The sequence below is a fragment of the Sinohyriopsis cumingii genome, chromosome 5 (assembly GCF_028554795.1).
Source record: "Sinohyriopsis cumingii isolate HCF-2022 chromosome 5, ASM2855479v2, whole genome shotgun sequence".
Classification (NCBI taxonomy): domain Eukaryota; kingdom Metazoa; phylum Mollusca; class Bivalvia; order Unionida; family Unionidae; genus Sinohyriopsis; species Sinohyriopsis cumingii.
In genome coordinates this window covers 154763410-155229509 of record NC_142965.1, presented here as the reverse complement: position 1 = coordinate 155229509, position 466100 = coordinate 154763410, and the positions used below count along the sequence as shown (strand labels likewise).

At 36.4% G+C, this 466100-nt stretch overlaps 3 protein-coding genes, 1 long non-coding RNA gene and 1 pseudogene across 5 annotated transcripts; all 5 read right to left on the bottom strand.

The window, feature by feature from the left end:
- Positions 1-5783: 5783 nt before the first annotated feature.
- On the bottom strand, positions 5784-36099 carry LOC149800505 (heat shock 70 kDa protein 12A-like). Its single transcript, XM_089960132.1, has 5 exons — positions 35948-36099; positions 34295-34894; positions 33409-33636; positions 28180-28327; positions 5784-7672 (listed from the first exon to the last, which is right to left on the bottom strand). Exons 2-5 carry the CDS (start codon positions 34685-34687, stop codon positions 6609-6611), a joined length of 1833 nt encoding a protein of 610 aa, XP_089816258.1. The 5' UTR covers positions 34688-34894; positions 35948-36099; the 3' UTR covers positions 5784-6608.
- Positions 36100-88874: 52775 nt separating this feature from the next.
- On the bottom strand, positions 88875-115248 carry LOC149800504 (myosin essential light chain, striated adductor muscle-like). The gene is made up of 6 exons (XM_089960131.1): positions 115127-115248; positions 114622-114649; positions 96238-96384; positions 93849-94016; positions 93447-93533; positions 88875-89488 (listed from the first exon to the last, which is right to left on the bottom strand). The coding sequence occupies exons 1-6, from the start codon at positions 115127-115129 to the stop codon at positions 89454-89456; spliced, it is 468 nt and encodes a 155-aa protein (XP_089816257.1). The 5' UTR covers positions 115130-115248; the 3' UTR covers positions 88875-89453.
- Positions 115249-145015: 29767 nt separating this feature from the next.
- Positions 145016-149063, bottom strand: LOC149800503 (uncharacterized). The gene is made up of 2 exons (XM_089958453.1): positions 148371-149063; positions 145016-145075 (listed from the first exon to the last, which is right to left on the bottom strand). The coding sequence occupies exons 1-2, from the start codon at positions 149061-149063 to the stop codon at positions 145016-145018; spliced, it is 753 nt and encodes a 250-aa protein (XP_089814579.1).
- A 38335-nt stretch (positions 149064-187398) lies between these two features.
- Positions 187399-458641, bottom strand: LOC149800501 (DNA-directed RNA polymerase II subunit RPB1-like; annotated as a pseudogene). Its single transcript, XR_016421394.1, has 25 exons — positions 458518-458641; positions 436066-436335; positions 433371-433514; positions 427527-427811; positions 415808-415969; positions 398609-398829; positions 390158-390290; positions 381599-381723; positions 371075-371285; positions 369241-369450; positions 358966-359214; positions 357801-357890; positions 340913-341041; positions 328463-328685; positions 327747-327957; positions 303889-304139; positions 302682-302887; positions 298107-298331; positions 291035-291281; positions 256500-256600; positions 234857-234961; positions 231212-231394; positions 229906-230109; positions 202559-202922; positions 187399-190387 (listed from the first exon to the last, which is right to left on the bottom strand). The product of XR_016421394.1 is annotated as a DNA-directed RNA polymerase II subunit RPB1-like (transcript).
- LOC149800502 (uncharacterized) lies at positions 348941-351624 on the bottom strand. The gene is made up of 2 exons (XR_016420972.1): positions 351338-351624; positions 348941-349378 (listed from the first exon to the last, which is right to left on the bottom strand). It is a non-coding gene; the product is annotated as an uncharacterized LOC149800502 (long non-coding RNA).
- Positions 458642-466100: the final 7459 nt, after the last annotated feature.

Genomic DNA, 466100 nt, shown 5'->3' with positions numbered 1-466100 from the left:
TTAATATTGTTGATGTATCTGAAGTGCATACAGATTGTATCACAAATTAATATTGTTGATGTATCTGCAGTGCATACAGATTGTATCACAAATATGTAACGATCTACAGTATTAAATTGAAACTGTGCAATAACAATGTAGTTATTAAGATTGTGTGTTGGTTTTCAAGACAGAGACAAATCTCTAGATTGGGGATGGGGGTATCCTAGATATTTCTTAATGTTGCTTCAGCGCGACCGAAATCGATTTCAAGTGAAATGAATGTAAAGACGTACGATATCGTCTAATTATTGTTATCATAAAACAAAGTGAAAATTATATCAACGTATTTCGGAAGCTTTTGAAAAAAAATTAAAGAGGGTGTTAAACACGAAAAAATCAGTGATGACACGAAATAGATTCTTTATTAAGAAAGGAAGTAATCGTGACTCCTCATGCAGACTGAATTAGTTCACACAGTGTTTACATCTAATTCATTGATGAATCGGTTTGTAAATAAATGCTATAAATCTTTAAGAAATTTGTTTATTCGTACACTGTCCAATATGACCAGCTCTATTATGGTAGCAAACACACCCATATCACAAATCATTGAAATTCTGATAAAACACCAAAGTGCAAAAGGCTATTTTAATGGTTTCTTTACATTTTTAAAGTTGAAACTGTTAAACAAATAATGTAATTTTAAAAAATACCCATCTTCGTCGTCATTTTTTTATATATATATGAGGGATCATGATGTTATATGAATACGAAACTTTATAACGGAGAAATCTTACTTGCTGACAACGTCACGAGCGACAGGTAATAAAGGAGAAAATAAGGACATGCCAGAGGAGTTTTGCTATCCTGTTATACGCTGCACACATTATGAAATGTAATAAAGATAATAAGACTTACGAGAACTTTGTTGACGTCTCATGTTTTTAATGGTAAATCAACTCGACACCTTTCAGTGGAAGCGCATGGTGTACGCGAGTGATACATTTGTTTTGCTCAGTCTTTTTCTTTTTGTTTTTGTTTGTTTGTTTCTTTGTTTGTTTTTGATTTTTGTATTTTTGTCAATAGTTGTAAGGCAAGGCTGAGAGCAATACGTCTGCCCCGAGGTTATTTGATAAAGGATCTAGTCGTGAATACATGACATACGTGCATGTTCCTAAGGCTAGCAAATATCTTTACCTTGTTTCTACGTCCACCAATGGACCATGCCAAGGGCAAATCGATGTTTAGTAATGTTGATGATCAAATTGCAGTGTGTAATATTTTGTTACGCAATAATGCTTTAATAACTGAACTTCACATTTTAAAGGATTCATGAAGTCATGAACGCAAAAACCGATCGATTATGCTTTAGATGAACGGTCTTTGCGAAGTGAAGAACGTTATGCATCGCGTGTAATCAATTGTCAAAAATCGATTATACTTTGGATGAACGATCTTTGCGAAGTGAAGAACGTTATGCGTTATGGATCGTGTGTAATCAATTGTCTAAAATCTATTATATTTTGGATGAACGGTCTTAGCGCAGTGAAGAACGTTAATGCATCGTGTGTAATAAATTGTCAAAAATCAATTATGCTATGGATGAACGGCTTTGCGAAGTGAAGAACGTTAATGCATCGTGTTTTAAAAATTGTCAAGCTCCACGACTTTATGAATCATGCTAAATATGTAATTTAATTTGTATAATTACAAGTTTTTTCTAAAAATAATTGCTAATGTCAATAAATAAATAACATATCTGTTTTAACCATTGATAAGAAATTGAGTCAAAGCACACAGCCACATAATGCAACTTTGACACATTGAAATGGTCTTTACAAAGGCTTGATTAAACATGGTTATTTAATATCAATCATTAGGAAGATGTATGATAAAAAATCGAGAACAGAACACGATTTATATCGTAAGCAATTATTTCAAACTACGGTGGTTGGAAAAATTTTAATATCTGGTCACAGAAACCATATGTTCAAGTACACCAAAATGGAGTCAATTGAAGGTTTATACAAAATTATGGTGATCCACTATCACAATATATCTGCAGTTCCTACAAATTTAAAATACCGTTAAACTACTTCTAAAAAATCTGCTTTAAAAAATCTGACCAAAGAAAGAAATAGAGAATGAGAGTTGTTCAATTTGAATAAATAATACTTGGCTGCTATCAACTGACACATGCAAAATTCACTCCGTTATGTGTTACTGGAACATCTGTAGATGTGTTACTATGACATCTGTAGATGTGTTACTGGAACATCTGTAGATGTGTTACTATGACATCTGTAGATGTGTTACTATGACATCTGCAAAATTCATACCTATCAATAAAAATTATAGCCATATTACTTTTAAAAAGAAAACGACACGCACCATATAAACAGAATCGTCTAAAACACTTTACTGCCCTTTAATTATTGGTCAGATGGTGCTGATTTGCCATCGAGCATGGATGACACCAAAAGAGGACGAAATTACAAAAACAAGATTCTAAACTACTAAACGTGACATAAGCATCAAAGAAAAAGGTTAATTGTGACAGGTTTAAAATAGGAGAAAAGAAACATTAAATCCTACGGGATTTCAACCGATTGCCTTTAATAGTCCATTCATTCTGTTCTTGAATACACGACGCAGTATGGAAAATACGATAAATCATCTTCCAATTATTTTAAATTAAAAAAAACAAAATACATTTATCTGCAGTTATTATTGGTATATTTCGTGCACCTCAGTAATTTACCTTTAAAATTAAAATTTATCAGATTGTTCGGATCAAAATTGTGGAGGTATTCACTTGCAAACAGTGGTAAATATTATTTTATGCCGGAAACTCCTTTGATAAACATTCAATTTCTTGTTTATGTAAGTTTATTTCTTGCATTAATTGAGCTCAAATGAACGTTCCAGTCTCATATTTGGGACATATTTTAAAAGATGCAGAAAGAATGTGTTCAAAAATATTCTGAAAGATCTTTTTTTGTGTTATTTTTTGCTTTAGAAAACCCAGACACTTTTGAGACGAGGTCAGATTAAGTTCGGTTTTGTCTTTTCACCTTTGTCAAGAATTTCATCGGTTTATCAACTTGTGTGTCGTTTCAACAGAAGTTGGAGCGCAATACAGATTTGTTTAAAACATTAAAAGCTGATAGTACATAGTTTAGTTACGTATCCAGTAATAGATTTTGCTTGATTTTGGTGATTATTTGATTCATTTGATGGATTCTGTGTTGGGAAAATATTTCACAAACCGAATAATTGGTCGGTTTCTAGGAGTAGACATCATAATGTACAGTATACATGAGACTTTAAGACAGCATATCACGAGATTTCAAGGTTGAATTGATTAGCTTCGTAATATGGAACCCCACCCCAATTTCCTAACACTAGGAATTCATGGGATGTTTTCACGTATACCCGATTAGTAACCCGAGAAAGAAATAAAGTTTCAATTACTTGTTTGGGTCGTTTTCTTATGGAGCGAGACGTAATGTACCGGTCTTGGTAAGACTTAGAATGTGAAGCAATTAAAACCATAGAAGTTTGTAGTTAAGGATTCGTGAATGTGTGGTTATTGTTCATTACAGGAAAATCAGTCGAGGTAATTGCGTGTTTACGTAACCTTCCGTTGACAACGACTGCTGTATTGAGGTCCCTGGAAGTAGGGGAAACATCGACCTCAAGCCACACTCCCACTGGCGTTGTTTGCTTCGCCTGTAAAGAGATCCGCTGCACGTTATGTCTTATCTCTCACCTAATCAGCTGACATAGGAATAGCTCCAATTCTAATTTTTCTATGTATGCATGTATGTATGTATCCTAAGTTCTGCCTCCTTTCCTTACTTTAATAAGCAGAATTGTTCCCTTACAAATCTGAATATCTAAATAATGCTAAATACTTGTTCTTGATGGCGTGTTAAGTGTCTGTTCCTAGTAATTGTCTTTCTTACCCTTCTGTCTTGCCCGAAAGGTTAGGAAATCACACACATGCGCGCGCGCATTTCTAGCGCATTGGCGCAGTATAATTTCGTTTATCAACTATCTAGTGTTTCGATACGATGTTCCTTGAGCAAAGGACGCTTTCAGCGACTTTGACATTAAAATAAAAAAAAACGTAATACAAATCTCTGGCGAAAACAGAGCACGATAAACGTTAGTCCGACAATAAATAAAGTCACGTGATATTGATATGTATGGATTTGTGCCAATCACTTTTCAAGGACACTACCTGACTGATAACAGACCACTATATACATTAGCATTAAAACATGCTATAGACAGTTCAGGTACAGAAAATTTGGTTTTAGTTGCATGTTCACAATACATTTGTAAGAAAAACCAATTTAAATTACTTATGTTCACCTAACAACATGTATGATCATATTTTATTGAGTATTATAAAGAATTCGGACCTAAATTGTGTGAAACAATTAAACAGCACACAACACGTTATTAACATAGGCAAATGATAAAGCTTCATACGGATATAGACACAAGCATTGAAAGTAATAGAAAAGTAAGACAGCCATTAGTACAACAAAATTAAAGGTATTTTTTTGTGGGGGAGGTTGGGGTGTTTTAGCAGGAACCTTCTACTGCATGGGATGGACAATGTACAACGCTGGTAAAAGGTTAACTTTAAGTTCGTAAGGTTACATGTAATTTTTCTTGAGACAAAATATTCCACTGTTTAGGTGAGCAGGTCAACAAAAGATGTACTGCATACGGCTTAAGGTTAAAGGTTATTTTTACGACGCAAGAAACTCCTACTGCATAGTTTAGCCGAACAAACAGTACAGATAACAAGATTTATACTTCAACAACAGTACGGATAACAAGATTTATACTTCAACAGGTTCACGGTCTTTTTTCTTGCAACAAAATAAAATTTCACCGCATAGTTTAGCCAATAGACAACACTGAGAACTAGTTTTAAACGTCGTCAGTTTTAGAAGTCATTAGACGTCATCAGTTTTAGACGTCATCAGTTTAAAGCCCATTTTCCTTGTTAGACAAGAAAATTCCACTGCAGAGGAATCATGAAGGCACATGAATGTTCGTTAATTGGAGGACATGGAGAAAAAATAGATTACATGCAAAAGTTTGGATTTGTAAGAACGAATATTTCATTAAAAACATACCAGCCAGGTTTGCTGAGAATGGTATTGATCTATCTGCAAATTTGGACATAACTCTGGCCCTTGATTGACTTGTCTGTGAAAACTAAGTATTTATACTTTATATTATGTGTATTAAATCACATTAACTTGATATTTTGCAAGATCTTAGATGATGTCAATTGCATGAAAGATTTTGACCCAGTTTTATTGCCCATATAGACGAATTCATTCAAATCACACCAGCGAGGTTTGCTGAGGATCGAATGATTGCAAGCAACTAAACTGCACATGTACATACGATTATCCGAACATGGACATACGATTATCCGATTTTCATCATCAAAACAGTTATTTTATTACAGCCGTGTATATTCGTGTTAGCAAGCCCATTCAGTAATAGCTACCATTGTCACGAGGCACAAGGTCACTCACCACTCTTAAACCCAAAGTCCTGCAAAACATCGCCAATTGTTACTGTCTAAGAATGGTTTGCATCATTTATAACACGTGAATTCTTACGGCTGCAATAGTCAGGTATGTCCTTTGTTTACTGCAATTGTTTATACAATCGAAATGACAAAGCGGGTTTGATTTGGATATGCTAGTTTATACAAAGGGATATAATAAAACATTGAATTGGATATGCAAGTTTATAAAAATGGATATAATAAAACAGATTTATTTGGATATGCAAGTTTATATAAATGAATATAATACAGAGTATTTGATTTTGGATATTATGCTAGTTTCTGGAGTGTGTGGACTCTACCAGTAATGTGTGTGTATATACATATATATCATTTTCTTACGAAACTGTGCTACATACATAAATATATAAATATTGAATATGTTTATGTTTAAATTGGCTGAATATGTCAACAATGCAATTTAAAAATATTTCCAGTTTAGATACAAATGATTGCTGGTTCATCGTAATTGTCTTGTTTCGATTTCGAATTAAATCAATTGACAAATATTCGAAAATTCTTACTTCCTAGGTTAACATTTGCAGAATCAATGCATTTTAAACAAACTCTTGTCTCGGCAATGCAATTTTCTTTCAAGTAGTACCTGGCCTATATGACTAGCGTTAACCACTGCAAATATCTCTAGTCCTTAAAACAATATCTCTGGTCCATAAACAATATCTCTAGTCCACTGCAAATATATCTAATCCATAAAAAATATGTCTAGTCCATAAACAATATGTGTAGTCCATAAACAATATTGAGGATAAGTTTGGCAGATATATGAATAAAAACAAAATGCAAGGTTTATGTTCAGCACATATCAAACAAAAGCAAGCAAACTATAGAAAAGAAAGTTTCATTGTATGCAAAGTTTAGTGTTATTGTTATACTGGATTGTGTTATTGTTATACTGGGTTGTGTTATTGTTTGATTGGGTTGTGTTATTGTTAGATGGGGTTACGCATTATGGACAATTCCAAACACGCGATATTCAACATACACTGAAAAGAACCAGTCGTTAACCTAAAAAGTTTACAGTTGTCTTGGTACATCTCCCTGTTCTTTTTTCTTTCGCCGAAACTTCGATTTCTGTGCCACTAAATGACATGGAAAGGATGAATTCTCTTTGATATATAGGTACACTCATATCAAGAACCAAAACAGTGATCTGACCCAGCTTTATACATCCTTCATCTGTGACGTACATTGGAGATTTCTTATTGGAGCAGTAGATTTCAAATGAAATATCTGTCTGGTAATTGAACGTCGGCCAAAAGGATCCCCCTAGGATTTGGAGCTGGTCCTGTATGATAGTTTGGCCAACTTCAACGTGCTTTTGGAAAATGTCTGTACATTTTAGCCCATCATCGGTAGATATCAATTTATTTCTGTCGTGTATTCTGGGATCAAATGGTACGCTTGTGTTCAAACCATACGTGTATCTGCACACACGTTGAACGATAACGGAAGGGGTGTGGCCAAATATGACAGCGCCCTTTAGGACAACTAAGCTTGCCTCATACGGTAAAATGACCTTGACATTGGGAAAGTTATCCTTAATGGCATGCTGAAGCATCTTGCTTTCGGAATAACCTCCCACCATCAAAATTCCCGATACTGTCCGCACAAGGTCATTCTTCATCAATTCTTTCACGTGGGAGATGGTATTTTCAAGTGAATTGGCAAAGAACCTTTTTACTACAGAGGCATGAATACGAAGCTTGTCACCCACCAGGGATACTTCATTAGCATACCTTGTTTGTTTGATGGCGTTGCAAAGATCTTCGCCACTTTTCAGGAAAGTTTCTTTCAGCGAAAATGGAAGGCGGATGATCACGTCTGAATCTTTTTCCGGACTGACGTCTCTCTTCTTTATCTCGAAGTCCCTGAACATATGGATGTGGTCGTCTTTATTTTCTTTACAAAAGCGTTGAAAAACAGGGTTCCCGACAAGGCTGATAATGAATTGCTTGTATGCCTCGTCCACTTCAGTTCCTCCCCAAGCCCCACCTGTGGCTTTGTAAAGTTCCTTTAGTTGCCCTCCTGGCATTAGCTCATGAATTGTAATATCAATAGTTCCTCCTGAAGATAGATACAAATAATATAATCGATATAGCAGGATACAAATAACATAATCGATATAGCAGGATACAAATAATATAATCGATATAGCAGGTGTATAACTACAGTCTCCACATGTCCGTGTCACATATATTAACATAGATATAGTGCCAGGATAAATTTTGCGATATAAATGCAATTAATCAGTTGCTCAAAATGACGACTACACACACACACACACACACACACACACTCTCTCTCTCTCTCTCTCTCTTGCAGAATCTACGAAACGGGCGATATAAGTTGTTTTTTTTTTTAAATATAAAAATGAATGCATTTTTATCTAAAATATGTCTGAATAGAAAGATCGATATTACTATCATTTGGATATATTTCTGTCTTCTGCAATGGCGTTGTAGTCAATTTCCAAATTTTTTAAATATTTTTTTTTTGTTTCCTCGGACACATTTACGGTGTCAAGGTTGGGGAAAACGGATTCACGGTTAACACTTATATGAGTTAATATGGTATAGTGATTGGCAGTGGATAAAGATTAAATGGTAACTAGAATAAATATGTGTCCACATGTTTATGGGGCAGAGAGAGAGAGAGAGAGAGAGAGAGAGAGAGAGGTAGGTTACAAAGGGAGACATTGTATACCTATCTACCTACCTACAAACACACACACACACACACACACACACATACATACTGTTACGACTCTGATATTTAATTACGGAAAAGTGCGAAAATGAACATATTTTGTAAAATGCAACAAATATTTTATTTCCCTAAAATACAAAGCGAAAATTTCAAAGTAGCTTACAGAATTATGAATTAAATCCCAAATGATCCTAAAAGATATTTCACATGTCCAAACGTATAAAGTGTTCTGAATGAATTCAAATTTAGAATCTGCCGACGTTTCAGTAGCCTTGAATGAGCGGATGTGCTGAAAATATTGATGTATCACAATGACATAATCCAAATGTCTTTAAATGAACTCACAATAATTCTCAAATAGTGCTTTGGTACTAAAGTCAATGAGCACTTTGTAATTTCATTGAATAATTTAAATAAATCGTCCCAAATTATAACCATTACACAATTAACTGACTTCACTACAGATTTTGAGATAGGAATGAATAATTCTGATGTAGACAACCTTAATATAAAACCTAAGACACAATAAAACAAACAAGAGTAGTCATACTTCTGATTCAGGCTATCTTAATCGGATTCAGGCTATCTCAATCTGAGACACAAAATATAGTGATTTCAACCACTTTTTACTCTTTAGTAATTACTTTCCTTTTAATTTTGTATCTTGCTCCAACCCAAATATTCTTGAAAAGTGAATCTAGTTCTTCAAGTACACAATTTGTGGGATTTTCTTTAACTCATTAATAGATACGTATATATTGATAATACGAATTGTTATTTTACATAAAGGTAGGTAATGACCTTTCTGACCAGTGCAGAAGTGTTTTGTTTATCTCCTTGATTTTGTTACCACTGTTTAATTTAACCATTTTGTTAGCTCTGTGGAACATGTATGCCTAGGTAAAAGAATTCAGATGAATCCCAGTGGTATTCTGAGAAGTATTTATATGTCTGCTCGTTCTACTTTTAACCTATATTGCTTTTGCTTTATCGATATTTAAATTAATGTCTGAATAGTTAGAGTATCGATAAATACGATCCAAGTTTGATTTAAATGACTTTTCAGAGCCATCAAGCGTGAATGCAGTGTCATCTGTATACTGTGAGATAAAACTTATGCATGATTTTTTTGTATTCCTTTAATAATTGGATTTTTTCTGATCACGTAGGTTAATATATCTACACACAGAAGGAAAACATAGGGGGACAGAGGATAACCTTGTATGTAGCCCCATCTAATATCAAACCACGATGAACATTGTTCATTTACAATAATGCCTGATTTAATATTTTTGTACACATGTTTTATCCAATTTATGAAATATATTTTAATAATTTTGCTATGCAGGTGTCAAAAGCTTTCTCAAAGTCAATTAAGCGAAGCACAGGTATGTTATATTTTCTTGCAGAAAACTTATTATCATATAGGGTACGGATATATTCCCCTACATATCTTCTCTTTCATGAAACCTGTTTGATCATTACTAATAATAGCTGGAAGAACATGCTTTAGTCTATTTGCGATACATCATGATGCAATTTTGTAATCAACATTAAGTAAGGCTTTGGGTCTAGAATTCTTCAAAATACTGTTTTGGTTTTGGAAGACAAGATATTGTACATTTCGTTTGAATCGATGATAGCACCCTAGAATTATAGCAAACACTAATTGCCCTTCCGCAGTATGAACTAATATTTTTTCCAAAAGAATTTGAACAATTCAGCTATAAACCGACGTGATCCTGGGCTTTTATCTTTTGGAATGGATTTTAGACTTGCAGTTGTTTCAGTATCGCCTGTATCCACCTTATGCTGTGTATAGAACCCTGATAATATGATTTTAATTCATTCAAAATTTCTGATTACCAGTATGTTTTATTCGATTTTAATATGTTATGTATCATTTTATCTCTTTAGTTTCTAATTACCAAATTTAAAAAAAAATGTTTTTATAACCGATCCCCTTCTTCCATCCATTATGCCCTGGATCTTATTCTCACGACTTCCGTTTTTTTTTTCTTCTGCGAATTTTCATTAGATGAGTCTTCGTGCTGTCTAACATTTGAAATTTCTGAATTCCTTAATTTGTTCTAAATTATTTAATTTCATTAATAGGTTGCCCTCCCAGTTGATCTTGTCCTTTTTTGAAGGCTGATTAGGAGATGGTTTTCCGCTAATTTCTAATAGTATCTTTTCAAACAAGAATTGATAATTTCTGGTAAAAACTGAAAAACAGAAGCTGGAGTTTGCTCAAAATTAGATGCTGGTTTAGAGCAGACGTATTGACGTTTGAAATGATAAATTATGTCTTTAACAAAAGAACTCTAACCTGAATCAATTAATAATGAGTTATTTAATTTCGCAACTGTTTACATTTATCAGATTTTCTAAAGGCCAAGCTCATTTTTACGAGGGTCAGTTCTGTAGCCATGTTCTATCATAGTCTCTTTCGCCACTGTAAAAAGATTTTCTGGAAAAGGAAGAACATTCTAGACTGGTGTGCTTAATATGGTTGCTTCTTCTTCAGGTGTATCTTTTTTGTATCAAAATGTCTCTATCTTGCCAAATTTCAATCCAGTTATATTCTTTACATAGACCAAGAAACCCCTCTCTTGCATTGGGATTGCTTAGCATTTTGTAATTATATGAACCATATTCTAGATCCATGACTAAATTAAAATCAATTAGTACATAATCACAGCTTAAGGCTGGTATGTCATTCTTGATATCTGAATAAAAAGTGGATAGAGTTCTCATATCGGATCGGTCGCCACCCAGATTGCCATCCGCAGAACACCAGGACGGAGGTGATGCATATGTTGTGCTGTCGGACATTTCTGCGCACCTGCTGTCGGGCATTTCTGCGCACCTAAGGTTTTCGTTTCCAATATTGAAGCAAAACGCATACCGAATTCGAGCGATTGACAAAAATAAAATACAGCAATGCTTACCATTTGAAAAGATGCAATTGTCACCAGAATATTCTGTTCAAAATAATATTAATTTTTGACACAGAGGATACCACCCTCACCCCCCTGTTTTCCTGACTAGTGATATGTCGGCCTATTCTGCGCACAGCTTTGAAAAGATGTAATATTTATCTGTCGTGCTATAGAAATGAAATATATTACTTTGGGCTGTCTCTGTCAGCAGTGCAGTCGAGTAATTAGGTCAGGTTTATAGCTAGTTTTACAAAATTCAATGTACAAATACCAATAAATGGCAAGAGATATTAAGATAACTAAACCGATCTTGTAAAAATGTTAGGAAAGTTCAACATTTTATGAAAAATAAGCTATTATGTGGAAGAAAAACAACAATGAATAGGATGTAATGTGTTTACAACGTCTTGTTGATGGGGAAAAATTACTACAGAATTTAGAAACAGGCTATACGCCGGTGAATTTGTTGAGAATTTATGTTCTAGCGGCAAGTAGACACGTTCGGTAGCAGGCGATATTTTACGTGTGGGACAACTTCTTGCAAAATTGGAAACTTGGATTAAAATACAGTTTTGTTTTAAGGTACACATTTCCATCTTTTATATAATGTATTTATTTGTATGATTCTAAAAGATGCATACTAAATCGAATTTTCTGGGTTACAGGTTCAAGAAGGTCATTAAGTGGGTCTTCACGTTGCCATTTAGAAATCACATTTTTGTGTGCATTTCGAGTCTAAATGTGGGATATTTTTGTACACTTTATGAATATCACTTTCCCTAATTAAAGTACGGTCGTTCTTTCTTGATACAAAATGGATTTTTGAACCAAAATAACACGTGATCCAGTGTTTACAGAAATGACGTATCATTGCGCAGAATTACCCGACGCGCAGAATTGGCCGACATGGCGGCATCAAAGTACCTTCAAGAGATAACATCATCATAAAAGCGTAGAGTGTCAGGACATTAAGACCAGCAAGGAAACTCGCCGAGCTAAACCATGAGATGAGGAGATACCAGTGGTACATCATTGGACTCAGCGAGATACGCTGAGATAGATCAACATATGAAGGACAAAAGATTTACTGCAGTGGTTATGAGGACAAGCATGAGCATGGATGAGGATTTATGGTACATAAGGACTCTATGATGGCAGTCATGGGATTTTGTCGACCAGTGTCTAATAGGAAGATTACCACCTGCTTGTCGACCAGTGTCTAATAGGAAGATTACCATCCGCTTGTCGACCAGTGTCTAATAGGAAGATTACCATCCGCTTGTCGACCAGTGTCTAATAGGAAGATTACCATCCGCTTGTGAACCAGTTTCTAATAGGAAGATTACCACTCGCTTGAGGACATCTTGTTTCAACATCAGCATCATAGAGGTTGAGGGCATCTCCCTTCATCACCATCCAAAAGGTTTATGACCCAACATCTAAACTTGATGACGGTAAAATTGAGGCGCCCTACGACTAGGCTTCAAACTCTCATTGACCAGACATCCATCTAGTTATTCAAGGAGAATGGAACATCAAGGTGACAGAGGATGCACCAGCAGACTGGTGATAAATCTCTGGTCCATACTGTAATGAACAAACCAAAGGGAGAGGACACAAGTTCCTGTACATAGCGACCTAAAATAACATAATGCTACAATAACACCCCTGTCGCCCATCCCCCCCCCCCAAAAAAAAAATATAAAAAACAAATATATAGAAGATGGTCTTGGCACAATCTAGAGGTAAAATATCACAGATTGACTGCATCAAGGTGAAGCGCCTCAGGTCTAGCGTTAACATTGCCAGACTACGTAGCTTCCGATGAGTTGACATAAGAAACGATCATAACATGCTGATGATGACTATCAAACTTCGTCTGAGGAAGACCAAGAAACCACGACAGATTAGGATCATGTTTGAACTTTAAAGGCTTAAAGATATAAGCGGAAAATTTTCACTCACAATTCTAAGAAATAAACCTAGACTCCTAGATCATCATCTTCAACAAGGCCGTGATAGGAACAGCTAGCGAGATCCTTGGCAAACATCATAGGATACTGAAGCTTTGAGTCACAGCAGATATCATCGACCTCTGTGCTGTGAGGAGGAAACTGACGAGAAAGCAATAAGACAATGAAGGAGCAGAGAAATACAGGGAGATTAACAACAAGGTTAAGAAGAGCTGAAAGAAAGCGAAGGAAAGCTGGATAGATGACCAATGTAAGGAAATCGAGACAATTACGAATCAGAATAACGGTAAAAGGCATACCAGTTGGCGAAAGACCTAACAAATGAGGCCAGGTTAGATCAACCACGATCCAGGACCATGCTGGTAAGAGTCTCACACAAGATCAAGACAATCTTAACATATGGACTGAATAATGTCCATAACTTACAATCAGGAGCCTTCTGGAGACCAAGATGTACAAAACTTCCCACTGACCACAACAGAGGATGACCACCCGATCGTCAGGAAGAAGTAGAGGCTGCAGTAAAGGCACTAAAGAGACGGAAGTCAGCTGGAGTAGAAAATATACCATCAGAACTTGTTCATGCTGGAGGAACCTCCATTATAGATGTCCTCAAAACGATTTTCAACACAGCCTGGCTAACATTGGAATGGCCTACCCAGTGGACCCAGTCTCTGATCATCACTGTTCCTAAGATAGGGAATCTGCAGCTGTGCCAGAACTACCGAATAATCAGCCTCATCAGTCACCCAGGCCACATAATCAGCCTCATCAGTCACCCAGGCCACATAATCAGCCTCATCAGTCACCCAAACAAGGTTATGCTTAAGAATATCATCAACAGAATAAAATCCCAAGCTGAAGAACATGCAGGTTTCAGAGCAGGGCTTAGCACTATTCGACAGACCTTCAATCTTAGAATCTTCTGTAAAAAGTATCTGCAACATCAACATGACCTCTATCATGTCTTCATTGACTTCAGGAAGTCCCTCAACAAGGTATGAAATGCAGCCTTGTGGTCTACAATACGGATATACAACATAAACACAAAACTAGTCAGCGCCATAGAAAACCCGTATGACATTGCTACTAGCGCAGATCTTGTCAATGGCAACATTGGAGATTGGTTCAAAACCACAGTCGGAGTCAGACAGGGGTACCTTCTCTCATTCACTATCTTCAACATTTATCTGGAAAGCAATAAGTCCGATGCCTTGAAAGATCATGGAAGTAGTTCAGTAATTGAAGCTGAACAATTACCAACATGTGCATCGCCGATGACATCGATGGCTTAGCAGGAGGTGAAGAAGAACTGGAGACCATTGTGAACCGTGTCAACTAAGCATCACTAAGGTACGGGATATAGATCAGCGATGAAACGACCAAGCTAATGACAAACAACGCAAGTGGTATCCAAGAGGAAATAAATGTGAATGGACAAAAGCTAGGCATAGTGACTATAACCTCTGATGAAGGTTCAAAACCTGAGGTTCTTTCCATGATTAGGAAGACAACAACTGCACAGGCTAGGCTGAAACATATTTGTAAAGACCACACTATTACGCTTTGTCCCAGATCAAGGTTATGCACTCCATCGTTATGTCTGTATTCCTGCATGCATGTGAGACATAGACCCTGACAACAGAACTAGAGAGAAAAATAAATACTTTAGAAATGAGATGTTATCGAAGGATCCAGGAAATCTTTTACTTAGACCACGTCTCTAATGAGGAGACGCGCATTAGTATCATGACCACCACCGTAAAGAAATGCAAACAAAGATGGTATGGTCACGTCTCACGCTCATCTGCCCTGTCAAATGCAATTATACAGGGCCCAGTGAGAGAACAGGAAACAAGACAGACAGAAAAGAAGATATGGGAAGATAACATCAAAGAGCAGACAGGCATGGACTTTGTAAACACCAAACAGCAGCGGAGAATATGTCAAAATAGAGAGAGATTATCTCAAAGTCATCAGCGGCGCCCGTAAAACCAACCAGGTCATGGGAGAGAGGAAAAATGATTTATATACTGCAAATAATGGAGATTAAAAGTCAATGTTGGAAAAAAAAACAACAAAATTAGTAATATCTGGAATTAAAGCAATCTGCGCGTTTCTCTGTTTTATCCGGTAACACATCGCTGGGAAATATTTGATGAGTGTTTATATTTAGGGTTGATTTTATAACACAATGATTCGTTTTTTGTTTTTTTTTTTGTTAAAAAGAGAATCACTGTTGAGGCTAATAAACAAGACATTTACTTTTATCATTATTTGCAGTATAATATTTAGTTGAAACATTTTGAAAATATTGATTTACCGTTATTGTTACCAAGATGAAAGATTTGGAGTTATTTTGATAATTATGTTATCGAACATGAACACGTTGATTTCTTACGGAAAGTTATAGTTTTAAGAAAAAGGTGAGCTGGCTGACAAATAAATATATACAAACTTGGTCATCTTGTGCTTTTTATTTCTCTTAAACGTGAGTTTGTCGGAATTTTGAAGATCTCCTAAGTTTTAACCATTTTAAATATATGTGCTACAAGAGAAGAAAATAATTGTAACAAATTCCGGTACAAGGAATCATAGGTTTTCCAAACTAAACTGGAAGGGGGTGTGTGTGTGTGATGTGGATTTTTAATGTAGCTTTAACAATTTTTCAGTCATATCGATACGATATCTGCAGTGTGGCAGTTTCTAGTGACGTCTAGCACTGGGGCATCATGCTGCAGACATCTAGCATGATGTCCCACCCAGTCCCATTATCCTGACACCAGGCCGACCAGTCCTAACACTAACCTCTTGATGCTGAGCGCCTAGCGAGGCAGATGTTAGTACAATTTTTTTAAAAATAAGTCTTTGGTATGATTCGGCCAGGGTTCGGACCCGCGACCTCTCGTATCTGAGGCGGACGCTCTAACCACTAGGCCACCGGAGCGATTAACTGGAAGGGAGCTAAAAAATACGATATGTTTGAAGGAAAATGTGAATTGTGTGCCACACACATCTAAGTGATGAATTGCACTATATTTCAACGTCAATATCTTGCTGAAATAGTAAAATAGTTGATAAGTAAGAAGTGTCTCAAAAATGTTATTGCATACAAATTTAAAAATCAGCAAAATCTTTGACGAATAGAAAGAGTATTTAAAAAAATATCTATTTCAGTATCGGAAATGGTAACATTAAAAAAAACTAACGATGTACATGCATTTAGCATTGTTGAAGTAATTGATATAATTGCAAATACCATAAATATAAGGTTTGATTGGTCTAAATGTGAAACCCATCATCTGCCCCAGACTGTGCTCGATACATGCATTTAAAAAACTTTCAAACACACACACACATATATATATATATATATATATATATATATATATATATATATATATATATATCACCATTTTTCTTACGCGAGTTTACATGAAGCGGTTCACATATAATAAGCGTGTGGTCAGATTTCGCATATCACTAAAACAGTTTATTAGTAGGACAATGATAGCTCCTTAAGTGTCTATTATTTACAAGTGGTCAACCGAAAATAAACGCCGAAAGCTGATGTATACATACTTTACCAATATATTTATGAGTTTCTGAAAACTCTAACTCTCTTAACCAGCGATAGTTTACCATTGGTTTGGTAAGGACGATGTAGCACATATTTTGGGGAAATATATAAGCGAGAGAATTACACTTTTCTACGTTTGAAACTATATAATTCTACATGCTGACTGCCTACACTACTGACTGCGATTAAATTTAAGTCGTTTTTCGGCTCTTCGGCAACGTACGACTGGTTTATAAATGTACACATAACGTACAATGTAATCGATCGGAGTCAGTTTCAGGACAAACTGGGAAAAGGCAAGTCCAGCAGCGACAAGCCGTAAAGGAATCTTGAATTAAAACGCATGTGATATTGTCGTAGACACATTCTGCTCGGTTATCTTTCTTGGGATGTCCCTATCGGTCAATTATGTGTTAGCCACATATTTTAATCATCATAATTGTGTCTAGTTTCAGTTTACCTATTTCATCCAAATATACAATATAGCTTACAGGGTGCCCTTAATGGGTTAAGTTAGTGGAAATCAATACAGTGTGTTAGTTGCCCTTCGAAACTTTAGTGGTCTTTATTGATTTTCAAAGTTCAAGCTGAACTGACGGTTTTGGTTTTGACGATTGGTCGAATGATCCAATTTGTAATTGTATAGAGTTGTAATCGAAATGGGTTTTCGAAATATAAGCAGACAGCCCCTAGTTACTTATAATGTATGATTTGTGGGTAGGTTTGTCTTCACCTCCATCCGTCAGGTGTCATTTCCTGGCTTACCCCTCGTACTCGAACCCTCCAAGCGTTATACCCAGTTTGGAAGTGATTGTCCCCGTGGCTATTGTGCCTGAAATCCAATCATATTTTAAGCAACTTGCCTGGCACATCTACTCCTGAGCTTCGATAGGGGGAGTAGTCAACTTCCCTGCACCGGTTACATCCTTGATGACGACAGGTAATCCACTTCCCTTCTCATCTACAAATGCTCCCAGGATGGGTACTCTTCGACGGCTGGCACCAGACAAGTGTCTTGACTATGTCTATCTTAGAATAACAATCGTGTGCGGCTATTCGACCATGATCGATTGGTGTTAAACGTTCACGTCGCACTTTTTAATTTATTGTTATGGGTAAAAATGACTGTTATAGTAAAATAAGGAAAAGGTGCCCTGAAAGAAAAAGTGCTGGCAGGAAGTGAACATAAGGGAGTAGAGCCGTCATAGATGAGGAGGTGAGATGTCGGGCTGTGGTCGCCGAGGCGTGGTCTGTGTAGTTAGAGATCACCCTAATCCAACATTCGCACATTACTTGTTTTTGTTGTTGGTTTTAACGCCATTTTGCAGCACACGATAGGCTATATTTGGCGGCGAGTATTAATGGTGGAGGAAGAACCAGGGAAAACCCCGGAAAGAACCACTGACCCACGAGAAGCTACTGGCAAGCTTTCTCACATACCCACATTAGCTGAATCCGAGACTCGAACAGCCGCAGGCAGAGGTGAGATGGCAGTGATCCGTAACGGAAAGTGCTTTAGACCACTCGGTCGTTCGGGGCCCCTTCGCACTATACAGAACGTAACGAAGGAAGAGGACTATCTGCCATATACGACCAATCTCGCGCAGATGACAACCAATGCAGCCAATGGACCCCCCCCCCTCGTCGGAGACTGTTAGCTGAGGCATCAGTGACAAAAGAAGGAATGGAAGTGCTTAATGCCCAAATGAGGTTGACTTAAAAGCAGACACTTCCGCACTGAAGGTAGTCACTGCGGTCAAGAGAGCTTCATGGAGGGTAAAACGGTTGGGGCGCTGGAGAAAGGTCAGCAAGCGAGGTGAAGACCATTACACCTGCAACCCATTCCTAAGAGAGAGAGAGAGAGAGAGAGAGAGAGAGAGAGAGAGTAATTTTGGATTTGTAACGTAGCTTTAAAAAATTCAGTCATATCGCTAGGATGTCTGCTACGATGTCTGCAGTGTAACAGTTTCTAGTGATGTATAGGGCTGGGGCATCATGCCTTAGACATGTAGCATGATGTCCCACTCAGTCACATTATCCTGACACCAGGCCGACCAGTCCTAACACTACCTCTTAATGCTGAGTGCCTAGCTAGGCAGCTGTTGCTACCATTTTTATAAGTCTTTCGTATGACTCGGCCGGGGTTCGAACCCTCGACCTCCCGCATCCGAGGCGGACGCTCTAACCACTAGGCCATCGGAGCGGTCATCTCTAAGAAAAGAAGAAAATACTATGGATCTGCTGCACCGAGAATGTCTGACTCTAAGTTTTATTCCATTTGGCTTTGAAAAGGCGTTCGATTACAAGTCTTTACAAAATGTAAAAATTACCTAAGTCGGGCTGTCCATATCGGCCAATTATGTGCTATCCACATATTTTAATTGCAGTAATTGTGTCTAGCTAGACTTTATTTATTTCGTTCATATTTGGAATTTATTTACAGAGCGTATTTAAAGTGAATCAAAACGTGGTATGAGTTACCATTGAATAATTTAGTGACGGTGGTGTCAGGTGACATTTGTAATTTGATAAAGAGTTGTGATGGAAAACTCAGTGACGGGTAGATTCACTTGTAATTCTCACTTATCCTCGTCACCCCATGCAGTCCCCGTTCCGCCTCACCTGCAACGGCTCGGCTCAGAGAGTTGACGTTCCGACGGCTGGTGGCAGACTGACATTTGCCTACACTACTGGCTGATTTTGGATTATACCGATTATCTACGACTTGTAAACATTATATCTGTGCACAGATCACTACGTAGTTATGTACGTGATATACGTAAGTAGTATAGTGGGATACTTTGGGTCTATGTAAATCCCAGTCAAAAAGGTCGTGGAACTGTTTAGGGTCTATGGGAAATTTACCATGGGGTAGAATCTTGGACTTGTACAGGGTCAATGGAAGTCCCAGTCTAAAAGATGTCCCGGCACTATGGGGTCTATGAGAATTTAACATGGGCGGGCATCTATAGGGACAATGGGAATTTAACATAGGAATGACATCTGGGGAATTGAACATGGGTGACGTCACGGTCTTTATAGGGTCAAAACTATTTAGAGGGTGAAATGCATTTATAGGGACAAAGGTTAATAGGGACAACCATAGTCGTACAGAAACAAACAAGTACACATTCAAGCAAGGAAGATGGAAACACACAGAAACGAGGACAGAAATTTTATAAAGAAAGACTCACAAATAGAACAGAGACTCGAAAAAGAAAAGTCTATTCTATGGGTACAAAAACATTTATTGAAGTATGTACATGGGCTCTCTGGCCTGTGCTTTGGTCTAATCACTATCCATTTAAAACATACACATTTGGACATGAAACAAACCTATTTACGAGTTATTTAGTTCTTGGTTCTAGTAAACTACTTTTTAAAATTAAAGCTCACGCCTTTCTAAAAATCGCTGCATATACAACGTATTTACACTAAATGTTCATTTATAAGAAAAAGCTAAAACACAACAAGCAACAAACAATCAAATTGGACAAAGTTCATATTTCTCTCTATATCTGTCACAAACGTTGTTTAAAATCTGGTCAACTACCACTTCTTTTCCATCACGTACTCCCCTTTCATTCGTAAATCTGATGTTATGTCCATCGTGCTAGGTACACCTATCGGTAAGCAGATCTAGTGCAGTCAGTGTCTTCTTCCCATAGAGGTATAACGTATGACATATGAATGATCACTTTTCCATCGGTGATGTCAAATTTTTCTCTTATCGTCTGCACGTCTTCAATAGCCCTCAAAAGTTTGGAAGAAGTTCATTCTGCAGGTGTACCAAAACAATCAAGTACCAAACAATCAAATGGGAGAAAGTTCATGTTTCTCTCTACATCTGTCACACACGTTGTTTAAAATCTGGTCCGCTTCTTTCCCGTCACGTACTCCCTTTCATTCGTAAATCTGCTGTTATGTCCATCGTGCTAGGTACACTTATCGGTAAGCAGATCAAGTGCAGTCATCGTCTTCTTGCCATGGAAGTACAACGTATGCCATATGAATGGTCACTTTTCCATCAGTGATGTCAAATGTTTCTCTCATCGTCTGCACGTTTTTAATAGCCCTCAAAAAGTTTGGAAGTTAATTCTGCAGGTGTGCTAAACCCGAGACATACAGGAGAGTTCAAACTATCTTAATACATAGATAGGCTCAAACGACCTCGATCTCTGACTTGGTACAGACGTTTGAGTTCCTCTAACAGTGAGTAAAGTAGATCCTTAACAAAACCTGCTGCTTCCTCAGGTGGAACGTCAAACTCGAAGTCTTTAAATTTCACCATGTAGGTGTAAGTCATCGTCCTAAATGTTCTCGAAGTTGCTGTCTGAGTCATTTGGATGCTAATATACCCCTTTAGGTCTACTGAATCCTTTCCCTTCTTGGACACACTTTGCTGTGACGGTATGGTGGTGAAAGGGTCAATGATATTTGTTCCTTCTCTTTTTTCGTCTGCGTAAAGAGATTCATCTTTCTCGTCGCTTGTCCTTGCAATGAAGTGTCGTTTTCTGAAGTCGTCCCTTTTTCATACTGGGTGATATTAGCACGTCCGTAAGATGAAGTCTTGTGGTCTGGAAGTTGCACTGGTTGCACGTAGTTTGTCATGGTATTAGTACATAAACAACTAAGATGTGATACTGCATTGGTGATGTGATCATCAGACATATCATCACACGTGAGTTTCTCGTTGGACTTAAGTCTTACGCTCGATACCTGCTGTTTGAAAGGATTCATCTTTCTCGATTGACGTTGGTAGTTACAATGAACTATTAGTCTTGGACGTTGTCCCTTTATATATGCTGACCAATATCGACGTGTCCGTACGGAAAAGTGAAGTGGTTCGGAAGGCGAACTCTTTTCTGGTAAACAATTTGATAGACTTTTTCCAAGGGTCGACTGACGATTTGGTGTGTGTAAACGTACAATCTTGTGCGGTTCGTAGGTGGTCACTTTAAAGTTTTCATCCTGTCCAGACTGCAAGGCTTCTTTCAATACGCCAAAGTTCACAAGCCGACTGTTGCGATAATTGAGGGTCAGTCCTTTCACTTTACACTCCGTGTGCACTTTTCCTTTTTGGTCCCGGTATTCGTACAGCATGGGCTGTCACGTAAGCCGCAATGCCATTTCCAAATTTGTCGGCTTCTACAAAGTCCAGTTCTTCTTCGTAATTGACTAATATCAAGTCCTCACGAACGACGTCCACGCGTTTCATGTATTTGGTTTTGTCGTGAATCATCTAAAAGTATCTGAAAGGTTCGGTCAAATACTCCGTTTTGGGTAAACACGGTCGTTGTGCCATTTTACCCCACAAGCAATTTAACATCACTTTGGCAAACGATCGCCTTCGTTCGTTTTTCTCCACGTGGTCTAAAGTGATGCCCTCCTGCTCCAGGTATTTCTCCTTGAATTTCTTTTGGTCTTCGGGAGTGTGTCACCAGGAAGGATAGCCGCTGTCTTCTTGTTTCAGTTTCATATAGGCGTCTACGTAGTCTGCGAAAATACCTTTCTGAGTCTTGTCGCCTTTGTGGTACTGTTCTGTCTTGGGAAAGTGGTAAATTTCGTACACGTCTAAAAATTGGTATCCCAGGTCCAGAGCTTTAAATAATTTTACGCTGACCCACGTTCCCGTCAAGGAACGTTCTTCCTGGGTATGCTGACAAGGTCGGTCTTGATTGCACGTTTCGGCACAAGTACGGCACAAAGGAAGCATCAGTTTTCCTTGGCAATGGTGAGGTAAAACTGGATGGTACAAGTCCGTGGGAGGCAAGACTTTGCACTTTATCAATCCTTCGTATTGTCGAATGTTGTCCATGTCGATGTGTTTCGTCAGCAATTGCAGGTGTCCTGCGGAAACGTGACTATATGTGCACACGTAAGGATACAGCAAACACACGCCCATTTACTTGATTTCTTCTCCTTTCTCCTCGTCGGCTTGGTACAGCAAACAGGTGGCATTTGTCCGTCCTCCGTACAAATTGTTCCTCGGGTTCCGTGGGTCCACCAGCTTGTAACTTTCCACGATGCGTTTAAACGTTTGGTCGGTTTCAAACGGTGAAAGTGCTCGTGTTCCCACATTTTCACCACTTGGTATCCTTGTTGTTCTAAGTTCAAGCGCCACTGACAAATGGCTCGTACACCTCTTCCATGGTACGTTGTAAAAACTGACTTTCAGTGTCACGTTGAGGGTAGCAGATGGGACGTCCGTGAAATAAGAATCCGTTAAACTCGTACACGACCTTGGGTTTTCTTAAGTCCCAACCATCCATCGAATATGTTCCGATGGTCTTTTCGCCTCCTTCGTTTCGGGCATGTTGAATCAATTTGTCTTCCTTGTCGCCCAAGTAATGTAACCAGCGTAGGGCTTTGACCGAGTATAGACGTTTTGATAAAGTTCGTCGTTTGACAACTATGGTGTTTTCGGGCATGAATCGTTGGCGGTACACTAAGGAACATGGTTTGACAATGGTACAGGCTTCTTTCAAAGGATCGATCAATCCGTGTTCCATGAACAGTTCTCGAAATTTTCCAGAGCAACGCCACAAAATGTCCACGTCGGAACGACAATACTTTAACATTTCTTCCTGAAAGTCGAAGGGGTCCGAGGCGTGAGTCTGGTACCAAGCGTAGAAAGCGTCTCGTTGTTCGGTGCGCATGTTGTCGGGGTCGAAGTAGTGAGCCTCAGGCAAATGGGGTAGAACAGCGTGTTGATGGTCATTTCTGTCATTCCAAACATTTTAGGCATTCTACTCAAAGGTACGACCAAGTAACTAATCGAATCTTTAAACTGCACTCGGTCTACTCGCATGGAAATGATTTTTGGTTCCGTTCAAAGTCACTTTCGGTACTTTGTTCCGTTTAGTATCTCAAAAGAAAATGTCCATCGTATCCCTAGAAATTGTGAGCCACCACCGTGACATGGCGATGACAATCTCCATAACGTTCAATGTCCACTTGGCTCCATGTCTCGTCAATGGGGCCTAAGATCCAGTAGGCGAAATCGGGCAGCGTGTTAGGTCCCCGAAATATGTTTTCACGTTCTCCAGGAATCTCGCTGCAGTGAGAGCAGTGACTAAAGATAGGCTCTCGGATGCACTTCTCGCATGATCGGTGAGCCACGCAGAAATTAGTAATGTGAATGCCAGTCTCTTGCATGCATTCGAAATCGAAAGAGATGAGATTCCCTTTCTTCGTGTGGTTATCGTTTACCTCTTGCTTGGAATGGTATTCTTGAATGTATCATTCGTGTTGCAAGTCCACGATTTGGTGACAAATGTGACATCGTTTATCTCCTGAACATTCGTGAACTTTGGCATTATTTTTACGTATCCCTTTTTCACAAGTAGGGCACAATCTCAGAAGTTGACAAGCACTTTTCTTCTGTGAACCTTGCGTCTACAGATGTTGTTGGCAACAGTTTGGACTGACAAAAGTGCGCTGACATGCAGGGCAATGCACTCATTATTGTCCTTCGTCCAGACAGGGTTGAGAGGCCAAACATCCCTCACATCTCGAACCACAATGCTTGTATTGCTCTCGATTGTTATAGCCATAGTCACATTTCTCACAATAATAACTGTATACCAGGAATCGGGTGATACTGGTAATGGCATTGAAATGTTCGTCGTGATGATAGACGTGAATATATTTTCCGTCTTTGAAATCTTTGCCTCGAAACAACAGAGGTCCGCGCACTTTATGAGGGTTCACTTTCAAGGTGTCGCATGCAGCCAGGACATCTTGCAATTTATTTGCATTTCCAGAATGCCAGAGGGTGTTACATTGGATAGCCTCGCTTGCTGTAACAGGAGTTCTGCTTCACTTCGTTGTTTGGCTCGGTACGATTATCCAATGTTCGCCCAGGCTCTTTTTCATTCTGCCGTGTCGTTCTTGTCGGCATACGTTCATCCCAACACCATGGCACGGGCTAAACATGTCTGGTCTTGAGTGTTGTTAATTTGAACGAGGCTCTTTTTGGTGCTGAAAAGTTCGTCCACCAATAACACCTTTTTGAGTCCTGTCCCTTGTGGAAGAGAAACGTGGGTCATGAACAGTGTCGCTTTTCCTTCGGTTATGTGAAACTTGTCATTAGATTGTTGCACGTGTTGAATCTTGTTGATGACTTTGGAAGGTGTCAATTCTAATAGGCTGCTAAACTCGATCCAAACGGGGGACTTCAGACTGTCGTAATGAATGGAAAGTCTCAAGCGGTCGTCTTCTTTTGCTTCAGATTGCTGTTTCAGTGTGGTTAACAAGAAGCCTTGCAGTTTAGACAGCATACAAACTTTAAAGTGACCACCTACGAACCGCAAAAGACTGTACGTTTACCCACACACCAAATCGTCAGTCGACCCTTGGAAAAAGTCTATCAAATCGTGTACCAGAAGAGAGTTCGTCTTCCCAACTACTTCACTTTACCGTACGGTCACGTCGATATTGGTCAGCATATAAAAAAGGACAACGTCCAAGACCAATAGTTCATTGTAACTACCAACGTCAATCGAGAAAGATGAATCATTTCAAACAGCAAGTATCGAGCGTATTACTCAAGTCCAACGAGAACCTCAGCTGTGATGCTATGCCTCGCGATCACATCACCAATGCAATACCACATCTTAGTTGTTTATGTACTAACGCCATGACAAGCTACGTGGACGTGCTGACATCACCCAGTATATAAAGAGACGACTTCAAAGAACGACACTTCTTTGCGAGGACAAGCGACGAGAAAGATGAATCTCTCTACGCAGATGAAAAAAGAGAAGGAACAAACATCATTGACCTCTTTCACCACTATACCGTCACAGCAAAGTGCGTCCAAAAAGGGAAAGGATTCAGTAGACCTAAAGGAGTACTTTAGCATCCGAATGACTCAGACAGCAACTTCGAGAATATTTAGGACGATAACTTACACCTACACGGTGAAATTTAAAGACTTCGCGTCTGACGTTCCACCTGAGGAAGCAGCAGATTTCATTACGGACCTACTTTACTGACTGTTAGAGAAACTCAAACGTCAGTGCCAAGTCAGAGATCGAGGTCGTTTGAGCCTATCTATGTATCACGACAGTTTGAACTCACTGTATGTCTCGGGTTTAGCACACATGCAGAATTAACTTCTTCCAAACCTTTGAGGGCTATTGAAGACGTGCAGACGATGAGAGAAAAATTTGACATCACCAATGGAAAAGTGATCATTCATATGTCATACGTTGTACCTCTATGGGAAGAAGACACTGACTGCACTAGATCTGCTTACCGATAAGTGTACATAGCACGATGGACATAACATCAGATTTACGAATGAAAGGGGAGTACGTGATGGGAAAGAAGTGGTAGTTGACCAGATTATAAACAACGTGTGACAGATATAGAGAGAAATATGAACTTTGTCCAATTTGATTGTTTGTTGCTTGTTTTGTTTTAGCTTTTTCTTATAAATGAACATTTAGTGTAAATACGTTGTATATGCAGCGATTTTTAGAAAGGCGTGAGCTTTAATTTTAAAAAGTAGTTTACTAGAACCAAGAACTAAATAACTCGTAAAAAGGTTTGTTTCATGTCCAAATGTGTATGTTTTAAATGGATAGTGATTAGACCAAAGCACAGGCCAGAGAGCCCATGTATATACTTCAATAAATGTTTTTGTACCCATAGAATAGACTTTTCTTTTTCGAGTCTCTATTCTATCTGTGAGTCTTTCTTTATAACATTTCTGTCCTCGTTTCTGTGTGTTTCCATCTTCCTTGCTTGAATGTGCACTTGTTTGTTTCTGTATGACTATGTTTGTCCCTATTAACCTTTGTCCCTATAAATGCATTTCACCCTCTAAATAGTTTTGACCCTATAAAGACCGTGATGTCAACCGTGTTCAATTCCCCAGGTGTCATTCCCATGCTAAATTCCCATTATCCCTATACATGCCAGCCCATGTTAAATTCCCAGAGACCCCTTAGTGCCGGGACACCTTTTGGACTGGGGCATCCATTGACCCTATACTACTACAAGGTTTTGCCCCCATGTTGAATTTCCCATAGACCCTAAACAGTCCCACGACCTTTTTGACTGGCATTTCCATAGACCCTAAAGTATCCCACTATACTACTTACTTTGTCTGTAGTCCGAGTTTTCTCTGACCCTTGCCACCCCATTTTTTATATTTGCGTTGGAATGTAGTGTTAGAGTCCTCTGCCTATCGAAAAGCTGGAATTTGCCGACACCATTTGGTGTCGGCATTAAGTAACCGCTTACTAGCCGGCCTAGCAAAACTTGAACGATCTTTCATCGAGATATACCTGCATGAAATCGATATGAATATGATTTATTTTCTTAGAAAATTTCGAATATAACATTCGTTATATTTTTAATCTGTTGACAGACTAGAAGAAACTACAGCTTTGATGAAACTTGACCTGGAAATCGCCATTTGCATTCATAGTTACGTGATTAAAAAAATCTTGCAACCTACATGTCAATGACATCAGAGGTCCAATAGTCATGTGATATAAAAAATAAACCATTGCCAGAGTTGTTATACATAGAATTCGATAATATTAAATAAAAGTCACGTAATGTTTGCAAATAAATATAATGCACTCGTAATTCTCAACATATATATTCTGAGAACAACGACTAGAAACCTGTCGGTATCGCAGCAAGGTGGAGTAAATCAGATTCATCAGGTACTAAGCACGTGTCAGCGATGGTATTTTGTTTGTTACACGTGACTATCGCATTGTTCTGTGCTTCGTGAATCTTTTTTTTTTCTCCAAGTTGCTGCAACATTTTCACATTTCTGGTCGTTGCTTTTAGAATAAATATTTTGAGAAATTTATGTTCTTTCATTTTTCTATAAATTTTAAGTGACTTTCGTTTATATGTTCCATTTGTTTTCCTGCAGCAACATTAGGAATGGTTTTAAAAAGACATAAAATTACAGTAAAGAGTCTAATTAACACCAACATATAACGTTATTTATTGATTGCATATTCTGACTTTATCCAGCAGTCACTCTTCCAACACTCTTCGAAAACTTCGGGATTGCCCAGATTGCATCAAGGAAGGTCATGATAATTTCTGTGCATCTTATTAAATCATATATATATAATTTATTTATTTTATATAAGCTGGATGGATATTTACTGGTGTGTCTTTTTCACACCTTTTGTAAAATAAGACTCTGTTATTGCCTGACATGGAATAACTGTTTCATCCACGTATATGTTCGCCTGGCTTCAAAACACCCCACAGTTCATGTAAATAATGCAGTGTACCAGAATAGTCTTTATGCCGTAATATCCATATGATCCCTTTCCAAATTTATTCCTCGTTATCGATTTAGCAAACTTTCCTTTTTTTAAAAATTACCTCCTGCATCCAGCACCATGTACCTGGACCCTGCCATGAAGGACGACACACCTGCTCCCTCCATTTTTTCAACTGGAAGAAGACGGCAAAAGATAGAAGCGGCTTCTGGTTCCAAAGCGATCTTCAAGTTTTCGTTTTTAATACCGGCCTGAAAGTGAATTTTTGAAAAGAACCAAACAAATTTCATCATGTTTATTGTTGCGCAATTTGAAACGTTGCGAAAGATTTATTTTTGTATAACAATAAAATAATAAAAATACGTAATCACCATGCAATTCTTTTTATCTACGGGATAACTTCTCTTTTGTACCATCCGTAATTTGTATAAGTTTACCATGTGATCCATTGAACTGATAGAAATATCCTTCGTTAGTAAAGTTGTTTGTCACATTATTAAGTGAATGCACGTCAGAGAAACAGTTGAAAATTTCGTCGAATTTTTGCTGAGACGTTAGATATCAAATTATATGAAGAGAGAGATGGGACATTTTACCTACTTTTCAAATGAAAAGGGAAATGATACTTATGTACCCACTTTTGAAATGTAATGGGATATTGGACTTATGCACATATTTTTCTAATTTAAATGGGTATGGGACTTATGTAACCAATTTCCAAATGAAAATTGATATGGGAATGATGTACCCGCTTTTCAAATGTAAAAGGAAATGTTACTTATCTGCCAGCTCTTCAAATGTAAGGTGATATTGGACTTAGGCACCCACTTTTGAAATGCAAAGTGATATGGGACTTATATGCCAGATTTTCAAATGTAAGGGGATATGGGACTTATGCACCCACTTTTCAAATGCGAAGGGATATGTGACTTATGTACCCACTTTTTCCAATGCAAAGTTATACCGGAGTTATGTACCCACTTTTCAAATACGAAGGGATGTGGGACTTGTATAACCACTTTTCAAATGCGAAGGGATATTGGACTTATGTACCCACTTTTCAAATGCAAAGTGATATGGGACATGTGAACCATCTTGATTTAGTGTAAAGCATTATCTGAATGGTTTTATCGATATATGCAACACATTTGACCCTTGATTTAGGGTAAAACATTATTTGAATGGGTTTATCGATATATGCAACACATTTAACCCTTGATTTAGGGTAAAGCATTATTTGAATGGATTTATCGATATATGCAACACATTTGACCCTTGATTTAGGATAAAGCATTATTTGAACGGATTTACCAACATAATTTTATACAACACATCTAACGCCTACTTTAGGATGAAGTTTATCGACATATACAACACTTTTGGCCCCTGTTTTAGGGTGAAGTATTCTTTCAATGGGTTTAATGACATATAAAAAACACATTTGGCCCCTGTCTTAGGGCAAAGTATTATTTAAAAATGTTTATCGACATATAAAACACATTTGGCCCTGATCGAATGAATCAGGCGTTTGTATTGTTACTTATATTGTTATCTTCTATTCATTAGCTCGTATGTTAAAAGTTATAAGGATGTCAGAACAATATTCGAATATGAAAATGTTTAGACTGACCATAAAAAGCATTCGAATTTTACACCAAAGGTATATTATTATTTTTTTACAAATGTAAGGGAAATGGAAGCCAGTGCATGTATGTTTCTTTGTAGCAGTTTATTTCACTTGATTAAAGTCTGAAGTCATTTAAACATGCATTTTTGTTAATTCAATCAAATGGTAATTGCAACATCAACATGTTTATATATTTTGCGACTGACTGAATTAACACTTTTTCCTTCTATGATGAACTGAAGACAAATATTTGTGTATAAGTCGTGTCGACTGATTGAATTAACATTTTGTCCTTCTATGATGACTTGTAGACAAATATTCGAGTGTAAGTCGTGTCGAAGAAGATAGACCCTCATCTGCCGGGGCATAATGCAATGCAGATCTGGGTCTATGTAGCTTGTGATTAGATCCCGTCTATAGGCTAGTATACATGGCAACTATCTTCACAACTGTGTTATTTTATTAAAAGACTGGCAAAGAAATTTCTGACTTGTTGAACTACCTAAAAGAATCTGATTCACATACCTCTATGAGACTGTCATAACTTGCATCATTGCTGTCATCAAAGGTATAAACCAGTCAAAGCAACTTGTATCATTGCTGTCATCAAAGGTATAAACCAGTCAAAGCAACTTGTATCATTGCTGTCATCAAAGGTATAAACCAGTCAAAGCAACTTGTATCATTGCTGTCATCAAAGGTATCAACCGGTCAAAACAACTTGTATCATTGCTGTCATCAAAGGTATAAACCAGTCAAAGCAACTTGTATCATTGCTGTCATCAAAAGTATCAACCAGTCAAAGCAACTTGTATCATTGCTGTCATCAAAAGTATCAACCGGTCAAAGCAACTTGTATCATTGCTGTCATCAAAGGTATCAACCGGTCAAAACAACTTGTATCATTGCTGTCATCAAAGGTATCAACCAGTCAAAACAACTTGTATCATTGCTGTCATCAAAGGTATAAACCAGTCAAAGCAACTTGTATCATTGTTGTCATCAAAATTATCAACCAGTCAAAACAACTTGTATCATTGTTGTCATTAAAAGTATCAACCGGTCAAAACAACTTGTATCATTGTTGTCATCAAAAGTATCAACCGGTCAAAGCAACTTGTATCATTGTTGTCATCAAAATTATCAACCAGTCAAAACAACTTGTATCATTGTTGTCATCAAAATTATCAACCAGTCAAAACAACTTGTATCATTGTTGTCATCAAAAGTATCAACCAGTCAAAACAACTTGTATCATTGTTGTCATCAAAAGTATCAACCGGTCAAAACAACTTGTATCATTGCTGTCATCAAAAGTATCAACCAGTCAAAACAACTTGTGTCATTGTTGTCATGAAAAGTATCAACCAGTCAGAACAACTTGTATCATTGCTGTCATCAAAGGTATCAACCGGTCAAAACAACTTGTATCATTGTTGTCATCAAAATTATCAACCAGTCAAAACAACTTGTATCATTGTTGTCATCAAAAGTATCAACCGGTCAAAACAACTTGTATCATTGCTGTCATCAAAAGTATCAACCAGTCAAAACAACTTGTGTCATTGTTGTCATGAAAAGTTTCAACCAGTCAGAACAACTTGTATCATTGCTGTCATCAAAGGTATCAACCGGTCAAAATAACTTGTATCATTGCTGTCATGAAAAGTTTCAACCAGTCAGAACAACTTGTATCATTGCTGTCATCAAAGGTATCAACCGGTCAAAACAACTTGTATCATTGTTGTCATCAAAATTATCAACCAGTCAAAACAACTTGTATCATTGTTGTCATCAAAAGTATCAACCGGTCAAAACAACTTGTATCATTGCTGTCATCAAAAGTATCAACCAGTCAAAACAACTTGTGTCATTGTTGTCATGAAAAGTTTCAACCAGTCAGAACAACTTGTATCATTGCTGTCATCAAAGGTATCAACCGCTCAAAATAACTTGTATCATTGCTGTCATGAAAAGTTTCAACCAGTCAGAACAACTTGTATCATTGCTGTCATCAAAGGTATCAACCGGTCAAAATAACTTGTATCATTGCTGTCATGAAAAGTTTCAACCAGTCAGAACAACTTGTATCATTGCTGTCATCAAAAGTATCAACCAGTCAGAACAACTTGTATCATTGCTGTCATCAAAAGTTTCAACCAGTCAAAATAACTTGTGTCATTGCTGTCATCAAAGGTATCAACAAGTCAAAACAAATTGTATCATTTATGTCATCAAGAAAGCAACCTTTAAAATAACTTGTATTATTGCCGTCATCAAAGGCACCAACCAATCAAAACAATTTGTATTATTGCTGTTATAAGAGGTATTAACTAGTTAAATAAACTTGTATCATTGTTGTCATCAAAAGTATCAACCGGTCAAAACAACTTGTATCATTGCTGTCATCAAAAGTTTCAACCAGTCAAAATAACTTGTATTATTGCTGTCATCAAACGTATCAACCGGTCAAAACAACTTGTATCATTGCTGTCATCAAGAATATCAACCATTAAAACAACTTGTATAATTGTTGTCATCAAAAGTATCAACCAGTCAAAACAACTTGTATCAGTGTTGTCATCAAAAGTTTCAACCTATCAAAACAACCGGTATCATTGTGTCATCAAAAGTATCAACAGGTCAAAACAACTTTTATCATTTCTGTCATCAAAAGTATCACGATCAAAACAACTTGTATCATTGCTGTCATCAAAAGAATAAACCATTCGAAGCAACTTGTATCATTTCTGTCATCAAGAATATCAACCTTTATAAATAACTTATATCATTGCTGTCATCAAAGGCACCAACCAATCAAAACAACTTGTATTATTGCTGTTATAAGAGGTTTCAACCAGTCAAAACAACTTGTATCATTGCTGTCATCAAAAGTTTCAACCGGTCAAAACAACTTGTATCATTGCTGTCATTAAGAATATCAACCATTAAAATAACTTGTATCATTGCTGTCATCCAAGGTATCAACCAGTCAAAACAACTTGTATCATTGTCATCAAAGGTATCAAGTAGTCAAAACAATTTGTATCGTTGCTGTCATCAGGGGTATCAGCCATTACAAAAGCGCCCAAATGCTTTGTAATGCGAGGCCGAGTTGTGAGCATTTACTGAAATAAATTCAATTTATACTAAAAACAAAAGACGCTAATTCGCATATTTGATGCCAGCAGAAAGTAAGCTTCATATTCAGCGGGATTAGTTCTTTTTTAGATGTATTTTAACTTAGTGTTACTTATGACGTCGTTTGTATCATGTTTCACAAACTTAATGATGGCTTTTTTCTTCGAGGCACTAGTATTTAACGGGGAAAATCAGCCCAGCCAGCGCAAAAAAAATCCCTATCATATTTAGTATGAACTGTGACTCAAACATTGCGATTGACCCAAACGTAAAATAGTAGAAACCGTCTTCGAACTTGAAAGATAAGAAAGTGGTGAAAGACACGGACACATGTCCAGATGGTTGAAATGAATTAGATCATTCCAGTCTGATTATAAAGTAAATCGTGTAGTGAAACCTATCGTGAACCCACATTGGAACAGTAAATGAAATGAGACAAAGAAGCACACAGCTTGGGTTAGCAAAGTCAAAAGCATAACGTAATAGTTCTGGACAGATTTGAGATGCTTTATGATGTGTTTTGGAAGAAACTGTTCAGAGTAATAATATCAATTTGCAAGAAACCTCAACAGCGGCCTCCCTCATAAACTGTTTGGCAGCGTCATTCCAAATAGCCGGAACGGTCAATACCCACGTGATCTCATCTTCTCGGATCGCATCACCGGCCAGTCGATCTCTGCTTGTATTTAGCATGTCCTCCTTGAGAAATCGAATGGCGAGGGAAAAGACCGTCTTTGCTGGTAAGGTCTTCTTTTTTGTTTCATCTTCCAGTTCTAGATCTCGTTTTAGGTCCTGTGATAAAAAGTCAAGAACTACCTTTATACAACTACTTTAACTTAGATTATCAAAAATAGCTATTGATATTTCTTCGTGGCTGGAATCACTTACCATCAGAAACATATTTGCTAAACATTGTGCCGTGGTGCGCTAATCTATCCCGAGCCCATCAAGTTTTTACAGGATAAAGGATTCATATGCCGGCGAGGATTACATTCTTGGATCAAAAGGGCTGGGATCAAGTGCTATCTTCACCGTGCAAAATTTATTCATATTTTTAAAAGTATGACTGACGATGAGTATACAACATTTTGAAATTATATATATATACATATATATATATATATATATATATATATATATATATATATATATATATATATATATATATATATATATATATATATATCTCTGTGTGTGTGTGTGTGTGTGTGTGTGAATCAGTCCGTGTGTGTCTCTGTGTGTTGACTGATCAAGGTTTGTATAAAAGTCTGTTTTATCTTTAGACAGTAACTTTTTCATAATTTATAAATAACTGTAAAGCTGGAATTAAAACCAGTACGCAATTTCACATTCTCTGCTTAATGGATCTATGTCCAATGCTATTTGATTTATAGAAAATAAACTATGTACATCTGTATATTCATCTTCTTTATTTGTTTTCTTTTCTCACCATTTTCTCATGCAGCATCATTTTGAAACGGCGGAAGTAATACCACGTCTCATGCTCATCATTTTCTTTAGATGTTAGTTCGGCATACTTTGATTCAGCTTCATAACCGAAGGAATCCAAAGTCTTCCCATCCGGTTTTATCAATACCGTGGTAGGAGCTTTCCCAGTTACGAGTTGTCCTCCAATCCACTGTTTTGCGCTGATTTTTTCGGGTTCTTTTTCAAATTCATGCTTAAAGGAAAATGCCCAGCCTGAGTAGGTAGTTCCAAAGTCTATGGCAGCAACCAGGAGACTGGTCCCAGAAGGACGCCAAGTTTGAGAGTCCCACGAACGGTTACTTGGAGTTCCCGAAGGATGGTAACTTGGATGCTTTGATTTCTTGCAGCAAAACATTATATTTTGATGGCTTTTACTCGTTTGTCAAATGTGAAGTTTAATCTTAACCCACGAGATTTGCATCAGAAGAATGTATTTTATCATCGAAAATATAATTAAAAATATGTGTCCTACAAATGTATTTGTTTATGGTTAAACCGCTCTCTAGCCGTCAAATAAAATTAACAACGCTTTTCTACTGCATCTACATGTCTTATCCAAAACCTGAAAATCAAAGAAAGCACGAGAAAGATAATTGATTACAATTTGCACGGTAATTGCCCATTTTAGTCCGTTTTAACTTTTTTCTGGTAAAATATATTTCATGATGGTGGTTGCTTAAGATCAGTAACCCCCACCCCCACCCCGACAGCAAGGACGTTCATAATTTGTTGTGCAATGTGTTGCATTAGACTCCCTCAAGAAAACGTTAAAACAAGCTGAGCCATATCGTACTATTCGTTAAAATAATTTTACACCAAATAGTAAGAAATTCGCAGTATTTTAAAGGCACAAACTCATCGCACTTCATACCTCCACAACAAGTGTAGGTTTTTGAGAGCACTTGTTGTTATGTCACTTTTATTATGGTCCAGAATGGAGATGATTTACAGCAGGTCGTAAATTTAGCTGGGTCAAGGCTGTTACCTACTTACAAAAGAAAATTAACGTAATTCATTTACCCTTCGGCTTATCCAAATTAATCAACATGCAATGGTTTATGAAACAATACTTGTATATACATAAATAGTTGTGTTATGATTATGATTATAAATATTATTTGAAGAGATATTGCTGAGAAAACAACAACTTACTCGATCTTGAGATTTAAGGAAGCAATGATCCCCACAAAATATACAAAAATAGCGATACAAACATTGGAGATAATTTGCCATCGAGAGAGAGAGAGAGAGAGAGAGAGACTTGAACAGAAGTTAAATTAAACCTTCGTCTAGAGGGAGTACTATAGATGTAGACGTCTAAAGCGCTCACCGTTCCGGATCACTGCCATCTCACCTGTCTGCGTTGGTTCGAGTCCAAGGCTCGGCTAGCTTGGGTACGTGGGAAAGCCTGCCAGTAGCTTCTCGTGGGTCGGTGGTTCTTCCCTGGGTTTTCCAGGGTTCTTCCTCCACCAGTTATACTGGCCGCCATGTATAGCCTATCTTGTGCTGAAAAATGGCGTTAAACACTAGAACAATGACAACAACAATAGAAGAAGACAAACTTTGAACATAGTTCATCGTAGGAGAGAGAGAGAGAATAGGACACTATTCCTACCGGTATGTTTTATCTTCACTCAACCGATGCTTCAACCCAAATGCCGGACTGGCCTACAATCTATGGTGCTAGTACTTGAGTATGAATACTTTCCCATATAACATGGCTATGGAGTAAGTATAACATAATATCATGTGTTCCAACTCAAGGTGAAGAGATTTACTATCAGCAGGTCCTTAATCAAAAGTCAAAAATCCTAATGATATAATGTTTCCTAGCAAGTCTGCTATTTAAGTTAATTTCAACGACCGCAAATATAGTTCAAGTCTGATCGAGAATTATTTACAATAGCTATAAAACAAAATGGAGAAAGTATAATAAGACCAATGTTCTTACAAAACAGTTGGTGAGAGACATAATACATTTCATAATTCTTACAGGACAGTTGGTGAGAGACATAATACATTTCATAATTCTTACAGGACAGTTGGTGAGAGACATAATACATTTCATAATTCTTACAGGACAGTTGGTGAGAGACATAATACATTTCACAATTCATACAAGACAGTTGGTGAGAGACATAATACATTTCATAATTCTTACAGGACAGTTGGTGAGAGACATAATACATTTCATAATTCTTACAGGACAGTTGGTGAGAGACATAATACATTTCATAATTCTTACAGGACAGTTGGTGAGAGACATAATACATTTCACAATTCATACAAGACAGTTGGTGAGAGACATAATACATTTCATAATTCTTACAGGACAGTTGGTGAGAGACATAATACATTTCACAATTCATACAAGACAGTTGGTGAGAGACATAATACATTTCACAATTCATACAAAACAGTTGGTGAGAGACATAATACATTTCATAATTCTTACAGGACAGTTGGTGAGAGACATAATACATTTCATAATTCTTACAGGACAGTTGGTGAGAGACATAATACATTTCACAATTCATACAAGACAGTTGGTGAGAGACATAATACATTTCACAATTCTTACAGGACAGTTGGTGAGAGCCATAATACATTTCACAATTCTTACAGGACAGTTGGTGAGAGACATAATACATTTCACAATTCTTACAGGACAGTTGGTGAGAGACATAATACATTTCACAATTCTTACAGGACAGTTGGTGAGAGACATAATACATTTCACAGTTCGTACAAGACAGTTGGTGAGAGACATAATACATTTCATAATTCTTACAGGACAGTTGGTGAGAGACATAATACATTTCACAATTCATACAAGACAGTTGGTGAGAGACATAATACATTTCACAATTCTTACAGGACAGTTGGTGAGAGACATAATACATTTCACAATTCTTACAGGACAGTTGGTGAGAGACATAATACATTTCACAATTCGTACAAGACAGTTGGTGAGAGACATAACATTTCACAATTCTTACAGGACAGTTGGTGAGAGACATAATACATTTCACAATTCTTACAGGACAGTTGGTGAGAGACATAATACATTTCACAGTTCGTACAAGACAGTTGGTGAGAGACATAATACATTTCATAATTCTTACAGGACAGTTGGTGAGAGACATAATACATTTCACAATTCATACAAGACAGTTGGTGAGAGACATAATACATTTCACAATTCTTACAGGACAGTTGGTGAGAGACATAATACATTTCACAATTCTTACAGGACAGTTGGTGAGAGACATAATACATTTCACAATTCGTACAAGACAGTTGGTGAGAGACATAACATTTCACAATTCTTACAGGACAGTTGGTGAGAGACATAATACATTTCACAATTCTTACAGGACAGTTGGTGAGAGCCATAATACATTTCACAATTTTTACAAGACAGTTGGTGTGAGAGACATAATACATTTCACAATTCTTACAAGACAGTTGGTGAGAGACATAATACATTTCACAATTCTTACAAGACAGTTGGTGAGAGACATAATACATTTCACAATTCTTACAGGACAGTTGGTGAGAGCCATAATACATTTCACAATTCTTACAAGACTGTTGGTGAGAGCCATAATACATTTCACAATTTTTACAAGACAGTTGGTGTGAGAGACATAATACATTTCACAATTCTTACAAGACAGTTGGTGAGAGACATAATACATTTCACAATTCGTACAAGACAGTTGGTGAGAGACATAATACATTCATAATTCTTACAAAACATTTGGTGAGAGTCATAATACATTTCATAATTCTTACAGGACAGTTGGTGAGAGACATAATACATTTCATAATTCTTAAAAGACAGTTGGCGAGAGCCATAATACATTTCGTAATTCTTACAAAACAGTTGGTGAGAGACATAATAAGATTCATGCTTCTTACAAGGCAGTTGGTGAGAGCCATATTACATTTCATAATTCTTACAAGAAAGTTTGTGAGAGACATAATACATTTCATGATTCTTACAAGACAGTTGGTGAGAGACATAATACATTTAATAATTATTACAGGACAGTTGGTGAGAGCCATAATACATTTCATAATTCTTACAAGACAGTTCGAGAGAGGTATTATAAATGCTGTTACAAGACAGGTGGAGAGAGGTGTAATAAACACAGTAGGTATTACACGGCAGGTAATGAGATTTATATACTATTTTTATCATCCTTTTTTTGATGTATTATGTTAACTTTTTGTGTGTAAATCACAAAATAAGAATATGAGTGGCAATACAGATATGGCCCAAGAAAAGGTAACATAATTCTACTTATGTCAAATTTTTTATTTCTATGGATCTTATGTTCTTTGAGAGAGTTGAATTATAAGATGTTGCCAAAATACGTATTTAATGAGGTCTAAAACAAATATGTAGATAATAAATGTAGATGTAAAGATTACTTGCAACAGTTTGAAACCAAAATTAGAGTTTTATTTTACAAGTAGCACATATAACATCTTGCCGATAGGAAAAGGAAGAAAGAAACAAATCAAAGAAGCATGGAGATATACATAGTTTGAAATACTGAAATTAGTGGTCACATTGTGTGAGCATTTTAAGACAAAAGCAGGGTAGACAAAATTACCTTTGAAACAATTCTCTTTCCGTCTAGCTGATACATTTAGTCAACCAGTTATAGCATACTGTGTTCTTGTGTCAGACGAATCTTTCGACAATATTACTACTTGAAAAATAGGGAATAAATATTTATTGTCGGTGTAGTGACAAAAATGTCGTATGGACCTTTTAAATATTTTGAATATAAAGCAATGCTTCTTATATAACGTGAGAGTTTTGTTAGGCAAATGTTAGAATTTCATCTACAGGAGCGCTGCTATCATAACCAGGAAAATTATTTCCAGTCCTATTAGAGAGGATGGTGATACGGAACCGGAAAACGAGAATGAATTTTTATAGGAAATTGACCTTCATCCTGTCTCCTAAATTGTATCTTAGGCTTTTATATTAAAGTTGATTCTATTAGATTTGCTCATATCTTCTTTAACATCCAAAGCGAACTCTGTCAGTTTTAATTTGAGAGGAACTTATTTATTTAATTTAGTCACTGGAATTATAAAGTGCTTAATATTTTCGGACTAAATCACTATTTTAGGATTATTGTGAATTAATTCAAGGACATTTGGATTAAATCAAAGCGATGCATCGAGACTCTTAACACATCGCCACATTGCAGGCAGTTGGGACATCTCACATTTAAAACTGGAATTTATTTGGATCACCACTGGAATGTTTGGAACTCTATACATTTGAAATTGTGATAGAACTCTTAGGACAATTTAATTCACAATACTTTGAGTTATGGTTAAATTTTTATTTTGTATTCAAGGGAAAATTATAAAAGTCTACTCCGAAGACCACATCCAGAAGATGTTGAGAAACTGCATTTGTGAGGATTCTTTGAGATACTGGATGTCTTCGGTGAATTTATACACGAGATCGAACTTTTCGTATTGTTAACACTAGAAAACCTGTTCGCACGACATATCACGGACATGGTTTTGACGATGTTGTTTATGAATTGTTCACGGGATCCCCCAAAGCTCTTGCGAGCCTTGGCTCGCGTGCTACACTGATTGCTAAACAGGATGGAATGAGAGTCGCTCATAGCAATAAACGCATTGCTGCTCATTGGCTGAACAATCTTTGATCTCATGAGATTTGGGATCAGTAGAATTATCAGTGAAGTCGCTCAACACGTTATAGCCGATTCATTGAATGAAAATCTTTTGATGAGGAACGGATTGCGGTTGTCTCACATAAGAAATTAGATGAAAAGATTATTTTCGGAACCAGAAACACAGTCACCCTAACTCGTAAATGCAGCAATACAACAACGATGCAATTTGGCATGATGCTACCATCACTAACGACGGTACAGTTGCGTCATGCCAACGTACGCCTTGGATGCCTTCAATGAGTCCATCAGTGGCGACAGAAGAACTTTTGATATCAGTCACAGAATCTGGCAGAACGTTTGCGATTTCATTCCTCGAGATGACCACAAACTCAACACTAAGCCCTGTTCGAGCAGAATTCTCGTAGCACAAAAGTACCCAATAAGGTGTCGACACACTACGACACGTGTTTGCAGCATGTCAATGCATGGTCCATATGGACAACAAGTAGTAAGTTCGATGATATTTTCAAATCTGAGAATGACTAAGGTACCGGTCACCAAGAACCCAACCAAGACATATTTCTAGACTTTCTTCACAATCAAGTCGCGCGTGTATATTATCGGCTGTTGAAATACATAGGATGAGACCAAAATGCTGGCATGGGCTTGCAGATTTTCCATCTTGACTAACAGCGGTGTACCCGATTTATTACTTTAACCTCGAGCATCTAGACCTGCTTCAGCAGTCTGTGGTGGACTTGTTCTTAAAGCATGATTAATCCACCTGCTCCCACAGCTGTTCCCAATTTCAGATGGATTGCAGTGATACTCTCCGACAAGAGTTTAGTAACCGAATGCGTGTCATTAACATGTCAGTGAAACATTCAAAGAATGGCACTTGAACCTGCAACGTTTTAAATAATATGTCGCATCAGCGCAAAATTGTCCTGTTGAATAGAGGTCGACTCGAAAAGTTAGTAGTCACGAAGATAACAAAATACCTGAATTCAGTTGAAAGTTTCCACGCATGCGTTATCCGGGACCAGCATCTCTGTAAAAGATGGTTTAAGGCGGAGCCTCTCGTGGATGCATAGAGTCTCGAAAAGTTGTAAGGATAAAGGAAAAGGTTTTCGACTATCCCCTTGTCCTCAAGAGCAAACTTGTGGCCAAGGTGTTCGGTTCTGGCCTCGCCAATTTCGACACCTGTTACATTTCCCGGTAATTATGCTAAAACAACATTGACTCAACAAATAAGAGAATGATCTAGAAAGTTAATCAAGAAGGACATACTTGTCTACGTAACAGTTTTTGGACGAAAATGACTGTTAGAGCCACAGAGCAAAAAGGCCTAAAGGATGTGTTTCTAATTGAACGTATTGCTATATCCCTAGAACGCACAGTCACCGATGACATAAATATGCCCCCGGAAAATATATTCTACAAGTGTACCAGTGAAGACAAATATTTATTGCACCTCACCAATGTTAGCATATCAAGCCATTAAACTCCAAAATGACAACATTAATATAGGAACTGCAATGGACCCTAAAAGCCACGGACTCGATAAAATAATTGGGATGGAAACACCAAATGAACCGCTCTACACGTGAAAAACAAATGCGAGTGTGGTCGTGGTGTTATTTTCTGGACTCGCCTCATTAACAACCGTTGGCCTTGGTGAGGATGGAAATCACGACTACTGCAACTTTAATGTGAACAAATTTTGGAATTGTTGTTGGATCCATATCAATTTTAAAATTGATAGTAAGTTAATAAAATCATCTGATATCGACATAAGATATATTCAACCTATAATTGATAGTAAGTTAATAAAATCATCTGATATCGACATAAGATATATTCAACCTATAATTGATAGTAAGTTAATAAAATCATCTGATATCGACATAAGATATATTCAACCTATAATTGATAGTAAGTTAATAAAATCATCTGATATCGACATAAGATATATTCAACCTATAATTGATAGTAAGTTAATAAAATCATCTGATATCGACATTAAGATAACTCAACCTATAATTGATAGCAAGTTAATAAAAACATCTGGTATCAACATAAGATATATTCAACCTATAATTGATAGCAAGTTAATAAAAACATCTGGTATCGACATAAGATATATTCAACCTATAATTGATAGCAAGTTAATAAAAACATCTGGTATCGACATAAGATAATTCAACCTATAATTGATAGCAATTTAATAAAAACATCTGATATCGACATAAGATATATTCAACCTATAATTGATAGTAATTTAATAAAATCATCTGATATCGACATAAGATATATCCAATCTATAATTGATAGTAAGTTAATAAAAACATCTGATATCGACATAAGATATATTCAACCTATAATTGACAGTAAGTTAATAAAAACATCTGATATCGACATAAGATATATTCAACCTATAATTGATAGTAATTTAATAAAATCATCTGATATCGACATAAGATATATCCAATCTATAATTGATACTAAGTTAATAAAAACATCTGATATCGACATAAGATATATTCAACCTATAATCGATAGTTAGTTAATAAAAACATCTGGTATCGACATAAGATATATTCAACCTATAATTGATAGCAAGTTAATAAAAACATCTGTATCGACATAAGATAATTCAACCTATAATTGACAGTAAGTTAATAAAAACATCTGATATCGACATAAGATATATTCAACCTATAATTGATAGTAATTTAATAAAATCATCTGATATCGACATAAGATATATCCAATCTATAATTGATACTAAGTTAATAAAAACATCTGATATCGACATAAGATATATTCAACCTATAATTGATAGTAATTTAATAAAATCATCTGATATCGACATAAGATATATCCAATCTATAATTGATACTAAGTTAATAAAAACATCTGATATCGACATAAGATATATTCAACCTATAATTGATAGTAATTTAATAAAAACATCTGATATCGATATAAGATATATTCAACCTATGATTGATAGTAATTTAATAAAAACATCTGGTATCGACATAAGATATATTCAACCTGTAATTGATAGTAAGTTAATAAAAACATCTGATATCGACATAATATATATTCAACCTATAATTGATAGTAAGTTAATAAAAACATTTGATATCGACGAATATAATCTGCACCACATAATTAATAATATTAGATCAATGCAACAACATCTGATATCGACAAGAGATATCTATAATAATTAATCATAATGGACAGAGTCGGTGCTTGGAAGTCAAAATATCACAGCTGGATAGAAAGTATCAGAAACTAACGAAAACATGATGCTGAAATTAGATAAACTCATACCACTTGCAATAGTTTCAGTAACAGCCGGACGTTCGACTGCAGAAATAACATTTTATGGACCAAGGAATGTCCAAATCAAGCCAAACAGAGGCGTAACAACCGTGGTAGCAGGTCCAGCAATGCTATGGGGCCCGGCCGTATTGGGGGCTCAGACGTATTGGAGACACGGCCAAAGCAGGAAAAAAAAATTAAAGTGACAGTACGAGGGAGGCGGTACACAATGTTTTCTGTGGTGCGAGTGGTGAGATAGTTACGCCACTGAACAAAAAGGTTGACAGAATAGTTATTAGTTGAAGTTAAACAAGAAATCGAAGAAGAGGTTACCGAATAAGACAACTCGCAAACCAGTTGATGTGCCGATTATTGATGTACCCAGCTGATGTACCGATCATTGATGTACCCAGTTGATGTGCCGATCATTGATGTATCCATCTGATGTACCGATCATTGATGTATCCATCTGATGTACCGATTATTGATGTACCCAGTTGATGTACCGATTATTGATGTACCCAACTGGTGTACAAACTATGTTGTACGCGGTTGGTTTGTTCATCACACGATCGTTGAAGTAAATCATGCACGTGGACTTGTAGTACTTGTGAAGTACTAGCGTCATACTCGTGCGTGAACTGGTGACGTCAACGAAGTTTATGATACAGTTTTAGAAACGTGCAAATAGCATGATAATAGCTTTGTTTGGTTACTGATCTAGGTTAAAGTCGTCCACCCGACATGACTATCCTCTGGTAGGGGCACCTATTGGTAAATTTGTTTGACGGGTGCGCGCGCTGGCTTGCATGCACTCGCCTGTGATGTGAAGACAAAGTCATGGAGGAGTCGATAGCTTTGACCTAGACTGGTAACATAATTCCATATGTACTATTATCATACTTCTCTCAAGAAGTCACGCAAAAAAGTTGCAAAAATAACATTAGTTGACAAGCTGTCAGTGGTTAATTTTCTAAATTATGTTGTCCACTTTGACTTTTGTGTCCGTCAAAAACCTATACTTCAACGTCAGTTATTGGGTCATTACATGGTAAAGACAACTATGTTAATAGCAAACGTGAATAGCCAGTTAAAAGTCAGAGAGTGTATTTCATTGGTAGATTAGGAAATAGGAAACGTACGATCCAACAAGCTTTTCTAGCACGTAGATTCAATGGGGCAAGCTGGGTCGCTGGTGATTTTTTTGGTGTAGAAAAATCAGAAACAGCAAACACTTTCGCTTCCGAACGTACAAAGTAATAAACATGCAGTAGTTTCTGAAGTAATATGTCTTGTATCAGGGAAAAATGTAAAGCTTCACTGGGACCTCCAAAATTTTGGGTTGGTTTTTAGTGTTTAACAACATTTTTCAGCACTTGATAAGCCATGCATGGCGGCCAGTATATTTTGTTAGAAGAAGAACCCGGGAAACCCTAGGGAAGAACTACCTATCAAAGGGATGCCCGTAGCAAGCTTTCTCACATACCCGCGTCGGCTGAACCGAGACTCGAACCCAGAGGTAAGATATGAGTCATCTGCAAATGCAAACGCCTTAAACCACTCCATTACTTTAGACTGGCGCTCCACCACTTCATATATTGATAATTTCGAACTGAAGTTAGCACTTCCGTTCAACCAATCAAACAATTCTCTCTGACTCATTTGAAAAGGTGATTTACTCTGTTTTTATCCCTTTAGTTATTTGTCCTTCATAAGGAAGAAAACGCTTCTAGCTTGCTATTTTCCTTTTTAAACTAAATATTTATAACCAGTAACATGTTGAAATGTATTACCCAGATTTTCCCAGATTCATTTTGAGAAATAAGATGATGAAAGTAGATTCTTGAACGGCAAGATGATGAAGGATAAGACCTGAGTAAACCAAATATCTTCACCTACTTGATACAGGCGTTAAGCCTGTTGTAGCCCGTATGTAAAAATTAGAAATAAGATCCAGTCCTACCCTTACACTTTCTCTCTGTCTTTTGAGACACGCATCTGTGTCTAAACATCCAACCTCCACTTAACTGCACGCTTCCTATGCGTTTTGGACGTGCAGATGCGTTTCCCTGCTTAAAGCACCAAAATATTACAGGTGAAAAAGAGGGGGAAAATATGTGATCTAATTAATAATAAAATTGAAATCAAAACTTCCATATAGTCCATATCTCATTATTTTGCCTCATTCACTTCTATCCTATTCAAATGCAAGTGAAATAATAAAATGAAACAAAACTTTAACAAAATCAGGGTCAGATAAAAAATGTAACGATACTTCATACAATGAATGACTGTAATTTGTGCTATTATTATTATAAAGCTATTTTTTTAATGCATTTGTCGAAATGTGATCGTGCAGCTTCGTATCAACCACCGTAACTACGGGGGGGTTGGGGGATGGGTTGGCAAAATTCCCATTCAATTTTTTTCAATTAGGAGGTGGCCCCATAATTAAGTGGAGGGGTGCAGAATTTCATGCTACGCCAATAGATCTTGGGTTTTAAGGAAGCGATCATCCACGAGATAGAGAGAGAGAGAGAGGGAATATGATAAAATTCCTACCATTATCTTTACAATACCAGCGTTTAAACCCGGATTCGGACCTGGCCTAAAATCCTTTTAGTTTCTAATGATTATTTGACCCTAGATACAGCGCTTTAGAACATAAATTAGTCTGATCAAACTCAGAGTAACAGATTTTATTTTCTCCAAGTCTTAAATCAAAGGTAACGAACCCTCATAATGTTTAATAGCAAGACTGGTATTAAGTGCGTTTCAACAAACGAAACGTTTTTTCAAGTGTCTTGGATAAATAAATACCATTGCTACTACAAGACAGGAGGAGAGAGGTAGAATAAATACCGTATCTGTTACGAAACAGGTGGTGAGAGGTAGAATAAATACCGTATATGTGACAAGACAGGTGGTGAGAGGTAGAATGAATACCGTATCTGTGACAAGACAGGTGGTGAGACGTAGAATAAATGCTGTATCTGTTACAAGACAGGTATTCCGATAAATCAACCCCCACAACAAAACTTGATACTGATGGACGATGTGTGGGTCTGATGTGACCTGTTCATTAAAATGTGCAATTTTGCTGCATGCAAATCTTTCCGGAACAAACCTGTGTATTCTTTAGACACGTTTCGGTAATTGGTAACATACCGGAAAGTGTATAAAATGTACACCGATGAATGCTGCCAAACTTTACTGCAAATAGTTGCAGCTTTTAATGAATAGGTGATATCTGCCCCAACCCTAAAATCAATATCATCACGGGTGAGGGGCTGATTTATGGGCCTACACGACAGATGGAGAGAGGTATAATAAATACCGTATGCATTATGGTAACTTCATGTGTTTCCTCTGTAATACAAGGATTTGGTTGGTAATAAGGATCTAGCACACAACAAGGAAGTCAATTTCTACATCTGTTTCTTGTCGAAATTTTCATTTCTACAATCCCATTGGATCTAATATTCCTTCAGAACTCTGAATGGTAAATTATCTGAACAATTCTTATCTAGGAAGGTGTAAAACAAATTTTTGGATCAAAAAATGTGGAGCTGCGCCATAAGATGGCATGCATCAGTTTGAAACGTGTTTTCAAATGCTGGGTTTATTAACAGTATTTCTTGGTAAATCCTACAGATACGATGAAGAAAGGAAGGAAGAAAAGGAAGAAAGAAGAAAAAAAAAACTAGCCCATTTTGATTTTGAAGTTTATACATGTAAGCATTATGTAAATAAAGCAAAACCATTTTTTGTATTTTATATTGCCTTGGTTGTGGTTTTATATTGTCATGGTTATTTTTATATTGCCTTGGTTGTGTTTTTATATTGCCCTGGTTGTGTTTTGATATTGCCCTGGTTGTGTTTTTATATTGCCCCGGTTGTGTTTTGATATTGCCCTGGTTGTGTTTTTATATTGCCCTGGTGCACTCATATCTCATATACATAGTACCAATACGACATATAAAGTTGTAATACATTTAATACAGGTCATTTCTTTTTCTGAAAATCTCATTGTCGAGACAGATTTTTGGCGTAGGCCATTATGATACTGCTCTTAACAAATTATTTCTACTTTGACTATCAATGTCTAGCTATTATTACCTTTCTATAGCATAAAATTTAGCTATGATAATTGGACGGTAATATATAATAACGACATATTGGAAATGTATAGCTATGATAATAGAACGGTTATCTATAATAACGACATATTGGAAATGCATAGCTATGATAATAGGATTGTAATATATAATAACGACATATGGGAAATGTATAGCTATGATAATAGGACGGTAATGTATAATAACGACATATTGGAAATGTATAGCTATGATAATAGGACGGTTATCTATAATAATGACATATTGGAAATGTATAGCTATGATAATTGGACGGTAATATATAATAACGACATATGGGAAATGTATAGCTATGATAATAGGACGGTAATGTATAATAACGACATATTGGAAATGTATAGCTATGATAATAGGACGGTTATCTATAATAATGACATATTGGAAATGTATAGCTATGATAATTGGACGGTAATATATACTAACGACATATTGGAAATGTATAGCTATGATAATAGGATTGTAATGTATAATAACAACATATTAAGATAAAACAGAAGCAGTAGTTAATATAATCTATGTTGGGTTTTACAGGGAGACAAGGAAATCTCAGTCAAGGGGTTATATTATTAGTCTCCTTTCGAGGCTTGCCGAGTAGGGAGACAAATCATGTAACCCGCGACTGGGATTTCGTTTTCCTGGTGCAAACACCGACATAGATTATTCTTCTCGCCCAATTTTTTCAAACTCAATTAAAATAACCATGCACCCTTGCAATTTAGTTAGCAGATTAAAACCCAGTATTCATCATGTACTATTATTGCTTCTCACTCTATATAAAGGTCATCAGGTTTTGAACTCTCTTATGAAAATCTGAACAATTATCTGAGTAGAATCTAGCTATATATACCGCTCTTAGAAAAGGGAAAACAAATAAAAATAATATAATTGTTATGTGTTGGAAGTATTGTGCAATCAGCGTCTCGAGCAAAATGCTGTTGTTTTTCCACTACGGCGCATTAAGACAAATATGTTAATGAGGGCAATGGGGTGGCCTGTCTACCCTAAGTAAACAAGTTTTACGCATGGGAGAATAGAAACATAAAATCATTTGACGTTATTACTGTATCATCATTTAATCGATGAATGTCAAATGACTTAGACGATAAGTATTAATATCTTTGATACCGGTAAGTTTTAACTTTCATCAGGTTTATGTTGGAAAACGTTCTATGGTACCAAAGGTACGATACCATACAGTACAATATGCCTACTGGGTATAGTTCTAAGGAAGCGTGTAGTGACATAAGGAAAGTTTTAACTCATGACTTTCTTGGAAATGTATATCTTCTCTCCTGGAAATATGGCAAGTGTTGCTATCATTAGTGCAGTGATATGCCACAGGAAATTCGTTTTTGTGGAGTAACATGTGGACCGATGAATGGACCACTCTGTCAAGTGGACAGATGAATGGACCACTCTGGTTGGTAAGTGCAGGAGCTTTCATTTGCAATCGCATTATAACATTTGATTCAAGTGGAGGAGATTTTGTGTGTTCGACAAAGTTAGAAGAAACCAGTTGACATAACACATTTCTAATCTTTGCCGGCTTTGCAGTAGCACTTGAGAGAGTTTGGTTTTGTGTGGCCAGTGATGTGTATTGCCCGTGTGTCTGGAGCTCTTTCTAATAGCTCGTGTGTGTGTGTGTGTGTGTGTGTGTGTGTGTGTTATCAAAGTTGCAGAGACCTTAAATTGCTATATGAGTGAATTAAATTCTTTATTATATATAGGCGTATATGTTATTATTATTATTATTATTATTAGTATTGGATTTTATAACAACGTTATCATGCAGAGTAGAATACATCAATGATTTCTTTTTAAAAGTAGTTCTTAACGCGTGGACACCATGACTGAGACGACTGTTTTGAGATAACCAGAATGAGATAGGGTAAGTGGACACCATGACTGAGACGACTGTTTTGAGATAACCAGAATGAGATAGGATAAGTGGACACCATGACTGAGACGACTGTATTGAGATAACCAGAATGAGATAGGATAAGTAATGTTAGCAAAACAGGTAGATTCATTAGTAGTGTATGGGAACGATATAGCGACAATGGGACTTCAGTGTTAAAACAGTGAGTTGCCCTACGGCGACAAGTGTTATTTAACATAAGTGGGATTGTATAATGACAAGGGAATGGAACAGTATTGTGACAAGGGTTTGGGACTGTATAGCAACAAGGGAAAATGGAACATAGTGACAAGGATATTGGGACCGTATTGTAACAAGGGAACAATTTAACATAACGACAATGGACTGGGACTATAGGGACAATGGAAATTAAACATAGGGTTTACATATACAAACCAATTTCTATGGAACAATGAATTAGGCAAGAGAGAATATATATCTTTTCGAGACATACGAGTGGCTCTGAAAAGGGTCGTGTAGTTATCTTCTACTATCTCTGCTCCCTTTTTCTTCTCCACCAGCACCTCATCTTTACCAGGACATTTTTTCTTCTTTTCTCATCCTTCCATCAATTTATATATTTATAGCCTCAACTTGTGTGACGATCCGGTTTAAAAACCCAATTATGTATTTATAACTCCAACAAAAAGACTATCCCTTACACCACACAAATATTATCCATCACACCACTATGCTATCCAACATATCATAATCACTATCCAAAATGCCTTGCGTTCGCTTAGAATTTAGAAGATGAAATCTCACACAATATCCATTCCTTACACCACAAAAACACTATCCATTACACCGTCCATTATATCATACTCACTATCCAAAGGCCCTGTGTTAGCTTAAAATGTAAGAAAAGAGGAAAAAAATCTCACAAAATAGACTATCTCTTACACTACCAAAAATCTTATGTGGAAACACGCTAACGTCTGTTCATGTCCACAACTTGTAGGAAATTTTAATGGAAAAACCCAGTATATATTTGTATGCTAATTTTATGTCCCTATTTCTATGTCTCAATTTTTGTATTTCATGGTCAATTTTTACTAGAGACTAAGTGGCTGACTTGAATACGCGCTACTGTAGGTATGTAGGTAGGTAGGTGAAATGAATTTGATAGCGACAAGGGAGTTTTATAAGAACAAACAAAAGCCAACACACACACACACACACACACACACACACTCCAAACTTTATGTGTTAGCTTATAATGTAAACGAAGAAGGTGACATTTCACAAAATAGACTATCCGTTACACTACAGCAAATACTACCCATCACATTAACTATACCATTTAACACCCCCCTTAACACACTATCCCTAAATTCTGTTTTTCTCAGAACGTAAATAAAGAAGATGAAATCTTACAAAAAAATATCCCTACACCACAAAAATATTATCCATCACACCACTATGCTATCCAACCTATCATACTCACTATCTGAAACGCCTTGTGTTCGCTTAGAACGTAAGAGAAGGAGATGAAATCTTACAAAACGTATCTATCCCTTACACCACAAAAATACTATCCATTACACACACTATACCATACATTATATCATACTCACAATCCAAACGCTCTGTGTTAACTAAAGATTTAAAAGAAGAAGATAAAATCTCACAAAATAGACTATCTCTTACATTACCAAAAATACTATGTGGAAAAATACTAGTGTCTGTTTATAGTAACAACTTGTCTGAAATTCCTATGCAAAAATCTAGTATATATTTTAGCCCCAACTTGTGTGACGGTCCTGTATAAAAACCTTGTATCTATTTATAGCTACAACCTGTAGAAAGTCCTATGGGAAAACCCAAGTCTATATTTATAACCTCAAAATTTCTAGCTTCAATGACGTCACTGTACTGGACACTAAGGGTATAATGGCAGCAGTGTTGCAAGCGGCTGACCTGAATATGCGCTACTGTAATTAGATACGTAGGTGAAATGAATTTGATAGGGAGAAAGGGAGTTTCATAGGGACAAACAAAGCCCATTACATACACACACACAAACACACACAATCTCCAAACAGTATGTGTTAGGTTAGAATGTAAACGAAGAAGATGAAATTTCACAAAACACCTGTTCCTTACACCACAAAAAATACTATCCATCACATTATTTTTACCATTTAACAACCCCCTTAACACACTATCCAAAAATTATTTTTCTGTCTCAGAATGTAAACGACGAAGATGAAATCTCACGAAAAAGGCCATCCTTTACACCACAAAATTATTATGCATCCCATCACTATGCTCTCTAACATATCCTGCTCACTATACGAAATGCCTTGTGCTCGATTAGAATGTAAGAGAAGGAGATGAAATCTCAGAAAATATATATCCCTTACACCACAAAATGCTATCCATTACACCAACTATACCATCCATTATATCATACTCACTATCAAAACGCCCTGTGTTAGCTTAAAATGTAAGAGAAGGAGATCAAACCTCACAAAATAAACTATCCCTTACACTACCAAAAATACTATGTGAAATTCCTCTTGTCGCCAAAGGGCAAACTTAGTATTTTAACATTGAAGTCCCATTGTCGCTATATCGTCCCCATATACTACTGATTTATCTGTCATATGGATGAGAAATAAGTTTCAGGTATTGCTTTTCTTTGTTTTGTTGGGACACCTTATCTCTGACATTCATATGTTAGTCAACTAAAACATGAAAAAACATATTATGTTGTGTTAGTCTACAGGCAGTCAAATAATAATGAATGTCTTCATTGTTTTGATCTGTATACACTGATTCTCTGTATCTCTTCTACTTTAAATGTCGCTTTTTCGCTTTTAATAGCAAAATCAGGTCACTTTCTCTGGCCATCAATTTCTTTTTCGTCTCTGACACACACACACACACACACACACACACACACACACACACACATATATATATATATATATATATATATATATATATATATATATATATATATATATATATATATATATATATATATGTGTGTGTGTGTGTGTGTGTGTGTGTGTGTGCGTGTGTGTGTGTGTGTGTGTCTGTGTGTGTGTGTGTGTGTATGTTTTACTGTCAGTCTTTATGCGTGAATATATGTATGTATAAGGCTATATGAAAGTATGATGTGTGCTCAGACAAAGTTCAGAAAAAGTTCAGAATAAACGTTTTATTCCACCTGAATAAATTTTAAAATAAGAAATGTGTTTATCTGTATATTTATTTGTAATTGCATTTCTCTGTGTTAGTCATCCTGTGTCAGTCAGTCATCTGTGTCATTCATCCTGTGTCAGTCAGTCATCTGTGTCAGTCATCCTGTGTCAGTCAGTCATTTTTGTCAGTCATCCTCATAACAAAATATCTATATTCAGATCAGAGACATCGTGTTTGATATTTGCTTCAAATAATAGATTGTGGAAAAGGTATGGTCGCTAGTAAAACTAAAAAAATTTTGAAAATATGTAATAATTTCATACTTTTATTCGACTCAGAACCAATCTAGTTTAACAAAGCAAAGGAATTCACGGGTTGTTGTAATTGTATTGCAGAATGTTTTGAATTTTTGAATAAATTAACGAAAATTACGACACTGAAAAGTTATCAAGTACTGACGTTCAATGGCTTTTAAAAATACTGTGCACACAATACTGTGGGAATTACATAATGTTTGCAGGCTAAACGTCATAATATTCTTGTTTGACGTATATACATTAAGTCGCTAAATAGGTGTTTTCCACAATATGGAATTGATAAGGATTGTAACCGTAATCTGAAACAAATAAATGAAGTTGATTCAGGTAGGTAATACATTTCTGATAAGTTTGTTTTATCATTAGTTGGTTTATTGGTTTACTTCTTCAAGAATGTGCCCTTTTTGCTTAATAGGCGAACATTGTCGTAATTACATCATGTGAGAATGTAAGATCTCTCTTACTGTAAATAGCATGACGTAAACTGCTTCCCAGGAGGCGCTTCTATCGCTTCTATCGAAACGCATCTGCACCACGAATATATATCTGTTATAGTAGGTACCGATACACAAATTGCTTCCCAGGATGTGAGCTTGCATCAACCGAAACGCCATTGCACCGATACGCAGAATTGCTTCACATGACGTGCAATCGCTTAAGTCGAAATGCCACTACATCACAGATTGATTTCTGCAAGTATATTCCAGGCTGGATTGTAGCGAGTTATCTTTACAATAGATGGAACCAAAAGAAAAACCCGACTCTGATATTTGGTTCATCCTGTCATTGTGTTTACCGCATTTTCCAAGAAAATCGCCAAACGTGACGGAACATATAGCATATTTAAAGCTAAAACCCTTCGCTACCATGGCTTTCTCTGAGAAACAACATTAAAAGTAAACGTGCAAATATTTCGTTGATTGTTGAAAAGTCATTTAGTGGTATCTCAAAAACGTCTTTTAACATTAATTCACTTAATTCATTCTTCGCACATCTCACAGGACCTTCATCTGTCATCAAATGAGCAATTGTACAAGTATACATCGAATACCGCCGAGTCTGTGTCAGAAAGTCAAAGGTTTTTTTTCGAATCATACGAGGCTTGGATTGCCGCCTCACTCCGTAATAACTCCGCCATAATGTATGGATTGCCGCTTTATTCAGTCAAAGCTCCGGCATAATGTTTGGATTGGCGTCTTACGTTGTCATAACTCGGGCACAATGATTGGAATGCCGCCTGACTTTGTAACAAGTCCGCCACAAGATTTGGATTACTACTACTTTGGATTCAAGTAGCGTGTACCATTTGGTATGTGTGACTGGTTAATTTGTACACGTTAGTGTACTATTTGATTTTTGCGATTCACCGTTATTAGTACAATGCCTCCCAAGCAAGCAAGATTAGCCACAAAGGCCCCTTCAAGGTCCCCGTCACAGCGACATCCTCCATCGTTGTCTTCCGGTGGTGGTCTGCATCCCTGTCCTCTCTCATTCCAGGCTGTCACCAAGTAAACTAGCAGCAGTGGTTTTCAAAATTCACGTTTCAAATCAGAATTCAAATCAATGCCCAGTTCTCTACTTTTATTGGGCTGTTCCTATACTATTTTGCCAAACATGTGATTGTCACATTCGATTAAGATATTTCTGAGCTGTGAATTTTCCTATCTTATGTTAGTTCTTTTAATTTCGTGTACTCTGCGTACTTGAAATTTCCATAACGTTTGTCACATCGTGTAGGCTTACGTAGCCTTTTTTCGTTTGAGATCTCAGTCTGGGTAAATATTTCTCAAGTGGGAATTAAAACCAATCAGTTTTTTTTCAGGGCCAGCAGGTTGTTGGTCTAAAGAGTGCTTTCTTGGGTCGGAATGAAAGCCCTATGTGGTAAACATGTGTGTGTGTGTGTGTGTGTGTGTGCTATATTCGGGTTTGTTTTATTTTGGTTTTTTTTGAGGGGGTGTATTAGTAGGTATGTGTGCTATATTTTATGTGGAGGATATAGATATTTCTGTTCGTGTTTCTGTTAGTTTTTACATACATTCCGACAACACACATTCACGCACACTTTCTCGCATACATATGTGGGTTGTGTTGAGGCGGGGAGGGTATTGGTATTGGTCTTGTTTTTGTTTCGGGATGACAATTCTTTTCAGACTGGGGTGTGTGTGTTTTTTATTATTATTTTGTGGCAAAATATTTTCGATTATTCTTTCCTTCCCTCAAGTCTTCGGGAGGTTTCTTTCTTCTCTTCTTTTAGGCCTTCTTCTTTACTGCTTGCTGTGCCTTTTCCTGCTCTTCTTTATTTAAGCTCTTTTCTTCTTTTCCGTGCCCGTTGATGTTTTTGGTCTTCTTCTTGTCTTCTGATCTTATTTAATACTTCCACGCTTGATATGAGATGTCTGCTTCTAGGATGGGGTGTATGTGTCTATTCCCCTCCCCCCACCCCCCTTGATCACTTGGCTGTTATTATGTTTAATTTAGGTTTTATTGTTTTTTGTTTTGTCATTTTATTTGTTTTGTTATTTTATCTAGCCACCCAGCTGAAGTTGATGCTACCATCCTAGGTGTAGAGAGGTGCATTTCTGATGTGAAATCATGGATGAAATGTAACAAGCTGCAGATGAATGATGATAAAACTGAAGCCATTCTGATCACAACACAAAGACTTTCTCATTCACATCCTTTACCTCAAACAATAAATATCAGTAACACCAACATTAAATTCACACAGTCAGTACGAAACTTAGGTGTTACTCTGGAAGTACGCTCACATTGCACCAACATGTCATGAACATATGCAAGGCTGCATGTCTTGAGCTGAGACACATCAGCTCAATTCGCAAATATCTTTCAGTTGATGCCACTAAAACACTTGTGTGTTCATTAGTACTTTCAAGACTGGACTATTGTAATTCAATTCTATCTGGTTCATCTCAATATCTACTCCAGAAACGTCAAAAAGTTCAAAACACATATGCTCGGATCATACTTAGAGAACCACGATCAGAGCACACCTCTCCGCTGCTCCGTACCCTACACTGGTTATCCATTCAATCCAGAATCAAACACAAAATTTGTTCTCTGTGCTACTGTTCACTGACGGACTCCAGTCCGTGGAATGAATTGCCCATTGAACTTAGACACAATGACACAGTGATCTCATTCAAGACTGCTCTTAAAACTCACTTATTTCGACTGCAAGAATAAACTTAAAGACCTAATAATGTTTCCTACTTTAAATATTTTCATCATTTTTTTGTTTTCTAATTTCATGGTGGGTTTTTTATATCGTATCATTATATATGTTTTTTATGTTATAGGTGTTGTCTAATGTTGTAAAGCGCTTAGAGCTTCTAATGATTAGACGCTATACAAAGTCCTCATTATTATTATTATTATTATTATTATTTACAGGCTAAGTCTATTTTGTTAAGTCATATATATTTGCCGAATACTCGAGTCGCTAAGACATGTCAAAGACATCTGATCTTATTTATTCCCTAATTTTAATTTTGTTAGCCTGTCTACTAATTATGTTAAATTTGGGCATATTTTGTTTTGATTATTTCCTAGCTTGTGGATAGAGTTATTTATGTGATGTTATTTTCAAGCTAAACCTATTTTGATAAGACATATATCTTTGCCGAGTACTCGGGTCGCTAAGACATGTCAAAGACATCTGATCTTATTGTTCCTTGCATTTAGTTTGTTAATCTGTCTCCTATTTGTAAATAATTGAATGGTATTTACTTAGCGGGTCAGATTCATGTATAAAGTAAATTATTCTTTTAGTTCCTTTTTAAGGTGTACTGATTTCAACTTTGTACAAGACATATCTTTATTTCTAGCACTACCTTAAGCTAAATTTGTCCCCTTTTGCCTATTTTGTTAACGAATGCCAGGATGTTGTTATAGGTCTTTCCCGTGTTATTGTTTTTTGCCACTAGTAACTCCGGGTACGTGCGCCGTTCTCCTGATAGTTCCTGCTGGGTTTTCAGTTCGGCCCTCTCCTGGTTGTAGTTGGGGCATATATTTAGCACATGCTCGATTGTTTCTGGAGTTGGGTAGTAGGGGCAGTTTGTAATTGATCCCCTTGTAATGTTTTTTCCCTGCGTATCCTGCCAATAGAATTTTACCTGTTCTTATTCGATTTATTATTGTTATGTCGTATGGGTTTTTGAAAGTCGGATACTTAACTTTTCTACTTACTTTTTTCTCTATTTTGCGTATTTGGCTACTAGTGTCCGATTTGTCCCATTGTTCTTACCACATGGCATTGGTCTTGTTCCGGATAATACTATTGATTTCAGTTACTAGGCTATGTTTTGGGCCATGGGTTCATTTGTGGAGTCTTTTGCTTCTGTGTCTGCTTTGTCATTGCCCGGAATTTGGATGTGGGAGGGGATCCATACGAATTCAACGTGTTTGTTGGTTTTCTCAATTTCTTTGAGTAAAGATCTTGCATGGTTAATCATACTAGGTCTACTCTGGGATTGGTCCGTTGCCAAAAATTGTAGTACACTGTACGAGTCGCTTAGAATGACCGTTTAAGTTGTTGGATATATTTTTACGTAGGTTATTTCATTAGTATTGCCGTGCATTCTACAGTGTAAATTGCACACTGGTCTGGTAGTCTTTTTCCAGTGGTGATATTCTAATTTTGGAATCACTATCCCTGCTGCCGTTTTACTCGGATTTTTGGATTTTGATCCGTCTATGAAAATGTGCATGTATGTCTCGTATTTGTTGTCTATGTACGTTATTATTGATGCCCTTAGTCATATTGGGTCGTTTTATTTGTTTCCTAATTTACTTAGGCTAAGGTCGATTTGTGGTGTGGGCAGGTCCACGGGGGAATATGAGTAGTACCGTATTTTTCCTAGGTTGATTTTCGAGATTTAAGTTTTCTTTTTAGATCTATAATTATTTTTCCGCACAGGTATTTTTTATTTTTCCATTTTGTGTCTAATGGTTTGTCACATGCTGCGAGGGCTTGGACCGTAAGATGGTTGGATTGGTGTATTAATATTCTGGTCGAGTATCGCAGCATCAATTCCTTCCGCCTCTGTTCTAGCGGGGGTTCGGGGCCCAGAGTGGCCGAGTGGTCTAAAGCGTTCTCCGTTACGGATCACTGCCATCTCACCTCTGTCTGCGTGGGTTCGAATCTCGGATTCAGCCAATGTGGGTATGTGAGAAAGCTTGCCAGTAGCTTCTCGTGGGTCGGTGGTTCTTTCAGGGGTTTTCCCGGGTTCTTCCTCCACCATTAGTACTGGCCGCCATGTATAGCCTATCGTGTGCTGAAAAATGGCGTTAAACAACAACAACAACAACTAGCGGGGGTTCTCCTGTTATTATAAAGATGTCTTGTGTGGGGGAATTATTTAGGACTCCGGTGTATGCTCTTGGAGGTTTTGATTGGACTGTGTCCAGTTTCCGGGCTAATGTGGCACTCGCCGATCCGTAGTCCTGGCAGTCGTAATCCAGTTTAGCCCTTATGAGCGTTCTGTAGAGAGTTACGAGTGTTTTTTGGTCAGCCCCCCAGTTCACACCTCTGAGGTTTCAAAGGAGGTTAATGTCTCGGTTGCACATTGTAATGAGTTCTTGAATGTGGGCTGCCCATGTGAGTTCGTGATCGAATACAATGCCTAGGAATGTAGCTTGTTTTTCTAATTTTATGGGTACCCCATTTAGGGATAATTTGGGAGGTGGTGGGAGGTGGCCACCTCCCGGATTGAAGATTGTGTCTACTGTTTTTAGATGTAACAACTTAAATCCCCATTTATCTGCCCAATTTCCTATATCGTTTAACCCCAAGGTGGTTGGGTTTGACAGCCGTTTCCAGATCGTTTATCATTATATTAAATAATGTTGGACTGATTATGCTTCCCTGTGGCATGCCATTTTCCAGCATGTATTGTTCAGAGTAGTCTTGTCCTATCCTGACTTGTATCTTCCTGTTGGTTAGGATATTATAAATACATTTGTATACATTGCCAGTTATTCCGTAGTTGTTTAGTTTATATATCATTCCTTTAGTCCACATCAGATTATACGCTTTTTCCGTGTCTAAAACACGGCTGCAACATATTTTGATTTTGTATATTTTTCTCTAGAGAATAGTTTAGCAGCGGTTTCTAATCTGATTAGCTGATCAGTAGTGCTTCGGTTGTTGCGAAAGCCGCTCTGTGTACTGGCTAGCAGTCCTTTGCTTTCTAAATGGTATTTCAGTCTGTTATTGACCATCGTTTCCATTACTTTACATATATTGTCCGTTAGTGATATGGGCCTGTATGATTTTACATCGCTTGTGGGTTTTCCGGGTTTAGGAATCGGGATCACTACTGCTTTTTTCCATCTTTTAGGTATAGTACCCGTTTCCCATATTTTATTAATGAGGGTAAGTATAATTGTGACAAGTTTCTTGGGGAGATTCTTGTAAATTTCTTACCCCATCGTATCTTCTCCGGGGTGATGTATTTTTTTTTTTTGCCGACGAGGGCCTTGGTTCATTCGGCTTCTGTAAATGGAATGTTTAGTGAGCCGTCGTTGTTCCCACCTTCATTTATGTTGTCAGAGTTGCTTTCTTCAAATTGGTTTTATGATCTTTAAACTTATCATCTAAGATGGTATTGCTGCTCATGCTGGAGAAATAGTTTAAAAATAATTCTGCTTTTATTTTGTTGTTTTGTCCAGGTACATTGGGAGTTATTGATTTGTTTTTGCCTCTCAGATTTTTTAAATTCTTTGCCACACTTCCTTCGATTTTGTGTTCATATCTAGTTTTGAGCAGAACTCTCTTCACGCGTTTTGTTTAGATGTCATAATAATTTGTTTAGCTGCTTTGTCCTTTTCCTTGTAATGTATAAAATCCCTATTGTTTTTAGTTCTTTTGAATTTGTCTAGAGCTATTTTCTTTTCCTTGACAGCCATCTTACACTCATTATTCCACCAAGGCACAGTGTGTTTGGGTGCTGACCCTTTAGTTTTAGGAATTGTTGTTTGTGCAAATGCATTAATGGTTTCTATTATGTTGTCATTAAAGATATCAATGTCATGGTGGTATATGGTTGCTGGGTCGATTGATTCACCTAACTGTTTAAACCTGATCCTGTTGGCTTGTTCGTATTTCCGTCTTGGTGGAAATGACGTATTAATTTGAGCAATTTTAATTTGTTATCCTATGTTTTTAGGGTAGTGGTCTCTTCCCATGGAGTCACTTTCGTCGACTTGCCAATCAGAAACGCCTGCTAATCTTGAGGTGCATAGAGATAGATCAATTGCTGATGTGTGGCCTGTTCTGTCATCTATATGCGTGTGTGATCCGTTACTGAGGAAGACTAAGTTACATTTTTGTGCCCATTTTTTTACGAGTTTGCCTTTAAGGTTCGTCTTTTCACTTCCCATAGTACGTTGTGACCACTGAGGTCACCGCATATTATTACCTATTCACCGTAGCCCTAATCAGTTTAGTTGTTTCCACTGTGTCTAAATTGCGCTGTTAGTAGTGAAGTGGGGCACTTTAGCCTCAATGGGAATTAGCATTAAAAACACCCCTGGGTCACTTTAGCCTCAATGGGAAATTTAACATTACGAAAACACCTGGGTCACTTTAGCCTCAAGGGGAATTTAACATGGGAAAAATTTGGGGTCTGTTGAGCCTCAAGGGGAATTTAACATGGGAAAATTTTTTGGGTCTGTTGAGCCTCAAGGGGAATTGAACATGGAAAATAATCTTGGGTCTGTTGAGCCTCAAGGGGAATTGAACATAGGCAATAAATCGTGGGACTGTCTAGGGACAAGGGGAATTGAACAGGGGATTTTTTTTAAAAAATTAAAAAAAATGGGGTAGGCAATTGAAAGCCTATCTCTTTTCGAGAGATGTGGGTGGCCCTGAAAAGGGCCTTTGGGTTTATATATGCCCTTAACATAAAGGGCATCTGTGACTTCTTCTTGTCCTTAGGCTTCGTCTCACTGTAGGACCGTAAATCAGGACTCTTTTGAGGCATCCTTGCCTCTCCACGTAAATCCTACGTATCCATAGGTTGCTGGCGGTCCAATGGACAACTGTCCATTCGGATCGGACATACATCGGTATGTCCGTCCTGAACATCATTGTTGACACAAGGGTGGAAGATTCAACGTCAGTCCACATGCTGAGGCGACGGGAACAGGTAAATCAATGCAGTGAACTGCGCTTATTTATAGGTAGAGGAAGGATTGAAACGGATTGAGTTCATTGACCAATCCAAACACGCGATACAAAATTCAGTCAGCTCGCATCCAATCCGAAGAGAACAGTCTGTGACGTCAGTTGGTCTATATAGATTCGCTAGCGCTTGTGTGCAGTCAATCTATACGACAGTGATTCAGCATGACGGAAATTCAGAAAACGATCCATTGGGGTGCACCAACAGGGGAGACTGCCCAAGGGAACCCGGACTTACTTTCAGAAGAGGTGAACTGGGATTTTGTGGATTTTCTTTCCTCGCAAGAATTTGTTCCGGAACCTTCGTTACCTTCTTCATTACCGCAAGTGGAGAATTTTAGACAGAGACAGAAAGAAGAATTGGAGAAATTTATACAACGACAAAAGGAAGCGGAACAAGCTTTTCTCCTACAGCAGCAAGAAGAAGAGGTAAGAAAAAAACAACAGCAACATCAGCAAGAAGAAGTAGCAGCAAAGAAACAAGAGGGTGAAAATCAAACGGTCACGGTACTGTTGGACATTTTAGCGGAGTTAAGAAGTCTGAAACAAATGTATCAGACTTCTTTATTACGACCGAAGAGAATACGACCTTCCCGAGCTAAACACGTCAACCCTGTGACTAAGCCTACCGTACCACCCTTAGTGATTTCAACCCAATCATCATCATCATCAACGTTACGCAGTCCAGAAGTAGGCCTTGGCCGTGGCAAAGGCTTAAGGCAGTTAAAGTTGGTTGCTTAAACTCACCCCTGCACCAAAATAAAAAGGCCCTTTTCAGGGCCACCCACATTTCTCGAAAAGAGATAGCCTTTCAATTTGCCAATAACTCAGAAAAAAAAAAAACCAACCCATTTTACCCCCTATAGTACGTGTCTTTGTATGAGTGCGTGAGTGTAGCTTCTTATTTTAAAATCAAAACTCAAAGACACTTACCTTATATCATTAATTTATTCTTTTATCCATTGTTACAATCCAATTCACAATTCACAAGACAACACTTTAATAAAAAGTTCATTGACTTCTTCTTTCTGCTTGTTTAGTCTCTCTGTTTTTTGAATTTCTTCACCTTCTTTTCCTCATTTTCTTCCCTTCTTCTTTTCTTCTCCTGTTTCTTTGCCTCTTGTAAATAGAATTGTCTTCTTTCTTCCTCTTCTTCCTCTGAAGAATCCCTCTCTTCCTCTGAAGAATCCCTCTCTTCCTCTGAAGAATCCCTCTCTTCTTCTGAAGAATTCCTCTTTTCTTCTCACTCCTCTTGTTTCTTTTTTGGGCAATCTGGAGACCAATGTCCTTTTTCTTGACAATATATAGATTCGCTAGCGCCTGTGCGCTGTCAATCCATGCGACAGATATTCAACATGACGGAAACTCAGAAAACGATCAATTGGGGTGCATCAGCAGTGGAGACTACACAAGGGAACCCGGACTTACTTTCAGAAGAGGTGAACTGGGATTTTGTGGATTTTCTTACCTCGCAAGAATTTGTTCCGGAACCTTCGTCACCTTCATTACCACACGTGGAGAGACAGAGACAGAAAGAAGAATTGGAGAAATTTATACAACGACAAAAGGAAGCGGAACAAGCTTTTCTTTTACAGCAACAACAGCAAGAAGACGTAAGAAAAAAACAAGAAGAAGCAGCAGCAAAGAAACAAGAGGGTGAAAATCAAACGGTCACGGTACTGTTAGACATTTTAGCGGAGTTAAGAAGTCTGAAACAAATGTATCAGACTTCTTTATCACGACCGAAGAGAATACGACCTTCCCGAGCTAAACACGCCAACCCTGTGACTAAGCCTACCTCACCACCCTTAGTGATTTCAACCAAATCATCATCATCAGAAGTAGGCCTTGGCCGTGGCAAAGGCTTAAGGCAGTTAAAGTTGATTGCTCAAACTCACCCCTACACCAAAACCCAAAGGCCCTTTTCAGAGCCACCCACTTCTCTCGAAAAGAGATAGACGTTCAATTGCCAATAACTCAAAAAAAAACAAAACATTTTACCCCTATAGTACGTGTATATGAGTGCGTGAGTGTAGCTTCTTATTTAAAATCAAAACTCAAAGACACTTACCTTTTTATACCTAATGTATTCTTTTATAAATAGTTACAATCCAATTCACAATTCACAACAGAGCACTTTAAAAAGTACATTCACTTCTTCTGTCTCACTGTTTAGTCTCTCTGTTTTTTAAATTTCTTCACCGTCACAGTCTTTTCCTCCTCTTCCTCCTCACTTTCTTCCCTTCTTCTTTTCATCTCCTGTTTCTTTTTCTTCACCTGTCTGCTATCTTCCTCCTCTTCTTCTTCCTCTCAAGAATCCCTCTCTTCTTCTGACTCCTCTTGTTTCTTTTTTGGGCAATCTGGAGACCAATGTCCTTTTTCTTGACAATAATAACAGGTATCTTGACTTTTGTCTCTTTTAACCCCTGTTTTTCGTTTTTGACGGTCTGGACACTCTGAAGACCAATGCCCTTTCTTCTGACAGATATAGCAAGTATCTTCACTTTTATCTCGAAAAGAAGGAGAGTAGTCCGAAGGCTGGTCTGAAGAAAGTTTTCTAATGACCCCTCGCAAAGCTCTGATGAAACGTTCGATTTGGTTAGTCTCTTCCATCGTTGTGCTCGGTTAGAGAGTGAAATGAATAGTGAAAGGACAAGACACACACCCTTTTATATAAGCTGGTCTGCCATGACTATAAATTAGTCCATGCTGTTTAAATTTTAGTCATTTGACGTTTTTCACTCAAGATGAAACGATCCAATTCATTTGAGAAGAAAGAAGAAAGTAAGAGGCAGAAACGTGATCTATCGCCTCGTACCAGAGCTGAAGTCTTGGCACAAATTCATGCCAGTGATTTTGAAGAGGACATGAGTGAACCAGAATCCAAACCCTCTAAACAAAGTTCACCACCCTTAGTTGACCCTGAAAAGTACTATTCCATTCGAGAGACAGAAAAGCGCTCCTCTAGAAAATTTAGAACCACGGCTTACAAATACACGGTGAAGTTTAAAGATTTCAAGGCCGAAGTACCGTTAGAGAAAGCAGAAAGTTTCATCACCGGGGTGTGGGATTCTTTACTCACCACACTCAAGCGACAATGTCAACCCAAAGAAGACGATCGCTTGAGACTTTCCATACAACACGACGGTTTGAAATCCCCTGTTTGGATCGAGTTTAGCACCCCTGCAGAATTGACCGCTTCCAAAGTCATGGACAAATTCAACACGTGCAACAATCCAATGACCAGTTTGACATCACCGATGGAAAAGCCACATTGGACATAACCCACGTCTCTCCTCCTCAAGGGACTGGCCGCAGAAAGATCTTATTGGTGAACGACCTTCGCAGCACCAAAAAGAGCCTCGTCCGAATTCACAACCCTCAAGACCAGATGTGTTTAGCCAGGGCTATCGTGGTGGGACGAACCTATGCTAACAAGAATGACACGGCAGAATGGAAAAGAGCCTGGAAAATTATTCTGCAATCGGACCGAGCCAAACAACGAAGTGAAGCAGAACTCCTGTTGCAACAAGCCGGCCTGTCCAAAGACACACCCTGTGGCATTCCTGAAATGCAAACATTGCAAGATGTCCAAGCTCCACGCTACACCTTGAAAGTGCACCCTCAAGAAATGCGTGGGCCTCTGTTGTTTCGAGGGAAAGACTTTAAGGATGGAAAATACATTCATGTCTATTATCACGATGACTATTTCGATACAATTACCATCATCACCGGATTCCTGGGATATGTTTATTACTGTGAGAAATGTGACTATGGCTATAACAATCGAGAACAACACAAACATTGTGGATCGAAATGCTCAGGATGTTTGGCCTCTCCACCCTGTCTGAACGAAGGGCAACAACCAGTGCATTGTTCTGCTTGTCAGCGCACGTTTGTCAGCTTTGCATGATACCAACAACATTTGAAGACGCAAGGTTCACAGCAGAAATGTGCTTGTCAACTGCTGAGATTGTGCCCTACGTGTGGACAAGGCATACGTACCAATAATGCCAAGGCACACGTATGTTCAGGAAAGAAAAAATGTCACATTTGTCACCACATCGTGGACTTGGAACACCAATGCTACGTGCAAAAATACCAATCCCAACCAGAGAAAGAGGATGGACACAAGAAGAAAGGCAATTTCATCTTTTTCGATTTCAAATGTATGCAAGAGACTGGTATTCACATTCCTAATTTCTGCGTGGCTCATCGAGCGTGCGAGAAGTGCATTCAGGAACCTATCTTCAGTCATTGCCCTCACTGCAGTAAGATTCCCGGAGGGCGTGAAAAAATCTTTCGGGGACCGAACACGCTAGCCGATTTTGCACAATGGGTCTTAGACCCCATCGACAAGACGTGGAGCCAAGAGGACATCGAACGTTACGGAGATTGTCATCGTCATGCCACAGTGATGGCTCACAATTTCTCCGGATACGATGGACAGTTTCTTTTGAGACACTATACGGAACAAGGCACCGAGCGTCCTAAAGTCACTTTGAACGGAGCCAAAATCATTTTCATGCAAGTGGGACAAGTACAGTTTAAAGATTCGATGAGTTACTTGGCCATGCCTTTGAGCTGAATGCCTAAAACATTTGGAATGACAGAAATGGCTAAAGGGTACTTTCCACACTTTTTCAATACGGAAGCCAATCAACACGCCGTTCTACCCCATTTACCTGAGGCTCACTATTACGACCCCGACAACATGAGTACCGAACAACGAGAAGCTTTCTACGCTTGGTACCAGGCTCACGCCTCCGACCCTTTCGACTTTCAGGAAGAAATGTTAAAGTATTATCGTTCCGACGTGGACATTTTACGACGTTGCTGTGGAAAATTTCGAGAACTGTTCATGGAACACGGAGGGGTCGATCCTTTGAAATAAGCTTGCACCATTGCCAAAGCGTGTTCCTTAGTGTACCGGCAACGATTCATGCCTGAAAACACCGTGGCTGTCATCAGTCCTCAAACGACCCACTATGTCAAACGTCAATACTCGGTCAAAGCCCTACGCTGCTTACATTACTTGTGCGACAAGGAAGACAAGTGGATTCAGCATGCCCGCAACGGAGGGGGCGAAAAGACCATCGGAACGCATTCGGTCGATGGCTGAGACTTAGAAAACCCCAAGATCGTGTACGAGTTTAAAGGTTGCTTATTTCACGGATGTCTCGTCTGTTACCCTGACCGTGACACTAAAAATCAGTTTTTACAACGAACCATGGAAGACTTGTACCAGGCCACTTGTCAGCGACGCCTAAAGTTAGAACAGGAAGGATACCAAGTGGTGGAAATGTGGGAACACGAATACGATCACCGTTTGAAAACTGATCCCGAATTTAAAACGCCTTGTGGAAAGTTACCAGTTCATGGACCCCCTGAACCCGAGGGATAGTGTGTACGGAGGAAGGACCAATGCCACCTGTTTGCTGTACCAAGCCGACGAAGAGAAAGGAGAAGAAATCAAATACTTGGACGTGTGTTCGCTGTATCCCTACGTATGCAAATATTGTCGCTTTCCTGCAGGGCACCCACAATTGTTCACGGAACACATCGACCTGAAAAACATTCGACAATACGAAGGCTTGATCAAGTGCAAAGTTTTGCCTCCCAAGGACTTGCACCATTACGTCTTGCCTCACCATTGCCAAGGCAAACTGATGTATCCTTTGTGCCGTACTTGTGCCGAAACGTGCAACCAAGATCAGCCTTGTCAGCACACCCAGGAAGAACGGGCTTTGACGGGAACCTGGGTCAGCGTAGAATTGTTCAAAGCTCTGGACATGGGATACCAACTGTTAGAAGTGTACGAAATTTGTCACTTTCCCAAGACAAAACAATTCCACAAGGGTGACCCCACGCAGAAAGGCATTTTCGCCGACTACGTGGATGCCTTTTTGAAACTGAAGCAAGAAGCCAGTAGCTATCCTTCCTGTTGTCACACTCCCGAAGACCAAAAGACATTCAAAGAGAAATACTGGGCACAAGAAGGCATTACTTCAGATCACATGGAGAAAAACGAAGGCAGGCGATCGTTTGCCAAAGTGATGTTAAATTGCTTGTGGGGTAAAATGGCACAACGTCCGTGTTTACCCAAGACGGAGTATTTGACAGAACCTTCCCGCTACCTTCAGATGATTCACGACAAAACCAAATTCATGAAACACGTGGACGTCGTTCGCGAGGATTTGATCTTGGTCAATTACGAAGAAGATCTGGACTTTGTACAAGACGACCCTTTTGGAAATGTCATCATTGCGGCTTACGTGACAGCTCATGCTCGCTTAAAATTGTACGAAGCTTTAGAACTGTTAGGGGAACGCGTCGTGTACTTTGACACGGACAGTTGCATTTATATCCATCACCCGAGTCAACAGCACCCTGACATCGAAGGAGACCGTTTAGGAGCCTGGACAGACGAGCATCCCGACGACAAGATTCTAAGTTTCGTCAGTGGCGGTCCTAAAAATTACGGCTACGAATACCGGGACCCACAAGGAGAAGTGCACACGAAGTGTAAAGTGAAAGGATTGACTCTGAATTATCGTACCAGTCGTGTGGTCAACTTTGGGGTATTGAAAGAAGCCTAGCAATCTGGAGAGGATGAACACTTTAAAGTGACCACCTATCAACCCAACAAGATTGTACATTTACCCACTCACTATATCGTCAGTCGACCCTTGGAAAAAGTCTATCAAATTGTGTACCAGAAGCGAGTGCGACTTCCCAATCATTTCACCTTGCCGTATGGACACGCCGGTATTGGTCTGTATATAAAAAGGAACCCTAGGCAAGATCGATAGTTCATTGTGACTACCAAGACCAAGTGAACAAGATGAATACTTTCAGAGAAACACAAAACAAGTTTAGAAAGGCACAATTCAAGTTTGGGGCTTCTGAAGTGGAATGCGATTGTGAGCCTTGCGATGGGAACGATGATGTACGCTGTGACCTTAGTGATGCCGTAAAGCATCATGGGAACTTTGTTCTCACTACCCTTATCATGGAAAGTGATGCTGTGCGTGCCAAACCTGAGGGATGCGAAAGCGATGCCGCTCGTCCTCTTGGACACTTTACTGGGTTTTGTTTTAAAGGTGGATGTTCACCTTCACGTTTACCCCCCTACGGATGTCATCCAGCCCTGAGCAAACTCCTGTCCATGTCACCTAACCCTCATCGAAACGATCCTGTGAAAGACGAATATTCGTTCCCTGTACGTTTGTCGGAATACTGCGACTTTGAAAATCGTCTTCAATCGTTCAAAGGAAAATGGCCTAAGTATCTGGGAGGACCGATCCCCGAAGAATTAGCCAGAGCCGGATTGTTCTACTTGGGCGAAGGAGATAAAGTCAAGTGCTTCAGTTGCGGTGTGTCACTTCACCACTGGGAACCACAAGATTCGGCCTACGTAGAACATGCTCGATGGTCACCGAATTGTCATTACTTACCCTTAGTGGGACCGAGATATTGAAGTAACTTACCATAATCTGTTTATGGATACTTTACAAGAGAACATTCTCACTTTGCCTGTGGAATTGAGAGAAAGGATTTACCGAGAGCTGGTCAAAATACAAGTGAAACGTAAAGAACAATTGCATCCGTTACTTCACCAGATGTTTAATCACTGGTACCTGAATGCTATAAAAGGACTGATTCAGTTGAAAGTGTTCCATTGGACAGACATTGATCAACAACCCCCTGGTTTTAAAAAGGATTGGTTTGCTATTGATGATTCTATCTACTACAATGTAAACTTACTACATCGAATTCCAGAGGAAGAGTTAACGAATTACCGACATCTTTTACACAATGTCAACTTAGTGAAAGAGGAAACTTCTGAACGAATTGTAATGTGTAAATTAGTGACTAAACGATTTAAATTTGGCACTGAAGTAAAACCATGTCTGTGCAAACGGTACATTTCTTGTGTTAGAAAGAGGATTTGGTATGACCTATTCATGGATACTTTGCTAGAGAACATTCGTGCTTTGCCTGTGGAGTTGAGAGAACGCATTTACCGAGAGCTGGTCAAAATACAAGTCAAACGTAAAGAACAGTTGCATCCGTTACGTCACCAGATCTGTAACCACTGGTACCTGAATGGTATAAGAGAACTGATTCGTCAGAAATTGTTTCAGTGGTCAGACCTTGTTCAATACTTCCAGGGCCCCGATGATCCACGTGTTCATCATTTTGGTTACTTCGAGATTCACCTAGTGCAACGCATTGAGGAAGACACGTTAAAGGATTACCAACATATTTTACGTGGAATCTACTTAGCGGAACAGGAAATTTCTAAACAAACTCTGACGTTTCGGTTACAGTATGCAAGATTTAGATTCCCCACTGGAGAACGAAGATCTCTGGCTAGAAAGTACGTGTATTGTTTCCGAAACAAAGAAAGTATAAAAACAGGCTGCCATGCCACGACTTTTATCACATGTAATTGAACAGATTCCGTGGAAGGAACTCAATGACCATATTCAAACCTTGGATCATTACCATCAATTGTTACAAGAACTGTATCCATTCAGTTTGGGTCGACAAGTGGCGTGTGTCTTAGTGACTTGTTTTCTGGGATTTCGTTTACCAGCCGATTCCTTGTGGACTCTTTACGAACAGTACTTACCACCCAAATGGCCTTAAATGGTCACGAAAGACTCCTTTTGCTCAAAGCCTTACAGACACTTGTGTTTATTCCACGTTGATGGTTATCATCTGCCTTTTATCGTTGTACTTAAGCCTTTGGCTTTTATGTATTTTTGTCTTTCGTGTTCATGTTTAAAACATTCAATAAACGTGTCCTGAAAAAAGTATATAAACTCTCGCCTTGTCTGTTTTCGTGTCACAAGTGACATTCCTAACACTATGGCTACCTCTGCTGTCTCTGCTCCCTCTTCCTCCACTGTCAAAGTCATCGACCAACACTTAGATCGTGCCAGTTGGGAGGCTTTGTATCTTCGCCATCCCTTTAACATGCTCATTGCTGGACCTAGCGGTTCAGGCAAAACCGAATTCGTCAAACGCTTGATCGAACATAAACATCATTTGATCGATCGACCACCTCAGCGCATCGTGTGGTGTTACAAAGAGTGGCAATCGGCGTACAGCCTCTTGCGAGAAAGTCAAGGCGATTCCATCGTGTTTGTGAAAGGCATTCCTAAAGAAGACGACGGCATCGTCTCTGACTCCCGTCAAACCCATTTGGTCATTTTTGACGACATGTTAGGATAAGACGAAGAAGAAATTAAACTGTGGTTCACGCGCAAAGGGCATCATCGTAATGCCAGTGTCGTTTACATCACTCAAAATTTGTTTCAACAAAGTAAAGCCCATCGCACCATCAGTCTCAATGCGCATTACGTGGTCTTGTTTAAAAGCCCTCGAGATAAATCGCAAGTGCAAGTCTTAGCCAAACAGTTAGGAATGCCCTGGCTGACTCAGGCGTACGACGATGCCACTCAAACTCCACACGCCTATTTACTCGTCGATTTGAAACCTACGACCCCCGATGATTTGCGATTTCGTACCCACTTGTTTCACCACTGGTGCCAAGACGGAGGCCCTGTCCTGTACACGTCTCCGTCCTCGACTTAACTTCATTCCACAAAAAAATCTATAAAAACCTCAGACACTTTTCGTCTGTCTCACACAACGTCAACATGACGTCCCTTCAGTCGCATCTTCCCGTCAAATTGATTCGTGCCTTGTATGGCATCAGTCGAGAAAAAAATCCACAAATACGAGCTCGTGTCTTAGAAGCTAGTCTCAGAGAAGTCTTACGATGGTTCACGGTGACAGCACGTCAATTACTACAAGGGATCATTCAGATTCCTCATCAAACCAAACGCTTTTTTGATCGAAACAAAGTCGCTTTGACCCAACTGGCCGATCCCCGCATCGACACTCAAACCAAAAAACAAATCATTTTGAAACCTCGAAGGAGCGGTACTCTAGGAGGGGTCATCAATCGCTCTCTCTTAAGATGGGATCCTAATGCCCCCAAACTTCTCCCCAAGAAAAAAGTCAAACGAAGCTCCAAGAAGAAGAAAAAGACCAGGTCCCCAAGGAGAACTTCTCCAGTGGCGGGACTCTCCTCTTACCAGACACCACCCCGGAAAAAGAAAAGAAGCCCCCAGAAAAAGAAACAGAGAAAAAGTCCCCAGAAAAAGAAAAGTCCACAGAAGGAAACTAGTCGCAAGAGAGGCACTTCGGCCAGGACGCAACCTTACACTCGCAAACCATACCTGCCACGGCGGTGTCTGCGTCTCCGGTAGCCTCAAGTTCATCCATTTCTCCGTTGAAGACTCCAAGAACTGAAGAGTACTTGGAGACGTTGATCACACCAAGAACTTCTCCGTTGATGACCCCAAGAACTTCCCCAATGGCAGGACCCTCCAATTTAGTGGCAGTGGCTGCTGCTCACAAAGTACCTTCTCCCAAAATCAAAGTCCAAGAAAGATCGGCCATGTTACAAAGTTTACTGGATTTGTCCAAGCAAGAAGTGGCTCGATTTAGTCCGTTGCGTACCCCTGCACGACGTGTCATGCCTGTCCTGAAGTTTATACGACGTAAAGACAATCAGTGGCGACGCGTTCCAGTATAAAAAGGTCTGTGACCAAGTAGGGGTATCAGTGTTTTTGGTGCTCCTGAAGATGTCATCCTCCAGAAAACATCCCGCTTCTAAACAACCCCAAGGAAAGAAAAGGAAAGGACTGCCTCCACGTTTAGTCAAACATGAGGACATGTTATCTGTCCTGTCCAAAGCTTCTCCACCCCTACGAAAAAAACTCATTCAAACAGCCTCCAAAGAGGTCATCGATACCGTGTGCGAATATTGTTTGAACGTGTTGAAAGGTACGATCCCTTTGTCCAAACACCAAAAACAATGCTTAGCCAAACATCGTCACGTTCTTCGCCAAATGGTTCAAAAGAAAATCCCCATTCGTCAAAAGAAGAAGATGTTGGTCCAACGTGGAGGAATTTTACCCCTCTTGTTAGGCCCATTGTTGAAAGGAGTCTTGGGAACCATGTTGGGATGACTGGTGGGAGCAAGATAAAAAGACCCTCTGAAGTCCCAAGATCTCAGAATCGACCCTTAACAACCCCATGGAAGGACGAAAACTAGCTTTAGTGCCTTACAAACGATGGATGGAATACCATCGTTGGCAAGAACAACACACCCCGCATTTACCTCCCAATCCTCATTTGAGCGAAATGTCCCAGTTGCAACACGAATTGCAGTCCTTGATGGATCGCCAAGATTTGTTCGAAACAGAAAAATCGCAAAAGTACGGTCAAGTCTTGCAACGACTACAACTCTTTCACCAGAAAGCTTTAGACGAAACAGCTCTACCCACTCTGAAAGATTTTAAGACCTTGATGAAAAGTCCAGCACCATCACCAGTACCACCACCACCACTACCAGTGACCAAGACAGAAAAAGGAGAAGAAGAAGAAGGGTTTCAAACTCACCAGAAAAAGTACGCAAGTTAACAACACCACCTACCTCCAGAATTGGATGGATTAAAAAGATGATGACCACCCCTTCTACATCACAAGAGAAAAAGAAAGTGAAGACAGAAGTGAAGAGAGAAGTGAAACAAGAATCGATATCCCCTGTTCCGACATCCTCCTCTGCGACACCTATTGCTGGTCGCACACGCAAAGCATTGCAATCCAAGAACGTACCCCAAGAGAAAAAGAGTAGCATCTTCCAAGAGTGGGTGCCTTATTAACACACAAACACAAAATGGAAAAAGTGTTAGCCAGCATTTACTACGATCCCTCGCATCCTGCAGGTTACGCAGGAGTTCAAAAATTGTATCGTGCTGCCAAAACTCGACTGAAAAGTCTCCGTTTACCTCAAGTGCAACGATGGTTACAAGAACAAGCTACCTACACTTTACACAAACCCATTCGACGCAAGTTTTCCAGAAGTCGCACCCAAGTGGAAGGCATCGATCATCAATGGCAAGCCGATTTATCCGATGTCTCTCATTTGGCCAGCTACAATCGTGGCTACAAATATTTGTTTTGTGTCATCGACGTCTTTTCCAAATTTGCCTGGGTCGTACCCTTGACTTCCAAATCGAGCAGTGAGTTAGTGCGAGCCCTGCAACGAGTGTTGAAACAAAGCGGTCGTCACCCTCTTCGATGGCAAACGGACAAAGGCACCGAATTCCTGAACCAAGCTTTCCAAAAAGAATTAAAGAAACGTGACATTCATTTTTTTACCACCGAGAATCCCGAAACCAAAGCCAGTATCGTGGAACGTTTTCAACGCACTTTGAAAGAACGTATGTGGAAATATTGTACACATCACCACACTCTGAAGTACATCGACATCTTACCGCACCTGGTGCAAGCGTACAACCAATCTTACCATCGAAGCATCGGACGTTCCCCGCAAGAAGTGACTCCCGAGAACGAAGTGCTGGTGTTTGAGTGCCTGTTTGGTACGTCCCCGACGAGGGCTGTCCCCAAGAAAAGTGGAGTGTTGACCGTAGGAGATTGGGTACGCATTGGCAAAACCAAACGCACTTTCGACAAAGGTTACTTACCTAACTGGACGACCGAATTGTTTCGCGTCACTGGACGAGTGCATGGCCGTCATCCTGCAGTCTATAAATTGGAAGACATGAACGAAGAAGTGCTCAAAGGAACGTTTTACTTACCCGAGTTACAACGTGTCACCAGAAAAGAAGACGACGTGTACGACATCGAAAGCATTCTCGAACGCAGAACCCGTAAAGTGGGTAAACGACGTGTCAAAGAAGTCAAAGTACGTTGGAAAGGATATCCACCCAGTTTTGATTCTTGGATCGACGCCTAAAACGCAAATCGTCTTTTTCTGCCAAATCTTCGTGGTGTATTGTGTCATCGGTGCAGCCATTGCTAATTTGAGTTTGCAACAAGGAGACAAACAATTGTGGACCATTTTATTGAGCAGTTGCATCGGTTACCTGCTTCCCAATCCCTCCCTGAAATTCTCTTCCAACGGGAACCACGGGAACCTTGTGTCCAGTGCCAGTGTCAGTCACCACTCCAATAACAACGACAACCCTATTTTGGGCGGAGACACGCCTCTGACGTCCACTAACCCCTCGGACAGCCACAGAACTCTGGAATTATGAGTCACCAAAACCAATTTTACTTAACCTTACCCAGTGACAGTTCCATGGAGGTGTATCCCAAGAAAACGTTGTGCTGTTACACGGCCAAATTACCTCAGACAATCCCATTAGATCAAGAAGCCCATTGGGAAGTGGCTTTAGTAGAAATCATTCACCCGACCCAAGTCCTCAATGTCCTTCCCAATCAAGATTCTTTTGATGTGGAAGTTTATGACGAGCAAATGCAACTGTACTGGGATACCTATGGCAAATATAACATCAAAACCCCTGGCACACAAAATCAGAAGTACACCACCTATCACTTGTTCGTTCCCCCAGGCTATTATTTTAGTGGTCAACATTTGGTGAGCACCATAGCCTCCAGGTTTAATGTCGTGTTTCTGAAAGCTTTGGAAAGCGCTAAAAAAAAGTGTCACCATGGAATACCACAAAGCAGCTCGTCGCTTCTTGATGAAATTTGACGGGAGTAAAATCGTGTCCATTTTATTTTGTCCTGAATTGTTTGACATGTTGGGCGGAGACATGGACATGAGAATGGCCATGCTCAAGAAAAACGAATTACCAATCATTTACGACAACGAGTCTTTTAGCAAGTTATTTCGTGCCCCAGTAGAATTGATCCAAGTACTGAATTTGATGTTTGTGTACTCCGATGTGGTGGAGTACAACGTGGTGGGACACACCTCTGTGCCGTTACTGCGTATCATTCCTTTCAAAGTGGATTCTGCCACGACCGCTGATGAGGAAGGTGGAAACACTTACCACGTCCACCGCGAATTTGTACATCCTCACTATTTGCCTGTCAGCAAGTCTTATTTGGACACGGTCAACATTGCTATAAAAGGAGATCTGGGAACAAAATATTCCATTCACCAAAGGAAAAGTCACGGTGAAACTCCATTTTCGAAAACGGTTCTCTCACGACTCGTAAGTCATGTATCCAGTGTACCGAGGGGTTGCTCGACAGCGAGGACACGGTTTAGGAGATATGCCTGAAATTGGCCTTTCGTTCGGTGGCTCCGGTGTTGAAACCGATGGTGACACGCGGATTGCACGCCTTGAAAGATGCGGCACTGACACAAGGCAAAGAATTTCTCCAAAATGTCATCATCGACAAACAAAATCCTAAAGAAGCCTTCAAGAGGGCAGGCAAAAATGTCTTGCTGCAAACGGGCAAAGACCTTTTGGGTCGACGAGACACACCTATAAATGCCCTGCACGCTACCGAGTCAGGCATTCAGCAAGGACAAGGCAGAAAGAGACGACGAAGAAAACACCCTTTCACCAGACTTCACACGTCTAAAGCTAGAAAGGCAAAGAAAAGAAGAACCGTTCGAGACTTAGACCTTTTCGATTATTGAGAAAGAGAAAAAAATGATGCACTGAGAGTCTTGCGCTTGTTCCAAGTCGGAACTGGATCTTTTTGCCATGCCCCCCACCATGATGACCATGCAAGAATCCCAATGGGTGGAATTTCACCCCGTCTCCTCTTTGACGGATTCCGCTCCCATCGAGTTTGAAATCAAAGGACAGCCCGAAGATTACATCGATCTGAATAGCAGTTACCTGTACTTGAAAGTGAAAGTGATCAAAACGGACAATACCAATCCAGATGCTAGAGTAGCTCCTGTCAACAATTTTATGCATTCCTTGTTCAGCGAAGTGGACTTGTACTTGAATAACAAACTGGTCAGCAGCAGCATGGATACTTACCCATATCGTGCCTACCTGGAAAATCTCTTGACGTACGGAAAAGAAGCCAAGAATACTCATCTGGATGCTTGCGTGGTATGGAAACCTGACACGGCAGGTGCAGCCACGTTTAGCGACACAGTCCTGACAGAAGATGACAATCCTCACAATGTGGGGTTTAACGACCGTCGTAAGAAAATTCTGCAAGGGCGAAGTTTAGAACTGATGGATCGTTTGCATTTGGACATGTGGTTACAAGAAAAGTATTTGCTGAACGGGGTGGATATCCGTCTGAGACTGAATCGTAGCAGTGCCGCTTTCCATTTGATGGCCCATGCCAATGAATACAAAACTATCATTCAAGAAGCCCGACTTTACGTGCGTCGTGTGGAAGTGTTACCTAAAGTGGGAAACGACGTCAGTCAGACGTTGAGCAGAACGACCGCCAAGTATCCGATACGACGCGTAGAAGTGAAAACGTTCACCATTCCCGCTGGACAGCGATCTATGATCGAAGATCATCTGTTCCAAGGACAGTTACCCAAGCGTTTGATTGTTGGTATCGTCAGGAATTCAGCCTTCAACGGAACCCACGATCAAAATCCTTTTGAGTTTCAACATTACAATGTGTCCAAGATCGAAGTCAGTCGCGACGGCAAGACCTTGTGTACCCGACCCTTTGAGCCTAACTTTGGTGTCGCGAAGAATTATTTGAGATCGTACTTGTCCCTGTACGAAGCCACGGGACAGTTAGGAACCAACACCAGTCACGGTATTTCGTACAACGATTATGCAGGAGGCTATGCTTTGTTGGGTTTTGATTTCACTCCAGACCAAGGCAGCGACGAGGGACATTTCCACCCTATAAAATAGGGTCAGATTCGTGTGGAACTTCAGTTTGCAAATCCACCTCCAGATCACACAGTGAACGTCCTCCTGTATGCAGAATTTGACAATACCATAGAAATCAACAGTTTGAGAGAAGTCATTCTAGATTATTAGAAGCCATGGAAGACTGTTATCCCTCTTTACCTAGTGGAGAAACTTTGAAGATAGAATGTGAGGAGACCGTGGAAGAAGAAGAAGAAGAATCCCAAGACGAAGAAGTTATCATGATGAAGTCAAGATGGCCAGAACAAGAAGCCCATTTAGTCTCCTGTTTTGCTACAGTCCGGACAGATATAATGAAAGAATTGATCAAGGAAGAGTGCTATGGATGTCACAACGATCATCCCAGTCAAATTCAACACGACAAATGTCTGATGTTAAGTCAAGAAGAAAAATTGGACGAATATCTAGACAAAGCTTGGGATCACATCGAGATAGAATTCGTGTTGAACGAGTGGCATAAAGGCCTGGATAAACATTCTTCTCCTCCATTAACGTCTCTGGAGTGCCGTCGCATCGAATCTCTCTTGGACCAGAGTAAGAAGTCGAATCTAAACGCCTTTTACTTGTCAGACATTTTCAAGCAAAAAGTCAGGATCGAATTGATCACTTATCATTACCTGTGAAGAAGAAAACCACACAAATCAATGGATACCTGGGAACTTTATTACCTTTTGAACCACAGTTCGTATACTGCTTCTTGGAATCCTGTCGTCTGTGCTAAAGATGAACTCCCTCATCGCAAACCTCAAGACGATCTAGCTTATGTGATCAACACGGACGACAGTCATCTCCCAGGAACCCACTGGGTAGCCGTCTACTTTCCTCAAGAAGGATGTGTGGAACATTTCGATTCCTATGGATTGCCTCCTTTGGAAGACGATACCATCGACTTTATGAGAAGAAATGCTCAGACCACCCGATTCAATAATGTGAAATTACAAGGCACAGATTCCTTGGTGTGTGGACAATATTGTGTGTATTTTCTGCATCATCGCAGCCTGGGTTATTCCTTAGAACATTTAGTGACTCATTTTGATCCTCGTTCTTCTTTTAGAAACGATGTGAAAGTAGATCAATGGTTTTGTGACCAGTATGCTTATCTTTTGTCTCAAGCTAGGAAACGTAGTGTCCATCAATGGCCTAATGACTTCTAGCAGTGGAAATCACAATTTCATTCACAACGTTGTAAGCCTTGTCCAAAATAATGTGCAAGTTGGAAAAAAATGTTTGTTATTTGAAAAAATGTTTGATGTTATATTGTTGAATTATTATTATTAAAAATGGTATAGTTGTTTGTTAGTATTAAGTGATTTTGAATAAAAAATGTTGTGTTTTGAAAAAATGCCTTTGTCTTTTGTTTGGCTATAAGAATTTTGATTCATGCTCTTTGGCTTTTACTACCCCTCTCATGGCACTCATTGAACGTTCCGGCTCGAAAACCGTGTAGGGATGTTTTCCTTCACGTCCGCGCTTTGACTTTAAAGCCGGGGTAGCCTCCAGTCTAACCATCGACTCATATTCCTACGAAGATGTGCTCCAAACTAGCTAAGCTAAACGAAGCCTACGTGAATTTGCATAGGGTCAGTCTGATACCGAAGCCAGAAGAGATAGAGAATGTAAGAATGCTAAAAGTCACTGAAGACCTGATAGAAGAGCTCTTCAGATAAGAAGTGAACAGGGAGAAAGAAGAATGGACAGAGAAGTACAGACTTCAGAAACAGCAGAGAGAGCAGCAACAGCAGCAGCAGCAACCTGAACCTGACAGAGGCTTTGTCGATTGTCGTATCGACACCAAAGAGTTCTTCTTTCTTTCCGAAGAAGCAGACCTATCGTCAGAAAGTCTATCGTCAGAGGACATCGCATTCTTAAAAACTAAAAGATTGCCATAGCAAACAAAAAAACAGCCCTTTTCAGGGCTACCCAATACTCTAGAAAAGAAATAACAATTGATTTGCCAATGTGTGTATGTAGAGTAGTGTGAATATAAACACTGACTCTTTTTTATAGTGTGAGTGTATGTGTTTGTGTATATGATTGTGTGTTTGTAAGTGCTCACGTAAGTTTGTGTGGATAGTAGATCATGATCATGGTTTTTTTTTTTTTTTTGCTGTTTGACGTGTGGGGAGAGTAGATTTGGGGTTTGATTGCTTTGCGTATGTGGATAGTATATTGAAGTGATTAATGAAAATTTTTAAATTAGTAATGGGTAGTATAAAAAAGTGAGTGAGTGTTTCTTTTAGGTCGGCGCGTTGTTTGGTCATGATCTAGGTAATATCAATTTTGTTTTGGGGATGTTTTCCTTCACGTCCGCGCTTTTAGTATAAATTGAAAATCGCTGGGCAGTCTAGCTACCCTGTTCATTCGTTAACAAGACAATGAATACCAGAATTGTAAAGCTTCTAGAACTCCAGATGCACCTGGAATATGCCAGGCGCATACTAAATGAACTGGCCGCGGAGGCCATTGTCGAAGAGGGAAGGATGAAAGAGGAGGAGGAAAGAAGAAAAAAAGAAGAGGAGGAAAAGGAGAGAGGAAATTTCAGAATCCCAGAGACAGAAAATTGGGATTCTGAAGCCACTTATCCCGCCTCTGCCCTCCCCCAAAAAAGAGTGAAAAGAGACTTGGGAAGAAGATGTGTGTGTGTGGTGCCAGGCCTGGAAGGTGCCATCATTAACCAGGTGCCATGGAGTTCAAAAACAAACAGCCCTTTTCAGGGCTACCCAAACCTTTAGAAAAGAAATAGTAATCGATTTGCCAATGTGTGTATATGTAGAGTAGTGTGAATATAAACACTGACTCTTTTTTATTTGTGTGTGTGTGTGTGTGTGTGTGTGTGTGTGTGTGTGTGTGTGTGTGTTTGTAAGCGATCACGTACGTTTGTGTGGATAGTAGATTATTGGGTTATGTAAGAGCTTAAGTTGGCTTGTGTGATAGTAGATTAGGATTTCATTTTAATGCTTTGCGTGTGTGGATAGTAGATTTGGGGTTAGTTTATTGCTGCTTCACTTATGTGGATAGTAGATAATATTAAATGAGAAAAGTAGGGGATGTTTTCCTTCACGTCCGCGCTTTAACTATAAAACTAACAGTGTTTGCCATTGGAGCCCATTCCACGGAATAAGCAAACAAGAAGATGCCAGCAGCTTCAGCTTTGTATAACAACCTTATGGGAAGTTGGTATTTGATGGTGGATGGATTGAATATAGCAGAAAGGCTTGAACAGGAATGGAGGCATGCACTGACAAAAGACTTCGTCTCAAGACAAGTAACCAGCCTCCACTTAGCCATCGATATTGTGAAAGAAATGATAGAGGATAAGGAGAAGAGAATCAGAGGTTTCATTAACCCACCGTATGTGAAAGTGGGCAAGTTGAAAGAAGCCATAGTTTATGTGACGAGTGTAAAGTGTTTATTAGAAGACATTGTAGAATGGACAGATTGGTCTTTTGTGAAGTGGGGCTTAGACAAGCTTAAGAAAGCGGAAGAAGTAATGAGGAACGTGCTGACCGAAGAGGTCAAGAACATCAAAGAAAAGTGGTCTAAGGAAAGAAAAGAAGAAGAAAATAGAAAGAGAACAGAAAACTTAGACAAACTCAACCATAAATGGATACGAATACAGGAGAAATTCAGAGCGCTAGGCCATCATGAATGGATGCCAGAGACGAAGCAGAAGAAGAAAGGAATTTTAGGAAAGATAAGGGGATGGTGGAAGAAGTGGAGGAGTTAGAAGAAGAAGAAGAAACCCAACGGCCCTTGTCAGGGCCACCCACATCTCTCGAAAAGAGATAGACTTTCAATTGCCTACCCCATTTTTTTTTATTTTAAAAAAAAATCCCCTGTTCAATTCCCCTTGTCCCTAGACAGTCCCACGATTTATTCCCTATGTTCAATTCCCCTTGAGGCTCAAGAGACCCAAGATTATTTTCCATGTTCAATTCCCCTTGAGGCTCAACAGACCCAAATTGTTTCCCATGTTAAATTACCCTTGAGGCTCAACAGACCCAAAAAATTTTCCCATGTTAAATTCCCCTTGAGGCTAAAGTGACCCAGGTGTTTTCGTAATGTTAAATTTCCCATTGAGGCTAAAGTGCCCCACTTCACTACTGCTGTTCACTTGTTTCATAAAGTTTAATGATTATTACCTGTTTATTCTGGGCGTGTATTTTAACCGCTTGTATTTCTAGATCACTGGCGGTCTAATATCAGGTAATATGTAGTTCTAATGTAATTCCATCTCTAACAAAAATTGCTACCCCCCCCCCCCCCACGCTGTAGGGGATCGGTGTTTCAGGTATTTTGTGTCGTATCCTACCATGTTTGGGATACGTGTGGTGTCATTTAGGTGGGTTTCCTGAATGCATATCACATCTGGTTTTCTTAATTCACTTATCTTCTTATTTAGCTGGTCTGCTTGGGCCCTTAGGCCTCGAGCGTTCCATTGCCATACTTTTATTTCTGCTCCAGTTTCCATTTCTAGCACGACTTCATTTATATTTATTTAATTTACTGTTATTTCCTATCATTTATATTTACTACCAGTGGTGGTGTTGATTTATTTATTTTCTTTTTGTTATCTTGGTTTTTTTTTAATTTAGCCTGTCTCATTTATCTAAAGGGAGACCATATGTTCGATTATTAGGGCTTCTCCAAGGGCGCTGGGGCATTATGGGTGGTTTGGTTAGTGTTTGCCACTGCAGTTTCCACAGTGCTGCTGTGTGGTGCTGCATGATTTCCGGTCTGGGTGGTTAAGGCCACATTGGTTGCACCAGAATATATTTCCGCAACTTTTAGAATAGTGACCCTAGGTTTTACAATTTCCACAGAAACGGTGTTTATTTTTGAAAGGATAGATTTTATTTGTTTCGAGTCTTTCAGCTATCTGGATAGATTTTGGGGTCTCACCCTTGAAGAACAGTACCACCGCGATGCTATCCTTCCCCCGTTCTGTTTTAGGCGGACAGCTTTTTCTATTTCCTGGCCTTTGCTTCTTATATAATCTACCATTTCATTAAGTTTGTTTTTAATTGGGGTGTATATGACTCCTTTGTTGTGTGGTTTGTTTGAATTTTAGGCCGGGTGTTGTTTTGCTTTTTAGTGCTTGGTAATCTGAACTTTTCTTGGGCCTAGCCTTTCAATTCCCATGAATTTTGCTACTTGCCGTTTTGTGTAACATTTAATTATAAGAATGTTGTTTCTGGTACTTTTGATAGAGAAATGTCCTTGGTGATGTTCATTCAGTTCCCTTACTATGAGCCTGTAGGATAATTTGGTCACGTTGGAGTTCACTCCCTTGACGAAAAGGATCAAATCAGCGGGGTGTTTGTTAGCTTTTTTATTTGGTTGATTTGTATTGTTTTCCTTTTTGTTGGGCTCTTTGTTCATGTTTGATTTAGTTACATTTTCGTTATTCTGTTTGTTCGAACTTATTTGTTGGCAGTTGTTGCCAGCCGTGTTGACTCTAGTTTAGATTTTAGTTTTCTTTTTGGGATTATCTGCCCCTGCTGTTGTGTTACCTTTACTTTGAGCTGAATCGTGTGGCTGGATTCTTTGTGGTGGGGTGGGGGCAATGTGGTTTTGTGTATGTTATCGACCTCTTTGTTTTGGTTAGTTCTCCGTGTGGTCAAATCTTTTGGTGGATGGGTAGTATTCAGAGTTTTTTTGTGTTCGCTTCTTGTACTGGTGTCTGATTGGTTTTATCCAGTGAGTTCTCAGTTTGAGTCCCCTGGCTGCACGTTTTTTTTTTTTTTTTTTTTTTTTTTTTGTTCTTTTTTTGTGGACGTAATCTGGGTCAGTTTTGCACATGTTGGATAGGGTTCCTTAGTTTGGGTGCTTATGTCGGTCTTGAGTTCGTGGTTAGTCAGTAGATTATCCATAGTTTCATTTACGCTTGATGACAGGTAAAGTTTACCCATTGAATCGTTTGGGGTTGAGTTTAGAATCGGCGTTATGATTTAGATTTGTCGTTTATCTCTTAGGGGGGAGGAGACTGCATCGGAGTAGGATTGCCTTAATTTCTCCGAGTTTAGGTTCACTGTGTAGCTAGTTTAGCTATTTGATGCGGTGGCGTTTACTTTCTTGCTCTCCATTTTGATTTTGTTTATGATTTAAAAACAAAGTTTTTCCCTATGCTATCTATTATTTATATTTTGGTTCAATTTGATTTATTTTATTTTGTCTTTATTTTACTTCTAATTTAATTTCGAACTTCCTAACTTTTAATCACTCTGATTTGAATTTTAGTAGCTTTAAGGGGATACAAAAATAAAATTTAATCTGATATTTTGTAATTATTGTTTTGCCTATTACGATTACCTAAATAATAATAATTTCTGGCCAAATGATCAAGTGCTTACGCACCCTGATCCAATGTTCTTTTGTGATTCTTTGTTTTCCCTCCTATTTTCCATTGTCCTATTTCCTGTCCTTTGTTTCTTTGTCAGCACGTCCGTTCAGCTAGCCGTTCGGCTTGAGAGTGGAGACAAGTGAGAGAGGAAAAGGTATCAAGATTTGGATTACCGCCTGATTCCGTAATAACTTCACCATGCAGCTTGGATTCCAGCCTGACACAGTAAGAACTCCGCCACACATCTTGGCATCCGTCCGTCGACGGGAGACGAAGGTGTACCTCCAGAGTAAGCTTTTGTTTCTCCTTCTTTCTAGCTCTCTTTTCAGCTTGCTTTATGTTTCTGTCTTCCGCGGCTTTTTGAACTCAATGTCTGACAGCTAGGCGCCAGTTGGAACGGTCGTTAGCACAGCTCTCCCAGTCGTTGACATTGATGTTGGCCGTCTTCATGTCCTTCTTGCAAACATCTTTGTAGCGCAGACGTGGTCATCCCGTTGGTCGTGCACCTTCTGCTAGCTCCCCATATAACAGGTCCTTGGAAATGTGGCCTGGGTCCATTCTCTTGACATGGTCGAGCCAGAGAAGACCCCTCTCGCTGAGAACGGAGAACATGCAATTCATGTTGGCGCGTTCTAAAACCTCTGTGTTGAGTACTTTGTCCTGCCACTGGATGTGCAGAATGCGCCGCAGGCATCTCAGGTGGAAGCTGTTGAGTTTGCTCTCGTGCCCCGAATAGGTGGTCAATGTTTCGCTGCTGTAGAGGAGTGTGCTGAGCACACAGGCCTGATAGACGCGCAGCTTGATCTTCATAGTGAGGTTGGAGTTGTTCTAGACCCTCTTGTTCAGTCTGGCCATCACTGCTGCTGCTTTGGCAATCCTGCCGTTCACCTCAGAATCAATGGAGAGTGAGCTGGAGATAGTGGATCCGAGGTATGTGATGTTCTCAACAACTTCCAAGTTGTACCCATCGATCGTGACGGAGGGAAGGGAGTCTACGTCCTGCGCCATGACGTTCGTTTTCTTCAAACTGATGGTCAGTCCAAATTCCTTACAGGCATGGGAGAGGCGGAATACCAGCTGCAGAAACCCATCTTCCGTGTCGGATGTCAAGGCTGCATCGTCGGCGAAGAGCATTTCACGGATGAGTATCTCTGTGACTTTAGTCTTAGCACGAAGACGGGCGATGTTGAACAGCTTGCCCTCAGCCCTGATATGGATGTACACTCCCTCGCTGCAGTCCTTGAAGGTGTACTGGATAATCATGGAGAAGAAGATGGCGAAGAGCGTCGGCGCAAGGACACATACTTGTTTGACTCCGCTGATGACTGGGAAGGGCATGGTAAAATGTTTCACTGATCTGTGTTGCCGATAGATGGCGCTTAGGACATTTCTCCTCATTTCATAACTTAGATTATCATTCAAGTCAAAATGCTGCTGCAAGGATAAGTAATATCCAGTTATAACTGATCTCTCGCCCGTGGTTGTTGTTACGTTACAATACCTCCAAACCGTAAAAAGGAATAGAGACTGATACGAAAAGGGATATACTAAATACTGAATGAGCGTGCGCGCGCGCCCGTGTGTGTGTGTGTGTGTGTGTGTGTGTGTGTGTGTGTGTGTGTAGACACAAAGATATGTGATATTATTATTATTTCCAATGTTTCTATTTGTTTTGTTTGTAAATTCATAGACAGGGTTACCCAAATTTATTTTCTGCAATCGACCTTGGCAAATGCGTGAATTTTGGGATGTATTATTAGAGTTTGGTCAATTATTATATCGTTCCAAATTCCAACCACAATAAACATAGAAACAGAAAGAGCTAGAACATACATAAAAAAGTATCCACCAAATAGAAAATGTAAAACAACGTACATAAACAACAAACACCAGAAATCAGGGTAAAAAATTGTAAAAAGAAAATAATTGTAAATTTTTTTAAAGGAAAGACTAAAAGGAGAAACAAAAATATGCCATGTATGACATGACGAAATATACAATTCCACTTGAACTCCAGATTTCGTTGCTGGGATTGATGGAGTTATACTGCATGGGACATGTTTATTTCAATCTAACAATTCACACACAAACAAACACTATCTTTATGCATATATATATATATATAAAGATATACAGACAGACAGACAGTCAGATAGATAGACAGACAGACAGACAGATAGATAGATAGATAGATAGATAGATAGATAGATGTTTATTCATTATCACTTACAGTCAAATGATCAGTCTTACAGAGTAGGAATTCTGGGGTTAAGGAAAGACAAATGATGTCCCTGGTGCCACGAATGGGCAGAATGGAGGTGAATGGTGCACATGTTTCTCTTGTATCAGTTGTGGCTTTAGCGATGTGCGATGGCACTGGACCCGCATGAAGTTGGGGGTGGGGGTGGGGAAGGGGCGCAAATGTTGGAGTTTGTTTGAAACAGATTATGATTAAAGCACATTATTTAAAAAATAAATTTTATTTTGAAAACAAGCCGGTATTTTTCTACGAATATTTCGCAGATACAGAAATTGGATTTTGGGGGCCCATCGTCTTCATTTTGCACCATGCCCGCACAGTCCTGAAATTGCCTCTGCCGATTATAAAGTGGACTTTACATAATACAGTGCTTATTATCGTAGAAGCGATGACCAAAGGCACAGGTGTGTTGTTTTCTCAAGTTGGTCTCAGAATGGATGACCACAGGCACAGGTTTATTGTTTGCTGCAGTTGGTCCTAGAATGGATGATCTCAGGTATTCAATGTGTTATTTCCTGAAGGTTGGTACTAGAAGAGATGTACATATGTATACAATGTGTTGTTTCTTGCAGGTTACTCCTAGAAGGGATGACCAAAGGTTTACAATGTGTTGTTTCCCGAAGGTTGGTCGTATAAGAGGTGAAATGTAAGATTATATGCATTGCACATGGCGTCACATAATGTTGTACATAACTGTGTAATGACAAAAGAACTGGCATCAGTGAAAACCGGGTCACTGTGACATATATTTCATGGTTTATAATCTGGCCATATCACCACTGGCGGTTTTATGGTTGTAATTTTATTGGATCCTGCACACGGTGTATGCAATCTGTACTTGTTACATTTAGCTTTTCTGTCTCTTTAAACCAGCAAGAAAATATCATCAATATACATGAAAACAAATAAAAAAACTCAATCAACAAAAGTACATCCGGGATCTGAAGCTTGTCTGATATTAGTCTAATAGACGTAAGCAAAAGAAGCTGCCATTTTAATGCTTTCTTTCCAATTTGTGCAACTTCCGTCGAGATGATTTTTTATTTAGGTTTCTTTCCTCCTTAATCTTCATGAAATGTCGCCTTAATTGAAGCCTCCCAATCGCCTTAATTGAAGCTTCCTAATCGCCTTAATTTAAGCTTCCCAATCGCCTTAATTGAAGCTTCCTAATCGCCTTAATTGAAGCCTCCCAATCGCCTTAATTGAAGCTTCCTAATCGCCTTAATTGAAGCTTCCTAATCGCCCAAATTGAAGCTTCCTAATCGCCTTAAAATACTTTACTATCAGAGTGCTTTCTTTAAAAAGTTGGTTTGGTTGTGTTGATTTGGTGTTTGAGATCAAGTTATCTAAAAAATAATTATTTTTAAGTAACAGTGGCCGAATTTGATACACAAGTTAAGAAAAACAATATACCTGCAATATCTGTATAATAAAAATTGATGCGTCTAACTGTATAGTCGTTTTCTTTCTTAAAGTCATTGTAAGGTAATTTTGTGTGGTAACAGGGGAGGAGGGTGTCTTTTATAAATAATGATGGCTATATCTGAAGATGGGGCAGCAACATTTGCACATGTCATAATCTTCCTTATGTTACAATGCTTCATTAAATGTCGTAATGTTCTAATGCTCCATTAAATGTCCTTTTATGTTCTAATGCTCCATTAAATGCCCCTTAATTAATAATGCTCCATTAAATGTCCCTTATGTTCTAATGCTCCATTAAATGCCCCTTATGTTCTAATGCTCCATTCAATGTCCCTTATGTTCCAATGCTCCATTAAATGCCCCTTATGTTCTAATGTTCCATTAAATGTCCCTTATGTTATAACGCTCCATTAAATGCCCCTTAATTACTAATGCTCCATTAAATGTCCCTTATGTTATAATGCTCCATTAAATGTCCCTTATGTTATAATATTCCATTACATGTCCCTTATGTTATAATGCGCCATTAAATGTCCCTTATGTTACAACGCTCCATTAAATGTCCCTTATGTTCTAAGGCTTCATTAAATGTCCCTTATGTTCTAATGCTCCATTAAATGTCTCTTATGTTCTAAGGCTTCATTAAATGTCCCTTATGTTATAATGTTCCATTAAATGTCCCTTATGTTATAATGCGTCATTAAATGTCCCTTATGTTATAATGCTCCATTCAATGTCCCTTATGTTCTAATGCTCCATTCATTGTCCCTTATGTTATAACACTTCATTTAATGTCCCATATGTTCTAATGCACCATTAAATGTCCCTTATGTTATAATATTCCATTACATGTCCCTTATGTTATAATGCGCCATTAAATGTCCCTTATGTTACAACGCTCCATTAAATGTCCCTTATGTTCTAAGGCTTCATTAAATGTCCCTTATGTTCTAGTGCTCAATTCAATGTCCCTTATGTTATAATGCTCCGTTTAATGTCTCTTATGTTCTAAGGCTTCATTAAATGTCCCTTATGTTATAATGTTCCATTAAATGTCCCTTATGTTATAATGCATCATTAAATGTCCCTTATGTTATAATGCTCCATTAAGTGTCCATTATGTTCTAATGCTCCATTCATTGTCCCTTATGTTATAACACTTCATTTAATGTCCCATATGTTCTAATGCACCATTAAATGTCCCCAAGTTTCTAATGCTCCATTAAATGTCCCTTATGTTCTAATGCTCCATTCAGTGTCCCTTATGTTATAACACTCCATTAAATGTCCCTTATATTATAATGCTCCATTAAATGTTCCTTATGTTATAATGCACCATTAAATGTCCCCTATGTTATAATGCTCCATTAAATGTCCCTTATGTTATAATGTGCCATTAAGTGTCTCTTATGTTATAACGCTCCATTAAATGTCCCTTATGTTATAATGCTCCATTAAATGTCCCTTATGTTATAATGCTCCATTAAATGTCCCTGGTGTTCTAAGGCTTTATTAAATGTCCCTAATGTTATAATGTACCACTAAATGCCTTAATGTTCTAATGCTCCATTAAATGTCCCTTATGTTCTAATGTTCCATTAAATGTCCATTATGTTATAATGCTCCATTAAATGTCCCTTATGTTCTAAGGCTTCATTAAATGTCACTAATGTTCTAATGCTCCATTAAATGTCCCTTATGTTCTAATGTTCCACTAAATGCCCTAATGTTATAATGTTATAATGTTCCACAAAATGCAATACTATTTTAATGCTCCACTAAACGCCTAATGTTATTATGTTCCACTAAATGCCTAATGTTATTATGTTCCACTAAATGTCCTAATGTTCTAATGTTCCACTGAATTTTCTTCACCTTCTTTGAATTGTATTAATAATGCATTGTGCATAGCAAATGTTGATGGATGCATGACTGATGATACACCATTTGCTGAACCATAAGGAAAACATACAGTGCCCTGCAGTGAGGAAAGAGAAATTAAAATGATAAATTGGTACAGTATGTTGAGAAAACAAGTTTATTCGGGAAAATATATTATATTGCACTATTCACACCTTCTAAAGAGGAAATAGTAAGGGATACCCATCTCCACATTTCCTCTTGTGCTCTCTCAAGTCATTACTTCATACAGACGATGAACTTACAAACAAGAGTCTTCAATAGAGTCCCCCGAGATCACGTGACCATTGGGACATCATGCAGCCTTAACCAGTACTGGTTATAGTTGCTTTTAAACAATAAAGTAAAAACATGAACATTCAAAACTTATAAACAAGTACACACGGCAAATGTGGATTCTACAATATGGAAGGTCTTACAAAATCTTGATAGTTAACAATTTTATTAGGGTTGGCATTCCATGCATCGAAGACTAGAAATCTACAGTGTGGTGTTGCCTCTAGCAGATGGTGGCAAAAAGTTCTGTCAGCATCTTGTAAGACCTTTCCCCAGAGTGTGTCGGCAGGAAAAGAGCTCTTTTCGTTTCTTGATGAACAAAACAGCAAAAGAGAAAACTGTACCATTTTAAATTTTGAGAGTCATTGTGTTAGAATGATATGAGAAGAAGAGCTTGAGAAGAAAGTTTAGTTGGGTCCTGCCATCACCTTCTTAACACATTCTGCAAAAGATGAAAACAAAATAAATATGAATATTTTTCTTTCTTATGCTCATTAGAATGCTTTGTCAAACGGCATATATTGCTCTCTAAAAATAAAGTGATAAGAAGAATAACAAGGCCACAAACAGTCCATCCAGTCAAGTATGTATCAAGTAGTATTACACTTCACACAGTCCATCCAAGCAAGTATGTATCAAGTAGTATTACACTTCACATAGTCCATCCATGCAATTATGTATCAATTACACTTCAAACAGTCCATCCAAGCAAGTATGTATCAATTATACTTCAAAAAGTCCATCCAAGCAAGTATGTATCAAGTAGTATTACACTTCACACAGTCCATCCAAGCAAGTATTTATCAAGTAGTATTACACTTCACACAGTCCATCCATGCAAGTATGTATCAAGTAGTATTACACTTCAAACAGTCCATCCAAGCAAGTATGTATCAAGTAGTATTACACTTCAAACAGTCCATCCAAGCAAGTATGTATCAAGTAGTATTACACTTCACACAGTCCATCCAAGCAAGTATGTATCATGTAGTATTACACTTCACACAGTCCATCCAAACAAGTATGTATCAAGTAGTATTACACTTCACACAGTCTATCCAAGCAAGTATGTATCAAGTAGTATTACACTTCACACAGTCCATTGAAGGGCAAGTATGTATCAAGTAATATTACACTTCAAACGGTCCATCCAGTCAAGTATGTATCATGTAATATTACAATTCACACAGTCCATCCAAGCAAGTATGTATCAAGTAGTATTACAATTCAAACAGTCCATCCAAGCAAGTATGTATCAAGTAGTATTACACTTCAAAAACAGTCCATCCAAGCAAGTATGTATCAAATAGTATTACACTTCACACAGTCCATCCAAGCAAGTATGTGTCAAGTAGTATTACACTTCACACAGTCCGTCCAAGCAAGTATGTATCAAGTAGTATTACACTTCACACAGTCCATCCAAGCAAGTATGTATCAAGCAGTATAACAATTAAAACAGTCCATCCAAGCAAGTATGTATCAAGTAGTATTACACTTCAAAAACAGTCCATCCAATCAAGTATGTATCATGTAATATTACACTTCAAACAGTCCATCCAAGCAATTATGTATCAAGTAGTATTACACTTCACACAGTTCATCCAAGCAAGTATTATCAAGTAGTATTACACTTCAAACAGTCCATCCAAGCAAGTATGTATCAAGTAACATTACACTTCACACAGTCCATCCAAGCAAGTATATATCAAGTAGTATTACACTTCAAACAGTCCATCCAAGCAAGTATGTATCAAGTAGTATTACACTTCAAACAGTCCATCCAGTCAAGTATGTATCATGTAGTATTACACTTCAAACAGTCCATCCAGTCAAGTATGTATCATGTAGTATTACACTTCAAACAGTCCATCCAAGCAAGTATGTATCAAGTAGTATTACACTTCAAACAGTCCATCCAAGCAAGTATGCATCAAGTAGTATTACACTTCACACAGTCCATCCAAGCAAGTATGTATCAAGCAGTATAACAATTAAAACAGTCCATCCAAGCAAGTATGTATCATGTAGTATTACACTTCAAACAGTCCATCCAGTCAAGTATGTATCATGTAGTATTACACTTCAAACAGTCCATCCAAGCAAGTATGCATCAAGTAGTATTACACTTCAAACAGTCCATCCAAGCAAGTATGCATCAAGTAGTATTACACTTCACACAGTCCATCCAAGCAAGTATGTATCAAGCAGTATAACAATTAAAACAGTCCATCCAAGCAAGTATGTATCAAGTAGTATTACACTTCAAAAACAGTCCATCCAAGCAAGTATGTATCATGTAGTATTACACTTCAAACAGTCCATCCAGTCAAGTATGTATCATGTAGTATTACAATTCACACAGTCCATCCAAGCAAGTATGTATCAAGTAGTATTACACTTCACACAGTCCATCCAAGCAAGTATGTATCAAGCAGTATAACAATTAAAACAGTCCATCCAAGCAAGTATGTATCAAGTAGTATTACACTTCAAAAACAGTCCATCCAAGCAAGTATGTATCATGTAGTATTACACTTCAAACAGTCCATCCAAGCAGGCATATATCAAGTAGTATTACACTTCAAACAGTCCATCCAAGCAAGTATGCATCAAGTAGTATTACACTTCACACAGTCCATCCAAGCAGGCATGTATCAAGTAGTAATACATTTCAAACAGTCCATCCAAGCAAGTATGTATCAAGTAGTATTACACTTCAAACAGTCCATCCAAGCAAGTATGTATCAAGTAGTATTACATTTCAAACAGTCCATCCAAGCAAGTATGTATCAAGTAGTATTACATTTCAAACAGTCCATCCAAGCAAGTATGTATCAAGTAGTATTACACTTCACACAGTCCATCCAAGCAAGTATTTATCAAGCAGTATTACAATTCAAACAGTCCATCCAAACAAGTATGTATCAAGTAGTATTACGCTTCAAAAACAGTCCATCCAAGCAAGTATGTATCAATTACACTTCAAACAGTCCATCCAAGCAAGTATGTATCAATTACACTTCAAACAGTCCATCCAAGCAAGTATGTATCAATTACACTTCAAACAGTCCATCCAAGCAAGTATGTATCAATTACACTTCAAACAGTCCATCCAAGCAGGCATATATCAAGTAGTATTACACTTCCATTTGTAGCACACTAAACAATATAAATCAGAAACAGCTTATGTTGCTTAGATCATAATCTTTACACTTACATATGTAAAGCATGATGTTCAATTACAATATAATGTCCCATGGAAAATATGATGTCCTATGTACAATATGTCCTATGCACAATATAATGTCCCATGTACAATATGATGTCCCATGTAATGTATACTATACTGTCCCATGTATGATACACTATGCCAACAGTTTATAACATAGACCAAAAGTCAAGTTGATCATACTAATACAAGTTTTACTGAATTTTTTTTGCTGTGACGCATCAATCATTTTTAGAAGTGATGTCCAAGGAACAAAAGATTTAAATATTGCAAGAGAAAAGGGTCACTAAATTACAATTACTATGTGCTCTAGGGTAAAACAAGCTTGACTAATTAGAAATACTAGTATGTGCTCTAGGGTAAAACAAGCTTGACTAATTAGAAATTTTAGTATGTGCTCTAGGGTATAACAATCTTGACTAATTAGAAATACTAGTATGTGCTCTAGGGTAAAACAAGCTTGACTAATTAGAAATACTAGTATGTGCTCTAGGGTAAAACAAGCTTGACTAATTAGAAATACTAGTATGTGCTCTAGGGTAAAACAAGCTTGACTAATTAGAAATACTAGTATGTGCTCTAGGGTAAAACAAGTTTGACTAATTAGAAATACTAGTATGTGCTCTAGGGTAAAACAAGCTTGACTAATTAGAAATACTAGTATGTGCTCTAGGGTATGACAAGCTTGACTAATTAGAAATACTAGTATGTGCTCTAGGGTATAACAAGCTTGATTAATTAGAAATACTAGTATGTTCTCTAGGGTAAAACAAGCTTGACTAATGAGAAATACTAGTATGTGCTCTAGGGTAAAACAAGCTTGACTAATTAGAAATATCCAAGCTTACATCTTCAAATACTCTATCATGTAAAAGTGGCAAAACGACACTGTATGAAATGCTGCAGATGGAGACAAATGAACAGACCATGAAAAGGAGTATATTAATGTCACCAATCTAAGTAATCTGGTACTCATCGACACTGGCTTCCAAGCATGGACCCACCATGGTACAATGAAATTGGTCAAATATTTGTGTCATGTGTCCCTGTATTTCAACTATCTTTCAGTTTAACATTAAAATAAACAAAGACAGTATTTACAACTTATGTGCAACACTCTTTTTTTTCATAAGTCCGATAACAATTATCAAACAATTTATTTTCTTACCCTCATATTTGACATTCCCCTCCAAATCTTCTGCCAAATCAATGTGCTTGAGGATGTCATCAACTTCCTGGTCTGTTAACTTTTCACCTGAAAAAACAGTTATACTGGAATGTCAAATTCCATCCACTTGGGTGCCAATTACCCCACCCACCCCCACCAACAGAGTATCAGTCATTTGCAGTAAGATGCATTGAAAATATCTATATGGCCTACTGGCCATGATTAAATCACATTCAGATGAAGAAAATGTTTATATTACTTTATGAAACATTAAAGGTAATATTTATAAAGGTTATAATCCTTCATCCATCAAAACCTGATGGATGACGTACAAAAACGAAATCTTTCACATACCAGATAAGGACTTGTAAACCCCTATGATGAAGCAATTGATTGACTTACCAAGGCATGTGAGCACATGCCTCAACTCAGCACCAGAAATGTAACCCTGTCCCTCCCTATCGAAAGTCTTGAAGGCCTCCATGAAGTCGGCAAAGGTTCCTGTGTCCTTCTCTTTTAATAGTTCCTGATAAAGGGGAAGAAACTCCTCGAACTTGTAAGCCTTCTCACCTGCAATGTCAAATATCATGCAACATTAGACTATGTGTAGCAAAGGTGTATGACATATTGATTTATATAACCCCATCCTACCATCACTCCCACTCACTTAAGATCTTTATTAATGAGGGTCGAGGAGTGAAGCGATGGAGACTGGAGTTAGGTATGTTCATTATGAGGAAAATGTTTGCTTGTTAAATGTTGTTGACTTTCTTAGAAAATTGAGTATATCTACAAACTAATGTTATGTATATTTAATTTGTATTGTGTGCTTGACCTTTATCAATAACTGACAGCAGTAGTTTGGGCCTACTTTCTAATGTCTTTTTTATAAGCAACATATTACATAGCTAATTTTTGTAAATGATTTTAGATAATACATCAAGATTATTATTACTTGGAAGTAAACATGTTTATGCAGCCTTCTGACCTTGTAAGTTTCTAGCAGGGATCTTGTTTATGAATTTGATGGGAAAATGACTCTCATCATGTTTCTGTTATTGTGTCTTAGTTTTTTATATAAGGAAGAAGTAAACAGAAATTCTTTATTCCTATCTTAAACATCTGTAGTGTAGTCAGTTTTTTAGTGTTCAATATTATTTTAGAAGATTTTTTTTACTTCAATTATTCATTGGAATTACGAAGTGCTCAGAGACTTGGAAGTAAATAACTATTTTGGAATTACTGTGAATTCATTTAAAGACATTTTGGATTATATCATTGTGATACATCAAAACTGTTGTCATATCAACATTTTACAAAATATGTTGGTTCTTGCTCTTTCTTGTTACTTAGTTCAAGATTACAGGGTTGTAACAGTAGTCATAATCTTGCCCACAAAATCTTATTTCTTTACTTTAAATGGTGTAAGATGATAAGCATGATATGCTGGTGTAAGAATATACTTACTATATAATGGTGTGACAGGATATTAACATTATGATGGGGTGAGAGGATATTAGAATATGACAGTTAGAGGATATTCACAGTCTGATGGTATGAGAGGATATTCATGAGATGATGGTGTGAGAGAATAGTCACGATATGATGGTATGAGAGGAGATTCACAATATGATGGTGTGAGAGCATATTCACGATATGACAGAGGATATTCACAGTGTGATGGTATGAGAGGATATTCATGAGATGATGTACGCACAAATAGGAAAGATCGAATGGTACACAAGTATTACATGTGTTGGGGTTATATCATCCAGAATCATGAGGTCTTAATATCTCCCATTCATCTGAGAAATACTAGAGTGATTTACAGTTTATGTACACTTGGTCAATAACATCAATGTTATAAGATCAAAAGTAACAGTGCTACTAATACTGACCGAACAGGAGACGAAACAAAAGCAAGACTTTATGATTTTCGTGCTAAATTTCCAACCCGCTCTTCATATAGTTGTGTAATAGATCTGATATCAAACAACGACATAAGCACTCTGTGCATGGCATAATCTTCTTTCCTTGCTTTGTACGACCTGTAGTACCTTACATTTGTCAGCGAACACGTAGTCATTTGTGTGTTGGCTGAAAATAGATTTATTTTCTTTCATTCTCTTTTTTCCTTTTTTATTATCTCTGTATGCTCCCAAAATATTGGATGGTCTAGATTGGTGACACTTGATTTGCCAAGACATTTATTTCAATGCCGAGAATACACAACACTCAACATGAATGCTTACTCCTCGTGGACTGATAGGGATATACCCATATTGCAGGTCATTATGTCCCTCCCCCACTCCCACCCCATCCAGTCATAATACTCGTTTCAGTTTACCCCTGCCCCCCCCCCCCCAAAAAAGGGAAAAAAATCAAACAACAAAACAATGACAAATATTTTGGGGACAAAACAAATAAACATAGTGAAACTTAAATCCCTCTTTAAAAGATACTGGACCCCTGTGTAAACACATGCTAGGAAATCAGTTTATGTCCTATGCAATAACAATCTGTATGATTTTACTGGAAAGCGCAGGAAAAGTAAATTAAAACTGTCAAAACCATTACTAGTTGTCTCTGCATACACTGTATATAGTGACAACCTGAGTGTCTATGGCTATATACCTGAAAAACTCCGGTACGATTTGGGGGTAAATATAATTACGTAATAAATGACTCGTATCCAAAGATAAAACTGGTCTACAAAATTGGTAATCTATATTAAAATTTGACTGACAGACTGGCGGTGTCGGAAATTCGTCATCGTTGCAGGTGCGCATACCCATTTTCTTGGTTCCTCCATGCTTGGATATAGTGGCGAGGGTAGGATTGTGTCCGAGACACCGGAGAAGATCTCCAAGCTTGAAGGCATCTACCTCCCCATCTCTACCGTCCCAAAAGTCAAACAGGTCGAATACCTCTTTGGCATCTGAATGAAAAACAAAACAAAAATTAAAGCTTTTTACATCTATAAATTATTGTTTTGTTAGCATGTATTGATTATGTCAATGGCGAAAAAACTGACAGAGAATCCGAAAAAAACATATACCACGTGTCCCTGACTATGTCGGCATCGTGCATCGAACCTGGAATGCCATCAATGCGAAGCTAGTTGTTTTACTCCGGCGCTATAAATAGCAAGATAATCTAAGGGAAGCCTTAAAATATAGCATATCCAAGACACATAGCACCACAAATATTGCACAAAGGAAGCACCATTTGAAGTCAGGAAAAGCAGGTCTATATACTGCAGGATTGTGATGTTTTATGGGCTTAGTACCATTTTCAGCAAACGATGGACTACTGTAACTCACATCTATCTGGTTCGTCCCAGTATCTACTACAGAAACTTCAAAAAGTTCAAAACAGGGCTGCTCAGATCATCCTTAGAATACGAAGAACTGAGCACACACACACACACACACACACACACACGCTGTGTAACTTTCATCTCTCCCATCTTGATATAACACAAACTTACATCATCTCTCCCATCTTGATATAACACAAACTTACAACATCTTCGCCATCTTGATCGAAAGTAAACATACCTCGCTGATCAGTCTACAATTTTGCACATTATCACATTGTAACTTTTCGCGAAGCCCAAAATCAACTTAGTTTTTTTAAGTCAATATAAATTACTATTGATTTGCCTGGTCACGTGGCTATATCATTTGGCCATTAGGAAGCCATAGCGTCTTTCTACGGAACTCATATATTTTGACTGACAGTTTTTAGCATTTTATCTCAAACTAATCAATTCTCTTCTTAATATTTTTTTAATTAAACATTTACAATTTTTACACATCACAACGAGAAACGTTTCTTTCTCTATGCATTATACTATGTTTTTAAAAAAAAGTCTTTAGGTAAACAGACTTAGTCCTATGTCAGATGGAAGGTAAAGACACGTGCAAATAAATGTTCAGCTACAATGTAGGAAAATATGGAGTAGTAATGTTAACGCAAAATTAATGGAAATTGGTTTCAAGTATGTAATAAGGGGCCATTCATTTAGTACGTACGCAAAACTCTGTCAAAGCTTGACCCTTCCCCACTCCCTGTACACATGCGTGCTTTTTTACACACACACACACACACACCACCTGCGTACGTACGCTCGACGCACCATCCCCACCCACGAATTATATAGAACGGCCTATATTTAATCTACGCAGAAACGATCAAGGATTAATAATATTAACGTGTTTAATAAAACAGACAAGTTCATCGGCGTTGAATGTCTGGCTGCATCAAAGAAATAAGCTGCGTAACTTTAAAAAGTCTGACTAGTGTCCGCTAAAATTCAAACAGGTCATGTTTTAGACAAATTATTAATTATTATCGAGGTTTCACCAGCCGCCCCCCCCCCCCCCCCCCGTTTCCTATGCATAGGTACATTATCAGTAGACCACCACTACCACCCTATACGCAAACGTACGCATTTGGGTTAACCCCCCTCCATGCGTACATACTAAATGGACGGCCCTTAATGGTATAGTATTAGCCAGGGTCACCCGTTCCACTTCGGCTCTGAAGGCTACAAAGCGGAAGGCCAAGCCAAGGCCTGGGATAGTTCGTTCAACCCTGAGCTCTCGCGTGGGTTTGTGAGATCTCCACCAAACGAGTTTTTTTTTTGAAAAGGGAAATAAAAGTAAAACATTAAACATTACCGCCAAGAACAAAACTATCCTAGGTCACACCGCCCGCTACGGCTTTCTTGGTAAGTCAAGCCAGGACCTAGGGAATAAAGGGAAGTAACCGAGAACGAGGCGCCCCAATTTTCGTCACTAAAGGACTCACGGTACTAATTCAACTCCAATGGTAAACATGTGGAAACAATGTCATATTCAAAATTCAATAACTTAAAATGTATGGGTGCTGCTGATGAGACCTATAATTCACCATGCACAACTAACCTTGGTGCAAGCTTATATATGGAGAACACCATATCAGCCGCGGCATTTTGTTTATCTACATATGCATGAAACATATTTTATTGATTCTGCACAAAAACGAATCAGAAGCTACTTTCATTATTGAGTAATCCTAAGTCAAACCTGTAAAAATACTAAAATTGCATCAATAGAATTTTGTCTATATTTTTTTTAAAATTACATCTAGGATAAGCTCTCAAAAGATATTTTTACTAAAATTTTAATTTTAATTATTAACTAATTATGGACCACCAAACCCGTAAATACTCTATTATTTGTTCACCCATTTCTAGACTGGTTCACTGTTCTTCCGTATAATTAGTACCATGTGTCCTAAATGGTTGCTGAAGGTAAATTAAATCAATAATGAAAATAAATCATGCAAAATCTCACCTTTAAGGTAAAGAAAAGTAAAAATTATATCAGTTAGCAAGAATATTGTAACAATTATTCGGTATACAAGCCAGGGGTCTTTAGAAGTCATTACTTTACCCATTATAATCCAGAGTCAACATTTTCTCAAATAAAATGAAATTATCTTCTTGTTATAAAACACAAATAGGCGTTGTTTTCACCTTTTATCCCATAACACTGATCAGTGCACATACTCTTTGTAGATACAGTCAGGGCAGTTTAAGACAAGCTCCCACGCTCCCACTTATAAAAAAATTCGAAAACCAAGAAGGAGGTTTACTCAAATTCGGAAGAGTTATATGTTTGTATGATTAGATGATTTTGACGTAAAACCTCGTTGTGATGCTGATATAACCTCATGCTTCACGTAAATACTGAAAGTTCCGTTTGGCTAATTGAGACACGCCTTCTTTACAGACGTCTATTTAAACAAGATGTTTAAAACCATCCTTGTAAGCTTGCGGTAAAATTTTGACTTGAATAATATGATAAAGTAATTTTATACACGTTTTGTGATGCGATAAACTTTATTGTTATTTCACGTGTACAAAGTTGGACCAAATCGATTTCTGTTGGTAACAGCATACTTTTCGCAGTTTGCTAATTGAACATCCTCGTCTTTTACCAACGAAAGAATAAATTCGACTCTCTGAAAGAGATCGTCGTAATACTTCCCCAATAGGTACGTTTTGGTGGACGGATAGATAGGCAAAGAATAAGCCACATTCAAAGTCAGGTGTTGAAGAAATCAGATATTCATATGACGCTCTCGCAATAAGAATATTACACTGATGTGTATATTATTTGTTTTACTGGATTTAAATCTCTCTCAAATTTAATTTATTGAACACTGAAAATAATGATTTAATTTACTTCTTTTAAATTCAAAATTAATGTTGATCACAGTTACTATGTTGTTGTCTGTTATTACGCTTTGTCCTAGCCATATAAAACTCGATGTATGACTTATAGGTAAAGACTATGACGTAGCAAAGAAAACGTTTTGGCATTGATCACATCCGACTAGAGGTTACACATATGGAATCTATGTTGGGGTTTGGAGCGAGACAAGGAAATCCCAGTCAAGGTGTTATATTATTTGTCTCCCCACGAGGTTTGCCCGAGTGGGGAGACATATAATGTAACCCCGCGACTGGGATTTCCTTTTCTCGGTCCAAACCCCAACGTAGATTATGTTTCTCACCCAATATTTTCCTTTAAAGCAAAAAGAATTCTTCACTTGTGTTCTCTTCCAATGCTTACATGCGGCGCATGAATTTAAATATGTTAATGTGGGCTGTGGTGTGACCGTTACGTCCGAAGTACACAGTGTATACGCGTGCGCAAAGAAAAATATCAACATTAAACGTCGCATAGTAATGAGGTATTATCACATTTAATATATGGATGTTATATGAAACTGACAATAAATAATTAATATTTATTACAAGAAACTTTTATTTTCATTAGTTCCAATTTTGAAAAGTTATACTGTAAATAATAAAACGATATTGGCGACTCAGCTCTACTGTAGTTATACTTAGTACTAGCTGTAACGAACAGTAACATCTTGCTTTATTATTCATGGGTAAATAGAAATTTGTGTCACTATCGTATATAAATAGTCTTTTCTTTGGAGGAGGTGAAACTGTTTGTGACATACTTGTGTTGTCCTTATATTGATTGTACAATTACCCCCGTGTATAACAGACCCTCCAAAAACGGACTCAAGCGGATAACCATGTACTAAACTGTCAAGTTCACAGATTCTTTAACATTTACTTTTCTGTCCTGGAAATAAGGCAAGTGCTATTGTGAAATTTGCTTATGGATTAATGTGTTGACAGATAAATGGTTCCTTTTGGCTGGTAAGTGCGTTATTTGTCATGAAATATTGTAGGTATATTTTTGATTCAGCCGGGGCACAATGGAGATGCTTAACAAAATTAGAACAAAGCATGTTTTATATAACACTTTTGTGGCTGTTACTAAGTTTTCCGTAGTTGTTAAGAGAGTTGGGAGGCTATGAAGTGTATAGGTCTATAGTATATGTGCATGGATCAGTGTTTTCTGTCATAGTTCATTTCACACAGCATTGAGAATTTGATCCTATCTGTAGCAGTCATTTATCAGGTCAGCGCCATTAAATGTTGCTAACAGTATATAAATTGTTTCACACAAAGTATTTAAAACTAGTTAGGTAGCTTTAGCTACATTAATGACGCAGACCTGAAAATGTACTGAGCTAGGACTGCATATAGGATAAAATTGACCATGCTGTGTGGAACGAACTAGCATAATACCAAAAAGCTCGACATCGTATGCGTTTGTGTCTTTGTCTCTCTCGAAATGTTTTTGCATGGTGTGTTCTCAAGGATGGATTTACCTATAGTTACTATGTTTTTGTTATATATTTGTTGTTGTTGTTGTTGTTGTTTGATTTTAGTACAACTATGTCAGGCACAGCAGAAGACAACACGGGTTTCTTTTAGTAAAAGTAGTTCTGAGCGCGTGGACACTTTCACTGAGACGACTGGTCTGAGATGACTAGACTGAGATAAAAAAGTAAGGTTAGCAAAACAGCTAGATTTCTCTGTCGCATGCGTGAGAAAGATATTGTAGTAAATTTAGAGTATGCGCACTTGGTTATAGCGCCCCGTTTTAAGCAGTTCTTAGATTTGTGTGATTACTTGTGCGATTATTGGAATTCGGCGCCATGGAAATATTCCTAGCCCGAAATAATGAGCTAATTATTAGGAGCAAAAGTCACGGAGTGAAGTGTTAGTGTGTTTCCATGATGTCCTGGTTCACTAGCAGTGAATTCCGACCAAAACCGAATGAATGTCCGATAGTCCATATTAAAATTTAGTGGTATACATTGGTAGCGTGACTTAAAGGACAGTATTTACGGTATTAAACCGGTAAATTACACAAAGGAAATAAATAAGAAGGGACTTGGCAGACTCCGTTTATGTCGCCATGTGGGCGAATATGGTGCAGTTATATTGGCGAAATGTGCCTGGAAAGCATACATTGACTGGCCTAAGGTGGCGGAGTTAAAATAGTTCCCATTGTTAAGGAGTACCCATATATTTTCTAAGGCCTGAACGGTTCGTATTACGGAAACATGATGAAGACAAAACACGCAGAGGTGCGGTTGATAGTTGGCAGTTTGGTTTATCTGTGGTCTTGCATTAATTAGAGGAAAATATAGGTATAGAATGGACACGTCGGGCTTTCTAATTTACAACTGAAGTTGTATGGAAGTCTTTGGAAAGTCTGGGTAAACTTATGACTTCTAGCGAGAATCGCGCCAGGGTTTGACAACCGCTCGGTCAAGTAAATACCCGTGTGCGTGTAACAATATATAACGGAGGTACAGGGCACACAAAGTATAGGCTGCACTCGATAACGTTTATCCACCAAGAAAGTGTCTGCCTTTCTATACTTGTAATGTTGTTCTTCCAATTTTTCATGGAAAAAAACATAACAAATTAAGAGCAAAAGAAAAAAATTCATTCATACTCAGGTTGCGCTGCTATTAGAAATATGACGCCATAGTGTCGTTATGACATGTATGATATTATTGTGACGTAATAACATCAAGGGAATTGTGGGAAGTTAACAAATGCACTCTTTACATCCAAGATTTTTCTCTAGCATTCTACGAAATGGTCGAAGACACTCCGATTGCAGGTAGACGGAGATCTAATGATGATATATGAAACTGGGGGTTGGGGTATAAATCAAAACTATGTACCACGCAAAGTTTGGGGAGCCAGACGACGCTTTGAGCATTGATAAAGTCAGGTTCAATTAATAAAGAAAAACAAAGCATCCAAATCCAAACATTTAAAGTAACAAATATAACATTTACATCAAGTAGGAAGAATAATAACTTCTGCGCGCGCACACACACACACACACACACACACACACACACCAGAAGAACAGTTAGCCAAAACAATGATATAGTTATCAGCTCAAGGCTTATTATTGCTATATTTTCCTTTACTTCGGAAAATCTTTTGTGAAATAAATACAACTGCAGGTATTTCTTCAACAACAGCTTACTGTAACACATGGTGGTACTGACGTTTCAAGTGAAGCCTGATATCTGCAAATTTTCAAAGCACATAGAATCTGGCCAGGCCAAGAATAGTAAATGGTTGAACACGATTCTAAACTAAGTGCCTGGCTTTAATAACATATGTGCATTCATCGCACCAAAACAAATCAAAGCTTTCGTTATGAAAATAAACCATTTCCCCCATTTTCGTTGATGTATACAACTCGTCTGTATTGCTCAATAGCCATTTATTTATTTGTATGAAATGTTCATAGAAATACGCATGCTGACCACCCACATTTCTTTTTTCAAAAATGTTTCATGGAAGATGCACATACGGATTGCTTGTTGACGCATCCTGACCTTCTTTGTGATAACATTCAATTCAATTCACTTTCTGATCCAATTGTCTCCTTACTATTTGATGAAGAAGAAAAAAATCAGTTTTGCTGACGTTCTGTAAACTTTGCGTAATGATTCCGAATATCGTCCCCTCCATCACTATGCTTTAAATAGTAACGGATTAATAAATACGTTCGTACGTAAACATGGAATACGAAATTAATCAGAATATAGTCTATGGAATGTCTCTAAATTTTATATCAATGTTTCTAGTGATAACATTTAACCACTACTACAAAGCAGACACAATATAACAACAGTTATTCTTTTTCCACGAAGACAGACTATAATATATGCGAACTGTTGGAAATTTACCGATTCGACGGTACAGTTGGAGAGCATAGCTTGTGGGGCGAACGTTGGGTTAGTCGTGGTTCCACCTAGTCCCTACCTCACAATGAGGAATAAAACAAAATGAGACTTAACTTGTCGAGGAACTCTAAAAGCGACAGATTCATAACTGCCTTAAAAATTTATTTTATTTTATTTGCCGAATACAACCTGTATCATTGTCTAGACCAGTATCACTGTCTAGACGTGTATCTTTGTCTAGACATGTATCTTTGTCTAGACATGTATCACAGTAAAGACCTGTATCATTGTTTAGACCTGTATCATTGTCTAGACCCGTATCTTTGTCTAGACCTGTATATTTGTCTAGACCTGAATCATTGTTTAGACCTGTATCATTGTCTAGACCTGTATAATTGTTTAGACCTGTGTCATTGTTTAGACCTATATCATTGTCTAGACCTGTATCATTGTTTAGGCCTGTATCATTGTTTAGACCTATATCACTGTCTAGACGTGTATCATTGTCTAGACTAGTATCTTTGTCTAGACTCGTATTTTTGTATAGACCTGAATCATTGTTTAGACCTATATCATTGCCTAGACCCGTATCGTTGTCTAGACATGTATCTGCTGATAACGAAATGTAATAATAATAACAATAATAATAATAATGAGGACTTTGTATAGCGCCTAATCTTTAGAAGCTCTAAGCGCTTTACAACATTAGACAACACCTATAAGATAAAAAAACATATAATGATATGTACAAAAACAAACACCATGAAATTAGAAAACATTTTTAAAAAAAACATGCTGAGAATATTTAAGGTACGAAACATTATTAAGTCTTTAAGTTTGTTCTTGCAGTCGAAATAATTGAGTTTTGAGAGCCCTCTTGAATGTGATCACGGTGTCTTTGTGTCTAAGTTCAGTGGGCAATTCATTCCACGTTGCTGGGCCCTGGTATGCAAAAGAACGCTGTCCATATGACTTTGTTTTCATAGTGGGAATAATGAGTATACGATTTTCAGAAGAGGAGCGTAAGTATCTTGCTGGTGTCTACACATGGGTGAGGTCAGATAGGTATGTTGGACTAGAGTCCGACAGTGAAAAGTAGCACAGAGAACAAAGAGACAGTGTAGGGTACAGAGCAGCGGGGAGGTGTGCTCTGATCGTGGTACTTTAAGTATGATCCGAGCAGCTGTGTTTTGAACTTTTTGAAGTTTCTGGAGCAGATATTGAGATGAACAAGACCAAACTGAGTTACAATAGTCCAGTCTTGAAAGTACTAATGAACACACAAGTGTTTTAGTGGCATAAACTGAACGATATTTGCGAATTGAGCTGATGCGTCTCATCTCAATATATGCAGCCTTTATTTATATTATATTTTTATAAATATATTTGTAATTTTAACTCTTATGGTATTTGATCCCTTGACAGAGTATCGGAGTCAACAACCGAATATAAACGGTAAGCAGTTTCTATAGCAATAATAAGAATGAATGACAAGCAATTATTATTTTTCACCATAAAAATCTAATATTTTGTGCAAAAATATATATTTTATTACCTGCTTTTATATCTGTCAAGGGATCAATACATCCCTTACAACAACAATTCCTTATTTCATTCTATTTTGCGCAATTAGATAATGAGGCCGCAATAAAATAACATCAACGAAAACGTTTTTAAATGATTGACGGAGAAATAATTTCAAACATTACCTAAGAAGTAAAGCTTCAATCTGAAATCAAAGTTTAGTCTCGCATGACGTATCAGAAAAATAAACATGTACTCTAAAGATCTATTGTGTAAGTCCGAAACCTTTATTTGCATGACTATTTAATAAGTATTCAAAAGGATGCACACTTTCAAACATTCTAAAGCTATTACCCTGTATAAAACATAGACGCATCTCTTATGTTTTGTCTCTCCCAGAGATAGGGTATTGACGATTCAAATTTGTGATGACGTTGTTGATAAGAAAACGGCATCTTCGGGACGCTAGGTACCAATCATGGAATTATTTAAGATTTGGACTGCTATATGTTACCCTTACTCAAAAACTGTTGTTCCTGTTGTAGACAATAGGAAATACTTTCTTTTCTATTTTTATACATTTTGGTGGGGGTTGGTGGGCTTTAATGTCTGGCAATCGCAAACTATATTGGGGCGCTCACCAGTTATTATGCACTTTTGGGGGAGTAACGTCTGTAAGGTTAAGTTGTTTGCGTTTGAAACATGCACAGTGGAAACAATGTTGGCATACCTCTATGCTACTTTGATGTAATGTGGCTGACATTTCTTTGTATATTGTACTTATGGAAATTGTACATTAAGCACACTGTAAACTAAAATGGCTGCTCCCTTGTGCTAAAATAAATCAGCCTGAATTAGTCTAAAGTACATTATCTTTAGCAGCTATTAAAACAGGGAAAATGAATTTTGCCAGACCAGAAAATACCAGCTTCTGAAAATGCAATGAATGATTTACCAAATATATAAAATGTAAAAAAAAGTTATCGGCTGTTTTTTTTCAATTTATCCCTGAAGTTCAGTAAGTGAAAATGACCAAATGGAGCTAACAGTATTTTGAAAGGTGCACATCTGGAGTAAGGCCAAGCTGTATACTCTATAACCCATATTACACCCATCAATCATACACCAAAATATAGAGAATTAAAGGTTCTTGGAACAATACCTAAGATATACAATGTCTTTTTGAAGTAGCCAGTATAACCAGGGAGGAAACCCGGGAAATTCCTTTTCTTTAAAATTCTAACCCATGCAAAATACAAAACTGTAGATCAACAACAATAACGAACACTATTCTGACGGAAGTCAACATATTTTGCCAGACAATTAACGGTGATGCCAATCATGCAATAAGCCTTTACGTATGACTTGGGAGAACTGTAAGAAATATTTTGTGCTTGAGTCCTGTTTACTTGGTTCTGGTGTTACGTTGACTTGATTCGAGGTATTTAAGCGAAGACTCAATCTACAGAGTATAGGTTATTGGCTAATCTCTTTGCAATATGAAACCAGCTGTAGAAAAAGGTATTCCAGCCACCATGCTTTCAATGCAAGCTATCACAATGATTTTTCGAAATGCTGGAGCAAAAGGAAATTGTGGATATATTGTGATATTATAAAGCAATAACAAAAACGTCTGACATACTATTCCAAGAAAGTTTCAAGCAACATATATCCGCTGAGCTATACGTAACATTAGGTTAAATTGCGTTTTCCAGATCGTACAAGACATTTTCCAGACAGAGCAAGACACTTTCCAGATCAAATAAAACATTATCCACATCACACAAGACACGTGACTCAAGAAATGCTCATGAGCATCTAATTAAGGTCACGAATCTGATTACGGGACAAGAAATTAAATAAAATTCTTGAGGCTGGTGAATTTTGTTGCTGTTAATCTGAATGGATAGAAAGTGTGACGACTAATCTTCATTCACACACAATATTTTAAATTTAGACCATTCTGGCTAACTAGTTATTTCAAATTCGTCCCAGACAATATTTTAAATTTAGACCATTCTGGCTAACTAGTTATTTCAAATTCGTCCCAGACAATATTTTAAATTTAGACCATTCTGGCTAACTAGTTATTTCAAATTCGTCCCAGACAATATTTTAAATTTAGACCATTCTGGCTAACTAGTTATTTCAAATTCGTCCCAGACAATATTTTAAATTTAGACCATTCTGGCTAACTAGTTATTTCAAATTCGTCCCAGACAATATTTTAAATTTAGACCATTCTGGCTAACTAGTTATTTCAAATTCGTCCCAGACAATATTTTAAATTTAGACCATTCTGGCTAACTAGTTATTTCAAATTCGTCCCAGACAATATTTTAAATTTAGACCATTCTGGCTAACTAGTTATTTCAAATTCGTCCCAGACAATATTTTAAATTTAGACCATTCTGGCTAACTAGTTATTTCAAATTCGTCCCAGGCAGTATTTTAAATTTAGGCCTTTCTGGCTAACTAGTTATTTCAAATTCGTCCCATACACTATTTTAAGCTTAGACCATTTTGAGTAACTAGCTATTTCAAAAATTCATCCCAGTTTATGCAGCAGAAAGAAAATAGCAGGGAAGCAAATTTCGAAACATACAACATGGTGACTTTACGGATCGAATGGCAAAACTAGCATAATGATTCCTGCTGTTTAGGCAATAGAGCGCATAATGATTCCTGCTGTTTAGGCAATAGAGCGCATTTCAACCGCGACTTAAAGTCAAATATTCTCATTTGGATTTACAGTCATAAAAAGTACCCTGGTTTGATAGTAGCTAAAAGTGGTTTGTAGGGACAATATTAAGTGCCTTCAAAGGCACTTTTGATATTATCTCAACGTGCGCTTACCATGGAAATAATGGCAAAGACATAATGGAAAGAAACGGAACTAATTTTTAATCAGTTTGAAACCATATTCCAAGAATTGTGGACACATCCAACACTTTTAGTCAGTACATCATATGACCTTGAACAAGATGAAGTCTATTGTTGATAATATGCCAAAGCAGCAAAAATAAATAGATTACTGTTAAAAGCAAAAGTTATTGGCCAGAACAGCGAGCAAAGTGTACAATTTCCGTCAAATTTGGATTGTTTCAAGTAGAGACCCAGGGGTGGCCAAGTGGTCTAAGATAAATTTTAACAGAGACCCCGGTGTACTTCAAGGCCTCGCCCTTACATACCTCACATAATCCGCTTCTGTCCGCATAACCTCAACGAGACCAGCGTGGATATGCGATATACTGGCCGCCACCTATAACCTATCATGTGTCTAAAAATGACTGATTCAAGCAAAAATCATGCTGCGTCCTGCTATATCGCCAGGACGAAATTAAGTGCAACAGCAACACCGACTTACAATTACCTCTTAGGTGTGGCAGTACCGCTAAATAAGACGTATATTACTCTTGTATTTTTTAACGTATGATATATTGCATTTCAAATTTCATAGCAATGATTCTCGTTTCTTGAGAAAGTGGAATGGGTTGCATGTTCGATTCCTATCATAAGATCATCCATGGTCTGCTACCGTGATGTTTCTCTGAAAGCAATTCCGCACTAAATAACCTAAAACTCCACATCAATGCAAAGTACCTGACGAATACACGTGTTTCAAAGGTAATCTTTGTAAGCGTAAATCTTACACTAATCTTTTTCTAAAACTCATATTACTACATGATTTTTTATTGAGTATGTTTTATAATATTTATAATATCTACCAACTTGCTTTTTTATTAGCCTCAGTTTCAAGATTCATAATCACGGTCGAAAAGAAATATACTGAAATAATTTAAAAAATGCAAAGATTCAGATCTTTGAAATGGCAAGAAAGAAACAAACTATGAATCCACAGAAGGGGGTGGGGTGGGGTCTTGGCCCTTGCTATAACTTCATGCGACGTGATGCAAGGAATTATTTTCCATTTTCATGTTTTTTTTTTTTGTTTTGTTTTGTTTTGTTTTTTGTCATTTTGTAATGTCAATGTCCATTTCTTTTCCACGCGCAATACCAACAGATCGCTTATTCCACCCCCGTCCACATTTCCTCTGCCCAAGTAATGTGCATTCAGACATCATAGTGGATGATCCTTTTATGGGCAACTGAATCTGCGAGTGAGTATTTCTGGAACCGCATCTAGACGCAGCAGGATCATGTTACCCTTTCAATCAAATGCTTGGCGGTGGGGGCTCCTGGCAACTAATGTTTTTACACACGGTAACAATAAACTGCACGCGCCAGCAGCCCGCAATACTGTTAACATGTTATATATTTATGTACAGAGAGAGAGAGAGAGATATGCTGAAATCTTTACTTTCATGTACATATCCTCAAAAAGTGACATTGCATGAGCTTCACCCTCCCGTCTCCAAATAAATTTTATTCTGATTAAAGGATCTATAGTTTGCCTTACCAGCTAAGCATATCATGTGCATTCAGTCTGTGGCTTTGCGTGTGTTTATACCCAATCATGTGCATTCAGTCTGTGGTATTGCGTGTGTTTATACTCAATTTTATACTTTCTGTATAATTATGAAAATAAAACTCAGATTTTGCATCTGACTGAGGCCTGATTATCACACACACACACACACACACACACACACACACACACATATACATAGAGAGAGAGAGAGAGAGAGAGAGAGAGAGAGAGAGAGAGAGAGGAGCGACAGACAGAGATATACAGTGTGCGTATGTGACTTGGATTTTTAACGTAGCTTTAACAATTGTTTTGGGGGCCCCGAGTGGCCGAGTGGTCTAAAGCGCGCACCGTTCCGGATCACTGCCATCTCACCTCTGTCTGCGTGGGTTCGAGTCCAAGGCTCGGCTAGCGTGGGTACGTGGGAAAGCCAGCCAGTAGCTTCTCGTGGGTCGGTGGTTCTTCCCTGGGTTTTCCAGGGTTCTTCCTCCACCAGTTATACTGGCCGCCATGTATAGCCTATCCTGTGCTGAAAAATGGCGTTAAACCCTAGACCAACAATTGTTTTGTCATAATGCTACGATGTCTGCAGTGTGGCAGCTTATAGTGATGTCTAGCAATTTGGCATCATGCCGTAGACATGTAGCATGATGTCCCACCCAGTCACATTATCCTGACACCAGGCCGACCAGTCCTAACACTAACCTCTTAATGCTCAGCGCCAAGCGAGGCAACTGTCAGCGCCATTTTTATAAGACAGAGATACAGAATAACAAATACACACCAAACAGAACGGAAAGTGCTATTTCTGGATTATGCAGGAGAATACTTGATACTACTAGGCAGAATTAATATTTAATATAAATAATACAATCACGGATTTTTTGGTGAGGTGTGCTTAGTCGTGATGGAATATGGGCTGGTGCGTGCAGGCAAGGCAAAGGGTGCCGTTTACCCAGGGTCCTAGGTTCAAATCTCCGTACAGTACAAACTAAAAATTCTCTAACCTGTGTGACAGTAGTTTTTGTGATAAGACGTGTGTGTGACATTGTTAGGATTTTTACAATTCCAAGTCCACAGTAATGTAACAGTCTTTATTTGTCGCTGGTATGCCACTTGAAAACTGCAATAGCATTAGGCTGTATGTACTTTGTAACTTTTAGGATATTGTTTTTTTAAGCATCGAATTTATCACCATGTACTCATTCAGGTGTATATGTTACTTTTAGTATTTAAGTTTACGTTTTACCGTGAATAACTGTCCCAATTTGTTTAATTAGCTAATATGACATCAACGGATGTCACACGCCTATATATGCGACGCGAGTTACACGTTATTGACTTTATTTACTTATTGTGACACCAACGGATGTCACGCGCTTATTAGTGCGACGCGAGTTACAGTATGTTTTACTGCCTAATACGATACACGAGAATGCGTTGCAACGCGAGTTAGAGTATGTGTGATTGCCTAATATACCTGAGGATGCAATGCAACACGAGTTGGAGTATGTTTTATTGCCTAATAAGATACATGAGGATGCGATGCAACGCGAGTCAGAGTATATGTGATGGCCTAATATGATAGCAGAGGATGTCATGCATTTATCAATGCGACGCGAGTCAGAGTAGTTTTTATTGCTTAATATGATACCTTACAGTGCCGGTCTTAGACCGATTGGACCGATTTGGTTCAATCGGGCTCCGCGCTCGCAGGTGCCCCGCGTTTTAGTACTTTTTAAAACTAGATTTACTGAAAGAAAGTAATTCTAAAGCGATGGAACAAAATTTTTAATTCAATATCATAAATCCAGGGGGTCCCGTATTTGCTAAGGCCGATATTGATACCTGAGGATGCAATGCGACGCGAGTTACAGAATTGAAGACTTTCAATACTTCTGCTGAAATCAAGAATATCTCTGACCTTCTTTGCATATGTTCTGTGTTACCGTCCAACATATATAGTGTGCTTGGAGTGTGCAATATATCATCAGAAAGTTCAGTTTGGCAGATTTATATGATGGTTAAGTGGATTTTAACGGAACATTGAACATAATATTGGTTATATCGATCCAAGCAAATGGGAGGTAAGTGCCTTTCCCTAGGAGACAACGTGGCAGCTGAACTTGGCTCGCTTGGGTGGGTATCGAACCCGTAACCTCTGAAATTACCAGTCCGATGCACTACCGACAGAGTATGCAAGCCTATCGCAGACACCGTAGAATCTGCTTAGGTGCATACAAGTGTATATAACGGTATCTTCAATAGTCTGAATATGCATGCTGTACTAATCCTAGCAATATGAAGTAGGGTATGTTCTACATTTTTTTTTGTCTCCCTTACGAGAACTGCCTCATTTGATGTACTTTGATATGATGAATTACTCGCTCTTTGCCAGTAAACGCACCACGATTTTGACAGAAAAATCCAGATTACTATTTCTATATTTAACTATTATTCGTTGTCTGGTTGATTTTTTTTTTAGTTGAAGACCTTCAAAAATACATTTACAACAGTATTTTAGTATACTATCAAAACTGCAAAAATAATCACAAATGTGACCGCTTCATGAAGGATAGAGACCTTGTTTTCACCCCAAATGAAAAAGTTAAGTACAAAATACCCTGATATAAAACCTCTCATATCTGGAGAATCGTTTTACTTATACGGAAGTAAGCATTGCCTTGAATGGGAGCTAAACAGTTTACTTCTACAATTTCGACTAGATATCTAAATATAAGCCAACTTTTATGATTCGTGCATAATGTTTTCCAAGATGATTATGTAGCAGATTTAAGACAAGGCTTTGCAATCATAGCCTCAATTGTTATTATTATTATTATCATTATTATTATTATTATTATTATTATCATTATTATTATCATTATTATTATTATCATTATTATTATTATTATTATTATTATTATTATTATTATCATTATTATTATTATTATTATTATTATTATTATTATTATTCACTGTATCCAGAGAGACGTAAACTTAATATCTGAAGATGTATTGTCTGCGCAGTAACATGCGCTGGTATAAATCGTTACCTTGGGCAGATAACCGTGGATTAAAATAAATGCACTATTTGAAAAACAATCTGCGTCGGTAGAAATAAGTAATGATAGACTACATAAGACATGTGGAATAATTTCTCTTTTGGAACTATACCTGCCGGTAATGCGGTACTTGTTTCAAACGTTCTTCATACGGAATTGGGTTAATACGTGAATGTAGCGTGCCTAGACTCCCTAAGATTCCGAGGAACTGTATAATATACATGCATACACAAAACTGGCTATCAAATAGCGACTTCGAACCTTTGCAGTTACTACGCATAAAGCGTACTGGCCGTGTACATGTGTGCGGTGAGTGTACCTCACACAACACGATGATAGTTAGATAGCCTCCAATCAACGTAAATAAAGGCTTGGAGAAATCTTTGAAAGTTTGCCAACTAATTTCCCATTTTCTCGTCGTCTGCATTTATCTAATCCGGGCCCGAAAAATCTTTTGCATAAAGTCTTTTTCGTTGACAGTTGGGAACCACTTGCAAGAAAATTGGTGGCCTGCTTTTGTATGTATAGTAATGACATGAAACATGTTTTGTCTTTCCTTCGTTCCATCCTTCCTTCTAAATGTATTGAAATAATGTGAAGGTGTTTTTCATAAAAGAGATCTCTCTGAGATGGACCTGAACCAGTTTACAAGCAGAGTAAAATATATAGGCCTACAGTTAAATTTAATTTTTTTAAATTGGCACCCTAATTACCAATTGCAATACAACACGTTTTCTGTACGGAGGTACATTAAGAGATAATCGGTCTGTCACATGGTTCTTGGTGAAGTCTTACATTTTTAGAATGCCAATTGTTTTGTTTTTTAATTTTCCATTACTTTACATAGTAAGGTGGACCATAGACCCATCAAACAGGACCATTGTTTTTCTTAAGTTTGCATTGCTGTATATAGGCAAGTGGACCATTGGCACAGGGGCACCGAGTGGCCGAGTGGTCGAAAGCGCTCCGTTACGGATCACTGCCATCTCACCTCTGTCTGCGTGGGTTCGATTCTAGGATTCGGCCATTGTCGGCATGTGAAAGCTTGCCATTAGCTTTTCGTGGGTCGCTGGTTCTTTCCGGGGTTTTCCCGGGTTCTTCCTCCAACATTAATACTGGCCGCTATGCATAGCCTATCGTGTGCTGAAAAATTGCGTTAAACCCCACAAAAACTACAACAACAACCATTGGCCCATCAAACTAATTGCATTGTTTTTCTGAGTTAGTGAGATCCCTACACTGTTAAAAATGCGAACTGGACGATATTGCTGACGTTCGATTAATTTTAAGAGTTATAGAATTCAACGCAATGCATAATTATTTGTAGAAATAATGTTAAAAATTCGTCCTCGTAAACAATTTTTCTTAAGTCAAGCAAATACTTAAATATCTCCACAATCATTATTTGAAACTAGGCACAGAATTCTGGTAAAAAGTATTGACTCCTGGTTAAAACACGGCACACGCATGCAAAAATAAACGTAGTGACAGAGAAGCCATAGAAGTTTCCTCAGCATGCAGAAGTAATAAAGCATGTGGTTAATGAACCTTGATATCGGACTTCTCCCACAGACTGGGACTTCTCCCACAGACTGAAACGCCTAACAAGAGGGTGTATTTTTTGATCAATCTGTTTTTGGAAAGAAACTTGCAACCCATCATATTGGAAAAATCATATTTTTAGCTGCATATTTTAACTGAAGTATGAAATTTCTAGCTTCACTGGTCAAGAAACCCTCTGCATCTGGTCACAAAATTTTACTCTAAAATGTATAATTACTTCGTGGCACTGGTATCGATACAGCAGAAGACTTCGACAACGAAGGTCCATGATTAATTTGTATCCGTGGATACAAAAGGATGAAAAGATAAGATTTTAAGGATGAGTTCAACGTGGATTAGAGGAGACACAGCAGCAAACAGTTAATGACAAAATTGGAGAATTGAACATGGGTTCGTTATATACAGAACAGAGGCTCGTTTTAGGGTATCACAAATGTGCCTATCTTACCTTCAATTTCAGTTCCTGTAAGGTTAGCCTGGAAGAATCAAGACATTTTTTAAGTTGGGGTTGATAGTAGAACAACGTTGTTTTAAAGTAAAGTGATAATTATTTACGCCATTTCCGTTTGTGGGTCAATATAGACAAATGTCGATAAGGTTTTACAAAGCTCAAAACGTGTCGCAAGCATATATCCATTGGAAATCATATGTACCTTACATTTTGCCACGTAATGGTGAATGTTGGATGGAAAATGAATCCTAAGCGATTCAATCAATGATTTAATACGAAAGCGTTAACAATAAACAATTATGAAAACTAACCCACAAACATAATATATGTCTGAAATTCGACTGATACATATCCATGGATCTTATTTGTTTCGATCCTGAAAAATTCGAATTAGGCTTGAAAAACTGATTGGTAAATTGCATGCAAAAATAAATTTTCACTTTGATTTACTCCGGATGCAACTATGGTTGAAACGTCAAGTATTATTAAACATGTGACTTACCATTATGTCGTCTGCTTGCTGCTACTGCCGCTGAGCGAATGGAAGAAACTGATGAAAGCGGAATGCCAAAAATCCTTGTGACTTACTCCCCTTGTTTGCTGGTTTATATGGAACATGATTATTGTCTCAACAGGAGTGGAGTGCTCTTTCTCTTGTTTGATACTGTGCAGAATCTCTTTATTTCTATAAATTTGACAAATAAAATCTGTCAGAACATTATAATCAATTTAAAGTTAAAGTTTCTTTCCCATCGATTTCTATTAATGTACTTCGATTTAATCGATCATTTTGTGACTGAAAAACGAGAATGCCACATGCTGCAATGGACTCGTCCAGTAGTGACGAAATTGCTCTTCAACCACAAAATTCAGACTGTAAGATGAAAACTGATACTCTTGAAACTATAATGTCATGGAGCATGTAAATGATGTTTTCAGCTGAGGAAGTATCTCTTACGCAGCAAATATAATCGTGTGCCATATACTAATAAGCTTGGGAGTTTTAATTAAGTCTAATATTAAATGCGCATTTAGAGATAAAATAACAAAATATGGCGGGAGGTGAGGTTATTTTTGTTGATGATATTGCATGGACATATAAGGTAGGTGCTTACATGAACAGGAACGAAAAGCAGAAGTGAAAGGCCTTTGTTGGCGCATATTGCGGAACAGGATTGCGCTTGTTGGGCGAACACCATGACATGGGGTCTCTATGCAGTTGTATCAGATACAGGTGTTAATTCATATGCTTTCATCAGTTAAAAACTCGATGATTAATCTTTGTACAGTAAAGAAATAATGATTTCTTTCCCCTGTTTTGATCAGATACAGGCAGTTAAGCATGTGATAAAACAGAAACAGACTTTTAGCAACTTACCTTGCCGTACTTGATATATTTCGTTGCACTTGATTTCGGATAAGGATCAAGTGCAATTTAAAGAATACTTAAACTGAAAATCTTTTCCACTTCCCCTTTATCTTTATTCGTATGGAAAAACAGGGAAAGTTGATGACAGCTGGAGATGATAATTAATAAACGCACGTACTAAAGATGTGAACATTTTGAAATATCGTTTACATGGATATCGCATTTCTCATTTTTCATATACCCGTCAGGCGTGTAGTGAAGCGGGCCTACAAGGAAAACGTTGATTTGTACATTCTAACCAGGTCAACATTTTTTTTTGACCTATATGTAGGTAAGATAAAATACTAAGGAAAACATTATCAGACAGAAATAATCATTATTTTGGAAGAGATGTATGGATATAAGGCGGATCATAAAATGTTTGTTCCGCGTCAGGAGGAATTTTAATAATAGATTATGCAAACAATTATGCATCAAAGTAGAGTGAATGTATGTCTGTCTGTAAGAATTAGTGTGTGTACATGTGTGAGTGTGTGTGTGTGGACGAACGGACAAGCGCAAAGACGGACACTCAAATTTGTATAACGCTCATTTCTTAAAGCTGGATTTTCGTTTTCTGTTTTTGTTGTTTTCTTTTTTTTTAATCATACTTACCAAGAGAGACACTTTAAATTTATTTTGACCAGAGAAACTGTTGGTTCAGCATAATTTTGAACCCATAATAGCCCCAAAGCTTAGCGATTCAATTCTTTTGGTCGAATAACAAAGTGATTCTTCATTAATTTATTGTAATAAAAAAAAGCAAAAACAGAATCACTTTCACTTTTTCAAGCATCCGCATGACTGCAGGTAAATACAAGCATAAGGTTTTAAATTTAATTCAGTTCTACACATTTAATAAGAAGTGTCCAAATGAATAAATTGAATACACACAGGACTCAGAAAGAGCATTATTAGTACGGGCATTAGCAAAGCTTCGTAAAATTCTGTGAAAGTTTCAATTCTTGTCATATTTTCCCCCAAAATTGCCGAAAGGCACATAACGTTTTAAAGGAGGATGTTTAAGCAAATTCAATATTATGAGATAAAGAAAACAAATAAGACGGAAAAGGTGACAACACCACAACAACCAAATTTTCCGCACCACATCACGTAAGATTAAGCCAACGCCCCCACAATATTCAGTATGTATGTCACGCCATTACTATATTGTAATAAATATGGAGTATGCGCATTTGGATATAGCGCCCCGTTTTAAGGAATTCTTAGATTTGTGTGATTACTGGTGTGATTATTGGAATTCGGCGCCATGGAAATATTGCTAGCCCGAAAGAATGAGCCAATTATTAGGAGCAAACGTCACGGAGTGAAGTGTTAGTGTGGTTTCATGTTGCCATGGTTCACTAGTAGTGAATTCCGGCCAAAACCGAATGAATGTCCCTGTCGTAAGATAGTCCATATTAAAATCTAGTGGTGTACATTGATGGTGTGACTGCAAGGGCAATGTTTACGGTATTAAACCGGTAAATTACACAAGGGAATAAATAAGAAGGGACTTGGCAGACACCGTTTATGTCGCCATGTGGGCGAATATGGTGCAGTTATATCGGCGAAATGTGCCTGGAAAACATACACTGATTGGCCTAAGGTGGCGGAGTTAAAATAGTTCCCAGTGTTAGGGGATACTCGTATATTTTCTAAGGCGTGAACGGTTGGCGGTACGGAAACATGATGAAGATTAAACATGCAGATGTGTGGTTGATAAATATTTGGCAGTTTGCTTTATATGTGGTCTTGCATTAATTAGAGGAAAATTTAGGTATAGAATGGACACGTCGGGCTTTCTAATTTACAACTGAAGTTGTATGGAAGTCTTTAGAAAGTCTGGGTAAACTTATGACTTCTAGCGAGAATCGCGCCAGGGTTTGACAACCGCTCGGTCAAGTAAATACTCGTGTGCGTATAACAATATCATCTCCAAGGTTATACTACTACTACTATTACTACTACTACTACTGGGTTAAATTATATTTAGTTACATGTTTTTCAGTAGTAATATATCGTCGGTTAATCGCTTGCTAAAATAAAACGTAGAATATCAGTTTTACACGTTGATATCAGTATAGGACACACGGTACTAATTCTATGGAAGAACTGTGAACCAGTCTAGAAAATAAAAGAGTATATACGGGTTTGGTGGTCCATAATTGGTTAATAATGAAAAGTACAATTTTAGCAAAAATATCTTTTGAGAGCTTGTCCTATCTGTAATTTTTTTTTAAAAGTATAGACAAAATTCTATGGATGCAATTTTAGTCTTTTTACAGAATTTACTTAGGAGTACTCAGTAATGAAAGTAGCACCTGATTCATTTGGTGCAGAATCGAAAACATGTGTTTCATGCACATGTAGATGAAACAAATGCCGCGGCTCATATGGTGTTCTCCACACAGAAGCTTTCACCAAGGATAGTTGTGCATGAATAAATACAGGCCTGATGATCAGCACCCAGAAATTTTAAGTTATTGAATTTGAATATGATGGTGTTTCCATATGTTTACTATAGGAGTTGAATTAGTACCGTGAGTTCTATAGACGTATAAGACTCTGCATGGTAAATATATTATCTATCAGTATAAACGGATACCACTCTGCATGGTAAATATGTTCTACGTAGTTATTTGATCAAAACGTGTCTGAACAGAAAATGATGATAGATATGAATCGCACGCGCAAGAATAGAAAGTTATAAAAGAAAGTATTTTCACAGCACGCTCTGAAGTGAGTAGACACGTATGTAATTAATAGGCAAATATAATGTTTCTCACAGACCCTGGTGCTAAAAGATAAGGTTTGCAGGTTTGAATTAAATGCATGCACGTATGAATACACGTATGTAATTAATAGGCAAATATTATGTTTCTCACAGACCCCGGTGCTAAAAGATAAGGTTTGTAGGTTTCGATTAAATATATTTTCTAATGTTATTGAAAAAATATAATTCTTTTACCAAACGAAACGTGACATGTGAGAATATAAGGACTTAAACATGTGTTGCAATCCGCCGTCTGTCCATGTTATATAAATTTCAAGTGGAAAACAGACTCATAAATACCTCGCAAGTATGTACTTCTTTACGTGTACGTCTCCCGATCTTTTTTTTTTTTTATGCCATGCTTTTCCTTGATTTGTTGTGCCTGATTGTGTTTGTCCATTCAACAGATGCAGCCACCGTCCGCTCCGTCCTGCACCATTCAACGTCCGGCTTGAAATGAACCAGTATATAGTGCACTAATTATTAGTTTTATGTTGCATTAGATGTATATCACATTCGGACCCTCACGTATCAATAATTCCCCTCTGCATGTGCCCCAGATCAATTGCTCTCCTGTTCGAGGCTGGCTAATTGATGTAATCGATACGTTATATACATGTTGCGGGCATTTCTTGTTTCCAATGTGTGTGTGTGTGTGTGTGGGGGGGGCGACTTTTGTTTTAAAATTCACATAGAAGTTAAATCTGTAATTTGGCTTGCATTTACTTTTGAGCTAGGCTTGAAAATGGATTGGTTTGTTTGGTGACTGTCTCTGACAGACTAGCACCGGAGATCAAATACGTAACTTTGGCTTAAAAGGAGCGGCCAACATCGTATACGTGTCTATACACATCTGCTACATGAGACTGACGGGTGATGAAAATCATGATAATTTGTTCTAATAACAGTGAACTTCTTGCATAGGACACATACTGTTTGAGTATTAAATATTAAAAATAGCCGCTGCCTGTCGGAAATTTGCATTATAAAAGACGAGTTGGGGTAGTGCTGTTTCAGTATAAAAGAGGAGTTGGGGTAGTGCTGTTTCAGTATAAAAGAGGAGTTGGGGTAGTGTAAGTTCAGTATAAAAGAGGAGTTGGGGTAATTATAGTTCAGTATAAAAGAGAGACTGGCGAAGAGTTGGTTAGAGTGTGGGTCATCTTTCATGGATTCACAGCCATCTTTAAAACAATGAAAACACGTCAGAATTGTAGGATATGGCAGAGAATTACATCTGTGAACATGATCCAAGTCGGCCTTGATATGAGTTGGAGCAGTACCGGCCTTAGTGAACGCGGAGCCCGATTTTCATCATTTCGGCGGGGCCTCCTTGGATTTTAGTGTAATTTATTTTGACATAAATCGGTCCTAACGCGCGGGGTCTCCTGTGAGCATGGCATTTGGAAATATATTTTAAAACAAATTTTATATGCTATTGAACTTAAGATTTGCTTCCATCGCTTTAAAATTACTTTCTATCTATAGATATATTTTTAAAATTACTAACGCGCGAACCCCTGTGAGCGCGTGGCCCGATTGGGCTAAATCGGTTCAATCGACATAAGACCGGCTCTAAGTTGGAGAGTACCATACGAACGCCTTGATTAGCAATGTGTTCCTTGTCAGTAGCAGAATGCTTTTCTTCCAGATCAAACGAGAGCTTTGCTGGCAATAATCTTTTGCAACCAATCGCTGAAAGAAGCCAGTTATTAATGACGTAATTGTTTTATGTTTGCGGATATATTGTGATAGATCATGTCCGTCCATCCACAAGCGTTTCTTTAGAATTAGGTCACTGTGTTATCCTTGTGACCCGATTGAGGGAGAGCTATCATAGCGGATATGATGTTACAGGATCATCAGTAGATATGGGTTTTTAATCCTTTACAGAGCCTCCAAGTGGAAGAATGGTGGTCAAAGGTTATATTTTAGAAATAATATGGCCTTTTCATTTTAACCAGGAAAAGCATCTACAGGACACACGGTACTAATTATACGGAAAAATGGGAAGCAGCCTGGAAATGGGTGAAGATAAAATAGAGTATATATATATTCAATATGTGGCGCTCATTATGTTGGTTCAGTAAAAGTTATAATGTAGAGAAATGTTAGTTTGCATTGCTGTGCTGGAGAACAGTGTGGTAACTACTACTACTACTACTACTACTACTAATAATAATAATAATAATAATAAATGTAAGAAGAAGATGATGAGACAAAAGAAGAAAACATACAGTATATATGCATGCACTTAGTGGATAATAACAACAGTGTCACCGGAAAATGAAGCCTTTTCCTCCCACTGGCAAATATCACTTGGCGTGTGGAATTTCTCGTAGGCCCAAATTGTATCAATATGCCAACCTTGTTGTACGGAGTTTTTCCAACGGCATTTTTACCCCATACGTGATGATTAAGTCCCGATATAGTAATCGAGTTTGTCAATACAAGCATATTTTCATATTCGCACCCAGGTGTTTGGATGCCTCGTGCAGAAAGCTTCCAAAATTGCAAAACTGGCCAAAGGTCCCAGCCTTGAAGTTGATATATGCGAACACAATTCATTACATACACACATACATACAAGTGGTGCAGGGGCTATTGTGTGTGTGTGTGTGTGAGAGAGAGAGAGAGAGAGAGAGAGAGAGAGAGAGAGACTGTACATAGGGGCGAGGGGGAGGGTCACCTACACATCAATTACACCTCTGAACATATTTTGACATACAGCCGTAAAACTTAATAGCTGACTAATACACGTTTGCCCGCCCATACCCCCTGAAAATAATTATATGAGCGCCACTAAGAAACAGGGATGTGTTAGTTGTAGTTGTGGATTTTGGAATTCGATGTTCATTACGACCTGGGAATTAAACCCCTCATCAACACGTGAGCTCAACCTCATTTCATATTCATTTCAGCTAGTGCAAAACGTTCAATCGACTTCGCTATCGACACTCACACATCACCAGTCACAAAGTATGAACTGTTAATGTAGTCAGACAAGCTACACAGAATTGGTGTATTAAGATGATTGTTTATTTATGAACTTATATATATATATATATGCGTGTTATTCCGCAACTTCTACTACCCCACGTGAGATAAAAGCTTGTTACTCCAGATATAAATGGAAGTGGTTCGTAGATGTGAGAAACATTTCCAAACTGCGACCTACTCACCCTTGGTTTGTCTTGAGTTGGATTGGTGGAGGGGAGGGAAAACACCCCAAAAATTCATAATAGTGTAGGAACTTTGAGGCAGCACTAGACATTCCAGTATTTAATATGACGGCCAGAAAATAGAACCGAATGTATCGTTAAGTTTCATTTGGGCAGTCTTTTTTAGCATTTGTTTACAACATTCATCGGATTGGACAGCCGCTACATTCACAGCGATAGTAAATAATTTCAGAACAAACACTTCCAAAGAGAATGCCTGCATTTTAAAAGGTCTAAAAATTCCAACAAATCCAGAATTATTATTCAAAGGATTCGATTTTAGGAATTAGGGTTTGCTTTAGGTCAAAATAACTAGCCTTGATTGCCTTCTAAACTAGCCTATTTTAACTGAAATAAAAGCGGTCATTGTATGGGGAGGGGAAGAGAACGGTTTGAAGTTCTCCGCGTCTGACAATTCAGTCTGCAGAAAATGTACGACATATATTTGAACAGTTGATATCAATGCAGGTTGCGATGTTCTTTTAAGTTTGGCTTGGTGTTTTACGGCGCAGCAGTAGGTTATTTAGTGCCGAGGAAATTGGCGTATACTTATTAGCAAAACCTGATGTACGTTCTTGCGAAGTAGTGTTGGCAAGGTGAATGTATAACCGTATTTCCCAAAATAATTTCATTTTTGGAATTAAATTGTATTTTATGAGTTCAAAATTGCAAGACGGATACCATTGTCTTTATTTTTAAACAATGTCTCTAATGCAGGTCTAACTTAAAGAGGACGTGCATAATCAACAAACTACGTCATACAGGTAGAACAAGTGAGACTGGTGTCATTTATACAGGTAAAACAAGTGAGACTGGTGTCATTTATACAGGTAGAACAAGTGAGACTGGTGTCATTTATACAGGTAGAACAAGTGAGACTGGTGTCATTTATACAGGTAGAACAAGTGAGACTGGTGTCATTTATACAGGTAAAACAAGTGAGACTGGTGTCATTTATACAGGTAGAACAAGTGAGACTGGTGTCATTTATACAGGTAGAACAAGTGAGACTGGTGTCATTTATACAGGTAAAACCGTTGAGACTGGTGTCATTTATACAGGTAGAACAAGTGAGACTGGTGTCATTTATACAGGTAGAACAAGTGAGACTGGTGTCATTTATACAGGTAAAACCGTTGAGACTGGTGTAATTTATACAGGTAAAACCGTTGAGACCGGTGTCATTTATGCAGGTAGAACAAGTGAGACTGGTGTCATTTATACAGGTAAAACCGTTGAGACTGGTGTCATTTATACAGGTAAAACCGTTGAGACTGGTGTCATTTATACAGGTATAACAAGTGAGACTGGTATCATTTATACAGGTAGAACAAGTGAGACTAGTGTCATTTATACAGGTAGAACAAGTGAGACTGGTGTTATTTATACAGGTAGAACAAGTAAGACTGGTGTCATTTATACAGGTAAAACCGTTGAGACTGGTGTCATTTATACAGGTAAAACCGTTGAGACTGGTGTCAGTTATACAGGTAAAACAGGTGTGACGCGTCATTTGGAGAGTGGCAGTTTATAGTGAAGTCTAGCACTGGGGTATCATGCCGCAGACATGTGGCATCATGTCAATTATCCTGACACCTGGCCACCAGTCTCAACACTAACCTCTTAATGCTGAGTGCCAAGAGAGGCAGCTGCTAGTACCATTTTTATGTCTTTGGAATAACTCGGCCACCAGAGCGGTCCATTTAGTCGTAATCCATAAATTTTCATTATTTTAAAAATAACTAGGTCATTAACCATCTAAATTTTATAAAACATTCTTGCGGACCTACTCTTTACTACTCTGTTTTATCCATTTTATTCCAGTTTTCAATTAAAATAAAACAATACATAAGTCATTTTATGGCCATCGCACATTTTAAAGTATTTTTTTTTTAAATTTTTAATTCCTAGGGCACTAACCCTAAAACATTTATGAAAACTCCTTGACAACTAACCATAAAAAAATACGAACGTCATAGATTACTAACTCCCAAACCATCAATAATTATATTTAAAACAAAACGCATATGCCATTAACCCTCAAATTTTATTACAAATCTTGGATTACTTTGCCACCCCCACCCCACCCCCCAAAAAACATATGTATGAAAAGTCTTTGAACACAAAATTCCAAGGCCACTGATCATACACATACACTAAAAGACCTAGACCAGTGATCATCAACCGTCGAGGATTATTAAAATTCCTAGGTTACTGTTCATTAAAAATCGAGTAAAAACATGATATCACTGGTCATCCAAAGTCCAGTTAAATGTGAAGGATCCTGAAAAACCCAACCACATGCTCCAGTTTTCATGACATCTAATATCATATTTTAGCCCAGAATATATAAAGTGTCCGTAGCTAATAGTCCTAATTTGTTAAATTATTCAAACCTTGAAAATCTAATATAAAAAGTCGGCTTGTTGCGTAGCGAGGCTAATCCACTTCTGAAACGACGGAAACGACTTGAATAATGGAGACTACATATCGCTGAATTTTCATTCTTTCTAACTTATATGCAGTGAATATAAACAATATGTCACAGGACTAATAAATCTGGTTGAGGAAAAGTCCATCATAAACTATTAGCCACTAAACTTGCTTACTTTTTTGTATTCAATCATAAACTATTAGCAACTAAACTTGCTTACTTTTTTGTATTCAGATTATGGTCTAATTTAAGTAATTCTTTTTTTTATATCTTGTAAACAGAACCATTTCTTACCCTTGATCTATTGAAAAATATCACACGTCACAAAACCTAAGTTATTAACTGAAAGCGCGTCCCAAAGGTAAATATTGTTAGCCTTATTATATTTTTTAAAATTCTGTAAATATTAATTATTAGTGACTCAATCGGAAAACCTTGCAGCTTTAGGCACGGATACTGTGGTAACGTTTTCTGTCGAATCATTTTGAGCTGTTCACGATATTATACTTTACTGCAGTTCAATGACCATAACGCTTTAGTTTACAGCTGTGGAATGACCATAACGCTTTAGTTTATAGCTGTGGAATGACCATAACGCTCTAGTTTACAGCTGTGGAATGACCATAACGCTTTTGTTTACAGCTGTGAAATGACCATGACGCTTTAGTTTACAGCTGTGGAATGACCATGACGCTTTAGTTTACAGCTGTGGAATGACCATGACGCTTTAGTTTACAGCTGTGGAATGACCATGACGCTTTGGTTTTGTTTGTGAGATCATAGCGAACATATATATAGACTAGCTTTGTCTGGGGATAAACACGTGGCATAAAAGAATTTTATTTTAAAAAAATTATCTAACCTAGATAAATATATTGTACACATATATACCAATATGCCGAAAAAGCTTGTTTTGCGATTTAATTTATATACTTGGCACTAACATTTAATACAGAGAGCAGGGAAGGATGATCGATCAATCGGCAAAACCACGGATAACAAACATGCCTCATCAATGGATATCGAACCAGAATACGGAAAAATCTGAGGAGGACGTCTATGAGAACGTTTGTCCAAGTAATAATAAAACGCATCACGAACATAGATCAGCAAAACACAAGCCACCGACATTTGGCCTTGACCTTAAATCAACTCAAAAGGAGATGTCATATGAGTCTACACGTTTACAGAGAAGACTATAATTAAGTTTTATCGTTAAAAACATCAAGCAGCAGGAACTGTTTATAAGGAATTCAGGCCAAGAAACGATATTTACTAATAAACAACATATATCTCATTTAGTACAATTTTGCAATATTAAATAATGATATATATCTCAATACAACTTTTCAGTATTAAATTATGATATATATCTCAGTACAACTTTTCAATATCAAATAATGATATATTTCTCAGTTAGTACAACATTGCAATATCAAATAATGATATATATCTTAGTACAGCTTTGCAATATCAAAATATGATATATCTCTCATTTAGTACAACTTCGCAGTATCAAATAATGATATATATCTCAATTAGTACAACTTTGCAATATCAAATAGTGATATATATCTCATTACAACTTTGCAATATCAAATTATGAAACATCTCACATTTAGTACAACTTTGCAATATCAAGTAATGATTTATTTCTCATTTAGTATAACTTTGCAATATCAAATAATGATATATAACTCAGTACAACTTTGCAATCTCAAATTATGATATATCTCTCATTTAGTACAACTTTGCAATATCAAATAATGATATATCTCTCATTTAGTACAACTTCGCAATATCAAATAATGATATATATCTCATTTAGTACAACTTTGCAATATCAAATAATGATATATATCTCAGTACAACTTTGCAATATCAAATTATGATATATCTCTCATTTAGTACAACTTTGCAATATCAAATAATGATATATCTCTCATTTAGTACAACTTCGCAATATCAAATAATGATATATATCTCATTTAGTACAACTTTGCAATATCAAATAATGATATATATCTCAGTACAACTTTGCAATATCAAATTATGATATATCTCACATTTAGTACAACTTTGCAATATCAAATTATGATATATCTCACATTTAGTACAACTTCGCAATATCAAATAATGATACATCTCTCATTTAGTACAACTTTGCAATATCAGATAATTATATATATCTCAGTACAGCTTTACAATATCAAATTATGATATATCTCTTGCAAAATCAAATAATGATATGTATCTCATTTAGTAACATTTTGGTAGCTTGCAGATTTAAAAAAAAAACAAAGAAAAGAAAGCAATAAAGGTAAACACTTTTATATAGAAAGGGAGTAAATACGATATTCAGATATTAATCGGTGAACGCGTGAATCATTACAGCATTTGGTAACGTCGAATGCTGATATTTCTCAGAGACAATTCAAAGTCTGAGGAACATAAACTCACATTGTTGTTTCCACACCTCACAGGACCAGGCATCAGGCATATTGTTAAGCAAAGGATGTTATGTAACAAATTAAACGGAATTATTGACCTACACGCCTACTACTGATGAAATAGCTTTGAATGTTGATATTTTTGAGGAATTCCGATCTACGTGTAAATATAATTACAAGATAGATCCATTTTACTTATCATTAAATATTGGAAACTTTAATTCCTAGTGGAGATGAGTTAGAGATGAAATTAACAAAGAGGAAACGGGTACAAAATATTTTGTATCTAAATAATTATGTACGTTAAGAAAAACATGCTATTCACTATTGGGAATAAAACTACTATCTATCTATCTCCCTTCCTCCCTCTCTCTCTCTCTCTCTCTCTCTCTCTCTCTCTCTCTCTCTCTCTCTCTATATATATATATATATATATATATATATATATATATATATATATATATAGAGAGAGAGAGAGAGAGAGAGAGAGAGAGAGAGAGAGACAGAGAGACAGAGAGAGACAGAGAGAGAGAGAGTGATAGAAAGAGAGTATAAAATAAAGAGTTTTAAATAAATAAATAATGAATTTTAGACGGACTACTATCTTAAGTCGACGAATGACTGCCTTCGAAAAACAGATGATCGAATGCAAAAAAAAAAAAGGTACTGAAAAGAATTTCAGACTTCTAAAGAAGTTTCACTTGGAAAGAGAACAACAATAAAAAAATATCTAGTATTCATTAATTCAAATAACAATAAAATTTATATTGCCAGACTGATTTATGTTGGCGTTACAGTGATCTAGGTAAATAAACAGCTTACGTATGATATTTACATGCTATATAACCAAAATGGCGACAAACTGAAACTATAAATGACTGACAACAGTTGCAATGATATGAAATAAAAGTGGTACAACACAAGCGATAACTAAATGATAAACATACAGTCACCACTGTTTGCTAACGAAAACTCTGTTGGATTGTTCAATGATGCGATGAATGGAGTTCAATGATGCGAGGAATGGTGTTCAATGATGCGACGAATGGTGTTCAATGATGCGATGAATGGTGTTCAATGATGCGATGAATGGTGTTAAATGATGCGACGAATGGTGTTCAGTGATGCGAAGAATGGTATTCAATGATGCGATGAATGGTGTTTAATGATACGATGAATGGTGTTCAAGAATACGATGAATGGTGTTCAATGATGCGATGAATGGTGTAGCAATACAATAATTTTGTGGCCTTAGAAGTAAACAATATCATTTTAAAACAAACAGTAACAATTATGCTGTTAAAAAGTATCGAAAATTGAGATTTAAAAAATTGCTTATTTAACTAACTATAAGTCACCAGCAAATGAATTTAATTAGATCAAAGCATCAACAGATAAACAATATCACGATAAATGAGGTTGTTTTTCCTCCTTATAATGATACGCGTTATTTAGAAGATAGCATGATCACTTTGTTATGTCGACATTCTATCTACTAGCTATGCTATATATTCTTTTGTGGGGAATATTCTATTCACTTGGGGGATATTCTGTTCACTTTGGGGGATATTTTATTCACTTTGGGATATTCTATTGACTTGAGGGATATTCTATTCACTTGGGGATATTCTTTTCATTTGAGGGATATTCTATTCACTTGAGGGATATTATATTCATTTGAGGAATATTCTTTTCACTGGGGGATATTTTATTCACTTGGGGGATATTCTATTCACTTGGGGATATTCTATTCACTTGGGGATATTCTTTTAACTTGCTAGTTAGTCTTGATAATAAGATTTTATTTTTTACAACTTGAAATCAAACTTACATTTAAGCCTTAATAACAATTTTTCTTTTTGTTTTCTTTTATCAATTATTTTATAAATAATATCTGATGGTACTATATAATTTCATTAAAAGTATCTTCCATGAACATTTTATATTTTGAGAAAAAGACTACTTTATGAAAGATAATATTTTATACTATTCCCCATATAGATATTTAATAGCCACTGATTGCTAAACAGCATTGAAAATGTTCACATGAACTTTACGCGACCGGAGAAAAGAATTAAGATAAATCTTTATACAATCTACATTAATAAATGACGAACATAATGAACACAAATTTGCATGCAACCATAAATTCAACTCTTATAGTAAGCTACTCCTGGCTTTTTAAGAGGATTTCTAATTTTCAATTGATTCGCCATCCAACCAGGGTATATTAGAAATAATGCGTCATGGGTATTCGCATTTCTTTCAATCAGTTTACGAATGAGGCTGAAATAACGCATGGGATACTACCATACAAAATATTTAAATAGATTAACTGTAATTGGTTAATAAATAAAAGCACCTATTGACTATGGAGTTACGTTTATCTTGATGAAAACAGATGAAATCAAGAACGATTTAGTCAAAATGTTAAAACGCTGCAGAAATGTAAGGGAAAAAAAAGAAAATGTAGTTGTTTTTAACTATAGATGTTGTTATGGCCAGTGTTCATGGTGGAATGGATGTCGCATCTTCTAGTTCAAAAGCTACAAGAGTAGCTATATTTTTAACTGTGCAGATGTTGACATGGCCAGTGTTCATGGTGGAATGGATGTCGCATCTTCTAGTTCAAGAATTGCAAGAGTAGCTATATTTTTATCTGTGTAGATGTTGGTATGGCCAGTGTTCATGGTGGAATGGATGTCGCATCTACTAGTTCAAGAGTTGCGAGAGTAGCTATATTTTTATCTGTGTAGATGTTGGTATGGCCAGTGTTCATGGTGGAATGGATGTCGCATCTACTAGTTCAAGAGTTGCAAGAGTAGCTATATTTTTATCTGTGTAGATGTTGGTATGGCCAGTGTTCATGGTGGAATGGATGTCGCATCTTCTAGTTCAAAAGCTACAAGAGTAGCTATATTTTTAACTGTGCAGATGTTGACATGGCTAGTGTTCATGGTGGAATGGATGTCGCATCTACTAGTTCAAGAGTTGCAAGAGTAGCTACAGGATTCAGTATTTCTTTGCTTTCACACAGGTTGCTGCAACTCTGCTGGGATTTTCTGCACTTCCAAAAAAATTAATTTAAAAAGCAAACAAAAAACCCTCCAAAGAAACAAAGCAACTAGCATACAATCATGTTTAAGGACACAATGAGATTGTAACCTTTAGTATAAATAACTTGAGTAATATTGGTGAGATAGTGAGTGAACCAATAATTAATAACTGAATGAGTGGCAATGGATTTATAATGATAGTTACTGAATACAACACATTGTTGACAAGGACTTTGATATTTGAGCTGGAACAGCATTTACAATTGTATGTCTGTTTATGTTTAAATTGTTTCGAATCCACTTTATCTAATTCCGTGTCAGATAAATGTTCGCCAAGGTATTTTCTTGTATGTACCATTTGCTACACAAATTTGTCTCTTCTGAGATACCTCGTTCTTCTTTAAGTTACTACTGATTCATTTAAATAGCATAGTAAAGGGTAAGTGGCTTGGGATTTTTAATATTGAGTTGTAATGGTCTAGAATTTATCATTTTCCATTAACCGTTCACGGTTATGGTCTTGTATGAAATGTTTAGGGTTAGGCGAATTGGGTTGTTCATAAACATTTTAGTTAGTGGCCAATGATTTTCTGTTCTTCAAATAATAAAAATTTCCGGATGGCCATGTAGTGGCCTGGGTTGGTTTTAACACAACAAAGCATCAAACAAAAACAAAACAAAACATACACAAATATAAAAACAGCTTAAAGTGGATAAAACAGTGTAGTACCGGTTAAATGGTATTGAACAGGGTATTTCTTGCTGCTCCTTCTATTTTTCTACCCATCTTGTTGGCAAAAATAATCAATATATTAAATTACGATGGCTTGTTCACAATTAAAGAATATTGAATGTCCCTTAATGACCATGCTAAAAACGCAACCCACCAGGCCATTAATAGTTCAAGATTGGAACTGCTACATACCGTGAGAGAGATACATATGTGTTTTAGAAATAAATTAATTGATAAAATTACCGATGGAAGTAACTGCTTCCAAAATGATAGCAAGACGGCAAAATATCGCGAAAAGTAGTTAGAAGGTGAAGTGCCACGAAGAGTAGTTAGAAGGTGAAGTGCCACGAAGAGTAATTAGAAGGTGAAGTGCCACGAAGAGTAGTTAGAAGGTGAAGTGCCACGAAAAGTTAATGAAAGATGAAACAACAGGAAATTTGACTGGCCTTTAATAAGTAGCACCAAGGTTATTATTCGATATAAATATTACAAAAGTGATAAGCCAAAATAAATACCAGAAAACCCTGAAAATCGATTGTCCCATTTGCTAAGCCCAGATATTAAGACATATACTTGCCGGGGCTATGTGTTTGATGTCTAAACATTGCCGCGGGCTATAGTTAATCTCTTACGCAAGGTTACCGTGACCCGCAGGATGACCGAAAATTCGAGCTGGAGTAGGCGACCGCTCGCATTTGACAAAGGCTTGTAGTCATCATACTTGGGTATTAAAAATTAGTCCTAAGATCAGAGGAAACCAGCGGGTTGAACGGGGCGTGTTCTCATCAAGCCCCACGTGGGCAGATAGCGAGAGGACATTGTCCGCCAAATTTGATTGGACCGGTTCACGGGGATATCCAATCAGAATTGAGATAGAGGGTGTGATTGTAATTTAGATCCGAATTATAACTTCAAAACTCGCAAACAAAAGGTTAATTTCGCTTGGGAAGATTGCTGAGCAAATAGGGTTACTCTGGGAAAGCCACTTGTAATTTGGCGGTAAAACTTTGAAACAAATTCTTAGGAAAGACAAAGGTTCGAAAAAATCAATAAGTTACTTGCTCGATTTTTGCAGGATATTACGGAATCATAACCGTAATTATTTGTAGTATGTATACTTAATTAATAGCATCGTTTAGAATGTAGAATTACTTTTGTAGTGTTTCATTTACATGCGTATTTGAGAAATGGGCTTGAGTGTTACGTAGAGAATTATGTAGATTGTTAGATTGTGGTCAGAAGTAATTTTGTAAGTCGCTATTAGAATACTTCGTAGTAAAACCAGTAGACTTATTAATGCATTATGTTAGAATTTACGCAGACTTGAATTGTGAGTTGGAAAATGGTTGAAGTATGTAAGATTAATTACAATGTACGTATGGATATATCAGAGCATGGATATTTGCATATTTGTGTACTTTGAGTTGTAATGTAAAGAAATGCGTCTGATTGTTGTGATCCTGTTTAGTATAATGGGATTAGGAATATGTACTGACGTGACTCAGTTTATTGATGTATGGGATGAGTAGTAATTGATACCGTGCTTTTATTGCAACGTTATTTTACCATACAAGAACGTATGAGTACTTCGATGTGAATGAATGCGTGACCGAAGAAATTTAATAGCCGTTATCTGATGATAGTATGGGTGTAGTGTGAGATGAGAGGGCTATGGACAAAGTATTGTACCGTCCTTGTGTTTTCACAAGAAGCTTTTTAGGGGAGAGAACTTACGGTTCAGTTGAGTCCCGAGTCTCCAAGACGTCGAAACGGAAATGAGACTAGCAGAGCAGTCGGAGTTGACCAAAGTCTAGTCGGTGGAGAGAAGGTATATAGAAAGTGATGGAGGAGGAAAAGGAGTCTGGAGGAGAAAGTGGAGAAGTAGTATAGAGAAGTCAAGGAGGAGGAGGAGGAGAAGAAATTTGGACAAAGTACGAAGGTAGAGGATAATGAATTGGGAAGAAGAGCAGATAAGAATACACAGATGGGTAGAATACAAGGACAGGTGGAAATCTATCTCACACTACCAATCAAGTGATACAATAGGTTATTAAAGAATCGAGCGGAAGGAGTGTGCTTGGGAAATTTGAATCATTTGACTATTGAATTGTTATTAAATTGTTATTCATTGAATTTCACCCTTTGTTTGTATATTTAATCATTTAACCGACGGCATTGATGACTAGGGGCTCGGAGCTTTACATTTATCTTTCACTAATTTAACTTCCAACCAAAAGCGAGCCAGGTTGGGACTTCTTTAATAGTTTAAATAAAATATTGGGAGCACCCCAACCCAAACAACCAACCACATAACAGACACCCCCACCCACAACGATCAAGCAACGCAAAAGAACACTGAAAGATCATTTCCTCAACCCACCCACCCACCCCCAAAAAAACCTGAAAGATCAACACCCCACAAAACTGCAAGATTATTCACCACACAAAACTAAAGATGGACCACAACAAGAAAAATCAAATATGATCATCCGCCACGAAAAAAAGCAGACCATCCATCAAACAAAAAACTGAAAGATCAACCACCCCAAAAACTGATATAGTATTACTTGCCAAGGAAAGAGTAACGAAGGAAAAATTTCACAGAAGGGGATGGAAAGTACAAAGTGTTACATATATCTGATGTAATTCATCTTAATTTTAATTTAATTGTTTGTCAGTTTTAAATGTTTTATTCTATAATATGCTTTTAGAATGTAAGTTTTTCACTGGAGATGATATTTTTTTCCAGAAAATCAGTTGATCTGAATCATTTTTTCGTAAACACCAAGTGTTGGTCTAAATCTCGACCTTGTTTCAGAATTTGTAGCAACCTTCGTAAACAAGTTCTATTTATTTTAAAATGATTGGTTTTCGTCAGGGTCATTTTTGGTGTACGTGACATAAGCACGATCACGTGGACACCCCCCCCCCCCGATTTTCGATTTCGCAATTCCGGTTTATCCATTACTGCGCATTTATTAGTTTTAATAGAGATGCGAAGAGAGAGATTTCTCAGTTTTGGTTTTTTTTTGCACTGGTGTCAAGTTATTTTGTTGTAGCCAGATTTTGAGTTATAATTGTTTTCAGATCAGTTGGATTTCAAAAGGATTTTAAAAAAATCTGGAAATATTTTGAGGAGTGCTTATACAGAAATTTAGGAAAGACATTGCTTACAAATTTGATTTGGATTTCCAATACCGGAGTGCCATTATTTGTATTTCTACATCATCGTCATCTATCTTGGATTTTCCATCAGGATTTGAACTTGAAATTATTAGAACATTTATTACTAGGACTTTTGCAGTTTAATTCGTGGATTATTCTTGGATTATTTTTGGATTATTCTTGGCTAATTTTGGATTTGATTCTTGAAATCGTAAGTTCTTTTCCTTTTTTATTTGTACAAACTTTTTCCAGGGAAATAAATTATTTGTTAAATTTAAAAAAGATTATTGTTTTCACTCTTTCTGTGTTGCTGTTTATTAGAGCCTACACACGTAATAAACGTGACATACATTAGTCGAGCAGAATAAAATGCGTCATGACATAGTTTGAATAAATTATTCTCTTTCACAGACAGTTATTCACTTTTAAGAAAATATGATTACCATGTGCCCCCCCCCCCCCCACCATTCGTCTGTCATGGAGATGTTTCTTAATGTTAAGTCTACATGCATGTTACTGGATCCGATCAGAGGTGCAACGCTAACCGCTTCCCTTATGCTAGGTCTGAAAACATCAAAATAATTGCCAGTCATGACATAGCAACTGTCAGCTATGATAAAGTGGCAAGACTAATTTTGTGTTCATGTTTTGCGCAGAAGTCTTCAAGGTCTCACTGGAAAGTTTCGTGTTTTGACACCTCCCAAATTTTTAAGGTAGAAGGCATGAACCTAATTATCACAAGCCTAGTATTTATAAATTTACACAGAAGCTAAATCTGTAATGTGGTTTTGATTTACTCTGAATTAGGCTTGGAAATGGGTTGGCTTGTTGGTGACTGCCTGTCACAGTTATACGAGCATTGGAGATCAAATGCGTAACTTGGGCTGCAAATGAGCAGCCGACTTGGCCTACGTATTTACGTGTGTCTGCTACAGAGGTAAATATATAAAAATCTAGATGGTTGAGGGGTGATGAAAAGTATGCTAATTTGTTATAGTACTAGTGAACTTGATTCATGCATAAGGCACATACTGATTCTTTTAACTGCCTTGTCACAGGAAAATATTCAAAATAGCTCTTTCCTGTCAATAATGATTGTAAAAAAAGAGGGGTTGGTGGCAGTGTTGGTTCAGTATAAAAGCCGCCAGTTGCGTCAGGAATTAACCTGATTGCCGCAGTCAAAATCTCACATGTATGCTTTCAATAAAATCATTAGTTTGTTTTTGTTTGTATCTTCAGTGTAAAATTATTCTCATGTTTCTGCAATAGGTCATTATCTGATGAAAATTCACCAAATAAACTGTCCAGTTGGACCTAAGTACTAAGCTGTTTATATAGTTTAATTAGTCCGTCGGTCGGCTATCACATAGTCACACGTACAAGTGTTTAATTAGTCCGTCGGTCGGCTATCACATAGTCACACGTACAAGTGTTTAATTAGTCCGTCGGTCGGCTATCACATAGTCACACGTACAAGTGTTTAATTAGTCCGTCGGTCGGCTATCACATAGTCACACGTACAAGTCTGAAAACATGCATCCATTACAAATTATATCCCATGATAATTAAAAATTTGCACAAAATGTAGCAGCTTCATTGAAAAGCAGGCTTTATTCTCTTATCCTTTCTAATGAGGTGCACATGTGATTATTATTGTGCATGAACTGACTTTAAAATTACCGTATATTTGTGTACACTTTTAAAATGACCTGTTTTTACCTGCAGAAAGTATAGTATGAACTACAAAAACCCATTACTTTGACCCTAAGGAAGTATATATCACCAACTAAAATAAATATTACACTGACAATGAGACTTATTATTCAAGTGATAGTCGTACAAGTCCTTTGCATTTGCTGATGGTGGGGACACGTGTCAATGAAATATCAAAGGACTTGTTATTATAAGGAATCATTGCATACGGATTAGTGGTGTTTCAGTGGTCAGCGTGCCAGACTTGCGACCAGAAAGGACGTGGGTTCTGTTCATGTAAAGACAAGGCGGGAACGGTCGTGGTGGTGTGTCAATGACAATATATTCTGGCATTTGTTGTGATGTGCCGTTAAAACAAACAACAACCTCAGATCTGACAAAATACGAAATGTCCCTTTCCAAATTCGTAGAATATTTCCTGTCTATGTAAAGATTTCGAACTTGGCTGTCCCACTTGCATAAATGTAAGTAAGACGAAAGTAACCTGTTTTATTTACAAAGGTCAAGTGAACAGACCTGCCGCCGACTTAAAAATTCAGTACCTGTATGTAAAATTGCATGTTTTCAGCTGGATATATCGTTCAAAGTTACTTTAGCAATTAACACGTTATATTTTTGTCGCCATTTCTTTAGATGAGCACTATGTGTGCATGGATAAGTAGTATTACATTAGATGAGTGTTTCCTACGAACGGATGAGTAGTATCAGATTAGATGAGTATTACGTATGCATATATGATATTATTACATTATATGAGTATTACGTATGCATGTATTGTGTCAAACGGGGGAAGTGATTGTTCCTCCGTATTTGGTTTTCGTTATCTAGGGGTTGACCGCCCTCGATGTTATTGCCCGGTTCGAGTAATTGTAAATATAAGTGGTGAAACTTATAGGTGAAATAGATAGAGATCTGAGCAGGTATATAGAAAAAACCAACACGAGCCCCCGTACATGTAAACAAACACTTTAATCAATTACATACAAACACTGTGAAAATTCATTACATCAGGAATGTACTCTGCTTTTAGAAATTTAAACTTTCACCGAAATACAAAGAAAATGCAAATAGATTTAAATATAGTAGTCGATCTGTTTACTGATAGATTTAGTTCATCATAGGATCGAGTGGACAATCGAAGTCAACGTCTTGTACGATTTCATAACCTGCTCGTCCTCAGTTTGGCATGCTCCCTCTGTAGCTGTTCAGACTCTTGGATCTCAGGATGATACCTTCTACCCTCCGTCTCAGGATATTCTCAGAATACGTCTTCAGAAATTAATACGTCGCAGGATTACGTCACAGGATAATACGTCTCATACGTCCCATACGTCTCAGGAGCTATTTTCTCCCTTTTAACTAAATATAAATAGAGACAACCTAAATTTCCCGTTATTTATGAAACAGTTAATTCTTCATTATTCTCCCTCGTTATCAGATTTCACTATCAGTGCTAAACAGACGCTAAGGCTGTCAATCGACTCCACATGTCCTATAATAACCCTAGTTAGTCAAATGGCTAATTCGTTACGCCTTGACCTCACATTAACACATACGCGAGGCCTGGGTTCTGAGCCAGCCTCAATTTACACCGCGAATAAATAGGATACATCACATCAATCAATTGCTAGATCATTTCCGTCAATACACACTTATTCTTAATCATACATGAAATCTTCTAAATTCGGCAAATTCACACGGATTCTTGTAATCATATTAACTAAAGTAATGTATTAAATTCTTAGAACATAATTCTTATGTAAACAAGACGACAAATTCAAACAATTCGTCAAACTTATCTAAAGAAGATTAATGTACAACTTCCTATGCATAAACTCAACACAGTATACTTCATAAAGCAAATTATTACACGAATGTAGAAAAAAGATTCATGCAGATACAAGTAAATAACTTCAGCAAAGCATTATATATGGCATCAACAAATTACATGGAATTGTCGCACTACCTTTGCTTTCAACGCTCCTCCCTCTAATCGGTAAATTAGTTCGTCGGTTCCTTTCGACAATAGTCCCATTTTTGGACAACAGTTGTTTTACGGAAAGTTCTTGCAAATTTCCAGAGTCCTACTTTTTGGGAAAAGCTTAGACTGATTAAAATTCGATGCGGGCGATATTAAAACCTATGAAATTTTGTGTTGGAAAAACGCCCTCTCATTTAACGTAACCAATCAGAATCAAATATCTCTGCCGCCTTTCTCCAGAGGCGCCAAAGTCAGGGTCAGCTTGACCCTGGTAGTTTGAGTAACAGAGTTTCTGCGTTCTCTCAATTGTGACAACTTGACCATGAAAATGAAGTTTTCATTGTCCTTAATAATCCGCCTGGCTGCTGTATAAACAAATGTTTAATTAGGAACAGAATTCTCCCCCTAAAGGACATTACCGTACACGGTAGTATGGCGATATGATACGCGCTTGTCTCCATAAATCTAATTAATGGTTCTCTGGTCTCAACTAATGTATTCTTGTTAGATCGACATAAAATTTGCCACTTCACATATTGTATTATTACATTAGATGAGTATTACGTATGCATGTATGGTAGTATTACATTAGATGAGCATAACGTATGCAGGGAGGAGTAGCATTACATTAGATAAGAATTACATATGCACGGATGAGTAGTATTACATCAGATAAGCATTGCGCATGCGCGGATAAGTAGTATTACACTAAGTGAATATTACGTATGCACAGATAAGTAGTATTACATTAACTGGACATTGCGTATGCACACGTGAGTAGTATTACATTAGAGGAACATTGTATGCATGGATGAGTAGTATTACATTACAGGAACGCTGTATGCATGGATGAGTATTATTACATTAGATGAGTATTACGTATGCATGGATGAGTAGTATTACATTAGATGAGTATTACGTATGCATGGATGAGTATTATTACATTAGATGAGTATTACGTATGCATGGATGAGTAGTATTACATTACAGGAACGCTGTATGCATGGATGAGTAGTATTACATTAGATGAGTATTACGTATGCATGGATGAGTAGTATTACATTAGATGAGTATTACGTATGCATGGATGAGTATTACGCAACTCTTGCTATATCATCGGGAAGAAAGAATTAAATATAAAAAACAACATGAGTGTATTATTTTGCAGAGAGCGCTGTAGCAATCCCTTTTGTAATTACTATTACAATTTGCAACTTCGATGTAAAAGGGGGTTATTTTACAACAGTCAGTGCAATTTTTCTATATCCAGAAAGAAAAGATTGCAAATAGGGTCTGCACCAGTTGCCCAGTGAACCGATTGTCGCACCATAGTTACCTAATGGTTAGTGTTTTTTCTTCTTCTGGAAACTGAGAAAACAAACGTAAAAATGTAAGGAATCACTTTTTTGCAATCGGCGAAAATACTGCACAGAATCCAAAATATGTGAACATCGTGCGGCAATGAGTACCATGCTATAACTGGCGGAGACCAGCCACATTCTGCGTATTTCATTTCGAGTTCGGTATAAATTTTGAAACATTCATAATTCCGCTAATAATCGTAACTACAATAGTTATGTATTTGACTGTAGTTTTATAAGGCTGAAATTCAATATTACTTTGCATGAAGTCAGACAGACTTGCATGAAAAATTGGCCTGTTGCCGAACGTATCGCTTCTCTCTCTCTGTGTATATATATATATATATATATATATATATATATATATATATATATATATATATATATATATATATATATATATACATATATATATATATATATATATATATATATATATATATATATATATATATATATATATATATATATATATATATATATATATATATATATATATATATATATATATATATATATATATATATTTGTGGATGCATGTTTTTTGTATCTTTTATCATGTTGATAATGACAATAAATGTTTATAAAAACAGCTGCGTTGTTTAGGTTACTGTTGAGTAGTAGAGATATCCAAATATCATGCTAGGCGAATTACTTCGAAAGTTATTGAGCACGTGTTTCTGGCCAAAAACAATAAATATATCAACGTCATACATAATCTTAAAATTTAAACATATTGTGCGAATCCATTATGCTTCTTTTAAAAAACCTTCGATTTCTGAACTAACAATATCAATTGCCTTAAATGGAAAAATCTTGCAAATCATGGAAGTCGTCATTACAGTGTGTGGAGGCATGAGATTAAAAAGATTGATCGATAAAGTTATTTATGTTAAATATGTTTGATTTTACTTACTTCCCTGCCCGGACTCTTTCGGTTTTGTTTTGTTCTGATTTCGTTTTCAAAATTTAGTTACGTGTTTTTCTATTTTTAGTAAAAGCGGTCATATGAGACACTGGCATGACACATATTATACCAAAAACGTTTTCTGACAACTTTGGTTAAATTCTTTTAAGAGGTTGAAAAGTCTTTAAAAACGTTTTCTGGTTTTTGTGACGGATGACTTTGTGTCAGATTTGGTTAAAATCGGTCGAATGGTTTTCTGCGAAGTTTAAAATAACAATGTTGAAAGACGCAAAATGACGGACTGACGGACGGACGGACTAACGGACGGACACGCAAGAGGAAGGGTGGACCATACCATGATCATGCAAGTTATAAAAAGAAACAACAGATAGTGAATTTAAAACAAACTGACTTATTTGTATCTTGTCGTACAGTATATAGAGTTATACTACTGTCCGTCTTTAGTTACACGTGACTTACGTTTAGAGTTCAGGTCACTATGTTGGGTATTGCTATTCGATAATCACATCCGACTTGAGTTTAGAGTTCAGGTCACTATGTTGAGCATGACCATCCGTTATACACACCCGAGTTAAGTTTAGAGTTCAGGTCACTATGTTGGGCACTGCCATCCGTTAGACACACCCGAGTTAAGTTGAGAGTTCAGATCACCGTGTTGGGCACTGCCGTACGTTAGGCGCACCTAAGTAAAGTTTAGAGTTCAAGTCACTGTTTTCCCCACTACAGAATGATGCAACTTTGTATATGTCTGCATCTAGGTGGATACACCACTATGCTAACAAAATAGGGCCACTGTTTTGGACCAACCATTAAATGTGCGGTCTTATCTAACAATTTTTTTCTCTCTGGTACCAAATGATAATTTAATAAAATATTTGAAACAAAAATGATGAATGCAAAAAGTCGTTTCTAGAAAATAGAGCAAAATAGAGTTTTCACCCTTTATGGCGGCCAGACAATTTTTCGGTTGCATCCCAGACCCCTCCCTCCTCCCTCGTTAATTTCTGTAAATATTATTATAAGACAGATCAAGCGCTCCGGTGGCCTAGTGGTTAGAGCGTCCGCCTCGGATGCGGGAGGTCGTGGATTTGAACCCCAGCTGAGTCAAACCAAAGACTTATAAAAAATGGTACTGACAGCTGCCTTGCAAGGCGCTCAGCATTAATAGGTTAGTGTTAGGACTGGTCGGCTTGGTGTCAAGGTAATGTGACTGGGTGGGACATGACGCTACATCTTTGCGGCATGATGCTTCCGTGTTAGACATCATTATAAATTGCCACACTACAGACATCGTAGCGATATGACTGAATTTGTTTTAAAGCTACGTTAAATCTCTCTCTCTCTCTCTCTCACACACACACACACACACACACACACACACACACACACACTAGATCGATGTGGAACCATGGTTAGTTTATGAGCTGGACGTATCATTACTTTACAATCAATTTGGGACTATGGGCAGTTAATATCGTACTACTAGCATCAATTTTGGGACTACGGGCACTTCATGTCGTACTACTAGAAACAATTTGGGACTACGGGCAATAAATGTCGTACTACTAGCATCAATTTGGGACTACGGGCAGCTAATGTTATACTAGAATCAATTTGGGACTACTATTACAATCCGTTTGGGATTACAGGCAGTTAATGTCGTACTACTAGCATCAATTTGAGACTACGGGCAGTTAATGTCGTACTACTAGCATCAGTTTGGGACTACGGGCAATAAATGTCGTACTACTGGCATCAGTTTGGGACTACGGGCAGTTAATGTTCTACTAGCATCAGTTTGGGACTACGGGCAGTTAATGTTCTACTACTGTCATCAGTTTGGGACTAGGGGCAAGTAATGTCATACTACTAGCATCAATTTGGGACTACGAGCAGTTAATGTACTACTGTCATCAATCTGGGACTAGGGGCAGTTAATGTATGACTATCATCGATTTGGGACCACAGGCAGTTAATGTCGTACTACTGTCGTCAGTTTGGGACAATGGGTAGTTAATGTCATACTACTAGCATCAATTAGGGACTGCGAGCAGTTAATGCTGTACTAGTAGCATCAGTTTGGGACTGCGGACAGTTAATGTTGTACTACTAGAATCAATTTGGGACTACGGGCAGTTAATGTTGTACTACTAGCATCACTTTGGGACTGCGGGCAGGTAATGGTTTACTACTAGAATCAATCTGGGACTGCAGGGAAGTTAATGTTGTACTACTAGCATCAGTTTGGGACTGCGGGCAGTTAATGGTTTACTACTAAAATCAGTTTGGTACTGCAGGCAGTTAATGTTGTACTAGTAGCATCAGTTTGGGACTGCGGGCAGTTAATGTTTTACTACTAGAATCAATTAGGGAATGCGGGCAGTTAGTGTTATACTAACAGCATCGGTTTCGGACTGCGATCAGTTAATGTTGTACTACTAGAATCAATTTGGGACTGCGGGAAGTTAATGTTGTACTACCAGCATCAATCTGAGACTGCGGACAGTTAATGTTGTACTACTAGCATCAGTTTGGGACTGCGGGCAGTAAATGTTTTACTACTAGAATCAATTTGGGACTGCAGTCAGTTAATGTTGTACTAGTAGCATCAGTTTGGGACTACGGGCAGTTAATGTTGTACTAGTAGCATCAGTTTGGGACTACGGGCAGTTAATGTTGTACTACTAGAATCAATTTGTGACTACGGACTGTTAATGTCGTACTACTGTCATCAATTTAGGACTACGGGCAATTCATGTCGTACTACTAGCATCAGATTGGGACTACGGGCATTTAATGTACTACTGACATCGATTTGGGACTACGGGTTGTTAAGTTCGTACTACTGTCATCAATTTTCGGCTACGGGTTGTTAATGTCAAACTACTGTCATCAGTTTGGTACTGCAGGCAGTTAATGTCAAACTACTATCATCGGTTTGGGACTACGGCCAGTTAATGTCGTGCTACTAGAATCAGTTTAGGACTACGGGTTGCTAATGTAAAACTAGTATCATCAGTTTGGAACTGCGGACAGTTAATGTCAAACTACTATCATCAGTTTGGAACTATGGGCAGTTAATGTCAAACTACTATCTTCGATTTGGGACTACGGGATGTTAATGTCAAACTAATATCATCAGTTTGGGAATATGCGTAGTTAATGTCAAAATACTATAATCTATCCGGGACTAAATATAGTTCACGAATTGGACACGTGCCATTATCATCAATTTGAGATTATTCGCAGTTCAGGAGTTGCACGTATCGTTTCAGAAGCATGCAATAAGTACGACTGAGGTGCGCAGTAAACCCGTATACATTTCACTCGGCTCGTAAGTCTGTTCACATTAATTGTATCAGTGTACATGCATACCACCCAGTCAATCAATATTAATGAAATATTATTTGATTTTTCAGGGTAGGGGTAGGGATGGGGTGGGGTAGAGGTGTGATTGTGTGGTGCTTGGGTTGGGGCTGGGATTTTCATCCGAACTCGGGTATTTATATTTTTTTCCACAAGAGATTTTTTCTAACTCTTATTATCATATAACCGATTTGTTCTTTTTTCTACAAATCGGAACAAGAATATTTTTCAAACTATTTGAGGGTCGGATTTTTTCTGCAAAAATCCCCAGCCCATTCCGGCTAGAGAAATTAATCGGTCATTATTTAGGTCACATTGGCCTATGTTTGATTTATAAATGACAGTGTGTTCAATTTTGGGTCAGTTCCTCCGCTATTGCCGGTTGCAGTCATGCATATTTTGTTTTTGAATGCACCTTCGTGAAAACATCAACCCACGACAAATATGATTTTGTGGCAGGGCATTTGTGTTGCGTCAATATTTCTTGTTTGTATTGAAAACATGATTTTGTAGATCCAACATATAGTAAACTTTTATAGAGATATCGTCAAAGATGTTGATAATTATATTATCTGCATGCCACTCTTGGCATTAAAGGTCTGTTGATACTCTTGAGAGTACATGAGTGCTGATACTCTTGACTTTAAAGGAGTGTTGATACTCTTGAGAGTACATAAGTGCTGATACTCTTGACATTAAAGGAGTGTTGAGACTCTTGAGAGTACATAAGTGCTGATACTCTTGACATTAAAGGAGTGTTGAGACTCTTGAAAGTACAGGAGTGCTGATACTCTTGACATTAAAGGACTGTTGAGACTTTTGAGAGTACAGGAGTGCTGATACTCTTGACATTAAAGGACTGTTGAGACTCTTGAGAGTACAGGAGTGCTGATATGCTTGACAATAACGAAGAGTCGATCCTCTTGACAAACATACATTTCACAAAACAAAACAAATAAAGAAATAAGTAAATAAATAAAAATATAATTAACATAAGCCTCAACTAGTGAATTTCAAAATCAAATGTTAGGAAATGCTAAATTAAGATAATAAACAAGATTATTTTGTGAGGAGTTGAAGTGCGTCATACAGTGCAGCATACTTTTAAGATTCTAAAATCTAATTTTAAAGCGAATTCTTTGAAACTTTATTTTTAATCTAAGTCTGATGTTCAGGAAGTATGCTCAACATGTCTGAGTCTGATGTTCAGGAAGTATGCACAACATGTCTGAGTCTGATGTTCAGGAAGTATGCACAACATGTCTGAGTCTGATGTTTAGGAAGTATGCACAACATGTCTGTGTCTGATGTTCAGGAAGTATGCACAACATGTCTGAGTCTGATGTTCAATAAGTATACACAAAAGTATTCTAGCCGTCATGTTCAAAATGCACAAATTGTAAATACCAGATGTCAGACAATGATTTCATACAAATTTTCACCTAGAGTATATACTCACATGGGAATGTTACACCTCTTTAAAAGTGTATATCAAGTTAAAGGTAAGGACAGTAACCCATTGGGCATTCCCACAATAACCAACTGATAGTATCCCAATCGGAATCATCACAATAGCCAACTGACAGTATCCCAATGGGAATCCCCACAATAGCCAACTGACAGGATCCCAATGTGAATCATCGCAATAACCAAATGACAGTATCCCAATGGAAATCACCACAATAACCAACTGACAGTATCCAGATGGGAATCACCACAATAACCAGCTGACAGTATCCAGATGGGAATCCCCACAATAGCCAAGTGATAGTATCCCGATGGGAAACACTGTAATAACCAGTTTACAGGATCCCAGCTGGAATCACCACAATAACCAGTTTACAGGATCCCAATGGTGATTCCTATAATACAGTAACCAAATTATATGATCCCAGTCGTAATCCCCACAATAACCAACTGACAGGATCCCAGTGGTAATCCCCCACAATAACCATGTACCGGTATCCAAAATGTAATCCCCACGATAACCAGCTGACAGTATCCTAAATGTAATCCCCACGATAAGCAGCTGACAGTATCCCAGTGGTAATTACATAGAATAACCAGTTTACAGTATCCCAATGGTAATCTCCAGAATAATCAGTTTACAGTTTTTCAGAAAGGCAACAAACACACGTCTTTTTCAAGAATGACGCGAGTGACATTGCACTGTATAACCCTGACTATGGTTAACTCTGAACTGTATAACCATAACTTGCTTTCAGAAAATATGTAACAATATTCGACCCGTTTTCTCTCATATTTTCTTTCAGTTTAGACTGTGGGTAGAACAAGTCGCGTTTTGGTGCTGTTTTTTTTCCTCCGCCCTTAGATTTGTGAAAAATTGGCAGCATTGTTTGTAGCGTGTGCTTCGAAACACAGGACATCTCTTAAATTTGGAATATGTTAAACAAATGTTAAACAGTCATTCGACAATAAATATTACACTACCTTTGTTATGAAATTGATGAATGAATGAAAACAATGAACATTTTCACATAGAATATATGGTTGTCTTCATTATCTTTGTCCTGTAATACCGCGAAAAATAACAGAACCAAAAATGAAGTCCTACGTTTGTATTTTGTTGGGTTTTTTTACCATTCTTTATTTCTGTAATGTTAAGTCTGTCCGCACATTTCTGAAAACACAGCAGACTAAAGTGCCGCCCGTTCTGTTCTCACCCAATGCAGCAAGCTATCAGGTCTGTGCTACTTGTGTGCGTGTGCGTGCGTGCGTCTGTGTGTTATAAAAATTATGTTTTACAATCTATTAGCCCCAAACGTGACTTTCAAGATGCATGAGGTGTTTACGACGCACCGCTGTCTTTGGGTTCCTATATGTTTGGCTTTCACTTGCCCTTGTGAAATATACCAAGTCATTGTGACAACAAGAGGTAGAGAGGGTATATATGGAAAGAATGAACTTGATTAAATCATTTCTAAGTCAGCAATCGAGATGAAACAATCGCACGATTTCAGTGAGAGAGAAGAAGAACGTAACAGGCAGCGACGTGACTTATCGCCTCACACACGAAAAGAAGTGTTCGCTTAAATCGAAGACATGAGCGAACCTGAACCAACACCTCCCACGTCTGCGACCGGACAGAGACAGTCTATTCCAAACCAAAGTCCACCAGTATCAACCGAAAAATACTTGAGAGACGGAAACACGCTCCTCTAGAAAATTTAGAACTAAGGCTTACACTTACACTGTGAAGCTTAAATATTTCAAGTCCGACGTACCACTGAAAAAAGTAGAAGAGTTCATCACCGATGTATGTGATTCTTTGTTAACCACACTTAAAAAGACAATGTGAACCCAAAGAAGACAATCGCTTGAGACTTTCCATTCATCACGACAGTTAGAAGTCAACCGTTTGGATCGAATTTAGCAGTCCTGCAGAATTGACACCTTCCAAAGTCATCGACAGGATTCAACACGTGCAACAATCCAACGACAAGTTTCACAAATCAATCAATCAATCAATCCTCTCTGCGCCTTCTGGTGCTTGAGGCGACAGGAAGGGAGCACCATTTTGGTCTGTCGGCTGCTGTTATGGGGGCGGTCTGCAGGGTGAGGCATCTGGTCTTGAGTTCTCTCTCCACCGTTCGGCGCCAGGTCTCTTTGGGTCTGCCACGGTTCCTTTTGCCCTGTGGAGTCCATCTCAGTGCCACCCTTGGTAGTGAGTCAGGGGGCATTCTGCAGACGCGGCCGAGCCATCTCCATCGACGAGTTGCAATGGTCTCAGCGATGCTGCTTGCGCCCTCTCTGTGCCGGAGTTCCTCGTGCAAGATCATGTTTGGCCAGAAGATCCTCATGATCCGTCGCATTCACTTGGTCTGGAAGACTTTGAGCTTGCGTTCTATGTCAGCAGTGGTCTTCCAACACTCTGACCCGTACAAAAGGACGCTCAGCACGTTGCTCTTGAAGATACGGATCTTCGTGTGGGCGCTGAGGTTTGTTGTCCTCCAGATGGGCTTCAGCATTGCGAAGGCCTGGTTGGCCTTGCTGATTCTTGTGGTGACTTCCCTTGTGCAATCTCCATCCGTGGCGACCTTGCTGCCCAGGTACGTGAATTCGTCTACTTCTTGCAGAGGTTGGTCGTTGATGGTGATTGGGTCGCCCACTCTAGTGTTCTTCCTCAAGACTTGTGTTTTCCCTATGTTGACTCGAACACCTATGGTGCTTGCTGTCTGTACCAACTGTTGTGTCTTCTGTTGGATATCCTGGTGTCTGCTTGCCAGCAACCCAAATTTCGTCGGCATAATCCAGGTCATCCAGCATTGAGGTCAGCGTCCACTGTATTCCTTGCCTCCTGCCCTCTGTGGTGCGGCGCATGATCCAGTCAATGGCCAGTGAGAAGAGGATCGGCGAGAGAATGCATCCTTTCTTCACTCCGGTTTCCACCTTGAATGGCTCAGTGAGTAGGTTGTTGTGGATGACTCTGCACTCAAAATTCTCGTACAGGGGTCTGAAGACGTTGACATGTTTCTGGGGGATGCCATAGTGTCGTAGGATCTTCGACAGAGTGGCTCGGTGCAGGCTGTCGAAGGCCTTCTCAAAGTCCACAAAGACCACATAAAGGGATCCATTCCACTCATGGGACTGCTCAAGGATCTGTCTCAGAACGAAGATGTGGTCGATGCAGGATTTGCCCTTCCTAAAGCCAGCCTGTTCCTGGCGTAGGATGCCGTCCACAGCTGTTGTGATGCGTTGTAGAATGATGCGACTGAAAATCTTACTGGAGATGGATAGTAAGGTGATTCCTCGCCAGTTGTTGCAGTTCCCCAGATCTCATTTCTTGGGAAGTTTGACGATGATTCCTGTTTTCCAGTCATTCGGTGCTTCTTCACTATCCCAGATGTTTTGGAGACACTGGAAAGGAAGCTGCGGTGTCTTTGTGTCTTCTGCCGTCAACATCTCGGGACATACTCCATCATCGCCAGGTGCCTTCCCATTTTTCAGCTTGTGGATGGCCTGCTTGTCATCCTCAACAGTGATGTCATCGCAGTTGATGTCAAGGTCCTCCTCTGCTTCAGGAATGTTAGCGAGTACTGGTGGGTCTGGGCGATTCAGTATGGACTCAAAGTGTTGCTTCCATCTCTTCAGCTTCTCCTCCTCCACTGTGACATGAGTTCCATCTTCATCTCTCACTGGAAGGTCGTGGTGCTGGTCGTAGTCGCCCTTCAGCTTCTTGGTATTCTGGTCCACCGTCTTCATGTCTTTCTGCTCTGCTGCTGCCTCTGCCTCCTTTGCCAGTCTCTCTGTGTATTCTCTCCTGTCTCTCCTTGCTGATTTCTTCACCTCCTTGTCTTTTCCTCTATACTCCTTCGAAATTCTCTCTTTCAGACTTGGTGACTTGCAGTCCAAAAGTCTCTTCTTAATCTGTCTTCTCTCGTCTATGCGAGTCCACGCCTCTCCTGATATCCACTCCGTCTTCTTACTATTCCTATAACCTAAAGCTAATTCTCCTGCTTCCTTCATTGCTCTGTTGAAATTGTCGATGGTCAGCGCTGTCTCATCTTCTAGAACACCAAACCTATTCCTTAGGGCCAGCCTAAACTCTTCCTTCACTTTTGGATCTTTCAGCTTGGCCAAATCGAAGCGTTGATTCCTGGAGAACTCTATCCTAACTTTCCTAAGCTTCAAAGTCACCTTGGCCACCAGAAGACTATGGTCGCTGGCGACATCAGCGTGCTTCATTACTCGCACGTCCTGCAGGGAGGGTTTCCATCGGCCGTTGATGATGATGTGGTCGATCTGGTTCTGACTTCTGCCGCCTTGTGACGTCCATGTGAGCTTGTGATGTCCTTGCGCTCGAACAGGGTCCCTCCTATGACCAATCATTCTTTTCACAAAATTTGACCAGTCTTTCCCCGTTGTCGGTCATCACACCTACTCCATGGCGCCCCATGGTCCTCTCTCTGTCTTTATTGTCGCAGCCGACCCTAGAGTTGAAGTCGCCAAGTAGCAACAGCACGTCATGTCGAGGGACGTCCTCTAAAACGGCTTGAAGAGCGTCGTAGAAGGTGTCTTTGTCCTATTCTTCCGCGTCGTCTATTGGTGAATAGGCCACAACAACAGACAGCTTGGCGTACTTGGAGTTCATCCTGATGTACAGCAGGCGCTCGTTCATTGGCTTCCACTGTAGAACGGTATTGGTCTTGTTCTTGCTGATAATGATGGCGACCCCCTCCCGCAGGTCATTGTCCTTCCTTCCGGACCAGATGATGACTTCTCCGGAGTTCAACTTCTGCTTGCCGGCACCAGTCCATCGTGCTTCTGTTACACCCATGAGGGTCAAGTTGTAGTGATTCAACTCGCTCACTGCTTGTGCCAGTTTCCAGTCTGTTTGAGCGTTCGCACGTTCCAGCATCCAACTCTGATCCATGCTTTTGGCGTCAGGAGTTCCGCTATCGGGATGGGGACGTCCTTGCGGTTTTGTTCTCATCCGTCATAGAGCCAGTTGCCTGGTCTGCTTCACTCCTAGCACCGGTTGTTGTTTGTTCCCTTGTTGTCGTTTCCATAGCAAGAGTTGTTTTAACGGGTTGCTAGCCCCACGCCCAACCCTCCTCCTTTTTCAGTTGGGCTTGGGACCGTCCTTGGCGGAGTTCAAGTTTCACAACACCGATGGAAAAGCCACAATGTTCCTGACTCACGTGTCTCTTTCACAAGGGACAGGATACAAAAAGGTGTTTTTGGTGGACGACCTTTGCAGCACCAAAAAAAGCCTCGTCCAAATTAACAACCCTCAAGACCAGATGTGTTTAGCCCGTGCCATCGTCCTATAACGAACGTATGCAGAAAAGAACGACACGGTAGAATGGGGAAAAGCCTAGAAAACTATTCTAAAATTAGATCGAGCCAAACAACAAAGAGAAGCAGAACTCCTGTTACAACAAGCTGGCCTGTCCATAGACACACGCTGAGGCATTCCTTAAATGCAAAAATTGCAAGACGTCTTAGCTCCACGATGCACCTTGAATGTGCAGCCTCAAAAAGTGTGTGGACCTCTGTTGCTTCGAGGCAAATATTTCAAAGACGGAAAATACATTCACATCTATCATCACATGAACATATCGATACCATTACCAGTATCACTAGATTCCTGGGACACATATATTATTGTGAAAAATGTGACTATGGCTATAACATTTGAGATATACTCAGGCATTGTGGATCGAAATGCTCAGGATGTTTGCCTCTAAACACTGTCTGGACGAAGGATAACAACGAGTGTATTGCTCTGCTTGTCAGCGCACTTTTGTCAGCCCTACCTGTCACCAAACAACGTCTAAATACGCAAGGTTCACAGCGGAAAAGTGCTTGTCAACTCCTGAGATTGTGCCCTACTTGAGGAAAAGTCATACGTAGCAATAATGCCAAGTCACACGTATGTTCAGGAAAGAAACGATGTCACAATTGTCACCAAATAGTGGACTTGGAACACGAATCCTACATTCAAAAATACCATTCCAAACATCAAGAGGAAGACGATGATCAGAAGAAAGGCAATTTCATCTTTTTCGATTTCGAATGTATGCAAGAGACCGGTATTCACATTCATAATTTCTGCGTGGCTCATCGAGCGTGCGAGAAGTGCATCCAAGAACCTATCTTTAGTCATTGCTTCAAATCAGCAAGATTCCTGGAGGACGCGAAAAAATCTTTCGGGGACCTAACACGCCGGCCGATTTTGCCCAATGGATCTTAGACCCCATCGACGAGACGTGGAGCCAAGAGGACATCGAACGTTATGGAGATTGTCATCTCCATGCCACGGTGATGGCTCACAATTTCTCTGGATACGATGGACAGTTTCTTCTCAGATACTATACGGAGAAAATTACCGAACATCCGAAAGTGACTTCGAACGGAGCCAAAATCATCTCCATGCAAGTGGGACAAGTGCAGTTTTAAAGATTCGATGAGTTGCTTGGCAATGCCTTTGAGTGTAATGCCTAAAACGTTTGGAATGACGGAAATGGCCAAAGTTTATTTTCCGCACTTTTTTAATACCCAAGCCAATCAACATGCCATTCTACGCCATTTGCCTGCGATCACGATTACGACCCCGATAACATGCGTACCGAACAACGAGAAGATTTATACTCTTGGTACCAGGCTCACACCTCGGACCCCTTTCGACTTTCAGGAAGAAATGTTAAAGTATTGTCGTTCCGATGTGGACATTTTACGGAGTTGCTGTGGAAAATTTCGAGAACTTTTCATGGAACACGGAGGGATTGATCCTTTGAAAGAAGCCTGCACCATTGCCAAAGCGTGTTCCTTAGTGTACCGCCAACGATTCATGCCTGAAAACACCCTGGCTGTCATCAGCCCTCAAACGAGCAACTTTGTCAAACCTCAATACTCGGTCAAAGCCCTACGCTGGCTACATTACTTGTGCGACAAGGAAGACAGATGGATCCAACATGCCCGCAACGGAGGAGGCGAAAAGACCATTGGAACGTATCCGGTGGATAGAGGGGACTTCACGGATGTCCCGTCTGCAACCCTGAACGTGACACTAAAAATCAGTTTTTGCAACAGATCATGGACAACTTGTACCAGGACACTTGTCAGAGGCACGAGAAGTTAGAACAGCAAGGATACCAAGTGGTGAAAATGTGGGAACACGAATACGATCACCGTTTGAAAACCAATCACTAGTTTAAACGCATTTTGGAAAATTACAAGTTGATGGACCCTCTGAAACCGACGGACAGTTGGTACGGAGGAAAGACAAATGCCACATGTTTGCTGTACCAAGCCGACGAGGAGAAAGGAGAATAAATCAAATTCTTGGACGTGTGTTCGCGGTATCCAGACGTGTGCAAATATTGTCGCTTTTTCGCAAGACACCTTAGAAAGGGTAGTACCGGTTGTCCAGGAAGAAAAAAATGAAGATTTCCAAAACTAGATATCAAAACGGAAAGATGTACAAGCTCGAGACCTCATTACGGCTAGTATAAAATGGGACAACGTCTAAGATCTATAGTTCATTGTCACTACCAAGACCAAGCAAGAAAGATGAATCCTTTTAAACAAACATCATTCAAGTTCGGCGATTCTCAAGTGGAGTGCGATGCTATACCTTGTGATGAGAGCGATTTAGTAAAGCATCATGGGAACTTTGTTATAACTACTACTACTACCACTACACCTACCATAGAAAGTGATGATGTGCGTGTCTAACCTGGCGAATGCAAAAATGATGCCACTCGTTATCGTGGACTCTTTACTGGTTTTCATTGTGGATGTCACCTGTGGAGTTGAGAGAACGCATTTACCGAGAGCTTGTCAAAATACAAGTTAAAAGCAAAGAACAATTGCATCCGTTACGTCACCGATGTTTAAACGACTGGTACCTGAATGCTGTAAGAGGACTGATTCATATGAAACTGTTCCAGTGGTCAGACATTGCTCGACGGGACGAGGACCAGAAGAATTTGGTGTCTACTCATCCTACTTGTTACATGTTGGTCATACTACAACGAGTTCCAGAGGAAGAGTTAGCGGATTACCAAAATCATTTACGTTATCGAATTTTGTCTTTAGAGGAAGATTCTGTGCGATGTGTAGTGTGTGAACTAGTGACTAAACCATTTATATTCGTCACTGGATCATCGCTGAGCTTACGATCATCTCCGTGTAGAAAGTACACTTATTACCTCCGACAAAAGAGGGTATAAAACGGGTTACCATTCCACAACTTTTATCAGAAGTGATACAACAAATTCCGTGGAAGGAAATCAATGACACTGTTAAGACAGTGAAAGATTACCAACACTTATTACGAGAACTGTGTCCATTGAATTGGGACCGACGTGTGGTGTGTGTCTTAGTGACTTGCTTTCTGGGATTTCGTTTACCAGTCTATTCCTTGTGGACTCTTTACGAACTGTACTTGCTACCAAATAAAACATGAAAGAATTTCCTTTATATGTCCAGGAGAGACTCATTCTGCTCAAAGCCTTGCGTTTTCATCTCGATACTTCTCGACCTCTACGGGAAAAAAAAAAAGATTCGTCAACTTTTAGGTACCGAAGATGTGTGTTACGATGTGTATACAGCTTGTGACTTACACCTTCACTGAACAGATGTACGTGGCTGGAAAAATTGGGGTTTCGAGGATTGGACCCAAGAAGTGGCCCATTATGCTTAAGTGTTGTGATCTTCCATTCAAACGTCCAAGGAAAAGTCACTTTTAGACCTGTGTTAGTGACAGTACCAGAGGAATCCGTCACCGAGGACATCCACTTCCTTCAGGACAGGACTGTCATGGACATTCCTGAAATACCATTCCGGAAGGACACTTATGTGACATTACCCCATGTAGAGCCTGTAAGAGCATTACACACTGTCCCTAGGACATCTTGTTTACCAAAAACATGTTGTACAGTGACTTGTTTATATTCTACTTTGATCGGGTTGATGTGTATTTTATCGTTTTACTTAACCATTTGGCTTTTATGTATTTTTGTCTTTCGTGTTGTTCCATTTTAACTTGCAATAAACGTGTCCTGAAAATAGTATAACAACTCTTGTATTGTCCGTCTTCGTGTCAAAAGTGACATTCTCGCACTATGGCTACCTCTGCTGTCTCTACTCCCTTTTCCTCCACTTTCAAAGTCATCGACGAACACTTAGATCGTGCCAGTTGGGAGGCCTTTTATCTTTGCCATCCCTTTAACTTGTTAACTGACGGGCCTAGTGATTCAGGCAAAACCGAATTTTTCAAACGTTTGATCGAACATAAACATCATTTGATTGATCATCCACCTCAACAAATCGTGTGGTGTTACAAAGAGTGGCAATCGGCGTACAGACTTATGCGAGAAAGTCAAGGCGATTCCATCGTGTTTGTGGAAGGCATTCCTAGCGAAGATGACGGAATCGTGTTTGTCCCCAGTCAAACCCATCTGGTCATTTTTGACATGTTAGGAGAAGACGAAGAAGAAATTATACTTTGGTTTACGCGCAAAGGACATCATCGTAATGCCAGTGTCATTTACATTGCTCAAAATTTGTTTCAACAAAGTAAAGCTCATTGCACCATCAGTCTCAATGCTCATTTCGTGGTCTTGTTTAAAAGCCCTAGAGATAAATTGCAAGTGCAAGTCTTAGCCAAACCAAACCTTCGCTGACTCATGGGTACTACGATGCCACTCAAACCCCACATGCCTATCTACTCGTCGATTTAAAACCCACCCACCCCGATTATTTGCGATTTCGTACCCATTTGTTTCACCACTGGTGTCAAGATAGAGGACCTGTCCTGTACATGTCCCCGTCGTCGACTTAACCACAAAAAATCAATAAAAACCTCGGACACTTTAGGTCTGTCTCACACAACATGTCGTCCATTCAGTCTCATCTTCCTGTCAAATTGATTCGTGCCTTGTATGGTATCAGTCGCGAAAAATATCCACTAATACGTGTTCGTGTCTAAGAAGCCAGACTTAAAGAAGTCTTACGATGGTTTACGGTGACAGCACGTCAATTACTGCAAGGTATCATTCAGATTCCTCATTAAACCAAGCGCTTTTTGACAGAAACAAAGTAGCCTGGGAGATGTCACCATTAGCCGGGTGTATCTGGAGTTATAAAAACAGCCCTTTCAAGGCTAACCAAAGCTCTAGAAAAGAGACACAATTCAAGTTGCCCATTTGTGTGAATGTGGAGTAGTGTGAATATAAACACTCACTCCTTTACTGATGTGTGTGTGTGTGTGTGTGTGTGTGTGTGTGTGTGTGTATGAGCTCAAGTACGTTTGTTTGGATAGTAGAGTGTGTGCTTGTATAAGTAAGCATACGCTTGTGTGAATATTAGATTTGTTGGGTTTGTAAGCGTTCACTTACGTTTGTGTGAATAGTAGAGTGTGTGTTTTTTTCCTTCCCTTCTGTGTGGATGGTATATTATAGTTTGTTTTTGCTCCTTCCCGTGTGTGAATAATATATTTGTGATTTGTTTTAGCTCCTTCCCGTGTGTGGATAGTAATTTGTGTTTTGTTGTGTTTTTTTTTTTTTTTTGCTCCTTCCCGTGTGTGGATAGTAATTTGTGTTTGTTTTTGCTCCTTCCCGTATGTGGATAGTATATTTGTGATTTGTTTTTCTTCTTCTTCCCATATGTGAAAGTAGATAATATGAGAAGTGAGTGTAAGGGATGTTTTCCTTTAATGCCCGTGCTTGACAAATATAAACTCAAGCGTCCGTCATTTGCGCCATTCAACATTGAATAACTAAAGAAGAAAATGGTATCAGCCTCAGATTTGTTTAACAATTTGAGAAACAGTTATTTCTGGATGATGGATGTCACCTATGTGGTGGAAAGGCTTACTAAGGCATGGAGGTTCCCAGGCAGCCTGGACTTTGTGACCATCCTAAACGTAGCCAAAGACCTGGTAGAAGGTATGATAGAGGAGGAAGTGAAGAAATTAAGAAAATTAATTACACCAGAATATGTGAGAGTGGGACGCTTGAAGGAGGCACTTGATAATGTAATCAGAGTAAGGTGCTTTCTAGAAGACACATTGTATTGGACAGAGTGGTCCTATGTAAAGTGGGGACAGGATCAGCTCAAGAAAGCAGAGGAAATGATGAGAACAGTGCTGGAAGAAGAGGTGAAGAAGATTAAATATATCTGGACAAAGGAGAAAAAGGAACAAGACCACAGAAAGAAGAAAGAGGACTTTGACAAACTGAATCATCATGGATGAAGGTACAGGAAAAATTTAGAGCCATTGGACAACCTGAGTGGATGTAAGAAACGGAAAAGAAGACGAAGAAGAAGAAGAGAAGACGAAGAAGAAGAAGAAGAACAACAACAGCAACAAAAAGAAGAAAAAGAAGAAGAAGAAGAAGACGAAGACGAAGAAGAAGAAGACGAAGAAGAAGAAGACGAAGAAGAAGAAGAAGAAGAGAAGAAGAATAAGAACAACAACAACAACAAAAAGAAGAAAAAGAAGAAGAAGAAGAAGAAGGCGAAGACGAAGAAGAAGAAGACGAAGACGAAGAAGAAGAAGAAGAAGAAGAAGAAGAAGAAGAAAGGAATCGTTCCGAAAATGAGGAGCTGGTGGAACAAATGGAGAAAATAAAAGAACCCAATGGCCCTTTTCAGGGCCATTCATATGCCTCGAAAAGATTTGCTGTTTTGCCTATAATTTTTTTAGTCAGTTGTATAAGTGTTTGCGACTGTATGTTGTATGTTGTATGTGTTATATAAATCTAAGTCCCACTCTTTAGTCCCGACTGAGGTCAGCCCGGTGCACACCCGCTCTTTGCTCCCTATTGACGTCACCTCGCATTGTTACCAATCTTCAGTACTGTGACGTCACCTCACCTGTTCATATATTGTTGCAACATTGTTACCAATCTCCCGCACCGTGACGTCAGACGCTATACAGACCCAACTTTCCCTTGTCTGTAAACAGGCCCAATATACATAATATATAGATTCCATGTTAAATTCCCATTGTCCGTAATCGTGGCCAGGGTGATTTTTCAAACCTTGTCCGTAATCGTGCCCGGGGTGGGGTGTGGTGTCCGTAATGTATTTTCCCATTGTCCGTAAACAGCCCCCTATTACTACTGCTGTATCCTTACGTGTGCAAATATTGTTACTTTCCTTCAGGGCACCCGCAACTGCTTACGGAACACATTGACCTGGACAACATTCGACAATACGAAGGGTTGATCAAATACAAAGTCTAGCCTCCCACCGACTTATACCATCCCGTTTTACCTCACCATTGCCAAGGAAAACTGATGTTTCCCTTGTACCGTGCAATCATGATCGACCTTGTCAGCACACACAGGAAGAACGGGCCTTGACGGAAACTTGGGTCAGCGTGGAATTGTTCAACGTTCTGGAAATTTACCACTTTCCCAAAACAGAACAGTACCACAACGGCGACGTGATTCAGAAAGGCATTTTCGCAGACTACGTGGATGTCTTTATGAAACTGAAACAAGAAGCCAGCGGCTATCATTCTTGGTGCTGCACTCTCGAAGACCAAAATAAATTCAAAGAGAAATACTAGGAGCAGAAAAGCATCACTTTAGACCATATCGAGAAAAATGAAGGAAGGCAATAGTTTGCCAAAGTGATGTTAAATTGTTTGTGGGGAAAAATTGCACAACGACCGTGTTTCTCCAAGACAGAGTATTTGACAGAAAATTTCCGCTACTTCCAGATGATTCACTACAAAAGCAGATACATGAAACACGTGGACGTCGTTCGTGACGACTTGATTCTGGTCAATTACTAAGACAAATTGGACTCTGCACAAGCCGACGAATTTGGAAATGTCATCATTGCAGCCTATGTGACAGCCTATGCCCGCTTAAAATTGTATGAAACTTTAGAACTGTTAGGAGATCGCGTCCTGCACTTTGACACGGACAGTTGCATATACATCGATCGCCTGGGTCAACGTCACCCTGACATCGAAGGAGACCGTTTAGGAGCCTGGACAGACGAACACCCCGACGACAAGATTCTAAGTTGTGCTAGTGTCGGCCCTAATAATTACGGCTATGAATACCGGGAGAAACGAGAAGTGCACAACGAGTGTACAGCAAAAGGATTTACTCTCAATTATGGCAACAATCGAGTGGTGAAATTTGGCGTATTGACAGAAGACTTGCAGTACCACATCTTAGTTGTTTATGTACTAATACCATGACAAAACTACGTGCAACCAGTGCAACTTCCAGACCATAAAACTTTACCTTATGGACATGCTGATATCACCCAGTATAAAAAGTGACATATTCCAAGAACGACACTTCATTGCGAGGACAAGCGACGAAAAAGATGAATCACTCTACGCACATGAAAAAAGAGAATGAACAAACAGCATTGACCTCTTTCACCACCATACCGTCACAGCAAAATGCGTGCAAGAAGGGAAAGGATTCGATACATCTAAAGGAGTATTTTAGCATCCAAATGATTCAAACAGCGACCTCGAGAAAATTTAGGACAACTTACACCTACACGGTGAAATATAAAGACTTCGCGTCTGACGTTCTAGCCGAGGAAGTAGCAGGTTTCATTACGGACCTACTTGTCTCACTGTTAGAGGAACTCAAATGTCATTGCCAAGTCAAAGATCGAGGTCGTTTGAGCCTATACTTCTTCCAAACTTTTGAGGGCTATAGAAGACGTGCAGACGATGAGACAAAAAATTAACATCACCGATGGAAAAGTGACCATTCACATGGCATACGTTGTGCCTCCATGGGAAGAAGACGATGATTGTACTTGACCTGCTTACCGATAAGTGTACCTAGCACGATGGACATAGCAGCAGATTTATACATGAAAGGGAGTACGTGATGGGAAACACCTATGCTGGGACACAGATGGTAGCTGGTCAGATTTTAAACAACGTATGTGACGGTTAGAGAGAGAAACATGAACTATGTCATATTTTTTAAATGATTGTAACTTGTTTTGTTTTAGCTTTTTCTTATAAATGAACATTTAATGTAAACACGTTGTATATGAAGTGATTTTAGAAAGGCGTGAACTTCAATTTTAAACACTAGTTTACTAGAGCCAAGAACTAAATAACTCGTAAATAGGTTTGTTTCATGTCCAAATGTTTGTGTATTAAATTGATAGTTTTTCGACCAAAGCTCAGGCCAGAGAGCCCATGTATATACTTGAATAAATATTTTGAACCCATAGAATATAATTTTCTCTTTTCGAGTCTCTATTCTATGTGTGAGTCTTTCTTTAGAACATTTGTGTCTTCTTTTATGTGTGTTTGAATGTGTATTTGTTTGTTTCTGTATGTCTATGTTTGTCCCGATCAACCCTTTGTTCCTACAAATACATTTCACCCTATAAAAAATGTTTTGATCCTATAAATCCTATCACGCCACACAATATTCAATTCCCATTGACCTCCAGGTGACATTCCCATATCAAATTCCCCTTTTCGCCAAAGTGAAAACCCCCTATTTTAACTATAAATTCCCATTGTCGCTATTGTGACCCCCTTAACTACTTTCATCATTTAACATTGATCGACGTGTAGCAAAGCCTAAGTTGAAATTTTCATTCATCGATGCATCTTCAATTCCAGCTGCATTCATTCTTACGTTTATAGGTTCAGGACGATTAGATGTATCTTTAGCAAACATCATTGATGGGAAGGTTGACCTTGTATAATCATCTGAATATCTTTCAAGACCATGTATTGCTATAGCAACATCAAAGTCTTTTCAATATTTATTCCGTCAATCATGTACGTAGCGCTGTTAAACAACGCTATAATGCCATTGTTAACAAAACCACCTATATCACCAATTGCTACTACTGTACCATTATCTTGCAATAAATGCTTCAGCAGGTAAAAATATCTGCTTGTATCTTGAACTTGTAATTCAATTCAACCACGCTGATCTAGTTGTCGTGCGTCATAAGAATAATACTGATAATCGCGTATAGATTCATCTTTAAGAATTGGTGCGTCTATATCAAACGCTGGATCGGATACAAGTTTGAACATTTTATTATAATTGTTATCGTCTAACACGAAGACCACTTCTTGCTATTAAACTTATCGTTATATTTTTTCTTTTTCTGACTGGAATATATTAGCCAACTCTGCTAGTTTTTGATTTTCAGCTTGATTTATTATTTTACTAATATTTGCAGGCATAATTTCAGTGCTGGGTAATTTTACTGGCTGTGGTTGTCTTCGTACTAATCGAGCTAATCTTTCTTTAATTGCAGAAAATGCTTTACCAGCAACATTACCAACAGCACCAATAACTTGATCGCGAATAGTTTCAATAGCTTTCATCCCTAATTGGTTTGCAATCGGTATTGCTTTTGGAGCTATTCTCTTAAATAGACATTGAACAACATCACCAAGTCCATTTCCGTAAATCGCTTTGTACGTTGGCAATCGTATTTCTACTATCCTAACTATTCAAGGCCCACGTTGAGCATTGTGTATGATCATTTTTAAATTACATGTTGATTAATTAATTGTTTTCAGTCGCTGTGATAATCATCGACAATTTCATTAATGAGAGACTGATAAGTGTTACGATCCCATAATACCACCTGTAAACAATCTTCAACAAATATCAGATATTTCATTTATAATTTCTGGAGAATTATTTCCTGCGCGTTTTCCTCCGATCAGAGTTTCTAAGCGATCAACATCGGCAAGAACACTGTTTTTGGTTCAGTGCTTTGCGTGTGTTTAGATAATTCAGTAAGCGTATCTTTTTTTTTTCGCTTTGTAATTTTTTTTTTCTTTCTTCTACTTTACTGATATATGTTCGGCCAAAATCTAGACTTTCTGAATAATAAAGATTATTAAATTTGAAGAAAAATAAATATCTCTTATCCAATCACTTTCTGACAATGATATATATTCAGGTTTTAAATAATTATCTTTTTCATCATATTTTGCAGCAATATCTATATTCCCAGGATAATCTGCGTCCCGGATAATTTTTAAAGCCATGGGTGTAAGTTTACTGATAGCTTCAGTTACAACTTTTGGTTCAGGTATAGGTTGTTTTTGTGGTTGAGAAAGTTGTTGTCGTGGTCGAGGAGATTGTTGTGATCGAGGAAGCTTAGGAAGTTGTCGTCGAGGAGATTGTGGTTGATCATCAGTCACAATTAACGGTTGTTTGGTTGTTTTATTTGTTGGTGAGGTGGAGGAAGTTGATAGGAAGGTTCCTGCTCAAAAGGTTTTGGTTGAGAAGATTTCGACTTCCTCGACAATCTTGATGTTTTTTTCCCCCTTGTTTCTGCCATCATTCTGGCATACTGATCTACTCCCGTAAGTCTGATACATCGGATCATTCACGCTTATCTGATCAATTCCCTGGTGTATAGTAAAAAAAACCCCAACAAATTATGCCACGTTTCACGATTTCAACCTCTAACATATTTAGGTTTTAAAAGTCTATACCCTTGAGAAAAACTTGCAGCAGCAAACGCATCTAGTTCACGTGCATCTTTAAGTTTTTTTATTACTTGTATACCTTCCCCAGTAAACGTTTCCCTAAAACCAACTCCTTTTCTCCCTTTTTTAATGTTATTTTCGCCTTTTCTTCTTCTTCGTCAACACCTTCATCCTCGGGAGGTGGTTGAGCAGCAGCTATTTCAGCTGGAATGTTTCTTATAATCTATTTTGTCTGTTTGGTTCTTTTTGCTATCTTTTCAGTAGCTTTTGCAACTTTTTCAGTAACCTTTGTAACATGTTTAAAAAATCACTCGTTTTCTTCTGCATATTCAACTTGTTGTTCCTGCAATTTTTGTTTGAGAACATCATGAACAGGAAGATATTTTTTAATTGCTTCTAATCTTTCTCGTTCCAAAATAGCTGTGTAAGATTCTGCAGTTGGTGCCATTATTAATTACTTAATTAATTGCTTAATTTATTATTAATTACTCCACACGGATTTATAACAAAAAATTGACATGATCCTCAATCGCGATATCGTATAGTCTTGATCAAATATTTGGTTGTTATATTAATGATTTAACTACTCATACATGTATAGCAGCAGACCTCATTGAAACGTCCGATGGGTAAACAAAACCCACATACAAATTTAGAAAAACACAAACGACAACGATAAAGTAACAAACAAAAAAAATCTAACGCAATTCGAGAAACTCAAGGTAAGTTAGAGGCTTCGGTTTGGCGTTATTAACCCTATCTTTTTCGTTTTCTTCGTATGAGGTTTATTTTTTCAAAAAATGATGTTCTAGCAAAAGATCTATTCACCTCCTCTGCTGCACCATTCTGCATGTGCGACTCGTTAGTTGTACACGTTTGTGTACTTTTTAATTTATGAGATTAACCGCTAGTTGTACAATACCTCCCAAGCAACCAACCGGAAGCAGAGGAGCCGCGAAGGCCCCGCCAAACTCCCCATCACAACGACATCCTCCATCGTCGTCTTCCGCTGGTTGTCTGCATCCCTGTTGTCTCTCATTCCAAGCTGTCACCAAGTACACGTGCAGCAGTCCCGAGTGGTCTAAAGCGCTCACCGTTATGGATCATTGCCATCTCACCTCTGTCTGCGTGGGTTCGAGTCTCGGGTTCGGCCAATGTGGGTATGTGAGTAAGCTTGCCAGTAGCTTCTCGTGGGTCGGTGGTTCTTTCCAGGGTTTTCCTTCCACCATTGATACTGGTCGCCATGTATAGCCTATCTTGTGCTGAAAATGGCGTTAAACCCCAAGAACAACAAGCAGCAGTGGCTTCAAAATTTATGTTTCAAATCAATGCCAAGTTCCTTATTTTTATCGGGCTGTTCCTATGATATTTTCCAAACATTTGATTGTCACATTCAAAAAATATATTTCCGAGTTGTGAATTTTCCTATACTGTGTTAGTTATTTAATTTGGTGTACTGTGCGTACTTAAATGTTCCGAAAAGTTTGTCACATCGCATAGGCTTAAGTAGTCTCTCCTTTTGTTGAAATTTCAATCTGGACGTAATATTTCTCAAGCTGGAATTTGAACCAATCAGTATTTTCCAGGGCCAGCAAGTTGTTGGTCTAAAGAGGGCTTTCGTGGGTCGGAATGAAAGTCCTGTGTGGTTAACTTGTGTGTGTGCTACATATTTTATTTTTTTTTCGGGCAGGGGGGTAAGTGTGTGTGCTATATTTTGTGTGGAAGTTATATATATTCCTGTTCGTGTTTCTGTTAGTTTTTACATACATTCCGACGACTCTGCCTGCGTAAGTTCGAGTCTCGGATTCGGCTAATGTGGGTATGTGAGAGAGCTTGCCAGTAGCTTCTCGTGGGTCGGTGGTTCTTTCTGGGGTTTCCCCCCCCCACCCCCGAGTTCTTCCTCCACCATTAATACTGGCCGCCATGTATAGCCTATCGTGTGCTGAAAAATGGCGTTAAACCCTACAACAACAACATTCCAACGACACACATACACGAACACTTTCTCGCATACATATGTGGGTTGTGTTGGGGGTGGGTGGGTGGGTGGGAGGTTGGTACAAGCGTTGGTTACTTTCTGTTTTGGGATGGCAATTCTTTTCAGACTTGGACGCGGTGTGTTTTACTGATTATTTGGCGGCAATTTCTTTTCAGTTATATTTTCCTTTCCCCAAGTCTTTAGGAGGTTTCTGCCAGGTGGTCTTTTCTTCTCTTCCTTTAGGTCTTCTTGCTGCGAGTGTTTACTGCTTCTGTCCGGTGTCGAGTCCTTTTCCTGCTCTCCTTTATTTCAGCTCTTTTCTTCTTTTCCCGTGCCCGTTGATGTTTTTGGTCTTTTTCCTGTCTCCTGGTCTTCTTTAGTACTGCCATTCTTGATATGAAATGTCTGCGTCTAGGAGGTATTTGTAGTTTTTTTTTTCTCCCTGGAACATATGGCAAGTTCAATGGTATAATGCTTAATTTAGCTTTATTGGTTTTTATTTTTCCCTGAAAGAAATATGTCTTTGCTGGGTATTCAGGTCCCCAAGTGACATTTCAAAGACATCCATCTAATTAGGCTGCACCTTATCCTGAGCCCTATTTAATTTTTAATAGACCGATATATTTGCTGAATATTCAGGTCCTTTATCGACGTTTCAAAGACATCCATCTATACGGTGGTAGCTAATATGGCCTCTGATTATATAATTTTATTGAGGCCAATCTGATGGTAGATCAGTATCAAATTGAGGCCAATCTGATGGCATATCGGTTACAAATTGAGCCCAGTCTGACAGTAGAATGGTATCAAATTGAGGCCATTATGATGGCATAGCAGTATCAGTCTGAGGCCAATCTGATGGCATATCGGTTACAAATTGAGGCCAATCTGACAGTAAAATGGTATCAAATTGAGAGCATTATGATGGCATAGTAGTATCAGTCTCAGGCCAATCTGATGGCATATCGGTTACAAATTGAGGCCAATCTGACAGTAAATTGGTATCAAATTGAGGCCATTATGATGGCATAGCAGTATCAATTTGAGGCCAATCTGATGGCATATCAGTAAGAAATTGAGGCCAATCTGACAGTAAATTGGTATCAAATTGAGGCCATTATGATGGCATAGCAGTATCAATTTGAGACCAATCTGATGGCATATTGTTAACAAATTGAGGCCAATCTGACAGTAGAATGGTATCAAATTGATGCCAATCTTATGTCATATCAGTATCAAATTGAGGCCAATCTAATGGCATATCGGTATCAAATTGAGGCCAATCTGATGGCATATCAATATCAATTTTTGGCCAGTCTGATAGCATATCAGTATCAAATTGAGGCCAATCAGATGACATATCGGTAACTAATTGAGGTCAATATGACACTAGAATCGTAACAAATTGAAGCCAATCAGATGGCACATCAGTATCAATTTGAGGCCAATCTGATGGCAGAATGATATCAAATTGAGGCCAATCTGACGGGATATCAGTATTAAATTGAGGCCAATCTGATGACATGTCAGTATTAAATTGAGGCCAATCTGATGACATGTCAGTATCAAATTGAGGCCAATCTGATGACATGTCAGTATCAAATTGAGACCAATCTGATGGCATATCAGTATGAAATTGAGGCCAATCTGATGGCATATCAGTATGAAATTGAGGCCAATCTGATGGCATATCAGTATCAATTTGAAGCCAATCTGATGGCATATCGGTAACAATGTGAGGCCAATAGAATGGTATCAAAATTGAGACCAATATGATGGTAAAATGGTATCAAATTGAAACCAATGAGATGGCATATCGGTAACAAATTGAGGCCAATCTGACAGTAGAATGGTATCAAATTGAGGCCAATATGATGGCATATGTGTATCAAATTGAGGCCAATCTTACGGGATATCAGTATTAAATTGAGGCCAATCTGATGACATGTCAGTATCAAATTGAGGCCAATCTGATGGCATATCAGTATCAAATTGAGGCCAATCAGATGACATATCGGTAACTAATTGAGGTCAATATGACACTAGAATCGTAACAAATTGAAGCCAATCAGATGGCACATCAGTATCAATTTGAGGCCAATCTGATGGCAGAATGATATCAAATTGAGGCCAATCTGACAGTAGAATGGTATCAAATTGAGGCCATCCTTATAGCATATCAGTATCAAATTCAGGCCAATCTGACAGTAGAATGGTATCAAATTGAGGCCATCCTTATAGCATATCAGTATCAAATTGAGGCCAATCTGATGGCATATCGGTATCAAATTGAGGCCAATCTGATAGCATATCAATATCAAATTGAGGCCAATCAGATGACATATTGGTAACTAATTGAGGTCAATATGACACTAGAATCGTAACAAATTGAAGCCAATCAGATGGCATATCAGTATCAGTTTGAGGCCAATCTGATGGCACATCAGTATCAATTTGAGGCCAATCTGATGGCAGAATGATATCAAATTGAGGCCAATCTGACGGGATATCAGTATTAAATTGAGGCCAATCTGATGGCATATCAGTATCAAATTGAGGCCAATCTGATGGCATATCAGTATCAAATTTGAAGCCAATCTGATGACATGTCAGTATCAAATTTGAAGCCAATCTGATGGCATATCGGTAACAATGTGAGGCCAATAGAATGGTATCAAATTGAGACCAATCTGATGGCAGAATGATATCAAATTGAGGCCAATCTGATGGCATATCAGTATCAAATTGAAGCCAATCTGATGGCATATCGGTAACAATGTGAGGCCAATAGAATGGTATCAAATTGAGACCAATCTGATGGTAAAATGGTATCAAATTGAAGCCAATGAGATGGCATATCGGTTACAAATTGAGGCCAATCTGACAGTAGAATGGTATCAAATTGAGGCCAATCTGACGGGATATCAGTATTAAATTGAGGCCAATCTGATGGCATGTCAATATCATATTGAGGCCAATCTGACAGTAGAATGGTATCAGATTGAGGCCAATCTGATGGCATATCGGTATCAAATTGAGGCAAATCTGATGACATATCAGTATCAAATTGAGGCCAATCTGATGGCATATCGGTAAGAAGTTGAGGCCAATCTGATGGCATATCAGTATCAAATTGAGGCCAATCTGATGGCATGTCAGTATCATATTGAGGCCAATCTGATGGCATATCAGTATCAAATTGAGGCCAATCTGATGGCATGTCAGTATCATATTGAGGCCAATCTGACAGTAGAATGGTATCAAATTGAGGCCAATCTGATGGCATATCAGTATCAAATTGAGGCCAATCTGATGGCATATCGGTAAGAAGTTGAGGCCAATCTGACAGTAGAATGGTATCAGATTGAGGCCAATCTGATGGCATATCGGTATCAAATTGAGGCAAATCTGATGACATATCAGTATCAAATTGAGACCAATCTGATGGCAGAATGGTATCAAATTGAGGCCATTATGATGGCATATCGATATCAAATTGCGGCCAATCTGATAGCATATCAGGATCAATTTGAGACCAATCTCATTGTAGAATGGTATCAAATTGAGGCCATTATGATAGCATATCAGTACTAAATTAAGGACAATATGATAGTGTGTGTGTGATTTGGATTTTTAACGTAGCTTTAACAATTTTTCAGTCATATCGCTACGATGTCTGCAGTGTGGCAGTTCATAGTGATGTCTAGCACTGGGGTATCATGCCGCAGGCATGTAGCATGATGTCCCACCCAGTCACATTATCATGACACCAGGCCGACCAGTCCTAACACTAACCTCTTAATGCTGAGCGACAAGACAGGCAGCTGTTAGTACCATTTTTGTAAGTCTTTGGTATGACTCGGCCGGGGATCGAACCCACGACCTCCCGCATGACAATCTGATAGCATATCAGTATCAAATTGAGGCCAAGCTGATGGTAGAATGGTATCAAATTGAGGCCATTATGATGACATATCAGTATCAAATTTAGGCCAATCTGATGGCATATAGGTATCAAATTGAGGCCATTATTATGACATATCAGCATCAAATTGAGGCCAATCTGATGGCATATAGGTATCAAATTGAGGCCATTATTATGACATATCAGTATCAAATTGAGGCCAATCTTATGGCATATCAGTATCAAATTGAGGCCATTATGATGGCATATCGGTATCAAATTGAGGCCAATTTGATGGCATATCGGTATCAATTTGAGGCCAATCTGATGGCATATCGGTATCAAATTTAGGCCAATCTAATGGTATAATGGTATTTAATTTAGTCCAATCTGACGGTAGAATGGTATCAAACTGAGGCCATTATGATGGCATATCGATATCAAATTGAGGCCATTCTGATGGCATATCAGTATCAAGTTGAGACCAATTTGATGGCATATCATTATCAAATTGAGGCCAATCTTATGGCATATCAGTATCAATTTGAGGCCATTATGATGGCATATCGGTATCAAATTGAGGCCAATCTGATGGCATATTAGTATCAAATTGAGGCCAATCTGATAGCATATCAGTATCAAATTGAGGCCAATCTGATGGTAGAATGGTATCATAGATAATAGCTTCAAATGTTTTCATGCTTTGGTCAAATTTCTATTGTACAAAACATTGTAAGGTCTTTATGTAAGATGCTTTCTTTAAATATGGTCCAAGTCTGTTTACAGTTTATAAGAATTCAATTAAAGTCTGTTGACAGTTTATAAGAATTTAATTAAAGTCTGTTGACAGTTTATAAGAATTCAATTAAAGTTTGTTGACAGTTTATAAGAATTCAATTAAAGTCTGTTGACAGTTTATAAGAATTTAATTAAAGTTTGTTTTTCTATTTTTCAGCAATGATGGCAGATCAGCATCACTTAACTGAGAGATCTTCATGCCAGGATTCTGTCAAGTTTGATAAATTATTTTTCAGTCTTCTGGAGAAGATGATTAAAGTATTGTCTATTTCTTGTAAAAGTGATCGTATTTGATGGTGGAATGAAGTTAAAATCCCTCTATGCGTGGATGTTTTTTTGTAAAGTTTTATAAGATGTATTCAGTGTTTTAAAGAAGGAGTCATCTATTTTTTTTCCATTTTTAGTACCACTGGCTGTTCTATTTTTAGTAACATGATCATACTGTAGGCAGATTGGCATCACTTGTCCAAATTTGAAAGGCCTTTATGCCAGTTGTCAAAGTGGATCACATTTTGTTCATCAGCTTGTGAGATATCACTGTAAAGACTTTGACAGTTCTTTTTAACATAGCTGGTATAAAAAACTGAAAGCCCTTTTGGCCAGGATGCTTTATGCCAAATTTTGGTCAAATTGATCTAGCAAAAGGTTAAAACAGCAATTGTTTACTAATGCATAATGGATGAAAAGCCATACCAGATACTGATAAGAAACACCAATTGCTGGTAATTGTCTTGACATTGAAAATATGAAAAAGGTCTTGGTTTTACAATATGCAAGAGAAAACTGCATAATCAGTTAAAACCAAACAACTATGACTCTTTTTGTAAGGTGAATGTAATCCTATTATCACAGAAATGTCTGGAATGTATTAAGTCATAATATCCACTAAATTGTGTCTACATGTAAAATGATGCTGAAGGACAGGGAGTCTTACTTACACTTATCTCCCAGTTCTTCTATGACTTGCTGGTATCGGGCTTAATTTGTCTTGCTGGTATTATACCAAATTTGACTTGCTGGTATTGGGCCAAATTTGACTTGCTGGTATTGGGCCTAATTTGACTTGCTGGTATTAGACCAAATTTGACTTTCTGGCATTGGGCCAAATTTGACTTGCTGGTATTGGACCAGATTTTACAAAAAAATATTGGAATAACCTCATTATTGTCTTAATTACAAGAATTGTACAGATAAGCCACATTTAGCAATCTTCTTAAAATGGCCACAAACAACAACTTCGATTCCCAATAAGTATAATGTTACTGTTTGGTTACTACAATAATGCTACTGTTTGGTTATTACTATAATGTTACTGTTTGGTTATTACTATAATGCTACTGTTTGGTTATTACATTAATGTTACTGTTTGGTTACTGCTATAAAGTTACTGTTTGGTTAGTATTATACTGTTATTGTTTGGTTAGTGCCATGATGTTACTGTTTGGTTATTACTATAATATTACTGTTTGGGTATTACTATAATGTTACTGTTTGGTTATTATTATAATGTTACTGTTTAGCTAGTACTATTGTGTTACTGTTTGGTTAGTATAATACTGTTATTGTTTGGTTAGTACTATGATGTTACTGTTTGGTTATTGCTACAATATTATTGTTTGGGTATTACCATAATGTTACTGTTTGATTATTACTATAATGTTACTGTTTGGCTAGTATTATATTGTTACTGTTTGGTTATTGCTATAATGTTACTGTTTCATTAGTACTATAAAGTTACTGTTTGGCTATTACTATAATGTTACTGTTTGGTTAGTACTATAATTTTCCTGTTTGGTTAGTATTATAATGTTACTGTTTGATTAGTACTATAATGTTACTGTTTGGTTATTGCTATAATGTTACTGTTTGGTTAGTACTATAATTTTCCTGTTTGGTTAGTATTATAATGTTACTGTTTGATTAGTACTATAATGTTACCTATTGGTTATTGCTATAATGTTACTGTTTGGTTATTATAATACTGTTATTGTTTGGTTAGTACTATGATGTTACTGTTGGGTTATTGCTATAATATTACTGTTTGGGTATTACTATAATGTTACTGTTTGGTTATTACTATAATTTTACTGTTTAGCTAGTACTATAGTGTTACTGTTTGGTTATTGCTATAATGTTGCTGCTTGGTTATTGCTATAATGTTACTGTTTGGTTAGTACTATAATGTTACTGTTTGGCTATTACTATAATATCACTGTTTGGTTAGTATTATAATGTTACTGTTTGATTAGTACCATAATGTTACTGTTTGGTTATTGCTCTAATATTACTGATTGGTTAGTACTATAATGTTTGGTTAGTACTATAATGTTACAGTCTGGTTATAGCTCTAATATTACTGATTGGTTAGTACTATAATGTTACTGTTTGGTTATTTCTATAATGTTACTCTTTGGTTAGTACTATAATGTTACTGTTTGGCTATTACTATAATGTTACTGTTTGGTTAGTACTATAATGTTTGGTTATTGCTATAATGTTACTGTTTGGTTAGTACTATAATGTTACAGTCTGGTTATTGCTATAACGTTACTGTTTGGGTATTACTATAATGTTACTGTTTGGTTATTGCTATAGTGATACTGATTGGCTATGGCTATGATGTTACTGTCTGCTTAGTACTATAATGTTACTGTTTGGTTAGTACTATAACTGTACTGTTTGGCTATTACTTTAATGATACTGATTGGTTAATACTATAATGTTAGTCTGGTTATTGCTATAATGTTACTGTCTGGTTAGTACTATAATGTTACTGTCTGGTTAGTACATGTACTATAATGTTACTGTCTGGTTAGTACATGTACTATAATGTTACTGTCTGGTTAGTACTATAATGTTACTGTCTGGTTAGTACATGTACAATAATGGTACTGTTTGGCTATTCCTATACTTTTGTGGATAAACTGGCAAAACACACCTACATCCCCTGAATGATACATACCAGATGCAACATTTCAAACGATGAAAATGATACAATGTGCAGCTTGTTTTGGAGGAATATTCTCCTGAAGAAGCCTACTATAAATGATACATAAGAAGCCTACTATAAATGATACAAGAAGCCTACTATAAATGATACAAGAATCCTACTATAAATGATACATAAGAAGCCTACTATAAATGATACAAGAAGCCTACTATAAATGATACAAGAAGCCTACTATAAATGATACAAGAAGCCTACTATAAATGATACATAAGAAGCCTACTATAAAATCTGGTCCAGTAAGGTCTCCCCATATACAAGCAGTAACAATATGCAGCAACAGTTAAAAACTGAAACTTGTTGAAATCTACCATTACATACAAATTACCCACATGTAGGCTTCTTCTGGTTCATGACATTAATTTGTTCTGGTAATTTTTTTAACCCATCAGTGACCTTCATTATTTTAAGTAGGATATCTAAAATACCAGCACATATAGACTGGTTCCTTAGCTCATTTAAGGGGATGCTCACCAGTTATAACGTACTTTTGAGGGAGTGACGTATGTAAGGTGAAGTTGTTTGCAGTTGAAACATGCACAGTGGAGAGAATGATGGCAGACCTTTGTGCTGTTTTGATGTAATGTGGCTGACATTTCTTTGGATAATGTAATTATGGAAACTGTACATGATCTAAGCACACTGGTAACTAAAATGACTGCTGCCTTGTGCTAAAAAAGTCAGCCTGAATTAGTCTACAGTAGAATATCTTTAGCACCTATTAAAATAGGGAAAAAGAATTTTGCCCAACTAGACAATACCAGATTATGAAAGTGCAATATATAACTACATAAATAAAATGTAAAAAAGTTATTGGCTCCTTTTTTTACAATTTACTTAAGTCCAGAAAGTGAAAATGACCAAGCAGAGCTAGCAGTTTTTGAAAGATGCACATCTGCAGAAAGGCCAAGCTGTATACTCTATAACCCATATTACATCCATCATTCATACACCAATATAAAGGGAATTAAAGGTTCTTTAAACAATATCTAAGATATACAAGTTTGTTTTTTTAAGTAGCCAGTATAACCAGTGAGGAAACCCGGGGAAATTCTTTCTCTTTAAAATTCTAACCTATGCAAAATACAAAACTGTAGAGTGCCACCTCAAATACCAACACACATACACTGGTTCCATAGCTCATTTAAAACACCAACATACACTGACTGGTTCCTTAGCTCATTTAAAATACCAACACACACTGACTGGTTCCTTAGCTCATTTAATTTAAAATACCAACACACATAGACTGATTCTGTACCAAATAAAATAGTTGGCTGTGACATATAGGCAGAATTTTGTTGATCCAGTGCAGAAATAGACAATGGTTACAAACCCATCAACCTGCACAATATAAAACATATTTTATTTTACACACTATAAAAATAATCACATGTACAATAAAACTAGTCACATGTACAACAAAAATAATCACATTTACAATAAAAACTTGTTTTCATAGTATCACAGTATGTGCAGTGAAAATTCCAAAAATAACATTCTGTTTCACTACAAAACTAAGGTGAGTTACATACTGAATGAATGAGGTGACAAAGGGTATTCTGGTTGATTTGACCTTGAACTTGAGACATGAAAAGTAAGAATCAAAACTATAACTAAAATATATATGCCTTTTTCTTTACATGGTGCTAGCATTTACAGTGGACATACAAATGTCTTAAAAAGTATCTCAAATCTGTATACATACAATCTAAACAAATCTAATCTGTACATATAAAATCAAACAAGATCTAAATATACTCCAAAAAATAAACAAAAATACTTTTCTGCACAATCCTTAACCTCACAATCATTTTGCAGACAAATATTAATGGATAGTTTACAGCTGTTGTCCTAGCAGCAAGTCATTTTGATAATTCCTAATTTTGTTCTATTTTTAGATCATAGGAAGAGAAATAAGAAACTTTGTTTAAACTAAACTTCATACATCAATCTAAAGCAGAACCTACTGCTTCCTACATCAGTCTAAAGCACAAGGTACTGCTTCCTACATCAATCTAAAGCACAAGGTACTGTTTCCTACATCAATCTAAAGCACAAGGTACTGTTTCCTACATCAATCTAAAGCACAAGGTACTGTTTCCTACATCAATCTAAAGCAAAAGGTACTGTTTCCTACATCAATCTAAAGCACAAGGTACTGTTTCCTACATCAGTCTAAAGCACAAGGTACTGTTTCCTACATCAATCTAAAGCACAACATAATGACATAATGACATTCATACTAATTAGCTAAGCAGTACAAGACATTATGATTTACACGTGCTAACGTGAATACCAAGTGAATCAATCACAAGTCCTGATTATTTCTCTACATTGCAATCATATAGCAATGACAAATACAGTAAAACGCATTTTGAAAGACCACTCATTCTACCAACAAAAAGTGGTTCCTTAAGACAGTGAGTTGGTTTTTTCACAGGTCTGTAAGGAGGACCAGTTTTCAAGGTCAAAATTTAACTGGTTTGACAAAAGAAAAACAAACCTAAATACTGTACATATATTGTGATCTGTATTCATGTTTATTACATACTCCTTTTTTTCTCATTAACTTTACATTGTCATAATTGTGCAGTATTCAATGATACTGAACACCTTGATATTGCATGAAAGTACATGACAAGTGTGCCTGAAGATAGTATAGTATAAAAGTATAATATACTCGGAACTACTTTGTAAACAAATCATGTACACTCATATAGTATTATGATTCCAAACATTCAATGACAGAACAGAAATGCACATGCAGCCGATTCAAGACACATCCCTCCTGCTCAAATCACAGACACATGTATTTTGTGTGGAATTGATATAAGCTAATAAATCCCGGTCCATAATCATCAGAATTGAGTAGAATCAACAAAAACTCCAAAATCCATTCATTCCAGACAAAACGGAAAGTTGTTACAATGTGCTCATTCTCAATATGACTCGATGTAGACCAAAGTGACAATTCTTTTTTAAAGTGATTTTGAATGCATGACTAAGTTCAAATTTTGCTGGATGGAGTTATGTGTGCATTAATATTGCTGATGTTGTGTATGAATGAATCTGAAGTTGTGTATTTATTTTGGAATACAGCATAAATTCAATCATTTTTGTTTCTTGTAGTGTACTTTTTTATATATTTAAGCCTTAGGTAGAATAAGAGAATGAGCATATAATAAAAAGGTTACTGCTTTTGTATTGGAAAATATGAACTCATTTTGTCGGATGGATATTACACTCACACAGGTTGTGCAGTATCGTCCCAAAAAAACTCATTTATTTTGTCCCATACAAATGCAGTACCCTATAATTCATGCAAAAATATTATATGCATTAAAATTAAAAGACTGTATAGCACTTAAAAGGCATTGATTGTAAACATTATCAGTTTTTAAAAGCTCAAATGCAGTATACTGGCATTATGGAGTATGAACTGCAAAGTTAAAAATAGTCTATTGGCATTATGGCATATGAACTGCAAAGTTAAAAATAGTCTATTGGCATTATGGAATATGAACTGCAAAGTTAAAAATAGTCTATTGGCATTATGGCATATGAACTGCAAAGTTAACTACGGGTATAAAATGAGACATATCCTGTTCATATATTGTAAAATTGTTCATGATTGCACTTAATAAATTTGTTTACAACCAAAAGCCAAAACTTTAGTAACATATGACATAAATAACAAACAGATTAACTCAGTAGAGAAAAGAATTAACAGATGCCCTAAGGTGAACATATGAGATCTTCAAACACTGCACATTCAGCCTTATGGGCAGTTTATAATAACAGTTTATAATAACAGTAACGTTACAACACAGAATACAAATCTTTACCCAAAAATGAAAACAAAATTAATTAGACATAAGACATAGACCTCATACACCCATAACTCCACAGACAAAGAATTTAAGGCAACACCTGTCAGACGGAAAAGCAGGGTGAGAAGGTCTCTCATTTTGACTTTGACATTGTCTGGGTTTTCACATCAGGTAAATAATACTGACTATGGCATTGTCTGGGTTTTCACATCAGGTAAATAATACTGACTCTGACATTGTCTGGGTTTTCACATCAGGTAAATAATGCTGACTTTGGCATTGTCTGGGTTTTCACATCAGGTAAATAATACTGACTATGGCATTGTCTGGGTTTTCACATCAGGTAAATAATGCTGACTTTGACATTGTCTGGGTTTTCACATCAGGTAAATAATACTGACTATGGCATTGTCTGGGTTTTCACATCAGGTAAATAATACTGACTTTGACATTGTCTGGGTTTTCACATCAGGTAAATACTGACTTTGACATTGTCTGGGTTTTCACATCAGGTAAATAATGCTGACTTTGGCACTGTCTGGGTTTTCACATCAGGTAAATAATACTGACTTTGACATTGTCTGGGTTTTCACATCAGGTAAATAATACTGACTTTGACATTGTCTGGGTTTTCACATCAGGTAAATAATGCTGACTATGGCATTGTCTGGGTTTTCACATCAGGTAAATAATACTGACTTTGACATTGTCTGGGTTTTCACATCAGGTAAATAATGCTGACTTTGACATTGTCTGGGTTTTCACATCAGGTAAATAATACTGACTTTGGCATTGTCTGGGTTTTCACATCAGGTAAATACTGACTTTGACATTGTCTGGGTTTTCACATCAGGTAAATAATGCTGACTTTGGCACTGTCTGGGTTTTCACATCAGGTAAATAATACTGACTCTGACATTGTCTGGGTTTTCACATCAGGTAAATAATACTGACTCTGACATTGTCTGGGTTTTCACATCAGGTAAATAATGCTGACTTTGGCATTGTCTGGGTTTTCACATCAGGTAAATAATACTGACTTTGACATTGTCTGGGTTTTCACATCAGGTAAATAATACTGACTTTGGCATTGTCTGGGTTTTCACATCAGGTAAATAATACTGACTTTGGCATTGTCTGGGTTTTCACATCAGGTAAATAATGCTGACTTTGACATTGTCTGGGTTTTCACATCAGGTAAATAATGCTGACTTTGACATTGTCTGGGTTTTCACATCAGGTAAATAATACTGACTTTGGCATTGTCTGGGTTTTCACATCAGGTAAATAATGCTGACTTTGACATTGTCTGGGTTTTCACATCAGATAAAAAATACTGACTTTGGAACTGACTCTGTGGGTCCATGTTGTTAGTCCCTTTAAAAAATAAATATTATCTCTCTTGTTTGCTGTTTTCTTTTTGCTCTCATCTGCTTTGTTTTCTTCAAAATCTTTACTGTTCTTATTTGCTTCAATTTCTGGGTCAGGGTCAGGGTCAGGGTCAAAATACAGCTTGGGTCCAAGGACAACATATATGCAAATTCCCTGCCATCACAAGTATTAATGCAAGTCAACTAACTGGTTTTCAACTAACTCAATTTTTTTTTCATCCTTCATTTCAAGTTTTGCACAAACTTTAACAACTGAAGCTTTACAAATTCTGAATTTCACTGGAAAATTCTTGGCATACTGTATCCACAACAATCCTCTCCACAACTTAAGCAAAGATGCAATAACTTTTGGTGTCCAAAGACTAGTTAATGATTTATCAACAAAATTAGCAATAGAAAATTGACTTATTGTCATATGTAATTTCAAGGCAATACAGTCAGTGACAGAATTAAATAAATAGGGGTTGGAGACAAACTTAGTGGCAGAATTAAATAAATGGGGGATGGAGACAAACTTAGTGGCAGATTTAAATAAACAGGGGTTGGAGACTAGCTCCATGAGGACTTTACTTGCCTGATTTGTTTGGCCTTGAACGAGATCATCAGAACTATTCCCCTTTTGGAGACATTTTTCTTTATTGTCATGGATACACAAATATAGAATAAACATCCTTGCATGTCCACATATGACACTATAAACAACAAATTTGTGTGCCTTGATCTACTTCAATCCTTTCAACTTGAAATGTTTTGCATGAAACTAATACTACTGAGACAGATAATCATGGAAAAGTTATCATGACTAATTTAAAAACATCCAACTTGATTATCCTGGAAAAATAAAACTGATCCCAGGGTTGACACCTAATCACCATCCATATCAGCCACCATTGTAAATTTTAGCTTTATGTGTAATTGCAATGTACTGACTGGGTCAATGTTAGCTTTGACACGAAAATATTTGAAAAGTGCCATATTAGTTCAAATAAATTTAAATATTGAACCTGAAGTTTGTGCTCAAGCTAGAATCTGAGTGAATATAACTTGACATGTATCAAAAAGGGCTGTGTATGAAACTCCTAAACTGTGAAAGACAAGTATCAAAATGGGCTGTGTATGAAACTCCTAAACTGTGAAAGACAAGTATCAAAATGGGCTGTGTATGAAACTCCTAAACTGTGAAAGGCAAGTATCAAAATGGGCTGTGTACAAAACTCCTAAACTGTGAAAGACAAGTATCAAAATGGGCTGTGTATGAAACTCCCAAACTGTGAAAGACAAGTATCAAAATGGGCTGTGTATGAAACTCCCAAACTGTGAAAGACAAGTATCAAAATGGGCCCTATAATTAACTTGTACACAGTGAGCAACAAGTTAACCATCACAGCCTATGCAGAAACACATGGTAAGAGAGTTGCCTAACTTAGGCAGGTCTGTTAGAGAGCAGAGAAAAATGAAAGAAAGACTGCAAAAAATGTAGAGGATGAACAAACCAATAGAGTATCTGCATACATTATCTGGATATAGAGAGTGAAGACCATGAATGGGAGAGAGAAAGAAGATATGGAATCTCAGAAATCCACCCTCAAAATTTGCTTTTAGACAAAACTGATAAAGTTAGAAAGTTTATAATTTCAAGGAGTCTGTGAATTTGGTACATGCATTTCTGCAACAGCAAGTTTTATCCACTGGGCAAAGCATATATAAAGACCTGAGGCTGGAAGAAGATTAAGAAAACAAACTACTCAAATTCCAAAATGTTTTCATCCAGCACTACAAAATATACCACTTTAAGTTGAGTCAGATAGGAAATATTGACCAGATGTCCTTGGTATCTGGCCACTGTCCACATGATTGGGTCCAGCAACATCAGGATAAACACAACTGGCTCTCACCTCTCTTTGTTTTATTCATGATGACACTTCCATAGGTGCAGAGGACATGAGGATACTTCCATAGGGTGCACAGGACATGAGGATACTTCCATAGGGTGCACAGGACATGAGGATACTTCCATAGGGTGCAGAGGACATGAGGACGCCTCCATAGGGTGCACAGGACATGAGGATACTTCCATAGGGTGCAGAGGACATGAGGACACTTCCATAGGGTGCAGATGACATGAGGACACTTTAATAGTGTGCAGAAGACATGAAGACACTCCCAAACAGTGCAGAGGACATGAGGGCACATCCATAGGGTTGCCAAAAGATGGCTTAGATGCATGCAGTACATGGTTAGCTAACAAACCGATTTGTCAACAAGTGACTATTTGACCACCATGGGCATAATTCCCACTGGAACAATTCTTCAGCCCATGACGGCATCAACAAACTCATGAAGGTAATATTCAGAGTATGGTTATTAGTGGTATGACTGACATTTACAATGACTGCTGCAATGAAGATGCCTGCATTGACAGACATATTCTTACTGCTGGAATGAAGATGTCTGCATTGACAGACACATATGCTGACTGCTGCAATGAAGATGCCTGCATTGACAGACATATTCTTACTGCTGGAATGAAGATGCCTGCATTGACAGACATATTCTTTCTGCTGGAATGAAGATGCCTGCATTGACATACATGTATACTGACTGCTGGAATGAGGATGCCTGCACTGACAAATACATATGCTGACTGCTGCAATGATGATGCCTGTGTTGACATACATGCTATTGGATAACAAATGCATTAGCAGAGTTGGATTCAAGTATGATCAATCATTCACACTTTCAAAATGTGTTGCATCTGGAACACAATGTACTGCATCAGAGATGACACCTTGTGTGAGGACAAAATTAAATACCAGACACCACTTAGATAGTGAGAATGATATTAAGCAACAACCTACAAAAAAGGAGAGAAAGTACCAAACCAACACCACCCATAGTGTGAGGGTGATTTTAAGTACCAATACACTAGCAGGGTGAGGGCTATGTAAAGCAACAACACCACCAGGAATGTGAAGATGATGAAAAGTCCTAACACTACCCCCCTGAGTGGGGCTATGTAAAGCAACAACACCATCAGGTCAGTATGGGCGAAGATGGAGACCTATTACAATGTAATTTGTGAGACCTATTACAATGTAATTTGTGAGACCTATTACAATGTAATTCGTGAGACCTATTACAATGTAATTTGCGAGACCTATTACAATGTAATTTGCAAGACCTATTACAATGTAATTCATGAGACCTATTACAATGTAATTTGTGAGACCTATTACAATGTAATTCATGAGACCTATTACAATGTAATTCACGAGACCTATTACAATGTAATTCGTGAGACCTATTACAATGTAATTTGCAAGACCTATTAAAATGTAATTCGTGAGACCTATTACAATGTAATTCATGAGACCTATTACAATGTAATTCATGAGACCTATTACAATGTAATTCACGAGACCTATTACAATGTAATTCATGAGACCTATTACAATGTAATTCGTGAGACCTATTACAATGTAATTCGCGAGACCTATTAAAATGCAATTTGTGAGACCTATTACAATGTAATTCGTGAGACCTCTTACAATGTAATTTGTGAGACCTATTACAGTGTAATTCGTGAGACCTATTACAATGTAATTCGTGAGACCTATTACAATGTAATTCATGAGACCTATTACAATGTAATTCGTGAGACCTATTACAACGTAATTCGTGAGACCTATTACAATGTAATTCGTGAGACCTATTACAATGTAATTCATGAGACCTATTACAATGTAATTCATGGAAGAAACCGACTGAACTCCACATACTGGAGGACCATAGACATATTCTTTGAAGGCCATCCATATAATTGACAAGATATACTCACATCATTGCTATTTTTTATTTTCCTTTATGATGACCTTCCAAAAGTCAATAATGAAGCACAGTTTGAATTACTCCAAATCATTCTATTGGATATATCTTGTATGTGATCAGGTATCACATACAAGTACAAGGCACTGACAGAAAAAATATATAATGTGATCAGGTATCACATACAAGTACAAGGCACTGACAGAAAAAATATATAATGTGATCAGGTATCACATACAAGTACAAGGCACCGACAGAAAATATATATAATGTGATCAGGTATCACATACAAGTACAAGGCACCGACAGAAAATATATATAATGTGATCAGGTATCACATACAAGTACAAGGCACTGACAGAAAATATATATAATGTGATCAGGTATCACATACAAGTACAAGGCACCGACAGAAAATATATATAATGTGATCAGGTATCACATACAAGTACAAGGCACTGACAGAAAATATATATAATGTGATCAGGTATCACATACAAGTACAAGGCACTGACAGAAAATATATATAATGTGATCAGGTATCACATACAAGTACAAGGCACTGACAGAAAATATATATAATGTTATCAGGTATCACATACAAGTACAAGGCACTGACAGAAAAAATATATAATGTGATCAGGTATCACATACAAGTACAAGGCACTGACAGAAAAAATATATAATGTGATCAGGTATCACATACAAGTACAAGGCACTGACAGAAAAAATATATAATGTGATCAGGTATCACATACAAGTACAAGGCACCGACAGAAAAAATATATAATGTGATCAGGTATCACATACAAGTACAAGGCACCGACAGAAAAAATATATAATGTGATCAGGTATCACATACAAGTACAAGGCACCGACAGAAAAAATATATAATGTGATCAGGTATCACATACAAGTACAAGGCACCGACAGAAAAAATATATAATGTGATCAGGTATCACATACAAGTACAAGGCACTGACAGAAAAAATATATAATGTGATCAGGTATCACATACAAGTACAAGGCACTGACAGAAAATATATATAATGTGATCAGGTATCACATACAAGTACAAGGCACTGACAGAAAATATATATAATGTGATCAGGTATCACATACAAGTACAAGGCACTGACAGAAAATATATATAATGTGATCAGGTATCACATACAAGTACAAGGCACTGACAGAAAATATATATAATGTGATCAGGTATCACATACAAGTACAAGGCACTGACAGAAAATATATATAATGTGATCAGGTATCACATACAAGTACAAGGCACTGACAGAAAATATATATAATGTGATCAGGTATCACATACAAGTACAAGGCACTGACAGAAAAAATATATAATGTGATCAGGTATCACATACAAGTACAAGGCACTGACAGAAAAAATATATAATGTGATCAGGTATCACATACAAGTACAAGGCACTGACAGAAAAAATATATAATGTGATCAGGTATCACATACAAGTACAAGGCACTGACAGAAAAAATATATAATGTGATCAGGTATCACATACAAGTACAAGGCACTGACAGAAAAAATATATAATGTGATCAGGTATCACATACAAGTACAAGGCACTGACAGAAAAAATATATAATGTGATCAGGTATCACATCAAGTACAAGGCACTGACAGAAAAAATATATAATGTGATCAGGTATCACATACAAGTACAAGGCACCGACAGAAAAAATATATAATGTGATCAGGTATCACATACAAGTACAAGGCACTGACAGAAAAAATATATAATGTGATCAGGTATCACATACAAGTACAAGGCACTGACAGAAAAAATATATAATGTGATCAGGTATCACATACAAGTACAAGGCACTGACAGAAAAAATATATAATGTGATCAGGTATCACATACAAGTACAAGGCACCGACAGAACATATATATAATGTGATCAGGTATCACATACAAGTACAAGGCACTGACAGAAAAAATATATAATGTGATCAGGTATCACATACAAGTACAAGGCACCGACAGAAAAAATATATAATGTGATCAGGTATCACATACAAGTACAAGGTACTGACAGAAAAAATATATAATGTGATCAGGTATCACATACAAGTACAAGGTACTGACAGAAAATATATATAATGTGATCAGGTATCACATACAAATACAAGGCACTGACAGAAAAAATATATAATGTGATCAGGAATCACATACAAGTACAAGGCACTGACAGAAAAAATATATAATGTGATCAGGTATCACATACAAGTACAAGGCACTGACAGAAAAAATATATAATGTGATCAGGTATCACATACAAGTACAAGGCACCGACAGAAAAAATATATAATGTGATCAGGTATCACATACAAGTACAAGGCACCGACAGAAAAAATATATAATGTGATCAGGTATCACATACAAGTACAAGGCACTGACAGAAAAAATATATAATGTGATCAGGTATCACATACAAGTACAAGGCACTGACAGAAAAAATATATAATGTGATCAGGTATCACATACAAGTACAAGGCACTGACAGAAAATATATATAATGTGATCAGGTATCACATACAAGTACAAGGCACTGACAGAAAATATATATAATGTGATCAGGTATCACATACAAGTACAAGGCACTGACAGAAAATATATATAATGTGATCAGGTATCACATACAAGTACAAGGCACTGACAGAAAAAATATATAATGTGATCAGGTATCACATACAAGTACAAGGCACTGACAGAAAAAAATATATAATGTGATCAGGTATCACATCAAGTACAAGGCACCAACAGAAAAAATATATAATGTGATCAGGTATCACATACAAGTACAAGGCACTGACAGAAAAAATATATAATGTGATCAGGTATCACATACAAGTACAAGGCACCGACAGAAAATATATATAATGTGATCAGGTATCACATACAAGTACAAGGCACCGACAGAAAATATATATAATGTGATCAGGTATCACATACAAGTACAAGGCACCGACAGAACATATATATAATGTGATCAGGTATCACATACAAGTACAAGGCACTGACAGAAAAAATATATAATGTGATCAGGTATCACATACAAGTACAAGGCACCGACAGAAAAAATATATAATGTGATCAGGTATCACATACAAGTACAAGGCACTGACAGAAAAAATATATAATGTGATCAGGTATCACATACAAGTACAAGGCACCGACAGAAAAAATATATAATGTGATCAGGTATCACATACAAGTACAAGGCACTGACAGAAAAAATATATAATGTGATCAGGTATCACATACAAGTACAAGGCACCGACAGAAAATATATATAATGTGATCAGGTATCACATACAAGTACAAGGCACTGACAGAAAAAATATATGTGATCAGGTATCACATACAAGTACAAGGCACTGACAGAAAAAATATATAATGTGATCAGGTATCACATACAAGTACAAGGCACTGACAGAAAAAATATATAATGTGATCAGGTATCACATACAAGTACAAGGCACCGACAGAAAATATATATAATGTGATCAGGTATCACATACAAGTACAAGGCACCGACAGAAAATATATATAATGTGATCAGGTATCACATACAAGTACAAGGCACCGACAGAAAAAATATATAGTGTGATCAGGTATCACATACAAGTACAAGGCACCGACAGAAAAAATATATAATGTGATCAGGTATCACATACAAGTACAAGGCACCGACAGAAAATATATATAATGTGATCAGGTATCACATACAAGTACAAGGTACTGACAGAAAATATATATAATATGAGTGTGTGATTTGTGATTTGGAATTATTTTAATGTAGCTTAAACAATTTTTCAGCCATATTGCTACGATGTCTGCAGTGTGGCAGTTTATAGTGATGTCTAGCACCGGGGCATCATGCCGCAGACATGTTGCATGATGTCCCACCCAGTCACATTATCCTGACACCAGGCTGACCAGTCCTAACACTAACCTCTTAATGCTGAGCGCCAAGCGAGGCGGCTGTTAGTACCATTTTTGCAAGTCTCTGGTATGACTCGGCCGGGGATCAAACCCAAGACCTCCCGCATCTGAGGCGGACGCTCTAACCACTAGGCCACCATAGCGGTTATATATATATGATGTGATCAGGTATCACATACAAGTACAAGGCACTGACAGAAAATATATATAATGTGATCAGGTATCACATACAAGTACAAGGCACTGACAGAAAATATATATAATGTGATCAGGTATCACATACAAGTACAAGGCACTGACAGAAAAAATATATAATGTGATCAGGTATCACATACAAGTACAAGGCACTGACAGAAAAAATATATAATGTGATCAGGTATCACATACAAGTACAAGGCACTGACAGAAAAAATATATAATGTGATCAGGTATCACATACAAGTACAAGGCACTGACAGAAAAAATATATAATGTGATCAGGTATCACATACAAGTACAAGGCACTGACAGAAAAAATATATAATGTGATCAGGTATCACATACAAGTACAAGGCACTGACAGAAAAAATATATAATGTGATCAGGTATCACATCAAGTACAAGGCACTGACAGAAAAAATATATAATGTGATCAGGTATCACATACAAGTACAAGGCACCGACAGAAAAAATATATAATGTGATCAGGTATCACATACAAGTACAAGGCACTGACAGAAAAAATATATAATGTGATCAGGTATCACATACAAGTACAAGGCACTGACAGAAAAAATATATAATGTGATCAGGTATCACATACAAGTACAAGGCACCGACAGAAAATATATATAATGTGATCAGGTATCACATACAAGTACAAGGCACCGACAGAACATATATATAATGTGATCAGGTATCACATACAAGTACAAGGCACTGACAGAAAAAATATATAATGTGATCAGGTATCACATACAAGTACAAGGCACCGACAGAAAAAATATATAATGTGATCAGGTATCACATACAAGTACAAGGCACTGACAGAAAAAATATATAATGTGATCAGGTATCACATACAAGTACAAGGCACCGACAGAAAATATATATAATGTGATCAGGTATCACATACAAATACAAGGCACTGACAGAAAAAATATATAATGTGATCAGGAATCACATACAAGTACAAGGCACTGACAGAAAAAATATATAATGTGATCAGGTATCACATACAAGTACAAGGCACCGACAGAAAAAATATATAATGTGATCAGGTATCACATACAAGTACAAGGCACCGACAGAAAAAATATATAATGTGATCAGGTATCACATACAAGTACAAGGCACTGACAGAAAAAATATATAATGTGATCAGGTATCACATACAAGTACAAGGCACTGACAGAAAAAATATATAATGTGATCAGGTATCACATACAAGTACAAGGCACCGACAGAAAATATATATAATGTGATCAGGTATCACATACAAGTACAAGGCACTGACAGAAAATATATATAATGTGATCAGGTATCACATACAAGTACAAGGCACTGACAGAAAATATATATAATGTGATCAGGTATCACATACAAGTACAAGGCACTGACAGAAAATATATATAATGTGATCAGGTATCACATACAAGTACAAGGCACTGACAGAAAATATATATAATGTGATCAGGTATCACATACAAGTACAAGGCACTGACAGAAAATATATATAATGTGATCAGGTATCACATACAAGTACAAGGCACTGACAGAAAATATATATAATGTGATCAGGTATCACATACAAGTACAAGGCACTGACAGAAAAAATATATAATGTGATCAGGTATCACATACAAGTACAAGGCACTGACAGAAAAAATATATAATGTGATCAGGTATCACATCAAGTACAAGGCACCAACAGAAAAAATATATAATGTGATCAGGTATCACATACAAGTACAAGGCACTGACAGAAAAAATATATAATGTGATCAGGTATCACATACAAGTACAAGGCACCGACAGAAAATATATATAATGTGATCAGGTATCACATACAAGTACAAGGCACCGACAGAAAATATATATAATGTGATCAGGTATCACATACAAGTACAAGGCACCGACAGAACATATATATAATGTGATCAGGTATCACATACAAGTACAAGGCACTGACAGAAAAAATATATAATGTGATCAGGTATCACATACAAGTACAAGGCACCGACAGAAAAAATATATAATGTGATCAGGTATCACATACAAGTACAAGGCACTGACAGAAAAAATATATAATGTGATCAGGTATGACATACAAGTACAAGGCACCGACAGAAAATATATATAATGTGATCAGGTATCACATACAAGTACAAGGCACTGACAGAAAAAATATATAATGTGATCAGGTATCACATACAAGTACAAGGCACTGACAGAAAAAATATATAATGTGATCAGGTATCACATACAAGTACAAGGCACTGACAGAAAAAATATATAATGTGATCAGGTATCACATACAAGTACAAGGCACCGACAGAAAATATATATAATGTGATCAGGTATCACATACAAGTACAAGGCACCGACAGAAAATATATATAATGTGATCAGGTATCACATACAAGTACAAGGCACCGACAGAAAAAATATATAGTGTGATCAGGTATCACATACAAGTACAAGGCACCGACAGAAAAAATATATAATGTGATCAGGTATCACATACAAGTACAAGGCACCGACAGAAAATATATATAATGTGATCAGGTATCACATACAAGTACAAGGTACTGACAGAAAATATATATAATATGAGTGTGTGATTTGTGATTTGGAATTATTTTAATGTAGCTTAAACAATTTTTCAGCCATATTGCTACGATGTCTGCAGTGTGGCAGTTTATAGTGATGTCTAGCACCGGGGCATCATGCCGCAGACATGTTGCATGATGTCCCACCCAGTCACATTATCCTGACACCAGGCTGACCAGTCCTAACACTAACCTCTTAATGCTGAGCGCCAAGCAAGGCGGCTGTTAGTACCATTTTTGCAAGTCTCTGGTATGACTCGGCCGGGGATCAAACCCAAGACCTCCCGCATCTGAGGCGGACGCTCTAACCACTAGGCCACCATAGCGGTTATATATATATAATGTGATCAGGTATCACATACAAGTACAAGGCACTGACAGAAAATATATATAATGTGATCAGGTATCACATACAAGTACAAGGCACTGACAGAAAATATATATAATGTGATCAGGTATCACATACAAGTACAGGGCACTGACAGAAAATACATATAATGTGATCAGATATCACATACAAGTACAAGGCACTGACAGAAAATATATATATAATGTGATCAGGTATCACCATACAAGTACAGGGCACTGACAGAAAATACATATAATGTGATCAGATATCACATACAAGTACAAGGCACTGACAGAAAATATATATAATGTGATCAGGTATCACATACAAGTCTAATGCACTGTCAGAAAACTGAACAAACTTTCAAGCAGAATTTTATTGTAAACCAATTAAAGGTGTAAATAATATTGATCAGTATGTGATTCAAAATGGCTTTAAATGATTATTACTGATTGAAATCATCAGGAATTTGAAATGCAGGATATCACATGCAAGATATAAGATATGTTACAATCTGGGTCAGCAAATTATGGTGCATGTTAAACATCACACAATACAGTAAGACTGGAAACTGCTCTGCCAAGTTGGGTGTAACAGACTGATCCAAAATCCAAAACATATGCACTATGCATGGACTTTATAAGCCTTCAATATGTATAATTGACTAATCCAAATCCAAAACATATGCACTATGCATGGACTTTATAAGCCCTCAATACATATAACAGACTAATCCAGATCCAAAACATATGCACTATGCATGGACTTTATAAGCCTTCAATACATATAACAGACTGATCCAAATCCAAAACATATGCACTATGCATGGACTTTATAAGCCTTCAATACATATAACAGACTGATCCAAATCCAAAACATATGCACTATGCATGGACTTTATAAGCCTTCAATACATATAACAGACTGATCCAAATCCAAAACATATGCACTATGCATGGACTTTATAAGCCTTCAATATGTATAATAGACTAATCCAAATCCAAAACATATGCACTATGCATGGACTTTATAAGCCCTCAATACATATAATAGACTAATTCAAATTCAAAACATATGCACTATGCATGTACTTTATAAGCCCTCAATACATATAATAGACTGATCCAAATCAAAAGCATACATTCTGCATGAACTTTATAAGCCTTCAATACATATAACAGACTAATCCAAATCCAAAACATATGCACTATGCATGGACTTTATAAGCCCTCAATACATATAATAGACTGATTCGAATCCAAAACATATACACTATGCATGGACTTTATAAGTCCTCAATACATAAAATAGACTGATTGAAAACCCAAAACATATAGACTATGCATTGACTTTACAAGTCCTAAATACATATAATATACTGATTCAAAGCTAAAACATATACACTATGCATGGACTTTAAAGTCCTCAATACATATAATAGACTGATCCAAAACCCAAAACATATGCACTTTTTCCATTTTTTTATACTTACAGCTTGTTCATGTATTGAATAAAGCAATTCTATCCAAATTAAAGTTCATGTAGTGAATAAAGCAATACCATCCAAATAAAAGTTAATGTATTCAATAAAGCAATACTGTCAAAATAAAAGTTCATGCACTGAAAAAAGCAATACCATCCAAATAAAAGTTTATGTACTGAATCAAGCAATACTGTCCAAATAAAGGTTCATGTACTGAATCAAGCAATACTGTCCAAATAAAAGTTCATGTAGTGAAAAAAGCAATACTGTCCAAATAAAATTTCATATAGTGAATCAAGCAATACTGTCCAAATAAAAGTTCATGTATTCAATAAACCAATACTGTCCAAATAAAAGTTCATGTATTAAATAAAGCAATAATGTTCAAAAAAAAGTTCATGTATTCAATAAAGCAATACCATCCAAATAAAAGTTCATGTACTGAATAAACCAATACCATCCAAATAAAAGTTCATGTACTGAATCAAGCAATACTGTCCAAATAAAAGTTCATGTAGTGAAAAAAGGCAATACCATCCGAATAAAAGTTCATCTATTGAATAAAGCAATACTGTCCAACAAAAATTTCATTTACTGAATAAAGCAATACTTTCCACATGAAAAAATGCTTTATGGTATCTTTACTATTTCTCACAAACTGCATAAGATTCAGTTAAATAGCTTGCCTATTTTTATTCCTAGAAACTAGTTTCATACAGTGTCGTTGGGGTATATGCTGAGTTGGTTAGGGAGTAGTTTGGGCTAGTTGAGGTATATGTTGGATTGGTTCAGGAGTAGTTTGGGCTAGTCGGGGTATATGTTGGGTTGGTTGGGGAGTACTTTTGGCTAATCGGGGTATATGAGGGGCTACCAGGGGAGTATTGGGGACTTGAGGGTGAATACTTGGGACTTGTTGGCGAGTAAGTTGGAGATGTTGGGGAGTACTGAGGTGAGGATGGACTGAACTTGGGAGATGTAGGACTGTATCCTGGACTAGCTGGGCTGTACTTTACTGAGGTTGGACAATATTTGGAGCTACTTGGCTAGTAGGAGAGTAGGATAGGCTTGTTGGGGTGTACTAGGGAGAAGATGTGGAAAAATATTGTGGTGAACTGGGACTGTATGAAGGACTTGTTGGAGAGTATGTTGGACTTGTTGGATTGTACTTAGGGCTGCTTGGACTGCTAGGACTATAGATAGAACTTGAAAGAGAATGCTTTGATGATGCTGGGTTGTAAAATAGACTAGTTGTGTGGTATAAAGGGCTAGTTCGGCTATATGAAGGGCTAGTTGGGCTGTATGAAGGGCTAGTTGGGCTGTACGAAGAGCTATCTAGGCTAAAAGACCTGTCACTGTCATCCTCAGTGGAAAATGTATTAGTTTGACTGTCTGAAGAGCTAGCTAGGCTAAAAAACCTGTCACTGTCATCCTCAGTGTAGGATATAGTAGGTGGGCTGTATAAAGGGCTACCTAGGCTAGAAGACTTGTCACTGTCATCCTCACTGGAAGATGTACTAGTCTGGCTGTCTGAAGAGCTACCTAGGCTAGAAGACTTGTCACTGTCATCCTCACTGGAAGATTTACTAGTCTGGCTGTCTGAAGAGCTAGCTAGGCTAGAAGACTTGTCACTGTCATCCTCACTGGAAGATGTACTAGTCTGACTCAATGACAGGCTAGCTAGGCTAGGAGAGCTATCACCGTCATCCTCAGTGGAAGATGTACTAGTTTGGCTGTATGAAGGGCTACCTAGGCTGTATGATCTATCACTGTCATAATCAGGTGTATCAGGTTGCCATGGGAGCATCACAGGTAACATTCTTACTGCCAAACTTCGAGATGCTCCAAAGAACATTCCAGTTCCAACTGCAAAAAATTAAGCATAATTAAGGCTGATTCTTCCTTGAAAGCTGTTAAAAATAAATCACCACAGTTTGACTGATCTTTCTGAAAAGCACATCCTATATGGCTGCTCCATATTTTGCATGAAAAATTGAAATTCAGCATCATGTTACAAGTTTGTGAAAAGTTTCCATGATAATCAGTACCCTTTTCAAAATTATGTGGTTGTCAAAATATTCCTATGTAACTAGACTTTCCTTTGTAAAGCATGCATGCCCCTCCTGCAGACCCAAACATTTCACAAAACTGAAAAATTTAGAATAATTTAAAGTTGCTATAATACAATGAAATTTTTGAATAAAATCATCTATTTAAGCAAACATAATTGCATTAATAAAGTATAAAAGATCAAAAAGTTAAAAAATTAGTTAAAATTGTGTATATGTGATTTACATTTTTAGCAAAGCTCTAAAATTATTAGTCATAACACTACAATGTCTGCACTCAGTCACATTATCCAGACACCAAGATGACCAGTCCTAAAACTAACCTCTTAATGCTGAGTTGCCAAGCATGGTATCTCAATAGTACTATTTTTAAAAGTCTTTGGTATGAGTTGTCTGGGGTTCAAACCCATGACCTCCCACATTCAAAGCAAGTGCTCTAACCACTTAGCCCACTAGAGTGGTCCATAGAATTGTTAAAATTGCTTTATAATAACATGAAAATCTAAATAGGTCATCAACATATGAATACAAATATGCCTACACAATTTCATTTGTCCACCTCCAGTGGTCTTTGTTTAAATGTGCTAAAAAATATTTTGTCACAAAATGAATAAAATGTGTATAACATTGAAAATTTGATTTTATTGGCCTGAAAATCGAATCAGTTCATCTACTTATGATAAAGAGTGTAAAATTGAATGGCCCTAAGTCAAATAATTCACAAGCCGAATTTGAATGCCCTACATTCAATAGCTAACATGCTGAAACTGAATGGCCCTACGTCCAATAGCTGACATGCTGAAACTGAATGCCCTACATCCAATAGTTTGCAAGCTGAAATTGAATGGCCCTACATTCAATAGCTAACATGCTGAAACTGAATGGCCCTACGTCCAATAGCTGACATGCTGAAACTGAATGCCTTACATCCAATAGTTTGCAAGCTGAAATTGAATGGCCCTACATTCAATAGCTAACATGCTGAAACTGAATGGCCCTACGTCCAATAGCTGACATGCTGAAACTGAATGCCCTACATCCAATAGTTTGCAAGCTGAAATTGAATGGCCTTAACATTCAATAGCTAACATGCTGAAACTGAATGGCCCTACATCCAATAGCTGACATGCTGAAACTGAATGCCCTACATCTGATAGTTTACAAGCTGAAACTGAATGCTCCAAGTTCAATGGTTAACAAGCTATAATTGAATGACCCCAAATCCAGTAGTTAACATACTGAAATTGAATGTCCTTAAGTCCAATAGCTAACATGATGAAATTGAATGGCCCTACATCCAATAGCTAACATGATGAAATTGAATGGCCCTACATCCAATAGCTGACATGATGACATTGAATGGCCCTACATCCAATAGCTGACATGCTAAAATTGAATGGCCCTACATCCAATAGCTGACATGATGAAACTGAATGGCCCTACATCCAATAGCTGACATGCTAAAATTGAATGGCCCTACATCCAATAGCTAACATGATGAAATTGAATGGCCCTACATCCAATAGCTGACATGCTAAAATTGAATGGCCCTACATCCAATAGCTGACATGCTAAAACTGAATGGCCCTACATCCAATAGCTAACATGATGAAACTGAATGGCCCTACATCCAATAGCTGACATGCTAAAATTGAATGGCCCTACATCCAATAGCTAACATGATGAAATTGAATGGCCCTACATCCAATAGCTGACATGCTAAAATTGAATGGCCCTACATCCAATAGCTGACATGCTAAAACTGAATGGCCCTACATCCAATAGCTAACATGATGAAACTGAATGGCCCTACATCCAATAGCTAACATGATGAAATTGAATGGCCCTATGTCCAATAGCTAACATGCTAAAATTGAATGGCCCTACATCCAATAGCTAACATGATGAAACTGAATGGCCCTACATCCAATAGCTAACATGATGAAACTGAATGGCCCTACATCCAATAGGTGACATGATGAAATTAAATGGCCCTACATCCAATAGCTTACATGATGAAATTGAATGGCCCTACATCCAATAGCTAACATGATGAAATTGAATGGCCCTACATCCAGTAGCTGACATGATGAAATTGAATGGCCCTATGTCCAATAGCTGACATGATGAAACTGAATGGCCCTACATCCAATAGATACCATGCTGAAATTGAATGGCCCTACATCCAATAGCTAACATGCTAAATCTGAATGGCCCTACATCCAATAGTCAACAAAAAGCTGAAACTGAATGGCCCTAAGTCCAATAGTTAAGAAGCTAAGCTGAAATTGAATGGCCAAACTCCAATAGTTCACAAGCTAAAATTGAATGGCCCCAAGTCCAATAGTTAACAAGGTAAAATTAATGGCCCTAAGTCAAATAGTTTCTTTGTTAACACCATAAAATTAAATGGCCCAAAGTCCATTAGTTTTGTTTTATTATGCTAAAACTGAATGGCCTTAAGTTTGATGGTTTCTGTGTTAAAATTGAATGGTCCTAAGCCCCAAAATTAACATGCTAAATTTGAATTGCCCTAAGTCCCAGAGTGTGTATCAGTATGCTAATAATTAACTGCCCTAAGTCCCATAGTTTGTGCTAATGTGTAAAAATAGAATTGCCATAAGTTTAATAGTTTCTGTGTTATCACACTAAAAGTGAATGGCCCCTAGGCCAATTATTTGCACACTATAAGTTATTGGTCCAAAGTCCATTAGATGTTTGTACTGATATGCTAAACCTGAATGACACTAAGTCCAGGAGTTTCTCTGTCAACATGCTAAAATAACAATAATAATAATAATAATAATAATAATAATAATAATAATAATAACAATAATAATAATAATAATGACTTTATTCAAAGAAGAAGCTCATTTAGTCAACTGATCAATCTTCCAACTGATCAATCTTCCATGAGACCTTCTACAATGACTTTTGTACAAATATGTACATAATGCACAATTTTTACAAGATGAGGTGTCTTTAGACAGCAAATGATGTTAAAAACCAGACAACTGATCTACTGCTACAATAAAATATGCACAAGGCTTTAAGGATTCATATAAATAGTAGTAGCGAACACATGTAAAACATTATAGGTGAGTACATGATAACAATGCTGTAAAAAGTAGTGGTACTGAATTAAACAAGTCATACAAATGAATATTTCTGTAGATGTTGCCTAAGAAGCTTTTTAAAAGCTTGGCCTGAGTCAGCTGACTTTATATAAAGGTGGTATGGAATTCCATAGTTTGGCTCCAGAAAAAGCAAAACTCTGAATTTGGTTTAGGTAGATATAACATGTTGTTTGAGATGGATTTTAGTTCATACATATGTACATTTTAACAAATTTAAAATTACATTAAAGATAATCTGGAGCCAAACCATGTAAGGATTTATAGACTAGTAAACCCTTCTGAAAATGAGTTCTATGCTGAAATGGAAACCACTTTAGGATTATAAAAAAGATTTGTTGATGGTGTATCCAAAATCAGCATGAAGAATAACTCTAGCTGCTCTTTTTTGAAATTTCAGTTATTCATATCAGAAAGATCTCCCTTCTTATGTATTGGAGTTACTTTTGCCAGTTTTAGCCTGTATAGAACAATAGTTGTGAAAATACTTAGATTGAAGATAGACCTGTTGCTGTTATGACATCAAGTTGGTTGATTTATTTAAAATGAATTAAAGGCTTATTTTAGGGATTTTTAAGCACTCTTCTTTCTTAAGGCTTGAAGAAATATGTTCATCCCTGGAGAAACGTTTAGGAGCTGTGAAATCAACAATTTTATTATTTATATTCACAAAGTAATCATTGAGTGCATTTGCAATTTCAAGATGTTCTTGCTTAATATCACCATTTGCATCACTAATACATGTAAACGGCAGGGTATTGACAGATTTGCCTTTCAAGTTACTGAATGTTTTCCAGAGTTTTCTAGGATTCTTGTTTGTAATACTATCTGATATTTCAGTGGAATAATGTTTTCTTTGTCTTTTGAATCATTGACTTGACTCTGTTTCTCCATAATCTGTAATTGTCAGTATCTTTTAATTTAGGAAATCTATAATTTCTTAATAGCATTCTGCATATAACCTGTAATCCAATTCGGTTGATTTTGTTGGTTGACTCTCTTGAAATTAATAGAAGCATGAGTGCTCAGGGTGTTGGTAAACATATCTATCCAGATGTCAAGGGCATCTGATGGGTCATCAAAACATCCAATTACTGACCAAGGGACATAATTCAGTTTCTTAAGGAATATTTGTGAATTGAATCATTTCACTTTTCATTATTCATTACATGATATATATGTGATGGTAAGTTTTACTTTTTTTTATTTACTTAATTTTCTTGTACAGCATATAGGATAATGATCACTTATGGAATATTAGGGAACTACAACTGCTATAATATTGTCAGTGTTGTTAATATAAATATGATCACTTACTGTTTCAGATACCTCTGTTATCCAAGTGGGTACATGAACCAGCTGTTGATAATTCAGGGAATTCATGGTTTTAATCCAGCTTTAATTGGTATCATAAAGCAAATTGTAATTGAAGTCACCCACTAGACAGACTTCATTGTTTTCTATATACAAAGTTTCAAGATTGTTTGGAAAAATATTAATCCAAGCACTGTCAGTGTTTGCTGGCCTATTTACACAGACTAATACAATTGTTTTTTTAGACATTATGTTTCATTTCTAGCCAGATTATTTCCATACCAATTTCCTCAAGATCATATCAACATTTGAAAGAAAGGCCATCCTTAATATTAAACGAGAAGTCCACCATCTGTTTGGAAAAGTCGGTCTTTTATATTTGAAAACTGTAGTTTGGAATTTTAAGTTTGTCATCATGAAAAAGTTCATGTAAGAAGGTTTCACTGAAAGCAAAAATATCAATTACTGAATTATTTCCTGAAAGAAGCAATTTGATTTTTTTTCTAGTTTTTGAAAAAGATAATGATATTCAGATGGAAATTTTTAGACCTTTTTGCTTAAGCCACTAATTTTGAGAGAATTTTAAGTTTTGATGCTTGAGATGAATATATAAATTGATATTTTCACTATCTATATATGAACAATGATATTCCTCTAAGTTTTCTTTTACACAGTATCCTAAATCATGACTAACAACTGTTTTTCAGAAGATTTTTGAATGGCCCTATGTCCCAAATTCATGGCTCCAAGCCCAATTGTTAGCACACTAGAACTGAAACAAGATAAATTACAACAGCTCCAAGGCCAACAGCCTTCTGTGTTAACATGCTAAAATTGAATGGCCGTAAGTCCAATAGTTTTTTATGTGGACGATGCAAATTTTAAGTAAATCAAGTTTCTCCAAGAAGACTTACCCGATCACATCAATGTTAGGATATAAAACTACTGCCTCCCGAATTCAGCCATGCTAAAATATGAACAATATTAAATTTACTATTTCACATGGACAAAGGACACTAACTTGTCCATTACGTCCCCTTGCCACTGCCAGGTGTTGCTTGTTTCAAGCAATAAGTGTCATGTATGCTCCTATGGTGGGGTGGATGTGAGGAGTTTTAAATAATGTGATTGGGTAAGTATTCTCTGAGAAACACTTACTTCAAAAATTTGCTTTTTCCTTCAAATATGTTCTATGATCACATTAGCATAGGTAATGGGAAGAGGGAATGCTGGGTATAGTTCTAGGGAATTATGTTTGGATCCCCAGTGTGAATGATAACCTCTTCTTCTAATTGATAAGCAGTACAGACTAAGGTCACATGATTGTAATCCCTATATGACAATGAGTATTGAAATCTTATGTACAATATTTCACTGGCAAATCCAGCAAAAGCTGAAAGTCTGTGTTGACTCTTAAATGGGTCTGGCAGTCATCTGTGTGACTGTCACAGATCCCACAGGACTTAAGAGTTTGTCTCTGTGAGAAAAGCTCAATAATGTTGACTCTGCATGCCAACCAATCAGTTTCACCATATCTCAGAAAAACACTAAGTGTATGAATGCATGACTTGCAGAGATCACTCTAATCTCATGAGCTAAACTATTTGGCAACTCAGATCTTGTCAGACTTCTGAGTACACTGAGCATATAACCCAACTCTGCCATGAAGTACACTGTCAGACTTCCGAGTACACTGAGCATACAACCCAACTCTGCCATGAAGTACACTGTCAGACTTCTGAGTACACTGAGCATATAACCCAACTCTGCCATGAAGTACACTGTCAGACTTTGGAGTACACTGAGCATACAACCCAACTCTGCCATGAAGTACACTGTCAGACTTCCGAGTACACTGAGCATACAACCCAACTCTGCCATGAAGTACACTGTCAGACTTCTGAGTACACTGAGCATACAACCCAACTCTGCCATGAAGTACACTGTCAGACTTCTGAGTACACTGAGCATATAACCCAACTCTGCCATGAAGTACACTGTCAGACTTCTGAGTACACTGAGCATACAACCCAACTCTGCCATGAAGTACACTGTCAGACTTCCGAGTACACTGAGCATATAACCCACCACAGCCACTAAAGTTGGGTTTGATGAATGGTGTCTTGCTTACGGGTTTTCACCAGATGAGACATTTGTACATGCCACAACTTGCTACCATGCATTTCAAGTATTGCCTGAGAGTGTGAACAGGGTCTTGCATGGGCGCTGCTCTTGACTTGTCTATGGAGGAGAGTGAGCGTATGACAACTTTTTGATTGCCAATTGATGGTAAACTATTTTTGGCTACAAAGCCTGGTTGTGTGAAGAAGACCACTGGGTCATCTCATGTGAACTGAATATAATTTGGGTCAACTGAAACAGCATGAAATGCGCACACCCTGCATGTTAATGCTATCAGGAAGCAAGTTTTGTATGATTCAGGAAATTGTTCACAAAAAGCTCTAAGTTGTTTAAGTTGAGCCATGAAAGAACCCATGACAGATTCCATTTAGTCAATGCACATCAAAATCAGCTAACAAATCTGAGGTCTTTATCATGACTGATATTGTGTCTGCCATTATGTCTAAATGTGTCAGAGATCATTGAATGGTAGCCTTTGATAGTAATTGGGGCCAGTTTTTTTTCTCCTCAAAGAGCCAGAGAAAAAAATGTCAGCTGTTGGGGAATTAAAGCACTCTGAGGGATGATGTTTATGATTTGGCACAATTCCCTGAACACACACTATATTTTCTCTCATAAGCCTTCCGAGTGAAGGGACTTTTTGCTTGAAAGATTTTCTCCACAACGGATGGATTAAACTGTTTCTTCCACAAGGCTTTCCAGACAAGAGCCATGCATAAAGGAGATGGTCCAGGCAGAAGCGGAATACTTGCGACCATGGTTGCTTGAGAAGATTCAGATGTGCTGGGATCTTCCTGGGTGTATCTATCACTAGATCAATTAGATCTGAGACCGAGGACTTGTCCTGTTTGAGATGAGATACCAGAAGTATTGTGCAGTTCAGACACCATAATTTCTGGATTTTTTTCAGTACCAAAACCATAGGAGAGTAGGCAAAGGCTGAGAACCCTTCCAAGCTGATTGGTAGTGGGTCCATGGCCCAAACATGAAGTTATGGAGCTGGGCAAATGAAGGTAAGCAACTTGTGATTCCACCTTGTTGCAAAATGGTCCATCATCGGCTGTCACCAACATGTGCAAATTCGATGAAAGACTGATGGGTAAAGAGACCACTCCATGTGAATGACCTGATCAATCCTGGATAGTGTGTTTGCCAGGTCAATGAGTCTGTCAGGAAAATGTTGTTTTTGAACAAAGACATTGAGTTCTTCAAACCAACATAGAAACTGCCAAATGAGAACACATAGCCCAGGTGATCTGGTGTCCCTGTTTCAGTAGATATGTTACCACTACAGAGCAGTTTGACATAATTAGGATCATTTTTCTTGATAGATGATACCTCCAGGTGCTGATGAGATCTTTAATTTCTTGAAGGTTGAGGTGGAGAGAATGGCTCTGACATGCTGCTGACATTCGCAAAGACCAGCAACAGGTCAGCACCCCAACCGTATGTACTGGCACACTGACACATACGGTCATTTCCACTTGGAGATTCTCCAGAAGGACCTCTGACATCCTGGTTGCACCACTGACCCAGGAATGATAATTCCAAAGGCGTTATCATGCCTTGCTGATTGAGGGTACTTGGGAAGGTGCCACTGAGCTAGCAATACCATCTATATGGGGCACATAATAAAATCAAGTCTGCTGCCACATTAAATAATTTGAGGATTCGCAAGAACTCCCTTGCTGAAATTCAAGTCTTGTTGGAAATGGACTTGACTAGTTCTATGATCCAGGTTATGTGATCATGATGAAGCTCTAATTGTGATTGATGAGAAATTCCATACCTATGATGGATGAAGATCTGATGAGACTCAATTCATAAGAAAGCCAAGGTAATGTACAAGGATATAATGAGTACTTGACTGTAAAGATCCCTTGCCCCACCTATCATCCCTCTTATGTGGCTGTCATGGAATGTTTCGAAAAACTGCAGTGGGTTGGCAGAAAGTTGGAGGGGCAGTTCCTGAGCTGCCTGCCTCTGAGTTTCTTCAATCTACCATCTAACAAAGGTGACCAGACAGGTTTGTCCTTAAAGCCAGACTATGGTGCAGTTTATAGACATGGAATCCTTGCATACATCATGTCTGGTCAAGTCCAAATTAGTGGAAGTGGCCAACCAAATGGCAATGGAGTTTTCACCTGCTCTGCTCTTGACTCTGTCAATTCAGGCTGTTGCCTCCCAGGCATGGTGATTGCCTGGTTTCTCTGCTGACAGCCAGTAATGCCAGGTCAACCATAGTGGAATGGCAAACATATTCCTAACTAGCTTGGAAGTGGCCAAAAAACACATTTGTGTTCACTGGCAGGGAAAGTATACTACCACCAGATTTTTATCCAGTGCCTGGTTGTTTTTACCGAAGGAATCTGAATATGTCTTGTACAAGTGGTATGAAAATGTTGCTGGTACTTGGCTTTCTGTAAAGATAACCTTGGAAAATGTGGGTCGGTGGTTCTTTCTGGGGTTTTCCCAGGTTCTTCCTCCACCATTTATACTGGCCGCCATGTATAGCCTATCTTGTGCTGAAAAATGGCGTTAAACCCTACAACAACAACAACAAATGTGACAAGACTGCTTTATCTATAGACTGAGGAAGAATCTGGAAAGATGGCTTTTCTTCCTCTTCAGTGAAGTCTACCAATACCTTAATCTTATAGTTTGGTGTGACTTAAGGGTTTGGAGGCCTTCTGAAGCCTATAACACACTAAAAAGTATCTTCATGACTTCCTGGAAACTATACTCTGCCTTTTCCAAAGTAGGATCAGATTATGGTTGGTTTGAAGGATGATCCCTGTATATCACAAAAAATATTTCATAACAAAGTTAATAATTATAATTTCAACTTTTTATTGACAACTTTTACATAATCATTATCTGATTAGTGTTGGGGCATTGTCACAGAATTAGGCCAACAAATAAACTGGTTTTGCCTTAGAACTATTTGACTGTTTCTCGTTGTACATGCATACAACGTTATCTAGGGTGAATATCTGTTTTTCCAGGTAAGCAACTCTGTTAACATGTACCTAGCCAGAAATTACTTGTGACAAAGGAACATTAATAACATGATATGCACGGGTATTTCACCCTGATTTTTGCTCACTCTTCTATGGCTTTAAGTAAGATCAATTTCTAAAACCGACAATGGTCGTTTTGGATCACATCAAGGAGTGTATGCTCTCTATTGTTCTCCAGCCATAGGGGTAAGTGTTAAATTTACATTTTCATTTGATATGCAATGCTTATTCAGTTTGTAATGTCTTGTTGTGTAATAATGCATTTATTACAACGCAGATTTAAAGTATTGAATTACAAGTCACTATTTGAGGTTAAAGTATTATCATATATCTAGAGATTATACAGAAACTATTATTATGACCAATTTGGTTTTATTGTAGCTGATTGTGACTGTTGCTGTGATTGTGGCCATGATTCTGATTATGACTGTCACTGTGATTGTGACTGTGAATATCACTAGAGATGTCTGAAGCTGTCTAAATTTGTTAAGAGCTGTCTGGAGTTTCCAGAGTATTTAAGGCTGTGTGCTGTTGATACGTATGTACGTATGTCTGTGCCACGGACATATAAGTAGCAAATTAAAAAGGGTGCTGTATGCTGTCTGTACGTGTGTATACGTATGACTGTACATGTGAATCCATAAAGGGTGCGAGCGGCCAATAAGAGTGTGGGCCAACCCAAGGAATCGTGCAACTGTACAAGGGGTCTAGAAGCATACGTTTGGTTCAATTGTTGTTCCAATAGCACTTTTATGTTCATAAGATTATTTTGAATCTTAGTTGTGTTCATAGGATTAGTTTGAATCTTAGTTGTGTTCATAAGATTAATTTGAATCTTAATAGGAGTTCATATTCGAGATTATGTGAATCTCTCTTGAAGTGTAAAATACTGTTTGAAGCGTATTTGCAGTCCATGAGGTTTCTTGGATCTGTACTTCATACTGATTTAATATTTTGGTTTATTTTCAATGTGTGAATGTTGTGTAGAGTGATTTGAGTCAATCGTATGTTGAGAACGTGAGAGAATCATTGTATTTTTACATCATATATTTTTCCTTAATTCATTTAATAAATTTCCATCTTTCTCACATTGTGTTTGGCTTATTCATTTAGTCCAAAAACCCACTCGGTTTCTATTCTGCAACAGGCATAACAGGTGGATTTTTCTGCATTCAAAATTTATAATCATGCTGAATACATTGTTGTGAGTTTTATGTATATCTATATTATGTGTGTTAATTTCTATGACTAGAGGCTGAAAGAGTCATTTAGTAAACTACATTATATGCTAACAATCTTTATTTTTTGCAGATGTAAAAAATGTTGAATGCATTACAAAAAGATAGTAGAAAACAACTGCATAGAAAATTTAGCAAATATAATTTTAACCTCTGATCTTTAACATTTTAATAATGAAGTTTTGGTCAGTGTGAGTGCATAAAACATTGATTTATTTTCCAAGACAAAAAAAAAAACAAACGTCCCAGCAAGTGACTGATGTTCTACTGGCTGAAAAGAATTTCCTAGAATCCACTAAAGTCAATTTCTTCTTTATCTGCTGAGTACTGAAACCATCTCTACAATTCTTGAGAATCTCCAACATCCCAAAACTATTTTCATATGTATCAGTTAAAAATAATTTACCATTTAGGACCAACTATACAACATAAGGCATTTGTTACTTGAGACTGGTTGTCACTATGAATATCCATTCACGTGATGTATCAATAAAAAGTACAATAGTGGCCATATTGGAAATTAGATTGGCACCTTCTTCATTTAGGATTAATTAGACATTGTAAGAAGTCCAGTAATCAATATCTTCATACGACTATGGCAATCCAGTTAGGAAAAGTAACCATTACAAGATGGTCAGTATAATGGCTGTATTGTTTATCAGACTGGCATTCTTTCACGAAATGACCAACAAACATGATCAGAAGTTTTGATTAGTGTCGATTAGTAGTAAACTTATGAAATATATTCAACAGTTAATGTAAATATTTCAGCAATTTTCAGTGCAAATTTGCAGTGGAATATTTCATAACTGATAGTGGTTTTATGAAACATACAAACAACAGATCTTTATCAAGTTGATAAAGTAATATGCATAGCCCAAAATATCCAGTCTTGCTTCTTATTTTTAAAAGCTAATTTCATATGCTGAATGGAAATAACTGGATAAAACCACTGTATCACAATAAGAAAGGAAACGTATGCACATGAACTATTACTTTTTAAGAACTGATCTTAAACTTAAGGATATTGATCATTTGCACAAAAATCATTTGTAACATAATGAGAAACTATCAATGACAATAAAAATTTCCAGTACAGTTGTAGATATGCTATGGTTACCTCCACTCTTCATGCCAAGTCTGTTCTTGGGAATCGCATAGTCGTGCTCACCAAGGCTCTTCTTGGGAATTGCCTTGCCTTGCTTGCTGAGAATATCTTTGGGAATCACCTTGCCTTGCTTGTTGAGAATATCTTTGGGAATCACCTTGCCTTGCTTGTTGAGAATATCTTTGGGAATTGCCTTTCCTTGCTTGTTGAGAATATCTTTGGGAATCTCCTTGCCATACTTGCATTTCTCTGCATCTAGCAGTAGATCAAAGCACCCTGTACCGATCCTAGCCAGCTGTCCCAGCATGATACTCTCAGATACACCTTTCATTGGGTCGATCTCTGCATGGGCTGCTGCCTCCACCAGAATGTCCACCTGTAGCAGTATTGATTTGCAGTTCACAATATTGCCTTGTGCACACTTTTAATGTGAGAAATACATCCAAATTATCGATAATTTTATGGTGCAATGCTTTTACTGGCAAGCAACTAGTAAACTTTTTTAAGAAAAGAATTAATATGTTGAGATGATAGTTTTACAATCAGAGGATGAAGCAATTCATGGAGGGATTTTAACAATACTCCAATCAGAATACAGACTATGAAGCAATTCATGGTGGGATTTCAGAATACAGACTATGAAGCAATTCATGGAGGGATTTTAACAAAACTCCAATCAGAATACAGACAATGAAGCAATTCATGGAGGGATTTTAACAATACTCCAATCAGAATACAGACAATGAAGCAATTCATGGAGGGATTTTAACAATACTCCAATCAGAATACAGACAATGAAGCAATTCATGGTGGGATTTTAACAATACTCCAATCAAAATACAGACAATGAAGCAATTCATGGTGGGATTTCAGAATACAGACTATGAAGCAATTCATGGAGGGATTTCAGAATACAGACTATGAAGCAATTCATGGAGGAATTTTAACAATACTCCAATCAGAATACAGACTATGAAGCAATTCATGGAGGGATTTCAGAATACAGACTATGAAGCAATTCATGGAGGGATTTTAACAATACTCCAATCAGAATACAGACTATGAAGCAATTCATGGAGGGATTTTAACAATACTCCAATCAGAATACAGACTATGAAGCAATTCATGGAGGGATTTTAACAATACTCCAATCAGAATACAGACTATGAAGCAATTCATGGTGGGATTTCAGAATACAGACTATGAAGCAATTCATGGAGGGATTTCAGAATACAGACTATGAAGCAATTCATGGAGGGATTTTAACAATACTCCAATCAGAATACAGACTATGAAGCAATTCATGGAGGGATTTCAGAATACAGACTATGAAGCAGTTCATGGAGGGATTTTAACAATATTCCAATCAGAATACAGACAATGAAGCAATTCATGGTGGGATTTTAACAATACTCCAATCAAAATACAGACAATGAAGCAATTCATAGAGGGATTTTAACAATATTCCAATCAGAATATAGACAATGAAGCAATTCATGGAGGGATTTTAACAATACTCCAATCAGAATACAGATAATGAAGCAATTCATGGAGGGATTTTTTGTATACATCTGGTCTCAAGATAGGTAACAAGCTCAACCATAGACAAAGTCTCAAGATAGGTAACAAGCTCAACCATACATCTGGTCTTAAGATAGGTAACAAACTCAACCATACATCTGGTCTCAAGATAGGTAACAAGCTCAACCATACATCTGGTCTCAAGATAGGTAACAAACTCAACCATACATCTGGTCTCAAGATAAGTAACAAGCTCAACCATACATCTGGTCTCAAGATAGGTAACAAACTCAACCATACATCTGGTCTCAAGATAAGTAACTTGTTGTTGTTGTTGTGGGGTTTAACGCCATTTTTCAGAACGATAGGCTATACATGGCGGCCAGTATTAATGGTGGAGGAAGAACCCGGAAAACCCCGGAAAGAACCACCGACCCACGAGAAGCTACTGGCAAGCTTTCTCACATGCCCACATTGGCTCAATCTTAGACTCGAACCGCCGCAGACAGAGGTGAGACAGCAGTGATCCGTAACGAAGAGCGCTTTAGACCACTCGGCCACTCGGGGCCCCATGTATGTATGTATAAGTAACAAGCTCAACCATACAACTGGTCTCAAGATAGGTAACAAGCTCAACCATACATCTGGTCTCAAGATAGGTAACAAGCTCAACCATACATTGGTCACAAGATAGGTAACAAGTTCAACCATACATCTGGTCTCAAGATAGGTGACAAGCTCAACCATATACCTGGTCTCAAGATAAGCAACAAGCTCAACCATACATCTGGTCTCAAGATAGGTAACAAACTCAACCATACATGTGGTCCCAAGATAGGTGACAAGCTCAACCATGCATCTGGTCTCAAGATAGGTAACAAGCTCAACCATACATCTGGTCTCAAGATAGGTGACAAGCTCAACCATACATCTGGTCTCAAGATAAGCAACAAAACCATACATCTGGTCTCAAGATAAGTGACAAGCTCAACGATACATCTGGTCTCAAGATAAGTGACAAGCTCCACCATACATCTGGTCTCAAGATAAGTGACAAGCTCAACCATACATCTGGTCTTAAGATAAGTATCAAATTCAACCATACATCTGGTTTCAAGATATGTAACAAGCTCAACCATACAATGAGTTTCAAGATAGGTGACAAGCTCAACCATACATCTGGTCTCAAGATAGGTAACAAACTCAACCATACATCTGGTCTCAAGATAAGTAACAAGTTCAACCATACATCTGGTCTCAAGACAGGTAACAAGCTCAACCATACATCTGGTCTTAAGATAAGTATCAAATTCAACCATACATCTGGTTTCAAGATATGTAACAAGCTCAACCATACAATGAGTCTCAAGATAGGTGACAAGCTCAACCATACATCTGGTCTCAAGATAGGTAACAAACTCAACCATACATCTGGTCTCAAGATAAGTAACAAGCTCAACCATACATCTGGTCTCAAGATAGGTAACAAGCTCAACCATACATCTGGTCTCAAGATAGGTAACAAGCTCAACCATACATCTGGTCTCAAGATAGGTGACAGGATCAACCATATACATGGCCTCAAGAGAAGCGACAAGCTCAACCATACATCTGGTCTCAAGATAGGTAACAAGCTCAACCATACATCTGGTCTCAAGATAGGTAACAAGCCGAACCATAGACAGAGTCTCAAGATAGGTAACAAGCTCAACCATACATCTGGTCTTAAGATAGGTAACAAGCTCAACCATACATCTGGTCTTAAGATAGGTAACAAGCTCAACCATACATCTGGTCTCAAGATAAGTAACAAGCTCAACCATACATCTGGTCTCAAGATAGGTAACAAACTCAACCATACATCTGGTCTCAAGATAAGTAACAAGCTCAACCATACATCTGGTCTCAAAATAGGTAACAAACTCAACCATACATTTGGTCTCAAGATAAGTAACAAGCTCAACCATACATCTGGTCTCAAGATAGGTGACAAGGTCAACCATATACCTGGTCTCAAGATAAGCAACAAGCTCAACCATACATCTGGTCTCAAGATAGGTAACAAGCTCAACCATAAACAGAGTCTGAAGATAGGTAACAAACTCAACCATACATCTGGTCTCAAGATAGGTGACAAGCTCAACCATACATCTGGTCTCAAGATAGGTAACAAGCTCAACCATACATCTGGTCTCAAGATAAGCGACAAGCTCAACCATACATCTGGTCTCAAGATAAGTGACAAACTCAACCATACATCTGGTCTCAAGATAAGTGACAAGCTCAACGATACATCTGGTCTCAAGATAAGTGACAAGTTCAACCATACATCTGGTCTCAAGATAAGTGACAAGCTCAACCATACATCTGGTCTCAAGATAAGTAACAAGCTCAACCATACAACTGGTCTCAAGATAGGTAACAAGCTCAACCATACATCTGGTCTCAAGATAGGTAACAAGTTCAACCATACATCTGGTCTCAAGATAGGTGACAAGCTCAACCATATACCTGGTCTCAAGATAAGCAACAAGCTCAAATATACATCTGGTCTCAAGATAGGTAACATGCTCAACCATACATCTGGTCTCAAGATAGGTAACATGCTCAACCATACATCTGGTCTCAAGATAAGTGACAAGCTCAACGATACATCTGGTCTCAAGATAAGTGACAAGCTCAACCATATATCTGGTCTCAAGATAAGTGACAAGCTCCACCATACATCTGGTCTCAAGATAAGTATCAAATTCAACCATACATCTGGTTTCAAGATATGTAACAAGCTCAACCATACAATGAGTCGCAAGACAGGTGACAAGCTCAACCATACATCTGGTCTCAAGATAGGTAACAAACTCAACCATACATCTGGTCTCAAGATAAGTAACAAGCTCAACCATACATCTGGTCTCAAGATAAGTAACAAGCTCAACCATACATCTGGTCTCAAGATAGGTGACAAACTCAACCATATACCTGGCCTCAAGATAAGCGACAAGCTCAACCATACATCTGGTCTCAAGATAGGTAACAAGCCCAACCATAGACAGAGTCTCAAGATAGGTAACAAGCTCAGCCATACATCTGGTCTTAAGATAGGTAACAAACTCAACCATACATCTGGTCTCAAGATAGGTAACAAGCTCAACCATACATCTGGTCTCAAGATAGGTAACAAACTCAACCATATATCTGGTCTCAAGATAAGTGACAAGCTCAACCATACATCTGGTCTCAAGATAGGTAACAAGCTCAACCATACATCTGGTCTCAAGATAGGTGACAAGCTCAACCATATACCTGGCCTCAAGATAAGCGACAAGCTCAACCATACATCTGGTCTCAAGATAGGTAACAAGCTCAACCATATATCTGGTCTCAAGATAGGTAACAAACCCAACCATAGACAGAGTCTCAAGATAGGTAACAAGCTCAACCATACATCTGGTCTTAAGATAGGTAACAAGCTCAACCATACATCTGGTCTCAAGATAGGTAACAAGCTCAACCATACATCTGGTCTCAAGATAGGTAACAAACTCAACCATACATCTGGTCTCAAGATAAGTAACAAGCTCAACCATACATCTGGTCTCAAGATAGGTAACAAACTCAACCATACATCTGGTCTCAAGATAAGTAACAAGCTCAACCATACATCTGGTCTCAAGATAGGTGACAAGCTCAACCATATACCTGGTCTCAAGATAAGCGACAAGCTCAACCATACATCTGGTCTCAAGATAGGTAACAAGCTCAACCATAAACAGAGTCTCAAGATAGGTAACAAACTCAACCATACATCTGGTCTCAAGATAGGTGACAAGCTCAACCATACATCTGGTCTCAAGATAGGTAACAAGCTCAACCATACATCTGGTCTCAAGATAAGTGACAAGCTCAACCATACATCTGGTCTCAAGATAAGCGACAAACTCAACCATACATCTGGTCTCAAGATAAGTGACAAGCTCAACGATACATCTGGTCTCAAGATAAGTGACAAGCTCAACCATACATCTGGTCTCAAGATAAGTGACAAGCTCAACCATACATCTGGTCTCAAGATAAGTGACAAGCTCAACCATACATCTGGTCTCAAGATAAGTGACAAGCTCAACCATACATCTGGTCTCAAGATAAGTGACAAGCTCAACCATACATCTGGTCTCAAGATAAGTGACAAGCTCAACCATACATCTGGTTTCAAGATATGTAACAAGCTCAACCATACAATGAGTCTTAAGATAGGTGACAAGCTCAACCATACATCTGGTCTCAAGATAGGTAACAAGCTCAACCATACATCTGGTTTCAAGATATGTAGCAAACTCAACCATACAATGAGTCTCAAGATAGGTGACAAGCTCAACCATACATCTGGTCTCTAGATAGGTACATGCAATAAGCTCAACCATACATCTGGTCACAAGATAGATAATATTAGCTCAACTATACATCTGGTCTCAAGATAGGTAACAAGCTCAGATGTACATAGTGTCTCTAGATACGTAAGAAGCTCAGTTATATATAGTGTCTCAAGATAGGTAACAAGCTCAACCGTACATCTGGTCTCTAGATAGGTAACAAGCTGAAACATACATCTAGTCTCTAGATCTACAGAGGTTAATTGATCAGCCATCCATAAATCTCTAGATCTAGGAAGTCCATAGATCCTTAGAGTTAAGTAGCTCAGCCATATAAACAGTCTCCAAATCTACAGTGGTAACAAGCTCAGCCATAATTATAATATCAAGTTCGAAAAAGTATGTTGATCCTAAGCAGTAAGAAGTTCAGCTCTGCATCTAGCCTTAAGATCTAGAGGGGAAACAAGTATAGCCATCAAAATAATTTCAAGACCCAGAGGTAACATAGTCTTGAGATCTAAAGGTAATAGAACTATAGTCTTCAGATCTGGAGGTAATAGAACTATAGTCTTGAGATCTGGAGGTAACAGAAATATAGTCTTGAGATCTGGAGGTAACAGAACTATAGTTTTGGGATCTAGTGGTAACATAGTCTTGAGATCTGGAGGTATCATTAATATAGTCTTGGGATCTAGAGGTAATAGAAATATATTCTTGAGATCTGAAGGCAACAGAAATATAGTCCTGAGATGTAGAGGTAATATAAATATAGTCTTGAGATCTAGAGGTAACATAAATATAGTCTTGAGATCTAGAGGTACTATAATTACAGTCTTGAGAACTATAGGTAACATAAATATAGTCTTGAGATCTAGAGGTAACAGAATATGGTCTTGAGATCTGGAGGTAGCAGAAATATAGTCTTGAGATGCAGAGGTAACATAGTCTTGAGATCCGGAGGTATCATAAATATAGTCTTGGGATCTAGTGGTAACATAGTCTTGAGATCTGGAGGTATCATTAATATAGTCTTGGGATCTAGAGTAACAGAAATATAGTCTTGAGATGTAGAGGTAAAATAAATATAGTCTTGAGATCTAGAGGTACCAAGTTCAACCAAGACAAAGATTTTCTCCTTAACATGAATAAACTTCACATAATTTTTTAACCTGTTGGAAGATAATAATGATGTTAACTTATTTACCAAGTGTTATGATTATTTAATTTATATTTTGTGCTTAATTTTGTCCCTGACTGTAATTTGTAAATGGAGTTTGTGCATACCTGACTTTTTAATTTGTAAACATGATATTGACTCCAGGGATTTGAGTTCAAGACTTAGCCTTGTTTATGAATAAGTAAAATGTTCCAATTTTTCATTCCTGTTATAGAGGAGTTATTTATATTCACTGGAATTACTAAAGTGCTCACTGTCTCTTTGATTAATACATTACTTTGGAGTTTTGTGAATTCATTCAAAGACATTCTGGATTACATCATTGGTATATCAGGACATTCAAGACTTTTGGAATTCATTCAGAAAATTCTCTATTCTTGGACAATGAGACAGGACATTTAGGATTATTTGGAATTTAATTCACAATACTGTGCCTTTTGAATTTTCACTTTATATTTTAGGGAAATAAATTGTTGAATTTTAATTAAATTGTTGAATTCACTTCCTTCTGATATATAATTTATGACCTAGATTCATAACATCAAGCTGAGTAAAATCTGATTGAAATTTGGTTTTTCATTTAGTAACGCAACCAGCCAATAAGATACCAGATTACTGTATAAATATTCATAGATTTTGCTGAAAATCAAATGCATATGTCATCTTAATTATAAATGGCTATTTAACAAGTTTGATGAAAATCCAATCATATACTGTGAATTCGTTATTATTTGAGCACATTGTTAACAGTGGACATCTGATATGACTAACTGCTTTATAAGCAATTAACAGATCAGTTCCACAATGCTCATTTTAATCATGTCCATTCAAAGTAACCCTTTATCAAATGCTGGGATAATCAACTTTACGTGAATTGTCTTTAGGGATATCTTTTAAGGTTTTAAGGTCAGTTGAGACCTTATCTAAGAGCAGCAGCAGAGGGGGCGAATCCGACATTTTGTCCAATCGTTATTTTGCTTAATTATTACTTTCTGCACTCAACGATCTAGTGTCGTCAGCGCCTGGTAAAAAAAAAACGACGACGTCGTTGGGGGATCGTCGCGTCGTCATTTGGTTTAATTAACACCTTCTGCGCGTCGATCCCCAGCGTCGTCAGCGTCCGGTAAGCACATCGACGACCGCGTCGATGTCATCGCCCCCTCTGCTGCTAAGTGGTTATTTACAATGAAAATTATTTACAACTAACCGAATATTTGGTCAAGTCCGATACGATATCGTGTCCGAGGATCATGTAAATTTATCGTTACGAATCCATGTGGGGTCGACTGAGCATGACTAAAAAAGTTTCGAAAAACATTAAAGTCCATGTCACCGCCGCACCATGTCTGCCAAATATTTCGTAGCGTGTGTGTATCAACGCCGTTGAACACAGCAAGAATATTACAGTTGTCTCTAATTACTTTTGGAATCTGAGTGTATCGTTGAGTGACATATATCACGTCAGTGTTTTTATGCCTGCCTCTGGAAAATATTCTAGCTGGGTTTTTTTGATTGTCTAACATAACATCATCGTACACGACTAGATTGTTAACGTCGCCATCAATATCATCAATACCCGGTGCATCATTGATATCCGTAATAAACTCAATAACATTTTTTTTAGCGATCGCTGATGCATTCTCGTTGAAATCTTTCAACACCTCGTAGCATCGTTGATCATCTACGCTAGGAGCAACCAAATACAACTTATCCCACTTCATCCATCTCATTATTAAATTGAGTAACAATTGCGTCTTGCCGGATCCAGATGGTCCGATGATAATCATCCGGATCGAGTTTGGTAACGCTGCAACATGCTTAACTGGTTCTCTTGTTTTAGTCGCCGAAAAATCAATTATATTCATATCTCTATACATAAATTATGGATCTATATTGTGTGAAGTGCAGAGTGCGTACTGGCACAAATGATATGACAACCGTTACAACAAGAAATAACAGATCGGCGCTTACTGGTAAGTGCGTACAATGCGGTACAAAGAAATTTAGATTTATTTCTATTAGACCCGGAGATGTTTTAAAAAAAAGCGAGGAGGTGATATTGCAGCCAAATTGGCAAAACTCCCCGGAACCCCGTGGGCAAAGTATCCAGGAGAAAAACACCTCCCAGGATATAGCTACTGTGGCCCCGGAACACGATTAGATATCAGACTCGATGATCAAAATCAGCCCAAACCCGGTGAGTATCCAATAAACGCTATCGATAAGGCGTGTCATGCTCATGATGTTGCTTACAAAAGTAGCGATCTTCAACAGCGTCATATCGCGGATGTAAAATTAATTCACGCATTAAATGCTATTCCTGATAAATCCGTCAAAGAAAAATTGGCCTCATGGTTGGTAAAATCGGCTATGAAAGGTAAATTAATGATTGGAAGCGGAGCTTCTGGCGCTGGTAATTGAAAACGATAGCGTTTATAATAACAACATGGAATCCATCTATTATTCTCCGAGAGGATACTGGAAGGGGAAGGCCGCAATTGGTAAGCTTGCAAGCGCTGCAAAGGTAACAAAGGCCACTGCGGCTAATTGGTTATCCAAACAGGCTATATGGCAAATTTATCTACCACCGCCTAAACAAATCAACTTTTCGCGCTTTGATGTCAGCGTACCTAATGAAGTTCATCAGGCTGATATACTATTTCTGCCGCATGACAACGGTTACAAATACGCGCTAACCGTAGTTGATGTTGCGAGTCGATACAAACAAGCGGAGCCGTTAAAAACAAAGTCAGCAACTGAAGTAGCCGCTGCGTTTGAAAGAATTTATCGAAGAGGCCCTCTGCGCTGGCCAAATCTATTACAAGTTGATCCCGGTAGTGAATTTCGCGGCGCTGTTTTATCAACGCTGAAACATCATAGCGTCGCGGTACGACGAGGTCATACTGCGCTACATCGTGATCAGGCAATTGTTGAACGATTCAATCGGACTCTCGCTGAACGGTTATTTGGATATCAATACGCGAAGGAATTCATTCAGGAAAAACGATCTCGTGAATGGGTTAAAAGGTTGCCAGGTGTAATTGCAGCGTTAAATAACGAGATTACCCGAGCAATCAACATGAAGCCCAGCGACGCGATTAAATACGAGTATATACCCGGAAAATCAAAAATAAATAGCGTTTCCAAGCCGATTCTCGGCGATGTCACTGTCAGATATCTGTATGAACCAGGAGAGCTTGAAGGCGGTAAAAAAAGAGCTACTGATCCTATTTGGAGTGTTACCACACATAACATATCAACGATAACACGATCAACTGGTAGACCACCGATCTACAGACTGGATTCAACTGCTCCTCAGCGCGGATTTACACGCGAGCAACTACAAGTGATACCTAACGATACTCAATTGCCCCCACGTGGTCTTAACTAGCGCCGTTGCGTCTATTGCACTCAAGACAGGTCAACTTCACATTGTTTTTGACATGACCGAGACTGTTATCGATCCTATCCACGGTAAATTGGCGAGTGTCTTTATCCGAATAACGCCAACTCATTATACAATTGCAACTCGCGCAGTGATTATTCTGTTGTTGTCGTAGCGAGATTATTAATTCGGCATCAATATCAAAACGCCGCTGTTTTTTTTTATCCTGTTGGCGGTAACCCGAGAGTTTTCTATCAATGACGCTTGCATCGATGGTGACTTTGTCGCCGGCTTCGTCAGTGACTCCGTCACCGGCTCCGTCAATAACAATTCTTCGAAGCTGATTTATCCTTCGTACTCTGGACACTGCAAGATAGACTAGATTCGACCATTCGATGCGATTATCAACTATCCAAACAATTGTGTCCGTGATGGTTAGTCCCTGCGAGGAATGTATTGTTGTTGCGTATCCTAGCGTCCACGGGGATTTATCAGCACGTAGCGCGTCCTCGACGACGCTGATATCAACGAGCACAATATCATTCAGCACGAGAATTTGTTTTTTTTGTCCCCGACGCTGTCGGGGCTGGAATTTCAACTTCAATGTTCTGCCGCCGTGTGTCCGCGGGTCTATAACATAACGGCACTGGACGCGTTGGAAACTTTTCCTTATGCAACGTAAACAACTTCCGCTGAAGTGTGTCTCTGACTATCTTTCTACTCGCTACAATCAAATCGTTTGGTCTCCATGTTTCCCAGAATTCATTCAACGGCGTTTCCGGAATCACCTCGCGGATTATTTCACACTGAACTCTATCCGGCTGTAATCTGATTAGTTTTTTAACCTCGCGCAGTTGTTCATCAAGTGCTCGGTAATCAGTATCGGTTTCTTCATAATAGTCTACGAACCCGCTCAACCACTCATGTGGACCCTCGCCGACAAATGGTGGTGGTTGGCCATGGTCCCCACACATGATTACCGCTGTATTCGCGCGCAGCAACCACTCAAGAAACATTTGTAAAGTATCTAACGAAACAGTACATATCTCATCCCAGATGATAATGTCGGGAATAAATTTTTCACCCATTCGATCAGGAGTCCACTCACCGCCGCTGTATCGAAAAAAGCTGTGATAAGTAACGGCGTCAACATTTCGTTGTTTTATCTCTCGCGCTAGTCTATGGGTCGGTGTAAGCACGATTATACTTGCCCGCGTTCGAAATAATTCAATTGCCCGAGTCGTCTTTCCTGACCCGCCACAGCCGCTTAAATAAACCGTCTTGTGTCTACAAATTGGATCAGAACACGATGGTGCATTAGACCATTCTGACAATTTATCACCGCGTAAGTAGTTGTTCTCAACGGTGACATCTGCTGACGGGGAATAATCGCGTCGTATTTCATTTTTAATTCTCCATGTACCCCAACTCTCGTCCGGACTAGTAAACTCGGCTACGTTTCCCTTATACGCTACGTCAACATAAAACGAATCAACGGCTACTCTAACCGCGGTATCGGGAAATCTATTTATCATCGAGAATAAATTGATAGCGGCATAACCCAGCATAGACGCCCTCAAATGTGGATACGCCGGGCTGTCTCCATCGCTGTAGGTAACAACTGTACCCAACCTCGTTCCATTGGACAAGAAAGCTGTTTTGCAGTTCACGTATCTATTTTTTGCCACTGCGTCCTTGATTACGAAATCATATTCTGCGTCATCTATAATCAGCCGTGAGCAATATCGTTTGTAGTCGTGGTTTTTTCCACCTTGTGTAAACTTACCAATTATTCTTCTACCGAGATCTTTTGCCTCTCTGTTTCGTTGGTTAAATATCCTCCTGGACCATTCGATGATATATTCCTCGTCGGCATCAATGTTTTTTCTGGACTCGTCAATTATGCTATCTAGACGCTCCGGTTCTGGTAACCAGACTTCAGTCTGCGCCCGGTATGATATAATTGCGTCACTGACAATCAACGAAACTAACATGCTACAATCAATCATATACCGTAGCAGCGCTATTGGCAACCACTTCTTTTCAGCTATGTGTCTACCGATCCAAATATAGCAACAGCGATGAAGTCCTGCCGCGAACTCAAATGATACTATGCGAGCGAATCCGGTTAAATCAAAATCAGGCAGTGGTCCATTAATAGCAACACGAGTCATTTCATGTCTGGGGTGTCCAAATCGTTTGAAATACTCAGCGGCGGATCCATACCCGAGAAAACTCGCTGGATAACAGGCAACCATATCAACCGAAATCATAGCGTCGCGGTTGTATTCAGTGTTCCATAGTCCACCGTGATAGTATTCCAAACAACTGGATTGTACATCCGGCAGAAATTCCTTGCGCGTTGGTCTCCACGCATTTTTCCTTGCTGCAACATGAGCTACAACCGATGGAATCGTAAAACAATTTGTTAGCAGTTGTTCATCATGCTCTTCAAATTCCATGGCGGTTTCTTTCATCCTATTGTGAAATGCTTCAGTGCGATATAATTCGCCGTTTGGTCTTACAAACTGATCAAAGGTATCCATGTCGTTTTCAGCGCTGCGAAGTAACCACACTGATACAGGGTCATTTTTACACAAGCAAGCAATAGCATCAAATAGTTTCCTCTCCGCGAGAAAACCGTCCTCTCCTAAAAATTCCCCCGGGATATACTTTACTGTTCTATCCCGTGGAAATATTGTGATCGCGGGCGTCCATGCGTGTTCGTTATGATCAATAATTTTGATTGGGGCCCCATTTGATTTGTACTTTGATTCGTATAATACTTCACCGGTTATCGTTGTAACGGTTATTGGAAATCTCAACGACGTTTCTAATCTCGCTATGTCGCTGATGGTCGCTCCACGCTCTTTTACGGTTAGTTCCCACTGGTTGATTTTGCTACGTCGTAAATCAGTCAATTTGTTTCCTCGACATGCATTTGTAAAATGCTCTATTATTCGTTCTGCTACACAATTTATCCCCGTTGACTGTTTCATCGGTTTCAGTTTTCCGATATCAGGTTTCTTATTTAACGGGTATATTCCATAAACAACTGATGTTTCAGGATACGCTCGTTCATAGTATGGTCTGTCAATTCCGGTTAACAACCCCGGCTTGGAGTCGCGGCTGACAGTGACTGTTTTCTTGTCGCTGAGAACTGGTTCAAATTTATCACGTATGATCCAATCGCCTGATTTCACCCGGACAATGAATTTTACTCTGAAGAAATATCTTTTACCGTCAAGTTGTGATATTATCATTGCTGCGCGGTTGTCGTTCATGGTAGCATCAACAACGCCATCAATTCGAAATGTTGACCAACTATGAGATGCACCATCACGTTTGAATTCATTGATCCAATCGCGTATTTTATTCAACAGGGTTTTATCGTTTATTAACGCTTTTGGTGTGTCCTTGAGGACTCTATCGAGATTGAACTTAATATTTTTCCGGGGCTTAATTACTGCTAATCTCTCGAACTCATCCATATAATTAAAACAAGTATTTAAATGAAAGAATATAGTATAATGAATAAATGCAAATGGTTGATGATTGGGTCGACAACCCCGTGCAATAAATCATGTAGAGGTGAATTCTGCGGATATCATTTACAAAGCGTTCGTAATGGCTCTCTTGGCCCCCTACCGTGCTTGGTTTGCCACGTCGGTGTAAGAGGAAAATCGCAGTTGTGTATCAATTGTGGCGGAAAGCGATACAGGGAACTAAAACGCTATTATGACAAGCGAATTAAAAACACCGTCATTGACCCCACCGCAGACTTCGTCATCAAAACTCCTCAGGACTACATTGCAAGGTTTATAATTAAACCAAATAATAAATTAGACAAGTAGTATTATTATACAAATGGACCAAGAGTTCAGACCTCACCCTGTGTTTGTTAATTACGAGGCATCTCGCGACGGTATTGTTAGAAACCGCAGACTGAAGAAGCCGGTTGGTACCGTAAATAATCACGGATACTTGCGATTTAATGCTGGGAAAAAAATCTGTCTTATTCACAGGATGGTGTATGAAGCGTTTAACGGACTGATCAACGACGGTCTCGTTATTGATCACATTGATGGATGTCCTCAAAATAACAGACTGTGTAATCTAAGAGCTGTTACACCGAGTCAAAATTCCAAATTTGGAAAAACAGGAGGGATGAGAAAGGCAAAACCCGTAAAGTCATTTGATACAATAACGCACGAGGAAAAAATATTTCGCTCTATGAATGCGGCTGGTAAATACTTCGATATTTGTAGTAAATCAGTTCTAGATGTTGCGGAGAATATAACTAAAACAGCGATCTCAAAAAAGACGGGTCACAGAATTCGATTTTTATATATAACATCAAAGGGAGATAACTCGTTTTGTGATAGCGTCTCATGACAAGAGTTATGTCCCTTGAAGTCCAATTAATGTTGCGATTAATTAATCATTTTACGATGAAAACTAATGAAATACACGCTATTATCTAACAGCTGTATTCTTTTTTTTAATGTTTTATTTGAGTATTTGGTTTCATTTAAATGCCGTGAAACACCATTAATAAGTATTTAAGGGTTTAACGATTCAAGGGAATTCAAATTAACACACACCTTGTGACTGACGCCGCTGTATTAGTCACTTTATATATAAGATGACTCGTTATAAGCCTGGGGCTTTCGAAAGCCAATTCAACTAATCAAAACTAACCCACGCTCTTGACCCGGGCGTGTGGTTGTCTTTTGTTCACAATCATGCAACCGGGTTAATTTAATTGGGTTGCTTTTGGTTGGTTGAATTGGCCGTAGAGTTCCGCCCCGCCGTTTTATGTTTGTGCTGTCTTGTGCCGTCCCATCATCCATCAATCATTTCATTGTAAATATATTCATCCTTAATTAAGTACATGTAGTGATGTCCCCCAAGCATATCTTCTGGGCGGTCTACGATGACGTTTGTCACCCTAGGCCTCCCTCCCGGAGATGTATGCTTTGGGGTTCCAAGATGTGAATGTCCTTAATTAAGTATATGTATATGCCTGTAATCTGCCACAACACTCGAGTGGAGATCTACGGCATTGTACCGTCCATGTATGCCTGCAATCTGCCACAACACTCGAGTGGAGATCTACGGCATTGTACTGTCCATACAAAAAACGGGGTCAAAAATGGCCCCAATAATTTTATTAAAATTTTTGATATTAGAAATAAGATGTTTTATAAGAATAATGAATATCGAAGACATCAATAATATATTAACTGAGATTTCAAAATTAAAAAATCAAGGAATTGAATTATCTGATGGTCTCGACAGTGAAAAAATATTATCCGATTATGAGATTATTAACGAACAGTCGAAACGGGGGCGTTTTACCCTGGCCCGCGAGTATTTTTTTATAAAACGATTACAACATACGATTAATGAGAACCTGTACCACAATGACGCAAATGCATTCATTGGACTATTCACTGCCGTTGAAATAATACGAAAAAAACTCGGACGTGTTTATGAACGACGCCGGGAGATTTCTAGTAAGATCAAAAACATTAGAAGGATTATAGACGAAAACTCCGTGGAGCCCCCGATGGTACACTCGGCGGAAAATTAGAAAATTGCGGATCAATTTACAATAATGGTAGGTGAATCACTTACTACTCGGCTAGCCAGAGAGCGGCTAGCAGCGCTTAAAAAGTTCATACCGTTACGAGACAGAGTGAGAGAGAAACTTCAAACGCGACAACAAATGCAAACCGATTTTACTGTTGGAAGCGAACAACTCTTTGCCCCGGTAACTAAAGCGACTAAGGATGTTACGGCGGCAACTGTGCCCGTTCTTGGTGCGCTTGAAAAGATAGCGGCAGATACAAAACAAACAAAAAGGTCTTTAGAAACACTCCCTGCAAAAATAGCGGCTGCTACAACACGGATGCCACCACCACTCGCTATAACCGAACCACAAGAACCTTATGTTACAATGGCCGACGAAGAAGAACTAGGTGCTACTGCGAAAGAACCAGAAGAAGAAATACCCGAAGAAACACCAGAAGAAGAAATACCGGAAGAAAAAGAGGGGAATATACCCCGTATTGTACTCAAGAAGAGCACAATAGATCAAATTAGAGGCTTCAGCAACAGGGAAGAATTAATTAATTTTGCTGCCAACAATTCTGCTAAGAACATACGAGATAAGAAGCATATCAATAGCGGTTACGAGAAAAATATAAAGTCGTTAAAGGACTGGGCAAGAATAGTGTATTTAGCAAGTAAACATAAAGATGCATTACCACATCGTAGTAAATCCGATTACGACGCATTCCACAAGGAAGTTAAGAGTATAACACCAAAAAAAGGAAAAGGATACTCTGTTGGTAAAGAATCCTACGGCGTTACCTGTCCTAATAGTGTTCTCAGTGATATATCACGGCTGGAAGTACTAATCGGAGGAAAACGAGCCGGAAATAACTCTACGGAAATAATCAATGAGGCCGCTGATATTTGCAAGCGGTTATTTGCAGGCGGTATTATGGACATTAATGCATATCGAACACTCATAGACGAACTCGTGGATGATTAATTGGAAAACTGGTGTTTTTAATAAGGATGATCATACACTACAACCATGATAAACCAGTACTCGTCTACGTGGTAAACTCGCGATTGCCTGTTTACCGCGCGTACTATGGAGATGGTCTCGGTAGCACCATTGCGGGGTTATTTACAAGAATGGCTCCAAAAGTAGCGCCGTTAGCCAAACAATTAGGAATGAAGGCTATTGATGTTATTCGTGATAAGGGAATTAGTGCTATTGGAGATGTTGCCGGAAGGGCGTTTTCTGCCGCGCGAGACAAACTAATGTCGTTGGTGAAATCCAGGAGAAAAAAACAGAAACCACCGGTAATGCCATCAACGACAGTGATGCCTGCAAATGTCAGTAAAGTAATAAATAACGCCGTGGAAGAAAAACTAGAGTCGTTGGCGACGACTCCGTCGTTGGCGACTTTGCCATCCGCCGATGCGGCAACCAACGCGCTCATGAACGCGATAGCGGGAAGTGGTTTAAATTCAAAGAATTTACGACGAAAAAATCGCAATTGAAAACATCAACATGATAAATAATAGAATGTTTGCGCGTACCGCTGATCCCGCGTTTGATATGGACGCCCCAGTACGCAGGGATGATTCTGTCCGTGATTATCAATATTATTCTTATTATGCAGCGCAACCTGACCTACGATCGCGAATTGAACTTCAGGTCCAAGATACCAGTAAATATTTTTTGCCGTGTGAAGCGTTTATCGAAATTGAGGGAGAACTCGTGACAAATGCCGCCGATAATGCACCATACGCAGATGACCATCGTGTTCGAGTTGGCTTCGTCAACAACGGTATCATGGCGTTATTTGAGAGCGCCAGATATCTTATTGACGGGCGAGAAATTGAGTCAATAGAACGCGAGGTTGATGTTGCAACGACGATAATTGGGTTGGCGAGATACTCGGATGATTATACAAGATCGGCGGGCCCATCTATAATATTCGCAAAGGACACCACCGATAACGCTGACCATTTTCAGTACGTTAACGTGCTAATAAAAGAAAATGCCACAATTGACCAGGATGAAGCAACCAATCCAGATCGCAGAGCAAAACCAGGCGCTAATTTCACTGTTATAAAAAGTCTTAACGATAATTACAATCTAGGATTCGCAGCACGAGTAGGAATGTTGCAAGGACAACGCCGAAAGTTTTCATGCGCGATTCCACTCCATCATATATTTGGATTCTGCAGAAATGTCAGAAAAGTTATCTATGGGGCTAAGCATACAATTGCCCTGACGCGAAGGGGCGATGATAACAATGCAATATGGCGTGCTGCTGGCGTCGCTGCCGGTAAAGTCATTTTAACTAAAATGGCATTGTGGATGCCGGTGCTGACTCCATCAGTTACCACGGAAGCACGATTGTTAGCATTTATGGAACAGGGGGGAAAATCGTTGTTGAGTTGGCTAGCGGTAACAACTGATGCTAAAGAGGATAACGTCGCCGATACGTTTACATGGCACCTGGCATCAAAACAAGGTGTTTCAGCCCCGCGTCATATATTCATAGCGCTACAGAATAGGGAACGATTGGGCAGTCAAGAACGCAGCCATATGATATTTGATCAATTAGGAGTCAGGGATGTTTCGCTGAGAATAAACGGACAACAGGAACCATCCGAGGACATACAGCTTAATTACGGCGACAACCATATCGCACGTGTGTATCATCGATTGCTGTCGTATATGGGTCGTGATCAAAACGTCGACACTGGTTTGCAAATATCACAACTTGATTTTAAAAACCTGTATCCGATTTATTATTTTTCGCTGGAACATCTTGATTTAACGAGACAATCCGTCGTTGATATACACTTCCGAGCTCGTATAGCCCCGGGTGGTGTTAATTATAGAGCGGTTGCTGTCATTCTCAGCGATAAATCAATGCTGCTAGAAGGTGTTGGTGGACGAATGAGAATCGTTGATGCGCCAGTGGAAAACATGTAATTGAAAACACAAACGCGTTTACAATAAAATGTCGTATAGTGTCGTCAGTGTAGAGTTGACTGATGGTCAAGTCAAGAAATTACGATCAAAGTCGGCTAAACAATGCGGGACCACAATAACGCTGAAGCCGTCACAGATGGCGGGTGGTAATCATAAGATATCGTTGACGGCGCGTCAAATAAAACATTTCAATGATGCGATGAAGAATAAAAAGGGTGTTCAAATAGATTTTTCAGCCGCAGCAATTAAAAACATGGAAAAGACCGGTGGGATATTTCCGCTGTTAGCTGCGATTCCGGCATTGATTGCCGCGGCCGCACCAGCAGTGGCTAAGGCGGCGGCGTTAGGAGCCGTTGGTACCGCGGCGGGAATGGCATTGAAGAAGGCAACCGGGAAAGGCTACAAAAAAAAACGACCCGTGGCCGGAAAGGGTCTAAGACTACCGGGAACCCCGTATTCATGGTACTCGGGAAAGGGTCTAAGACTACCGGGAACCGTTTAATGACTCCCATGTCTAATTTTGATTTAATAGACGCCGCAAACGCGCTAGCGATAAAAAACTTCAGAGGTGTTTTTATGAGGGATCAATTACCGGCGGCACCAAGAAATATTGAAACCGGCATAATTAACCTCGATGGGTCCTCCGGAGCGGGAACTCATTGGGTTGCATACGCGATTGATCCGCGTGCAATCGTCTATTTTGATTCATACGGGTTAGCCCCACCAAACGAATTCATGCGGTATGTCCGGGCGTGTTCAGCCCCGGCGTGTTCAGCCCGGGTTTTTTATTCCACGCTGCCAACACAGCGATTAAGTGACCCACCGATATGTGGCCGTGAGGTATTGAACGTACTCGCGGCGATTTCATCATCGCGGAAACCACCTCATGTGGTTGTAAACGAATACACTAGTGGGGTCGTAGAAGCTCAACGGATTTTAGAGAATAACATTTACAATAACGATGATTGATATTTGGGGACGACCGGTTTCGGCGCTGAAAGAATCCACGGAAACGGCCGCCGCCGACATAAAAAAACTAATTGAGGATGAAATCGCTGATACGTTGAATTTAACCAGTGTTGACCCGGACGAAATAGTTGTATTTCAAGACCGCCAGGGTAAATTGAAATCCGGTAATGTGTCACTGAATGATGTTTTAATACGACAGCGTGATGCCACCGAGGGCACTATCGCGTTGTATACCGCCGACGGACGACTCAAACCGGGTGAATCCATCTTGACGATAAATGGAAAAATAAGTACACTTGGCGACAATTATATAACCATGTCAAATTCGTTAAAAGGTTTACGTAGTGAAATTAAATCGTATGAAGAACGGATCGTGTTGACGCTAACGCATTTCGACGATGTGCGACACATTGTCGATAGTTTTTTTCGGGGGCCCCCGACGGCAACCGAACCGAATTTTATAATAATAACAAATGCTATTTCGGATCTTATGACGCTGCCGGGCCAATTTACCTCGTTACGAAAAAATGTTAACAGGATCGATGACAACTTTGATAAATTCTTTGGTAAAAAAAATACCAAGCCGGATGAGATTACAATAACTATAAATGATATCACTGCGTATGGACAGGAAATAGAAACAATCAAAACTAATGTTGCAACGAACAAAAAGAGTGTAGACTCGCATGAACGGGAAATAGAAACAATCGGCGCTAATGTTGCAACGATCATAAATAATGTAGACTCGCATGGACGGAAAATAGAAACAATCAAAACTGATGTTACAACGATCATAAATAATATGGACGCACATACACAGGAAATAGGAACAATCAAAACTGATATTGAAGCAAACAAAAAGAGTGTGGACGCGCATACACAGGAAATAGGAACAATCAAAACTGATGTTGAAGCGAACAAAAAAAATGTAGACGCGTATTGGCGGGGAATAGGAATAATCAAAACTGATGTTGCAGCGAACAAAAAAAGCATAGACGTGCATACATATGAAATAGGAACAATCAAACTTGATGTTGCAGCGAACAAAAAAAGTATGACCGAGAATACACGGGAAATAGAAACAATCAAAACTAATGTTGTAACGATCATAAATAATGTAGACGCGCATGGACAGAGAATAGAAACAATTAACACTAATGCTATAGCGAGCAAAAAAAGTATAGACGTGCATGAAGGGGAAATAGAAGTACTCAAAATTAATGTTATAGCGAACAAAAAAAGTATAGACACGCATATACAGGAAATAAATACACTCATTACTAGGGTTGCAGCGAACAAAAAAGATGTGGACACGCATATACAGGAAATAAATACACTCATTACTAGGGTTGCAGCGAACAAAAAAGATGTGGACACGCATATACAGGAAATAGGAACGATTAAAACTGATGTTGAAGCGATTAAAGACGGACTACCGAGAGTAGCAGAGCAATTCGAAAAAATAAAAATCCCTCATGAGAACATCATCAACACAGTATACACAATTCGGCATGGATCATTCGATTGGACTCCTACACAGAATACAGTAAATATTACCGCAACTGTTAAGGGTATTTATCGATTGACACTGGTTTCAATGATGCAGTTTAATATATTATCGTCGAGTTCATCCGGGTTTAACAATACAATATCAACAATTATAGACAGGAACGCAACTGAACAGTTTACAATTTATGCCGTTGATAGAAATCTAGCCCGGGCAAACATTACATGGTATGTGGAATTTGCAGCGAATCTAAGTAATTAAAAACACTAGCTCTTTTAAAATAAAAATGACCACCAAGGAAATTGAATCAGAGGTATCACCGACGTCACATCAATATCGATTCGATACCGCAAAAGAATTTTCCGCGAACTTGAAAACGCTTTCCGAACAATACCGTGCAAAAATAAAAAAATACCGCAGAAAAATAACCGCCATCGACGCGGTCGTGTACTCGGTATCGGGTATAGTAGCTGGCGCCGGTGTTATTTTATCCACGGTGACCACGATAGCCCCGATCGCTGTTCCAATCGCTGTCTCCGCAATGACAACAGTTGCTGGAGTTGCCAACGCAATCACTAGGAAGATATCATCGTGTTTTCAGAAAAAACTCAACGAGTATACAGTAAAACATCAAATAGTATCCGACGCATACTCGAAATTATCCGGGTTGATCTCGTTATCGATTGATAATTTGTTCGTATCCGATGTTGAATTCTCCACGATGGTCCAGTTATATAGCTCCGCGATGTCAAAAATCGAGGATTTTCAACTGGAAGCCGAAACCACCTGGTTGTTAAAATTAGACACTAAAAACAACGAATAATAATAATGTCGCTGAACCCCGAAGGGTCTCAATTACTTCAGCGGATCGTGGAGAATACCACTCCGGTACAAACAAATATGATATCGATAACATCAACGAAACCCGAATTCAGTGTAAACTTTCCATCACCGGTTCCAGTAAAGGAAATAGCGCTGGCAAAATTGCGAGTATATCACAGTTGGCCTAATATCCGAGCGGACGCATTTAACGGACAACAACCTAATAACTCGCTGGTTTTTGCACGGAAAAATAAACCCGATGGAACCCCAGACTGGGAGGAGGTTACAATACCAACTGGGTCATACCAAATAGAGCAAATCAATAAAGAATTTCAACGCAGAATAAAATCGATCACAGGAAAGGAATCAAAAATCGCTATTACGGTTCATGAACCGACGTTATCGTCGACGATTGAAATAAGCACACCGGGGTATATGGTTGATATTTATAACAGTTCAATAAGAACCATACTAGGATGGCCTAAGAATCCACCCGCGGATGCCCCCCCATCAACTTATATCCTCAGACACGATAACGGAGATGATGGTAGGCATATTGCCCCGTACAACGTAAATATCGCATCGGTGATAGCGATTAATCTAGTGTGTGATGCTATCGAAGGAAGTTACCAGGTGGATACCAAGCAATCAAATCAGGCTCAACAGGGATATATCCTTTATTCATTTTCACCAACAGCCCCTCCGGGATTTTTAATCGTTGAGAGTCCGATTAATCCGGTCTATATGCGATGCCATGATCGGTTTTTAACGAGAATTAATTTTAGAATTACCGATCAGTCAAATAACCTAATTGATCTGCAAGAGGAGGAGTTAGTGATCACTCTGTTTGTAAGATCATTGTAAATAACCACTTAGCAGCAGAGGGGGCGATGACATCGACGCGGTCGTCGATGTGCTTACCGGACGCTGACGACGCTGGGGATCGACGCGCAGAAGGTGTTAATTAAACCAAATGACGACGCGACGATCCCCCAACGACGTCGTCGTTTTTTTTTTACCAGGCGCTGACGACACTAGATCGTTGAGTGCAGAAAGTAATAATTAAGCAAAATAACGATTGGACAAAATGTCGGATTCGCCCCCTCTGCTGCTAGAGCACATTTCCACATTTCATTTAAGTGAGCAATTACTTGAAATGAACACCACTTTTAAAAATATGAGTTGAGTACATCTTGCAGAATGTGCAGACATATAAATCCAGGGGTTGCAACTTATCTGTGCATAGGGCTGGCACAATACTGTTATTTCCCTTCAAATGATACAACAGCCTCTCCCCACAATGTACTTTGAAAAATCAAATAGTTCTACTGCCCTCTTATCAGAATAACAAAAATCGGGTCAACAAACAAGAGGAATCCTTAGGATCGGACATGCTCTCATGGGTAGGATATTTCATTTCCAGTTTCCTCATTTTAGATCAATGGCACCCTGGTTATTGAGCTTGGTTAGCTCTGACAAGAGTGTTGACCCATGAGTAGAGTGTTGACCCATAAGAAGAGTGTTGACCCATGAGTAGAGTGTTGACCCATAAGAAGAGTGTTGACCCATGAGCAGAGTGTTGACCAATGAGTAGAGTGTTGACCCATGATTTCTTCCATCAGAGAAGGGTAATCAGAACCTCTTTGCAGATCTGATCAATTATCTTCGGAATTGCTCTTGAAATCAGAACGACTAAAGGGAAGGCACATCCCATATCCATTCCCATCTGACTGACAGTATAAACTCTCAAGGCTCTGCATCCAAAACTGGTGAAACAAAGTTGAGCAGCTTTTAGTTCCACCTGGTTGCAGAGTGACCTATTATTAGAGGACACTAGTGGGTGCAAATCCAGTGAAACACTGAAGGGTGTAAGGACCATTTGGTGCGAAGAATCAGGCCTCCTCTCAATAATGAGTCAGCAAGGACTAGCACCTGCCAAGGATTTGTCTTTTCTTGACAGGCCTCCTCTCAATAATGAGTTGGCAAGGACAAGCACCTGCCAAGGATTTCTTTTCTTGACAGGCCTCCTCTCAATAATGAATCGGCAAGGACAAGCGCCTGCCAAGGATTTGTCTTTTCTTGACAGTGATATGCTACAGGGAGCATCAGTTCAGAAAGTCCCAGACAATAACACAAAAGCCTCATGGCTTGCTTCTCCCATATCTGAATATTTAGTTCACCACCATCAAAGTTGTTGGACATAAAGAGGATCATCTTTCCATGAAGCAAATCCTTCCAGAACTGGAAGACATTGATTACATCTTTCATTCAATCAGAATAAGGTAAAGGCCTCTCTTCCAGGTACTACTGACCTATGAGAATAAGGTCAAGGCCTCTCTTCCAGGTACTATTGACTGATGAGAATAAGGAAAAGGCCTCTCTTCCAGGTACTATTGGCCGATGAGAATAAGGTAAAGGCTTCTCTTCCAGGTACTATTGAAAAGGCCTCTCTTCCAGGTACTATTGAAAAGGCCTCTCTTCCAGGTACTATTGACCAATGAGAATAAGGTAAAGGCCTCTCTTCCAAGTACTATTGAAAAGGCCTCTCTTCCAGGTACTATTGACTGATGAGAATAAGGTAAAGGCCTCTCTTCCAGGTACTATTGAAAAGGCCTCTCTTCCAGGTACTATTGACCGATGAGAATAAGGTAAAGGCCTCTCTTCCAAGTACTACTGAAAAGGCCTCTCTTCCAGGTACTACTGAAAAGGCCTCTCTTCCAAGTACTATTGAAAAGGAATCTCTTCCAGGTACTATTGACCGATGAGAATAAGGTAAAGGCCTCTCTTCCAGGTACTACTGACCGATGAGAAAGTTTTACAGTTATATAAATATTGCATGCATAACATAAATTATGAAATGTACAATGTCAAATGGCCACACATTTCTTAAATTTAAGTTCAAATAAATTACAAATTTGATAACAGAATATCTAAAGTGGACGCTTTTGATTATGTTTACCTTTCACTTTTAGACAGACCTCAAGAGCCAATTATTTCAACCACCTACATTAGCGATTTTAATGAATAAACAACTTGGGATAGAAGCAATTTTGAAACTAAACTACCCTGGCATATATGTTTTTAAAAGAGCCATCCCTGGGACCCAAGTATGTTTTAATGGAACAGCCCTTGGGTACTGTCCAATTCTTCCTTTGCTTGTTTCAAAATATAAGCTGTCAAAACATGTATTCAAATGAATAAATTCATCACAGTTTTATCATATGTACAGTGTCTTACACCACTTTCCAAGTAAAAAATATCTAATGATCACTATTTACACATACCATTTCCTCACACCACTTTCCAAGCAAAAAGTATCTAATGATCACTATTTACACATACCATTTCCTCACACCACTTTCCAAGCAAAGTATCTAATGATCACTATTTACACATACCATTTCCTCACACCACTTTCCAAGCGAAGTATCTAATGATCACTATTTACACATACCATTTCCTCACACCACTTTCCAAGCAAAGTATCTAATGATCACTATTTACACATACCATTTCCTCACACCACTTTCCAAGCAAAGTATCTAATGATCACTATTTACACATACCATTTCCTCACACCACTTTCCAAGCAAAGTATCTAACGATCACTGTTTACACATACCATTTCCTCACACCACTTTCCAAGCAAAGTATCTAATGATCACTATTTACACATACCATTTCCTCACACCACTTTCCAAGCAAAGTATCTAATGATCACTATTTACACATACCATTTCCTCACACCACTTTCCAAGCAAAGTATCTAATGATCACTATTTACACATACCATTTCCTCACACCACTTTCCAAGCGAAGTATCTAACGATCACTATTTACACATACCATTTTGTCATACCGCTACCACTGATGTGAATTTTGAACTTTCCAAGCAAAGTATCTAATGATCACTATTTACCATTTCACTAATTCTAAATTTGCATTTTCTGGAACTTAGTTTGAAGTTCTTTGCGACGTTTCTCTTGTAAAGAAGCCCAGGATATAGCAGAAGCCATACAACTTTTCTTATCATCTTTTAAATCCTTATCAAACTGCATTCTTTTGTATTCCATGAAATTTCTTTGTGTGTGTGATTTGTATGCATCGTAATATATGATTTCCACTTGCTTCTGATTCCCCTGAAGTTGGGATAACTATAATTACAGCAATCTAAAACAGATATTGAACTAAAGATATTGTGCAGAAACTATGCTTGTTCTTTGAGTCACTGGTTCCTAAACTTTAGATGTATCAAACCCAAAATCAACAGGTGTTTTTCCTGATCTCAAAATGCAAGCCAATCACAAAGATTGGTCAAGGCAACTGGAGTACAAGTCAAGTTACTGTGAGGATAGAGTGATGTTGACCTTGGAACGACAAATCAATAGGTTTCTTCCTTGTATCAAATACAAGCTACTTAAAAAGTCCTGTATTTGTAGATAATGGAAAACTCAAGTTAATGTTTAGAAATGAAATTGATAACTGGCAATGGACAGACAAACTGACAGATGAACAACACCTTAACATAATAACAATAATAATGAGGACTTTGTATAGCACCTAATCTTTAGAAGCTCTAAGCACTTTAAAACATTAGACAACACCTATAAGATAAAAAACATATAATAATATTATTACAAAAACAAACACCATGAAATTAGAACAACATTAAAAAATAAAAAACATGCTGAGAATATTTCAGGTAGGAAACATTATTAGGTCTTTAAGTTTGTTCTTGCAGTTGAAATAAATTTTGAGAGCCCTCTTGAATGTGATCACTGCGTCTTTGTGTCTAAGTTTAGTGGGCAATTCATTCCACATTGCTGGGCCCTGGTATGCAAAAGAATGCTGTCCATATGACTTTGTCACATTCAGCCTTAATGCAGGGTGTAAACTATTAAAGCCTTAGTGCATCTTATACCATGAACTTTGTGAAAAAACAAAGTTTAGAGGCTTTAAATTTTCAAAGTGAAAACATAATTTATTAAAGAGAGAATATTAAAATGTTTATATTTCAACCTAAGTAAACGAAAGTCATGTCTCTTTCCTTTAAACATAACTGCCCTTGTACTTACTGTTTCTGCAAATGAGCACCTTGCCATGGCACCCGTCTCCTGTCTTTTGATACCATGATGGTTGATGGCCATCAGGTGACCTTTGGCTGTCATACAGTCACACAGCAGTGCCAAGTGACGGTAGTTCACATAGGAACCATCAAATGAGATGACGTGATTCATTTCTTTCTCTATTGACTTCCGCACTGCCTCAATTCCCAGAGTCTAAAAAATGAACAGTTTCTATGAAACTAGTCTTGATAAAATGTTTGTTTCCTTTAAATTCTTTGAACTTGATAAGAAAGAAAACTGAGAATTAGATGCAGACTGGCATTGTTCAAGACACACCATCAATTAACTATAAAAAATCATCAATGATATTACAATTTATATTATATTCATATTCATTGGTTAAAGGGGTGCCCCATTTAATGTCATTTAATTGCAATATGGCCAGGAGGATTAACAGAATTAGCAAATTAAATAACAAGAGCTGCATATTATATACCCATCCCATGCTTACTATTAGGGCTTGGATTTTACTGACCATTACGTCTGAATGACCTGGATCTTTGATCAACATAACGATATATTCTTGAAGAAAATATACTGTGCAGAAAGCACTATTTTCATATCAATTTTATCACTGCCATGACCTCTAGACCCCAGAATTTAAAGACTGCTTAATTAAGCTAAGTGATAACAATTAACAAAGTCTGGTCAAGGGTTTACTCCAGAATAAAAGTCATTCTGCAAAACCCATTTTTACTAAGCCACAATGACAATATCACCTGACCTTTTGACTAAAGAAGCAATAAATTTCTTTCATACCTGAAGTGTAAGACATCTGTGAATATAAGCTATTATGCAAAAAACACAAATCTTCAGTCACAATGACCTCTGACCTTCTGACCTACTAATTAATAGCTTTCTTTCTCCATGTGCAAACTATCCACAAAATTTAGTCCCGGACAAGTATGTAGAACTTGTTAACTTGCAGAAACCATTTTTCTACTTTCATGTACAATTTGAACTTTGACCTTTTGACCATGTGAAACTAATGTAACTGAGCTGAAAGCATTTTTCTTCTTTCTGTCACTGTAATCTTGGGCCTGTTCAACCCAAGATCAACAAGCTTCTTTCTTACTCCAAGTGCAAGCTATCCTCAAAGTTTGGTTCAACTGTGTGACACGTAACTCAAGAGACCTCCAAATTATATCTTGATCAGTGACCCCTGAGTCCCCTAAATATTATCTTTATAGTGACTAATAACCCCTAATATTATCTTTATTGAGACCCCTAAAAATAATCTCTCTAGTATACAAACCACAAATATTTCCACGATATCATTGGTGGTGGTTCTAACTCTATCCACGTTCCTCTCACCAAGGACCTTAGTTAGGGCAGTACCATCGGTTTCCAGGATCCACTCTGCCACAGGCTTGAATTCTCCTTCCTTATCGATGGACATTCTCCTCATGTTATCTGTGTTTGACAGATGCATGTAGACCTATATGATTAAGCAGAAATAGTGGTCAACAGTTGTGATTCGGACAATTAAAAATCATTTTGAGACACGTCACCTAAACCAAGGGGGGTAACTCCGAGCTGCTATCCCTAGATAAAGATTGGAATAATAATGTTTAGAAATGAAGTCACCAGCAAGAGGAACAACTCATTTTGATAGATGATACAAAGATGAACATGACAATTCACAAGACCATTTATTTGCAGTCGCACTCAGTCCAATCAAACCAAAGCATCTCTCTGTAATCTACAACTCAAACATTATACCTTCACACCAAACAACAACAAAATACCACTGAAGCTCCACAAAGTAAAAGAGTGGTAAGATATGTTTGTCATAAGGATTGGCACACCATCTATTTGACAAAACAGAAAAACCCTTATACATATTACATACAGAAGTAATTCGACATCAATATGACAATCCTAAAGAAAAAAATTCAAAAAAACAAAACATACATGGGGAAAATTATGTGTGCACACTAGAGAAGGACTGGTTTATCATACTAGAGAAGGACTGGGTTATCACACTAGAGAAGGACTGGGTTATCACACTAGAGAAGGACTGGGTTATCACACTAGAGAAGGACTGGGTTATCACATACATGTCTCTGAATAGTTATCAAAAGTTTTTCACATTTTCAACTGACAACAAAAGAATCACAAAAGTAGTCACTGGTTTTTCGTTGTATCTCAGGTGATGTCAGAGCCTTGCTGAGTGGCTGACTGAGGATGAAAGGCAACTTTACCTAATTCATACACTTTAGGCTTCTCATAGTTTTCACTGCTCTGTTGACATTAGAGAGAAGATGATTTCTCTGTACAAATATAGACTGATGTTGTACATAAACTACGTTCTCTGTACACCATTGGTAAAGCTAGCAAGCATCACCTGTCATTTAGAATCATTCTCCTTCCATTCACCTCATTCTCCCACTGCTACAGAATATTCTCCTTATCTGTTAAGATGTTTATTTTAGTCTTTCCAAAATATAAATGTTTGGCAACTCTTGAACTCTCCACACTGTCGTTGATTCAAATAACTTTAACATTTTCATCTAAAGTCATAATTTCCTGTTTACATGATGACATATTCAAGTTTTGTGACCCCTTTGCTGTTAATTGTACAGTGCTGCAATTTAATCACGCAGATGAAACTTTCATAGAGTTGACAAAATGCCTTCTTCATAAATGAAGTTATACATGTAATGTCATCTGATTCTCTGGTCTTCATGTGGTACCTTGTTCGATTCAAGGTTTATTTCTCTTCATGTGTGAATCCATAAAATCTATACTTAGCCTATGCTGACCATGATATTATTTTGACAATTATGTCTGTACATAATCATCAAAGAGAAGAACTCAAAGAGCTGTGTGTCCATTCGGCCCATTTCCCATCTGCATATATAGATATAACATACCCTGCTGTATCTGTCTGAGGTCTGGCAATCAAGAATGTAACAGATTCCTGCCCCAACAGGTTATTGCCATTCCTGGATTCTTCTCACTGCCTGGTCACCATCTAGATCATAGATCCTCAATTAGTCATGTTCTGAGACATCAACTGGGTCATCTTTTGAGACATCAACTGGGTCATCTTCTTGATCAAAGTTTTAGATGTCTTCAGGATCACCTACTTGGTTGTAATCTGTGTCATTGAGTCATCTTCAGGACTGCCGATTATGTTGTAGCCTGCATTGTCAACTGAGTCATTGTTGCTGGTAGTCACTCACTGATGACTGACAGAGAGAGATGAATAGGGGCAAAGAGAAGAAAGATCTTCAGTCACTATCTGTATTCTCATAAGGTCATGATAGCGAGGTTTTCATGCTTCTTGAACAAGACTATTCCGGTCAATGAGAGACCTAGTCCCTATTACGGTCAATGAGAGACCTAGTCCCTATTCCGGTCAATGAGAGACCTAGTCCCTATTCCGGTCAATGAGAGACCTAGTCCCTATTCCGGTCAATGAGAGACCTAGTCCCTATTCCGGTCAATGAAAGACCTAGTCCCTATTCCGGTCAATGAGAGACCTAGTCCCTATTCCGGTCAATGAGAGACATAGTCCCTATTCCAGTCAATGAGAGACCTAGTCCCTATTCCGGTCAATGAGAGACCTAGTCCCTATTCCGGTCAATGAGAGACATAGTCCCTATTCCGGTCAATGAGAGACCTAGTCCCTATTCCGGTCAATGAGAGACCTAGTCCCTATTCCGGTCAATGAGAGACCTAGTCCCTATTCCAGTCAATGAGAGACCTAGTCCCTATTCCGGTCAATGAAAGACCTAGTCCCTATTCTGGTCAATGAGAGACATAGTCCCTATTCTGGTCAATGAGAGACCTAGTCCCTATTCCGGTCAATGAGAGACCTAGTCCCTATTCTGGTCAATGAAAGACCTAGTCCCTATTCTGGTCAATGAGAGACCTAGTCCCTATTCCGGTCAATGAGAGACATAGTCCCTATTCCGGTCAATGAGAGACCTAGTCCCTATTCCGGTCAATGAGAGACCTAGTCCCTATTCCAGTCAATGAGAGACCTAGTCCCTATTCCGGTCAATGAGAGACCTAGTCCCTATTCCGGTCAATGAAAGACCTAGTCCCTATTCTGGTCAATGAGAGACCTAGTCCCTATTCTGGTCAATGAGAGACCTAGTCCCTATTCTGGTCAATGAGAGACCTAGTCCCTATTCTGGTCAATGAAAGACCTAGTCCCTATTCTGGTCAATGAAAGACCTAGTCCCTATTCTGGTCAATGAGAGACCTAGTCCCTATTCTGGTCAATGAGAGACCTAGTCCCTATTCTGGTCAATGAAAGACCTAGTCCCTATTCTGGTCAATGAGAGACCTAGTCCCTATTCTTTTCCAGATTACAAAGTCTTGTCTTTTTCTGTTCACTGAACTATGGCCTTCACACCATAACAAATCATACCACAAAACCAATGCAACCACTGATGGACCATACATATAATCAACACGCAGAATCTTGTGACCACAGCTAAGAACCTTGACAGTACTACAAAGCAAACTAAAATTTAAAATCAAAACATAAACTTTAATGGAATAAAAATTACCGTTGATGTGTTTTCTCATTACAGTACCTTAGCCAACACTTCATACAAAACCTGATATCGGGAAACAGACATCCGTAAAGGTAATCAGATTACTTACCTTACCGTATCAATTAAATGTTGGTTGTGAACACAGATTAGATAAAATGTGGCCACTTGTAATGGGTAAATTTGACATTTTTGGCCTAAACTACTGTCTGCATGCTGAATCAGATGGGTAGCCATCCACAAGGGTCACTTTTGTACACAAATGCATTGGTGCTGAGAAAACTAGCTGTGTATAAAAGGTGATCGCTGCTGATGGGGACTGTACAAGAAGAGGACCGCTGTATATGGACACAGGGCATACAAAAATCTTAACAAAATATCTTACTAACCTTGGTGATGGACTCAATGCCCTGCAAAGACATGTTTAACAGCAGATGGTCCTTAATACTTCGGAAAAAGTCATAATCTTCCATCTTGTCCACTATCTCATCCTCCTGCAGTAAAAGAGTCATCCTCTCATTGTACAATTTTTGACAATTATTTGTGCAATTGTAGTAATCTGACCCTTGAACCTTAAACAAAAAAATGCTACCTGTACTGGTGACAAGTGCAAGTTTATTATTTACCATTTTTAGTGAATATAAGCCAATATGTATGGTCTTATGTTGGCCAGCTTTTTAACATCTAATTTACCACATATATCATGCACTGGTAAGCTTTTTAACATCTACCTTACCAGACATACATATATCATGTACTGGTCAGTTTTTTAACATCAAATTTACCATATATGTCATGTACTGGCCACCTTTTGAACATCTACTTTACCATACATACATGTATCATGTACTGGCCAACTTTTGAACATCTACTGTACCAAACTTACATGTATCATGTACTGGCCAACTTTTGAACATCTACTTTACCATACATACATGTATCATGTACTGGCCAGCTTTTTAACATCTACTGTACCAAACTTACATGTATCATGTACTGGCCACCTTTTGAACATCTACTTTACCATACATACATGTATCATGTACTGGCCAGCTTTTTAACATCTACTGTACCAAACTTACATGTATCATGTACTGGCCAGCTTTTTAACATCTACTGTACCAAACTTACATGTATCATGTACTGGCCAACTTTTTAACATCTACTTTACCATACATGTCATGTACTGGCCAACTTTTTAACATCTACTTTGCCATATATGTCATGTACTGGCCAACTGTTTAACATATACTTTACCATACATGTCATGTACTGGCCAACTTTTTAACATCTACTTTACCATATATGTCATGTACTGGCCAACTTTTTAACATCTACTTTACGATATATGTTATTACTGGCCAGCTTTTTAACATCTACTTTACCATTTATGTCATGTACTGGCCAGCTTTTAAACATCTACTTTACAATATATGTTATTACTGGCCAACTTTTTAACACCTACTTCACCATTTATGTCATGTACTGGCCAGCTTTTAAACATCTACTTTACGATATATGTTATTACTGGCCAGCTTTCTAACATCTGCTTTACCATATATATCACATGATATATAGGGCATCAAAACTCACATTGTATACATGGCATTGTTGTTGTTGTTGTTGTTGTATGGTTTAACACCATTTTTTAGCACAATATAGGCTATACATGGTGGCCAGTATAATCGGTGGAGGAAGAACCCTGGAAAACCCCGTGAAGAACCATCGACCCACGAGAAGCTACTGGCAGGTTTTTTCACATACCAACGTTAGCCGAGGCTGAGACTCGAACTCACGCAGAAAGAGTACAGGGCATTAAAACTCACATGGTATATATGGTATTTAAAACTCACATGGTATATATGGCATTTAAAACTCACATGGTATATGTGGCATTTAAAACTCACATGGTATATATGGCATTTAAAACTCACATGGTATATATGGTATTTAAAACTCACATGGTATATAGTACATTAAAACTCACATGGCATATATATGGCATTTAAAACTCACATGGTATATATGGTATTTAAAACTCACATGGTATATATGGCATTTAAAACTCACATGGTATGTTTGGTGTTTAAAACTCACATTATATATTAGATTGTAAAACACACATGGTATATAGGGCATTTAAACTCACATGGTATGTATATGGTATTTAAAACTGACATGCTATATATGGTATTGAAATTCACATTATATATTAGATTGTAAAACACACATGGTATATAGGGCATTTAAACTCACATGGTATGTATATGGTATTTAAAACTGACATGCTATATATGGTACTGAAATTCACATTATATATTAGATTGTAAAACATACATGGTAAATATGGTATTTAATACTCACATGGAATATAGGGCATTAAAACTCATATGGTATATATGGTATTTAAAACTCACATGGTATGTAGGGCATTTAAACTCACATGGTATATATATGGCATTTAAAACTCACATTATATATATTAGATTGAAAATCTCACACAGTATATAGGACATTTAAACTCACATGGTATATATGGCATTTAAAACTCACATGGTATATATGGCATTTAAAACTCACATGGTATGTTTGGTGTTTAGAACTCACATTGTATATATTAGATTGTAAAACACATATGGTATATAGGGCATTTAAACTCACATGGTATATATGGCATTTAAAAGCCACTTGATATATATTACCCCACCTCCGATTAGTATTTTGAGGTTTACAATTTTAAAAAAACATGATCCCAATCTGATAACTGAATCCTCTTCCTGAAATCAGAATATCTTCCATATTTGACATGGACAAAGACTAAAAGACATCAGAGCTGGGAGGGAGATTTAAATTGTTCCATTATAGCAGGTAACTATTGTATACTTAAAGTAGTTTTACCCCACCCCACAACCTCTGAAAAAACTGCACTTTAATATCAGTAATACGTGACCTGCCATTACTGAATTTCTGAATGTGTTAGCCTAGTGGGAGGCTGATGATCTACGATACAGTGTTGAGTGAGCTTACCAATTTTGTCAGCAGGATGTTCTACTGCCAACTGGAAGATGACATAACAACATGATGGGCTGATACATTTGTACAACAGCATAAATATCCTCATTCTGGTGTGACAATGAATGAAGGCAAAATGAGAAGGTGGAGTGCGAACACCAAATGGTGGCTTTCAAAACATTGTCCAAAAATGAACGATTCAAACAGGACCATGATGCAGCAACAGCCATGGTCTCAAGGACTTTGATTGTCATGAAACAGAAATATCTTTCTACTCTTTTAATAGTCCAAATAGTCAACCTCAAGATGCTGTCAAAATATCAGAAGTAATATTCTTTGAAATGAAGCGAAAAGATAGTTGTAACCCTTTCTTTTCCCTCTTTGATGTACCTAGATGATACCATAAAGGTCTATCTTCATCATCCCCCAGCAGATAGGACACGGAACTTCAACAGGATTAACTCTCTGTTAACTCTTGTTCTCACTGAAATTCCATGTCGTATATGTAGCCAATTGTTGGGGAGAAACCCTCGTTGAAAAAGAAGTGAGTCTAAGTCACTGTGAGTTACCATCAGAATGTGACCCTTTTCCACTGATAAAGCATGAATTTCATGGCTGATGTTAGGAAGTGGAGGAGATTTTCTATTTAGTACGATTCTGAAAGAAAGCTTTACTTAACGGTTGATAAGGAGGTTTAGATAGGAACCAAATAACACATTGGCAACTAAATAACACAACACAACACAAAATGAATGAGGTACAAGTCTTAGGAGCTTAAAGTAGCTGATCAGCTCTTAAAGATGTGGGTCCAAATACATGGTGGAGCTAACAATAAATTTATTGCTAGAGAGGGCTGCTCTATAACTCTTGATGGTAGATGCTGACCAATCATTTTCTTCCAAGAGAACAACATGCTCTATAACTCTGTCATGTTTACCCCCACCCAGAGTAACCCCGGTTTGAAACATGTATAAGCAAGGTAATTCTGACAAGCCATTGTTTGACGTTAAACATTGCCACAGGCTAGCACTAATCCCTTATGTAATATTGCCGTGGCTAGAAGTGGAGAGCCAGACCTAGGAGCTGCGAGGCCGCCAGATAGTCAATTATCACCTAGATGTGGAAACATTTGTCCAGATCAAAAGAAGTTGCCAGAAGAAGTGGGAGTGTCTTAACTTCTTTTCCCTGCAGACAGACAGCCAGGTTGAACTGGCCACTAAGATGATTGGACAGGGTCACAGCGCCACCCAATCAGAATCGAGATAGGGGAGAGACCCTGATTTGGCTAGAATGATATCTCCGCGTCTTCTGGCAAGAATTAGTTCACTAGAGAGATTGCCCAGAGGAGGATAGAGTAACTCCGAACATCCATTCGCTATTGGCGGGAATATCTTAGAACAAGAAATTCTAAGTACAGACAGCTTCAAATAAGGTCAGTGAGCTAGTTGTTCGGTCTTTGCGGAATGCGACTGCATTTTTAATTGTAGGTCGTATGTATACTTTATTATTACTAGAATCGTAGTTCGAAGAATTACTTTGTGGTGTTAATATGTTTGCATATTTTGAAGAAATGAGTTGATATTTGTAAAGAATTATATAGCTTGCAAGCCATTGTAAGAGTTAATATTGTAATTCGCTATGTGGGTATTTTATAGTAGACTAGCACATGTGTTCATGTGATTATAGATTTTGCCATTGTTGAATATTTGTGTATGCTTGTGGGAGTGTAATGTACAGACATGCATCTGATTGTTGTCATATTGTAGTACAATGAGATTAAATATATATGTGTATATACTGATGTGACGCAATGTATTGATGTCTGTAAGACAATTCGCTGATACCGTGTTATTACGCCATTGTTTACCCTGCAAGAAGTGTGTGGGAATTTTGATGTGTATGCATGCGTGACGGAAACCGTAATAGCCTTATCTGATGATTAATTGTTGATCCAGTGTGAGGTGAGATTCGATAAAGCATATGTTAACACCTTGTGGTTTTTCACAGGAAGCTTTGAGGGACAGACCAGTTACAGTTTGGTCCTGTAGTCTCAGACAGAGAGACGGAGGAAAGGAGAAGAAAGGAGAGAAGTCAGGAGAAGCTGAAGTCTAGAAGGAAATGGGGAGAGAAGGGAGGAAGAGGAAATTGGGAGTGAAATTGGAGGAGGAGATAGTCGAGAGGGAAACAGAGTCGAAGGAGGTGTTGGAGGAATGGAAGGAAGGAAGGAATTCGTGGGAAAGAAAGAGATGAGTAGACGCAAGGACAGGGGGACAATCGAACTCACACTGTAAATCACGGGATGAATTAGGCTGTCACTTGGTCGAGGAAAAGACGGGTGATTGAGAGTTTATCGTTTTAAATTATCGAATTTATTAAATTGTTATTAATTGAATTTCATCTTCGTGTTCTCCATAACTTAACCGTCGGCATTGCTGACTGGGGGCTCAGAGCTGTAAATCTACCTCGTCACTAATTTAACTTTCTAACCCCATGAGCACGGGTGGAACTTTCATCATAATTTAATTAATATATATCGGAAGAACCCCACCCTAATGTATGCAACCATCACAAACTCTTGATGGTAGATACTGACCAATCATTTTCTTCCAAGAGAACAACATGCTCTATAACTCTTGATGGTAGATACTGACCAATCATTTTCTTCCAAGAGAACAACAAAATCTACAACTGCAGTTAAAGAGAGGCAGAGAGGATCAATCCATGTTCTGCTGCTCCATTTATAGAAAATTCTTAGATTTCAACATAAATATTGGAGTTTAATGGCTGACTAATGCATATGGCAACCCTGCTAGAAAACTGGTTTTGGTGGAATCGACCCTTTGATATGAGCCAAGTGTGAAGGTGGAAAATCTGAGGAATGATGTGCACAAGGGAATCTCTGTACTGCAACAGCAGGTCCATTTCTGGTGCCAATTCCTTGAGATCTTTGACCAAAAGGTCATGCAAATCACTCAACATTAATCTCTGGGGCCACAAAGAAACTATCATGATATGCCATGGAGGTCCTAATTCTGTGAAGAACCTGAGGGACTATAATGAAAGGGATCCTTGTGAGATCTCCAGTTCACTTGAAGCAAGAACCTGAGGGACTATAATGGAAGGGATCCTTGTGAGATCTCCAGTTCACTTGAAGCAAGAACCTGAGGGACTATAATGAAAGTGATCCTTGTGAGATCTCCAGTTCACTTGAAGCAAGAACCTGAGGGACTATAATGGAAGAGATCCTTGTGAGATCTCCAGTTCACTTGAAGCAAGAACCTGAGGGACTATAATGAAAGGGATCCTTGTGAGATGTCCAGTTCACTTGAAGCAAGAACCTGAGGGACTATAATGGAAGGGATCCTTGTGAGATCTCCAGTTCACTTGAAGCAAGAACCTGGTAGGCCACATATGAAGCCTTCCTAGGGGAACTAATTCCACTGTTGTGTTCCATGTCCATAGGAAAGTCAGTTAAAGATGAGCCAAGAAAACAATATGAATGTTTCCAGACAATTTGTTCACCCCCTTGTTATTATCTCTTGGTAAGAGAGCAACTATCCATGAGATTTTGTTGGAAGGACTGTTCCTTGACAGGTGAGAAAAAACTCATTCTGTTGGAAGGACTGTTCCTTGACAGGTGAGAAAAAAATCATTCTGTTGGAAGGACAGTTCCTTGACAGGTGAGAAAAAAATCATTGTGTTGGAAGGACTGTTCCTTGACAGGTGAGAAAAAAATCATTGCGTGTGAACAAAATTAAAAAAAATGGATAAGATCTGACTTCTCCTTACATCTTGTCAAATCACTGTCTTCCAACTGAGAGACAGATTCCGCTGGAGGAGGTGCTGTCATTGATGCATGTGACTTTCATACACTGGGAAGTACTGTCATTGATGCATGTGACTTTCATACACTGGGAAGTACTGTCATTGATGCATGTGACTTTCATACACTGGGAAGTACTGTCATTGATGCATGTGACTTTCATACACTGGGAAGTACTGTCATTGATACAGGTGAATTTCATACACTGGCAAGTACTGTCATTGATGCATGTGACTTTCATACACTGGGAAGTACTGTCATTGATGCATGTGACTTTCATACACTGGGAAGTACTGTCATTGATGCATGTGACTTTCATACACTGGGAAGTACTGTCATTGATACAGGTGACTTTCATACACTGGGAAGTACTGTCATTGATGCATGTGACTTTCATACACTGGGAAGTACTGTCATTGATGCATGTGATTTTCATACACTGGGAAGTACTGTCATTGATGCATGTGACTTTCATACACTGGGAAGTACTGTCATTGATACAGGTGAATTTCATACACTGGCAAGTACTGTCATTGATGCATGTGACTTTCATACACTGGGAAGTACTGTCATTGATGCATGTGACTTTCATACACTGGGAAGTACTGTCATTGATACAGGTGACTTTCATACACTGGGAAGTACTGTCATTGATGCATGTGACTTTCATACACTGGGAAGTACTGTCATTGATGCATGTGACTTTCATACATTGGGAAGTACTGTCATTGATGCATGTGACTTTCATACACTGGGAAGTACTGTCATTGATGCATGTGACTTTCATACACTGGGAAGTACTGTCATTGATACAGGTGAATTTCATACACTGGCAAGTACTGTCATTGATGCATGTGACTTTCATACACTGGCAAGTACTGTCATTGATGCATGTGACTTTCATACACTGGGAAGTACTGTCATTGATGCATGTGACTTTCATACACTGGGAAGTACTGTCATTGATGCATGTGACTTTCATACACTGGGAAGTACTGTCATTGATGCATGTGACTTTCATACACTGGGAAGTACTGTCATTGATGCATGTGACTTTCATACACTGGGAAGTACTGTCATTGATGCATGTGACTTTCATACACTGGGAAGTACTGTCATTGATACAGGTGAATTTCATACACTGGGAAGTACTGTCATTGATACACTGGGAAGTACTGTCATTGATGCATGTGACTTTCATACACTGGGAAGTACTGTCATTGATGCATGTGACTTTCATACACTGGGAAGTACTGTCATTGATACATGTGACTTTCATACACTGGGAAGTACTGTCATTGATGCATGTGACTTTCATACACTGGGAAGTACTGTCATTGATACAGGTGAATTTCATACACTGGGAAGTACTGTCATTGATGCATGTGACTTTCATACACTGGGAAGTACTGTCATTGATGCATGTGACTTTCATACACTGGGAAGTACTGTCATTGATGCATGTGACTTTCATACACTGGGAAGTACTGTCATTGATGCATGTGACTTTCATACACTGGGAAGTACTGTCATTGATACATGTGACTTTCATACACTGGGAAGTACTGTCATTGATACAGGTGAATTTCATACACTGGGAAGTACTGTCATTGATGCATGTGACTTTCATACACTGGGAAGTACTGTCATTGATGCATGTGACTTTCACACACTGGGAAGTACTGTCATTGATGCATGTGACTTTCATATACTGGGAAGTACTGTCATTGATGCATGTGACTTTCATACACTGGGAAGTACTGTCATTGATGCATGTCACTTTCATACACTGGGAAGTACTGTCATTGATGCATGTGACTTTCATACACTGGGAAGTACTGTCATTGATACAGGTGAATTTCATACACTGGGAAGTACTGTCATTGATGCATGTGACTTTCACACACTGGGAAGTACTGTCATTGATGCATGTGACTTTCATACACTGGGAAGTACTGTCATTGATACAGGTGAATTTCATACACTGGGAAGTACTGTCATTGATGCATGTGACTTTCACACACTGGGAAGTACTGTCATTGATGCATGTGACTTTCATACACTGGGAAGTACTGTCATTGATGCATGTGACTTTCATACACTGGGAAGTACTGTCATTGATGCATGTGACTTTCATACACTGGGAAGTACTGTCATTGATGCATGTGACTTTCATACACTGGGAAGTACTGTCATTGATGCATGTGACTTTCACACACTGGGAAGTACTGTCATTGATGCATGTGACTTTCATACACTGGGAAGTACTGTCATTGATGCATGTGACTTTCATACACTGGGAAGTACTGTCATTGATACAGGTGAATTTCATACACTGGGAAGTACTGTCATTGATGCATGTGACTTTCATACACTGGGAAGTACTGTCATTGATGCATGTGACTTTCATACACTGGGAAGTACTGTCATTGATGCATGTCACTTTCATACACTGGGAAGTACTGTCATTGATGCATGTGACTTTCATACACTGGGAAGTACTGTCATTGATACAGGTGAATTTCATACACTGGGAAGTACTGTCATTGATGCATGTGACTTTCACACACTGGGAAGTACTGTCATTGATGCATGTGACTTTCATACACTGGGAAGTACTGTCATTGATACAGGTGAATTTCATACACTGGGAAGTACTGTCATTGATGCATGTGACTTTCATACACTGGGAAGTACTGTCATTGATACAGGTGAATTTCATACACTGGGAAGTACTGTCATTGATGCATGTGACTTTCATACACTGGGAAGTACTGTCATTGATACAGGTGACTTTCATACACTGGGAAGTACTGTCATTGATACATGTGACTTTCATACACTGGGAAGTACTGTCATTGACACAGGTGAATTTCATACACTGGGAAGTACTGTCATTGATGCATGTGACTTTCATACACTGGGAAGTACTGTCATTGATGCATGTGACTTTCATACACTGGGAAGTACTGTCATTGATGCATGTGACTTTCATACACTGGGAAGTACTGTCATTGATGCATGTGACTTTCATACACTGGGAAGTACTGTCATTGATGCATGTGACTTTCATACACTGGGAAGTACTGTCATTGATGCATGTGACTTTCATACACTGGGAAGTACTGTCATTGATACAGGTGAATTTCATACACTGGGAAGTACTGTCATTGATGCATGTGACTTTCATACACTGGGAAGTACTGTCATTGATGCATGTGACTTTCATACACTGGGAAGTACTGTCATTGATACAGGTGAATTTCATACACTGGGAAGTAGAGTCATTGATGCATGTGACTTTCATACACTGGGAAGTACTGTCATTGATACAGGTGAATTTCATACACTGGGAAGTACTGTCATTGATGCATGTGACTTTCATACACTGGGAAGTACTGTCATTGATGCATGTGACTTTCATACACTGGGAAGTACTGTCATTGATACAGGTGAATTTCATACACTGGGAAGTACTGTCATTGATGCATGTGACTTTCATACACTGGGAAGTACTGTCATTGATGCATGTGACTTTCATACACTGGGAAGTACTGTCATTGATACAGGTGAATTTCATACACTGGGAAGTACTGTCATTGATGCATGTGACTTTCATACACTGGGAAGTACTGTCATTGATGCATGTGACTTTCATACACTGGGAAGTACTGTCATTGATGCATGTGACTTTCATACACTGGGAAGTACTGTCATTGATACAGGTGAATTTCATACACTGGGAAGTACTGTCATTGATGCATGTGACTTTCATACACTGGGAAGTACTGTCATTGATGCATGTGACTTTCATACACTGGGAAGTACTGTCATTGATGCATGTGACTTTCATACACTGGGAAGTACTGTCATTGATACATGTGACTTTCATACACTGGGAAGTACTGTCATTGATACATGTGACTTTCATACACTGGGAAGTACTGTCATTGATACATCTGACTTTCATATACTGGGAAGTACTGTCATTGATGCATGTGACTTTCATACACTGGGAAGTACTGTCATTGATGCATGTGACTTTCATACACTGGGAAGTACTGTCATTGATACATGTGACTTTCATACACTGGGAAGTACTGTCATTGATGCATATGACTTTCATATACTGGGAAGTACTGTCATTGATGCATGTGACTTTCATACACTGGGAAGTACTGTCATTGATGCATGTGACTTTCATACACTGGGAAGTACTGTCATTGATGCATGTGACTTTCATACACTGGGAAGTACTGTCATTGATGCATGTGACTTTCATACACTGGGAAGTACTGTCATTGATACATATGACTTTCATATACTGGGAAGTACTGTCATTGATGCATGTGACTTTCATATACTGGGAAGTACTGTCATTGATGCATGTGACTTTCATACACTGGGAAGTACTGTCATTGATGCATGTGACTTTCATACACTGGGAAGAACTGTCATTGATGCATGTGACTTTCATACACTGGGAAGTACTGTCATTGATGCATGTGACTTTCATACACTGGGAAGTACTGTCATTGATGCATGTGACTTTCATACACTGGGAAGTACTGTCATTGATGCATGTGACTTTCATACACTGGGAAGTACTGTCATTGATGCATGTGACTTTCATACACTGGGAAGTACTGTCATTGATGCATGTGACTTTCATACACTGGGAAGTACTGTCATTGATGCATGTGACTTTCATATACTGGAAAGTACTGTCATTGATGCATGTGACTTTCATACACTGGGAAGTACTGTCATTGATGCATGTGACTTTCATACACTGGGAAGTACTGTCATTGATGCATGTGACTTTCATACACTGGGAAGTACTGTCATTGATGCATGTGACTTTCATAGACTGGGAAGTACTGTCATTGATACAGGTGAATTTCATAGACTGGGAAGTACTGTCATTGATGCATGTGACTTTCATACACTGGGAAGTACTGTCATTGATGCATGTGACTTTCATACACTGGGAAGTACTGTCATTGATACAGGTGAATTTCATACACTGGGAAGTACTGTCATTGATGCATGTGACTTTCATACACTGGGAAGTACTGTCATTGATGCATGTGACTTTCATACACTGGGAAGTACTGTCATTGATACAGGTGAATTTCATACACTGGGAAGTACTGTCATTGATGCATGTGACTTTCATACACTGGGAAGTACTGTCATTGATGCATGTGACTTTCATACACTGGGAAGTACTGTCATTGATGCATGTGACTTTCATACACTGGGAAGTACTGTCATTGATACAGGTGAATTTCATACACTGGGAAGTACTGTCATTGATGCATGTGACTTTCATACACTGGGAAGTACTGTCATTGATGCATGTGACTTTCATACACTGGGAAGTACTGTCATTGATACATGTGACTTTCATACACTGGGAAGTACTGTCATTGATACATCTGACTTTCATATACTGGGAAGTACTGTCATTGATGCATGTGACTTTCATACACTGGGAAGTACTGTCATTGATGCATGTGACTTTCATACACTGGGAAGTACTGTCATTGATGCATGTGACTTTCATACACTGGGAAGTACTGTCATTGATACATGTGACTTTCATACACTGGGAAGTACTGTCATTGATACATATGACTTTCATATACTGGGAAGTACTGTCATTGATGCATGTGACTTTCATACACTGGGAAGTACTGTCATTGATGCATGTGACTTTCATACACTGGGAAGTACTGTCATTGATGCATGTGACTTTCATACACTGGGAAGTACTGTCATTGATGCATGTGACTTTCATACACTGGGAAGTACTGTCATTGATGCATGTGACTCTCATACACTGGGAAGTACTGTCATTGATACATATGACTTTCATATACTGGGAAGTACTGTCATTGATGCATGTGACTTTCATACACTGGGAAGTACTGTCATTGATGCATGTGACTTTCATACACTGGGAAGTACTGTCATTGATGCATGTGACTTTCATACACTGGGAAGTACTGTCATTGATGCATGTGACTTTCATACACTGGGAAGTACTGTCATTGATGCATGTGACTTTCATACACTGGGAAGTACTGTCATTGATGCAGGTGACTTTCATACACTGGGAAGTACTGTCATTGATACATGTGACTTTCATACACTGGGAAGTACTGTCATTGATACATCTGACTTTCATATACTGGGAAGTACTGTCATTGATGCATGTGACTTTCATACACTGGGAAGTACTGTCATTGATGCATGTGACTTTCATACACTGGGAAGTACTGTCATTGATGCATGTGACTTTCATACACTGGGAAGTACTGTCATTGATGCATGTGACTTTCATACACTGGGAAGTACTGTCATTGATGCATGTGACTTTCATACACTGGGAAGTACTGTCATTGATGCATGTGACTTTCATACACTGGGAAGTACTGTCATTGATGCATGTGACTTTCATACACTGGGAAGTACTGTCATTGATGCATGTGACTTTCATACACTGGGAAGTACTGTCATTGATGCATGTGACTTTCATAGACTGGGAAGTACTGTCATTGATACAGGTGAATTTCATACACTGGGAAGTACTGTCATTGATGCATGTGACTTTCACACACTGGGAAGTACTGTCATTGATACAGGTGAATTTCACACACTGGGAAGTAGTGTCATTGATACATGTGACTTTCATACACTGGGAAGTACTGTCATTGATACAGGTGACTTTCATACACTGGGAAGTACTGTCATTGATGCATGTGACTTTCATATACTGGGAAGTACTGTCATTGATGCATGTGACTTTCACACACTGGGAAGTACTGTCATTGATACAGGTGAATTTCATACACTGGGAAGTACTGTCATTGATGCATGTGACTTTCATACACTGGGAAGTACTGTCATTGATACATGTGACTTTCATACACTGGGAAGTACTGTCATTGATACAGGTGAATTTCATACACTGGGAAGTACTGTCATTGATGCATGTGACTTTCACACACTGGGAAGTACTGTCATTGATACAGGTGAATTTCATGCACTGGTAAGTACTGTCATTGATACATGTGACTTTCATACACTGGGAAGTACTGTCATTGATACAGGTGACTTTCATACACTGGGAAGTACTGTCATTGATACAGGTGACTTTCATACACTGGGAAGTACTGTCATTGATGCATGTGACTTTCACACACTGGGAAGTACTGTCATTGATGCGTGTGACTTTCACACACTGGGAAGTACTGTCATTGATGCATGTGACTTTCACACACTGGGAAGTACTGTCATTGATGCATGTGACTTTCATACACTGGGAAGTACTGTCATTGATGCATGTGACTTTCATACACTGGGAAGTACTGTCATTGATGCATGTGACTTTCACACACTGGGAAGTACTGTCATCGATGCATGTGACTTTCACACACTGGGAAGTACTGTCATTGATGCATGTGACTTTCATACACTGGGAAGTACTGTCATTGATGCATGTGACTTTCACACACTGGGAAGTACTGTCATTGATGCATGTGACTTTCACACACTGGGAAGTACTGTCATTGATGCATGTGACTTTCACACACTGGGAAGTACTGTCATTGATACAGGTGACTTTCACACACTGGGAAGTACTGTCATTGATACAGGTGAATTTCATACACTGGGAAGTACTGTCATTGATACAGGTGAATTTCATACACTGGGAAGTACTGGCATTGATGCATGTGACTTTCACACACTGGGAAGTACTGTCATTGATGCATGTGACTTTCACACAATGGGAAGTACTGTCATTGATGCATGTGACTTTCATACACTGGGAAGTACTGTCATTGATACAGGTGAATTTCATACACTGGGAAGTACTGTCATTGATACAGGTGAATTTCATACACTGGGAAGTACTGTCATTGATGCATGTGACTTTCACACACTGGGAAGTACTGTCATTGATGCATGTGACTTTCACACACTGGGAAGTACTGTCATTGATGCATGTGACTTTCACACACTGGGAAGTACTGTCATTGATGCATGTGACTTTCATACACTGGGAAGTACTGTCATTGATGCATGTGACTTTCATACACTGGGAAGTACTGTCATTGATGCATGTGACTTTCATACACTGGGAAGTACTGTCATTGATGCAGGTGACTTTCATACACTGGGAAGTACTGTCATTGATGCATGTGACTTTCATACACTGGAAAGTACTGTTATTGATGCATGTGACTTTCACACACTGGGAAGTACTGTCATTGATGCATGTGACTTTCACACACTGGGAAGTACTGTCATTGATGCATGTGACTTTCACACACTGGGAAGTACTGTCATTGATGCATGTGACTTTCACACACTGGGAAGTACTGTCATTGATGCATGTGACTTTCACACACTGGGAAGTACTGTCATTGATGCATGTGACTTTCATACACTGGGAAGTACTGTCATTGATGCATGTGACTTTCACACACTGGGAAGTACTGTCATTGATGCATGTGACTTTCACATACTGGGAAGTACTGTCATTGATGCATGTGACTTTCACACACTGGGAAGTACTGTCATTGATGCATGTGACTTTCACACACTGGGAAGTACTGTCATTGATACAGGTGAATTTCATACACTGGGAAGTACTGTCATTGATACAGGTGAATTTCATACACTGGTAAGTACTGTCATTGATGCATGTGACTTTCACACACTGGGAAGTACTGTCATTGATGCCTGTGACTTTCACACACTGGGAAGTACTGTCATTGATGCATGTGACTTTCACACACTGGGAAGTACTGTCATTGATACAGGTGAATTTCATACACTGGGAAGTACTGTCATTGATGCATGTGACTTTCATACACTGGGAAGTACTGTCATTGATACAGGTGAATTTCATACACTGGGAAGTACTGTCATTGATACATGTGACTTTCACACACTTGGAAGTACTGTCATTGATACAGGTGAATTTCACACACTGGGAAGTACTGTCATTGATGCATGTGACTTTCACACACTGGGAAGTACTGTCATTGATGCATGTGACTTTCACACACTGGGAAGTACTGTTATTGATACAGGTGAATTTCATACACTGGGAAGTACTGTCATTGATGCATGTGACTTTCATACACTGGGAAGTACTGTCATTGATGCATGTGACTTTCATACACTGGGAAGTACTGTCATTGATGCATGTGACTTTCATACACTGGGAAGTACTGTCATTGATGCATGTGACTTTCATACACTGGGAAGTACTGTCATTGATGCATGTGACTTTCATACACTGGGAAGTACTGTCATTGATGCATGTGACTTTCATACACTGGGAAGTACTGTCATTGATGCATGTGACTTTCATACACTGGGAAGTACTGTCATTGATGCATGTGACTTTCATACACTGGGAAGTACTGTCATTGATGCATGTGACTTTCATACACTGGGAAGTACTGTCATTGATACAGGTGAATTTCATACACTGGGAAGTACTGTCATTGATGCATGTGACTTTCACACACTGGGAAGTACTGTCATTGATACAGGTGAATTTCATACACTGGGAAGTACTGTCATTGATACAGGTGACTTTCATACACTGGGAAGTACTGTCATTGATGCATGTGACTTTCATACACTGGGAAGTACTGTCATTGATGCATGTGACTTTCATACACTGGGAAGTACTGTCATTGATGCATGTGACTTTCATACACTGGGAAGTACTGTCATTGATGCATGTGACTTTCACAGACTGGGAAGTACTGTCATTGATACAGGTGAATTTCATACACTGGGAAGTACTGTCATTGATACAGGTGAATTTCATACACTGGGAAGTACTGTCATTGATACAGGTGAATTTCATACACTGGGAAGTACTGTCATTGATACAGGTGACTTTCATACACTGGGAAGTACTGTCATTGATGCATGTGACTTTCATACACTGGGAAGTACTGTCATTGATGCATGTGACTTTCATACACTGGGAAGTACTGTCATTGATGCATGTGACTTTCACACACTGGGAAGTACTGTCATTGATACAGGTGAATTTCATACACTGGGAAGTACTGTCATTGATGCATGTGACTTTCACACACTGGGAATTACTGTCATTGATACAGGTGAATTTCATACACTGGGAAGTACTGTCATTGATGCATGTGACTTTCACACACTGGGAAGTACTGTCATTGATACAGGTGGATTTCATACACTGGGAAGTACTGTCATTGATGCATGTGACTTTCATACACTGGGAAGTACTGTCATTGATACAGGTGAATTTCACACACTGGGAAGTACTGTCATTGATACAGGTGAATTTCATACACTGGGAAGTACTGTCATTGATGCATGTGACTTTCATACACTGGGAAGTACTGTCATTGATGCATGTGACTTTCATACACTGGGAAGTACTGTCATTGATACAGGTGAATTTCATACACTGGGAAGTACTGTCATTGATGCATGTGACTTTCATACACTGGGAAGTACTGTCATTGATGCATGTGACTTTCATACACTGGGAAGTACTGTCATTGATGCATGTGACTTTCATACACTGGGAAGTACTGTCATTGATGCATGTGACTTTCGTACACTGGGAAGTACTGTCATTGATGCATGTGACTTTCATACACTGGGAAGTACTGTCATTGATACAGGTGACTTTCATACACTGGGAAGTACTGTCATTGATGCATGTGACTTTCATACACTGGGAAGTACTGTCATTGATGCATGTGACTTTCATACACTGGGAAGTACTGTCATTGATGCATGTGAATTTCATACACTGGGAAGTACTGTCATTAATACAGGTGAATTTCATACACTGGGAAGTACTGTCATTGATGCATGTGACTTTCATACACTGGGAAGTACTGTCATTGATGCATGTGACTTTCATACACTGGAAAGTACTGTCATTGATACATGTGACTTTCATACACTGGGAAGTACTGTCATTGATGCATGTGACTTTCATACACTGGGAAGTACTGTCATTGATACAGGTGAATTTCATACACTGGGAAGTACTGTCATTGATGCATGTGACTTTCATACACTGGGAAGTACTGTCATTGATGCATGTGACTTTCACACACTGGGAAGTACTGTCATTGATGCATGTGACTTTCACACACTGGGAAGTACTGTCATTGATGCATGTGACTTTCATACACTGGGAAGTACTGTCATTGATGCATGTGACTTTCATACACTGGGAAGTACTGTCATTGATGCATGTGACTTTCATACACTGGGAAGTACTGTCATTGATGCATGTGACTTTCATACACTGGGAAGTACTGTCATTGATGCATGTGACTTTCACACACTGGGAAGTACTGTCATTGATGCATGTGACTTTCACACACTGGGAAGTACTGTCATTGATGCATGTGACTTTCATACACTGGGAAGTACTGTCATTGATGCATGTGACTTTCACACACTGGGAAGTACTGTCATTGATGCATGTGACTTTCACACACTGGGAAGTACTGTCATTGATGCATGTGACTTTCACACACTGGGAAGTACTGTCATTGATGCATGTGACTTTCATACACTGGGAAGTACTGTCATTGATACAGGTGAATTTCATACACTGGGAAGTACTGTCATTGATGCATGTGACTTTCATACACTGGGAAGTACTGTCATTGATGCATGTGACTTTCACACACTGGGAAGTACTGTCATTGATGCATGTGACTTTCACACACTGGGAAGTACTGTCATTGATGCATGTGACTTTCATACACTGGGAAGTACTGTCATTGATGCATGTGACTTTCATACACTGGGAAGTACTGTCATTGATGCATGTGACTTTCATACACTGGGAAGTACTGTCATTGATGCATGTGACTTTCATACACTGGGAAGTACTGTCATTGATGCATGTGACTTTCATACACTGGGAAGTACTGTCATTGATGCATGTGACTTTCATACACTGGGAAGTACTGTCATTGATGCATGTGACTTTCATACACTGGGAAGTACTGTCATTGATACAGGTGAATTTCATACACTGGGAAGTACTGTCATTGATGCATGTGACTTTCATACACTGGGAAGTACTGTCATTGATACAGGTGAATTTCATACACTGGGAAGTACTGTCATTGATACAGGTGACTTTCATACACTGGGAAGTACTGTCATTGAGACAGGTGACTTTCATACACTGGGAAGTACTGTCATTGATGCATGTGACTTTCATACACTGGGAAGTACTGTCATTGATGCATGTGACTTTCATACACTGGGAAGTACTGTCATTGATGCATGTGACTTTCACACACTGGGAAGTACTGTCATTGATACAGGTGAATTTCATACACTGGGAAGTACTGTCATTGATGCATGTGACTTTCACACACTGGGAAGTACTGTCATTGATACAGGTGAATTTCATACACTGGGAAGTACTGTCATTGATGCATGTGACTTTCACACACTGGGAAGTACTGTCATTGATACAGGTGAATTTCATACACTGGGAAGTACTGTCATTGATGCATGTGACTTTCATACACTGGGAAGTACTGTCATTGATACAGGTGAATTTCACACACTGGGAAGTACTGTCATTGATACAGGTGAATTTCATACACTGGCAAGTACTGTCATTGATGCATGTGACTTTCATACACTGGGAAGTACTGTCATTGATGCATGTGACTTTCATACACTGGGAAGTACTGTCATTGATACAGGTGAATTTCATACACTGGGAAGTACTGTCATTGATGCATGTGACTTTCATACACTGGGAAGTACTGTCATTGATGCATGTGACTTTCATACACTGGGAAGTACTGTCATTGATGCATGTGACTTTCATACACTGGGAAGTACTGTCATTGATGCATGTGACTTTCGTACACTGGGAAGTACTGTCATTGATGCATGTGACTTTCATACACTGGGAAGTACTGTCATTGATACAGGTGACTTTCATACACTGGGAAGTACTGTCATTGATGCATGTGACTTTCATACACTGGGAAGTACTGTCATTGATGCATGTGACTTTCATACACTGGGAAGTACTGTCATTGATGCATGTGACTTTCATACACTGGGAAGTACTGTCATTGATGCATGTGACTTTCATACACTGGGAAGTACTGTCATTGATACAGGTGAATTTCATACACTGGGAAGTACTGTCATTGATGCATGTGACTTTCATACACTGGGAAGTACTGTCATTGATGCATGTGACTTTCATACACTGGAAAGTACTGTCATTGATACATGTGACTTTCATACACTGGGAAGTACTGTCATTGATGCATGTGACTTTCATACACTGGGAAGTACTGTCATTGATACATGTGACTTTCATATACTGGGAAGTACTGTCATTGATACAGGTGAATTTCATACACTGGGAAGTACTGTCATTGATGCATGTGACTTTCATACACTGGGAAGTACTGTCATTGATGCATGTGACTTTCACACACTGGGAAGTACTGTCATTGATGCATGTGACTTTCATACACTGGGAAGTACTGTCATTGATGCATGTGACTTTCATACACTGGGAAGTACTGTCATTGATGCATGTGACTTTCATACACTGGGAAGTACTGTCATTGATGCATGTGACTTTCATACACTGGGAAGTACTGTCATTGATGCATGTGACTTTCATACACTGGGAAGTACTGTCATTGATGCATGTGACTTTCATACACTGGGAAGTACTGTCATTGATACATGTGACTTTCATACACTGGGAAGTACTGTCATTGATGCATGTGACTTTCATACACTGGGAAGTACTGTCATTGATGCATGTGACTTTCATATACTGGGAAGTACTGTCATTGATACAGGTGAATTTCATACACTGGGAAGTACTGTCATTGATGCATGTGACTTTCATACACTGGGAAGTACTGTCATTGATGCATGTGACTTTCACACACTGGGAAGTACTGTCATTGATGCATGTGACTTTCATACACTGGGAAGTACTGTCATTGATGCATGTGACTTTCATACACTGGGAAGTACTGTCATTGATGCATGTGACTTTCATACACTGGGAAGTACTGTCATTGATGCATGTGACTTTCATACACTGGGAAGTACTGTCATTGATGCATGTGACTTTCATACACTGGGAAGTACTGTCATTGATGCATGTGACTTTCATACACTGGGAAGTACTGTCATTGATACATGTGACTTTCATACACTGGGAAGTACTGTCATTGATGCATGTGACTTTCATACACTGGGAAGTACTGTCATTGATGCATGTGACTTTCATACACTGGGAAGTACTGTCATTGATACAGGTGAATTTCATATACTGGGAAGTGATATAGCTGCAGGCTATTTCCAGCAACCAGGAATTCCATAGCAACCACTATCTTTGAGACAAATGACTTCCATATACCGAGAAGTGCCACAGCAATCTCTCATTAAATCTGGTACATGCCTGTCTGAAAATGCAAGACTAATGGTACATGCCTGTCTGGGAATGTTTTACTTCAGGGAACAGCCCAGAATACATTAGCATACTGGGATCAGCCTAGTACATAGTCTACTTAGGCTGGGATCAGCCGAGAATACACTTGAATGCTGGGATCAGCCTAGCACAGATTTTACTTGAGCTGGGATCAGCCTAGCACCAATTTTACTTAAGCTGGGATCAGCCCAGAATACACTGTAATGCTGGGATCAACCTTGTACTGATTGAAAATCAGTCTTTTACACTGGGCTGGGATCAGTCATGCACCAATTCTACTTGAGCCGGGATCAGCCCAGAATACACTGTAATGCTGTGATCAGACTAGCACAGACTGGGAATCAGTCTTTTACATTCAGGTTCTAGCCCGAGAGTAGCCCCCACAGAGAGCCAAATATTTTTAAATATTTAAATTAGGTATTGATGTTATTTTATGTATGAATTTGATGTTGTAGAATATTGGTAATAATGAATAGTGGCATGTTTCAGAGAAAGGGAGAGAGTGAGTTAGAGAGAGACGAATGCATATACTCATGTATCTTATATCTTTTACAATGCATGTATTATTTCATTTCTCATAAAATTCAGTAATGTTTAACTGTGCATAAAAAATAAATTCTGTGAGCAGATTGGAAAGCTACGTTTTACTTACATCTTGGTACTTATTCTCATCAGAATTCATGATTCTTATTCTCAACACCAACTTCTCTGCATTGTCATCATTGAAGATGCAGTTCAAGCTGTCTCCAAAGCCTTGAAAGAGACACAAAAAAATGTTGATAGTTGATATAATTATCAGCTATGTAAACTTGGATGTATCAGCATCTATTTTTCATAGACAGAGTGATATTAAAGATATTCATTAGTGTGTAACTGTTTTCATGCCAATATTTTTGCAATCTCAGTTTGTTCCCAAGCAAATCAAAGTCAGTGAAACAGTTCTCTCAGTTTGTTCCCAAGCAAATCAAAGTCAGTGAAACAGTTCTCTCAGTGTGTTCCCAAGCAAATCAAAGTCAGTGAAACAGTTCTCTCAGTTTGTTCCCAAGCAAATCAAAGTCAGTGAAACAGTTCTCTCAGTTTGTTCCCAAACAAATCAAAGTCAGTGAAACAGTTCTCTCAGTTTGTTCCCAAACAAATCAAAGTCAGTGAAACAGTTCTCTCAGTTCGTTCCCAAGCAAATCAAAGTCAGTGAAACAGTTCTCTCAGTTTGTTCCCAAGCAAATCAAAGTAAGTGAAACAGTTCTCTCAGTTTGTTCCCAAGCAAATCAAAGTCAGTGAAACAGTTCTCTCAGCCAGTGAAATCAATTGGGTTATGCTTCTTGAGCGATCAACACATTGCATTCAGTAAGTCAGCTTGGGAACAAGTCTAAAATCAACCATTACAATCTTCTGTTTTTTCTAGGGTCATTTTTGTGCAACGTAGGTGCCATTGAGGCAACTCTTTTATGCCAAAAGATGACAAATATGGGTCACTGGTGTCAGAGCACTGCTTAAAATAAATGCTGCAACAAAATCATAAATACCTGTGGCCAATTAACTTTGCTTTTTCCCAGGTAATAAATATGCAAATAACAAAAGAAATGGTATTGTCATAAAGGTAAACAGTGTGACTCCACAACATTTTATCCCCACATATACTCCCAAATAATGAAATTTTGTCCCTGGTAATATTTCTGGCCTTATTTTAAAAATCTTTGGAGTGCTAAAATCAAACTCAAAACTCACAAGATCAAATTTGATACTAAGAGCATACCTATGTATTTTAAATTTAGCATGCTAATTGTTTAACAAAGTTCTATAGTTCTAACTTTACTGTAATCAAAGTGATAGAGTTTCGAGGCTTTGAACTTCAGCTCAAGTTTTGTGCTCTTAGAAGTATGAACTCTTTGTTTTTTGGGTAATTCTAAAAGACACATAGGAAACTTTGTTTTCAAAAACATTCTATCTTGAATATTTAGAAATCATCAACATTTTCTGCCAATGCAAAGATCCTCAACATTTTCAACCAATAAAAAGAAATCTGTTTTTTCACTTTATATGAGATGTGCATGATTCTGAGTGAAGTTTTAAATTGTTTAATTTTTTTTAATATGAAGCTGAGAAATGGTGAAGGCAGTTTATGTCAGTTCTGATAATTTTAACTAGCTTCAAAAATAATTTTCGGTGTCCAGCTTTTCGTCTATTCTTTATAAAATAAGTATAGTTTTATAGATTATAAAGCTTTTCTATTTGCTACTGAACCATGTTGTATTTTACATTATCAAATTATAATATTACATTTTATGACATTTTGTTATATATATCAATATTTTCTTTTACTTTTGTTGCATGTCTGTATCTTGCAAGGAATTTATAAATAAGTTTTGACAAGTTTTAAAATCAACTGTTAAAATGAATGTGCTTACAGATTTGGGGTGATTTCCCTCTGGATGGTTCGGTCAGGTAGGTTCTGTTGTGACGAGGATGATTGTGACACAAGTCACATAGGAAATATTTCAACATGGATCAAATAGGAAAATTTTGTGAGATAGAGCTCTAAAGATGCATATAAGGAGGAGGGTTGATCAATTAGTTCATTCTTATTCTCCATCTTTTTGTTTTAATATCAGTCTGCAGATGGTTTTAATGTTGTGTTTAGATATAATTTGTGAGGAAACATTTGGGTTATTCATTGGAATTGCAAAGTGCTCATCGACTCTAGCAGAAAACTATATTCTGAGATTATTGAAACTTTATTTAAATGATTTCTGGACAATGCCATTGTGATACATCAAGAATTTTGGCACATGAGCACATTCAAGGATCAGGAGTTCACTTGGAACACTATTTTTTTACTTATGTAGAATGTTTTAGGATTATTTGGGAGTTAATTCATATTACTGTAAGTTCCTCTTAAACTTTCATTTTATAACTTAAACAATTAAATTATTTGTTGCTTTTGCTTCTTTCTGTAGCTTAGTTTAGTACCATAGGGTCATAACACTTGAGTTACAGTGAACTGTAAATTTTCATTTGCCACATGCATTCATTTGTCACATAATATTATTGATTTGAAAAATGACACAATGAATAGAAAAAGCCAATGGTATCAATGCTAGTAATTTGTTTACATGCATGACAAAAACATGTCATTTTGGTGGGGCCATTTTTTCAAGTGGAATGTATTTTCGTTTTTCATTTTAGCTTTTTTGAAGACCCCACAAACACACTAAAACTTTTAAGTGAAGTTAAGTAATTTAGGGTTAAGTTCTAATTTAATGTTAAATGGAATTAACATTACAGATAGGGTTAAGTTATAACGTACAGTTAAGTGGAATTAACATAATATTTAGGGTTAAGTATGGTTAAGTTAGAATTTAGGGTTAAGAACAGTTAATCTAAGATTTGGTGTTAAATTAGAGTCGAGTAGGATTAAGTTAAGATTTAGGGTTAAAAAGAGGTAAGATTTAGGGTTAACATGTTAAGTAGGAATACATTTTAGGGTTATGTATGTATGGTCAAGTTAGTGCTAAATAGTTAAGATTTATAATTAAGTAGGGTAAAGTAGTGTTAAGTTAAAATTTACAGCTAAGACTGAGAGATACATTGGGTTATGAGTAAAAAAGTCAATAAAATCAGGATAGAGGGTTAAATAGTCAAGTTACGGAGTTAAAAAGTTACAGGGTTAAATAGAATCAAGTTACAGGGTTAAATAGAGTTAAGTTAAGATATAGAGTTAAGTAAGGTTAAATTAATATGCCTACATTTGCAGTGTTCATAAACAAATGTTTTATCTGCAAAAAGGAAACTTTCATGGCACAATAAACGTGTTTGAGTTACTTTGCAAAATGTAACAATCCATCAGATTCCATTGCTGTTATTTAAGTTTGGTGCAGATTTCCTTTGATCAAAGGTTCTTCGTTTTATTGAAGACTGTACTGGACGTTCCTTTTTACAAAAGGTGCATGTGTTAATGAAGGCACTGCCAAAGGACAACTTTGGAGGACCAAACAAATGCCCATTTGTTATTGCGACAGCAACATTGTAGAAGAATTATTGAGACTGACATTTTTTCAACTGCTTAGTATTAATACAGAATGATAAGTGTTTCAAAGATAATCAGTTTTCTTTGAAGTTTTAGCAAAACTATTTTTGCTGGGTACATTAAAAAACAAGATTAGCCTTCAGTTGGTTGATTGTAGCAGTTACTGCTCCTGCCTTCAAAAGTAGGTCAGTTGTAGCTAGTCCAGTAGCATGACTATTGGAGTATATCACAGCATACAGTACTCAGACTATTGGAGTGTATCACAGCATACAGTACTCAGACTATTATAGTGTATCACAGCATACAGTACTCAGACTATTGGAGTGTATCACAGCATACAGTACTCAGACTATTAGAGTGTATCACAGCATACAGTACTCAGGCCAGATGTCAGCAAAAGTGGATTATGATACAACAATACACTGCTATGATGGTTTGTCAATATGAAGAAAGGATTTGTTTATGTAACAATAGATTGTAGTGTATGTTATATCCATGTCTGTGGCTTCCATGTATGGTGTCTTTGAACCTCTCCACACAAGACCAAGACTGTATTAACAAGTTCAAACAGCCAACAATGTTGTCACCAATAAATCGCCAGATGCTATATTTTATCGCCGGTATAAACAAAAACATTGCACTTTCTGATATTGATGAAGCCCAGTGCAATCCCTCAATAAACATTTTACATGTCATTTTTCATACTTTTAAGAAAAAGAAGAAAAAAATTGTTGTGTACAAGTCACTATCATCTTATATTATAATGTATATGTGATCTATTCCCCAAACTGATAATAAACTTTTCACATGTTATTTATTTGTGATCTATTCCCCAAACTGATAATAAACTTTTCACATGTTATTTATTTGTGATCTATTCCCCAAACTGATAATAAACTTTTCACATGTTATTTATTTGTGATCTATTCCCCAAACTGATAATAAACTTTTCACATGTTATTTATTTGTGATCTATTCCCCAAACTGATAATAAACTTTTCACATGTTATTTATTTGTGATCTATTCCCCAAACTGATAATAAACTTTTCACATGTTATTTATTTGTGATCTATTCCCCAAACTGATAATAAACTTTTCACATGTTATTTATATGTGATCTATTCCCCAAACTGATAATAAACTTTTCACATGTTATTTATTTGTGATCTATTCCCCAAACTGATAATAAACTTTTCACATGTTATTCATTTGTGATCAATTCCCCAAACTGATAATAAACTTTTCACATGTTATTTATTTGTGATCTATTCCCCAAACTGATAATAAACTTTTCACATGTTATTCATTTGTGATCTATTCCCCAAACTGATAATAAACTTTTCACATGTTTTTTATTTGTGATCTATTCCCCAAACTGATAATAAACTTTTCACATGTTATTTATTTGTGATCTATTCCCCAAACTGATAATAAACTTTTCACATGTTATTTATTTGTGGTCTATTCCCCAAACTGATAATAAACTTTTCACATGTTATTTATTTGTGATCTATTCCCCAAACTGATAATAAACTTTTCACATGTTATTTATTTGTGGTCTATTCCCCAAACTGATAATAAACTTTTCACATGTTATTTATTTGTGATCTATTCCCCAAACTGATAATAAACTTTTTACATGTTATTTATTTGTGATCTATTCCCCAAACTGATAATAAACTTTTCACATGTTATTTATTTGTGGTCTATTCCCCAAACTGATAATAAACTTTTCACATGTTATTTATTTGTGATCTATTCCCCAAACTGATAATAAACTTTTCACATGTTATTTATTTGTGATCTATTCCCCAAACTGATAATAAACTTTTCACATGTTATTTATTTGTGATCTATTCCCCAAACTGATAATAAACTTTTCACATGTTATTTATTTGTGATCTATTCCCCAAACTGATAATAAACTTTTCACATGTTATTTATTTGTGATCTATTCCCCAAACTGATAATAAACTTTTCACATGTTATTTATATGTGATCTATTCCCCAAACTGATAATAAACTTTTCACATGTTATTTATTTGTGATCTATTCCCCAAACTGATAATAAACTTTTCACATGTTATTCATTTGTGATCAATTCCCCAAACTGATAATAAACTTTTCACATGTTATTTATTTGTGATCTATTCCCCAAACTGATAATAAACTTTTCACATGTTATTCATTTGTGATCTATTCCCCAAACTGATAATAAACTTTTCACATGTTTTTTATTTGTGATCTATTCCCCAAACTGATAATAAACTTTTCACATGTTATTTATTTGTGATCTATTCCCCAAACTGATAATAAACTTTTCACATGTTATTTATTTGTGGTCTATTCCCCAAACTGATAATAAACTTTTCACATGTTATTTATTTGTGATCTATTCCCCAAACTGATAATAAACTTTTCACATGTTATTTATTTGTGGTCTATTCCCCAAACTGATAATAAACTTTTCACATGTTATTTATTTGTGATCTATTCCCCAAACTGATAATAAACTTTTCACATGTTATTTATTTGTGATCTATTCCCCAAACTGATAATAAACTTTTCACATGTTATTTATTTGTGGTCTATTCCCCAAACTGATAATAAACTTTTCACATGTTATTTATTTGTGATCTATTCCCCAAACTGATAATAAACTTTTCACATGTTATTTATTTGTGATCTATTCCCCAAACTGATAATAAACTTTTCACATGTTTTTTATTTGTGATCTATTCCCCAAACTGATAATAAACTTTTCACATGTTATTTATTTGTGGTCTATTCCCCAAACTGATAATAAACTTTTCACATGTTATTTATTTGTGATCTATTCCCCAAACTGATAATAAACTTTTCACATGTTATTTATTTGTGATCTATTCCCCAAACTGATAATAAACTTTTCACATGTTATTTATTTGTGATCTATTCCCCAAACTGATAATAAACTTTTCACATGTTATTCATTTGTGATCTATTCCCCAAACTGATAATAAACTTTTCACATGTTATTCATTTGTGATCTATTCCCCAAACTGATAATAAACTTTTCACATGTTATTTATTTGTGATATATTCCCCAAACTGATAACAAACTTTTCACATGTTATTTATTTGTGATCTATTCCCCAAACTGATAATAAACTTTTCACATGTTATTTATATGTGATATATTCCCCAAACTGATAATAAACTTTTCACATGTTTTTTATTTGTGATCTATTCCCCAAACTGATAATAAACTTTTCACATGTTATTTATTTGTGATCTATTCCCCAAACTGATAATAAACTTTTCACATGTTATTTATTTGTGATCTATTCCCCAAACTGATAATAAACTTTTCACATGTTATTTATTTGTGATCTATTCCCCAAACTGATAATAAACTTTTCACATGTTATTCATTTGTGATCTATTCCCCAAACTGATAATAAACTTTTCACATGTTATTTATTTGTGATATATTCCCCAAACTGATAACAAACTTTTCACATGTTATTTATTTGTGATCTATTCCCCAAACTGATAATAAACTTTTCACATGTTATTTATATGTGATATATTCCCCAAACTGATAATAAACTTTTCACATGTTTTTTATTTGTGATCTATTCCCCAAACTGATAATAAACTTTTCACATGTTATTTATTTGTGATCTATTCCCCAAACTGATAATAAACTTTTCACATGTTATTTATATGTGATATATTCCCCAAACTGATAATAAACTTTTCACATGTTATTTATTTGTGATCTATTCCTCAAACTGATAATAAACTTTTCACATGTTATTTATATGTGATATATTCCCCAAACTGATAATAAACTTTTCACATGTTTTTTATTTGTGATCTATTCCCCAAACTGATAATAAACTTTTCACATGTTTTTTATTTGTGATCTATTCCCCAAACTGATAATAAACTTTTCACATGTTATTTATTTGTGATATATTCCCCAAACTGATAAAACTTTTCACATGTTATTTATTTGTGATCTATTCCCCAAACTGATAATAAACTTTTCAGATGTTATTTATTTGTGATCTATTCCCCAAACTGATAATAAACTTTTCACATGTTATTTATTTGTGATCTATTCCCCAAACTGATAATAAACTTTTCACATGTTATTTATTTGTGATCTATTCCCCAAACGGATAATAAACTTTTCACATGTTATTTATTTGTGATCTATTCCCCAAACGGATAATAAACTTTTCACATGTTATTTATTTGTGATCTATTCCCCAAACGGATAATAAACTTTTCACATGTTATTTATTTGTGATCTATTCCCCAAACTGATAATAAACTTTTCACATGTTATTTATTTGTGATCTATTCCCCAAACTGATAATAAACTTTTCACATGTTATTTATTTGTGGTCTATTCCCCAAACTGATAATAAACTTTTCACATGTTATTTATTTGTGGTCTATTCCCCAAACTGATAATAAACTTTTCACATGTTATTTATTTGTGGTCTATTCCCCAAACTGATAATAAACTTTTCACATGTTATTTATTTGTGATCTATTCCCCAAACTGATAATAAACTTTTCACATGTTATTTATTTGTGTTATATTCCCCAAACTGATAATAAACTTTTCACATGTTATTTATTTGTGATCTATTCCCCAAACTGATAATAAACTTTTCACATGTTATTTATATGTGATATATTCCCCAAACTGATAATAAACTTTTCACATGTTATTTATTTGTGATCTATTCCCCAAACTGATAATAAACTTTTCACATGTTATTTATTTGTGATCTATTCCCCAAACTGATAATAAACTTTTCACATGTTATTTATTTGTGATCTATTCCCCAAACTGATAATAAACTTTTCACATGTTATTTATTTGTGGTCTATTCCCCAAACTGATAACAAACTTTTCACATGTTATTTATTTGTGATCTATTCCCCAAACTGATAATAAACTTTTCACATGTTATTTATTTGTGATCTATTCCCCAAACTGATAATAAACTTTGCACATGTTATTTATTTGTGGTCTATTCCCCAAACTGATAACAAACTTTTCACATGTTATTTATTTGTGGTCTATTCCCCAAACTGATAATAAACTTTTCACATGTTATTTATTTGTGATCTATTCCCCAAACTGATAATAAACTTTTCACATGTTATTTATTTGTGATCTATTCCCCAAACTGATAATAAACTTTTCACATGTTATTTATTTGTGATCTATTCCCCAAACTGATAATAAACTTTTCACATGTTATTTATTTGTGATCTATTCCCCAAACTGATAATAAACTTTTCACATGTTATTTATTTGTGATCTATTCCCCAAACTGATAACAAACTTTTCACATGTTGTTTATTTGTGATCTATTCCCCAAACTGATAACAAACTTTTCACATGTTGTTTATTTGTGATCTATTCCCCAAACTGATAATAAACTTTTCACATGTTATTTATTTGTGATCTATTCCCCAAACTGATAATAAACTTTTCACATGTTATTTATTTGTGATCTATTCCCCAAACTGATAATAAACTTTTCACATGTTATTTATATGTGATATATTCCCCAAACTGATAATAAACTTTTCACATGTTATTTATTTGTGGTCTATTCCCCAAACTGATAATAAACTTTTCACATGTTATTTATTTGTGATCTATTCCCCAAACGGATAATAAACTTTTCACATGTTATTTATTTGTGATCTATTCCTCAAACTGATAATAAACTTTTCACATGTTATTTATTTGTGATCTATTCCCCAAACTGATAATAAACTTTTCACATGTTATTCATTTGTGATCTATTCCCCAAACTGATAATAAACTTTTCACATGTTATTTATTTGTGATATATTCCCCAAACTGATAACAAACTTTTCACATGTTATTTATTTGTGATCTATTCCCCAAACTGATAATAAACTTTTCACATGTTATTTATATGTGATATATTCCCCAAACTGATAATAAACTTTTCACATGTTTTTTATTTGTGATCTATTCCCCAAACTGATAATAAACTTTTCACATGTTATTTATTTGTGATCTATTCCCCAAACTGATAATAAACTTTTCACATGTTATTTATATGTGATATATTCCCCAAACTGATAATAAACTTTTCACATGTTATTTATTTGTGATCTATTCCTCAAACTGATAATAAACTTTTCACATGTTATTTATATGTGATATATTCCCCAAACTGATAATAAACTTTTCACATGTTTTTTATTTGTGATCTATTCCCCAAACTGATAATAAACTTTTCACATGTTTTTTATTTGTGATCTATTCCCCAAACTGATAATAAACTTTTCACATGTTATTTATTTGTGATATATTCCCCAAACTGATAAAACTTTTCACATGTTATTTATTTGTGATCTATTCCCCAAACTGATAATAAACTTTTCACATGTTATTTATTTGTGATCTATTCCCCAAACTGATAATAAACTTTTCACATGTTATTTATTTGTGATCTATTCCCCAAACTGATAATAAACTTTTCACATGTTATTTATTTGTGATCTATTCCCCAAACTGATAATAAACTTTTCACATGTTATTTATTTGTGATCTATTCCCCAAACTGATAATAAACTTTTCACATGTTATTTATTTGTGATCTATTCCCCAAACGGATAATAAACTTTTCACATGTTATTTATTTGTGATCTATTCCCCAAACGGATAATAAACTTTTCACATGTTATTTATTTGTGATCTATTCCCCAAACTGATAATAAACTTTTCACATGTTATTTATTTGTGATCTATTCCCCAAACTGATAATAAACTTTTCACATGTTATTTATTTGTGGTCTATTCCCCAAACTGATAATAAACTTTTCACATGTTATTTATTTGTGGTCTATTCCCCAAACTGATAATAAACTTTTCACATGTTATTTATTTGTGGTCTATTCCCCAAACTGATAATAAACTTTTCACATGTTATTTATTTGTGGTCTATTCCCCAAACTGATAATAAACTTTTCACATGTTATTTATTTGTGATCTATTCCCCAAACTGATAATAAACTTTTCACATGTTATTTATTTGTGTTATATTCCCCAAACTGATAATAAACTTTTCACATGTTATTTATTTCTGATCTATTCCCCAAACTGATAATAAACTTTTCACATGTTATTTATATGTGATATATTCCCCAAACTGATAATAAACTTTTCACGTTATTTATTTGTGATCTATTCCCCAAACTGATAATAAACTTTTCACATGTTATTTATTTGTGATCTATTCCCCAAACTGATAATAAACTTTTCACATGTTATTTATTTGTGATCTATTCCCCAAACTGATAATAAACTTTTCACATGTTATTTATTTGTGGTCTATTCCCCAAACTGATAACAAACTTTTCACATGTTATTTATTTGTGATCTATTCCCCAAACTGATAATAAACTTTTCACATGTTATTTATTTGTGATCTATTCCCCAAACTGATAATAAACTTTGCACATGTTATTTATTTGTGGTCTATTCCCCAAACTGATAACAAACTTTTCACATGTTATTTATTTGTGGTCTATTCCCCAAACTGATAATAAACTTTTCACATGTTATTTATTTGTGATCTATTCCCCAAACTGATAATAAACTTTTCACATGTTATTTATTTGTGATCTATTCCCCAAACTGATAATAAACTTTTCACATGTTATTTATTTGTGATCTATTCCCCAAACTGATAATAAACTTTTCACATGTTATTTATTTGTGATCTATTCCCCAAACTGATAATAAACTTTTCACATGTTATTTATTTGTGATCTATTCCCCAAACTGATAACAAACTTTTCACATGTTGTTTATTTGTGATCTATTCCCCAAACTGATAACAAACTTTTCACATGTTGTTTATTTGTGATCTATTCCCCAAACTGATAATAAACTTTTCACATGTTATTTATTTGTGATCTATTCCCCAAACTGATAATAAACTTTTCACATGTTATTTATTTGTGATCTATTCCCCAAACTGATAATAAACTTTTCACATGTTATTTATATGTGATATATTCCCCAAACTGATAATAAACTTTTCACATGTTATTTATTTGTGGTCTATTCCCCAAACTGATAATAAACTTTTCACATGTTATTTATTTGTGATCTATTCCCCAAACTGATAATAAACTTTTCACATGTTATTTATTTGTGATCTATTCCCCAAACTGATAATAAACTTTTCACATGTTATTTATTTGTGGTCTATTCCCCAAACTGATAATAAACTTTTCACATGTTATTTATTTGTGATCTATTCCTCAAACTGATAATAAACTTTTCACATGTTATTTATTTGTGGTCTATTCCCCAAACTGATAATAAACTTTTCACATGTTATTTATTTGTGATCTATTCCCCAAACTGATAATAAACTTTTCACATGTTATTTATTTGTGATCTATTCCCCAAACTGATAATAAACTTTTCACATGTTATTTATTTGTGATCTATTCCCCAAACTGATAATAAACTTTTCACATGTTATTTATTTGTGATCTATTCCCCAAACTGATAATAAACTTTTCACATGTTATTTATTTGTGATCTATTCCCCAAACTGATAATAAACTTTTCACATGTTATTTATTTGTAATCTATTCCCCAAACTGATAATAAACTTTTCACATGTTATTTATTTGTGATCTATTCCCCAAACTGATAATAAACTTTTCACATGTTATTTATTTGTGATCTATTCCCCAAACTGATAATAAACTTTTCACATGTTATTTATTTGTGATCTATTCCCCAAACTGATAATAAACTTTTCACATGTTATTTATTTGTGATCTATTCCCCAAACTGATAATAAACTTTTCACATGTTATTTATTTGTGATCTATTCCCCAAACTGATAATAAACTTTTCACATGTTATTTATTTGTGATCTATTCCCCAAACTGATAATAAACTTTTCACATGTTATTTATTTGTGATCTATTCCCCAAACTGATAATAAACTTTTCACATGTTATTTATTTGTGATCTATTCCCCAAACTGATAATAAACTTTTCACATGTTATTTATTAGTGATCTATTCCCCAAACTGATAATAAACTTTTCACATGTTATTTATTTGTGATCTATTCCCCAAACTGATAATAAACTTTTCACATGTTATTTATTTGTGGTCTATTCCCCAAACTGATAATAAACTTTTCACATGTTATTTATTTGTGATCTATTCCCCAAACTGATAATAAACTTTTCACATGTTATTTATTTGTGATCTATTCCCCAAACTGATAATAAACTTTTCACATGTTATTTATTTGTGATCTATTCCCCAAACTGATAACAAACTTTTCACATGTTATTTATTTGTGGTCTATTCCCCAAACTGATAACAAACTTTTCACATGTTATTTATTTGTGGTCTATTCCCCAAACTGATAACAAACTTTTAACATGTTATTTATTTGTGATCTATTCCCCAAACTGATAATAAACTTTTCACATGTTATTTATATGTGATATATTCCCCAAACTGATAATAAACTTTTCACATGTTATTTATTTGTGATCTATTCCCCAAACTGATAATAAACTTTTCACATGTTATTTATTTGTGATCTATTCCCCAAACTGATAACAAACTTTTCACATGTTATTTATTTGTGATCTATTCCCCAAACTGATAATAAACTTTTCACATGTTATTTATTTGTGATCTATTCCCCAAACTGATAATAAACTTTTCACATGTTATTTATATGTGACATATTCCCCAAACTGATAATAAACTTTTCACATGTTATTTATTTGTGGTCTATTCCCCAAACTGATAATAAACTTTTCACATGTTATTTATTTGTGATCTATTCCCCAAACTGATAATAAACTTTTCACATGTTATTTATTTGTGATCTATTCCCCAAACTGATAATAAACTTTTCACATGTTATTTATTTGTGGTCTATTCCCCAAACTGATAATAAACTTTTCACATGTTATTTATCTGTGATCTATTCCCCAAACTGATAATAAACTTTTCACATGTTATTTATTTGTGATCTATTCCCCAAACTGATAATAAACTTTTCACATGTTATTTATTTGTGATCTATTCCTCAAACTGATAATAAACTTTTCACATGTTATTTATTTGTGATCTATTCCCCAAACTGATAATAAACTTTTCACATGTTATTTATTTGTGGTCTATTCCCCAAACTGATAATAAACTTTTCACATGTTATTTATTTGTGATCTATTCCCCAAACTGATAATAAACTTTTCACATGTTATTTATTTGTGATCTATTCCCCAAACTGATAATAAACTTTTCACATGTTATTTATTTGTGATCTATTCCCCAAACTGATAATAAACTTTTCACATGTTATTTATTTGTGATCTATTCCCCAAACTGATAATAAACTTTTCACATGTTATTTATTTGTGATCTATTCCCCAAACTGATAATAAACTTTTCACATGTTATTTATTTGTGATCTATTCCCCAAACTGATAATAAACTTTTCACATGTTATTTATTTGTGATCTATTCCCCAAACTGATAATAAACTTTTCACATGTTATTTATTTGTGATCTATTCCCCAAACTGATAATAAACTTTTCACATGTTATTTATTTGTGATCTATTCCCCAAACTGATAATAAACTTTTCACATGTTATTTATTTGTGGTCTATTCCCCAAACTGATAATAAACTTTTCACATGTTATTTATTTGTGGTCTATTCCCCAAACTGATAATAAACTTTTCACATGTTATTTATTTGTGGTCTATTCCCCAAACTGATAATAAACTTTTCACATGTTATTTATTTGTGGTCTATTCCCCAAACTGATAATAAACTTTTCACATGTTATTTATTTGTGATCTATTCCCCAAACTGATAATAAACTTTTCACATGTTATTTATTTGTGATCTATTCCCCAAACTGATAATAAACTTTTCACATGTTATTTATTTGTGATCTATTCCCCAAACTGATAATAAACTTTTCACATGTTATTCATTTGTGATCTATTCCCCAAACTGATAATAAACTTTTCACATGTTATTCATTTGTGATCTATTCCTCAAACTGATAATAAACTTTTCACATGTTATTTATTTGTGATATATTCCCCAAACTGATAACAAACTTTTCACATGTTATTTATTTGTGATCTATTCCCCAAACTGATAATAAACTTTTCACATGTTATTTATATGTGATATATTCCCCAAACTGATAATAAACTTTTCACATGTTATTTATTTGTGATCTATTCCCCAAACTGATAATAAACTTTTCACATGTTATTCATTTGTGATCTATTCCCCAAACTGATAATAAACTTTTCACATGTTATTCATTTGTGATCTATTCCCCAAACTGATAATAAACTTTTCACATGTTATTTATTTGTGATATATTCCCCAAACTGATAACAAACTTTTCACATGTTATTTATTTGTGATCTATTCCCCAAACTGATAATAAACTTTTCACATGTTATTTATATGTGATATATTCCCCAAACTGATAATAAACTTTTCACATGTTTTTTATTTGTGATCTATTCCCCAAACTGATAATAAACTTTTCACATGTTATTTATTTGTGATCTATTCCCCAAACTGATAATAAACTTTTCACATGTTATTTATTTGTGATCTATTCCCCAAACTGATAATAAACTTTTCACATGTTATTTATTTGTGATCTATTCCCCAAACTGATAATAAACTTTTCACATGTTATTCATTTGTGATCTATTCCCCAAACTGATAATAAACTTTTCACATGTTATTTATTTGTGATATATTCCCCAAACTGATAACAAACTTTTCACATGTTATTTATTTGTGATCTATTCCCCAAACTGATAATAAACTTTTCACATGTTATTTATATGTGATATATTCCCCAAACTGATAATAAACTTTTCACATGTTTTTTATTTGTGATCTATTCCCCAAACTGATAATAAACTTTTCACATGTTATTTATTTGTGATCTATTCCCCAAACTGATAATAAACTTTTCACATGTTATTTATATGTGATATATTCCCCAAACTGATAATAAACTTTTCACATGTTATTTATTTGTGATCTATTCCTCAAACTGATAATAAACTTTTCACATGTTATTTATATGTGATATATTCCCCAAACTGATAATAAACTTTTCACATGTTTTTTATTTGTGATCTATTCCCCAAACTGATAATAAACTTTTCAGATGTTATTTATTTGTGATCTATTCCCCAAACTGATAATAAACTTTTCACATGTTATTTATTTGTGATATATTCCCCAAACTGATAAAACTTTTCACATGTTATTTATTTGTGATCTATTCCCCAAACTGATAATAAACTTTTCAGATGTTATTTATTTGTGATCTATTCCCCAAACTGATAATAAACTTTTCACATGTTATTTATTTGTGATCTATTCCCCAAACTGATAATAAACTTTTCACATGTTATTTATTTGTGATCTATTCCCCAAACTGATAATAAACTTTTCACATGTTATTTATTTGTGATCTATTCCCCAAACGGATAATAAACTTTTCACATGTTATTTATTTGTGATCTATTCCCCAAACGGATAATAAACTTTTCACATGTTATTTATTTGTGATCTATTCCCCAAACGGATAATAAACTTTTCACATGTTATTTATTTGTGATCTATTCCCCAAACTGATAATAAACTTTTCACATGTTATTTATTTGTGATCTATTCCCCAAACTGATAATAAACTTTTCACATGTTATTTATTTGTGGTCTATTCCCCAAACTGATAATAAACTTTTCACATGTTATTTATTTGTGGTCTATTCCCCAAACTGATAATAAACTTTGCACATGTTATTTATTTGTGGTCTATTCCCCAAACTGATAATAAACTTTTCACATGTTATTTATTTGTGATCTATTCCCCAAACTGATAATAAACTTTTCACATGTTATTTATTTGTGTTATATTCCCCAAACTGATAATAAACTTTTCACATGTTATTTATTTGTGATCTATTCCCCAAACTGATAATAAACTTTTCACATGTTATTTATATGTGATATATTCCCCAAACTGATAATAAACTTTTCACATGTTATTTATTTGTGATCTATTCCCCAAACTGATAATAAACTTTTCACATGTTATTTATTTGTGATCTATTCCCCAAACTGATAATAAACTTTTCACATGTTATTTATTTGTGATCTATTCCCCAAACTGATAATAAACTTTTCACATGTTATTTATTTGTGGTCTATTCCCCAAACTGATAACAAACTTTTCACATGTTATTTATTTGTGATCTATTCCCCAAACTGATAATAAACTTTTCACATGTTATTTATTTGTGATCTATTCCCCAAACTGATAATAAACTTTGCACATGTTATTTATTTGTGGTCTATTCCCCAAACTGATAACAAACTTTTCACATGTTATTTATTTGTGGTCTATTCCCCAAACTGATAATAAACTTTTCACATGTTATTTATTTGTGATCTATTCCCCAAACTGATAATAAACTTTTCACATGTTATTTATTTGTGATCTATTCCCCAAACTGATAATAAACTTTTCACATGTTATTTATTTGTGATCTATTCCCCAAACTGATAATAAACTTTTCACATGTTATTTATTTGTGATCTATTCCCCAAACTGATAATAAACTTTTCACATGTTATTTATTTGTGATCTATTCCCCAAACTGATAACAAACTTTTCACATGTTGTTTATTTGTGATCTATTCCCCAAACTGATAATAAACTTTTCACATGTTATTTATTTGTGATCTATTCCCCAAACTGATAATAAACTTTTCACATGTTATTTATTTGTGATCTATTCCCCAAACTGATAATAAACTTTTCACATGTTATTTATATGTGATATATTCCCCAAACTGATAATAAACTTTTCACATGTTATTTATTTGTGGTCTATTCCCCAAACTGATAATAAACTTTTCACATGTTATTTATTTGTGGTCTATTCCCCAAACTGATAATAAACTTTTCACATGTTATTTATTTGTGATCTATTCCCCAAACGGATAATAAACTTTTCACATGTTATTTATTTGTGATCTATTCCTCAAACTGATAATAAACTTTTCACATGTTATTTATTTGTGATCTATTCCCCAAACTGATAATAAACTTTTCACATGTTATTCATTTGTGATCTATTCCCCAAACTGATAATAAACTTTTCACATGTTATTTATTTGTGATATATTCCCCAAACTGATAACAAACTTTTCACATGTTATTTATTTGTGATCTATTCCCCAAACTGATAATAAACTTTTCACATGTTATTTATATGTGATATATTCCCCAAACTGATAATAAACTTTTCACATGTTTTTTATTTGTGATCTATTCCCCAAACTGATAATAAACTTTTCACATGTTATTTATTTGTGATCTATTCCCCAAACTGATAATAAACTTTTCACATGTTATTTATATGTGATATATTCCCCAAACTGATAATAAACTTTTCACATGTTATTTATTTGTGATCTATTCCTCAAACTGATAATAAACTTTTCACATGTTATTTATATGTGATATATTCCCCAAACTGATAATAAACTTTTCACATGTTTTTTATTTGTGATCTATTCCCCAAACTGATAATAAACTTTTCACATGTTTTTTATTTGTGATCTATTCCCCAAACTGATAATAAACTTTTCACATGTTATTTATTTGTGATATATTCCCCAAACTGATAAAACTTTTCACATGTTATTTATTTGTGATCTATTCCCCAAACTGATAATAAACTTTTCACATGTTATTTATTTGTGATCTATTCCCCAAACTGATAATAAACTTTTCACATGTTATTTATTTGTGATCTATTCCCCAAACTGATAATAAACTTTTCACATGTTATTTATTTGTGATCTATTCCCCAAACTGATAATAAACTTTTCACATGTTATTTATTTGTGATCTATTCCCCAAACTGATAATAAACTTTTCACATGTTATTTATTTGTGATCTATTCCCCAAACGGATAATAAACTTTTCACATGTTATTTATTTGTGATCTATTCCCCAAACGGATAATAAACTTTTCACATGTTATTTATTTGTGATCTATTCCCCAAACTGATAATAAACTTTTCACATGTTATTTATTTGTGATCTATTCCCCAAACTGATAATAAACTTTTCACATGTTATTTATTTGTGATCTATTCCCCAAACTGATAATAAACTTTTCACATGTTATTTATTTGTGGTCTATTCCCCAAACTGATAATAAACTTTTCACATGTTATTTATTTGTGGTCTAGTCCCCAAACTGATAATAAACTTTTCACATGTTATTTATTTGTGGTCTATTCCCCAAACTGATAATAAACTTTTCACATGTTATTTATTTGTGATCTATTCCCCAAACTGATAATAAACTTTTCACATGTTATTTATTTGTGATCTATTCCCCAAACTGATAATAAACTTTGCACATGTTATTTATTTGTGGTCTATTCCCCAAACTGATAACAAACTTTTCACATGTTATTTATTTGTGGTCTATTCCCCAAACTGATAATAAACTTTTCACATGTTATTTATTTGTGATCTATTCCCCAAACTGATAATAAACTTTTCACATGTTATTTATTTGTGATCTATTCCCCAAACTGATAATAAACTTTTCACATGTTATTTATTTGTGATCTATTCCCCAAACTGATAATAAACTTTTCACATGTTATTTATTTGTGATCTATTCCCCAAACTGAAAACAAACTTTTCACATGTTGTTTATTTGTGATCTATTCCCCAAACTGATAATAAACTTTTCACATGTTATTTATTTGTGATCTATTCCCCAAACTGATAATAAACTTTTCACATGTTATTTATTTGTGATCTATTCCCCAAACTGATAATAAACTTTTCACATGTTATTTATATGTGATATATTCCCCAAACTGATAATAAACTTTTCACATGTTATTTATTTGTGGTCTATTCCCCAAACTGATAATAAACTTTTCACATGTTATTTATTTGTGATCTATTCCCCAAACTGATAATAAACTTTTCACATGTTATTTATTTGTGATCTATTCCCCAAACTGATAATAAACTTTTCACATGTTATTTATTTGTGGTCTATTCCCCAAACTGATAATAAACTTTTCACATGTTATTTATTTGTGATCTATTCCCCAAACTGATAATAAACTTTTCACATGTTATTTATTTGTGGTCTATTCCCCAAACTGATAATAAACTTTTCACATGTTATTTATTTGTGATCTATTCCCCAAACTGATAATAAACTTTTCACATGTTATTTATTTGTGATCTATTCCCCAAACTGATAATAAACTTTTCACATGTTATTTATTTGTGATCTATTCCCCAAACTGATAATAAACTTTTCACATGTTATTTATTTGTGATCTATTCCCCAAACTGATAATAAACTTTTCACATGTTATTTATTTGTGATCTATTCCCCAAACTGATAATAAACTTTTCACATGTTATTTATTTGTAATCTATTCCCCAAACTGATAATAAACTTTTCACATGTTATTTATTTGTGATCTATTCCCCAAACTGATAATAAACTTTTCACATGTTATTTATTTGTGATCTATTCCCCAAACTGATAATAAACTTTTCACATGTTATTTATTTGTGGTCTATTCCCCAAACTGATAATAAACTTTTCACATGTTATTTATTTGTGGTCTATTCCCCAAACTGATAATAAACTTTTCACATGTTATTTATTTGTGATCTATTCCCCAAACTGATAATAAACTTTTCACATGTTATTTATTTGTGATCTATTCCCCAAACTGATAATAAACTTTTCACATGTTATTTATTTGTGATCTATTCCCCAAACTGATAATAAACTTTTCACATGTTATTTATTTGTGATCTATTCCCCAAACTGATAATAAACTTTTCACATGTTATTTATTTGTGATCTATTCCCCAAACTGATAATAAACTTTTCACATGTTATTTATTTGTGATCTATTCCCCAAACTGATAATAAACTTTTCACATGTTATTTATTTGTGATCTATTCCCCAAACTGATAATAAACTTTTCACATGTTATTTATTTGTGATCTATTCCCCAAACTGATAATAAACCTTTCACATGTTATTTATTTGTGGTCTATTCCCCAAACTGATAATAAACTTTTCACATGTTATTTATTTGTGATCTATTCCCCAAACTGATAATAAACTTTTCACATGTTATTTATTTGTGATCTATTCCCCAAACTGATAATAAACTTTTCACATGTTATTTATTTGTGATCTATTCCCCAAACTGATAACAAACTTTTCACATGTTATTTATTTGTGGTCTATTCCCCAAACTGATAACAAACTTTTCACATGTTATTTATTTGTGGTCTATTCCCCAAACTGATAACAAACTTTTAACATGTTATTTATTTGTGATCTATTCCCCAAACTGATAATAAACTTTTCACATGTTATTTATATGTGATATATTCCCCAAACTGATAATAAACTTTTCACATGTTATTTATTTGTGATCTATTCCCCAAACTGATAATAAACTTTTCACATGTTATTTATTTGTGATCTATTCCCCAAACTGATAACAAACTTTTCACATGTTATTTATTTGTGATCTATTCCCCAAACTGATAATAAACTTTTCACATGTTATTTATTTGTGATCTATTCCCCAAACTGATAATAAACTTTTCACATGTTATTTATATGTGACATATTCCCCAAACTGATAATAAACTTTTCACATGTTATTTATTTGTGGTCTATTCCCCAAACTGATAATAAACTTTTCACATGTTATTTATTTGTGATCTATTCCCCAAACTGATAATAAACTTTTCACATGTTATTTATTTGTGATCTATTCCCCAAACTGATAATAAACTTTTCACATGTTATTTATTTGTGGTCTATTCCCCAAACTGATAATAAACTTTTCACATGTTATTTATCTGTGATCTATTCCCCAAACTGATAATAAACTTTTCACATGTTATTTATTTGTGATCTATTCCCCAAACTGATAATAAACTTTTCACATGTTATTTATTTGTGATCTATTCCTCAAACTGATAATAAACTTTTCACATGTTATTTATTTGTGATCTATTCCCCAAACTGATAATAAACTTTTCACATGTTATTTATTTGTGGTCTATTCCCCAAACTGATAATAAACTTTTCACATGTTATTTATTTGTGATATATTCCCCAAACTGATAATAAACTTTTCACATGTTATTTATTTGTGATCTATTCCCCAAACTGATAATAAACTTTTCACATGTTATTTATTTGTTATCTATTCCCCAAACTGATAATAAACTTTTCACATGTTATTTATTTGTGATCTATTCCCCAAACTGATAATAAACTTTTCACATGTTATTTATTTGTGATCTATTCCCCAAACTGATAATAAACTTTTCACATGTTATTTATTTGTGATCTATTCCCCAAACTGATAATAAACTTTTCACATGTTATTTATTTGTGATCTATTCCCCAAACTGATAATAAACTTTTCACATGTTATTTATTTGTGATCTATTCCCCAAACTGATAATAAACTTTTCACATGTTATTTATTTGTGATCTATTCCCCAAACTGATAATAAACTTTTCACATGTTATTTATTTGTGATCTATTCCCCAAACTGATAATAAACTTTTCACATGTTATTTATTTGTGGTCTATTCCCCAAACTGATAATAAACTTTTCACATGTTATTTATTTGTGGTCTATTCCCCAAACTGATAATAAACTTTTCACATGTTATTTATTTGTGGTCTATTCCCCAAACTGATAATAAACTTTTCACATGTTATTTATTTGTGATCTATTCCCCAAACTGATAATAAACTTTACACATGTTATTTATTTGTGGTCTATTCCCCAAACTGATAATAAACTTTTCACATGTTATTTATTTGTGATCTATTCCCCAAACTGATAACAAACTTTTCACATGTTATTTATTTGTGATCTATTCCCCAAACTGATAACAAACTTTTCACATGTTATTTATTTGTGGTCTATTCCCCAAACTGATAATAAACTTTTCACATGTTACTTATTTGTGATCTATTCCCCAAACTGATAATAAACTTTTCACATGTTATTTATATGTGATATATTCCCCAAACTGATAATAAACTTTTCACATGTTATTTATTTGTGATCTATTCCCCAAACTGATAATAAACTTTTCACATGTTATTTATTTGTGATCTATTCCCCAAACTGATAATAAACTTTTCACATGTTATTTATTTGTGATCTATTCCCCAAACTGATAATAAACTTTTCACATGTTATTTATTTGTGATCTATTCCCCAAACTGATATCAAACTTTTCACATGTTATTTATTTGTGATCTATTCCCCAAACTGATAATAAACTTTTCACATGTTATTTATTTGTGGTCTATTCCCCAAACTGATAACAAACTTTTCACATGTTATTTATTTGTGATCTATTCCCCAAACTGATAATAAACTTTTCACATGTTATTTATATGTGATATATTCCCCAAACTGATAATAAACTTTTCACATGTTATTTATTTGTGATCTATTCCCCAAACTGATAATAAACTTTTCACATGTTATTTATTTGTGATCTATTCCCCAAACTGATAATAAACTTTTCACATGTTATTTATTTGTGATCTATTCCCCAAACTGATAATAAACTTTTCACATGTTATTTATTTGTGGTCTATTCCCCAAACTGATAATAAACTTTTCACATGTTATTTATTTGTGATCTATTCCCCAAACTGATAATAAACTTTTCACATGTTATTTATTTGTGGTCTATTCCCCAAACTGATAACAAACTTTTGACATGTTATTTATTTGTGGTCTATTCCCCAAACTGATAATAAACTTTTCACATGTTATTTATTTGTGATCTATTCCCCAAACTGATAATAAACTTTTCACATGTTATTTATTTGTGATCTATTCCCCAAACTGATAATAAACTTTTCACATGTTATTTATTTGTGGTCTATTCCCCAAACTGATAACAAACTTTTCACATGTTATTTATTTGTGATCTATTCCCCAAACTGATAACAAACTTTTCACATGTTATTTATTTGTGATCTATTCCCCAAACTGATAATAAACTTTTCACATGTTATTTATTTGTGATCTATTCCCCAAACTGATAATAAACTTTTCACATGTTATTTATTTGTGGTCTATTCCCCAAACTGATAACAAACTTTTCACATGTTATTTATTTGTGGTCTATTCCCCAAACTGATAATAAACTTTTCACATGTTATTTATTTGTGATCTATTCCCCAAACTGATAATAAACTTTTCACATGTTATTTATTTGTGATCTATTCCCCAAACTGATAATAAACTTTTCACATGTTATTTATTTGTGATCTATTCCCCAAACTGATAATAAACTTTTCACATGTTATTTATTTGTGGTCTATTCCCCAAACTGATAATAAACTTTTCACATGTTATTTATTTGTGGTCTATTCCCCAAACTGATAATAAACTTTTCACATGTTATTTATTTGTGGTCTATTCCCCAAACTGATAATAAACTTTTCACATGTTATTTATTTGTGGTCTATTCCCCAAACTGATAATAAACTTTTCACATGTTATTTATTTGTGATATATTCCCCAAACTGATAATAAACTTTTCACATGTTATTTATTTGTGGTCTATTCCCCAAACTGATAACAAACTTTTCACATGTTATTTATTTGTGGTCTATTCCCCAAACTGATAATAAACTTTTCACATGTTATTTATTTGTGATCTATTCCCCAAACTGATAATAAACTTTTCACATGTTATTTATTTGTGATCTATTCCCCAAACTGATAATAAACTTTTCACATGTTATTTATTTGTGGTCTATTCCCCAAACTGATAATAAACTTTTCACATGTTATTTATTTGTGATCTATTCCCCAAACTGATAATAAACTTTTCACATGTTATTTATTTGTGGTCTATTCCCCAAACTGATAACAAACTTTTCACATGTTATTTATTTGTGGTCTATTCCCCAAACTGATAATAAACTTTTCACATGTTATTTATTTGTGATCTATTCCCCAAACTGATAATAAACTTTTCACATGTTATTTATTTGTGATCTATTCCCCAAACTGATAATAAACTTTTCACATGTTATTTATTTGTGATCTATTCCCCAAACTGATAATAAACTTTTCACATGTTATTTATTTGTGGTCTATTCCCCAAACTGATAATAAACTTTTCACATGTTATTTATATGTGATATATTCCCCAAACTGATAATAAACTTTTCACATGTTATTTATTTGTGATCTATTCCCCAAACTGATAATAAACTTTTCACATGTTATTTATTTGTGATCTATTCCTCAAACTGATAATAAACTTTTCACATGTTATTTATTTGTGATCTATTCCCCAAACTGATAACAAACTTTTCACATGTTATTTATTTGTGAACTATTCCCCAAACTGATAACAAACTTTTCACATGTTTTTTATTTGTGATCTATTCCCCAAACTGATAATAAACTTTTCACATGTTATTTATATGTGATCTATTCCCCAAACTGATAATAAACTTTACACATGTTATTTATTTGTGATCTATTCCCCAAACTGATAATAAACTTTTCACATGTTATTTATTTGTGATATATTCCCCAAACTGATAATAAACTTTTCACGTTATTTATTTGTGATATATTCCCCAAACTGATAATAAACTTTTCACATGTTATTTATTTGTGATATATTCCCCAAACTTCCATTTACATAAATTTTTTGGGCCATGTAGTCATAAAAATTACTTCATCTGATTTATTCCATGTATAATTGTGTATCATGCTGCCACAGAGAAATATGCTAACAACTTTTGACTGAATACTTAAAATTAAACTGTTCTGCATACTTCTGAAATGTATTTCTCAAATGATATACTAATGCAATGTATTTCCTTTATGATATACTAATGCAATTATTTCCCTTAGGATATACTAATGCAATTATTTCCCTTAGGATATACTAATGCAATGAATTTCCCTTAGGATATACTAATGCAATGTATTTTCCTTATGATATACTAATGCAATTATTTCCCTTATGATATACTAATGCAATGAATTTCCCTTAGGATATACTAATGCAATTTACTTCCCTAATGATATACTAATGCAATTTACTTCCCTTATGATATACTAATGCAATTATTTCCCTTAGGATATACTAATGCAATGTATTTCCCTAATGATATACTAATGCAATGTATTTCCCTTAGGATATACTAATGCAATGTATTTCCTTAATGATATACTAATGCAATTTACTTCCCTTATGATATACTAATGCAATGTATTTCCCTTAGGATATACTAATGCAATGTATTTCCCTTAGGATATACTAATGCAATGTATTTCCTTAATGATATACTAATGCAATTTACTTCCCTTATGATATACTAATGCAATGTATTTCCCTTAGGATATACTAATGCAATGTATTTCCCTAATGATAAACTATTTCCCTTATGATATACTAATGCAATGTATTTCCTTTAGGATATACTAATGCAATGTATTTCCCTTAGGATATATTAATGCAATGTATTTCCCTTATGATATACTAATGCAATGTATTTCCCTTAGGATATACTAATGCAATGTATTTCCCTTAGGATATACTAATGCAATTTACTTCCCTTATGATATAGTAATGCAATTATTTCCCTTATGATATACTAATGCAATGAATTTCCCTTAGGATATACTAATACAATTTACTTCCCTAATGATATACTAATGCAATTTACTTCCCTTATGAAATACTAATGCAATGTATTTCCCTTAGGATATACTAATGCAATGTATTTCCCTAATGATAAACTATTTCCCTTAGGATATACTAATGCAATGAATTTCCCTTAGGATATACTAATGCAATTTACTTCTCTAATGATATACTAATGCAATTTACTTCCCTTATGATATACTAATGCAATGTATTTCCCTTAGGATATTCTAATGCAATGTATTTCCCTAATGATATACTAATGCAATGTATTTCCCTAATGATAAACTATTTCCCTTAGGATATACTAATGCAATGAATTTCCCTTAGGATATACTAATGCAATTTACTTCCCTAATGATATACTAATGTAATTTACTTCCCTTATGATATACTAATGCAATGTATTTCCCTTAGGATATACTAATGCAATGTATTTCCCTAATGATAAACTATTTCCCTTATGATATACTAATGCAATGTATTTCCCTTAGGTTATACTAATGCAATGTATTTCCCTAATGATATACTAATGCAATGTATTTCCCTTATGATATACTAATGCAATGTATTTCCCTAATGATAAACTATTTCCCTTATGATATACTAATGCAATGTATTTCCCTTAGGATATACTAATGCAATGTATTTCCCTAATGATATACTAATGCAATGTATTTTCCTTATGATATACTAATGCACTAAGTAACACAAGCCATTTTTGAGAAACCTGTTGAAGCCAGTAGATATCCCAAAATAAGTTCAACCCAACTTTTGGTAAAGGGGTGAACAAATTGTCTGGAAACATTCATATTGTTTTGTAACATAAAACACAAAAGAGTCAACAAATATTTTCTTACTGAGTTTACAGATAATATGGTACATTGCATCAAATGGAATTTAAAAAAAAAATATTATGACATTCCTTTAACTACAATGTACTATATAATAAAGGAACACAGCCTACAAAAGTTCCAGATTAGTTTTTAATTTTGCATGAGAAATAAACATACCTGCATAAATCTTTCTGAGATACAGATTCAAGAAATGTTCTGTGGTACTTGGCATCTCAAACATAACAACATAAAATACCAGAAATTTTACACTTAATCCTCACCATGATGCTGCAAATGTGTTGGCCAGAAAAGAGATACCTATCTCTGACCAATGTAATAAAGAAGTGTCTGTCAGAATTTTCACACCTATGTCTCACCATGTCTCCCTCAGACGTGTCTCACAGAAATATGACACCTACTTCTCACCCATGCGATAAAGAAATCTGGCTGTTTTGCTAACCTTACTTTTCTTATCTCAGTCTAGTCATCTCAGACCAGTCATCTCAGTCAAGGTGTACATGTGCTCAGAACTACTTTTAAAAAAGAAACCTTGTTGTCTTCTGCTGTGCCTGATGTAGTTGTACTAAAATCAAGCAACAACAACAACAGCAACAAATATATAACAAAAACATAGAAACTTAAGGGAAATCCATATTTGGGAACACACCATGCAAAAACATTTCGAGAAAGACAAAGACACAAACGCATACGATGTCGAGCTTTTTTGGTATAATGCTAGTTCGTTCCACACAGCATGGTCAATTTTATCCTCTATGCAGACCTAGCTCAGTATATTTTCCAGTCAGCATCATTAAATGTAGCTAAAGTTACCTAACTAGTTTTAAATACTTTGTATAACACAAATTATATACTGTTTACTACATTTAATCATGCTGACCTGATAAATGGCTGCTACAGATAGGATAAAATTCTCAATGCTGTGTGAAATGAACTATAACAGAAAACACTGATCCATGCACATAGACTATAGACCTATACTATTTCATTGCCTCCCAACTCTCTTAACAAACATGGAACACTTAGTACCAGCCAGAAATGTGTTATATAAAACATGCTTTATTCTAATTTTGTTAATCATCTCCATTGTGCCCCGGTTAAATAAAAAATATAACTACAATATTTAAAGACAAATAATGCACTTACCAGCCAGAAGGAATCATTTATCCATCAACACCTTAATCCATAAGCAAATTTCACTGTAGCACTTGCCATATTTCCAGGACAGAAAAATAAATGTTCAAAGAATCCATGAACTTGAAAGTTTTGCAAATGGTTATCCACTTGAGTCCGTTTTTGGAGGGTATATTATACAAGGGGTAATTTCACAATCAGTATTAAAAACAACACAAGTATGTCACAAACAGTTTCACTTCCTCCAAAGAAAAGAATAGTTATATACGATGGTGACTCAGATCTCTAATTACCCATGAATAATCAAAAGCAAGATGTTACTCTTCATTACAGCTTGTACTAAGTATAACTACAGTAGAGCTGAGGAATATTTAAATAAAACTTTTCAGAATTGGAACTGATGAAAATAAAACAATTTCTTGTAATAAATATTAATTATTTATTGTCAATTTCATATAACATCCATTTATTAAATGTGATAATACCTCATTACTATGCGACATTTTATGCTGTTATATTTCTTTGCTCACACATATAAACTGTGTACTTTGGATGCAACAGTCACACCACAGCCCTCATTAACATATATATATTCATGCACCACATGTAAACATTGGATGTGAACACTAAGTAAAGAATTCTTTTTACTTTAAAGGAAAATACTGGGTGAGAAAAATAATCAACATTGGGGTTTGGACCGAGACAAGAAAATCCCAGTTGCGGGGTTATATTATATGTCTCCCCACTCGGGCAAGCCTCGTGGGGAGACAAATAATACAAACCCTTGACTGGGATTTCCTTATCTTGATCCAAACCCCAACATAGATTCTATATGTCTCACCATGCTAATGCATATGTGTCAGTCAAAAGTGTGACACTTATGTTTCTCTATGCTAATGCAGGTGTGTCTGTGAGAAATATGATACCTATGCTTCACCAGCTATCCCAATTAAAATATGTAAAAATGAACTTGAAAATTGTAACAAGCTCAGCGAATCAGATGTAAGATTACATCATTAATATGCATGCTTCTTGCTCATTATCAAACTTGTCCAAGATATTTATGACACAAGCATATATTTGAAGTTTGATAAAAGTTGAATCAGAAATATGGCCACCAAGTGGTAACTTGCTCAACCAATCAGATGCAAGATAACATTATTCTCGTGCTTGAATCTTGCTCATTATTGAACTCATCTGAGATCTTTGTGATACAAGTATATATTCCACATTACTGAACTCATCTGAGATCTTTGTGATACAAGTATATATTCCACATTTGATCATATCCAATAACACCCAATGGTATGCACTAATATCACTCATTATAGACCTTCTCTAAGACTTTGAGGATTAACCAACTGAAATTGAATTAGAACTATGGACTCCATGGAGGTAAGAAGCAACTACTGACAGACAGGTGCATGCTGAATGCAGTACAATACCTCAAACTCACTTGGCCTTATGGCTGATAGATGCATGTTGAATACAGGGCAATACCTCGAACTCACTTGGCCTTATGGCTGAAAATAGATGCATGCTGAATACAGGGCAATACCTCAGACTCACTTGGCCTTATGGCTGAAAATAGATGCATGCTGAATGCAGGGCAATACCTCAAACTCACTTGGCCTTATGGCTGAAAATAGAATCATGCTGAATGCAGGCCAATACCTCAAACTCACTTGGCCTTATGGCTGAAAATAGATGCATGCTGAATGCAGGGCAATACCTCAAACTCACTTGGTCTTATGGCTGAAAATAGATGCATGTTGAATGCAGGGCAATACCTCAAACTCACCTGGCCTTATGGTTGATAGATGCATGTTGAATGCAGGCCAAAACCTCAAACTCACTTGGCCTTATGGTTGATAGATGCATGTTGAATACAGGCCAATACCTCAGACTCACTTGGCCTTATGGCTGAAAATAGATGCATGCTGAATGCAGGCCAATACCTCAGACTCACTTGGCCTTATGGCTGAAAATAGATGCATGCTGAATGCAGGCCAATACCTCAAACTCACTTGGCCTTATGGCTGAAAATAGATGCACGCTGAATGCAGGGCAATACCTCAAACTCACTTGGTCTTATGGCTGAAAATAGTTGCATGTTGAATGCAGGGCAATACCTCAAACTCACTTGGCCTTATGGTTGATAGATGCATGTTGAATGCAGGCCAAAACTTCAAACTCACTTGGCCTTATGGTTGATAGATGCATGTTGAATACAGGCCAATACCTCAAACTCACTTGGCCTTATGGCTGAAAATAGATGCATGCTGAATGCAGGCCAATACCTCAAACTCACTTGGCCTTATGGCTGAAAATAGATGCATGCTGAATGCAGGCCAATACCTCAAACTCACTTGGCCTTATGGCTGAAAATAGATGCATGCTGAATACAGGCCAATATCTCAAACTCACTTGGCCTTATGGCTGAAAATAGGTGCATGCTGAATGCAGGCCAATACCTCAAACTCACTTGGCCTTATGGCTGAAAATAGGTGCATGCTGAATGCAGGCCAATACCTCAAACTCACTTGGCCTTATGGCTGAAAATAGGTGCACGCTGAATGCAGGCCAATACCTCAAACTCACTTGGCCTTATGGCTGAAAATAGATGTATGCTGAATGCAGGCCAATACCTCAAACTCACTTGGCCTTATGGCTGAAAATAGATGCATGCTGAATTCTGGGCAATACCTCAAGCACAGCTGCCTCATGGTAATATTTTTAACTTACCAGCTAAATCTTTCTTGCTTTCTTTCTGGATTGATATTAGCCCTAATGCTCTTTTATGAAGATGTGCTAGCTTTGCTATGTTTTTATCATTTGAATTACCCCATACTGTATTACAGTAGTCTAAATAGGGTTGTATGTAACTGTTATAAAACAGTTTTCTGTGCCTTTCAGGGACAAAATGTCTATCCTACTGAGAAGCCACAAACTTGAATTGACTTTTTTACTGATGTTTGATATGTTCAGTCCATGATAGGCTATTATCTACCAAAACACCAAGTAGTCTATCATGACAGACCATTTGCAAATTTTTATCCTTCCATGTCAGACATAGTTCATCACTATCAAGATTTGTCCTTTTTTGCCATGTTGAGATAAGTAATATTTTAGTTTTACCAGTATTTACCACCATGCCATTGCATGTGCACCACTTTTCCAGTTTGTTTAGTGCATTCTGTAAAGAAATTTAGAGTTCATGCTTTGTGTTTTGGATGTCTGACAATGTTGTGCCATCTGCATAGAGATCTGTAGATGATATTGAGTCTCTCAGTAAAAGCAGTAGGTCATTAATAAATAAAATGAATAGTAGTGGACCTAGAATTGCGCCTCGTGGTTACCTCTATATCTAATTGTTCCAGGTTCAGACAGAACATTATTGATGTAAACATGTTGTGTTCTCTCACTTAAGTAAGAAGTAAACCATCTAATTGTTCTTTCATTACATTGGTAGATTTTCAGTTTCTTCAAAATGATTTCATGATGCACCAGTCAAAAGCTTTCCTGAAATCTACAAATACAAATCCTATTATTCTACCTTGGTCAAGTGCTTGAAACCATTTATCAGTTAGGGAGATCAAGGGAGTCTCACAGGAATATTTCTGTCTAAAGCCTGATTGATTAGGGTGTAACAGCAAGTGTTTGGTTAAATATGACAAGAATGAGTCATGGACATGTTTTTTAATCAATTCTGACAAGTTTGGTAGTATTGAGATTTGGTTGGTAGTTATCAGCGTCATCCTTAAAACCAGATTTGTGAATAGGAGTTACTTTTGCAGTTTTCCATATTTTGGGGACAGATGAGGTTGCAATACTTAAATTAATTATGAATGTTATGCTATCTACAATAGCAGAGGCAGAAGATTTAATGAGTCGTGGACCAATCTGATCAAGTCCTGTAGCTTTCTTGGTATCAAGTTCACTGAGACATTTTTTAACAAAGTTTTTTGATAGTGGTGGGACAGAGAAACATATCTCCTAGGAGACTTTGCTGCTACAGAACTTTTTCAGTTCATTAAAATTGTTTTCTATCACTGGTTCTTTTAACTTTGTGGTACTGTTGGTGAAAAAATCACTGAACACTTTGCAATGTTAGTGTCATCAGTGACTATGGTGTCATTTACCAGAAGCGAGTAAATTTTATTTGTCTGATCTTTGTGTGTTCCTCCAGTTAGTTCATTGAAGACTTTCCAAATGGAGTTTGTGTTGCTCTTTTTGTTTTCAAGCAATGATTGATAATAATTTTTTTAGCTTTTTTAATCATGCTTGTTATTTTTATTTTATTTCTCCATACTTTATATTGTGCATGGTTTCCCATAGCCTTGAATTGGTCTCATGTTTTCATAGCATCTAGGATTTCAGTAGTAAGCCAATTAGGTTGAATTTCGGTCTTTACTCGTATTTTCAGTGGTGCATTTTGGCTGATAGATGCATGCTGAATGCAGGGCAATACCTCAAACTCACTTGGCCTTATGGCTGACAGATGCATGTTGGATGCAGGGCAATACCTCAAACTCACTTGGCCTTATGGCTAACAGATGCATGCTGAATGCAGGGCAATACCTCAAACTCACTTGGCCTTATGGCTGACAGATGCATGCTGAATGCAGGGCAATACCTCAAACTCACTTTGCCTTATGGCTGACAGATGCATGCTGAATGCAGGGCAATACCTCAAACTCACTTGGCCTTATGGCTGACAGATGCATGCTAGATACAGGATAATACCTTAATCTCCTTTGGCCTCATTGGCAGATGAACTCAATATGTAAAATGTGGTAATGGCATTAGGTCCTGATATATTAATGCAAAGATAGATATAAAATTTTCATCAGTCTACCATAATTACAATTTGGAAAATTACGCTAACAAGATTGGTTAAAAAAAGTGAAAAAATCTGACAAATTGTTACGATGATCTGAAAACTAATCAGGCCATTAACTTTTCAGCATAATATAGTGGCAAAATTGTATGGCACTACATTTTGAATGAATGAATATATGTAAAGCGAAATGCCCCTTTCTGCTGCTGCAGCAGGAGCATAAAAGGGATTGGTTAAGATTTCTATCAAAAATCAATATTAAGATACATGGAACCAGAAATAAGTTCATATAATATAAATGTTCCATCCAAATAACTTTTGGATAATGGTGTTGTTCTCACAAAGACAGACACACATTGAGTTGCATGGCTTTGCATTCAACACCACCTGACGCAATGACCTAAATGATAAGGTGTTACACACACACACACACACAAACACACATAAATAAAGAATACAACCTTGACCATACACAGTACTGCATCTCTCGAATTCCAAAACATAGCATTGTCTTGTATGTTTCTGACATAAATAATTGCATTTCAAAGCTAAATCTTCAATAATGTAATATTTAGACTCTGCTTTCAAAGAACTGTGTATTTCCCTGAATATAACTGTGCCCAATGGTTCAGGTAAAGAGACAATCTGATAAAGTGGTACAGCAATGTCTGCAATTATTTCCCCATGACAGGTTAACTTAAAGTTCCTCTAAAAAGTCACAGGGCGAAGTCATTTTTGGCTTCCTAACAGAAGAATGCAAAGTCTACATTTTTTAAGGCGATTTCGTTGCCCATGTCGCCTGGTAGCGTGACCCCTGATATATAGAGATGGATGGAAAGACAAGAGAAACGTTACATTTATGTACCCTTAACATTACATGTGTGTGCCCTTTAACATGTCATTTATGTGCCCTTTAACATTACATGTGTGTGCCCTTTAACATGTCATTTATGTGCCCTTTAACATTACATGTGTGTGCCCTTTAACATGTCATTTATGTACCCTTAACATTACATGTGTGTGCCCTTTAACATGTCATTTATGTGCCCTTTAACATTACATGTGTGTGCCCTTTAACATGTCATTTATGTACCCTTTAACATTACATGTGTGTGCCCTTTAACATGTCATTTATGTACCCTTAACATTACATGTGTGTGCCCTTTAACATGTCATTTATGTGCCCTTTAACATTACATGTGTGTGCCCTTTAACATGTCATTTATGTACCCTTAACATTACATGTGTGTGCCCTTTAACATGTCATTTATGTGCCCTTTAACATTACATGTGTGTGCCCTTTAACATGTCATTTATGTGCCCTTTAACATTATATGTAGGTGCCCTCTGACAATAAATTTGTGTGTCCTTTAACATTACATATATGTTCGCTATTACATTAATGGGATATAACTCACCAGCCATGATCTTCTCAGAAATCTGTTCCATGGTAAGTTTCTGGTTTGTCATCGTCTTTCTATCAAGCTCAATTCTATGTAGCCAAGGAGAGATTCGTTTTATATCAAAGTCAGGCATTTTATAGTATACACTGACCCATTCCTGATCTTCAGAAATCACAGTGTTTAGTGGGTCTGGGTCATAGTAAATGGCTGTGTTACTGGTCACCTTTCTAAGGGTTGTATGCTCCAGTCGACACAGGACATCCTACAAAACATGAAGAGTCCATGTTGATCAAATCCATTGCTGAAAACAACTAGACTTAAAAGAAAATATCTATTAGAAAAATGCATACGTGTAACAGAACAGAAACATCAGCTTAGGACGAATCAGGAGATTTGCAAAATTTTATCAGGCATTCTGACATTAGGCATTCTGACATTAGGCATTTTGACATTAGGCATTCTGACATTATGCATTCTGACATCAGGCATTCTGACATTAGGCATTCTGACATTAGGCATTCTGACATCAGGCATTCTGACATTAGGCATTCTGACATCAGGCATTCTGACATTAGGCTTTCTGACATCAGGCATTCTGACATTAGGCATTCTGACATCAGGCATTCTGACATTAGGCATTCTGACATCAGGCATTCTGACATTAGGCATTCTGACATCAGGCGTTCTGACATCAGGCATTCTAACATCAAAAGAGGGAGGATTTTCAATAAGAATGTGATGTTTTCATTGTGGTTCATATCTTCAACTCTGCTACCCTAATGAGGACCCAAAGGTCGCTAGGTCACCAGGTCACTAGGTCACCAGGTGAGTAGTTTTCATCAATCTGTATGAGAATTTTTGTAAGCTTTCTGAGTCTGGGAATATTATTTTGATTCAATATGAAAATGGTCTCCTACATTAGACAGCAGATTATGTTTGGCTATAAAAAGTTGGCAAATAATGTCTCAGCATGAATATCTTTTTTATCATATTTGCAGTCGTATTCAATATACTTTCATGATAGAGTGTCTACATGATACATAATGCCATTCTTTAAAACAGAATGGGTAAAAAGCATATTCATGTCCTTTGATTCCAAAAACTGAAATATCCATTTCTATTCATCACTGAATTTTTGGTACAATATTTTGGTTGCTCTGATTTTGGTATTTTAGCACTGGGAGACAAAGCATGCTTAGACATCTTGACAGACTTTATTCACCTATGCCTAAGAGACCTTGTTTTAAAGAGCTCTTTAGCAGTCCAGACATAATTAATTAACATCTTTAATCTAGTCCAAATTACATTTGATGACACATACTGTAGATTATATTCCATCTCGACAAATTCAAGCACCAAAACAGAACCAAATCTGCTGATGGAGCACTTTAGTAATCCAGCCATAATTAACATTTGTAATCTAGTCCAAATTACTTTTCATCACACGTTATAGACTATATTCTGTCTTGACAAATTTAAGAACTGAAGCAGCCCTGAAAAAAGAATCAAACTATAAATTGTTCTATACTGATTAAGCTATTGGAATTACCTCTTATCACACATAGTCTAATCTATGATGACAAACTTCAAAAACAAAACCCAACTGACCTTGGTGATAGAATAAACGAGGTATTATTTTATGGTGCTTGAAATTTTCCACTAAACTGACTTGCCCAGCTGAAGCTGGTCACATGATTGCAGTCAGTGTTACCATAAATATACTACACTGGAAGCAAGATGTGAAAAACAAAATGGGAAAAACTTAAATTTCCCATAATCACAGTACACCCACCCATACAGGATGTATCATGTATCACTCTGGTTCCATGCTCACAGTATGCACAACCATACATGATGTATCATGTATCACCTGGTTCCATGTTTATTGTACACACACACATGATGTATCATGTATCACACTTGTTCCATGCCCATTGTACACACACACACATAAAATGCATCATGTATCAACCTTGTTCTATGCTCATAGCACACCCACCCACACAGGATGTATCATGTATCACCCTTGTTCTATGCTCTCTGTACACACACACACACACACACATTCTTGTATTTGGTGGATATAGAGGACGTGTATGGAACTGCGTACCGAGGACATTTGTTCTGGTGATGTTAGAGCAAAATCAAATACTGCTTGAGGCAGTACATTAACAAGAAATGGTGATGTATCAAGGAGGGAACTGTATTAATCACTTCTAAGAAATATGAAATTTAGCAGTGCAAGCGAGGACGCACATGTTTACACAAATTTTCTGTATCATCCATACAAACTAAGGATGCACACTATTTGACAAAATCACAGAGGCCATGGGCATTCGTACATTATAACCAACAAGGATATATTTGCACATCTAATCCAGTCTTAACAATCAGTACGACCGCTCAGGTGGCCTAGTGGTTTGAGCGTCCGCCTCGGATGCAGGAGGTTGCGGGTTAGAACCCAGGCAGACCCATAACAAAGACATGACAATGGTACTAACAGCTGCCTCGCTAGTCGCTCAGCATTACGAGGTTAGTGTTATGACTTAGTCAGCCTGGTGTAAAAATAATGTGACTGCGTGTGACATCATGCTACATGTATGTGGCATAATGCCCCAATGATAGACATCACTATAAATTGCCACACTGTAGACACTGTAGCGATATGATTGAAAGATTGTTAAAGCTACGTTAAAATCAAATCGAAATCACATACTAGTATTAAGTAACTGTAACCTCTTTAATAGTTTCAACTACAACTGGTCTTTAGAGCAATTACATTATTTTTTGAATATATATCTTGTTGTTATCGACGGACTGATGAATTTATTGATTGAATGATTGTCCTGCAATTAGACTTTGGTACGACATAATACGCTTCGGACTAATCCATCACGTTGGAGATCATCTCGTAACAAATTTGGAATATGTGCATTTGGTTGTAGCACCCCGTTTTAAAGAATTCTTAGATTTGTGTGATTACTTGTTTGATTGTTGGAACTCGATGCAATGGACACATTCCTTAGCCTAAATTATTAGCCACTGAGTAGGAGCAAATGTCACGGAGTGATGTATTAGTGAGTTTCCATGATGCCATGGTTGACTTTTAGTGAATTCAGGTCAAAACGGCAAGCGTGTCCCTGGAGTAATATAGTCCCTATTAAAACCTAATGGTGTACATTGGTTGTGTGACTGCAGTGGCAGTATTTATGGCATGAAACCGGTAAATTACACAAAAGAATAAACAAGAAGGGACTTGGCCGATACCGTTTATGTTGCCATGGTGGAAATGTGATGTAGTTGTACTGGCGAAATGTGCCTTGAAACCATAAATTGACTGGCCAAAGGTGGCACAGGAAAAATAGTTCCCTGTGTTAGAGGATAGTTGTATAGTTTCTATGGCGTGAACTGCTGACAGTACGGAAAGTTGATGAAGAGAAACCATGCAGATGTGTGGTTGATAGATATTTGTCAAATTTTGAGATATGTGGTCTTGCATTGATTAGCGAAAAATGTATGTATAGAATGGACACGTCAGGCTTTCTAATTTATAATCGAAGTTGTAGAGAAGTCTTTCGAAATTTGGGGTAAACTTATGACTTCTAGTGAAATCGTGCCAGGGATTGATACTGCTCCGTCAAGCAAATACCCCTGGATTATAGCAATACTATTTGGCTGGATTAGATCATTTATGGAAGGAAACTCGCCTTATTGGCAATGACTATTCGCTTTTTGATAAAATATAGTAATATCGTTGTTGCATAATACGCGTACAAATCTTCTCTCTTTCTTTCTTTATCTCTCTCTCTCTCTCTCTCGCATGTGCAGATGTAAAGTTGATAATAAGAATGAAAGTTTGTGTTAGCCATATTGTGTATTTCACGAGACTTTTTATTTTTCAAGTAACTTTGGTTGAATAAATCGATGATGCATACAACATTATTTCTGTTGTAATCTGTATAATGTTTTATCTCAACCTCACGGCAAAGAATAATGATAGACTAAAACATCGACAACAACAACAACAACAACAGCAACAACTTATCTATGTTAACTGAATCGAAACCTCTTAAAATGCTTTAAAGTTCAGTAATTGCAGAGGCAAAGAACAGAGTTCTATGAAAGTAGATGTATGCATAAGTTTAGTGGATGGAAATACTTGTCTAATACCTTTTTACAAACAGTTTATCCTGTTTTATTGTTTTGGAGCCATGAATGAACAAGAATATACTTTAATGATATAAGACTCTCTTGGTTCACCTTCAGAATCATTTAGTTTATACATTTGCTAATTCAAGGTACCACGTAAAGGTGTTTTGCATCGCTGATTGGAAGTTTTAAAGTTTTTTCGTCTTGTATTTACATGTTGTGTGTTGTTTTAATAAGACTTCATTTACAACAGAAATAGTGATACAGTAATTTATGATAAGTTCAGCAAATTTATCCAATCACCAATGGAAGCAAGTAAATACATTTAAAAGAACATTTAATGTATTCAAGAGTGTATGACTGCTTGCACGTTTAGTCACAGGTCTTAAGAGTGTAATAATGAAAACCATATTCGTGTAATTAAATGTTTCATTTTGGGACTGATCGTCTTGATGATAAATGTTTGACCTCTGTATAATATATTTATCTTTCTATATATTTACTGAAGTTCTGTGCATGTAACTTCCAAATTCAGTTAGTGATAATTCGATCTCACCGTGACGGGATTTTTCACTTGAATCACAAATGTTCTATCCTGTTTGAATACTAAATAGGCATATTATGAAATGGGGAGGATATAGCTCATTTAATAATCACAAAATAAATTTTCAAATCAAGGATGTCTTTTCAATATCTTAACGTGTGTAAAATCTCGCCGCACACAGGACGTTTTAACTTTACAGATGGGTCAGATAATTAGCAATTTCATTCCAACTCTACAATGAATTCATGTGTATTTCCAATAGCATTTTGATGTACTTCTTTCGTACATGGTCGTAGATTGGACATGTATGGTATGAATGTATCGCGAGTTTCCCAACACTATTGTCTCACATGTATGAAATATTAATAAAAATGGCAGGGACTGTTATATGCACCAGCTTATCTTCTTATAGTTTAGCTTAGTAGTTGGCATATGATGTTTGGATCTAAAGGGAGATAATACGTTTTTGCAACATGTAATTTGACAGTGGAGATCTCTCTACAAGTTTTCCACCGGGCAATCAAGGACATTATTTTGGGCATGTGTATCACCAACTTAGGAGGAAAGATACACTCCAAAATCATGAACAAGTACCAAGCATGTAAACAGGGACCTTCCTACAAATCATGATTTTACGTTATTCTAGGCTAAAATAGTTGGGAGAAGCAAGATATTACCATTTTTCCAACCAAGGACATCCTCGGTAGGAGGTGTGTCCTCGGTACGTTGGTATGTAATCTCATTAATGTCCTCGGTTTACACCAAATACAAATGCACACACACACAGAGGATGTATCATGTATCACCCTTGTTCCGTGCTCAAAGTACACACACACACACACACAGAGGATGCATTATGTATCACCCTTATTCCATGCTCATAGCACACCTGCCCACACAGGATGTATCATGTATCACCCTTGTTCCATACTCACTGTACACACACATAGGATGTATCATGTATCAGCCTTGTTCTATACTCATAGCACACCCACCCACACAGGATGTATCATGTATCACCCTTGTTCCATGCTCACTGTACACACACATAGGATGTATCAGTATCACCCTTGTTCCATGTTCATAGCACACCCACCCACACAGGATGTATCATGTATCACACTTGTTCCATGCTCACTGTACACACACATAGGATGTATCAGTATCAGCCTTGTTCTATGCTCATAGCACACCCACCCACACAGGATGTATCATGTATCACCCTTGTTCTATGCTCACTGTACACACACACACACACACACACACAGATGATGTATCATGTATCACCCTTGTTCCATGCTCACTGTGCACACACACACACACACATACACACACACACAGATGATGTATCATGTATCACCCTTGTTTCATGCTCACTGTGCACACACACACACACACACACACACACACAGAAGATGTATCATGTATCACCCTTGTTCCGTGCTCAAAGTACACACACACACACACACAGAAGATGCATCATGTATCACCCTTGTTCCATGCTCATAGCACACCCACCCACACAGGATGTATCATGTATCACCCTTGTTCCATGCTCACTGTACACACACATAGGATGTATCAGTATCAGCCTTGTTCTATACTCATAGCACACCCACCCACACAGGATGTATCATGTATCACCCTTGTTCTATGCTCACTGTACACACACACACACACACACAGATGATGTATCATGTATCACCCTTGTTCCATGCTCACTGTACACACACACACATACACACACACACAGATGATGTATCATGTATCACCCTTGTTTCATGCTCACTGTGCACACACACACACACACACACACAGATGATGTATCATGTATCACCCTTGTTCCATGCTCATAGTACACACTCACAATGGACAATATATGTGATATCAATATTGTCTGCTCATGTATCACATACTGAAGGCAGTAGACTGTTGTTGATGTATGTCCAATTACAAATGTATTAAGGCTTATTTCTTGTTTCTTGTTTACATTTCAAGTTAAATCTAAGGTCTGAAACTACTAATGATTAAATTTTAGCCCTATTGTAATAGAAAATAACTATATTTTAATAAAAAATAACTATATTGTAATAAAAAATAACTACATTGTAATAGAAAATAACTACATTGTAATAAAGACAATGACTATAAAGCTGAAAAACCAACATTACAAGAATATGCATTACCAACTCTGCTCATGAGAACATTTCTCCAAGTCAAATGTTTCTCATGACAGACATATAAATAATAGTTGTGAACACATTCTGAAATCATGAAACAAAACAAAACAAAAATATACACATCTTTAACTACCATTCAGCACAGCTCACCACTCCCCTCACTTGAATTTCCTCACATAGTAGGCATCACCAGTATAAAGAATTTAAATTATACCTTCGCTTTCTCAGCATCACGAGCAGCCTGGCCAACAAGAAACACAGTAAGGGAAGGTGTTTTGGGCTTCTTTGAAATGTTGATAATCTCCTTTAACCTGGGTACACCTAGAGTCACGTTCTTTGCTGACACACCAGCATAGTGGAATGCACTGATTGTCATTTGGGAGCCTGGTTCTCCAAATGATTGAGCAGCAAGGACTCCCACCATTTCACCTGGATGTACCTGAGGCAGATTATTGAGTTCTAAGGTACCTTTTAAGTAAAATATTGTTTAACGAAGTGCTTAAAAATTTAACAAGCATACTATATATAGTATATTGTCTTCCTACCCCATATTAAGTCTTCCATGTAGGCATTAGAAGGTCATGATTAACTCTGAAACTAACTGACCAATCAAACTCAATGACTCTGACGTGTAAAGGTATTTGGTCTTGAATGAAACCATTAGTTTATTATTAGGCTTACAATGACCCTGACCTTTGGCCTTTAGACATGAAAATCTAAAAGCAAGCCATCCACAAATTTTGGCTAAATACCTTACTGTTGAACAGAAGTTACTGTGCAAAACCCATTTTCCTTTGAGTCATAATGACCTTGAACTTTAACTCTTCATAAGGCATCTTCCTTACCTATAGTAAAAACCCTTCACCAGCTCTGGTCAAGGTATGTAGTTTAGTGACCTTGGTCTTTGACCTTTTAACTCCAAAAATCAATAGGCTTTGTACCCAAAATGTAAGACAACCATCAACTTTGTTACATGGTTGACAATTGAAATGTTTCTGCAGAAATCACTTTTTATTTTTAGCCACAGTGATCTTGAACTTTTGACACCAAATGGATAAAAAGGCTTCTTCCTTACTCTGAGTTTAGTCTGAGACTGAAGCAAAAATAAAGATTTTGTACAGAAACCATTTTCATCTTCCAGTCACACTGAACATTGACTTTTACCTTTCATTCTAGTCACACTGAACTTGGCCATTGACATTTTTTCCAGTCACATCGAACTTGGCTCTTGACCTTTTATTCCAGTCACATTGAACTTGGCACTTGACCTTTCATTCCAGTCACAATGAACATGGCACTTGATCTTTCATTCCAGTCATACTGAACTTGGCCCTTTACCTTTCATTCCAGTCACACTGAACTTGGCCCTTTGCCTTTCATTCCAGTCACACTGAACATGGCCCTTTGCCTTTCATTCCAGTCACACTGAACATGGCCCTTTGCCTTTCAATCCAGACACACTCAACTTGGTCCTTTACCTTTCATTCCAGTCACACTTAACTTGGCCCTTTACCTTTCATTCCAGTTACACTGAACTTGGCCCTTTACCTTTCATTCCAGTTACACTGAACTTGGCCCTTTACCTTTCATTCCCTAAACTGGTAGACTTCTTTCAAACTCCAAGCACAAACCATCTCAAAAGTTTTGGTTAGTGCAATAAACAAGACTGCTAATGGGGGTGTGAAAAGTGTATTGCTTTTGAAATTTGACAGAAATGTTTGTACATTTAATTATGCCTCAAATATTGAAATGAATCAACTGGAAGAAGAAAAAAACACAGGGACTTCAAATATATCAACTGGATGAGACATAAGGACTTCAAATGTATCAACTGGAAAAAAAGCACAGGGACTTCAAATATATCAATTGGAAAAGACACTGGGACTTCAGATGCATCAACTTCAACAGACATATGGACTTCCAATGCATCAACTGGAAAAGATACAGGGACTTCAAATGTATCAACTGGAAATGACACATGGACTTCAAATGCATCAACTGGAAAAGACAGTAACTTCAAATGCATTACCTGGAATAGACAAATGGACGTCAAATGAATCAACTGGAAATGACAGTGACTTCAAATGCATCAACTAGAAATGACACATGGACTTCAAATGCATCAACTGGAAAAGATATAGAGACTTCAAATGCATCAGCTGGAAGAGACACAAGGACATCAAATGTGTCAACTGGAAAATAAGGTGATATAAAATGCATCAACTGGAAAGACACATGGACTTCAAATGCATCAAATGGAAAAGACACATGGACTTCAAATACTTCAAATGGAAAAAAGCACAAGGACTTTAAATATATCAACTGGAAAAGACATGGGACTTCAGATGCATCAACTTCAACAGACACATGGGACTTCCAATGCATCAACTGGAAATGATACAGGGACTTCAAATGCATCAACTGCATGAGACACATGGACTTCAAAAGCATCAACTGGAAATGACACATGGACTTCAAATGCATCAACTGGAAATGACACATGGATTTCAAATGCATCAACTGGAAAAGATAGTAACTTCAAATGCATTACCTGGAACAGACACGTGGACTTCAAATGAATCAACTGGAAATGACACATGTACTTCAAATGCATCAACTGGAAAAGATATAGAGACTTCAAATGCATCAACTGGAAAAGACACAAGGACATCAAATGTGTCAGCTGGAAAATAAGGTGATATAAAATGCATCAACTGGAAAGACACATGTACTTTAAATGCTTCAAATGGGAAATAGCACAAGGACTTTAAATATATCAACTTCAACAGATACATGGACTTCAAATGCATCCACTGGAAAAGATAGTAACTTCAAATGCATTACCTGGAATAGACACATGCACTTCAAATGCATCAACTGGAAAAGATATAGAGACTTCAAATGCATCAGCTGGAAGAGACACAAGGACATCAAATGTGTCAACTGGAAAATATGGTGATATAAAATGCATCAACTGGAAAGACACATGGACTTTAAATGCATCAAATGGAAAAGACACATGGACTTCAAATGCTTCAAATGGAAAAAAGCACAAGGACTTTAAATATATCAAATGGAAAAGACATGGGAGTTCAGATGTATCAACTTCAACAGACACATGGGACTTCCAATGCATCAACTGGAAATGATACAGGGACTTCAAATGCATCAACTGTGTGAGACACATGGACTTCAAAAGCATCAACTGGAAATGACACATGGACTTCAAATGCATCAACTGCATGAGACACATGGACTTCAAATGCATCAACTGGAAATGACACATGGACTTCAAATGCATCAACTGGAAAAGACAGCAACTTCAAATGCATCAACTGGAATAGACACATGGACTTCAAATGCATCAACTGGAATAGACACATGGACTTCAAATGCATCAACTGGAAAAGACAGCAGCTTCAAATGCATTACCAGAATAGACACTTGCACTTCAAATGAACCAGTTGCAAGAGAGACAGTGATTTCAAATGCATCAACTGAAAGAGATACATGGACTTCAAATGGATCAACCAGAAAAGACACAGGGACTTCAAATATATCAAACTGAAATTCCAGTGTACTTCAACTGGAAAGGATGTAGAGACTTACAAAATATCAACAAAATATCCAAAACAAGTGTACCATATATGCTCACTTATAAGATGTGTTGGAATACAAACAATAAAGACCTTGTCCTGCCACTGCACTACACTGCAGATAAGTGTCATTGGCACTCGAATACTGATTAGTCCAAATAAACTGCATAGACCCAGATCTGCCAGCACAGTATGTTGCAATTGAACTTGACAAGTACATATGGTATTTTATAGTCCATTGAAAACAATAATCCCACATTTTAAATTTGAATTAATCATCTGTCCTCTTCACTGCATTGTATCTATGAAGTGATATAAGGTATGAAAAATGATATCTGTCATGCTGCGATTCAGTCCAACATATTTTTACAAAACAAATTTCACCTCTGTCTGCATGGGTTCGAGCTGTATGCTATATGAAAATGAAGACAAATAATGAGACCTCACACCCTCGTCAGTATGCTGTATGCTATATGAAAATGACAACAAATAATGAGACCTCACACCCTTGTCAGTATGCTGTATGCTATATGAAAATGAAGACAAATAATGAGACCTCACACCCTCGTCAGTATGCTGTATGCTATATGAAAATGAAGACAAATAATGAGACCTCACACCCTCGTCAGTATGCTTTATGCTATATGAAAATGAAGACAAATAATGAGACCTCACACCCTCGTCAGTATGCTGTATGCTATATGAAAATGGAGGCAAATAATGAGACCTCACACCCTCATCAGAAAAAAAATAACAGTACAAAGTCTTATTTACAGAATGACATCCAAGTCTGTGACGTAAACCATTTTTCTCCATTCAGTCACAGTGACCAACTCTCCATCCTCAGGCTGGCTCTAGGATTTTCCCAGTAAAATGCATAGAGTTTGTTGACAAGTGATAAGTCCTTAAAAAAGCTGTATCCATGACCAATCTCAACCTTAATAACAAATATCACTCATGCTCAACATGGCTTCATTTTGACAATCCTGCTACATAAAAAAATTAATTGAATAAAACTGTACAATCACAAAAATTGAACATGCCATGAAAATTTAACAATCCAGAAATTTTCTCACATTCAATTTTTAACTCATTCATGAATATAATTTTTTAAGTCTAATGATCAAAACAAAATTAAACATTACAGAAGATAACAATTACACAGCAGGCATTCTCTCCAGCTAAGTCTGTACCTGAGCTTGCTGGAACCTTGTTTCTATTTCTCCCAACAACCATTCAAATGACTTGGCAGACAAACGGAACTCTTCTATGACTCTCTTGGAACACAGGGTAGAGCGAATGAGGATCTTCATTAAAAGGGTTGCATTTTCATTGGCCTGGATACTAAGCCTGTCTTCTCCTGGTACCACCACCAATTTTTTGCACAGCTCCTTGACACCTCCAGAAAATAGTTTAAACTGCAGTAATATCATTATTTGGGATAATTATGTGAGATTTAGCCAAAGCTGAGAGATAATTATATGGGATTTAACCAAAGTTGGGAGATTATTTTATGGAATTTAGCAAAGGTGGGAGATAATTATGGGGGAGTTAGCTAAAGCTGAGAGATAATTATGTGGAATTTAGGCAAAGATGGGAGATAATTATGTGGAATTTAGGCAAAGATGGGAGATAATTATGCTGGATTTAGCCAAATATGGGAGATAATTATGTGGGATTAGCCAAAGCTGGGAGATAATTATGTGGAATTTATACTAAGCTGGGAGATAATTGTTTGGGATTTGGCCAAAGCTGAGAGAAAAGCTGGGAGATAATTATGTGGATTTAACCAAAGATGGGAGATAAAATCTTAATAATACGGCATTCATAAGAATTTAGTTACATGCATTCCACAGACTCAACTAAAACAATTCTTAATCTGAATACCTTTTTTCCAAACCAAACTCTAATTGTACAAGTAAATCCAGTACAATCCAATTCATTACAGTACGTAGGTCATAAAATAGCTGCAATTTCAAAGGCATTTTCATCTCTAAGAAGTTGATTGAGTTTGAAAGAGAAACACAAAGTTTTTACTTCTATCAAAATGGATTGATATTGTATAACTGTAACAAAAAGTACTGATATTTTAGGATTTTAAAAAACATAAATATTTTATAATTGCAAAACCTACAGATTTTTCTCTAACTGTAACAAAATCAATAGATATTTCATAACTGTAACAAAATGGATAGATATTTTAGGAGTTAACAAATTTATTGTATGCAATTCAGTTTTATAGCCAAAAGCATCATGTAAGTGGTGTACTTGATCTTAAAATGTTTGACAGACAAGAAAACAGGCAACATGACTAAACTCACAAACTTGGGAACCATTATATACAAGACACTTTTTCAGCCAAAAATAAAACCAGGAAGAACTCAGTAACCGACATCTTACCTTCCACAATCTTGAGTGGATGGATATCAGTTGGCTTATATCTGTCAATCCTGAAGATCTTCCTTGCATTCCAGATCATCCTCTGCAAGTTGCAGGGCAGCACAATCTTGCTGTCACCAGATGGGAAGATCTGACGTAAGGCTTCTCGATCATCCTTCAGCTGATCCCATTCCTTCTCCAGTTCTTGTAATGTGTGATGATCTCCAAGCATGTCCTTGATGATGTCCTCTGTCAGGCATTTCCTTAGTTGTCTAAATTAAAATAATGTATACACTTGAAACTGTATTCCTCAAAATAAAGACTTTTTTCTTTTCTGATTCTATCATAACTATAATACTATTGATACTGATGGGCACAAATAATAATATTTGTACACCCTGGCACAAAACTAGTTCATAATAATAATATTTGTACACCCTGGCATAATACTAGTTCATTATAATAATATTTGTTCACCCTGGCATAATACTAGTTCATTATAGTAATATGTGTACACCCTGGTTTAATACTAGTTCATTACAGTAATATTTGTACACCCTGGCATAATATTAGTCCATTATAGTAATATTTGTACACCCTGGCATAATACTAGTTGATTATAGTAATATTTGTACTCCTGGGCATAATACTATTGCATAATAATACTATTTGTATTCCTGGGCACAATAGTTCATTTCAGTACTATTTGTACTCAGGGTACAGTAATAGCTCATTACTGTAATATTTTCACACATGGGTACAATACTAGTTCATTTCAGTATTATGTTTAATCATGGGCACAATAGTTCATTTCAGTACTATTTGTACTCAGGGTACAGTAATAGCTCATTACTGTAATATTTTCACACCTGGGTACAATACTAGTTCAACAGAGATTAAAAATGGCCGCCATGGTATGAGACTCTTAACCAGCTCCTGAAACATTCAGAAATACAGCTAAACAGAAGAAAATATACTAGCTATAAGTGCTACCAGCAACTAATTTAGGCAGTGCAAAAAGTGTCAGGGTAACTTAGTAAACTCAGTCTGTGGATATAAGTACAGATTTGCATTTTTGCATATTCAGACAAAAAGAACAGTAAAACAAATATGGCCACTTCTTCACTGTCTCAGTGGATCTACTCATATTTCAAATCAGATTCATCAGATTCATTTTCAGGATTTACCCAAGATGATCTCTTAAATGATACAAAGGATACAGACACACTCAATACTGAAGAGAAATATTCACTTGAAATAGATTCAACCTACCAAGATTGTGTAACACCAAAATCCAACATGGCTGACTCCTCTGACTCCTCTTCAGTTCAAAGCTTTCTTAAAATCCAACATAATATGCAGTGTATAACAATCACAGCTGACTCCAACAAAATTCCAACAATCAAGAAATTCTTGGATGAGAATCTACACTTTCAGCAGGGACACTCACACACGATGGACTGATCTATAAATCCATGGATACAGATTCTGCCACAGTAACTCTATACATAACAACTGGTAAAATTCATGTACAAGGGCCAGGCTACACAGAATGGTAAATTATTTTATCAACACTTGTCAGCAAATGGTAGACAGCACCACATTGAAATCAATTACCTCTCAGCCAAGGGCTTCAACACCCATCCCTGAAGCCCACAGATTTCCAAATCCAGTCAACAGTAACACAGCTTTACATGAAATAAGCCAGATTGCTATCAATGTGGAGGAAACTCCAGGACCCCAGTTTATGATAGGTGCAACAAATTCCTTTGAGTTCCATGGAACCCATAACCAGCCTTGTACCTCCATACAGTGCTTAGTAGTGATAGGTATTCTCCAGGCCCAAGTAGAAAGGTTAGAACAGGAACTCTCTGCACTAAAATCAAAGAGTCTACACAGTGTTCAAATGAATAAACCAGGTGCCAAAAAAGTGTGCCAGAAAACCCAGACAACACAATACACAAACATGTCAAAGGACCAGAAAGCATGTCAGGGCACTCAGACCATACCAAAACCAGCTATTAGAAAAAAATCATTATACACACAAACAGATGCAACCACACCAATTAAACAAGATGAGTCTCTTATACAGGTATTAGATGGGCAGAGCCAAAAGTTAGCTAAAGCACATGCTGTAAACACTGACCATCATGTGTCTCACTCAACATCAAATCCAGGTACTGAAGAAACTGTTCTAAAGACAACCTCGAATCACCCACAGCAAGAAGCTAAATTAAATACAAATACTAAATACAGCAGTCACCAAACTCTCAGTCAGTCTAGTCATGGAAAACAAGAAGTTCAAACAATGCATCTGAACCCCCCACTTGTCAAAATCAACAACATAGTTAAAGACAGATCTCTTCTCATAGGATCATCAATAATCAAAGGAGTAAGAACAAGAGGGTTATATAAAACTGACGTAAAAACTCATAGAGTTGCTACTATTAACACTATTACAGAAAAAATATTGGAAATGGATATATCACCATATCATACTGTAATTCTTCTCACTGGTGGCAATAATTACAGTAATGGCCAATCTCTGAAGGGCACCGAGGATGATTATGAAAGTTTTTTGTATGCCATCAGGTTTAAAAACGCAGAGTGTAAAATAATCATCTCAGGTCTACCGCCAAGAAGGGATGCACTTATGACTCAACTAAATGACACCCTAAGTATGTTGTGTGAAAATTTCCAAATACTCTTTGTTCCGCAATACTGGACCTTCTTCAAAGACAATCGAGTGAAACAACAATTATACCAGCGAGACCAAATCCACTTGTCCAACACAGGTACTGCCATGCTCCTTAGGAATATAGACCAGTACATAAGACTTATAAAAGGGGTTAGTCACGAGTCAGACAACTGCTTGTATTGTGGAGAGCACGGTCATGTAACACAGAGCAGCAGGGAAGTTCTACAGACCAGACGTTCCAGACCAAATAAAGCCTCCTACGAGAACTTTCTCCGTAGAAGCCTCAGATTTCAAAAATAAGCCTTCCCACGAAAATTAATTTGCGTAAATTCAACCCCGATTGCAATTTTTTGTGTGCAAATTCAATGATTCTAGACAAGGAAAAAAGGGGGGGGGGAATTTATTCTGGTGTCGATGAAGTTTACGAAGTTTGGCTGCAAGTTTCATGAATAAAATTGATCAAGACCGATTCGATATCTACTACGCGGATCATGAAGATTAATCGTGATAAAACCATGCGGTGTTGCCTGGGCGTGGCTGAAGAAAATTTTGAATTTGTTTATGTCCATATCGCCGTTGCACCAAGTCTGATGAATATTTCTCAGCGTGTGAGTATCTACGCCATTGAAAACCGACAAAATGTTACAATTGTCCCTAATTACCTTTGGAATTTGCGTATATCGCTGCGTCACGTAAATCACATCGGTGTTCTTGTGTCGGCCACGTGAGAATATCCTAGCCGGATTAGTTTGCTTATCCAGCATTACATCATCGAATACGACAAGATTATTAACATCGCCGTCTAAATTTTCCACGGATGGGGTTTCATTGATGTCTGTGATGAATTCTATTGTGCCTTCGTCGGTATTGTCGCTAAATTCTTTTAGTACTTGATAGCAACGCTGATCATCAACGGACGGCGCAACCAAATACAACTTATCCCATTTTAGCCATCGCATTATCAAATTTAGCAACAACTGCGTCTTTCCAGAGCCGGATGGACCAATAATTATCATCCTAATCGAATTTGGTAATACCGCGTTGTGTTTCGCTTGCTCGCGTTTCTTCGTGGCGGAAAAATCAATTACATTCATGTTACTAGAATATTATGGATCTATATTGTGTTAAGTGTCGCACTCGCACAGCTACGATAAATCCAACCGAAATCGTCACACGCAACAACAGAAACGCAATTGCAGGAGAATGCGAAGTTTGTAATACACGTAAATTCAAATTTGTAAAAAAAAAGGTAGAAAAATCGGAGGAGACATCGCATCCCTCTTGTCAAAATTACCCAGAACTCCCTGGGCAAAATATCCCGGAGAAAAACATCTGCCAGGATACAATTACTGCGGACCCGGCACAAGGCTAGATATAAGACTCAACGATAATAATCAACCAAATCCCGGCGAGGATCCAATAAACGCCATCGATAACGCGTGTTACTATCACGATCTTGCGTATCGCAGTGGGGATTTACAACAACGGCATCTCGCCGATGTCAGGTTAATTCATGCAATAGACGCAATTCCTAACAAAAATTTCAAAGAAAAATTGGCAACCTGGCTGGTAAAAGGCGCAATGAAAGGTAAATTAGTATTCGGCGCTGGTAAATAATAATGGAGCAAATATATTATTCTCCGCGAGGATTCTGGCAAGGAAAATCAGCAATAGCCAAACTCGCCAAGGCAGCAAAAGTAAAACAATCCACCGCTGAATCGTGGCTATCGAAACAGGCAATTTGGCAAATTTATCTTCCTCCGCCTAAGAAAATACCATATGCGAGTTTCTCTGTCAGTGTCCCTAATGAAGTTCATCAGGCTGATTTAATGTTTCTTCCTCATGATACCGTCAACGGAGTCACATACAAATACGTATTAACGGTTGTTGATATCGCAAGCAGATACAAGGAGGCCGAACCGTTATCAAATAAAACAGCAACAGAAATTTCAAGAGCGTTTGAGAAAATTTACTCACGATCTCCGCTGACTTGGCCGAAGCTTCTTCAAATTGATCCAGGACGAGAATTCCTCGGTGCGGTTACTACATTGATGAAGAAGAATAATGTTAAAATCCGACGCGGCATAGTTGGTGTTCATCGCAATCAAGCTATCGTCGAAAGATTCAACAAAACACTAGCGGAAAGATTATTCAGATATCAGTACGCGCGTGAATTTATTCAAGATAGTCGATCTCATGATTGGGTAACAAGATTACCTCACGTGATTGATGCGTTAAATAACGAGACAACGAGAACAATAGCAATGAAACCCGCAATTGCGATTACAAGATCGAATATACCCCTAAAGCGAGATTCCACAATTTCACCTGTGTTAGGTAGTGTCATTGTCAGGTATTTATATAAAGAAGGCGAGGCAGAGGGAGGCAGAAAAAGAGCAACCGATCCAAATTGGAGCGTAACAACACACAAAATATCAGCCGTAACAAGATCGTCAGGAAGACCAGCAATTTATTTTCTAGATTCACTAGCGCCACAACGCGGATTTACCAAAGAAGAATTACAAATAATACCGAAAGATACTCAACTACCGCCAGCGTCATTAATGTGAAACCGAATTCTACCTAACTGAGATAATTTTCTTACTCTTGACACGGCTAAATACACTAAATTTGACCAGGAAATTCTATCATCGACAATCCAAACTTGACCATCGACGGTCAATCCCTGCGACGAGTGTATCGTTGTTGCGTAGCCTAATTTCCATGGTGATCTTTCTGCGTTTATCGCGTCATTAACAAAATTAATATCAACAAGAATAATATCATTCAAAACTAAGATTTTTTCCTCTCCGCAGGGTAAAGTAACACTGATATTTTGTTTCCTGGTATCAGCGGGCCTGTAACACAATGGTACCTGTAATGTTGGAAATTTCTCGCAATGAAGCTTGAATAACATTTCCTGAATAACATCGCGAACAATTTTCCTACTAGCAACGATCAGATGATCGGGACGCCACAAATTAAGAAAAATATCTATCGGAGTCTCGTCGATTATTCTTCTCATTATATCGCATTGAATTTTATTCGGTTGTAATCGAATTAATTTCTTAAATTCAGTCAGTAAAATATCATTGGATCTGTAATCAGCGTCGATTTCCTCATAATAGTCAACGAAATTCCTGAGCCATTCGTGAGGAGATTCACCATCAATCGGATCAGGCTGGCCATGATCTCCGCACATTACCACGGCGGTATTTTTTCCCTCCAGCCAGATCAGGAATGATTGTAATACAACTAAATTTACTGTGCAAATTTCATCAAATATTATAATTTTGTTGATATATTTGTTTCCCATGCGAGCCGAATCCCATAATCCACCGCTGTATTTGAAATAACTATGATACGTGCAAGAATCAACGCCGCGTTGCCTTATTTCTCGCGCTAATCTGTGAGTTGGAGTCAACACTATCATATCAGATTTCGCAAATAAATTTATCGCTCGCGTTGTTTTCCCGCTACCACCAGGACCATTTAGGTAAACGAATTTACTACGTGAAATTGGGTCAAATGCGGATGCAGCCGTCGATATTTCCTCAAATTTATCTCGATGAAATTTATCGCAATCTTCGACATCGGCGTCCTCACAGTAATCTAGGATATCTTCGTTTTTTATCCTCCAAGTGCCCCAAGAACCATCGGAGATTAAATTTTCTAGCCTATACTGATATTTCTTATCGATATAAAACGAATCCGTTGCGACCCTTACCGCGATATCAGAAAATTTATTTATCATCGACAGTAAATTTATACTCACATAAGCGAGCATCGATGATCTCAAATGCGTATACTGTGCTGATTCTCCGTCAAGGTAACTAATTACGGTACCTAACTTTACTCCGTCAATGATAATATTCTCTCTGTTGCAGAATATTCCTCGCGATACCGTATCGGCAATAATAAAGTCCATTTCGGCGTCATTGATAAATAACCTAGCGTGTCGGTGTTTATGATCAACGGATCCTCCTTGAGTAAATTTGCCAATTATTTTTCTTCCGATATCTTTCGCGTTTTCACAGTCCGTCGGCAACCACACTTCAGTTTGTTTTCTATACGATATAATCGCCTCGCTAACCGTCAACGATATTAACATTGACGAATCCAGCATATACCTCAACAACACCGTAGGGACCCAACGACGCTGCGATAAATGCCGACCAAACCAAATATAACAAATTTTATGTAAATTTTCAGCAAACTCGAATGAAGTAACACAAGCGAATCCGGTCATGACAAAATCAGGTAACGGCCCGTTAATTGCTACCCTTGTCATTTCGTTGGTGGAATGGCCGAATTTAGCAAAATAATCCGCACAATCTCCGTATCCGAGGAAACTTCCAGGATAGCACGCGCTCATGTCAACGGATATCATATCTTCGAAATAATACTTGGTATTCCACAATCCGCCATGGCCGTATTCGATACAACTAAGTTGAATATCAGTGAGAAATTCATTCCTTGTAGGTTTCCACGAATTTCTTTCTCTGGCAGCGTGAGCAGCAACAGACGAACAGTAAAGCAGTTCGTTAATAACTGATCAGGATTTGACGAATATTTCACCGCGATATTTCTCATCGATTCATGCAATTTTTCATCTCGGTAAATATCTCCGCGCGGCAATATAAATTGATCGTATTTTTCTTCGCTCGAGAATAACCAAACTGATATTGGATCAGATGCGGCTAATATTTTGATATATCGGAACATGGCATCGGAATTGTCTTTTGCGCCTTCCACGGGAAATTTAACAACCCGATCTCGCGGGAATATCATTACCGACTGCGACCACGCATGTGAATTATGATCAATAATTTCGATTGGTACTCCTCGAGATTTATACGGCGACGAATATAATATTTCTCCCGATAGTGTTTTCACCGTAATAGGAAATTTAAGTTTCTTGCTCAACACAGCAACATCGTCAATCGATGCGCCATCAACAACTGTCTTCGCCCACGCGTTAATTTTATTCAACCTCAACTGAGTCAGACCAGATCCACGACGAGCGTTTTTCATATGCTCGATAACGCGCTCGGCAACGCAATTTATCATCGGTGATTCTTTCATCGCAGGTAGATTTTTCATGTCAGGATTATTATTTAGCCGATAAATTCCATAAACAACAGCGCTAGATGGATATGCCCTGGTATAATAAGGACCGTCAATTCCCAATAATAATCCTGGCTTCGAATTTTTATCAAGAACGACGTTTTTCTTACCGCCACGTATTGGATCTCGTTTATCGCGAATAATCCAAGTGTCGTCAGGCATTTGTGCGATGAATTTTATTCCAAAGATAAATCGCTCCTCGGAATGCGAGTTTTTTATATGCTCGATTATCTTCTTGGCCCGTTCCAGATTCATCGTAGCATCAACAGCGTTAGTTTTCCATGTCGACCAAACATGAATCCCCCCATCATCGAAAAATTCTTTTTTGGCGCGATCGACCTCAGGAATGATATATTCTGCCTCATCAAGATCAAAAATATCCATTATTATATTTTAGACAAATGTTTAAATTATAATGAATAAATGTTCGTGGATACCAATCGGATCAACAAAATCATGTGACAAATCCTGCAGAGGCGAATATTGTGGCGCTCACATATATGCGATTCGACGAGGCAGTAAAGGACCACAACGGTGTTTAGTTTGCCAAGTTGGTACGCGAGGAAAGACCCGATTGTGTTTGTCCTGTGGAGGGAAAAATTATCGGGAATTACGGCGATATTATGAAAAGAGATCCTCGTCGGTGATAACATGCGAAGAGGATTACATTAATCGATTCAAGGCAAATTATGATTTAGACAGATAATTATTATATAATGGAAATGAAATCAACGATTCCTGCAATGACAATCACATACGAGTATAAATCTCATCCTACGATCATGGGATACGAGGCATCATCGGATGGTGTTGTCAGAAACGCTAGAACGAAGAATCTTGTTGGTAGAGTTGATAACAGTGGATATCTTAAATTTTCAGTCGGCGAGAATAAAAAAAGGAGAAAAACGAGTTATTACAATCACAGGTTTGTATACGAGTGCTATCACGGACCAATAGAAATTGGACTTGTTATCGATCACATCGACGGAAACAAACTCAATAATAAACTATCCAATCTACGCGCAGTGTCTCAGAGTGAAAATTTAAGATCCGGCAATACCGGCGGCGCACGATCAGCTAAGGCCGTCAAATCGATAAATCAGGCAACAGGCGAGGAGATGATATTCACGTCGATGAGCGCAGCTGCGAAATATTATAAAATTAATTCAGCATCGGTACGACATGCAGCAGAAAAAAAATACAGGGCGACGTTTTCATATGACCTCGGTGAATGGATCGAATTTTACTATATCCCAATAATATTCGACGAAGAATAATTGAATATTACAAAATTAATATAACATGAATGAACAAACCATAAGCAATATTATCAAAGCTATCGATGATCTAAGGAAAAAAATAAATCTTCCATCGGATCTAGACACGAATAAAATCCGATCCGAATTTGAAACAATTATCCAAGGAAAACTCGAATATAAATACACGCTACCATCCGAATACAAATTAATAAAGAAAATCCAAATCGCGATGTATCAATCACTTGCGACAGTCAGCGATGATCGCATCGAGGATTTTGTTAAATTATCGACGCTAGTGGAGAAAGCTAGATTGATTTTATCAGAAGCATACGAGTCAAAAAAAATTACAAGTTCACGCATCAGACAACTGAAAAAGCTTGTCGATGAGAGCAAGGCCAAGGAAATATCTTCCTGAAGAAATTCCACAAAAAAAAAACAAAAATTAAAAAAATATATTAATTTTGAAAATTTCCCTGGATTTTATTTATTTTTTTTATTATTTTACTGAAATTGTACAATTTTCTATAATTTTGACGGGTATTTACCCCACCAAAAAACATAAAATTATATAAATTGCACAATTTGACGGGTATTTACCCCAGCAGATTCACGAAATTATATAAATTACTCGATTTGACGGGTATTTACCCCATCAAAAACATAAAATTACGCAATTTTCTTAATTTTTCTGATTTTTATTAATTTTTTTTTATTATTTACCAAAATAATTTATTTACTGAAATTATGCAATTTTCTTAATTTTGACGGGTATTTACCCCAGCAGATTCACGAAATTATATAAATTTCACAATCTGACGGGTATTTACCCCAGCAGATTCACGAAATTATATAAATTGCACAATTTGACGGGTATTTACCCCCATCAAAATTAAAAATTTTTAATTTCCCTGGATTTTATTTATTTTTTTGGCCCGTTTTCCCCCGTGGACAGATTTACGATTTTACCAGTAAATTAATACTAACAGTTTCTCCGCGGATATCAAGCAAATTTCCTTTCTGGTCCGTCAGTTTGAAATTTATCCTTGACAACAATCGATTATGACATCGCAGATAAAACGGATTCACCGGCTCCTTTATTATCAAATAACCCGGAGATGCGCTAGGTGAAAACGAATACAAGATAAATCCCTGCTGCGCTTGATTTGACTCTGACGAATCAACATTGTAGCTGCCTTCGACAACATCCGCGTGAAGATAAATCGCGATAACTTCCGTTATATTAACGATACCTGGCGAGATATGCCGCCCTTGCCCGGCGGGATCGTTATTGTGTTTGAGAATTAATTCCAATTGTACTTTTTTAGTCCACGCGGCATGTAACTTCGGAAATAAATCATCGATGGTATCAGTGACGGATTTTCTCATTTTATCAACATCATAATCGGGAAATTTGAAATTTGGTAGCGTTTCCTTGGTTAAACCAAATACTCTCATGAATTTTTGTTTTTCTCCTGAATTTCTGATCAACTCGAATTTGCTAATAGGAAGAACATAATCGGCAATTGATATATCGTCGACTATCGCCTGAATAAACATGTCGTGATAATATTCAACATCATTCGCGAGTTGATTTAAAATTTTCACGCGTTTGATAATTTCGCTACATGAGCCTGATTTATTTAAGATGCATTCATGAAAGGATTCCCGCAATAAATTTAATTGTATTGTATGTTCTTGAATAAATTCGTCGAGGGTTCTTCTTACCAAGATACCGTCTATGGGGGCTATTATCTTAATGTGGGTAGCGTCGAAGATTTTCACACCGGGGGGAATTTTAGGAAGAGGCAACCACGAGAGAATTCTTTCGTTAATAAAAGTAAAAGCGAATATTACCAGGTTAATTTTGTGGTTATTCATGAGGTTGATGGCGCTATCGATCAGAGGCTTGTGTTTGATATCTCCGTACCATCCTTCGTCGGTGGTAAAATTTTCTTTTTTTGGTTCCGGTAGTTCTGGAGGAGCTTCCTCGTACCAACCTGGAATAATAAAATCTGATTTTTTTGGTTTTGCTAGAGGTGCGATTTCAGGCCAACCTAATATGGTCCTAATCGATGATTGGTAAATATCTACCATGTACGGCGATTTCACTTCTATCATCGATGACAGTGTTGGTTCATGCGCAGATATTTTTATTCCCGGAGTAGCATCGCCAGTTATATTTGATATTCTACTGGTAAATTCCTTATCCAGCTGATCAATTTCGTAACTGCCTGTTGGTATGCCAACGACGATCCAATCAGGTGTTCCATCGGGTTTGTTTTTGTTGGCAAAAACAAGTGAATTGTTTGATAATAATCTGCCAAATGATTTCGATCTAACATTAGGCCAGCTGTTGTAGACACGCAATTGTGTTAACGCAATTTCTTTGACGCTGATTGGTGTTGGAAAATTGATGCTGAATTCTGGCTTAGTTGAGCTTAACGATATTAACGTTGTTGTCGGCGGTGTCGTGTTTGTCACGATCTGGGCTAGTTCGGACATTATTAATATTCATTTGTTCAATCTCCGAGTAAATACCGATCATTACCGAAAATTCTGGATCGGAGATAACGCCATCGTTGAGACTCTCCGAAAGCAGCGATGATAATTTTGAATACGCGTCGTTGATCTTGGTTAGTTTGTTTTTGTACAACGATAATTTCTCACTCGTGCATGAAGAGATTTTTTTCGCTACGATATTGAGAACACCAGCGATTGTCGTTGTTGACGAGATTATTATCGTTGCTACGATCGGCGCGATTGTTGTTACCGCGGATAAAATTATTCCAGCACCAGCGACTACCGCGGATACCGCGTACACGGCGACGTCAATGGTAACTAATCTACGCTGGTATTTTTTTATTTTTGTTTGATATTCGTCGAGGAGTTTTTTTAGCGAATCCTGCCATGATCGCGCCTGATTATAACGGTAATCCGATGCGGTCATTATTATTAATTTATCTAGCCAATTCTTGGTAAAATCGAGGTTTTCCGTTTTAAACTGACTCGTGATTCTCTTCCTCGTCAACTGCGACCGGCTTGGGTTGACCGATTGTACCCCCAGTCGGTAAATATTCGAAAATTACAAAATAATACTCTGGTCCCATGTTGGTTCTGTCTAGCGGTTCTAGTGTGAAATTTGCGATGTTACCATCATCTAACATAATAAAGAAAATTCCCGGGTAAAATTCATAAATTTCATAAAAAGTCGATTTTATATTGAATTTTATCTTGGATATAACATAAACTCGATATATACCAGACACTGACGCGGTAAATTTAAAAGAATCATTATCGGGGGTCCAAATGGGATTTAATGATCTAGCAAGAAATATCACAGGGCAGTATAAATTATTTGTTACCGCCTCATCCGGTATCAAAATACGCGTCAACGCAGGAATATCCAATGGTGATATTTTTGTGTTAATATCGTTAATTTTTGTAGTTGCGTCAAGAAGTTTCGCGTTGATTTCTTGAATTTTTCCATCGTTCGCTGATGTATCAACCTTTTGACGCGCTAATTCACGTACCGCGTTAATTTCATCGTTAATTTTAGTAATATCCTCGTCGATTTTTCTTGTTTTCTCATCTGTCGATTCACGTATCGCGTTAAACCCCTTGGTAAATTCGGGAACAACAAGATCGTTGAGTTTATTAATTTCCTCGCTGATTTTTTTGTTGAGATCGTCGATTGTTGCTCTCTGACCTAACGAGATATTTATTTTGGTAATTTCCTCGTTAATGGATTTTACTCTCTCGCTGAGATCGTTATGTGATGTTCTATCGGTTTTTTGAAATATTAGTGCACGTGCCGATTCAATATCTTTGTTGATTTGGGCGATATCTTCGTTGATTTTTCTTGTTTTCTCGGTAAGATCGTTATGTGATGTTCTATCGGTTTTTTGAAATATTAATGCACGTGCCGATTCAATATCTTTGTTGATTTGGGCGATATCTTCGTTTATTTTCTTTGTTTTCTCGATGAGATCGTTATGTGATGTTCTATCGATTTTCTGACCCATCGCGGTATTTATTTTGGTAATTTCCTCGTTGATGGATTTTACTTTCTCGCTGAGATCGTTATGTGATGTTCTATCGGTTTTTTGAAATATTAATGCACGTGCCGATTCAATCTCTCTGTTGATTTGGGCGATATCTTCGTTTATTTTCTTTGTTTTCTCGATGAGATCGCCGTGTGTAATTGAGGAAGTTTCGATGAATTTTTTTATATCCTCGTCGAGTTTTTTACTGAGATTTTTTGATGTATCGTCTAGTTTTTTAAGATCGTTAGTTAGCTTGGTAAATCTTTTTGTCACTCTGTCCTGAAGATCGTCGTGTAATGCTTTATCAGCCTTCAGAAGCAACGTTGCTGATAACTCCTTGTCGGATTTTTCCACATCCGCGATATTGGCCTTTAGTGGTAATACCGCGATAATATCGGTAATATCAGCAATAGATTTTAATACCATCTCCGATTGGCGAGTAAACTGACTGATATGATCGCGGTATTCGTCTCGCTTGATTATATCAGTTATTTTCACGTTGCTGGTTTGTAATCTTCCTTCGGTATTTTGAAAAACAGCAACTTCGCCAGGGTCCACCTCTGACAGCGATAGAAGATTGTTAATATCGCTCTTGGTTGCGAACTTTGATAGATCGACGTCAGTCACTTCTGCCTTTTCCTTCCTGTAGATAAATCTACCGTAAATATCAACCATGATATTTATCTACGGCGTATTCAAATACAATTTTGTGATACGGACCGGATGATTTTGAAATTGCGTCAAGAATATTAATTGACTCTGGACCGCATATCGGTGGATCCGCTAATGTCTGCGTTGGAAGTGTCGAATACCAAACCGGAAGATTTAGTTTTGACACATAGCTGATAAATTCATTTGGCGGTGCTAATCCGTACGAATCAAAATAAACGACTTCGCGAGGATTAATTGCGTAGGCAACCCAGTGCGTGCCAGGGCCGGTATTTTTATCGAGATTTATTATTCCTGTCTCGGTAGGGTTTGGTTTTTCTGGTAGTTGATCTCGCATAAATACACCTCTGAAAAATTTTATTTTTTTATTCTTTGCTTCGCTGATCAAATCTAAATTTGAGGCTGGTAGACTCGTCTTAGGCCGGATCCGTATGGGGGGCATCTTAGATAAAGGCCTGATCCTTTTTGTTGTTTTTGCAACATTTTCGCGATTAGGGGAGAGAAGGCGGGAAATAATCCTCCCTTTTTTTTACGGTATCTTCCTCCGGTAATTTTTCTTGTTATTGTGGAACCTATTTGGGAACCTACACCTGAGAGCGCGCCTAATCCTACTGTTTTTGCTACTGTCGGAAGAATCCCAGCTAGCAGTCCCGGAAGAGCAGCTAACGGGAAAATGCCGCCCGTTTTGACCATGTCTCTGATGGCGCCTATGGAGAGACTCACATGAACACCGGAATTCGCTGATTTGGCCTTGGAAAATCGTTCACGCTGACCTCTAGTTAGCGATAGTTTGTTAGGTCCACCGTGAATTTGATCATTTTTCAAAGTTAATTTCATACCGCATCGCTTTGATATCGCTGATTGGAGCTTTTTCATCTGACCTGGGGTCAGAGTTACACTGACGTGTTCGTATGGCATATTAATAATCGCTTAATCTAAATTTGGAATTTGTCACATGTTCTCGACAGGAGCATCGATGACTCTCATTCTGCCGCTGATTCCTTCCAAGATCATTGTTCTATCACTGAGGATTACCGCGATGGCTCTTGCAGGTCCGTTTGTGTTAATTCTGGCTTTGAAATGGATATCGACGACGGATTGTTTTACCAAATCGAGATGCTCCAGGGAAAAGTAATAGATAGGATAGCGAATATTAAAATCTAGCTGTGATATTTGCAATCCGGTATCGATATTTTGATCGCGGCCCATGAAACTTAGCAATCGATGATACGCGCGGGCAGTCGAATAGTTGTCAAAATCGATGGCTATTTCCTCTGATGGTTCCTGCTGGCCGTTTATTCTCAGTGAAACGTTTGTTGCTGCAAATTTGTCGAATATCATATGACTGTGTTCTTGATCGTATCTGTTTGCGGCTTGAAGAGCAACAAAGATGTGCCTAGGTGCCGAAGCGCCTTGTTGTGACGCAATTCTCCAGGTAAATATTCCGTTGATATTAACATCGCAGGAGTCGGTCATCGTTGTCAACCAGGACATGACGGATTTTCCGCCTTGATTCATGAATGATAATAATTTTTCTTCCTCGAGCATCGATGGAACTATCGCTGGCATCCACAAGGTAAATTTTTCAAGGACAACTTTACCGACATTAGCGGCATCCGCACTAGCTTCTCGCCAGATGGCTTTGTTACTGCCAGCAGCGTCTCGAACGAAAGTTATCGTGTGTTTTGCTCCGTAAATAACTTTTCGGAAATGCCTGCAAAATCCAAAAATGTGAGATAGCGGAATTGCACAGGAAAATCTTCGATCATTCTTAGTCAACATAGCTCTTCTCGTGGCAAATCCAAGATTGTAATTGTCATTTGTTTTTATCATCACACTTTCGACGTCGGCGTCATCGGCACCGACAGTATGTTTTTTCGGTCTCCTGGCTTCATACTGGACATGATCAGCAGTATCAGAGTTATCTTTGGCGAACATCATACTAGGACCGGCCGATCTGGTAAAATCATCCGAGTATCTCGCTAGGCCTATAATCGTCGTTGCTATATCAACGTTGTCCGTAATCGATTCGATCTCTCTTCCATCGATCATGTAAGTGGCGCTCTTGAATAATGCCATAATGCCGTTATTGACGAATCCGACTTTAAAATGTTCGCCAAAGTTGGTATCGTTTGTCCTAATAATTCTCCCAACAACCTCGATATATGCCTCAGATGGAAGAAAATATCTTGTTGTATCGTGGACTTGAATTTCCAAGCGATTATTTGTATTTGGGTCAACTGCATCGTACGAGAAATACTGGAAATCTCGCACGGATGTATCCCTGCCTACAGGCTCGTCCATGTCAAACACTTCATTTGACACTTGTGCGAACATTTATTATTAAGAATATCATCTAAAACGAAGACCGCTACCTGAAATGAAGCTTGTATTTGCTAGATTTGTCTTAGCAATTTCCTTTGCTAGATTTGTGTTAGCGACTTCCTGCGCTAAATTTGTCTTAGCGACTTCCTGCGCTAAATTTGTCTTAGCAACTTCCTGCGCTAGATCGTTTATTTTTTTATTTGCCGCGTCGTTTATGACTTTGCTGATTTCGGGTGGCATTTCTCTGGTGATAGGCAATTTGACGGGTTGTTTTTTGCGCATTAAATTTAATATTTTATTTTTGACAACATTGAAGCCTTTACTAGCCAAATTACTGATACCAGAAATGGCAGTCTCGCCGATTTTTCCTATTGCTTTTAACCCGAGCTGTTTGATCACGGGTCCAATTTTAGGTATTACTCGCGTAAAGAGACTTCCAATGATATCACCGAATCCATTGCCGTGTATATATCTGTATACGGGCAATCGAGAGTTTACTACGCGGACCTGTTTGGGTCTGCGCTGATGTTTGTGAACAATCATGTTATTTCAATTGTGTTGTTTTAATCGATGAGTTCATCGACAAGTTCCTTGTAAATGTGAGAGTCGATGACACCGCCGCGGAATAATCGCTGACAAATATCTGAGGCTTCGTTGATTACTTCGCGAGAGTTATTTCCGGCTCGTTTTCCTCCGATTAATACCTCAAGGCGAGATACATCGTTGACAACACTGTCAGGGCAAACAGTATATCCGCTTCCTGTCTTTGGTTTTGGTTTTGATGGTTCGCTAAACCACTCCGTTAACACGTCCTTCTCTTCCTTTTCTTTTTCTTTTTCTTTTACTTTTTCCATAAATTTAAAATATTCGTCATCACGTTTGTAAGGTGGTTTTTTACTAGCAAAATATATCCAGTCGATATATTTGCTTTTTTCAAGAGGTTTTCCACGAACATCGGGGTTAAAATATTTATCCCTATCATCATAATCCGCGGCGATATCTACTAAATTTTCCCCCCTTGCGATTTGTTCATGTATATCACGGGTAAAAACATTTCCGATAGCTTTATGAAGATTTTCATAGTCGGACTTCGCAGTTTCTTTCTCTTGTTGAGTTATTTCTTGTGATTTATCCGAAGTTTTTTTTTCCTCCTTCCTTGCATCTGCGATATCCAGAAATGTACTATACAGGGCACTGGTTTTTCTCGCCTCAGATAAATTAAATCTAACTCGAAATAAATTATTATACCAAACATCCCGCGATTTAATTTTTTTAAATCCGTCTTCAGTTAAAAACGCCTTTCTATTGTCAAAGGAATCTTCAGCAAAAATAGCAAATAATCTAATATCATCTCCAAATACCTCAAATTGTTTTTCCATTGTTTCCCAACCACTCTTGGTAAATTTTTCTATTATTATATCTCGAGGTTCTTTTTTTTTAACACCCTCCTTCCTTTCTTCTTCTTCTTCCTCTTGAGCTTGTTCTTCTTCTTGCGCTTGTTCTTGTTCTTGTTGTGCTCGTGCTTGTGCTTGTGCTAGTGCTTGTGCTTGTGCTAGTGCTTGTGCTCGTGCTCGTGTTTGTGTTTGTACTATTCGCTCCGGCAATAATCGAGTGTGTTGCTCGATATCTCTCGTCATAGGAATAAGACCGCGCTTCCTAAGTTCCTTATCTTCCTTTTTATCGCCGTATGCGACTTGCTCGATTGCTCCAGTGACTGGACTCAACAACTTTGACGATATCTCAGTAATTCCATATTGAGAATCTTCGTAATCACGAACTTTTTTCTTAAATAATTGTTTTGCCGGGATAAGTTTCCTTACTGCCGCTAACTCTTCTCGCGCTAATCTGGCAGAATGAGGCTCTCCAACTCTACTAGCTTTCCGACTCATATTATTTTCAACTATATTGTTTTAATGTGAGGTAAAATTAGGATCAGCAGCCAAACTTCGTAAACTTCATCGACACCAGAATAAATTCCCCCCCCCCTTTTTTCCTTGTCTAGAATCATTGAATTTGCACACAAAAAATTGCAATCGGGGTTGAATTTACGCAAATTAATTTTCGTGGGAAGGCTTATTTTTGAAATCTGAGGCTTCTACGGAGAAAGTTCTCGTAGGAGGCTTTATTTGGTCTGGAACGTCTGGTCTGTAGAACTTCCCTGCTGCTAACACAGCGGTGTCTGCATGGAAAACAGATTCGCTCTCATCTTTGTAACGAACTAGGACATAAACAAAAGTTGTGCACATACCAATAGGTAGAAGGCTATGATGTACAGGTCTATGCAACACATATCCTGCAACAAAATGCATTAGAATATGTGTATACTTTTCAATGCAATAATTATAATTCTATAAACAGGTTTCAGGCACTATCTGATCTGTGTACAAAGTGCAACTTGTTAACATGTAAACAACTATGTGATACTGTTCAAGTTACTTCTCCCTCTGAGGCCCCCCAAGTGTCTAATATGTCAATGTCTTCTTGTATGTAATGTAAATCAGTCTCATATTGAACATTCTGAAATATCCACTACATGTGGTCATGGTACAACAGATGGATCTTGTATGTTATCTTCTTCATGTGTTTATGTAAATAATCAAGGCAATGTAAAGAAATCTGTCAAGTCTAAAAACAATACATTGCATACTGCCTTGTCTGAAGATCAATCCTCTGATCAAAATTGTCATGTATTTGGCCTCCTCAAAAGAAGTCTGCAAGTAATCAACCTAAATATTCAACACATCATCCCGAAACTGAATGAGATAAAGTTAATATTACAGCAAACTCGATAGTCAATATTCTAGGTCTATGTGAAACCTTTCTTTCTGATGATACTGATGATTTGGCTCTCCAAATACAGGGGTTCAACTTTGAAAGAAAAGATAGGGAATCCATAGGGGGTGGGGGTATTCTTCTCTATGTAAACAGTTCCATTAGTTATAACAGACATGTTGATCTAGAGACTATTGGGGTACAGAGTATCTGGATCGAAGTAACCCTTGCCCAATCAAAGCCAATACTCTTATGTTCGGTTTACAGGCCACCTAGTTCCACAGCTGATTGGATTGATAGATTTGAGGTTCAAATTCAAAAAGCATTACTTAAGGAAGATTTAGAAATTATCATATTAGGTGATTTTAACATTGACTACATGAAAACTCCACCTACATGGATAAGTAGCTTTGAAACTTACAACTTTACTCAATTAATTAACACCCCAACTAGAGTAACGGATAAAAGTGCTACTATTATTGATCATGTCTATACTAATAAACCTGAAAACATAAGTGAAATTAAGGTACCAGTGTATGCACTGAGTGACCACTACCCAGTCTGTATAACTAGACATGTTCCGAAATCATCTAAAAATGGCCAACACATTGAAATTCAATACAGGGACTTCAAACAATTTGATGAGGAAATGTTCTTAAATGATTTAGTTTGCAAACCTTTCCAATCAGTCTGCACTATAGCTGATGTCAACACTGCCTTGGACAAATGGTATCAGATGTTCAATGCAGCCTTAGACAAGCATGCCCCAATTAAAACAAAAAGGGCTAAACACCAAATTACACCCAAGTGGATCACCCCTGAGATCAATGAGGCTAGGCACCTAAGAGATAATTTCCACAAGAAAAAAGACATGAAAAGCTATAGAAAGTGGAGAAATCAAATTAAGTACCTGATAGATAAGGCAAAAGAGAACTACTATAAACAGGCTATTAATGAAAGTAAGAGTACCAAAACATTGTGGAAGCATCTAAAAGAGCTGAACCCACCCAAGAACAGTTGTCTTCCCCCTAGACTTAAGCAAAATGATGATATAGCAACATCTGTACAAGACATTGTGGAAATGTTCAACAATTTCTTCATAAGTATCTCCAGTAAGAGTATTCAGAACCAGACTAACATCCCAATTGAACTTGATGCTCTTCTATTATTTATAAGAGCTAAAATTCCTGATGATAATTATTTTTCAATAGCTAATGTTAGTGAAGCTGATGTTTTTGATATGCTAATTAAGGTTAATATTAATAAATCCTCTGGATTGGATGGTATTGGTCCACGAATTCTTAAAATTGCTGCACCAGTAATAACAAAGTCACTAACGCATATCATAAATTTAAGTATAATGAGTGGTAATTTTCCAGAAACATTGAAATGTGCAAAGGTTACACCCATCTTTAAGAAAGGAGAAAAGGAGGATCCAGGAAATTACAGACCAATATCAATTCTACCTGTATTGTCAAAACTATTTGAAAAGCATGTAGCTATTCAGGTCTATAAATTTTTCGAAACATACTCTCTATTTCATAAAGCTCAATCAGGATTTAGAAAGTATGACTCGTGCCAAACTGAACTTACCAAATTAATTGATCTTTGGCTGAAGGAAATGGATAATGGACATATGACTGGGATTGTTTTCCTTGACTTAAAGAAAGCTTTTAATCTTGTTGAGCATGAAATTCTGCTGCAAAAGTTGAACTGTTACAGGTTTGACAATCCTTCTTTAAACTGGTTTAGATCATACCTAAACCAAAGGTCTCAACAAGTAAGCATTGGCAATATTAGCTCTCAAACTCACACTATTCATTCAGGAGTCCCTCAAGGCTCAGTTGTGGGCCCTCTCCTCTTCCTTATCTATATCAATGATCTACCATTAAATAATGAATCCACGAATACAGATTTGTTTGCAGATGATGCAACCTTGTATACATCAAGTTCTGATACTGAAGTTATCCAAAAGAAATTAAACTCAGACCTTATCAGAGTCCAAAACTGGGCACAACAAAATAGGATGGTAATTAATGAAGGTAAAACAAAATGTATGATTTTGGGGACATCACAAAAGCTACACAAGTCAGGGAACCCAAAACTGTCTCTTGCAATATATAATCATCCATTAGAAAATGTCAAACATGAAAGGCTTGTAGGTGTGTCTGTAGATAATAATTTATTATGGAATGACCACATTGATAAGCTTTGTAAAACACTGTCATCCAAAATTGCCCTTCTCAGCAGAATCAAGAAATATTTACCTATGGAAACTCGCAATCTATACTACAAGTCATATATTCTTCCAACAATGGATTATTGTTCTAATGTATGGGGAAACTGTGCCAAATCTGAGCTTGACAGGATTTATAAACTTCAGAAATGAGCAGCACATGTAATTTTAGATGCATCTATTGATCATCCCTCAAAGGCATTATTTACAGAACTCAAATGGTTCACAATATATGACAGGATAGATTTTCACAAGGCAGTTCTTTTATATAAATGTCTACATGGAACTGCACCAGAGTATCTTCAAGACTTATTCAGGCCTTTTTCAACACAATACCAGTTGAGATCAATATAACATGAAAACCTTCTAATACCAAAACCAAGAACAGAACAATTTAAAAAGAGTTTTCAATACTCTGGTACAGTTCTGTGGAATAAGCTTCCACTACATGTAAAATCTGCTGAAAATATTAGAGTATTTAAGAAAAGATATCATGAGCATGTATGTGTTTCTAACAGATAATGGAATTTAGTATTTTAATACTAAACATGTTAAAATAAACAATAATTATTGCCATCTTCATATAATGTGCATTGTTATACTCTCCTTAAGAGGGCCTCAAGGGAGAATAGTCCTTGACTAATGAGACACCCTCTATAAATAAAGCATTATTATTATTATTATTATTATTATTATTATTATTTTCAGTATTATGTGTACTCCTGGGGATAATATTAGATTATTATAGTCCTATTTGCACCCCTTGGTACAGTACTAGTTCATCACAGTACTATTTATACCCTTGGTACAGTCCTAGTTCATCACAGTACTATTTATACCCTTGGTACAGTCCTAGTTCATCACAGTACTATTTATACCCTTGGTACAGTACTAGTTCATCACAGTACTATTTATACCCTTGGTACAGTACTAGTTCATCACAGTACTATTGATACCCTTGGTACAGTACTAGTTCATCACAGTACTATTTATACCTCTGGTACATTACTAGATCATTACAGTAATATTAATACTCCTGGGAATAATAACTAGATCATTACAATACTATTTATACTCCTGGTACATTACTAGATCATTACAGTAATATTAATACTCCTGGGAATAATAACTAGATCATTACAGTACTATTTATACTCCTGGTACATTACTAGATCATTACAGTACTATTTATACTCCTAGGAATAATAAACTAGATCAATACAGTACTATTTATACTCCTAGGAATAATAACTAGATCATTACAATACTATTTATACTCCTGGTACATTACTAGATCATTATAGTACTATTTATACTCATGGTATATTACTATATCATTAAACTACTATTTCTACTCCTGAGCATAATACAAGTTCACTATGCAATATTTGTACTCCTGGGAATAATAACTAGTTCATTACAGTACTATTTATACTCCTGGGAATAATAACTAGTTCATTACAGTACTATTTATACCCCTGGTACATTACTAGATCATTACAGTACTATTTATACCCCTGGTACATTACTAGTTCATTACAGTACTATTTATACCCCTGGTACATTACTAGATCATTACAGTACTATTCATACCCCAGGTACATTACTAGTTAATTACAGTACTATTAACACTCCTGGTACATTACTATATCATGACAGTACTATTTATACCCCTAGTACATTACTAGATCATTACATTACTATTTATACCCCTGGTACATTACTAGTTCATTATAGTACTATGTGTACTCCTAGGAATAATAACTAGTTCATTACAGTACTGTTTATACCCCTGGTACATTACCAGTTTATTACAGTACTATTTATACCCCTGGTACATTACTAGTTCATTCAGTACTATTTATACCTCTTGGACATTACTAGATCATTACAGTACTATTTATTCTCCTGGTACATTACTAGTTCATTACAGTACTAGGTATACCCCTGGTACATTACTAGATCATTAAATACTATTTGTACTCCTACTCCTGAGAATAATACTACTTCATTTCAGTACTATTTGTACTCCTGGAAATAATAATAGGGTTAAACTACTGTTACAGTTTCAGTTCATTAGAGTAATATTAGTACCCATGAACACAAGACTAGCTCATTACAGTACTAATTGTAGCCATGGGAATAATATTAGTTCATTACATAAATATTTGTACTCCTGGGCACAATACTATTACCTTACAGTCCTGGGTACAATACCAGTTCATTATGGTACTATTTGGACTCCTGGGCATAATACTGGTTCATTACAGTGGTTTGTTAATTTCTGTGACAGTTTGAACTGTAAGCTGACTTTAACACAGAAAACAGCTAGGTATGAATGGAAAATCAAAGTAAATAATATCAAAATAATATCAAAATTCACAATTTCAATTTTAAGGGCAACTTTGGAACCAAAGGCTACATGTTTTAATAAAATTATTATATTTCTTTTCTTCTTTATTCAAGCCATAGTACTGATACTGTTTATTTATTGGGATGAAAATTCCTTTGGATTCAGCTGTTTATGCATGTATCAAATATTTTAAGCTCTATTAAGTAATAAACCTCAATACTTTTGGTCAAGCAAATGATTTTGTTACACTGAAAAATCTTAAGTTCTTATTCATGATGTTTGAGTGCTTTAAAATAAAACTTCCAGAAGGAATTATTTTTCCATTACCCTTACTCCTTAATTTATTTAAAATGATTTTGTTCATACTTTCTCAAACAGGTCAACTCACAACTATCACCTGTCATTACTGGCATCAAATTTGAAGTTTTTCTCGAAAGCCCGGTTGGAAGGCTTGAGTGTGGGCATGGTCTGGAACTCTACTAGGACTGCATCAAGCCCATCCTCCCCATATCGCAGCTGAATCAGCTGCTCTGCCTGGTTCCTCACTGTCCCATCGTACTTAACCATTACACTCTCCATAGCTTTGATTAGACAATGCCGAATGTAACCTGTAAGAGGGTGCCAATATGCAGGTATAAAGAACTTTCAAAAGGACAACAATGAGTTTTCTTTTCTAAATAAAGTTTTAATTCAGCATCTCATTTTACAAAAGGATCAAATAAACTGACTTTTACATTAACTTCATTTTATTTTAAAACTCTTGGAAATCTGGTTTGGAAAAAATTCAAATTCCATTGGCAAGATGAGCTTATTTTTGGTGAGCAGAAACTGATAAAACAAGAGAGTTCCATCCACAATGGATTTGTAAATACTTCCCTTTTAAGTGATAGCATCTGGAATCAAACCTGATACTGCAGAAGTGCAAAGCAAATTAACTTTTTGCAGCATATCTTGTACAAGGCATGAAGTCTGTCCTTTGAGTATAAATTTGGATTCTGTACCATATTTTCTGCAAAATGATGTTTTTAGAAATTGACAAATAAAAAAACTGGATGTTGGCAACTGAACAAGAGAAACCCTACTAACTGTTACATGAAACACACATAGCTGTACCTGTTTCTGCAGTCTTCATGTAAGTATTAATCAAATCATCTCTGCTTGCCATGGTATGGAAGAAGAACTCGCTGGGAGTAAGACCAGCAAGAAAGGAATTCTCTACAAATCCCCTGGACGATGGACCGTAATCATCCTTGATGAAGTGTGGGAGAGTTCGGTGATGGAACCCGAAAGGAATACGATTCCCTTCCACAGTTTGTTGACCTACGCAGGCCATAACCTAGGGGAAGGAAAAAAAATCAACGTCTTCCTATTCTAAATACCTCTGCCATCTTCAATTTTTTGTTATTTTCTCTACCAAACCTACTTGATCAAATATATATTACTACTCCAGTAATAATTTCTCACAAATACCCAATCTGCTTTAATTTAAGTACTCCAAGCAACAAGAACACCAAGTGGGGCTGATATTGCTTGAATGGAAGATAAGTTAGCAATGGACCATTTTACTCAACAGTATTATGTAGTCATGTATGAACTCAAGCCAATGTAAACTATCTTTTTCTGACCTCCATACCATGTCAATTTTTACCTATTTTACTGTAGTTTGATATGAATTCTTACCAAAGGTAAAAGCATAACTAATATCCTTAAACCTTTCTCATAACTGAACTTATCCAACCTATTTACCAAGTTTTTTTAAAATCAAAATTGGATTAGAAATAACAAACCTAGCCAAAGGAAACCAGCTCATCAATAAGTATACATCTCACTTATTACAGAACCTGCCAAAGGCCAGTATGATATAAACCTTACATAAAAAACTGGAGCAAAATTTGATTGGAATTCTGTTTCCATTGTAACAAATAAAAGATTACCTCATAAATATGCATAGATCCAAGATATATTCAAATTCAACTATTATATTGATGATACAATCCAACTTGGATTAAAAAAACTCCCATAGTGGAAAAAGCACTAGTCCACTTGTCCATCACAGGAAACATAAGTCTGGAGACATTGCAGATGATAAGTATACACTTTGATGAAACGTAACATCGTTATAGATAAATATTTTTGTCTCATACTGTTCATTTCTTCAACATGATGCTATTTGTTTTAAAGAATATTAACAGCAGAAGAGTAAGTACCTAGGTAACAATGATCGATGTAAATGCTGTACTAAAATACAATAAGCATCAAGATAACATTGATCTATATAATTACTGTGCTAAAATATGATTAAGCACCTAGGTAACATTGATGTAAATACTGAACTAAAATGTAATTAAGCATCTAGATAACATTGAACAATATAAATACTGTACTAAATATGATTAACCATCTAGGTAACATTGATCTATATAAATATGATACTAAAATGTGGCAGCAAATGATGATCTTTTGAGGCAAACAGGACTGCCATTCTTTACTTGAGTCAAAAATTTCTCACAAAAGACTGAACAAAATTATGTTTACACAAACATTTTGAACTGAACAGTTTCATTTTGATCATTTCAACAACCACATATATGATAAATAATTCCTGTGATTGTACAATGCTGGAAACAGAGAAAGCAAATGGTCCAGCAAACAGCCCAATTCAAATAACGATGGTCAACAGGCCAAAATCCAGTCAGTACCATCAAAAGATGATAAAAAGCTGACCCACCAAAACAAACTTAAAATCAAAATTTGAAATTTTAACTCAGACTGGGTAAAAGAGTTCTCAGGGGTTACTTATGACTATGAGAAAGGGTAAGGTAAAGCTTGTATAGAATATTTCATGGCAGCAAACTGTGAAAGCCTGCGTTTCAAAGTCTGCATTTTATCGCCTGCATTTCAAAACCTAAATTTCAAAAACTATATTTCAAAGTCTGTATTTTATAGCCTGCATTTCAAAGTCTAAATTTCAAAACTATATTTCAAAGCCTGCATTTTAAAGCTGCATTAAAAAGCCTGTATTTCAAAGTTGCAAGGATAAAAGGAAAGCTTAGTAAGGAACAAATACAAACTGCACTGACAGAAAGACACAAGTTTAGAGTGCCAAATGTAACATAAAAAAATAATATTCACATACTTGCAAAATCTAATTGAAGTACATATTTTATGTAGCATTGTTCTGTCCTGTGTCAGGTAGAGAAATTATATGACTGTGTTCTGTCCATTGTCAGGTAGAGAAATTATATGACTGTGTTCTGTCTGTTCCTCACCATCTCCAGTATGTATTTGGCATTCATGATACAGCCTTACTGTGGTTCAAGTCCTATTTGGTCAACAGGGCACAAATTGTGTCTGTGTAGATGGAATACTCTCCAGCCCAGTTGATCCACAGGGGTCTGTTCTTAGACCTGTTCTCTTCATTCTATACACTCAGCCGCTCTCAAGTGTCATAGATCATCATCCAGTCTCTCACCAATTGTACAATGAGGACACCCAAATATACAAATCTAGCCACCCAACTGAAGGTGATGCTACCATCCAAGGTGTAGAGAGGTGCATTTCTGATGTGAAATCATGGATGACATTTAACAAGCTGCAGATGAATGATGATAAAACTGAGGCCATTCTGATCACAACACAAAGACTTTCTCATTCACATCCTTTACCTCAAACAATAAATATCAGCAACATCAACATTAAATTCACACAATCAGTATGAAAGCTAGGTGTTACTCTGGACAGTACTCTCACACTGCACCAACATGTCCTGAACATATGCAATGATGCATATCTTGAGCTGAGACGCATCAGCTCAATTCACAAATATCTTTCAGTGGATGCCACTAAAACACTTGTGTGTTCATTAGTACTTTCAAGACTGGACTATTGTAACTCAATTCTGTCTGGTTCATCTCAATATCTACTCCAGAAACTTCAAAAAGTTCAAAACATAGCTGCTCGGATCATACTTAGCGTACCACGATCACAGCACACCTCCCTGCTGCTCTGTACCCTACACTGGCTATCCATTCGATCCAGAATCAAACACAAAATTTGTTCTCTGTGCTGTGTTTCACTCATGGGCTCCAGTCCAACATACTATCTGACCTCACCCATGTATACACACCAGCAAGATACTTACGCTCCTCTTCTGACAATCGTATACTCATTATTCCCACTATGAAAAGAAAGTCATATGGATAGCGTTCTTTTGTATACCAGGGCCCAGCAACATGGAATGAATTGCCCACTAAACTTAGACACAAAGACACAGTGATCCCATTCAAGAGGGCTCTTGAAACTTACTTATTTTGACTGCAAGAACAAACTTAAAGGCCTAATAATGTTTCCTACCTTAAATATTTTCAGCATGTTTTTTATGTTTTCTAATTTCATGGCGTTTGTTTTTATAATCATATCATTACACATGTTTTTTATCTTATAGGTGTTGTCTAATGTTGTAAAGCGCTTAGAGCTTCTAAAGATTAGGCACTATACAAAGTCCTCATTGTTATTATTTTTATTCTCAGGTAGATAAATTAAATGACTGTTCTGTCTATTGTCAGGTAGAGAAATTATATGACTATTCTGTCCTGTGTCAGGAAAAGAAAGTATATGACTGTTCTGTCCTGTGTCAGGTAGAGAAATCATATGACAGTGTTCTGTCCATTGTCAGGTAGAGAAATTGCAGGACGTTTCATGCATGCAGTCCCGTGTCAGGTAGAGAAATTATATGATTGTGTTCTGTCCATTGTCAAGTAGAGAAATTATATGACTGTCTTCTGTCCTGTGTCAGGTAGAGAAATTATATGACTGTGTTCTGTCCATTGTCAGGTGGAGAAATTATATGACTGTTCTATCCTTTGTCAGGTAGAGAAATTACATGACTGTTCTGTCCTGTGTCGGGTAGAGAAATTATATGCCTGTGCTCTGTCTGTTGTCCTCATAATAAGTTTTCCTATGGGTTTAATTTATCATTCGATTTTCCTCCAATCTCACAGCCTACTATACAGTAATCATGGTATTATTAAACAATTCATTATCAAAATATTTATATACATGTCTTGTTGTATCAGGGGACAAACATATTCAACAGTTTTTTCTCACCCTGATAACAGTCTCAATGGGACAAATATATTCAACATTTTTTTCTCAACCTGATAACAATCTCAATGAGACAAACATATTCAACAGTTTTTCTCACATTGATAACAATCTCAAAAGGACAAACATATTCAAGTTCTTTCTCACCCTGATAACAATCTCAATGGGTCAAGCATATCCAACAGGTTTTTCTCACCCTGATAACAATCTCAATGGGATAAGCATATTCTATAGTCTTTTTCTCTCACCCTGATAACAATCTCAAAGGGACAAGCATATTCAATAATTTTTCTCTCCATGGTAACAATCTCAATGGGACAAATATATTCAACACTTTTTTCTCACCCTGATAACAGTCTGAATGGGACAAGCATATTTGTTATGTTTATCAACATTTTTGTAACTCCTACATGAGTTTGTCTAATTTCTCTAAGTTTTATTCATGACTGTAAATTGCAGTGATAATCTTCAGTTGATAATTTGTATGCAAAGACATCCTATTTTAAGATATAAAAGAACATAACATTGCAAAAGATCTGTAAATGGATGCTTAAGTATGTGATGACAGTTACTAATAATAAAATTATTAGTAACTATGTTGATAAGATTCTGCCTTTTCCCACTGGACAGGTCAAACACGTGGTATCTTACAAGAATTAAGTTAATTCTTATCGGATGGTCTGAATCATGTGAGTTCTTCTACGATGTTGGAAATTTGCAATTTGTCACAGAGGTAGTAGTGATAATATGCATGTTTTAGCTTTGCACCTATATATCAGTAGCTCAGAATGGGCAGTTTTCTTATATCGTGTGTTTGTTGTCTGCAGATGTGTTTTATGTTGTACTTAGATATTATTTGAGATGAAAAGCATTTTTTTTATCATTCAGTGGAAACGGAAAGTGGTCATTGGACTAAAGTATTATTTTGGAACTATTGTGAATTATTCAAAGACATTCAGGACAATGCCATTTTGACAACTTCACAATTCATGGTGGACCAGGACATTTCCAGTTCTGAAATTTATATGGAACTTTTCAAACTTTTGGACTTCAATAGAACCTTTTCAGGATTATTTTGGATTCACTTCATAATAATGTAAGTTCATCGCACATTTTAATTTTTAACTTTGACAATGAAATTACTTGTTAAGCTTTATAAAACTTGTTGGTATTGCTTTTTTCTGTTACTTAGTTTATGACATAACACAAAATAATTTCACTCATCATGATAACAATCTCACTCTAACAAGCACATTCAATACTTTTTTCTCACCCTGATAACAAACTCTGTAGTGGTAAATGACTCAGCAGATCACCTCATTAACACGCAGATGACCTCATTAATATGCAGATCACCTCATTAGCATGCAGATCACCTCATTAACATGCAGATCACCTCATTAACATGCAGATCATCTCATTAACATGCAGATCACCTCATTAACATGCAGATGACCTCACTAACATGCAGATCACCTCATTAACACACATACCACCTCATTAACATCCAGATCACCTCATTAACATTCAGATCACCCCATTAACTTGCAGATCACCTCATTAACATGCAGATCACCTCGTTAACACACAGAGCACCTCATTAACACACAGATCACTTCATTAACATGCTGATCACCTCATTAACATGCAGATCACCTCATTAACACACAGATCACCTCATTAACACTCAGATCACCTCAATAACATGCAGATCACCTCATTAACATGCAGATCACCTCAGTAACACACTGATCACCTCATTAACATGCAGATCACCTCATTAACACACAGATCACCTCATTAACATGCAGATCACCTCATTAACATGCAGAACTCTCACTAATGATACAGATCACCCAACATCTTGATGATATTAGCTTATTTACCAAGTATGATTGATTTAGGGGAGAAATGCTGTCTTCCAAGTGGTAAGAAGCTGATTCAAAGTAAAGGTCAGGCCATCAATATGCATAGATCTCCTTCATAATTGCCATCATCTGACATAATGCCAATATATACCAATTAACCCAATTTGATCAACTTTGGATCAGAAAAAGTTCTGAGAATGTTACTAAGCTTAGCCAATCAGATGCAGGATCACCTCATTAATATGTTTGCCTCTCTCATGTAACTATACTCACTTAAGATATGAACAATAAAAACTTATTTATGAAATCTCAACAAAATCAATTAAGAAATAAAGTCTCCATAGTAACACATAAGATAAACCAATCTGATACATGATCACCTGATAAAGATTCATAGATCTTGCTCATTATCAATTTTATTTGAGATATTATTGATATAATTCTCAAAATTTGATTAAAATCAGATTGGAAATATGGCATCCAGAGTGGTAACAAGGTTAGCCAATTAGATCCAAGATTTATGATGAACATGCATGGATCTCACTCATTTTCAAACACATCCATATCTTAATAATGTAAACCAATGCTACAAGTATTATCAAAATTCAATAGGAAATGTGGCTTCCAGAGTGGTAACAACTATGACCTAAGTTCAATAGGAAACATAACTTCCAGAGTGGTAACAGGACAGGCAATTAGATGCAACAGAGATCACCTTATTATTGCAGTATGCATGCATCTCACTCATTATCAAACTCATCTGAAATCTTGATAAAAATCAATATTTAAAATCTAATCACAACTGAATTCGAAGCTACCAGAATGCAACTGTTAAAGGACAAGCTACCAGAATGCAACTGTTAAAGGACAAGCTACAAGAATGCAGCTGTTAAAGGACAAGCTACCAGAATGCAACTGTTAACGGACAAGCTACCAGAATGCAGCTGTTAAAGGACAAGCTACCAGAATGCAACTGTTAAAGGACAAGCTACCAGAATGCAACTGTTAAAGGACAAGCTACCAGAGTGTACATTTTGAAGGACAAGCTACCAGAGTGTACCTATTAAAGGACAAGCTCTCAGAGTGTAACCTGATGAAGGACAAGCTACCTGAGTGTACATTTTGAAGGACAAGCTACCTGAGTGTAACCTGTTGAAGGACAAGCTACCAGAGTGTACCTATTGAAGGACAAGCTACCAGAGTGTACCTACCAAAGGACAAGCTACCAGAGTGTAACATGTTGAAGGACAAGCTACCAGAGTGTACCTATTGAAGGACAAGCTACCAGAGTGTACATTTTGAAGGACAAGCTACCAGAGTGTAGCCTGTTGAAGGACAAGCTACATGAGTGTACATATTGAAGGACAAGCTACCAGAGTGTAACCTGTTGAAAGACAAGCTACCAGAGTGTACCCATTCAAGGACAAGCTAACAGAGTGTACATTTTGAAGGACAAGCTACCAGAGTGTACCTGTTGAAGGACAAGCTACCAGTGTGTAACCTGTTGAAGGACAAGCTACCAGAGTGTACCTGTTGAAGGACAAGTTACCAGAGTGTGCCTTTTGAAGGACAAGCTACAAGAGTGTACCTGTTGAAGGACAAGCTACCAGAGTGTAACCTGTTGAAGGACAAGCTACCAGAGTGTACCTGTTGAAGGACAAGCTATCAGAGTGTACTTGTTGAAGGAGAGATAATGGACAACAAATGATGCACACAGATCCTTAGCATAAACTTACTTGTTTTTTTTATGACCTTGTGATCAAACAAAAGGGATTACAATCTTGAACAACTTATACATTTGCATTATTTCTCTGGACCTGTGTTTTCATCAACCACAAGCAGTAAGAGTTACTGGACTTTCTAGTTAAATCAAAACTGTAAGAGTTAACAGATTTTCTAATGAGCTCCAAACAGTAAGAGTTACTGGACTTTCTAATTAAATCCAAGCAGTAAAAGTTAACAGACTTACTAATTAAACCCAAGCAGTAAGAATTATTGGACTGCAAGCAAATCTTTAACTACATTTCATTTTCTGATTAAATTTTTTTATACAGCACTCTCCCCATGACCAGTAGCTACCCCCGTTTTATGACCAGAATCTCTTGGCACTGACACTGTGTTCAAATGTACTCAGTAATGGAGATACCCCTTTACTGCAGCCAGCATATATTTTAAACACACCTGTCACAGCAAGCATATATTTTAAACATATCTGACACAGCCAGCATATTTTAAAAACACCTGTCACAGCCAGCATATATTTTAAACATACCTGTCACAAGCAGATACATGTTTTTAAAAATGGATATCTCACAAATACTTGAATCCATTTACATTTACATTAATTTTTCTTCACATATGCTGAAAAAGTATGTAATTTTAATCCATACAAAGATGTAATTAATCTGACTATATTTACTGTTGTGTTCCTTGTGTCATTTTTGTTACTATGATACTTACTGTTGTGTTCCTTGTGTCATTTTTATTACTATGATACTTACTGTTGTGTTCCTGGAATTATTTTTGTTACTATGATACTGTTGTGTGTTCCTTGTGTCATTTTTGTTTTTGATACTTATTAGCTATTATTACCATTAGTAACTATCAAGATAACAAAAGCTAACAGCTGAGTAGCACAGTGTTGTTGTTTAGCTCAATTTTGCATGATGTCTGGTTGCAATGTAGTAGAAATGGTACATAAGCCATATAGTCTTCTCTCTCTTTGATTATGAGATGCAACTGACAGGGTAGACTACAACCTGATGATCAAGTGACCAGCTTACATCACTGGTGAACACATAGTATTTCATGCAATCACAGAAGCTTGTGGAAGTGCCATGTTGTAATAGCTATAAATTAGTTTGACAGTGGTAGAGCCAATTCATTTGACAGTGATAGAGCCTTGTTGTAATAGCTATAAATTAGTTTGACAGTGGTAGAACCAATTAGTTTGACAGTGATAGAGCCTTGTTGTAATAGCTATAAATTAGTCTGACATTGGATGAGCCATGTTGTATTAGATATAAATTAGTTTAACAGTGATAAAGCCATGTTGTAATAGCTATAAATTAGTCTGACATTGGTAGAGCCATGTTGTAATAGCTATAAATTAGTCTGACAGTGGTAGAGCCATGTTGTAATAGCTACAAAGTAGTCTGACATTGGTAGAGCCATGTTGTAATAGCTATAAATTAGTTTGACATTGGTAGAGACATGTTGTAATGGCTACAAAGTAGTCTGACAGTGGTAGAGCCATGTTGTAATAGCTATAAATTAGACTGACAGTTATACAGCCAGATTGTAATAGCTACAATTTAGTTTGACAGTGGTAGAGCCATGTTGTAATAGCTATAAATTAGTCTGACAGTGGCAGAGCCATGTTGTAATAACTATAAATTAGTCTGACAGTTATACAGCCAGATTGTAATAGCTACAATTTAGTTTGACAGTGGTAGAGCCATGTTGTAATAGCTATAAATTAGTTTGACAGTGGTAGAGCCATGCTATAATAGCCATAAATTAGTTTGACATTGGTAGAGACATGTTGTAATAGCTACAAAGTAGTCTGACAGTGGTAGAGCCATGTTGTAATAGCTATAAATTAGTTTGACAGTGGTAGAGCCATGTTGTAATAGCTATAAATTAGTCTGACAGTGGTAAAGCCATGTTGTAATAGCTATAAATTAGTCTGACAGTGGCAGAGCCATGTTGTAATAGCTAAAAATTAGTCTGACAGTGGTAGAGGCAATTCATGTGACAGTGATAGAGCCTTGTTGTAATAGCTATAAATTAGTCTGACAGTGGTAGAGCCATGTTTTAATAGCTATAAATTAGTCTGACAGTGGCAGAGCCATGTTGTAATAGATATAAATTAGTCTGACAGTGGCAGAGCCATGTTGTAATAGCTATAAATTAGTCTGACAGTGGTAGAGCCATGTTGTAATAGCTACAAAATAGTCTGACAGTGGTAGAGCCATGTTGTAATAGCTACAAAATAGTCTGACAGTGGTACAGCCATGTTGTAATAGCTATAAATTAGTATGACAGTGGTAGAGCCATGTTGTAATAGCTATAAATTAGTCTGACAGTGGTAGAGCCATGTTGTAATAGCTATAAATTAGTTTGACATTGGTAGAGACATGTTGTAATAGCTACAAAGTAGTCTGACAGTGGTATAGTTGTCAGTGAAGTAATAAGTTGTTGCATAACATACAAATGTCATTAGACATTCTCTGTTAGAACGAAAAGTGAAAGCAATGTAAGTGAAAAGAGGGATAGCTCTATGATCACTGCTGTGAATTTTTTTATCTCTGAAAAATTAAATTACACAATGTAAATACTATATTTTGCAGCAGTACAAATAGGAATTGATTAAAATAGTTAAAATATTTTGGCATAGACAATTGAAATAGTTAAAATATTTTGGCATAGACAATTAAAATAGTTAAAATATTCTGGCATAGAAAATTAAAACAGTTAAAATATTTTGGCATAGACAATTAAAATAGTTAAAATATTTTGGCATAGACAATTAAAATAGTTAAAATATTCTGGCATAGACAATTAAAATAGTTAAAATATTCTGGCATAGACAATTAAAATAGTTAAAATATTCTGGCATAGACAATTAAAATAGTTAAAATATTTTGGCATAGACAATTAAAATAGTCAAAATATTTTGGCATAGACAAAGTTGGCAGGATACTAATGTTAGTCCTAGCATTGTGAATGATAGTTACAGCCATATTTGTGTACCGTGATTTTACTGAGAAAGTTTGCAAAATAGTTTTGCTGGTCATTCCTGAGCATTTTAAAATAATATTAACATAAGCCTAATAACATTAATTCAATAACACATTATTTTTAGAAGAAATATATCAAATATTTAAAAAAGTTAATATGCATTTCATATTTCATGTATATCTTTGACCTACACCTCTCCCTTGATAACTCATGCACAATAGGATCCACAAACATTGACCACACTTTAAGCGAGGGCACAAGTTACTGAGGGACCTCCCAACTTTTTTTTAAAAATCCCTTTAAAAATCGAGAAAACAGTGAAGGGGGAGTTAAGGGATTGGGCTGTTTAATGACTGAATCCTCCATTTACAATCATGTCAATAATAATTGTTAATAACGCACTTTTTCTAATGAAGTTGTTCATTATTCTGTATAAATAACATTTATTTTAAAAATGTCCAACATGTAAAAGATCATTCCAACTATTTTGAACAACCATCATGTGTACATGAAAACATCTTTGTATTACATCATTGCTTTTTGTTTTGTTTACAAGTCTGGTTCCCGGTGTGGTATTTAATTGTATCCTTCCAGATTGGGAGTCTGTTAGCAGTGGACAAGACTGACTGTCAATACATCACCAAACAAGATTTCTTTTTTTTTCAAGCAACATTTATTTCGTGAGACAATCGTCTATGTCGAAACTGAATTTTTGATTTGTTCAATTAGTACATTATTGATGTCGTGATTTCATTGAAAGTAATAGTGAAACTTCTTATCATCCTTGAGGATATCTCTAAGTGCCAGTTCAGGAATTCTCTGAAACTCACTTGCCCACAATGGTCCAAATCTGTGAAACCAAGCTCTTTATTTTACAAAGTATTCATTTCCCTTGGCTGCCTTGCTACCTTTCATCACAGTTATGAATGAGTCAGTTAATTTAAGGTAGTTTATGTTACATACACAATAATATTTTTAACAGTGTTCGATTGATCCATGAAGTGAGTTCACCCAACATATGACCGGTGCCGCTAGATTTTAAGTTTGTAAGATTTGTTTGCCTCTCAATGTTTCTTTTAATCCACCTCCTTTATTTGATTCAAAAGACAAAAATGAATGTGATAATACAAAGGAGGCCAGCTTTTAATTTAGTGCAACATTAAAACAAATACTTCCACAAGTCAGTTATCAAAACATTGACTGAAATTTCCTTGAATATTTTTAATTAAGGTGTACTAAGAATGTCGTCTGGAAAGAGAATGTAACCACTTATGTGACTTCTTATTAAAAGTTGATAATTTCAAAATGTTGATTATAATTTCCAGGTTCCATCTACCATTTTCGACTATAAAATGAGCGATATATCAACGTTCCAGTTACCAATTTTGATCGCAATTTTCTTCAAGTTTTATGAAACAGAGATCATTTTTTTGGTATTTACTGGTTTAAAAAATGGGATCCATGCCTGACTCCATATAATAAGAGGGTTTGTGAGTTATAAGGGCACGAGTTATTAAAGGAGTGGTGCACATCTATGTAATTCCCTTCTAGAAGGGCCACCCCTTTAGGGCCACCCCACTTATAAGGACAAATTCTTGCTGTAGAAGGGAGGCTGAATAAAAAGGGGACCATTGTATTTTACACAAGTTCTAGAAAATGGGTTAAAAAAATTAAATGTGTTAATTGATCTATCAATAATTAATATGTGTTTTCCTGAAAAGACTGGGCTATAAAACAATTTATGCAAACTGAAGATCAAAGCAAAGCAGGTGGTTAGGGGCAAAGATTAGTAATTATTCAAACTTTTTAACTGATATTTTTTCTAAAATCTTATAAACTGATTAATCACCTGCGAAATGTTAATTCTTGACACTTTGGACCCTGCCACTATCATACTTTTGAAGTTGTTGAACTCGGACAGAGACCTAAGAGCCACACTACCCGTCTTCTCAAGGGCAATATTTAGTATTCTGTTCACCTGTATAAAGAATTGTATGTGCTTATTAGCATTCTGTTCACCTGTAGAAAGAATTGTATGTGCTTATTAGCATTCTGTTCACCTGTAGAAAGAACTGTATGTACTTATTAGCATTCTGTTCACCTGTAGAAAGAAATGTATGTACTTATGAGCATTCTGTTCACCTGTAGAAAGAATTGTATGTACTTATTAGCATCTAAATGCATGTCAGCACAATAATGGCTATATGATGCCAAATAAAAGAGAGAGGTTCTAAAAACGTAAAAAGTGAAGAATTTCAGAAACACTAAATGATATACCCATCCAAATAAATGTAAACATAAAATAATAAAAGATATGTCCTTCCAAATAAATGTAAACATGAAATACTAAAAGATATGCCCTTCCAAATAAATGTAAGTATCAAATACTAAAAGATATGACCTTCCAAATAAATGTAAAGAATGAAACATTAAAAGATATACCCTTCCAAATAATAAATGTAATACTGAAACATTAAAAGATATACCCTACCAAATAAATGTAAAGAATGAGGCATTAAAAGATAAACCCTTCCAAATAAATGTAAACATGAAATACTAAAAGATATGCACTTCCAAATAAATGTAAACATGAAATATTAAAAGATATGCCCCTTCAAATAAACATAAACATGAAATACTAAAAGATAAACCCTTACAAATAAATGTGTGTATATTGTGTGTTTCTGGACTTTTAACATAGCTTTAACCATTTGAGTCATATCAGTATGAAGTCTGTCTGCAATGTGGCAGTTTATAGTGATGTCTAGCACCGAGGCATCATGCCACAGACATGAAACATCATGTCCCACCAAGTTACATTATTCAGACAACAGGCTGACCAGTTCTAACACTAACTTCTTAAGCAGTGTACCAAGCAAGGAAGCTGTTAGTACCATTTTTATAAGTCTTTTGGATGATTAAGCCAGGGTTCAAACCCATGACCTCCCGCATATATGGTGGATGTTCTAACCACTTAGGCCACTGGATCAGTCTTCAAAAAAATGTAAAAATGAAATAGTGAAAGAAAAGCCCTTCTCAATAAATGTAAAAATGAAATACTAGAAGATAACCCTTCCAAGTAAATGTAAAAATGAAATACTAGAAGATAAACCCTTCCCAATAAATGTAAAAATGAAATAACAGAGATAAGCCCTCCCAAATAAATGTAAAAATGAAATGCGAGAAGGTAAACCCTTCAAAATAAATGTAAAAATGAAATACTAGAAGATAAACCCTTCCAAATAAATGTAAACATAAAATAATAAAAGATATGTCCTTCCAAATAAATGTAAAAATGAAATGCTAAAAGATAAACCCTTCCAAATAAATGTAAAAATGAAATACTAGAAGATAAACCCTTTTGAATAAATGTAAAAATGAACTACTAGAAAAAAAAACTTCCAAACAAATGTAAAAATGAAATACTAGAAGACAAACACTTCCAAATAAATGTAAAAATGAAATAGTAGAGATAAACCCTTCCAAATAAATGTAAAAATGAAATTCTAGAAGATAAACCCTTCCAAATAAATGTAAAAGTGAAATACTAGAGATAAAAACCTTCCAAATAAATGTAAAAATGAAATACTAGAAGATAAACCCTTCCAAATAAATGTAAAAGTGAAATACTAGAAGATACCCCTTACAAACAAATGTAAAAATGAAATACTAGAAGATACCCCTTACAAACAAATGTAAAAATGAGATACTAAAAGAAAACTCTTCGTAATAATTGTAAAAATGAAATACTTGAGATAAACAGTTCCAAATAAATGTAAAAATGAAACACTAGAAGTTAACCCTTCCAAATAAATGTAAAAATGAAATACTAGAGATAAAAACCTTCCAAATAAATGTAAAAATGAAATTCTAGAAGATAAACCCTTCCAAATAAATGTAAAAATGAAATACTAGAAGATAAACCCTTCCAAATAAATGTAAAAGTGGAATACTAGAGATAAAAACCTTCCAAATAAATGTAAAAATGCAATACTAGAAGATAACCCTTCCAAATAAATGTAAAAATGAAATACTAGAGATAAAAACCTTCCAAATAAATGTAAAAATGAAATACTAGAAGATAACCCTTCCAAATAAATGTAAAAGTGAAATACTAGAAGATACCCCTTACAAACAAATGTAAAAATGAAATACTAGAAGATACCCCTTACAAACAAATGTAAAAATGAGATACTAAAAGAACACTCTTCGTAATAATTGTAAAAATGAAATACTTGAGATAAACAGTTCCAAATAAATGTAAAAATGAAACACTAGAAGTTAACCCTTCCAAATAAATGTAAAAATGAAATACTAGAGATAAAAACCTTCCAAATAAATGTAAAAATGAAATTCTAGAAGATAAACCCTTCCAAATAAATGTAAAAATGAAATACTAGAAGATAAACCCTTCCAAATAAATGTAAAAGTGGAATACTAGAGATAAAAACCTTCCAAATAAATGTAAAAATGCAATACTAGAAGATAACCCTTCCAAATAAATGTAAAAATGAAATACTAGAGATAAAAACCTTCCAAATAAATGTAAAAATGAAATACTAGAAGATAACCCTTCCAAATAAATGTAAAAATGAAATACTAGAGATAAAATATAAAAGGTTAAGATCTTACTATTCTGTATTTAAAACAAACTATAATGCCAATAGATATAAATTTTTCAAAATACATGATTAAACTTGTTATATAAATTGCATTCCCTTCTGAAGTCCAACCTGTAAACATTTACCTTTTCGTATGCAGTTTACTTTTCTGCTTAAAAGTAAATGCTAGCCATAATATCTTAACTTGTATGGAATTCTTAGGTTAAGTTACTTACATTATGCACATGTATTGAAATCAATGAAATGTTAGTCTGGATAACCCTTTACCTCACAGAGCATAGTTACAAAGTGCAGCGCACTATAAATAGAACACGTTACCTAGTCGACTCCATACACATAGGCCTGCCTGTGAACTGTTAAGCAATGTAGTGTATGTACGTTTAACAGCAATTTTAACCATTTTACATTTCTAGTACACATCTATTGTGTGTGGAAAAATTTAAGAGTAAAGTCTGATTGTTATAGCTGTGTAATTATTTTTTACAGAAGAATTTTTTATGTGCTTTAAAATCTTGAGAGAACTCGTTCACCATCATGTCAGTGAGGCCACGTGACCAACCGTAGCTGCCATTTCTCATACTCAAAATTTACAAGTTTTTCGTCTGCATCTACGTCACTAAGTCATCTGAATTTGATAATTTATAAAAACTAATTGCTGCCTACATTAGTATCAGAGCCTTTACCTAAGTTATTGAATCTTTCATAGTTGTGATTCTAATCATGAAAACTTCGTAAGTACTGAATGAAATCCGCGACCGCCATTTTGGAGAGTGGAGATTACGACCCAGTTGCTTTAAATAGCAGATATTGACCAGTGCATAAACAGTGACCACGTGATCTGATGCAATTGTAATTCGCAGAAATGAATGTAGTATCTAATAGGTGGGCTTTCCCCGAAGGTGGCGCTATGAAAACCAGCTCAAAATGGCTGATGTTTACAGCAGGCATCAAAAGGCGCTTCCATGTGAATGGAGTAGAGGCGTCAAAAGGCGCTTCCATGCGAATGGAGTAGAGGCATCCAAAGATGCTTGCGTGAGGTAAATTGATAAGTGAAAACAATACTGATCCATGCCTTGCCTACATTTCACTTATAAGTTATTTACCAGTCATTATTTGTAGCATATACCTTTATCATTTGTGTTATGTATATCTATCTATATTGTCTGTTTAATTTTTTTACATGATTATATATTGTAATGATCATTTATAATTAAGATATTATATAGCTAATATTTGTCCATGAGTGTAGATTCTATCTGAAGATAATGAGCTAAAAATAGGTGTTTATTTTGGGTTTGGGTTCCATATCATGAACCTGTTTACAGTTTGGGGTAATTTTCCATTGAATGATTAAGTCAGGTGGAGTGTATTATGACACAAGTCAGGTAGGCTGTGTTGTGACACAAGTCAGGTGGGTTGTGTTGTGACACAAGTCAGATGGGTTTTGTTTTGACACAAGTCAGGTCGGCTGTGTTGTGACACAAGTCTGGTAGGCTATGTTGTGACACAAGTCAGGTAGGCTATGTTGTGACTCAAGTCAGATGGGTTGTGTTATGACACGTTATGTGGGCTATGTTGTGACACAAGTCAGATGGGTTGTGTTATCACACATGTCATGTTGGCTGTGTTGTGACACAAGTCAGATGGGTTGTTATGACACATGTCATGTTGGCTATGTAGTGACACAAGTCAGATGGGTTGTTATGACGCATGTCATGTGAGCTATGTTGTGACTCAAGTCAGATGGGTTGTGTTATGACACATGTCATGTGGGCTATGTTGTGACACAAGTCAGATGGGTTATGTTATGACAAACACAAACATGCATTGCAGACACACCTTGTAAACAAGGAGTTTTTGCAGTATCCAACAATAATAATTTTGTATAAAACTGCATTGATTAGTACAAAGCAATTAACCATGTGAATCCTAATGAAATCATAGAAAATAATTACTGGTGGATATGACAAAATTATTTTACAGCACTATGTGTCAACAGTAAACAAACAGCGCCATAGAGATTTTCTGGACAAACACTGTCATAATTTAAACATAGCCAGGCTTCCTTTTCCATTTCCATAATTTAAACCATTGGTTTGCATCAGTGAAATTAAGTTACACTGAATTGTTCCCTATAGTTAGTATTGTTTTGTTGGCTCTTTTTTCATTCTAGTATCAAGCAGTATATACAAATATCCTACGGCTCATATTCATACAGTATATATAAATATCCTAGGGTTCACATTCAAACAGTATATATAAATATCCTAGGGTTCACATTCAAACAGTATATATAAATATCCAAGGGTTCACATTCATACAATATATACAAATATCCTTGGGTTCACATTTATACAGTATATACAAATATCTTAAGGCTCACAGTTATACAGTATATACAAATATCCTAGGCTCACATTTATACAGTATATATAAATATCCTAGGCCTCACATTCATACAAATATCCTAGGGTTCACATTCATACAGTATATACACATATCCTAGGGCTCAAATTTATATCATGTATACAAATATCCTAGGGCTCACATTTATACAGTATATACAAATATCCTAGGGCTCAAATTCATACAAATATCCTAGGGCTCACATTCATACAAATATCCGACGGTTCACATTCATAAAGTATATACAAATATCCTAGGGCTCACATTTATACAGTATATACAAATATCCTAGGGCTCACATTTATACAGTATATACAAATATCCTAGGGCTCACAGTTACACAGTATATACAAATATCTTAGGGCTCACATTCATACAAATATCCGAGGGTTCACATTCATTAAGTATATACAAATATCCTAGGGCTCACATTTATACAGTATATACAAATATCCTAGGGCTCACATTTATACAGTATATACAAATATCCTAGGGCTCACATTTATACAGTATATACAAATATCTTAGGGCTCACAGTTATATAGTATATACAAATATTCTAGGGTTCACATTTATACACTATATACAACTATATCAAAGGGTTCACATTCATACAGTATAGATAAATATCCTAGGGTTCACATTTATACAGTATATACAAATATCCAAGGAATAACATTTATATAGTATATACAAATATCCTAGGGCTCACTGTCATAAAGTGCATACAAATACCCTAGGGTTCACATTTATACAGTATATACAAATATCCTACAGTTCATATTTACACAGTATATATAAATATCTATGAGTTCAGAGTCATAAAGTGTATACAAATATCCTAGGGTTCACATTCATACAGTATATACAAAAATCCTAGAGTTCACAGTCATGATGATAACTCAGTTTGGGACAACACTCATTTATATTGAAGTACCATCTGATCCTCAAACTAAACTGTGCTGTCACCTGTCAGCTAAAACCTGCTTTCAAATTTGGATAAAGGGGCCTACTTGATAATGATTGTTGTTGTTGTTGTTGTTGTTGTAGGGTTTAACGCCATTTTTCAGCACAATATAGGCTATACATGGCGGCCAGTATAATTGGTGGAGGAAGAACCCTGGAAAACCCCGGGAAGAACCACCGACCCACGAGAAGCTACTGGCAGGCTTTCTCATGTACCTACGTTAGCCAAGGCTGAGACTCGAACTCACGCAGACAGAGGTGAGATGGCAGTGATCTGTAATGGCGAGCGCTTTAGACCACTCGGCCACTCGGGGCCCCACTAGATAATGATGGATTCTGCCCAAAACATATGCATGAAACAACAACTGTATTTATTACTTGGGAAATAAATTATGTTATGGTAATCACCTTTTTTCTCTTATTTTTGCTAACAAGTTGCTACTGGGCAGTTAGGCAAGCTGTTTTCAATGCGATGATTCAAAGCATCAAGAGAAATGTTGGAATCATTTCATAAATTGTTATTTCATTGGAAATACATGTATCATAAGGTAAAAACTGAACCATTCAAATGTAAACATTTTATCAAACTGATCACTTGTGTTTATATTGCTGCACATTTTCCACACCATGAGGGGTTGACTATTTAAAGCTCAAATTCATTGAATTTAGATTTTGTTCCTGTCTCTCATATAATTGTACTAACTGAATGTCTCACACTTCATTTATAAGCCATGTATAATTTATTTACAAGTGAAACGCTGTACATATATGACTGATAAGTGATCTAAAATTGTATTAAGTGAATGACCCACATTTTAAACTGAAATGCCTAATTTGCATATTCATGCATAAGTGAAATGCCTAATTTGCACAAAAATTCCTAATCCTTCACCTAGAAAGCACTGATAAAACTGAGTCTAGAGATTTCAATTAATTCTTGGCCAGAAAACTGGATTGGCATAGGAAGACTGAGTTGATAGATTTCAAAAATGGAACAAAAAGGTATCTCATGTCCAGTTGATGACCATGATGTATTTTCAGTTCCACAGCTCATGATAAATGATTAAGGAGTAACCTGCTCCTACCAACCTGCTGAAGGATCCCTTGAGAGCCTCCTTACTGCTTGTAGACCTGTTGGTCCCATGGCATCGGTCTCTCACTGCTAGTAAACTAATACCGTTCTCCCTGCCAATGTCGTCAGTGACAGCAACATCCAGGTGACACAAAACCCAACAGAGTTCTAATGCTTCCCTGTGAAACAGTTCTACAGTTGTTGTTGTTGTTGTTGTAGAGTCTAACGCCATTTTTCAGCACATGATAGGCTATGCATGGTGTACAGTATTAATGGTGGAGGAAGAACCCGGGAAAACCCCAGAAAGAACCACCGACCCACGAGAAGCTACTGGTAAAGCTTTCTCACATACCACATTGGCCGAATCTAGACTCTTGAACCCACGCAGACAGAGGTGAGATGGCAGTGATCCATAATGTAGAGCGGTTTAGACCACTTGGCCACTCAGGGCTCCCAGTTCTACAGTAGAAGATTGCTTCATTAACGTGGACTCCCACACCAAACTGCCTACCCTTCTGCACATGAGATTCTCATGTGAGATCTAACTCAGGTTAGTCTCATGTGCAATTTAACATGCAAATTAGGTAGAACTCACATGAGCAAATAGATTCTAATAAGAAAATCACATGTGCAGGAATTGTTAACAAGAGCAATATCTTGCTCACGTGAGCCACACCTTGCTCACATGAGCCACACCTAACTCACAAGAGCAAGATCTGCTCACGTGAGCCACACCTTGCTCATGTGAGCAAGATTTTGCTCATGTGAGCAGCATCTTGCTCACATGAGCAAAAACAACAAAAAACAACTATAGTATTTAGTTTTTATTGAATACAAGAATTAAACAGAATAAGATCAATATTCAAATCTAGTAATCATAAGCATATAATTTGAGTTCGATTAGTGATCTTTTAGTAAGGTAAGACAACTAGAGTACGTATGTATGTATGTATGTATGTCTGTATGTATGTACCTGTTATATTAATACATCACATTTATTCTAAACACTTTAAGGTCATAATGAAAGATACTGCTGGAAATTTGCTTCACATGAAGACCATTCTTCACTGTTCCAGAAAATTCGAAGCAAACAAAACGTGTAATTGACATTCCTGTTTCTGAATTTCATCACTTGCCAGTCTGCAACAATATTTTCACTTGGAGATTGTTCTCTTTGAATCAATGCACTTCCTGTTGACCACTGAATTTAAGTTAGCAGGCTCAGTTTTGAACTGCTGAAAAATGAAACCTGAAATGGAAATGAAAAAGTTGGTAGAAGTTTTTTCTTCTGATCACAGCATTTGAGACATTATGTAAGGTTGATTTTTAAAGATTCACTTTACAAGGTAAAGGCAAAATACATAATTGTAGTTTGGATTAGATGGCACTTTATCACACTGTGAAAATAGGAGCCAACTGTTTTCCCAAGGACACACTTATGCAGCCAACCCAGTCTGAAAATGCATCCTTTGGACTTTGAGTCAAATAGCTCTACCAATAGAATTACCATAGTTCAGTAGCAAACATATAAACTGCACTGTTGATGAGATACCTGCAAGTCATGTTGCATATTCCAAATTTGACTACTTCTGGATAAAGATGCCAATGTGTACCCGGGTATTCTCCCATAGATAATAACCTGGGTAATAAAACGAACAATTGGGTACCTGTTAAAAAAAAAGTGTTCACAGGGGCTCATATGGTTGCTTACAATTTACTTGTCATACGTGGTCTGTATAATAATACAATCCTTTCTCAAGTAACCTATTTAAGAATCAATGCTGATATTTCAAACCTGACCATCCTAACTTCATGCCTGTCCATGGTTCATGTGCCAATTTTCTCACGACTTAAAACACTCTTGTTTTCAGATCCTGGTGACATTATCTGGGTCAAATAAAATTAAGCACAATATGAATGTCTGGTTTAACTTGGCTACTGTAACATGCACTTCTTATACCACCATGTTAAGACAAAAAGTGTTGTTGTTGTTGTTGTAGGGTTTAACGCCATTTTTCAGCACTAGATAGGCTATACATGGCAGCCAGTATAACTGGTGGAGAAAGAACCCTGGAAAACCCAGGGAAGAACCACCGATCCACGAGAAGCTACTGGCAGGCTTTCCCACGTACCCACGCTAGGACAAAAAGTGAATGAAATGGACAACTATACAGACTGAAATATAAAGATAAAAATAAGTTTGCTACTTAATAACAGTTTTGAAAAAATCAAATAAAAATTAATGCATTTGTAACTTCTGCATGAATTTTACATCAAACAGTTCCAAGAAAACAGACAGGTTCTTGAATGTGAAACCATTTGCCCTAGATTCATTCTATTATGATACTACACACATAGCAGTCCAGCTTAAATAGAAAATAAATGGCACCAGATATCATTTAAAAAAAAAAAGAAGAAAAAACAACAACAGAAATAACCCGGGATGTATCAATGCAACTAATGGATGTTATGTAACTGAAAAATGTTTGAGAAAAGAGATTCTGTTAAACTTAAAAACATGTTGCACTGGACCGTCATTATGGGATGAACCAAGGCAGGTTGAGGATAATACAACAATCAACATTTATGGACTTTATGACGATTCGCGAAAGTTACTGTAGACATGTACACTAATTGAAATGACTGTTATGCACAAATAATTTATCAATTTCTTTTGTGTCTATTCTCATTCATACTACTAATTCACATGAGTTCAGCTGATTTGTGACAAAAATTATAACTGCATATACATTTTTCATACAGTTTTCTGTAATAATGGCATGTAATTTACACTCGTTGTGCTCAGATTATGATTTTTGCCACTTATATTAGTAATAATTATGCTTACAGCTCTTTTTGGGGTTGGAACATGTGAACCTACAACAAAGCAGTTCAGCTTCACATTTAATACAATTTCCTTTTGATTGTATACTCTGGTAACCAATCGTTAGGAATGATGGGTACACATTAGAAATTTCCAAAAAATTGACATCTCTACTTCTGGAACAGTCCTCTGGAAGATTTCTCCAAAACTTTCAGGATACATTTTTCCAAAATATGTACATTTGCAATATATAAAGAAATTCAAAATCTGGTTTCCAATTTTTATATTTAAAAAAAAAATGTATTGGGGGTCAAATTTTAGAGTCTGAAATGCATATGTTATCATGTGTATTACATCAAAAGATTTGAAGCGTCTTATACATACCCTTTACTTGAGTTGGAATTTCCTCTAGCATGGTAATGCAGTTTTGTCTGACTTCTTCCTGTTGCTGTCAATGTTTTGCACTTCTTTCAAATGATTGCTAACTTTGCTGTGTTCATTAAATTTTGTGACCTTCATGAAATTTAATCTGTAAAAAGATAAAAATTAGTATAATTGATCTTTTTTTTTAATCAATGCAGAACAGAAAGAATGCACTGAAATGAGAAAACGATTTGGTTGGCAAAAGAGTCCTAGTCTATAAGTGTATATAAGTATTAAGAAAAGCTGTAATCCTTATCCAATTAAATCTCTATTTTAAATTTACCAATCAAAATATTTGACAGACAGGGCAAATGTCTTTTATGAATAAAATCATGAATTAAGCTACTGCATTTGGTTCTCAATCGTGTATGCTTATCTTGATCCACCCAATCAGCAATAAAATAATACGAAGAACATTTATGTTTGTACATATTGTTTCAATCAGTAACACAAGTGCTCCTCACTGAGGCGCCCGCATTATTATTGGGGGTGGGGGTAAGATCCAGACATGGTTGCACAGTTGAATTGTGGAAGGCATAAATATTCGATGATGGTGTGGTGTAGATATCATTTTTAGAAACAGGAGGTTGAATTATTATCTTTAAGTAAAATCTGAAGCAAACCCTTGGTTCAATTTTAAACGACCGAATTTATGCTTATACTTATAATGTTGATGATTCAGGCTGTCCACTTTGAGCATTCCATATGCAAAAATTGTAAAAAGAAATGAGTAAAAGTAACTTACCTCTTTCTCGGCAAAGAACCAGTCTTTCATAATCCTTGAATCTTCCCTAACAACACGTTGACATCTTCTGTTTCGTACTGGACATTAACATCAGTACCGACGTGGACATCACTAGATGTTGGTATTGGTTTCTATTGTTAATAATGTCCACACTCTTGCTGTCAGAAATTTGTAAAAGCAAACATGTTGCAGGAGAATATTAAATAACTTTCTTCCTAAACAGTGTGGTCCTTGCTAAGAGAACATGGCCCGCGTGCAAATTTCTGTCTGTTCGGTTTAAAAGTGCTATTCTACATGTACACTGTAGGTCAGCATGCAGCATCAGCCAGAAGTTCAACTGAGGCGCCCTAAAGGGTAAGTTATCAGTAAACATTTTGTTGTACACATAGGGGCTTGTATGATTGATTACAATATAAATGTCAGTCATACATGTAGTATAAAAATAATACTTTTATTATTTTATACTACTGGATGACTGACATTTAAATGTAAGCATCAATACGAGCCCTTGTGGTTTTACACTCCTTTGTACATATGTACTCAGGTATTTCTTAATGTTATATTTTATATATCAAATAAATGATATTTTATTATCTGATGTTTCATAAAAACTGAGCTATAAGTAAATTCATATCATTAATAAGTTAATTATTATAGACGTAGTTAATTTTGATGTTTTTACAGTAGCTTGTGCCGAGCCATGCCCCATAGGACACTCTAATGGTTCTAACAAGCCGATTCTTCCACCGTGTACTCTGATAACCTGGGTCACAGAAAAGTTAAAGGAAACGTCAGTGATTTGTTTTGTGATTATTTCAATAGGAAACTTCTTTTATAAACTTTTAAATGACATTATCAGAACATTTAAAAGGCTGCAAATAAGCAAGATTTTCCATTGCCAAGAATATACACATGCAAAACAGTGTGAAACAGCAACAAACATGGCTGGATTAGGCAGTTTCTTACAGATTTATTAAATTTTATGTACAGTACATATCATTCAATGGCAATGATAATTTAGTGTTAGCATTAGTGAATCCACTGACAGCTAATAGAGAAGCTGGATTCCCATTTCCATACAATAATGTCACTGAAAAATAGACTAACGGAGCACATCGTTGCCAGTAATAAGGGGCCGTCCATTTAACATGTACACATGGAGTGGGACGGGGGTAATCCAAATGCATACGTTTGCGTATGTTTTTTGTTTTTTTACTGATAATGTACATACGCATAGGAAACGGGGTTGGGTGAAACCTCAATAATTTGTCTAATACGTAACCTGTTCAACTGTTCAGTCAGCATTTGAATTTTAGTGGACACTAGACAAACTGTTTAATGTTATGCAGTGTATATTTTCTTTGATGCCAGACATTCAACGTTGGTGGACAATGTTTTATTAAACACATTAATATTATTAATCCTTTATGGTTTCTATGTGGATTAAATATAGGCCATTCTATAGAATTAGGGGAGGGGGCATCAAGGTGGATTAAATATAGGCCGTTCTGTAGAATTAGGGGAGGGGGCATCAAGCGTACATACGTGGGGGGGGGGCACTTAAAAAGTATGCATGCGTACGGGGCGGGGCAAGCTTTGCCATATTTTCTCGTACGTACTAAATGGATGTCCCCTAAGCCGAAGGACACAATTCAATAAGTAGCCGAATTGTATTGCCTTTCGTGCGAACATTAGGCATGGTAGAAAATGACGTAGTTTATGTAATTCTCCAAATTTTCTGGAAAATGACTTGAGAGTTTATTAGGCCAAAAGGACTGTGCATCAGTGTTTATTTTTTTTACAGATATGTGGTAATGTATTTGTTTTACAATTTTATAGTGGGGTTTGAGAAGTTTGTGAATAAAGGGGTTGCATCATATGTTTATGGTACATAGCATACATCTTAGGGCAAAAGTTTTATTTCCTTTTTATATCTGTAAACTGCGTATTCTGGGGAGAGAAACATTTCACCTTTTTATGGATTACTTTATTAAACATCAACTACGATCAGTATGCATGTTATTAACTTGACAGCTGTTAAAGTTTAATGGGTAGTATGGTTATACAAGACCTTAATTCTGAATTGTTTCATTTTATGAACAGTGAAATGAACCTTAATATGTTCAAATACAAGTAGCCTGTTGGGTCAAAATAAGATTAAAAACTCACTTGAGAAAATAAGTTGAAGATGTTTTAAAATTTAAAAAATACAACAAAGCAACAGCAAGTGCAAAATAGAAATTATGTCTATTTGACAATAATGGAGATGCTTGACATTCAACATTTACACAAAATATTTAAGTCCAAATTGCTCATGTGATAACTCACATGAGAAAATCCAACTTTGAATAAATTTGAAATAAGTGTTTAATCACAATCAAAGTCCAAGTTTCTTACGTGATAACTCACGTGAGAAATACGTGAGAAATTAGAACTCTGCCTTATTTTCAAACATGGCTGTATGTAATGGAAAAGAATGTTTTCTAAGTTCTACTTTCTCATGAAAAAATTTAGATTCTCACGTGAGCAAAATCTGCACACATGAGAATCAGGTTAGTTTTTCCTTGGCTCACAAGATCTAACAAACTGCACACATGAGCCTGCAAAATCTACCCAATTTGCATACATTTCTAACAAGGTTCTCATGTGCAGCTTAAGAGCAGCTCATGTGAATTGGTGAGATTTTTCTGTACAGGCCCAGCCAAATAATGCTGAACATGGCAACAAAACCTGAGTAAATTTCCATTTATTTATAGCACAATGACATTCAGTACACACAATTTATAGACACTGGTGACTTCTTTAAATAAGGAAGTGACTATGATCCACTTCACACATGAAGAGGAGGTGGGGTAGGTACCCCAAGATCACATCTGCCAGCTTCTTGTGGTATTTTAAAAGAAAAATACAAAACCAAAGAAATTAGTGAAACAAAATTGTTGAGGGTAATATCCGCTCTAACAATGGTATCAATGATAAAACTCTGGGATTGCAGCTTAAATAACAGGTTCACAAAATTCACAAATAAAAAAATGAAAACAAAAGTTAATGCGAAAAAAACAAAAGGACTGTGAAAAATATCAATTGCAATAAAAAATGGATATGATTTAAGGAAATGATTGCAAATGCACTTGAAACTGAAAATCGTTCAGCAAAATAAGTACAGGAAAAGAAGGACAACATTTTAAAATGATGTGACTAACTAGTGACAGGAAAAGTTAATCAACATGACAACACTTTAAAATGATGTGACTAACTAGTGACAGGAAAAGTTAATCAACATGACAACACTTTAAAATGATGTGACTAACTAGTGACAGGAAAAGTTAATCAACATGACAACACTTTAAAATGATGTGACTAACTAGTGACAGGAAAAGTTAATCAACATGACAACACTTTAAAATGATGTGACTAACTAGTGACAGGAAAAGTTAATCAACAGGACAACATTTTAAAATGATGTGACTAACTAGTGACAGGAAAAGTTAATCAACAGGACAACATTTTAAAATGATGTGACTAACTAGTGACAGGAAAAGTTAATCAACAGGACAACACTTTAAAATGATGTGACTAACTAGTGACAGGAAAAGTTAATCAACAGGACAACATTTTAAAATGATGTGACTAACTAGTGACAGGAAAAGTTAATCAACAGGACAACATTTTAAAATGATGTGACTAACTAGTGACAGGAAAAGTTAATCAACAGGACAACATTTTAAAATGATGTGACTAACTAGTGACAGGAAAAGTTAATCAACAGGACAACATTTTAAAATGATGTGACTAACTAGTGACAGGAAAAGTTAATCAACAGGACAACATTTTAAAATGATGTGACTAACTAGTGACAGGAAAAGTTAATCAACAGGACAACATTTTAAAATGATGTGATTAACTAGTGACAGGAAAAGTTAATCAACAGGACAACACTTTAAAATGATGTGACTAACTAGTGACAGGAAAAGTTAATCAACAGGACAACATTTTAAAATGATGTGACTAACTAGTGACAGGAAAAGTTAATCAACAGGACAACATTTTAAAATGATGTGACTAACTAGTGACAGGAAAAGTTAATCAACAGGACAACATTTTAAAATGATGTGACTAACTAGTGACAGGAAAAGTTAATCAACAGGACAACATTTTAAAATGATGTGACTAACTAGTGACAGGAAAAGTTAATCAACAGGACAACATTTTAAAATGATGTGACTAACTAGTGACAGGAAAAGTTAATCAACAGGACAACATTTTAAAATGATGTGACTAACTAGTGACAGGAAAAGTTAATCAACAGGACAACATTTTAAAATGATGTGACTAACTAGTGACAGGAAAAGTTAATCAACAGGACAACACTTTAAAATGATGTGACTAACTAGTGACAGGAAAAGTTAATCAACAGGACAACATTTTAAAATGATGTGACTAACTAGTGACAGGAAAAGTTAATCAACATGACAACACTTTAAAATGATGTGACTAACTAGTGACAGGAAAAGTTAATCAACAGGACAACACTTTAAAATGATGTGACTAACTAGTGACAGGAAAAGTTAATCAACAGGACAACATTTTAAAATGATGTGACTAACTAGTGACAGGAAAAGTTAATCAACAGGACAACATTTTAAAATGATGTGACTAACTAGTGACAGGAAAAGTTAATCAACATGACAACATTTTAAAATGATGTGACTAACTAGTGACAGGAAAAGTTAATCAACATGACAACATTTTAAAATGATGTGACTAACTAGTGACAGGAAAAGTTAATCAACAGGACAACATTTTAAAATGATGTGACTAACTAGTGACAGGAAAAGTTAATCAACAGGACAACATTTTAAAATGATGTGACTAACTAGTGACAGGAAAAGTTAATCAACAGGACAACATTTTAAAATGATGTGACTAACTAGTGACAGGAAAAGTTAATCAACAGGACAACACTTTAAAATGATGTGACTAACTAGTGACAGGAAAAGTTAATCAACAGGACAACATTTTAAAATGATGTGACTAACTAGTGACAGGAAAAGTTAATCAACAGGACAACATTTTAAAATGATGTGACTAACTAGTGACAGGAAAAGTTAATCAACATGACAACATTTTAAAATGATGTGACTAACTAGTGACAGGAAAAGTTAATCAACATGACAAGTTGTACATATAAATCATGTTTTTCATGTAATGTACCTAGACATGGCAGGAATGGCCTTATCTCTTTCTGTAGTGAAGCTTAAAGCAAGTTATGATGTATACCAATATAAATATTATTATTTTTAAGGATAGGAATGTTCCTGAATACCTAATCCAGAATACAGAATGCCTAATCAAGAATCTTTTCCAAATTTGAATTCGTATGGAGTCCTTACTTACAAACAGAGCAATTAGTACCATTATTATTAAGTTTTGCACTAGGAAGCATGGCCTGCATCATGATTTCATCTTTATCTTACACTACAGCAATAGTATAATGGAAAGGGAAGTAACTCTATGTATTTCCACTGATAACATTGAAGCATGTTCCAGAATCATTTGATTTCAAAATCTTGGATCTATTTGTCAAACATTTGTGCAAGATAAGATTCATAAGAATATTATAACACTAAACCTTTGAGAGAAATAAATTTTATATTAATTTTTAAAAGTCAGCCTTACCTGATTTTCAAAAGTCTGCCTGAGTGTGTTTCCAGGGGTAGGTTCCAATTCATCACTGTGGGCCTTCTCAATGACATCAATCACATCAAGCTGGAAAATGTTATACATATTTGTTGTCTTTAATCAGGTAAAATGTCCATATGAACATTAAGTCATCACTTTCCAAATGTATACATTTTCATGGATATGTAAAATATGTCATTTTTGGCTGGAATGTAATTCCTGGATGGGGGATGGAGTTCACAATACTCCTTGCATGGCACTGATAATTGTTCTTGTGATAATGAAATGGTCTATTTGTGGATTGAGGAAAGGATTCAATTGCTTTGAGAAAGATCATTGTTCATTAGGTCTTGATATTCATAGTTTGTTACAAGCAAAAGTTCAACAAAAAGTAACAAAACAAGAATTCTGTCTATTAAGGATACATTCTTGCTTATATTGTGTGTGTGTGTGTGTGAACATATTATTATTAACTTGTATCTTATAGAAGTCTTCACATTCAGAAGCAACTATATCTCAATTTTCATGAATGTTGGTCAAAGATTTTGAAGATATTGAGGATGTAATGAACCGAATGCAACAAATTCAAAAGTCACTTACCAATTTTCATGATTGTAGGTAAAAATATTAAATCATTCAAGTGTGAAAATTGGGTCACACTGACCTAATTTTGTATCGCTGAGTTACTTTTTTTTAAAAAGTCACTCAAAGAAACAAATTGGGAAACGCCAACCAAGTTTTGGTATAAGTGATCTCGATACAAATAGTCAACATGTACAAATTTTCATGAGTGTAGGTAAAATAAGATGCATGGTGTAACAAGCAAACAGAAGAAAATATGAAAGCCACTTAAGTGTGCAAATGAAGCCATTGTGAACCAATTATCATAAGAGTATGTGAAATAGGGTAACATATATAGAGGGTGTAACTAACAAAAATACGAATAAGTGAAGGGCTACATTTTCTTCCAACTACATCGGTGAGAGGGACAGAACAATCACAGTAGTTTGTATAGGTGAATCAGTGGTATAGAACCAGTAATGTATGACAGATATTACAAAATACTTTATATTCAACCGAGCACCCTAGAAGGTTGGTTTATTCAGCATTAGTATTAAAACTGTGTTATCAATCTCAAAAGAAATCAAAATGTTTGGCATACCTTTGCCTTTTTAATTTTCTCCTGGATATCAATGTAGGTCTGTGGATCAACAATAGTGTCTCCAATACCTATGCTAGATCCCTCCAAGAGCAGCCAGTTGTTGACCACTGTCTGAATGTTACCATACAGTTCTCCAGCCACCTCATAACCCATTTCCATGTACACGACATGTGCAAGGGAACCTGTGGATGTACCTAGAGTCTTCTTACACAGAATGCCAGACAACAGCACACCATCTTCAATGAGCACCTTGAAAATAAGATCACATATTGGCATTAGTTTCAAAGAATCTAAGCAATCAATCACATCTGTGTCAAATATCTTAAGGAAAGATTACGTGTGACATAAACTTGGCAGAAATTTGTAATGTCCTCAGAACAACAAGAGCAATGACACTGCAAAATATTTTGAAAATCTGCAACTGCAATTACTTTTCTTTTAAAGCTTTAAAATAATTAATACAGATTTAAAATATGCAATTATGATTTCATCTTTCCCCGTGTCACTTTGCATTGTTAAAGTACCTAAATAAACAAGGCTGAAAATATCCTCAGAGTTTAATTTTAAAAATTAAACAATTCCAAGTTGAAGTTTGATGGTAATTTCATATACAAGATGTGAGACTGGTCAATCTATAGAGTGGTCACAGGATACAAGATGTGAGACTGGTCAGTATATAGAGTGGTCACAGGATACAAGATGTGAGACCGGTCAGTATATAGAGTGGTCACAGGATACAAGATGTGAGACTGGTGATCCATGCACATCTAGGATCCACCAGTGAACAAATTTGCATCCTTTGTCACTATGCATTAAGTACAGTCCTCCTCTGCGTCATGGGCTCTGTAGTACAGGGGCATGTATTGGAAACCTTATTTCTAAATAACCTAGCAAAATCCTGAATGGGAAAGGAAATTTCCTGCAGCAACTGCTGGCAGTCAGATACCAAGCTGTTGGCCTTTTCTTGTGTAAGACACGCACTCATTTCAACAGAATTAAGAATGAAGCCCACAATCACAACAACTTGAATAATGAATGCCAATTTATGCACTAAATGCAGTGTTTGCCAAAGTACATTCCTCAATGTACACTACATTACATGTACATCAGCCAACTTTGTACAGGAATACAAAAATAGACTTCAATGACTTTGTAAACGCATGAAGTGCAAAGGACAACCAATCTTGGAAGTCGAATGAATTCATCAATTTTATCTCGGCATAATCTTAAGTGAAGTCTGCAAGCATGAATGGGAATATATATATATATATATATATATATATATATATATATATATATATATATATATATATATATATATGCATTTTTAATTAATGGAGGCAAACCATCAGTCTATTTTACCTTCTTCATTAGATTGATGGCAGAAAGTAAAATTTCCATCTGAAAGTAACATTTTTATGCATTTTTTTCAAGTGTTAGGAGTTCAGTATAATCTATGTACCAGCTGTATTGGGTCTTAGAAATATGCCAAATGAAATATTTGTGTTGTCAAGTTGGAACATGGGTTGACAACTGTTTTCAAAATCAACTTCAAGCACTTCTTCAGTGTCACTGAAGTTATTTTGAAAGTGAAATGCTTACATTTGAAACTAGTCATATTTAATTGTAAATTCCAGTAAAGGTTTTAAAATCCTAGTGCCAGAGGTTACTCTTCTTTTCTTTTTTCTGTCTGGATATATGACACTGCTTTGCCAGCAATGAAATTGGTATGAAATTTAATGGGACTGGAGTGACAATGGAATTAGTTATAAAGGTATCCATACAAGTATGGAATTAGTTATAAAGGTATCCATACAAGTACTTACAGGAATTAGTTATTGTAACAAGATAACCGGGTGGGATATTTTGGATTGACAACAGAACATGTTTTGACGACACAGATATATATGGTTTAATGTGGTGATTTATATGAGCAGTAGATTATAAAGACGTATGCGTATTTATAATCCAAATATTGGATTTATTTAACATAAAATGCACAGATTCAAAGATGGAAAAAAAAAATACGAATAAATTAGTTCAGTAACACACAAAAAACACAGGATAAATGATTTCACAAATGATTCAGTAATGGAAAGATGAATATAGTTCACTCAAATAGTAAACGATGTAATCTTTTTACTCATAGTAAAAATGTATTCGCTCAGGTAGCAAAATTATGTTGCTAAACACAAGAACGGATATACCATCTATCTTTCCAGTCCTGAATGATACACTGGGTCTTACTAACCCAAAATTAGCCTACAGCTAATAAAATACACGTATGGAGATACACTCCGTTACCCATGCACCATATCTGCTCCACAGCTCCTACGAATCAATTTCACAACTGCTACAGACTCCGGACCCTCGGAATACTATGATCACTTGGAACATTAGACCCTCCGGACACCCTGGTCCTTTGACGGCTCTACAGCTGGGTCACCTTAGTCACTCTTGACATTAGACACTCCGGCACCTTAAACGCTCCGGACATACGGACGTTTCTACACTCAGACAACACCGGACACCCTGGATATTCCTACCCTCAGACCACACTGGACACCCCGGATATTCCTACCTTCAAACAACACCGGGCATCCCGGATATTCCTACCCTCAGACAACACCAGGCACCCCGGATATTCCTACCCTCAGACAGCCCTACAGATGGAGTTGTGTGAATCCTTTAGGCAGGCCGCTTGCTGACAAAACCATTAGTATTGTAAAGACCCTTTACATACAGTAAAGTATTTATACGTTTAGACTTTTCGTTTTGCCGTATCGAAAGCACCTTGCATGTGTGGCACAGGACGAATCGTACTCATGATTTCAAAATACAATAGACCATATACATAATCACCCTCGGGTATCGCTGTACAGCGAACAAATGAAACCCGAGTACATGTATTTAATGAATAACATTTACACCATTCCGTGACAATACCTCCCCCCTAAAAAAAAGTGGTATCACTTTTAGAACAATCATGGAATGTGAACAATGAATCATTATTAAAACTTCCAATTTGCAGACTGAACGAAATGATCTGCTAATTACACCCTACTTAAAAAATCAGCTCTCACATTTTCTGACCCTCGAATTGCCTCAATTTGGAAACTGTATGGCTGCAAAGACAGCGCCCAACGTATCAATCTTGCATTGGTGACCTTTGCTTTATTCAAGTATAAAAGCGGCTGATGGTCCGTTTGCAAGGTAAACTCCCTCCCAAAAAGATACATATGGAATTTTCCTATTCCCCATACTAAGCCTAGGCACTCCTTTTCAATCACAGAGTACTTTTTCTCTCTAGGGAGCAATTTCCTACTTGCATAAGCAATGGGCAATTTCATCCCCCCTTGCTCCTGTAGCAAAACAGCCCCAAGATCCATATTGGATGCATCAGTCCTCAGTACAAAAGGTTTATCTATTTCCGGCAACTTTAAAATTGGTGCACTTACCAGTTTGTGTTTTAGAGCGTTAAACGCTTTTTTGTTCAGTTGCCCCTTCCTAGTCAAATCCGTTAATGGGCTGGCAATAGCCGAAAAGTTGGGGACGAATTTCCTGTAAAACCCGATTAGACCTAGGAAAGAGCTTACGTGTTTTTTTGTCTCTGGTCTAGGGGCATCCCTGATTGCTCCTATTTTATCTGGATGAGGTTGCAACCGGCCTAGTCCACTTACCAGATGTCCCAAACATTCCAGACTGGAATACCCTATGCTACACTTAGTAGGCCTAACTGAAAGATTTGCAATGTGAAGTCTACAGAACAGATCCCGTAATACCTTAACATGTTCATCCCATGTATGCATGTAAACAAAGATGTCATCTATAAAGCTGTCGACGTTTTTCATCCCGTTTAACAGTTTGCGCATGAGACGAACGCACAACGCACCGGCGTTGACTAAACCGAAAGGCATAACTTTAAATTGAAAAAGTCCTTTGGGAGTCGCGAATGCCGTTAACTCGTGGGCATTATCGGCGATGGGTATCTGCCAATATCCCTTGCTTAGATCTAATTTGGAAATGTATTTATGCCCTGCCAATTTTGAAAATACACTTTCCATATCTGGCATTGGTTCTGCGTCAAATATGGTGATCTTGTTTAATTGCCGAAAGTCGATGTACAACCGGTTGGTCCCGTCTTTCTTTCTGACTAACACCACGGGGGACGAGTATGGGGAATTTGAAGGTTCGATCACTCCCTGGTCTAACATTTTCATCACTTCTTCGCTGATTGTCTCCCGTGCATTAAAGGGTATCGGATATCCTTTAATCCTGATAGGCTCAGTGGTATTCAATTTGATCTTGTGTCGAATTAGACCTGTATGGCCTGGTCTGTCCGTGAACACATCTGGGTATTTGGACAAAACGTCCATAATCTGTGTACGTTGACCCTCCGATAAATCAGGGCATACATTTATCTGGTCAATACTTTCTTTGCCTACGTCCATGGGGTATTCAAGGGGCATTTCTGTTCTGGAGACGAATTCCGCATCATCACCAGACCTATCCTCTATCACCGCTACACATACTACATTCAAAATCCCTTTATCAATCGTTTGTCCAGGTCTTGCTACGTAGAGTTTAAGCATATTGGCATGAAATGTCTTGAACTTCCCCTCCACATCAATGATATAATCCATTTCGCCTTTCACCTGTCTGACTTCATATGGCCCTTTCCATTCTACTAGCAGCTTGTTGTTATTCGTTGGGAGAAGCACCAACACTTGATCGCCTAAGTCAAACTTTTTACTCCGAGTTCCTCAGTTGTAGTACTTGGCGTACCTACGACTAGATTTCGTGAGTTCGTCTTGCGCCATTCGACAAGTACTTTCTAATCTTTCGCGCAAATCAACTATGTAATGGTGTGTGGTCTTAACTTCTTCATCCGCGACCTCGTCTGACCACAGTTAGCGAAGTATGCGCATAGGACCACGAACTGTCCTACCGTACAATAGTTCAAACGGGGAGAAACCCAAGCTTTCCTGAGGAACCTCACAATATGCGAACAGAAGGGCGTTCAGATATCTATCCCAATCCTTCGGTCTTTCCGCACACATCCTCCACAACATTTGCTTCAATGTCCCATTGAATTTCTCGACCAATCCATTGCACATAGGATGGTAAGGTGTTGTGCGTAACTGTTTAAGGGACAACAACCTACTAATTTCTGCCATGAGATCTGAGGTGAATTGCGCTCCACAATCCGTAAGAACCTCTTCGGGTACTCCGACCCTGCTGAACATGTCTATGAGCGCTTTGGCTACACGTTCGGTTTCAATTGATGGCAAAGCTATGGCTTCTGGATATCTGGTAGCGTAATCTACCAGTGTCAAGATGTATCAGTTTTTCCGATCTGTATGTGGAAATATTGGTCCTACAATGTCGATGGCTACTCTTTTGAACGGAGTATCTATCAAGGGCATCTGACCTAACGGTACTCTAGTTACCCTGCCCTTAGAGATCGTCTTCTGGCAAACGTCGCACGAGCGACAAAACCTCGCTATGTCGCTAAAGACGCCAGGCCAATAAAATTCTCCTCATACCCTATCCGTTGTTTTCTTTATGCCTAAATGACCTGCCATACTTGACTCATGCGCGACCTTTAGTATATGTGACCTGAATTTCTGGGGAACCACTAGTTGCAAGAACTTCCTATCCGATGTAGAGTATTCCCTGTACATTAAACCCTTTCTGAGTAAGGAATTTAGAGAAACCCCCGTTCTTATACTTTCTCACGGTACCCATTAATGCTTTCTCAGAAGTTGCACGTAAAGACGCGTCACGTTTTTGCTCATTTTGAAATTCTTCGCGGGATATATCAGTAATGTTTTCCGGTACTTTTAACTTACGCAAAGGTTTATTTTCCTCCTTTACCTGAGCCCTAGTTTGCACTGCTTGGATGATAGGGAATCGGAAATCTGCTATGGTTGGGAGTCTAGAACCCGGTACAATCGTAAGTTCATAGATCGGGTTGGCTATGCATAAAGCTTCCACAGTCCCGGTCAAAAAAGGTGTTTCTATCATTATCCTTGCAACAGGAACGTGGTCGATTGTCTGGTCAAGCAACATGCAAGGTGATTTAAACCCAAGCAATTGATCATCGCGGACTAGGCTCCGTTTCACGACTACAGTAGTGCATCCTGTGTCTCATAGAACGGTGACTTCTTGTCCGTTGACAGTGCCGTTTGCGGTTGGCACCCGTGCCTCTGGAAAAATACACGTGCCGATTGATTGGATCACATCGCGACTAGTCTCTGAACGCACCACCGGTTCACGCACCGCTTCTTGCTTAACTTGCTGGGAAACATTGAGTTTTCCATTTACTGATCTTCTGCCTCTAATGGCTACCGCGACTTTCTGGACTGGTCCCTTCTGCTTAGGACAATAGTGGGAGATATGACCAACTTCCTTGCAAATGAAACATTGCGTGTCACTCTGCTTCCCCTGGTTACTCCTACCAGATTTATCAGGTTCCCTGGGTTTTCTGTCTTTGACCTGATTCCCACCTTTGACATCTCGCGTGATGACATTCTGTGAACCTCCCCGAGCTTCGCGAACAAATCCGCCTGTGTGGCCATTTCATGTATATTTGTGAAGGACCTTTCCTTCAAGAATAAATATAACTCCTTGCCACAAGTTGTTAACAATTGGTCACGAAGCAAGAAATCGATAAGACCCTCAAATGTCTTGACGACTTCACCACATTCCACCCATTGCTGCAAATAATTGCAAGTCCTACTGACGAACTGGGTGAATGTTTCGCCTCTCTCGGGTTTGCTATACTTAAACTTCTTGCGAAACCCTTGCTCGGTTAGTTCATATTTCTTGAGAAGTGCCTCTTTCAACACGAGGTATTGAGCGAATCAGCCGTGGATAAACGCGAATACACGTCTAACGCTTTACCTTTCAATAACGCGCTAAGATGGAGCAGCCAATCGTCTTTCTTCGATTTTTGTACCATAGCATACCTCTCAAACCTATTTAGATAACTATCCATATTATCTTTATCGTCTTCAAATGGGGGCAATTTTGGACCTCTCAGTTTAACATCATGTTCCCCCTCTTTTTTAGCTTGCAATAGCTCAGAATTTCTTAGATATTCCCTCTGCCGATTTCTATCTTCCATCTCCAAAGTTTCCAACCTTACCTGTTTTTCCCTTTCTAACTTCTCCCTCTCTGCTTCCCTTTCCCATTCTATCCTTTCCCTCTCAGCCTGTTTCTCTAGTTCAATCTTACCCTTCTCTAATTCTATCATTTCCTTCTTGGTTTCCCTTTTTTCCCTTTCTATTTGTTGTTCCCTTTCAAATTTTTCCCTTTCTATTTGTTGTTCCCTTTCAATTTTTTCCCTTTCTAATTCCCTCTCCTTTAATCTTTGGTCCTTCTCCCGGGCTTGTTCTTCACGAACGAAATTTCTAAGGGACTCCCCCTCATAACCAAACTGTTTCCCCAGTTCTACCAGTTCTTTCATAGAAGACATTTCTAAAGTTTGGAGGTGACCAACCTTAAAGTGCAGTTTAAACAAAACATGTAATTACCACAAACCACATTTTCTTTCTCGAAATGCAACACAAATGTTAAATAAATACACAAAATAAAGCAATATTAGGTATCTACCTAACCTCGGTGCTTTGTCAAGCGCGCCTGAAATACACAAAAAGCATACAAATATAATAAAACAATTTCAGTGCTCTGTTATATCCAAAATGATCCCACTTCTGACACCATTTGTAACAAGATACATACGGACATACGGACGTTTCTACACTCAGACAACACCGGACACCCAGGATATTCCTACCCTCAGACCACACCGGACACCCCGGATATTCCTACCTTCACAACACCGGGCACCCCAGATATTCCTACCCTCAGACAACATTGGGCACCCTGGATATTCCTACCCTCAGACAGCCCTACAGCTGGAGTTGTGCGAATCCTTTAAGCAGGCCGCTTGCTGACAAAACCATTAGTATTGTAAAGACCCTTTACATACAGTAAAGTATTTATACGTTTAGACTTTTCATTTTGCCGTATCGAAAGCACCTTGCACGTGTGGCATAGGACGAATCGTACTCATGATTTCGAAATATAATAGACCATATACATAATCACCCTCGGGTATCGTTGTACAGTGAAAAAACGAAACCCGAGTACATGTATTTAATGAATAACATTTACACCATTCCGTGACAGTTATAGAGGTACCCATACAAGTACTTTCAGAAATTAGTTATAAAGGTATCCACACAAGTACTTACAGAAATTAGTTATAAAGGTATCCATACAAGTACTTACAGAAATTAGTTATAACGGTATCCATACAAGTACTTACAGGAATTAGTTATAACGTTATCCATACAAGTACTTACAGGAATTAGTTATAATGGTATCCATACAAGTATGGAATTAGTTATAAAGGTATCCATACAAGTACTTACAGAAATTAATTATAAAGGTATCCATACAAGTAGTTACAGAAATTAGTTATAAAGGTATCCATACAAGTACTTACAGAAAAGTTATCATTCATAGAAACTACCTACCTACTGCAAAGATGTGCCCTGTCCCCATTTGGTCTGCTTCTTCTTAGACCCTGGGACAACTTTTGCTGTTGTTGTTGTTTTAATGTAGATTTTATTGTTGGAGCATGAACTGGACAGAGTACATCCCAAAAAAGGCCTGTACATAAATTGTTGGTGAGAAGGCAAAATATGTAAATTGCCACTTTAGGACACCTCTGGAGATATGTTACTCCCTAATTCATGAAAAACGTGGGGGGTGGGGATGCTACGAGGGGAATGATGGCACTGCATATATTCCTAAACATTTTGCGCTTAGATGGTCAGATATATTTAACCAAATTTTCAAATTTACCTTCAGCAGTGTTAAATTCTTACATTCATTAATCCACATGATTCAGAACTGCTTTTAATAACTACTTCACTTGAGTGTGCATGGTAAAATTCAAGTCTGCTCATCCTGAATGGATGACATTTTGTTCCAATCTTACATGCAATCATACTGACTGCCACTGTCAGTAACAATATAGATCCAAAATCATACTAAGTGCCACTGTCAGTAACAATATAGATCCAAAATCATACTGAGTGCCACTGTCAGTAACAATATAGATCCAAAATCATACAAAGTGCCACTGTCAGTAACAATATAGATCCAAAATCATACTGAGTGCCACTGTCGGCAACAATATAGATCCAAAATCATACTGAGTGCCACTGTCAGTAACAATATAGATCCAAAATCATACTAAGTGCCACTGTCAGTAACAATATAGATCCAAAGTCATACTGAGTGCCACTGTCAGTAACAATATAGATCCAAAATCATACTGAGTGCCACTGTCAGTAACAATATAGATCCAAAATCATATTGAGTGCCACTGTCAGTAACAATATAGATCCAAAATCATACAAAGTGCCACTGTCAGTACAATATAGATCCAAAATCATACTGAGTGTCACTGTCAGTAACAACATAGATCAAAAATCATACTAAGTGCCACTGTCAGTAACAATATGAGCTACATACCTTAGTTTCTCTACCATACTGGTCTACCTGAACTGCAAATGTGTTGAACTACATAACTTTGCTCCTCTTTCTAACACTAACTGATTGTAAGAGGGCTTAACTATATACTTGGATGTTTCTATCATTCTGACTATTTGGGCATTGAAACAGTTTAACTACATAACTTGGTGTCGTCTGTCATTCTGACCTGTTTGGGCTGTAAGACTATTTAACTAAATACCTTGGTGTCTCTTTCATACTAGTCTATCTGAACTGCACACATGGTGAACTAAATAACTTAGCTCCTCTCTCTCTCATACCAATTGGGTTGTAAGAATGTTTTACTATACATGTTGATATCTCTGTCACTCTGACCTGATTGGGCTCTGAAACAGTTTAACTACATACCTTGGTGTCATCTGTCATTCTGACCTGTTTGGGCTGTAAGACTATTTAACTAAATACCTTGGTGTCTCTTTCATACTAGTCTATCTGAACTGCACACATGGTGAACTAAATAACTTAGCTCCTCTCTCTCTCATACCAATTGGATTGTAAGAATGTTTAACTATACATGTTGATATCTCTGTCACTCTGACCTGATTGGGCTCTGAAACAGTTTAACTACATACCTTGGTGTCTCTGTCATACTGTTCTGTTTGGATTGCAGAACAATGTAACTACATACCTTGGTGTCTCTGTCATTCTGACCTGTTTGAGTTGTAAGACTATTTAACTAAATACCTTGGTGTCTCCAGGTGAGATCCATTTGTATGGCCCCTTGTCCTCTTCATCAGGGTGAGTACTGTGAGTTCGGACACAGTTTACACGACCTGGGATGATCAGAGAGAAGAGCTGTTTTCCTGTCCAGAGAGCCTTGGGCTTCAAAATGGCTGGCCTAGGCATCCTACCATCCCATGATGGCAAAAACATCAGCAAGTTCATCATCTCACCCTAGTTGGAGCAAACTAAAATTCTTCAAGTTGATACAGTAGATATCTTTAGAGATCATAGTTTCTTAACACAGAATATTTGTGCCAAGCCATTTGTTAATTATTTTAATTGTTTTGGAAAAAGAAAATCTTTTATATTGTCATGTGATTTCTTTTAATTCATTGATTCAAGAATCCCTGCATCAGAAGAACATTTAAAGCCAGACATTTAATTTAAAACTGAAAAAAAATTCTGCTACTAAATGTTTTGTATCCCAAAATAATTCTGACTCTCAATTACTATCAAACAGATAAAAGATTCTTCAATTAACACTCAAAGGTGCCAGGGTTGAACAAATGTTTTCTTGATTAACTTGTCTTGGAACAGTGACTTGGAAAATCATTTGTCCTGTATCACTGGTCCGTGGATTTACTATAGTTAGTTATTTGTTTTCATTTAATATTTAAATGCATCAATGGAAGAAACACATAAATTTATATAAATATTCAATGATTTCTTTCTTCTACAGTTTATAATAACATCTAACATATTTTCTTAAGATAAATAATTAATATTAGCGTATAAAATTTTAATAAAATCTATTTAACATGTAAATCTTTCCATAGTAATACATGCTAAGCTCAATCTAAATGACTAGTTACGGTGATCTTGTATTTTTCTACTTGATCCTTACATCCTTCCGCTTCTACACTGTTAAGTGAAAGTTACTGTGTATTTGTATAAGCCAGGGGTACACAACCCCCAGCCCACAAACGTGTTCTGTCCAACCCTCTGGGCAAATTAAAACAACACAGAAATCTGGCCAATGAACAGTAATTATATTAAAAAACTAGTTATTTGTGGCCCTCGCATGGTCTTAGAAAATGGAATCTGGCCCTTGGGCGAAAAAGGTTGTACACCCCTGGTATAAGCTATGGCAGTATCATCACAGCCAGGAGCAAGTGTTTACACCTAATCAAATTATGGTCATGTGAGGCATAACAAAAAAGCTAAGTGATACCAGTGTCTCTCAAGGGCCATGTGACCTCTTTGGTCTTTATTACCAATTAAAGATTGCGAAATACACTACAGGTGACAACACACTGTAACCTGGGACTGTTCAATGTTTGATGCAAAAGGCAATACAAAGACCAGCTGTTAAATTTGATATTACTTCTACTGAAAGTATTGGTGCTTGAGAGGAACTGGTTTAAAACTCTGAATATACAAGCTGTGAATCAATGTAATGACACCAGCTTTCAGACTTGTTGGAAACACCCTCTTTGTACTCAAGTCACTTGACCAAAAACTTCATGCATATTAGATGTCAGGCTATGTGATTTTCAAAGCTCTGAAAGGGCTTTTTATTTATCATCCAACATAATTACCAATTCATGTAATGGTTATTTCTGAAGCACCATATTTGTTAGTAAATTATTTAATTTTTGTGTGTAAACTACTGCAGTCCATCATAAAAAACTTATTTTTTTTATACTAAAACCTAAATTTTACCATCAATCATAAGTCTCCTTTACCTGAAATGTAAAACAGTCTAGCTAGAAATATTTATCTTCTAGTTTTCCATGTCTGATCATAAAGAGATAAAAGATAATAAATAAATAGCCAATAGGCAAAGAAGGCTTACTCGTTCTAAAAAAGCATCTCTTTTGGTCATCTTCATAACAGCCGTCAATGCATCTTCCACGATACCCATAACAGGCCTGTTGCATTGAGGGCTAATAATCATTCTGGGAGCCAGGGCCAGGTTGGAAATTTCTGCCCTTGTCTCAAGAGATTGGGCCAGGTGAAGGTTCATCTCATTTCCATCAAAGGAAGCATTGTATGGAGTTGTCACACTGGAATCAGGAAATTATTACCATTATAATGCTTGTCTCTAATTTTTTTTTTTTTACCATCTATCAGTAAAAATCATAATTAATTAAATACATAGTGGGTTTTTTTCTTGACTGACCATTACTAAGTCCAACACTGTAATAAAGTACCACAGAATTTATATCTAATGCCTTCTGAAACATGAGTTTGGAAGACTATTCACATTTTCTTATCAAATAAACCTTTTATTGAGAATTAACCCTCATTCTTTGACCTATCCTTCTATTTTAATCTCCATTAGCAAAAACTGTGAATTAGTGGTGTGTGTAATTGCTTAACATTACAATATTGACTGCTGTCTGTAAAAACCAGGACTATGGCTTTTCATTTCCCTTTGGATAGCCTCATTACACTACTGACTCAATTCCCTATGGATAGCCTCATTCCCCTTTGGATAGCCTCATTATCATACTGACTCAATTTCCTTTGGATAGCCTCATTCCCTTTTGGATAGCCTCATTATCATACTAACTCAATTTCCTTTGGATAGCCTCATTTCCCTTTGGATAGCCTCATTATCATACTGACTCAATTCCCTTTGGATAGCCTCATTCCCCTTTGGATAGCCTCATTACCCTACTGACTGATTCATATCTGTACTAATAGACTAATTACCCTGTAGACAGACTGATTCCCCTATGGATAGCCTCATTACGCTACTGATTCAATAACTTGATCTAGGGAATCTGACATTATCCAGTCTTGAATAGAATTATCCCCACCCCTCACCCTAAACTCTGGGCATACTTAATTAGCATGTAGTAATTCTGCATACCCAAGTGTTTTTTTTGCATAATGTGTTCTTGGATATCATAATTAAAACAAGAATGAAATGTTAAGTGTCTATTCAGAGGTGTCTATTGCCAAAGGAATATAGTAGAGGTCTTGTACATGAGTAAGATCACAATCATCAGGTAACTGAACAAAACAGATTATACTCATCAAGTGTTCCTGTCTCTTTCCAAAAGTTGTTTCAACCCTCACTATTCTCTCACTCACATCCTCTAATAACATCAACAAAGTCTGTTTGAGTTCTTTTATTTTTTATTACAATTAGTTTCAGAAAGTTACTCTTGCCATAAGAACATAAATTCACATAACTTTAGACAGCTTAATTACATTTTGTCAAACTTGTCTGATAGAGTATCTGTCTACAATACAGATACTGACTGTTTTCTTATTAATCATTTACTATCTATTATTTATTACTCAGAAATATGTTGTCAAAACTTTCATTAGCATTTATCAGTGAAATAAGAAAACAAATGTACCAGTCTATTTTTTTACAAGTAGCACTGTTACAGCTGCAAGTACCGCAGGTCATGCAGATCTTTACTGAGTCTGATATATTTATTTTTTTGTACACAGTCAGTAATTCAACTCAATATCTATTGTTTTAGATATAATTATTTGTACTCTGAAAACAAATTTCATGTGCAAAAACATTCTGAATTAGAGTAGTTTTTAATGGGAAAATGAGAGTCTAAAAATATGTGGATTGTCTGTTTTATTCTTGTGCAGTTGTAAGTGCAGCTGAGAGCAGTCAAGTGATATGCTGGTGTATGGTGCAATAAAGTGTAATTAAGTGACATATGCTGGTGTAATATTCAGAATCTGTGTGACTTTCACCAGGTGGAAGTTAAACTTGTCTCCACAGGCACAAGTCTACCTGGCTAATGTATGGGTTACAGCTTCAGCTTGACTCCAGCTGTAACAAGTAGTGGGGTATAAAACAGTGGCAGCTACAAAGGCATGCATAGAAAATGGTCAATACGCTTTGTATTCCCATAGTCAAGGAAATGAAAAGGGTCAATACACTTTGTGTTTACTACAGTCATGGAAAGGAAAATGGTCAATACACTTTGTGTTTACTATATCAAGAAAAAAAAGGGTCCATACACTTTGTGTTTACTATAGTCATGAAAAAGAAAATGGTCAATACACTTTGTGTTTACCATAGTCAAGGAAAAGAAAATGGTCAATACACTTTGTGTTTACTATAGTCAAGGAAAAGAAAATGGTCAATACATTATGTGTTTACTATAGTCAAGGAAAAGAAAATGGTCAATACACTTTGTGTTTACTATAGTCAAGGAAAAGAAAATGGTCAATACACTTTGTGTTTACTATAGTCAAGGAAAAGAAAAAAGTCCATACACTTTGTGTTTACTATAGTCAAGGATGTGATGTGATGTGATTTTGATTTTTTAACGTAGCTTTAAAAAAATTTCAGTCATATCGCTACGATGTCTGCAATGTGGCAGTTTATAGTGATGTCTAGCACTGGGGCATCATGCCGCAGACATGTAGCATGATGTCCCACCCAGTCACATTATCCTGACACCAGGCCGACCAGTCCTAACACTAACCTCTTAATGCTGAACGCCAAGTGAGGCAGCTGTTAGTACCATTTTTTAAGTCTCTGGTATGACTCGGCCAGGGATCGAACCCACGACCTCCCGCATCCGAGGCGGACGCTCTAACCACTAGGCCACCAGAGCAGTATTATAGTCAAGGAAAAGAAAATTATCAATACATTATGTGTTTACTAAGTAAAGGAAAAATTAAAGATAATTATTGAATTACCTATGAATTCTATGGAAGTTAATTTAGGAACCTGGTACTAGACCTTTACAGCAGTGATAAAGCACAAAACACATGCTAATATCCATGCACACATGGAAATATTAGATTTACTTATTTAGCTGGTTATTATATTAAATACAATCATGGTAAATTCAAATATCTTAATGAATTATATTTCAGAGTTATAATATATATATTTACCTTGGGAAATAAAGATTACATCAATACCATGTGACAGAAGAGAACCTGGAATCAAATGTCACTGAAAGCACACAAACATATGCACATACACTTGCTCCCTCCCTACCATGTGACAGAAGACAGCCTGGGATCAAATTTCACCTAAGCAGAAACACACCTATAAACATTCTCTCCCTACCATGTGACAAAAGAGAGCCTGGGATCAAATCTCTCTGAAAACACAAACAAATATATATGCACACTCTCTCTCCCTATCACAAGCATGTGAACAAATTTCATTGAAAAAATGTAACACACACATACTTGCTCTTACTGCTACCTTAAAAAATAAAGGTGGATTTCATGTGGCATTCTCACACTTGAATGCTGTAAGTAAGTAAAGTAATTATGTATGATTCCCCTTATCCATCCTGGACATGTCCAACAGTAATGTTATTTCTGTAAAACACTCCTTTGGACATTCAGTTATAAATGTAATTATTAAATGTTTAGCTCTACATTAATTTCACAGCTGTAAAATATAATAATTTGTAGATCATCTGACAAAACAAGCATGGAATAACCAATCTTCATATGACATCGAACGACCAATTTTTTATGACACGGAATATCCAATCTTCATATGACATGGAATATCCAATCTTCATATGGCACGGAATATCCAATCTTCATATGACATGGAATATCAAATCTTCATATGGCACGGAATATACAATCTTCATATGACACTGAATGGCCAATCATCATGTGACATGGAATAGCCAATCTTCATATGACAAGGAACGGCCAATCTTTATATGACATGGAATATCCAATCTTCTTATGGCACAGAATATACAAAATCTTCATATGACATTGAATGACCAACCATCATGTGACATGGAATAGCCTTATCTTTATATGAATATGGAATAGCCAATCTTCATATGCCTTGGAATGGCCTATCTTCATATGACACAGAATATCCAATCTTCATATGATATGGAATGTCCAATTTTCATATGGCACGGAATGGACAATCTTCATATGACATGGAATAGCCAATCTTCATATGACGTGGAAAATCCAATCTTCATATGGCACAGAATGGACAATTTTCATAGGACATGGAATAGCCAATCTTCATATGACATAGAATAGCCAATCTTCATATGACATGGAATGGCCAATCTTCATATGACATGGAAAATCCAATCTTCATATGGCACGGAATGGCCAAACTTCATGTGACATGGAATGGACAATCTTCATGTGACATGGAATGGTCAATCTTCATATGCCTTGGAATGGGCAATCTTCATGTGACATGGAATGGACAATCTTCATATGACATGGAATGTCCAATCTTCATATGATATCCAATCTTCATATGGCAAGGAATATCCAATCTTCATGTGACATGGAATGGACAATCTTCATATTTCATGGAATGTCCAATCTTCATATGATATCCAATCTTCATATGACATGGAATAAACAGTCTTCATCTGACATGGAATGATCAATCTTCATATGACATTGAATATCCAATTTTCATATGACATTGAATATCCAATCTTCATCTGACATGGAATGGTCAATCTTCATATGACATTGAATATCCAATCTTCATATGACATGGAATATCCTATCTTCATATGACACGGAAAATCCAATCTTCATATGACATGGAATATCCTATCTTCATATGACATGGAAAATCCAATCTTCATATCACATGGAAAATCCAATCTGCGTATGATATGGAATGGTCAATCTTCATATGGTATGGAATGGTCAATCTTCATGTGACATGGAATGGACAATCTTCATATGACATGGAATGGACAATTTTCATGTGACATAGAAAGGCCAATATGACATGGAATGGTCAATATGACATAGAATGGCCTATATGACATGGAATGGCCAATATGACATAGAAAGGCCAATGTCATGGAATGGCCAATATGAAATAGAATGGCCAATGTCATGGAATGGCCAATATGAAATAGAATGGCCAATGTCATGGAATGACCAATATGACATGGAATGGCCTATATGACATGGAATGGTCAATATGACATAGAATGGCCTATATGACATGGAATGGCCAATATGACATAGAAAGGCCAATGTCATGGAATGGCCAATATGAAATAGAATGGCCAATGTCATGGAATGACCAATATGAAATAGAATGGCCAATGTCATGGAATGACCAATATGACATGGAATGGCCTATATGACATGGAATGGTCAATATGACATAGAATGGCCTATATGACATGGAATGGCCAATATGACACAGAATGACCAATATGACATAGAATGGCCATTATGACATAGAATGAACAATATGACAGAGAATGGCCAATATGACATAGAATGGCCACTATGACATAGAATGGCCATTATGACATAGAATGACCAATATGACATGGAATGTCCAATATGAAATGGAATGTCCAATATGACATAGAAAGGCCAATATGATATAGAATGGCCAATATGACAGAGAATGTCCAATATGATATAGAATGGCCAATATGACACAGAATGTCCAATATGATATAGAATGGCCAATATGACATGGAATGTCCAATATGAAATGGAATGGCCAAACTAACATAGAATGGCCAATATGACATGGAATGGCCTATATGACATGGAATGACTAATATGACATAGAAAGGCCAATGTCATGGAATGGCCAATATGACATGGAATGGCCAATATGACATGGAATGGCCTATATGACATGGAATGGCCAATATGACAGAGAATGGCCAATATGAAATGGAATGGCCAAACTAACATAGAATGGCCAATATGACATGGAATGGCCAATATGACATGGAATGACCAATATGACATGGAATGTCCAATATGACATGGAATGGCCAATATGACACAGAATGGCCAATTTGACACAGAATGGCCAATATGACAGAGAATGGCCAATATGATATGGAATGGCCAATATGACACAGAATGTCCAATATGATAAAGAATGGCCAATATGACACAGAATGTCCAATATGACATGGAATGGCCAATATGATATGGAATGAACAATATGACATGGAATGGCCAATATGACACAGAATGGCCAATATGATATGGAATGGCCAATATGGTATGGAATGGCCAATATGACACAGAACGTCCAATATGATAAAGAATGGCCAGTATGACAGAGAATGTCCAATATGATATAGAATGGCCAATATGACACAGAAAGGCCAGTATGACATCGAATGTCCATTATGATATAGAATGGCCAGTATTACATAGAATGGCTTGAAAAAACAATAACCATAATATAAAAAAAGTAAACAAGATGATTACACTGAAATCTGTAGTCACAAATAAGAAATAGGTTTCAGTAGTAAATATTTGGACTAGTTCTCATGGCTGCAATAGGACAAAACTGTATCTGATATTTTTTTTCTTATGTCCAAGCAGAAGCACAAATTTCTCAGTCCAGGTGTTTCAAAATTATGGAAGTCAGTCCATCAAGAATGCAGGATATAATAAACATATACTTTCAACAAAAGCTGAAAATGCAACAAAAAGCAACACTGTTGTTACTAGTTCAACAAAGTATCGGATTTAGATGAAAATATGACAATGCTATTTTGATATGCCTATTTTATTGATCAACAAGTATCAGTCCCTTTAATAAACTCAGTATCATGAATTGTAACTCAGTTCTTAGCATCAACAAGTATCAGTCCCTTTAATAAACTCAGCATCATGAATTGTAACTCAGTTCTTAGCATCAACAAGTATCAGTCCCTTTAATAAACTCAGTTAGCATCATGAATTGTAACTCAGTTCTTAGCATCAACAAGTATCAGTCCCTTTAATAAACTCAGCATCATGAATTGTAACTCAGTTCTTAGCATCAACAAGTATCAGTCCCTTTAATAAACTCAGTTAGCATCATGAATTGTAACTCAGTTCTCAGCATCAACAAGTATCAGTCCCTTTAATAAACTCAGCATCATGAATTGTAACTCAGTTCTTAGCATCAACAAGTATCAGTCCCTTTAATAAACTCAGCATCATGAATTGTAACTCAGTTCTTAGCATCAACAAGTATCAGTCCCTTTAATAAACTCAGCATCATGAATTGTAACTCAGTTCTTAAACTCAGTTAGCATCATGAATTGTAACTCAATTCTTAGCATCAACAAGTATCAGTCCCTTTAATAAACTCAGTTAGCATCATGAATTGTAACTCCATTCTGAGCATCAGCAAGTATCAGTCCCTTTAATAAACTCAGTTAGCATCATGAATTGTAACTCAGTTCTTAAACTCAGTTAGCATCATGAATTGTAACTCAATTCTTAGCATCAACAAGTATCAGTCCCTTTAATAAACTCAGTTAGCATCATGAATTGTAACTCAATTCTTAGCATCAACAAGTATCAGTCCCTTTAATAAACTCAGTTAGCATCATGAATTGTAACTCAGTTCTTAGCATCAACAAGTATCAGTCCCTTTAATAAACTCAGTCAGCATCATGAATTGTAACTCAGTTCTTAGCATCAACAAGTATCAGTCCCTTTAATAAACTCAGCATCATGAATTGTAACTCAGTTCTTAGCATTAACAAGTATCAGTCCCTTTAATAAACTCAGTTAGCATCATGAATTGTAACTCAATTCTTAGCATCAACAAGTATCAGTCCCTTTAATAAACTCAGTTAGCATCATGAATTGTAACTCAGTTCTTAAACTCAGTTAGCATCATGAATTGTAACTCAGTTCTTAAACTCAGTTAGCATCATGAATTGTAACTCAATTCTTAGCATATCAACAAGTATCAGTCCCTTTAATAAACTCAGTTAGCATCATGAATTGTAACTCAGTTCTTAGCATCAGCAACTATCAGTCCCTGAATGAATTCAGCTTCATGAATTGTGTTTAACTTTTGTAAATTATTATGTAGATTTATACTGTGTATTTAGCATTTGTCCATGGTTATAATTTGTAGATTGTTGTTGTTGTTGTTGTTGTTGTTGTTATAGGGTTTAACACCATTTTTCAGCACAAGATATGCTATACATGGCGTACAGTATAACTGGTGGAGGAAGAACCCCGGAAAATCCAGGGAAGAACCACCGACCCACGAGAAACTACTGGCAGGCTTTCAGTTTGTAGATTGTACTTTTATACAATGTAAACATGTTGACATGGCTTTTTGACCTTTGACCTTGTTTGTAAATAGGTTGTTTACTGATGTTTGAGTTCAAGGTCTTGTTTTTTTAATAGAAAACTTTTAATCTGCATCCTCGTCATTTTATTGTGTCTCAGATTCTTACATACACTTACTGTCATCAAAATGATTCATTCCTACTTTGAGTTCCTTTTAAATGTTCACTTTTTATTATGGAAATAAATCAGTCGTTGAATTTTATTAAACTTTTTGAGTTCATTCTTTCTGTTAGTTAGTGTCATACATTGTAAATCTATTAATAGGACTAATCTGACAAATCTTCTGTCAGTCTTGCTTGTAGAGCTTCGATCACCAACTTATCAGACACATGGAAGCATCAAAAATTTATTTTCTAAACTAAACCACCAAAAGATGTCGTGCAAACACTATAAAATCTAATTTGAGCCAGACATTTTTTTCTTACAATCCATCAATATATTTACATTATAATGCATCAATATATACAATGTATCCATATATATGTGCATTACAATGTATCAATAAATGGGAATTAAGATGTATCCATATATATATGCATTACACTGTATCAATACATGTCCGTTACAATGTATCAATATATGTGTATTAAAATGTAACCATACATGTGCATTACAATGTATCTATAAATGTGCATTACAATGTATCAATATATAAACATAGAAATGTATCCATATATATATATATATATATATATATATATATATATATATATATATATATATATATATATATATATATATATATATACACACATTACAATCTATCCACATGTGCATTACATTACAATGTATCAATATATATACATTACAATGTATTGATATATATGTATTACAATGTATCAATATATATGCATTACAACATATCAATATATGTGCATTTCAGTGTATCTATATATGCATTACATTGTATCCATATATATGCATTACAATGTATCCATATATATGCATTACAATGTATCCATATATATGCATTACAATGGATCAACATATGTGCATTACAATGTATCCATTATATGCATTACAACGTATCCATATATATGCATTTTCTGCATCAACTGTGCTAATTGTAAACTGCTTTTAATATCTGTGTGCTAGAAGTTCAAGGTTCTGCACAGAAAATGGTTCAAAAAGATGCAATGATTTCAATTTCCTGGTTTTTGAGTTGAAATACAAGAGATACTGACCTGTTGTCAATTAAAGATTAATGTCAGTAATGTTTAAATTTCATTGAATAATTACAAACTTGTTTACAGAATTATGTCAGCAATATTTAAATTTCATTGACCAATTACAAACTTGTTTACAGAATTATGTCAGCAATATTTAAATTTCATTGACCAATTACAAACTTGTTTACAGAATTATGTCAGTAATATTTAAATTTCATTGACCAATTACAAACTTGTTTACAGTAATATTTAAATTTCATTGACCAATTACAAACTTGTTTACAGTAATATTTAAATTTCATTGACCAATTACAAACTTGTTTACAGAATTATGTCAGTAATATTTAAATTTCATTGACCAATTACAAACTTGTTTACAGAATTATGTCAGTAATATTTAAATTTCATTGACCAATTACAAACTTGTTTACAGAATTATGTCAGTAATATTTAAATTTCATTGACCAATTACAAACTTGTTTACAGATTTATGTCATTAATATTTAAATTTCATTGACCAAATACAAACTTGTTTACAGAATTATGTTGGTAATATTTAAATTTCATTGACCAATTACAAACTTGTTTACAGATTTATGTCAGTAATATTTATATTTTGTTGACCAATTATATAGTTGTTCACAGAATTATGTCAGTAATATTTATATTTCATTGACCAATTACAAACTTGTTTACAGAAATATGTCAGTAATATTTAAATTTCGTTGATCAATTACAAACTTGTTCACAGAATTATGTCAGTAATATTTAAATATCATTGACCAATCATATAGTTGTTTATAGATTTATGTCAGTAATGTTTAAGATTCATTATGAACTGAAATGATTATAAGTATATAAAGAGTTGATAGAAACAACACATGGTCATGCTAGCACATGTATGCTGGTCATTCTACTACAAATGGCTTATCCAATGACCTGTATGCTGGTCATTCTGCCAGAGATATATAAGCAAACATTGACCCTGGTCAGACAACAAATTACAGAAAAGCCAATCAGGACCTGTATTCTGACTTTTTTGGTTATCATTATGCATCAGACTGTATTCTTACTTTTTTTGTTATCATTAAAATGGGCTTATGTGGTAAAGTTACCTCAAGTTTAGCCTGAATGTTGACCAGGGCAGGATTTTAACTCTGTGACACATCATGGACATCTTGTGAATGGCAGGCCGTCGGTCCAGCACTACAAAATCATTGTCTTGCATGTGTCTCTCCACCTTTTATTTGTTTAATGAAATATATTAGAAATTAAGTCCTTACAAACATTGGGAAGAAAAATCAACAACACCAAAAAAAAAATATATAAAGACAATGATTAAAATATGTAGGCTACTTATGTAGGCTGGTCTAGATAACAAAATAAATGATGCTGCATTTGGACAACAATATATATATATATATATATATATATATATATATATATATATATATATATATATATATATATATATATATATATATATATATGACTAAATAGAGATAAACAGTTTTATTAATATTTTTAATATGTATAATTCACTATTCTATACAAAAATAAATTTCATCAGAACTCAAATTATTAAATAAAAATGTATGGCATGCATAACACTTATAATCATAAAATAAATAAGTATTTTATAAATAATCACAATATACTGAAAATTAATTTTTAAATGCCCCTTCATTTTTAAAGAATTATTTAACTTATTTTTATGATATTAGATTGTACTTTCACATTTAAGTTATTTTGTAAATTAAAATAATATAGAAATATTCTTAACTAATTGTAAACAGGGGCCATAATTCAAATAATAATTAAAAAAAAGAAGGAATTAACAAATGTCTTATAGAGTTTTGGAATTTAGACAGTATCAACACAGTAAACCCAACAGGTTTCCTTTATCAGATATTCCATCTCAGAATTAGCTATAACAATAAGTTGAAAGGAAAAATCTTGCAAAGTATGGGAACTGTTGTCAAAATGTGTGGCAACATGAGCAGAAAATGATAAATTGATTTGAATTTTTATGTCTGATCTATGTTGGTTCATCAGTTTAGATATTTGTTGACTGGTTAGTCCAATATATTGGATTCCACATTTTTTGCATGTGATCAAATAAATAACACTTGATGTTGCACAATTAGTATCACAAAGCATATTAAATGTTTCTTTCATATTTTCTTTAATAAAAGAACAGTGTGCACATCCAGGTTTATTACATTTAGGTGATAATCCTTTTTATATAATTCTAAGTGTTGGTGTTGTTTATTTTATCATATATATATATATATATATATATATATATATATATATATATATATATATATATATATATATAAAATACTGCCCACCACACCATACCCACAGGTTATTCACTTGAAAATTTATTTTAAAACAAAACTTGGTATCTCAGTGATGAAAACACTGATAGACACATATAGCTTATCATCATCATTGGCGACTCGGTCTCGAAAGACCATGCGAATAGCGCCCTTAGCTTATACAGGTCCAACAAATCTACTACAAGGCTGAAGGTTGTCTGAGTTTATTAATATCAACATTGTCACCTACGATGATATCTATATCTCACTATGTACCTATTGATACCTATATCACACTACGTTGCTACGTATATCTAAACTGTGTGCTTAACTTTTGTACATAATTGAGGGATGGAGTTCTTGTCTACCTTACTTCTGTTATGAAACTAGGAAATAAACAACATGCTTACTTGAATTTGAGACGGCCTGACTTTTTTAGTGGGGTTTTTCTGTAGGAAATCTATTGTGTCATAGGTTATGTGGGTATTTGTATATATAGTGGATTTGGTAAAATTAATTTCATTCCTGTTTCATGCAAGTCTTTGGGATTCTATCATCAGAGTCTGCATTTGTGTTCAAATATAATTTTAGAGGAATTATTTATTTAAACTATTCGTTAGAATTAGAAAGTGCTCATTGAATTCTGGACTAAAACACTATTTTGGAATTATTGTGAACTCTTTCAAAAACATTCTGGATTGCATCATTGGGGTACATGATGACAATCAAGACATTTGGTACATCAGGACATTCAAGGCTATTGCAATTCGTCTGGAACATTCTATACGTTTGGATTTGTGACAGGATATTTAGGGTTTTTCATAATTTAATTCACAATACGTATTGAATGACACATTTGTCCATTACTGATAGACTAATAGGGCCTCTATGCCATCCATATTGAATGCAACATTTGCCCATTACTAATAGGCCTCTATGCAATCCATATTGAATGACACATTTGTCCATTACTAATAGGCCTCTATGCAATCCATATTGAATGATACATTTGTCCATTACTAATAGGCCTCTATGCAATCCATATTGAATGAAACATTTGTCCATTACTAATAGGCCTCTATGCAATCCATATTGAATGAAACATTTGTCCATTACTACTATGGCCTCTATGCCATCCATATTGAATGATACATTTGTCCATTACTAATAGACCTCTATGCCATCCATATTGAATGATACATTTGTCCATTACTAATAGGCCTCTATGCAATCCATATTGAATGATACATTTGCCCATTACTAATCAGTCCCCTATGTCATCCATACTGAATGAAACATTTGTCCATTACTAATAGGCCTCTATGCAATCCATATTGAATGATACATTTGTCCTTTACTAATAGGCCTCTATGCAATCCATATTGAATGAAACATTTGTCCATTACTACTATGGCCTCTATGCCATCCATATTGAATGATACATTTGTCCATTACTAATAGGCCTCTATGCCATCCATATTGAATGATACATTTGTCCATTACTAATAGGCCTCTATGCAATCCATATTGAATGATACATTTGTCCATTACTAATAGGCCCCTATGCCATCCATATTGAGCGACACATTTGTCCATTACTAATAGGCCCCTATGCCATCCATATTGAATGGCACATTTGTCCATTACTAATAGGGCCTCTATGCCATCCAAGTTAAATGACACATTTGTCCATTACTAATAGGCCCCTATGTCATCCATATTTAATGGCACATTTGCCCATTACTGATACGGCCTCTATGCCATCCATACTGAATGACACATTTGTCCATTACTAATAGGCCTCTGTGCCATCCATACTGAATGACACATTTGTCCATTACTAATAGGGCCTCTATGCCATCCAAGTTAAATGACACATTTGTCCTTTACTAATAGGGCCTCTATGCCATCTATACTGAATGACAAATATGCCTATTACTAATAGGCCTCTATGCCATCCATATGGAATGACATATTTGTCATTAATAATAGGCCCCTATGCCATCCATATTGACTAACACATTTGTCCATTACTAATAAGCATATATGCCATCCATATTGAATGACACATTTTTCCATAACTATTAGGGACTCTATGCCATCCATATTGAATTACACATTTGTCCATTACTAATAGGTCTCTATGCCATCCATATTGAGTGAAACATTTGCACAATACTAATAGGGTCCCTATGTCATCCATATTGAATGAAACATTTGTCCATTACTAGTAGGGCCTCTATGCCATCCATATTGCATGACAAATTTGTCCATTACTAATAGGGCCTTTATGCCATCCATACTGAATGACACATTTGCCCATTACTAATAGGGCCTCTATGCCATCTGTATTGAATGGCACATTTTTCCATTACTAATAGGGCCCCTATGCCATGCATATTGAATGCAACATTTGTCCATTACTAATAGGGCCTCTATGACATCCATATTGAATGATAAATTTGTCCATTGCTAATAGGCCCCTATGCCATCCATATTGAATGACACATCTGTCCATTACTAACAAGTCCATATGCAATCCATATTGAATGACACATTTATCCATTCCAAATAGATCCCTATACCATCCATATTGAATGACACATTGACCCGTTACTAATAGGCCCCTATGCCATTCAAATTGAATGACACATTGACCCGTTACTAATAGCCCCCTATGCCATCCATATTGAATGACACATTTGTCCATTACTTATAGGGATTATATGCCATCCATATTGAATGACACATTTGTCCATTATCAATACGCCTTTAAGCTAAGATTTTTTTCTGTCAAATTCTGGGTTTTTTACTCCAGAGAAAAGTTTTTCTATTTTCAGAAATGATGATCATATTTGATGACAGAATGGCCTCATTTGTGCAAATTTCAAAGTTCTTCAAGTTGGTATATTTTGTGTCAAATTTATTCAAATTATCTTGAGTTGTTTATTAGAAAAAATGTTCAAAGGATTTTCTACTTCTATCATTGTCATATTTGATGACAGATTTGTATCATTTATATAATCTTGACAGCCCTGAATGCTTTCTTTCAAATTTGGTTAAATGCTGAAGACCATTTTCTGACACGTTGTTGGTTAAAGATTTTTTCCAGGTTTAGTAATGGCAACCATTGCTGAAGCCAAATCACCATTTTTTATACAAAACTGAAAGACCTTAATGCCATGACACTTCATGTCCATTTTAGTCTAATTTTGTTGAGATGTTTTTGAGAAGTCAATTAAAGGTTTTCCAGATTTTTAGTGTCAGCAACCACATTTGACTGACATCATATATTTAGAAACAGGATGGCCAGATGAGCCAAAATACTAGCCCTGCCATCATGGAGTGATTTACAATTCTATACTAGCCCTGCCATCATGGAGTGGTTTACAATTCAATACTAGCCCTGCCATCATGGAGTGGTTTACAATTCTATACTAGCCCTGCCATCATGGAGTGGTTTACAATTCTATACTAGCCCTGCCATCATGGAGTGGTTTACAATTCTATACTAGCCCTGCCATCATGGAGTGGTTTACAATTCTATACTACCCCTGCCATCATGGAGTGGTTTACAATTCAATACTAGCCCTGCCATCATGGAGTGGTTTATAATTCAATACTAGCCCTGCCATCATGGAGTGGTTTACAATTCTATACTAGCCCTGCCATCATGGAGTGGTTTACAATTCTATACTAGCCCTGCCATCATGGAGTGGTTTACAATTCTATACTAGCCCTGCCATCATGGAGTGGTTTACAATTCTATACTAGCCCTGCCATCATGGAGTGGTTTACAATTCTATACTAGCCCTGCCATCATGGAGTGGTTTACAATTCTATACTAGCCCTGCCATCATGGAGTGGTTTACAATTCAATACTAGCCCTGCCATCATGGAGTGGTTTACAATTCAATACTAGCCCTGCCATCATGGAGTGGTTTATAATTCTATACTAGCCCTGCCATCATGGAGTGGTTTACAATTCTATACTAGCCCTGCCATCATGGAGTGGTTTACAATTCTATACTAGCCCTGCCACCATGGAGTGGTTTACAATTATATACTAGCCCTGCCACCATGGAGTGGTTTACAATTCTATACTAGCCCTTCCATCATGGATTGGTTTACAATAATGTAACAGCTCTGCCACCATTGAGTGGTTTACAATTCTGTAACAGCCCTGCCACCACTGACTGGTTTATAATTCTATAATTGCCCTGCCACCATTGATTGGTTTACAATTCTGTAACAGCCCTGCCACCATGGATTGGCTTGCAATTCTACAACCACAATGCATATTTTTAGATCACCCCTGAAGATCAGAAATCTCCACTTACATGTTCTCACAAGATGATACATGTACACACAATATGGGCATGATAACAGACTTTGTGCTACCTGTTAAAATATGGAGGGAAGAAAAAAGATTTTCAATTCCCTGAGAGGAATCGTACTGTCAATATTTTGGAATTTAGACAGCTTATCCAGAATGGAAGAAGTATTTATTAAAGTTTATAAACATCAACACAATCATACTGTCTCAATATAAACCTAAACATATCTGTACCCAGTTTGTAACTAATGCGATCCAATAAATGGCAAATATACATTTCCTCAAAATCCAGGATGTTGAATTCCTTCAAAGAGCCCTAGGTGACTGAGTAATCTAAAGCTCTTACCTTAACTAATCACTGCCATCTCACCTCTGTCCATGTGGGTTTAAGTTTTGAGCTAAGCTAATGTGGGTATGTGAGAAAGCTGGCCAGTAGCTTCCCATGAGTCAGTGGTTCTTTCCAGGGTTTTCCCAGGTTCTTCCTCAACCAGTTATACTGGCATCATGAAGAGCTTATCCATTATTAAAAAATGGACGTATTTTAAGAATGAGTAACATATTCATTTTCTTCTTTTTGCTGCCTGTTTGTCACAAAAGAGTTATGTTTTATTGTTCCAATCATCAAACATAAAACAAACTTCTTCTACTTAGTGCAAGTCCTCAGTCCCTTTCTCATCCCCCACTACCACCACACACATATGGCAGCCCCAGCCCCACGCACAAATGGAAGCCCCTTCTGCATCCCCCACTACCACCACACACATATGGCATCACCTTCCCCATCCCCACTACCACCACACTCATATGGCAGAGAGCATTTCTAGTCACTGACTAGAACTGCTGGGAAGGAGATCAAAAATAGTAAATATTGCCAAAAATGCCAGACAGAATGAAAATGGGAAATTTTGCCACAAGTGCCATACAGAAAGAAAATTTAGATTCTACAGGGTCTAATTTACCATAAGATTTTGTTACAGGGTCTAATTTACCATAAGATTTTGTTACAGGGTCTAATTTACCATAAGATTTTGTTACAGGGTCTAATTTACCATAAGATTTTGTTACAGGGTCTAATTTACCATAAGATTTTGTTACAGGGTCTAATTTACCATAAGATTTTGTTACAGGGTCTAATTTACCATAAGATTTTGTTACAGGGTCTAATTTACCATAAGATTTTGTTACAGGGTCTAATTTACCATAAGATTTTGTTACATCTGATAATATTCAAGACCAAATATCTTAGATTACTATGCCAATAGAGAAAATGGTGGCTGCATAGTACATTTTCAAATTGTATCAAAAACAAGAAATGCAATATGTTAAAGTAGAGCAGACTTTGGTGAACCTAACGTTTCTTTTTGTCAGCCACTTTTATGGATATTTGTGTTCTATATGCTCGCTGAATGTGACTATGAATTTTGCGTGTGTGATTTGGATTTTTAATGTTGCTTTGACCATTTTCCAGTCATATTGCTATGATGTCTGCAGTGTGACAGTTTATAGTGATGTCTAGCACTGGAGCCTCATGCCGGAGACATATAGCACGATGTCCCACCCAGTCACATTATCCTGGCACCAGGCCGACCAGTCCTAACACTAACCTCTTAATGCTGAACACCAAGCGAGGCAGCTGTTAGTACCATCTTTGTAAGTCTTTGGTATGACTTGGCTGGGGATCGAACCCATGACCTTCTGCTTCCGAGGCGAATGCTCTAACCACTAGGCCACCAGAGTGGTCTTGAATTTTGCAACAATATATATGTTAAGAGAATAAGTTGTAAAGAAATATAAATTTTATTATATAAAATCATATTTTGCTCCTCATAACCCAGACAAAATGACTGCAGAAGGCCTACGTTTTCTACAACAGTCTAAACTCAACATACAATTTTTGGTATACATGATACCATGACTAGGCAACAGTCCATGATCCGTCTGGACTTTGAACCCTTTAGAAAAAAAAAAAATTACTTAGACACAAGAATAATTTTTTTATACATCGCAAAACTGAAACAAAGATAAGAAGAAAATGTACATAAGAAGAAAATGTACATAGAAATTTGCAGGACTGAGCTGTCCACAAAATAAACCAAACAATTACAAACTCTGTGTATTTTATTTTTCTGCAATCATGATAAAAAATTCGTTTATTACCATCAAATGAGTGTGTCTTTTTCCAGAATTTGGAAAGTCAAATTTCAATCCACCATGCCTGCATGTAATTAAATACTGACTGTACAAACTCTGGAATGGTTAGAATCTCTCAAGGATTTGCATATACAGTGCAACAAAGAATTGAATGCACTAGTTGCCTACATTGCCAGTAACTAGTAAACTGTATAAATTCATTGCCTGTAATTAGTAAGCTGTATAAAGTCATTACCTGTAACTAGTAAACTGTAAAAATTCATTGCCTGTAGCAGGTAATCTGGTGACCTAGTAGTTAGAGAATCTGCCTCAGATGCGGGAGGTTGTGGGTTCAATCCCTGGCTGAGTCATACCAAAGACTTATAAAAATGGTACTAAAAGCTGCCTCACTTGGTCCTCAGCATTAAGAGGTTAGTGTTAGGACTGGTCGGCCTGGTGGCAGGATAATGTGACTGGGTGGGACATCATGCTACATGTCTGCAGCATGATGCCCCAGTGCTAGACATCACTATAAACTGCCACACTGCAGACATTGTAGCAACAATTGTTATAGCTACATTAAAAATTTAAACACACACACACACACACAGAGAGGTAAACTGTATAAATTCATTGCCTGTAACTAATAACTGTATAAATTTATTGTCTGCAACTGATAAACCGTTCCAATTCATTGCATTCAATTGGTAAACTATTAAGTTCATTTTACGTAACACAAATGAAAGTCCCTAACAATCATATTAACATATATTTTCTGATTCCAAAAACCTTATATTTGTTCAACATGAAGGGTACACTTTAAATAGATGTTTAAATAAGAATAAATTTAAAATCTTGGTGGTAACATGTGCCGAAAATGTTACCTTGTATCCAATTTGCAGATACAGATCACTTGGTTCAGAATGGAATCGCAGATCTATTCTCTCTCCGTTGCCTCGAACTATGCAATTTGCCCCTGGATACTGGTTGGGGCCTTTTTGTACCAATTGCTTCATTCTATAAAATATATACAAGTACAGAGGTCATTGTCTTCAAAGGCCCCTCATTTGCAAGGCTCTGACCAAAATCTCAGACCATCTCAACCAGTCAGACCAAAGTCAATCCATCGCAACAAGTCAGACCAAAGTCAATCCATCGTAACAAGTCAGACCAAAGTCAATCCATCGTAACAAGTCAGACCAAAGTCAATCCATCGTAACAAGTCAGACCAAAGTCAATCCATCGTAACAAGTCAGACCAAAGTCAATCCACTGGATAATACTTATTACAACATGAAAGCTTGAGACTGATTTAGAGAGCAGAATTACTTTATCAAAAATCTATTCTATACAGGGGTATAGGGAGCTCTAGATAGAGGTAGTACCTTTGTTGTCTGGCAGTTGAATTATCTGAGTGGATAGGCACACTGGTCCTTATCCATCTCCCAAATCTCTCATGTCCGCCTCCAAGAAGGAATTATTCCTGGCATACCCTGGTACACTGCTACAGCTGGAGGGCCAAACAACATTGAGGGGGTGATGTTAACACTGCATTACTAGGCGTATGAACTTCTACAGGGAAGTCACCGGCTAGGGCGGAAGGTCTCTACAGATCAACGGCCAAGTGTTCGGGACCAGGGCGCACCATATGTATTAGTGGATTGCGGCTGTGGCCGACCGGCTATGGTTTGAAATAGCAGGGAATGCAGATCTCTTCAGTCATGGTTGGCCATCTGCCTAGAAGAGGGAAACTGACATAAAACCTATGGCCTGCGGACCTCACTGTCACCATCCTGGTTTGCTGGGTCATGGCAGAAAAACCCTAGGTTTAAAGGGTGCAGACTGCACTCCACCTAAAAGCTCCATTGCACAGGCAAAAAGGAACTGTCTACTGTTTACGTTTGACTCTATCAAGCCCAGCAGCGATGGGAAAGGGGCAGAAATGTCAATGGAAGCTGCAGTCCCAATCCTGCATGCAAGTGACTCAGGCCTTTGGCCATCTGGTGTTGAACTGGAGACGACACAATCACCTGGCAGCAGCCTGAGTGACCAAGCAGCCTTTTCTAGGGACAGCACTGCTTGCTCTGCATAGAGATGGGCCTAGAAAAGGTGGCCTAACCAAAGCTCGTCTCCTTAACCCAACCCCCCCCCCAGCTGGCCTGCCTCAGCCAATGGGCATCTTCCAATGCAGTCGAAACTTAACAGAAAAAAGAAGGCATGCCCCACCTGATTTACATCGTGACAAAAGACTATAAAACTGGCTTGTTGGAACATCAGAACAATGCTAGACTCAACTGACAGCAACAGACCAGAACGAGGCTCTGCCTTAATTGCACACGAACTCTCTCGCCTTACTGTTGACATGCTGACATTGCTGCACTTAGTGAAGTCCGCCTTTCAGAGGAGGTAAGTTTGAGAGAACTCAGCATTGGATCCACCCTGTACTGGTTAGGAAAACCAAAAACTGAAAAACCACTTTCAGGAGCTGGTTTCATGGCCAAGGATTTATCAAGAGAATCCCAGAGAGCGATAAAATAATCATCCTCGGAGATTTCAATGCCAGAGTGGGCCGAGACTCAGAAGCCTGGAAAGCCGACCTTGGGAAACATGGTATGGGTGGCTGCTATGACAATGGGCGCCTGTTTCTTGAATTTTGCGCTGAATTACAGCTCACCATTACAAAAACAGTATTTCAGCAGAAAGACAGCCTGAAAACAACCTGGATGCATCCAAGATCAAAACAATGACATCCAATTGATTACATCATAGTACATCATAGGGTCTTATAAGATGTCCATCATACCAGAGTGATGCCCAGTGGAGAGTTCCACAAAGATCATTGTCTTGTTTGATGCAAGCTTGACTCCACTTCAAGCCCAGGCCCAGACAACAAGGAGGTACCCAGAAAAGAAGTTCCAGATCAAGACCTTTTGTGTGCAGATGTCAAGGCAGAATTTCAAGAGAGCCTGCAGTCTAGACTTGAAAAATTTAATTTTCTGCCAGACCTACCTCCAGAAGAGATGTGGAATCACATCAAGGCTGCCATTCTGCAAAACTCAGAAGAAATCCTTGGATTCACCACTAAGAAAAACAAAGGCCGATTTGATGAAAACAACCAAGAAATCCAAGAACTGCTTGCCAAAAAGAGATCAGCATACCAAGCCCATCTCGCACAACCATCCTGTCCACAGAATAAAGCAGCCTTCCACCTTACCTGCAGCTCCCTCCTGTGCGGTCTCTGAGACATTAAAAATGAATGGTGGACAAAGCTTGTAGAAAGAACCCAGCTGACACCAGTGACTACAAGGGGTTCTATGAAGCGCTGGAATCAGTGTATGGTCCTTCCTTCCAAATACAGAGCCCCCCAGAGATGGCGAAGAGCTACTCACTGACAGGGAATCTATCCTGAACCGCTCATCAGAGCACTTCCACACCCTCTTCAGCACTAGCGGTACAGTCCAGGAGGCAGCTACTGATTGCATCCCACAACAGCTACCAAAGATGGAACTTGATTAGGCACCCAGGCTGCAAGAGACTGTAAAAGCCATAGCGCAGATGAAGACAGGAAAGGCTGCAGGAAAAGATGGTATCCCACCAGAGATATGAAAGACAGGAGGCCTAGCATTGCACACCAAACTCCATGAGTTCTTCCTCTGCTGCTGGGAGTGAAGGAAACTTCCACAAGATGTCTGAGATGCAGTCATCATCACTTTGTACAAAAACAAGGGGGAAAAGTCTGACTGCTCAAACTATCATGGGATAACTCTGTTCTCCATTGCAGGCAGAATATTTGCTAGAGTTTTGCTGAACAGACTGGTGCCCACCATTGCAGAAGAACATGTTCCAGAGAGTCAATGTGGCTTCAGGGGCACAACTGACATGGTGTTTGTCCTGAGACAGATCCAGGAAAAATGCAAAGAACAAAACAAAGGACTGCACATCACATCTGTGGACCTGACGCAGGCATTTGATATGGTAAGCAGAAATGGACTGTGGAAAATCCTTGAAAAGATTGGCTGTTCTCCTAAATTCCTACCATGGTCATCCAACTACATGAAGACCAGCTTGGTCAGGTCAGAAACAATAACGACCTGTCACAGACCTTCTCCATTGCAAATGGCATGAAACAGGGCTGCGTTTTAGCCCCCACACTGTTCTTAATCTTCTTCAGCATGAAGCTCCAAAAAGCAACAGAAGACCTTGATGACAAAGATGGCATCTATATCCGATTTCGGACTGATGGCAACCTCTTGAACTTAAGGCGACTTCATGCCCACACCAAGACCTTGGAAAAACTGATCAGAGAACTTCTCTTTGCAGACGATGATGATCTTGCTGCCCACATGGAAGCTGCCTTACAACGTGTAATATCCTGTTTTGCAGAAGCTTGCCAGCTTTTTGGTCTTGAGGTCAACCTAAATAAAACTGAGGTACTTCACCAGCCTGCTCCCAAGAAAGAGTACCAACCACCAAGCATCTTCATTGACCAGGCAGAGCTGAACGTAGTCCACCAATTCACCTATCTTGACTATGTGATATCCTCTGATGCCAAGATCGACAAAGAAACAGACAACAGACTGGCCAAGGCAAACAGTGCCTTTGGCAGACTCTATAAATGAGTCTGGCACAACGCTAGTCTCAAGAGAGATACAAAGATCAGCGTCTACAGAGCTGTCGTACTGACCACCCTCCTAATCCTGGATCACCTACAGCCACCACCTCCGCCTCCTTGAACGCTTCCATCAGCGCTGCCTCAACACCATCATCAACATCCACTGGAGTGACATCATCACCAACACTTAAGTCCTCAAACAAGCAGGCATCACCAGCATTGAGGCCACGCTCATGAAGATACAGCTTCCCTGGGCAGGGCACATGTCCAGGACGGAGGATCATTGCCTGCCAAAGATTGCACTGTATGGTGAGCTGTCAACTGGCCACCGTGATAGAGGGGCACCTCGAAAGAGATATAAAGACACCTTGAAAAAGACCCTCACCACCTCTGGCATCGATCACTGCCAATGGGCATCACAAGCTGCTGACCGTGAAAGCTGGCGACGTACAGTTCACCAGGCCGCTGGCACTTTTGAACAAAACAGACAGGCCATCTTAGGGAAAAATGATGGCGAAGAAAAAAATGGGAACCATCGGCAGCATCCATGCAGTTCAGTTTGCCATGTAGTCCAATTTATGTTTCTCAGAGGGAAAAGGCTTTTGACCAAATAAATCACTGGACCCTATTCAGAAACCTAACTGAAAGCAATGCTACATTTTATCTGTTAGTTTGCTTTCTAATTGGTACATCAAAAAACAATTTGTGTAAATAGCCTTTGTGTTTTGTTTAGAAAGAGAGTGTATTCATTTCAAATTAAAATTGCTATTAGTAATAAAGAAATTTTGAAAGAAGTGTTTTGCATTCCATGCCATCAGAATTCATCAATTAACGGATTGCTGCATGCCATCATAATTAATCAATTAATGGATTGTTGCATGCCATCAGAATTCATCAATTAACAAACTGTTGCATGCCATCAGAATTCATCAATTAACAGACTGTTGCATGCCATCAGAATTCATCAATTAATGGAATGTTGCATGCTGTCAGAATTCATCAGTAAACCAATTGTTGCATGCCATCAGAATTCATCAATTAACAGACTGTTGCATGCCATCAGAATTCATCAATTAATGGAATGTTGCATGCTGTCAGAATTCGTCAGTAAACCAATTGTTGCATGCCATCAGAATTCATCAATTAACAGACTGTTGCATGCCATCAGAATTCATCAATTAATGGAATGTTGCATGCTGTCAGAATTCATCAGTAAACCAATTGTTGCATGCCATCAGAATTCATCAATTAACAGACTGTTGCATGCCATCAAAATTCATCAATTAACAGACTGTTGCATGCCATCAGAATTCATCAATTAATAGAATGTTGCATGCTGTCAGAATTCATCAGTAAACCAATTGTTGCATGCCATCAGAATTCATCAATTAACAGATTGTTGCATGCCATCAGAATTCATCAATTAACAGAATGTTGCATGCCATCAGAATTCATCAATTAATGAATTGTTGCATGCCATCAGAATTTATCAATTAACAGATTGTTGCATGCCATCAGAATTTATCAATTAACAGATTGTTGCATGCCATCAGAATTTATCAATTAACAGATTGTTGCATGCCATCAGAATTCATCAATTAACGAATTGTTGCATGCCATCAGAATTCATCAATTAACGAATTGTTGCATGCCATCAGAATTCATCAATTAACAGATTGTTGCATGCCATCATAATTCATCAATTAACAGATTGTTGCATGCCATCAGAATTTATCAATTAACAGATTGTTGCATGCCATCAGAATTCATCAATTAACAGATTGTTGCATGCCATCAGAATTCATCAATTAACAGATTGTTGCATGCCATCAGAATTCATCAATTAACAGATTGTTGGATGCCATCAGAATTCATCAATTAACGAATTGTTGCATGCCATCAGAATTCATCAATTAATGAATTGTTGCATGCCATCAGAATTCATCAATTAACAGATTGTTGCGTGCCATCAGAATTCATCAATTAACGAATTGTTGCATGCCATCAGAATTCATCAATTAACGAACTGTTGCATGCCATCAGAATTCATCAATTAACAGATTGTTGCATGCTGTCAGAATTCATCAATTAATGAACTGTTGCATGCCATCAGAATTCATCAATTAACGAATTGTTGCATGCCATCAGAATTCATCAATTAACAGATTGTTGCATGCCATCAGAATTCATCAATTAACAGATTGTTGCATGCTGTCAGAATTCATCAATTAATGAACTGTTGCATGCCATCAGAATTCATCAATTAACGAATTGTTGCATGCCATCAGAATTCATCAATTAACGAATTGTTGCATGCCATCAGAATTCATCAATTAACAGATTGTTGCATGCCATCAGAATTCATCAATTAACAGATTGTTGCATGCCATCAGAATTCATCAATTAACAGATTGTTGCATGCCATCAGAATTCATCAATTAACAGATTGTTGCATGCCATCAGAATTCATCAATTAACAGATTGTTGCATGCTGTCAGAATTCATCAATTAATGAACTGTTGCATGCCATCAGAATTCATCAATTAACGAATTGTTGCATGCCATCAGAATTCATCAATTAACAGATTGTTGCATGCCATCAGAATTCATCAATTAACAGATTGTTGCATGCCATCAGAATTCATCAATTAACGAATTGTTGCATGCCATCAGAATTCATCAATTAACAGATTGTTGCATGCCATCAGAATTCATCAATTAACAGACTGTTGCATGCCATCAGAATTCATCAATTAATAGAATGTTGCATGCTGTCAGAATTCATCAGTAAACCAATTGTTGCATGCCATCAGAATTCATCAATTAACAGATTGTTGCATGCCATCAGAATTAATCATTTAACAGATTGTTGCATGCCATCAGAATTCATCAATTAACAGATTGTTGCATGCCATCAGAATTCATCAATTAACGAATTGTTGCATGCCATCAGAATTTATCAATTAATGAATTGTTGCATGCCATCAGAATTCATCAATTAACAGATTGTTGCGTGCCATCAGAATTCATCAGTAAACCAATTGTTGCATGCCATCAGAATTAATCATTTAACAGATTGTTGCATGCCATCAGAATTCATCAATTAACAGATTGTTGCATGCCATCAGAATTCATCAATTAACGAATTGTTGCATGCCATCAGAATTTATCAATTAATGAATTGTTGCATGCCATCAGAATTCATCAATTAACAGATTGTTGCATGCCATCAGAATTCATCAATTAACAGATTGTTGCATGCCATCAGAATTCATCAATTAACAGATTGTTGGATGCCATCAGAATTCATCAATTAACGAATTGTTGCATGCCATCAGAATTCATCAATTAATGAATTGTTGCATGCCATCAGAATTCATCAATTAACAGATTGTTGCGTGCCATCAGAATTCATCAATTAACGAATTGTTGCATGCCATCAGAATTCATCAATTAACGAACTGTTGCATGCCATCAGAATTCATCAATTAACAGATTGTTGCATGCTGTCAGAATTCATCAATTAATGAACTGTTGCATGCCATCAGAATTCATCAATTAACGAATTGTTGCATGCCATCAGAATTCATCAGTTAACAGATTGTTGCATGCCATCAGAATTCATCAATTAACGAATTGTTGCATGCCATCAGAATTCATCAATTAACAGATTGTTGCATGCCATCAGAATTCATCAATTAACAGATTGTTGCATGCCATCAGAATTCATCAATTAACAGATTGTTGCATGCTGTCAGAATTCATCAATTAATGAACTGTTGCATGCCATCAGAATTCATCAATTAACGAATTGTTGCATGCCATCAGAATTCATCAATTAACAGATTGTTGCATGCCATCAGAATTCATCAATTAACAGATTGTTGCATGCCATCAGAATTCATCAATTAACGAATTGTTGCATGCCATCAGAATTCATCAATTAACAGATTGTTGCATGCCATCAGAATTCATCAATTAACAGACTGTTGCATGCCATCAGAATTCATCAATTAATAGAATGTTGCATGCTGTCAGAATTCATCAGTAAACCAATTGTTGCATGCCATCAGAATTCATCAATTAACAGATTGTTGCATGCCATCAGAATTAATCATTTAACAGATTGTTGCATGCCATCAGAATTCATCAATTAACAGATTGTTGCATGCCATCAGAATTCATCAATTAACGAATTGTTGCATGCCATCAGAATTTATCAATTAATGAATTGTTGCATGCCATCAGAATTCATCAATTAACAGATTGTTGCATGCCATCAGAATTCATCAATTAACGAATTGTTGCATGCCATCAGAATTCATCAATTAACAGATTGTTGCATGCCATCAGAATTCATCAATTAACAGATTGTTGCATGCCATCAGAATTCATCAATTAACAGATTGTTGGATGCCATCAGAATTCATCAATTAACAGATTGTTGTATGCCATAAGAATTCATCAATTAATGGATTGTTGTATTAGTATCCTTCTTCATTATATATTGCATGAACTGCTCATTTTTGTCAATGGATGTAAGTTTGAAAAAAAGTTATTTTTATTATTATTATTATTGTTATTATTTTATTATTATTATTATTGTTTGAATCAGTTATTATTATTATTATTATTATTATTATTATTATTATTATTATCATTGTTTGAAATAGATTTATTTGTACTATTATTATTATTCAAACAGCATAAAAAATTTAATATACCTGTCGATGTTAAATGGAGTCACCACCTCTGGAAATGTCATGTTCAGTGCAATAGATCTGGGCATACCAACTTGGTCAATCCTGAGGTTGGGATCTGGGGTGATGACAGTACGAGCACAGAAGTCCACTGTCTTTCCCATCAAGTTGCCTCGCACTCGCCCTTCTTTTCCCATGAGTCTCTCCTTGATGGAGCTGAAAGGCCTCCCAGACTTGAGCACAGCCTGTAGAGTAAGAAACCAAATGATTTTATTAAAAATGCTTGACCAAACTAAAGTGGACTGTAGCATGATGAAAGTAACCAGGTGTTACATAAATGACTGGTTATGTTCATGTTTTTATTATTTTCACATGTTGCAAAAAAAACCACAACACTTCAGCTTTATTGAATAACTTGATTTTAGATTCCTAAAGATCTGCTCTATTTATGTGTGATTTAGTCGACTGGTTTTTGCACTGGGTATTTAGATATTTACATATATATAATTTAGCCTCCCAGTTTTTGTAATGAGTGTTACTACCACTACTCTATTTAAATGTATGTGATTTAGTATTCTGGTGTTTGTACGAGGTGTTCTGGTTTTTGTACGAGGTGTTCCGGTTATTGTATGAGGTGTTCTGGTGTTTGTACGAGGTGTTCTGGTTTTTGTACAGAGTGTTTACAACCACTATTCAATTTAAATGTATCTGATTTAGTATTCTGGTGTTTGTACAGAGTGTTTACAACCACTATTCAATTTAAATGTATTTGATTTAGTATTCTGGTTTTTGTACGAGGTGTTCTGGTTTTTGTACGAGGTGTTCTGGTTTTTGTACAGAGTGTTTACAACCACTATTCAATTTAAATGTATCTGATTTAGTATTATCATGTTTGTACAGAGTGTTTACAACTACTATTCAATTTAAATGTATCTAATTTAGTATTCTGGTTTTTGTACAGAGTGTTTACAACCACTATTCAATTTAAATGTATCTGATTTAGTATTATCATGTTTGTACAGAGTGTTTACAACTACTATTCAATTTAAATGTATCTGATTTAGCATTCTGGTGTTTGTACAGAGTGTTTACAACCACTATTCAACTTAAATGTATCTGATTTAGTATTCTGGTTTTTGTACGAGGTGTTCTGGTTTTTGTACAAGGTGTTCTGGTTTTTGTACAGAGTGTTTACAACCACTATTCAATTTAAATGTATTTGATTTAGTATTCTGGTGTTTGTACAGAGTGTTTACAACCACTATTCAATTTAAATGTATCTGATTTAGTATTCTGGTTTTTGTACAGAGTGTTTACAACCACTATTCAATTTAAATGTATCTGTTTTAGTATTCTCGTGTTTGTACAGAGTGTTTACAACCCCTATTAAATTTAAATGTATCTGATTTAGTATTCTGGTGTTTGTACAGAGTGTTTTCAACCACTATTCAATTTAAATGTATCTGATTTAGTATTCTGGTTTTTGTACGAGGTGTTCTGGTTTTTGTACGAGGTGTTCTGGTTTTTGTACAGAGTGTTTACAACCACTATTCAATTTAAATGTATTTGATTTAGTATTCTGGTTTTTGTACAGAGGTGTTCTGGTTTTTGTAAGAGGTGTTCTGGTTTTTGTACAGAGTGTTTACAACCACTATTCAATTTAAATGTATTTGATTTAGTATTCTGGTGTTTGTACAGAGTGTTTACAACCACTATTCAATTTAAATATATCTGATTTAGTATTCTGGTTTTTGTACGAGGTGTTCTGGTTTTTGTACGGAGTGTTTACAACCACTATTCAATTTAAATGTATTTGATTTAGTATTCTGGTTTTTGTACAGAGGTGTTCTGGTTTTTGTACGAGGTGTTCTGGTTTTTGTACAGAGTGTTTACAACCACTATTCAATTTAAATGTATTTGATTTAGTATTCTGGTGTTTGTACAGAGTGTTTACAACCACTATTCAATTTAAATGTATCTGATTTAGTATTCTCCTGTTTGTACAGAGTGTTTACAACTACTATTCAATTTAAATGTATCTGATTTAGTATTTTGGTGTTTCTACAGAGCGTTTCAACCACTATTCAATTTAAATGTATCTGATTTAGTATTCTCATGTTTGTACAGAGTGTTTACAACCACTATTCAATTTAAATGTATCTGATTTAGTATTCTGGTGTTTGTACAGAGTGTTTACAACCACTATTCAATTTAAATGTATCTGATTTAGTATTCTCATGTTTGTACAGAGTGTTTACAACTACTATTCAATTTAAATGTATTTGATTTAGTATTCTGGTGTTTGTACAGAGTGTTTACAACCACTATTCAATTTAAATGTATCTGATTTAGTATTATCATGTTTGTACAGAGTGTTTACAACTACTATTCAATTTAAATGTATCTAATTTAGTATTCTCATGTTTGTACAGAGTGTTTACTACTACTATTCAATTTAAATGTATTTGATTTAGTGTTCTGGTGTTTGTACAGAGTGTTTACAACCACTATTCAATTTAAATGTACCTGATTTAGTATTCTGGTGTTTGTACAGAGTGTTTACAAACACTATTCAATTTAAATGTATTTGATTTAGTATTCTCCTGTTTGTACAGAGTGTTTACAACCACTATTCAATTTAAATGTATTTGATTTAGTATTCTGGTGTTTGTACAGAGTGTTTACAACCACTATTCAATTTAAATGTATCTGATTTAGTATTCTCGTGTTTGTACAGAGTGTTTACAACCACTATTCAATTTAAATGTATCTGATTTAGTATTCTGGTGTTTGTACAGAGTGTTTACAACCACTATTCAATTTAAATGTATTTGATTTAGTATTCTGGTGTTTGTACAGAGTGTTTACAACCACTATTCAATTTAAATGTATCTGATTTAGTATTCTGGTGTTTGTACAGAGTGTTTACAACCACTATTCAATTTAAATGTATTTGATTTAGTATTCTGGTGTTTGTACAGAGTGTTTACAACCACTATTCAATTTAAATGTATCTGATTTAGTATTCTCGTGTTTGTACAGAGTGTTTACAACCACTATTCAATTTAAATGTATCTGATTTAGTATTCTCGTGTTTGTACAGAGTGTTTACAACCACTACATTTACATGTATGTGATTTAGTATTCTGGTTTTGTACAGAGGTTTTGCTACACATGAAGATGATTTTAAAAAAATTCTCTGTGCAACGTTTCACTGATGGACTCCAGTCCAACATACCAGCAAGATACTTACGCTTCTCTTCTGACAATCGTATACTCATTATTCCCATTATGACAACAAAGTCATATGGACAGCGTTCTTTTGCATACCAGGGCCCAGCAACGTGGAATGAATTGCCCACTGAACTTAGACACAAAACACAGTGATCCCGTTCAAGAATGCTCTTGAAACTCACTTATTTCGACTGCAAGAACAAACTTAAAGACCTAATAATGTTTCCTACCTTAAATATTTTCAGCCTGTTTTTTTGTTTTCTAAATTTTATGGTGTTTGTTTTTGTAATCATATCATTATATATGTTTTTTATGATATAGGTATTGTCTAATGATGTAAAGCGCTTAGAGCTTCTAAAGATTAGGCGCTATACAAAGTTCTCATTATTATTATTATTATTTGCTACCAAATACCACAATATATTCATTTAGTCATTACAAGACATTCTTCTGACAGTGCGTCTCTGCCACTTGCACATTATTTCTTTGTCTGGCACTCATATTTGCCCTTCTGGCAGAGCATGGAATTACTCATTAAGTTTTAGAATCAACTGCTACTTTAATACAATACACACCTGAAATAATTCCATTTATTTCTAACAATTTACTAGTTCAGCCAGAAAGGTCATACAATTTTCCACTAATAAACAACATCACAGATTTCCATAATATAGGTCACTGATTTGTTTGCTTTGTGTCTGACATAAAAAGAGGCCCAAGTTGCCCTGATATCATTCACCTGACTTACATAACTTGGCAGGTTATATATATATATATATATATATATATATATATATATATATATATATATATATATATATATATATATATATATATATATAGTCTCTTATTCATAATAGCACATTCATCCAAGAATCCAAGATCAAAAAAAGATAAGTTTAAATATCATGGGACTTCCAGTCTGTCTACACAAGTGGATTGGAATGACTCAAACATATCCTCTTTTCATTAATTTAGCTTCATTTTCCTTCATGTTATTTAAGATGGTAAGAACAGTCTTTATGCTATTATACACTAAATGGGGAATATTTAAGAAACAGCAATTGAATTTTGTATTTCAAGCATAGTTGTTTATTTGAGAGCTGAATGAACTGCTGAACATTTAGCTGGAACAGGTACATGTATACATGTATCGACTAATGAGATGCAAAATGAACAAAGTAATGGATACTACTTCTAAATTTACTGGCATTCAGGATGTCGCAGGTTCAAACCCTGGCTGAGTCATACCAATTTACACTTATTAAGAGTGGTACTAGCAGCTGCCTCGTTAGGCACTCAGCATTAAGAGGATAGTGTTAGGACTGGTTGGCCTGATGTCAGGATAATGTGACTGGGTGGGACATGATGCTACATGTCTTTGGCATGAATACCCAGTGCTAGACATCACTATGAACTGCCACACTGCACACATCATAGTAATATGGGTGAAATATTGTTAAAGCTATGTTAAAAATCCAAATCACATCAAACACACACACACACTCATTTTATCTCTCCTTATCAGTTCAGGCAAAAGAGGAATAAAAATGACAAATCTTTGCGGATACTGGTATATGGTTTTCAACATTATATCCATCCTTGTTGCATTTCTGAAATGTCAAGGCTGAATTACAATCACACATTATATTGACAATACAGAGTCAAGACTTGATAAAAAAAAAAGACCAGACTTAAATAGAATCTACATAATTTGGAAGCTAAAATGACAGATGAGGCAAAGAATGATAGAAACACAAATATGAAAATGAAAATGAAATATTTTGATTTGTGGCATTCCCGCTCTGCAATTGAGGATGTGAATACCACAGAGGAAAAGGTCAACCAGTTTTTCAATAAGTCACTGAAATTTCATGGAGCCATCAACAACTTGTTTTACTAAACAGTATATCAGGTGAAATCAGGTAATGATTCAAACAGAATAACCAATGATTATTATATGGTTCCTAATACAAAAAGATTGAGACCTGGTATTAAGAAAGATGACTAAACTACCCAGAGGCTCTGGATTCAAAATAGTGCCAGGATCAACACTCAAAGCTGATGGACTCAGAGAAAACTCCTACAGCAACATTACTTCATGCCAAGGAGAAAACCTTTACAGCATTGTTATCTCACGCCAAGATGAAAACTCCTACTGCAATGTTATATCATGGCAAAGAGAGAAGTCCTACAGTAATGTTATCTCATATCAAGGAGAAAACTTCTACAGCAATGTTATCCCATGCCAAAGAGAAAACTCCTACAGTAATGTTACCTCATGCCAAAGTGAAATGTCATAAAACAACATAATCTCATGCCAAGGAATAAATTAATATAGCAATGTTGTCTCATGCCAAAGAATAAATTCATACCACAATGTTATCTCATGCCAAGGAATTAACTCCTATAACAATATTATCTCAAGCCAAGGAATAAAGTTCTGTAGCAATGTTACCTCATGCCAAAGAGAAAAGTCCTACATCAGGGTTATCTCATAAGAAGGAGAAAACAACTACAGCAATATAATCTTGTGCCAAAGAAAGAAGTCATATGGCAATTTTATCTCATGCCAAGGACTAAAATCCTACAGCAATTTTATTTCATGCCATGTACTAAACTCCTACAGCAATGTTATCTCCTGCCAAAGAAAAAACTCATACAGCAATCTTATCTCATGCTAAGGAGAAAACTCCTACAGCAATGTTATCTCATGCCAAAGAAAAAACTCCTACTGCAATGTTATCTCTACAAATATTCATATCAAGGAAACTAATATCCACCAATATGTGGAATATTCTTCATGTCATCCCATATCATGTAAAAACGGTATACCATATAGCCAAGCCAAAAGATACCAATGCATTATTTCAGATGAATTACAAAATTCTTTGTATTAATTACAAACATATTTTCAAAATAGAAATTATCCTACATATATAATTGATTCTGCGCTGAACAAAGCCTGTAATCTTACTCAACATGAGGCTTTAAACACAGCGGAATGTAAAATAAAGAGAGATGTAATTCCTTTCACAATACAATATAATCCTTTATACCTAATATAGGTCATATAATTAATAAATATTAAAGTCTCCTAAATTTATCAAATAAAACCAGCGTAAAATCACTTTACAAAAATAAACCAATTCTCGCTTATAGAAGACCCATGAATTTGCAAGATTTTTAATTAGAACTAAACAGACAGAAAATAAAATTAAAAAATACACTTTTTGTCATCTAAATGTAACAGACACCGGTGATCTCAATGTGCAAATATAAGAGAAAGTACTTCTTTCAGTAGTGCTAATACAAAAGATGTATTTACTCTACGTGATAACACTAACTGCATATCAACTGATGTGATTTATTTAATAACCTGTAAAAAATGTTGCATGCAATATGTTGGACAAACGCTTCAACAAGTTTCTAAAAGAATGAATAATCATCACTTTCATATAAAAAATTATAGAGATCCTCAGTTTTCCACTAATATTTAAACACACTTTAACTTTGTACCCTAGTGGACTTAATGTCAATGCATTATATAAAATTGTATAATTTAAACTGATATATTGTCTATTCTTTATAACAATATAGTTATATATATGACTGTTTGTCTCTATTTTATTTTATTATATTATGCCAAAGAGAAAACTCCTACTGCAATGTTATCTCATGCCAAAGAAAAAGTCCTACAACAAAAGTTATCTCATGCCAAAGAGAAAACTCCTACAGCAATGTTATCTTATGCCAAAGAGAATAAGTCCTATATTAATGTGATCTCATGGTAAGGAGAAAATTTCTACAGCAAAGATATCTCATGCCAAAGAGAAAAGTCCTACAGTAAAGTTATCTCAACCCAAAGAGACAAGTCCTACAGCAATGTTATCTAAAACCAAGTGAAAAGCAGATGATGTTGATCATGATGATAATGATTTATAAGGAAGCATCTTTTATTTTCTTGTGAGAAAAGAAATAAGAATCATTAGCAAATTCCAAACACAATGTCAATCAAACTTTAGACAATTATCTAGTAACCAAATGTTTGAACAATAACTAAACTTTAAGTGACTTTCATTTACTGATAAATTCATGTATTTATTCCTTTCCTAAGCTGATAATACACTCTAGCACATGTGTGGAGAATCTCTAACATTCTTTATACTGCAATACACAGTTTTCTTTCTTTCTTTTCATGTAATGACTCTAAATTTAAACAGGGATCAATACTGCATAAATCCAAAGTCAATGATAAAATTATGCAAGTCAAATTAACTTTCCTATTCATTTTTTTTGTCCCATTCCTCTTTCTTCCTTCCCATTTTTTTCTTTCAATTTGATAGCTTTTATTTTAGAATACTTGCTATTTTAAGATTACATTAGTATATTTAATACACTTTTACCTGATGATTTGATACATTCTAATTCACTATTTGAATCATAGGATTTTACATAATAGGAGTTACTTCCCTTTAAAAAAATCAATAACAATAATTTAATCAATGTTACTGAGATACTTCACTGCTTTCAACAGGATATTTAAGTGCTTTATCATCTCAGGACAAGTTTGCAGTGTGTATAAAAATCTGATACTATGATGGAGAGAAATGTAGTAACTTTAGTTTTAACTTAATATCTCGAGATTACTTGAGTTTCATAAAATAAGCCAAACAGTGCAAAACTAGGTTCTCACTAGCCCGAGTGCTTATGACTCCGTGTCTTTGTCAAAGGCAAAAAACACAAAACAGAGACAAGACAAACAATAAACACAAAAACATTGAAATTATAAAAGTTTACATAACTATTTCTACTGGAAGCATAGCTTGAAATTAATAGAATAAATATACAGTGTTTCAATTTTCTTTTTGCACAAGTCTATTTGGAACAGCGAAAACCACTTACCAAACAGTGTGGTCACAATAACCATATAATAACAGCTATTGTTAGCAATAACATCATGAATATTATTTTTCAAAAATCTGATCGTACTGCCAAGATAATGTTCCAAGAATAAGAATATTTATTCACAGCCACTCAATAGAGGCATAGTTACATATACTTGGTTGGGAGCCACTCAAATAAGGCCTCATTTTACTTACACTGGATTGGGAGCCACTCCAAAGAGATATAATGTTACTTATACTGGGTTGGGAGCCACTCAAAAGAGGCCTAGCTACATATACTTGGTTGGGAGCCAGCCAAATAAGGCCTCATTTTACTTACACTGGATTGGGAGCCACTCCAAAGAGGTATAATGTTACTTATACTGGGTTGGGAGCCACTCAAAAGAGGCCTAGCTACATATACTTGGTTGGGAGCCACTCAAAAGAGGCCTAATTTTACTTACACTGGGTTGGGAGCCACTCAAAAGAGGCCTAATTTTACTTACACTGGGTTGGGAGTCACTCAAAAAAGGCATAGTTGGATTTATTTGGTTAAGTTTTATTTCTCCAAATAAGATATTCTTTTTCAGAAAATAGGTAGGAATGGAGGCAACAATTAACTTACTGTATAGAATTAAGAATTTAGAACTTTGAAAATTTCAGAAGTGAATGGAATTTAAAGTGTAGCTGATTGTGGGAAGCAAACCAAATATGTTCTACACCATTTTTCCACATCAGAAATATATATACCCTAGTTATTCTAATAGTCACCGTGGAGGCAGTAAAATTTCTGGGGGGGGGCTGAATAACATTCATCACTGTTTGACTGAAAACGTTTTTAAATTAAGCTATTTTTTTCTTTAACAGCCATTGGGTTACTCATGTACTGTTTTAATTTTTTGGAAATACCTTAATGGATATATACAGATCAATAAGCCTCAATAAGGTAGGAATTGTTTTGGGGGGCAGAAGGGGGCATTTATGAAATTGGGGCTTCTAATAGAATAGCTATGGGATATTGTTGTTGTTGTAGGTTTTAACGCCATTTTTCAGCACAAGACAGGCTATACATGGTGGCCAGCATTAATGATGGAGGAAGAACCCGGGAAAACCCCGGAAAGAACCACCAACCCACAAAAAGCTACTGGCAAGGTTTCTCACATACACACATAGGCTGAACCCGCGACTCGAACCCACACAGACAGAGTTGAGATGGTAGTGATTCGTAATGGTGAGTGGTTTAGACCACTCGGCCACTTAGGGCCCCACTATGGGATGTATATTATTATATAGTTTGGCAACTTTCCTAACCATAAACTGAGCTGGAATATAGCATACAGAGAGACAGCTAATTTATGAAATTGTAAACAACACCTTATCAAAGATTCAAAGCCTGTACATTTTAACAAAAGGATATGATATGGTAGGACTCATTGACACAATCAGACCTTGACCTTATCAGACCTTGACCTTATCAGACCCTGACCCCATCTGACCTCAAGGCACTTTTTTAATAAATGTACCCTTCAGACAAGCTGTGAGGCTAAAACAGAGATCTAATAGCATGAAAACATGTAAGAAAGAGTAATAAAAATCTTGTATATTATTACATACAATCAAGTTGTTCTTGCTAAAGTACTCATGAAAGAAACAAATAATGTGTGTTAGCATTGATTGAAGCTATGTAGTGTGTATGTACAAAATATTGCACAGTATATAATACTGAAAATCATTACACAGTACATAATACTGAAAATCATTACACAGTACATAATACTGAAAATCATTACACAGTACATAATACTGAAAATCATTACACAGTACATAATACTGAAAATCATTACACAGTGCATAATACTGAAAATCATTACACAGTACATAATACTGAAAATCATTACACAGTACATAATACTGAAAATCATTACACAGTACATAATACTGAAAATCATTACACAGTACATAATACTGAAAATCATTACACAGTACATAATACTGAAAATCATTACACAGTACATAATACTGAAAATCATTACACAGTACATAATACTGAAAATCATTACACAGTACATAATACTGAAAATCATTACACAGTACATAATACTGAAAATCATTACACAGTACATAATCCTGAAAATCATTACACAGTACATAACACTGAACATCATTACACAGTACATAATACTGAAAATCATTACACAGTACATAATCCTGAAAATCATTACACAGTACATAACACTGAACATCATTACACAGTACATAATACTGAAAATCATTACACAGTACATAATCCTGAAAATCATTACACAGTACATAACACTGAACATCATTACACAGTACATAACACTGAAAATCATTACACAGTACATAATACTGAAAATCATTACACAGTACATAATCCTGAAAATCATTACACAGTACATAACACTGAACATCATTACACAGTACATAATACTAAAAATCATCACAAAATGAACATCAAACTTTCAAATGTGTAAAATAAGTTTGCAAGCATTAATCTAGCTGCAAATGAAATGCACAGTTTAAGGCAAGCACATTGACTCTAATTCTCCATCTCTTATCAACCTAACTCTTCAAAGCCATTGCAAACTGAAAATCATTTGTTCAACACACTCCTATCTGTATAGTCATCAGTTTATTTATTGTTTTTCATGTAAGACTGTTAACCAGAGTTGTTTTGCTTTGGAACCTTAATCTCCTCTCATATTCAGATTTGTTCTTTGTTTTTTTTTTAATCAAGGCAGAACCACTGCAACTTTGGCCAGCCTGACTAGATTTGGGAAATGGTCTTCTATATATTCCAACATAATTTTCAACAATTCATGCAGGTTGTTCCAAGAATATTTCTGTCCAAGGAACACATTTTTTACAATGCCTAAATGATTAAGTTCAGGCTAGTTCTGTATCCACCACTTTCTGCACTATGTTCAGTACATGTCAAACCATCAAAACCTTCCTGCTTCTATTAGTTTCATTGTGAACATGAAAGCCTTCATCTCACCAACATGCCTAATTATGTACATCTTTTTCATTCACTGTCAATCAAAGCTAGTGCACTGTACATATTTCCTTAATGGCATATCAATGGCTTAATTTGCTATACCCCTCGAGGAGATAGTTCAATCAGAAATCCTTGATAGTTTCTGCAATACGATGGTACATCTCATAAAAGAGTATGTATTTAAACAATGATCTCCACCAGATTATGATCAACTGAGATCATGGACCAAAGTGTATGTATTCATCTGAGATCATGGACAAAAGTGTATGTATTCAAACAATGATCTCCACCAGAGCAAGATCAACTGATATCATGGACAAAGTGTATGTATTCAAACAATGATCTCCACCAGAGCAAGATCAATTGAGATCATGGACAAAGTGTATGTATTCATCTGAAATCATGGACAAAAGTGTATGTATTCAAACAATGATCTCCACCAGAGCTAGATCAACTGAGATCATGGACAAATGGCATGTATTCAAACAATGATCTCCACCGGAGCAAGATGAATTGAGATCATTGACAAAAGGCATGTATTCAAAACAATGATCTCCACCGGAGCAAGACGAATTGAGATCATTGACAAAAGACAAAATATTGTTATGATCATCCTCAGTATCAAATTTTTAAAAATTCAACTGCTGTTCATTACAAATCATGAGAAATGTGGGTAATCTAAATGATCCTTTTGCAAGAAATCAAGCATTTCTGAGAAAGTTTTAAAGCACAAACTAACATAATGCTACATGACATCCACAACAAGGGGTGAATACAATGCTATTTGCCATAAACACCAAATTTTAAGCATGCACAATAAGACAGCACAAGAATTTCTGAATATATTTGAGTCAAAGCATACATGCCAAATGCATTCATGCCAAATCTGTACACACCATCATGTCCACACACACTTCAATTTACTGTATGTGCACACTTAAAGATATATACAGTTTTGTATGAATGCACACTAAATTCAAAGCAAGCAAAAAATGGACACTAAAAGATCACAAACTGGATAAATGACAAATTTAAACTGCTGTACCAAATTTTAAGCTTGAAACAATAATGTAGTTTAACTTACAATGTATATGATGCATTCTGTTCCATCTTCTGAAATAAATGAGGGTAGGTTACAGTAGGTTAATTTCCTGGCACTGGAGTTTTACGGTGGGAGGAGTGAGACTGGCACTGGAGTCTTATGGTGGGAGGAGTGAGACTGGCACTAGAGTCTTACGGTGGGAGGAGTGAGACTGGCACTAGAGTCTTACCATGGGAGGAGTGAGACGGGCACTGGAGTCTTAGTGTGGGAGAAGTGAGACTGGCACTGGAATCTTAGTGTGGGAGAAGTGAGACTGGCACTGGAGTCTTAGTGTGGGAGAAGTGAGACTGGCACTGGAGTCTTAGTGTGGGAGAAGTGAGACTGGCACTAGAGTCTTAGTGTGGGAGGAATGAGACTGGCACTGGAATCTTACTGCGGGACAAGTGAGACTGGCAAAAGAATCTTACCATGAGAGGAGTGAGACTGGCACTGAAGTCTTACTGCGGGACATATGAGACTGGCACAGGAGTCTTACCGTGGGAGGAGTGAGACTGGCACTGGAATCTTACTGCGGGACAAGTGAGACTGGCACTGGAGAATTATGGTGGGAGGAATGAGATTGTAGATAGGTCATGCAGTCTGACAATTTCCCAACCTATGGGATACATTCCAAAGGGTCTTGGATTTAGTGTTTCCCAAAAGGGAATAAATATGGATACCTGGAACAATCTCTAAGTCTCACCCCTATTCTATGAATAATTAAAGCTTTTGTATTTTCAAATTATTTAACAGAAATTTCTTAAGTCAAATTAGTCTATATTGTAGAATAGAATGACCAAAGACCAACTGCATCTATTTACAAGAGTATTATGAAAAAATATTGCATATGTATAAAAATTATTATATTCATATGCAGAGTATTTTTATGATGAGTTTAAAAGAGCACAATAAAAGCTATACATTATAATGAATTTTAACTGATAGGAATAACTAGATTACAGGATTGTAATTGCAAGATAGAAAAAAGGTTTAATCAACTAGTGCCCTTAAACAAGAATTTGTTTTACTTTATGAAACTTACTATAAACTAGCAGTTGAAAAAATTGATAAACTTGTTTGAAACAATACGTATAACAATTGTACATGAGGGCAAATACATGCGTGTCTTGATACCATACCGTTTGTCCCAATTTTTTGTTATTAATAAAAGTTTATCATAACTATTCATAGATAACACAGTGAAGCATTAAAGTTGATCTATGAATGAACTAAATGCTTATCTTTCCCACCAAATCAAAACACACCATTTGAGTGCAATAATTTCTGGTTTTCTCAATGCAACCTTACACATTCTAGTTTTCTTAATGCAACCTTACACATTCTAGCTTTCTTAATGCAACCTTACACATTCTAGCTTTCTTAATGCAACCTTACACATTCTAGTTTTCTTAATGCAACCTTACACATTCTAGCTTTCTTAATGCAACCTTACACATTCTAGCTTTCTTAATGCAACCTTACACATTCTAGTTTTCTTAATGCAACCTTACACATTCTAGTTTTCTTAATGCAACCTTACACATTCTAGTTTTCTCAATGCAACCTTACACATTCTAGCTTTCTTAATGCAACCTTACACATTCTAGTTTTCTTAATGCAACCTTACACATTCTAGTTTTCTCAATGCAACCTTACACATTCTAGCTTTCTTAATGCAACCTTACACATTCTAGTTTTCTTAATGCAACCTTACACATTCTAGTTTTCTTAATGCAACCTTACACATTCTAGTTTTCTTAATGCAACCTTACACATTCTAGTTTTCTTAATGCAACCTTACACATTCTAGTTTTCTTAATGCAACCTTACACATTCTAGCTTTGTTAATGCAACCTTACACATTCCAGCTTTGTTATAACAGTCCATTGATAGGATTTCAAATTTTGCTACATACATGTAGTAGCATCAGATATTGGTTAAATAGTATTTGCTACACTACTTTTTTCAGTATTTTCACAAATATCAGTGAAAATAACTTTGATGCTAAAATGCTTCTCAAAGTCTACAATATAGCATTGTCCCATAAATTTGCGACCTGCACATAATCACATTTTTATGCTAAATTTTAATAATACTTAGGCTTTCTTTCTTTGAATTGTATATTTTTCTCAATATATGCCCACTGGTTTACAAAACTAACAATCTAATAAGGTGTTACTTCCCAGACACACTGAATTTATGAAGAAAATAATGCAATTGAAGCAGTTAAAATCTTTGGATCACCAATTCTATTCTTACAACACAAATTTCTATTTACATACAACTGTTTTGAAATACAGGTTTGCATGTTTTTATCATCAAATGATAATCTGCTGAATTCTAACTTACCCTGGAATGGGTTAATGGTCAATCAGCTATCAAAACACATCACAGTGAATATGCAAGAGTTTGTATGTAACAATGGTACAACTGAAATCAACACCACAGCTATTTGACTACGTTTCATCACACATGTCTGAAGTGGACGCATTGAGTAAAGTAAACCATGTACATATTTGACCACAGTGGAAGCCATACAATAATATAAATGTGTTTTCTATAATAAACAAACCTGCAAATAAAAAAACACTGAAACATCATTATTGATACTTACAAAGTATATACTACAATATACATTGTAAGACAATGTTACCTGTCGGAAAGGCCCAATGACGTTCCACACAGTAAATCAGTAAAGTGTCACATACATAACTGTAAAGTGACACTAAGACAATGTTACCTGTCGGAAAGGCCCAATGACGTTCCATACAGTAAATCAGTAAAGTGACACTAAGACAATGTTACCTGTCGGAAAGGCCCAATGTCATTCCATACAGTAAATCAGTAAAGTGTCACATAAAGTGTGACACGAAGACAAACTAATTCAGAAAACCTACCTGCATTAGTATCCAAATGTAGCAGAAATAGTGCAGCAACATTAAATTAGTATTTTAAATCAGGCACCAGACCCACATTTGCTAATATAGTTATAGGGATGTGGAGGGACGCCACCAGGACCTGTGCAGGTATGTACCAATGGTACCTAAGTGCGTGAAGATGGGAAAGTGATGACACTGAAAAGTTAGAAACTTTGTCATCCATGATAGAAAAAACAAAAAAGTTGGAAATTTATAGAAGGAGTTTATTTTCCTTCGAAGATGAACTACTCCAACTTGTTTTAAGGTAGAAAACTTCCAAAATGTTTGTATGGATTTTTGGAGGCCTCTTTGTAGACTGAATTTTACTTAGCTTGAGCAGAAGTAGCAAGTGCCAATTTCATGTAATTTGGTGTCAATCCCAGTATCAAGGGGAGATCATTCTAACTGCCATCTAGGTGGGCAGATAATATTTAGCCTTATAGCTAAAAGATTTTAATCTGGGAGAGCTGAATATGCAAGGTAGTAGTAGTTCTCCAAAGGTATTATGATTGGGTAATGTATTTGAAGAAGAAACCTATATCCCCCAATAAAAAGTGAAACAGAACTCAAAAAATTTTTCTACCCCAGAAAAAGCCAGAATTTTACCATCATTTCCTACAAGTAGGACAACGTTACTGTTGTTTCTTGATTCCATATTAATATACTTTCAAATGGTAACAATAACAGTATCCCTAGTGACAGTAACACTGACACTAGCAGTAAACAAAGCTATCAAAGCAAGATTCGTTAACAAAATCTTGTCTTACATGTAAAATATCCTAAATGTCAAAGGCATGATTTTGTCAATACAATAATAAAAGAACAGTTATTCATATTTTAAAGTTGATACCAGACAAAATGATTGTCTGAAACAAGATCATAGATAGAAACAGCGTACTTCATGTATTAAACATTGATAGAAACAGCGTACTTCATGTATTAAACATGGATGGAAACAGCGTACTTCATGTATTAATCATAGATAGAAACAGCATACTTCATGTATTAAACATAGATAGAAACAGCGTACTTCATGTATTAATCATAGATAGAAACAACCTACTTCATGTATTAAACATAGATAGAAACAGCGTACTTCTTGTATTAGACATAGATAGAAACAGCGTACTTCAAGTATTAAACATAACAGCAATCTTTTGTTCTTTAAACAACTTTATTTCAGACAATTATTTTTGGATAAAAGGGTCTATATTCTATTTATAGATAAAAGGTCTAATAATATATTCTGTTTATAGATAAAAGGTCTATATTCTATTTATAGATAAAAGGTCTACATTCTATTTATTTTACCTTTTTATGATTCAAATTAGTTTCATCCCCTTTATTTTAATTGTACCCATTATAGTAGTAGGTATCTAGCAAGTTGTACATGTACTGACTTCAATTTTTACCTGCACCAGTGCCCATGTCTCAAACCGTAGACTTGACTAATTAATCTTCTAAAATTAGAAATGAGTTAGCACTGCACATACACTAGATGACTGCATGTTTCCAAATTACAAATGTTTGTGCTTATGGAACATGCCATGGTTTGAAATTAGTAAGGTGTGAAGGGATTAAGTAACCATCAGCTAGGCTGCAAGTGTTCCAGGTAAATACTTTTGATGACATGTGGTGGGGAAAAATTCATAATGGACTGGAGGCAGACTGGAGTTAGGCTGCTTATTCTGAGTCAATTTTTTTTTTTACAACAGTAGAGTAGAATAAAATACTATTGTTGGATTAAGAATTTTAACTTTTAATAAAATACGAAGAAACCAATGAATCATGAAAGATAATACTAATAATAAAGCAGAAGTAAATCTGGAACCAAAAACATGACATTTTTCAGTACATTAAATTATTAGGTATATCTATGTTTTCCTGTCATAATTTATTATACCTGTTTTAAATGCTTTAACATTAAATTTCATAAATATATGGCCACCAGGTTAATTTTCAGAAAAAAAATGTCTATCAAGATTTTCAGGATCCCTGTTGCGAATAATATCTAAAATCTTTCTTTTGTGAGCAACTTGCATGGCTTTAGAATTGTCAAAAAATTGTCAGAGAATATCTATATACCTTGGGTAATCCTGGCATTTCATTATCTATAAGATTAGCAACATGGAACTGGAGCCATTTAACATCCAAAGCAACAACGTGTGCAGCAGCTCCATTCTGCTCATTCCACTTCAAGTGGTTATTAGCTCTAATGATGTCAGAGATCTTGTGTGTCAAATCATCCTGTGTGATAAAAATAAATAATACTGAAGCTCTGTAAACAAACAGATTATTCAATAAAAGGTCAACTGTCACAGAATCCAATTCTGAAGCAGTTTTGAAAACTTTGGAAAAAATTCTTGTACATACAAGGAAAAAGAAATATCTAGCCCAAGTAGCCCCAATAACTAAAAAGCACAGTTGAGTAATGAAATCTAAGTGGCCCAACTTTTGCTTTAAAATAAAAACATAAATTTATAGTTTAAGGCCGATTTTCCTTCATTATCCTTGCTCTGCTAATTGGTACAAATTGGAATCGTCATTCCCTGTTGATACAGGTTTGACCTAATATAATGAAATAAAACATGTTCAATAAATTCCATATAATGAACAACTAACTGTAATCAATGTTTTCATTGAGGGACCTCCCAAATCATGGTCACCCAAATATGAAAATTCATCTTTCTTTTCCATGTTATACAAAGTGCAATAACTCTTGCCCATTACCTCCCCCTGCCCCCTATAGGTAGCACTAGTTTTAAACAGAGTGGAACATCATGTGATGGGATGCTGGCAGGATGAGAAGGAATTAAAGTAATGTGAGCAAGTATTCAAGGAGAAACATAACTTACTGAAAATTTTCTTTCTCTTTCTAATATATTCACCAATCACATTAATATCAGGAGAATAGGTAATAGGAAGAAGGAATGTTTAGCATTCTACCCTTTTTTCGGTTAACCTCTAGGGAAGAAGACTGGATTCCCCGTATGAAGGTTAACCCACTATCATAACGTGTTAGCAGCACAACTGGAGTCAACGTGAAGAATGAGATCTTACCTCTGAGTGGATCCAGAGGTTGTGCTGATTTCAAATATGCCTGATAGCCACCTGTGCAAATGATATTGGGCCTACCAAATCCAAAATGTGTCACTGCAGGGCCAAGTCTTGTAAACAAAAGCTTGAGAAGGATGACTGTGCATGCCAAATGATGGCCTCGATGATATCTTTTTTAGATACATTACGGTCAAAGGCAAGGCTCAAAGATATTATTTCATAAGCAGAGATCTTCATTAGGGGACTCTGTTTTGACAAGATGTCTGAGTATGCAGTGTGTATTAACCACTTCAACCATGATGAGAGGGCTCCCTGGGGTTATGTCCTCTTTGCCAGGTTTAACTGGGAGAAAGAGACATCTACGAACTCCATCAATCCTTTCAGTCCACATCAGAAAAAGTCTAAGCTCACAGACTGGGTCCTGTTTGACGTCTTCTTGGGGTGTGTCAGTGCCTGAGAGGGGTATCTCATCACTCACTGATGGCAACCTGGCAACAAAATTGCGTTGTGACATGAGGATCACCAAGCCATCTGATTGAGACTTACAGTAGGCTGGGTCAACAGAGAGGGGATGTAATTCAATGACTCTGCATGTCAAAGTGAACATCATGAGGAAAAAGCTGTTGCATGAAGGGAGGTCCTGGCTAAAGGATTAGAATGCAGCCAAATCCAGGAAAGATTCTACAGTGTGAATGATTGAGTCGATTGCAAGTCAAAGTTGACCAACAAGTCCGATAGGTTATGTGCTATGACCACAATCCTTTCTGCCAAGATGATGGAATGAGTCCAGTATTATAAAATGGTAATCCTTAATAGAGTTGGAGTCAACTTTTTCTCTTCAAACAAGCAAATAAAAAAAAACAACTACATGGGAGACAGAGCCACTCAAAGGGGCAATGTTTTTAGACTTGTACAGTTCTTTCCACTTTTGGAGGGTTAAAATGTTTTTGGTGCAAGGCTCTCCAGACAAGAGCTAAGCATGAGGAGAAGATGATGTGGCAAGAATGGTACACATGATTCCACAGCTGTATGAGAACATTTGGCCTTGCTGGGATCTTCCTACTGCTAGATCGAGAAGATTGTTGATCCATGATTTGTCCCTGTGTAGAAGGGCAATCAAAATCATTCTGCATTTCTGGCAACTCAATTTCTGTATAATCTTTGGAACTAATATCATTGGGAGTAGACAAAGGCCCATAGACCTTCTAAACTGAGAGAAAAGGCATCAACAGAACCAATTCTCAGGATCCAGTACTTGGGAAATGAAGGTAGACAGTTTGTGATTTCATCTCGTTGCAAAAAAGATTGATAATCAGACAGCCACCATGGCTGGCAAATCTGATGAAAGATTGACCATTATGTATGAAAACTCTGTCCCATCTTTGACAGATTCAGTCAAGGCAGAGAGTCTGTTGGGAATATGTCTGAATGCCCAGACCTGAAAGCAGAAAGGGGTGATTTGGTACTGCTCTGTTTGAGGAGTTGTGTCACTGCCACTGAGTTGTCTCACATGAGGAACAATGCCCTAGTTCTCAAGGAAGTAGCACTAAAAATGAAAGGATATAATGAGAGCTCTCATTTCCATTGGAAACATGTGTCCACTGCACCCCACTAGCTGCCAGCTGTGTCAAGGCCTGTTAAGGGATGTGCTCCGTAACTACAGGTGCTTATGTTGGAACACAGGTCACAGCCGGTTGTGAGTGCATGAGAGTTATTCCTGTGGTAAGCCAATTTTGGTTCTGTCACTGATACAGGAATGATACTACCTCACTTGTTATGCTGATCTCATAAACAAACAGGATGGAAAGGAGGGCACCACTGAGATGGAAAATGATAATGGCCAATAGAAATGTGACACAGCAGAGTAAGACATAAAACAGTCTTAAGAAGCTGCAAAAACTTCCTGGCTGTGAGACATTTTTTTGGGAAATGGAAGCAGATGAAGTTGTACAGAACAAGGAAATGACACAGTATAAAAAGTTTCAAAAAAGGCTTAGGCTCATGCCCATGGAGAGGTAGAGAAACAATGTATCATATCCCTTTGATATAAATGCTTCTGAGAATGAGTAGCAGATTGTTCCCATGTACAGGACTGGGATCACAGTTGGTTCTGGGGTTGTACATTAAATAATCGCATTTACCCTTGTTTTTGATCATCACATTTTTGAGTGTTAATTGGAGATGATGTATAAGGCAATGCTGCACAGAAAAATGGAAGGTCAGTTCTTGACCTGCCTGCCTCCACAAAAAATCAGAGAGGAGAGGTTCACAAGGTTTGATGTGACTTCAGCAAGGTTAAGAATAGCTGAAGCCATCAATGCATGGTGTGCCACCTTGTGAATTATCTATGATATTCTAGCCATTGACTCCTAGGTGTGTGTACTGTTGACCTTGTCTGCAATACTAAATACTGCCTGAGATGCCAAGTCCAACAAATAAAGATGTGGCCACTATATCATGATTGAGCTTCAAAGTCAGGATGCCTTTATCCACCATATAAGAAGCAGGTGAAGTCAGATTGATTGCAGCATAGGTCTTGTCTAATGCCAAGAGATTTGTAAAGAAGGCATCAGAATCAGTCTTATAATGGTGAGAGGCAAATTACACTGGCAGGTGACTCTCAGAAAAAAGGCTTTGAAACTGCCTGGGTCACTGTTCTTGGCAGATAGATTCTCAGCAGTTTCTTATATTATTCTATGCTGCGGGAGGAGATCAAACAAAAAGTTGAATTCCCCGTCATTAAAAATCAACTGAGGCCTTGATCCTGAATGACAGTGTAGAAGAGGGGACAATTACACTCCATAAATTCCTAAACTGTGGCCATAAAGTTATACACAGTCCACTATATGGTGGGATCTGAGTGTGAAGCATCACCAGGATTATCCCCAAATCCAGAATGTGTCATCCTGGTGAGGGCACGAGTGACATCTGGATAATACCTTCCAAGAGAGGCAGTGATGAAGCATTGTCATCCTTTCTAAGTCTTTCATGGTCATATCCATGACGGTAAACCATAAGTAAATGGTTAGCCATATCTGCAGGATGTGGTTGAAATCAAAAACAGCAAATACAGGTGTTTGGTGTATGAACAGTAGTGTAGATGGCTAAACTGCCGGAGGAAGGCAATGTTAGGCAGACATCGATCTATTGCATGGCTCTATTTGAAATGGCATACGATGATGTGTGAAGGAAGCTATAAGTTCAATGAATGATATGGACCAAGATGGTATGGTCACAGCCAAGATGGCATCAAAACTGAGGTGTGGCTAGATGGATCAAGAGCCAGACACTTGGACAGTATGGTTGGCAGACAAGATGGCTTCAGAACTGAGATGCAGCTATATAGTATGGATCAAAAGCTAGACGGCTGATCATTACAGTCAGCAACCAAGATGATATCAAAAATGAGATGTAGCTAGATAGTATGGATCAAATGCTAGATGGCTGATCATTACAGTCAGCAACCAAGATGACATCAAAAATGAGATGTGGCTATATAGTATGGATCAAATGCTAGATGGCTGATCATTACAGTCAGCAACCAAGATGACATCAAAAATGAGATGTGGCTAGATGGCACAGCTCACTCAAGTCAGCTATAAACCACATGTGCCAGCACTTACAGGCTGGAAGGCCATCCTCTGACATGTGGGGGAACTAACAACACCTAGGCAGCCTAGAATTGAGTGGAAACTCCCTCAAAGTGTCAAAATTCTCAAATAAAACAGAATAAGACAGGATGCACAAAAATTAGCCAGAACTAATCAACTCTGCTGCTACGTGATGTACCAATCAAAACAACTGTAACACCAGATGTACCAATCAAAACACCTGTAACACCAGATGTACCAATCAAAACACCTGTAACACCAGAGTGGTGTAGATGGTAGAGGAGAAGTCACGGCTTCCTCCATCCCCCCAGATGTAGGAAAATAGTCACAGCTTCTTCCATCCCTCCCAGGAAAATAGTCACAGTTTCCTCCATTGCCCTCCCCCCCCAGGTATATGAACATAGTTGCAGCTTCCTCCATACCCCCCAGGTATAGGAAAATAGTCACAGCTTCCTCCATTCCACCCCAGATATATAGTCGCAGCTTCCTCCATTCCCCACCAGGTATAGGAAAATAGACACAAAAAGGCATGGAACTACATGTTGAGCCCACATCAAAACACTGTTGTAAAACATATTGCAGGAAAGTGCAAACGTTCAGCAAGCATGTCACCAAACGAACTGTATGTATTAAGTTCATAATGATTCGTCCAAATTATGCATTATACCCACAAGGTTTCAGAAGTAGGGGCTAATAAAATATTTTAACCATAACTGTTACATAAATTTTCTATGACTCTGACCTTGACCCCAATGTAAAAGTCTTTTCAAAGGTAGAGAAGAATGAGTAATTGATTCCCTGAATTTGTTTTTTATGGCACACCAGCTCTGTAAGGCTATATGGCGCCCCAAAATGGTTATCTGGTAAAAAGGTTTATTATCAAAGAGCAATAAAAGTACAAAAACACAATGATGATATTGTCGAAATATATGAGGGTACCAGATAAATGGGGAATTTATGTAATGAGAAGAAACAAAATTCATAAAAGATGCGATGTAATGTGACAAAGATTACATACAGTAATATACTAGTTGGATCCTGCTGCAAACAACATTGATCCTGATCTACCATCACATAATGCACCAACAGATCAGGGTCTCTGTTTTTTGTTCTACTGTTTGGTCACAGATCAGGGTCTATTTCATTTGTTCTACTAATTGGTCCTAGCAAACTCGAAAGACCAACAGATAAGGGTCTATGCTGTTTCTTCTGATTGGTCCTAGCAAACTACAGACCAATAGATCATGGTCTGTGTTGTTTGTTCTACTGATTGGTCCTAGCAAACTCCATAGACCAACAGATCAGGGTCTGTGTTGTTTGTTCTCCTGATTGGTCCTAGCAAACTCCATAGACCAACAGATCAGGGTCTGTGTTATTTGTTCTACTAATTGGTCCTAGCAAACTCCATAGACCAACAGATCAGGGTCTATGTTGATTGTTCTAATATTTGGTCCTAGCAAACTCCATAGACCAACAGATCGCAGTCCATGTTGTTTGTTCTACTAATTGGTCCTAGCAAACTCCATAGACCAACAGATCAGGGTCTGTGTTGTTTGTTCTACTAAATGGTCCTAGCAAACACCACAGACGAAGATCTTCTGGTGCATTATGAGACAGATTTTGGTAGTAAAACAACTTCCTAAAGAGATTTTTTTAATTTTTAACCAAAAGAATGCATACCTTCTTTTAACACTGAAATAAGCTGGTAACAATAACAATAATACCATCTATAAGCATTAAAACAAACTAGTAGTGGAGAATATAATACCTTCTTTAAACATTTAACAAGCTGGAAACAGAGACTATAATCCCTTCCTTTCCAACATTCAAACAAGCTTGTAACAGTTACAATGTGCTGTTACTGTTCAAACAAATGGTAACAGCCACTAGAATATCTTACCTACACATTCAAACAAATGGTAGCAGCCACTAGAATATCTTACCTACACATTCAAACAAATGGTAGCAGCCACTAGAATATCTTACCTACACATTCAAACAAATGGTAGCAGCCACTAGAATATCTTACCTACACATTCAAGCAAACTGGTAGCAACCACTGAAATATCTTACCTACACATTCAAACAAATGGTAACAGCCACTAGAATATCTTACCTACACATTCAAACAAATGGTAGCAGCCACTAGAATATCTTACCTACACATTCAAACAAATGGTAACAGCCACTAGAATATCTTACCTACACATTCAAACAAATGGTAACAGCCACTAGAATATCTTACCTACACATTCAAACAAATGGTAACAGCCACTAGAATATCTTACCTACACATTCAAACAAATGGTAACAGCCACTGAAATATCTTACCTAAAACAAACGGTAACAGCCACTAGAATATCTTACCTAAAACAAACGGTAACAGCCACTAGAATATCTTACCTAAAACAAATGGTAAGAGCCACTAGAATATCTTACCTACACATTCAAACAAATGGTAACAGCCACTGAAATATCTTACCTAAAACAAATGGTAACAGACACTAGAATATCTTACCTAAAACAAACGGTAACAGCCACTAGAATATCTTACCTAAAACAAACGGTAACAGCCACTAGAATATCTTACCTAAAACAAATGGTAACAGCCACTAGAATATCTTACCTACACATTCAAACAAATGGTAACAGCCACTGAAATATCTTACCTACACATTCAAACAAACTGGTAACAACCACTAAAATATCTTACCTACACATTCAAACAAATGGTAACAGCCACTAGAATATCTTACCTACACATTCAAAGAAATGGTAACAGCCACTGAAATATCTTACCTACACATTCAAACAAATGGTAACAGCGACTAGAATAACTTACCTACACATTAAACAAATGGTAACAGCCACTAGAATATCTTACCTACACATTCAAACAAATGGTAACAGCCACTAGAATATCTTACCTAAAACAAATGGTAACAGACACTAGAATATCTTACCTACACATTCAAACAAATGGTAACAGCCACTAGAATATCTTACCTACACATTCAAACAAACTGGTAACAACTACTAAAATATCTTACCTACACATTCAAACAAATGGTAACAGCCACTAGAATATCTTACCTACACATTCAAACAAATGGTAACAGCCACTAGAATATCTTACCAACACATTCAAACAAATGGTAACAGCCACTGAAATATCTTACCTACACATTCAAACAAATGGTAACAGCCACTAGAATATCTTACCTACACATTCAAACAAATGGTAACAGCCACTAGAATATCTTACTGACACATTCAAACAAATGGTAACAGCCACTAGAATATCTTACCTACACATTCAAACAAATGGTAACAGCCACTGAAATATCTTACCTAACATTTAAACAAATGGTAACAGCCACTAGAATATCTTACCTACACATTCAAACAAATGGTAACAGCCACTGAAATATCTTACCTACACATTCAAACAAACTGGTAACAACTACTAAAATATCTTACCTACACATTCAAACAAATGGTAACAGCCACTAGAATATCTTACCTACACATTCAAAGAAATGGTAACAGCCACTGAAATATCTTACCTACACATTCAAACAAATGGTAACAGCCACTAGAATATCTTACCAACACATTCAAACAAATGGTAACAGCCACTGAAATATCTTACCTACACATTCAAACAAATGGTAACAGCCACTAGAATATCTTACCTACACATTCAAACAAATGGTAACAGCCACTAGAATATCTTACCGACACATTCAAACAAATGGTAACAGCCACTAGAATATCTTACCTACACATTCAAACAAATGGTAACAGCCACTGAAATATCTTACCTACACATTCAAACAAATGGTAACAGCCACTAGAATATCTTACCTACACATTCAAAGAAATGGTAACAGCCACTAGAATATCTTACCGACACATTCAAACAAATGGTAACAGCCACTAGAATATCTTACCTACACATTCAAACAAATGGTAACAGCCACTAGAATATCTTACCGACATTCAAACAAATGGTAACAGCGACTAGAATAACTTACCTACACATTCAAACAAATGGTAACTGTGACTACATGTATAAAACTTTATTTTTAGCATGCAAACAGTTAACTGGTTTTCCAATTATTTAAGAGTGATGGTAACTGAGGACAGAACAACCTTCTCTCAACATTCAAACAAACTATAATATCTTCTTTAAAATTTAAGTCTGGATGGTAACAGAGACTTGAATACCATAAATTCTTAAAACACTCAAACAAGCTGGTAAGAATGACATGGATACAATCTTTAAATGTTCAAACAAACTGGTAAGAGAGACTACGATATAATCTTTAATGTTCCATAAAGCTGGTAAGAGAGACTAGGATACAATCTTTAATATTCAAACAAGCTGGTAAGAGAGACTAGGATACAATCTTTACATTTTCAAACAAACTGGTAAGAAAGACTAGGATACAATCTTAAAATCTTCAAACAAGCTGGTAGGAGAGAACACAATCTAAAGTATTAAAACAAACTGGTAAGAGAGATTAAGATATATTCTTTAATATTCAAACAAACTGGTAAGAGAGATTAGGATACAATCTTTAATGTTCATACAAGCTGGTAAGAGAGACTAGGATACAATCTTTAAATGTTCAAACAAACTGGTAAGAGAGACTAGGATACAATTTTTTATATTCAAACTGGTAAGAGAGACTAGGATAAAAAAATTAATATTCAAACAAGCTGGTAAGAGAGACTATGATACAATCTTTAATGTTCAAACAAGCTGGTAAGAGAGACTAGGATACAATCTTTAAATGTTCAAACCAACTGGTAAGAGAGACTAGGATACAATCATTAATATTCAAACAAGCTGGTAAGTGAGACATTGATACAATCTTTAAATGTTCAAACAAACTGGTAAGAGAGACTAGGATATAATCTTAAAATCTTCAAACAAGCTTGTAGGAGAGAACATAATATAAAGTATTAAAACAAACTGGTAAGAGAGATTAGGATACATTCTTTAATATTCAAACAAGCTGGTAAGAGAGACATGGATCCAATCTTTAAATCTTCAAACACACTGGTAAGAGAGACAAGGATACAATATGTAATATTCAAACAAGCTGGTAAGAGAGACATTGACAAAATCTTTAAATGTTCAAACAAACAGGCAAGAGAGACAATGATATAATCATTAATGTTCAAACAAACTGGTAAGAGAGACTAGGATACCATTTTTAATATTCAAACAAGCTGGTAAGAAAGACTAGGATACAATCTTTAATGTTCAAACAAGCTGGTAAAAGAGACTAGGATACAATCTTTAATGTTCAAACAACATGGTAAGAGAGACTAGGATACAATCTTTAAATGTTCAAACAAGCTGGTAAGAAAGACTAGGATACAATCTTTACTATTCAAACAAGCTGGTAAGAATGACATGGATACAATCTTTAAATGTTCAAACAAACTGGTAAGAGAGACTAGGATACAATTTTTAATATTCAAACAAACTGGTAAGAAAGACTAGTATACAATTTTTAAGATTCAAAGAAGCTGGTAAGAATGACATGGATACAATCTTTAAATGTTCAAACAAACTGGTAAGAGAGACTACGATACAACTTTTAATATTCAAACAAACTGGTAAGAGAGACTATGATACAATCTTTAATGTTCAAACAAGCTGGTAGGAGAGACTAGGATACAATCTTTAAATTTTCAAACAAACTGGTAAGAGAGACTAGGATACAATCTTAAAATCTTCAAACAAGCTGGTAGGAGAGAACACAATCTAAAGTATTAAAACAAACTGGTAAGAGAGCCTAGGATGTTATTTTTAATATTCAAACAAGCTGGTAAGAGAGACTATGATACAATCTTTAATGTTCAAACAAGCTGGTAAGAGAGACTAGGATACAATCTTTAAATGTTCAAACAAACTGGTAAGAGAGACTAGGATACAATCTTAAAATCTTCAAACAAGCTGGTAGGAGAGAACACAATCTAAAGTATTAAAACAAACTGGTAAGAGATATTAGGATACATTCTTTAATATTCAAACAAGCTGGTAAGAGAGACATGGATACAATCTTTAAATCTTCAAACACACTGGTAAGAGAGACAAGGATACAATATGTAATAGTCAAACAAGCTGGTAAGAGAGACATGGACACAATCTTTAAATGTTCAAACAAACTGGTAAGAGAAAATATGATCTAATCTTTAATGTTCAAACAAACTGGTAAGAGAGACTAGGATACCATTTTTAATATTCAAACAAGCTGGTAAGAGAGACTAGGATACAATATTTAAATGTTCAAACAAACTGGTAAGAGAGACTAGGATACAATCTTTAATATTCAAACAAGCTGGTAAGAGAGACTAGGATACAATATTTAAATGTTCAAACAAACTGGTAAGAGAGACTAGGATACAATCTTTAATATTCAAACAAACTGGAAAGAGAGACTAGGATACAATCTTTAATGTTCAAACAAGCTGGTAGGAGAGACTAGGATACAATATTTAAATGTTCAAACAAACTGGTAAGAGAGACTAGGATACAATCTTTAATATTCAAGCAAACTGGAAAGAGAGACTAGGATACAATCTTTAATGTTCAAACAAGCTGGTAAGATAGACTAGGATACAATCTTTAATGTTCAAACAAGCTGGTAAGAGAGACTAGGATACAATCTTTAAATGTTCAAACAAACTGGTAAGAGAGACTGCGATATAATCTTTAATGTTCCATAAAGCTGGTAAGAGAGACTACGATACAATCTTTACTGTTCCATAAAGCTGGTAAGAGAGACTAGGATACAATCTTCAATATTCAAACAAGCTGGTAAGAGGGAATAGGATACAATCTAAAGTGTTCAAACAAGCTGGTAAGAGAGACAAGGACACAATCTTTAATGTTCAAACAAGCTGGTAAAAGAGAGACAAGGTACAATCTTTAATGTTCAAACAAACCCATTTTCTCTCTGTCCTTGATGTGTTTTATTTCAGTACATCATTCCTAATAGTGTACCAGAAACTGAAGTAAATCAGCAATGTATCTTAGACTTGGCCATGACAGTTTAAAACTGGGAAAATCTGTACGAGAACGCAATCTTTTGTTGACATACAAAGAAGCACCATACCTGATTTTTGGCTGATCCCAACATGGCTACTGCTGGTCTCACACAAAGAGGGGGGACAGGCATGACAGTCACAATCATCCAGTCTGGACGGGCAAATTTGGGATCCATTCCCAGCACAATGCATTCTTCATCTGAAATTCTCTTGAAAATCTCATGGACTCTTTCAGCAGTTAGTATAATCCTTCTCTCATCAAAAACTTCATTTAGTTTTTTCCACACTGCAGTCAGTTCCAGCCCTGCTCTTCTGATATTAGGCTGATATCTGCCACAACCACCAAGATCCTGCTAATAACAATATCAAAATTGTTATCAATTGAGGAAAATGTATTCAATGTGACAAATCTCAAAAAAAAACTCTTTAGATGACCTTAAATTCAATGGTCAGAACACTTTTATTCAATGATCTTTTCTATATAAAAGCCAATTTTTAACAGTATTTTCTAAGATGAAATATAATGTATCAAAGATACATTTTGCCAAATTATTTCCTGTAAACATGGCTCACATTTTTAATACAACATATAATGTTTAAAAGATACACTTAGCAAAATTATTTCCAGTACTTATGACTCCCATTTCTAGTACAAAATATAATTTATTAAAGATGCATGAATCTAACTTATTTATTGTAGGTGTGTCACATCTCCTGGTATCAGAAAATTTCAATCCATTTACAGCTAACAGAAGTTAAAAGAGCTGGGAAACATATCATAAATTTATGGAAAAATAATAGGACTGTTCTTTAATTAAAAAACTATGTTTGCCTTCAGTGAAATTGAGAAGCTCTGAAGGTAGATGCCAGGTTTCAGTGACATTGAGAAACTCTGAAACTCTAAAGGTAGATGCCAGGTTTCAGTGACATTGAGAAACTCTGAAACTCTGAAGGTAGATGCCAGGTTTCAGTGACATTGAGAAACTCTGAAACTCTGAAGGTAGATGCCAGGTTTTAGTGACATTGAGAAACTCTGAAACTCTAAAGGTAGATACCAGGTTTCAGTGACATTGAGAAACTCTGAAACTCTGAAGGTAGATGCCAGGTTTCAGTGACATTGAGAAACTCTGAAACTCTAAAGGTAGATGCCAGGTTTCAGACGAGAGTATTCTCAAGAGTTATGAATTATTTGTTTCTATCAATCATCACTGATTATAAATACATTTATTATCAGCAAAGATACATAAACATATCTAAATGGGAAGACACAAAACACAGCTCTTTTATAAGCAATGTTTTGAATTTGCCAGTCTAAGCACACTAGTACAGTGTTATTTTCAAGACCCCTTTCATGAAATTGGACTTTTTTGTTGTTGTTGTTATAGGGTTTAACACCATTTTTCAGCACATGATAGGCTATACATGGCGGACAGTATTAATGGTGGAGGAAGAACCCAAGAAAACCCTGGGAAGAACCATCGACCCACGAGAAACTACTGGCAAGCTTTCTCACATACCCACATTAGCCGAATCCTAGACTCGAACCAACGCAGACAGAGGTGAGATGGCAGTGATCCATAACAGAAAGCACTTTAGACCACTCGGCCACTCGGGGCTGAAATAGGATTAAAGAAGGGATTTTGTTCAAAAGTCAGACAAAAGTAGAGAGAAAAAAAAGTACCATATATACTCCCTTATAAGTCAAGTTCAACTACAAACTGCACAGACCCAGATTTACCAATGCATAAGTGCCAATGGATCTGGGTCTATGCAGTTTGTTTGGGGTAATCACATGATTACAGATAAAAAGTTGTTGCCAATAAAAACATGTACACAGTCAAGCATATTTAGACAGTCAAGCATATTTAGACACAGTGAAACATTTACTAAGAAATTACTGAAACAGTCTATGACCACCAAAATGGAGCTAAATACCATGGAAATGAAACTAATCATAAAGTAACTAAAAAGAACATGGAGTCAAAAATGCAACGTAAATCATATGGTATGCATCTATTTTTGACATGTACACTTTATAGAAATAAACAACAAAGGGGCCCATCAGTTAAAAACACAGTAATGTACCTGGAGTTTATCACAAAAATTTGAAACATACAGTAATGTACCTGGGGTTGCTCCCAGCAGTTTAAAACATATAGTAATGTACCTGGGGTTGCTCCCAGCAGTTTAAAACATATAGTAATGTACCTGGGGTTGCTCCCAGCAGTTTAAAACATATAGTAATGTACATGGGGCTGCTCCCAGCAGTTTAAAACATTCAGTAATGTACCTGGGGTTGCTACCAGCAGTTTAAAACATTCAGTATTGTGCCTGGGGTTGCTCCCAGTAGTTTAAGACATTCAGTAATGTACCCAAGGTTGCTCCCAGCAGTTTAAAACATTCAGTAATGTACCTGGGGTTGCTCCCAGCAGTATAAAACATTCAGTAATGCACCTGGGGTTGCTCCCAGCAGTTTAAAACATTCCGTAATGTACCTGGGGTTGCTCCCAGCAGTTTAAAACATTCCGTAATGTACCTGGGGTTGCTTCCAGCAGTTTAAAACATTCAGTAATGTACCTTGTGGGAGCCTAACAGTTTAAAACATTCAGTAATGTACCTTGTGGAAGCCTAACAATTTAAAACATTCAGTAATGTACCTTGTGGGAGCCTAACAGTTTAAAACATTCAGTAATGTACCTTGTGGGGGCCTAACAGTTTTAAACATTCAGTAATGTACCTTGTGAGGGCCTAACAGTTTAAAACATTCAGTAATGTACCTTGTGGGGGCCTAACAGTTTAAAACATTCAGTAATGTACCTTGTGGGGGCCTAACAGTTTAAAACATTCAATAATATACCTTGTGGGGGCCTAGCAGTTTAAAACATTCAATAATGTACCTTGTGGGAGTCTAACAGTTTAAAACATTCAGTAATGTATCATGTGGGAGCCTAGCAGGTGAATGCCAGCAGTGTAAGCAGAACCACGGAGAAACCTAGAATTCCTAGGTGAATGTGCAAGGAGCCCTGTAGATTTATATCACCCAGCTGTATTGGGGTTCATATCATACTACTGTACCTGTAGGTAAGCACAGTTGGCTTAAATCATACAGTAATGTAATTAGGATGGGGTGGGAGACTGGGCAGGTAGACTAAACAGTATTTTAGGCTTCATTCTGTTATAACCACAGAAATGATTTTGTTATATCCATAGCAATGATTATGTTATATCCATAGCAATGATTCTGTTATATCCATAGCAATGGTTATGTTATATCCATAGCAATGATTCTGTTATTTCCATAGAAATGATTGAGTTATATCCATAGCAATGATTATGTTATATCCATAGCAATGATTATGTTATAACCATAGAAATGATTATGTTATATCCATAGCAATGACTGAGTTATATCCATAGCAATGATTCTGTTATTTCCATAGAAATGATTATGTTATATCCATAGCAATGATTATGTTATATCCATAGCAATGATTATGTTATATCCATAGCAATGATTATGTTATATCCATAGCAATGATTCTGTTATATCCATAGCAATGATTCTGTTATATCCATAGCAATGATTATGTTATATCCATAGCAATGATTATGTTATATCCATAGCAATGATTATGTTATATCCATAGCAATGATTATGTTATATACATAGCAATGATTCTGTTATATCCATAGCAATGATTCTGTTATATCCATAGTAATGATTATGTTATATCCATAGCAATGATTCTGTTATTTCCATAGCAATGATTATGTTATATCCATAGCAATGATTCTGTTATATCCATAGCAATGATTCTGTTATATCCATAGCAATGATTATGTTATATCCATAGCAATGATTCTGTTATATCCATAGCAATGATTCTGTTATATCCATAGCAATGATTCTGTTATATCCATAGCAATGATTCTGTTATATCCATAGCAATGATTATGTTATATCCATAGTAATGATTATGTTATATCCATAGCAATGATTCTGTTATATCCATAGCAATGATTCTGTTATATCCATAGCAATGATTCTGTTATATCCATAGAAATGATTATGTTATATCCATAGCAATGATTATGTTATATCCATAGCAATGATTCTGTTATATCCATACATGTGCTCTGCTGAGAAGTTGCAAACATCTCTATCATTACTGTGGGACAGATTTAGTTCCATGTAGTAACCATTCATTACTGTGGGACAGATTTAGTTCCATGTAGTGACCATTCATTACTGTGGGACAGATTTAGTTCCATGTAGTGACCATTCATTACTGTGAGACAGATTTAGTTCCATGTAGTGACCATTCATTACTGTGGGACAGATTTAGTTCCATGTAGTGACCATTCATTACTGTGGGACAGATTTAGTTCCATGTAGTGACCATTCATTACTGTGGGACAGATTTAGTTCCAAGTAGTGACCATTGATTACTGTGTAACAGATTTAGTTCCAAGTAGTGACCATTGATTACTGTGTAACAGATTTAGTTCCAAGTAGTGACCATTGATTACTGTGGGACAGATTAAGTTCCAAGTAGTGACCATTGATTACTGTGGGACAGATTAAGTTCCAAGTAGTGACCATTCATTACTGTGGGACAGATTTAGTTCCAAGTAGTGACCATTCATTACTGTGGGACAGATTTAGTTCCAAGTAGTGACCATTCATTACTATGGGACAGATTTAGTTCCAAGTAGTGACCATTGATTACTGTGGGACAGATTTAGTTCCAAGTAGTGACCACTGATTACTGTGGGACAGATTTAGTTCCAAGTAGTGACCATTCATTACTGTGGGACAGATTTAGTTCCATGTAGTGACCATTGATTACTGTGGGACAGATTTAGTTCAATGTAGTGACTACTGATCCATGTTTTTCTACAGAGTTAAATTTCTCAAGAGTTGTTCTGCATATGTCAGATATATTCAACAATATGTGTAACCATTTCTGCCTGGTGAAAGATGATGGTGTGCTTTTCTTTCTTTGGTCTGGTAAACAGTGGAAAACTTTACATCAAAGTGGCTTCATCTGGTAAACAGTGGAAAACTTTACATCAAAGTGGCTTGGACTGTTATACAATGGAAAACTTTACATCAAAGTGGCTTGGTCTGGTATGCAATTGAGACCTTAACTTCAAAGTGGCTTGGTCTGGTATACAATGAAAAACTTTATATCAAAGTGGCCTGGTCTGGTATACAATGGAAAACTTTACACCAAAGTAGCTTGGTCTGGTATACATTTGAGACCTTAACATCAAAGTGACTTGGTCTGTTATACAATGGAAAACTTTATATCAAGGTGGCTTGGTCTTGTTTGCAATGGAAAACTTTACATTAAAGTGGCTTCATCTGGTAAACAGTGGAAAACTTTATATCAAAGTGGCATGGTCTGTTATACAATGGAAAACTTTACATCAAAGTGGCTTGGTCTGGTATACAATTGAGACCTTAACTTCAAAGTGGCTTGGTCTGGTATACAATGAAATACTTTATATCAAAGTGGCCTGGTCTGGTATACAATGGAAAACTTTACACCAAAGTAGCTTGGTCTGGTATACAATTGAAACCTTAACATCAAAGTGACTTGGTCTGTTATACAAATGAAAACTTAATATCAAAGTGGCTTGGTCTTGTTTGCAATGGAAAACTTTACATTAAAGTAGCTTCACCTGGTATGCAATGGAAAACTTTATATCAAAGTGGCTTCCTTAACTTTCCATCCATTATATCATATATATCACTCTATAACTCTGCTTTCCCTCTCTGAACCTTTGAAACAATATACAGGAGGTCAAAATGCCTATTTGGAAAACCAGTCTATCAATGTTCGGCTTTATTAAAAACGACGTTACCTGAAACATTCAGGCAACACAACCGTACTAACAGTTCTTACCCAAGATTCATCTCCATGTTTTGTATCCATCCATATTCCACCCTCACACACCTTTCTTGCTTTACACAAGTCATAGAGATGAGACAATCGCTTTCTGGGATGTCCTTTGGACATCTGAACAATTTCTTTCACTTTAGGACTGTTCTATTTGCATAGAAAAAAGAAAACATTATTGACATGTTATTATTTGTACAGTTTCTGATTTTGTTTTCATAACTGGCACAAAAGATTACTTTGAAAACAAAACTTGGCAGTGTGCAGCAAAGGAATTTAGGTTCTTCCACATGATAACATTACTTTTGCAACATTCAATTCTGGACTAGTCTATTGTTTAGGATGGGGAAAGAATGGTCAGGCATAAAAATATTGGTCATCTTCTGCATTACAGGTTTTGAGAAAGCGAATAAACAATAGAGCCAGTCTGTGTTGGTGATAGAAGAAAATTAGCTGCCAACTTTTGCACTAGAAATATTTATGTGCTAGATACGGGGCGCAATTTGAAATATTACACAAAGCTGACTCATAACAAAGATGTGGAGTTTGTGTTTTGTTGGGTTTAATGCCACTTTTCAGCACATCATAGGCTATACATGGCAAGCTATAAATGGCTGAGAAAGAACCCAGAAAAATCGCAAGAAGAATCACCAACCCATCAGAAGCTACTGGCAAGTGTTCTCACAAGCCTACGGTGGTCAAGCCAAGACTCAAAATCATGAGGACAGAGGTGAGATGTGTGAGTGAAAGGTGAGCACCTAGACCACTTGACCACCCACAACAGGATATGGGACTTCTAGGAAGCATATAACAGGATATGGGACTTCTAGGAAGCATATAACAGGATATGGGACTTCTAGGAAGCATATAACAGGATATGGGACTTCTAGGAAGCATATAACAGGATATGGGACTTCTAGGAAGCATATAATTTCATCTTTAAATGTCTCCTATGAGCTAATCGATTCAATTTTTCTCTTTGTTTTTGTTGTGGTAACCAATAAGATTACTATCAGACTTATATTAGCCCATCTGGCTATTTTCTTAGTTTCAAATAAGCCCATGAAGTTACTATCAGACTTAAATTAGCCCATCCGGCTATGTTCTGAGTTTCAAATAAGCCAATGAGGTTATAAGCAGAATTTTAAATTTGTCTAGAAGAATATTATAACTTTATGAATTTGATGGATATGTCTTGTTGAGTCTTTTGAGAATACCCCAAACATTTAACTGATTTTTTTAAATCTAATCTTGAATATATTGAAATTCCCCCAACCCTTTAAATCAGATCTTTAAATCTGTCTTTCTAGATCTGTTTTCCCCTTAATTCAAATATTTTTTTTATTTATTGATCTATATTCCCCCCCACTAATTTAAATACATTTGGATTTACTGGCCTATTTTCACCCATTCATTCAAATACCTTTGGATTTATTGATCTATCTACCCCACCCACCTCCACATCAGTCAAATACTTTGGATTTATTGATCTATTTCCCGCCTTAATTAAAATAATTTTGGATTTAATGATCTATTTTTCTCCCACTCCTTTCAAATACTTTTGGATTTATATATCTATTTTTCTGCTTTCATTCAAATACATTTGGATTTATTGGTCACCCCCCCCAGCACATACTTTTTCATGTATTGATCTATTTTCTTCATTCAAATATTTCTTGGATTTATTGATCTATTCCTCCAATTTTGGATCTAATGAATTATTCTTTGACCTAATTCAAATACTTTAATAGTCAGAAGAAAGACAAACAAAAGTGATGATCAATGAAACACCAAGTGTAACAAAGTATTGATCCAACATCTCTACTTAAACTGAATATCTATGACAGTATAATTCATTGACTGTCTTGTAAATTTCACTGACTTGTAAATATAATTGACTGTATTGTAAACATAATTAACTGTTTTGTAAATTTCACTTACAATGTTGTAAATTCCATTGACTGTTTTCTAAATTTCACTGACTGTCTTGTAAATTTCACTGACTCTCTTGTAAATATAATTGAGTGTATAGTAAATATAATTGATTGTTTTGTACATTTCACTGACGATCTTGTAACTTTTATGGACTGTCTTGTAAATTTTACCAACTATTTTGTAAATTTTACCAATTGTCTTGTAAATTGCCTGGACTGTCTTGTAGGCTTCATAATATCTATAAACAATTTAATCTTGAGCCAAGTCTCCTTCTGTGATTATCTCAGATATTTACCATCATGTACATTTAACATGCAATCTTTTTTTAATTAACTGATACCTTGTTGACAAATAAAGTGCCTATTTTATCTTGGCAAATGAACTTAAATTTATGCACAAATAATCCACCTTAAAAAGCTGGTACATTTTGGAACAAATTCTTCACCACACAATGCATTCTTCTTGCTATCAATCGATCCAACAGTGGTAAACCTCTGATAACAATCAGGTTTGGACTGGTACTGCATGCAATGCATACTGGATTTTCAGATTTCAACATGTACATAAAACCATTCATTCAAAAAGATCATTTTATTATTGAAAGCAGAAATGGTTTAAATCAGCAGTGTTAAGAATATTTTATTGAGAAACTATCACTGTCAAAGGCCATACTGTTAAAGAAAACTTAATTAAAAATAATATCTGTCAAAGGTCTAGCAGTAAAAGAAAACTCGTTTTAAGCAAACTATAATACATGTTCACTTACAATGTCAACAAGTAGTTTTGAACAGTAGAAGCAAACACATCTCAGAATTTTTATTGTTATAGCTAAGAAGCCGATGTGAAAAACTGGTTTCGCCAATTCAATGTGAGCAAAGTGTCCTGCACATTCAGAAATGTTCCCAGCACATGTCTGGCACCGTGATGTTCTGTCTATTGTTCCCTGACGTGGGTCCATCAAACCACCGAGTTTTGGTCGTCCACCATCCATTATCTCTGTATATTTGAGGCCACCCTCAACAACAGACATTCGCCTCTGAAATAAAAATTGCATATTGATTACTTTCTTAAAATAAATTTGTTGATCTACTGGTACTTATAGTAAACAACAGTCCATCTATTTTAAACTCTGCATTTCATCTTCAGGATGATTATTGTACGAGATATTTTCCAATCTTTTTAGTTCGTAATTCTGAAAACTTTGACTTCTATTCTGAAATTAAAAGTTTAAGGAAAGATGATGTTGTATTACTGACCGTTATATCGCAGACCTTGGTTTCAATCAATACTACATCTAGGGCTTTAAGTAAGTAACAAGACAAGGCAAACTTAAAAGAACATTAAAGTTTCTAAAATAAAATCAAACAAAGTGAAAGAATTAAAAATTACTTAAAGTGTATGATTTCCTAGAATATCCTAACTTGTACCATCAATTTCACACTAATCTAGAAACTTTCCAAAGATATTCAGAAAAAAGGTTCCAATATGTTTATGTGCTAACGTGGAATGAAGAATTACATTGAAAAGATTTGAAGCCATTGTAAGTCCTTGAAAGTTTCACACAATCTAACAGGAATATTTCACTGTTCAAGCCCTTCAATAAATCCACATAATCCAATAGGTATTGGCTGTTAAAATTAACTGTTTTTGGCTTATCCTATAAATAATTATAAATAAATCATGATTTTCTCTCTCCCTCTCTCTCTCCTGCAAAGTTGGTATAAACTGTAGAATAACATGCCTGGTGCTTGTACATGTGATTGCTTATATATTCTCTATATGCACACTTGAAATTGACAAAATCTGAATCACTAAAAATTTCTCAAACAATTTAAATCAATATATTATAAAATAACAGTCATAATCTGACCTTCTCACTAATCAACAATTAGGGCATGCATGATAACTCTACAGCACAAATGAACTCCTAGTTTTGCATGACCTCCATTCAAACTATATGCATGGCTTACTTGACTGAAATATTTGTTGACTTCACTTAGGCAATACGCCTTGATTTATGAATTCTACACATACTGTACATGTATTTTACAATAATACTAGTGGTCAGCCATAAATTAAAGAATTTGAAATATAAATATCACAAATAATTTACATAAAACTATATTATAAATTTATTAGATGATACAGATATCTGCACAATCATACTCATAATTCCCAATTAAGTAAGATTTTTATACTGACAAAAGCATTTTTTTAACTGAGTATAATACACTGATTTATATATGGAAGACAATGGTTCCATGGAATGCAATGTTTCACATGTGCCTCTTATGATCCCAACCACCCACCACCCACCACCCACCACCCACCACCCACATACACTATACGAAATGTTTAACACAGAGTATTAGGATCAACATAAAATAGTTGCATATTTATCTCAACATGGATCATTTACCTGACATATCTGAAATATATTTATGTTTTAATAAATAATGAATCCAAACAATATTGGGTTTACAAACTGTGCTATAATGCACCCCAACTATATCTGACTTTCAAAATCTTTAATACAAAAAGTATAACACATAATCTCAAAAAACATTGACAATACATTGAAAATATAATCTACAATGTATATAATCTACACTCAATATAATCTACATTGTACATAATCTACACTGTACATAATCTACACTGTACATAATCTACACTCAATACAATCTACACAGTACATAATCTACACTCAATACAATCTACACTGTACATAATCTACACTCAATATCATCTACACTGTACATAATCTACACTCAATACAATCTACACTGTACATAATCTACACTCAATACAAGCTACACTGTACATAATCTACACTCAATACAATCTACATTGTACATAATCTACACTCAATATAATCTACATTGTACATAATCTACACTCAATACAATTTACACTGTACATGATCTACACTCTATATAATCTACACTGTACATAATCTACACTCAAAACAATCTACACTGTACATCTTGCCCTGGTTATATTGACACAAATAAATTCTGAAATGACTCCATGTATGATGCAAGTCTCTACCTTATAAGCCTGTAACTGATTTATTATAACCAGCTCAACAAAACTTGGAGTTAGGCTTAACAAAAAAAAATGACTCATCTTGGAGAAAAAAAACTCCATGAAATAAAGTGAGACCCCACTTTATACTGTTCATGTTTGATTCAGTGTGATCATATGTATAACTCCTGATGATATATAAAGGGCAGATAACTCATATCATATTACACCACTTCTTATAGATGACTGGAATGTAATGTGACAGGTTTGATATTTACTTTCATAACAACCAGCTTTACGGGAAAGAATTTCTATCAATAGTACACTTGACACTTTGTCTGCATTTTTGTCAGATTCTCAACAGTCATATTAGTCATAAAAATCGTGACGTATTGTGTGAAAGACTAATTCAACTCTCTGAGTTCCTGCTAGTGATTCCACTAAATTGTGAACACCCCCACCCCAGTTATTTCAAACTGTGCATACCATGGACTTAATAAAATTTCCTGGACCTTCAGTTTTTTATATCTGAATTCAACGGGTAAACATTTTCTCAAATGGGTTATGAGACAAAGCTCTAATTGGGAGGGAAAGTACAAATGTCAACTGAAAAAAGAAGTTTTACATTTAAAAGTGAAGGAGGGTTACTGCTGTACAATTCTGTGGCTATTTTGTGGGTATTTTGTGGGTTTGCTTGAGGCATACAGATGATCTCTTTTCTCAAGTAAACTTTCAATTTCTGGAAACTTACAAAACTCACAGCAATTCAAAGAAGTAGAGAGACAGACTCAGTCCAGAACCAAATGAGGAGCCACCTTATAAAAAAAATTCAATATCAAATGTATTGTATAATGTCCTTGTCCAAAGTCCAGTAAAGTTGTGTGATTCCACCAATGGTGTATCACGTTTGAAAACATGGGCCATTAAACACATTTGTCTATATTTAGAATAGGAACAGCCATAATATTTACTGTATTAGAGTTCCATACCTGCCAGCATAGAATTATTGTCTGTTCTGAAACAATTTGTTCTATCAACCAAAATTCCTACATGAAAAAAAATTAATTAAATCTTTTTCTTTACATTGTACCAAATGATTTTCAAATCATAAAAACGGTGTTTGTTTTAAAAATTTTTGTTTGTTTGCTTTGTGAAGTTGCTTCAGACAACTGTCGGTACCTGATGAATGATGCCAATTCATTTTTTACATCCTTGTCGGCCTATTCTGTGCGTCCAATAATTCTGTGCAACTTTACGTCATTTCTGAAAACATTGGATCATGTGTTGTTTGGGGTTTGAAATCCTATTTTAATAAAGAAATAATGACCATCCTTTAATTAAAGAAAGTGATATTCATAAAGTGAAAAAAATAACACATTTCTACTCTGAATGTCTAATTAAGGAAAGTGATATTCATAAAGTGAACAAAAATAACACATTTCTACACTGAATGTCTAATTAAGGAAAGTGATATTAATAAAGTGAACAAAAAATAACACATTTCTACTCTGAATGTCTAATTAAGGAAAGTGATATTCATAAAATGAACAAAAATAACACATTTCAACTCTGAATGTCTAATTAAGGAAAGTGATATTCATAAAAGAACAAAAATAACACATTTCTACTCTGAATGTCTAATTAAGGAAAGTGATATTCATAAAGGAACAAAAATAACACATTTCTACTCTGAATGTCTAGTTAAGGAAGGTGATATTCAAAAAATGAACAAAAATAACACATTTCTACTCTGAATGTCTAATTAAGGAAAGTGATATTCATAAAGGAACAAAAATAACACATTTCTACTCTGAATGTCCAGTTAAGGAAAGTGATATTCATAAAATGAACAAAAAATAACACATTTCTACTCTGAATGTCTAATTAAGGAAAGTGATATTCATAAAGTGAACAAAAATAACACATTTCTAATCTCAATGTCTAATTAAGGAAAGTGATATTCATAAAGTGAAAAAAAAATAACACATTTCTACTCTAAATGTCTAATCAAGGAAAGTGATATTCATAAAGGGAACAAAAATAACACATTTCTACTCTGAGCGTCTAATTAAGGAAAGTGATATTCATAAAGGGAACAAAAATAACACATTTCTACTCTGAATGTCTAATTAAGGAAAGTGATATTCATAAAGGGAACAAAAATACATTTCTACTCTGAATGTCTAATTAAGGAAAGTGATATTCATAAAGGGAACACAAATAACACATTTCTACACTGAATGTATAATTAAGGAAAGTGATATTCATAAAGTGAACAAAAAATAACACATTTCTACTCTGAATGTCTAATTAAGGAAAGAGATATTCATAAAGGAACAAAATAACACATTTCGACTTTGAATGTCTAATTAAGGAAAGTGATATTCATAAAGTGAACAAAAAAAACACATTTCTACTCTGAATGTCTAATTAAGGAAAGTGATATTCATAAAGGAACAAAAATAACACATTTCTACTCTGAATGTCTAATTAAGGAAAGTGATAATCATAAAGTGAACAAAAAATAACACATTTCTACTCCGAATGTCTAATTAAGGAAGGTGACATTCATAAAGGAACAAAAATAACACATTTCTACTCTGAATGTCTAATTAAGGAAAGTGATATTCATAAAGGAACAAAAATAACACATTTCTACTCTGAATGTCTCATTAAGGAAGGTGATATATTCATAAAATTAACAAAAAAAACACATTTCTACCCTGAATGTCTAATTAAGGAAAGTGATATTCATAAAGTGAATAAAAATAACACATTTCTACTCTGAATGGCTAATTAAGGAAAGTGATATTCATAAAGGAACAAAAATAACACATTTCTACTCTGAATGTCTCATTAAGGAAGGTGATATATTCATAAAATTAACAAAAAAAACACATTTCTACCCTGAATGTCTAATTAAGGAAAGTGATATTCATAAAGTGAATAAAAATAACACATTTCTACTCTGAATGGCTAATTAAGGAAAGTGATATTCATAAAGGAACAAAAATAACACATTTCTACTCTGAATGTCTAGTTAAGGAAAGTGATATTCATAAAATGAACAAAAAATAACACATTTCTACTCTGAATGTCTAATTAAGGAAAGGGATATTCATAAAGTGAACAAAAATAACACATTTCTACTCTCAATGTCTAATTAAGGAAAGTGATATTCATAAAGTGAACAAAAATAACACATTTCTACTCTGAATGTCTAATTAAGGAAAGTGATATTCATACAGGAACAAAAATAACACATTTCTACTCTGAATGTCTAGTTAAGGAAAGTGATATTCATAAAATGAAAAAAAAATATAACACATTTCTACTCTGAATGTCTAATTAAGGAAAGTGATATTCATAAAGTGAACAAAAAATAACACATTTCTACTCTGAATGTCTAATTAAGGAAAGTGATATTCATAAAGTGAACAAAAATAACACATTTCTACTCTGAATGTCTAATTAAGGAAAGTGATAATCATAAAGTGAACAAAAAATAACACATTTCTACTCTGAATGTCTAATTAAGGAAGGTGATATTCATAAAGGAACAAAAATAACACATTTCTACTCTGAATGTCTATTTAAGGAAAGTGATATTCATAAAGGAACAAAAATAACACATTTCTACTCTGAATGTCTAGTTAAGGAAGGTGATATATTCATAAAATTAACAAAAATAGCACATTTCTACTCTGAATGTCTAATTAAGGAAAGTGATATTCATAAAGTGAACAAAAATAACACATTTCTACTCTGAATGGCTAATTAAGAAAAGTGATATTTATAAAGGAACAAAAATAACACATTTCTACTCTGAATGTCTAGTTAAGGAAAGTGATATTCATAAAATGAACAAAAAATAACACATTTCTACTCTGAATGTCTAATTAAGGAAAGGGATATTCATAAAGTGAACAAAAATAACACATTTCTACTCTGAATGTCTAATTAGGGAAAGTGATATTCATAAAGTGAACAAAAATAACACATTTCTACTCTGAATGTCTAATTAAGGAAAGTGATATTCATAAAGGAACAAAAATAACACATTTCTACTCTGAATGTCTAGTTAAGGAAAGTGATATTTATAAAATGAACAAAAAATAACACATTTCTACTCTGAATGTCTAATTAAGGAAAGGGATATTCATAAAGTGAACAAAAATAACACATTTCTACTCTCAATGTCTAATTAAGGAAAGTGATATTCATAAAGTGAACAAAAAAAACACATTTCTACTCTGAATGTCTAATTAAGGAAAGTGATATTCATAAAGGAACAAAAATAACACATTTCTACTCTGAATGTCTAGGTAAGGAAAGTGATATTCATAAAATGAACAAAATATAACACATTTCTACTCTGAATGTCTAATTAAGGAAAGTGATATTCATAAAGTCAACAAAAAATAACACATTTCTACTCTGAATGTCTAATTAAGGAAAGTGATATTCATAAAGTGAACAAAAATAACACATTTCTACTCTGAATGTCTAATTAAGGAAAGTGATAATCATAAAGTGAACAAAAAATAACACATTTCTACTCTGAATGTCTAATTAAGGAAGGTGATATTCATAAAGGAACAAAAATAACACATTTCTACTCTGAATGTCTATTTAAGGAAAGTGATATTCATAAAGGAACAAAAATAACACATTTCTACTCTGAATGTCTAGTTAAGGAAGGTGATATATTCATAAAATTAACAAAAATAACACATTTCTACTCTGAATGTCTAATTAAGGAAAGTGATATTCATAAAGTGAACAAAAATAACACATTTCTACTCTGAATGGCTAATTAAGAAAAGTGATATTTATAAAGGAACAAAAATAACACATTTCTACTCTGAATGTCTAGTTAAGGAAAGTGATATTCATAAAATGAACAAAAAATAACACATTTCTACTCTGAATGTCTAATTAAGGAAAGGGATATTCATAAAGTGAACAAAAATAACACATTTCTACTCTGAATGTCTAATTAAGGAAAGTGATATTCATAAAGTGAACAAAAATAACACATTTCTACTCTGAATGTCTAATTAAGGAAAGTGATATTCATAAAGGAACAAAAATAACACATTTCTACTCTGAATGTCTAGTTAAGGAAGGTGATATTCAAAAAATGAACAAAAATAACACATTTCTACTCTGAATGTCTAATTAAGGAAAGTGATATTCATAAAGTGAACAAAAAATAAAAAATTTCTACTCTAAATGTCTAATCAAGGAAAGTGATATTCATAAAGGGAACAAAAATAACACATTTCTACTCTGAGTGTCTAATTAAGGAAAGTGATATTCATAAAGGAAACAAAAATAACACATTTCTACTCTGAATGTCTAATTAAGGAAAGTGATATTCATAAAGGGAACAAAAATACATTTCTACTCTGAATGTCTAAATAAGGAAAGTGATATTCATAAAGGGAACAAAAATAACACATTTCTACTCTGAATGTCTAATTAAGGAAAGCGATATTCATAAAGGGAACACAAATAACACATTTCTACACTGAATGTATAATTAAGGAAAGTGATATTCATAAAGTGAAGAAAAAATAACACATTTCTACTCTGAATGTCTAATTAAGGAAAGAGATATTCATAAAGGAACAAAATAAAACATTTCGACTCTGAATGTCTAATTAAGGAAAGTGATATTCATAAAGTGAACAAAAATAACACATTTCTACTCTGAATGTCTAATTAAGGAAAGTGACATTCATAAAGGAACAAAAATAACACATTTCTACTCTGAATGTCTAATTAAGGAAAGTGATATTCATAAAGGGAACAAAAATAACACATTTCTACTCTGAATGTCTAGTTAAGGAAAGTGATATTCATAAAATGAACAAAAAATAACACATTTCTACTCTGAATGTCTAGTTAAGGAAAGTGATATTCATAAAATGAATAAAAAGTAACACATTTCTACTCTGAATGTCTAATTAAGGAAAGGGATATTCATAAAGTGAACAAAAATAACACATTTCTACTCTGAATGTCTAATTAAGGAAAGTGATATTCATAAAGTGAACAAAAATAACACATTTCTACTCTGAATGTCTAATTAAGGAAAGTGATATTCATAAAGGAACAAAAATAACACATTTCTACTCTGAATGTCTAGTTAAGGAAAGTGATATTCATAAAATGAACAAAATATAACACATTTCTACTCTGAATGTCTAATTAAGGAAAGTGATATTCATAAAGTGAACAAAAAATAACACCTTTCTACTCTGAATGTCTAATTAAGGAAAGTGATATTCATAAAGTGAACAAAAATAACACATTTCTACTCAGAATGTCTAATTAAGGAAAGTGATATTGATAAAGGGAACAAAAATACATTTCTATTCTGAATGTCTATTTAAGGAAAGTGATATTCATAAAGGGAACAAAAATACATTTCTACTCTGAATGTCTAATTAAGGAAAGTGATATTCATAAAGTGAACAAAAATAACACATTTCTACACTGAATGTCTAATTAAGGAAAGAGATATTAATAAAGTGAACAAAAAATAACACATTTCTACTCTGAATGTCTAATTAAGGAAAGTGATATCCATAAAATGAACAAAAATAACACATTTCTACTCTGAATGTCTAATTAAGGAAAGTGATATTCATAAAAGAACAAAAATAACACATTTCTACTCTGAATGTCTAATTAAGGAAAGTGATATTCATAAAGGAACAAAAATAACACATTTCTACTCTGAATGTCTAGTTAAGGAAGGTGATATTCAAAAAATGAACAAAAATAACACATTTCTACTCTGAATGTCTAATTAAGGAAAGTGATATTCATAAAGGAACAAAAATAACACATTTCTACTCTGAATGTCCAGTTAAGGAAAGTGATATTCATAAAATGAACAAAAAATAACACATTTCTACTCTGAATGTCTAATTAAGGAAAGTGATATTCATAAAGTGAAAAAAAAATAACACATTTCTACTCTAAATGTCTAATCAAGGAAAGTGATATTCATAAAGGGAACAAAAATAACACATTTCTACTCTGAGTGTCTAATTAAGGAAAGTGATATTCATAAAGGGAACAAAAATAACACATTTCTACTCTGAATCTCTAATTAAGGAAAGTGATATTCATAAAGGGAACAAAAATACATTTCTACTCTGAATGTCTAATAAAGGAAAGTGATATTCATAAAGGGAACAAAAATAACACATTTCTACTCTGAATGTCTAATTAAGGAAAGTGATATTCATAAAGGGAACAAAAATACATTTCTACTCTGAATGTCTAATTAAGGAAAGTGATATTCATAAAGGGAACACAAATAACACATTTCTACACTGAATGTATAATTAAGGAAAGTGATATTCATAAAGTGAACAAAAAATAACACATTTCTACTCTGAATGTCTAATTAAGGAAAGAGATATTCATAAAGGAACAAAATAACACATTTCGACTCTGAATGTCTAATTAAGGAAAGTGATATTCATAAAGTGAACAAAAATAACACATTTCTACTCTGAATGTCTAATTAAGGAAAGTGATATTCATAAAGGAACAAAAATAACACATTTCTACTCTGAATGTCTAATTAAGGAAAGTGATAATCATAAAGTGAACAAAAAATAACATTTCTACTCTGAATGTCTAATTAAGGAAGGTGACATTCATAAAGGAACAAAAATAACACATTTCTACTCTGAATGTCTAATTAAGGAAAGTGATATTAATAAAGTGAATAAAAATAACACATTTCTACTCTGAATGGCTAATTAAGGAAAGTGATATTCATAAAGGAACAAAAATAACACATTTCTACTCTGAATGTCTAGTTAAGGAAAGTGATATTCATAAAATGAACAAAAAATAACACATTTCTACTCTGAATGTCTAATTAAGGAAAGGGATATTCATAAAGTGAACAAAAATAACACATTTCTACTCTCAATGTCTAATTAAGGAAAGTGATATTCATAAAGTGAACAAAAATAACACATCTCTACTCTGAACGTCTAATTAAGGAAAGTGATATTCATAAAGGAACAAAAATAACACATTTCTACTCTGAATGTCTAGTTAAGGAAAGTGATATTCATAAAATGAACAAAATATAACACATTTCTACTCTGAATGTCTAATTAAGGAAAGTGATATTCATAAAGTGAACAAAAAATAACACATTTCTACTCTGAATGTCTAATTAAGGAAAGTGATATTCATAAAGTGAACAAAAATAACACATTTCTACTCTGAATGTCTAATTAAGGAAAGTGATAATCATAAAGTGAACAAAAAATAACACATTTCTACTCTGAATGTCTAATTAAGGAAGGTGATATTCATAAAGGAACAAAAATAACACATTTCTACTCAGAATGTCTATTTAAGGAAAGTGATATTCATAAAGGAACAAAAATAACACATTTCTGCTCTGAATGTCTAGTTAAGGAAGGTGATATATTCATAAAATTAACAAAAATAACACATTTCTACTCTGAATGTCTAATTAAGGAAAGTGATATTCATAAAGTGAACAAAAATAACACATTTCTACTCTGAATGGCTAATTAAGAAAAGTGATATTTATAAAGGAACAAAAATAACACATTTCTACTCTGAATGTTTAGTTAAGGAAAGTGATATTCATAAAATGAACAAAAAATAACACATTTCTACTCTGAATGTCTAATTAAGGAAAGGGATATTCATAAAGTGAACAAAAATAACACATTTCTACTCTGAATGTCTAATTAAGGAAAGTGATATTCATAAAGTGTACAAAAATAACACATTTCTACTCTGAATGTCTAATTAAGGAAAGTGATATTCATAAAGGAACAAAAATAACACATTTCTACTCTGAATGTCTAGTTAAGGAAGGTGATATTCAAAAAATGAACAAAAATAACACATTTCTACTCTGAATGTCTAATTAAGGAAAGTGATATTCATAAAGGAACAAAAATAACACATTTCTACTCTGAATGTCTAGTTAAGGAAAGTGATATTCATAAAATGAACAAAAAATAACACATTTCTACTCTAAATGTCTAATTAAGGAAAGTGATATTCATAAAGTGAACAAAAATAACACATTTCTAATCTGAATGTCTATTTAAGGAAAGTGATATTCATAAAGTGAACAAAAAATAAAAAATTTCTACTCTAAATGTCTTATCAAGGAAAGTGATATTCATAAAGGGAACAAAAATACATTTCTACTCTGAATGAGTAATTAAGGAAAGTGATATTCATAAAGGGAACACAAATAACACATTTCTACACTGAATGTATAACTAAGGAAAGTGATATTCATAAAGTGAAGAAAAAATAACACATTTCTACTCTGAATGTCTAGTTAAGGAAAGAGATATTCATAAAGGAACAAAATAAAACATTTCGACTCTGAATGTCTAATTAAGGAAAGTGATATTCATAAAGTGAACAAAAATAACACATTTCTACTCTGAATGTCTAATTAAGGAAAGTGACATTCATAAAGGAACAAAAATAACACATTTCTACTCTGAATGTCTAATTAAGGAAAGTGATATTCATAAAGGGAACAAAAATAACACATTTCTACTCTGAATGTCTAGTTAAGGAAAGTGATATTCATAAAATGAACAAAAAATAACACATTTCTACTCTGAATGTCTAGTTAAGGAAAGTGATATTCATAAAATGAACAAAAAGCAACACATTTCTACTCTGAATGTCTAATTAAGGAAAGGGATATTCATAAAGTGAACAAAAATAACACATTTCTACTCTGAATGTCTAATTAAGGAAAGTGATATTCATAAAGTGAACAAAAATAACACATTTCTACTCTGAATGTCTAATTAAGGAAAGTGATATTCATAAAGGAACAAAAATAACACATTTCTACTCTGAATGTCTAGTTAAGGAAAGTGATATTCATAAAATGAACAAAATATAACACATTTCTACTCTGAATGTCTAATTAAGGAAAGTGATATTCATAAAGTGAACAAAAAATAACACATTTCTACTCTGAATGTCTAATTAAGGAAAGTGATATTCATAAAGTGAACAAAAATAACACATTTCTACTCTGAATGTCTAATTAAGGAAAGCGATAATCATAAAGTGAACAAAAAATAACACATTTCTACTCTGAATGTCTAATTAAGGAAGGTGATATTCATAAAGGAACAAAAATAACACATTTCTACTCTGAATATCTATTTAAGGAAAGTGATATTCATAAAGGAACAAAAATAACACATTTCTACTCTGAATGTCTAGTTAAGGAAGGTGATATATTCATAAAATTAACAAAAATAACACATTTCTACTCTGAATGTCTAATTAAGGAAAGTGATATTCATAAAGTGAACAAAAATAACACATTTCTACTCTGAATGGCTAATTAAGAAAAGTGATATTCATAAAGGAACAAAAATAACACATTTCTACTCTGAATGTCTAGTTAAGGAAAGTGATATTCATAAAATGAACAAAAAATAACACATTTCTACTCTGAATGTCTAATTAAGGAAAGGGATATTCATAAAGTGAACAAAAATAACACATTTCTACTCTGAATGTCTAATTAAGGAAAGTGATATTCATAAAGTGAATAAAAATAACACATTTCTACTCTGAATGTCTAATTAAGGAAAGTGATATTCATAAAGGAACAAAAATAACACATTTCTACTCTAAATGTCTAATTAAGGAAAGTGATATTCATAAAGTGAACAAAAAATAACACATTTCTACTCTGAATGTCTAATTAAGGAAAGTGATATTCATAAAGTGAACAAAAATAACACATTTCTACTCTGAATGTCTAATTAAGGAAAGTGATATTCATAAAGGGGACAAAAAAAAACACATTTCTACTCTGAATGTCTATATAAGGAAAGTGATATTCATAAAGGGAACAAAAATACATTTCTACTCTGAATGTCTAATTAAGGAAAGTGATATTCATAAAGTGAACAAAAATAACACATTTCTACACTGAATGTCTAATTAAGGAAAGAGATATTAATAAAGTGAACAAAAATAACACATTTCTACACTGAATGTCTAATTAAGGAAAGAGATATTAATAAAGTGAACAAAAAATAACACATTTCTACTCTGAATGTCTAATTAAGGAAAGTGATATTCATAAAATGAACAAAAATAACACATTTCTACTCTAAATGTCTAATTAAGGAAAGTGATATTCATAAAAGAACAAAAATAACACATTTCTACTCTGAATGTCTAATTAAGGAAAGTGATATTCATAAAGGAACAAAAATAACACATTTCTACTCTGAATCTCTAGTTAAGGAAGGTGATATTCAAAAAATGAACAAAAATAACACATTTCTACTCTGAATGTCTAATTAAGGAAAGTGATATTCATAAAGGAACAAAAATAACACATTTCTACTCTGAATGTCCAGTTAAGGAAAGTGATATTCATAAAATGAACAAAAAATAACACATTTCTACTCTGAATGTCTAATTAAGGAAAGTGATATTCTTAAAGTGAAAAAAAAATAACACATTTCTACTCTAAATGTCTAATCAAGGAAAGTGATATTCATAAAGGGAACAAAAATAACACATTTCTACTCTGAGTGTCTAATTAAGGAAAGTGATATTCATAAAGGGAACAAAAATAACACATTTCTACTCTGAATCTCTAATTAAGGAAAGTGATATTCATAAAGGGAACAAAAATACATTTCTACTCTGAATCTCTAATTAAGGAAAGTGATATTCATAAAGGGAACAAAAATAACACATTTCTACTCTGAATGTCTAATTAAGGAAAGTGATATTCATAAAGGGAACAAAAATACATTTCTACTCTGAATGTCTAATTAAGGAAAGTGATATTCATAAAGGGAACACAAATAACACATTTCTACACGGAATGTATAATTAAGGAAAGTGATATTCATAAAGTGAACAAAAAATAACACATTTCTACTCTGAATGTCTAATTAAGGAAAGAGATATTCATAAAGGAACAAAATAACACATTTCGACTCTGAATGTCTAATTAAGGAAAGTGATATTCATAAAGTGAACAAAAATAACACATTTCTACTCTGAATGTCTAATTAAGGAAAGTGAAATTCATAAAGGAACAAAAATAACACATTTCTACTCTGAATGTCTATTTAAGGAAAGCGATATTCATAAAGGAACAAAAATAACACATTTCTACTCTGAATGTCTAGTTAAGGAAGGTGATATATTCATAAAATTAACAAAAATAACACATTTCTACTCTGAATGTCTAATTAAGGAAAGTGATATTCATAAAGTGAATAAAAATAACACATTTCTACTCTGAATGGCTAATTAAGAAAAGTGATATTTATAAAGGAACAAAAATAACACATTTCTACTCTGAATGTCTAGTTAAGGAAAGTGATATTCATAAAATGAACAAAAAATAACACATTTCTACTCTGAATGTCTAATTAAGGAAAGTGATATTCATAAAGGAACAAAAATAACACATTTCTACTCTGAATGTCCAGTTAAGGAAAGTGATATTCATAAAGTGAACAAAAAATAAAAAATTTCTACTCTAAATGTCTAATCAAGGAAAGTGATATTCATAAAGGGAACAAAAATAACACATTTCTACTCTGAGTGTCTAATTAAGGAAAGTGATATTCATAAAGGGAACAAAAATAACACATTTCTACTCTGAATGTCTAATTAAGGAAAGTGATATTCATAAAGGGAACAAAAATACATTTCTACTCTGAATGTCTAAATAAGGAAAGTGATATTCATAAAGGGAACAAAAATAACACATTTCTACTCTGAATGTCTAATTAAGGAAAGTGATATTCATAAAGGGAACAAAAATACATTTCTACTCTGAATGTCTAATTAAGGAAAGTGATATTCATAAAGGGAACACAAATAACACATTTCTACACTGAATGTATAATTAAGGAAAGTGATATTCATAAAGTGAAGAAAAAATAACACATTTCTACTCTGAATGTCTAATTAAGGAAAGAGATATTCATAAAGGAACAAAATAAAACATTTCGACTCTGAATGTCTAATTAAGGAAAGTGATATTCATAAAGTGAACAAAAATAACACATTTCTACTCTGAATGTCTAATTAAGGAAAGTGACATTCATAAAGGAACAAAAATAACACATTTCTACTCTGAATGTCTAATTAAGGAAAGTGATATTCATAAAGGGAACAAAAATAACACATTTCTACTCTGAATGTCTAGTTAAGGAAAGTGATATTCATAAAATGAACAAAAAATAACACATTTCTACTCTGAATGTCTAGTTAAGGAAAGTGATATTCATAAAATGAACAAAAAGTAACACATTTCTACTCTGAATGTCTAATTAAGGAAAGGGATATTCATAAAGTGAACAAAAATAACATTTCTACTCTGAATGTCTAATTAAGGAAAGTGATATTCATAAAGTGAACAAAAATAACACATTTCTACTCTGAATGTCTAATTAAGGAAAGTGATATTCATAAAGGAACAAAAATAACACATTTCTACTCTGAATGTCTAATTAAGGAAAGTGATATTCATAAAATGAACAAAATATAACACATTTCTACTCTGAATGTCTAATTAAGGAAAGTGATATTCATAAAGTGAACAAAAAATAACACATTTCTACTCTGAATGTCTAATTAAGGAAAGTGATATTCATAAAGTGAACAAAAATAACACATTTCTACTCTGAATGTCTAATTAAGGAAAGCGATAATCATAAAGTGAACAAAAAATAACACATTTCTACTCTGAATGTCTAATTAAGGAAGGTGATATTCATAAAGGAACAAAAATAACACATTTCTACTCTGAATGTCTATTTAAGGAAAGTGATATTCATAAAGGAACAAAAATAACACATTTCTACTCTGAATGTCTAGTTAAGGAAGGTGATATATTCATAAAATTAACAAAAATAACACATTTCTACTCTGAATGTCTAATTAAGGAAAGTGATATTCATAAAGTGAACAAAAATAACACATTTCTACTCTGAATGGCTAATTAAGAAAAGTGATATTCATAAAGGAACAAAAATAACACATTTCTACTCTGAATGTCTAGTTAAGGAAAGTGATATTCATAAAATGAAAAAAAAATAACACATTTCTACTCTGAATGTCTAATTAAGGAAAGGGATATTCATAAAGTGAACAAAAATAACACATTTCTACTCTGAATGTCTAATTAAGGAAAGTGATATTCATAAAGTGAATAAAAATAACACATTTCTACTCTGAATGTCTAATTAAGAAAAGTGATATTCATAAAGGAACAAAAATAACACATTTCTACTCTAAATGTCTAGTTAAGGAAAGTGATATTCATAAAATGAACAAAATATAACACATTTCGACTCTGAATGTCTAATTAAGGAAAGTGATATTCATAAAGTGAACAAAAAATAACACATTTCTACTCTGAATGTCTAATTAAGGAAAGTGATATTCATAAAGTGAACAAAAATAACACATTTCTACTCTGAATGTCTAATTAAGGAAAGTGATATTCATAAAGGGAACAAAAAAAACACATTTCTACTCTGAATGTCTAATTAAGGAAAGTGATACTGATAAAGGGAACAAAAATACATTTCTATTCTGAATGTCTATTTAAGGAAAGTGATAGTCATAAAGGGAACAAAAATACATTTCTACTCTGAATGTCTAATTAAGGAAGGTGATATTCACAAAGGGAACACAAATAACACATTTCTACACTGAATGTCTAATTAAGGAAAGTGATATTCATAAAGTGAACAAAAAATAACACATTTCTACTCTGAATGTCTAATTAAGGAAAGTGATATTCATAAAGGAACAATATAACACATTTCGACTCTGAATGTCTAATTAAGGAAAGTGATATTCATAAAGGAACAAAATAACACATTTCAACTCTGAATGTCTAATTAAAGAAAGTGATATTCATAAAGTGAACAAAAATAACACATTTCTATTCTGAATGGCTAATTAAGGAAAGTGATATTCATAAAGGAACAAAGATAACACATTTCTACTCTGAATGTCTAGTTAAGGAAAGGGATATTCATAAAATGAACAAAAATAACACATTTCTACTCTGAATGTCTAATTAAGGAAAGGGATATTCATAAAGTGAAGAAAAATAACACATTTCTACTCTCAATGTCTAATTAAGGAAGGGGATATTCATAAAGTGAACAAAAATAACACATTTCTACTCTGAATGTCTATGAAAATGTGATTTCTAAATGCCAACATGAGGACCCACTCAATGACCTTCTTGAACTTGTAACCCAGAAAAACCTATTTAATATTTCTCTTTTAGAATCATAAAATTAATACATTATTTAAAACATAGAAGATGTCCAACGGCTACTTTATTGCCTGCTATCCAATATGTCAACTTGCTGCTTCTCAAGAAATTCCTGGGTTTATAGTCTGTTTCTAAATTCTTTAGCAATTTTTTTCTATAAATGAGACGTTGTAAACACCTTACATCCTATTCATGATTGTTTCTCTTCAAAATAATAGCTTTTTTTATCAACTGCTGAACCTTTACTAATATTTTTTACTAGATCAGTTTGGTTTGGTTAACATGTCTTATTGTTACATTGAATTTTGTAAAACCAACTATAAATGGACCTAGTTTCTTGGCTGGAATGCTGACAGAAAGAGATCAAATTAATGTGTTTCAATCCCAAAGCATTATGCATTAGTATCACATTTTTTCAGAGCCATGTGCAGAATAGGCCAACAATTATCACAAGTCATGAAAACACATGGGTAGTATGCCATGTGTCCAAATTTGTATTATTTTGACCAGAATGTTCTGGTGACAATTGGCACTTTTCTAATGGTAAGTGCTGCAGTATTCTATTTTCATCAATTGGTCAAATTCGGTATGAACAGTCAAGTCATTAAGTCATGCTGTATCATTCAGCAACTACGCCAATAAGTCATGCTTTATCCTTGAGCAGCCAAGTCAATAAATCATGCTATATATTTGAAATAAATCATGCTATATATTTGAAATAAATCATGCTATATTTTTGAAATAAATCATGCTATATATTTGAGCAGTCAAGTCATTTAGTCGTGCTTTACCTTTCAGCAGATAAACATTAAGTCATGCGTTACCTTTCAGCAACTAAGTCATAAAGTCATGCTTTACTTTCAGTAGTTAAACATTAAGCCATGCTTTTATCTTTCAGCATTCAAGTCATTAAATCATGCTTTACCTTTAACCAGTCAAGTCAGGCTTTATCTTAAAGCAGTTAAGTCAGGCTTTATCTTTGAGCAGTTAAGTGCTCTATATAAACAACTGAGGCAAATAAATCTCAGATCATCAGGCATTCATATCAATACAGTATAAAAGAAAGGGAGATCACTATTGTGACTCAGATTATGAAACACTCAGTATTAACGATATATAACAGGTAATTTAGAATGACCTATGAATGTGAAATATGGACCATGACAGGTAATTTAGGATATGGGAAATATGATCCATGACAGGTAATTTACAATGGCATGTGGATGGGAATTATGATCCATGACAGGTAATTTAGGATGGCATGTGAATGGGAAATATGATGATAACAGGTAATTTAGGATGGCATGAGAGCGGAAAATATAATCCATGACAGGCAATTTAGGATGGCATGTGAATGGGAAATGTGATCCATTTTCATTTAATGAATTAAATAAATAAATTATTTTTTAAATTTTTACTAAACTTCTTGATTTTGCTTTATATATCACTCAGTATAAGACCACAGAGTTGTAACAATATCATTTTCTTAAATTTGAAATTGAAATGATAATGAAAGGATTGAACGGTGTCTGCATTTAATGGGTTAAAGAATATAAAACCGATTTCATTTTCTGGTCTTTATCAAGTTCAAGAAAGCTGCAGTGGTTCAGTCATTAGCATGTCAGACTCACAACCAAAAGGTAGTGGGTTTGAATCCTATCATTGGACCATCCTGTGTCAGCAAGACACTTTACTCTGATTGCCTAAGCACTAAATAACCTACTTGTGTTGTTGTGCCACAAAGCACAAAATCAAACCAAAATCTTTATTCAAGTATATTTTTTGCACACATACTTAAATTAAAATACACATGAATTTAACAACATTCATAAACAAAGACAATTACATCATAATTTGTGTAATTTCACTTCCATATTTGTTAAGACACAGCCAATTTGAGACCCAGACCAAGCTAACAATTCTCCAAAAGAGTCAGTGACCGAGGAATCAGAAAAAAATTAACTTACTTATTAAAAAAGAAAAAAATATATTAGAAATTAAGAGGTCACAGGAAACTCATGTCAAAGTCATGACACTTCACAAAATAATTAGAAAGTTAGGTTACTAATTTATAAATGTAATGATACATGCTTTGTTTTTAAAATTTACAATATTAGTAGAAAATTTGACTGGTTTCATGATCTCCAAAAATGACTGGTTTAATGATCTCCAAAAATGACTGGTTTCATGATCTCCAAAAATGACTGGTTTCATGATCTCCAAAAACTGGCTAGTACTCTATCTGCAGGAAATCTGACATGTTTCATGACCTCAGCAACCTGGCTGCTATCTAAGATGGTCAGCAGGAAATCTGACAGGTTTCATGATGCCAGTCACCCAAAATTGGCTGCTGCTCTAGCATTGTCAGTAGAAAATTTAACAGGTTTCATGACCCAATATCGCAAAAACTGGCTGCAACTTTAACAATTTTCTTAAGGAACAGAGATTTTTTTAAAAAATTCTTTCTCTTGAATTCTGCTTGAATCTGAAATATTATGCAACAGTCTTATTCATTAATAAAACATTTCTACATTGTTATTTGATCCCATGTCATCTGAATTCTGTTCTGACTTACAAATGAATACTATTCCAACTTACAAGTGAATTATATTCCGACTTGCAAGTAAATACTATTCTGACTTGCAAGTGAATCTATTCTGACTTGCACGTGAATACAATTCCGACTTGCATGTGAATACCATTCTGACTTGCCCCGTGAATACCATTTTCACTTGCACATGAATACAATTCTGACTTGCATGTGAATACCATTCTGACTTGCACGTGAATACAATTCTGACCTGCATGTGAATACCATTCTGACTTGCACGTGAATACAATTCTGACTTGCATGTGAATACCATTTTGACTTGCACATGAATACAATTCTGACTTGCATGTGAATACCATTTTGACTTGCACATGAATACAATTCTGACTTGCATGTGAATACCATTCTGACTTGCATGTGAATACCATTTTGACTTGCATGTGAATATAATTCTGACTTGCATGTGGATACCATTCTGACTTGCATGTGAATACCATTCTGACTCGTATGTGAATACAAGTCTGACTTGCATGTGGATACCATTCTGACTTGCACATGAATACCATTCTGGCTTGCATGTGAATACAATTCTGACTTGCATGTGAATATAATTCTGACTTGCATGTGGATACAATTCTGACTTGCATGTGGATACCATTCTGACTTGCACATGAATACAATTCCGACTTGCATGTGAATACCATTCTGACTTGCACATGAATACAATTCTGACCTGCATGTGAATACCATTCTGACTTGCATGTGAATACAATTCTGACTTGCATGTGAATACCATTTTGACTTGCACATGAATACAATTCTGACTTGCATGTGAATACCATTTTGACTTGCACATGAATACAGTTCTGACTTGCATGTGAATACCATTCTGACTTGCATGTGAATACCATTCTGACTCAAATGTGAATACAAGTCTGACTTGCATGTGGATATCATTCTGACTTGCACGTGAGTTACCATTCTGACTTGCATGTGAATACCATTTACAATTCTGACTTGCATGTGGATACTATTCTGACTTGCATGTGAATACAATTCTGACTTGCATGTGAATACCATTCTGACTTGCACATTAATACAATTCTGACTTGCATGTGAATATAATTCTGACTTGCATGTGGATACAATTCTGACTTGCATGTGGATACCATTCTGACTTGCACATGAATACAATTCCGACTTGCATGTGAATACCATTCTGACTTGCATGTGAATACCATTCTGACTTGCACGTGAATACAATTCTGACTTGCATGTGGATACCATTCTGACTTGCACATGAATACAATTCCGACTTGCAATTGGATACCATTCTGACTTGCACATGAATACAATTCCGACATGCACGTGAATAATAGTTAGACCTGCATGGGAATACAATTCTGACTTGCATGTGAATACTATTCAGATGTTCACATGAATAATAGTAAGACTTGCACGTGAATCTGATTTAGACTTACACGTGAATCCTATTCAAACTTGCATGTGAATACTATTCAGACTTGCACATGAATAATATTTAAACTTACATGTGAATACACATGTTTGAGCAATCACACCATTTGCTGTGAAAATACAAGAATCTTTTATGTTGTGGTACACACATTGTTTTATTTGTCATAGTTTATTTATATTTCCTGAATAGAGGCTTAGAAACAAACGAATAAACAATTACTGCAACTTTCATAACCAGGTATATATATTGCTGCTGAGTGTTGAGCCTTCTCGATTCTATCAACATCCTTAATGTAGTATGGATCTCAGACAGCACAACCACATGCTAAATCAGATCTGACAAGTGCTAGAAAGGCAGTTTATTTACATGTCTGCTGACAGTATCTGAGGTTTCTTTTTAGAAATAAGAGAGAGAGAGAGAGAGAGAGAGAGAGAGAGAGAGAGAGAGAGAGAGAGAAACACTAAAATAAGCATAAATGTGGCAAATACAGGTTTGAAGAACATGGCTACGGGCATATCTACATCCTATATGGAAAACGAAAGTAGTTCAAAAGTGATATTACCACTGTGGTGATAAAAGTGGCATTGTCGCTGGGACGATATAATTTTTCTCACTTATATATTTCATTACCTCATTATAAAATATATAACAAACGAGGAGCCAGTCTGTCACACACGTTGAAACATTTACGGCATTTCGTTTACGAGGAAGTCACCGAATACAGCTAATGTAGTGATGAAGATAATAATGACATAAGGACTCGAAAATCATGGATTTGTCATGTCATGTAACATATCACAACAAATTAACCTACAATTTCTTCTGGACTGAGGATACCAAACTGCATCCGCTTCACTTCTTTCAGAGAAGCAAAAGAGTCATCCATATACGCCATTTTGCAAACCGGTGTACCTTGGAAACAAGCTGGCCCAGGTAAGAGTCAGCCCTCGCGAGAATTTGTACAATTAATCGGAATATATCGTGGCTTTTGCACCTAAGTCTCATAGCTTCGCACTGTGTTACTTCCGAGTGGAACGATAGTGGTGGCGTTCTATAGATAGTGTGAACTTTGTAGAGAGTGACAAGTGTAAGGTGAAGTTGTTTGCATTTGCAACAAGCACAATGAGGAGAATGTAGGCATACCTCTATGTTACTTGCATGTGCTAGGGTTGAAATGTCTTTGGATATTGTACTTGTGGAAAGTGTACATCATCTAAGCACGGAGTTAACCAAAACATGCTCCAGTGTGCTCAAAATAAAAAAAGAATGAATTAGTCTTAAGAACACAATTATTAACAGTTCTTAAAATAGGGAACGCTAATTTTGCTAGAATAAGTTATACCAATACCCTGAAAGTGCAATTAATGAATAACCAAATATATAAATGTAACATAAGAAGTTGTTTTGTGTTGGGGGGTGGGGGTGTTTCTTTATTGGGGTGGGTGGGTTATACCTGTGAAGTCGAGAAAGTGAAAATGACCAAGTCAGCCATCATTGTGTTGGGGGGGGGGTAGTTTTTTGTTCTTTTGTTTTTGATTTTAATATTATTATTTTTTTACCTCTGAAGTCGAGAAAATGAAAATGACTAAGCGCAGCAAGCAATTTTTTTTTACAAGTGGAAATCTGAAGTAAGGCCGAGCCGTATACTCTATAAATCATATTACACATATTAATCATACACCAAAATATTGTTTTATTCTCCATTTGCCCCATAATGCACCATGATCAGTAAATTGTGTCAGTAGTTCTGTATATTTTTTTCGATATAGAATGAATCCGTAGCAACTCTGACCACAGTGGTAGGAAATCTATTTATCATCGATAACAAAGTTATAGAAACATAAGCGAGCATTGAAGATCTTAAATGAGTAAACTGAGGTGACTCACCATCAATATAACCAACAATTGTACCTAATCGTGTTCCGTTAGACAAGTAGGCGTTTTCTCGACTTATAAATATATTTCTCTTCGGCGATAATAAAATCATATTGAGCATCATCCAGAATTAATCGTGCATAATGTCGTTTATGATCATATGCTCCACCTTGAGTGAATTTACCGATTATTCTTCTACCGAGATCTTTTGCGGTTTTAGCATCATCAGGTGGTGGTAACTAAACCTCTGTCAGCTTCCGATATGACATAATAGCCTCATTTACGATCAACGATATTAGTATTTTACAATCAGGCATATATTCTAATAAAACTATTGGCAGTTGCGTCGCTAAGGGGGTGCGGGGGGTGCGGACCGCACCATCTCAGAGGGGTGACACCAAAATGAAAAATTGCAAATTTTACAGAGCACACACTGCTCGGTCTAGTCGGATTTCAGTCTGAAGGGGTGACACCATGAGTTTACCGCAATGGATGACACCAACCCTAGCGACGCCGTTGACTATTGGTGCCCAGAGTTTTTTTCTGAAACGTGCCTACCAAACCATACATAACAGATCAGATTAGGACCTTTAGCAAACTCGAATGATACGATACGAGCAAATCCGATCAGAGTAAAATCAGGTAGTGGTCCATTTATCGATACTCTGGTCATTTCGTTTGCGGGGTGTCCAAATTTAAAAAAAAAAAATATCCAGATCACTCTCCGTAACCAAGAAAACTTCCCGGATAACACGCAACCATATCAACCGAGATAACATCTTCGTAGTCATATTCGGTATTCCACAATCCACCATATTCACAGCAGCTTAGCTGCACGTCTTCGAGAAATTCAAATCGTGTTGGATTCCACGAATTTTTCTCTCTTGCAAAGTGAGCTGCAACTGACGGAACTGTAAAACAATTATTTAGTAATTGTTCACTATTCTCTGTTGAAAATTTCTGCTCAAGATTTTTCATTTCTTCATGAAGAAATTCTTTACGATATCTTTCGCCGTTAGGTCCTACAAATTGATCATATATTTCATCATCGGAACTCTTGAATAGCCATACTGATACAGGATCGTTTTTACTTATTTCGTGAATAAAATCAAACACATTTCTCCTCCCATAGTTCTCTGGGGGGTAAAATCTTACAGTTCGATCTCGTGGAAATAATATTATTGTTGTTGTCCACGCATGCGAGGTATGATCAATACTATTTATTGGAGCTCCCTTTTTATAAATAATGTTTCGAATAGTATAAAATCTCACCAGTTATCGTTTCTACTATTTTTGGAATTTTAGAGTTTCTTCTAACTTAACGATATCATTCATTGTAGATCCGGCGTCCTTGACTAATTCAGCCCATTTGTTTATTTTTTTCACGTCCTAGATCTGTTAACCCCTTTCCACGTATCGCTTTTCTAAAAATGTTCGATTACTCGTTCGGCTACAAATTCAGCTTTGAAAAGCTCATTGGAGCAAGATCATTAATGTTGGGGTTATTATTTAGCCGATAACTTCCATGAATAACCGCGGTCATAAGAAACGCTCGAGCGTAATATGGTCTGTCAATACCAGTCAACATTCCTGACTTTTAAGTTTTACTTAGCACAGCGGTTTTTCCATTATGAAAAACATGATCATGTTGTCACGAATAATCCACTCAGCGGAAACTGTTTCTGCTAGCACAATAAACCTTATTCTGAAGAAAAAAAATATCTTTGATCGTTGAGATAACCAATAATCTGTTTCGCCCGCTCTTCGTTCATTGTAGCGTCGTCAATGAATTTATCATCAAATATGACCTTGAACGTCGACCATGTGTGGGATGCCCCATCATCACGAAATTCTTTTTTAGCATTCGGAATATTATTAATCAGATTATTGGTCGGATCAGCCAGAGTTAGCCCCCGCAAGTCAGGAGTTATTCTATCAAGATCGATTCTGGATTCAGGAAACGAAGTTTTCCAAGGCTTGATTGTAGATAATCTGTCAAACTCTTCCATATTATATTTCAGACAAGTATTTAAATAAAAAATATTATGTATATGATAACTCAAATAAGGAATCAATGCAAGTGGTTGATGGTAGGGTCTTAAACCCCTTATAAAAAAAATCTTGCATAAATGAATTCTGCGGACAGCATTTGCAAAGCGTGCGAAGAGGGGGAGAATTGGTCCAAAACCAAGTTTAAGATGTGGTGTTGGAGTTAGAGGGAAAATGAAGTTGTGTATGCGTGGTGGTGATAAAAGATACAGAGAACAATAAGCGTTATTTTGCATAACAGGGCGCAGCAACGTGGAATGAATTGCCCACTGAAATTAAACACAAAAAACAGTGATCCCATTCAAGAGTGCTCTCAAAACTCACATATTTCGACTGGAAGAACAAACTTGAAGACCTAATAATGTTTCCTACCTTAAATATTCTCAGCATGTTTTTTTATGTTTTCTGATTTCATGGTGTTTGTTTTTTGTAATCATATAATTATACGTTTTTATTGTATATATGTTGTCTAATGTTGTAAAGCACTTAGAGCTTCTAAAGATTAGGCTCTATACAAAGTCCTCATTATTTCTGTTTTTTTATTATGATAAAATAATAACAACCCTGACGTTGTCAAGGACCTTGATAAGGTTATAAGAAACCCTGAAGATTATATAGATAGATTTGAAAACAAATTATAATTTAGACAAATTATATTATATGTAAATGGAGCAAAATGAATTTGTCAACATCCTAGTATCAAGAATTATGAAGCATCTCGTGATGGTTTAATCGGATACTGTCGACTAAAAAAAAACCAGTTTAATACTGCTTATAATACTGGTTACCTTAGATTCAACGCTGGAGGAAAGAGTATTACTTCATAGGTTTGTGTACGGATGTCACTTTGGGGTGATCAAAGACAGTCTTGTGATTGACCATATTGACTCAGATCCCAAAAATAACTTTTTACACAACCTTCAAGCTATAACAAAGGGCAAAAACTGTTTATTCAGAAATACTGGGTAGTATGAAAACAATTTAGGAGGAGAGCAGATAAATCCAACAATATTGATACCGGTGAAGAAATAATATTTCAATCGATGAATGCAGCTGCCAAGTATTTCGGTATCTGCATACCTTCAGTACGAAGTGTAGCAGATAAAATAACCAAATTTGCCTTTTCATACAAGTAAGAAAGCTGGATTTCATTTTAATACCTCCCGTTTGTATTAGATACCAATCCTTGATAAAAACAAGGATATATAACGCGGTTGATAGAGTTATCTTTGTTCCCTTGACGTTGTCCCTGATTTTATCAACGGGAATAAATTCCAGAATATTTGTAAATAAATAATTTTTGTGGTTAATTCTCTCTCGTGTCCCTCTCCGTAGCTACACTCCGGAGGTTATGTATTCCTAAAGTTACAAAATCTAACAGTTGAAAAAAAAAAAAGTCTGTAATACTGTAATGTTAATTTGACAAACGCAGAAGTAAATAACTACGGTCTGTCGAGCGTGTTACACAAGGAAGTACAAACTATAGTATCTACTTGAAGCGCTGACAGTTGTTTCCGTTATTTTCTATCAAGGACTGTCAGTACAGGTAGGTGTAATCGTTTATTTAAGATAAATAGAGTTTTTGTAAGAAACAATATTCTCGTTTTAATGAATAATTCCGGTTTCCTGGTTCATCTGTATTTTTTCAGAGATTGTCAATAATAAAAACAAACAACGAGCAGCCATAACATTTCCTGAATCATTTTCAAGTATATATGTTATCCAGAAAACAACAAACTTTTCAACTTGTCAAGTAGAAAAAAGTTTATAATAGAGTATTGTTTTCTGAATTTGTATATGCAGAACTAAAGTCAAGTTGTAATAACTATTATTTTCTTGCAATCCACCAAAGGTAAGTTTATAATAATTTCTGAAACATATGTTTGTCAGATGTCTCCGTAACTCATTGCTAAAGTATAGAACTCTGACACTCGAGGTGTGGCGATCGAATCCCATGGCTGTCAACTGTCGATGGTTGCGAATATTTCGTGGTTTTCTACATAGAATCGGGTGCCCAGCCTCCGCATTGAAACACAACAGACAATCACACACTCCGCAATGTCACCACGTGATGGCTATTCTTTTGCACTCTCCCGGGGTTGATTTCGAGGAAGGGTGTGTAAACATTTGTTGAATGTAGAGAATGGCTCCCTTGTATGTTGTGCTGATTTTAGATACGATTTATATTGTGTCGTCCTTAATTAATTGTAAATACTATATGTATTGTGCCGTCTTTACTGTAAATACTGTAAATACTATATGTACTCTATGTATTGTACCGTCTTTACTGTAAATACTATATGTACTATGACGTCCTTAGAATTAGGGTTTACTGTAAATATATCTTCCTGAACCTGCTAGACTGTTATTTGACAATCTAGGGGTTTCACATGGAGATTGTGCCGTCTCTAGAATTAAGATTTATGTACTGTGCCGTCCTTACTGGAAACACGCTCTATTGAGCCTGTATGACAGTGGTTTGACAATCTAGGAGCTCACATAGGTGGCTGTGCCATCTGTAGAATTAAGATTCGTGTACTGTGTCGTCCTCCACTAAACACGCACTCCCGAGCCTGCTAGACTGTTGTTATACCTTACACAGTAACCAATTGAGGCGTTTCAGCAACAAATTCTAGACACCACCTGTAAGATGTCGCGGATAATTTCTTATCAGCTGCTTCCAGTATAAATGTCTCTTCGTTTCCATTATTTAACACAACAGACACAACCCCGAAAAACTTATCGGTTGAGTGCCGCCAGAGTTATGTGGTGCATATACTAAATTTTGCAGCGCTGAACACAGACAGCCTGTACACACCAGTGACTTCCGCGGTATGTTTGATGTTATTATTTTGCTGTGACCATGTCGAGAATCCCGAAGACACCGCTTATACGTTATTGGTGAACTGCTTGTGGTAGCAATGATAACTCTACGACTCATATCATTCCATTTGATATTGCTCGTTTTTAAAACGCCTTATTTATCCTGAAGAACAACAACCTCATCTCGGCCGACCCCAGAGAGGTTCATGATATCAGCGAGTTCGTCTTTAGTCGCGTAATTTGACAAATCTATTTCGTCGAACTTTTGTTTACTCTTAGTTAGTATCACCGCGGGATCTTCCGTAAATATCTACCATTATTCTTTTCTTTCTGATCTAAATCAATGATTTTTCAAGCTGTTGACTTGATAATTGTGCACAAGTTTGTGAGGTGACAACGATGGCTTCGCTGATAGAGTCAAGTACAGCAATTGCTTCATGGCCTCATATTGGTGGATCGGTTAGTGTTTGTGTTGGTAGCGTTGATACCAGATTGGCACTCTGTGTCCGACTTTGTACGGCGTGACATAGTTGATAAATTCCTGCGGTGGAGCTATCCCATACGAATTGAAATAAACAATTCCACGGGGATCAAGTTGTTTAGCAGCATCAAGTAAATCGAAATTTGACATAGGTGAAATCAACGCAGTGTTCCTGGAATTCTTAGATCCTTTCCTCGATGAGTTCCCGGAAGTCTTAAGCCCTTTCCCATTGCTTTTTAATGCCATTCCAGCAGCTGTTCTAACAGCACCTAACGCGGATGCTTGTTCAACGGCTGGTGCTGCGAGAAATGGGAATATCCCACCGGTCTTAGCGGTGTCGCTGATGGCAACAGTGGAACGTTTAAGTCGTATTCCGGTTTTGGTTTGTCTGGCTTTATCGAGATGTTTAAGCTGACGCGTTGTCAGTGATAGTTTTTTTGTTCTCACCGTCTGTGATTTGATTATGCTTTAGCTTTTATATGGTTCCTGTTTTTTTATTGATGCGGATTATAGTTATTTAATATTACCAGGAGTCAGACTAACACTAACGTGATGGTAAGACATTTTATAAAATACTCATGCTTCTAAATAACGATGAATAAGGTAACACATTAAGATTTTCCACTGGTGCATCAACGACTTTCATTCGACCACTACCACCTTCAAGTAACATTGCTTTGTCACTGAGTATGACCGCGATTGCTCTGTAATTATCACCACCACCTGGTTTCACGCTGGCTCTGAAGTGTATATCAACGACAGATTGTTTGGATAAATCAAGATGCTCCAGCGAAAAGTAATAGATCGGATATCGAGTTTTAAAATCATGCCGTGAGATCTGTAAACCTCTATCCACGTTTTGATCACGTCCCATAAACGTCATTAATGATGGTATACACGTGCTATACGATTGTTTTCTTAATTCAGTAGTATGTTTTCTGTTGGTTCTTGTCCTTTTATCCGCAAAGAAACCTCGGTAACACCCAGTCTGTCAAATATCATGAGTATGAGTTTGTGAGTTCAATCGATCACAATTCTGAAAAGCAACAAATATATGTCGTAGTGCAGAAACACTTTGCTGTGATGCTATGTGCTATGTAAATTGGCCGTTAATATCAGTTTGTATACTATCCGTGGTTGTCGTCAACCATGACAGTAATGATTTACCA

Coding starts and splice junctions, on each gene's coding strand:
- LOC149800505 (XM_089960132.1), bottom strand. CDS start 34,687: ATGTTTTGCTGCAAGAAATCAAAGCATCCAAGTTACCATCCTTCGGGA. Junction 28,328..33,408: donor TGAGGGAGGCCGCTGTTGAG/GTTTCTTGCAAA, acceptor ATTCACTTTCAG/GCCGGTATTAAAAACGAAAA. Junction 7,673..28,179: donor CATGGTGCTGGATGCAGGAG/GTAATTTTTAAA, acceptor ATCTATCTTCAG/GAGGAACTATTGATATTACA.
- LOC149800504 (XM_089960131.1), bottom strand. Junction 96,385..114,621: donor TACAGGAACTGAAATTGAAG/GTAAGATAGGCA, acceptor TTTTTCATTCAG/ATGCCAAAGAGGTATTCGAC. Junction 89,489..93,446: donor GGGGAATGTCAAATATGAGG/GTAAGAAAATAA, acceptor CATCTTTTGCAG/AATGTGTTAAGAAGGTGATG.
- LOC149800503 (XM_089958453.1), bottom strand. CDS start 149,063: ATGATTGGTCATAGGAGGGACCCTGTTCGAGCGCAAGGACATCACAAG. Junction 145,076..148,370: donor ACCAGCACCACGACCTTCCA/GTGAGAGATGAA, acceptor ACTGTATTATAG/GAATCACCATTGGGATCCTG.